General features: G+C 42.3%; 4 protein-coding genes across 6 annotated transcripts; 3 read left to right on the top strand and 1 right to left on the bottom strand.

Moving 5' to 3' along the window:
* The first annotated feature begins 4,243 nt into the window (after positions 1–4,243).
* On the top strand, positions 4,244–71,868 carry retreg1 (reticulophagy regulator 1). The gene is given in 10 exon segments (XM_064942757.1): positions 4,244–4,440; positions 7,121–7,239; positions 12,844–12,874; positions 62,605–62,731; positions 63,209–63,293; positions 64,623–64,745; positions 64,852–64,922; positions 67,771–67,894; positions 68,082–68,221; positions 68,224–71,868. Coding segments are annotated over 10 exon segments (1,329 nt in total). The 5' UTR covers positions 4,244–4,315; the 3' UTR covers positions 68,608–71,868.
* Positions 71,869–85,850: 13,982 nt separating this feature from the next.
* Positions 85,851–95,125, top strand: znf622 (zinc finger protein 622). Of its 3 annotated transcripts, none has more exons than XM_064942744.1 (8): positions 85,851–85,946; positions 86,526–86,596; positions 86,774–87,355; positions 87,555–87,830; positions 89,085–89,247; positions 89,518–89,633; positions 93,172–93,315; positions 93,774–95,125. In XM_064942744.1, exons 2-8 carry the CDS (start codon positions 86,545–86,547, stop codon positions 93,905–93,907), a joined length of 1,467 nt encoding a protein of 488 aa, XP_064798816.1. In that variant the 5' UTR covers positions 85,851–85,946; positions 86,526–86,544; the 3' UTR covers positions 93,908–95,125. The 3 variants fall into 3 exon arrangements, with proteins under 3 accessions (XP_064798816.1, XP_064798805.1, XP_064798796.1); XM_064942733.1 differs by having other exon boundaries at positions 86,533–86,596; positions 87,552–87,830; positions 93,774–95,123; XM_064942724.1 differs by having other exon boundaries at positions 87,552–87,830; positions 93,774–95,123.
* A 25,438-nt stretch (positions 95,126–120,563) lies between these two features.
* On the bottom strand, positions 120,564–383,989 carry myo10 (myosin X). The gene is made up of 41 exons (XM_064942709.1): positions 383,553–383,989; positions 324,645–324,743; positions 283,125–283,283; positions 244,209–244,396; positions 222,827–222,961; positions 217,916–218,040; positions 217,406–217,419; positions 217,096–217,180; positions 209,849–209,952; positions 209,069–209,198; positions 208,251–208,369; positions 205,634–205,780; positions 204,511–204,611; positions 204,204–204,270; positions 203,642–203,734; positions 198,279–198,347; positions 194,152–194,234; positions 193,739–193,847; positions 193,246–193,326; positions 181,627–181,751; positions 171,137–171,251; positions 165,051–165,157; positions 154,848–155,066; positions 152,799–152,838; positions 151,514–152,524; positions 151,180–151,300; positions 150,572–150,815; positions 148,404–148,499; positions 142,681–142,774; positions 142,209–142,264; positions 137,475–137,617; positions 137,113–137,304; positions 130,845–131,002; positions 130,542–130,665; positions 129,802–130,099; positions 127,183–127,390; positions 126,811–126,947; positions 125,630–125,750; positions 124,929–125,420; positions 124,266–124,457; positions 120,564–124,055 (listed from the first exon to the last, which is right to left on the bottom strand). Exons 1-41 carry the CDS (start codon positions 383,571–383,573, stop codon positions 123,945–123,947), a joined length of 6,333 nt encoding a protein of 2,110 aa, XP_064798781.1. The 5' UTR covers positions 383,574–383,989; the 3' UTR covers positions 120,564–123,944.
* A 21,972-nt stretch (positions 383,990–405,961) lies between these two features.
* On the top strand, positions 405,962–456,799 carry basp1 (brain abundant, membrane attached signal protein 1). Its single transcript, XM_064942698.1, has 2 exons — positions 405,962–406,149; positions 453,051–456,799. The coding sequence occupies exon 2, from the start codon at positions 453,059–453,061 to the stop codon at positions 453,731–453,733; it is 675 nt and encodes a 224-aa protein (XP_064798770.1). The 5' UTR covers positions 405,962–406,149; positions 453,051–453,058; the 3' UTR covers positions 453,734–456,799.
* Positions 456,800–576,716: the final 119,917 nt, after the last annotated feature.

Raw genomic sequence — 576,716 nt, 5'->3', positions numbered from 1 at the left:
TTAACTAATAACATTGGAATATAACATTTAATAACAATAACTTAACTAACTAGCTCAGTGTAACATTGATGTGGCAACTCTCTTATTCTCTGCCATTAAACAATTCTAATTTGTACATAGGTCAAAAATAAAGCTATCCCCAGTAAACTCATGAGCCCACCTCCAGCACTGCTCACACCTAATCCAGTCCCCACTTGTGACTAAAAACCGGGGGCCAATTGAAAAGCTCCCCCTTACAAACATAGCTAGCTATCCAGCAGTATGACATATAATGCTGTGTAAAATATCTAAACGGCTATAAAGTAACATGAACTGTAAAGCTATCAGTCAATAGTTGAAACATTTACAACTGCAATTCAGTTACGTTATCTTTTTAATGTATTTTTACCTCAGACGATCTGGTTGTAAGGTTGCTAGCAGCTTATGCTAACTAGCTACTTATTTTCTTAATGACAGGTAGAAACACATTCATAACCATACCAACACACTCCAACATATTACTACTTAACTAAAACAATTATTTCTCTCTAAACAAGTGGATTATTTATCTTACGGCTTTCCTACTTGTATATTTAAAAAAAAAACATTTATAGATCTAACTTCATTGGAATATATCTTCAACTTTTTCAAAAGTTCCAAAAATGTAATAAACTTACCACAAAATATTTTTGTTGAAATATACATTGTGATGACACAGAACATTGTTTGTTGAGCAAGAGCTGTGACGTGCGTAATAGTGCCGGATACCAATGGTCGCATAATGCTTGGACTGGAAACGGAGAGGAGAGTGGGTATGAGGTGATGTGCAGGGAGGAGGCAAGGGCCTGGTCAATAAAATCCCCCATGGCACTGGAATTCACTAGAGCTGTAGAAACAATAGACGAGGGACAGCCAGCTTGTGAAATCGTTACTAAAAAAGGTTTGGCGGAAAGTGATGATGGATTACTCACACCTAACCCAAGAGGAGGATGATCAAGGTGCCGTTCCTCTGCTCTCGTGGATTTCGGGTTGGGATGTACCGGACACCGTTGAAGCTAGTGCACCTCCTGGCCACAAAAGGGACAGAGCCCCAACTGTCTCCGCTCAACCGCGGGGAGGTGTGTGGCCCCTACATCCATGGGTTCAGGCTCTGACTCAGGAGGGAGAGAGGAGATGGGGCTGCCAATGCTCCCAAGGAAGGTTATCCAGACGGATGGCAAGGAAGGTTATCCAGACCGATGGCAATCGCGATTAGTGTGTCCAAGGTTAGATTGTCGTCTTGGCACGCCAACTCCGTCTGGACCTCTTCGCAAAATCCACTTCTGAATAGGGTGCAGAGCACCGGCTCATTCCATCCGCTGGATGCTGCTACTGTTCGCAGTGGTCTGGAGGAGGTGTTCACCCACCTCTCTGCCCTCTGGTGGATGGTCAACGGCCCCCCTGAACAGAGCCATGAACCCCTCACAGGAACCCAGCTCCTCCTCTCCTCTCTCCCAGGCAGCCGTAGCCCACTCCAACGTCCGTCTGGCCAGCAGGGAAATAACCGTGGCAACATTGGACCTCTTGGTGGTGGGGGCTCCCATCTGATGAGTGAAATAGAGGGAGCACTGGAGTAGGAAGCCATGGCATTTGGATGGAGACCTGTCATATTTGTCCGGGAGGGACAAACGGGCATCGCTGACCTGGGCTGACTATAGGGGGATGGGCTGGAGTGCTGACTCAACTTGCGGTAGAGAATCCTCCACTTGTTGGAGGCGACGCCCCTCTGGGAATGTCGAGATGTTGAAGAACACGAAGGCTTTCATCCATAGCCATCCCCAGTTGTGCTAGCTGGTCGTGGCGTTGGCAAAGTAGGTGTCCCTGTTCGCTGACCATCTGGGAGATGTCCTAATAAACTGCTGCTTCCATTTGTTGAGGTAGTATTCTGTAACATCAATGCAGTGAGTCAGGAAGCAGGTGCAGTTAGTGAGTTTAATAATAATGGAACGATACAAAACAAGATAAATATCAGACAAGGAAGCATAACCAATACTACCTGATAACTGAAAACAAAGGAGGGCTAAATAAAGAGCCAGTAATCAGGGAGTAATGAAGTCCTGGTGTGACTGATGAGACACAGGTGTGTGTAAAGATGGGTTTCCAAGACCGGTTTTAGTAGACCGCCAACATTGAGTGCCGGAGAGGGGGAGCGGGAGTAGACATGACAGCTGTCGATTTGTAGTGCAAACTCTCCCCATTTAGCAGTGTAGACTATGTCACAGTTCCATTACATTACATTACACATAAAAGTCATTGGACAAAGGCATCTCCTGTACAGGGGAGTTTTTTTAAGAGCCCTGACACTCGATCTGATCATTAACACGCATTGGTTGGGGTACAGTTTTGGAAGCATGAGGAGGTTTAGGGTTGGTTAGTGTTTCCACATGGCCATATCTCCTTTGTTACAGGCATGTTTACAAAAGACAGACGGAAGACATATGGTCCACCTGTGCCAATTAGCTATCTAGCTCCGAACACCTGTGTGTAATGTAAGAAGGCCTCCAGAAACCTGTTGTCACTGAAAAATACTGTTGGCTGCAACTGTGATAAAGCTGTGTATTCATGGATGGCTTCCCCCAAATAATTGACTAAGAAAAAAAGTAAAAACATCAAATAATTTATCTTTGTCTCTGTGTTTATAAAAATTTCCTTAGATTCAGCCTCTTGTGAATTGATCTCACCGGAGAAAGCATCCAAGTGAGCCTCCCTTAATAATAAAAAATAATACAATAATAGCCCATCAGCGTTGAGATAACTGAGTGAGCTCAACTGTGAATGGTCCTGGCAGACCAAAAAATGGTGTCAAGGGAAGCCAGTTTGGATTTGGCTTCACACCAATCACATCACATCAAAAGCAAAACGTCATTGGTGAAAAAATATGTGAATCGTTGTATCTCGTTGTGTTGTTGTCCTCTGGTGGCTAGCTAGCTAAAATTGTCCTTTTCCTAAATTAGACATGGATGGAGTTAGAGATTTGTGCCCCTGGCCTGAGAGGATGGAAGTTCAATATGTAGCTAGATGTAGCTAGTAAGCTAATGTTAACAAGCTAGCTAGATCATCTTTGCTCATGAAAGCGGGCAAGCATTTTAGCCAGGTAGCCTAGGACAAAAAAAGAAATTGAGTCATAGACTGTTTCAGCAACATGAAAGAGAGAAGAATGGCATTGGAGTTGCTCTAGGGTGAGTCAGCATGTTTTTTCCCCAATTTGCACACACACTCATAGGTAAGTTGAAATGGTGCTGGAATAGTGGAGGCAGGTCCTGTTTTCTTTGAGACGTGCGCTAACCCTGTGGTTCTAAATCAATAGTTATTTTGTAGTCCGAAAATGTTGAAAACATGAACTTGCTTGACGATGCTGTAGGTCATGTAACTGTTTGTTACATGCAGTATCCTTTGTGGACATCACCAGACAGAGGTTGCTCTCTGGTTTTGTGATGAAATAAAGGCGTGGTTGAATTTATTCTGCTACTGTGTCTTCTTATGCCTTAGTCTCTGCCTTAGTCCTACATATCAAGGTGGCAAGGCATATGTACTAACAAGATTAATAGAGCAAACAACACGTTTATTATAACACATAAGGTAGCTTGTAATTTGGCTTTTTTTCTGGTTTTGTATTCCCCAGTGATTTTACCCACGCACTGCTACTGTGTACAGTAAGTGTATATTTTGCATTTGTGAAATTATTTTGATGCGATTTGAAAGTAAAGTGCTTTATGTTTCGAGAACCATATCGCAATTAAGAATCGATTCACGTAAAGATGGAGTATTTGGCCGTTTTGGCTGCCAGATCCAGTCTACCTCTGAAAATAACATATACGGTCCTTGGACCTTAGGGAGTAACGTCCGCCTCCTTTTGAGTACATCTTGGGCTAGCTAACATCCAGATGGTTACGACAAATATTAGAAGGTATGTATCATGTAGGCTACTCTCCTACTGGAAATAAAAAAATAACGTCAGATGGTACAAACTAGAGATGGTGTCAAAATCCAGATAGTGACTAATACAATTACTTCCATCGAAATGAACATCACTTTATGTTTGGTAGCACTATGCTGTTGTTGTTGTCAGCTAACCAGCATAAACTATATGGGAAGGGTTTATCAGAACGACTTGACTGAACCGAATACATTAGTCTCCACACTTGACTCAGATGCGCGACATACGTCATCCATTTGGGCACCAGGCGAGTCCATATAGCCTCTCCCACGTCAGAATCGACACGAGGATGCTGCGGTAGTGGCGGGGCCGGAGGCTGCAGCGGTGAGTCTGGCCAGGGCTAGACACTCAGGTGGGGCGATGGCGGCGGCTGGGCACGAGGAAGAGCAGGCTGTTATAGCGGACTGTCGCATTTCAAACGTGATCAACTGGAATAAACCTTTTAGGACCACGACACTCTTTGCTGCCACCACTGCTGTGTACTGGTAAGCATGACGTAGTGGAAATGATGTGTCCGTCGTTGAAAACGATCTATTGAAACCATTGAGTGCTTTTACAAATTGTTCTCCTCTATTATTACAGCATATCTATGAAATTCGAATTGTGGTGAAATGTAGTGTATATTATAGCCTACGGTATCATGATTAACAAATAAGATATTTGATTTGGAATGAGTGCATATTGAATGCAATTGCAATATGATGCAATATCATGACTCCTGAGTGGCGCAGCGGTCTGGTTCAATTCCAGACCGCAACAGACCCTGGTTCAATTCCAGGCTGTATCACAACCGGCCGTGTTTGGGAGTCCCATTGGGCAGCGCACAATTGGCCCAGTGTCGTTAGGGTTTGGCCACCGGTAGCCCGTCAGTGTAAATAAGAATTTGTTTTTAACTGACTTGAGTAGTTGAATAAAGGTTAAATAAAAAATATGACCTGGCTGTGTATAATGACAAATTCATCATTTGTGTTGAATAGGGAGTGGGAACAACAACAAGATCGACTCTGTGTGTGTGTGTGTTTACGTGTGCACGTGCGTGCCTATAGTGTTATGCATTGAATAATCAACTGTCCTTTCCCACTTATAAATGATTCTGAAATTAATTATGTCTGCAGGACATTTTATGCAATAATGCTAATGCTCAAGTCCTGTTTTGTTCCTCACAGTAGGCTGTTGCCTGGATTATGAACGTGTAAAGATTATAGCTGTGCTATTACCTTGGCCAAGCAAGTTTAACTCAACTTCAACAACACAAAAACAAGGCATGTTTTGACTAGAAAATGGGAACAGAAGAGAGAAAGAGAGGTTTCCATAGTCACGGTTTTACAGTGAAGGGCATTGAGTGGTATTGAATGCATATTGCCCTTACAAAAAAAGATTGCAGTTTTGAAACTGCAGTAAAAGTGCAATAACTGCAGTCAACTGTGGTATTTTGGATGCAGTAATTGCAGAATAACTGCAATGTACTGCAGTTATACTGCAATCTTTTTTCAGAAGGGTGATGATCATGTGTAATGCATTTCTCTCGCTCAGTCCAACATCAGGTTTATACAATTAATCACTTCTCAATATCTAATCATTAAATTAAATGTGTTTATATAGCCCTTCTTACATCAGCTGATATCTCAAAGTGCTGTACAGAAACCCATCCTAAAACTCCAAACAGCAAGCAATGCAGGTGTAGAAGCATGGCGGCTAGGAAAAACTCCCTAGAAAGGCCAAAACCTAGGAAGAAACCTAGAGAGGAACCAGGCTATGAGGGGTGGCCAGTCCTCTTCTGGCTGCGCCGGGTGGAGATTATGACAGAACATGGCCAAGATGTTCAAATGTTCATAAATGACCAGCATGGTCAAATAATAATAATCACAGTAGTTGTCAAGGGTGCAGCAAGTCAGCACCTCAGGAGTAAATGTCAGTTGGCTTTTCATAGCCGATCATTAAGTATCTCTACCGCTCCTGCTGTCTCTAGAGAGTTGAAAACAGCAGGTCTGGGACAGGTAGCACGTCCGGTGACCAGGTCAGGGTTCCATAGTCGCAGGCAGAACAGTTGAAACTGGAGCAGCAGCACGGCCAGGTAGACTGGGGACAGCAAGGAGTCATCATACCAGGTAGTCCTGAGGCATGGTCCTAGGGCTCTGGTTCTCCGAGAGAGAGAAAGAAAGAGAGAAAGAGAGAATTAGAGAGAGCATACTTAAATTCACACAGGACACCGGATAAGACAGAAGTACTCCAGATATAACAAACTGACCCTATCCCCCCGACACAAACTACTGCAGCATAAATACTGGAGGCTGAGACAGGAGAGGTCAGGAGACACTGTGGCCCCATCCGATGATACCCCCAGACAGGGCCAAACAGGAAGGATATAACCCCACACACTTTGCCAAAGCATAGCCCCAACAACACTAGAGGGGTATCTTCAACCACCAACTTACCATCCTGAGACAATGGCGAGTATAGCCCACAAAGATCTCCACCATGGCATAACCCAAGGGTGGGCGCCAACCCAGACAGGAAGAACACGTCAGTGACTCAACCCACTCAAGTGACGCACCGCTCCTAGGGACGGCATGAAAGAGCACCAGTAAGCCAGTGACTCAGCCCCTGTAATAGGGATAGAGGCAAAGAATCCCAGTGGAAAGAGGGGAACCGGCAGAGACATCAAGCGCGGTTCATTGCTCCAGAGCCTCTCCATTCACCTTCACACTCCTGGGCCAGACTACACTCAATCATATGACCCACTGAAGAGATGAGTCTTCAGTAAAGACTTAAAGGTTGAGACCGAGGGTAGGCAGACCATTCCATAAAAATGGAGCTCTATAGGAGAAAGCCCTGCATCCAGCTGTTTGCTTAGAAATTCTAGGGACAATTAGGAGGCCCGCGTCTTGTGACCGTAGCGAACGTGTAGGTATGTACGGCAGGACCAAATCAGAGAGATAGGTAGGAGCAAGCCCATGTAATGCTTTGTAGGTTAGCAGTAAAACCTTGAAAAATATGTTTGTCTGTTTCATTTTGTGACTTGGTTATTTGGTTAGTTAGCTGCAATCCTTAATGATTTGTTTAATTCTTCTCCATGTACAGTGCAAGCTCACAACATGACATCAGGATGAGAGATAAAAGACAGATAATGACCCATGATGACATTGTTTATTTCTGATCCTCTAGGTTTGTGGCCCTCAGTTCCTATAGAGCGTACTGTCTTCTTGCCCTTTCCTTGGCTCTGATGGGGACAGTGCTGCTTGTTAAAGATGTGGCTCTCTCCAGATGTGTCTCTTTCTCTAAAGGTATGTAGTGCATCGCTCAATATTTAAGGGATAAACACCGATGTTCTGTACATTACCTTGGAAATAATGGACAGCGCAGAATCCCTTTGCAGAGTTCATTTTTCCAAGGTTATGTATAGAACATCAGTGTTTGTTTGTTTAAATGTTTAGTCATTTATCCAGAGCGACTTACAGGAGGAATTAGGGTTAAGGGCCTTGTTCACAGGCATATTGATAGATTTTTCACCTTGTCGGCTCGGATTCAAACCAGCAACCTTTCAGTTACTGGCCCAATGCTATTAACTGCTAGGTTACCTGCTGGTATTATACAGCACTGAGGCGTTTATCCCTCTTATACCACAGCTGCCCCCAAAAAATATATGAAAGCACACATTTAGTGATATAAATACTTTTTTTCCATTTATATTTTCTTTTTTAGAAGCAAATTCATGCTTTCTCATCTTTTGGTTGCTAGAGACACGACCCAGTCGTTCATTCGATTAGTTCGATATTTATGGATGCGACCCAGTCGTTCATCCCTTGCTTAGCTACGGCTAACACAGTCAAGACCTCTGCAGCCAAAATAAAAGCAAAGTAGCTGTAGTCTATTTACATTTACTTGGATACATCCATAAAAATGAGCTAATATTTCCCGATTTTGCCTGGCATAGCTAGAAAAGTTTGCCTTTTCGTCAGGACACTCGACACTGTTCATTACGAGGAAATCGCGTTGAATATCAAACACTAGACAAGAAGCTAGGTAAATATTTTTTGCTACCAAACAAGCTAATTAAAAAATATCAGTTGCTGAGAACAGCTGGTCAAACTACAAACGTGGGAGGATTTGACAGCATAGCGAAACTTGCGTCATGACTGCAACAGATCCACGCAGACTGAGATATATTCCGGGTAGCGTTGACAAATTAACATTGACGAATTCACTGATACGGTGACTGAGTTTATCAGGATGTACCCACTGTGACTATTAAAACCTACCCAGAAACCTTGGATAGATGGCAGCATTCGCACAAACTGAAAGTGTGAACCACCGCATTTAATCACGGTAAGGTGACTGGGAATATGTCAGAATACAAACAGTGTAGTTATTCCCTCGGTAAGGCAATCAAACAGGCAAAACGTCAGTGGAGCCCCACATTGGTGTGAACACAGCCCCCTCCTGTGCAGACGACACAACAGTAGTAGGTTTGATTACCAACAATGATGAAACAATCTCTCACTCAACGTCAACAACACAAAGGAGCTGATCGTGGACTTCAGGAAACAGCAGAGGGAGCACCCCCCTATCCACATCGACGGGACAGCAGTGGAGAAGGTGGAAAGCTTAATGTTCCTCGGCGTACACATCACTGACAAACTGAAATGGTCCACCCACACAAACAGTGTGATGAAGAAGGCGTAACAGCGCCTCTTCAGCCTCAAGAGGCTAAAGAAATTTGACTTGGCACCTAAAACCCTCAAAAACTTTTACAGATGCACAAATGAGAGCATCCTGTAGGGCTGTATCACTACCTGGTACGGCAACTGCGCCGCCCGCAACCGCAGGGCTCTCCAGTGGTTAGTGTGGTCTGCCTAACGCATCACTGGAGGCAAACTACCTGCCCTCCAGGACACCTACAGTACCCGATGTCCACTGAGGAGTGTCACTCTCAGATACTTTTGTACATGTTTCCTCCAGCATCTTCACAAGATCCTTTGCTGTTCTGGGATTGATTTGCACTTTTCGCACCAAAGTACGTTCATCTCTAGGAGACAGAACACGTCTCCTTCCTGAGTGGTAGGACGGCTGCGTGGTCCCATGGTGTTTACACTTGCGTACTATTGTTTGTAAAGATGAACGTAGTACCTTCAAGCGTTTGGAAATTGCTCCCAAGGATGAGGTCTTGGCTGATTTCTTTTGATTTTCCCATGATGTCAAGCAAAGAGGCACTAAGTTTGAAGGTAGGCCTTGAAATACATCCACAGGTACACCTACAATTGACTCAAATTATGTCAATTAGCCTATCAGAAGCTTCTAAAGTAATGACATTGTTTTTTGGAATTTTCCAAGTTCTTTAAAGGCATATTCAACTTAGTGTATGTACTTAGTGTATCTTCTGACCCACTGGAATTGTGATACAGTGAGTATCAAATAATCTGTCAAATAATCAAGTAATCTGTCTGTAAACAATTGTTGGAACAATTACTTGTGTCATGCACAAAGTAGATGTCCTAACTGACTTGCCAAAACTATAGTTTGTTAACAAGAAATGTGTGGAGTCGTTGAAAATTGAGTTTTAATGACTCCAACCTAAGTGTATGTAAACTTTCGACTTCAACTGTATTTTAACCCTTATTTTGTCACTACATCATTCCATATGTTATTTCAGAATTTTTATGTCTTCACTATTATTCTACAATGTAGAAAATAGTAAAAATAAAGAAAAACCCTTGAATGAGTAGGTGTGTCCAAACTTTTGACTGTTACTGTATGTATATCAATCCAAATCCAAGTAATGAAATGGTAGTTCTGGGCTGTGTTCATTGGGGCACATAATTGAACCGTTTTAAAAAGGCAATGGAAACCAAAATGTTTTTTTGTTGTTTTTTGCCCATGTCGTCTCTGTCAGTGTTTGCTGTTTGGGTGCATAATGAACATCACCATGCTTTGTTTCAAGCTGCCTGTTGTTTTAAGTTGCAAAACCCCAGTTCAGCTGGGAATAATAACAAAAGCAATAAGCCCCTGCTCCAGGGTGAAGTTTCCCCTAGGTACAGATCTTGGATTAGTTTCCTCTCCCCCAATCCTAAACTTAATCATTAGTTAGAAAAATGCTAAACTGGCAGAAGATCAGCATCTAGGGGCAACTTCACCCTACACTGTAAGCCCCTTGTCCAAAACAAGCCCCTTGTTACACCACGTTCTTGAATTATATTTCCCTATTGACTCCCTATAAGCCCAGTACAATAAATGGTTATAACATCTACAGAAAGGACGGAAATGCCCTTGGGGGCAGTGTAGCGGTCTATATTAAATAATTTGCTAGTCACAAATGACATTCATTTTCTGACTCTCTGCAACTCAGTTAGATAATGCCTTTGAGGATATAGTGGTAGCAATACAAGGTTATAACATTTACAGAAAATATAGAAATGCCAATGGTGGAGGTGTTGCTGTTTATATTCAGAGCCACATTCCTGTAAAGCTTAGAGCGGATCTAATTTTAAATAATGTTGAATTAATATGGCTGCAGGTTCACCTGCCTCACCTATAGCCCATTCTGGTGGGAAGCTGCTATAGACCACCAAGTGCTAAGTCAGTATCTGGATAATATGTGTGAAATGGTTCATAATGTATGTGATATATTTTCTGGGTGACCTTAAAATTGACTGGCTTTCATCAAGCTGCCCACTCAAGAGAAAGTTACAAACAACCAGTGCCTGCAACCTGGTTCATGTTATCAGTTAACCTACCAAGGTAGTTACACACAGGAATGAAGTCATCAAATTTTTTGAACGTTTTATTTTACCTTTATTTAACTAGGCAAGTCAGTTAAGAACAAATTCTTATTTATAATGACAGCCTACTCCTGCCAAACCCTAACCTAGACGACGCTGGGCCAATTGTGCACCGCCCTATGGGACTCCCAATCACGGCCTGTTGTGATACAGCCTGGAATCGAACCAGGGTCTGTAGTGAAGCCTCTATCACTGAGATACAGTGCCTTAGACAGCTTCATTTATCACAAACCCCACTGATATTGCCAACTACTTTAATACTTTTTTAAATCATCTGCAATATTAGCAAATTTAGGCGTGATATGACATCAACAAATGCCGACCTCCAAGTATAACTGACCAAATTATGAAAGACAAGCATTATCATTTTGAATTCCTGGCTGTAATCCTGAATTCCTGGAATTCCTTTACTGGCTCAAATAGCTAACCAATCAGCCTGTTACCAACCCTTAGTAAAAAAAAAATGCAATTGTTTTTGACCAGATACAATGCTATTTTACAGTAAACAAATTGACAACAGACTTTCAGCATGCTTATAGGGAAGGACAGTCAACATGCACAGACAGCACTTACACAAATGACTGATGATTGGCTGAGAGCGATGCATGATAAATAATATTGTGGGAGCTGTTTTATTGGACTTCATTGTGGCTTTTGACATTATCGATCATAGTCTGCTGCTGGAAAAAAAACGTTTGTTAAAGATTTATACCCCTGCTATATTGTGGATAAAGAGTTACCTGTAACAGAACACAGAGGATGTTCTTTAATGGAATCCTCTCCAACATAATCCAGGTAAAATCAGGAAATCCCCAGGGCAGCTGTCTAGGCCCCTTACTTTGTTCCATTTTTACTAATGACATGCCACTGGCTTTGAGTAAAGTGTCTATGTATGCGGGTGACTCAACGCTATACATGTCAGCTTCTAAAGTGAGTGAAATTACTGCAACACTTAACATGAGCAGCAGTCAGTTTCAGAATGGGTGGCAAGGAATAAGTTTGTCCTAAATATTTATCAAACTAAATGCCTTGTATATGTGACAAATCATTCACTAATCCCCAACCCTCAACTAAATATTGTAATGATTAATGTAGAACTTGAGCAAGTTAAGGTGACTAAACTGCTTGGAGTAACCCTAGATTGTAAACTGTCATGGTCAAAACATGTTGATGCAACTATTAGCTAAGATGTGGGAAGTCTGTGCATTATAAAGCACTACTCTGCCTTAACAACATTATCAACAAGGCAGTTCCTACAGGCCCTAGGTTTGTCGCACTACTGTCCAATCATGTGGTCAGGTGCCACAAATACATTTGTCTCAGAACAGGGCAACATGGGTGGCCCTTAAATGTACACTCAAGAGCTAACATTAATAATATGCATGTCAATCTCTCATGGCTCAAAGTGGAGGAGAGATTAAATTAATCGCTACTTGTTTTTGTAAGAAATATTGACATGTTGAATTCACCAAGCTGCTGTTTAAACTACTAGCACACAGCTCGGACATACCCCACAAGACATGTCACCAGAGGTCTCTTCACAATCCCCAAGTCCAGAGCAGAGCATGGGAGGCACACAGTGCTACATGGAGCTCTATTCCACATCAGGTAACTGATGCAAGCAGTCAAATCAGATTTTTCCTTATGGAAAAGCGGGACTATGATGAGACACACAGACACAGACACACACGTACACATGGATTTTGTATTGTAGATATGTGGGTGTAGAGGGAACACACTTAATGTGTTGTGAAAAGTGTTATGAAATATAATGTCATGTAATATTTTAAATTGTATATAACTGCCTTAATGTTGCTGGACCCCAGGAAGAGTGATGGGGATCCTTCATAAATAGAAATACTGCCACCAAGAAATGGAAGTGACTGTCTCACTCTGGGCTGCTTTGCAATCTGAATCCCAAATGGACCCCTTAACCATACTCCCTATCCAATCCTGTAGTTCTGAAAAGGTCAGAAAAGATAGAAGCAATATGGGTATTAAACCTTTTTCACAGCTGAGCGTTCTACTGTAGACGGCTCAAACAGGTAGCTGATAAACAGCCTATTGGACAGAACATGTTGACCAATAAAATGTCTGTTCTCTCACCTATAGGGGCCCACTTATGGAGCAGTATGACTGTAAGGTAGGAGCTCTGTTGCATTATCAACACATTGTTGCTGTGTAATGTGTGTGTGTGTGTGTGTGTGTGTGTGTGTGTGTGTGTGTGTGTGTGTGTGTGTGTGTGTGTGTGTGTGTGTGTGTGTGTGTGTGTGTGTGTGTGTGTGTGTGTGTGTGTGTGTCTGTGTGTGTGTGTGTGTGTGTGTCTGTGTGTCTGTGTGTGTGTGAGAGAGAAAGAGAGAGAGAGAGAGCTCACAATATGGCTTGTATTGAATACTCCCCGTAAAGGGACTCTTGATCTACTTCCCCAGAGTCAGATGAACTCATGGATACCATTTTTATGTCTGCGGTTTGAAGGAAATTGCTAACCAGCGCTAGCGCAATTGCTAACTGGCGTTAGTGCAATGACTGGAAGTCTATGGGCTTCCATTAAATGTGCTGACACTAGTTAGCATTGGCTCACAAAACTACTTCCTTCATACTGGACACAGAGACATAAACATGGTATCCACAAGTTCATCTGACTCTGGGGAAGTAGATGAAGGGCCTCATTGCCAAAATCCTGAAGTATTCCTTTTAATGTTCCCTGTGTGTGTCCGCATCCCGTTATATTTGTTCAGCTGTGAGACAAGGCACCTGACAGTGTTGTGTTCGAGACCATCTAAAGCTAGTCCAGTTCAAGACCATGATTGTAATTGTTTCATATCACCAGCATAATAAGAGATGAAAATGTCCAGTATTTCTGTGTTCATATTTCAGAAGAACATATTGATTCTTTAGACGTTCAGAATGCTGAAAACATTATTACCAAACTGGTCTCTAAATAATAGATACAAATACAAAATATGTAACAACTTCCTCGGTCTGTCCTTACTAATAGTGAGCACGCAACTTTCCCCACTCTTTCCTACTAGCTGCATGGAGCAGGTTGATGTTTATTGGGATGAAGCTTGTCCTGGAGGCAGAGCTGAGCAATTTCCACTCGATGGGCCAGCGGCAAAGTCAAAATTGGCTATATAGTAAAAATGTATGAAAACAAATATTTGCTTGGTCTTAATTTAAGGTTAGGTTAGAATAAGTCATAAGGTTAGCAGTGTGGTCAAGGTTAGGGTTAAGGTTATGGTTAGCTTAAACATTTTGACTGTGTAGCTGTACCAGCTCGTGAGTACCCTGCAGAGCTGCCTCTTGTACATGTGTCATCCCAATAAATGCCAACCTGCACTAGCTGAGCAAGGAATTTCAGACTAGTGAATCAAGTTTTTTAGCTGTTTTGAAACTAAAGTAAAGTACAGTAATGTTATGAGTAAAGTAGGAAGCTCATCTTTTAATAGGCAATGGTAATGTATCATGAAAGGAGTGTGGATATTTTGCCTGGCAAAGCAATTTTATGCGCTGACTGAATGGGAGCTGATAATTATGAGGCTTCCATGTCTAGCCAAGATTCTCGAATCTTTGGTAAATAAGCAACTTTGCTTTTTTTATCTGAGCATGGTATTTTGAATATAAATCAATCTGGGTTTAGGCCAGGGCACAACACTATTACAGCAACCACATTAGTTGTTAATGATATGCTTTAGCATAATTGTGCTGCCTTGTTTGTGGAACTGTCCACAGCGTTCGATACTGCTGATCATGCTATTTGGCAGTTGTTGATGTGTGCAGAGGGTCCCTGGTTTGAGCCCAGGTAGGGGCGAGGAGAAGGACGGACAAGGAACGGGTGAGGAGAGGGACGGAAGACTGTTAACAGCTTAGCTTCCGTCCCTCTCCTCGCCCCTACCTGGGCTCGAGCCAGAGACCTTCTGTACACATCGACAACTGGCTCCCACTAAGCATCGTTACCCATCGCTCCACAAAAGCCGCAGCCCTTGCAGAGCAAGGGGAACAACCACTTCAAAGTCTCAGAGCGAGTGACGTCACCGATTGAAACGCTATTACCGCGCACCCCGCTAACTAGCTAGCCATTTCACATCGGTTACATTAGTGACAGAACTTAAGCAATCGTGATTGATGGGGTTAAGTCTGAATTTCTTGAAGTACATAAAGGTGTTCTGCAGGGGTCGATAGTTAGGACCTCTTTTCACTATTTATATAAATGCTATTGGTCAATCTGTTAAACATTTTAAATGTGACCCATTTCAGAAAACTAGGCGTATGTCACAAATCACTACTTCACAGGAGAGCCATTTTAACTTGTATTTGTAATTTTGATCAAAATGTGTTTTTTTGGGGGGCAGAAATGCCTTCTGGAACTTGTGAACTTTCATGTGCCTTAATAACATACTTGTATGCCATCTTTAAATATTATTAAAATGGTTGAATTACGTGCCTTTTTGGTTAAGCCACAGAAAAAGGCAGCAACCTTCCCACTAACCATGATTGGTTGAGATAATGAGTGGGCTGGACATGCCGAGAGAGGAGTTCAGATTGGTCTGACATATAGAGGGCTTCTGTCTATTGAGCTGGTCAGTCTGTGCTGGTAATCCTGTCAAACGCAGCTTTAAAAAAAATGTGTAGTGGAGTTGCATAAGTGTTGCTCTCTGCTTTCTGGAGGATCGAGTTATGAAATCAGTGGAATTAGAGACTGATAGCTAAAGAGATGGAGAAAACACCTGTCTCCGGATTACATCTTCAAACTAAGGGAAACTGTGGCATGGCATCCGTGACAGGGAGAAGTGTCCACCATGCATGATGATGTATACAGGTAAGATAGTCTAGCGTTAGCTAGCTACATTTTCAAATATTAAATGTTTATTATTTTGACAAAATGGTTTAATTTCAAGCTAAAGTGTAGTGTTAGCTAGCTAGCTATCAAACGTTAGCTGGCTGGCTCCCTAGCAAACGTTATGTGTATGATGTTATTTTTCATATCCCAGAATCGTTTACTTTGCTAGTTACAGCCTAATGTTAGCTGGCTGACTTCCTAGCTAATGTTAAGTGCATGACATCATTATTCATATCCCTGAACCCTTTGCTTTGCTAGTGACAGCCTAATGTTAGCTAGCTAACGTTGAACCTGGTTGGTAGGCTTCCATCAGATTCATGCAGGGTAGTAATGACATGATTTGGCACTATGTTCATTGTTGTTTAACTAGGTAACTGGCTGGCTCGTTAGCTAATGTTACGTGATGTGTGTGATATTACCCATTGTTTACCTAGCTAGGTTCATTGTTTACCTAGTTAGCTAGCTACATGTCTTACTCTAAAGTGTACTGTCACTAAACGTTGGCAAAAAAGCAGAGCTGGTTAGGCTGTTTTCATGTTATCCAGAGGTAAACAAATCATTGGTCAAGTGTGCGCTCTGAACGCTTCGAGAGCGAAACGAGATGGGTGGGGCTAAAGCTTAAGAGGGTGTGAACGATGCTGATTGGGTGTAGACAAAGAAGAGCTCTTCACTAGATACCAAAACATTCAATGGCCATTTTCTAAAAAGTGAGTTCACAAGTTTATCAACTTTCAAGACAGAATTACTTTCCCATTGTCCTTCAAAATGCAGTGTATGATTTACCATTTTGTAGCTCTGAGTCTCTACTTTTATCCAATGTTATAAAACACCAGTTCAAATTTTGCTACTTAAGACCGAATCCAGGTGGTGAGTCACAATTGTAATCTATCCTGAACAATCATATAAACGCAACATGTAAAGTGTTGGTCCCATGTTTCATGAGCTGAAATAAAAGATCCCAGAAATTTTCCATATGCACAAAAGCTTATTTCTCTCAAATTTTGTACACACGTTTGTTTACATCCCTGTTAGTGAGCATTTCTCCTTTGCAAAGATAATCCATCCACCTGACAGGTGTGGCATATCAAGAAGCTGATTAAACAGCATGCTCATTACACAGGTGCACCTTGTGCTGAGGACAATAGCAGGCCACTCTAAAATGTGCCGTTTTGTCACCCAACACAATGCTACAGAGGTCTCAATTTTCATGGGATTGTGCGATTGGCATGTTGACTGCAGGAATGTCCACCAGAGCTCTTGCCAGAGAATTAAATGTTAATTTCTCTACCATAAGCCACCTCCGTTGCTTTAGAGAATTTGGCAGTACATCCAACCAGCCTCACAACTGCAGACCATGTGGTAACCACGCTAGCCCAGGACGCCTTTTTCACCTACGGGATAGTCAGACCAGCCAACCAGACAGCTGATGAATCGGCGGGTTATTTCTGTCTGTAATAAAGTCCTTTTGTGGTGGAAAACTAATTCTGATTGGCTGGGACTGGCTCCCGAGTGGGTGGGCCTATGTACTCCCAGGTCAACCTATGGCTGCGCCCCTGCCCAGTCATGTGAAATCCATAGATAAGGGCCTAATTTATTTATTTCAAATTACTGATTTTCCTATATGAACTGTAACTCAGTAAAATCTTTGAAATTGTTGCATGTTGCGTTTATATTTTTGTTAAGTATATATGCGTCTGTTACTATTATGACCTGGTTGTGACAAGGCTACAGTCCGATTTTGTGTGTGCTTAATACTGGCAAAACTAAAAGACATATTGTTTGCAAGTTCTCGTAAGATTGTCTCAGATTGATTACATATTCACTCATGGGATGGTTCTATAATCAAACGTGTCCCTGCATACATATACCTTGGTATTTGGAGTGTCAATGATATATTGTTTAAAAAACATACAAATGAGCTTGTCTCGCTCTAGTCTGTTCTTGATTATGGTGATACTATTTGTCAAAGTGCAGCTGTCTCTACTCTTAAACCCTTGGATGCCGTTTTTCATACCTCCCTTAGTTTTATTACTCATCACTGTATTCTTTACCAAAAGAAGGCTGGACCTCTTTGAAGTCACGTAAACCACATCATTAAACCACATCATTTTTGTTTACAAAGCCCTGCACCACAAGCTTCCACAAACCTACCTTCACTGTTAAGATTTAAAATGACAAGTCATTAAACCCGTTCACAGGGTTGGTTAACTCTGGAGACTGCTTTGGTATCTACAGAGTTAGGTACGTTAGCCTTTAGTTTTGTTGTTTGGAATAATCTCCAAAATACATTTAGAATAGATACGTTAGTGTATCTAGGGCAGTTCAAGCAGGGGAAAGATGATTTTGGTAATGAAGAATATGTTTGTTTTAGTTGACTGTGTTTTGTGTAAATGTATGTTTGTCTGTGCAATATGTGTTGTGCTGTATTTTATTTGTTTAATATTGTATTTTATTTTGTATCTTTTTAACAAATTGAATATGGAGGTAGAGACACTGGTCTCAATGGTGACTCCCTTATCTGGTCTTGGCTGGTCTCGGGAATAAATTACAAGTCCTCATTGTCCGAGACCGAGTCAAGAACGAGTAAAATGTATCTGAAACAAGACAAAGACACTCAATATGTGGTGTCGAGGCGGTCTCAGTCTACAACGAGTACTACAACACTGACCCCTGATGTTAATTTTTACAACAGGTCTTTGTTACTGGTGTTTGAGTTACAGTGATACACTTAAAGGACTCATGCTAGGAAAAATGCCACATGGGCCGTGTTCATTAGGCAGCAAACTGGGCACTTTGTGTTTCTCACAAAATTGACAATGAAGTATTCTAAAGCCAGTCTCACAATTCGCTAGAGGAACAGGAGGAGAAACTTGGAGATTTGAGGTTTTCTGTATTTTTACTCATTTTTGTCTCTCTGAGCTGGTTAGTTGTTACTAACAGTTTTCTCTGTATTAGATTCCTGGCATCCATCATGTGATATCACTGTAACATGGAGTTTACTGTCAGATAATCTGATCAGAGGACTAATATCCAATCACCAGGCCTTGGACATGACATCCAAAAGTTTGGGGTCACTTAGAAATGTCCTTGTTTTTGAAAGAAAAACACATTTTTGTCCATTAAAAAAACATCGAATTGATCAGAAATACAGTGTAGACATTGTTAATGTTGTAAATGACTATTGTAGCTGGAAACGGACGATTTATTATGGAATATCTACATAGGCATACAACCCATTATCAGCAACCATCACTCCTGTGTTCCAATGGCACGTTGTGTTAGCTAATCAAAGTGTATCATTTTAAAAGGTTAATTGATCATTAGAAAACCCTTTTAGAATTATGTTAGCACAGCTGAAAACTGTTGTATGGATTAAAGCATCAATTAAACTGGGCTTCTTTAGACGAGTTGAGGTATCTGGGGCATCAGCATTTTTGGGTTCGATTACAGGCTCAAAATGGCCAAAAACAAAGAAGTTTCTTCTGAATCTCATCAGTCTATTCTTGTTCTGAGAAATGAAGGCTATTCCATGTGAGAAATTGCCAAGAAACTGAAGATCTGGTAGAACACTGTGAACTACTCCCTACACAACAGCGCAAACTGGCTCTAACCAGAATAGAACGACAACAACTGAGCAAGAGGGCAAGTACATTAGAGTGTCTAGTTTGAGAAACAGATGCCTCACAAGTCCTCAACTGGCAGCTTCATTAAATGGTACCCACAAAACACCAGTCTCAGCGTCAACAGTGAAGAGGCGACTCCGGGATGCTGGCCTTCAAGGCAGAGTTCCTCTGTCCAGTGGCAGTGTTCTTTTGCCCATATGGCTTTTTCTTTGCAACAGACAATAAGTCTGGCAACACAGCAGATTGGCAAACAAAATTACGTAACTAAACAAAAAGAAGAAACTATACTATGGAACAAAGATAAATTATATAAAGAATGATGGTAAAAAGCTCTGGAGTACCTTAAATTAGCTAATTCCTCCCCATCCTTCATTGAGGCTGATGGCTCATTCAAAACAGAACCCTTTGATATTGCCAACCACTTAAAAAAAATTGTTGACAAGATTAGCAAATTTATGCATGACATGCAAACAACAAATGCTGAGCCTTCGTATTCATGCATAATGGACCAAATAATGAAAGACAAGCACAGTAGATTTGAATTCTGCAAAGTTAGTGTGGAGAGGTGAAAAATTATTGATCTATGAATGAGAACAAATCACCCGGAACCGACAACCTGGATGGTAAATTACTGAGGTTGGTAGTGGAATACATTGCGACTCCTATTTGCCACATCTTCAATCTAAGCCTAGAAGACGGAGTGTGCCCTCAGGCCTGGAGGGAGGCAAAGGTCATTCTGCTGCTCAATAATAGCAAAGCACCCTGTAATAGTTCAAACAGCAGACCAATCAGCCTGTTAGCAATCTTTTGGAAATTATCACATTAGACCAAATACAATGTTTTTTTTACAGAAAACAAATTAACATGAGCATGCTTATAGGGAAGGGCATGCAACATGCTCAGCACTGACACAAATGACTGAAAGAAATTGATAATAAGAAGTTGCAAGCTGTTTTGTTAGACTTCAGTGCAGTCTTTGATATCATTGATCATAACATATTGCTGAAATTGGGGATCCTTAATAATTACAAATTTAAACGAATGGACAGTTACCTTGTTACGCCCTGATCTGTTTCACCTGTCTTTGTGATTGTCTCCGCCTCCCTCCAGGTGTCGCACATTTTCCACATTATCCCCTGTGGATTTATACTTGTGTTTGTCTGTTGCCAGTTGGTTTTGTTTCGTCAAGCCTTACCAGCGTTTTTCCCCCCTCAGTTCCTGTCTATTGATTGTTTTGACCTTTTCTGCCCCCCCTGAGCCTGCCTGACATCCTGTACCTTTGCCCCACTACTCTGGATTATCAACCCCTGCCTTGACCTGTCATTTGCCTGCCCCCGTTGTTGCAATACATTTACATTTAAGTCATTTAGCAGACGCTCTTATCCAGAGCAACTTACAAATTGGTGAATTCACCTTCTGACATCCAGTGGAACAGCCACTTTACAATAGTTTACTGCAATAAACATTGTTACTTCAACACAGTCTGCATTTGGGTCTTACACCCTGGAATTAAAATAGATTTTTGGGGGGGGTTGTATCATTTGATTTACACCACATGCCTACCACTCTGAAGGTGCAACACGTTTTTTTTTACTGTGAAACAAACAAGAAATAAGACAAAAAAACAGAACTTGAGCGTGCATAACTATTCACCCCCCCAAAGTCAATACTTTGTAGAGCATTCTTTTGCAGCAATTACAGCTGCAAGTCTCTTGGGGTATGTCTCTCTAAGCTTGGCACATCTAGCCACTGGGATTTTTGCCCATTCTTCAAGGCAAAACTACTCCAGCTCGTTCAAGTTGGATGGGTGCGGCTGGTCTACAGCAATCTTTAAGTCATACCACAGATTCTCAATTGGATTGAGGTCTGGGCTTTGACTAGACCATTCCAAGACATTTAAATGTTTCCCCTTAAACCACTTGAGTGTTGCTTTAGCAGTATGCTTAGGGTCATTGTCCTGCTGGAAGGTGAACCTCCGTCCTAGTCTCAAATCTCTGGAGGACTGAAACAGGTTTCCCTCAAGAATTTTCCTGTATTTAGCACCATCCATCATTCCTTCAATTCTGGCCAGTTTCCCAGTCCCTGCCGATGGAAAAATATTCCCACAGCATAATGCTGCCACCACCATGCTTCACTGTAGGGATGGTGTTCTCGGGGTGATGAGAGGTGTTGGGTTTGCGCCAGACATAGCGTTTTCCTTGATCGCCAAATGTTCCTCCATATGTTTGGGGAGTCTCCCACATGTCTTTTGGTGAACACCACACGTGTTTGCTTATTTTTTTCTCTAAGCAATGGCTTTTATCTGGCCACTCTTCCATAAAGCCCAGCTCTGTGGAGTGTACGGCTTAAAGGGTTCCTATGGATTCTCCAATCTCCGCTGTGGAGCTGTCTGATTTATGCCCTCCTTTCCTTGTTCGTGAGTTTTGGTGGGCGGCCCTCTCTCGTCCCTCACATGTTTGGAGAGCTCCTTGCTCTTCATGGTGCCGCTTGTTTGGTGGTGCCCCTTGCTTAGTGGTTGCAGACTCTGGAGCCTTGCAGAACAGGTGTGTGTATATATGCTGAGATCATGTGACACTTAGATTGCACACAGGTAGACTTTATTTAACTATTATGTGACTTCTGAGGGTAATTGGTTGCACCAGATCTTATTTAGGAGCTTCATAGCAACGGGTGTGAATACATATGCACACACCACTTTTCCGTTTTTTACATTTTTTGAAGCAAATTATTTTTTTTCATTTCACTTCATCCACTTTTGACTATTTTATGTATGTCCATTACATGAAGTCCAAATAAAAATCCATTTCAATTATAGGTTGTAATGCATCAAAATAGGAAAATCTCCAAGCGGGATGAATACTTTTGCAAGGCACTGTTCCTATCCAATAGAACACAGAGGGGTTTCCTTAATGGAAGCCTCTCTAATGCAAATTCAGTTGAGTGGAGTTGGACCATTGTTGTTTTCTGTGTTTACTATTGACTGTCCAATGACCTTCACTAAAGCCTGTGTGTGCATGTACTCTGACGACTCAACAGTATACACAATGGCTGAAACAGTCAAATAAATAACTGACATCATTAATATAGAACTCTAGGTAGTTTTAGAACGAGTAACTAGCAATAGGCTGGTGCTAAATATCGCAAACTAAAAGCATAATTTTTGGGACAAATAACTTACTCACCCGTAAACCTCATCTGGATCTATTATTAAATAATGTGGCTATTGAGCAAGTTGAAGAGACTAAACTGCTGGGTGTCACCATAGATAGCAAGCTATCATAGTCAAAACTTATAGACTCAATGCTTACTAAAATGGGAAGAGGTCTGTCCATGATCCTTGCTTTCTTTCTTGATATCTCAGTCAACCATATAGGTCCTACAGGATAGAAAGACATACAGTACCAGTCAAAAGTTTGGACACACCTACTAATTCCAGGGTTTTTATGTATTTTTTTACTATTTTCTACATTGTAGAATAGTAGTGAAGACATCAAAACTATGAAATTACACATATGGAATCATGTAGTAACCAAAAAAGTGTTAAACAATTCAAAATATATTTTCTATTTGAGATTCTTCAAATAGCCACCCTTTGCCTTGATGACAGCTTTGCACACTCTTGGCATTCTCTCAATCAGCTTCATGAGGTAGTCACTTGGAATGCATTTCAATTAACAGGTTGCCTTGGTTAAAAGTTCATTTGTGGAATTTCTTTCCTTCTTAATATGTTTGAGCTAATCAGGGGTGGTATACAGAAGATAGCCCTATTTGGTAAAAGACCAAGTCAATATTATGGCAAGAACAGCTCAAATAAGCCAAGAGAAATAACAATCCATCATTTCTTTAAGACATGAAGGTCAGTCAATATGGAAAATGTAAGAACTCTGAAAGTTTCTTCAAGTGCAATCGCAAAAACCATCAAGCACTATGAAACTGGCTCTCATGAGGACCGCCACAGGAAAGACCCAGATTTACCTCTGCTGCAGAGGATAAGTTCATTAGAGATAACTGCATCTCAGATTGCAGCCCAAATAAATGCTGCAGAGTTCACATAACAGACACATCTCAACATCAACTGTTCAGAGGAGACTGCATGAATCAGGCCTTCATGTCTTCATGTGGCTATTACAGCATTCTGCAGGGATACGCCATCCAATCTGGTTTGCGCTTAGTGGGACTATCATTTGTTTTTCAACAGGAAAATGACCCAACACACCTCCAGGCTGTGTAAATGCTATTTGACCAAGAAGGAGAGTGGAGTGCTGCATCAGATGACCTGGCCTCCACAATCACCCGACCTCAACCCAATTGAGATGGTTTGGATGAGTTGGACAGATTTCAGATTTCCAACATGTTCATCACTTGTCGCTGATTTGCTGGGGTTTTTAGTATTTTATGCCCAACAATTAAGATATATATATATATGTTTTAAATAATCTAAACTTCGGGGGCTAAATACCTTGCCAGTTGGAGCACCCTGCTATAGGTAGTCTCGTATCTCAGTCTTCCCAACCCTGGCAGTCCTTTTAAATGTAGGTTGTATATCCCCACTCTTGCCTCATCTTGCTCTAGAGACTCCTTGTGGCGGGCCGGGCGATGCAGGATGACTTCGTTGGTCAGTTGAACAATGTTTCCTCTGACACATTGGTGCAGCTGGCTCCCGGGTTAAGCGAGCGGGTGTTAAGAAGCACAGTTTGGCGGGTCATGTTTCAGAGGATGCATGACTCGATCTTCACCTCTCCCGAGCCCGTTGGGGAGTTGCAGCGATGAGACAAGATCATAATCATGAAATTGTGGAGAAAAAAGGGGATAAAAATACATTTAAATAAATATTCAACAATTGGTTGTCCCTAACCGCCGAACTAGACGGTTGGGCATTGGCTATATAAATAAACGAGACAACTTGGCCTGCAGCATCACGTAAATTTGCACAAAGACGCATTTAGAGACCGAAGACCTCAATTGCAGTGAATGGGAAAGCCAGATATCATAATAGATGCTTTGCTTTGTTGGTATTCCAGAATCGCTTCATAATGGTGGGCTACTGGGCCGCCAAGGCTCTTGTGTCTATCTCTTGTCTGACATTGTCTGACATGCCGCTGTCCGTCAGACAAAGGTGCCTTGTGGGTAATTGTAAAGCGGGCTCCGGGTGTGGCGGGGCTTAGTTGGAGATTAGCCAGGTCAGAATGGCCGCTGACAGCTGTGGGCTGGGATGGAGAGGAGTAGGAAGACAAGGAGGAAAATAATATTGTTGTCTGTGTGATCAACCTGGTCTCAAGGCAATTCATAGGATTTGGTTACTAAATCTGCTCCCTTCATTTAGTATGATATACAGTGAGGGGTGGTTTCACAGACACAGATTACGCCTAATCCTATTCTTAATTGCACTGTTGAATTTGACTAACTGAAATGGCATTTCTCAGACATGGTTTAAAATAGTCTCAGATTTGCCCTAGTCTTGATTTAAAAAGTCAATTTCAAGAACGATCATTAGAGGGTTTTTTAAAAACGCTATTTTAGATTTTCAGATGTAAAAAAAACAGTACAACCCCCAACCCCTCATTCTCCCACCCACCCATCCATCTGTCCATTTCCTCCCTCTCTCTGTCTCTCCCTCCCTCCCACCCTCCCTCCAAACCACCCACCCCTATGAAAGAAACAAACAAAAACACAGTCATAGAAACAAAAACAATGGAGAAAAAAAAGTTCAATACAAATTATTTAGCATTTTCCTGATGCATGGTAGCATTCTGGTCAAGGGGAAGTACCGCAAAAATGGCAGTGACCGGGCTGGGGCTAACAGTTGTATTACACATATGTGAGAATGCCTCAAAAATGGGGTCCCAGAGGCCATTCAAAGATTGGCATGACCAAAACATGTGTCCCACAGTCGCTGGACTCTGGTGGCATCTTGGGGTCAACATTTGGGTATATTTTTGCCAATCTGTCATTCGAGTAATGAGGATGGTGCAAAACCTTAAACTGAAAAAATCCATGCCTTATGCAAAATGATGATGTGTGGTGTTACACGGAACACAAACCGGCTGCGCCATTGTGTGCCATTGTGCATACATTTATTTTGTCCCCCCACACCATACGCGATCACGACACGCAGGTTAAAATTTCAAAACAAACTGAACCAATTATATTAATTTGGGGACTGGTTGAAAAGCATTAAACATTTGTGGCAACTTAGCTAGTTAGCTTGGACTTGCTAGCTAATTTGTCCTATTTAGCTGGCTTGCTGTTGCTTTTACCTGAAATGTACAAGGTCCTCCACTCCGCCAATTAATCCACACATAAAACAGTCAACCAAATCGTTTAGTCATCTCTCTTCCTTCCAGGCTTTTTCTTCTCTTGATTTTATATTGCTATTGGCAACTTTCATAAATTAGGTGCATTACCGCCACTGACCTTGTTCGTATTTCAGTCACCCACGTGGGTATAGCCAATGAGATGGTGGCACGTGGGTACCTGCTTCTATAAACCAATGAGGAGATGGGAGAGGCAGGACTTGCAGCGCGATCTGCATCAGAAATATAACTTCTATTTTAGCCCTTGGCAATGCAGACGCTCGTTGGCACAATAATTGAATAACATAGATTTCTACATTTATTTTGCAACGCTCGCGCACACGAGCGGCGTGGTCAGCCTATTAGGTTCTAATTTAATAACACTAGAGAAGCTGAACCAAGTTGAATTCTTCCCAAAGGGTCGATACAGCTGTAATTCAGACACAGACATGGCTTCCCCCGTGGTGGTATTCATACCCCACTTTGGGTGGAGTCTCCTCCTTATCGCTAAACATTGCATCATTCTTGCAGGGAACTAAGTGATATGAGCCTTCAACGGTTTCTCCCCTTATCAGCACTGTCACATGCAATTGTGTTCCCTGCACCCAAGCTTCATTATGCCACCCCTCATGTCTCTTTTGTAACTAATGTTCCTATACTTCTGAGTATAACAATGTTCGAAGTTTAACCCCGAATCCAACAGTAGATACGCTTTGTTGCCATATGTCATCGGGTAGCTCGACACCCATGTCTTGCTCCCATGCAGATTTTGTGTTTGCAAAGGAAGGCGGATTAATGTTCTGTATTATGTCGTATCATCTGGAGGTTGTGCCCTTCAGATAAGGGTTAAGATCTAAGCACCTCTCGACTGGACACTTCGTAGGCTCGAGCAGAAATGTGAAGGACACTTTTTGTTTTGTTTAATTAACTTATAACCAGAGAATGTCCCAAAACCTTGTAGCATGTCCAAGAGATAGGGTGTAGACTCCACAGGGTTAGAGATGTATAAAAGAGGACTGTCTGCATATAAGGACACCTTGTGAGTTATGTTGCCCCTTAATCCTCTCCTCCACCCGCAGGGCGATAGCAAGAGGTTCAATAGCCATGTTAAAGGGGATAAACAGCAAACCTGCCTGACCCCCCTGTGGCAAGGGAAGTCCCTGGAGGTAACATTGTTGGTGCAAACAGAAGCCACTGGGGAAGAGTACAAAATCTTAATCCAGGAAAGGAATGACGGACCAAACCAAATCTCTATAGTACTGTAAATAGATATACCCACTCAACCCGGTCGAAAGCCTTTTCAGCATCAAGAGAGATGCTCTGTTTGTTTGGTGAAAAAAGATCAAATTCCGATTGGTGAAGCAGTCTCTCTTTCTAGAGTTCAGGAGTCGGAGAAGAGGCATATCTGTTGTGCACATCTCTGATAAGTGTTTGGTGCACTGTTTGTTCTCATAGGCTGTGTATAAAATAATTTGTCCCCTTAGATATGCTTTTAACGAATGAATCCCACACAGTAGAGTGAGACACATCAGGGGTGCAGTTGATCTGTAAAAACACATCAATGTGAGTTGAAATGTATTTTTTAAAGGCACTACAGGATAGTAGTAGTGGGTCAAGTCACCACAGTAGAGATCTATCCAGGGCTCTACTGACAAACAGACGCCTCACAAGTCCTCAACATGGCAGCTTCATTAAATAGTACCCGCAAAACACCCGTCTCAAGGTCAACAGTGAAGAGGTGACTCCGGGATGCTGGTCTTCCATGCAGAGTTGCAAAGAAAAAGCCATATCTCAGACTGGCCAATAAAAAGAAAAGATTGAGATGGGCAAAAGAACACAGACACAGGACACAGGACAGGGAAACTCTGCCTAGAAGGCCAGCATCCCAGAGTCGCCTCTTCGCTGTTGACATTGAGACTGGTCCGTCAAGACCTGGCACCTGGCACCTGGCATGTCCAGCAGATGGAGCCATTGCCTAATGATGTATACTCCGTCTGTCACCAGGCCTCGGCGAGTCTCCCCCTGGTGGCTGACCTGCTGTACGCCACAATGTAAACTTCTGAAACCACTGAGAATGTGATGAAATAAATTAAACCTGAAATAAATAATTCTCTAAATTCATAAAAAATCCTACAATGTGATTTTCCGGATTTTTTTCTTAGTTTGTCTGTCATAGTTGAAGTGTACCTATGATGAAAATTACAGGCCTCTCTCATCTTTTTAAAGTGGGAGAACTTGCACAATTGGTGTCTGACTAAATACTTTTTTGCCCCACTGTATGTGTGTGTGTATATATATATATGTGTGTGTGTATATATGTGTGTGTTTATATATATATATGTGTGTATATATATATATACAAGTACTCTAAAAGCATTTAATTAAATAATTGTGTATATATGTGTGTGTGTGTGTATATGTGTATATGTGTGTGTGTACATATATATATATATATATATATATATATATATATATATATACAGTGCCTTGCGAAAGTATTCGGTCCCCTTGAACTTTGCGACCTTTTGCCACATTTCAGGCTTCAAACATAAAGATATAAAACTGTATTTTTTTGTGAAGGATCAACAACAAGTGGGACACAATCATGAAGTGGAACGACATTTATTGGATATTTCAAACTTTTTTAACAAATCAAAAACTGAAAAATTGGGCGTGCAAAATTATTCAGCCCCCTTAAGTTAATACTTTGTAACGCCACCTTTTGCTGCGATTACAGCTGTAAGTCACTTGGGGTATGTCTCTATCAGTTTTGCACATCGAGAGACTGAAATTTTTTCCCATTCCTCCTTGCAAAACAGCTCGAGCTCAGTGAGGTTGGATGGAGAGCATTTGAACAGCAGTTTTCAGTTCTTTCCACAGATTCTCGATTGGATTCAGGTCTGGACTTTGACTTGGCCATTCTAACACCTGGATATGTTTATTTTTGAACCATTCCATTGTAGATTTTGCTTTATGTTTTGGATCATTGTCTTGTTGGAAGACAAATCTCCGCCCCAGTCTCAGGTCTTTTGCAGACTCCATCATGTTTTCTTCCAGAATGGTCCTGTATTTGGCTCCATCCATCTTCCCATCAATTTTAACCATCTTCCCTGTCCCTGCTGAAGAGAAGCAGGCCCAAACCATGATGCTGCCACCACCATGTTTGACAGTGGGTATAGTGTGTTCAGGGTGATGAGCTGTGTTGCTTTTACGCCAAACATAACGTTTTGCATTGTTGCCAAAAAGTTCAATTTTGGTTTCATCTGACCAGAGCACCTTCTTCCACATGTTTGGTGTGTCTCCCAGGTGGCTTGTGGCAAACTTTAAACAACACTTTTTATGGATATCTTTAAGAAATGGCTTTCTTCTTGCCACTCTTCCATAAACGCCAGATTTGTGCAATATACGACTGATTGTTGTCCTATGGACAGAGTCTCCCACCTCAGCTGTAGATCTCTGCAGTTCATCCAGATTGATCATGGGCCTCTTGGCTGCATCTCTGATCAGTCTTCTCCTTGTATGAGCTGAAAGTTTAGAGGGACGGCCAGGTCTTGGTAGGTTTGCAGTGGTCTGATACTCCTTCCATTTCAATATTATCGCTTGCACAGTGCTCTGTGGGATGTTTAAAGCTTGGGAAATCTTTTTCTATCCAAATCCGGCTTTAAACTTCTTCACAACAGTATCTCGGACCTGCCTGGTGTGTTCCTTGTTCTTCATGATGCTCTCTGCGCTTTTAACGGACCTTTGAGACTATCACAGTGCAGGTGCATTTATACGGAGACTTGATTACACACAGGTGGATTGTATTTATCATCATTAGTCATTTAGGTCAACATTGGATCATTCAGAGATCCTCAGTGAACTTCTGGAGAGAGTTTGCTGCACTGAAAGTAAAGGGGCTGAATAATTTTGCACGCCCAATTTTTCAGTTTTTGATTTGTTTAAAAAAGTTTGAAATATCCAATAAATGTCGTTCCACTTCATGATTGTGTCCCACTTGTTGTTGATTCTTCACAAAAAATACAAAATAAATGCAGTTTTATATCTTTATGTTTGAAGCCTGAAATGTGGCAAAAGGTCGCAAAGTTCAAGGGGGCCGAATACTTTCGCAAGGCACTGTATATACTCTAAAAACATTTGAAAACATCTAAAAACATTTAATTAAATAAGTAAATAGGAAAACAAACTACAATTCAACATTGAATAAATGTAACCCTCTGCTGAACATCCTAACAAGCCAGAACACCGAAAAATGACTGGCTGTGATTAATACCCGTCCTGCAGTGTTCGCTCAGCTGAAACAACCTGCAACTCCGTGCCAGCCACCACCAAGCACCAGGGCGGACCAACCAGTCAAATAGTTAAGAATAATACACATGGTCCTTTGGGAGTATAAACTTGTATGTATTAAACATGCTCACAGTATGTTAGTAGGGTATCTTATTAAGGCATGGAAAGAGAGCTCAGTGGCTAGCGTTAGGTAGCGACTAGGCAAATTATTACCGCACCACCTAACACCGTGGCTTTACAGCCACAGCTAGTTGGCAAAACTAATTGTGCCACATACTGTAAATAAAATACTATTCAAACTATATTGTCCCTGTGAGAACATGTCACACCCTATACATACCTTCATTGTTCATAACTTTAAGTGACTGGATGAATAATTGTAATTGTTTTTGGCAACAGGGTGGAGGCGCATTTCTAATCAAGATATGAATGCTCTAGTTGGTCCCTGGTTGTGTTAGCAAGTCTAGTGCAGGGTCAGAGTATGAGCCTACAATGGCTAGCTAGTATTATGTCGCCTGTCCTGTGGATGTAGGTGCGCGACAACGTATTCTCTGGCCTTGTTTGTGTCTAAGAATGTCTTCTGCTCGCCAGAGGAAGTAGTGATCTTTAGTACAGCTGGGTAAAGAATGCTGAACTTGGTGTCCAGACAGCGGTGTAGGAGCCCCCTCACCTCGTTGATTTCTTCTTCATGACTGCCGCCGTGTAGACCAGGTAAATGTGAATATTCTGGCCGTCGTGGGTGATGGAAACCGCTCGAGCTGCCTTATGGAGACAGCCTCCTCCTGAAGGTAGTGGAATTTTACTACTATGGGTCTGGGCGGCTCCCCATTCTTCGGTGAGGACTGTATGCTTCTGTGCGCACAGTCAGGGGTGGGGGCGTACAGTTGTGGCCAAACGTTTTGAGAATGACGCAAATATTAATTTTCACAAAGTCTGCTGCCTCAGTTTATATGATGGCAATTTGCATATACTCGGGAATGTTTTGAAGAGTGATCAGATGAATTGCAATTAATTGCAAAGTCCCTCTTTGCCATGCAAATGAACTGAATCCCCCAAAAACATTTCCACTGCATTTCAGCCCTGCCACAAAAGGACCAGCTGACATCATGTCAGTGATTCCCTCGTTAACTTCTCTGGGATATGTGGGATGGTAGCGTCCCACCTTGCCAACAGCCAGTGAAATTGCAGGGCGCCAAATTCAAAACATCAGAAATCCCATAATTGAAATTCCTCAAACATACAAGTATTATGCACCATTTTAAAGATAAACTTCTTGAAAATCCAGCTACAGTGTCCGATTTCAAAAAGGTTTTACAGCGAAAGCACACCAAACGATTTTGTTAGGTCAGCATCAAGTCACAGAAAACAGCCATTTTCTAGCCAAGGAGAGGGCTCACAAAAGTCAGAAATAGCGATTAAATGAATCACTAACCTTTGATGATCTTCATCAGATGGCACTCACAGGACTTCATGTTACACAATAAATGTGTGTTTTGTTTTTACTCTGGGCACCTCTGGGCACCTTTCATCCAAGCTACTCAATACTGACCCTGCAGCCATAAGAAGTTAATGCAACCGCTGTGTCAGATTTCAAAAAGGCTTTACGGCGAAAGCACACCTTGCGATTATGTTAGGTCAGCACCTAGCCACAGAAAAACATACAGCCATTTTCCAAAGAAGGAGAGGTGTCAGAAAAGTCCGAAATAGCGTTATAAATATTCACTTACCTTTGATGATCTTGATCGGAATGCACTCCCAGGAATCCCAGTTCCTCAATTGGATAGGCAAAGACTTGAAAACCTACAAACCTCAGATTTCCCACTTCCTAGTTGGATTTCATCTCAGGTTTTTGGCTGCCATATGAGTTCTGTTATACTCACAGACATCATTCAAACAGTTGTAGAAACTTCAAAGTGTTTTCTATCCAAATCTACTAATTATATGCATATTCTAGCTTTTGGGTCTGAGTAGCGGGCAGTTTACTATGGGCAACTTATTATCCAAGCTACTCAATACTGCCCCCCAGTCCCAAAGTAGTTAACACAGGTGTGAGTGTTGACGAGGACAAGGCTGGAGATCACTCTGTCATGCTGATTGAGTTCAAATAACAGACTGGAAGCTTCAAAAGGAGGATGGTGCTTCGAATCATTGTTCTTCCTCTGTCAACCATGGTTACCTGCAATGGTGTTGTCACCATTGCTTTGCACAAAAAGGGCTTCACATGCAAGGATATTGCTGCCAGTAAGATTGCACCTAAATCAACCATTTATCAGATCATCAAGAACTTCAAGGAGAGTGGTTCAATTGTTGTGAAGAAGGCTTCAGGGCGCCCAAGAAAGTCCAGCAAGCACCAGGACTGTCTCCTAAAGTTGATTCAGCTGCGGGATTGTGGCACAACCAGTACAGAGCTTTCTCAGGAATGGCAGCAGGCAGGTGTGAGTGCATCTGCATGCACAGTAAGGCGAAGACTTTTGGAGGATGGCCTGGTGTCAAGAATGGCTGCAAAGAAGCCACTTTTCTCCAGAAAAAACAGGGATTGGACTGCCGAGGACTGGGGTAAAGTAATTTTCTCTGATGAGTCCCCTTTTCCGATTGTTTGGAGCATCTGGAAAAAGCTTGTCCGGAGAAGACAAGGTGTGCGCTACCATCAGTCCTGTGTCATGCCAACAGTAAAGCATCCTGAGACCATTCATGTGTGGGGTTGCTTTTCAGCCAAGGGAGCTGGCTCACTCACAATTTTGCCTCAGAACACAGCCATGAAAAAAGAATGGTACCAACACATTCTCCGAGAGCAACTTCTCCCAACCATCCAGGAACAGTTTGGTGAAGAACAATGCCTTTTCCAGCATGATGGAGCACCTTGCCACAAGGCAAAAGTGATAATTAAGTGGCTCGGGGAACAAAACATTGATCATTTGGGTCCATGGCCAGGAAACTCCCCAGACCGTAATCCCATTGAGAACTTGTGGTCAATCCTCAAGAGGCGGGTGGACAACCAAAAACCCACAAATTCTGACAAACTCCAAGCATTGATTATGCAAGAACGGGCTGCCATCAGTCAGAATGTGGCACAGAAGTTAATTGACAGCATGCCAGGGTGGATTGCAGAGGTCTTGAAAAAGAGAAACACAGCAAATATTGACTCTTCATCAACTTAATGTAATTGTCAATAAAAGCCTTTGACACTTGTGAAATGCTTGTAATTATACTTCAGTACTAGAGCATATTGTTAGCAGATCCATCGGCCAGTTTCTTGGACCACTATACCCATTTTGCCAATTGGACTTGGACCCCTCTGCTACTTGGATCCCTACTAATTCCACGACTGGTCTATCGACGTCACCGCACGAGGTGGCAAAAACAGACTTTCCCCCATCGCTACGTCCTCTCGAAGGCCCTTATACTAGTTTGCTAGTCCCGGCCTGCTAACTGTCTGAATCGCCGTGTCCCCAGCCAGCCCAACCACTCACTGGATCCATACGATCCCTTGGCTACGCGTGCCTCTCCCTAATATCAATATGCATTGTCTATTACTGTCTTAGTTAGTGATTAAATCAAATCAAATCAAATGTATTTATATAGCCCTTCGTACATCAGCTGATATCTCAAAGTGCTGTACAGAAACCCAGCCTAAAACCCCAAACAGCAAGCAATGCAGGTGTAGAAGCACGGTGGCTCGGAAAAAATCCAGAGAAAGGCCAAAACCTAGGAAGAAACCTAGAGAGGAACCAGGCTATGAGGGGTGGCCAGTCCTCTTTTGGCGCTGCCGGGTGGAGATTATAACAGAACATGGCCAAAATGTTCAAATGTTCATAAATGACCAGTCCAATAATAATAAGGCAGAACAGTTGAAACTGGAGCAGCAGCACGGCCAGGTGGACTGGGGACAGCAAGGAGTCATCATGTCAGGTCGTCCTGAGGCATGGTCCTAGGGCTCAGGTCCTCCAAGAGAGAGAAAGAAAGGGAGAAAAAGAGAATTAGAGAGAGAGCACACTTATTCACACAGGACACCGAATAGGACAGGAGAAGTACTCCAGATATAACAAACTGACACTAGCCCCCCGACACATAAACTACTGCAGCATAAATACTGGAGGCTGAGACAGGAGGGGTCAGGAGACACTGTGGCCCCATCCGAGGACACCCCCTCTACAGCCCCTGTAGAGCCTCTAGTCATGCTCAATATGCCTTAACCAACCATGTTGTTCCACCTCATACATATGCGATGACATCACCTGGTTTAAACGTTTCTAGAGACTATATCTCTCTCTTCATTACTCAATGCCTAGGTTTACCTCCAATGTACTCTCTTCCTACCATACCTTTGTCTGTACATTATGCCTTGAATCTATGCTATCGTGCCCAGAAACCTGCTCCCTTTACACTCTGTTTCTGAACGTGCTACACGGCCAGTTCTTATAACCTTTAGCCGTACCCTTATCCTCCTTCTCCTCTGTTCCTCTGGTGAAAAAAATACACTTCAGCGAACAGGCCTTTCTAATCGACCTGGCTGGTGTATCCTGGAATGACAATGACCTCATCCCGTCAGTAGAGGATGCCTGGTTATTCTTTAAAAGTGCCTTCCTCACCATCTTAAATAGGCATGCTTCATTCAAAACATTTAGAAACAGGAATAGATATAGCCCTTGGTTCACTCCAGACCTGTATGCCCTTGACCAGCACAAAAACATCCTGTGGCGTTCTGCATTAGCATCGAATTGCCCTGATATGCAACTTTTCAGGGAAGTTAGGAACCAATATACCCAGGCAGTTAGGAAAACTAAGGCAAGCTTTTTCAAACAGCAATTTGTATCCTGTAGCACAAACTCAAAAATGTTCTGGGACACTGTAAAGTCCATGGAGAATAAGTAATAATATTTCTCTGTATATAACAATGATGTCGCACTCGCTGCTGGTGATTCTTTGATCCACCTCTACGCAGACGACACCATTCTGTATACCTCTGGCCCTTCGTTGGACACTGTATTAACTAACCTCCAGATGAGCTTCAATGCCAAACAATTGTCCTTCCGTGGCCTCCAACTGCTCTTAAATGCAAGTAAAACTAAATGCATGCTCTTCAACCGATCGCTGCCCTCACCTGCCCGCCTGTCCAGCATCACTACTCTGGATGGTTCTGACTTAGAATATGTGGACAACTACAAATACCTAGGTGTATGGTTAGACTGTAAACTCTCCTTCCAGACTCACATTAAACATCTCCGATCCAAAATTACATCTAGAATTGACTTCCTATTTCGCAACAAAGCATCCTTCACTCATGCTGCCAAACATACCCTCATAAAACTGACCATCTTACCGATCCTCGACTTCGGCGATGTCATTTACAAAATAGCCCCCAACACTCTACTCAACAAATTGGATGCAGTCTATCACAGTGCCATCCGTTTTGTCACCAAAGCCCCATATACTACCCACCACTGCGACCTGTATGCTCTCATTGACTGGCCCTCGCTTCATACTCGTCGCCAAACCCACTGACTCCAGGTCATCTATAAGTCTCTGCTAGGTAAAGCCCCACCTTATCTCAGCTCACTGGTCACCATAGCAGCACCCACCCATAGCACGCGCTCCAGCAGGTATATCTCATTGGTCACCCCTAAAGCCAATTCTTCCTTTGGCCGCCTCTTTTTCCAGTTCCTGCTGCCAATGACTGGAACGAACTGCAAAAATCTCTGAAGATGGAGACTCTTACCTCCCTCACTAGCTTTATGCACCAGCTGTCAGAGCAGCTCACAGATCACTGCACCTGTACATAGCTCATCTGTAAATAGCCCATCCAATCTACCTCATCCCCATACTGTATTTATTTATTTATCTTGCTCCTTTGCAGTGTCTCAACTTGCACATTCATCTTCTGCACATCCTACTATACCAGTGTTTAATTGCTATATTGTAGTTACTTTGCCACCATGGCCTATTTATTACCTTACCTCTCTTATCCTACCTCATTTGCACATGCTGTATATATATTTTTCTACTGTATTATTGATTGTATGTTTGTTTATTCCATGTGTAACTCTGTGTTGTTGTATGTGTCGAACTGCTTTGCTTTATCTTGGCCAGGTTGCAGTTGCAAATGAGAACTTGTTCTCAACTAGCCTACCTGGTTAAATAAAGGTGAAATAAATAAATAAAAGTAACATCTGACAAAAATATCTTAAGACACTGAAGCAGCAAACTTTGTGGAAATTAATATTTGTGTCATTCTCAAAACTTTTGGCCGCGACTTTAATCGAGGCCTAAAATTTCCTGTAGCAGTTTAGCTATGGATAGGGTTGGCCACATTCTGCATATGGTCTCGAGTCCCTCCCTCACACCGGAAATACAACCGTTCCCCCTGCGCTGTCTGTTCTCGAGGTCCTCAACTTTGGAAGTGTCTTAATGATGAAATGCCTATGTATGTTATGTTGTGAATTTGAGCATGAATTGTACCCCTATTTAAGATTACTCTGATGTTTTTCGTACAATGTACCCAATGATGAATGAAAACTTGCTCGGTAGGTCTATGTCCTCAGTATGGTTTTAAAACGTCTTTTTTATAAACTTTTGTAATATTTATGAAATGTATATTGTTATATTTGATAGCACTTATTTGTTTTTCCTTCGCCTCCAACCCCTTTTGATGCGTGGAACGGATGTGGGAGGGGCTAGGTCTACATAAGGGCGCAATTTAAAAAAAAAAACTCACAAAAATCTCTGACGAAGGCTGTGAGGCCGATACCTAAAGCTTATTAAAGATCAGTGATACTATCAAGAGCAGTGTGCGGGTTCCTTTTTCCTTCTACTTTGAAGAATCTCAAACATAAAATATATTTTGATTTGTTTATCACTTTTTCTGGTTACTACATGATTCCATATGTGTGATTTCATAGTTTTGAAATCTTCACTATTATTCTACAACGTACAAATAATAATCCAAATAAAGGAAAACCCTTGAATGAGTAGGTGTGTCCAAACTCTTGGCTGGTACTATATGTAAATGAATAAATGGCCCTAATTTATGAATTTCCCATAACAGGGAATACACATATGCATCTGTTGGTCACAGATAAAATAAAATATCTATTTTTTAAACGTAGTGGCGTGGATTAGAAAGCCAGTCAGTATCTGGTGTGCAGTGCAACACATCTCCTTTGCATAGAGTTGATCAGGCTGTTGATTGTGGCGTGTGGAATGTTATCCCACTGCTCTTCAATGGCTGTGCGAAGTTGCTGAATATTGGTGGGAACTGGAACACGCTGTGGTATACGTCGATCCGGAACATCCCAAATATGATCAATGGATGACATGTCTGGGTATGCAGGCCATGGAAGAACTGGGACTTTTTCACCTTCCAGAATTGTGTACAGATCCTTACGACATTGGGCCATGCATTATCATGCTGAAACATAAGGTGATGGCGGTGGATGGCGGTGGATGAATGGCACTACAATGGGTCTTAGGATCTTGGCACAGTTTCTCTGTGCATTGTGTTCGTGTCCATAGCTTATGCCTGCCAATACGATAACCCCACCGCCACCATGGGGGAACTCTGTTCACAACATTGACATCAGCAAACCGCTCGCCCATACGAAGCCATACACGCTGTCGGCCATCTGTCCAGTACCGTTGAAACTGGGATTAATCTGTGAAGAACACACTTCTCCAGCGTGCCAATGGCCATTGAAGGTGATAATTTGCCCACTGAAGTCGGTTACAATGCCGAACTGCAGTCAGGTCAAGATTCTGGTGAGGACGACGAGTATGCAGATGAGCTTCCCTGACACAGTTACTGACAGTTTGTGCAGAAATGATTTGGTTGTGCACACTCACAGTTTCATCAGCTGTCCGGGTGGCTCTTCTCAGCAGGTGAAGAAGCCTGATGTGGAGGTACTGGACTGGCGTGATTACACGTGGTCTGCGCGTCTTTATTGGACTTACTGCCAAATTCTCGAAAATGCTGTTGGCTTATGGTAGAGAAATTAACATTAAATTATTTGGCAACAGCTCTGGTGGACATTCCTGGAGTCAACATGCCAATTGCTTGCTCCCTCAAAACTTGAGACATCTGTGGCATTGTGTTGTGTGATAAAATTGCACATTTTAGAGTGGCCTTTTATTGTCCCCAGCACAAGGTGCACCTGTATAATGATCATGATGTTTAATAAGATTCTTGATATGCCACACCTGCCAGGTGGATTGATTATCTTGGCAAATGAGAAATGCTCACTCAGAGGGATGTAACAAATTTGTGCACAACATTTGCGAGAAATAAGCTTTATGTGCATATGGAACATTTCTGGGATATTTTATTTCAGCTCACGAAACATGGGACCAACACTTTGCATGTTGCGTTCATACACTGCTCAAAAAATAAAGGGAACACTTAAACAACACAATGTAACTCCAAGTCAATCACACTTCTGTGAAATCAAACTGTCCACTTAGAAAGCAACTTAGAAAGCAACACTGATTGACAATACATATCACATGCTGTTGTGCAAATGGAATAGACAACAGGTGGAAATTATAGGCAATTAGCAAGACACCCCCAATAAAGGAGTGGTTCTGCAGGTGGTGACCACTTCTCAGTTCCTATGCTTCCTGGCTCATGTTTTGGTCACTTTCTAGTGGTAGCATGAGACGGAGTCTACAACCCACAGAAGTGGCTCAGGTAGTGCAGCTCATCCAGGATGGCACATCAATGCAAGCTGTGGCAAGAAGGTTTGCTGTGTCTGTCAGCGTAGTGTCCAGAGCATGGAGGCGCTACCAGGAGACAGGCCAGTACATCAGGAGATGTGGAGAAGGCCGTAGGAGGGCAACAACCCAGCAGCAGGACCGCTACCTCCACCTTTGTGCAAGGAGAAGCAGGAGGAGCACTGCCAGAGCCCTGCAAAATGACCTCCAGTAGGCCACAAATGTGCATGTGTCTGCTCAAACGGTCAGAAACAGACTCCATGAGGGTGGTATGAGGGCCCGATGTCCACAGGTGGGGGTTGTGCTTACAGCCCAACACCGTGCAGGACGTTTGGCATTGCCAGAGAACACCAAGATTGTGAAATTCGCCACTGGCGCCCTATGCTCTTCACAGATGAAAGCAGGTTCACATTGAGCACATGTGACAGACGTGACAGAGTCTGGAGACGCCGTGGAGAACGTTCTGCTGCCAGCAACATCCTCCAGCACGGTGGGTCAGTCATGGTGTGGAGTGGCATTTCTTTGGGGGGCCGCACAGCCCTCCATGTGCTCGCCAGATGTAGCCTGCCTGCCATTAGGTACCGAGATGAGATCCTCAGACCCCTTGTGAGACCATATGCTGGTGCGGTTGGCCCTGGGTTCCTCCTAATGCAAGACAATGCTAGACCTCATGTGGCTGGAGTGTGTCTGCAGTTCCTGCAAGAGGAAGGCATTGATGCTATGGACTGGCCCGCCCGTTCCCCAGACCTGAATCCAATTGAGCACATCTGGGACATCATGTCTCGCTCCATCCACCAACGCCACGTTGCACCACAGACTGTCCAGGAGTTGACGGATGCTTTAGTCCAGGTCTGGGATGAGATCCCTCAGGAGACCATCCGCCACCTCATCAGGAACACGCCCAGGCGTTGTAGGGAGGTCATACAGGCACGTGGAGGCCACACACACTACTGAGCCTCATTTTGACTTGTTTTAAGGACATGACATCAAAGTTGGATCAGCCTGTAGTGTGGTTTTCCACCTTCATTTTGAGTGTGACTCCAAATCCAGACCTCCATGGGTTGATAAATTTGATTTCCATTGATCATTTTTGTGTGATTTTGTTGTCAGCACATTCAACTATGTAAAGAAAAAAGTATTTAATAAGAATATTTAATTCATTCAGATCTAGGATGTGTTATTTTAGTGTGTTATTTTTTTGAGCAGTGTATTTTTTTCAGTATATTGTAAGTAGTTTTCAATACATAGGGAAAATGCATACAACACACACACGCACACACATACCCCTCTTAATTGTCCATGTTTCCTATCCATGTAAATTCCATCAATTCAATTCAAATTCCATGTCAATGTTGTAATTCAGATTTAATTAAATTAAATTCTTACGTTAGTTCAATTTTTTTTTTTATGTGGATTATTCAATATTATCCCTAACAATTCCACAAATTCCAATTCCCATTCAATTCGTTATGGCTATCGGGCTGATCATATGAGTGTTCAGACAGCCCAGCTATACATAACTTCAAGCTGAAACGATTTACAACAAATCTTGAAGTTTATTTTGATACTAAACCCATTATGATATGAATTGAATTGAATTCCAAATATATGTATATATTTTTTTACAATTCCAATAATAATTCCAGTTCAAAACTAGAAGATTGTTGCAAATGGAATTGAATTCCACGTAAAATATGAACTTCATAAGTGAATTCAAGAATTTTGTTTGAATTTAGGGTTGTGAACAAGTGTTGCTCAATTGGTAGAGAACAGTGCTTGCCACGCTAGGGTTGTTGATTCAATTCCCATCGGAGACCAATATGAAAACATATGCACTCACTACTGTATGTCGCTCTGGATAGTGTAAATAAATGATTGGAATTGAAAAAATGATAAATATTACTGTTTTGGGTTCATGGCTGCTGTAGAAAAGGCCCACGGAGTTGGTGGAATAATCCTTTAATGCATTGCCATTTACTCAGGGGCGCTTTAATTAGGTCAGGTGGAAATGTCCGACAGATCTCAACTCCATAAAAGGAGGAAATTGCCATTGCCTGATCTCACTGCTTTCTCTTCCTTAACTCCATCTCATCCAGAAGTTCTGAGTCCATGAATCCACCACAGACTACTCAGTAAATATACCACTTTATGGTTAAAGGAATTCCTGCCTCAGTCTCATCCATTCCTCTGTCACCTGACACGTGACCACCTGTTCACCTTCACTGTCAGTCATCCAACCTGTCCCACACAGATTCTACTAATCTTTCAGCTGCTGTGCATGCCGGTGTGTTGAGGAATGCTGTCGTTCTGAAGTCAGGGCAGCTGTCAAAATGACGACACAGGCCAGAGATTACGTAACCCTGATCCGTGGGCTGCACGTGCTGAGGAAATAGACAAAAATACCTTCACTCCCAGAAATACCCACGCTTTCACAGCTTTACCTTAGACAAACACATACAAGCATTTCTTTGTTAGTCTACACCTGTTTTTTACGAAGCACGTGACAAATAACATTTGATTTGAGGATTCTTAATGGTCCTATATACATAATTTTCTCTGCACACACACATATTTGAAATCACCCATTGAATAGTGTTTACGCAACATTTCTCAACACCTATTTTTGTCAGTCTTTGTGTGTATACACAACATTTCAAATCACCCATTTACATCAACAATTCAAATCAACATGTAAAACTGGATCGGAGTCATAATGAGAAGTTATCTATAGCGAGCTGTTGCTGTCAAGGAATATGACTTGGATGTGTAGTATTATAACACCTGTTACGCTTCGTGTTTCGATCATAAATCTGCTTTGAGATAGGACACACGTGTTGTTTGTTCCCACGACAACTGTGATGTTTGTGGGGTTGTGAAATCTGATATGGCATGCAGTGTGTGTGTGTGTGTGTGTGGACAGAGAGAGGGAGAAACAGAGAGTTTGTTTGATTCTGTGTTACAGGAACTGATCCTATGACAGCAGTTACTTTGAACCCTACAAGCAGCCAGTCAGGTCAGAAGACTAGCAGGGGGTGTGCTTCTGAAGGAAACCTGTCATTGGACCAAAAATACTCGTCATGAGTGTTTCGTCACAGTCAAAGGATTTGCATAAGTCATTTGGATATAAAAATCTATAATAAATTGTTGATGTTCTTAAAGTGCTTTGGATGAAACTATAAATTTTTTCTGTTACCATGTTTGTCTAATATATTTGTTAAAACGTGGTGAAATGTAGCATAAATTGTGGCATAAATACAATACACAATCAGGGTTGGGTAGGTTACGATATAAATGTAATCTATTAACAGTTACTAGTTACCTGTCCAAAATTGTAATCAGTAATGTAACTTTTGAATTACCCAAACTCAGTAAATTGATTACATTCAGTTACTTTTAGATTACTTTCACCTTAAGAGGCATTAGAAGAAGACAAACATTTATATGACCAATAGAATGACATCTATTGTAGGTGCAAATAGCTAAATGAGAGAGCAGCTGTGTGATTCACCTCAATGACCTATGTAGATATCAATAATAAATTAGATTCCCACCCGTAGGCTACACCACTATGAAAAGCCGTTTTAACATATATTAATTGATTGATTTATATTAGTAATTAAATGTTTTACATCAATAATTACATTTTCGTTATCAATCATTCACATTTTTATATCCCAAAATATTTATCGATATTAAAAATTACATGAAAATATGTTATCCACTATGGAAACGGCTTTCTATAGTGGATATTTTGATATTTGATCATTGCATTTTTATATCAATAATTCCCCATAGAATTAAATGGAGAAGCACATTTTTTACATCGATAATTCAATGTACTATATAAAAAAATGAACTGTTGTTATCGCTATGCAGATATCAAAGTGTGGATATCAAATATCAATTCTTCAAATTTTGATATCATGGACTCTTTTTATATCAAATATTAGAATTATTGATATCAATAATTAATTTTTTATATAAAGCAATTCATTATCGATATGAATAATTAACATTAACTAACAACCGGGGCAGCAGGGTAGCCTAGTGGTTAGAGCGTTGGACTAGTAACCAAAAGGTTGCAAGTTCAAATCCCCGAGCTGACAAGGTACAAATCTGTCATTCTGCCCCTGAACAGGCAGTTAACCCACTGTTCCTAGGCCGTCATTGAAAATAAGAATTTGTTCTTAACTGACTTGCCTAGTAAAATACATTTTTTATTTATTTTGCCCCTTTTTCTCCCCAATTTTGAAGTCATGTGTCCTCCGATACACAACCCAACCAAGCCGCACTGCTTCTTAACACAACACGCATCCAACCCGGAAGCCAGCCGCACAGAGGAAACACTGTGCACCTGGCAATCTTGGTTAGCGCGCACTGCGCCCAGCCCACCACGGGAGTCGCTGGTGCACGATGAGACAAGGATACGGACCTCCCGGTCGCAGCCGGTTACGCGAATCCAGAGTCTCCGATGTCACAGCTGGCGCTGCAGTACAGCACCCTTAACCACTGCGCCACCCGCGAGGCCCTATATTTCACATCTTTACATTAAAAAAACATTATTGTTATCAATAATTCCAATATCAAAAGTAGTCCTTGATATCAACATTTGAATAATTGATATAGATAAATACTTATAAATAAATATTTTATCGATTTATCTTTAGCTAATTCAATTTCTATATCATGAATTAGAATTGTTGATATCGATAATGTACTTTTTTATGTCAATAGTTGTCTAATGTCAATAGTTGTCTAATTCTGGATATATTAGCATATATTTATCATTATTAACACTGAAAACCTATCAACTTCAAGTGCCTTGAATGTCAAAGAAGTATCACGTCTTCCTGTCAGTGGGAACAGAACACACCTTGCACAGTCTTCACATTTTGCTGCCTTAAAATTAAATCTAAAAAGAGATTACATTGAATTTCTTCCCTACCGATCTACACAACATACTCCACAACTTCTGGCAACAATTACAGTTGTGAATCATTTTGAATAATTTTCTACCGAAACAAGTCTTAGAGAAATATACAGTCCATTGGGAAAGTACTCAGACCTCTTGACTTTTTACATTTTGTTGCATTATTCTAAAATGTAATAAATAAATGTTTTTCCGCACTCCATAATGACAAAGCGAAAACAGGTTTTTCGTGATCCATCAAACGCACTTGGGTGTGTCATTAAAGTGCTCTCTGACTTGTGGTCAGACTAGCTCAGGCAGAACAAACTTAAACCTTTTTTCAATGCTGATTTGAATGTCATTGGGGAAACAGAAAGGTGTCAATGATTGTTTCGCAAGCATCCTTTCTGAAGTTAACAGTAATCCTAGAAGTAATCTAGTTGTTCAAAAGTATCTGTAATCTGATTACAATATTTTTGCTGGTAACGTTACTGATTACAGTTAGTCACAGAACTCAGCTCCTCAACAATATCCTTAACATGATAAAAAAAGGCCAAAACTACCTAAACAATCATTATCGTGTTTGCGTAACTTTGCAACATAATGTTTACTCCACTACGGCTAAATAAAGACTGTAACTGAACTGTTGTTAGCAGGGGAGAGCTAGCATTTGCGCAACTTCTGAGTAGTTTACACCGGATATGGCGTCAACATTCGACAAAGACAACAATGACATGTGCTTGCTTTCTACTTCTGAAATCCCCCTCCCACATACACACACACTCACAAAAAAACACACACACACTATAGATATCTGATAAACAGATTGTGCCCACCCCAACTTTACAGAGGGGGGCAGTGACACTGACATAGAGGGGCAGCTCCCACCCTGTCACTGGTGTGTTCGTACCCCCCCATCCCCACCCACCCTCCCACCACCCTGCCCCAAACTCTCTGTCCTCTTGATAGTTGCCTGATGGAATGCTGTGTGACCTGTGTTATTTTTAGATGGGCCTGGTTGAAATAGTCAAGCTCAGGCTTCATTGAAGATAAACACTAGCTGGTCTCGCGCTGTGTGGCACGTCAACTGTGTCTTGACTTGACCTGAACGATTTGTAGAGCTTTGCTGTGACAGACAAGTACTTATATCCAGAACGACGTCTTCTTCGGACTACCTTACTATCGCAACAGAACCAAACTAGAGCTCCTAAGATGTCTCCTGAAGACTGTGGGGCAGGAATGAGGTACATGACTATGTCTGTTTGTTTTGACTTCTTTTGAGTGTGTAATAAGAGAAAGTGAGAGACACTGACAGTCTAACAAATGGTTAAAAGGAGTTGTGAATACGGTTACAGCTTTCTGTTCATAGTGCCTTCAGAAAGTATTCACACCACTTTACTTATTCCTCATATTGTTGTGATATTACTACATTCTGAAGGCACTGTATGTCAGTGATTTTAAAAAAGCAGTCTTCTAGATAAGGTGCAACACTCCTCGTGTTAGGTAATTGGTTGTGATTATGTTGGGTGCCATGCCTTAAGTTTTCCCTCAAGTTTAAGCGACAGGATGATGGTATCCATATTGCTAAGAGTCAGAGGTATACAATTCACTCTAGTTTTCTCCGCTCAAAACCCAAAATGGCTAGTCAAATAAACTTCTCACGGGGGATTTCAAATAGAATTAAGCTCTGTAACAGAAAGAATACAGCATGTGTTCACTTGGAACGGTGTCAACATCGTTGCATAAAATGTCACGATATCAGTGATATCAACAGAGCCACATGGGTGCTGTGTGGCTCAGTTGGTAGCGCAAGGCACTTGCAGCGCCAGGGTTGTGGGTTTGATCCCCACGGGGGACACCTATTAAATATGACACTACTCTAAGTCGCTCTGGATAAGAGTGTCTGCTAAAAGGCTGTTCTCTTGTACCCACACATAGACTGGTAAACATATTTACTCCCTCGGAAATATGTGGATGCTCTGGATTCTTTGGTCGCCATCCCTCACATTGTTTGGCTGTTTGTTAGATATCATTTTTAAGGTGTCGTCACTGGACTCATTAGAGGCTCAGCCATGTCGCTCCCCATGTTGTTTTAGAGATCACCAATAGGTTGAAATGACATGTCTGCCTAACAACTGCTTTGGATGCCCCTCCCCTGGTCTCTCGATAGGATTGTTGTCATGGAATGATCCCCGTGGTTTTCCCAGATGAGTTGGGGATAACAGAGCAATGTGTCTGTTAGGTTTGGATGCCGTTAAAGATAGGAAAGGACTCATTTTACAGAAGCCTGAGTGAAGTACAAAAGGTATTTCATATCAGGAGTATGTGTGGCATAATGTCAATTAACTCAGGAAATACTGTTGTTAGACTCAAGATTAAGGTTGCAGTAATCACGTAGAATAATGCAGTATGAGCATAGTCAGGGTTACAATCTTCCAGTCATCATTCACTGGGTTGGATACCAAAGTGTAGGATACCAAAGGCAGACAAAGGTAGATAGATCCAATGTGATTTAGTAGCAGTGGAGAAAAAGATACTGAGATACAAGGACATGACATTAAGGGCTTTTATAGGCTCAGAGAGATCATGCAGGGTTGAGCCAGTGTGATCTGAAGTCTTTTAAATGTTTTGCTCCACGTTGAATGGAGTGCCAGGATTTTCTAGGACTTTCCCCTGAAGGGGTTTACCCATGACGGTCAATACCACTGTCCCACAGAAGTTTCGTTTGGTCTGTCCCTTTTGGTCTACCAAGGAAGATACAATCACTGCGTTACAGTACTTAAGCAGGATACTGTAATACAGTGGGTATTGCCTCGTGAGCGGCGCATTGTATCCTTTGAGTTTACCAATGTTTTGACAATTTTTTCTATGTGTTAACTTGGAACCAGTCTTTCTCCCTTGGGTTTCCCTTAGGAGTGTTTTCCCAAAAGGAATGTACCAGAACGCTTGACAAAGTGTTTACCAGTAGACCACATCCCATACTAGGGCACTGTACTGAAGCAGTTCTAAGGAGCAGGGCAGTTTTACAGGAAATGGTGAAACCTTTATCAGGATTCATTGCCTCACAGACAAGCGTTCCGTCACTCTGTCACATGTGCGCCCGTTACGGTTTCCCTGGAAACCTGTCTCCCTGGGAAGCACGTGCCTGGAATGTGAGAGGGGAATAGCAATCTGACCTTTCTTGACAGAGGTATATGTCAGACATGGCGTACATTTGGTGGGGGGCTGGGGGTGGAGTTCAGGAGATACCCTACCCTGGCCTGTTGCTCTTTTCCTGGTTGATGAGTGAGAGGGGTCTGGAGTAGGGCTGGGCGATATGGCCAAAATATAATATCACTATACCTTTTAAAAATGTTGGCATTTCCTCCACTCATTTGAGGTCATTTCCACACTGCCACGTAGGGCTGCACGGTATGGTCAAACAATCTAGGCCTTATTTTTTACAAAATGTTGCAATTGTGATTTAGAGCAAAACACTTGGGTGAACTGTTGGAATCATGGAAATACTTAGAATATATAATAGTGGGCACTTTGAATACAGTGCTGTTTGCCATGACAATGAAGGAAAATGCCAGGGAGAAGTTATTGTGATAGGGTAGGAACCAAAGTGTTGATAAGTGTTTCCTAGTGGACCCTATATTCTTTATCTTAGCTACTTCATGTAGCTAACATAATGATGCTTTGCGTATTCCTCTTTGATTTAGAAGATACTGTTGCACAGACAACATGCTGATTTAGGTCTACACCATCACTGGTATTATCAGGCTGGATAGCTAGCTAGGTTTGCTCTGACCTAGTACATTTATTAGCTAGCTAGCCAGCTAACCAGCAATTTGCATTAGCGGCTAACACGATTTAGGCCCAACTTGCTAAGAAAAGACAAACTAGCCATTTTTTTCAGATGTAAGAAACACAAACTAATAGTGTCATTACAGACCGCTAGAACATTAGTTGTTTTATATGAAGAAGCAAAGTGAAAACAGCATCATTGTCATCAACATTGAACGCAAGTGTGTCATGGTTGAGGAACATCAAATGTACTCCGTAAGTGACAGGGGGCGGGGCTAGGTCTGTGTGGAAAGCGACATGGAGAGAGCTGCGAGAGATGACTCAAGTAGCGGAGTAAACTATAAAACTATTACACACGGCGTATAACATTTAACAATCCAAACATTCAAATACCGTTATAAAAGGTAATGTAAAAACTCAAACCGGTCCGTGCATCAATACCGGTATATAGTAAAATACGGTATACCACCCAGCCCTAGAATGGAGCTTAAGGGGGAAGCAGGCAAAGGGGTGCATTAAGGTGGATATTTGAAATATCTCTGCAACCAAAACAAATGAGAAAGGGACAGCTGTGTGGGGGTGGAAGGTGGGTTTGGGAGAGAGGGTAACGAGCTGGGAAAGGGCACTGCTCAAATAAACTTCAGCTAATAGATGTCCTCAGCCTGCCAAGGAATCCTGTGTTGCGCTGACTTTGAAAGCCTTTGAAAGCATTTTCCTTGAGAGCTGAGGTCCAGCGATGCCAATTCTCCAACATCTGTCAAACGCTCCCACGACAAACAAAGAGAGATTTATCTGAACGGTATGCTGGGTAATGTAGTTTTATCTATAATCTTTCACCTGCTCTAATGCCTTGGAATTGCCTTGAAGCGAATAAAGTGTGATACAGTTGTCAGGCTTTCCAGGGTCACATGGGGGATTTCATTACGAGCGGCTCGTAGAGCTCGACCTACTTTCCCGTCGTTAGAAAATGTCAGATTAAAGGGGTGGAGATTTGTAAAGAGTTAGGTAGTGTTCAGTAACCGCATCTGTCAACGCGATTAGTGTTTAATGGCACGGTGTTAGGGTTCTTGGGGTCATAGCACTTTAGTACCTATTGCCTATCCACTATCCTACTCCTTGAGCAAGGACCCCTTGAGAGATGGAGAGACCATTCATGAGAGTACACCATGCAAATCCTGGTAAACCCAAACAGATATACAGAAAGTATTCACACCCTTTGACTTTTTCAAAATGTGGTTGTGTTACAAAGTGGGACTAAAAAAGGATTTAATTGTCATTTTTTTGTCAACGATCTACACGAAATACTATAATGTCAAAGTGGAAGAGAAATACACATGCGCCGAATACAACAGGTATAAAACACGTGTAGGTAGACCTTACAGTGAAATTACAGGCCCTTAAACAACAATGCAGTTTTAAGAAAAATAAGAGTTACGTCAAAAAAAATGGATCAGTCAAAAATAATAATTAAAAAGCACAATAGCGAGGCTATATACAGGGGGTACCAGTACAGTGTCAATGTGCGGGCGCACCGGTTCGTTGAGGTAATTGAGGTACTTGTAGGTAGTGTTAAAGTAACTGCATGGATAATATACAGAGAGTAGTAGCAGCATAAACGAGGGGGGGGGGGGGTGCAAATAGTCTGGCTAGACATTTGACTAGCTTTTCAGGTGTCTTATGGCTTGGGGGTAGAAGCTGTTAAGAAGCCTTTTAGACCTAGACTTGGTGCTCCGGTACCGCTTGCCGTGCGGTAGCAGAGAGAACAGTCTATGACTTGGGTGGCTGTTTTTAGGGCCTTCCTCTGACACCGCCTGGTATAGAGGTCCTGGATGGCAGGAAGCTTGGCCCCGGTGATGTATTCGGCCTTACCCACTACCCTCTGTAGTGCCTTGCGGTCAAAGGCTGAGAAGTTGCCATACCAGGCAGTGATGCACCTGTCCAACTTTTTGAGGATCTGAGGACCCATGTCAAATAATTTCAGTCTCCTGAGGGGGAATAGGCTTTGTCGTACCCTTTCACGACTTCTTGACGTCTTGGTGTGTTTGGCTCTCAACCTGCTCCACTACAGCCCCGTCGATGAGAATGGGGGCGTCCTCCTTCTCCTGTAGTCCACAATCATCTCCTTTGTCTTGATCACGTTGAGGGAGAGGTTGTTGTCCTGGTACCACATGGATAGGTCTCTGACCTCCTCCCTATAGGCTGTCTCATTGTTGTTGGTGATCAGGCCTACCACTGTTGTATCGTCTGCAAACTTAATGATGGTGTTGGAGTCATGCCTGGCCATGCAGTCATGAGTGAACAGGGAGTACAGGATGGGACTGAGCACGCACCCCTGAGGGGCCCCCGTGTTGAGGATCAGCGTGGCGGATGTGTTTGTTTCCTACCCTCCTACCCAACTGGATCCAGGACTTCCTGACGGGCCGCCCCAAGGTGGGCGGCCCGTCAGGAAGTCCTGGATCCAGTTGCAGAGGGAGGTGTTTTGTCCCAGGGTCCTTAGCCTATTGATGAGCTTTGAGGGCGCTAAGGTTTTGAACACTGAGCTGTAGTAAATGAACAGCATTCTCACATAGTCAATGAACAGCATTCTTTTATCCAGGTGGGAAAGGGCAGTGTGGAGTGCATCATCTGTGGATCTGTTGGGGCCTTTCAAAGAACTTTATGGCTACAGACGTGAGTGCTACGGGTCGGTAGTCATTTAGGCAGGTTACCTTAATGTTCTTGGACACAGAGACTATGGTGGTCTGCTTAAAACATGTTGGTATTACAGACTCCGACAGGAAGAGGTTGACAAAGTCAGTGAAGACACTTGCCAGTTGGTCAGCGCATACTCGCAGTGCACATCCTGGTAATCCGTTTGTCCCTGTAGCCTTGTTAATGTTAACCTGTTTAAAGGTCTTACTCACATCGGCTACGGAAAGCGTGAGTGTGAACAGCTGAAGCTCTCATGCATGTTTAAGTGTTACTTGCCTTGAAGCGTGCATAGAAGTAGTTTAGCTCATCTGGTGGGCTCGTGTCACTGGGCAGCTCTCGGCTGTGCTTCCCTTTCTAGTCTGTAATGGTTTGCAAGCCCTGCCACATCCGACGAGCGTCAGAGCCAGTGTAGTACAACTCGATCTTAGTCCTGTATTGACGCTTTGCCTGTTTGATGGTTCGTCGGAAGGCATAGCGGGATTTCTTATAAACTTTCAGGTTAGGGTCCCTCTCTAGCCTTTAGCTCAGTGCGGATGCTGCCTGTAATCCATGGCTTCTGATTGGGGTATGTACGTACAGTCACTGTGGGGACGACATCATCAATGCGCTTATTGATGAAGCCAATGACTAATGTGGTTTACTCCTCAATGCCATCGGAGGAATCCCGGAACATATTCCAGTCTGTGCTAGCAAAACAGTCCTGTAGCTTAGCATCTGCTTCATCTGACCACTTTTTTATTGATCTAGTCACTGGTGCTTCCTGCTTTAATTTTTGCTTGTAAGCAGTAATCAGGAGGATATAATTATGGTCAGATTTGCCAAATGGAGGGTGAGATTTGTGAGATTTGTATGCGTCTCTGTATGTGGAGTATAGGTGGTCCAGAGTTCTTTTTCCTCTGGTTGCACATTTAACATGCTGATAGAAATTTGGTAAAACAAATTTAAGTTTCCCTGCATCAAGGTCCCCGCCTACTAGGAGCGCCGCCTCTGGGTGAGCGTTGTATGCTGTAATGTTAAGATTTCCCTTCACTGGAACTAAGGGGCCTAGCCCGAACTATGGAAAACAGCCCCAGACCATTATTCCTCCTCCACCAAACTTTACAGTTGACACTATGCATTGGGGCAGGTAGCGTTCTCCTGGCATCCACCAAACCCAGATTCTTCCTTCGGACCGCAAGATAGTGAAGCGTGATTTATCACTCAGGAGAAAGCGTTTCCACTGCTCTAGAGTCCAATGGTTGCTGTTGTTGATAATTGGTAGACAACCATTTCCAGGTCTTGCCAAGTACAGTGCATTCTGGAAGAATTCCGACCCCTTCCCTTTTTCCACATTTGATAAGTTACAGCCTCATTGTAAAATGTATTAAATACATTTAATGCCTAATCAATCTTCACACAATACTCTGTAATGACAAGGCGAAAACACATTTTTTATTTTTGCAAAAAAAAAAACGAATCAGAAATACGTTATTTCAATAAGTATTCAGTCCTTTTGCTATGAGACTCGAAATTGAGCTCAGATGCATCCTGTTACCATTGATCATCCTTGAGATGTTTCTACAACTTGATTGGAGTCCACCTGTGGTAAATTCAATTGATTTGACATGATTTGGAAAGGCACACACCTGTCTATATAAGGTCCCACAGTTGACAGTTCATGTCCGAGCAAAAACCAAGCCATGAGATTGAAGGAATTGTCGGTAGTGCGCAGAGACAGGATTGCGTCAAGTCACAGATCTGGGGAAGGGTACTAAACTATTTCTGCAGCAGTGTGTTGCCCAAGAACACAGTGGCCTCCACCATTCTTAAGTGGAAGACGTTTGGAACCACCAAAACTCTTCCTAGAGCTGAACGCCCGGCCAAACTGAGCAATCGGGGGAGAAGGGTCTTGGTCAAGGAGGTAACCTGGTCACTCTGAGCTCCGGAGTTCCTCTGTGGAGATGGGAAAACCTTCCAGAAGGACAACCAACTCTGCAGCACACCACCAAGCAGGCCTTTATGGTAAAGTGGCCAGACGGAAGCCACTCCTCAGCCCGCTTGGAGATTGTCAAAAGGCACCTGAAGAACTCAGACCATGAGAAACAAGATTATCTGGTCTGATGAAACCAAGTCAGGTCTATTTAGCCTGAATTCCAAGCGTCACTTCTGGAGGAAACCTGGCACCATCTCTACGGTGAAGCATGGTGTTGGAAGCATCATCCCCTTGGGTTGTTTTTCAGTGGCTGGCACTAGAAGACAAGTCAGGATCAAGGGAAAGGTACAGTGAAATCCTTGATGCTAATGTGCTCAGGACCTCCGGCAGGGGCTATGGTTCACCTTCCAACAAGACAATGACCCTAAGAACACAGCCAAGACAATGCAGGAGTGGCTTCGGGGACAAGTTTCTGAATGTCCCTGAGTGGCCCTGCCAGAGCCCGGACTTGAACATCTCCGGAGAAACCTGAAAATAGCTGTGCAGCAATGCTCCCCATCCAACCTGAAAGCGCTTGAGAGGATCTGCAGAGAAGATTGGGAGAAACTCCCCCAATACAGGTTTGTGAAGCTTGCAGCGTCATACCCAAGAAGATTTGAGGCTGTAATCGCTGCTAAAGGTGCTTCAACAAAGTACTGAGTAATTGATCTGAAAAAGTATATAAATGTAATATTTCAATTTTTTTTACATCTTAATTAGATTTGCAAAAATTTCTAAACCTGTTTTTTGCTTGGTCGTGATGGGGTATTGATGAGAAAAAAAATAACAATTTAATCAATTTTATAATACGGCATTAGTTACAAAATAAAAAGTCAAAGGGGTCTGAATACTTTCCGAATGCACTGTAGATTTAAGTCAAAACTGTTACTCGGCCACTCAGGAACATTCATTGTCTTCTTGGTAAGCAACTCCAGGGGTAGATTTGGCCCTGTGCTTTGGGTTATTGTCCTTGTTTCCCTCTAGGATTTTGCCTGTGCTTAGCTCAGTTTCTTTTTTTTTATCCTTTAAAACTCCCCAGTCCTGAACGATTATCAGCATGCCCATAACATAATGCAGCCACCACTATGCTTGAAAATATGTAGTGGTACTCAGTTATTGTATTTGCTGCAAACATGACACACTATGCAGGACAAAAAGTGAATTGCTTTGACACATTTTTTGCAGTATTACTTTGTTGCAAACAGTATGCATGTTTTGGAATATTTTTATTCTGTACAAGCTTCTTTTCACTCTGTCAATTAGGTTATTCTGGCGTAACTACAATGTAGTTGATCCATCCCCAGTTTATTATGACAGCTAGAGATATACCAATATACAAAAGTATGTGGACACCTTCAAATTAGAGGATTTGGCTATTTCAGCCACACCTGTTGCAGACCGGTGTATAAAATCAAGCACACAGCCATGTAATCTTCACACACAAACACTGGCTTTACTGAAGAGCTCATTGACTTTCGACATGGCACCATCATAGGATGCCACCTTTCCAACAAGTAAGTTCGTAAAACTTTCTGCCCTGCTAGAGCTGCTCCGTTCAACTGTAAGTGCTGTTTTTCTGAAGTGGAATTGTCTAGGAGCAACAACGGCTCAGCCGGGAAGTGAGTTCACAGAACGGGACTGCCGAGTGCTAAAGCACGCAACGCGTAAAAATCCTGTCCTCAGTTGCAAACTGCCTCTGGAAGCAACGTCAGCACAAGAACTGTTTGTCGGGAGCTTCATGAAATGGGTTTCCATGGTGAAGTAGCCGCACAAAAGCCTAAGATCACCAGGTGCAATGCCAAGCGTTGGCTGTAGTGGTGTAGAGCTCGCCCCCATTGGACTCTGGAGCATTGGAAACGCATTCTCTGGAGTGATGAATCACACTACAGCAATCAAATCTAGTTTTATTGGTCACATACACATGGTTAGCAGATGTTAATGCAAGTGTAGCGAAATTCTTCAGCTTCTATGTCCGACAGTGCAGTAATATGTCCTGGAGGACAGGTAGTTTGCCCCCGGTGATGCGTTGTGCAGACCGCACCACCCCCTGGAGAGCCTTGCGGTTGAGGGCGGTGCAGTTGCCGTACCAGGTGGTGATCCAGCCCGACAGGATGACCTCAATTGTGCATCTATAAAAGTTTGAGGGTTTTAGGTGACAAGCCAAATTTATTTAACCTCCTGTGTGGGTGAACCATTTCAGTTTGTCCGTGATGTGTACGCCGAGGAACTTAAAACATTCCACCTTCTCCACTACTGTCCCATGATGTGGATTGGGGGGTGCTCCCTCTGCTGTTTTCTGAAGTCCACAATCATCTCCTTTGTTGATGTTGAGTGCGAGGTTGTTTTCCTGACACCCTACTCTGAGTGCACTCACCTCCTCCCTGTCTCGTCGTTGTTGGTAATCAAGCCCACTACTGTTGTGTCGTCTGCAAACTTGATGATTGAGTTGGAGGCGTGCATGGCCGCGCCGTCAGGGGTGAAAAGGGAGTACAGGAGGGGGCTGAGCACGCACCCTTGTGGCGCCCCAGTGTTGAGGATCAGCGAAGGGGAAATTTTGCGGTATGCAAACTGAAGTGGGTCTAGGGTGGCAGGTAAGGTGGAGGTGATATGATCCTTGACTAGTCTCTCAAAGCACTTCATGATAACAGAAGTGAGTGCTATTGGGTGATCTTCATTTTGTTCAGTTATCTTTGCCTTTTTGGGTACAGGAACAATGGTGGCCATCTTGAAGCATGTGAAGACCACAGACTGGATAGGGAGCAATTGAATATGTCCGTAAACACACCAGCCAGCTATCTGCGCATGCTCTGAGGACGTGGCTAGGGATGCCGTCTGGGTCAGCAGCCTTGCAAGGGTTAACACATTTAAATGTCTTACTCACGTCGGCCACGGAGAAGGAGGGGTGGGCCGGCAGTCCTTGGTAGCAGGCTGCGTCGGTGGCCATGTATTATCCTCAAAGTGGGCAAAGAATGTGTTTTTAGTTTGTCTGGAAGCAAGACGTCGATGTCCGTGACGTGGCTGTTTTTTCTTTTGCAGTCCGTAATTGCCTGTAGACCCTGCCACATACGTCTCGTGTCTGAGCCATTGAATTGCGACTCCACTTTGTCCCAACATTTGATTGACTTGGGAGGGAATAACTATACTGTTTATACTCCAAGTCATCGTTTCAATCGTCATCGTTGAATGCGGTGCTTCGCGTTTTCAGTTTTGCGTGAATACCGCCATCTATTCATGGTTTCTGGTCAGGGTAGGTTTTAATGGTCACAGTGGGTACAACTTCTCCAATCCACTTCCTTTTAAACTCACTCATCTAGTCAGCGTATAATTCAATGTTATTCTCTGAGGCTTCCCGGAACATTTCCCAGTCGGCATGATCAAAACAATCTTGAAGCGTGGATTCCGATTGGTCAGACCAGTGTTGAATGGTTCTAGTCACGGGTACATCCTGTTTGAGCTTCTGCCTGTAGGACCGTAGGAGCAAAATGGAGTCGTAATCGGATTTGCTGAAGGGAGAGTGGGGGAGGGGGTTTTATGCATTGCAGAAGTTAGAGTAGCAGTGTATTTCCTACGCTCATGCTCCAGTCAATGTGCTGAAAGAATTTAGGTAGCCTTGTTCTCAAATTAGCCTTGTTAAAATCCCCAGCTACAATAAATGCAGCCTCAGGATATATGGTTTCCAGTTTACATAGAGTGAAGTTCCTTGAGGGCCGTCGTGGTATCTGCTTGGGGGGATATACTCGACTGTGATGATGATCGAAGAGAATTCTCTTGGGAGATAATGTGCATTTCATTTTAAGGAATTCTAGGTCAGGTGAATAAAATACTTGAGTTTCTGTATGTTGTTATGATTACACCATGAGTCGTTAATCGTGAAGCATACACCCTCGCCCTTCTTCTTACCAGAGGGATGTTCATTTCTGTCGGTGCGACGCATGAAGAAACCCTGTGGCTGTACCGACTCTGACAACATATCCCGAGAGAGCCATGTTTCCGTGAAACAGAATTACAATCTCTGTCTCTCTGGAAGGCTACCCTTGCCCTAATTTCGTCCATCTTGTTGTCCTTAGCGAGTAATATACTTAGAAGTGGGGAGTGGTGTGCACGCCTCCGAAGTCTGTCCAGGAGGCCACTCCATCTACCCCTTCTGCGGCGACGTTGGTTTGGGTTGGCCTCTGGGGTTAGATCCAATATCCTGGGTGGTGGTCTGAACAAAGGATCCGTTTCGGGAAAGTCGTATTCCTGGTCGTAATGTAAGTTGACGTCACTCTTATATCCAATAGTTCTTCCCGGCTGTATGTAATAACACTTAAGATTTTCTGGGCGAACAATGTAAGAAATAATACATAAAAACAACTAAATACATAATTTCCTAAGGACTCGAAGCGAGGCGACCATCTCTGTTGGCGCCATCTCAGTTGGCGCCATCTAATTCACACCATCTGGCATTCTGACAGACAAATCTTGGTTTGGCGGATGCCAGGAGAACACTGCCTGCCCCAATGCATAGTGCCAACTGTAAAGTTTGGTGGAGGAGCAATATTGGTCTGGGACTGTTTTTTATGGTTCGGGTTAGGCCCCTTAGTTCCAGTGAAGGGAAATCTTAACACTACAGGATACATTCACATTCTAGACCAGTTGGTATGTGGGAAGATTTTCAAAAATGTGAAGGAAAAATATTACCCCACAAAAAATATATTTAATTAAATTTGAATAGGCAGAAAAACATTTACTGAGGTCACTGGTGTGAAATCTCTAGTTATTTTATAGGCCTAGTTTTTTACTTTACTTTTGGGGTGTGAGCAATGCTCTGTCTCTGGCCTCTGGATGATCGCCGGCCCGTTGGCTCAATGTTTGATCCTTTGCTCATGCCAAGTGCACGTGATACTTTGCTCCATGCACTAGAGTGCCTGCTGCGGTTATCCTCACAGAAACTATGATGCTGATGAACTGAAGTCTGTACCATTGTCATATAACACTGTGTGCCGTAGGGACGATGACAATGGGCGTTGATATTATTTATCAATTGGTGAAAAAACGAATAATTCCGGCCCATTTTCTCTGCAGTTTGACGAATCGACTGATGTCAGTGGGGAAGCCCAGTTGATTGCGTTTGTGCAATGCAAAGACATTTTGGAAATGAATGAGCATATTCTGTTCTGCAAGAAGCTAACGGGGAGAACTACAGGTGAGGATGTGTTTCACGTTATTGACAGCTTTTTCTCAGAGCACTATCTGGATTAGGTATCCTGTTTTCCTGTGTGCACAGATCATGCTGTATCAATGCCTGGGAGAGTGACATTCTTGGCTAGCAAGAGAATGAGTCCTGAGTTACATGATGTTTTGAAGGACAAAGTGAAAGTGATTCACTTTATCAAGTCCAGGCTTCTGAATCACCGATTGTTTGAAAGGCTCTGTGATGACAGCGGGATTGAACACAAGCAGCTACGGCTTCACACCGATGTCCATTGGCTATCCAGAGGGAAATGCTAGCGGCTTTTTTGAGCTGCGTGCCGAACTAAGTGATTTTCTGTCTGAGCAGTCACACCCCCTTGTGTCTGTGTTTGAGGACATAGACTGGAGATCCTGCCTTGCCAATCTTGCTGATGTGTTAAGCGAACTCTGCAAGGTAGACACACACATCCTAAAAATGTTTGACAAAGTGTGTTGATTCATGAAGAAGTTCAAACTCTGGGAGAGGAAATGTGAAGATGGGGAAGTAAGTTGTTTTCACAAGCTTTACACCTCTTTAACAGGTGATGTTGACAATAGTGCAAATAGTAAGCTCCCATTTACCTAAACTCAACAGTGAGTTCAACTCCAACTTCCCTGACATTGAAACTATGTCTGCCAAACTTGACTGGGTGCGTCAACCACCTTTTTATCAAATTTACAGCAAATCTAGGAATCACGCCGGTTGCAAACGCATGAGGGTGTACATCAGGCAAGTCAAAGTGTTTTAGGAGTACAGAACCCAAAAAAGGTTGGGAACCACTGTTCTAGACGATTCTGTGCTTCCAACTTTGTGGCAACAGTTTGGGGAAGGCTGTTTCCTGTTTCAGCATGACAAGACTCCTGTGTACAAAGTGAGGTCCATACAGAAATGGTTTGTCGAGATCGGTGTGGAAGAACTTGACTAGCCTGCACAGAGCCTTGACCACAACCCCAGCGAACACCTTTGGAACGAATTGGAACGCCTACTGCGAGCCAGGCCTAATCGGCCAACATCAGTGCCTGACCATACTAATGCTCTTGTGGCTGAACGGAAGCATGTCCTAGCAGCAATGTTCCAACATCTAGTGGAAAGCCTTCCCAGAATAGTAGAGTTTGTTAAAGCAGCAAAGAGGAAACCATCTCTATATTAATGCCCATGATTTTGGAATGAGATGTTCGACGAGCAGGTGTCCACATACTTTAATACTTATTGAATGAAGACATTTCTGACTACCCACTTTTAAATTAAGGCGGGAGCCTCAAAGCAGTGTTAAGTGGCAAGGATGATTTATTTAAAAGAAATCCCCTTTTATTTATACACTTAAGTGCATTAAGAACAAATTCTTATTTACAATGACGACCTGTCAATAGAGAATCTGCCTGTTCTGGGGCGCAACCAGATCTTGATGGTGACTGTAAGGAATTTCACACTGCCGGTGTCCAGGACAGCTGCTTTCACAAGACATGCGGCCTCCGCCAACACTTTAAACTTAAATTTTGCCATTGTTATTTAATCTGACAAGCCCCCATCTGACACCCCCCAATTCTAGCTGTCCAACACTGACCCCGTTGAAAGTTGACCCACAGATATAGTCCCTTTGTCACTGTCCTTATGCACCAGCAGTTGGTATCACCAGAGAGTACCTTCAGTGTGTATGCTGACTATGTACAGTGCAGGGTCAGTGGTGCATGCCAATACCAGTGTCATGCCAAAATTGACTGTATCCCACAAGTTAGATAGCATACTAAAATAGCATACTCTGAGTTGTCCTGATGTGGCTATGCCATATGGCTGTGGGCTACACTAGTTCATTTAGCAGACAACATTTACTTATAATTCCGTGGCATTATTTTATAGTATGAAAAATACAATTGAACACAGCTGAATAAAATATAAATATGTTCTCCACAATTTGAGGGAGTGTGCACGTGCTGCTATTATGTGTTGAGCGGTTAACAAAGATATAGGTCCTCCTATATGCTTAATTTAGTTATTCATGCAACTTTAGTTGTTCTACAAACATTGAGCTGTATGTTTTGATTTGTAATACATTGTAAGGCTGCATGATGCGACTCTAATGATGATTTGAAAAAAGTCACTTGAAATACATGAGACCTGCTTAGTTTTTTTTGCGCAGGCTGTACACACTCCAATAGCGTCTCATTCACAATTTGACAAGCACTTGATAATGCCTCAAATTTCACAGCGTCATCCCCTTTATGGCCGTAATGCCTAAAAAACTCCATGCCTTTTGAGGCCCGGAGTGCTGCTTTGTGCCCTTCTACCTGAGTGTGCTCCGCAATCCGAAGCATTTCGCACTCACATGGCTCTCCGTCATGTGATCGGGTCTTTCTCACAGGCTACAAGTGAAGACAGACACATCGGGGACGCAATTTGCGCGCATCCTTATCCAATTCTGAGGTGCATATTGAAGATACTGAATGAACGTTCCACATTCCACATCATCAACCAACAAGACGAGTAGACCTAATGAACAACGAAACCACTAGCCTATGTCAATCTACTATCCCCCATAGTACAAAAGTCGACCCATTCTATTCTGTGCGAAAAATAAATATTCCAAACATAGTCTGGGACAGTTGTGGGATGCGATAGATCCCAAATTAATACAACCACTAGCATAAAAAAAAAACTTTTTGATGCAATGTGGCTGACACAACAGATCAGAACGTTTCGCTTAAAATGTTGATAAACTATTAGGTTATTTCTACACATTATAAGCGCAGCAATGCACACATGGTAAAATGCTATAAACGCGAATGTTCCATTAGTAGAAAACACCATTATCAAAAGTGACCGCAAATGCAATCCTTTATTAATTAGTATATGTAAAGACAAGATAAATAAAGAATAGTCTCATGGGTGACAATATTAGCTTACCACCGGCATCACACATGCTTTTATTATGAAGGTGCATTTTTATGGTGACAACTTGAAACTCACACACTGCCAGTTAGGCTCTATACCCCTTGCAAAGTGGATGAATGTGCTTAATTTTAAGAAGTTATTTGGCCACTTTATTAAAACATATAGGCCTATGGGCTAGGCTACATGAGGTGTGCTATGATTCGATAAAGTCGCAAAAAAAAGGCATTGTTTCTTATGCTGGGCATCATTCACAAGTGATAATATATCATTCACAAGTGATAAGCTAATATTGTCACCCATCAGACTATTATTTATTTATCTTGTCTTTACATATACTAAATAATAAATGTGTGAAATTTGTTTTGATTTAGAATGGACCATTATCATGCACCTGTCTTGAAACAGGGGCAGGAGAAAAATACATGTCATCTATGCACTTAAATAGCAAATGGGGGACGCTTTTCCGCATGGTTCATTTTCATGCTAGTCAGGTAGGCTATACTCCTGTTGTAAAGATAAGCAATTTGTTTAATATTAGGAAGGTTGAGAAATAAATATAGACGGGCTAGCCAATAGAAAGCTGATGGGATCCTCGTTTTCTCCTACAATTTCAACGCCTGTAGAAATGTTGCGCAACACGGGCTCTCATGAAGTGTTTGATTAGATTTTTGATTACATTTGCATCGACGAGTACCAGGCAGGTAGCAAGTTTTGTAGGTTACTAATGACCATCTGCAGCATCAGAGCTTGAAGAAGCCTAATTACCGTGGAATTTGACTGCCTTCATACCGGTGTGGCGGTAATATGGTCACCACAACAGCCCTACTTACTTCCCTATGTTTTTATGCGACACAAACAAACATAAGTTTGCTCTACTGCTCATCCCCTTCCCCAACTCTCTCTACTCAAACATTATTCATTTTGTTACACATCAAAGAAAAACTCACCTTTACCTTCACTGATGTATTCAACCCTCTAGGCACTGAACCAAACTAATTTACAGAGCAGCTAGAATGTTAACGGCTCATTTCCTGTAACAACTACAGCAATGTGTGTATATTCTTCAGCAATGTGTGTATATTCTTCAGCAATGTGTGTATATTCTTCAGCAATGTGTGTTATAAGGTGGCGATTATTTGTTTAAAGGGGTAATCAGCCCATTTTTGGACTTAAAAAGATATGATATGTACACATTGATTCTTTAAGCTCATGAGCTTAGTTCAACTGTCGTACCCCATCAGAACATTGTTTTAGCTTGTTTTACTGTTTGTCAACTAAATAAATGTAAACAAACACTATATAGCCTCAAAACATGATTAAAACTATACATTCTACATGGATGGTCAGTCCTTGCATCCATAGCTCTGTCTATGAATTTGAGTGGTTACATTTCTCAAGCTCCATCCCTCAGCTTTTTACCGAAACAGGAGCGGGGAAAACACTGTTATTGTTTCAACTGTTGATTGCTACTTTAAGTAAACTGAGCAATGCATTACTAGTCGCACATTGTTGAAGAAAAGTTACAAATGAAATCATAATCCCAGATTTTTAGTGAGATTGATTGTATTTTTGCACAGAGTCAGAAAAACAAACATGAACTATGGCTTCAGCTCGAACTAGGGTCACAAGGGTTACAGCTCAACAACATAAATAGCAGCAAAGGCCGATTGGGACTACATCTCATGGTGAATTACAAAGCAGCTAGCATGCTAACAGCTAATTTCCAATAACAATGCTGGTTTTCAAATCACGGTAACTACTGACCCTGCAAATGACCCTTGAAGTGTAAGGTTGGCATTTTCATGGTGCAAAAGAGCAAAGAACAAACTCAATCTTTGCTCTTATGCACCATGACAATGTCTCTGTCAGACTTCGAGGGTCATTTGTTACCAGTGTTGTTACCTGAAATGATCTATTAGCATGCTAGCTGCTTTGTAAAATACCCTGAAACATATTACAAATTGGCCTGCTATTTATGTTGAGTTGAGCTGGAATCAATGGGGGTTACCCTAGTTTCTGCGAGTCGGCACTGTCCACCATTTACATTCTGACAGATCCCAAGGCCCCCAGCTCCATATCCTGGCATGTCGTAGCAGTAAAGCATGTGACTGTAGGGCCTATGAAGTCACCTTTGATGACATGTAAATTTTAGTCATTTAGCAGACACTCTTATCCAAAGTGACTTACAGTAGCAATTAGGGTTAAGTGCCTTTGACTGTTTTTTTTTGTCGTCAGCTCGGGGATTCGAACCAGTGACCTTTTTGTTACTGGCCCAATGCTCTTAAACGCTACGTTACTTGCCGCCCAAACCTTATAGTATATACTAGAGCATGTGATGATCTAATGATAGCCCAAATGGAGTATGATACAGTTCTCATGTTGGGGTGCTAACCTTCCCTTTACAACTGTTTCTAGAAGGGGTGCTCATATGACCCACATGCTACTGATTCAACTCTGTGATGTTGGTTTGATACATTTCTATGACTGTGCCAACAACAAATATAATATATGGTACTGACATGCTACAAAACTCCTGATGCCAGATGTGGCTTTTTTTATGTTATTTTACTCATCCTTTATTTAACCAGGGAAGTCACAGGATGGTTTTACAACATTGTTAGCATGAGAAAAGAGGCTGTGCTTGTGGTCACCTGTGATGGATAATTCTAATTCTCTCTGACTCTAGCTGGGAGATCATTGATGCGGGCCAGGACAGCAGATCTGGAGCTGGGCTACAGGTCACAGACTCCTGGACGAGCTTCAAGCTCTTTCTGCAGGAGACCTCCTCCTTCAAGCAGCAGAATCCAGGCAAGGTGAGGCAAATGTGGTTTGTAATGCCTGATGCATTATTTTATATGACTGGATATTCAGTATTTGCCTTTAATCCAAATTGAAAAGTATGATTGATAAACTCAATTTACCTTAGATGCAGTCCGACTCCTGCATTGTATGTCAAGTTCTAAATCAATTATAAAACTTGAGTCCCTTCTCTCCTCATCCTTGCAGCAATGTTTTTATCTTGTTATATCAGTCACTGACAGTCACTCAATTAGCCATGTCAACTAACAATTTTTAGCGAGCTAGCTAAACCTGTAGTAATCATGGCCAAATACTGACCTGGCACGCAGGGCATGTGCCCAGGGGCCCCAACCTCCAGGGGACCCACGTTGATTTTGTTAGTCCTTCTTACTCAGATCTGACCAAATCTTGCTTAGGGCCCCCAAAAAGCTGAAGCCGGCCCTGGTTGCAACCTAATAAATGTTGCTCTCTTTCCTTCTTCCCCATCTTAGTTTTGCTTGCTGGTCTGCAGTTTGTGCACCTTTTTGGCTGTCTTAGGACGCTACATTCCAGGTGTTCTCATCTTATATGTTTTAGGTAAGTTGTTGGGATCACCATCTTTGGACAACTAGCATTGGCTAGTTGGCTAATATGTAAGGCACAAAATAATCTGGAGAATGTGTTGATTCAAACTGATGTATCATCACTTTAGTTGAGATTATGAAATGTCTTTAGTGGAATGTTACAACTCGTGAACCCAGCTTTAGGAAGAAGTTGACATTCAATAAATTGTCCTCCTCCAATTCTGCTGAACTCTGGTGGTTAACATTTGACATGCAGTATCTTTGCTTCATCCTATGATATTGATTCACTATTTTAAAGGATGAATTTATTACTGCTGATTTATCATTCTCTTGAAGTATGCAAGTGAAGTGCTTTGTCCAATGGCTTACTAATGACTCCAAAAACGAAATATTCAGCTCTCTAAATACCTCGGAGGATACACGCTAGTGTGGTGGAATATTCTAATCAAGTAAGAGAGACTTTGTAATTTCTTCAAACGATCATATTTTTTCAATATGAATTAATTATTGCAATACTGAGGCTGGTCGACCCAACACCTTTGAGTATTGGACCTATAGAGTCTAACCTTTACAGACAATGCTGTTTCTTATATACACTAAGAATGCTTAGTCAAGGCTGGTTCCAACTCTCCCATGCAGATTGGGGGGCACCATAAGCCAATTTGGATTTATCCTGTGGTCATCTGCACCCGGTGCCGTTTTCCAGATGCAAGAATGAATCTTGCCTTTACATATTTTATTTAGTATATGTGTGAAATTAGTTTTGATTTAGAATGGACGATTATCATGCACTTAAATAGTGAATGGAAGACACTTTTCCATGGTTCATTTTCATGCCAGCCAGGTAGGCTAATATTGTACTCCTGTTGTAAAGACAAGCAATGTGCTTAATATTGGGAAAGTTTTGAAATAAATAATGTAGGCCTAGCCTATAGATAGCTGATGGGATACTCCCCTTTTTAATAGAGGCCATCACTCTGTTTTCTCACGCAATTGCATAGCCTACAGGAATGTTGTGCAGCATGAGCTCATGGGCTCTTATGAAGTGTTTGTTTAGATTTTTGATACATTTGCATTGATGTCAGAATAATTAGAGGGACAATAGAGTGCTGAGTACCAGGCAGTTAGCAAGTTTTGTAGGCTACTAATGACCATCAGCAGCATCAGAGCTGGTAGAAGCCTAATAACACTGATAATGCGGTCACGTGGAATTTGATTGAAACCATGACTCGTGACTGCCGTTGTGGCGGTAATCCGATCTCCGTAACAGCCCTAGCTCCTCAATCTGTTAACTATGTCGCCCCCATATTCTCCCCCCCCCCCCCCGGTCTCCCTCTATTAGTGCTGGGCATCTTCCTGTGGCCACTGATGACAGCGCATGACTTTGGGTTGTGGATGAAGCCAGTTCTGCAGAAGCTGGACTTCGGACTGGAAAGATTCCTTCAGAAAATCAGAGAGAATCATGGTGACTAACCACTCCATGATCGCTCACACACACACACACACACACACACATGCACACACAATAATAACAGGTCCACAGATGTTTTATTCTGTGTTTTTTGTTTCAGAAAAGAGACTCCTTCTGGCACAAGCTGACCGGGAGAGTATTGAAGCCGATCTGTCCTCCCTTTTCCCCAAGGTTGGTTCATCCGTTGCTGTAATCTAATTAGACATTTGTTGACAATCATTGAAATTCAATGCTCCTGATCTATATCTGGGTTTCGCAATAGTGGGGTTAGTTAGTTGTAAAGGGATCAAGAAGGAAGGAACCATTTTTGAACTGGGAAGGTTCTACCAGATCATGTCCAATAAGAACACAGATGTCAAAACATTTGGCTATGGGGTGCCCTACTGATCATGACCCAGATAATCTAGCCACAAAAAACTCTGGTCCCGAGTTATGACCTCGTCACCTGACTCTGGGCCCTAATTATGACCATGTGACCTGACAAGGAAAAGGGACTACAGTTTTACCAGGCCAGGTTCAGAAGGGCACATCGTAGCAAATGTTGTACAAAGGAAAAGTACATACAGTGGTTGCTTCACCAAAAGTTTTGTGATTATGCTGCAGCACATTGTAATTTGTTTACACCACGGGACTTGGATGTAATTTGTGGTTTAGTACGGTACCTTGTGTCACCACCATTGCTCCAGACCAGCATAAGGGGGAGTTAGAGCACTGATTATGCTTTTGGGTCCTACTGTGTCTCTAACTGACAATGAATGGGCGACATAAACCTAAATAGATACTGATAATTGTTCACAACTTCAGTATTACTTTCTAAAACTGTTGTTACACTAGGTTTTTATTATTTTATTTTGTTAGGATTATTTTGTTCTTACTGTAGTAGTGTAGCCCACTCACGACCGGTCACGTTGTACAGCACCTGAGTGGCGCAATGGTCTAAGACACTCTACAGATGCTGGTTCAATACCCGTGCTGACCTTGACTGGGAGACCCATGAGATGACTGTAGGTTTTTGGTTTCTCTCCCTCTAAAAACATAAATCATTCTAAATAACAAACTGGCTTTATTTACAAATTAGTAACAATGTCTCACCCCATGTTCAAGAATGGCCTTTTTCTCGCTCATTTTACATTATTTGAAAATGAATAATCTCCAAAATATTTTTAAACAAAGCTAATAATAATTATTATTATTATTTAGAATTATATAAAAGCCTGTTGGATATTTTCACAGATATATTATTAACCCTGTTATTAGCAGGACAATATACATTGGTCATATTGGTAATGGCTCCCGAGTGGCACACTGAAAGCGCGAGGTTCAAAACAATGTAACTAATAATGGCATCTATGCTTTCGTTAATAAAATAATGATAAAAATACTCTTTCAAAATGCCAATGTTTATTTAGTTAGGGACCAATAACGAATTACTATGGGAATGTCACTGAATTACAGAAATATTGGAACAAAGTAGGCTAATGAAGGTAAGCAAATTGTTTCTTACTGGAAAACACTCTTTCAAATACACACAGTCATGTTGTAAAGCGCCATTATGGCTATTAGCAGGTAACTGGACAATAGACTTTTCTAAAAGGAGGGTAGGGGGAGAATTCTATCGTCAAATGTATTTCTTCAGTTACATTGGCTGTGTCACAACCGGCCGTGATTGGTTGCAATCTTTATTCAGATTACAATTGCTCAATTTTTTTTATTTTTCATGAAATAACCTCCAAAATATTGTTATATATTATGTTGATGGAACGGTCATATAGCGGCACCTACATAAAGCTGAGTGGCTCACTCATTCATGGCTTTGGATCAAAATAAATAAGTACTAACATTCTTTCTGATAGTTTTTAATAAAGAAATGTTTTGGTTATCCTTACTTTGACACCATGTACAGTATTATAATAGCCCATAATGGGCTATTAGCAGGACAATATACCTTTACCAACACCTCTCTGTATTTTGATACTTGGGGCCTCCCCAGTGGCGCAGCTGTCTAAATCACCGCATCGCAATACAAAATGCGTTTCTACAGATTGGTTTTAAATTAGAATCCTCTATATGTAATCATTGGTGGAGAGTCACGTCATGTTTTTCGATATACTATAGACCTACCGTAGGCAACATGAGTCTCACTAGTGTTGAGTAACATGCTGTTAAAAGTGGTGTAGGTCTTGTTTATTTAAAAAGCATATTGAAGTTAGAAGCAATAGGATTTGAAGCAATAGCCTTCAACTATTTTAGCACCGTTTCACGTTGCTCTGAGACAAGCATGGGGACTGGTCTTGATAAATCAATGAGATTTTTATTTTGACTGAATCTCCTTTTGGGTATTGGTTAGACTATAATTATGGTGTAAAAATGTTATGCTCTTAGTGTAACCTTTATTTAACTAAGCAAGTCAGTTAATAAGAAGTAATTATTATTTACAACGACAGCCAACTCCTTCCTGCCCATCGGGGAATTGAAAACCGGTCTCCCGCGTGCCCGCATGACACGGGGGAATTCTTTAGCTAAATAGCCAAGTACTGTAGCCTACTCCCGACCATCACGTTGTACAGCACCATTTTTTCCGTTTCATCCTAACGGAAACCCAGAGGGTTTTTCGTTTTAATTTAAATAGAAACACCATAATATTAATAAAATGAATTAAGCAAAATGTCTTAATCAGTCCCATATACTATGTTACAAAAAAAGGTTTTAAAATCTCTAGTACAGCCTCTTTTGAAGGCTACCAAATGCTTTTCAAAGATGCCCTCTGGTGGTCAAACCAGCACGAACTGGCATTAATGGTACCAGTGGTTGGCACTTAAATAACATGCCATAGAATTCTACGGCACCACGCAAGCTGTGCTGCAGTACGCTGCAACTTTTAAAGGACAAACCACTGTACTGTATGTATTCTTATTTGACTGTTCAGGAAGTAACTTTCTGTTTCCAAAAGAAAATGTCCTACCGAACATTACCCAGAAAAAAAGCAAGGTCCTAATAATGTTACTGTTACTTGCAACAGTTGGACTCCACAGTTTGTAAGGAGATGTCGATATCGGATACAGAGGCCTCTGATGTGACGTGGACAGACAACGGAACATTTAACCTGTCTGAGGGACATACGCCCCAGACTGAGAACTCAGATGGTGAGTGTTACTGTGTGTGTGTGTGTATTCCATTGTGAGTACATATGCAATAATCCAAACATTTACGATCAAGTGTCGTGACAAGTATTTTCAATTGTGTGATCGTTTTTGTCAACTCAATGTCACCCTATAATACAAAGTAACTGTAATTCACATTAACAACATGGTGGTTTTAATTTTCCTGTAGACCTAGACAGAGAAGAACTATTCATAGGGGGCCTCCCGGAATTCCCCTCCTTGGACAACGGCACCAATGGGGAGGACGATGACGACCTGAGCATCGGCCTACCCACCCCCCCTCCCCAACCCCAGCACAGCAGAGCCAAGGGGGGGTCCGTGCCCCCCTCCAGGGGGACCCTTCCACCCAGGCCATGGAGTTTGTCCACAAGATGGCAGGCAATGTCATTGCAGCCGCCGCCACCGCTGTCATTCAGGAGAGGCTGGAGGCCGCCATCGGTAGCACCATACCCACAGACCCTCACCCCAGGTCCCTGCTGTTCCCCAACCCCACGACACTGCTGCCCCTGGACCTGGCAGAGGAGTCGTCATCGGACAGCGATGTGGAGGAATTTGAGCTGCTGGACCAGTCCGAGCTGGAGCAGCTGGAAGGGGAGCTGGGCCTTGGGGCGAGCGCAGCAGTGGCGGCCAAAGAGCCCAAAAAATCATTGTCTTCTTCCAGTGGCTTCTTTTCAAAACTCCTGGGCCGCCATTGATTAGAGGTGTCAGGAGGATGTGGTGCAGGTCTAGTATGGGGTTAGAGGGTAGAGGGCACATGGAGACAGAGAGAGGCCTTGTTTGGGGGGTGGAAAGGATAGGGGTGCAGAGACTGGGGGTTTGGCGAAACAATATGGTGTTGCATTCTTGTTCCAGTTGTACTAATAATGAATACTCCTGCATTACATGATCGATATGTTCGAGAGCGAGAGGAAGGGAGTGTTCAGCAAGCATGATGCTATAAGGAGTTTGGAGATGTGGAGTTGTCAGGGGGCTGTGTCAGTGTTGGTGTGGTGAGATTGTGACTTTTATTTATCGATTTTCACATCATCAACCTGTAGTAAAGTTATGGGTAGGAATGGAATGTGGTGGTGTTTCTGATTTGCTGCCAAAAGGACTAAATTTGTGTTTTGTTGGTTAATTTCTTCAACAGATGATCAGGTCTATATAGTTATCAAACATACATTAGTAATGGAAAGGAAACACAGACTTTTTGTTTAAGTATTAAAATACTCATTTTAGTAATACAATTGTAGGCAGAAGTTAATGCAGAGTACAGTATATGATAGTTCTCCCCAAGTTCTGCAAAGTGTCTAAGAGATCCTGTAACTCATAGCCTCCCCAATCCCCCTTACATAACTTTCCCTAGCAACAACATTTGAATAAATCTAACCTCCACTCTGACAGCAGGAACCATCTTATCAGCAAGTAAAATCTCAGAAGTGGGTTTGACCAAAACTTGACCTTTCATCACAACTATAGAGTCATAACAATGTGAACGCGTTTAAGCATCTTCTGATAGGGTGCTGGTTTCATCAGGTCTGTGGCAGCATTGTGTTCTCAGAGAACCAGATAGGAGGAGTCTGAACGCAGACACCTTCTGATGATGTCTGAAGGGCACTATACTCAAAACAGGTGTTAATACACACACAGGTCTCCTGAGGAGACCTTACAATTTATCATAACATAATTTAATGAAACACTATAAAGGGTATGAGGCCTTGGTTTAACCTTCTTTAGTTTCAAGATTCATACACTGGCCGATTGGGCCCATTCAACTCCATCACCCATTAATCTACAGTACAGCTTAATTCGACCAGACCTACGACAACGATGACAATCATCTGTGCTAACAATGGAACCAATTGTTCAAACCCATACTGTTTGTGCATATTGGTTCTTACTGAAGCACAAGTAAGGTAACAAATCCTGTAGTTAACTGGAACATGCAACAATGGGATGACAGATAATAGTAAAATTATATTTTGTATTTTTTTTTTTCTTTTCGTTTTTCTAATTTTGTATATTGTTCATGAAGCCATAATATAGGTGAGGGACTTCACATTTTACGACATGCAATAGATCTCACGATATTATGCATGCTAATCTTTTGACCTTTAACGGATGTTCAGTAACACTTTTCTAAAAGAGATATTCCTCTCAAATCTAACATACAAACTTATATTTTGAGTGGAACATCCTTTTAAAGTTCATTGTCTGGGATGCTGACATATGACTGACACAAGAATGTTGTCATTTCTCTTTGAAAATTTTGTGACAAACCATTTATAAGTTCATTGGGCACTGACTTTTTTTCCTGTCAATGTTTCCTTGTCTGGTGACTTTGTCAGGACAAAGTAATTGAACTGAAATAACACTTGATTCATTCTGCTTGTGAATGTTTCATCAGTTGTCACAAACTAGTGTTATGGCAGAATCCATGTCAGTCAGGTCGCAGTATTATAAAGCTGTTATAGCTCTCTACACTTCAAGCAAAGTGTTGCTCCACATTTTATTTGTACTTGTACCTTATTATTTGACAATGCAACTAGGCACTTGGGACATAATCACTTAGTAGTGACAGTTTTAAACGTCATGCAAACAGAATGTAAGATCTCTTTCGTTGGACATGAAAGATTCACCATAACGGCTTGCACGGTACATTATTGAGGTTGTCTGTCGATCGCAAAGAGTTCATTTAGAAAATTCACCCCAAAATGTTTAGGTGGGGATATGCAGCTGCAAGTTGCCATTGTTACTGTGTAATTTGTTTGAAGTTAATGTTTGCCTTCTTGAGTAAAGTTGAAGGGCTAACTGAGCTCAATATGTCATGAGGAATTGACCACAAATTGGGGAAAACAAACATTATTTCCTATTGACCCCCAATGTAAAAGAGCCAACTTTGTCATAGATTTTTTTGTTGTGCCGAAAAGCAGTAACCAGGTCAAAAATCCCGACCTACGGTTCGCAATGCTCCCATGTAGGTAAATAGAGCCTGGGAGAAGAGCCCTTTGGCTTCAGGCTATTCGGCATCGGAGAGTGGGAAATTGTGGGGACCCGGTGTCAAAGTAGGCTACACGTAGCTATGTGTGTGGAAAACATTTAATGACAGATAAAGACATTTAACTTTAGTATAGTCTGTTTGTAGCTACTTGTAGCTGTATAGTCCATTTGTTTGCGTTTTTGGTATTGGCTAGCTTAATGTTTCGGTCGTAGCTAGCTAGCACTCACTCTCACGTGGCTGCTAGCACCATAATGAAAAGGGGCATGAAGGAATTCCTATAATATGCTCTTCTAAGTAGTGAGAATGCTCGGGAGCAGGCAATGTTAAAAATGAATCTTTAGACGTACTTTTCTTAAATGTAGTTTTGTAATTGACTAAAACAAGCAGACAACAAGAGAAAGGTCAAGTTTTTGCTGTGAGCCAATGGGGTAACCTAGGTAACCACAGGTTTTTTTTTGCCAACAGGCAGGCAGGGCCTGCTGCGTTCTATCTAATACCGACTGGGACTATCCAAACAAAAGTTATCAGATTGAATATGCCAATAATAAACCCCTGTGCTAAAAACAAGATTGACAACGTGTAATAACCATTAATTCTTGATTCTCCATCATTATAGCCTGCCTTTTTCTAAATATATGCTATGACTGTCAAGACAAATATATGCATTTTACACCACGGAATATGAACATATAGCATATAATCAGGAGTTTAAACAAGCCAGTTATTGATTAACAATAGCCATGAGTTATTATGCATTCTGTTCGCTATCATGTCAAATCATGGCAGTATGTGATTGCCTTACAGTGACAAATCCACTGAACTGTGTCTTTAAACTGCTCAATAGTTTCTTCACATTAGAAAGATCATCTTACACACTTGTGAGTTGTTAGTTATTTGTCTGAAGTGAAGCATAAGCAAAATGTAGTTGTATGTAAATGATCAAGAATATTATTAATAAAGTGTGAAAATGTAACACCTTGTGATTTCTGTGTGAATTCTCCTCAGAACAAGCCACACATTTCTATAAACTTGTATTTGTGTTTTTTTTGTCAAGTACACTACAATGCTTAGCTTGCAAGCCATTCACAACAATGCAGTAGTGAATATCAAAATACTATAACAAAAAAAAAAATATATATATATATATATACAGTACCAGTCAAAGGTTTGGACATACCTACTCATTCCAGGGTTTCTTTATTTGTACTATTTTCTACATTGTAGAATAATAGTGAAGACGTCAAAACTATGAAATAACACATATGGAATCATGTAGTAACCAAAACAGTGTTAAACAAATTAAAATGTACATTTTTTTTTAGGTTCTTCAAAGTAGCCACCCTTTGCCTTGATGACAGCTTTGCACACTCTTGGCATTCTCTCAAATAACATCATGAGGTAGTCACCTGGAATGTATTTCAATTAACAGGTGTGCCTTGTTAATTTGTGGAATTGCTTTCCTTCTTAATGTGTTTGAGCTAATCAGTTCTGTTGTGACAAGGTAGGGGTGGTATACAGAATATAGCCTTATTTGGTAAAAGACCAAGTCCATATTATGGCAAGAACAGCTCAAATAAGCAAAGAGAAATGAAAGTCCATTATTACTTTAAGACATGAAGGTCAGTCAATCTGCAAAATGTTAAGAACTTTGCAAGTTCTTTCAAGTGCAGTCACAAAAACCATCAAGCGCTATGATGAAACTGGCTCTCATGAGGACCACCACAGGAAAGAAAGGCCCAGAGTTACCTTTGCTGAAGAATAAGTTCATTAGAGTTAACTGCACCTCAGATTGCAGACCAAATAAATGCTTTACAGAGTTCAAGTAGCAGACACATCTCAATATCAACTGTTCAGAAGAGACTGCGTGAATCAGGCCTTCATTGTCGAATTGCTGCAAAGAAACCACTACTAAAGGACAACATTAAGAAGAAGAGACAAGCTTGGGCCAAGAAACACGAGCAATGGACATTAGACTGGTGGTAATCTGTCCTTTGGTCTGATGAGACAAATTTTAGATTTTTGGTTCCAACCGCCGTGTCTTTGAGACGCAGAGTAGATCAACGGATGATCTCTACATGTGTGGTTCCCACTGTTATACGGTGCCTAGTGCAAGTCCCTCCCCTCATAGTCTTCACATTTTGATGCCTTAAAATGAAATCTGAAAAGGGATTGAATTTGATTTTCCCCCCACAGATCTACACAACCTAGTCCACAAGTGAAAGAAAATGTATAGAACATTTTCTGAATTAGTAACAATAATTAAAAAAAAAAAAAATGTCTTGACACCCCTGAATTAATAATTGGTGGAAGCACATTTGGCAGTCATTACAGCTGTGAATAATTTTGAATACTATTCTAACAACTTTAACAACCCTTAGTGCAACATATCCATTGTTTTTGTCAAAATTGCTCAGTAAAAATGGTTGGGAATCATTGAAGGACAGCAATTTTCAAACAAAAGTCAGGACTGAGACTGGACCACTCAAGAACACTCAACTCCTCTTGGAAAGCCATTCTGTTGTGTCTTTGGCATTAACATTTGCGTAATTGTACCGCTGAAAAATAAAACTATATCACAGGGTTAGGTTTTCAGAAGACTGACGCGGGCTATCCTCTAACTTTTTACCTGGGCTTTGCACCTTTCATATTTTTTTATCCTGACAAACCCCCAGTCACTGCCAGTAACAAGCATACCGATAACATAATGCTGCCAACACAATGCTTGAAAATACAGAAGGGTTCACTCTGTGTTGGGTTGCATTGGATTTGACCCAAACCTGTCATTTTTAATTAAGGCCAAAAGTATATTTATTTTCTGTGTTGTCTTGCTTAACAGATTTCTTGCAAATAGAAAGGATGATTTTAACACAGGCTTCTTTTCACTTTGTCATACATGCCCAAACAATATCCCAAATAAACCGCTTGGTGGCAGTGTAGTTTTGAATTTAGCAAAGGAGCTTTAAAAATGTCATGAAGTAGCAGAGTTCCAAGTTCATGAAGAAAACACTATGCACGTGATTAGGGTCAAGGAATGCAACACCAGCCTGGCTCCTATCCACATGAAGACTTCTGGTTTTGGATTTTGCCTTCAAAATAAAAGTCAGCGTGTAAAACGCTATATGTAGGATACGAAATCAGTATTTTCTTGTAGCTTTGCATAGTGCATAATGTTACAATTATGTAACAATTTAAAATTATAACTACATGGGGGAGATATGAAATAAAGACTATACTTTATATAAGATAAATAATATTTTAAGGCGGAGCACATTGAGAAATGGCTGGAGCTGAAGTAAATGAATGTCAACAACATAATAATAGCCTATTGGTAAAAATATACATACATATATAATTCAAATAAATTTATAAATCTTTATTTTGATTGTATGATTCTTGTTCATTTACTGGTGCTATTGTTCAAGGATGTAATTTTGAAATGTAATGTTTAAGGAAAGTCTTACTGTATTTTTGTTGTAATGCACAAACAAATTGCACTGTACAGGAAAAACTATTGATTGTGTGTGGATAAAACCAGGATCCAGTCTACTCACTAGAGTCCCTAGAATACAAAACAGATGCGTTTGAAAAACAAGCTAGATCATAGGAAGTGTTGCTGGACTTTTACTGTGGTCACACAGCTTAAAATGGGGTGCCTTGACACTATGTGGTACAAATATAGCACTGTACAGGACAAAAAATTATTTGTGCCGATATGCAGTGGGGAGTACTCACTAGGGTCTGTAGAATCTATGTATAGTGTCATTTCATCGGGCTCTGAATCATACGGAGTGTTGAACTTTTACTCCACCCATGAAATTGGCCACAATGCAAATCACTGTATATACATTACATATGGGCCACAGTAAAAGTATTGTAGGGAATATTCAGTGGGGTCTGTAGAATCCATTTATGGTGGGGCTGTGGAGGGCATGTACGTACCGATAGAACGCATGGTGTGTAAGTAGCTTCGTTTTGTTCTGAGAAAATTGTGGTTATATGTAGAAACCAGATAAAAGTTTAAATCGAGCCTCTAAAATTGATAAATCAACAAATCCCCAAGCAACTGGGAGAGTGTGAGGAATCAGTTATGTACAGCAGCGAATCAATCAGTTGGTAAAGCGGCACGGTGACAAATCCAACAAGCCATGGCTTCCCTCAAAGGAAAAGACAAGGAGCAACTTGGACACACAAAGAGGAGTAAGAGTTAAAGGATATCCAGGAAAACATAGCAAAAATGCCCCCAATGCACACCAAAACAAACAAACTGCTACAATCTGTTATTGCAAAAGTAGATTAGCTCAAAAATATAGTCGAGGCTATTGTGTCAGAACCGCACAAATCAGGTGTGAACAAATAAGACAACAAAATGTGCCTTTTGGAAACAAAGCTGCAAACTTTAGAAGATGAATTGGACCAGTAAGAAAGCAGAATGAGACGAAACATGAGAATATTGTCCTTACTGGAAGATGAGGCAACAGGAGACCTTTCCAGCTACATGGCCAAACTAATATCAGAGGAACTTGACATGAACATCTGGAACGATGCCATAGGATCGGCTTGAAACAGAAGAACGCTAAATACTGTAACCCGCGCATGGTAATCTTCAAACTGTGGAATTATCAGCCGACAAAAACCCATTGAGGGCACAGGGGGGAAAGGAGGTCAAACTACAGAGCCGATCCATTCCAGTCGTACAGGACCTGTCCGCTAGGCTTAGAGAGACACAAGGAATGCATTCCAATCAGACAGTCACCGGAAGAAAAGGGGATCAAGTCTCAGCTCCGCTTCCAGGCAGTGCTGTGGGTATAGAAGGGAATGGATAGAATATAGAATTCACAAGCACTGATGAAGCCGTAATCAAGCTCCACAAACCTTTACAGTTGAAGGATGCTTTGAGAAAAACAATGAGCGCAGTAGGCTGTATTCAGCACAGGGATGCCTAAGACCAGCTTATCTTAAATTGAGACAATATCCTTTCCCCCTTCCCCAAATACAATCTATACTCTACTTTCCCCAAGTAACTGTTCATCTCTATGAAGTAACAGTACATGGACACTAAAAAGACAATTCAAAGGGGGAAATATAGCATGTATGTCAATAACTGTTCTATGGATGTGTGTGTGTGTGTGAATGAGAATGGATGAGTAAATCGATGGAGGGATCGAGAGTTAGGAAGGGTGGGAAAAGATGGGAGGTTGGGACAAGCTTGGCTTGGGTAGGTAAGGATGAGAGGTTGGGAAAAGCTAGGCTTAGGTGGGGTAAAGGGGAAAGAAAACTGTGAGGAGGAGGTGGAGAGGAATGCGTTCGGCTTGGACAAACCTGTAAAATGAATAAAGAATTCTGGACAGATTAGGAGAGGATGTCGAGTCATTATCATTCCTTTGTCATTATAACTAAGATTGAATGATGGTTATTGCTCTATCTGAGGGTTTGGGACAGGGTGACTGGGAGGGAATCAGACACTTCTTTAAAGTATGTGTGGGGTCATAGCCATGGGAAGTATGGGTGCACAGGGTGCTGTAGCACACCCTGAAAAATCAGTATCCCAAAATACATGTTAATAAACAAAATACAAAATAAATCACAAAGGTAGGGCACTGGGGATTTATTAGCAAACCAATGAATATATCCAGCTGCAGCACGAGCGTGGGCAAAAACGTTTGTCTAAATATTTGACAGCACCCCCACCCCCCAAACTACTCCCCGCGGTTATGTGTGGGGCCTCCACTCATCTCACTTCAGTCTCTCGGTTGACCCACTTTCCCCAAGTAAACCCCCACCAGCAATTATACTTTAATTTCATTTATAAGGTAATACAAACTGACCACAGTACTTCTCCAATTACATTATCCACAGACTTTTGGTGCACTAGGAGAAGAGTTGGATTACATGGAACGTGCACAGGCTCCAGGATGGGGAAAAAAAGCATATGGTTCATGAACACTTCAAGAGATTGACAGGAAATGTGGTTTTCCTGCAAGAGTTACATAAAAAAAGTAGAAAAGTAATGTTTAAAGAGTAGCTTCTGGGTTGGAGGGGCCTATGCTGCCACCTACTGTAGTAATAGTAGAGGTGTAGGCATCCTGATAAATAAGAATACACCCTTTTCCCTTATATCCCAGCACACGGACCAAGGACGCCATTTGCTAATGTTGATTTGAACCCTACATGATGACCTATACACATTGCTTTCATTGTATATTCCACCAGGGGCAAATCTGGTGTTTTAGATAGAATTCAAGCTATAGTAGATCAAATTCAGACAGGAACTGTTATTTTAGTAGGCAACCTAATTCAAACATTCGATAAGATTGACAGACGTAGCAAACAAAATGACAATGTTAAGGAGCCTCCAAAGAGGCTGAAAAATTTAATCCCTACAAATAATTTACAGGACACCTGCGGATTACTATTACCAACTACAAAAGACTACTATTTTTTTTAATCGAAGTAAAAAAACCTATTCGAGAACTGACTACCTTTTTATTTTAGAAAAATTCACTCAACAATTTACTAGGTTAAAAAACTCCATGACATAGTGATATTGGATTATTATTAATTACACCAACAGAAAATTCACTTAGCGCAGAATATGGAGAATGAACAGAGCGCATCTTCAAGACCCGAAATGTATTAACTATACAGTTTAAGTCGAAAGTTTACATACATTTAGGTTGGAGTCATTAAAACTCATTTTTCAACCACTCCACGCATTTCTTGTTAACAAACTATAGTTTTGGCAAGTCAGTTAGGACATCTACTTTGTGCATGACACAAGTAATTTTTCGAACAATTGTTTAAAGACAGATTATTTCACTAATAATTCACTGTATCACAATTATAGTGCGTCAGAAGTTAACATACACTAAGTTGACTGTGCCTTTAAACAGCTTGGAAAATTATGTCACGGCTTTAGAAGCTTCCGATAGGCAAATTGACATCATTTGAGTCAATTGGAAGTGTACATGTGGATGTATTTCAAGGCCTACCTTCAAACTCAGTGCCTCTTTGCTTGACATCATGGGGAAAATCAAAAGAAATCAGCCAAGACCAAAATTGAAGACCTCCACAAGTCTAGTTCAACGTTGGAAGCAGGTGTCACATTCATCTGTACAAACAATAGTACACAAGTATAAACACCACGGGACCACGCAGCCGTCATACCGCTCAGGATGGAGATGCATTTTGTCTCCTAGAGATGAACGTACTTTGGTGCGAAAAGTGCAAATCAATCCCAGAACAACAGGTACAAAAGTATCTATACCCACAGTAAAACGAGTCCTATAATCGACATAACCTTAAAAGCCGCTCAGCAAGGAAGAAGCCACTGCAATCAAGGCAAAAGGAGAGACCCAGATGCAGACACAGGAGGCAGATGGTTGGAGTCTTACAATGTTTATTAATCCAAAGGGGTAGGCAAGAGAATGGTCGTGGACAGGCAAAAAGGTCAAAACCAGATCAGAGTCCAGAAGGTACAGTGTGGCAGACAGGCCGAAGAACACCATTCCAACCGTGAAGCACGGGGGTGGCAACATCATGTTGTGGGGGTGCTTTGCGGCAGGAGGGACTGGTGCACTTCACAAAAGAGATGGCATCATAAAGCAGGAAAATTATGTGGCTATATTGAAGCAACATCTCAAGACATCAGTCAGGAAGTTAAAGCTTGGTCGCAAATGGGTCTTCCAAATGGACAATGACTCCAAGCATACTTCCAAAGTTGTGGCACAATGCCTAAAGGACAGCAAAGTCAAGGTATTGGAGTGCCCTGACCTCAAACCTATAGAAAATTTGTGGACAGAACTGACCCAAGTTTAACAATTTTAAGGCAATGCTACCAAATACTAATTGGGTGCATGTAAACTTCTGACCCACTGGGAATGTGATGAAAGAAATAAAAGCTGCAATAAATCATTCCCTCTACTAATAATCTGACATTTCACATTCTTAAAATAAAGTGGCGATCCTAACTGACCTAAAACAGATTTGCAAATTATGGTGGAAAATAAGTATTTGGTCAATAACAAAAGTTTATCTCAATACTTTGTTACATACCCTTTGTTGGCAATGACAGAGGTCAAACGTTTTCTGTAAGTCTTCACAAGGTTTTCACACACTGTTGCTGGTATTTTGGCCCATTCCTAGATGCAGATCTCCTCTAGAGCAGTGATGTTTTGGGGCTGTTGCTGGGCAACATGGACTTTCAACTCCCTCCAAAGATTTTCTATGGGGTTCACCAACTACTTTGCAGACAGAGTTCAATGTGTCAAATCTGAGAGCAAGCTGTCCAGTCCTCTGGCAGTCTCTATGGGGGCGCCACAGGGTTCAATTCTCGGGCCGACTCTTTTCTCTGTATATATCAATGATGTTGCTCTTGCTGCGGGCGATTCCCTGATCCACCTCTACGCAGACGACACCATTCTATATACTTCCGGCCCATCCTTGGACACTGTGCTATCTAACCTCCAAATGAACTTCAATGCCATACAACACTCCTTTCCATGGCCTCCAACTGCTCTTAAACGCTAGTAAAACCAAAACTTTTCAACCGTTCGCTGCCTGCATCCGCACGCCTGACTAGCATCACCACCCTGGATGGTTCCGACCTTGAATATGTGGACATCTATAAGTACCTAGGTGTCTGGCTAGACTGTAAACTCTCCTTCCAGACTCATATCAAACATCTCCAATCGAAAATCAAATCAAGAGTCGGCTTTCTATTCCGCAACAAAGCCTCCTTCACTCATAGCTTCCAACACTCTACTCAGCAAACTGGATGCAGTTTATCACAGTGCCATCCGTTTTGTCACTAAAGCACCTTATACCACCCACCACTGCGACCTGTATGCTCTAGTCGGCTGGCCCTCGCTACATATTCGTCGCCAGACCCACTGGCTCCAGGTCATCTACAAGTCCATGCTAGGTAAAGCTCCGCCTTATCTCAGTTCACTGGTCACGATGGCAACACCCACCCGTAGCACGCGCTCCAGCAGGTGTATCTCACTGATCATCCCTAAAGCCAACACCTCATTTGGCCACCTTTCGTTCCAGTTCTCTGCTGCCTGTGACTGGAACGAATTGCAAAAATCGCTGAAGTTGGAGACTTTTATCTCCCTCACCAACTTCAAACATCTGCTATCTGAGCAGCTAACCGATCGCTGCAGCTGTACATAGTCCATCGGTAAATAGCCCACCCATTTTTACCTACCTCATCCCCATACTGTTTTTATTTATTTACTTCTCTGCTCTTTTGCACACCAATATCTCTACCTGTACATGACCATCTGATCATTTATCACTCCAGTGTTAATCTGCAAAATTGTAATTATTCACCCACCTCCTCATCCTTTTTGCACACAATGTATATAGACTCTCTTTTTTTCTACTGTGTTATTGACTTGTTAATTGTTTACTCCATGTGTAACTCTGTGTTGTCTGTTCACACTGCTATGCATTATCTTGGCCAGGTCGCAGTTGCAAATGACAACATGTTCTCAACTAGCCTACCTGGTTAAATAAAGGTGAAAAAATAAATAAAAATCAGTCATCCTGGTCCCTTTGCAGAAAAACAGCCTGAAACATGATGTTTCCACCCCCATGCTTCACAGTAGATATGGTGTTCTTTGGATGCAACTCAGCATTCTTTGTCCTCCAAACACGACAAGTTGAGTTTTTACCAAAAAGTTCTATTTTGGTTTCATCTGACCATATGACATTCTCCCAATCTTCTTCTGGATCATCAAAATGCTCTCTAGCAAACTTCAGACGGGCCTGGACATGTACTGGCTTAAGCAGGGGGACATGTCTGGCACTGCAGTATTTGAGTCCCTGGCGGCGTAGTGTGTTACTGATGGTAGGCTTTGTTACTTTGGTCCCAGCACTCTGCAGGTCATTGACTAGGTCCCCCCGTGTGGTTCTGGGATTTTTGCTCACCGTTCTTGTGATCATTTTGACTCCACGGGGTGAGATCTTGCGTGGAGCTCCAGATCGAGCGATATTATCAGTGGTCTTGCATGTCTTCCATTTCCTAATAATTGCTCCCACAGTTGATTTCTTCATACCAAGCTGCTTACCTATTGCAGATTCAGTCTTCCCAGCCTGGTGCAGGTCTACAATTTTGTTTCTGGTGTCCTTTGACAGCTCTTTGGTCTTGGCCATAGTGGAGTTTGGAGTGTGACTGTTTGAGGTTGTGGACAGGTGTATTTTATACTGATAACAAGTTCAAACAGGTGCCATTAATACAGGTAACGAGTGGAGGACAGAGGAGCCTCTTAAAGAAGAAGTTACAGGTCTGTGAGAGCCAGAAATCTTGCTTGTTTGTAGGTGACCAAATACTTATTTTCCACCATCATTTGCAAATAAATTCATTAAAAATCCTACAATGTAATTATCTGGATTTTCTTTTCTCATTTTGTCTGTCATAGTTGAAGTGTTCCTATGATGAAAATTACAGGCCTCTCTCAACTTTTTAAGTGGGAGAACTTGCACAATTGGTGGCTGACTAAATACTTTTTTGCCCCACTGTATCATTTGGAATGCTTTTAAGACATACATCAGGGGAATGATAATCTAATGCTCAGCAAAAGTTACATCTCAGTTACAAATTAAAATGAAAGAAAAATAAATCAAGATCTTAGAAAAAGTTCATAACAATCTTTACAAGCTACAGAAAATAATAAAATGTCAGAACTTAAGTAGGAATATGATATTTTACTTTTGAAGAGAGACAACAACTAGGTTAAACTCAAATAAAGCATACTACTTAATGGCAAATAAACCTGGTAAACATCTCACTGAACTCACAAAACGAATACATGTCAAACCACTTATAATTTGAAAAGATAAATATACAAATGCGTTCATTAGAAACAACAATGTGATTAATTACAATTTTAAAAGGTTCTATAAAAATCTATATAAATCAGAGTTAAATAACAGTTGGACTGATCCTACTACTGCATTGTCGGAACTAGAAGCACAAGCATTTCGCTACACTCGCATTAACAACTGCTAACCATGTGTATGTGACAAATACATTTGATTTGATTTGATTTGATACGGCCTTCTGAGACTCAACAACCCTGAAGCAATAATCAGGAGACTAAACAAAATACCTAAAACCAGGGATCACCCAAAAATAATGATTAGAGACTGTTAAAACCTTTGCATTGAGAAAAGCAACAGGAATGGACAGCTTTCCCATAGAATTCATTTTGGGACAAAGTAGCACCCCTATTTACACTAATGACAACACACATCACTACATTCAGTGCTTCCTAGTTCCATGTATAAAGCAGTTATTTCAGTTATATTAAAACGAGGAAAATCTGGAGAGTCCCCTGCTGATTACAGACCCATAAGTTTAATAAATTGTGACAATAAAATGATAGCAAAGTTCATAAGCAATAGATTGGCAAAAGGCTTACCAGACTTGATTCATACAAATCAAACAAGGTTTGTAAAAAAGTAAGACACTTACAAATTCAAGAACATGTTTCAGTTTAATACGCAGAAAAACAATATAAAATTTCATCAATAATGGTTGTTGATGCCGAAAAGGCTTTCAACCGTCTTGAATGGCCTTTTCTATTCAAAACGTTGGAAGCTTTCAACTTTCCATCTGAAATAATACATTGAAATAATATATTATTTAAAGCAAAAATATACACAAATAATACATTATCTGATTACTTTAGAAAGGGGTACAAGACAGGGATGTCCTCTCTCCCCCCTCCTTTTTGCAGTGGCAATTGAACCACTTGCAGAAAGAATTAGACAGGACCCAAATGTAACAGGTATCAGTTTAGGTAAACATGAATATAAACTAAACTTACTTGCAGATGATCTCCTGATATACCTGACAAATAAAGAAAACTCAATGTCCCTCTTGCTAAAAATATTTGAAGAATACTCGTGGAAATTAACATGGAAAAAAACTAAATAATGCCAATAAGAAAAATAAAAATAAAAACTCATGGTCTACAGCAATCCTTTAAGTTGACCACAAAAAATATAAAATACTTAGGATGCTTAATAAGTGACAATAAACAACTTTAGGCAGATAACTATCCTATTACTCAACAATATGAAAGCATGCATTTTATAGGTAGAATAAACTTCAGAATGGCATGGTTCCCAAAGTTTTTATATTTACTCTCGGTAATAGCAAAGACAATCTTTAAAAAAGTGTACTCAGTCATAACAGACTTTATATGGTCTAGTAAAATTCATAGAATAAAAAGGAACGTTTTACATCTTCCTAAGTCTGAGGGTGGTTTTAATCTTACAGCCTTGGAATTGTATCAACTTGCTATTACTTGCGACATCTAGTTTAATGCACTAAAGAGGAACAATGGTACATTTTGAAGATGTGCATGTGCATCCCCAGAATATTTTAATCTGTGTATTTTCAAAGGATAAAGCTAAGAACATTGACAACTTCATAGTTAAGAACACTATAACAATATGGAAGAAAATATGATATATTCTACAAGAACCAATAAATTGGTCTACATGGAAAACTAAAAGCATAGAAACCGTAAATGACAATGTAATAGGAAATGGATTTATTTCCATTACAGAATTAAAAAGCAATTTTGGACTGCCCAATGTAGATATTTTCAAATACATGCAACTTAAAAGTTTAATATCACAAAATCTTGAGGGAATCCTATTTGGAGTCAGAAAATGATATTCACATGATAAGTAAGATATAGAAAACCTTGTAGGTAGCACATCCAACTGAAAATCTCCTAGAAAAAAATATAAACTATTGGAACCAAGACTTTAAAAAACTGATATTGGGAATGTTGAAACATAACTAAGTTAGCAGTATAAACAAATGTATTGAATTTATTATACAAGAGACAAAATTCACTAATTCCACAGCACAACAAAATCTCCAAACATGTGGCAAATGTTTGGCCCAAACGCATATTAATGTAATTTCATATATTAGTCATTGCAAGACCACACTCATAAATAGAAAACATTACTTGTAGTGGCCATTACCTGTCTCAAATAAACTGGGGTTGAAAATACTCAGTTGGGATTCTACTAACTAAATATGTTCAGTTTTTCAGGGGAGCTGTGCCGAACAGCTTGCTGGTTATTTCTCTGTCTATATTGCGATGCCTACATTTATTCCTGCATGTTATATTAATCCCAAAACAATAAATGAATTTCATTTTTATGTTGAATTTCAGCTGGAGAAACAAAACATCTTAACACATTTTTTTGCTTACCCTAGTGTGAAATAAAGCCCCATTCCATACATGACTTTGAAATCGTAAGCTCTATGAAAACTGAATCTGATGAGCAGAATGTAAGTGGAGAGGTTTTACATCAAAATAAGCGAGGATACACTGAATTGGGCTTTGTCTGATGAGGCAAATTTTGGAGGGTTCAGGCACACCAATTGACAACAGACTTGCAGCACGCTTACAGGGAAGGGTTAATTAAGCAAGCACAGCACGTACACAAATGGCTGAGAGAAAATTATGATAAAAAGATTGTGGGGGCTGTTTTGTTAGACTTTTGACATTATCGCTCATAGTCTGCTGCTGTAAAAACATATGTGTAATGATTTGATACCCCTGCTATATTGTGGATAAAGAGTTGTCTAACAGAAAACAGAGGGTGTTCTTTAATGGAAGCCTCTCCAACAGAATTCAGGTAGAATCAGGAATTCCCTAGGGCAGCTGTTTAGGCCCTTTCATTTTTTTCAATCATTACTAATGACATGCCACTGGCTTTGAGTAAAGCCCATGTCTATGTATGCGGATGACTCAATACTATACATGTCTGTTACAACAGAGACCAAAATGACTGAAACACTTAACAAAGACATGTAAGTTAGTTTCAGAAAGGGTGGCTAGGAATAGATTTGTCCGAAAAAAAAAAAAAAATTAAAAGCATTCACAAAACCTTAAATATTGTAATGAATAATGTGGAAAGCTGGCAAGTTGTGGTGATTAAACTGCTTGGAGTAACCCTGGATTGTACTGTCATGGTCAAAACATATTGATACAACAGTAGTTAAGATGGGGAGAAGCTCTGCCTTCATAGCAACACTATCAACAAGGCAAGTCCTACAAGCTCTCGTTTTATCACACCTTGACTACTGTTCAGTCGTGTGCTCAGATTCCACAAAGAGGGACTTAGGAAAATTGCAATTGGCTCAGAACAGGGCAGCACGGCTGGCCTTTAGATGTACACAGAGAGCTATCATTAATCATATGCATTTCCACCTCTCCTGGCTCAAAGTGGAGGAGAGATTGGCTTCATAACTACATGTATTTATGAGATGTACTGACATGATGAATGCACTGTCTGTCTAAACTACTGGCACACAGCTCGGACACCCATGCACCCCACAAGACATGCCGGTCTCTTCACAGTACCCAAGTCCAGAACAGACTATGGGAGGCGCACAGTAAAAGACCAGCAACACCCTACTGAGTATTCCCTACAATACTTTTACTGTGCACTTACAATCGTTTTTGCTCTATAAGCCAATATACACTATATTCAGGGGCTCCCAAGTGGCGCAGCAGTCTAAGGCACTGCACACCAATTCCAGGCTGTATCGCAACCGGCTGTGATTGGAAGTCCACATAATTGGCCCAGTATCATCTGGGTAAGGGTTTGGCTGGGGTAGGCCGTCATTGTAAATAATAATTTGTTCTTAACTGACTTGCCAAATTAAATAAAGGTTAATAAATATACAAATATTTCATATATAGTGATTTGCATTGTGGGCATTTATTTGACCTGGGAACATGTTGTAAAACCCAAATGTAATGCAAATGTCACTTAAATATGAATCAGTGTTAATGTTTAGACATTATGTTTAATTTATCATGAATAAACACAGGGTTTTGAAACGTTTCTACTGTTACGTGGATTACTTTTATTTTGAAAATGTCCGAAATTCCATGACCTGGAAATACTTTTGTCGTGTCGCTGAAACCCACGTGTGGAGGAAGACAAGTTTGTACTCGTTTGCATAAACACGTAGTTACCTTCCAAATTTTCTTCAAGGAGGGCTTTGAATTGGTACGTGAACTGTGATTTTATTTGTCAAGTGTGTAAATTGTTTGTGATATCCTTTCTAGCTAGAAGTTAACTGAAGTTTCAGACATCAAGCTTATTTGTGGCCAAATAGCTAGCTACCGGTTAGCCTAGCATTAGCACGTCATTGCTCACGTATAAATACGATTTCGCTAATGCTATCAAGCCAATGCCTTGCTGGCTGCGCTTGCCTAGTCAAAATATGTTCCATGACGTTATAAAAATGATATTGTCACCTGTAGCAAATCACATTTTAATTATCACATGCTTCGTAAACAGGTGTGGAATAACAGTGAAATTCGTACGGGCCCGTCTCTACCAGTAACGTTAGCTAGCTAGTCAGCTAGAAAGGTGTAATTAAACGTTACAGCGATTTGTTTTTCATGAGAGATATATCTGGTTGGCAAAGTCCTGTTCATCCTACCAATACAAATAAAAAATGTTCATGCAGTGATAGCTGTTCGTATTCATGAAGCATAGCTAGGTAGTAAGCTACCACTGCATGTAGCTAGGTCTGTAGCTAACGTTAAACCTTACATTTGGGACTAACTACATACTTTTTAGTTCTCAGGTTGACTTTAGAATGAATATTCCTATTAACTACGATGACGAACCTGCCCCCACAAAAGTTCATGGTAAGTGGAAATATAGAGGTAACGATAGTCTCGTATAGTCCAAAAGATGAATACATATCTGCAATGGTTACTATTGGTCAATGGTCATTTCAATAAATTATATAAAGCCATTGATTCTTGAAGAATAGTAACTATAGGGGAGCCACTGTCGGCTAATCTTCTTGTTTATCTTTCTAGCCACAACCATGTCCTCGTATACCTGCATCAGCTGTCGTGTGGCCTTCGCAGATGGTGAGGTCCAGCGTGCTCACTACAAAACCGACTGGCACCGTTACAACCTGAAACGCAAAGTTGCCGACATGCCCCCTGTGACTGCAGAGAACTTCCAGGAGCGTGTGCTGGCGCAACGGGCCGCCACTGAACAACAGGTGACTGGCGCCACTGTCAGTGAGGGCTGCACCACGTGCAACAAGAAGTTTTCCAGCTCCAATGCCTACCAGAACCACCTGCAGTCCCACAAGCACCAGCAGGCAGAGAAGCAGGCCTTGCTGGCAGCCCAGAAGAAAGTGGAGATGATGAATGAGAAAAACCTGGAGAAGGGCCTTGGGGACGACGGCAAGGTGGACCACAATGCCAAGAACGAAGCGCTACAACAGGCCCTAAAGCCGCCGCAACGGCCCAATCCGGAAAAGGCCCAGGCTTCAGGAGTGGAGAGGCCAGCAGCGGATAAGGCCAAGCCGGAGAAACCGCCCAGGCTGCAATGGTTTGAGGGGCAAGCGAAGAAGATGGAGGGAGAGGAATTGGCCACAGCAGAGGAAGGTATGATGTCTGACTCAAGTAGATCCTACACAAGTTAATTCAGGTCTATCTGTTTTGCATGAAGAGGTGGCCAAGAATGTGTCGACTTCTGTGAAGATGATTGTAATATCAAAACGCCCTATTTGTCAGCGTTGCTGTGGTTGTCTTGGGTCTTCTGTCTGTCTCCATTGTCACTCAGTCAGTTTCTTTATTTCAGAAGAGTGGGAGGATGTGGATGGCGACAATGACATGGACGATGATGACTTTGAGGAAGATGCTGACGAAACCATGGAGCACGAGGAAGGGGATGGTGCTGCTTCGGCTTCCCCCCACCACGCCGTTCTACCAGGGGCCATCCCCCCCACGGACTGTTTGTTCTGCCCCCACCACTCTCACTCACTCCTCAAAAACCTGGCTCACATGACAAAAGTGCACAGCTTCTTCCTGCCTGACCTGGAATTTCTAATCAACCTCAAGGGACTAATTTGCTACCTGGGTGAGTGGAAGTCTATAAGTGTCAACAGGTCCTCCATTGTTCTACCAAGAGTGGCTGAATATCTTTCACCGTTAGCTTGCTCGATGGTTCATGCACCTTGTTTCTATAATCATGTCTTGCCAAGGGAAAATAACCTGTAGCTAGGGTCTAGAGTTTTTCCTCTTCTGGTTTTTAGATGTGAAACTGAATGTTTTTCTGACCGCGTATTCTTTGTCTTCAAAGAGCAGCTTGGTTGAACCCCCCTAGCAACAAAAAAATGAACACCTGTTGTCTTGACTTTTTTTTTTTCATTTATTATTTTAGCCAGAGAGTCATGCTGAGACCAATTGACTCTTTTGCGAAACAGTCCTGCATGAACACATCAATAAACAGCAATTACACTATACATGCTGTATCATGTCCGGCTGTGATTGGGAGTCCCATAGGGCGGCGCACAATTGGCTCAGCATCGTCCGGGTTTGGCCAGGGTAGGCCGTCATTGTAAATAAGAATTTTATTCTCAACTGACATGCCTAGTTAAATAAAATAAAAATGTCTATATACACATCAATTACACAATGCATGAAAAGCAAACACGATTGTATGAAACAAATGCTTTCTTCAGTAAAAGGCCCTCTAACATCTCCCTGAATTGCCCTCGAGGGATCAACTACACAAACTCCAAGGCGTTTGAGATCATTTCATATGACGTCCAAAAAAAAACTAAAAGCATATTTACCTAACTGGTGATTGAAGGGAGAGTTGGCCTTCCCTGAGACTGGGTCTGGTAACTTATACGTCTGAAGGTAAACAATGAGGTAAGGCGGGTGTTTATACCTTACCTTATTGTTAAGCTTCAGGAGGGGTTGATTTATCTACCTTAGTTGAATGCACTGAGTGGCGGGTGTTTATGCCATACCTTACCTTATTGTTAAGCTTCAGGAGGGGTTGATTTATCTACCTTAGTTGAATGCACTGAGTGGCGGGTGTTTATGCCATACCTTACCTTATTGTTAAGCTTCAGGAGGGGTTGATTCATCTACCTTAGTTGAATGCACTGAGTGGCGGGTGTTTATGCCATACCTTACCTTATTGTTAAGCTTCAGGAGGGGTTGATTCATCTACCTTAGTTGAATGCACTGAGTGTAAGTTGCTCTGGATAAGAATGTCTGCCAAATGTTTTTCATTTACATTTAGGTCAATCTAAACCTGAATGGGAGGAGTCTCTTGCGTCACTCATAAATCTTAAACATACTCTTGTTCTTTGTGTTGCAGGAGAGAAAGTGGGCGCTGGTAAGGTGTGTCTGTGGTGTAACGAGAAAGGCCGCTCCTTTTACTCCACTGAGGCAGTACAGGGCCACATGACCGACAAAAGCCACTGCAAGCTCTTCACCGACGGAGATGCATCGCTGGAGTTTGCCGACTTCTACGACTTCAGGTAGATGTCAAATACCAGGGCTCCTATAGTCTAACCTTTTTCACACTACTGAGCTGAACCAAGCTGTACTGTGATTGCCTGGTTCCAGCACTGTAGTTGCTGGAACTAGGCTGGAAAGGACCATATGAAGAAGAAAAATCAGAGCCAGCACAGAATTCAAATATGCACCGTAGTAGGAAAGGGGGTCTTCTGCCCCTCACTTTTTATCTTTGATTGTAATTATATATTAGCAATTTCTCAAGCGGCCATTTTGTGAAATGTTGTTTGCAGGACAAGTTATCCTGACCAGAAAGAGGGAGATGATGCTGAGATGGAGGATGAAGAGTTGCCGGACGGGAAGAACATAGACTACGATGATGATACGCTGGAGCTCACCCTTCCCTCAGGTGAAATCACATTATTTTCACATGCTTCGTAAACATCAGGTATGGACTAACAGTGACATGCTTACTCACGGGCCCTTCCCATCAATGCAGAATAAAAAAATTGAACACGGAATAAATAGGCAATGATAGCTTGGCTATATACAGTGCATTAGGAAAGTATTCAGACCCCTTGACCTTTCTCCACATTTTGTCACATTAAAGCCTTATTCTAAAATGGATTAAATCCTCTTTTTTCCTTCAATCTACACACACTACCCCATGACAAAACAAAGTTTTTTTAAATAAAATATCACAAGTATTTAGACCCTTTACTCAGTACTTTGTTGAAGCACCTTTGGCAGCAATTACAACCTTGAGTCTTCTTGGGTATGGTGCTACAAGCACACCTGTATTTGTGGAGTTCCCCCCCCCCATTTCTTCTCAAGCTTGGTCAGGCTGGATAGGGAGGACTCTCCAGAAGACCTTATATAGACCGGTGTGTGCCTTTCCAAATCATGTCCAATCAATTGAATATACCACAGGAGGACTCCCAAGTTGTAGAAACATCTCAAGGATGGTCAATGGAGTTCAATTGAGTCTTATAGCAACAGGTCTGAATGCTTATGTAAATAAGGTAAATATATTTTTGCCATTATGGTGTAGTTTGAGATTTTTATTTAATACATTTTAGAATACAGCTGTAATGTAACTTTTTCCACATTGTGTTAAGGGGTCTGTATACTTTCCGAATGCACTGTGTGTGTGTATATAATATATTATACACACACAGTCCAGGCAAAGTTTGGACACCTATTCATTTAAGGGGTTTTCTTTATTTTTACTATTTTATACATTGTAGAAAAATAGTGAAGACATCAAAACTATGAAGTAACACATTGAATCATGTGCTAACCAAATAAGTGTTAAACTAATCAAAATACATTTTAGATCTTTCAAAGTAGCCACCCTTTGCCTTTATGACAGCTTGCTCTTGGCATTCTTTCAACCAGCTTCACCTGGAATACTTTTCCAACAGTATTGAAGGAGCACTTGTTGGCTGCTTTTCCTTCACTCTGCGGTCCAACTCATCCCAAACCATTTCAATTGGGTTGCAGCAATCCACCAATCAAGCCTTTATGGTGACGTGGCCAGACAGAAGCCACTCCTCAGTAAAAGGCACATGACAGCTTGCTTGGAGTTTGCCAAGACACCTAAAGTCTCTAACAATAAAAAAAAAACAAGATTCTCTGGTCTGATGAAACCAAGATTGAACTCTTTGCCCTGAATGCCAAGCATCACGTCTGAATGAAACCTGGCACATCCCTACGGTGAAGCATGGTGGTGGTGGCAGCATGCTGTGGCAATGTATTTTTTTCATCGTCATTCACTGGGAAACTAGTCATGATTGTGGGAAAGATTAAAGGAGCAAAGGACAGATCTTTGATAACCTGCTCAGGACCTCAGACTGGGACGAAGGTTCACCTTTCAACAGGACAACGACCCTAAGCACACAGCCAAGACAACGCAGGAGTGGCTTCAGGACAAGTCTCTGAATGTCCTTGAGTGGCCCAGCCAGAGCCTGGACTTGAACCCAATCGAACATCTCTGGAGACCTGAAAATAGCTTAATCCAACCCGACAGAGTTTGAGAGGATCTGCAGAGAAGAATGGGAGGAACTCTCCAATTACAAGTGTAGCGTCACGCTCAAGAATACTCAAGGCTGTAATCATTGCCAAAGGTGCTTCAACAAAGTACTGAGTAAAGGGGCTGAATACTTATGTAAATGTGACATTTCAGTTTTAAAAAATGTATGTTTTAAAATTTATAAACCCGTTTTTGCTTCATTATGGGTTATTGTGTGTAGCTTGAGGGGGGGTTATTTTATTCATTTGAGAATAAGGCTGTAACAATGTGGATAAAGTCAAGGGGTCTGAATGTTTTCCAAATGCAGTGTGTGTCGGAGATACTGAATGCCATTTGAGTTTGGAAATTTACCAGCGAATGTTTACGAGACATGCAAATGAACAGTTTTCATGCATGCTTGTCTGAAGGAAAAATGGTACTGGCTCTGGAGTAGCATACGTTGAGTCTGGAGTCGCTAGGGCAACTGTCCTTCTCTGGAGTAGCATACGTTGAGTCTGGAGCCGCTAGGGCAACTGTCCTTCTTTGGAGTAGCATACGTTGAGCCTGGAGTCGCTCGGGCAACTGTCCTTCTCAGTAAAGATGGGGGAAGAGCAGATGGGCTGAGAACAGAGGAGATAAAAAAACACAAATCAAGATTGCAGCTATACAGAACTAAACCAAAGGTCTTTGACTTCTCAAACACAGCAGAAAGGTAACACTGATGTCCCGTCAATTTATTAATTCAGCCACTTAACATAGACGGCAAGTTAAACTTAGCAGTCGCGTTAACACAGAGTTGACGCAGGGGAAAGAACGCATAACAATTATCTTGCTGCGTTTTGTAAATGCAGATTTAAAACGCTTATTGTAATTTCTCCACTGCATCAGGCAAATTTTGTGCTTTAGTTGCACATCTAGGCTGGGATAAGAATTCACGAACGGGCATTCTATCAGCAGACAGCGCTGACTTATGTGTAGTTACTTTTCTACGGTACTTTTCCAAGATTAACTTGGAGCAAAACATTAGGCAATGTAACTGGCTACTATCTTTCTGAACTCAGGACCTTGTCTTTCAAAGATAATTCGTAAAAATCCAAATAACTTCACAGATCTTCATTGTAAAGGGTTTAAACACTGTTTCCCATATGCTTGTTCAATGAACCATGAATAATTAATGAACATGCACATGTGGAACGGCCGTTAAGACACTAACAGCTTACAGACGGTAGGCAATTATGGTCATTGTTATGAAAACTTTGCACACTAAAGAGGCCTTTCTACTGACTCTGGAAATACACCAAAAGAAAGACGCCCAGGGTCCCTGCTCATCTGCGTGAACGTGCCTTAACCTCAGGCATGCTGCAAGGAGGCATATCTGCAGTCCTATGGTGGTCTGCTTGAAATATGTTGGCATTACAGACTGGGTCAGGGAGTAGTTTGAAATGTCTCTAAAGACATTTCCCAGCTGGTCAGAGCATGCGCTAGTACGCAGCCTGGTAGTATGCAGCCCGGCAACTAGGAGTGCCACCTTGATGAGCATTTTCTTGTTTGCTTATGAGTGCAGTCTTAGTGCCAGCATCGGTTTGTGGTAAATGGACAGCTACGAAAAATCTAGATAAACGCTCTTGCTAAATAGTACGGCCTACAGATTATCATGAAGTATCAAACTCAGGAAACACTATGATGAATGTCTTGTAAATTTTGATTTCTGCTATCTGACCAAATGTGCGCAAATTATGAACTGCCATTTGTCTTGAACCCCTCTTAACATCTCTTTAGAATTAGATGGGCTGTCCTCAACTCCCTTTAGACCAGAGGTTTGCAATCTTATGCGCGAAGGGCCGGTGTATGTGCAGGCCACAGCCGTAACGTGCCGTATTAAACTAATCATCGCTTCCAACTAATACATATTTTCTTATCTCTCGTTTTTCCTCAGGTGCTAAGATTGGCCACCGCTCTCTGATGCGATACTACAAGCAGCGTTTCGGCGCACCCAGGACTGTGGCGTTGGCCCACAACAGGAACGCAGTGGGTCGGGTACTCAGACAGTACAAGGCCCTGGGCTGGGGTGGAGACATGGGTAAGGGTCAACACTACACATCAACCATGATCCATGCAGGGTTGCCTCCTACACATTCACTACTGAACTCTATACTTGAGTGAACCTATATATTACTTAACATGTGCATAGAGAAATTAATAAGCCAGTCTATACATTAATTGAGCTTAATTTACAGATAATCCTGAGTTCACAATTTGATTTAGAGATGAACCAATAGTCTTTATTTAAACTCTCATTCAATACTTCAGTGTATACCTTTTTGTTCTACACTTATGGAAACCAATGTGGTTTTGAGGCTTCAATTTTCCACAATTAAAAATATCTTCTATTTTTATTTTAAATTCCCCATGTGACTATTTTGAAGGTGTTTGACCAAGGACGGTATGGAGCATGTGACCACAGCAGTAACATGTGAAAAGCTGAATACAATTAATTGACCAAACCCATTCACCATTCATTGCTTGTTTTCTGTCTAGGTAAAAACTCTTTCCATCAGAACCAGAAGGACATGAAGTTTGTCCAGAAGATGAAGTCAAGGTGGATGCTGAAGATAGGCATGGGCAACAACTCTAACAAACAGACCCACTTCAGGCTCCAAGTCATGTTCTAGTCCCTTGACAGAAAATGCAGCGTTAGATCCCCATATACATGACTCTCATATCATTGGACAGTCCCTTAACCTTTTACGGCTAATGTCTTTTGCATCGTTCAAAGATGTCTGTTGTAAACATTCAGCACTTGTTATATCTGCTGCATATTGCAAAGGACTTCATGACATAATTTTCAGAGCCGTTAATATTTACTGGATATGTCATTCTATTCATGATCCGAGGTCCTATACAAAATACTGAGTTACTGTTTTGTATTTTGACAAATGGCTGTATATTTCACATCATGAAATTCTGGCTTGGATAATTTTCTGTCTAATTCATGCTGTCATTCCAGCAAGTAATTGTTTATAAAAATACAATTGAGGTTGAGTAATAAACATTAAGGAATCGTTATGTTTCACATTTGACAAATTTAACTGATTCCATTGGTAAATATGACAATTTTATGCCCGTTTGGTTATTGAGTTTATGGGTATTTATTTGTGCAAAGCACAAATAGAGGGATCAGTCACTTTGGACGGGTTTTTGCCAGCAAAATGAATCTAACATATTGTTGCAAATTCAGGAGGAAGCCATAACCGTGATTATTAACCCAGGTCCAGTGACTGTCAAGCCAACACCTTAACTGTTATGGCAGGAGGTCTCAAACTCTTAACACCGAGCTGCCTTGTTAAGGTCGCTACAACATTTTTAGAAGTCAAAGGTATATTTCCCCAAAATTGGAAAATATAATTTGCTTCCTGAACTTGCAGTCTAAGGACAAGGAGAAACTGCAATCCACACTGGTTGTGTTTAATACACAGAGCAAAAAATAGAAAAGCAATGTACAGTGTTGGTTTCATGTGCTGAAATAAAAGATCCCAGAAATGTTCCATATACAAAAAAAATGTATTTCTCATTTTGTGCACACATTTGTTTACATCCCTTGTTGACTCAAGTCATTTTAGAGAATTTGGCAGTGCAGCCGTGGTGATGTCAATGTTGTGAACAGTGCCCCATGTTGGCGGTCAGATTATGGTATGAGCAGGCATAAGCTACAGACAGCGAACACAGTTATATTTCAGCATTGGCAATTTCAATGCAAAGATACCGTGACACGATCCTGTGCCATCACCTCGTGTTTCAGCATAATGCATGGCACAAAGGATCTGTACACAATTCTCATGTTTCACCTCGTGTTTCAGCATAATGCATGGCACAAAGGATCTGTACACAATTCTCATGTTTCAGCATAATGCATGGCACGAAGGATCTGTACACAATTCTCATGTTTCACCTCGTGTTTCAGCATAATGCATGGCACAAAGGATCTGTACACAATTCTCATGTTTCACCTCGTGTTTCAGCATAATGCATGGCACAAAGGATCTGTACACAATTCTCATGTTTCACCTCGTGTTTCAGCATAATGCATGGCACAAAGGTTCTGTACACAATTCTCATGTTTCACCTCGTGTTTCAGCATAATGCATGGCACAAAGGTTCTGTACACAATTTGTACAATTCTCATGTTTCACCTCGTGTTTCAGCATAATGCATGGCACGAAGGATCTGTACACAATTCTCATGTTTCACCTCGTGTTTCAGCATAATGCATGGCACGAAGGATCTGTACACAATTCTCATGTTTCACCTACGTGTTTCAGCATAATGCATGGCACGAAGGATCTGTACACAATTCTCATGTTTCACCTCGTGTTTCAGCATAATGCATGGCACGAAGGATCTGTACACAATTCTCATGTTTCACCTCGTGTTTCAGCATAATGCATGGCACGAAGGATCTGTACACAATTCTCATGTTTCACCTCGTGTTTCAGCATAATGCATGGCACGAAGGATCTGTACACAATTCTCATGTTTCACCTCGTGTTTCAGCATAATGCATGGCACGAAGGATCTGTACACATTCTCATGTTTCACCTCGTGTTTCAGCATAATGCATGGCACGAAGGATCTGTACACAATTCTCATGTTTCACCTCGTGTTTTTCCAGCATAATGCATGGCACGAAGGATCTGTACACAATTCTCATGTTTCACCTCGTGTTTCAGCATAATGCATGGCACGAAGGATCTGTACACAATTCTCATGTTTCACCTCGTGTTTCAGCATAATGCATGGCACGGAAAGTCTGTACACAATTCTCATGTTTCACCTCGTGTTTCAGCATAATGCATGGCAAGGGATCTGTACACAATTCTCATGTTTCACCTCGTGTTTCAGCATAATGCATGGGCACGAAGGATCTGTACACAATTCTCATGTTTCACCTCGTGTTTCAGCATAATGCATGGCACGAAGGATCTGTACACAATTCTCATGTTTCACCCTCGTGTTTCAGCATAATGCATGGCACGAAGGATCTGTACACAATTCTCATGTTTCACCAGTCCTCGGCACGAAAGGATCTGTACACAATTCTCATGTTTCACCTCGTGTTTCAGCATAATGCATGGCACGAAGGATCTGTACACAATTCTCATGTTTCACCTCGTGTTTCAGCATAATGCCTGGCACGAAAGGATCTGTACACAATTCTCATGTTTCACCTCGTGTTTCAGCATAATGCATGGCACGAAGGATCTGTACACAATTCTCATGTTTCACCTCGTGTTTCAGCATAATGCACGGCACGAAGGATCTGTACACAATTCTCATGTTTCACCTCGTGTTTCAGCATAATGCACGGCACGAAGGATCTGTACACAATTCTCATGTTTCACCTCGTGTTTCAGCATAATGCACGGCACGTTTCTCGTGTTTCAAGGATCTGTACACAATTCTCATGTTTCACCTCGTGTTTCAGCATAATGCACCTGTGTTTCACGAGAAGGATCTGTACACAATTCTCATGTTTCACCTCGTGCATTTCTGTACAGTTTCATAATGCACGGCACGAAGGATCTGTACACAATTCTCATGTTTCACCTCGTGTTTCAGAAGGATCTGTATAATGCATGGCACGAAGGATCTGTACACAATTCTCATGTTTCACCTCGTGTTTCAGCATAATGCACGGCACGAAGGATCTGTACACAATTCTCATGTTTCACCTGCGTGTTTCAGCATAATGCACGGCACGAAGGATCTGTACACAATTCTCATGTTTCACCTCGTGTTTCAGCATAATGCACGGCACGAAGGATCTGTACACAATTCTCATGTTTCACCTCGTGTTTCAGCATAATGCACACAGAAAGGGATCTGTACACAATTCTCATGTTTCACCTCGTGTTTCAGCATAATGCACGGCACGAAGGATCTGTACACAATTCTCATGTTTCACCTCGTGTTTCAGCATAATGCACGGCACGAAGGATCTGTACACAATTCTCATGTTTCACCTCGTGTTTCAGCATAATGCACGCACGAAGGATCTGTACACAATTCTCATGTTTCACCTCGTGTTTCAGCATAATGCATGGCACGAAGGATCTGTACACAATTCTCATGTTTCACCTCGTGTTTCAGCATAATGCATGGCACGGGTCTCTTTATGCACCTCGTGTTTCAGCATAATGCATGAAGGATCTGTACACAATTCTCATGTTTCACCTCGTGTTTCAGCATAATGCATGGCACGAAGGATCTGTACACAATTCTCATGTTTCTCGTGTTTCAGCATAATGCATGGCACGAAGGATCTGTACACAATTCTCATGTTTCACCTCGTGTTTCAGCATAATGCATGGCACGAGGATCTGTACACAATTCTCATGTTTCACCTCGTGTTTCAGCATAATGCATGGCACGAAGGATCTGTACACAATTCTCATGTTTCACCTCGTGTTTCAGCATAATGCATGTACGAAGGATCTGTACAAATTCTCATGTTTCACCTCGTGTTTCAGCATAATGCATGGCCTGAAGGATCTGTACACAATTCTCATGTTTCACCTCGTGTTTCAGCATAATGCACGGCACGAAGGATCTGTACACAATTCTCATGTTTCACCTCGTGTTTCAGCATAATGCACGGCACGAAGGATCTGTACACAATTCTCATGTTTCACCTCGTGTTTCAGCATAATGCACGGCACGAAGGATCTGTACACAATTCTCATGTTTCACCTCGTGTTTCCAGCATAATGCATGGCCGCGAAGGATCTGTACACAATTCTCATGTTTCACCTCGTGTTTCAGCATAATGCACGGCACGAAGGATCTGTACACAATTCTCATGTTTCACCTCGTGTTTCAGCATAATGCACGGCACGAAGGATCTGTACACAATTCTCATGTTTCACCTCGTGTTTCAGCATAATGCACGGCACGAAGGATCTGTACACAATTCTCATGTTTCACCTCGTGTTTCAGCATAATGCACGGCACGAAGGATCTGTACACAATTCTCATGTTTCACCTCGTGTTTCAGCATAATGCACGGCACGAAGGATCTGTACACAATTCTCATGTTTCACCTCGTGTTTCAGCATAATGCACGGCACGAAGGATCTGTACACAATTCTCATGTTTCACCTCGTGTTTCAGCATAATGCACGGCACGAAGGATCTGTACACAATTCTCATGTTTCACCTCGTGTTTCAGCATAATGCACGGCACGAAGGATCTGTACACAATTCTCATGTTTCACCTCGTGTTTCAGCATAATGCACGGCCGCGAAGGATCTGTACACAATTCTCATGTTTCACCTCGTGTTTCAGCATAATGCACGGCACGAAGGATCTGTACACAATTCTCATGTTTCACCTCGTGTTTCAGCATAATGCACGAAGGATCTGTACACAATTCTCATGTTTCACCTCGTGTTTCAGCATAATGATCTGTACACAATTCTCATGTTTCACCTCGTGTTTCAGCATAATGCACGGCACGAAGGATCTGTACACAATTCTCATGTTTCACCTCGTGTTTCAGCATAATGCACGGCACGAAGGATCTGTACACAATTCTCATGTTTCACCTCGTGTTTCAGCATAATGCACGGCACGAAGGATCTGTACACAATTCTCATGTTTCACCTCGTGTTTCCAGCATAATGCACGGCACGAAGGATCTGTACACAATTCTCATGTTTCACCTCGTGTTTCAGCATAATGCACGGCACGAAGGATCTGTACACAATTCTCATGTTTCACCTCGTGTTTCAGCATAATGCACGGCACGAAGGATCTGTACACAATTCTCATGTTTCACCTCGTGTTTCAGCATAATGCACGGCACGAAGGATCTGTACACAATTCTCATGTTTCACCTCGTGTTTCAGCATAATGCACGGCACGAAGGATCTGTACACAATTCTCATGTTTCACCTCGTGTTTCAGCATAATGCACGGCCGAAGGATCTGTACACAATTCTCATGTTTCACCTCGTGTTTCAGCATAATGCACGGCACGAAGGATCTGTACACAATTCTCATGTTTCACCTCGTGTTTCAGCATAATGCACGGCACGAAGGATCTGTACACAATTCTCATGTTTCACCTCGTGTTTCAGCATAATGCACGCACGAAGGATCTGTACACAATTCTCATGTTTCACCTCGTGTTTCAGCATAATGCACGGCACGAAGGATCTGTACACAATTCTCATGTTTCACCTCGTGTTTCAGCATAATGCACGGCACAGAAAGGATCTGTACACAATTCTCATGTTTCACCTCGTGTTTCAGCATAATGCACGGCACGAAGGATCTGTACACAATTCTCATGTTTCACCTCGTGTTTCAGCATAATGCACGGCACGAAGGATCTGTACACAATTCTCATGTTTCACCTCGTGTTTCAGCATAATGCACGGCACGAAGGATCTGTACACAATTCTCATGTTTCACCTCGTGTTTTAATGCAGCATAATGTTTCACGTTTCAGCATAATGCACGGCGAAGGATCTGTACACAATTCTCATGTTTCACCTCGTGTTTCAGCATAATGCACGGCACGAAGGATCTGTACACAATTCTCATGTTTCACCTCGTGTTTCAGCATAATGCACGGCACGAAGGATCTGTACACAATTCTCATGTTTCACCTCGTGTTTCAGCATAATGCACGGCACGAAGGATCTGTACACAATTCTCATGTTTCACCTCGTGTTTCAGCATAATGCACGGCACGAAGGATCTGTACACAATTCTCATGTTTCACCTCGTGTTTCAGCATAATGCACGGCACAGAAAGGATCTGTACACAATTCTCATGTTTCACCTCGTGTTTCAGCATAATGCACGGCACGAAGGATCTGTACACAATTCTCATGTTTCACCTCGTGTTTCAGCATAATGCACGGCACGAAGGATCTGTACACAATTCTCATGTTTCACCTCGTGTTTCAGCATAATGCACGGCACGAAGGATCTGTACACAATTCTCATGTTTCACCTCGTGTTTCAGCATAATGCACGGCACGAAGGATCTGTACACAATTCTCATGTTTCACCTCGTGTTTCAGCATAATGCACGGCACGAAGGATCTGTACACAATTCTCATGTTTCACCTCGTGTTTCAGCATAATGCACGGCACGAAGGATCTGTACACAATTCTCATGTTTCACCTCGTGTTTCAGCATAATGCACGGCAGAAGGATCTGTACACAATTCTCATGTTTCACCTGTGTTTCAGCATAATGCACGGCGAAGGATCTGTACACAATTCTCATGTTTCACCTCGTGTTTCAGCATAATGCACGGCACGAAGGATCTGTACACAATTCTCATGTTTCACCTCGTGTTTCAGCATAATGCACGGCACGAAGGATCTGTACACAATTCTCATGTTTCACCTCGTGTTTCAGCATAATGCACGGCACGAAGGATCTGTACACAATTCTCATGTTTCACCTCGTGTTTCAGCATAATGCACGGCACGAAGGATCTGTACACAATTCTCATGTTTCACCTCGTGTTTCAGCATAATGCACGGCACGAAGGATCTGTACACAATTCTCATGTTTCACCTCGTGTTTCAGCATAATGCACGGCACGAAGGATCTGTACACAATTCTCATGTTTCACCTCGTGTTTCAGCATAATGCACGGCACGAAGGATCTGTACACAATTCTCATGTTTCACCTCGTGTTTCAGCATAATGCACGGCACGAAGGATCTGTACACAATTCTCATGTTTCACCTCGTGTTTCAGCATAATGCGGCACGGGATCTGTACGAACCTCGGATCTGTACACAATTCTCATGTTTCACCTCGTGTTTCAGCATAATGCACGGCGCGAAGGAAGATCTGTACACAATTCTCATGTTTCACCTCGTGTTTCAGCATAATGCACGGCGCGAAGGATCTGTACACAATTCTCATGTTTCACCTGCGTGTTTCAGCATAATGCTCTGTACACAATTCTCATGTTTCACCTCGTGTTTCAGCATAATGCACGGCACGAAGGATCTGTACACAATTCTCATGTTTCACCTCGTGTTTCAGCATAATGCACGGCACGAAGAATCTGTACACAATTCTCATGTTTCACCTCGTGTTTCAGCATAATGCACGGCACATAATGCAAGGATCTGTACACAATTCTCATGTTTCACCTCGTGTTTCAGCATAATGCACGGCACGAAGGATCTGTACACAATTCTCATGTTTCACCTCGTGTTTCAGCATAATGCACGGCAAAAGGATCTGTACACAATTCTCATGTTTCACCTCGTGTTTCAGCATAATGCACGGCACGAAGGATCTGTACACAATTCTCATGTTTCACCTCGTGTTTCAGCATAATGCACGGCACGAAGGATCTGTACACAATTCTCATGTTTCACCTCGTGTTTCAGCATAATGCACGGCACGAAGGATCTGTACACAATTCTCATGTTTCACCTCGTGTTTCAGCATAATGCACGGATCTGTACACAATTCTCATGTTTCACCTCGTGTTTCAGCATAATGCACGGCACGAAGGATCTGTACAATTCTCATGTTTCACCTCGTGTTTCAGCATAATGCACGGCACGAAGGATCTGTACACAATTCTCATGTTTCACCTCGTGTTTCAGCATAATGCACGGCACGAAGGATCTGTACACAATTCTCATGTTTCACCTCGTGTTTCAGCATAATGCACGGCACGAAGGATCTGTACACAATTCTCATGTTTCACCTCGTGTTTCAGCATAATGCACGGCACGAAGGATCTGTACACAATTCTCATGTTTCACCTCGTGTTTCAGCATAATGCATGGCACAAAGGATCTGTACACAATTCTTGGAAGCTGAAAATGTTACTCAATGAAATCTTTTGAAATAGTTTCCTGTTAAGTTTTATATTTTGTTCAGTGTGTAATGTTATTCCGATGCCCTAGAAAATAAAGGCTAATTTCTTTGAATCATTCAACGTTACATTACCATAGACCCATTGTATTTTCACAACGAAATTAGCCTGTGTTTTGTTTTAGCTATTATATGTTAAATCACTCATAATTAAATAATATAGAAAATATTCCAGGAATCCTATGTTACATAATATATGGATGAGGAATTGATGTATGAACTGTTATATTCCACAGAATTGCTTAAGATAACCAAACAGAAAATGGTAGAGGGGGTTTTGGAGCCATCGAATAAGTCCTGGTCTCAGATCGGAAACATAATCACCTCTTCAAAAAGACATCTTGTCATCAGTCCACGCAACACTGAAACCTGTGTCTGACTTCACTAATGTTCTCTCTGGTTACAGTTACTGGGGGGCAGAGGCGGGGGTACTGCTGTGACTGAGGGAGATGATGACTCGAACAATGCAGCCACCACCTGCCAAGAAAGTGAAATTAGGGGATCTCCAGAAGTGAAGGGCCTATACCACTGCCCCTACAGTATACCCCTCAGAGTCTGTGCAGACACTGAACTAACTAGCTACCTGCAGGAACAGCCTGGTAATCCCCTGACCTGGAGACTCGCTATCCATTATCAAAGCTGGCACGTAGATACATATGTATTTGTGCCACGAGCACTGTACCAGAGTGAATGTTGAGCATTGCGGGGAAGAGTGTTACCCATGTCCGTTCATGAGATAGATGATGCATAGTTTACATTTTACCAGCCGACTCCATTTGCTATAAAATAACTTTTTTATATGTTTTATAATATATTTAAGTATTTTTGGTTTTATTATAGACCTATAGATCTGTTAATATTTGCTCCTACCTATTTATGTTGTAGAAGAGCTAGCCTTCGTTTGACGTGTGGACTTTAATACAATGCATGTTTTTGTTGCTTTATGCTTTATAAATAGCCTAATAACAAGAGTCCCATAGGCGTCATGTCCAGAAGGCTAGTAAATATAATTAAATTGCAAAGAATATACAGCCTAATTAGCCTACTCCTGTCTATACAGAAATATATACATTTAAAATAGGCTACTTAACCAAAAAGCATGATTTGGAGGATCAGAGGATCATTAAAAAAGGATCATAAAAAAAAGCTGTGGATTGTTTTTAAATCGCATAGCTTGTCGGAAGGCAGTGGGCGCTTCACATAGGCTACCAAATAGATGATTGTTGAGTTGAGAATAGAGTACCACAGTATGAGTCATAATACCCATACAATCTTGCGGTCAAACAGGGAAATGGTTCCAATTTTACGAAACAGGTGTGACAAAACTGGCCCAGCTATTGAGACAAAAATTGTGACATATCATGCATTCTGCCACCACTTCAAATGATCCAATCAAATATCTAGCTAATACAATTAAAATACATTAAATGAATAATAAACATAACTAAGGCTTTTTATCTACAGGTAAAATAGAGGACTATCAGATAGTCCTACAAGAGCCCTGAAAAGTGAACCTGACTACCTGGATCGGATCAAAGCCAAGAGCGCACACTGACAAGGCTCAGAACTCATTTCACAGTTGGTTAGTAAACAAGCTAGCTCGTCGAAAGCTACAACTGTCATTGTTACAACTGTTAGCTACAATTGCCATGGTTATCTTATTATTGACTCCAATTGTCACTGAATTGAACTACAAACGTTAAGCTTTTGTCAATGCAAACGTTATAACATCGTTAGCTACTGGTAACTAAAGTTAGCTAGCTAGCGTTGCTAGCTAAAGTCCTAGCTAAACTCAGCAAAAAAAGAAACGTCCCTTTTTCAGGACTTTGACTTTCAAAGATAATTTGTAAAAATCCAAATAACTACACAGATCTTCATTGTAAAGGGTTTAAACACTGTTTCCCATGCTTGTTCAAGGAACCATAAACAATTAATGAACATGCCTGTGGAATGGTCGTTAAGACACTAACAGCTTACAGACTTGGCAATTAAGGTCACAGTTATGAAAACTTAGGACACTAAAAATACCTTTCTACTGACTCTGAAAAACACCAAAATAAAGACACCCATGGCCCTGCTCATCTGCGTGAACCTGCCTTTGACATGCTGCAAGGAAGCATGAAGACTGCAGATTTTTTTTCCCACCTTTATTTTACCAGGTAGGCTAGTTGAGAACAAGTTCTCATTTACAACTGCGACCTGGCCAAGATAAAGCAAAGCAGTTTGACACATACAACAACACAGAGTTACACATGGAATAAACAAACATACAGTCAATAATAGAGTAAAAAAAGTATATATACAGTGTGTGCAAATGAGGTAAGATCAGGGAGGTAAGGCAATAAATAGGCCATGGTAACGAAGTAATTACAATATAACAGTTAAACACTGGAATGGTAGAAGATGAATGTGCAAGTAGAGATACTGGGGTGCAAAGGAGCAAGATAAATAAATACAGTATGTGGATGAGGTAGTTGGATGGGCTATTTACAGATGGGCTTTGTACAGGTGCAGTGATCGGTGATCTGCTCTGACAGCTGGTGCTTAAAGCTAGTGAGGGAGATATGTGTCTCCAGCTTCAGTGATTTTTGCAGTTTGTTCCAGTCATTGGCAGCAGAGAACTGGAAGGAAAGGAGGCCAAGGAGGAATTGGCTTTGGGGGTGACCAGTGAGATATACCTGCTGGAGTGCGTGCTACTGGTGGGTGCTGCTATGGTGACCAGTGAGCTGAGATAAGGCGGGGCTTTCCCTAGCAGAGACTTGTAAATGACCTGGAGCCAGTGGCTTTCGCGATGAGTATGAAGGGAGGGCCAGCCAACAAGAGCATACAGTTTGCAGTGGTGGGTAGTATATGGGGCTTTGGTGACAAAACGGATAGCACTGTGATAGACTACATCCAATTTGTTGAGTAGAGTGTTGGAGGCTATTTTGTAAATGACATCGCCAAAGTCGAGGATCAGTAGGATGGTCAGTTTTACGAGGGTATGTTTGGCAGCATGACTGAAGGATGCTTTGTTGCGAAATAGGAAGCCAATTCTAGACTTAATTTTGAATTGGAGATGCTTAATGTGAGTCTGGAAGGAGAGTTTACAGTCTAACCAGACACCTAGGTATTTGTAGTTGTCCACATATTCTAAGTCAGAGCCGTCCAGAGTAGTAATGCTGGACGGGCGGGCAGGTGCGGACAGCGATCGATTGAAGAGCATGCATTTAGTTTTACTTGCATTTAAGAGCAGTTGGAGGCCATTGAAGGAGAGTTGTTTGGCATTGAAGCTTGTCTGCAGGTTAGTTAAAACAGTGTCCAAAGAAGGGCCAGAAGTATACAGAATGGTGTTGTCTGCGTAGAGGTGGATCAGAGAATCACCAGCAGCAAGAGCGATATCATTGATGTTTACAGAGAAGAGAGTCAGCCCGAGATTTGAACCTTGTGTCACCCCCATAGAGACTGCCAGAGGTCTGGACACAGGCCCTCCGATTTGGCACACTGAACTCTATCAGAGAAGTAGTTGGTGAACCATTTGATGCAATCATATGAGAAACCAAGGCCAGTGCAACAAATTGCAATGTCCGTACTGTGAGATGCCTAAGACAGCGCTGCAGGGAGACAAGACGGGCAGGTGATCGTCCTTGTAGTGGCAGACCATGTGTAACAACACCTGCACAGGATCGGTACATCTGAACATCACACCTGCGGGACAGGTACAGGATGGCAACAACAACTGCCCGAGTTACACCAGAAACGTACAATCTCTCCATCAGTGCTCAGACTGTCCGTAATAGGCTGAGAGAGGCTGAACTGAGTGCTCTTCACTGACGAGTCGCGGTTTTGTCTCACCAGGGGTGATGGCCGGATTCATGGTTATCGATGAAGGAATGAGCGTTACACCGAGGCCTGTACTCTGGAGCGGGATTGATTTGGAAGTGGAGGGTCCATCATGGTCTGGGACGGTGTGTCACAGCATCATCGGACTGAGCTTGTCATTGCAGGAAATCTCAACGCTGTGCATTACAGGGAAGACATCCTCCTCCCTCATGTGGTACCCTTCCTGCAGGCAGACATGACCCTCCAGCATGACAATGTCACCAGCCATACTTATTGTTCTGTGCGTGATTTCCTGCAAGACAGGAATGTCAGTGCTCTGCCATGACCAGCGAAGAGCCCGGATCTCAATCCCATTGAGCACGTCTGGGACCTGTTGGCGCGGAGGGTGAGGGCTAGGCCCATTCCCCCCAGAAATGTCTGGGAACTTTCAGGTACCTTGGTGGAAGAGTGGGGTAACATCTCACGGCAAGAACGGGCAAATCTGGTGCAGTCCACGAGGAGGAGATGCACTGCAGTACTTAATGCAGCTGGTGGCCACACCAGATACTGACTGTTACTGTTGATTTTGACCCCCCTTTGTTCAGGGACACATTATTCCATTTCTGTTCGTCACATGTCTGTGGAACTTGTTCAGTTTATGTCTCAGTTGTTGAATCTTATGTTCATACAAATATTTACAAATGTTAAGTTTGCTGAAAAAAAACAGTTGAGTGAGAGGACGTTTCTTTTTTGTTGAGTTTAGCTAGCTCAGCTATATTCCTAACTAACGAACGGTAGCTAAGTTTCTAGCTAGCTAGTTGGTTTCAACTTTAGCTAGCGTTAGCCAACAATCCGCACAGACAAAAGTTATATTTGCTATCGTAAGTATCAGGCTTGTTACGTTAACAATATTTGTCCTGGACATACACTACACGATTTAACCACGTTGTTGCAGTCCCAGACACATTTTCATGATCAGGGTGAAATCCTAGCTATGAACTTGGGCTTGGATCAGTACGTCAGGAATCGCATAGTTTGAGCAGGTCAATGACACACAAATGGCTGTTCCGTTCTCTAGACTCCTGTCGGTGTCCGTTCTGAAATGTCAGAAAATGATCGGTCTTTATAGTGTGAGCAGTGCTACGACGCGATTGGACAAGGACTACTGCCAATAGCCGATGAGCTCTCAGCATGTGAGACCAAAACAATTATAGTGAAGTGGAAAGCAACAACAAGCAAGTTGTCACTACTTTGGCCATATTGCACAATTTTATAAAAACAAACTTTTTGGGGGTTAGGCATAAGGTTAGCAATGTGGTTAGGTTTAAAATCAGATTTTAGGAAGATAAATTGTAGAATAGGTGGGGCTAGCTATTATATATATATATATATATATATATATAACCTTTATTTACTGGTTTAGCCATACTATAGCCATAGTTGTGGAGTGAATGCAGCTATAACGTTAGCCATGGAGAACTGCAAATGTGTTGCTACTGCTCTCAATAACATTGCTGACCTGAATTTATCAGGCGCCATCAAAGGTCAGTGGGAAAAAGTTGTGATGGACTTTGAAGAAGACATAGTAGACTCTTTTGATGACAGTGATGGAGACGAAACGGTGATCAACGTGTATGAACTGTGTGTAATCGTTATATTTTCTCAATGTCATTTCACATGGCTAGTTATAGCCTAATGTTGCTAGCTAACTAGTGAACGTTGAACCTATTCGATTAACTTTAGCTAGCAATGACAATCTGTTTGTATCGCTAGTACTCTATGGCTTGGGATTATAATTCATTGTTTAGCTAGCTAACTTTGTTACATGTCTAAACCAAAGACCCCAAGTTAAAGCTTGCTGTTTGCTAGCTAACGTTAGCTAGCCAGCCATCTAACGTCAACTAACATTACGTGTATGAACTGTGTGTATTGATATCTCAGAATGCCATTTCACATCTATTTTATAATAATGCTAAAATATTTATCTGGAATTTGTCTTTCAGCATCAGTACAACACGCCTGACTCTCCTCCATTAGTCACACAAGGAGAATGGTCTAATGCCTCCCATCAAAAAGAGAGCTGGACCAAGCACAGGTTACGCCTGAAGCATGAGGACTTCCAGTGAGTGGTGAACTTCATCAACAACAACGCAGAGGATAATGCAATAGCATTGCCAGGATGCCACCCAGGACACAAACACTTTCGTGGAAAGCTGCTGCCATCCCATATGACAAAAGCAGCAGTGTGGCGTCTCTACAAGGAATCGATGACAACACTTGTTATGTAAAGCATAAACACGTTTTGATTATTTAATTGACCTCCAACATGATTAGCACAACTTTTATTGATCTCACATTATTTCTGTCTCTGGGGGCCCATACTGAACCAGAAACAGTCAGGACCTTCACTTCCTGATCACAGGCCACACCAAGTTTGCCCCAGAAAGACCAGTGAATGAACACTTTGTCTGAGATTGCTGGTGTTGTGAATGACAGTGCTGACGGGTCAACATCCCACAGCTGGTTGGACTGCTGGAGGGTGACACTGCGATGGTGGAAAGCTATGGCTGGCAATAATGCCTGACTCCGTACTTCAGGCTACTGCCACAGATCAAGCAGTACCAGCACTTAAATAATTTTCATTGCATTGTATGGGGTTATTCTTCTTATCCACTCTTGGGAGGTGAATTGATGTTGTGCAAGTTTGTAATGTCTTCAGATTTTTTTTGTTATTCACAGTTTTACAGCTTCGATGCCCTGGAGACAAGTGTTGTTGGCGCCAAGGAGCGTTCGGACTGTCTGGACTATGTTTCAGCTGCTGCGCAACACCTTCCTCCCATAGATGGTCTGCCTGTACAAGCACCACCTGGACTGGACACAGCTAGACAAACTTATATTTTTGAGGGACTTTTGCGACAGAGGCTATGGACATGACATGCCCTGCACCAAAGTCAAGGGCAGGACAGAAACAGGCTCTTCGAATATAGATTCCCTTGTCATCAGCACTATCTGCAGTGCCTCTATTCAAATGACTCTCGCCACACACGCCATACATTGCTGCTACAATTTTTATCATGCTGCTCAGCCACTTTACCCATGATGGTATGCATGTAACTACCTCATCTATCACTGATATCGTTATTGATATTGTTCTTGTAAATATTGTGTATATTTTATTTATATTGACACTATCTATTTCTGATATTGCTACTATGCAAGTAACTATATGGCTGTACCTTTTCCACCTTCTGTAGAGACCCATCCACTTAGCAAGACTTAATTTTGATATGTGTGGTCATAACATGATTTTGTGACATACCACAACAATATCATGTGACTGTATCAAGTGTCCACCTTATAAATATATGGCGCATGCATCTGTTTATGTACTGTTCATGTGCACCTCGCTTAGGTTTCAACTCCGGTTGCATGGCCTTAACTTATGTATGGAATACTGTGATAGGTGCGTGTGTAACAGTATATAAAGTATGCCAATGTATTGGTGTGAAGGCAGTGGTGTAAAAATACTTTAAAGTACTAAAGTATTTTGGGGGGTATCTGTACATTACTTTACTATTTATATTTTTGGGAGCTTTAACTTCACTACATTCTGAAAGAAAATAATGTATTTTTTACTCCAAACATTTTCCCTGACACCCAAAAGTACATTTTGACAGGACAATTGTCCAATTCACACACTTATCAAGAGAACATCCCTGGTCATCTCTACTGCATCTGATTTGGCAGACTCACTAAACACAAATGTTTCATTTATAAATTATGTCTGAGTGTTGGAATGTGCCCCTGGCTATCCGTCAATAAAAAAATTGAGCCGTCTGGTTTAATATAAGGAATTTGACATGATTTATACTTTTACTCAAGTATGACAATTTAGTACTTTTTCCACCACTGGATGTGGCTGGGGGTTATAGCATTTCATTCACATGACCCATCCATTTAGACAAGGATGTCTGGGTAAGTGTCATCTAATATTTATAAAATATTTTGATCTGGACACTTTGAATGGGTGTAGACATAGAACTCTCCAGTAGGTACCAGAACATTCAAAGGCCCTTTTCTCAAAAGTGAGTTTACAAGTTTATCAACTTTCAAAGCAGAATTACTTTCGCATTGTGTCTCAACTGCAGTGTATGATAGACCATTTTGAAGCTCTTGAGTCTCTACTTTTATCTAAGGTAAAAAAATACAATTTTTGCTACATAAGACCGATTTGAGCCGGTCAGTCACAAACAACCACAGATAAATTCATTTTACACAATAAATCTCTTCCTAACAAATTTCCTGCGCAGACAGAGGAGTACAGGATTCCGTGTCTCCATTTGCCTTCTCCCTACTCCAAGTCCATGGGAAAAGTCAAACATTCTTCATAGGGAATTCCAGACATTCCAATTGTGTGCATTGTTTTCATTGATGGGGAGACAGACAGGGCAGACATGTTCAACACTGAGACTGCATAATTTTAAGTTTATTACCTAAAATGTCAATAAAAAGGGTTTTGGGTTGACAAGGTGGTCAATTTTAGCATTTGACAGGTTGTTTTTGGTTCTTCATCATTTTCTTCGCTTGTCTCTTCTGTTTCTGCCTCTGATTGGTAGCCACCTCGTCCACCTCCTCTTCCAAATGGGTTGTTCACCTGAATGCCCACAGGTGGGGACGGCCACTCTCCTTGGGCTTCTCCTGCTCCAGGACAGTGTCTTGAAAAATGCCCTACCTTCCCACAGTTGTAGCCACTCCAGTCTCGCACTCTGTCATCTCCAGCAGGAGCCCCAAAAAATGCTGCCTGGGTCTGTCTGAAGCAGAATACTTGGGATACACTGTGGGAAATGGAAAAATACGCCCAAAGGCCAAGGCAAAGGCAATTCGGGACTGGCCTCGGCCCCAGGCGAAGCGGGACGTCCGAGCCTTCTTGGGGATAACGGGATATTATCGCTGTTTCATCCCTGTATATGCAACCATTGCCACCTCCCTCACAAACCTCATCAAGAAAAACCTGCCAGACCGTGTAGCATGGAAGGACAAGACAGAAGACGCCTTCCAGTTTCTAAAATATAGCCTGTGCTCTGATCCCGTCCTGCAGGCTAAAGACTTTTCCCAAGAGTTCATTGTGCAGTGCTGGGATATGGGGCGCGGGGCCATCCTAGCTCAGGGTGAAGCTGAAGCAGAGAGGCATATTCTCTTCATAAGTAGGAAGCTCAGTGTTCGGTGAACAGAGATATGCTACCGTAGAGAAAGAGGCCATTAAGTGGGCCCTTGATTATCTCCGGTACTATGTACTCGGACGTAGGTTTGCCCTCGTTACTGACCACGCTCCCCTCACGTGGATGGCCTGGTAAGAGAAACAATAACAACAGAATAGCCAGACGTTTTCTTGCATTTCAACCGTTCTCTTTCCATGTCATCCAGGGGCTGAATGGAGGAACGGGAATGCAGACGCGCTGTCCCGACGCTACTTTGATGGCGTGTCTGGCACCCGGCCCTCTGGTCCGGTCCTGAGGGGGGAGGTATGTGGAAGTACCACCAGAGGGCAGGCTGGTTCCACGGATAGTAGCCCAGCCCGGCATGTGAGTCAAGGTGATCAGAGGCAATTATGCACAGCTGACGGTACTAATGATCTATTCTCTTTCCCCTACAAGAGAGAGGAGGGCACCGGTATTGAGGGGGACTGGAGGAAGAGAAGAGTGTTTGCTTCTACAAAGGAGAGGATGTACCTTTCGGAAGGGAGAAGAGGACAAACTACCTCTTGGGAATGGCCACCACGGATCCGGACCACCACCCGAAGGGACCTCTCCACGAACAGATATTGAAGGTGGTGACACACACGTGGTTTATGTTATAGTATGAAGATACTCGCCTTGTGTTCCTTGTTCTTGTAAAGAAGATTTGTGTTTTCCTTGTGAGATCATCCTTGATTGTGTTGGCGGGTTTGAGAAAGACATACCTCAATAGAGAACTTTGTTCAATTAAGAACCTGCTCCTGACTCATTTATTCCACCTTTCCGCTATCAGAGCAACCTCAAACGACTTGGTCCACTCACACTATATTGTACTGAAAAAATTCAGTTACAAACGATATTGTCCTCCAGTAGCCTTTCCAATATCCCCGTCCATGTGGAAATCTCCAAATATTGCTATTTCTGTGTCTTTAATATTTTTGATCTCTTCAGGGCACGGTGATGATAGTTTGTAGGGTGATTTCCTTTACGGTCCATTAAGGTCTCCCACCATAATGATTTGATCGTTTGTTGCCTGTAAATTCATTAAATTGGTATCCATATTTTCCAAGAAGTGTGGATCACCCTGATTTCGACCATATAGATTAATGAGCCAAATCTGTTTTTCATCCACTTTCATTTTCAAAAGGATCCATCTGCCTTGCGACTCATTTCTGACTATTTGCACATTCTGATTTTTTTGTTAATTAACATCACACATTTTGAGTTCCATTGTCTATTACAAAAAACATGACTCACCGCATTCCTTCGTCCACGGTGATCTAAGGCTGTATCGTGAGTTTCCTGTAAACAGTATATGCTATATTCCTTTTATTTTAACCACGTAAAGACTGGTCTTTTCTTATCTGCTAAATAATTATACCTGCCATAACTAGAAAATATTCAGTCGAAATTTAACATAATTGGTGCTTGTAAAGTTACTGCAATAAATAGTTATTTAAATAGTTTGTCTAGATGTCTCACTTGGTCAGTATTGGTCACCGCCTTCCAAAGTGTGTTGCATTATGGGGATCAATATTGACCAATTTGAGCTTCCATGACGACTGAATTCCACCAAAACCATCTGATTAAAGGCCATGAAAGATTTGACTTCAGTCGACTGTACATTTCTGCAGTTGCTCTTCACAAACTTCATGCCTGCATTGTCTGAGGCTCTATTATCAACAATTAGTGGGTTTTTGCTTGAACGTGACAGAAACCAACTTTGCACGATTCATATATACAGTGGATAAATTAATGTGATATTTGAGACCAATTGATAATATATGCAACAAAAAAAGAGAAGCTAGTAACTCAACATAACGGTATATACAGTTGAAGTCAAGTTTACATACACTTAGGTTGAAGTCATTAAAACTTGTTTTTTACTCCACAAATTTCTTGTTAACAAACAATAGTTTTAGCAAGTCGGTTAGGACATCTACATTGTGCATGACACAAAATGTTTTGACAAATTTTTCCAACAATTGTTTACAGACAGATTATTTCACTTATAATTCACTGTATCACAATTCCAGTGGGGTAGAAGTTTACATACACTAAGTTGACTGTGCCTTTAAACAGCTTAGAAAATTCCAGAAAATGATATCATGGCTTTAGAAGCTTCTGATAGGCTAATGGACTTCATTTGAGTCAATTGGAGGTGTACCTGTGGATGGACTTCAAGGCCTACCTTCAAACTCGGTGCCTCTTTGCTTGACATCATGGGAAAATCAAAAGAAATCAGCCAAGACCTCAGAAAAAAAATTGTAGACCTCAACAAGTCTGGTTCATCCTTGGGAGCAATTTCCAAACGCCCGAAGGTACCACGTTCATCTGTACAAACAATAGCACGCTATTATAAATACCATACGCAGCCATTATACCGCTCAGGATGGAGACACATTGTTTCTGAGAGATTAACGTACTTTGGTGCGAAAAGTGCAAATCAATCCCAGAACAACAGCAAAGGACCATGTGAAGATGCTGGAGGAAACGGGTACAAAAGTATCTATATCCACAGTAAAATAAGTCCTATATCGACATAACAAAAAAAAAAAGAAGCTCAGCAAGGAAGCCGCCACTGCTCCAAAACTACCATAAAAAAAAGCCAGACTACGGTTTGCAACTGCACATGGTGACAAAGATTGTACTTTTTGTAGAAATGTCCTCTGGTCTGATGAAACAAAAATAGAACTGTTTGGCCATAATGACCATCTTTATGTTTGGAGGAAAAAGGGGGAGAAGAACACCATCCTAACCATGAAGCACGGGGGTGGCAGCATCATATTGTGGGGGTGCTCCGCTGCAGGAGGGGTTGGTGCACTTCACAAAATAGATTGCTTCATGAGGAGGGAAAATTCCGTGGGTATATTCAAGCAACATCACAAGAAATCAGTCAGGAATTTAAAGTTGGTCGCAAATGGGTCTTCCAAATGGACAATGACCCCAAGCATACTTCCAAAGTTGTGGCAAAATGGCTTAAGGACAACAAAGTCAAAGTATTGAAGTGGTCATCACAAAGCCCTGACCTCAATCCCATAGAAAATTTGTGGGCAGAACTGAAAAAGCGTGTGGAAACAAGGAGGCCTACAAACCTGACTCAGTTACACCAGCTCTGTCAGGAGGAATGGGGGAAAAAATCACCCAATGTATTGTGGGAAGCTTGTGGAAGGCTACCCGAAATGTTTGACCCAAGTTAAACAATTTAAAGGCAGTGCTACCAGATACTAATTAAGTGTATGTAAACTTCTGACCCACTGGGAATGTGATGAAAGAAATAAATGCTGAAATAAATCATTCTCTCTACTATTTTTCTGACATTTCACATTCTTAAAATAAAGTGGTGATCCTAACTTTATACGAGGATTAAAGGAATTGTGAAAAACGGAGTTTAAATCTATTTGGCTAAGGTGTATGTAAACTTCAGAATCTCACTTCGAATCTTAACTTTTTGACTGGGAGAACCATCTAAAGATAGTACAAATCGGCCAGCTGGCCTGATAGGTCCAGTCGCCAGGCCAGATAGGTGCAGTCTGCCGGGCAGTTAGCACCAAATGGCCGGCCATATTGGACCAGTAGGCTGGCCGGCCAGATAGGTTCAGTCGGCCAGCTGGCCAGATAGGGTCTGGGAACTCTTGAGAGAAATTGAAAAGTGCCGCAGAACTGCTTCAAATTGATATCTTTAACAGAGTAGCCAATAGATCAGCCTGCCAGATAAGACAAGCTTACTGGCCAGATAGGGTCAGCCGGAAGGTCATATAAACTCAGCTAAAAAAGAACCGTCCTCTCACTGTCAACTGCGTTTATTTTCAGCAAACTTAACATGTGTAAATATTTGTATGAACATAACAAGATTCAACAACTGAGACATAAACTGAACAAGTTCCACAGACATGTGACTAACAGAAATTGAATAATGTGTCTCTGAACATCCAACAGGTCCCAGACATGCTCAATGGGTTTGAGATCTGGGCTCTTCGCTGGCCATGGCAGAACACTGACATTCCTGTTTTGCAGGAAATCACATACAGAACAAGAAGTATGGCTGGTGGCATTGTCATGCTGGAGGGTCATGTCAGGATGAGCCTGCAGGAATGGTACCACATGAGGGAGGAGGATGTCTTCCCTGTAACGCACTGTGTTGAAATTGCCAACAAGCTCAGTCTGATGATGCAATGACAACAAGCTCAGTCCGATGATGCTGTGACACACTGCCCCAGACCATGACGGACCCTCCACCTCCAAATTGATCCCGCTCCAGAGTACAGGCCTCTGTGTTATGCTCATTCCTTCGATGATAAACGCGAATCCGACCATCACCCCTGGTGAGACAAAACGTGACTCGTCAGTGAAGAGCACATTTTGCCAGTCCTGTCTGGTCCAGCGACAGTGGGTTTGCGCCCATAGGCGACGTTGTTGCCGGTGATGTCTGGTGAGGGCCTGCCTTACAACAGGCCTACAAGCCCTCAGTCCAGCCTATACCAGCCTATTGTGGACAGTCTGAGCACTGATGGAGGGATTGTGCGTTCCTGGTGTAACTCAGGCAGTTGTTGTTGCCATCTTGTATCTGTACCGCAGGTGTGATGTTCGGATGGACCGATCTTGTGTAGGTGTTGTTACACATGGTCTGCCACTGCGAGGACGATCAGCTGTCAGTCCTGTTTCCCTGTAGCACTGTCTTAGGCATCTCACAGTATGGCCATTGCAATTTATTGCCCTGGCCACATCTGCAGTCCTCATGCCTCCTTGCAGCATGCCTAAGGCACGTTCACGCAGATGAGCAGGGACCTTGGGCATCTTTCTTTTGGTGTTTTTCAGAGTCAGTAGAAAGGCCTCTTTAGTGTCCTAACTTTTAACTTTTCATAACTGTGACCTTAATTGCCTACCGTCTGTAAGCTGTTGGTGTCTTAACAACCGTTCCACAGGTGCATGTTCGTTAATTGTTTATGGTTCATTGAACAAGCATGGAAAACAGTTTTTAAACCCTTTACAATGAAGATCTGTAAAGTTATTTGGATTTTTACGAATTATCTTTGAAAGACAGGGTCCTGAAAAAGGGCCATTTATTTTTTTGCTGAGTTAAGTACCAGTCGGTTAGCCAAATTGAAACAGTCAATTTAATACCAATCGGCCACCCAGTTGGACCAGTCAGCCAGATAAGGTCATTTAGTACCAGTCGGCCTGCCAGATAGGACAAGTCGGCCGGCCAGATAGGTACATTCGGCCAGCCGGACAGATAGGTCAGAGGAGACAATGTTTGGGCAAGGAACTTGATCGGTCCGGGCTGACCAGACCAATCTGGCCGGTTGAAGCTACACTACATTTACAAAAGTATGTGGCCACCCCTTCAAATGACATGCCACACCCAATGCTCAGCCACACCCGATGCTGACAGGTGTACAAAATCGAGCATATTGGCAGTAGAATGGCCTTACTGAAGAGCTCAGTGACTTTCACTATGAAACTTTAAGTGTTGTCATTGTGAAGTGGAAACGTCTAGGTAGGCCACACAAGCTCCCAGAACGGGACCTGCGAGTGCTGAAGTGCATAGCATGTAAAAAAGAATCTGCCCTCGGTTGCAACATTTACTACCGTGTTCCAAACTTCCACTGGAACCAACGTCAGCACAATAACTGTTTGTCAGGAGCTTAATGAAATGAGTGTCCATGGCAGAACAGCCTAAGATCTTGACTGCAGAGCAGTCGCACACTGCCTAAGATCACCATGCGCAATGCCAAGCTTTGTCTGGAGTGGTGTAAAGCTCGACGCCATTGGCCTCTGGAGCAGTGGAAACGCTTCACCATTTGGCAGTCCAACGGACTGTTACGTTTCTGTGTTGTGGGTTTGTATGTGTGTGTATTTCAGGATGGCTTCCTGGATTCCAAGCAGCAGATTGGTCGGCCCCATTGCGCTCTGACCCCGCCCTCTCGTCAGGGGAAACAGCTGGCTCATCAATTACCGACTCCTTCTTGAAAAGCGAGTGTTCCTTTGTTAGGAGAGAGCTTCTTTGTATGTGCTGTGTTGGTTGTTGTTCCGAAAGTGTTGTTGTAAAGTATTTTGTAGCCGCTCCTGCAGAGGTATGTGTATGCCGTAGGACTTAGTGTTTAAAAAAAATTGTTCACTGAGTTTGGTGAATTATTCTGTTTCATTTGTTCCCGGGGGGAAGGCACGTTGGGAGTGTTTAGGCAAGAGGCCTGTGGGCATACATAACCCACACTAGGTAAGACCTGGGCGGACCAACCCCTGTATTTTTTGTTAGCACGCCAGGTGGTCCTAACAATAGGTACGTTGTGGGTCGGTAAGGTAGGAGAGGGGCCTCGTTAACTTCTACATTCTTTGTTTTGGTCCAGCCCCTTTTCCCCACTTTACCGTGTGAAGGAAATACATTTCCTGTAAACTGTAACTTTTCTCAGCCTCTATCGTCCTTCCCCGCACCTACGAACACATACCTCTTTCACTCCGCAGGGTGTTGCGTTCCCTCCACCTAGAGGCATACGTACACAGACAAATCTGGGTTTGGCGGATGACAGGAGAACGCTACCTGCCCCAAATCATAGTAAAGTCAACTGTAACGCATAACTGTAAAGTTTGCATAGATGACGTACTTTTTCCCCTGCCCCTGTTGAGACAGGTGCATGATAATGGGCCATTCTAAATCAAAACAAATTTCACATATATACTATTTAGTATATTTAAAGACAAGATTAAATCAAGAATAGATGGGTGACAATATTAGCCTATCACTTGTGAATGATATATCTATTTTTTATTTAACTAGGCAAGTCAGTTAAGAACAAATTCTTATTTTCAATGACAGTCTAGGAACAGTGGGTTAACTGTCTGTTCAAGGGCAGAATGACAGATTTGTACCTTGTCAGCTCAGAAGTTTGAACTTGCAACCTTCCGGTTACTAGTCCAACGCTCTAACCACTAGGCTACCTTGCCGCCCCTTGTGAATGATGCCCAGCGTAAGGCGAGAAACAATGCCTTTTTTTCTCGACTTTTAGAATCATAGTCACACACCTCATGTAGCCCATAGCCCTATATGTTTTGATAAGGTTCGTATCATAACTATAGTGTCCAATGAACTTAACTTGAAACTCACACGCTGCTTATGTATGCAAGTTTGGGGAAGATAATTTTCACCATATAAATGCACCTTTATAATAAAAGCATTACATGCATAATCACATTTGCGGTCACGTTTGATAATGGTGTTTTCCCGATAATGGAACATTTGCGTTTATAGCGTACTGCAGTGTGTGCATTGCTGTGCTTATAATGTGAAGAAATAGCCTAATAGTTCATCACCTTTTAAGGTAAACACCAGCCTCATTGCGTAGAAAGTATTTTTTTGATGCTAGTCCATATTTATTTGGGTTCTATCGCATCCCACAACTGTCCCAGACTATGTTAGAAATATTTATTTCTCACACAGAATAGAATGGGTCGACTTTTGTACAATGGGGGATTGTAGATTGACATAGGCTAGTGGTTTTGCTGTTCCTTAGGCCTTCTCATCTTGTTGGCTGACGAAAAGTAAGTGTGGACAGTTCTTCCAACGTCTTCATTATACACATCGGAATTGGATAAGGACACGCACAGTTGCGTCCCCGAAGTGTCTATTTTCACTTGTAGCCTGTGAGAGGTGAAGGAGAGCCATGTGAGTGAGAGGTGCTTCAGAGCAGCACTCAGGGAGAAGGGAAAAATGGCCATGGGCCGCAAAAGGCATGGATTTTTTATGGCCACACAAAAAGGAAATGTAATGGAATTATCAAGTGCTTGTGAAATTGTGGTTGAGATACTGATGAAGTTTACAGCCTGAGCTGTAAATCATCCTTAAAGCATTACAATGCATTAAAAATCAAAACATATAGCCCTACGTTTGTAGAACAACTAAAGTTACATCAATTACACTAAATTAAGCATATAGGATTATATACTTATTTATTTGTTAACTGCTCAACACAGAATAGCCGCATGTGCACACTCAAATCGTTTGGAGAAAATATCCTTTCTATTTTATTCAGCTTTGTTCAATTGTATTCTTCATACTATAAAACAATATAAATTCATGCCACAGAATTCTAACCAAATCTTGTCTGCTAAATGAACTAGTGTACCTCACAGCCATATGGCATAGCCAGATCAGGACCAAACATAACTCAGAGTATGCTATTCTGTTCTATTCTGGTCCAATGTGGCTGAACAACTGGTACTATGTGGCAGACTAACTGTTACTATCTTGCCGGCAGGCCCACTGTTCTTATCTGGCAACATCTAGTGGAATGCCAGAAGAGTGGAGGCAAATATATCAACAAACTCCATGTTAATGCCCCCGATATGGAATGAGATGTTTGGCGAGTAGGTGTCCACATACTTTTGGTCATGTAGTGTATGTTGATCATTTGAGGCACATGCTTCCATGCAAATTATTTTCCCGCCAATATTTGTTCAGGAACCACCCAGTCCATTAGTGGAATATAAGCAGCATTTAAGCATATAGGAGTACTTATTTCTTTGTTAACTGCTCTTCACAGAATAGCAGCACGTGCGCACTCTTTTTAGGCACATATTTTGACATGCTTTTGATGACTGTGATTGTTTTTTTTATATACTCGAATAGGTTTGGTTAAAAATGTGTTGATGTGTAGAGTTCTTCTCATTGGGTGGTAAGGTATGAGTAGTTTACATATCAAGACAAGAGGCTGTAGTAGAAGTTACATCTGATTGACGATTCATGGTTATTTTTCATCCAGGAAAATTCCACTCCTGGAATTAAATGTATTTTTCTTAAAGTTGGTTCTCTCTCTCACTTAATTCCCAGGTCAAAGGTGGTAAGTGTTTTTCTACAAACCTTTTGTTGAATGGTCATTGATAAATACTGTTTCCAGTATGTTAGAGATGGGATTCTGCTCAAGGTTGAGAATGTGTTTAGGAATAAGCACTGCATTCTGCTCATTAAGTACAGAATCAGCAAACAAATGCACTTTGGGTGCTTTACATATGTAGTCACTGGTCTTTATTAACTACCAGATTTTTTTTGTCTTACAATTTTGTTTTATGATATTGGTTGGATTTATATACAATTTTCCTCGATGCGCGAAGCACTTCATTAATGTTGTACGGGGGAAACACTACATCCACGAGCAATATGTAGTAACCACCTGGGTGATGACATGGTAGCCATTTTGCACCAGACAGCTTACACATCAGCTATCACAGTGCAGACATGAGGAGAGTGAATCATGACAATGAATTTATGTTGTGTCATTTCTTTATCTGATTACAAGTTAGTCAGATTGTCTCCTCTAATCCTGAATACTGTTAAAATACACATAAAATAACTCAAAACACAGACACCTGAGTAAATAGGTATTCATTTATTGCTAGAATCATCCTTTAATACATAACACAGCTAATACAAATGAAAAAAAAAGATACACCGACCAAGACCAGTATTGTATACCGTCGTTATACTTTCACTGTAAGCTTTGAAATTGACTTTGGGAGAAAAATAACATGGTTATCTCATATATTTCTTTGTGGTTCAGTTAGAGATAATTTTATATAGACGTTTGAAACCAAATCCATTGAAAAAGAACACGTGTACATAATATACAACAAGGCACTGAGGAACAATCCTGCACATCTTTGGGTGGAGCTACCGCCCGCGGAGTTCCAGTGAAATGCTGTGGGGTGTCGCTTATGTTAAAGCAACCTTGCAGGAACTTTACGAGAACTTTGCTGGTAGAGGGAAATAATGAAGCACCTTCCAAGCTGGAGATCTTTTGAGTATGTACTGCTGTGTGTTTTTCGTCCAGATGTTTAAAGTAAACGTGATTATTTTGGACCAAGCTGCCCTATCTATATTATAATACACTAAGCTTTCTAAGCTGAAGGGAGGGTCTACTCCTAGCATTTTTGGCCAATTTTCTGAATCTTTGTCTTGTTTCCAGATTTTTTGTGTTTGGAATGGCACTGTTGCTATTACATCATGTCAGTGCCATTATGAAGTAATTTCACTCCCAAGGCAAAGCCTATAAAAGCGTGGGTCCAGCAACTCAGTGGGTATAGCAATAATCATGCCCAGACGCAGACGATCTACTTCTCGCCCAGTCCGCAGGAGGCGTAAAGAACTCTTGGGTCCCTAGTTAGAAAGTTAGGTCCCTTCCCTTACTAGCCCACCAGGTAAGTGTCCTTTGGGCTGCAAAGCTCACTAGTCCAAAGTCTTCTAAATAAAAACGAGGACTTTAAACTAACTACGAACTCCAGTATGTTCAATCAGATTAAGTGTTAACCGACAATGGCAGACATCCACATAGTGGCGGTGTTGGAGGTGGAACTGCATCGGAGCCATAAATCGGTAAGCAGCTGCTCTTGCGATCATTGTCACGAAGCCTCACCCGCCCCACTCATGTTAGAAGTTCCGAACGAGAAGGTGTAGGTTGTATAGAAATGATTACCCTCAAATTGAAAAATCATTAAACGAATGAAGATTTTTATCATCCCATTTGAGGTGTAGATTACATCTCACATTCCAGTGTTTGAATTTGTAAACACAGATGCATATGGGATTTCTGTTCATGCGACTCTGCAGCATATGGCGATGTACGCTTTAGGAGTAACGCTGGGATCCAATTCTTTTTTTGACAGCTCTAATGCGGTGCCACCTCCGACACAGCAAAAACAACTGATTCAAAGGAGCTCTCAGACTAGTATTCAATCAGATCAAGCATAAACAGGCGACAGCTGACACCTACATAGCTGGTGTTTTGGCGGTGTCTGAGGTGTAACGACATTAAGAGCTGTCAAGCAACAATAAGGATTTGTATCAGCCTAATGGAGGTGTCGAGGCTGCATAGGATTATAACTAATGTGACTCGGTCCATCCAATGGCAAGTTCCACAATAGCCTACCGCACAGAGCTGCTTGTGGATTTGATGTGGTTCTCGCTCCGACTTAGCCAAAACAACCGATATGCAAATGTCGGCTAAAGCGGATCTGATAAAATTGGGCCCTTTCTCTTTTTAATATTTTCAATTTATGGGGGGTTTGGATTGGCACCGCTATGGGAGATTATGCTGTCATAAAGCATTTGATGTAAGTTAAGATGTACATTTGTGGGCCATAATAATTGACTGGACATTCCTAATTACCATGGCAATTAGGCCTCACAATAGTAATATTACATTTGCAACATGCAGTACAGTATAAACTGCACTGCTACGCTTATAGTCTATGGCAGGCAGTGGGGTAAAATCTTCAGCAGTATCTCATGACCCGCTGCCCTGTTGTCCCCCAACTCTTAAAAGTGAGGTATATAATGAGTTAAAAAAGCAAGAGTCAAATAAGCACTAGGCCTAAAATCCTTTCAAATAATGCTGTCAAATAAAGCGAGGCATATAATGAGTCAAATAAGCACTAGGCCTGAAACAGTCCTTTGTAGACACACTGGAAATTCCACTTCCACACTTTGAAGTGGCCGCATCCATGCAAACTACAAATTTTAGTAGGTCACTTCACTCAAAACTTTATATTTTTGGGGCAGCTAAAACTCTGATTTGGTCCAACAATACAATATTGATTCCTGCATGAAAGTGTTTGCCTTGCCCCGTTTCTCCCTGTGTGCTCCGAGTAGTCTAGATGGAGAGAAGAGAAGAGAAGAATGCAATAATTGTGGAGCGTTTAAAAATCCAATTGCAAGAAGAAACCGTAGGCTACTATTGGGGTTTTGGTTTCGAGTTTCCCCTCCCTCAGTGATTATCCCCAAGTGTGATAGCCTATTTGTACACAAGTAAATCTCTCTCTATTAAACAAAATAAATCTGCAATTCTGAAGCCCTATTTTGACAGTAATATTCTAGCAACAATAGCTTAATTGTCAATCCAAAATTCATGCCAATCACTCACTGGTTTAGGTATGCCTATTTCACATCAAAATCGATTTATCATGCATTCCTTAGATGACACAACTTGAGTTGAGAAAATTGGTATACCCAGAAAGCTGAACAAATGTTTTATTTGTACGAGGGGAAATATTCATTAAATCAAAGAATTCATTTCCAATGATTTACCGTCTGTAAGGATGGGGTGCCGCTAAGCAGTCTGCTATTTCAAGGGTTTATTTCAAGCACTTTTAACCCTTTAATCACTGGAAATGTTCCCCTTTCAACAATCATTATATATATTAAAAATGCCACTTGAAAATAACTTGAGTATTGAGTTGCATATTTCCATTTCTTGATAATAAAAGAGATGGTTCCTTAACAATCTGGAAGGGCCCGAAATTTCCAAAGCTTAGAAGGGCGTCCAATTGAGGTTTCCTCCATTAGAAGAACCAAACATGGTGAGTTGGTAGAAGTTTCTCCTAACCACTGGTCCAGGGTCAGATGTTTTTATGTTTGGGGTAATCTGATCCTAGATCTGTGGTTAGGGACAACTTCTATCTTGAACCCTTATAGATTCTGACTGGCCATGCCCCAACTCCGCACACTCATAGGAACCACCCCAGTAACACTAGTCTCACCCTGTAACAAAAGCCCTTGTAATGGTAGCACGTTAGCATAAGAAAGACAAAGCTAGCTGGTTAGCAATAAGAGCCATGAGAAAGTCAGTCTGGCCCAGAGTGTTCAAAATCACGTTTCTCCAAAACACTGAGGGAAAGGTGTCCTGACAAGGCTGTCACAAAACTCAACCTCCCCCAGCCCTCTGCTAAGTGATGAAAGGTGAAAGGTCTTGGACGACACCTCACCAGGTGCTACACTGGCTACCGTAGCTGCTGATGGATGTAGAGTTGCTGTAGCGCTTTTTAACGATCATGCTAATGTATGCTTTCATCAGCTTGGCAATGTCCATAACCTGGGGAAAGAGTGAAGGAGGCGCAGTTAGGACCTTACAGTTGACACAGTCGTTGTATAACAGAAAATGGTTTGCAACACTTTCTATGGACGTATAGTTATAATACCGTGTACCATTATTACATTGCATTAAAAAACATTCCATTACCACCATGGCTCCTTATAACAGCCTATATAATGCACAAATGGGATCATGGGTGGCTTAACATACCAGACTGGTCTCGAAGAGCAGTTCGCGGCCCTCCACGGCTATTTTGTAGGCATTTGGCAGTGGGGCCCCAAACGAAAGGATGAGCTCATAGGGGAAGACCTCCAGGGGCCAGGGTTCGCCACGCTTATACACCGAGATGGCCTCCCTGCTCACCCCCAGCCACAGCTCCACTGGAAAGACCCCGTCACAGGACTAGGAAAGGAGACAAGAAGAAGACATGGTATGAGTAGGAGAAATGGGTAAATTTTGGTGATAGATTCACTTATAGAGTTTTCCATTTTAGTCCGGATCTGGGCGTTATTTTTTGTTTCAGTCCAACACTATGCATCCTCATCAAGCCCTTGAATCAGGATTGTGTTCACACTAAACGTAAGAAAACAGACTGAATCAACAGGGAAAAACAAATCAATTAGATATCCTGATTAATTTTGCACGCCCAATTTTTCAGTTTTTGATTTGTTAAAAAAGTTTGAAATATCCTGATTTAAATTTTTTTTTTTCATTTTCCATTGTGTGCCCTAATGAACACAACCTAGGTGTGATAGTGTTAGAGTAGAACAAAAATGCGAAATGACCGAGGATCCCAGACGAAACGGTGTAAGAAACCCTGTGCTAAATGTCTAAAATTGAAATGTATACCACTGTTTGGTAAGGGCCACTCACCTCCACTTCGAAGAGCGTGGATCCGTAGCCGGGCCACTCTTTGACCAGGGCCATGTACTTCACCATGGCCAGCTCCTGGTTCATCCCCTGCAGCTTCTTCCACTTGTCCACCAGGCTGGCTCGTGCTGCCGCTATCTCCTCCCTCATCCAGGCCTCGAGCGTGTTCTCTTCCTCCAACTTCTGGCGGCTCATTGAGCCGCTCCTGAAACTACGCCTTAGCGTTCCCTCCAAGAAGCTGGAGCGCTTCTTCTCCAAGGTTCCATCGGAACGGTCCACCACTGACCCCATGCCCAAACCAGTGGCCGGGGAGAAAGTCTTGGCGGAATTTTGGATGCGGGCACGCAACCGAGTCATAGGGAACACCTGAGACATTTCGGGCACGGTAGCTTGGGGGTTGTAGTCTCCGAGGAGGTATTGTAGTCTTAGGGCAGCCAGGAACTGGAGGGTCTCCTCCGGGGCTGGGTAATGGCCTCTGATCACCGCCTCATGGGCCTGGAGGAGGACAAGAGAAAGAGAGAGGAGGAAAGAGGAAAAAGAGGGGGGGTAGTGAAAGAGATTGTCTTTGACAAGCTGTTATCATCGGATTAACGTTTAGACTGGCAGACACACAGCCAACAACAATTACGGATCTTGATCATTTAAAGTCTGTAGACGGAACGACAGAAACAGTGTGGATGGATTTTTTTTTTGCTGGTTCATACCTGCTCAAACATGAAGGCAAACTCAACACAGTCCCTGGGTACATTATCTGTGTCTAAGAAGCAGTAAAGCTTAAAATAGAACTTCCAGCCTGTCTTGGTCTCATCTTGACTTGCAGAGAGCCTGGAAAAGATGAGTGAGTGTTACTAGTACTGTTCATACACACACACACACACACACACACACACACACACACACACACACACACACACACACACACACACACACACACACACACACACACACACACACACACTAGGGCAGTCAGGGTAGGCTAATAAAATAGGTGTTAAAAGAAAGACATTTTTTTGGGGGGGGCTTTTATGCCCAAAATACCAACATTTGCTGAAACTACATCAAAATCTCTCGTTGTACCTTCCCATCTAGTCAAATCGTTGACATGCACAGCCATTCCTTACTCCACTCAATGCATAGGCCTTGCTGTTTATACTAGCTTCCTTTGTTGCATTGAGCAGAGTTCATATTTTGTGCGTTCGTATTGTCTTTAAAGCTTAAACATTATTTGGGCGTGTCAACATAATTTGGCGTGCATCCCTTCAACTGAGTAAAAAAGCTATTATGTGAGCAAAAACAACCTGACAAAATAGGACTAAGGTAGGACTAAGGTAGGAGTAAATGCATTTTCTTTAGCAATTTGCAGGTTAGGCTACTGATGAATGAACATGAGAATAACGGTTTATTGGTGTATTCAAACTTGCAAAATGTAATCGGTGTGTGTGTGAAATGACCTGTGCCCACCAACCGTCTCCTGGCTTGTCCACAAACGGAAATAATTATAGCTGGCGAGACGAAGATGCTGTCCACTTTGCACCATAGCGTTAACCTGCCCCAGCACTATCCATTCACCAGTGCTGAATCCTCAGCTACCGTTATATAAAAGATTTTCCTTTGAAGCTTAATTTTACTCATTTTTGCCATTGTTTGGTCGAGTTTGCTTTATTTACCTTGATAAAGTATGTAGTATTTTTGATGTCTGCCTTTTATTTCAATGTAGATGTATTGTTGGAGCTATCTGTTGAGTAAATCTGGCTTTGATAATACCTTGTACCTACTCAGCCACCGCACCGCACTGACACACACACACACTTTATCACACACACACACACACACACACACACACACACACACACACACACACACACACTTTATCACACAAACGTACTTTTCAAACTTGGCAAGGACGTCAGCCACCACTGTGCGGCTCTCAATGGCTTTGTCAGTGGTGTCATTGTGCTCAAACAGGGCGAACATGTTCCTGCTGTCCTCCATGGCCAAGCCCCGTATTAGCTTCTCCACCACCTGGGACACATACACACAGTTATCAACTGTGAAGTAAGCGATCAAACAAATGAGTCAAAGTAACAAAAACTTTTAGCATTTTACGGTGGTTATCTTCAGCTAACTTACCTCCAGTATACAGCACACTGTAGACAGATATGTTTTATTTTGGTTAAGGTTATTGCAGTCCGTTACCCATTACCATTGGTTCACCACAACCCTAAACTCCCAACTTGTTTCCCTCCCCGGCTCTCACCTCTCCGGCGGTGGTGTGAGAGTTGATGGTGATTTTGCAGGAGCCTCCGCCATGGCAGTGCACTGTGGTGGTCATATCCTGGCGCGCCACCACGGCCCGGATCTCCTCCTGGGAGGGTACGTACTCCCGGCCACGCGTCTTCCTCAGGGAATCCAGGCCGAATGAGGCGTAGCGTTCTATCTCCATGCCCGGGAAGAGCTCCCGAGCCCTGGAGGAGAAACAGAGGGGGAGCCCTGTTATGCTGGTGCTTTTTGTTGAGTTTTAAGGCTCTGCGATACTAATGAAGCTTTACTTTCATGACCTGGAAATAGCCATTTCAGGATGTGCTATACCAGATGTGAATTCTACCTGACCTGCTAGCTCCCACCATATTTCACATCTATGAATGTGACATGGTCATTTGGTAACACTTTATATGAAGACGGTATACATAATGCCGTCATAACACCTTTATGAATGCTGCATAACATCCTTCATAACACATTTATTCATCATCATTCATAAGGATCCTTGAAAATATATGTTTTTCTTTTCAGTAATTCCAGTAGAAATCTAGTGGGAGTGAGCCTGGTGGTCGTTGGTGCTACTGGGTTAGTCTTGCACACCACAAGACTGTCTTAGCCTCTGCTGAGCTAAAGCCAAGGCATTAACTTCAGGTCTCAACATGTTACAATGACATCAATTGCTCGGGTGCCATCCAGACCTGGGATCAAATAGTACTTTTTGGACTATTCCAATGGTTCCATTGTGCCAGGCAAGCTCAATAATCAAGCACAGCTAGTCAGAGCAGCCCTTCCCAAACCTCCTCAGGAACCCCCAGCCGTATTTGAACTATTCCAGAGCAAGCAAACCTGATTCAATTGGTCAACTAATCATCAAGCCCTTACCTAATTGAATCAGGTGGGCTAGTTTGAGGTTACAACAAAACTGTGAAATGTCTGGGAGCCCCCGAGGAGAGGTTTGAGAAGCACTATAGTATTTGAAATACACAATTTACACCGAGGTCTGATTCCAACCCCTAGGCAGGGATGCCAAACTCAATTCCTGGAGGGCTGAGTGTCTTGCAAGTTCTCTCTCCTACCTTGTACTTGATTGATCAATTAAGGTCACTGATTAGTTAGGAACTCTACTTACCTGATTGTTTAGGTCTTAATTGGAAAATGATTTAAAGGAGATAACAAAAACCAGCAGATACATGGCCCTCGAGGAATTTATTTAGTTAAATAAAGGTTAAATAAAATAAATTAAAAACGAAATATATAACATCGCCCTCCGGAAATTGAGTTTGACACCTCAGCCTTACTGCCATTGTGGCCTTGAGCAACCCCTAAACTGCTACCTGGGTAATACTCCCGAGGCTTAGCTGGTGCTCCCAGACTGGTGCGTAAATAGTGAGTCAGGAGGTTGGGTACTGTGACAGTAAAAACATGAATTTCCGTTGTACTGATGACTAAAGAGCTATTCGAAGGGACTTTAATTTAAAAATGTTTTATGAATGATGATAAATAAATGTGTTATGACGATTGTTATGAATAATATTGCAACACTCATAAAGGTGTTATGATAATATTGCAACACTCATAAAGGTGTTATGATAATATTGCAACACCCATAAAGGTGTTATGATAATATTGCAACACTCATAAAGGTGTTATGATAATATTGCAACACTCATAAAGGTGTTATGATAATATTGCAACACTCATAAAGGTGTTATGATAATATTGCAACACTCATAAAGGTGTTATGATAATATTGCAACACTCATAAAGGTGTTATGATAATATTGCAACACTCATAAAGGTGTTATGATAATATTGCAACACTCATAAAGGTGTTATGATAATATTGCAACACTCATAAAGGTGTTATGATAATATTGCAACACTCAAAGGTGTTATGAATAATATTGCAACACTCATAAAGGTGTTATGATAATATTGCAACACTCATAAAGGTGTTATGATGACTAAAAAGCTATTCGAAGGGACTTTTATTTAAAAATGTTTTATGAATGATGATAAATAAATGTGTTATGACGATTGTTATGATAATATTGCAACACTCATAAAGGTGTTATGATAATATTGCAACACTCATAAAGGTGTTATGATAATATTGCAACACTCATAAAGGTGTTATGATAATATTGCAACACCCATAAAGGTGTTATGATAATATTGCAACACTCATAAAGGTGTTATGATAATATTGCAACACTCATAAAGGTGTTATGATAATATTGCAACACTCATAAAGGTGTTATGATAATATTGCAACACTCAAAGGTGTTATGATAATATTGCAACACTCATAAAGGTGTTATGATAATATTGCAACACTCAAAGGTGTTATGATAATATTGCAACACTCAAAGGTGTTATGATAATATTGCAACACTCATAAAAGTGTCATGACTTGGTCCAATAAGGTGTTACCCCCATCATATAAAGTGCTCCTGCTCATTTAGCAGATGGTTTTATGCAAAGTGTTTTACTATCAGCTATCAAAAATACCCAGCATGTGTGGCCCACAACACTCTGATCCTTCTAATGTGTCGTTCAACAGAAATCAAGACTGACCAAATGTCATATTTGCTCCAACACTGGGCCCCCTCACCTCTTGAAGTGGAACTTGAGGTACTTGAGGATTCCGCGCGATGGCATGAACGTGCAGCACATGCATGCCAGGATCCTCCAGCTGCACAGGTTCCCAGGGCTGCAGGGCTGTGGGGGGCGAGTGGTCTGTTTGACCAGCTGGCAGTAGAGCTCATCCCTCAGGGGCCTCAGCTCCTGGCCCGTCTGCAGCACACCCTGGATGATGGTCACGGGGTCAGTAACCCCCTCCAGGTGCTGCAGCGAGTTGAACGTCTTGAGCGCCTCGTCCTGTAGCGTCGTGTAGCCCTTGTTCCTCAGGGCTGCAGAGGGGAAAGGGGGTAGGTAAGGGACAATTATAGAAAATAACTCAATATTTTCAGAACAGGACATGTCTAATGTACTTATAGTGTGTGTGTGTGTGTGTGTGTGTGTGTGTGTGTGTGTGTGTGTGTGTGTGTGTGTGAGAGTGTGTGTGAGAGTGTGTGTGAGAGTGTGTGTGAGAGTGTGTGTGAGAGAGTGTGTGTGTTTGCATGTGGCCCTAGTTTTTCAATGCTGTTTTGGGGAGAAGGAAGAGGTTACTGTCAGTTGGTGAAAAGTGAGAGCGAGAGAGAGAAATAAAAATTGTGTGTGTGTCTGAGAGAGAAAGAGAGAGAGATGCACGTGTGTGCATGTAGAGGGAAAGAAAGAGGTTGCTATCAGTTGGTGATGTTGGTGAGGGAGGGAGCGGGTGCATAATGAAAGGAGCATAGTGTGCGATCTTACAGCTGATGTGGATGTCTCCGTAGGGCAGGGGCAGCAGTGGCGAGTGGAGCGGGTGGTGGCTGTAGCGCAGGATGGGGTTCCTCTTATAGATTTGCTCCACCACCTCGGAGTTCAGACAGTTCTCCTATGGATACAGATAGACATGACAATCTCATCGGAGAGGAGTAAAGTACGCTTCAATCAAATTATTTCTCTAAATAAATCTATCACTATTATATAAATACATATAATCATGGCTGTCAAGGATGTTTCCAGAGTGACTTAGTTTTTTCATGAATTTTTATTGAAAAATGATTGAAAAACCTTGATGTCCTGGATGAGCTTCTGGGTGGGGGTGTTGATGGGGGCCTTGGTGTCGATGACGTTCTGCATGGCGCTGGCCCAGCGCATGGACTCGTTCAGGAGCTTGGTGTAGAGACGGTACGAGTGCTTCCGGCCGTAAACTGTGACGTTCCAGTAACCTGGCAAACGGAAAGAGTGGATGATTTAAATTTACAACTACATTTACTGAAAATGTATGAATTCAGTGTTAGTTGTTTTGGATATCATCTAGATCCAGGCCTATATGACCAGGACTATTTTCTAAGTGAGATCAACATGAATCATTTTTAAACCTGTCTTCGATTTTAAACTTGTCTTTGTATTTTATTAAAACAGAAAAAATTATGCTTTTTATTAAAACAGAAAAATGAAGTAAGGGTATCTTGAAAAATGAATATAAGACTTCATATATCATGTCATATCATGTCTTAAGTATAATCTCCTTCTGATTGTACGTAGACTATACATTTACATAAATCTGTTTTCGTTATAAAAACAATTATTCGTATAGTTTTTCCCCAAATTCAGTTTTCTCAGTTTTGTTTTTCTAGATTTCTATTCTACAATTTTCTTTCTCAGGTTTTTCAGGTTTCCGCTCTCAATCGCACAGCAACATTGGAAGTCCACAACAATCGCACAGCAACATTGGAAGTCCACAACAATCGCACAGCAACATTGGAAGTCCACAACAATCGCACAGCAACATTGGAAGTCCACAACAATCGCACAGCAACATTGGAAGTCCACAACAATCGCACAGCAACATTGGAAGTCCACAACAATCGCACAGCAACATTGGAAGTCCACAACAATCGCACAGCAACATTGGAAGTCCACAACAATCGCACAGCAACATTGGAAGTCCACAACAATCGCACAGCAACATTGGAAGTCCACAACAATCGCACAGCAACATTGGAAGTCCACAACAATCGCACAGCAACATTGGAAGTCCACAACAATCGCACAGCAACATTGGAAGTCCACAACAATCGCACAGCAACATTGGAAGTCCACAACAATCGCACAGCAACATTGGAAGTCCACAACAATCGCACAGCAACATTGGAAGTCCACAACAATCGCACAGCAACATTGGAAGTCCACAACAATCGCACAGCAACATTGGAAGTCCACAACAATCGCACAGCAACATTGGAAGTCAACAACAATCGCACAGCAACATTGGAAGTCCACAACAATCGCACAGCAACATTGGAAGTCCACAACAATCGCACAGCAACATTGGAAGTCCACAACAATCGCACAGCAACATTGGAAGTCCACAACAATCGCACAGCAACATTGGAAGTCCACAACAATCGCACAGCAACATTGGAAGTCCACAACAATCGCACAGCAACATTGGAAGTCCACAACAATCGCACAGCAACATTGGAAGTCCACAACAATCGCACAGCAACATTGGAAGTCCACAACAATCGCACAGCAACATTGGAAGTCCACAACAATCGCACAGCAACATTGGAAGTCCACAACAATCGCACAGCAACATTGGAAGTCCACAACAATCGCACAGCAACATTGGAAGTCCACAACAATCGCACAGCAACATTGGAAGTCCACAACAATCGCACAGCAACATTGGAAGTCCACAACAATCGCACAGCAACATTGGAAGTCCACAACAATCGCACAGCAACATTGGAAGTCCACAACAATCGCACAGCAACATTGGAAGTCCACAACAATCGCACAGCAACATTGGAAGTCCACAACAATCGCACAGCAACATTGGAAGTCCACAACAATCGCACAGCAACATTGGAAGTCCACAACAATCGCACAGCAACATTGGAAGTCCACAACAATCGCACAGCAACATTGGAAGTCCACAACAATGCTAAAACCACATCAGGAGACCACTGAAGGTCTGAAACTAGGTCTGAAGATTTTTGGGTGTAGTTACACTTTAGTTCAAGTGTGCACCTAGCAAGATGACAGAGGCGTCATGCCCATAAGGGCACAGGGGCACGTGCCCCATCAGAATTGTCCTGTTAAAAAAATATGATTATTTAAAAAAAATCTATAAAAAATGTTTTTGCTTCTCTGCAATACTACTTGCCACCTAGCAATTTTATGATGTTGGCTTTAGCTACTCTAGATAGGTCCCCAAACTCCCAACCTCATAACTAGCTACCAAGAAGCAATTTCAGACTATGAATCATGTCACGCCCTGGACTTAGTATTTTGTGTTTTCTTTCTTTATTTGGTCAGGCCAGGGTGTGACATGGGTTTTGGTATGTGGTGTGTTTTTGTCTTGGGGTTTTTCACAGGTATTGGGATTGTAGCTTAGTGGGGTTTTCTAGCTTAGTCTATGGCTGTCTGAAGTGGTTCTCAATCAGAGGCAGGTGTTTATCGTTGTCTCTGATTGGGAACCATATTTAGGCAGCCATATTCTTTGAGTGTGTCTTGGGTGATGGTCCTTGTTACTGTCTATGTGATACTTTGAACCAGTATAGGCTGTTTCGGTTTTCGAGTTACGGTTCTTGTTTTGTAGTGTTTGTGTTTAGTTGTTTTTTTATTAAACATGAATCTCAATAGCCACGCCGCATTTTGGTCCGACTCTCTCTCACACCAAGAAAACCGTTACAGAATCACCCACCACAACAGGACCAAGCGGCGTGACAACAGGAAACAGCAACAGCGGCGCAATGAGGATTGGACATGGGACGATATATTGGATGGCAAGGGTTGCTACACATGGGAGGAGATCCTGGCGGGAAGGGATCGCCTTCCATGGGAACAGGTGGAGGCAGCGAGGAGAGCAGAGGCAGCCGGAGAGAGGAGCCGGCGATATGAGGGAACACGGTTGGCAAGGAAGCCCGGGAGTCAGCCCCAAAAAATGATTGGGGGGGGGGCTCGCAGGGAGTATGGCGACGCTAGGTAGGAGACCTACGCCAACTTCCTGTGCTTACCGGGGGGCTAGAGAGACCGGGCAGGCACAGTGTTATGCTGTGGTGCGCACGGTGTCCCCAGTGCGGGTGCATAGCCCGGTGCTATGCATCCAGCTCCGCGTATCGGCCGGGCTAGAGTGAGCGTTGAGCCAAATGCCATGAAGCCGGCTCTAAGCATCTGGTCCCCAGTGCGTCTCCTTGGGCCGGCTTACATGGCACCAGCCTTGCGCACGGTGTCCTCGGTTCACCTGCATAGCCCAGTGCGGGCTATTCCACCTCGCCGCACTGGCAGGGCGACCGGGAGTATTCAACCAGGTAAGGTTGGGCAGGCTCGGTGCTCAAGAGCTCCAGTGTGCCTGCATGGTCCGGTCTACCCAGTACCACCTCCACGCACCAGCCCTCCGGTGGCAGCTCCCCGCACCAGGCTTCCTGTGCATGTCCTCGGTCCAGTACCACCAGTGCCAGCAGCACACATCAGGCCTACAGAGCCTTCCTCCTCTCCAACGCTGCCGGAGTCTCCCGCCTGTTTAGCGCTGCCAGAGCCTTCCGCCTCTACAGCGCTGCCGGAGTCTCCCGCCTGTTCAGAGCTGCCAGTCTGCAAGGAGCAGCTAGAGCTGCTAGTCTACAAGGAGCAGCCAGAGCTGCCAGTCTGCATGGAGCAGCCAGAGCTGCCAGTCTGCAAGAAGCCGCCAGAGCTGCCAGTCTGCATGGAGCAGCCAGAGCCGTCAGTCAGCATGGAGCAGCCAGACCCGCCAGTCAGCCAGGATCTTCCAGACCCGCCAGTCAGCCAGGATCTTCCAGACCCGCCAGTCAGCCAGGATCTTCCAGATCCGCCAGTCAGCCAGGATCTTCCAGATCCGCCAGTCAGCCAGGATCTTCCAGACCCGCCAGTCAGCCAGGATCTTCCAGACCCGCCAGTCAGCCAGGATCTTCCAGACCCGCCAGTCAGCCAGGATCTTCCAGACCCGCCAGTCAGCCAGGATCTTCCAGACCCGCCAGTCAGCCAGGATCTTCCAGACCCGCCAGTCAGCCAGGATCTTCCAGACCCGCCAGTCAGCCAGGATCTTCCAGACCCGCCAGTCAGCCAGGATCTTCCAGACCCGCCAGTCAGCCAGGATCTTCCAGACCCGCCAGTCAGCCAGGATCTTCCAGACCCGCCAGTCAGCCAGGATCTTCCAGACCCGCCAGACAGCCAGGATCTTCCAGACCCGCCAGTCAGCCAGGATCTTCCAGACCCGCCAGTCAGCCAGGATCTTCCAGACCCGCCAGTCAGCCAGGATCTTCCAGATCCGCCAGTCAGCCAGGATCTTCCAGACCCGCCAGTCAGCCAGGATCTTCCAGACCCGCCAGTCAGCCAGGATCTTCCAGATCCGCCAGTCAGCCAGGATCCGCCAGTCAGCCAGACTCTTCCAGACCCGCCAGTCAGCCAGGATCTTCCAGATCCGCCAGTCAGCCAGGATCCGCCAGTCAGCCAGACTCTTCCAGATCCGCCAGTCAGCCAGGATCTGCCAGAACTGCCAGCCAGCCAGGATCTGCCAGAGTCAACTACCTGCCTGAGCTTCCTCTCAGTGCCGAGCTTCCCCTCAGTGCCGAGCTTCCCCTCAGTGCCGAGCTTCCCCTCAGTGCCCAGCTTCCCCTCAGTGCCCAGCTTCCCCTCAGTGCCCAGCTTCCCCTCAGTGCCCAGCTTCCCCTCAGTGCCCAGCTTCCCCTCAGTGCCCAGCTTCCCCTCAGTGCCCAGCTTCCCCTCAGTGCCCAGCTTCCCCTCAGTGCCCAGCTGCCCCTCAGTGCCCAGCTGCCCCTCAGTGCCCAGCTGCCCCTCAGTGCCCAGCTGCCCCTCAGTGCCCAGCTGCCCCTCAGTCCCGAGCTGCCCCTCAGTCCAGTGGGGTCCTTGGTGAGGGCTACTAGTCCAAGGTCGGCGGCGAGGGTCGCCTATCTAAGGACGCAAGGAAGATGGACTAAGACTTTGTTGGAGTGGGGTCCACGTCCCCCGCCGGAGCCGCCACCGTGGACAGACGCCCTCCCGGACACTCCCCTATGGGTTTTGGTGTGCGGCCGGGAGTCCGCACCTTGGGGGGGGGGGTGTTCTGTCACGCCCTGGTCTTAGTATTTTGTGTTTTCTTTATTTATTTGGTCAGGCCAGGGTGTGACATGGGTTTTGGTATGTGGTGTGTTTTTGTCTTGGGGTTTTTCACAGGTATTGGGATTGTAGCTTAGTGGGGTTTTCTAGCTTAGTCTATGGCTGTCTGAAGTGGTTCTCAATCAGATGCAGGTGTTTATCGTTGTCTCTGATTGGGAACCATATTTAGGCAGCCATATTCTTTGAGTGTGTCGTGGGTGATTGTTCCTGTCTCTGTGTTTGTTTGCACCAGATAGGCTGTTTAGGTTTTCACGCTACGGTTCTTGTTTTGTATTGTTAGTGTTTGTTTGTTTATTAAACATGTATCAAAATTACCACGCTGCATTTTGGTCCTCCTCTCCTTCACCGCAAGAAAACCGTAACAGAAGTGTTCTGGTTATATTCCTTCCTTACATACCTGAAGTTTATTTCCTGTTTCTCCTTTGATGCGCTATTGATTAAGTTTGTCCTCTTTCCTTTTACATATGTATCTGATGTGGTTTAGATCCCTCAAACCGAACTCTGGACCTCGAAGGCAGTTCCACTGCATTTCTCATTGTTCCCCTATAATCAGGGACTGATCTAGACATGGGACACCAGGTGTGTGCAATTCATTATCAGAACAGGAAACCAGCGTTTTACCTACCATTGCCTAGTTTGTTAGCCATTAGCCTAGCCTTATCCTCTTATACAGGCCTTTGTTCTTGAGTATCTACTTATCCTTATATTGTTGTACTGAATTAGATATGTATTCTTTATATGGTTTATTTCCCAGAAAACATCCATCCAACTTTCGTCCTTAGATCCGTACCCTCTTCCTTTACAAACATCGAAGCTTAAAATATCAAGACCAAGAAGACAAACCTGTGTAAAACAAATTGGTAAAAAGGTTACCCTCCTCACCTTGTGTTCCTACAGACTCGCCCGTTGTGTTACCTCCCAGCCATCCCTTACCCGCTACCTTTCCCTCATTCTTACACAAATCGTACTGTCCTGACTCGGATATTCTCTTTTCACATAGTCCTTTCTAGCAAGGTTCGCACAACTATGATGAAATGCATAACTAAGCCAGCGCAGTAGAGTTCGGCTTGACTCGGCTCAGCTCAGTAGTGTGAAAAGGCTATCACCTGGATGTGTAACCAAGCCAGTAAAGTACAACACAGCTCGGCTCAGCTCGTAGTGTGAAAAAGGTATATGTAGCTAATCCAGCTCTAACCTGTCTCCTTGAAGACCTTCTCGTCAGGCTGCACCACTGAGCACAGGCTATTGAGCACCAGGGTGCCCAGCTTGAGGGTGTTGCGCTCCGAGCTTTTATAGTAGTCCAGGGAGTTGTGGGTAAGCAGGAACCAGCGCTTCTTCAGCTTCAGAGAGGCTCTGCTGCTGTTCTTCATCTCCTTGTGGAGCCAGCCTAATGAGGCAGATATTTGAACCATTTTTACAACTCAATCAAAATCAAATATCAACCGAAATGTATCCCTAAAGGTGTAGCATAATATAATATATCTGGTCAGACATGCTGTAACATAATATAATATAATGTCGGACCTCTGGCGCTAATGTAACGTAACAATGTCTGACCTCTGATGATGAACTCCTGTCCCTCCACACGCGTGTCTCCTTTGGAACGTTGCAGCAATGTTATCCAGTGGTGCATCTCTTCAGGAGTGTCGGCATTGCAGTGTAACACCCTGTTAGCTGTGATCATCACAAAGGAGTTGGTCCTGCAAAGGGAGAGGAGTGAAGTTGTAGATTTAGTTCATGTTTATTTGAATGTATCTTTGTATTTGTATTTATTAAGGATCCCCATTAGCTGCTGCCAAGCCAGCAGCTACTCTTCCTGAGGTCCAGCAACATTAATACCGATTTAGACAATAAAAATATTACATGACATTACATTTCACACACAACACTTTTCAAACCACATTAAGTGTGTTCCCTCAGGCCACTACTCTACTATCACAGACAGTACCTACATTATGAAATCCATGTGTACGTGTGTGTAGTAGAGGTCGACCGATTAAATTGGAATGGCCGATTAATTAGGGCCGATTTTAAGTTTTCATAACAATTGGAAATCAGTATTTTTGGACACAAATTTGGCCGATTTTTTTTTTCTTACACCTTTATTTAATATTTATTTAACAAGGCAAGTCAGTTATGAACACATTCTTATTTTCAATGACGGCCTAGGAACGGTGGGTTAACTACCTCGTTCAGGGGCAGAACGACAGATTTTTACCTTGTCAGCTCGGGGGATTCAATCTTGCAACCTTGCAGTTAACTAGTCCAACGCTCTAACCACCTGATTACATTGCACTCCACGAGGAGACTGCTTGTTACGCGAATGTAGTAAGCCAAGGTAAGTTGCTAGCTAGCATTTAACTTATCTTATAAAAAACAATCAATCAATCAAAATCACTAGTTAACTACACATGGTTGATAATATTACTAGTTTATCTAGCGTGTACTGCATTGCATATAATCGATGCGGTGCGTATCGTTGCTCCAATGTGTACCTAACCAAAAACATCAATGCCTTTCTTAAAATCAATACACAGAAGTATATATTTTTAAACCTGCATATTTAGCTAAAAGAAATCCAGGTTAGCAGGCAATATAAACCAGGTGAAATTGTGTAACTTCTCTTGCGTTCATTTCACGCAGAGTCAGGGTAGATGCAACAGTTTGGGTCGCCTGGCTCGTTGCGAACTAATTTGCCAGAATTTTACGTAATTATGACATAACATTGAAGGTTGTACAATGTATCAGGAATATTTAGACTTATGGGTCCACCCGTTAGATAAAATACGGAACGGTTCCGTATTTCACTGAAAGAATAAACGTCTTGTTTTCGAGATGATAGTTTCCGGATTTGATAGAGCAGTCTGACTGCGCGATGGTAGGCACCAGCAGGCTCGTAAGCATTCATTCAAACAACACTTTTGTGCGTTTGCCAGCAGCTGTTTATGACTTCAAGCCTATCAACTCCCGAGATTAGGCTGGTGTAACTGATGTGAAATGGCTAGCTAGTTAGCGGGGTGCACGCTAATAGCGTTTCAAACGTCACTCGCTCTGAGACTTGTAGTGGTTGTTCCCCTTGCTCTGCATGGGTAACGCTGCTTCGAGGGTGGATGTTGTCGTTGTGTTCCTGGTTCGAGCCCAGGTAGCAGCGAGGAGAGGGAAGGAAGCTATACTGTTACACTGGCAATACTAAAGTGCCTATAAGAACATCCAATAGTCAAAGGTATATGAAATACAAATGGTATAGAGAGAAATAGTCCTATAATTCCTATAATAGCTACAACCTAAAACTTCTTACCTGGGAATATTGAAGACTCGTGTTAAAAGGAACCACCAGCTTTCATATATTCTCATGTTCTGAGCAAGGAACTTAAACGTTAGCTTTCTTACATGGCACATATTGCACTTTTACTTTCTTCTCCAACACTTTGTTTTTGCATTATTTTAACCAAATTGAACATGTTTCATTATTTATTTGAGGCTAAATTGATTTTATTGATGTATTATATTAAGTTAAAAATAAGTGTTCATTCAGTATTGTTGTAATTGTCATTATTACAAATAAATAAAATAAAAATTGTCAGATTAATCAGTATCAGCTTTTTTTGGTCCTCCAATAATAGGTATCGGTATCGGCGTTGAGAAATCATAATCAGTCGACCCCTAGTGTGTAGAGTGCGTGTCTTATCATGTGTATGTGTAAGTGTGTGTCTGTGCCTGTGTGTGTGTCTCTTCACAGTCCCTGCGGTTCTATAAGGTGTATTTTTATCTGCTTTTTAAATCAGATTTTACTGCTTGCATCAGTTACCTAATGTGGAATACAGTTCAATGCAGCCATGGCTCTATGTAGTACTGTTCCTGACTTGGGGACTGTGAAGAGACCTTTGGTGGCATGTCTTGTGGGGTATGCATGGGTGTCCAAGCTAGTAGTTCAAACAGACACCTCGGTGCATTCAGCATGTCAACACATCTTACAAAACAAGTAGTGATGAATGTAATCTCTCCTCCACTTTAAGCCATGAGAGATTTACAAGCATGTTAGCTCTCTGTGTACATTTAAGGGCCAGCCGTGCTGCCCTGTTCTGAGACAATTCATCTTCCGAAGTCCCTCTTTGTGGCACCTGACCACACGACTGAACAGTAGTACAGGTGCGACAAAACTAGGGCCTGTAGGACCTGCCTTGTTGATAGTGCTGTTAAGAAGGTAGAAACTAGGACCTGTAGGACCTGCCTTGTTGATAGTGTTGTTAAGAAGGTAGAAACTAGGGCCTGTAGGACCTGCCTTGTTGATAGTGTTGTTAAGAAGGTAGAAACTAGGGCCTGTAGGACCTGCCTTGTTGATAGTGCTGTTAAGAAGGTAGAAACTAGGGCCTGTAGGACCTGCCTTGTTGATAGTGCTGTTAAGAAGGTAGAAACTAGGGCCTGTAGGACCTGCCTTGTTGATAGTGCTGTTAAGAAGGTAGAGTAACGCTTTATTATGGACAGACTTCTCACCATCTTAGCTACTGTTATATCAACATGTTTTGACCATGACAGTGTACAGTCCAGTCACCTCAACTTGTTTAATTTCAACATTATTTATTGCAATATTTAGGACTCATTTATTCTTTGAAACACATTCTGAAACTAACTACGGCTCCATGTTAAGTGTTGCAGTGATTTCACTCGATGTAGTAGCTGACGTGTACAGTGTTGAGTCATCCTCATACATAGACCCTAACACCCTCTGTGTTCTGATAGACAAGTAACTCTTTATCCACATTATAGCAGCAGCAGACTATGATCTATAATGTCAAAAGCCACACTGGAGTCTAACAAAACAGCTCCCACAATCTATCATCAATTTCTCTCAACCAATCATCAGTCATTTATCTAAGTGTGGTGCTTGTTGAATGTCCTTCCCTATAAGCTGAAAGTCTATTGTCAATTTGTTTACCATAAAATAAAAAGTTTACTAAGGGTTGGTAACAGGCTGATTGGTCAGTTATTTGAGCCAGTAAAAGTGGCTTTACTATTCCTGGGTAGCGGAATTAATTTAGTTACCCTCCAGGCCTGAGGGCACACACTTTCTAGTAGTCTTAAATTGAAGATGTGGTAAATAGGAGTGGCAATAATCGTCTGCTATTATCCTCAGTAATTTTCCATCCAGATTGTCAGACCCCAGTGGCTTGTCATTGTTGATAAACAACAATAATTTTTCACTTCTTCCACACTTACTTTACAGAATTCAAAATTACAATTCTTGTCTTTCATAATTTGGTCAGATATACTTGGATGTGTAGTGTCCGCGTTTGTAAATTTGCTAATCTTGCCAATTATTATTATTTTGTTGTTTTTGTAATTGGCAATATCAGTGGGTTTTGTGATGAATGAGCCAACTGGTTCAATGAATAATGAAGCTGAGATTGCCTTCTTCTCCAAAATGTCATTTAAGGTGCTCCAACGCTTTTAACTGTCATTCTTTATATCATTTATCTTTGATTCGTAGTATAGTTTATTATTATTTTTCAGTTTAGTCACATGATTTCTCTATAGCAGGACGTTTGCCAATCAGTTGGCAGCCAGACTTATTTGTCATTCCTTGTGCCTCATCCCTTTCAACCATATCATTTTTCAATTCCTCCTCAATCCACAGGGATTGAACCATTTTTACGTTTTAATGGGTGCATTAGTAACTGGAATATGAAGTTCATAAATGTGTCAAGTGCAGCGTCTGGTTGCTCCTCATTACACAACAGACCAACAAACAGTATTTACATCAACAACATATGAATCACTACAAAACGTATTGTATGACCTCTTATACACTATATTAGGCCCAGCCTTTGGAACTACTGTATTGTGATCACTACATCCTATGGATCTGGATACTGCTTTCAAGCAGAGTTCTGCAGCATTAGTGAAGATGTGATCAATACATGTTGATGATTTCATTCCTGTGCTGTTTGTAACTACCCTGTTAGGTTGACTGATAACCTGGACAAGGTTGAAGGCACTGGTTACAGTTTGAAGCTTATGTTTGTTATCCTCACAAGGTGAGGTATTGAAAGGTATTGAAAACTGGGGTGTCAATCATTTTGACCCCTATCTTTTTGAGAGAAAAAAGTACTTACTTGTTCAACAAATCTCTTTCTCCGAGCAATTGTTTCAGTATCAAATAATATCATTTCCCTTTTTTTATACAATGTAGCTCAGCATTTGAACAATTTATTTTATACAGTCATTTTTCTTCATCTTTATCAAGGGTGTCCATCATTTTGGACCCTACTGTCGGTGTAACTTGAATCTTACCGTTCAGGGTTGTCTGACGCACAGACTGAATCAATCAAGCCAACATCGAGGGTTCCCTGAGGAGAGAGAGATCCTTTATAAGAGAGAGAATAGATGTCCTTCAACTACCAGTCAGAACACAAAGTCACTTTACACAAAAGATACAGTTCAGTGTGACTGGGGTTCTGATGTGAGTTTGACCTTCTTCCAACTCCCTAGGTTCTCATTATTTCCCCACATCCAAACACACAAACACACACATACACACCCACACACAGACACACACTCCCCTAAGGAAGAGTGGCCACTGCCTCAGCAACAGCTAATTGGGGATCCTAATAAATACCTGTTCTGAATCAGACGCCATCCGCCAAAAACCACAATGTTTTCCAGCATTCTGTATACCCAGCTTTCCCTTTACATACTGTATAACCAAAGCTCCCGTATTGAACTCTATTTCCCATCATCCTCCTCTTCTTCCTGTAGTACTCACCACTGCATTCTGGGGGTTGGCTTGTTCGTCGTGCATCTCCCTGATCTCTTGCTCTGTGGAGGTGTGCACCTGGCTGAGCACACTGAACCACTGACTGAAAACACAGAGAAGAGTGTCAGCCAATAGGAACCACAGAAACTACACACAGGAACAATACAACAAGAATACAACATTAGTTACAGAGAACAACAGAAATGTGTCTTCTGCTCCGTTCTCACCCCTCCAGGCAGCACACGTCACACATACAGCTGAGACGAGCACAGGGTAAAGCTGCAGTGCAGCACCCCTGAATGGAGAGCATGTTGTGGGGTTAAGGGCCTTGCTCAAGGGCACAACAGGGGAATGTCTTGAGGATATAAACCCAGCAGCCCACCAGTTGCCAGATCAATTCCGCCCCTTGTCCAGCACCCGGCCTGGGACTCGAAACGGCCACCTTTTGGCTACAAGTCCAACTCCTTAGCCATTGGGCTAACTACCACCGAAGAGTGTCAGCCTATAACAGCGGAACAAAGAACTGTAAATCTTGTCTGCGCTGGATTGACATTTATTTTAGTGGTCTGTCACAGTAAAGTTGAAAAAGGTCACATCCAAACAGAGAGCCCCTTGGATGAATGAGGAAACAAATCAATTAAAGAAAAATGCAGAAAGGCAGAGCAGAAGTGGAGAAAGTCAAAACTGCAGGTATGATATTCTGAGAGATCAACTTGACATATATAACAAGGCAATTAAAATGTCAGATGGGCAAATGTTTCTAACTCGATCACTACTATCCAGAATAATTTGAGAGTACTCTCCTCTACCACTGATCCTACCCCCTCAAACCTATGTGAACTTTCCACCAAATCTAAATGTTATGAGTTTGCTGCATATTTCAGAGATAATATAACCAACATTAGGCTGGGTATCAGTCAAGCAAGACCTGATGAGAAATTTGATTATTTGTGCCTACCACACAAAGGTCCTATGTTGTACCCACTGTGACTATTAAAACCTACCCTAACCAGAAACCATGGATGGATGGCGGTATTCACGCAAAACTGAAAGCGCGATCCACCGTATTTAACCATGGAAAGAGGTCTGAGAATATGACTGAATATAAACAGTGTAGTTATTCCCTCCGCAAGGCAAACAAATAAGCAAAATTACGGTACAGGGACAAGGTGGAGTTGCAATTCAACAGCTCAGACATGAGACGTAGGTGGCAGGGTCTACAGGAAATCACGGACTACAAAAACAAAAACAGCTACATCATGGATACCGATGTCACGCTTCCAGACGAACTAAACACCTTCGTTTCCCACTTTGAGGATAATACAGTGCCACCATCGGGGCTTGCTAACAAAGACTGCACCCCCCCCCCCTTCTCCGTGGCTGACGTGAGAAAAACATTTAAACTTGTTAACCCTCGCAAGGCCACTGGCCCAGATGGCATCCCTAGCCGCGTCCTCAGAGCACAGACCAGCTGGCTGGTGCGTTTATGGACACATTTAATCGCTCCCTATCCCTGTTGTCTCCATATGCTTCAAGATAGCTACCATTGTTCCTATACCCAAGATGGCAAAGATAACTGAACTAAATGACTATCACCCCGTAGCACTCACTTCTGTCATCATGAAGTGCTTTGAGAGGCTAGTCAAGGATCATATCACCGCCACTATACCGGCCACCCTAGACCCACTTCAGTTTGCATACTGTCCCAACAGGAAGGCTCAACAGCGCCTCTTCAAACTCAGGAGGCTGAAGACATTTTGGCTTGTCACCCAAAACTCTGACAAACCTTTACAGATGCACAATCGAAAGTGTCCTGTTGGGCTGTATCACAGCCTGGTATGGCAACTGCACCACCCTCATCCGCAAGGCTCTCCAGAGGGCGGTGCGGTCTGCACAAGTCATCACCAGCGGCAAAGTACCTGCCCTCCATGACACCTACAGCACCCGATGTCACAGGAAGGCCAAAAAGATCATCAAGGACAACAACCAATTTAAGCATATTAGAGAGCATGTGCCCTCAGGCATGGAGGGAAGCTAAAGTCAATCCGCTACACAAGAATAGTAAAGACCCCTTTACTGGATCAAATAGCCGAACAATCAGCCTGTTACAAACCCTTAGTAAACTTCTGGAAAAAATTGTGTTTGACCAGATACAATGCTATTTTACAGTAAACAAATTGACAACAGTATTTCAATATGCTTATAGGGAAGGACACTCAACAAGCACAGCACACACAAATGACCGATGATTGGCTGAGAGAAATTGATGATCAAATTATTGTGGGGGCTGTCTTGCTAGATTTCAGTGCAGCTTTTGACATTATTGATCATAGTCTGCTGCTGAAAAAACATACGTGTTATGGCTTTACACCCTTGCTATAATGTGGGTAAAGAGTTACTTGTCTAACTGAACACAGAGTGTTGTTCTTTATTGGAAGCCTCTCAGACAATCCAGGTAGAAGCAAGAATTCCCCGGGATAGCCGTTTAGGCCCCTTCCTTTTTTTTTTTTTTTTTTTTACTAACGACCTGTCACTGACAGTAAAGCCAGAGTTTATGCAGATGACTCAACACTGTACACGTCAGCTACTACAGCGACTGAAATGCCTGCAACATTTCATATTCATTAAATTTCGCTGTAAAGCATAATTTCAAAATCTGAGACGACAGGGTGATTAACAAAAGGCGTGTGTTTTTATTTTATTCATTTTTTAAATTTGTTTGAATTTGTACCCCGTTTTCTCCCCAATTTCATGGTATCCAATTGTTTAGTAGCTACTATCTTGTCTCATCGCTACAACTCCTGTACGGGCTTGGGAGAGACGAAGGTTGAAAGACATGCGTCCTCCGATACACAACCCAACCAAGCCGCACTGCTTCTTAACACAGCGCCCTTAACCACTGCGCCACCCGGGAGGCCCCCTAGTAATATTTTTTGACTGTTGTGCTATGCTATTCAGCGTTGCTGATGACAAATATACCGGATCCGGGATGGGTAGCTCTAATTAATTAAGGAAAGACCTATTTAAACTGCAGCTAGCCCAGAACAGAGCGGAACGTCTTGTTCTTCATTGTAATCAGAGGGCTGATATATATACTATACATGCCAGTCTCTCTTGGTTAAGAGTTGAGGAGAGACTGACATTACTTCTTATTTTTATAAGAAATATTAATGTGTTGAAAATCCCAAATTGATTGCATAGTCAATTTACACACTGCTCTGACACACACACACTTACCCCACCAGACTTGCCACCAGGGGTCTTTTCACAGTCCCCAAATCCAGAACAAATTCAAGAAAGTCTACAGTATTATATAGAGCCACTATTGCATGGAACTCAATTCCATTTCATATTGCTCAAGTGAACAGCAAACCTGGTTTCAAGTGAACAGCAAACCTGGTTTCACAAAACAGATAAAGCAACACCTCACAGCACAACGCCTCTCCCCTATTTGACCAAGATAGTTTGTGTGTATGTATTGATATGGAGTCTACGGTGCCTTTTGTAAAAATTGAATCATTCATGTCGTTCTGTCCTTGAGCTGTTCTTGTCTATTAATGCTAAGTATTATGTCATGTTTCATGTTTGTGTGGATCCCAGGAAGAGTAGCTGCTGCTTTTGCAACAGCTAATGGGAATCCTAATAAAATACCAATTCTCTATCCTATCCCCACCACCTTCTACAAAACAGTTTTTAATTGCATATCTGAAGAAGTGCAAGCTATTGTTAATCACTCACTGTTCACAGGCACTTTCCCCAATGCACTAAAAATGGCTATGGTGAAACCCCTTCTGAAGAAAAGTAATCTAGAGTTAGCAAGTTTCTGAGAATCTCCAACCTTCCATTCTTTAAGCAAAATTCGGGAGAAATTGGTTTTCAAACAGCAAAATTATTTTTTAAGTGCCAACTGTAATTAAAAATGTTTTACTCCAATCTGATTTTTGTGTGCACCACAGCACAGAGACAGCCTTAGTAAAAGTGGTAAATGATCTTGGAGCCAACACAGATGCAAAACAGCTCTTTGTCCTTGTACTCTTGGATTTCAGTGCTACATTCAACACGGTTGACTTTGATGTCCTTCTGGACAGACTGGAGAGGTGGGTTGGCCTCTCCGGTCCAGTTATAAATTGGTTTAGGACCTATTTAACCAGTTGAGAGTTTTTTGTCAACCTTGGTGAACATAACTCATAGAAATCAAGGCTCGATTTTGGGTCTGGTACTATTCAGTTTATATATGTTAACCCTTGGTAGCATTATCAGAAAGCACAACAATGATTTTCACTGCTACCCAGATGATACACAACTTTACGTTTCTGCGTCACCAGAGGATTTTAGCTCTATGGATAAATTATTAGACTGTATTAGTGATTTAAATACTTGGACGGCTCACAACTTCCTTCAGCTGAATCAAGACAAGACCGAAGTAATTATTGTTGGAGCCAAAGCACAGAGAGAGAATCTGGCTGCACATTTTATTCATGGACAATAAAGATAAAACACCAGGTAAAAAACCAAGGTGTTATTTTAGATTCTGAACTAAATTTCCATTCATACATTAGGAATGTGACCAAAATAGCTTTTTATCACCTGAGGAACATTGCCATGGTGCGGCCGTTTCTCTCTCAGGGTGATACAGAGAGACTTATCCATGCTTTTATTAGAAGCAGGCATGACTACTGTAATGCTCTCCTGTCTGGTCTACCCAAGAAAGCCATTGGTAAACTGCAAAATATACAGCATGCTGCAGCATGGGTACTGACCAAGATCAGATGGAGAGCACACATTACACCGGTTTTAAGGTCTCTGCACTGGCTGCCTGTGAGTTTTATAATTGGTTTTAAGATTCTTCTTTTGGTTTTTTAAATCAATCCACGATTGTTCACCCCAAAACATGTCAGACACTCTTAAAAAGTGATGTACCCAGTAGGTCCCTCAGGTCCTCTGGACTTTTAACTATCCTGTCACGCCCTGGCCATAGTTTACTTTGTATGTTTCTATGTTTTGATTGGTCAGGGTGTGATCTGAGTGGGCATTCTATGTTGGATGTCTTGTTTGTCTATTTCTGTGTTTGGCCTGATATGGTTCTCAATCAGGGGCAGGTGTTAGTCATTGTCTCTGATTGGGAACCATATTTAGGTAGCCTGGGTTTCACTGTGTGTTTGTGGGTGATTGTTCCTGTCTCTGTGTTTTGCACCAGATAGGGCTGTTTTCGGTTTTCGTACGTTTGTTATTTTGTTAGTTAATCGTGTATAGTTTCCTTATTAAATAAAATGAATCACAACTACGCTGCATTTTGGTCCGCTCCTCCTTCCCACAACGAAAGCCGTGACATATCCCAAACCCTCGGACCAATAGGCATGGAGAGGCAGCCTTTAGTTATTATGCCCCCAACCTCTGGAATAGCCTGCTAGAGAACCTGAGGGGGCTGAAACTGTGGACATATTTAAGAGACCTTGAAACAAAACTTTTTAGCTTTGCTCTTCCTTAGGGTGGTTTTTAGTCATTCAGTTTTTGTAAATCTTTTGTTTCTATCGTAAGTTTGTGTAGTAAATATTTCAGCTTTTGTTTGAATTTGTTAAAATATATTTTTCCTGTGAAGAACATTGCATTCCATGTCTGAAATGTGCTGTGTAAATAAAGCTTGATTTAATTTGAATGGCTTGGTCTCTACTTGGTCAATAACGGATCCTAGTAGATGACCATGCACATGTACACACACACACTAAACTTGCCTTGCATCCTCAGCGGTCTCAGCAATAAGGTGATAGGTGCGTTCTGGCATGATGATGTCGATTCCGTTCTCCTTGCCTGTGTTGTCCACAATCTCTCTGCAAGATAGAAGTACATCAATCTAGATCAGTTCCCTCTCTTCAGATATAAAACCTAGAGACGAAACCCCAAACTAGCCAGAAAGGCATTAAGAAAGACAGCTTTGTATAATATTTTCTTCTATTTAAATACTCTAAAATGCATCCTTCCTTCCTCCGATCTTTGAGGAAATCACTGATCTAACATGATTTGATAGGAGCAAGGTTTTCACTGTGTCAATAAACATGTCAAGTAAGATCACTGGAAAAATTGGTGTTTGACCAGATACAATTCTATTTACATTTACATTTACATTTAAGTCATTTGGCAGACGCTCTTATCCAGAGCGACTTACAAATTGGTGAATTCACAGTAAACACATTGACAACAGAATTTCAGCATGCTTATAGGGATGGACACTCAACAAGCACAGCACTTACACAAATGACTGATGATTGGCTGAGAGAAATTGATGCTAAAATGATTGTGGGGGCTGTCTTGTCAGACTTCAGTGTAGCTTTTGACATTATCAATCATAGTCTGCTGCTGGAAAAACTTGAGTGTTATGGCTTTACACCCCGTGCTATATTGTGGACAAAGAGTTACTTGTCTAACAGAACACAGAAGGTGTTCTTTAATGAAAGCCTCTGAAACATAATCCAGGTCGAAGCAGGAAATCCCCAGGGTAGCTGTTTGGGCCCCTTGCTTTTTCATCTTTACTAATGACATGCCACTGACTTTGAGTAAAGCTAGGGTGTCTATGTATGTGGATGACTCAACACTATACACATCAGCTACTACAGCAACTGAAATGACTGCAACACTCAACAAAGAGCTGCAGTTAGTTTCAGAGTGGGTAGCAAGGAATAAGTTAGCCCTAAATATTTCTAAAACTAAAAGCTTTGTATTTGGAACAAAACACTCACTAAACCCTAAACCTCAACTAAATCTTGTAACAAATAATGTGGAAATTTAGCAAGTTGAGATGACTAAACTTCTTGGAGTAACCGTAGATTGAAAACTGTCATGGTCAAAACATATTGATGCAGTGGTAGCTAAGAAGGGGAGTAGTCTGTCTATAATAAAGCAATGCTCTGCCTTCTTAACAACACTATCAACAAGGCAGGTCCTACAGGCCTAGTTTTGTCGCACCTTGACTTCTGTTCAGTCGTGTGGTCAGGTGCCACAAAAAAGGACTTAGGAAAATTGCAATTGGCTCAGAACAAGGCAGAACGGCTGGCCCTTGGATGTACACCGCCTCTAGTGGTTAGAGTGTTGGACTGGTAACCGGAAGGTTGCAAGTTCAAATCCCCGAGCTGACAAGGTACTAATCTGTCGTACTGCCCCTGAACAGGCAGTTAACCCACTGTTCCTAGGCCGTCATTAAAAATAAGGATTGGTTCTTAACTGACTTGCCTAGTTAAATAAAAGTAAAAAAAAATACTGAAAAAATATGCATGTCAATCTTTCCTGGCTGAAAGTAGAGAAGAGATTGACTTCATCACTACTTGTATTTGTGAAAGGTATTGACATGTTGAATGCACCAAGCTGTCTGTCTAAACTACTGCACACAGCTCGGACACCGATACATACCCCACAAGACATGCCACAGGAGGTCTCTTCACAGTCCCCAAGTCCAGAACAGACTATGGGAGGCGCATAGTACTACATAGAGCCATGACTACATGGAACTCTATTCCACATCAAGTAACTGATACAAGCAGTAAAATTAGATTTAAAAAACAGATAAGAAAACACCTTATGGAACAGCGGGGACTGTGAAGCAACACAAGCATTGGCACAGACACATGCATTTACACACACACACACACACACACACACACACAGATTTAGTACTGTATACATGTGGTAGTGGTGGAGTAGGGGCCTGAGGGCACAAGGTGTGTTCTGAATTCTGTAATGTTTTAAATTGTATAAACTGCCTTAATTTTGCTGGACCCCAGGAAGAGTTGCTGCTGCTTTGGCAGCAGCTAATGGGGATCCATAATAAATAGAAATACACTGATTACCTCAAGGAAGGGCAGCAGGAAGGATGCATTTTAACATAGCCCTTATATAGTTCACTGCTTACTTGGCTGCATGCATGTCAAGCATGCCCTTCATCTTGTCCTCGCCGTCTTTCTCGAAGTACATGAGCTTGCTCTGGCGCAGGACGAACCAGCGCCGCTTCCAGTTGCGGCGTGACAGCGTTGAGGACCCGCCACCCTTCTTGTGGAGCCAGCCCTGCTTCAGGGCCTCCTGCTTAGCGCGGAACCACAGGAAGGTCTCGTCCTTCAGCACGCACCAACGCCGCTTCCACGTGTTCATCAGGCCACCTGGGGAAAGAGAAGAGAGAGAGAGAGGGGGAGATGTTAGGCATTGGAAATTATTAAATGAAAGTGTAGAGGTAAGACGCTGTGACTGTAACACAGTCAAAGGGATGGATTAACATCCATTAAAGTTCAATGGTCATTTCAATTAATGCTATTTCCCCATTCATTCTTGAACAAAATAACTTGGAATATAAACCAGAAACAAATGATTGAGTTTCAATGGAAACGTGTGACTCAGTGAAAAGCAAACACCTGATTCAACTAACCATGGGTTTGATGACTAGTTTATCAATTAGTTGTGTTAGTGCTGGATGACTAGTTTATCAATTAGTTGTGTTAGTGCTGGGCTCGAACAGAAATGTGTTACCTTTGATGTGGAGGAAGCTGTGAAAGTATGGCAGTGTGACACAACTATAGACCGAGTCTCGTCGGTAGGACAGCTCATCGTCTATGTCGAACCTGTTGAAATCGTCCTCGCTGTCCTCAAACTGAGCAGAGAGAGGGAAAAAGAGAGAGCGAGAGAAAGAGAGAGATATTAAAAAATATTCCGATAAGAGACATGTTGAGGTTTAACAAACATGTTATGTCAACATCATAAGTAAAATATGTTTTGGTTTCACTTTTACTGATGAAAACCATTAACCATATTATTGCTTCGACCCCTGAACTAGGTTGTGATGTCACCCACAGCTGGTACCCACCGATGATTGGGCCCCCTCCGAGCTGAAGCGATAGGTTCCCGAACTGTTGTAGGTGCCCACAGAACCGTGGTAGTCAGGTGACCACTGCCCTTTGCACGGTTGTGAGAACGCCATGCTGCCACTGGACACTATGGCCCCCTCGTCATAGTCGTCCTGGTCATAGTCCGAGTCTTCATCCGGAGGAATGAGCTCGACCAGATCATCGGACTGGGCCTCTGAAACCTGGGGGTGGCAGTAGACCGAGTCCCCGCCAGAGGAGGTGCTGTGGCAGGCTTGAAACAGCGGCAGCAGGGGCAGCGGCTGGTGGAGTAGTGTATTTGGTGGCAGGAGTGGGATCTGCATTCCGTCATTAGCGTATGGGTCCTCCTCTGATGAGTCGTCGCTGGTGCGGATGCCACTGGTGCGCTGGCCATCTGAGTGGCCATGCTCGCTTGGGTTGGGTGAGTCCTTGTATCCCTCATCATCAGCGCCAAAGCCTTCGTCCACCTCCTCCTCCTCCTCACCCTCCTCCCTCTCTCCGCCTATCTTCTCCTCCTCCTCCACGCCCAGCGAGCACTCGATATTGCGCACGCACTCGTCAATCTCGTCGAAGTTGAGCGACTCCAAGAACTGCTGGGCGGCCTTGCACGCCTCGTCCTCCAGGCGCTGCAGCTCCTGGTCACGGAGGGTCTGCAGTCGGTGGAGGGAGGCCTCGGTCAGGGACAGCTCCTGCTGCTCCTTCTGCCGCTGAAGCTCTTGGATCTCTCGCTCCAGACGTAGGATCTCCTCCACCTGCGAGGCGTCCTGGGATGCGTCCTGGGTCCGCACCGCCTCTTCGGAAAACTCCTCAATAGAGATCTCTTCGAACATTTTGCAAGACTCCATTTCATTCATCTGTTGCTGCACTGCCTGGGTTGCTGGCAATGTTGCTTGTTGTGTCTGTGTATTTTTCTGTGTCCGGGTTTGTGTCTGAGTCAGAAGGTATAGCTCTTGGGCCTGATTGAGGTCCTCAACCTTCCTGGCTTTCTCTGCCTATGGAGAAAGAAAAGAGAGCGCAAAAACTAATGTTTCGAGAGAGACTGGTACTGAGAGTGGTCAGCAAGCTATTAAGCAAAAGGCAACTAAGACAGAGAGAGATAGCACAACACAAAGCGCAGTGGCAAAATGTTTACCTCGGTTTTATCGAATAGGCACCGAGAGTGAAAGACATAATCATGCAACATGCATTGAGAAAGAGGTGATACTATAAAGCCCAATTTAGAAGCAAATCTTAAATGAATGTTATGCGATTAATAGATACTCTTACACATTGTGCTAGCCATTCAGCCTCCAGCCTCTTCTTTTCCCTATAATAAAAAAACACAGAAAACAGCGACATCATGTCATGTTACATATTACCACATATTTCATGTGTGCATTTTTTTGTATTTACATGGCTCATTTGAAAAGGAAAACTTGGTCTAAACATTACTCCCTAACAAAATAAAGGTTAAAAAAATATAAACTTCCTTTCTTGGGCAACGATGAGCTATATAGTTATACAGATAGCAACATTGAATTTCCATCCTCTCAGGCCAGGGGCATAACATATGAATTCATCATTGGTTCAGAATCACCACTGTAATAATTGGTCAGTATGGAGAATTAAGTAAAACCACAAGCCCAAATCCATATCTCCATCCATGGCACAATGAGTATGCAACAATTAAAGTTTCTGGCAATGACATATTTCTGTTGATTCGATGTGATAGGAGTGAAGCCAAATCCAAATTGGCTTCATTTTCTTTTGGTGAACCAGGACCATGCACAGTTGACCTCACTCAGTTTAGCTCAATGCTGGCTCTTATTTTATAGTTTTTCTTATCAAGGCAGGCCAAATGCTCGCTGGCTTCCCAGGCATTCAATGCTATGGGCAGAAACCATGTCATACCACATATAGAACAATGAGACAGTTAATTTCACCGGATGTATAAATGCGAAACATCCAGTTGGCGTTTCCACTCACTACCAAATATAGTGATGAGAGGAAGCCCAGTGGCCGGCAGCCGGCGAAGATGGAGAAAGATGGATTTTGGTTGACATTCTGCACATTTTCTCATCGATGGAACATTTAATCTGGAATCTGTTACGAACAGATTAGGTTTTGTATCGTGCAATCATCGAAACACAAAGCCCACAATAATTGCTACAAAACATGATTCTGTACATTTTTATATCAGACAGCAGGCTCAATCAACCAATGACTGAACTCATGAAAGCTGCTATTCAGTGCTGAATCAAGCGGAAGCATAAACCATATCATTGTAGTGGATACTGTGGTTTACATACGAACAGCACTAGTCAAGTGTGTCATGGCAACAGAACAACAGATGTTGATTTTTTTGATGTGCTTCTCAAAGAAGTATTGAGCCTCCTTGGCAGTGGAAAACGTTTGTGTTGTCTTCCCGGAAAGTCAAGACGAGTCGCATCTCAGCTTTAGCTTGCGTATCTCACCTAGTTGTAGGTCGCCCTCTGTTTCAGCCGTTCGGCACTCAGGTCTGGGTAGATGCTGATCCTCTTCAAAGCCACCAATTCCGCTGCGAGGCGAACAATTTGCCATTAGACTTCAAAACTGTGGATTCGTACAATCGTACACTGAGCTCCGTTGTGGATAGGACTCGTGCGGTGAGCAATGCTAATCAGCGGCATGGGACCAAGCTTTTCCTGCCCAAACCGTTCATATAAAAGATTTTGCTCATGAAGGAAGGTGGGTTGCCCGCTTCCACACCAGTTTCAAGTCCTGTGACCCGCATATTGAAATTATGGGAATTATGTCTGAGTGATTCTGTTCACTTTTTTAGGAGATTGACTCCCCTTCTAGTTTAGTATGTGCTGTGTCCTTGTCATGGAGTCACACCTCTGTCACACGGGCCACGGTTTCCAAACTGTCCACTTTAGTTGAGTAAGCATTGCTGAAGGCTGAGGCAATTTCCTCACGAACAATCTCTTGGATAGTAGTGGGTGTTGTCGGGTGTTGAGATTCGCCATGTTCCCACAGGGAAATTGTGGACGGACAGATTATGCTAGCTGCTGGAGTGAAATAGAATTGCTAGTTGTGTCTTGTAATACTGTCAAAATCACACACCTTAATATGGTGTTATGTGTTGACAATTATTTAACAAGAAGTCTGTTTATTTATAGTTATTTTCTGAAGGCAATAACGGCAGATTGAAGCTCAGAAATAACCTAGTCAGTCGCGTGGGCAATAGCACAATAACGCAACACTGTCTTCTACATAAATTAATAAAGTGAAATAATCCAATCCAACCCCAGTCAGCACACAAACACAAACACACAGAAACTGCAAATAGCCTACCTATCCAGCTCTTCCACCCTCCTCCTCCTCTTATCCTCCTCCATCATCTTCCTCTCATCCAGGAGCTGGCAGTAGACCTTTCGTCCCAACTGGCCCCTCAGGCATTTCTGGAAGGTGAGAGCGGCCCAGCGCAGGAGCAAGAACTTCCGCCTCCAATAAAATGCCCTGTAGTTCTTCTGAATGACCACAATGCACTGCAGCAGCCTCCTGTACTGCTTCCTGTGGAGTGACATCAATGAAAAGGAAATTGATATAGCTCATCTTAGAATCGTATATCTTAGTGTGTTCTCATCTTGGAATAGCTAAACATCACAATAGGTATTCAGTAAGTATGTATGCATAATCATATATACAATTAATGACAAGTGTGTAACAGGGAAGTGGTCCCCCCCAGGGTCTGACTTTGGCCCAATCGTTTCCCTCGAAGAGGCTGTGCGTAGAGAAGGGGGTAGCTGCATCCCAATATGGTGACTGGAGTATTGACTTTGGAAGACATATTGAGACATAGGTCTCTTTTTCAAACGTGCCCTGCACAAATATACACATTATACACAGTAGTGGGCGTGTGGAAAGGAGTGGGTGTGTCAAAAGGAAAGGATTGGGCATGTGGAAAGGAGTGGGTGTGTCAAAAGGAAAGGATTGGGCATGTGGAAAGGAGTGGGTGTGTCGAAAGGAAACTCGTGGGCGTGTGGAAAGGAGTGGGTGCGTCGAAAGGAAACTAGTGGGCATGTGGAAAGGAGTGGGTGTGTCAAAAGGAAAGTAGTGGGCGTGTGGAAAGGAGTGGGTGTGTCGAAAGCGCTCTGCTTTTGGTTAGATGGTTTTGATAGAACTGTTTTTCTTCTTCTTTGATTTCTTACCATGCAACTATCGTACATTGAGCTAACATACCGTGAGAGTTTGGACTTGTGTTTTTAAAACTTCTTATGGCTGCAGGGGCAGTATTGAGTAGCTTGGATGAATAAGGTGCCCAGAGTAGATGGCCTGCTCCTCAGTCCCAGTTGCTAATATATGCATATTATTATTAGTATTGGATATAAAACACTCTGAAGTTTCTAAACTGTTTGAATGATGTCTGTGAGTATAACAGAACTCATATGGCAGGCAAAGACCTGAGAAAAAATCCAAACAGGAAGTGGGAAATCTGAGGTTTGTAGTTTTTGAACTCAGCCCTATCGAATACACAGTAGGATATGGTTCAAGTTGCACTTCCTAGGGCTTCCTCTAGATGTCAACCATCTTTAGAAACTTGAATGAGGCTTCTACTGTGATGTGAGGCCGGATGAGAGCTCTTTGAGTCAGTGGTCTGGCAGAGAGCCAGGTCCTGGTCATTTCACATGAGAGTGATCTGCGTTCCATGGCTTTTCTACAGACAATGGAATTATCCGGTTGGAACGTTATTGAAGATTTATGATAAAAACATTCTAAAGATTGATTCTATACTTAGTTTGAAATGTTTCTACGACCTGTAATATAACTTTTTTAACTTTTCGTCCGACGTTCGGCTGGACCTGCAGGAGCGTTTGGATTTGTGTACTAAACGCCCTAACATAAGTAGCTACTTGGACATAAATAATGGACATTATCGAACAAATCAAACATTTATTGTGGAACTATGATTCCTGGGAGTGCATTCTGATGAAGATCATCAAAGGTAAGGGAATATTTATAATGTTATTTCTGATTTCTGTTGACTCCAACATGGCGGATAATTTTATTTTTATTCTGAGCGCCGTTCAGATTTTTTGCTTTTTCTGTAAAGCTTTTTTGAAATCTGACACAGCGGTTGCATTAAGGAGAGGTATATCTATAATTCCATGTGTAACACTTGTATTGTCATCAACATTTATGATGAGTATTTCTGTAAAATTGATGTGGCTATGCAAAATCACTGGATGTTTTTGGAACTACTGAATGTAACGCGCCAATATAAACTCAGATTTTTTTATATAAATATGAACTTTATCAAACACAACATACATGTAATGTGTAACATGAAGTCCTATGAGTGTCATCTGATGAAGATCATCAAAGGTTAGTGATTCATTTTCTTTGTGCTTTTTGTGACTCCTATCTTTGGCTGGAAAAATGGCTGTGTTTTTCTGTGACTAGGTGGTGACCTAACGTAATCGTTTGTGGTGCTTTCGCTGTAAAGCCTATTTGAAATCGGACACTGTGGTGGGATGAACAACAAGATTACATTTAAAATGGTATAAGATACATGTATGTTTGAGGAATTTTAATTATGAGATTTCTGTTATTTTGAATTTGGCACCCCGCACTTTCACTGGCTGTTGTCATATCGATCCCGTTATCGGGATTGCAGCCTTAATAAGTTTTCCAGAGAATGCCTGAGTTGCATGATATTATTTCAAGTCGGATAGCAGTCTAAACAATAAATAACTGATAACTATCTAGACCAGGGGTGCACAATTAGAATTCAAAGAGGTCCAGTGACTAACATTTTCTCCCCCCAAAGGTCCAAACCATTAAAATGTCTAGCGTGCGCTATGATTTGGGGGCATATGTAGTTCTTGTACCGTACAGTACAAAAGTTTTAGGCAGCTGTGAAAAAATGCTGTAATGTAAGAATGCTTTCAAAAATAGACACGTTAATAGATTATATTTATCAATTAACAAAGTGCAAAGTGAGTGAACAGAAGAAAAATCTACATCAAATCAATATTTGGTGTGACCTCCCTTTGTCTTCAAAACAGCATCAATTCTCCTAGGTACATTTGCACACAGTTTTTGAAGGAACTCGGTAGGTAGGTTGGCCCAAACATCTTGGAGACCTAACCATCTTCTGTGGATTTAAGCAGCCTCAGGAGCTTCTCTCTCTTTATGTAATCCCAGACAGACTCAATGATGTTGAGATCAGGGCTCTGTGGGGGCCAAACCATTCCTTCCAGAATTCCTTGTTCTTCTTTATGCTGAAGATAGTTCTTAATGACTTTCGTTGTGTTTGTCCTGCTGCAGAATCCATTTGGTATTGCATGATGGATAATTATCTGCCTGTACTTCTCAGCATTGAGGAGACCATTCATTATGACCAAGTCCCCAACTCCATTTGCAGAAATGCAGCCCCAAACTTGCGAGGAACCTCCACCATGCTTCACTGTTGTCTGAAGACACTCATTTGTGTACCGCTTTCCAGCCCTTCGGTGAACAAACTGCCTTCTGCTACAGCCAAATAGTACAAATTTTGACTCATCAGTCCAGAGCACCTGCTGCCAAATTTCAGCACCCCAGTTCCTGTGTTTTTTTGCATAGTTGAGTCGCTTGAACTTGTTTCCACGTCAGAGGTATGGCTTTTTGGCCTCAAGTTTTCCATGAAGGCCACTTCTGACCAGACTTCTCAGTAGATGGGTGTACCAGGGTCCCACGGGTTTCTGTCAATTCTGAGCTGATGGCACTGCTGGACATCTTCCGATTGCGAAGGGAAGTAAGCATGATGTGTCTGTCATCTGCTGCAGTAAGTTTCTTTGGCCGACCACTGCGTCTACGGTCCTCAACGTTGCCCGTTTCTTTGTTCTTCAAAAGAGCTTGGACAGCACATCTGGGAACCCCTGTCTGACTTGAAATTTCTGCCTGGGAGAGACCTTGCTGATGCAGTCCTTGTTGCTGTGCTCAGTCTTGCCATGGTGTATGACTTTTGACAGTGAACTGGGTTTGGCTGTTCTTCACCCAGTTTTAATCCTCCTGTCTCCACAGCTGTTTCTGTTTCAGTGAATGATTGTGTTTCAACCTACGTATTGAATTGATGATCAGTAGGTATAATTATTTAATCATACACCTGACTATATATCTACAAAATACCTGTCTTTGTGCAAGTGTACCTACAATAATTGATGGTGTTTTGAAGGCAAAGGGTGGTCACACCAAATATGGATTTGATTTAGATTTTTACTCTGTTCACTGAATTTAGTTAATTGATAAATATAATCTATTAACATGTCTATTTTTGAACGCATTCTTACTTTACAGCCTTTTTTAACCTGCCTAAAACTTTTGCACAGTGCTGTATATGTATAACATTTAAACAATATTTATTGCACATTTTCAATGCAGACACATTAAACATAAAAAAAAATATGCAGCCAAATCATAAATAAAAGTAGACAAATCACAAATGTTCTCATTTTAAGCAAAACAAGACGGCATCTTCACAAAACAATAACACAAGTGCCTGTTTCTGAAAAAGTGCTTTGTTTTTTGAACAAATAAGAAACCACCGGTTTAATATTCATCGTTCCTACTCTCTCCCACTTCACTTCTCCATCTCTCTTCTTTAGTGAGAGAAATGGGCTTTTGCTTGCCATGCCAATCATTTGAATCTTGGCTGGAATGGAGTCGGTGTCAGTCTCATGCACATATGTAGGTGCTCATTGGTGAGTCTAGAACGGTACTTATTGTTAATGGTGTTCATAGTGGAGATAGAAGACTCACAACTGTATGTGGAGCCAAACATGGTCAAGGTGTGTAGTGCTACTTGGGTTAGACCAGGGAAAACAGTCTCAGACACAGCCTGCAGCCAGAAAGTGTCATGATCAGTTAGTTGAAAGGGCTCTCTTAGTGCAACATTTGCTTGCAGATCAATCAGTTCCATCTGTAGAGATCCAGCATGTACCCACTTGAAGGTCTGTGTCACATCCTTCCTGACATCTGTGATGAGGAATGGATTCTCAATTGGGAGAAGGAGCTGCTTTCCAAGGCTAAAGCTGTCAAAGCGATTTCTGAAGTTTCCAATCAGCTTATCTATAAAGTCAATATGAGGAGAAACATCTCTCTCCCCCTGAATCTGTTCCTGCACTTTTGGGAAGTGTGCACAGTCTCTTTGAAGATCTTCCTTGAACACTTCCGCGGGAACCCATTCAATTTGAAGGAGCTGGAGCAGTTTTGCCTTGAAGAAGGGGAAATCCCAGTGGCTAGATGTGCCAAGCTTATAGAGACATACCCCAACAGACTCACAGCTGTAATCGCAGGAAATGGTTGCTCCACAAAGTATTGACTTTGGGGGGGTGAATAGTTATGCACACTCAAGATTTCTGTTTTTTTTTGTCTTATTTCTTGTTTGTTTCACAATAAAAAATATGTTACATCTTCATAGTGGTAAGCATGTTGTGTAAATCAAATGATACAACCCCCCCCCAAAAAAATTAATTCCAGGTAACAAAATAGTAAAAATACCAAGAGGGTTGAATACTTTCGCAAGCCACTGTATATGTCCTTTCCTCTTGTATGAGTCTCGAGTGGTGTTACACCTAACAGGTCTTCACAGAATTCCTTCTTCCCTGTGTGGTAAAATCTAACATACACCAGAAGCTGGGCCTTATCACTCACATCAGTAGGTTCATCAACAGCTAGTGTTCTGCATGTTGCACTCTGAACGAATAGCTTCATCCAACTGTGTTAATACATCCTCTGTTAGTATTTCACTCTTTCTTGCTGTTGTTGGACGTGACATTGGGATCTGCTTGATCTTTTCACAGCTCGTCTTTTTGTTTACCGTCAAGTAAAGTTTCAGTGACAGCATTCATGCAATCCGTCACCACTCCCCGTCAGTAAATGGCTTTTGATGTTGACCCAAAATCCAAGCAATTTTTAGTGAACATTCGTTTGCAAGTTGTTGGGCAGTGAATGCATGGGAGAGGACTTTGATTGACCGATCATATTGGGCTTTGAGTTTGTTTATTTTGCATGCCCTCACCTCAGACTGCTGTGGATATGTTTGCTCAAAAGATTTGTGCTTTGTCTCGTAGTGGTGCTTCACGTTGGCACTTTTTATTCGAGCCACGTTCTCTGAACATATCAGGCAGAGTGGTTTGGCACTCGCTGCAGGAAGGATGAAGACATAGGTCTCTGAACATATCAGGCAGAGTGGTTTGACACTCGCTGCAGGAAGGATAAAGGCATAGGTCTCTGAACATATCAGGCAGAGTGGTTTGACACTCGCTGCAGGAAGGATAAAGGCATAGGTCTCTGAACATATCAGGCAGAGTGGTTTGGCACTCGCTACAGGAAGGATAAAGGCATAGGTCTCTGAACATATCAGGCAGAGTGGTTTGACACTCGCTGCAGGAAGGATAAAGGCATAGGTCTCTGAACATATCAGGCAGAGTGGTTTGACACTCGCTGCAGAAAGGATAAAGACATAGGTCTCTGAACATATCAGGCAGAGTGGTTTGACACTCGCTGCAGGAAGGATAAAGGCATAGGTCTCTGAACATATCAGGCAGAGTGGTTTGACACTCGTTGCAGGAAGGATAAAGACATAGGTCTCTGAACATATCAGGCAGAGTGGTTTGACACTCGCTGCAGGAAGGATAAAGGCATAGGTCTCTGAACATATCAGGCAGAGTGGTTTGACACTCGCTGCAGGAAGGATAAAGGCATAGGTCTCTGAACATATCAGGCAGAGTGGTTTGGCACTCGCTGCTGGAAGGATAAAGGCATAGGTCTCTGAACATATCAGGCAGAGTGGTTTGACACTCGCTGCAGGAAGGATAAAGGCATAGGTCTCTGAACATATCAGGCAGAGTGGTTTGGCACTCGCTGCAGGAAGGATAAAGGCATAGGTCTCTGAACATATCAGGCAGAGTGGTTTGGCACTCGCTGCAGGAAGGATAAAGGCATAGGTCTCTGAACATATCAGGCAGTGGTTTGACACTCGCTGCAGGAAGGATAAAGGCATAGGTCTCTGAACATATCAGGCAGAGTGGTATGACACTCGCTGCGGGAAGGATAAAGACATAGGTCTCTGAACATATCAGGCAGTGGTTTGACACTCGCTGCAGGAAGGATAAAGGCATAGGTCTCTGAACATATCAGGCAGAGTGGTTTGACACTCGCTGCGGGAAGGATAAAGACATAGGTCTCTGAACATATCAGGCAGTGGTTTGACACTCGCTGCAGGAAGGATAAAGACATAGGTCTCTGAACATATCAGGCAGTGGTTTGACACTCGCTGCGGGAAGGATAAAGACATAGGTCTCTGAACATATCAGGCAGAGTGGTTTGACACTCGCTTCGGGAAGGATAAAGACATAGGTCTCTGAACATATCAGGCAGAGTGGTTTGACACTCGCTGCGGGAAGGATAAAGACATAGGTCTCTGAACATATCAGGCAGAGTGGTTTGACACTCGCTGCAGGAAGGATAAAGACATAGGTCTCTGAACATATCAGGCAGAGTGGTTTGACACTCGCTTCGGGAAGGATAAAGACATAGGTCTCTGAACATATCAGGCAGAGTGGTTTGACACTCGCTGCAGGAAGGATAAAGGCATAGGTCTCTGAACATATCAGGCAGAGTGGTTTGACACTCGCTGCAGGAAGGATAAAGACATAGGTCTCTGAACATATCAGGCAGAGTGGTTTGACACTCGCTGCAGGAAGGATAAAGACATAGGTCTCTGAACATATCAGGCAGAGTGGTTTGACACTCGCTGCAGGAAGGATAAAGGCATAGGTCTCTGAACATATCAGGCAGAGTGGTTTGACACTCGCTGCAGGAAGGATAAAGGCATAGGTCTCTGAACATATCAGGCAGTGGTTTGGCACTCGCTGCAGGAAGGATAAAGGCATAGGTCTCTGAACATATCAGGCAGAGTGGTTTGACACTCGCTTCGGGAAGGATAAAGACATAGGTCTCTGAACATATCAGGCAGTGGTTTGACACTCGCTGCAGGAAGGATAAAGGCATAGGTCTCTGAACATATCAGGCAGAGTGGTTTGACACTCGCTGCAGGAAGGATAAAGACATAGGTCTCTGAACATATCAGGCAGAGTGGTTTGACACTCGCTGCAGGAAGGATAAAGGCATAGGTCTCTGAACATATCAGGCAGTGGTTTGACACTCGCTGCAGGAAGGATAAAGGCATAGGTCTCTGAACATATCAGGCAGTGGTTTGACACTCGCTGCAGGAAGGATAAAGACATAGGTCTCTGAACATATCAGGCAGAGTGGTTTGACACTCGCTGCAGGAAGGATAAAGACATAGGTCTTTGAACATATCAGGCAGAGTGGTTTGACACTCGCTGCAGGAAGGATAAAGACATAGGTCTCTGAAGATATCAGGCAGAGTGGTTTGACACTCGCTGCAGGAAGGATAAAGACATAGGTCTCTGAACATATCAGGCAGTGGTTTGACACTCGCTGCAGGAAGGATAAAGGCATAGGTCTCTGAACATATCAGGCAGTGGTTTGACACTCGCTGCAGGAAGGATAAAGGCATAGGTCTCTGAACATATCAGGCAGTGGTTTGACACTCGCTGCAGGAAGGATAAAGGCATAGGTCTCTGAACATATCAGGCAGAGTGGTTTGACACTCGCTGCAGGAAGGATAAAGACATAGGTCTTTGAACATATCAGGCAGTGGTTTGACACTCGCTGCAGGAAGGACAAAGGCATAGGTCTCTGAACATATCAGGCAGAGTGGTTGGACACTCGCTGCAGGAAGGACAAAGGCATAGGTCTCTGAACATATCAGGCAGTGGTTTGACACTCGCTGCAGGAAGGATAAAGGCATAGGTCTCTGAACATATCAGGCAGAGTGGTATGACACTCGCTGCGGGAAGGATAAAGACATAGGTCTCTGAACATATCAGGCAGTGGTTTGACACTCGCTGCAGGAAGGATAAAGGCATAGGTCTCTGAACATATCAGGCAGAGTGGTTTGACACTCGCTGCGGGAAGGATAAAGACATAGGTCTCTGAACATATCAGGCAGAGTGGTTTGACACTCGCTGCAGGAAGGATAAAGACATAGGTCTCTGAACATATCAGGCAGTGGTTTGACACTCGCTGCGGGAAGGATAAAGACATAGGTCTCTGAACATATCAGGCAGAGTGGTTTGACACTCGCTGCGGGAAGGATAAAGACATAGGTCTCTGAACATATCAGGCAGAGTGGTTTGACACTCGCTGCGGGAAGGATAAAGACATAGGTCTCTGAACATATCAGGCAGAGTGGTTTGACACTCGCTGCAGGAAGGATAAAGACATAGGTCTCTGAACATATCAGGCAGAGTGGTTTGACACTCGCCGGGAAGGATAAAGACATAGGTCTCTGAACATATCAGGCAGAGTGGTTTGACACTCGCTGCAGGAAGGATAAAGGCATAGGTCTCTGAACATATCAGGCAGAGTGGTTTGACACTCGCTGCAGGAAGGATAAAGACATAGGTCTCTGAACATATCAGGCAGAGTGGTTTGACACTCGCTGCAGGAAGGATAAAGACATAGGTCTCTGAACATATCAGGCAGAGTGGTTTGACACTCGCTGCAGGAAGGATAAAGGCATAGGTCTCTGAACATATCAGGCAGAGTGGTTTGACACTCGCTGCAGGAAGGATAAAGGCATAGGTCTCTGAACATATCAGGCAGTGGTTTGGCACTCGCTGCAGGAAGGATAAAGGCATAGGTCTCTGAACATATCAGGCAGAGTGGTTTGACACTCGCTGCGGGAAGGATAAAGGTATATTTGTCTGTCCACCCCTCTTTGAAAGCTTAATTTTCTGTATCAACTTTCCTGACTTTTTTTTCTATAATTTCTCCTCTCGCTTCCGCTTCTGCTTCTCTCGCTGTGTCTCTCTCTGACAACATCAGTCTCCTTACATGTATTGTAAACATTCACTTTGATTGGCTGAGTTTCGTGAAGTGATTTAAATAATGCACGTGATTGGACAACACACAGTAGAATGGGGCGCTGTCTTGAACCTTCCCAGCTGCGCTGAGCCAGCTCAGTATGTGTACATTGTAAAAAAGGGTTGCTTCATCAGTATTTAATTGAACAATTATTTATGAGAAATGTGTTGAGGTCCAGATAGATCCTTCACTTGGTTTGGACTTGTAGTTCAGCCCAATCAGCCACGCAAAACGATCTTGAGTGGCAACAAATCTGGCCAATTAGCCTGATTCACTTTCCATACACCCACTCCTTTCGACACACCCACTCACCCATAGTCCGGTCACTATATTGTGCTGCAGCTACCCATACTTGTGTGTGTGTGCACTATATGGTATATGCCTATCAGGTTTGCGGTCAATTCAACGTCCAATTAGTCAATTTAGGAAGTGAATCTCAAATGTAAATTCATACACTGAAAAAAGATTATGGGCAGCAATTTTCGATTCATGAATTTCATAACTTAAACTGAAATGACCTCAAACCTGGTGCACATACAGGATATGTGGCATGTTTACCTGGCCATGTAGCCCATGACGTGAGCCTGAATGACCATGGCTGCTTTTAGCACCTCCAACTCTCGCTGCTTCTCCAGCCTGTGCTCCAGAGACTCCCGTAGAAACACCTGTGGGGGGGATAGAGAGGGAGGAAAGAGAGGAAGGGGGGGGACAACAACTTCAGAAACCCACTCACATACATCTAAAACCGATTTAAAACCCAACACAAAAGAATAACACAGCCCAACACACCAATGTTCATCAAGATATTTTGTCACAAAAAGATGCTCGACTATGCATATAATTGATAGCTTTGGAAAGAAAACACAGAATTTTCCAGAACTGCAAAGATATTGTCTGTGGGTGCCCTAGAACGGGAGCTACAGGCAAAACCAAGATGAAACGGCAACCAGGAAATGAGCAGGATTTTTGACGCTCTGTTTTCCATTGTCTCCTTATATGGCTATTAATGCGAAAGGAATGAGCCTGCCCTTTCTGTCGTTTCCCCAAGGTGTCTGCAGCATTGTGACGTATTTGTAGGCATATCATTGGAAGATTGACCATAAGAGACTACATTTTCCAGGTGTCCGCCCGGTGTCCTCCGTCGAAATTGGTGCGTCATTTTCAGCTGCTGGTATTTTTCCATGCGATTCTGAGGGGAAAGCAGGCTTCCACGAACTGCATATCAATGAAGAGATATGTGAAAAAACACCTTGAGGATTGATTCTAAACAACGTTTGCCATGTTTTGGTCGATATTATGGAGTTAATTCGGAAAAAGTTTGACGTTTTGGTGACTGAATTTTCGGTTCGTTTCGGTAGCCAAATGTGATGTACAAAACGGAGCGATTTCTCCTACACAAAGATTCTTTCAGGAAAAACTGAACATTTGCTATGTAACTGAGAGTCTCCTCATTGAAAACATCCGAAGCTCTTCAAAGGTAAATGATTTTATTTATTTGGTTATCTGGTTTCTGTGAAAATGTTGCGTGCTAAATGCTACGCAAAATGCTAAGCTAGCTTGCAATACTCTTACACAAATGCTTGATTTGCTATGGTTCAAAAGCATATTTTGAAAATCTGAGATGACAGTGTTGTTAAGAAAAGGCTAAGCTTGAGAGCAGGCATATTATTTTCATTTCATTTGCGACTTTCAGAAATCGTTAACCTTGCGTTATGCTAATGAGCCTGAGGCTGTATTCACGATCCCGGATACGGGATGGGGAGTATCAAGAGGCAATACAGGTAACGAGTGGAGGACAGAGGAGCCTCTTAAAGAAGAAGTTACAGGTCTGTGAGAGCCAAAAATCTTGCTTGTTTGTAGGTGACCAAATACTTATTTTCCACCATACTTTGCAAATAAATTCATTAAAAATCCTACAATGTGATTTTCTGGATTTTTTTCTCATTTTGTCTGTCATAGTTGAAGTGTACCTATGATGAAAATTACAGGCCTCTCTCATCTTTTTAAGTGGGAGAACTTGCACAATTGGTGGCTGACTAAATACTTTTTTGCCCCACTGTATTTGGGTATCTATTTACGTGCTATTTATCAGTCTTGTGGCTTGGGGGTGGAAGCTGTTCAGGGTCCTGTTGGTTCCAGACTTGGTGCTACGTAATTACATGGTCATGAGGTTGTAGCGCTGTTATTTCACAATTGGAACCAGGAATGTATAATTTACACATCCACTTGCTGAAGGTTATTCCATATGTGTAATTACTGATGTTATTACACATTTTCTGGTTCCACTAAGTAACTAATGTTTTGGAATTACATGAGTCACTTATGAATTGCCATGTTAATAACGCAAACCAAAATCTGACCTTACATGCAACTACAAGGTGCCACTACAATTGGATCCACACATAATACCAGGGTTGATAAATAAGCTTGGACCTCGTAACAACAATTGCAACAAGGCACACCCTGTCATTAACTACAGGTCAAATGTGATTATTTCTGACCTGGCTCAAAGGCTGTACCGAATCAAGTGTAATGTAAGAACAATGCAGTTACATAGGATGTACTTGTACCTACCCAGGACCAAGCAACTTAATGTAAGGTGAAACCCAGTAACCTTTACAACTACTATGTAGCTAGAATGTTACAACCTTTGCAGGAGAAAGTAGGAGACAGAACATCAGGTATAATCCTTTTAGTTACATTGTAACAGTCTTTAACAACGAACTCTGTAGTTACAATGTTACGAGGGATATACATGTATTTACAATGTTCTACCCAGGAGCAACTGGATGTGAAGTGAAGTGACATATTTTATTACTTTGTGGTTACAATGTAACAACACAGCACAGTAGGAAACCAGGAGAAATAAGGGGAATATTTTTCACCTTGACATTTCTTTAATGGATTTGACAAAGAATACTATTCTAACCATTCAAATTCTATAACTATTGGTACTATTTTACAAATTTACTAACATAGGGTGGTAAAGCTAGCTAGATAGTTAGCATTTTCCCATTTTTCACTCATGTAGCTAGCTATTGGAACACTGTCACAATGTCAACAGTTTTCCAACTCAATTAACTTTACAAGATTGTCATAAAATGTATTAAACATTTAGTTAACAATGTGATTTCACTATTTTGATACTTACATTGGACTTTTGCACATTACAAACAAAAAAATAAGGTAGAAGAAATACAGGTTAAGACAACATGTGGAGTGTTAGAAAACAAACACATTCATTGGACCAGCACTGTGCCTGATTATACAGGATTAGCATTGTAAAATGTGACAGTAGGGAAATAAAGTAATAATGTAGCTGTAGATAATTAAAAGTGAAATGAATAAAATGACAGTAAATCAGTTATGCTAAGTGTTTGCTGAGTAGATAGCTGAAATTTACTACGATTGTGTTTACTTTCCACTTAGATGGCAAACTTTCTGGACTGCTAACTTCCACTTGCAGTAATTTTCGCTCTGGCGCTGGTCCATTTGTTTATTTCTGTACACTTCCGCATGGAATTATTACGTTGTGTTAACCTTTGTGTTTCCAATTCCCTGCCATTGACTCTTAGCAGCACCTCACAACCCTGAGCTGCACTCCACTCCCCATCCCCCACGACCAAATCCTGAGATTCTAGGGGTTACCATAAACCTGCCTCTCAAACACTCTCTGACCTGTGCCCTGATAGGTTGGTAAGGAGTTTACTAGGGGGCCGGACATCTGCATACAATACTTGCAGTCTCCCTCAAGCAGTGACAACATCTCTGTCTCTGCCCATGGAATTGTGGGATGGTGTGCGTGCACAAAGTGGCATCACTCTGACCTTTCACCTCTTACACGCTCTTCGCAGCCAAAATGGAAGCCACATGCTTTTTCTGTCTCTTAAGTTGTCCTGTTTAGAAAGGTTTGTAATGTCCGAATGTGCAATGCAAGTATTAAAATAGTGAAATAACATTGTTAACTAAACATTTTATAATTTTTATAACAATTTTGTCATGTTTATTGACCAAGCTGGAAAACATATTGACATTGTGAAATGCAAGCTATCTAGGCTGTGGATTGTGATCTGAGGAATGTTGTTCCACTCCTCTTCAATGACTGTGTGAAGTTGCTGGATATTGGCAGGATGTCACGCCTTGGTCTTAGTATTTTGTGTTTTAGTTAATTAGTTGGTCAGGCCAGGGTGTGACATGGGTTTATGTTATTGTGTTGTCGTATTGGGGTTTTTGTAGGCATTGGGATTGTAGTTGATTAGGGGTGTGTTTAGTTTAGGTTTGGCTGCCTGAGGCGGTTCTCAATCAGAGTCAGGTGATTCTTGTTGTCTCTGATGGGGAACCGTATTTAGGTAGCCTGGGTTTCACTGTGTATTTCGTGGGTGATTTTTCCTGTCTCTGTGTAGTTTCACCAGATAGGCTGTAATTAGGTTTCACGTTCCGTTTTGTTGTTTTGTATTTGTCTCAGTTATTTTCATGTATCGTCATTTGTTCCATTAAAAACATGAGTAACCAACACGCTGCATTTCGGTCCGACTCTCTTTCGACAAACGAAGAACGTCGTTACACAGGAACTCGAAGACCCTGTCGTACACTTTGATCCAGACCATCCCAAACATGCTCAATCGGTGACATCTCTGCTGAGTATACAGGCCATTGAACTGGGACATTTTCAGCTTCCAGAAATTGTGTTCATATCCTTGCGACATGGGGCCGTGCATTATCATGCTGAAACATGAGGAGATGGAGGCAAATTAATGGTGCGACAACGGGTCTCAGGATCTCGTCACCGTATCTCTGTGCATTCCAATTGCCAGTGATAAAATGCAATTGTGTTCGTTGTCCGTAGCTTTTGCCTGCCCATACCATAACCCCACCGCCACTATGGTGCATCTCTGTTCACAATGTTGACATCAGCAAACTGCTCGCCCACACGACGCCATACATGCTGTCTGCCATCTGCCCGGTACAGTTGAGACACGGATTTATCCATGAAGAGTACACTTCTTGTCACGTTCTGACCTTAGTTCTGTTGTTATGTCTTTGTCTTAGCATGGTCAGGCTGTGAGTTGAGTGTTTTTTCTATGTTTTGGGATTTCTGTGTTTGCCCTGGTATGTTTCTCAATCAGAGGCAGCTGTCAATCGTTGTCCCTGATTGGGAACCATACTTAGGTAGCCTGGTTTCACTTTTGAGGTGTGGGTGATTATATTCCGTGTCAGTGTTTGTTCCACACGGAACTGTTTCGATTTTGTTATTTCACGTTGTCGTTTATTGTTTTGTTCAGTGTTCATTATTCTTATTAAACCATATGGACACTTACCATGCTGCACATTGGTCCTCCGATCCTTCCTACTACTCCTCTTCGTCAGAGGAGGAAGACGAAAACCCTTACACTTCTCTAGCGTGCCAGTGGCCATCGAAGGTGAGCATTTGCCCACTAAAGTCAGTTAAACGCCAAACTGCAGTCAGGTCAAGACCCTTGTGAGGATGACGAGCATGCAGGTGAGCTTCCCTAAGACGATTTCTCACAGTTTGTGTAGAAAGTCTTTGGTTGTGCACACAGTTTCATCAGCTGTCCAGGTGGCTGGTCTCATACGATCACACAGGTGGTCTCATACGATCACACAGGTAAAGAAGCCGGTAGTGGAGGTCCTGGGCTGTCGTGGTTAAACTTGGTCTACGGTTGAGAGGCCGATTGGGCGTACTGCCAAATTCTCTAAAATGACATTGGAGGCGGCTTATGTTAGAGAAATTTACATTCAATTATCTGGCAACAGCTCTGGCAGACAGTCCTGCAGTCAGCATGCCAATTGCACATTCCCTCAAAACTTGAGGAATCTGTGGCATTGTGTTGTGTGACAAAACCGCACATTTTAGAGTAGACTTTTATTGTCCCCAACACAAGGTTGTGTAATGATCATGCTGTTTAATCAGCTTCTTGATTTGCCACACCTGTCAGGTGGATGGATTACAATGGATGGATTATTTCTGCACATAATTTGAGAGAAATAAGCTTTTTGTGCTTCTGGAAAATATCTGGAATCTTTTATTTCAGCTCATGAAACATGGGACCAACACTTTACATGTTGCCTTTATATACTTTTTCAGTATAGTTAGGATTTTTTATTAATAGATTGCTTTGTGTCTAAATTTGGGAATTTAATTTGAATGGTTTGAACATGAATCTTTGTCGAATCCATTAAAGAAAAGTCAAACAGAAATGTTTATCCTGTCTCCTTATTTATGCTGGTTAGTCTATTGTCTGCAAAGGTAATATTTAGACAGACAGACACTGTTCTCTCTCTCTCTCTCTCTCTCTCTCTCTCTCTCTCTCTCTCTCTCTCTCTCTCTCTCTCTCTCTCTCTCTCTCTCTCTCTCTCTCTCTCTCTCTCTCTCTCTCTCTCTCTCTCTCTCTCTCTCTCTCTCTCTCTCTCTCTCTCTCTCTCATCCCTTTGAATCATTACTGTTAAGGATACACTGTATCCTGGGTTATATCTAGCACGTTTCCCTTTTCTATGTTTCCTTGCCTAAAACATAAAGGGAGGGGCCTATAGTCACTAGTTATCTTGTCATAATCCCTGCAAACAATGAATGCAGCTAAACCTCATTTCTAGGCTAAAACAATATTGGCCGGGTCATCTCTCACCTTGGTCTTCCCCAGCTCCCATTCTGCACTGGTGCTGTCGTAGAGGTGGAGTAACTGTACGCACCGTCCCCTTGGGTCTTCTGGTGGAGACACAGTCCTCATTAACACCTTGTACCTGAGAAAGGGACCGAATGGAATGTTAGCATGTAGCTCGGAATCCATTGTCATACGCTAAATATGGCAAAATATAAACATTCACCTTGTCAGTTTTCACGACATGAAACATTGTTGCAGTTGCAAGGAAAGAGATAGGGTGTGGAAGTTAATTTAAAGTAAATATGTGAATTGTTTTCGCCCCACTGTTAGCCAAGTTAGCTTCCTAGCTAGCTGGGGTTATTTACATATTCTTCACAGATACTGTTCTTACACTTCTTTGCTATCTACCATAACATTGCATTATGCCTCCAAAAAGGACACTGTGGCTCCAGGTATTTTTTTACATTTTTACAGTTGTGATGTATCCATTTTCAAAATGTATTAAAATCTTCGGATGTAACTCGTAGAAGAACGTACTGTATTGTAAAATAATTGATAATCAAGTGGAAGGAAAACAGAATACAATCATCTTAGATAGGGCTGTGGCGGTCATGACATTTTGTCAGCCAGTGATTGTCATTCAAATAACTGCTTCACGTTAATTAAGATAAACACATTTCGTATCTCCTGCTTCCAACCATAGCCTACAATCCACTGATGCAGACCTTTGGAACATCTACATTTTAAAAAGTCTAATACATTAATTTAATATAGCCTACACCATCACAATAAACCCATTATTTATTTTAGGCAGGTCTAAATAAACAAACATTATGATATGAAGAAAATGTTGCATATTTCAGAAGAACAGAATAGCATATTCTGGGGCCGAGGCGCAGCGGTCTAAGGCACTGTATCGCAGTGTTGAAGTGTCATTACAGCCGGTGGTTCGATCCCAGGCTGTCATTACAGGCCATTACCGGGAGTCCTATAGTGGCCCAGCATCATCCGGGTTAGGGGAGGGTTTGGCCGGGGAGAGGGGGGCTTTACTTGGCTCATCGCGCTCTAGCCCGCCCTTGTGGTGGGCCGGGCGCCTGCGGGCTGCCTACAGCCGTCAGTGGAACAGTGTTTCCTCTGACATTGGTGCAGTTGGATTCTGGGTTAAGTGAGCGGGTGTTAAGAAGCACGGATTCGGAGGACGCATGACTCGACCTTCGCCTCTCCCATTTGGGAGATGCAGTGATGGGACAAGACTGTGATCAAATTGGGGAGAAAAAGGGGGTAAAAAGAGTCATCCTTATGTTAGGTAGATGTGGCTTTGCCATATGGCTGTGGGCTACACTAGTTCATTTAGCAGGCAAGATTTGCTTATAATTCCTGTGGCATATTATTTTATAGTGAGAACAATACAATTGAACAACTGAATAAAATAGAATAAAATGAATACAATTTTTCCTCAAACGATTTTGCGGCTATTCTGTGTTGAGCAGTTAACAAAAGAAACAGGCCCTCCTATGTCATGTAATTTCCTGTCGCGAACATTCTCAACTCCTATGGCTGGACGGCGCTTGGGCTTGATGGATGTGTCCCTGCCTTGTCATCTGTCCCTATCCGAATGGCCTGTGCTACCTGGAACTTGCCTGCCAAGGAAGTCATCTCCATCTTCTTCTCCTCCTCCATCTTGTAGTGAAGTAGACGGAGAGGAGCAAGAGGATTGTTCCAGTCAGTGCTGGTCCCATGTCACAAGTCATGGAACCCGACGGCAGTGGCATGCTGCTAAGTGGAAGGTAGTGGCTGCGAGAGGTTCGGAGCAGATTGACATAAGGAGTAGCTTCGCCTGTGTCCTCAACGGCAGTACTGACTCCAACTACAGTGACTCCAGCAGCGGCCTCGTCGTCGAGCTCGGCTCCTTTCCCTTTCTCTGGATCTGACGGGGCACTGCCTGCTGTGGGAGTTCTGGACCAATCGCCAAGAGCAGCGGGCATACACTGTCCTGCTTCAACGAATTGTGTGAGGGGTAGGAATGGCCGGATTTCTCCATTCCCTTCTCCGGCCGTCGTATTGTGCAGTTCAATGGTGAGAAATGTCTCAGTCCCTGGAGCACAAACGTTGTGCTATCCAGGAGCACGAGTACATGACATCAATAGGCTGCTCCCAAACATAAACCTGCATCAGGACATCAATAAGCTGCTCCCAAACATTATAAACCTGCATCAGGACATCAATAAGCTGCTCCCAAACATTATAAACCTGCATCAGGACATCAATAAGCTGCTCCCAGACATTATAAACCTGCATCAGGACATCAATAAGCTGCTCCCTAACATTATAAACCTGCATCAGGACATCAATAAGCTGCTCCCAAACATTATAAACCTGCATCAGGACATCAATAAGCTGCTCCCAGACATTATAAACCTGCATCAGGACATCAATAAGCTGCTCCCTAACATTATAAACCTGCATCAGGACATCAATAAGCTGCTCCCTAACATTATAAACCTGCATCAGGACATCGAGTCTATAATAGTTAATGTGGGATTCAATGGCATTATGAAGGGCAGCTCTGAACAGCTGAAGATGGATTTTAAAGAACCGATTGGGTCACTGCTTGACACCAACAGACACCCCTAAATATCTGTCCCTCTGCCTTCCTTAAATGGTGGCATTGAATGTTTCAGCAGACAGCCCTCCATAACAGGCTACGAGACTATTGCAGCTCTGTGGGTGTAACATTTAATGACAATTTTGATACCTTCTGGAACCAAAGCTCATATTATAAGAAGGATGGGATCCACCCAAATCATTTGGGTTCCTGGATCCTTTCACAGCATTATAAGGCTGCGTTGAGACAATGACTTATCAATGACCCAAGCCCAGCTCAGGTAATCCCTACCATTGTGTCACTAAATTGTCATAATGCTTCAGCATTAGTACATTATCCCAGGGGTGTTGGAAGACACAATGTAAGTAACATAATTTGTGTACCTCTTACTGCCCTGAATGTCTCTGCTGAATACACAGCTATTGTATGCAGTAATCACATGCCTATGAATCATTTATACTGTTAGCACTGAGGCGGTGTGCCCTAGTAGGAAGTCCACTGTGTGCAGCTCACCCTGCACTAACATACATAACATGAGCATGTCTACTACTGCTAAGCTTCCCAGTAAAGCAATGGAAACAGTCAAACATCCCAGAAAAGTGCTAACCTAAGAAACAAGGTTAATGAAGTCGATAACTTGCTAGTAACAGATTATGTTCATATTCTGACAATCTCTAAAACTAGATAATACCTTTGATGATATAGTGGTAGCATCTCATGGTAATAACATCTACAGAAAATACAAAAATACCAATGGGGATGGTGTTGCGGTCTTAAGAACCACATTCCTATAAGGCTTAGAGAGGATCTCATGTTAAATAGTGTTGAAGTAATATGGCTACAGGTTCATCTGCCTCACCCAAAGCCCATTCTGGTGGGAAGCTGCTATAGACCACCAAGTGCTAACAGTCAGTATCTGGATAAATGTGTGAAATGCTTGATAATGTATGTGATATCAACATAGAGCTATATTTTCTTGGTGATTTCAATATTGACTGGCTTTCATCAAGCTGCTCACTCAAGAAAAAGTTTCAAACTGTAACCAGTGCCTGCAACCTGGTTCAGATTATCAGTCAACCTACCAGCGTAGTTACAAACAGCACATGAATGAAATCATCAACATGGATTGATCACATCTTTACTAATGCTGCAGACATTTTATTGAAAGCAGTATCCAGATGCCTAGGATGTAGTGATCACAATATCTAGGAAAACCAAAGTTCCAAAGGCTGGGCCTAATATAGTGTATAAGAGGTCATACAATACATTTTGTAGTGATTCCTATGTTGTTGACGTAAAGAACATTTGCTGGTCTGTGGTGTGTAATGAGGAGCAACCAGACATGGCACTTGACACATTTATAAAATGTCTTATTCCAGTTACTAATAAGCATGCACCATTAATTAAGAAAATGACTGTAAAAACTGTTAAATCCCCTTTGATCGACGAGGAACCAAAATACATTACATTACATTTACATTTAAGTCATTTAGCAGACGCTCTTATCCAGAGCGACTTACATACTTACTTGTATGGTTGAGAGGGATGAGGCAAAAGGAATGGCAAATATGTCTGGCAGCACAACCGATTGGCAAACGTACTGCTATAGAGAAATCATGTGACTAAACCGAAGAAAAAAAAGAAAAAACTATACTATGAATCAAAGATAAATTATATAAAGAATGATAGAAAAAGCTTTGGAAAAAAGCGAACTCAGCTCCATCATTCATTGAATCAGATGTATCATTCGTCAAACAACCCACTGATATTGCCATTTACTTTAGTGATTTATTATTTGTCAATATTAGCAAATTTAGGCAAGACATGCCAGCAGCAAACACTGACACTACACATTCAAGTATATCTGACCAAATAATGATAGACAAGAATTGTAATTTTGAATTCTGTAAAGTGAGTGTGGAAAAGGTGAAACAAATATTGTTGTCAATCAACAATGACAAGCCACCGGGGTCTGACAACTTGGATGGAAAACTACTGATGATATTGACAAGCCACCTGGGTCTGACAACTTGGATGGAAAACTACTGATGATATTGTCAATGACAAGCCACCTGGGTCTGACAACTTGGATGGAAAACTACTGATGATATTGACAATGACAAGCCACCTGGGTCTGACAACTTGGATGGCAAACTACTGATGATATTGACAATGACAAGCCACCTGGGTCTGACAACTTGGATGGAAAACTACTGATGATATTGACAATGACAAGCCACCTGGGTCTGACAACTTGGATGGCAAACTACTGATGATATTGACAATGACAAGCCACCTGGGTCTGACAACTTGGATGGCAAACTACTGATGATATTGACAATGACAAGCCACCTGGGTCTGACAACTTGGATGGCAAACTACTGATGATATTGACAATGACAAGCCACCGGGGTCTGACAACTTGGATGGAAAACTACTGATGATATTGACAATGACAAGCCACCTGGGTCTGACAACTTGGATGGCAAACTACTGATGATATTGTCAATGACAAGCCACCTGGGTCTGACAACTTGGATGGAAAACTACTGATGATATTGACAATGACAAGCCACCTGGGTCTGACAACTTGGATGGCAAACTACTGATGATATTGACAATGACAAGCCACCTGGGTCTGACAACTTGGATGGAAAACTACTGATGATATTGACAATGACAAGCCACCTGGGTCTGACAACTTGGATGGCAAACTACTGATGATATTGACAATGACAAGCCACCTGGGTCTGACAACTTGGATGGCAAACTACTGATGATATTGACAATGACAAGCCACCTGGGTCTGACAACTTGGATGGCAAACTACTGATGATATTGACAATGACAAGCCACCGGGGTCTGACAACTTGGATGGAAAACTACTGATGATATTGACAATGACAAGCCACCTGGGTCTGACAACTTGGATGGCAAACTACTGATGATATTGACAATGACAAGCCACCTGGGTCTGACAACTTGGATGGAAAACTACTGATGATATTGCCACTATTTGCCATATTTTCAATTTAAGTCTACAAGAAAGTGTGTGCCCTCAGGCCTGGAGGGAAGCAAAAGTCATTCTGGTATTTCGCTACACTCGCATTAACATCTGCTAACCATGTGTATGTGACAAATCAAATTTGATTTTGATTTGAATTCATTCCGCTACCCAGTAATAGTAAAGCTCCCTTTTCTGGCTCAAATAGACGACCAATCAGCCTGTTACCAACCCTTAGTAAACTTTTGGAAAAAAATGTGTTTGAACAGTTTCCGGTTCCGGTTGGAGCGAGCGGTCGCATCTACACTTCGGTCCGCAGGTAGTATAACTTTTCATTACATTTCGTTATAGTACAACGGTTTGATTTGTCTTATCTTAGCAATTTCTTCTTAGCTAGCTACATAGCCGTCTTTGTATCAACGACAATTGCATATTATCGTATTTCGTCGTCCTAACGTATCTGCCCAGCAGCTAGCTAAGCAGCTAACTAACATCCACTGTACACTAGCACTGTAGAAACTATTACACTCAACTGAACGACTCGATTAGCGTAGTGTCAGCTAGCTACATAGTTGTCTTCGCTGTCTTCGTATCCAAGATAATTGTGCAGTCTAGAGTGTGTAGACTTAGAGTGATTATCTTAATTTACCGAGGTTAGCTAGCCAGCTATTTGTCGTCCTTAACGTAGGAAATGCTGCTAGCTAGCTAGCCAACAGCTAGCCAACCTCTACCGAATTGAACTCCAACTACCCGGTCAACATTCCGCGTCGCTCCACAGGTAGTATCACATTTTTCATTTCACTTCATTACAGTACAACGGTTTGATTTGTTTGATCGTAGCTAGCTAGCTACATAGCCGTCTTTGTATCTAAGACAATTGTGTAGCCTAGAGCGATTTTCTAGGCTAGCTGGCCAGCTATTGTCGTTCTTCTAACGTAGCTAGCCAGCTAGCCCCCGAATAGCAGCACTGTAGTAACTATTACAGTACAACGGTTTGTTTTGTTTGATCGTAGCTAGCTAGCTACATAGCCGTCTTTGTATCTAAGACAATTGTGTAGCCTAGAGCGATTTTCTAGGTTAGCTGGCCAGCTATTGTCGTTCTTCTAACGTAGCTAGCCAGCTAGCCCCCGAATAGCAGCACTGTAGTAACTATTACAGTACAACGGTTTGTTTTGTTTGATCGTAGCTAGCTAGCTACATAGCCGTCTTTGTATCTAAGACAATTGTTTAGCCTAGAGCGATTTTCTAGGTTAGCTACATCGCAGCCACTACCAGCTAGCCTACTCCAGCAGTACTGTACCATTTCAATCATTTTAGTCAATAAGATTCTTGCTACGTAGGCTTAACTTTCTGAACATTCGAGACGTGTAGTCCACTTGTCATTCCAATCTCCTTTGCATTAGCGTAGCCTCTTCTGTACCCTGTCAACTATGTGTCTATCTATCCCTGTTCTCTCCTCTCTGCACAGACCATACAAACGCTCCACACCGCGTGGCCGCGGCCACCCTAATCTGGTGGTCCCAGCGCGCACGACCCACGTGGAGTTCCTGGTCTCCGGTAGCCTCTGGAACTGCCGATCTGCGGCCAACAAGGCAGAGTTCATCTCAGCCTATGCCTCCCTCCAGTCCCTCGACTTCCTGGCACTGACGGAAACATGGATCACCACAGATAACACTGCTACTCCTACTGCTCTCTCTCTTCGTCCGCCCACGTGTTCTCGCACACCCCGAGAGCTTCTGGTCAGCGGGGTGGTGGCACCGGGATCCTCATCTCTCCCAAGTGGTCATTCTCTCTCTCTCCCCTTACCCATCTATCTATCGCCTCCTTTGAATTCCATGCTGTCACAGTTACCAGCCCTTTCAAGCTTAACATCCTTATCATTTATCGCCCTCCAGGTTCCCTCGGAGAGTTCATCAATGAGCTTGATGCCTTGATAAGCTCCTTTCCTGAGGACGGCTCACCTCTCACAGTCCTGGGCGACTTTAACCTCCCCACGTCTACCTTTGACTCATTCCTCTCTGCCTCCTTCTTTCCACTCCTCTCCTCTTTTGACCTCACCCTCTCACCTTCCCCCTACTCACAAGGCAGGCAATACGCTCGACCTCATCTTTACTAGATGCTGTTCTTCCACTAACCTCATTGCAACTCCCCTCCAAGTCTCCGACCACTACCTTGTATCCTTTTCCCTCTCGCTCTCATCCAACACTTCCCACACTGCCCCTACTCGGATGGTATCGCGCCGTCCCAACCTTCGCTCTCTCTCCCCCGCTACTCTCTCCTCTTCCATCCTATCATCTCTTCCCTCTGCTCATACCTTCTCCAACCTTTCTCCTGATTCTGCCTCCTCAACCCTCCTCTCTTCCCTTTCTGCATCCTTTGACTCTCTATGTCCCCTATCCTCCAGGCCGGCTCGGTCCTCCCTCCCGCTCCGTGGCTCGATGACTCATTGCGAGCTCACAGAACAGAGCTCCGGGCAGCCGAGCGGAAATGGAGGAAAACTCGCCTCCCTGCGGACCTGGCATCCTTTCACTCCCTCCTCTCTACATTTTCCTCCTCTGTCTCTGCTGCTAAAGCCACTTTCTACCACTCTAAATTCCAAGCATCTGCCTCTAACCCTAGGAAGCTCTTTGCCACCTTCTCCTCCCTCCTGAATCCTCCTCCCCCTCCCCCTCCTCCCTCTCTGCAGATGACTTCGTCAACCATTTTGAAAAGAAGGTCGACGACATCCGATCCTCGTTTGCTAAGTCAAACGACACCGCTGGTTCTGCTCACACTGCCCTACCCTGTGCTCTGACCTCTTTCTCCCCTCTCTCTCCAGATGAAATCTCGCTTCTTGTGACGGCCGGCCGCCCAACAACCTGCCCGCTTGACCCTATCCCCTCCTCTCTTCTCCAGACCATTTCCGGGGACCTTCTCCCTTACCTCACCTCGCTCATCAACTCATCCCTGACCGCTGGCTACGTCCCTTCCGTCTTCAAGAGAGCGAGAGTTGCACCCCTTCTGAAAAAACCTACACTCGATCCCTCCGATGTCAACAACTACAGACCAGTATCCCTTCTTTCTTTTCTCTCCAAAACTCTTGAACGTGCCGTCCTTGGCCAGCTCTCCCGCTATCTCTCTCAGAATGACCTTCTTGATCCAAATCAGTCAGGTTTCAAGACTAGTCATTCAACTGAGACTGCTCTTCTCTGTATCACGGAGGCGCTCCGCACTGCTAAAGCTAACTCTCTCTCCTCTGCTCTCATCCTTCTAGACCTATCGGCTGCCTTCGATACTGTGAACCATCAGATCCTCCTCTCCACCCTCTCCGAGTTGGGCATCTCCGGCGCGGCCCACGCTTGGATTGCGTCCTACCTGACAGGTCGCTCCTACCAGGTGGCGTGGCGAGAATCTGTCTCCTCGCCACGCGCTCTCACCACTGGTGTCCCCCAGGGCTCTGTTCTAGGCCCTCTCCTATTCTCGCTATACACCAAGTCACTTGGCTCTGTCATAACCTCACATGGTCTCTCCTATCATTGCTACGCAGACGACACACAATTAATCTTCTCCTTTCCCCCTTCTGATGACCAGGTGGCGAATCGCATCTCTGCATGTCTGGCAGACATATCAGTGTGGATGACGGATCACCACCTCAAGCTGAACCTCGGCAAGACGGAGCTGCTCTTCCTCCCGGGGAAGGACTGCCCGTTCCATGATCTCGCCATCACGGTTGACAACTCCATTGTGTCCTCCTCCCAGAGCGCTAAGAACCTTGGCGTGATCCTGGACAACACCCTGTCGTTCTCAACCAACATCATGGCGGTGGCCCGTTCCTGTAGGTTCATGCTCTACAACATCCGCAGAGTACGACCCTGCCTCACACAGGAAGCGGCGCAGGTCCTAATCCAGGCACTTGTCATCTCCCGTCTGGATTACTGCAACTCGCTGTTGGCTGGGCTCCCTGCCTGTGCCATTAAACCCCTACAACTCATCCAGAACGCCGCAGCCCGTCTGGTGTTCAACCTTCCCAAGTTCTCTCACGTCACCCCGCTCCTCCGCTCTCTCCACTGGCTTCCAGTTGAAGCTCGCATCCGCTACAAGACCATGGTGCTTGCCTACGGAGCTGTGAGGGGAACGGCACCGCAGTACCTCCAGGCTCTGATCAGGCCCTACACCCAAGCAAGGGCACTGCGTTCATCCACCTCTGGCCTGCTCGCCTCCCTACCATTGAGGAAGTACAGTTCCCGCTCAGCCCAGTCAAAACTGTTCGCTGCTCTGGCCCCCCAATGGTGGAACAAACTCCCTCACGACGCCAGGACAGCGGAGTCAATCACCACCTTCCGGAGACACCTGAAACCCCACCTCTTCAAGGAATACCTAGGATAGGATAAGTAATCCTTCTCACCACCCCCCCTTAATGATTTAGATGCACTATTGTAAAGTGGCTGTTCCACTGGATGTCAGAAGGTGAATTCACCAATTTGTAAGTCGCTCTGGATAAGAGCGTCTGCTAAATGACTTAAATGTAAATGTAAATGTAACAGATACAATGCTATTTCACAGTAGACAAATTGACAGCAGACTTTCAATGATAAAGGGACAATAGAGAGCTGAGTACAGGCCATTAGCACGTTTGGTAGGCTATTAATGACAATCAGAGGCATCAGAGCACAGTTTTGGAGAACCCTAGTTACCGTGACTCAACAGTCATGAGGAATTTGACTGTAGTCATGACTCCTGACTGTCGGTATGGCGGTAATATGGTCACCATAACAGCCCTAGTCTCAGAGTAGGAGTGCTGGTTTAGGATCAGTTTAACCTTTTCGATAACTTGAATAAGAATAACTGGACCGGGGAGAGCTGATCCTAGATCAGCACTTCTACTATAAAACACTTGAACACATACGGGCCCAGCTCTGTACTCACCTGGTACAGAAGTCTTGGAAAGGCCTCCTGATGGGGAAGCCTGTACGCCGGATCTTTACTGTCTCCAGCATCCCTGAGTATCTGAGCTGGTTCAGCACCACCGTCTGGTCAAACTGCTCAGGCATCTGAGGGAAGTGGACGGAAATACGTAATACTAAGGCGGTTGATTGGGCACAAAATGGCAGCCACATCGCATCACTCAGGCGGGTGCTGTACATACTGTTTTGGTGTGTTCTTTTGATGTTACACATTAGTAGTGCAGCAGATGAGTGAGCACACACTGTGCAGAGGGAAACCTTGTGAACCCAGTCGCTATTAGCTATGTAAATACAACCTAGTATTGACAAATCTGAAATGATTTGGGGCAGTCTTGTGTAACTTTTCCTTGATAAGTCGCTCAATCAGATGACGTGATGCTTGTACAGTGCTTTTTATAACGCCGTTGTCACAGGCAATACATCAGACGTCATTAGGCAACTGGAAAACCAGTGTTCATATTTATGTGTATACATACGTTTAGTTTGAGACCACTAGAGACTTCTGACTTCTTAAACAAATGTCATAAATTGAACAAGTTGAGACGACATAACTGATGAGGTCTACAACCATCACACAGCCCCTACTGTAAAACCCTCCATTCAAACTCTCATATGATGCATATCTCTCATTCATGAATCTAAGCACTTTAACACAAAACACGCAGGAGCACACAGGAATATCTGTCATTCACAAATCAAAGCCCTTTCATTTGCTTGTCCATTTAGAGACGTCTCCACCAGCAACAGATACGAAAGGCATTGGGGGAAGGAAGGGGAGTGTGTGAGCGAAAGCCTAGTGGAAGTCATTATGTGGTACCCCTCACCCTTAACCTCAGTGGGCGTAGGGGGGTAGCAATAAGAGGGCGCTTTCATACCTCATGTATTGCTCCTTTTATTTCAATTTCATTGAAAGGGCAGAGATCTAGATAGACCCATTCTGGACAAGAGAAGAAGCGATCAGATTCACCAATGGACACAGATCACTGGCTGAATGACGCCCTGTAAGAGCAATAAGCTAAGGGAACACCTTATTAGCATAATTGTATTTGCATATTGAGCCTAACTAGCCGTCGTTGTGTCACAAAGCCCCATGTCATAGGAAGCTGCCGTCTGACTCTTTCTTTCTTTTTCTGACTGACTGTCGTTGTCTGGTTTTAACCAACCCGATTGTCTGTATGTCAGATGTGCTACCTCTCTTTGTATATCGCTCTGTCTCTCTTCCATCTCTGTTTTTAATTCCCTCTCTTTCTGTCTCTCTTTTGCTCTCCCGCTCTTTCTCTGTCACTTTCTGACTTTTTGAAACATTGCTTGTTTGTCAGAGAGCTGCCTCTGTAGGTCATATCTCTCTTTACCTCTCTCTCTGTGTTGCAAATTCTACTCTAATAAAGTACTCTTTTTTTCCTCAGTCTGATTTTAAAGCCCACAGCTGTCATTTCAGGAAGCCACAGTGGACTACTCTCTCTGACATTCAGTTTCTATATCTTAACAGATAGTGAGTATGGGCTCAGGGAGAGCAAGAGCTACACCATGCATATGAAACAACTACTGTAGGCCTACGTCAGACCCGGTAAAATGTGTATTCTGTCTCTTTTGTTTTATTAATTCCCTCACTTCAGGGGCGCTACATCCCTCAATTCAGGGGCGCTACATCCCTCACTTCAGGGGCGCTACCATCCCTCACTTCAGGGGCGCTACCATCCCTCACTTCAGGGGCGCTACCATCCCTCACTTCAGTGGCGCTACATTAACACATTTGGCCAAAAGGCAAAAAAATAATAAAATAAATTCTTATAGACCAGAAGACCCACAACCTCTTTACAAAAAAGTGCAGGGTCAGCCCTTTTGCCCGTCAATTAAAGTTACATATTGCACCTTTAAAAATCTAGTATGTGAATGTAAATCTAGATCCAAAATATTGAATTCAAAGTTCCCAAACTTCAATCAATCAATCAATAGGCATGATTACAAACAAGCATCAGCCACGGCCCCTCTCTCTCTCAGAAGGGAACGCATAGTCTGAGAAAGCAAAACCTTATCTCTTCACACCAAATGTCTAACTAAAGACCAAGCTGGTCATTCAGTTGGACAAAAGAGGGTGTGTTCAGGTGGTCATGGGGGTTGGGAACTCTGAGGGAAAAGTCAAATATGGACAAGAGAGAGGAGAGAATGCCTCCCCCCTTACAAATCATCATATGTATAGCAACAAAAAGCTGAATTATTAGTATACATACAGTATTATATCAATGATTGTAAATAAAATCAATAAGAGAATCCATCATCTCAGTTGATGAGAATATCAACAGGTATTTTCTCTCTGTAAGTAACCAAAAAAATCACATCACATAAGCTGATTATCACGTGTCAAACATTGGTAAAAAGTAGGTTTGCAAAAAGCTTCACATTTATAAATTGTGCATTGTTTAAACGAACAGTGTCCCAAAGAGCAGTGCATTTCAAAGGTTGAGAGACGGATAATAGAGTGAGCTGTGGTGACACATCTGTTTGTTTTTAACCGAAATGTCACATTTTTATCAATCTCCTTATCAATTAATTTTGGTCATGCCGTGAGCAAAATCAATGAACTGCAACAGCACAACAAATACACATCTAATAATGACACATAACTGGCAATATCAGAAGAGTTGTCCCTTTCGCTCAGCCAATCAAACGGTGTGTCCTCACCAAAAATGCTAGCCCTAGATAACGAATGTGATGGCACAACAATCAATAACTATAGCTAGCAAATGCAACAAGAAGCCCCTTCGCCATGCCAACACTGAACCTTTTCAGTCTTCCATTTCCACTCCACCACGGAAGCCAATCTTTCAGGTAAAAACAGTGCTACAAACAAACCTAATGCACACGAGCCGAGCGATAACACTTTCCATTTAAACTTCATTGCCTCTTACCATGCAATGCAGCGTAGTCTCTCAGTCCATCTCTAACAATAAGCCAAGAGTTCCGTATCAAGGCAGAGAAATATAGACAGATGACAGAAGTTCCTAATAGCTGGGTCTCTCTCTCTCCAACACACACACAAGAATAAACACAAGCAGAGAATGAACAAAGCCTTTTGCCAGCTCCGCTTCCCTTTATGTGTGTGGGGGCGGTTACCATGGAGATGCGTCCCATGCTGAGGCTAATTTGTATGGGCCACTTGTAGGGACTGTTGGGGAGGGTGGGGAGAAGTGTGTGTGTATGTGTGAGTGAAAATTTTTGTGCCTGTGTATGTTCTATGTCAGTGCATATGTGTGTGTGCGTGTCTTTGCCTGTGTGTGTGTGTGTGTGTGTGTGTGTGTGTGTGTCTTTGCCTGTGTGTGTGTGTGTGTGTGTGTGTGTGTATGTGTGTGTGTGCGTGTCTTTGCCTGTGTGTGTGTGTGTGCGCGCGTGTGCTTGTCTTTGCCTGTGTGTGTATGTGTGTGCGTGTCTTTGGCTGTGTGTGCGTGTGTGTGTGTGCATGTCTTTGCCTGTGTGTGTGTGTGTGTGCACAGGGGGAAAGGGAATAGTGCACAAAAGCAGTGCACTCTGGAAACACGAGGAGCAGGCATTCGGGAACAAAAGCTGTTCATTTTTAAACATGTCCCAATATCCTCACTAGCATACCCACATCGAATGAATCAATGTATGTATTGGGCAGTCATTGAACTCATGGAACATTCTATTTTGCAGCCAAATGAGTTACCCTCCAGTGCAGGCATTGTAACATTGGCTGAAATAGTACTCACACAACCATTTCATGTTTCAAAATGATTTCAAAATGATTTCTTTATCCAGATTAAGGGTGCTGCTATGGAATCCCCTATGGCTCCTAACTATGCTAATTTGTATGTGGGTTACATAGAGAAAAAGTCAATTCACTAAGGTCTACATTGATATTATGGTGGAGGCGGGCAATGTTCGTTCCCTTGGACTGCAGGTGTTATGCAGTGAAAACTCTTGAATCTGCTGGGGACTCACATGCTATTAAGTATGCGACATGTTTGCAGACGTCATGGATAAAGGTCAGATGGACACCTTCATGTGTGAAAAATGTATTGAATAAGGCTTGAACTGAATAAGGATTCTTAGAGTCTATCGGCATCTTTAAATGCTTCCTATCAAAACATCCAAGAGGATTATAATGGGACCTTCCTGGGATATGATCAGTTTCCGCCATTGTACCCCTCTACTAGTTTGAACCAGATTTATGGCTGCTCATTGTTCAACTCCAGTTGAGTGTGAATTGATGTGTGTCGGAACCAGGAAGGAGGAGAAGAATCGTTCCTGGCGCGACTGCTTTGTTACCCCGCGTACAGACTTAAGACTCAAATCGCTTTGAGCCCCTGTCCTGTCTGTCTTCTACCGGGGGGACGTAGATGTTCCTTCCATGGCTGTGAAAGCTACTGTCCTCGTGAATCAACTGCCTGGACCCCTGTGGCCCCCCTCCCCTGGGCCGTGCTCTCTGTCTCAGAGCTCTGTCCCTCTGGCTGTTGCAGGCCTGGTTCAGCAGCCCTCCCCTGGGCTGTGCTCTCTGTCTCAGAGCTCTGTCCCTCTGGCTGTTGCAGGCCTGGTTCAGCAGCCCTCCCCTGGGCTGTGCTCTCTATCTCAGAGCTCTGTCCCTCTGGCTGTCGCAGGCCTGGTTCAGCAGCCCTCCCCTGGGCTGTGCTCTCTATCTCAGAGCTCTGTCCCTCTGGCTGTTGCAGGCCTGCACACAGCCGGCGGTTCAGCGGCCCTCCCCTGGGCTGTGCTCTCTATCTCAGAGCTCTGTCCCTCTGGCTGTTGCAGGCCTGGTTCAGCAGCCCTCCCCTGGGCTGTGCTCTCTATCTCAGAGCTCTGTCCCTCTGGCTGTTGCAGGCCTGGTTCAGCAGCCCTCCCCTGGGCTGTGCTCTCTGTCTCAGAGCTCTGTCCCTCTGGCTGTTGCAGGCCTGGTTCAGCGGCCCTCCCTGGGCTGTGCTCTCTATCTCAGAGCTCTGTCCCTCTGGCTGTTGCAGGCCTGGTTCAGCGGCCCTCCCCTGGGCTGTGCTCTCTATCTCAGAGCTCTGTCCCTCTGGCTGTTGCAGGCCTGGTTCAGCGGCCCTCCCCTGGGCTGTGCTCTCTATCTCAGAGCTCTGTCCCTCTGGCTGTTGCAGGCCTGGTTCAGCGGCCCTCCCCTGGGCTGTGCTCTCTATCTCAGAGCTCTGTCCCTCTGGCTGTTGCAGGCCTGGTTCAGCGGCCCTCCCCTGGGCCGTGCTCTCTGTCTCAGAGCTCTGTCCCTCTGGCTGTCAGTAGACTGCTAGTACTCTTTGACTGGCTGAAAGTCTACTGTCTATACGCAGGCATTACTTTTATTGACAATTTTGATACATTTCAGGGATGATGGAATTCAACACCCAAATCACCTTAGCGCGTGCGTGAACACTATCTAATCAGTACAAGGCAGCTATAAGAAATGGACTCTTAAGGTCTTTTACTAGTCCTGCTATGGCTAGAAAGGAGGGTACTGAACACTATCTAATCAGTACAAGGCAGCTCTAAGAAATGGACTCTTAAGGTCTTTTACTAGTCCTGCTATGGCTAGAAAGGAGGGTACTGAACACTATCTAATCAGTACAAGGCAGCTCTAAGAAATGGACTCTTAAGGTCTTTTACTAGTCCTGCTATGGCTAGAAAGGAGGGTACTGAACACTATCTAATCAGTACAAGGCAGCTCTAAGAAATGGACTCTTAAGGTCTTTTACTAGTCCTGCTATGGCTAGAAAGGAGGGTACTGAACACTATCTAATCAGTACAAGGCAGCTCTAAGAAATGGACTCTTAAGGTCTTTTACTAGTCCTGCTATGGCTAGAAAGGAGGGTACTGCCATTAGCACTTTTACTCATTTGCATTGTAAAATGAAGCCGCTGCTGTCTCAGGTAATCCCTACTATAATTACGTCTCAACGCCCCCAGAAAACAGCGATAGATAAGCAACACGTAGGGCGGATTGAGGTCAATTTCAACAATTACATTTTCATTGCTATGCCGCGTTTTGTTATGAATAATAGGTTGGCAGGTAATGATCTGGCTTTTATTGACACTGCAGGTGATTTCAAAGCCAAAAATGGTTTGAAATGCATACACCTAAAGGTGGTGGTGTTGCTATCTATACAAAAAGTCACCTTTCGGTGTCTTTTAAAGGCTACTTCTAGTCCTAAACTATTTTAATGTCTAGTTTAAATCTTCAACTAGGTTCTAATTCTAAAGTAACTCATCTAAAGTAACTCATCTACTGATCTCCCTCCACTAAGAAATGGTTGTTAACTAGTCTCACTGATTTCATAGCTTATTTTTTACTTCTAAAATGTTTGTCAAAAGTGACTTGAACCGGTCCTGGGGAAACCAAGACTCAAGACTGTTTAAAGGATTTTTGTAATAACCTAAATCTCACTCAGTTGATTACCAAGCCCACACGTCCAAATCTGAGGGATCCTACTAAATAAACATGAATTGACCTTATGTTTGCAACCCCCCTGAGAAATGTGTGGCTAACGGTGTTTTCTACTAGGAAATTAGTGGTCACTGTCCTATTGTTCGTATTATAGATGTTAGGACTGATAAGGCAACACAACTACTGCCCACTCAACGACTGACCACAACTACTGACCACAACCTCACAACTTCTGACCACAACCCCACAATTGCTGACCACATCTAGTGACCACAACCACACAATTTCTGACCACAACCACACAAATAGTGACCATAACATTACAACTTCTGAACACAACTACTGACTAAAACTATTGACCACAACTACTGACTTCAACCCCACAACTTCTGACCACAACCACAAAACTACTGGCCTACAACTTTTGACAACATAACTACTGACCACAACCACACAACTTTAGACCACAACCACACAACTGCTGACCACAGCTAGTTACTACAACCACACAATTACTGACCACAAACATACAACTTCTGACCACACAACTACTGACCACACATGTAAATAACCATAGCTACCGACCACCACAATTACTGACCACAACTACCTGGACACAACTACTGACCAGCACCACACAACTACTGACCACAACCACACAACTTCATAACACACACCGACTGACACGACTACTGAACAACTCCTGACCACAACCACACAACTACAGAACACAACCACACAACTGCTGACCACAACCACACAACTACTGGCTACAAGTCCTGACCACAACTACTAAACCACAACTACTGACCACAATTACTGACCACAAACATATATCTGCTGACCACAACACCACAATCACTGACCCAAGTTACTGACTACAACCACAAAACCTATGACCAGAACTGCTGACCATAACCACACAATGGCTGACCACAATTAATGATGACAACCACTAAAATACTGACCACAAACACACAACTACTGACCACAACTACTGACCATAACCATACAACTTTTGACCATAACCACACAATGGCTGACCACAATTAATGATGACAACCACAAAAATACTGACCACAACCACACAACTACTGACCACAACCACACAACTACTGACCACAAGAACACAACTACAGACCATAAAACTGACCACCCCAACTGACTCGACTACTGAACAACTCCTGACCACAACTACTGACCAAAACCACACAACTACAGAACACATGTACAGCATCGGTGGGACCCTCGTGGGACGGTTGAGCTAACGTAGGCTAATGTGATTAGCATGAGGTTATAAGTAACAAGAACATTTCCCAGGACATGGACATATTGGCAGAACGCTTAAATTCTTGTTAATCTAATTTCACTGTCCAATTTACAGTAGCTATTACAGTGAAATAATACCATGCTATTGTTTGAGGAGAGTGCACAATTATGAAACTTGAAAATGTATAAAAAAAAACAATTAGGCACATTTGGGCAGTCTTGATATCAAATGTTGAACAGAAATGCAATGGTTCATTGGATCAGTCTAAAACTTTGCACATACACCGCTGCCATCTAGTAGCCAAAATCTAAATCTAAATCTGAGCTGGAATAATTACATTAAGGTCTGTCTCTTGCGTTTCAAAGAAAGAAATGTCTTTGTATTATCTTTTACCAGATCTAATGTGTTATATTCTACTACAGTAATCTAACATTTCCACAAACTTCAGTGTTTCCTTTCAAATGGTATCGAGAATATGCATATCCTTGCTTCAGGTCCTGAGCTACAGGCAGTTAGATTTGGGTATTTTAGGCGAAATTTTAAAAAAAAGGGTCCGATCCCCCATTCTAAATCTTTGACACACACTACCATTCAAAAGTTTGCGGTCACTTAGATATTTCCTTGTTTTTGAAAGACAAGCAATTTTTTTGTCCATTAAAATAACATCAAATTGATCAGAAATACAGTTTAAACATTGTTAATGACTATTGTAGCTGGAAATGGCAGATTTTTTTAATGTAATATCTACATATTGTGGTTCCTCCTTTAAAAGTTGCGTTATACTGCGGCACACCTTGCGTGCTGCAGCAGCATTCTGTGGCACGTCATTTAATTCTCAGACATTTCTTCTGTTACTGCAAGTAATTGCTAGTTTGACCACAAGAGGGCATCTTTGAGAAGCATTTGGTAATAACATAGTATATGGGATTGATTTTAAGAAATTTGGCTTAATTAGATTAATATTAAGGTGTTTCCATTCAGAGAAAAATGACAAACGAAACCCTAAGGGAAATGTGGTTTCCGTTAGGATGGAAAATATGGCGCTGTACGTGTACGTCGGGAGTAGGCTACAGGATTGGAGGATTCTAAATCGTTTGCCTTCATTAAACAACTTTGTGTAAATCAGTGATATTTATTCCCAAAGTAAATCATTATGGATCCATAAGTAAATAACATCTGCATTTTGAAAGAGTATTTTCTATCTTTAATTTATTAACGAAATGTGGTTATTTGTCTATTAGGCTACTGTGCAGTTTCCGTTAGGATGGAAAAGAAAATATGGCTCTGTGCAATGTGACGCTCATCAATTCAGAGTAAGATTGTCAGTTCGTAAATTCAGACTATTTCGCTCTCGGAACGCACACTGGACGTTCAGGACGAGGAGTAGGGTTGATTTTAGTGTTCTGGCCTTACAACGGTAGTCAAGCACCCAAGCGAACGTTGGCTAGTTACATCCAGACACAAATGAGACAACTCTTACCATTTTACCCGTCCTAGCAGAGCTGGTAAAGTAGTTGTTGTGTTAACCAGAGCGTTGGTGACTGTGCTGCTGGAAACAATTGAATTATGTTTTTTTCCCCAACGTTTTCTGACACCGGCCATATTCAACGGGTGTTGAGCGCTTGTAAAGTAATTATTCTGCGCTCTGGTACACACAGACGAGAGTGCTCTGAAATCTGTGTAGATCGTCGGCATTTTTAACAACGTTCTTTTCTGATAAAAACGAGTTCATTGCATCCGCCGTGGAGCCCGGTTTCATAATATGACAATATGTCCCAGCTGCTTGCTGTCTTTCTGAAGTGATGTGACATTTGTTTTTGTGCATAATGCCTTATTTTAATTCCTTTTTTCACCCTGCCAGCTCCTATTAGTTCTATTGAGCACCATGGCACAAACTTGCCTTCCAAACATTCTATTCCCAGCTTATTGCTCAATGTCACAATGCCTGCTTCATTATTGTTGGCAATGAGACCTGTTCACGTTGTTTTATAGTTCAAATGTAAACATCAAAAATGATATTGGAACTCTACAGTCTTCCCATTGTTTCCTATGGAGGAAATATAGGCATGTCTGTGTATATTTAGATTTTCTTCAAATCGGACGACATTTTAATCACGAGAACCTCCTCTTTTAAAGTATGTAAGCCTGGGCAGCTAGCTCAGTTGTCATCAAATGCTAGCCCCAAAATAATGTTTGCCCTTGGAATGCTGAGCTCCCCACATTGTTTTCCTATGGAGAATTAATATAGAATTAATGATTAGTTTCACAGTGTTATCTGACAGAGTTTTTGTTCCTCTGCCTCCCCACACATTGTTTACACCATATCAATCGGGTGCCAGTAATATCAAAGTCTCTGCAATAGTGTGTGGTTTCTTGGCATTCTCTCAACCAGCTTCATGAGGTAGTCACCTGGAATGCTTTTCAATTAACAGGTGTGCCTTGTTAAGAGTTCATTTGTGGAATTCCTGCGTGAATCAGGCCTTCATTGTCGAATTGCTGCAAATAAACTATTACTAAAGGACACCAATAAGAAGAATTGACTTGGACGTTAGAATTGACTAAAGGACACCAATAAGAAACACGAGCAATGGACATTAGACCGTTGGAGTCCAAATTTGAGATTGGATTCCAACTGCAGTGTCTTTGTGAGAAGCATACTTAAGCAGCATGGCTATCACAGCATTCTGCAGCGATATGCCATCCCATCTGGTTTGCGCTTAGTGGGATTATCATTTGTTTTTAAACAGGACAATGACCCAAAACACACCTCCAGGCTGTGTAAGGGCTATTTGACCAAGGAGAGTGATGGAGTGCTGCATCAGATGACCTGGCCTCCAAAATCAACCGACCTCAAACCAATTGAGATGGTTTGGGATGAGTTGGACCGCAGAGTGAAGGAAAAGCAGCCAATAAGTGTTCAGCATATGTGTAAACTCCTTCAAGACTCATGAAGCTGGTTAAGAGAATGCCAAGAGTGTGAAAAGATGTCATCAAGGCAAAGGTTGGCTACTTTGAAGAATCTAAAATATTAAATATTTGTTTAACACTTTTTTGGTTACTGCATGATTCCATATGTGTTATTTCATACTTATGATGTCTTCACTATCATTCTACAATGTAGAAAACAGTAAAAAACAACAACCTTTGAATGAGTAGGTGTGTCCAAACTTTTGACTGGTACTGTATATAGTATAATAACAATAGTGTATACTATAGCGATACAATATACTACATCGTTTGTTCGTTCATTGGATAATTCACAATCAGTCACAAATAGAGAATGTAGTTGTCATTGAAACAATGGGCCACAGTCAATTGCTCCCCCCAGCAACACAATGTATCAAAAATGTATCAGGACTAATGAAAGAACCAATAAGTACTTAATTGATCAGTTGACTAATTGACAACTAATCGGTCCAAATGTACCCCCTTGTCCTTGGCCCTTTGATGTTTGCAGATCTGTAATGTGTGGGTAAGTATTGGTGGGACTTCCATATTGCTTAAACCTTATAGATCTATAAAGGGTTAGGGAGAAAATGTAGACCAGCTGAACCGTTTGTTTCCTTCTTTCCTTTCCTCCTTTCCTTCCGTTTCATGCTGAACATGTCATCTTTGACAGGAGCTCAGTTTGACTCCTCATTCTGGGCTCAGGCTGTATTTCATTAACATTAACATTAACCAAGCCTTGCATATTCCCTAGAGATCATAGGGCATCAAAGGGCCGAACTCCCATTTTATTGCTATAGTGTGTTAGTGTGTGTGTGGTCAGGGAAGAGGAGTGATGCCTTTTTATACACAGTCAATGATTATACACTTAAAAAAAGATATGGATTTTTCCTTTATTCATTGATGGCCTTGCCCTATGTTAAAAATATTGTATTCAAGGAAGAGGAGTATAACGTAAAGTTTATATATGTAGGAGCTTACCTTGTGAGTGTTCGGCTTGATGCATCGCACAAAAAAGGGGTTCGAAGTACTGAGGTTGGCCATCAGCGAGTGCAAGGAATTCTGGGTAAAAAATATATTAAATGTTAGCTAACTCTGACACTGTTACACTTCAGTTAGGGATGCTGATTATTATGCACTTTCCATGTTCATGATATAAAGGCAAATACAAACAAGGGACAAGGGTCAATTAAATGGTCACTGCATTATGTACAGAACAAAAATATAAACGCAAAGTGTTGGTCCCATTTTTCATGTGCTGAAATAAAATATCCCACTTTTTTGGTTACTACATGATTCCATATGTGTTATTTCATAGTATTGACATCTTCACTATTATTCTACAATGTAGAAAATAGTAAAAAATAAAGAAAAACCCTTGAATGAGTAGGTGTGTCCAAACTTTTCACTGGTACTGTGTACAGTCCCTCGACTGGTTCGTGCAGATAAATGTAAGACAATTATTGTCACTGACCTTAAACTGGGAACTGACAGTGGGTCTCCTGTGCTTGGAGCTGCATTTGAGGGTGTCCTGCTTGTTACGGCTCGAGACGTGCTCAAAGAGGTCGTACACAAAGTCCAACCTGATGCACACGCACACACGCGAGCGCACACACGCACACACACAGAATAAGTGTTACAATGTGCACGTTTGAATAACCAACTTTACCCAGCTCTGCATGACCCTCAATTAAAAATAAAACCCCTATTCAATTCATTCAAAACAGTAGTGCAGAATGTATAAATTGTTCACTTACAGATGGTTGCATCTCAAACAGCACCCTATTTCATATATAGAGTACTACTTTTAGGCTATGATCAAAATGTCGGCACTGCATAGGGAATAGGGCGCAATTCGAGATTGAACATTACAGAATTGCCGCTTACCTGCTCTCTCTAAGCAGGTTGAGGATGTCATCCCTGAAAGTGTCTCGATTCTTCTCCAGAATGCCCCTCACGTCATACACCACCTAGAGCACACCAACTACTTTAATGATTTTGTTCGTCGGCAAGATGAGCAAACTTAGCCGTGACATGCAAGCAACAAACGCCGCCACTACACATCCAGGTATAAAGCCACCGGGGTCTGACAACTTGGATGGAAAATGCCTGAGGAAAATAGAGGACGATATTGCCACTTTGCCATATCTTCAATCTAAACCTACAAGAAAGTGTGTGGAGGGAAGCAAAAGTCAGTCCACTACCCAAGAACAGAAAAGCCCCCTTTACTTGCTCAAAAATAATTATAAGACACGCACTCTACACACACTGATTTGTTATGATAAGTGTTATTAAATATGTAATGTCATATTTTAAATTGTATACAACTGACTTAATGTTGCTGGACCTAGGGTTGCAAAGGGTCGGTAACTTTCCATGGGAAGTTAAGCCCGGGAATTTAGGGAATTTTGCTTAAATTAATCTAAAAAGTTAGCTTACAACAAGTGAACCTTTTTTTCTGTGATTCACATAAGGCAATTCTAGGTCTTGTGGCATATTTTGGTTAAACTATCCCCAATTCAATGGATTTGCAACCCTCTGCATGCACAGTGCATTCTTCCATCACATATACAGCTGATTCTCAAGATCTTGCACACTAATGAGATGCTATTGAGCCCACACTACTACACTGTCTGAGCCAAGGACTACATGCTTTCTGTTAAATTTTGATTACAATACTGGGTGGGGTGAATATATTTTATAGGACATACATAATTTGTTTTGGTGTTAACTAGTAAATAGTAGCCTAAAACAAAGTGTGTTTAAATCATTTATAACTTGTTAACAATTTCTGCTAGTTAGTTTTTGCTTCCATGTGGGTTTAGCTTGCTTGAGCCCGCAAACTGAGGAGTGTTAATTCACCTGTTTCCATACATGTTTAATTTTAATTTAATTTCTTTTCATTTCTTACAAATGAGTTGTTTAATCTAACTGCTTAACTATTTATTTGTACATGGAGTTTTTGGGGTTAAAAAAAAATAATTCTAATCTTTACAGGAAAATGCCACGGGCACTATCTGATGTGTGGAGATATTTTACTGCAGATAATGTAGAAGGAAAAGCTGTATACATTTGAAATACTGTACCAAATCATATGTGAAGAATACAACAAAGATGCAGAATCATCTGATCAAGTACATAAAGTTCCCTCAGCGCTCACAACAAGCAACCTTTGACAAAAGTCCCTCTACTTCTACTTGAGGTGAAAGTTATGACACCTTATTGATAGCAACAGCTCATGATCCTCCTGGAATCAGACGTTTGACTCAATGGAGGAACGTAGTCAGAGAAATGCTGATGAATGTCTTGCTTGAGCTGTGTATGGAACTGGTTCATCTCTGATCCTCACAGGCAATGTGTATTGGAAGAGATTTCTGAATGTTCATCTCCCAGCATACACCCCTCCAACCAGACATGCTTTATCTACATATTTGCTGGATGCAGAGTTCAACAGAGTTCAGGTGAAGGTCAAGCAAATCATAGAGAAAGCAGACTGTATTGCAATCATCTCTGATAGGTGGTCAAATGTTTGTGGGCAAGGAATAATTAACTACATCATCTCCACCACTCAGCCAGTATTCTACAAGAGCACAGACACAAGGGACAACAGACACACCAGTCTCTACATTGCAGATTAGCTAAAGGCAGTCATCAATGACCTTGGACCAGAGAAGGTATTTGCACTGGTGACAGAAAATGCTGCGAACATGAAGGCTGCTTGTGAGTCCTACCCTCACATCACACCCATTGGCTGTGCTGCTCATGCATTTAACCTTTTCCTCAAGGACATCATGGCACTGAAAACAATAGATACACTCTACAAGAGAACCAAGGAGATGGTTAGGTATGTGAAGGGTCATCAAGATATAGGAGCAATCTACCTCACCAAGCAAAGTGAGAAGAATAAGAGCACCACATTGAAGGTGCCCAACAACACCCGTTGGGGTGGTGTTGTTATCATGTTTGACAGTCTTCTGGAGGGGAAGGAGTCTCTCCAAGAAATGGCCATATGACAGTCTGCTGATATGGACAGCCCCATCAAGAGGATCCTCCTGGATGATATATTTTGGGAGAAAGTGGTAAGCAGCCTGAAACTCCTGAAACCTATAGCAGTAGCCATTGCATGGATTAAGGGAGACCATGCCATCCTATCTGATGTTCAGACTCTGCTTGCAGATGTAAGAGAAGAAATCCGTACTGCCCTGCCCACTTCACTGTTGCTCCAAGCAGAGAAAACTGCAGTTCTGAAATAAATCAAAAAGCGTGAAGACTTCTGCCTGAAGCCCATACACGCCGCAGCGTACATGTTGGACCCCAAATATGCTGGCAAGAGCATGCTGCCTGGTGCAGAGATCAACAAGGCCTATGGTATCATCACTACCGTGTCTCACCACTTTGGCCTGAATGAGGGCAAGGTTCTTGGCGGTCTGGCGAAGTACACTTCCAAGCAAGAGCTTTGGGATGGAGATGCAATATGGCAGTCGTGCCAACATATCTCATCATCCACCTGGTGGAACGGACTTTGAGGATCTGAGGCTCTTTTCCCTTTTGCCTCCATCATCCTCCAAATCCCACCAACATCAGCTGCCTCAGAGCGCAACTGGTCCTTGTTTGGAAACATACACACCAAAGCACACAACAGGCTGACCAATACAAGGGTTTAAAAATTGGTGGCCACCTGGGCAAATTTGAGGCTTTTTGAGCCTGACAATGAGCCACCCTCAACAAGGTTGGAAATTGACAGTGAAGATGAGGCCTCAGACTCTGATGTTCAAGAAGTGGACATTGAGGAGGTCCAGGGAGAAGACATGGACGCCTGAGAGGAAGACAACCAAAGCTGTAGTTTCGAGACTCATTTTACAGAAGTATGTTGAAAATGTTTTTGGGAGATATGATGGATCATTCAATATTCCCTTTCTTTTGTTGTTCAGTGAAATTATCCAATGTGAAGGGTCAACTCATTTAATTAAAGTTAAATTCGTATCTAAATTGTTTAAAAAAATGATATAGCAAGGATTTAATCATTGCAATTATGTCTACTTATGATAAGGTAAAAGGTTTCTGTTTCTGTCTCCATTTCCTGACCTTAGAGAGACGTTTTATTTCTCTATTTGGTTAGGTCAGGGTTTGATGTGGGGTGGGCATTCTATGTTCTATTTTCTATGTTTTGTATTTCATTGTTTTGGCCGGGTATGGTTCTCAATCAGGGACCGCTGTCTATCTTTGTCTCTGATTGGGAACCATACTTAGGCAGCCCTTTTTCCCACCTGTGATTGTGTGTAGTTAACTTTGTTTGTGGCACATAGCCCTGAATCGGGCGTCACGGTTGTGTTGAATTTTTTATTGTTTTTGTCGGAGTCATCATCCTAATAAAAAGGAATATGTACGCTCACCACGATGCGCTTTGGTCTACTTCTTTCAACGGCTGTGACACTCCATATGATATAGTAAATATATCCAATGCAAAAAACATCAACATTTAAATGGTATTAAAATTAATTTGCATATATTCCCATTAATTCCCATATATTCCCGTTAATTCCCATGGAAAGTTTCCACTTCTGAATATTCCCCAAAATGTGCAACCCTAGCTGGACCCCAGGAAGAGGACCTGTTGCCTTGTCAGCAGCTAATGGGGATCTTAATAAATAAAAATACACCACCAGAGAGCAGCAAATAGCGGTGAGACGAATGCAACATTCAATAGCACACACATTTGTCTACTACAAATGTTGCCCTGTTGTGTCTAACGTGCTCCTGTGTCATGGTAACACTTAAACATAAAGGTATGATGCTATATAACGTGGTATTAGCCTGTAGTCCTATCCTGGGGCTAATAAGATGTTATGTTTCTCTATGTGTCCGAATTTAAACTCAAAACGCACTGTATTTAGCGAGGATCCTTATGAGATGACGCTAAGCTCCTGACAGGTCTTAAAATGCATTGTACAGGCATCATATTGCATTATAACTGCGGTTTTAACTAAAGTGTTACAGACAGGAACAACTCTTACCTCGCCTGCATAGTGTCTCACTCCGAAGTTGTGCACAGCAACGCGTGGTTTCACATAAAATTGGTTTTTCTGTAACATGAGAAAAGATTTGCGTTAGCATTATCGGCTATTCACCACATAATGCTATTAGCCACACCATGCAATTGAGCCAACATTATTTAGAATATGACAATTGTGTGGATAACATCTCCTACAATGAAGGATCAATGAAATAGACAAGAATTGAATGAATTTCCATATTTTTCTTTATCATAATTTCAGACTCAGAAACAAAGTCTAAGAGATCTGCACGCCTATATACTACATTAGCTATATTGTTACGTACAGTAAGTGGGATGAAAAGGTAGTTGAATCAATGAAATCTAAATAAGCAATATTATTATATTTCAGGACAAGAAACTGAAGCTATTATGCCAAAAATGTACCCTTTCAAAATCCTGTAAGCATTTCTGGATATCTCAAAATATCATAAAACTCATTCATTATATCCAGGGTTGGGGAGTAACAGTAATCTATTACATGTAAGGGATTGCAAAAAAAACGGTAACTGTAATCTGTTACGTTACCAGCTAAAATATTGTAATCAGATTACAGATACTTTTGAAAAACTAGATTACTTTCAAATTCAGAAAGGACGTTTGCGAAAAAAAATCTTTCACACTTCTCTGTTCTCAATGACATTCACATCAGCATTGAAAACAGCCACACGTTTAAGTTTGTTCCACCTGAGCGAGCCTGACCACAAGTCAGAAACCACTATGATGACACACCAAATGTGTTTGATCGATCGTGGGAAAAGGTTTTTGTAGGCTACCATCCAAGGTCCTTTGGAATTACCTGGATTTCTGCATAAATTGGTCATAAAATTTGATCTGACCTTCATCTAAGTCACAACAATAGACACACACAGTCTGCTTAAACTAATAACACACAAACAATTATATGTTTACATGTCTTTATTGAACACACCATGTAAACATACACAGTCTAGGGTGGGAAAAGTACGTGAACTCTTGGATTTAATTTAATAACTGGTTGACCCTCAGGCAGAAAAACTCAACCAAATGTTTTCTGTAGTTAGATATCAGACCTTCACAAAGGTCAGGAGGAATTTTAGACTATCTTTACAAAACTGATTCAGTTTAGCAATATTCTTAGGATGTCTGGTGTGAACCGCTCTCGAGGTCACGCCACAGCATTTTAAACCGGGTTGAGGTCCGGACTCTGACTCCAGAAGGCCTATTTTCTTCCGTTCAAGCCATTCTGTTGTTGGTTTGTTGCAACACCCAACTTCTGTTGAGCTTCAATTGGCAGACAGATAGCCTACCATTCTCCTACAAAATGGAATTCATTTTCCTGTCGATGATAGCAAGCTGTCCAGGCCCTGAGGCAGCCCCAAACCATGATGCTCCCTCCACCATACTTTATAGTTGGGATGAGGTTGATGTGCCTTTTTTTTCTCCACACATAGTGTTGTGTGTTCCTTCCAAACAACTCAAATTTAGTTTAATCTGTCCACTGAATATTTTGCCAGTAGCGCTGTGGAACATCCAGGTGCTCTTTTGCGTTGTTCAGACGTGCAGCAATGGGGTTTTTTGGACAGCAGTGGCTTCTTCCGTGGTGTCCTCCCATGAACAACATTCTTGTTTAGTGTTTTAAGTATCATAAAATCGTCAACAGAGATTTTAGCATGTTCCAGAGATTTCTGCATGTCTTTAGCGGACACTCTAGGATTCTTCTTAACCTCATTCAGCACTCTGCACTATGTGCTCTTGCAGTCATCTTTGCAGGATGGCTATTCCTAGAGAGAGTAGCTACAGCGCTGAACTTTCTCCATTTATAGACAATTTGTCTTATTGTGAACTGATGAACATCAAGGCTTTTAGAGATACTTTTGTAAGCTTTTCCAGCTTTATGCAAGTCAACAATTCTTAATCTTAGGTCTTCTGAGATCTCTTTTGTTCGAGACATGGTTCACATCAGGCAATGCTTCTTGAGAACAACAAACTCAAATTTTGTGAGTGATTTTTATAGTTCAGGGCAGCTCTAACCAACATCTCCAATCATGTCTCATTGATTGGACTCCAGGTTAGCTGACTCCTGACTCCAATTAGCTTTTGGACAGGTCATTAGCCTAGGGGTTCACATACTTTTTCCACTGTGAATTTTTAAATGATGTATTCAATATAGACAGGAAAATACAATAATTTGTGTATTATTAGTTTAAGCACACAGTTTGTCTATTGTTTTGACTAAGATGAAGATCAGATCAAATGTTATGACAAATTTGTGCAGAAATCCAGGTAATTCCAAAGGCTTCACATACTTTTTATTGCCACTGTGTATGTCTTTCAATGGTGCTACTGCTGTCGGCATCCAAAGATTATCCAACTTGAAAAAGCGCTAGGAGGTAAGGATGACAACAAACACTGTATAGCCTCATAACATTGTTAAAACAATGATGTTGATATCATGGATGGTCGGTTCTTGCATCCATAGCTCTGTCTATTCGTCTGAGAGTGGTTACATTTCTCCAGGCCCATTCCTCAACTTTTTACCAAAACAAAATTGTCGCCCCACCTCTGTTATTGTTTCATCTGTGGATTTGCCCTTTAAACAGCTGCATGTTATCAAGATATCAAAGTGTCACCAACAAAAAGGTAAACAATAGGTCTATAGCTAATGCAGAATATGGCATTCATTTTCACACGTACATAACACTTTTCAGTAGTGCTCAAAGCATGCCATTCAATGAGTGTAGCATTTCAACTCTGAGCAATGAGCCCAATCAGTCCTCCATGACAACAAAATCATAAACAGAGTAGGGCAGGCTAATAAGTCCTTCGTTTTGGGGTTATGCTCAGGTAAAACAATTTGGCTAATCTATACTTCCATATTTCAAAGTCCTATTCTTGAAGATCAAGGGGTATAACATTTATTGGATTGAATGGAATTCTGATTGACTTTAATCTTATTATTATATGTAGTAGAAAGCGATGGGTTAGAAGAAGCCTACATAACCAACCCATAAAGTAAAATTTAACATATCTATATATCTATCTAAAATATAAATATATATATATATATATATATATATATATATATATATATATATATATATATATATATATATATATATATATATATATAGCCAGCTATGTAAACTTTAACATTGATTTATCCAGCAATAAATTGGTAACATACATTTTTGTCTTCTTCTAATGCCTCTTTAGGAGAAAGTAATCTAAAAGTAACTGAATGTAATCAGATTACGTTACTGAGTTTGGGTAATTCAAAAATTACGTTGCTGATTACAATTTGATACTAGCAACTGTAACAGATTACATTTAGAAAGTAACCTACCCAACCCTGATTATATCCAATATACCCTGTAACTCTTTCATAATCCAATAAATCAATTTAATAAACCTCCTATACATTTTGCAGCGCAAATATTTATAGGGATATTTACGAGCTGCGCTCATATTTATTCCAAATCAAAATTCTACTCAGTGTTTCTTTACACCCACTGGTGAGACCAGAGCGTAAATCAAACCAAGCTGTAATAGCACTGGGTGCCAATGCTATGAATGTAGAGGAGGCAGCTAGCCCCAAAATTAGCTAACATATCCATTGTTTGGCTTTCCATAAAAAAGTAGCTAGCCTCTCTTAAAGTATGTCGTATGATTTTGCAGTGTTGGAAAACTCCATCTAGGGTTACAGTAGCTTCTGCCACATTGCTGTCACCTACAATCCTTTCAAATCACTGAGGAAAAGCGACACGGGGGTCTTCAATATATATATACAAAGCTGTATGAATAGTTTAGAGATGAATCCTTCCTTCCTCCAAGTAATCATAGATCAGGGATTGTTTCCACCAATCCAACTTGATCAGATCAGTGATTACCTTACGGATGGAAAGAAAGAAGGGAGGATATAAGGATGGATAGATGGATGGACAGACCGACGTGTGGGTATAAGAATGCCTCTCTCGTATTTCAACAGACTAAAGCTATCGACTGGTGACGTCATAACAATGGGACTTGACTCACCGAGTGCTGACTGTGGAGCTTCTCCAGTAGAGGATGGATGGATAGATGGATGGACAGACCGACGTGTGGGTATAAGAATGCCTCTCTCGTATTTCAACAGACTAAAGCTATCGACTGGTGACGTCATAACAATGGGACTTGACTCACCGAGTGCTGACTGTGGAGCTTCTCCAGTAGAGGATGGATAGATGGATGGACAGACCGACGTGTGGGTATAAGAATGCCTCTCTCGTATTTCAACAGACTAAAGCTATCGACTGGTGACGTCATAACAATGGGACTTGACTCACCGAGTGCTGACTGTGGAGCGTCTCCAGTAGAGGATGGATGGATAGATGGATGGACAGACCGACGTGTGGGTATAAGAATGCCTCTCTCGTATTTCAACAGACTAAAGCTATCGACTGGTGACGTCATAACAATGGGACTTGACTCACCGAGTGCTGACTGTGGAGCTTCTCCAGTAGAGGATGGATAGATGGATGGATGGACAGACCGACGTGTGGGTATAAGAATGCCTCTCTCGTATTTCAACAGACTAAAGCTATCGACTGGTGACGTCATAACAATGGGACTTGACTCACCGAGTGCTGACTGTGGAGCGTCTCCAGTAGAGGATGGATAGATGGATGGACAGACCGACGTGTGGGTATAAGAATGCCTCTCTCGTATTTCAACAGACTAAAGCTATCGACTGGTGACGTCATAACAATGGGACTTGACTCACCGAGTGCTGACTGTGGAGCGTCTCCAGTAGAGGATGGATGGATAGATGGATGGACAGACCGACGTGTGGGTATAAGAATGCCTCTCTCGTATTTCAACAGACTAAAGCTATCGACTGGTGACGTCATAACAATGGGACTTGACTCACCGAGTGCTGACTGTGGAGCTTCTCCAGTAGAGGATGGATAGATGGATGGATGGACAGACCGACGTGTGGGTATAAGAATGCCTCTCTCGTATTTCAACAGACTAAAGCTATCGACTGGTGACGTCATAACAATGGGACTTGACTCACCGAGTGCTGACTGTGGAGCGTCTCCAGTAGAGGATGGATAGATGGATGGACAGACCGACGTGTGGGTATAAGAATGCCTCTCTCGTATTTCAACAGACTAAAGCTATCGACTGGTGACGTCATAGCAATGGGACTTGACTCACCGAGTGCTGGCTGTGGAGCGTCTCCAGTAGAGGATGGATAGATGGATGGATGGACAGACCGACGTGTGGGTATAAGAATGCCTCTCTCGTATTTCAACAGACTAAAGCTATCGACTGGTGACGTCATAACAATGGGACTTGACTCACCGAGTGCTGGCTGTGGAGCTTCTCCAGTAGAGTGCCATCAGTGGCTTTGGGAAAATGACTCTCCTCGTTCATCAGTGCAAGGAGACCCAGTTTCTGTGAAGACAATAGACAGATGTTATCATAACCAGTCCGAAACAGTATATTGTTTTCCTGACAACTCTAATCAATAGATTTACAACATATTTCTATCTATAGAAACAAGTGTATTTTTATATATAGAAATGATTATTTCTGGTAGAGCAAGACCACTCAGCATTTGTCTGGGTAACGTTGTCGCCAGGTCAAAGGGGTTTCACATTATAACGGCTAGAATGGCATTGCACTGAGCTAGCCGTTGGTTCTCAATTGAAGAGGACTACAGTTCCTAAGGGTTGCTGTTGCGCTTACAATTGGCGCACATCAGGCTGCTACAGTCAAAGTTGAAAAGATTTACATTTGACAATGCTCCTGTGCCCAACCTTGTGGCAGGCATCCCCATAATATGAAACCTGCTTCACAGTGTAAATTCTAGCAGTGTCAACGTGAGAAAAATCCCATTCAAGTGGGAATGAAAAAGACATACCTTCTCAATCAGATCCAAACATTCCCCGTTGTCCATCCAGTTGATGTCCTCCCATACAAGCCCTTCCCTGATGGAGCAAGAAAAACTAAAACATAAGCCAATCAAATTGAAATTGAAGTTAACCTGTAACACTTTATAATAACCTTCATGAATAAGCTCTTATTTTTACACATGCTTAAATGTTTTATAAATTAGCATACATGTTATACATTCTGATAAACTGTAAACAGAATACATATTTATAAAAATGATAGGCTGTAACACTATCTAAATTTAATGTGAAAGTTCATGTTTGAGGTCTACCCACTTGTTGTATTCAAGTTGCTCCAGCGAGAAGATGTGCTTGTTAAAGTATTCCTGAAGTTTCTCGTTTGCATAGTTAATGTTGAACTGCTCAAAGCGGTTGACCTGTCAGAGAGAGAGACCCATGTAAGACTCACATACTAAATATTTACAATTGTTTGATGGGGGGGGGGGGTCATGGGGTACATCCGCCAAGTGATTTGTTTTGTAATGGTTTGCTCCTGATGATTTTTCCAACAGGGTTTCATGTTGTAAGAATAGTCAGTTACAACATGAAACTCTACAATTACACTTTACTTACAAGTATTATCATAATAACTTGGTGGATGCTTATATTTGTCCTATTTCACACAAATGTGTTTTTTGCATACCCCAACTCCCCCTGTGAGTGGCGTCACGGCCAGGTCTGCCTTAATCAACGGCGACCCTGGAGCAACTAGGGTTAAGTCGCTTGCTCAAGGGCAAATCGACAGATTTTCACATTATCATCTCAGGGATTTGGACTAGCAACCTTTCAGTTACTGGCCCAACACTCTAACCGCTAATCTAACTGACTACCTGCAGTTTTCTTCCACCATCTCTAATTAATTTCTTTGTAAATCTGCACCTGTATTCACAAAGCAACTCAGAGTATGAGTGCTGATCTAGGATCAGTGCCCCCTATCATGCATTATAATTTAAAAGGCAAAACTGAATTTATGTCAGCCCTCCTCCTCTAGGATGTTTTGTAAATGCAGGGCCTCCTATAGGGAACACTAAGATCATAGACATCATAATGAATGTGCAAATCTACTACTTAAGTTTGAGAGTTATCTAGGTCATGATAAACACCTGTTGCCCTTGAGGGTGAACTGTCTCATGGATGACTGATAGTTGATTTTAAGTAGTTTGGCTGGATTTGCTGGAGGCCATTTTTATTCATTACTGATGGTGACAGCCAATATGAGAAATCAACATTAAGATGAACGTACATCATTGCTTGTGATCAGTGAGTTTCTTGACTAAGATATGTTGCTTACAAAAAAAAGAAGAAATATAAGACATGATCATTTAGGAAATGTATCAAAAAGGCAAGTGATTCAGACATTACACCTTGAACCACCAAAATAGTTTTTTTTCCAACCAACCTCGAAATTCTCAAATCCAAATATGTCTAGGATGCCAATGGATTTGAAGTCCTCTTTCCCTCGGATACGGTTGTTGAGTTTCCGGATAATCCAGGTGAAACACTGGGAATAAAGTGCCATCGCCATGGAGTCCCTGGAATCCACCGCCTGGGAAAAAGGAAATGACATCACAGTTTTACAAAAAAGGAAGCTGCCCTGTTCTCGTTCAAGTAAAATAGGAATCTAAATGACTCTGGATGACCTTTAAATTGACTATCCCTTTGGTGTAACCATGAATTCATTCATCCCGTGGCTGGGATTCAAACACACGCAGATAAGCAACTTGTGCTTTTAATGCATTTAAAAGGTGGCTTCCACAATCTGCTTCTGCTTTTTCTGATTGCAAAATTCCTGCACTTTGGATAGGGAGGTGTGCTCCTTTCTGTCCAATGTAGTCATTTCTGGAAACATTTTCTGTCCATTTAGAAAGAGCACCCCCAGAGGCATAAATTATTTATAAAAGCTAGTTTAAATAGTCTACATATGATCTCCTACACAAGCCAAGTTATTAAAGATAGACTCAGAGATATGACAGATGCAGATGCAGATAATAAACAGCATTTCCGCTAAGAGTGTTGAAGCGTGAGGCTTTGACGCTGATTCAGCAGACATGGTCAGCAGATGAACAGGAGTCACTTGAGCCGGTTATCACAAGTAGTCCATCGCCCGCCTGACCATAAAGGTAAACTCAGAGAAATGACATTGCCCCAAGCAGCACTGCAAATATTGAGGTGAGAGAGATACAAGACCTCACTCTCACACAGTCACATACACAGTCACATGCCCTGGCGTGTGCACAGGCCAAGAAGACACCCAACATCGAACCCATGCAAATGCGCAGATACTGTGTGTGTGACTGTGTGAGCGCCAAGTCTTGCATCTCGCTCATCTCAATATCCGTGGTGCTGCTCGTGGCAACGTCATCGGTGATAATCCAGTCTGGCACTAGTTGTGTCTCCTGTTTATCTGCTGACCATATCTGCTGAATCAGCGTCAAATGTGATTAGCCTGGCCAGCTACACTCCTAGCTTTAGAGATTAAATCAGACACATGATAGGGGTGGGGTTCATTAGGCACCAAATGCAAGACAACTAGGTGAAACAGTGAGGGACTAAACTGCATGTTATGTTTTCTTTTTTTTTTTTATGTTTTAAAATGTTAAGTTTAATGCCTAGTCAACACAACCCAGGTCATGCAAGGGGAAATGGTTCAAGGTCAATACACACCCAGCCTTCAAAAGCTGACAACGGCAGTCACACATAACTGTAAGAGACCATTAATGCTTTGTTTTGTCTAGCAGGACCTATGTAAACGAGGTAGAGATAAGCCACCATTGACTTTGAAACCAAATATTTTTTTCACAATGTTGGTGGCTAGCCTCACAGTTGGGCAGGTGCCATTGACTATGAAACACCAGCCCTAAATGTTTCCCTATGGCATAACTCATGCCCCTGGCCTATCTATCCGCCCTAATGTCAGGTGTTGACCATGGTGTCAAATATTTGTGTGTCGAGGGATTAGTGTCGCAAAGGAGTGAAGCCACTTCCTGATGTTAACTTCTTAAGGTTTAGGGGGCAGCATTTTCACTTTTGGATAAATAGCGTGCCCAATTTCAACTTCCTGCTACTCATGCCAAGAATATATTATTAGTATTGGATAGAAAACACTCTGAAGTTTCTAAAACTGTTTGAATCATGTCTGTGAGTATAACAGAACTTATGTAGCAGGCAAAACCCGGAGGACTAATCAGAATTGTTTTTTTGAGGTCTCTGTCTGTTCAGTGAGTTCTCATTGGGAAACGATATTTCTTAGGAATTTGTTTTCAGTTCCTACCACTTCCACTGGATGTCACCAGTCTTTGGAATTTGAGGTTATTCCTTAGTGCAATGAAGAAGTACGGCCATCTAGGACCTGCGTAACACTGTTGAGAGTTGCGCAAGACTTGAAAAGTAGCTTGGTTTGTTGTCTTCCTGTATTGAACACAGATAAACCCGTCTTCAATTTGATCGATTATTAATGTTTAAAAATACCTAAAGTTGTATTACAAAAGTAGTTTGAAATGCTTTGGCAAAGTTTACAGGCAAAGTTTAAAATATTTTGTAGTGACGTTGCGCAATTTGGAAGCTGTTTTTATCTGTATCAAACGCACCAAATAAATGGACATTTTGGATATATATGGACAAAATTAATCGAACAAAAGGACCAAGTGTGATGTTTATGGGACATATTGGAGTGCCAAAAAAAGCTTGTCAAAGGTAATGCATGTTTTATATTTTATTTCTGCGTTTTGTGTAGCGCTTGCAGGGTTGAAATATGCTACCCTCTTTATTTACTGTTGTGCTATCATCAGATAATAGCTTCTTATGCTTTCGCCGAAAAGCCTTTTTAAAATCTGACATGTTGGCTGGATTCACAACGAGTGTAGCTTTAATTTAGTATCTCACGTGTGATTTATTTGAATTTGCCGCGCTGCATTTTCCCTGACTTTTGGCCAAGTGAGGCGCAAGCGTCCCCTATACCATAAGACGTTTTAAACAATGGGGTCAACTGGTGCCCTCTGTCATCATGGTTAGGTTACCTGTTCAACGGTGAGCGGCGTGCAGATCTCCTCACCCCGTAGGATCAAGGACTTGTGGGTCAGCACCTCGGCCAGATGTTCTGAGTTCAGGCCCAGGAGGTCTGCTGTCCTGCCCAGTGCTACAGACACACAGACAGTGGTATTTTAGAAAAGGGATGTGGGGGTGTAATAAGTACTGTACAATAGATATCCTTTGCTGTGCTGTCATCAAGCATTTTGCTACACTCGCAATAACATCTGCTAACCATGTGTATGTGACCAATAAAATTTGATTTGATGTCCGTCTATGCCCCTCTAGATCAGTGGTCACCAACCTGGTTGATCTTCAAGGCATTCCTAGTCGATCCCCAAACATTTCTGTAGAAAAGCCAATGCTCAAGGCTTGCACTCCTTTTTTGTGTGTGTGTGTCTATTGCGCTGTTGGCGTTAAACCGTGCTCACCGGGTAATCAAAGCAGCAGCAGATGGTGGACCCTCTGCTGTTGCTCCCCCCCCCCCTCCCTCCCTCCACTGAGACTAACACCATGTTCAAAACAACTGGGAACTCTGGGGAAAAACAAACTAGATCTGACTGGGAAAAATAGCTTTGAACAAAGCTTTGTGGGCACTAGGTAGAATATTATTGTTTAGTTGAGGCAAAAGGTAAGGTTACCCTAGCGCTAAGGCATAGGGGAGAGCTAATCTTAAAACTTGGACAACCCAGAACTAGGACAGGGATAGGGAGAATCTCAAGGAAAGTAGAATATCATAGGTAGTACCTCAAGGAAAAAGTGGAACGTGAGGAGGAGAGGAAGGAGAGAAAAGAGGAGAGACATTAACCTGTTTTGGAAGAGACCTGAGCTCCTCCGGCCGTCATAAACTCGATATTCCCGGCATGAAGAATTCCCGCCAGGAGCCGAAGGATCTCCCAGATATTCTCCTCTGTGAACTGCATGGTCCGCATTGCATTCTGGGATGGAAAACAACACAAATTAACAGAATGTTGATGCTGCCAAAAATAGGCAGTTGTGCCCCCAAGAAAAAAATTGAATAAAAAAATCAAATCACACAATATATACTAGTTTTCCCATATATTCAATCTGTCCAGACACAATTTAATTCAATTCATTACCATATCCCTGAACAAACCAAGTAAAGTTGAATCCAGACCACTATAAGTGGAATCTGGTGCTTTAGTGTCTCTATGGTATGAGGTGCAGCTGTAAGACCCTGTGGCAAGTCCCTGTCATTGACATTTTCAAATTGTAGTTCCACTAATGTCAATTTTTTACAACCGTTCTGGGCAATAAAAAGTGAACAAAAAAAGTACTGTATATTAGCAAAAAAAACGACATTTGCTTCAAAGGGGATGTAACATTGCCATGGGCATATTTCAGAAATGTATTTAAATGTATGGGTTATTGTTAGATGATTGCTAATGAACTTGGCGCTTGGCATCACCTCACGAATGTTCGGTTAAAAATAAGTCGCTCTGGATAAGAGCGTCTGCTAAATGACTTAAATGTAATGTAATGTACAGCTTGCTGCAGCAAGTAACTTTTGAATGCTCTGAACTGTATCATCAACAATAAACCATTGATAGAGATGGGAGGGCCATACCAGTACGTCCTGAAAAGTGCCTTTGTCGTTGATTGTCTTGTCTGCCACACAGCCAGATTGCTTTAGGTAGTAGTAATTCTCTGGTGGGGAAAAACTGAAGGCCTCTGTCATGGAAAAAAGAAAGACTCAATAATGGGTTAAAAGTGTAATTGTTGTATAATCCAGTGTTTCTCCTAACATTATTTAGGGTTAGGGTTCTTCCTTTAAAAGTTGTGTGGTACTACAGCACAGCTTGTGTGCTGCTGCAGAATTCGATGGCACGTTATTTAATGTAAGTGTCATATCATTGTTGTCATTAATGCTAGTTGGTGAGCATTTGACCACCAGAGGGCATCTTTGAGAAGCATTTGACTGTTTTTATATTGTCTGTACTAGAGAATTTAAAAACTTTTTTGTAAGAACATAGTATACAGGATTTATTTTAAGAAATTTAGCTTAATTAATTTGATTAATATAATGGTGTTTCTATTCCAAGAAAAATACAAAATTATACATCGGACAGACAGCGCCTAATTCAGTAACACGAAACAAGGATTAGATGGAGGCAGATGTTATAGGAAGAGCCATGGATGTACAGCTGAGGGAAATGTGGGAAGTATCTGGGCAACTACAGCACCGTTTATTTAGCAAGGAGAAAATAGGAGAATACGTTTTGTTAACATGGGGGGTGGGGAGCGGTGACTGGCTTTCAAAAGTTCAGTTAACATGGGGGGTGGGGGGGAAGCGGTGACTGGCTTTCAAATGTTGGCGCAGTTTTGTTCCCCGAGCCAATTCGTTATCACTTTTGCCTTATGGCAAGGTGCTCCATGATGCTGGAAAAGGCATTGTTCGTCACCAAACTGTTCCTGGATGGTTGGGAAAAGTTGCTCTCGGAGGATGTGTTGGTACCATTCTTTATTCATGGCTGTGTTCTTAGGCAAAATTGTGAGTGAGCCCACACCATTGGCGGAGAAGCAACCCCACACATGAATGGTCTCAGGATGCTTTACTGTTGGCATGACACAGGACTGATGGTAGCGCTCACCTTGTCTTCTCCGGACAAGCTTTTTTCCAGATGCCCCAAACAAACGAAAAGGGGATTTATCAGAGAAAATGACTTTACCCCAGTCCTCAGCAGTAAAATCCCTGTACCTTTTGCAGAATATCAGTCTGTCCCTGATGTTTTTCCTGGAGAGAAGTGGTTTCTTTGCTGCCCTTCTTGACACCAGGCCATCCTCCAAAAGTCTTCGCCTCACTGTGCGTGCAGATGCACTCACACCTGCCTGCTGCCATTCCTGAGCAAGCTCTGTACTTGTGGTGCCCCGATTCCGCAGCTGAATCAACTTTAGGAGACAGTCCTGGCGCTTGCTGGACTTTCTTGGGCGCCCTGAAGTCCTCTTCACAACAATTGAACCGCTCTCCTTGAAGTTCTTGATGATCCAATAAATCGCTTATTTAGGTGCAATCTTACTGGCAGCAATATCCTTACCTGTGAAGCCCTTTTTGTGCAAAGCAATGGTGACGGCACGTGTTTGCTTGCAGGTAACCATGGTAGACAGAGGAAGAACAATGATTCCAAGCACCACCCTCTTTTTTAAGCTTCCAGTCTGTCATTCAAACTCAATCAGCATGAAAAGAGTGATCTTCAGCCTTGTCCTCGTCAACACTCACACCTGTGTTAACGAGAGAATCACTGACATGATGTCAGCTGGTCTTTTTGTGGCAGGGTTGAAATGCAGTGGAAATGTTTTTGAGGGATTCAGTTCATTTGCATGGGAAGAGCCTGTTGTCCTGCTGATAGTTGGTTGAAGAGTCTATTGTCCTGCTAATTACCCATCATGGAAACTTTGTTTGTACCCATAGCTTTTAGGGCTGCAGTAGGTTCTAATAATCCATGCCTTCTGGGAATGTTCGAATGTCCAAAAGTTATGGGTGGAGTTAGAATTTTGGTATGTCAGAAGTATTAAAATCCACTAAATCCATTCAATCACTATTTTCTTACACCAATTTTGGTCTTTAATACAGGCCGACAGACAAGTTTCTTACTTTTTTTCCTACTGAAATTGCAACCAACTTTCTATGGCTTCGTTTCAAATAACCGAAAGTGAGCGATTGTAATCTGAATAAAGGGAAAAAGGCCATTCTTGAACATGGAGTCAGGCATTCTTACTAATTTGTAAATAAAGCCAGTTTATTATTTGGCATTATTTATTTCTGTTTTTTTAGAGGGAGAGGACCCAAAAGCCACCGTGCCTATTATCCGAAAATCGTCAGTCCACATGTCAATTGAAATTACCCCATTGTATTTACCCAAGTTGTCTCTTAACTCCAGGACAATCAACAGTTTATGTTGTTGATGCCTGATGCAGGACTCTAGTGGCAGAGGAGAGACTCTCAGACTGAAAACACCTCCATTAATTGCTGCAGTTTAGACTACCGATAGGTTAGCGTTCTACCTCCCCCTTGTGATAGTGTTGTGCAATGACAGAATGCCACCATCTACCACAAATGGTGGCAGCATAAGCTCAAAACTTTTAGAGGAAGAACCACTGTAGGAGAAACACATAGCATGAAATGCTTTGAAAGGCTGGTCATGAATCACATCAACACCATCATCCCAGAAACCCTGGGCACACTCCAATTCACATTCTGCCCCAATAGATCCACAGATGATGCAATCTCTATTGCACTCCACACTGCTCTCTCCCACCTGGACAAGAGGAACACCTATGTGAGAATGCTGTTCATCAACTACCGCTAAGAATTCAACACTATAGTCCCCTCCAAGCTCATCACCAAGCTCAGGACCCTGGGACCAAACACTTCCCTCTGCAACTGGATCCTGGTCTTCCTGACGGGCCGACTCCAGGTAGTGAGGCCAGGCAACAACATATTCGTCAAGCTGACCATCAACATGGGGCCCCATCAGAGGTGTGTGCTTAGTCCCCTCTTGGACTCCCTGTTCACCCACGACTGCATGGCCGCGCACGGCTCCAGCACCATCGTCAAGTTTGCTGACAACACGATGATGGTAGGACTGATCATTGACAACGATAAGGCATCCTATAGGGAGGAGGTCAGAGACCTGGTAGTGTGGTAGACTGCATGCAGTTGTGGGTGGTGCCAGGACAACAACCTTTCCCTCAACATCAGTTAAGAGCTGATCTTGGACTCCAGGAAACGGAGGGGCGAGCACGCCCCCATCCACATCGATGGGGCTGCAGTAGAGCAGGATCAATAGCTTCAAGTTCCTCAGTGTCCACATCACTAAGGAATTAACATGGTCCAAAGACACCCACGCCGTTGTGAAGAGGGCACTACAGGGCCTCTTGCCCCCAGGACGCTGAAAAGATTTTGCATGGGTCCTGAGATCCTCAAAAGTTCTACAGCTGCACCATTGAGAGCATCTTGACTGGCTGCATCACCGTTTGGTACGACAACTGCAAGGCACCCGACCGCAAGGAGCTACAAAGGGTGGTGAGTACGGCCCAGTACATCACTGGGGTCGAGCTCCTTGCCATCCAGGACCCCCAAGCCATAGACGGTTCTCTCTGCTACCGCACGACAACCAGTGCACCAAGCCTGGAAGCAACAGGACCCTGAACAGCTTCTACTTCCAAGCCATAGACTGTTCTCTCTGCTACCGCACAGCAACCAGTGCACCAAGTCTGGAACCAACAGGACCCTGACCAGCTTCTACTTCCAAGCCATAGACTGTTCTCTCTGCTACCGCACAGCAACCAGTGCACCAAGTCTGGAACCAACAGGACCCTGACCAGCTTCTACTTCCAAGCCATAGACTGTTCTCTCTGCTACCGCACAGCAACCAGTGCACCAAGTCTGGAACCAACAGGACCCGGAACAGCTTCTACTTCCAAGCCATAGACTGTTCTCTCTGCTACCGCACAGCAACCAGTGCACCAAGTCTGGAACCAACAGGACCCTGAACAGCTTCTACTTCCAAGCCATAGACTGTTCTCTCTGCTACCGCACAGCAACCAGTGCACCAAGTCTGGAACCAACAGGACCCTGAACAGCTTCTACTTCCAAGCCATAGACTGTTCTCTCTGCTACCGCACAGCAACCAGTGCACCAAGTCTGGAACCAACAGGACCCTGACCAGCTTCTACTTCCAAGCCATAGACTGTTCTCTCTGCTACCGCACAGCAACCAGTGCACCAAGTCTGGAACCAACAGGACCCTGACCAGCTTCTACTTCCAAGCCATAGACTGTTCTCTCTGCTACCGCACAGCAACCAGTGCACCAAGTCTGGAACCAACAGGACCCTGACCAGCTTCTACTTCCAAGCCATAGACTGTTCTCTCTGCTACCGCACAGCAACCAGTGCACCAAGTCTGGAACCAACAGGACCCTGACCAGCTTCTACTTCCAAGCCATAGACTGTTCTCTCTGCTACCGCACAGCAACCAGTGCACCAAGTCTGGAACCAACAGGACCCGGAACAGCTTCTACTTCCAAGCCATAGACTGTTCTCTCTGCTACCGCACAGCAACCAGTGCACCAAGTCTGGAACCAACAGGACCCTGAACAGCTTCTACATCCAAGCCATAGACTGTTCTCTCTGCTACCGCACGACAACCAGTGCACCAAGTCTGGAACCAACAGGACCCGGAACAGCTTCTACTTCCAAGCCATAGACTGTTCTCTCTGCTACCGCACAGCAACCAGTGCACCAAGTCTGGAACCAACAGGACCCTGACCAGCTTCTACTTCCAAGCCATAGACTGTTCTCTCTGCTACCGCACAGCAACCAGTGCACCAAGTCTGGAACCAACAGGACCCTGACCAGCTTCTACTTCCAAGCCATAGACTGTTCTCTCTGCTACCGCACAGCAACCAGTGCACCAAGTCTGGAACCAACAGGACCCGGAACAGCTTCTACTTCCAAGCCATAGACTGTTCTCTCTGCTACCGCACAGCAACCAGTGCACCAAGTCTGGAACCAACAGGACCCGGAACAGCTTCTACTTCCAAGCCATAGACTGTTCTCTCTGCTACCGCACAGCAACCAGTGCACCAAGTCTGGAACCAACAGGACCCTGAACAGCTTCTACATCCAAGCCATAGACTGTTCTCTCTGCTACCGCACGACAACCAGTGCACCAAGTCTGGAACCAACAGGACCCGGAACAGCTTCTACTTCCAAGCCATAGACTGTTCTCTCTGCTACCGCACAGCAACCAGTGCACCAAGTCTGGAACCAACAGGACCCTGACCAGCTTCTACTTCCAAGCCATAGACTGTTCTCTCTGCTACCGCACAGCAACCAGTGCACCAAGTCTGGAACCAACAGGACCCTGACCAGCTTCTACTTCCAAGCCATAGACTGTTCTCTCTGCTACCGCACAGCAACCAGTGCACCAAGTCTGGAACCAACAGGACCCGGAACAGCTTCTACTTCCAAGCCATAGACTGTTCTCTCTGCTACCGCACAGCAACCAGTGCACCAAGTCTGGAACCAACAGGACCCGGAACAGCTTCTACTTCCAAGCCATAGACTGTTCTCTCTGCTACCGCACAGCAACCAGTGCACCAAGTCTGGAACCAACAGGACCCTGAACAGCTTCTACTTCCAAGCCATAGACTGTTCTCTCTGCTACCGCACAGCAACCAGTGCACCAAGTCTGGAACCAACAGGACCCTGAACAGCTTCTACTTCCAAGCCATAGACTGTTCTCTCTGCTACCGCACAGCAACCAGTGCACCAAGTCTGGAACCAACAGGACCCTGACCAGCTTCTACTTCCAAGCCATAGACTGTTCTCTCTGCTACCGCACAGCAACCAGTGCACCAAGTCTGGAACCAACAGGACCCTGACCAGCTTCTACTTCCAAGCCATAGACTGTTCTCTCTGCTACCGCACAGCAACCAGTGCACCAAGTCTGGAACCAACAGGACCCTGACCAGCTTCTACTTCCAAGCCATAGACTGTTCTCTCTGCTACCGCACAGCAACCAGTGCACCAAGTCTGGAACCAACAGGACCCTGACCAGCTTCTACTTCCAAGCCATAGACTGTTCTCTCTGCTACCGCACAGCAACCAGTGCACCAAGTCTGGAACCAACAGGACCCGGAACAGCTTCTACTTCCAAGCCATAGACTGTTCTCTCTGCTACCGCACAGCAACCAGTGCACCAAGTCTGGAACCAACAGGACCCTGAACAGCTTCTACATCCAAGCCATAGACTGTTCTCTCTGCTACCGCACGACAACCAGTGCACCAAGTCTGGAACCAACAGGACCCGGAACAGCTTCTACTTCCAAGCCATAGACTGTTCTCTCTGCTACCGCACAGCAACCAGTGCACCAAGTCTGGAACCAACAGGACCCTGACCAGCTTCTACTTCCAAGCCATAGACTGTTCTCTCTGCTACCGCACAGCAACCAGTGCACCAAGTCTGGAACCAACAGGACCCTGACCAGCTTCTACTTCCAAGCCATAGACTGTTCTCTCTGCTACCGCACAGCAACCAGTGCACCAAGTCTGGAACCAACAGGACCCGGAACAGCTTCTACTTCCAAGCCATAGACTGTTCTCTCTGCTACCGCACAGCAACCAGTGCACCAAGTCTGGAACCAACAGGACCCGGAACAGCTTCTACTTCCAAGCCATAGACTGTTCTCTCTGCTACCGCACAGCAACCAGTGCACCAAGTCTGGAACCAACAGGACCCTGACCAGCTTCTACTTCCAAGCCATAGACTGCTAAGCAAGACAGCTAAGCTAATCAAATGGCTACCCGGACTAACCTGCATTGACCCTTTTTTGCACCCTCTTGCTACCTTGCAGTGACTATGCACACACACTGGGCTCTACACACACACACGCACGCACGCATATGCATAATGATGTCACATACACACTCACACACAATTTCACACTCGCCCCTTATATAACCATGTTATTTTTACTTGTTATTGTTCTTCATGGAATTGTTCTTAATGGAATTGAATAATCTTTAACTCTGCATTGTTGGAAAAATACCCATAAGTAAGTATTTAACTGTTAGTCTACACCTGTTGTTTACAAAGCATGTGACAAATAACATTTTATTCGATTTAGGCGAGGCAGGCCACCAGATCTTATAAAGTTTGGCTATTATTGGTTTCAATGTTCAGTTTTGATGCTAAAGTGGGCTTGGATCTTACTTTGGGGGCCTTTTTGCCCCATGTAGAAAATAAACTACAAGATAGCTACACCCTTCTGTTATGTTTTGGTTTGACCCATGTATCATATTGTCACTCACCCCTCTGTTCTGCATTGGTTCCAGCCAGAAGTGCATAGAAGATGTGATAGTTCCTTTCCCCTGGATTCTGCCTAACAACTCGATTCTGATAGGGCAGAGGACACAAAACCATCAACGCACACCTCCAACAGGACACATAGCAACACAATGACATTGGAGAGAGAGAGAGAGAGAGAGAGAGAGAGAGAGAGAGAGAGAGAGAGAGAGAGAGAGAGAGAGAGAGAGAGAGAGACCGACCGACTGCCAGAGGCAGAGAGAGAGGGGATAATGGGGAAAGAGAGATTGAGAGAGACAGAGAGATAATATTTACCTTCTCTAGGAGGTCTTTGCACAGAAAGGTGGTAGTTAAGGCATATATTCATATATTACCTTTAGAAAGTCGGATGCTCCACATTGAGATTCATGTATGACAATTATCTGGCATAGATTTTTAGAAAGAAGAGGGGAAGATGAAGGAGAGAGAAATATACAGACAGATGAGAGAGTGGAGAGAGAAAAGAGAGCTGGAGAGTCACACCTCAAAGTAGGTGAAAAGATAGGAGGGAAAATAGTTCCAGAGAGAAAGCAGAAAGTTTTCTATCTCGACACCTAGTCATTGATTGTCACATTCAATAACTCACCAGAACAGAGATTGTCATATGTTTGAAACTAGAACAGCACACTGCACACTAATAAAGCACGCTAATAAATCATCACCTAAACCCTTCCCTGAAGAGTGCTTGGCAGCAGTTTGGAGCATTTCCTATAGGAACTTGAACAGGACATGTAGAAAACATAATTCTGTCCACACTATGGATGTTAATAGCGTAGTAAAGGATACAGTCCACGATTTTACCGCCTTGGATGTTGCCCTTCTGACAGAAGTGCAGTTGAACAAACTTCCCAAACCGGCTAGAGTTGTTGTTGTAGACGGTCTTGGCGTTGCCGAAGGCTTCCATGATTGGGCTAAAGGAGTAGAGAGAGACAGAGAGAGATAGAGAAAGTCCACTAAATTGTTGAAATAAGAATATTGGCAGAAAGCTGGAGTGTCTTTTTCAAATAATGTTTTTTTTACATCCTCCATGCACCTGCAACTAGATAAGGTTGGGAAAAGACTTTCTTTCCAAAAAGTTAAATGACTGAAAATGTTTTACAATCTGTACATAAAGTAGGCAGGTGCTGTCCAATAATTCATATAGAGCCAATAGAATATTGTACTGCAGAAATTTGCTTTAAAGCAGTATCCAGATCCATAGGATGTAGTGATCACAAAATAGTAGCCATATCTAGGAAACCAACGTTCCAAAGGCTGGGCCTAATATAGTGTATAAGAGGTCATACAATACGTTTTGTAGTGATTCATATGTTGATGATGTAAATACTGTTTGTTGGTCTGTTGTGTAATGAGGAGCAACCAGACGCTGCACTTGACACATTTATGAACTTCATATTCCAGTTACTAATGCACCCATTAAAACGTAAAAATGGTTCAATCCCCGTGGATTGAGGAGGAATTGAAAAATGATTTGGTTGAAAAGGATGAGGCAAAAGGAATGACAAATAAGTCTGGCTGCCAACTGATTGGCAAACGTACTGCTATTGAGAAATCATGTGACTAAACTGAAAAATAATAATAAGAAACTATACTACGAATCAAAGATAAATGATATAAAGAATGACAGTTAAAAGCGTTGGAGCACCTTAAATGACATTTTGGAGAAAAAGGCAATCTCAGCTTCATTATTCATTGAACCAATTATTGCCAATTACTTGAATGATTTTTTTATTAGCAAGATTAGCAAACGTAGGCATGACACCTTGCCAAGGCTTTCGACTCTGTCAATCACCATATTCTTATCGGCAGACTCAGTAGCCTCGGTTTTTCGGATGACTGCCTTGCCTGGTTCACCATTCACTTTGCAGACAGAGTTCAGTGTGTCAAATCGGGGGGCATGCTGTCCGGTCCTCTGGCAGTCTCTATGGGGGTGCCACAGGGTTCAATTCTCGGGCCGACTCTTTTCTCTGTATATATCAATGATGTTGCTCTTGCTGCAGGCGATTCCCTGATCCACCTCTACGCAGACGACACCATTCTATATACTTCCGGCCCGTCCTTGGACACTGTGCTATCTAACCTCCAAACGAGCTTCAATGCCATACAACACTCCTTCCGTGGCCTCCAACTGCTCTTAAACGCAAGTAAAACCAAATGCATGCTTTTCAACCGATCGCTGCCTGCACCCGCATGCCCGATGAGCATCACCACCCTGGATGGTTCCGACCTTGAATATGTGGACACCTATAAGTACCTAGGTGTCTGGCTAGACTGTAAACTCTCCTTCCAGACTCACATCAAACATCTCCAATCGAAAATCAAATCAAGAGTCGGCTTTATATTCCGCAACAAAGCCTCCTTCACTCAAGCCGCCAAACTTACCCTAGTAAAACTGACTATCCTACCGATCCTCGACTTCGGCGATGTCATCTACAAAATTGCCTCCAACACTCTACTCAGCAAACTGGATGCAGTTTATCACAGTGCCATCCGTTTTGTCACTAAAGTGCCTTATACCACCCACCACTGCGACTTGTATGCTCTAGTCGGCTGGCCCTCGCTACATATTCGTCGCCAGACCCACTGGCTCCAGGTCATCTACAAGTCCATGCTAGGTAAAGCTCCGCCTTATCTCAGTTCACTGGTCACGATGGCAACACCCATCCGTAGCACGCGCTCCAGCAGGTGTATCTCACTGATCATCCCTAAAGCCAACACCTCATTTGGCCGCCTTTCGTTCCAGTACTCTGCTGCCTGTGACTGGAACGAATTGCAAAATCCCTGAAGTTGGAGACTTTTATCTCCCTCACCAACTTCAAACATGTGCTATCTGAGCAGCTAACCAATCGCTGCAGCTGTACATAGTCTATTGGTAAATAGCCCACCCATTTTCACCTACCTCATCCCCATACTGTTTTTATATATTTACTTTTCTGCTCTTTTGCACACCAGTATCTCTACCTGTACATGACCATCTGATCATTTATCACTCCAGTGCTAATCTGCAAAATTGTAATTATTCGCCTACCTCCTCATGCCTTTTGCACACAATGCATATAGACTCCCCTTTTTTTCTACTGTGTTATTGACTTGTTAATTGTTTACTCCATGTGTAACTCTGTGTTGTCTGTTCACACTGCTAAGCTTTATCTTGGCCAGGTCGCAGTTGCAAATGAGAACTTGTTCTCAACTAGCCTACCTGGTTAAATAAAGGTGAAATAAAATACATGCCAGCAACAAACGCTGACACTACACATCCAAGTATAACTGATCAAATTATTGTAATTTTGAATTGTGTAAAGTGAGTGTGGAAGAAGTGAACAAATCATTGTTGTCTAATCATCAATGACAAGCCACTGGGGTCTGACAACTTGGGTGGAAAATTACTGAGGGAAATAGCGGACGATATTGCCACTCCTACTTGCCATATCTTCAATTTAAGCCTGCTAGAAAGTGTGTGCCCTCAGGCCTGGAGGGAAACATTTTGCATTTACATTTTAGTCATTTAGCAGACACACTTATCCAGAGCGACTGGATAGGGGTAAGTGCTTTGCTCAAGGGCAAATGAACAGATTTTTCACCTTGCCAGCTCGAAGATTCAAACAAGCAATCTTTCAGTTACAACCTCTTAACCACTAGGCTACTTGCCACTCTGTAAAAGTCATTCCGCTCCCCAAGAATAGTAAAGCCCCCTTTACTGGATCAAAGAGCCAACCAATCAGTCTGTAAGTAAACTTCTGGAAAAAATGGTGTTTGACCAGATACAATGCTATTTTACAGTAAACAAATAGACAACAAAAAAAACAGCACGCTAATAGGGAAGGAGATTTAACAAGCACAGCCCTTACACAAATGACTGATGATTGGTTGAGAGAAATTGATGATAGATTGTGGGTGCTGTTTTGTTAGACTCCAGTGTGGCTTTTGACATTATAGATCATAGTCTGCTGCTGCTATAATGTGGATAAAGAGTTACTTGTCTATCAGAACACAGAGGGTGTTAGGGTCTATGTATGAGGATGACTCAACGCTATACACGTCAGCTACTACATCGAGTGAAATCACTGCAACACTTAACATGGAGCTGCAGTTAGTTTCAGAATGTGTTTCAAAGAATAAATGAGTCCTAAATATTGCAATAAATAATGTTGAAATTAAACAAGTTGAGGTGACTGGACTGTACATTGTCATGGTCAAAACATGTTGATATAACAGTAGCTAAGATGGTGAGAAGTCTGTCCATAATAAAGCGTTACTCTACCTTCTTAACAGCACTATCAACAAGGCAGGTCCTACAGGCCCTAGTTTCTACCTTCTTAACAGCACTATCAACAAGGCAGGTCCTACAGGCCCTAGTTTCTACCTTCTTAACAGCACTATCAACAAGGCAGGTCCTACAGGCCCTAGTTTCTACCTTCTTAACAGCACTATCAACAAGGCAGGTCCTACAGGCCCTAGTTTCTACCTTCTTAACAGCACTATCAACAAGGCAGGTCCTACAGGCCATAGTTTCTACCTTCTTAACAGCACTATCAACAAGGCAGGTCCTACAGGCCCTAATTTCTACCTTCTTAACAGCACTATCAACAAGGCAGGTCCTACAGGCCCTAGTTTCTACCTTCTTAACAGCACTATCAACAAGGCAGGTCCTACAGGCCCTAGTTTTGTCACACACATACTGTTCAGTCGAGTGGTCAAGTTCCAAAAGCGGGACTTAAATGTACACAGAGAGCTAACATCAATGATATGCATGTCAATCTCTCATGGCTCAAAGTGGAGGAGAGATTAAATACATCACTACTTGTTTTTGTAAGATGTGTTGACAAGCTGACTGCACTGAGCGGTCTGTTTAAACTACTAGCACACAGCTCAGACACCCATGCAAACCCCACAAGACATGAGACCAGAGGTCTCTTCACAATCCCCAAGTCCAGAACAGACTGTGGGAGGCACACAGTACTATATGACCTCATGGAACTCTATTCCACATCAGGTAACTGATGCAAGCAGTGGAATCAGATTTAAAAAACGGATCAAAATACACCTTATGGAACAGCGGGGATTGTGAAGAGACACACACAGGTACACACAGGCACAGACACACAAAGGCCCTAGCAAACACACTCTACACACACATACATTGTAATATTGTTGTTTAGTGGTAACATACATTTTGTGTTGTGGATATGTGGTGGTGTGACAGTGTTATACGAAGCACCGTTTTATATTAAGTGTCTTAATGTGTTTGGACACCAGGAAGAGTAGCTGCTGCCTTGGCAGGAACTAATGGGGATCCATAATAAACCCCAGGAAGAGTAGCTGCTGCCTTGGCAGGAACTAATGGGGATCCATAATAAAATACAAATACTGTCAAATGTAAATAAGTGCCAACACCTAAAATGAGTACTAACACCTTTTACTTATGGCTTGCTTACACCATACAACTTTACCCCATTGTTTGGCCTAAAGACACACCTCTGACCTCTGAGACCTGTTCCCCAAAAAGCCCACCCTGGCCCAAAAAAGATCTACCTTACTTGGGACCAGACTGGCCCATTGGGACTTTTCGGGGTTGCATTAAGATAGCGATGATTGACTCACTGAATAAAAATCATTTGGCCTTTTCCTTCTCAAAAGCAAGTGTTTAGAAGTTGTTGATTCTGCTCTTCACAAGTCCTTAGCTGTGTAAACACATACCTGCTCTCCAGGAGGTCCTCCTCCACGTGTGACGTCCTGTCTGTTGAGGAGAGCTCCAGGGAGTGCTCACTCATAGCCGACAGGAACCTCAGGATCAGCTTGGTGCTCTCTGTCTTACCCGCTCCACTCTCTCCACTGGGGAGGAAAGGAGAAAGAAAGAGTTGATTTGGATTCATTTGATCTTTCGTTATTCAACGCTGTAGAATGGGACTGGTACATAATGTAAAAGGCATGTCGAAATGGGAACGGAGTCATGAATACACGTACACACACGCTTGTGCACACACACAAACATGCACGTCAGTGGCGGTCGATGCCGTTTAACATGAGGGAGGATGATTTTTATTTTATTAGCATGGCCTTATTTCTGTTACAGCATATTGGATGACTGTCATTCATATTCCATTCACCCAGCTCAATGTAACATCGATAGGTTTAGGTTACTTCATGATACTATATTTTTCCCTGTACCCATCATGAGGTTGCTTCAACCTAGGCTATTTTACAACGTAGGTGCACAGATCGAGAGAATTTTGAGTAATCAAAGTGACAAGACCGTGACAAATTCAATACCACCTTGCACACTTTTGCCTGCATGATCTAGGGTGTAATCATTAGTCCAACAGTTGTAAATGAGAGTTTCTATTGAAAAAATGTCAGGTATGTTTATCCCAGTTTGTTCCGTTTGCTTCCGTTTAAGAAACGTTTTTCAACAGAATCGGCAAAATGAATACAGCCCTGATCACATGCAAACAGTTCATAGCAGCCACATAGAAACAGCATGATGACTTTGCTCGTTATCTATCTATGCGCTCTCCTCCTCTCACCTTTTCTGTTCACTTGTGGACTTAGAATGTGGTTAGAACGTTGGACTAGTAACCGGAAGGTTGCAAGTTCAAATCCCGAGCTGACAAGAGCCGTAAGGCTCTCCAGAGGGTAGTGAGGTCTGCACAACGCATCACCGGGGGCAAACTACCTGCCCTCCAGGACACCTACACCACCCGATGTTACAGGAAGGCCATAAAGATCATCAAGGACAACACCCACCCAAGCCACTGCCTGTTCACCCCGCTATCATCCAGAAGGCGAGGTCAGTACAGGTGCATCAAAGCTGGGACCGAGAGACTGAAAAACAGCTTCTATCTCAAGGCCATCAGACTGTTAAACAGCAACCACTAACATTGAGTGGCTGCTGCCAACACACTTACTCAACTCCAACCACTTTAATAATGGGAATTGATGGGAAATGATGTAAAATATATCACTAGCCACTTTAAACAATGCTACCTAATATAATGTTCACATACCCTACATTATTCATCTCATATGTATACGTATATACTGTACTCTATATCATCTACTGCATCTTTATGTAATACATGTATCACTAGCCACTTTACCTATGCCACTTTGTTTACATACTCATCTCATATGTATATACTGTACTCGATACCATCTACTGTATCTTGCCTATGCTGCTCTGTACCATCACTCATTCATATCTTTATGTACATATTCTTTATCCCCTTACACTGTGTATAAGAAATTAGTTTTGGAATTGTTAGTTAGATTACTTGTTGGTTATTACTGCATTGTCGGAACTAGAAGCACAAGCATTTCGCTACACTCGCATTAACATCTGCTAACCATGTGTATGTGACAAATAAAATTTGATTTGACTTCAGTGCACAACACATCAGCTGTATGTGACCAGGCGAAAAAACACTTTCCAAGCCAAACCTTCATCTCATGACTGCTAACGGCTACACACAGCCTACATCATTGTCATGTCATAGTAAACAAGACTACTAAGCACTAATGCATTAGTAAAGTCGCAACAATTACACAGTACAGTGTAGTTGGAAAGCAGTTTAGCAGTTACACCGGCAGGCACCGGCAGGCACCGGAGGCAATACATTAATAAAACCAAAAGCTTACCTTGGAAATATATCTAGCTTTCTCTCTCTATTGCTCTTGCTTCTCCTTAATTTTGGAAAAAAATATATTTGTTCAAAATTGTTGAACTATTGTCTTTCTCTCTCTTTGAGTCAAATACTCATCACATTCTACATACTGCAGTGCCTGCTAGCTGTGGCTTATGCGTCAGTACTAGATTCATTCTCTGATACTTTGATTGAGTGGACAACATGTCAGTTCATGCTGCATGAGCTCTGATAGGTTGGGGACGTCTTCCTGAAGTTGTCATAATTAGGTTTTGTATTAAAGTCAATGAACCCAGAGGAGGACAGAAGCTAGCTGTCATCCGGCAACACCATGGTGCTACCCTAATAGAGTGATGTTGAGGCTGCTGTAGACCTTCATTTTAAAACAGTTGTTTCAATCAATTATTTGGTGACATTTTAATATATTTATTAAAGTTGTATCTAAGAAGGATAACTTTAATGTTCCACTATTTTCTTATGAAATTCACCGAGGAGGATGGTCCTCCACTTCCTCCTCTGAGGAGCCTCCACTAATGCACGCATGCACACTCACACATGTACTTGACACCATATCCCTTACATTTTAGTCTCCAGCCTTCAGCTATATCAAGTGTTTCTTGATAGCATGCCCTTGATTGAGTCTAGCCACAACAATGAGGGTGATAATGTATGATAAGCCAGATGTGTTTCAAGAAAGCTTTGCTGTTTGCATGAATAAACACATGTTAACAATATGGGTCAAATGTAAATGACTAACTAACTGACAAATAGGTTTTGCATTCACGTCCTGAAGCTTTTCCCACATCTGAAACATTCTCAACATACAGGATATTCACCATTTTACCACTAGAGGTTTCATTGCACACTACAAAACATTAGTAAGTAGACTACACTGAATATACAAAACATTAACGACACCTGCTCTTTCCATGACATAGACTGACCAGGTGAAAGCTATAATCCCTTATTGACGGCACTTGTAAAGAAGATTTTTTAAGCCTCGAGACAATTGAAACATGGATTGTGTATGTTTATCGTTCAGAGGGTGAATGGGCGAGACAAAAAATGTGCATGAATGGGGTATCGTAGTAGGTTCCAGGCACACCGGTTTGTGTAAAAAAATGCACCGCTGCTTGGTTTTTCACACTCAACAGTTTCCCGTGTGTATCAAGAATGGTCCACCACCCAAAGGACATCCAGCCAACTTGACACAACTGTGGGAAGCACTGGAGTCAACATAGTTCAGCATCCCTGTGGAGCGCTTTTGGCACCTTGTAAAGTCCATGCCTCGACGAATTGAGACTGGTCTGAGGACAAAAGGAGGATACAACTCAATATTAGGAAGATGTTCTTAATGTTTTATACACTCAGTGTATACTGTACTGAACCATTGCTCACCAACACCTGTGCAGATTAACTACAGGGTGCGAAGGCTTTTGTTCCAATGTCTTGCTCATCTGGATTTTGATTAATTGAATCATGCGTATAATTGCCAGGCTAAAACAAAATGTTGTCTAGCTGGGCGTGGTGTATGCGGTAGTTGCCCGCCCTTAACCCGGCTTCTGTGCGCTCTGCCGGGGTTATGGGAGGCTACTCGATCAGAGAAGTCCCGCCATGGGTACCCCCCGACACCTTGGTCTACCTTGGTCAATCACCGCTTGCCTCTCTTCCCAGACTTGTCGATGAAGGATCCAGTCCCACCTCGGTGATCCGGTCCTACGTAGACTTTAGAGACCAGACTAGCTAAACAATCGCTGCAGAGCGTACCAGTCAGTGTAGCTACTGCCAGCTATTCATGCCTCCCCATGGTGGAATTGCTTTGGTAGCTCTCTTGTTTAGTATACGTAGCGTTAAGTTAACTGGTTATTCTAAACGGACCGTGCTAGCTAGTTAGCCTAGCTTAGACTAAAAGCCTCATGGCTAATATTTGCTAGCATGCATAACTTCCGGCAGATGAAGTTTACTAGTGTTCCTCCGGCATTATGGCAGCCCCATTCCTATTTCCAAATCCTGGAGTTGGAGGGATTGGAGGAAGTGGGGTTTGCGTGCACCTCCAATGAGGAAGCAGTTCCACCCTAGAGCGAGGGGCCTTAGCACGGGTCTGAGCAACCAGTGCACCCTTCCACAAAAACATTACTGTGATGACAGTGCCCCCACGTTTGTTACTATGTCAGCCATTGCCGGACCCCCCCACGGTACATTGGGAGCTTGTCCATGTTTAATTTGGGAAACCAAGTGAAATCTGTTCGGGAACATTGATAGTAATATGTTTTCACAACAAAACATATTTAATGAAACGGTTGATAGCCCCTCTCTCTGTGCTCTCGAGAAAGGAATGAAGAAGAGAGAGGAAAGGCATGGTGGTGAGATATGTTTTCCACTCAGTTTCAACCTGTTGTTGAACTTTTTTCTTAAAATTGATAAATCACAGTGAGGTGAGTTTTAAAAGCATGAACCTGTCTTGGTGATAAGGGTTTGATGTTATTTTTGATTGCATTTGCATTGGTGTCAGAGTGGTTAGAGGAACAATAGAGGCCCGAGTACCGAGTTGGGTACTACAAACGCATGTCCAGAGTGCATAAAATGAGATTACAGAGTCAAGTGGAATTTTACTGCTGTCCTGAAACCGGTAATATGATCACTGTAACAGCCCTAGTAGAGACTGATCTGAGCCGGTGCACACCCTTTTAAGGGGATGAGTGGCAACATCAATTCCCACCACTGGGCCAGTAGGTCACACCTGAAGCGACCATTTTAAGCTGCGAGACGCATCCAGGTGAGTGGCTAGCCTCAGTGCTGGAAAAGGCTGCATCAACAATAGCCCCAGGGGAGTGACTTCCATCACAGCGGCCATCATCCCCAGTAGGCGTAGGCAATGTCGAAAACGCAGTGTGACCCCAGCCAAAACTTGTCTGAGCAGGGCCCGGACACCTTCTGTGCGGATAGATGATCACGATACGCGAGTGAAACTAGCTCGAGACCCAAAAGGGGAATGCGCTGAGATGTAGCCAGCTCTTTTTTTGGTTTCTTATGAAGCCTAGAGACTGAATACAGGATAGTAGCACGGATGTGTAATACTGTTTTCTCTGGCACCACCAGCCACTCTAATAGCCAGTGCCTTGTGAGTATTCTGAATTTGTAGACTCTGAGGTGTTTGTTGAGGGCGTCTAGAATGGCTTTGCAAAGTTCCATCCCTTTTTGGATCCAGGAAATACCCCTCTATCTCCGAAATAGGAACCACTTGGATTGCTGGCTTCTGGAGAAGGGAGGATATTTGCTCCCTCAAAACGGACGCCAGTCCACGTGATGATGCCACAGAAGTGAGGGACACACACAACAAATTGTAGCCTGTACCCCAATGTCACTGTTCAGATGATCTAGGAGCAACATTGCACATTTGCGCCATTGGTCAGATCAGACAGCTAGCCTCCCATCATCTGCTATTTGAAGGAGTGGGACGCCACCTTTTGGATGGGAAAGATTGTTTTTTTGTCTGTTTCCACCACTCTCGACCGTGTCGCCGAAAAACAAGACCCCTTCTGTGGTAACAGACAGGGGCAATTGTAATTCAAGCGAATTCCCAGGAACGAAAAGTGTTGAGCTGGAGACAAACAGCTCATTTCGGGGTTCATATGAACCACAGAGACTGTATGTGGGATAATAGCATGGTTGTGTTCAACCCTGCTCGTTACCTCTATTCCACTACCAACAACCTGTATCATTAGGCACCTCATAGTGAGTAGTGAGCTCCAGGCAGGATTCATCAGCAACGAATCAGAGTAATGAGCCACCAATGGGGGAGGGGTGCCCAACTTATTACTCCCCCCGTGGGGATATTGATTCCCCCCTAGAACCCTATGAACACCATGGAACACGGGGTAATTGAGGGGGCATGAAGCACTGGGTAGCTGCAGAAACAGGGTTGGGAGAGCCCATGGCATACAGAGTTTCACCTGTTGTGCAGCGAGAGGCTGCATGCTCCTCAAACAGTGCTTGATGCATGGAGTGAAATGTCTTCTTATAAGATATTTAAATATGCAATCGTGTGAAAGCAGAGTTTTGATGGTTGCCACTAAAAAGAGGAGGATCCCAGCTGCTACTATATTTATTTATCAGCTGCTCCTATTAAGCACATGCTCTGGTGTAAAACCAGAGTAGCCTACCTGTTTGAGTGCTTTTTCAATAGCCTATGTAGCCCACATTCTAAGGTTTATATCATTCACAACTAAAGTTGCCAAATAACTCGAACATATAGAAATTTTTAAATGATCACTTCTCCGCTCAACATACGCACACTTGCTCCGGAATCAGAAAAATATCCTTTCTATTTTATTCAGCGAAGTTCAATTATATTCTTCTTACTATAAAATAATGGCACTTATAAGCATATCTTGTCTGCTAAATGAACTAGCCTACAGGCTATGGAATGGCACATAGCCAGATAACACACAGTAGGCCAACTCACTCTGTTCTTCTGAAATACATTTTCTTCATATCATGTTTCTTTAGACATGCCTAAAATAAATAATGGATGTTTTGTGATGGTGTATATTAAATGTATTTATAATACTTTTTAAAATGTCAATGTTCCAAAGGTGTTTAAACGTGTTTATGTTAATTAACAGTACATTACGTGTTAAACGTGTTTATGTTAATTAAACGTGTTTATGTTAAACGCGTCTATGTTAATTAACAATAAATTACCATGAGACCGGCAGTCATTCGCATGACAATAACCAGCTGACAAGATTCCATGACCACCACAGTCCTCGTCTGTCCACTTATTGTGCCCACTTTGGATTCAGCTTTGGTTTGGGATGTGTGAGGCCCCCTTTGAACCACTGGAGGCTCCCTGCTCGTGGCTTTGGCCTTGGCTATGCTTGATGGGGTACTTCCAAGCGTTATCCGTGCACCCTTCCTGTACTCAGTTTGCCCCGGGAGACTCTGAGGTGACGTTGCGTCCTAATGCGTCCTTCGCCCCCCAAGGTCATGACTATGTCCTACAGGTCTCTAGCTTTGAGCTATTTCCCTTTTCCACTGTCATGCTGGAGTAGAAGAGGCGACTGATGTAATGTATTTTTCTGTTTTGAAATGAAATATGCCGCATGCATTTGAACAATTTAAAGTTGGTGCAGAGCAAAAGATGACTTTCGTTCATGAGATAAAAAGAAAGCTGTATTGAATGAAGAAAAATACATTACTGCAGCAAAGAGAAGTCATCAGCAGTAGCTATAGCATCTAAGCTAGCAAAAGCTTATGCTACTTGCACTTCCTCCTACACTTGTTATCGTGCTCTGCTGTAGGCCTGCAAACCAGTTGATTTAGTTAGTTGAACTCAGTAGCTGTGGGCAGAAAAACAATTGCTGTGTGTTCAGGGTTAAACACTTGTTATCCTTAGTAAAACAATGTCATGTTCGGCTCAATGCCATGACCATTTAGGCCAATTCCACTTCAACGAGGTCAAATCAGGAAATACATCATTTGCAATTGAATACATTATCGAAAAAAAACCCAGCCCAAGAAAGCATTCATTGTCTCCATATACGGGGTCAAATGGAATTCATTACAAATAGTGAAGCACAAAAAAAGCTCACTCATTATTCTCAAACCGAACACTCAGTGACAAGACACAAATAATTAAAAAGGCACATAAATAGCAATGTCATTCCAAAATCTCCAGGGTTAAGAAATCTGACAACCCTCAGCCAGACACTAAGAAACTTCCAGAATGAATGTGTCAAATGTAAAACTAGTTAAAGTTTCAAAGAAACATACAAACGTTAACGATACCCACAGCTAATTCAGATATTCACAGTGTTGTGTCGTGTCTCAAATTAGAAGTGAAAGTCATGCCAACCCTCAGCCGTAGCATTACATCAAGATAACTTGTTCGCCTCAGACAGGGCGACATGTTTGTCTAAACAATGGGCCAGGGGCCCACACAGGAAGTGCTGTCTGTGGTGACAGAGCAAAAAAAAATAGCTGCCAGCTTATAGCCGGTCTGCTCCAGCCTCCTCCCTGAGGTCCCTGACGGCAAGGCCAACACACACAAAATACGAAGTACATAACACACACCAAACATTAAAACACGAGTCCACTAACTCTTCAAGTGTCAAATCGGGAAACTTCTTGTCCCTACAGAGACCTCGCTACTATGCACGCCCATGTGCAATTACGTGTGACTACCACTGCAAAGCCTTAGACTACTGGGGCATTTGTGCAACTGTAGGCTACAGAGAGCCACGTAGAAAGCCACATAGAAACTGAGACCCACACAGAAAAGAGAGAAAAGGCTCATATCCAGTGCTTCTGGTGTAGGGTGGAGTTGCCCCTAGATGCCGATCTAGGATCAGTCTAGCATTTTCTACACTAATGTTTAAGGTTAGGATTGGGGGTGGGAAAGCTGATTCTACATTTGTACCTGGGAAACTTCTAGTGAGATCACCTGACAAAGATTTCTGTGAAGTCTACATTTTTATCACTAAAAGCTGCAGCTTTGAGAGTTTTTCTATTAGCTCTACTTTCCATGTTCTGTCTCCACCGGAAGGCATGAGAAGAAGAGGCCAGTCCAGTGGGACATCTGGAATGTTCTCTAACAGAAATATTTACTCTGAGCCGGGGAGTAGGTCGAATTTAATATCGCCCGTCACACAATTTTTGTGATCCCTCACATTCATAACCTGCGTGTCAAGAGTGCTGGAGAGGTCAAGAGGTCAAACCTTCTTTAGCAGGCGGGGGGGTGCAGCAACTAGGTGTTTTTAGTGACAGAGAACAGAAGTCTGAGTACATTGTGGAGTACGATTTAGTAAACGTGAATGTATGAATGACACTGTTTTGATAGCGCTGTTTACGGTTGAGACACGCGGCGACAGAGGAAGGTTGAACATATGAGCTGAGGGCTTTATGACTTATTTCACTTTTTATGAATGTCTATAACCATAACTTTTGAGACCACCTTGTCATTCTTTCCTTTGAAATACATTGTTAACTGTTGAATTTGGAGAGAGGATCCCACTGGGCACACCAACACTGGTTGAATGTAAATTGTTTCAACGTAATTTGTCAACAAATTGGGACATGGAATTTATGTGGAAATTTCCACCACAGGAATACGTCATCATGGTGACAAAACACATTTTCAACATAGACAAACCTTGTATAAAGTATGTTGAAATGTACCTTTAAATCAATGTCAGATCTTCAATGTTAAGTTCACTATCAGAAAAAAAATCTGTAGGCTGGGAAGAACCTCCTACTGGATAATATCTCCATCTACAGCTACCCTTCGGTCTCCCATTCAGGGACAACCCTGCTTAGTTATAATATTTGTTACTGACTATTACCATTGTGAGAATAAGTGTTGAGAAATGTACATTTAAATACTTAATGGATTGACTGTTGCTATTGAAGTCATTCCAAAGGGTAGGTTTAACAGAGCAAATGTGACCATACTTTATCAAACATATATTGTCACGACCGTCGTTTAAATAACTGGACCAAGGCGCAGCGTGAGTAGAGTTCCACATTTTTATTGTTCGTGAAACTTAAAAAACAACAACAAAAAAGATATAACGATCGTAGCACACAAAGGCACTCACACAAAACAATATCCCACATCGCAGGTGGGAATAGAACACACTAAGTATGATCCCTAATTAGAGATAACGATTATCAGCTGCCTCTAATTGGGAACCATACACCAACACAGAAATAAACTCACTAGAAATCCCCCTAGTCACGCCCTGACCTAAAACACCATAGAGAACCCCAAAGGCATTTTTTACCCCTTTTTCTCCCCAATTCGTGGTATCCAATTGTTTTTTTTAGTAGTAGCTACTATCTTGTCTCATCGCTACAACACCCATACGGGCTCGGGAGAGACGAAGGTTGAAAGTCATGCGTCCTTTGATACACAACCCAACCAAGCCGCACTGCTTCTTAACACAGCGCCATCCAACCCGGAAGCCAGCCGCACCAATGTGTCGGAAGAAACACTGTGCACCTGGCAACCTTGGTTAGCGCGCACTGCGCCAGGCCCACCACAGGAGTCGCTGGTGCGCGATGAGACAAGGATTTCCCTACCTGCCAAACCCTCCATAACCCGGACAACGGTATGCCAATTGTGCGTCGCCCCACGGACCTCCCGGTCGCGGCCGGTTACAACAGAGCCTGGGCGCGAACCCACAGTATAGGATTTTGCAAAGTCATCAACAGCTATTGTTTCAATTCAACCCAGAATTGAACTGAAAATCGAGAACACAATACACCTAGGGTTTAAAGCTCTGGGTGATTTAAAATGTCATCTTTTGTGATATTGAATTGTGTGTGGTTGTCATGGTGAGAGGTTAGCACGTCTTCGGGGTATGATATTTGTGCTTCTGTAACTTTCTCACTCATCATTATTCCCGATTCATCCAGGATTATCCGTAATCACGGGATATTAATGTAGAAGTGTTTAGAAACATATTATATTCTTATTGGTGTGTGACCTAAAACTCTCCCAAACTTTTACAGATGCACAATTGAGCGCATCCTGCCGGGCTGTATCACCACTTGGTATGGCAACAGCAGCGTCCTCAACCGCAAGGCTCTCCAGAGGTGCGGTCTGCACAACGCATCACCGGGGGCAAATGACCTGCCCTCCAGGACACCTACAGCACCCGATGTCACAGGAAGGCCAAAAAGATCATCAAAGACAACAACCACCTGAGCTACTGCCTGTTCACCCCACTACCATCCAGAAGGCACGGTCAGTACAGGTGCATCAAAGCAGGGGCCGAGGCCAAGCAGGGACCGAGGCTATCTCAAGGCCATCAGACTGTTAAATAACTAACTATAACTAATAACTAACTATAACTAATAATAATAACATACAGACTCAAATCATTGGCCACTGGATCACTAGTCACTTTTAATAATGCCACTTTAATAATGTTTACATATCTTACATTACTCATCTCATATGTATAAACTGAATCGTATACCATCTATGCAGTCAATACGTGCGATGAATGTTGGGCCAAATACTTAACTTTGAACTACTTTAATACAAATACAGTGCATTCAGAAAGTATTCTGAGCCCTTGGCTTTTTCCACATTTTGGTACGTTACAGCCTTATTCTAAAATGGATTCAATAAAACAAAATTCTCATCAATCTACACACAACACCCCAAAATGACGAAGTGAAAACAGATTTTTTTTTTTTGAAATGAGAGAATGCCAAGTGTGTGCAAAGCTGTCATCAAGGCAAAGGGTGGCTACTTTGAAAAATCCAAAATATAAAATATGTTTTGATTTGTTTAACACTTTTTGGGGGTTACTACATGATTGCATATGTGTTATTCCATAGTTTTGATGTCTTCACTATTATTTTACCATTTAGAAATAGTCCAAATAAAGAAAATCCCTTGAATGAGTAGGTGTGTCCAAACTTTTGACTGGTACTGTATATCATAAGGCCTTCCGTTGAGGTCCTAGTTACACCCCAATGCAGTGTTCCTGAAACTCCTGGTTTACAGGTCACATCAAGCCTGCAAGTCACATTATGCTGGTTTGCAAAGTGATGTGTAATTCCTATTGGGATACAGCCAGAGTGAGAACATCCAACAATTGGAAGCTTAAATCACTTGTAAACTGCATTGAGAATGTCTGCAGGGGTAGGGAAGATTTATTATTGAGACTACCTGAATAATATAAACTGGAACAGCCACCTCAGTAACGAATACAAAAAGTCCAACTACTAACAGATTAGCTTAGTTTAGAAAAATGCATGTTATTCATGTTTGTGTAGAATAAGATTAATCAACCAATCAATGTACATGCAAAAACATATGTATTGAAACAAATAATTCAGAAAATCAATCTGCAATAAAGCATGCTGGGAGATATGATAATGATCGGCATGGTTTTGAGTGGTTTTGAGCAAACATGAATTTGTAATTTTACTCAACAATCAAATTCAGCTCACTCCGAGCAGAGTGAATAAACAAACTAACACATTAGCTCAAATTCTTATCCTTTTGAAGTCCGCTCAACTGACATAATAATGCTAATTGAGCAATTAGTTAAGTTGGCTTTTTTTACAGTGAGGGAAAGTTGGCTATTGCATTTTTAAAGGTTGACTAAGTTAGAATTGTCCACAAATGTACCCACATTTCTATTATGTGTAAATCATTTATGATAAGTGAATGCCATAATGTAGTTATTTGGTAGGAACTTCAACCTATTAGATGAAATCTTATTTTCAATTGTTTTAGCTGTCATACTGGCTGTTCAGTCCAAACCTAGAATTGTATCATGGGAGTTTGTTGCGCTATACAGACGTTGCCTCCCTCCAAGGCACGTGTTGCAAGGCAACCCCCTAGACATATAGGCAAAAGCCAATGTGACAAACTTGCTAGGAAATGTTTATGCTAGGAAATGTTTAAAAATACTGCACTCTGACCCACAAAACATATCTGCTTGATTCATGATAGTGTTGTAAGACAAAGCAAGGAAAGTGAACTTCAAATGTCGTGTCGTTTCACTGGGATTTGAATCTGCTAGCTTCTGAAATAACTTACTGATCCTTTAAAATGAATGGGGCACATTTAAAGGTACAGGACATCTATTTTCAGAAGGATTGGTAACAACTTTTAATAGCTGGGGTACATAAGAGGATGAAATTCAATAAAAAAATAACTAATAATGCCAGAAGAAAATGGCACAGAGACGGGCAACTGTAACTCATTTAAGTATCTGAGAGCATATTCCAAGGGACAGGACCTCCTGTTAAAGGGACTAGTACATGTAACTCATTTAAAATGGCCCTGGCAGTGTGCCAGGCGGCCCAAACTGGGCAAATACAGAGCTGAAAGGCACTCTGCCTTTGTGTAAAGCCCTGGCCCTCCCCATGGCTCTACAATCCTAGTCTATTACACAGCCCAGCGGGCACTGTGGATTCTTTATATCAGAGTCAGTGGGCACACTGTCGGAGCATACCAACACCACTGGCACTGCCCCAACACTGTTGTGCCCCTGAAGAATACCACAGAGTCCGAAAAAGACGAAAGGTCTCTGACACAGTGAGTTTTCACATCAAGAAAAGGAGAGATGAAGGAGGGAAAGAGTTGTAAAATATCTAATGCTCTGGTCCCCTGTAGGGAAAGCTGGTGTATGTATACTGCTTTATTGGCAGGAAAGCTTCATTGCTACTTAAATGCTACAATGAGTCTTTCAATGTAATACTTTAGTACTGTGAAAAAGTCTATAAGAAATTCTGATGAAACTGAGAACATGCAACACAAATGGCTTTAGGAAAGGGGAGGTTTTTGGAAAGAGGGCGTCTAAAGAGTCTAAAGCTGAGATAATGTATTGTACATTTCCTACTGTGTTACCATGCCGCTGAACACGACAAAAAGCAGCACACACTGTAACAGTAAGTCTGTGTTTAATTTATTGAGAGCACTTTGAGTACAAGGAATTTAGTACACAGTATGCTATTGCTGTTGACCTGCTGTCACACAAGTGATGAGAAAGTAACACAAAGTAGCCTGACTCTTGACCTATAATCGCACAACAAATACAGGAAAGACCTCAAAACCAGAATGCACCAGTGATTGCACTAGTTTAAAGGTTGCACCCCTTTCCCAAAAGAGAAGGAACACAACACCACAAAATAAAGGTAAAAAGCTAAATAGCCACACACTTCAGTGTGATCTAATTCCTTCTTTCAACCTCAACACCTTTTTGTTCTTGCTTTTATACTTTAGAATCAAAGTCGAACGCTCACAGGTATGTTTTGTGCACAAGTACCCTTCGTGACCTCTGTGAATTTAATTAAAATGGTTAGGGGGTCTTGAGTTTGACCCCATAACAGTTCTGGGGTCAAAAGGTCAGAGATTTTATACAATAACACCCCAAAAGCCTAATTCCTATGTAATATTCACTTCTCACCATGTTTGGACTCGACAACAGAACAAAACAGAAAGCAGATAAAACACCAGTGGGTGAACAACATTGTACAAAAAGATCACAGGGAGTTTGATTTTAAAACCCATGATAGTTTGTGGTATGGAGGCATCAACGTAAACGACAATGCAACGTGACATTTATCACCATTAATGACCAGGTGTCTTTTATTAAGGGTATAACGGCAGGTTCCCTCTTTCTCCTCCTCCTCCTTTTCCTGCCTCGTCCTTCTTCTCCACCTACCCTCCTCCTCCAGCTCCCATTCTTGGCTTCCCTTCACCGGACTAGCCTGGATCTGATTACTCACAATCCCTCAAATCTGAGCAGAAAGCTTCCTGCCCCGCCTTAAAGTGCCAGCCTAAACAATTTACTGTCCTTCTACTGCCCTATCCAGCCTCCCACACACTCACCAACCCAGTGAAACAATCTCAACTCAGCTTGGGGGCAATAGGAGTGGCATATCCACTCACCGGCAAGTTTATTAGGTACACCCATCTAGAACCGTTTCGAACCCCCCTTTGCCTCCAGAACAGCCTGAATGAATCGGGGCATAGATTCTACACGTTGGAAATGTTCCACGGGGATGCTGATCTCTGCTGACATCACACTGCAGATTGAACACCACCACCACCACCACCACCAGGCTGTACAATTAACACCAAGCAGGATGGGTCCATGAACTTGATGCTTATGCCAAATCCTGACTCTGCCATCAGCATGACACAACAAATTTCCACTCCTCAATTGTCCAGTGTTGGAGATTGTGTGCCCACTGGAGCCACTGCCCACTTCTACTTGTTTTTTAGCTGATAGGATTATTTGTATTTGTATTTATTAGGGATCCCCAAGGCAGCAGCTACTCCTCCTGGGGTCCAAACATATTAAGGCACTTACATATAAAACAAAAGACAAAACAATAGCTCATATAACATTATTACACCACTACATATCTACAATAAAAAAATGGTTAAGACCATCATACAACAATATCACAATGTTTGCGTATGCATGTGTCTGTACCTTTTGTGTGTGTCACTTCACAGTCCCCGTTTTTCTATAAGTTGTATATTTACCTGTTTAAAACAAAAATCTGATTCTACTGCTTACATAATTTCCTGATGTGAGATAGAGTTCCATGTAGTCATGGCTCTATGTAGTACTGTGTGCCTTCCATAGTCTGTTCTGGACTTGGGGACTGTGAAGACACCTCTGGTGGCGTATGCATGGGTGTCCAAGCTGTGTGCAAGTATTTTAAACAGACATCTCGGTACATTCAGCTTGTCAACACCTCTTACAAAACAAATAGTAATGAAGTCAATCTCTCTTCCACTTTGAGCCATGAGAGACTGACATGCATGTCATTAATGCTCAATTTCCACATTATTCATTACGAGATGTAGTTGAGGTTTGGGGTTTAGTGAATGATTTGTCCCAAATATAGTGTTGAGTCAGCATACATAGACACACTGGCTTTACTCCAGTGGCATGTCGCTAGTAAAGATTGAAAAAAGAAAGGGGCCTAAATAGCTACCCTGGGGAATTCCTGATTCTACCTGGATTATGTTTGAGAGGCTTCCATTAAAGAACACCCTCTGTGTTCTGTTAGACAAGTAACTCTTTATCCACAACATAGCAGGGGGTGTCAAGCCATAACACATATGTTTTTCCAGCAGCAGACTATAATTGATCATGTCAAAAGCTGCACTGAAGTCTAACAAGACAGCCCCCACAATCATTTTATCATCAATTTCTCTCAGCCAATCATCAGTCCTATGTATAAGTGCTGTGCTTGTTGAGTGTCCTTCCCTATAAGATTGCTGAAATTATGTTGTCAATTTGTTTACTGTGAAATAGCACTGTATCTGGTCAAACTCATTTTTTCCAGAAGTTTACTAAGGGTTGGTAACAGGCTGATTGGTCGGCTATTTGAGCCAGTTATGATTAGAATTGCAGAAAAATACTTGGTTTAAATGTAATCTGGCACCTTATTATATAATATCATGATATATTTGTGCATTTATAATGATGACATGATATTGTATTGATGATGTGTACATCTACTGTGATGTAATTTGGATGTAATATCCTAGGCTTGTTATTGCAGTATATTAAGATGTGTGATTTACAACAGTCAGAATGACACCCTCATTAAAATTGCAATTGAACAGGTAAAGAGGTGTGCTTAGATAAAGCTGCTCCATCCTCACATACCGTCTGCCCTCTCAAAAATAATGGGTGCATGACGACTCTGGTCACAGGTTAAATAATTATGTTTATTTGTTGGGTCACATGGAAATTCAAAAGGTCTAACGTTGGGTTGTCGCGACCCAGAAAAGTTTGGGAATGATGGGACTAGAGCATAGTCCCATCATTTAAAAAGTGGACACTTTTGTGCTCTGTAGCCAATACCAACACTTCAAAGTGTCAATAACTGTACAAATAACTATTTAATGCAGGTTTTTCCTGACAGTCTTACTAAGATTTCTCGGTGAAAATCAGAAAATTCGATCTTGAGCCAACATGAGCTCTCTAAACACAGGTGAAAAATAGCTAACCTGACAGATTAAATGGCTGGTGCGCAGCAAGCACCTGAGGAGTTGCCTGGGGTGATCCTCTGTCAATCACTGAACCACAGTCGGCTTGGCTGTCATACAACATTAATCATTTGATATTACAGGGTTGCCTCGGCCTCTAAAAATATATATATTTTTTTTTACCCCTGAATTGACCCATTTCTCAGCCTCTTGAGTATCACAGAAACATAACACTTTGAATGAATAGAAGAAAAATGTTGTTGCTATGGATGAAGGTGATCAAAAATAACTTCAAAAAATATTTGTAAAAATATCCAATTGTACTATAACTGTGTGAAAAGGTTACAATATATGCTTATTTTGGGGAATTAAACCCAATATCTTGTGTTGCAGATGGTTAATAAAATGTGTTTACGCTTGTGTCTCTTTGAAATTATTATCAATTTGGGGGTCAAAAACAGGTTGGCACATTTAGGGTTAAATTGCCTTCTTTACCAAGATATCCCATCAGCTGACTGGGTGAATCCCAATATATGGCTCCCTTCCCTTTGTTCTCTTTCCTCGTCCTCACTGAACGAAATGTAATGGATAGTTGAGCACAATATGGGAGCAACTCAACATCCTCAGTGCTACTCCTATCCAGTTCCTTCCAATCAGTGAAAACGAGGAGTAGTACAAGGGGCATGTAGCAAAGGAAGCTATTTTCACCCCTATGAATCCCACTAATGACTAACCAACAGAACAGTGAGTCCAAGCTTCTAAGGGACAATCGGTTAGCAGTTAGCCGTATGCAGACACCCTCATGACAGCAACTTAGCAGTAAGCTACTTAGGCGCCCTTAGGATAAACACTAAGAAGTAAATACCACTCCATTCTGGTGTTGGATTTTCCAATTATTCACAGACTCACACCTCTGGGGTGAAATTTACCCTAGGTACAGATCTAAGATCAGCTTCCCCTCCACCAAAGTGGAGAAATGTCAAACTGACATTAGATCAGTGTCTAAGAGCATCGTCACCCTACTTCTGAAGAGGTACACCAGTTACAGGTTTAGGTTAGGGCTGGGAGGTGTTAAAACATCACAAAACACAGCGGTGTAGTGAAATTGCTGTGTTGAACACAGCAAGTACACATACTCTTCATCAGTGATGTGTCAAACACCTGAGAGAGAAAGAGTGTTGACAATAATTCCAGTACGTTCAGGCTACCTATTCTTGATGAGTATTTAGAGAGTTACAGCATGTGCTGACAAAAGTGTATTGCTAAAGTGGGAACACACTTGCTTATCAATGTTGCACCATAAAATTCTCAGAATTTGATACCTTTTCAGAAATGAGCAATAAAGCCTTTTTATGTGTCAGAATCAGTGTTCTCTTTCACAGTCTTAGTAAATTCCACATTCAAACTATTGTACTTTTCAGTCTTTCACCAGCTCAAAGTGAAAGCCTAACATTTAAATGGTGTAACGGCACCACAAGGTCATTAGCCTGGTTTCCACAATTCGTTTTGGGGTTCCTTTTCATGTGCAACCCTAACTCCAGGCTAGAACAGAATGGCACCATTGTCTGTCCCTCCCAACATCCAAGTACATAATATAGTATGTTTGTGTTTGCTCCCCACTTCACACACCTTGATGCATAGTCCTCCCACATTCCACCCATCGTCAAATACAATCGTGCGTTATGCTGTATACAGTAAACCTAAAATGCTGACTACAGCGCTCACGTGCGTGAGCATTGCAAAATACATTTAAACATACACGTTATTCAGTTATCGCACCCACACTGCTCGCTGCTCGTGAGCAATGTGGGTGCAATAATTGAATGACATGTATGTTTCAATTTATTTTGCAACGCTCGTGTAGTCAGCATGTGAATGCTTAGATGCCAATCACCATATAAAGTCTGAAGAAGAAAAAGCCTGGAAGGAGGAGAGATGACTAGAAACGATTCGGTTGACCGTTTTATGTGTGGATTAATTGTCGTAGTAGAGGACCTTGTGCATTTCAGGTAAAATAACAACTCAATGTTTATATCCCAGGACAAATTAGCTAGCAACTGCAAGCTAGCTAGCTGAATTGCCATAAATGTTTAATGCTTTTCGACCTGTCCCCCAATTCATATAATTGTTTCGGAGATTGTTTTGATATTTTAACCTACGTGTCGTGATCGCCTTAGGTGTGGGGGGACAAAATCAATATGTGCACGCGCGGCCGGTTTGGGTTTGGTCTTTTGCCGAAATCACAAGGTGAGATGCCCATCAACAACGTGAAATTTGCGTGCGAGAGTAGTGAGTTTCAATTCACATGTACTGCTTAGAGTATGCCAACGTAATTGTTAGGAAAATCCATAATAAACCGTTGTTTTAGTTTACTATGGGATCCACCGTACCTGGGCTAAACAGATTGTTTTGCCAGCTCCTCATGAGGATGTTGTTTGTTTCTAATAAACCAGAGCCATGTATAAACTACAGTACAGCTCATTCCTTCTACATAAACAGTGCTCTCTCTTGAAATCGGAGTCCTCAGGTTTTCCAGCTGTAGCCTGTCTAGGCTATAATCAAAATCAACACAGGTACAATGCAGTTGTTTTCAAATATATAGCCTATTTGACTGATAAACCTTAGTTTACAGCCCAATACATTGTTAACTACATCTTTAATCTACTTAGCATAGGGAAGATCATAAAACTTCATTTTCTACAAAATGTGTCTGCTTACTCTACCAGCATTGTTCCACGTAGACAGGAGATAAAAAATACTTGCGTTCTAATTTGACGCACTCTGAAGCCGTAGACATTGTTGACGCTCACGGCCCTTCTGTTTTCTGTCATTCACGTATTCTATTTCCAGCGTGAGCACGCTCATTCGCACCCTAAAAAAACATGCCTTCAAAAAAAAAAAAGCACTGCAATACAACTAATCAAAGGAATATGGCGCAACCACACCAAACAGCTGGAATAAATGTGAACATGGATGGTATAGGGCTGGTATGAACAGAAGTGCATTTGCTTCATGACACTGGTAATCAGTTTCCCCTGCAATTTCAATCTTTAAGTGGCAAGCTATATAACTGAACAGTGTCACATACAACCCTATTACAAGTTATCTAATTGTATCAAATTAATCTCAATTAATCAAATCACCTACACCTAAATAACAACAATGATGAGGCCTAAATGTTTTATATGTAATTGCATTACTGTGTCCCAAATGACACCCTATTCCCTACATAAAGCATTACTTTTGACCAGAGGCATATGAGAATAGTGTGCCATTTGGAACATATCCTAAGTAGCCTAAGTAGTCCAGGACCTCTGAATAGGAGCAGTTTATAAGGACACATGTGTCTCTCGTTACCTCAGCATCTCAGGGCTTCCATAAGTGGCCATCAAACAGGGCTGTAAACTAATGTGGGCGAATTGCTGGGTAACTGCAGCACTTGTATCTAAAACAGCATGCCCCGACTTGCTTAAGGGCACAAGAGCCACCACTGTGTCACCTAAATGGGGACTTGCACAACTGAGCCATAATGTACTCCATGACCCATAACTATGTCTGTTTATAACACTATTTGCAAGCCCAGTTTGTGTGGCCTTTCACCCCCAGGCATCCCCATATCTGTCATGTGAAGTTAGCATGAAACGGAAAACCAAAAGGAGTGTTCTTATTGGACAAATTCAGGTAATAGCTCTCTCCTTCGTACCTATTGAACGTGACCATTTTCTTATACTTCTGCTCTAATACACTTATTGGCTCTCCTGTCTCACTATTCTATCCCATTCTATTCAAACTCAGCATTGACAGAGTGAGCTGCTCACTGCAAAACTAAGAATAATCCAACCAAGACAAAAAGTCCTTTGGCATCCACTCTCTCTGCTAAATGTGGACTGAATATTATCATTCCAAAGCGGTAAAAATAACTCTGTGTGTTTGATGTGGGTGACGAGAACAGTGCCTGTCTGTCTGTATGTCTGAACACAATAGCGCGAGGCCGGATGAGAAAGTTGGCCAACTACAAACGCAGAGGAAGGATGTTCGGGAAGAACCAAAGGAGCATGGAGATAGAAACAGAGCCAAGAGCACCAAGACTGAGACTTGAAATTGAATCGGACCGCTGTGGATGCCAAAGGGCATAAAGTTGCATAAAGTCCACAAGTGGACAATTGTGGACCAACAACCAATCATCTGTATTCATTCTATTGACAGGTAACATACTGGCTTCTGAGATTCTTTCACAGCATACAATTGGTCAGTCAGCCCCTGGCTATCCGTACATTTTAAAAACAAGAAAATGGTGTTGTCTGCTAATATCAGAAATTTTAAATGATTTATACTTTTACTTTTGATACTTAAGTATATTTTAGCAATTATATTTACTTTTGATACGCCCTATAATGTTTTGTATTTTTCTTGGTAGAAATAAAAAATAAAAGGTTTCAAGATTTTTGTTACAAAAAACTCCTAATATAATGTGAGCAGTGGCTCGATATACATAGTATTTTACTAGACCCCCCCCCCGTACATCTTGTCTCTCACTGCTAAACTAGTTTGGGTTCTTGTGAAGTTTAGTATATTTAATATTTAAGTATATTTAAAACCAAATACTTTTGGACTTTTACTCAAGTAGTATTTTACTGGCTGACTTTTACTTGAGTAACATTCTATTAAGGTATCTATACTTTTACTCAAGTATGACAATTGGGTACTTTTTCCACCACTGTCAATTGCCCACCATTCACAGCTCACAAAATGACAAGCCAATGACTTCTCTACATTCTCTCACCTGATGGCAGCCTACCCAATCAGATTTCTCATTCATTTCTCTTCAAATGACCCAACATCCTTTCAGTCATTTAGTGTTCCTCATGGCTTATGCTTTTACACTGAGCGACTTACAATCAGTGCATCCAAATAAAGTCAAGCAAAACAACAACTCATAACAATCATCACTCACCTGATTAACACACACTGGTTCTGCAGTCTCTTCCATAGGGAGCGGTAGCACTCGTTTGCTACAGCATAGATGTGCGGAGAAATCTCGCCCAGGTGGTGTCGGCTGTACCTCTCCACTGCCGGACGGTCGTATAGGTCAGGGATGGACTGGTACGGGTTCACCGCAGCCAGGATGGAGCCGATGTATGTCTGTTGTAGGGGAAGATAGAGATGGAAAGGGACATGAAACACATGGAGAGAAATAGGGTTGATTCACAATACTGAGCCCGAGTCAAGCCCAGGCATGCTGAGCTGTACCGCGCTGGCCTGGTTACACACACATCCACATTGCAGTGTATAGCATGGTTACCGAGAAAAAAAAAATTGAAAAGTCATGTAGAATACCCCTTTTCATCAACAGATAGCATAATTCACATGGAATGGAATGATATTAAGGTTTTGTCTGCAACACTCCCCAGGGAATGACCAGACTTGAACAAGGGAAGTCTTGGGAGAACAGTCCTTTGTCCATGTTCCAATGTGAGAAAAACAGTTTTTTTCAGATAGCCCAAAGGCCGTAGATAACTTAATTTAAGACAACAACAAAAAACAGGCCATGAAAACCTTTAACTTCTTTTCCAGGACCTTGGAAGATAACAATCAGCCATAACCTTCCGTGAGGGAAAAGTAAGTAGGTAAAGTCATTCCAAACCAACATGAACAACAACATCATTGTGAACAGTAGGTCTGGATTAGCTTCAGAACACAACGCTAAGTTTATTTGACCTTTCCCCTTTCATTTTCTTAGGCCTACTCCAGTTTTCATGAAAAGCCGCTTAATATTTAAAAGTTCAAAGCCAAATAAACCAAAGTGCTGAAATAGAAATTTCTTCAGCCAGAGAAAAGGTATTTTGGCAGTTCCCTGAGTTCTGTGGTAATGAGTAATGGATAATGAAGCGTTTTGGAAGAAGCACAGATGCATTTGAGGGGAAAGCGACTTTACATACTTCAATTCGGTACATACACCGATTACAGTTTACAGTGCTGATGACCCTGAGAATAAACTGGGTGAGGGTGAGGCAGTTGTGGTGAGAAAGCATGTTTGGGGTGCAAGTGGATGTCACAAAATCAAATATAAAACACTGAGCACACCACGCCATTTCAGCGTGGAGAATTTGGTCATATTTGGTAGATACGTTGATCAATGACATTACAACCCTTTTCTCACCCACTCAAAAAGACAGCCAGAAGCTTGTTGAATTCCCAATGTGTTATCACTATGCTTTCAATCATCTAAAAGCACAACCAAATTCCCAAGGAAAATGTAGGTCTCATTTTTGGTTTAGTTGTCACCTAAATGTGTTATCACTGCAATGTCAACCATTTAGAAGTTCAATTGGGAATACAATGCCATATATTGTATTTATTTATACAACAACTTAATGTGTTATCACTGTGATTCATCTAATAGCACTTCCAAATAACCTGGATTGCAGATGAAATTACATTAAAGTACATGGTGCAAGTGATCAATGCCGTTTGAGATTCTGTGCAGATTATTACATTTAAATCTCCTTTAATCTCCTTTAAATGTTGATATTTGGTTATGTTATCAACCAAACACAATTCAATATTACTTTTGTAATCTAGTAAATCTACTGCTCGGATAGCTAGATTCGAGCCACTGACTTAATCCTATTATTTTATTTATTTGACTTTTATTGTTGGTTGAGATGAATCCAACATATTAGTTGTTAACTTGTCGACAATTAATAGGCTATATACCGTATGGCAAAAATTATCTTTAATTGTGTTTGGTTCTCAATGCAACCAAATATCAACATATGAAGATGTTTCTTCTGCTTAGATAGCTCGATCTGTGCCACTGAGTATTTCATTCCAGTTGGTCTATTCTTAACTTACATTTTTGGTTGCGATTGAGACGTGAATCGAACATATTTGTTATTAACTTGTAAGTTCCATTAGTTCCAATAGCTGTTGATGACTTCCCAGATGCTATATAGGCCTAAATAGCATAATTGATGATATATGGTTCCATTTCATTTGCTCTGTTGAACATACCATTTGGAATGACTTTTACAGCAACAGTGAATCTATTAAGTGGAGATTCCTCAACAATAATTCTCACAATAGCACGTGGGTTATGGTCAGTGACAACTATCAAAGCTAAACAGTGCTGGGCTTTGCTAAAACCCTGGATGGGAGACCAAAGGGATAGCTGTAAATAAACTCTCTAGTCAGAGGTGCTACCCAGCCTATTGGGTATCAACATCCAGCCTATTTGGGTGGCAGGTAGCCTAGCAGTTAGAGCATTGGGCCAGTAACTGAAAGGTTGCTGGTTTGAATTCCTGAGTGGACAAAATTGCCCATTATTTTGGCTACCATGGCTAGAAAAAGAGATCCAAGTGACTTTGAAAGAGAGGTGATTGTTTGGGCACGTTTGGCAGGAGCTTCAGTGACAAAGACTGTTCAACTTCCTGATGTTTCAAGATATGCCATGGCCGTCATAGATTTTCCACCACCATCAACAAAACACCAAATGATACAATGTATTGTGGAAGAATGGTGTTGTATCCCTCCAATAGAGTTCCAGACACTTGTAGACTTTACACCATGGCGCATTGAAGCTGTTTTGGTGGCTCGTGGTGGCCCAACCCCTATAAAACACTATGTTGGGGTTTCCTTTATTTTGGCAGTTACCTGTATGTCCACATAACTAGGTTTTAGGGTTGGACCAAAACTAAGCATATTCCTGGAATATAAAGCACTTCATATACAGATTCTCAACTGAGAGTGTTTGTTAGTCAAGGAGTGGTGGTAAATGAATGAATCTGTGTCCGGGAAACCGGCCCTTAGAGTCAAAACGAGGCCAATTGAGAAATCCCATAGTCTTTTCAGGACCTCTCCCATAGACAGGGGTGGCAGGCAGCCTAGCAGTTAAGAGTGTTGGGCCAGTAACCGAAAGGTTGCTGGTTTGAATCCCCGAGCCGGCAAGGTAGATACTTCTGCCCTTGACCAAGGCATTTAACCCCCAACAACAACTGCTCCCCAGATGTCAATTAAAGCTTCCCCCTGCACCTCTCTGATTCAGAGGGGTTGGGATATATGCGCAAGACGCATTTCGATTGAATGCATTCAGTTGTGCAACTGACTAGGTATCCCCATTCCCTTTCAATGTAACCATTAAACCCAAAGTGGGAGAGCGTGAGACATCTCGATCTGAAAAGCCACAAGACTGAGCAGAGACTTATTTCTCCTAGCCATTTTATCTTCACTGGGCCCCTTCTGCCGAGGCAATTGAAAACAAGAAAACAGCTCCCTGCTAACAGCACTATCAACAGTATCTTGCTCCCGCACACCGTAACAGAACTTTTAACCGAGAGCGTATGAGAAAAAACATGGCCACTAAACGCACAAATGCATTGTGGGAAAGGCAATTAAGTGGCTGGGCCCATGATCGAAAGTACCTTCCTGTTCTACTTAACTCAGTGGAGCTTTTAATTATTAGATTCTTTATAAAACAAACAGATAAATGAAAAACTCCGGATCTCCGGCTTCCTTCATCCTCATTATAAAGAGGTAAATCATGTTTGTCTCCCAAATTGCACCCTATTCCTATCCCTATGGTCCCTGGTCAAAAGTAGTGCACTATTTAGTGAATAGGGTACCATGTCGGGCTGTATCACCGCACGGTACGGCAACTGCACCGCCCTCAACCGCAGGGCTCTCCAGAAGGTGGTACGGTCTGCTCCAACGCATCGTCGGGGGCACACCGCCTGCCCTCCAGGTCACCTACAGCACCCGATGTCACAGGAAGGCCAAAAGGATCATCAAGGACATCAACCCCCTGAGCCACGGCCTGTTCACCCCGCTATCATCCAGAAGGTGAGGTCAGTACAGGTGCATCAAAAACAACTTCTATCTCAAGGCCATCAGACTGTTAAATAGCCCTCACTAGCCGAATACCAGCCGGCTACTCAACCCTGCACCGTAGACTCTGCTGCCATATATGGTGGTATTGAACATTTTGTGTTGTGGATATGTGATGGTGTAGGGATGTTATATGATGTACTGTTTCATCTTTAGCTCATTCAGTACAAACATTGTTCACTGTTTTATCTGTTGTTTTATATGCAATGTGGCTGCTTTGGTGTGTTTGGAACCCAGGAAGAGTAGCTGCTGTCTTGGCAGGAGCTGATGGGGATCCATAATATATATATCACTATATATTCTACCTCTTGGGGATGTCGAAAACATAATGTTAACTTTCACTGCTATGTGGATGACACACAGCTGTACATTTCAATGAAACATGGTGAAGCCCCAAATTTGTCCTCGCTGGCAGCATGTATTTCAGACATAAGGAAGTGGATGGCTGCAAAATTTCTATTTTTAAACTTGGACAAAACAGAGATGCTTTTTCTAGGTCCCAAGAAATAAAGAGATCTTCTGTTGAATCTGACAATTAATCTCAATAGTTGTACAGTCATCTCAAATAAAACTGTGAAGGACCTTGGCGTTACTCTGGACCCTGATCTCTCTTTTGAAGAATATATCAAGACCATTTCAAGGACAGCTTTTTTCCATCTACGTAACATTGCAAAAATCAGAAACTTTCTGTCCAAAAAAAAATTATGCAGAAATCCATGCTTTTGTCACTTCTAGGTTAGACTACTGCAATGCTAGGTTCTAGGTTAGACTACTGCAATGCTCTACTTTCCGGCTACCCGGATAAAGCACTAAATAAACTTCAGTTAGTGCTAAATACGGCTGCTAGAATCCTGACCAGAACCCAAAAATGTGATCATATTACTCCAGTGCTAGCCTCCCTACACTGGCTTCCTGTCAAGGCAAGGGCTGATTTCAAGGTTTTACTGCTAACCTACAAAGCATTACATGGGCTTGCTCCTACCTATCTCTCTGATTTGGTCCTGCCGTACATACCTACACGTACGCTACGGTCACAAGACGCAGGCCTCCTAATTGTCCCTAGAATTTCTAAGCAAACAGCTGGAGGCAGGGCTTTCTCCTATAGAGCTCAATTTTTATGGAATGTTCTGCCTACCTATGTGAGAGACGCAAACTCGGTCTCAACCTTTAAGTCTTTACTGAAGACTCATCTCTTCAGTGGGTCATATGATTGAGTGTAGTCTGGCCCAGGAGTGGGAAGGTGAACGGAAAGGCTCTGGAGCAACGAACCACCCTTGCTGTCTCTGCCTGGCCAATTCCTCTCTTTCCACTGGGATTCTCTGCCTCTAACCCTATTACAGGGGCTGAGTCACTGGCTTACTACTAGGGCTCTTTCATACCGTCCCTAGGAGGGGTGCGTCACTTGAGTGGATTGAGTCACTGATGTGATCTTCCTGTCTGGGTTCGCGCCCCCCCTTGGGTTGTGCCGTGGCGGAGATCTTTGTGGGCTGTACTCGGCCTTGTCTCAGGATGGTAAGTTGGTGGTTGAAGATATCCCTCTAGTGGTGTGGGGGCTGTGCTTTGGCAAAGTGGGTGGGGTTATATTCTTCCTGTTTGGCCCTGTCGGGGGTGTCCTCGGATGGGGCCACAGTGTCTCCTGACCCCTCCTGTCTCAGCCTACAGTATATATGCTGCAGTAGTTTATGTGTCGGGGGGCTAGGGTCAGTTTGTTATATCTGGAGTACTTCTCCTGTCCTATCCGGTGTCCTGTGTGAATTTAAGTATGCTCTCTCTAATTCTCTCGTTCTCTCTTTCTTTCTCTCTCTCTCTCAGAGGACCTGAGCCCTAGGACCATGCCTCAGGACTACCTGACATGATGACTCCTTGCTGTCCCCAGTCCGTGCTGTTGCTCCAGTTTCAACTGTTCTGCCTTATTATTATTGGACCATGCTGGTCATTTATGAACATTTGAACATCTTGGCCATGTTCTGTTATAATCTCCACCCGGCACAGCCAGAAGAGGACTGGCCACCCCACATAGCCTGGTTCCTCTCTAGGTTTCTTCCTAGGTTTTGGCCTTTCTAGGGAGTTTTTCCTAGCCACCGTGCTTCTACACCTGCATTGCTTGCTGTTTGGTGTTTTAGGCTGGGTTTCTGTACAGCACTTTGAGATATCAACTGATGTACTCCATCACCTCCTTGATTACCCTTTATGTCACTGCCTTTGGTTTCTTCCTCAGTCGTCATTGTTGCTGTGTCTTGAGCTCTTTGTTTCTGGCTTTGTTTATTTTTTTATTAAATACTCCCTGAACTTGCTTCCCAATTCTCAGCGTACATCGTTACAGATACATCTGCAATGACATCTTCTAAATATGTGTATGTAACCATTACATTTGACTTGATTTGGTGTTTTCCGTTTTGTTTGACAGAGAACAGATGTGAGCCATTCCCCACACACAGGGCCTACTTGGAGCTGACCAGTATGTGTGTGTGTGTCAGGGAGATGAGCAGCACCGCAGATACAGGTCGTGTTCCACTGCAATGCCTGGATAGCTATTTTACCTATCAGCTAACCACATATGTTATAGCAATCTGTTAGTCGATGACTTGGCATGCAACCATTGGTTGATGCATGCAGTGTCTGAGCAGGGGAACACGGCCTAGTGGTTTTCTGATATGTAAAATACCTATCCAGTTGTTGTAAGATCTGACAGACATCAGCAATGTCTGAGCAGAGAAATGTGCCCATTGAGATGAGTGAGATGCGAGACTTTGCTCTCACACAGTCACACCGAGTATCTGCGCATGTGCACAGGTCCGAGTCACGCAGCGTGATAGCTATGGGACCAAAACAGTGGAGAAGTTAAGCCTCGCACTTCAACGTTCCTGGTTGTTGAGGAAATTGACCCACTGTTAGTGATGAGGGGAAAAAAATTGAAACAGTTACAAATCGGGATATAATTTTTGATGATATACCATATCATATTGTTTTGTCAATATCGCAATATTATTTTTGCAATAGTTGGCTGTACCTGCACAAAACTCCAGTATTTTCCCTTCCTAACTGGTTCTCTATCTTCGTTTTAAATAAGGGGACAATTTTGTTTTCAAGCACTTATTGCCATGACTGATTTAAAACTTATTTTCTCATGGCTCTCTCTCGTCCCTCTGCAGCAGACATATGGTGAGCAATATGTTTGGACCATGGAATCGCAATAAAAGCACAGTATTGAATCGCAATACATCCACTATAGAATCGTGAGAATTGCAATACATATAGTAATGGCATCCACGTATTGTGATATTGTATCATGCGGTCCCTGGCAATTCCCTGTCCTACCCACTATTACCGTTTACTTTGTACATCTTCCTTATCTCGCTGAGTCTACCTTTTAACCTAACCTATGACTCGACCCATCATCTTACGCATTACTGTCCCACAGTGGCAATTAGTGACATCCCCAAAAACACAAACTATACAACACATTAATGGCTCCTAGTCACCCATGCACAGGCTACATTCTGTTCCTAACACTAAAACTAAATCATATAAAAAATGAAATAAACGTTTTTTATAAAACTTTAACTAACTAAAAATGTGTAAATCAGATCTGAAAACTAACTGAAACTAAACTGAATTTCAAATAAAAAATCTTAAAACGTATAGAACAAACTATAATAACAGAACAAACTATAATAACCTTGGTGTGTGTGATGATTGATCAGAGGCTGAGCATTCAGAAGCAAAATTCCCTTCTCTTAAACATCCCCTATATAGACAGAGAAAGCGAGAGAGACTGAAATGTATTTGACCCATATCTAAAAACTCTAAGTACACATTTTAAGCTAAGCACAAGCAAAGAAATAACCATCATGCAATAGTTAAGAGAACACATATTTCTGTCTCCCACAAACTTTCCTACTGTATATACATTAGAATAACAACTGAACACGTACTTTGCTATCTACACTATGTAGAACCATATAGGGTTCTACTTAGTGTGCTAAGTACAACCATATAGGGTTCTTCGGTTTGTCTCCATAGAATAACCTTCTGTAAATGGTTCTACCTAGAACCCTCTCAGAAGGGTTCTTTGTAGAAATCCCAATAAAGGGTTCTACAAATAACATTTTTATCCTCTAAAGGTTCTACCTAGAACCCTATATGAAGGGTTCTACCAAGAACCCTTTTATCTTTCAAGGGTTCTTCCTAGGGCCTTTTCCCCTTTATTCAGATTACACCTGCTCACTTTCGGTTGTTTGAAAAGGAAATTATCACCAAAATATCTTTATTTTTTTAAACAAGCCTTAGAAAGTTGGTTGCAATTTCAATTTAATCCACCTGAAAGGACAGAACAAATAGTACAACAAATATTGTGGTTAAATTCAAATATACTAATTGATTAAAAAAAACTATTTATCGAAGACATTTTTAAAAAAGGTATATTTTTTGTGAATGATACCATAAATAGGACTGGTGGAGTTATGTCACACATGCAGCTAACACAGACATATGGAAATGTCTGCTCTACCCAAAATTACAACCAATTAATTGCAGCATTACCACAAAAATGGAAGAGGCAAGTAGAAGGGGAAAAAAGTAAGGAACTTGTATGTCGGCCCTGTATTAAAGAACATAAATGGTTAAAGAAAAGCGTGATAAATAAAAACATACCAATTTCATTTAAGGACCAAAAAAATGACAGCTGTGCCATATAAATCGCTAAATAGTTGGGAAGAGATTTTCGATGTACCCATTCCATGGCATATGGTTTATGAATTGATACGCAAAACAACACCGGATGCAAAACTTCACATTTTTCAATATAAATTACAATACAAAATTCTTGCAACTAATAGAATGTTATATATATGGGGGATACAATCTTCCCAGCTCTGCAGATTCTGCTGTGAGGAGGCAGAGTCATTAGATATTTATTTTTTGTATTGTCCATATGTAGCTCGTTTTTGGTCACAGGTTCAGGAATGGCTGAAGAATTGCAACATTTGCCTAGAACTAACACTACAGACAGCAATACTGGGCGATCTGAAAAGCCATAGTCAATCAATCAATAATATAATAATTATTTTAGCAAAAAGTTTATTTTTAATTTACAATCTGTAGAAGCTATGAGAATAGCAAGGTTCAATTATTTTGTGAAGCATCACAGCACAGTTGAAAAATATATGGCAAGTAGAAATCCGAAATGGATGATGTTGAGAGACAGATGGGAGGGGTTGAGTGGAGCTGAAGGGTGGGACTAATAACAAGATAAACAATGTAGGGCATAAGGGATCTGTAGAATGTATATAGGTTCGGAACTTTCGTGAAATAGCATAGTTACAAATAGAAATCAAACTGAATGGACATCAGAAATAGAGGAAGGACTAAGAACAAACAAGAGAGAACTATTGTAAAGTAGACCGTCTGTAGAGTGTGTATAAGATGTATGGATTGAAGGTATAAGCAGAAGTGTTTGTCAGTTTACTCCAATTGGGGGATCGGCGGAAGGGTTTGTGGGGAATAATAATAAAGGTATATTCTTTAAAAAAGTATGTATGTCCATATAGGTATTAGTATGGATATATGCATGCGTGTATGGATATACAGTGCCTTGCGAAAGTATTCGGCCACCTTGAACTTTGCGACATTTGCCACATACACAATGGGAAAAAAATTCAGTCCCTCGATGTGCAAAACTGATAGAGACATACCCCAAGCGACTTACAGCTGTAATCGCAGCAAAACGTGGCGCTACAAAGTATTAACTTAAGGGGGCTGAATAATTTTGCACGCCCAATTTTTCAGTTTTTGATTTGTTAAAAAAGTTTGAAATATCCAATAAATGTCGTTCCACTTCATGATTGTGTCCCACTTGTTGTTGATTCTTCACAAAAAAATACAGTTTTATATCTTTATGTTTGAAGCCTGAAATGTGGCAAAAGGTCGCAAAGTTCAAGGGGGCCGAATACTTTCGCAAGGCACTGTATATATTTACCCAAAAATATGGGGGATTGGAAATGATGCAGACAATTACATTGGAACCAACATTCTTTCCGCAATATTAAGCTGATCCACCCTAAAAAAAGGGTTCTTCCTTGAACACTCCATGAACAGTTCTACCAGTCTTATTTGCATATTTCTTATGACGGGGCGGCAGGGTAGCCTAGTGGTTAGAGTGTAGGCCTAGTAACCGGAAGGTTGCGAGTTCAAACCCCCGAGCTGACAAGGTACAAATCTGTCGTTCTGCCCCTGAACAGGCAGTTAACCCAGTGTTCCCAGGCCGTCATTGAAAATAAGAATTTGTTCTTAACTGACTTGCCTGGTTAAATAAAAAAATATATATATCATAAGGGCTTTTTCACAGCCTAGTTGTACCCTAACAGAGTAGATGGAAACTCCTGATTTACAGGCCATATCAGTCCTGCGAGTCACATTATGCTGGCTTGTTATTCCTATTAGAATCCAGCTAGAGTGAGGATATCCAACAATTGGAACTTTTGATCACCAGCAAGCCTGCATTCAGAATGACTGAAGGTGGATAATGGAGACTACCTAAATCATCTAAACGGGAACTGGTGCAATCAGCAACGGCTGCAATAAGTCCAAATACTAACAGAGTGGATTAGTTTAGAAATATCAAAGTTATTTCTCTTTGTGTACCTTTGTGAAGCAACAAACAATTCTGAAAATCAACCCGCAATAGAGCATGCTGGGAAATATGACAATGATGGGCATTGAGTAAAAATGACACAATCACACTCAACTCTGGTTGATAACACCAAACACTAGGGTTCTTTTACACCACTTTACAGAGTTCAATCAACAAGTAGGTAACACCGGCCAAGTGGCCAATTTGATGTTTACCATATAATACACTGCTGGTTCACTCAGACTCCCTTCTCTTCTCAATATAAACCCCAGAAAACACTTATTTGAAAGAAATAAATCGTGGCAAAGACATCAACTATGTCAGTACTGTATATGTAAAATGATCAAGGGAATGCAAGATTATAGTACAAATATTCCCATATAGGTACATTTATTTAAACTGAGCCATGTAAACATTAAAATACAAAAACACAGTCACGGTCAATTTAAAATATTCTCACATGTTAAATTGATACGATTATTTAAAACTCCTGATGTTAAAGTTCATACACTGAGTTAAACACTAACGCTGAGGCACTATTTGAAAGAAAGGGGAAAAAAACTCAATAAAAAAGATGATTCAGATTCAAAAGGATTCTATGTAGAACCTTTCTTGCCTTCCAAAGAATCCTTCAAAGAACAATTTATTCAAGAACCCTTTGCCTTATAAAGAACCCTCGTCTTCCAAAAAGGGTTCTTCAGATGAAAACGGTTATTGGTAAAGCCCTGTCCATCCGCAAATAACCTTTTTGGAACCCTTTTTTCTAAGAGTGTACTGTTTTGTCTCAGTGATATGGGAGTGCTTGACGAACAAAAATATTTTCATAAATTTAGTTGAATCTACCACAAACTATCTCTAAAGTGTCTGAACAAGAGTCTTCGTGTCGTGCAATATATATACTCAGCAAAAAAAAAAACATCCTCTCACTGTCAACTGCGTTTATTTTCAGCAAACTTAACGTGTAAATATTTGTATGAACATAACAAGGTTCAACAACTGAGACGAACTGAACAAGTTCCACAGACATGTGACTAACAGAAATGGAATATTGTGTCCCTAAACAAAGGGGGGGTCAAAATCAAAAGTAACATTCAGTATCTAGTGTGGCCACCAGCTGCATTAAGTACGGCAGTGCATCTCCTCCTCATGGACTGCACCAGATTTGCCAGTTCTTGCTGTGAGATGTTACCCCACTCTTCCACCAAGGCACCTGCTATTTCCCGGACATTTCTGGGGGTATTGTCCCTAGCCCTCACGCTCCGAACCAACTTGTCCCAAGCATGCTCAATGGGATTGAGATCCGGGCTCTTCGCTGGCCATGGCAGAACACTGACATTCCTGTCTTGCAGGATATCACACACAGAACGAGCAGCATGTCTGGTGGCACTGTCACACTGGAGTGTCATGTCAGGATGAGGCTGCAGGAAGGGTACCACATGAGGGAGGAGGATGTCTTCCCTATGGCGCACAGTGTTGAGATTGCTTGCAATGACAACAAGCTCAGTCCGATGATGCTGTGACACTCTGCCCCAGACCATGACGAACCCTCCACCACCAAATCGATCCCGCTCCAGAGTACAGGCCTCAGTGTAGCGCTCAATCTGACCATCACCTCTGGTGAAACAAAACCGCAACTCGTCAGTGAAGAGCACTTTTTGCCTGTCCTGTCTGGACCAGCGACAGTGGGTTTGTGTCCATAGGCGACGTTGTTGCCGGTGATGCCTTACAACAGGCCTACAAGCCCTCATTCCAGCCTCTCTCAGCCTATTGCGGACAGTCTGAGCACTGATGGAGGGATTGTGTATTCCTGGTGTAACTCGGGCAGTTGTTGTTGCCATCCTGTACCTGTCCCGCAGGTGTGATGTTCGGATGTACCGATCCTGTGCAGGTGTTGTTACACGCGGTCTGCCACTGCAAGGATGATCAGCTGTTCACCCTGTCTCCCTGTAGCGCTATCTTAGGCGTCTCACAGTACGGACATTGCAATTTATTGTCCTGGCCACATCTGCAGTCCTCATGCCTCATTGCAGCATGTCTAAGGCACGTTCACACAGATGAGCGGGGACCCTGGGCATCTTTCTTTTGGTGTCATTAAAAAGGCCTCTTTAGTGTCCTACGTTTTCATAACTGTGACCTTATTTGCCTACTGTCTGTAAGCTGCTAGTGTCTTAACAACCGTTCCACAGGTTCATGTTCATAAATGATTTATGGTTCATTGAACAAGCAGTGTTTAAACTCTTTACAATGAAGATCTGTGAAGTTATTTGGATTTTTACGAATTATCTTTGAAAGACAGGGACCTGAAAAAGGCACGTTTCTTTTTTTTCTGAGTTTATATTATACAATATAATGTATCTATCAATATCTCTGAAGTATCTGATTCGTATCAGAGTAAGAGCTGTAAACTTTCCCTTCTATCTACTGCTAAGTCTGAGTCTTGTCATGCTAGACAACTTTATTTACAAAAATACTGTTTACAGTATATACAACTACCTCTAATTATTTATTAAATGCCTGTGTCACCTTGGACCCCAATGAAGCCCCGACCTAATCTTCTACGGTGTAGATTGAAGTTGTCCCTAGATGCTGATCTTGGGTAAGTTTTGTATTTTCCCAGTAATGGTTAAGGTTAGGATTAGAGGAGGTGAAGCTGGGGGAAATTTTACCCCAGAGGACAGGCAGTCAAATGTGCCTCTTACTGACTGACCCACTTCTGGCTGGATGACACTTTATGCAAATAAATGTGAATGGCAGTTGAGATGGCAATATTTACATAACAAATATTGGTTCTCAAACTTCAACCTGGTTTTGTGAAGCCGTTTAGACCACAACAGAGTGCAAAAAAATGGGCTTATACGTATAACACAAATGATCACAATGAAGTGTGCGGTACGGTTCTGGTTTAACTGTAAGTGCCGGTAATGTAAATGCTGAAACACTAGAAAGTCTTAATTTTCACTGAGACGTGGGCTCTGGTCAAATGTCTTATCTGGTGGTTCAACTCAAGACTGGGGGAGGTTTATGGCTTAAACATAAAAGCAAAAATGTGTTTAATCCGGTGTAAGCGTAAACAAATTCATCTACTAGTCCAAACCAATATTATCAATTTATGTGACACTCACTTAATCATATGAACATTTAAAGTAGAAGCCTTTCTTAAACTCACATTGGGCTAGACATGCTACAAGTCTAGTCTTATCATCCCATTTTGTTCTTGAGAGCAACAAATTACCTCACTCTTTTCACATATAGTGGGGAGAACAAGTATTTGATAACCTGCAAAATCGTCAGTTTCCTACTTACAAAGCATGTAGAGGTCTGTCATTTTTATCATAGGTACACTTCAATTGTGAGAGACGGAATCTAAAACAAAAATCCAGAAAATCATATTTTTAAGTACTTAATTTGCATTTTATTGCATGACATAAGTATTTGATACATCAGAAAAGCAGAAACCTCTCCAGATCCTTCAGATTTCGGGGCTGTCGCTGGGCAATATGGACTTTCAGCTCCATCCAAAGATTTTCTATTGGGTTCCGGTCTGGAGACTGGCTAGACCACTCCAGGACCTTGAGATGCTTCTTACCGAGCCACTTCTTAGTTGCCCTGGCTGTGTGTTTCGAGTCGTTGTCATGCTGGAAGACCCAGCCACGACCCATCTTCAATGCTCTTACTGAGGGAAGGAGGTTGTTGTCCAAGATCTCGTGATACATGGCCCCATCCATCCTCCCCTCAATACGGTGCAGTCGTCATGTACCCTTTGCAGAAAAGCATCCCCAAAGAATGATGTTTCCACCTCCATGCTTCACGGTTGGGATGGTGTTCTTGGGGTTGTACTCATCCTTCTTCTTCCTCCAAACTCGGCGAGGGGAGTTTAGACCAAAAAGCTCTATTTTTGTCTCATCAGACCACATAACCTTCTCCCATTCCTCCTCTGGATCATCCAGATGGTCATTGGCAAACTTCAGACGGGCCTGGACATGCGCTGGCTTGAGCAGGGGGACCTTGCGTGCGCTGCAGGATTTTAATCCATGACGGCGTATACCAATGGTTTTCTTTGAGACTGAGGTCCCAGCTCTCTTCAGGTCATTGACCAGGTCCTGCCGTGTAGTTCTGGGCTGATCCCTCACCTTCCTCATGATCATTGATGCCCCACGAGGTGAGATCTTGCATGGAGCCCCAGACCGAGGGTGATTGACTGTCATCTTGAATTTCTTCCATTTTCTAATAATGGCGCCAACAGTTGTTGCCTGGACATCCCAGCTTTGTGCAGGTCTACAATTTTAGCCCTGATGTCCTTACACAGCTCTCTGGTCTTGGCTATTGTGGAGAGGTTGGAGTCTGTTTAATTGAGTGTGTGGACAGGTGTCTTTTATACAGGTAACGAGTTCAAACAGGTGCAGTTAATACAGGTAATGAGTGGAGAACAGGAGGGCTTCTTAAAGAAAAACTAACAGGTCTGTGAGAGCCTGAATTCTTTCTGGTTGGTAGGTGATCAAATACTTATGTCATGCAATAAAATGCAAATTAATTACTTAAAAATCATACAATGTGATATTCGGGATGTTTGTTTTAGAATCCGTCTCTCACAGTTGAAGTGTGCCTATGATAAAAATTACAGACTTCTACATGCTTTGTAAGTAGAAAAACCTGCAAAATCGGCAGTGTATCTATGGATTTCACATGACAGGGAATAAAGATATGCATCTGTTGGTCACATATACCTTTAGGATCTCGTCACAGGATCTCTGTGCATTGAAATTACCATCAATAAAATGTAATTGTGTTTGTTGTCTGTAGTTTATGCATGAACATACCTAAACTCCACTGCCACCATTTAGCTGTTCACAACGTTGACATCAGTAAACCGCTCGCCCACACAACGCCATACACGTGGTCTGCGGTTGTGAGGCCGGTTGTACTGCAAAATTCTCTAAAACAACGTTGGAGGTGGCTTATGGTAGATAAATTAACATTCAATTCCTTGTAAAAGCTCTGGTGGACATTCCTGCAGTCAGCATGCCAATTTGCCTGCTCCCTCACTTTAGACATCTGTGGCATTGTGTTGTGGCATTGTGTTATGTGACAAAATTGAACATTTTAGAGAGGTTTTATTGTCCATAACACAAGGTGCACCTGTGTAATGATCATGCTGTTTAACCAGCATTATTTTATTTCAATTTGGCAAATAATACATGCTCACTAACAGGGATGTAAACAAATTTGCGCACAAAATTTGAAAGAAATCAGCTTTTTGTGGGTATAGAACATTTCTTTGATCTTTAATTTCAGCTCATGAAACATGGGACGAACAAATTACATGTGCGTGTTCATTGTAGTATGCTTAGTATACTTAGTTATTGTGTTCTTCAAATTTATTCATATTTCTTGTGTGTTTTCTAATATTACATTGTTATTGATTATTGCATTGTTGGGTTTTGCATTTGCAAGAAAGGCATGAAATGCCTTGTGCATGTAACATTAAAACTTGAAACTATTCCCTACATAGTGCACTACTTTTGACAGAGCAGTATGGGGTAGTGCACTATATGTGGACTAGAGTGCCATTTGGAACAAAGACTTTCACATCTGACTGTGATCAGAGGTTGGAGCCGGGCCGTGTGGTTGCCTCCTTAACCAGAAATAGGTCAGTAGACTCACAGACGACTGAGAGAGACTGTGATTCAGCAAAGACATGAGAGGGCGCACAGAGTTGCTCGGCAGTTTACAAGAGGGTAAATAGGTTGTGTGTGTATATCTGTGAAAGAGAGAAAGTGTGTGTGTATGTATCTCTGTAAATGTGTGTGCACAATTGTATGTGTGTGTCTGCGTGTGTGTCCATGCGCGTAAGCATACATTTGTTCACGCCATTTGAGGCAAGTGCTTTTGAAAAGACTTGAGAGTGGCAGCTAGCAGTTGCATCTATCAATGGCCTAGCACAGACATGGAGACTTAAAATAAGCGTTCATGCAGCACTGAAAGACTGGTGCTTTCTTTTAAGGAATCTGGGAATCTCTCGCTGGGGGATTTTAGTCTTTGTTTAAAATGGGAGACACAGATGTCTGTTTGGTAATATGAGTGTGTGTGTGTATGCGTGTGTGTGGAAGTGAGTGTGTGCTCATACAGAAATGTTTACCCTTGTGATAATGGAGGAGACACAGAACGTTAGTCGTCAGTCAAAGACTAATGTGATTGACCTGAAGGTATGGTCTCACTATGGGCCAAACCTTAACGTGATAAATGTGTTCAGAACTTAAACATGGATACAAAATGTGCTTTGAAGTCTAAGAAGGGAGATGTGATCGAACGTTTGAGGTATAGGGACAAAACAGGGGTCTACGCTGACCTTTTTGAAAAATGTTGGGCACACAAAGAGATTTAGGAGCACAATGAAAAATATTTGCTATTAAAGTTAGAATCCTTCATTTCTGATGCTCCTAAATAAAAATTCCAGGTCGCAGAACAAAATATTTAGGCTCATATGCGAGTAAAATGGTCGCACAGTCGAGTCCTGATACAGTATCTCAAGCCCAACTACATTTATAAAAGGGTCAAGTTTAAATGGGATAAACTCCAAGAAGACATAGTCAACTCTGTGGTTTACTTTAAGCACTTCTCTTACAACATAGCCAGTCAACCATGCCGTTGTAGCAGGGTTGACGTCAATTCCAATTGAATTTAGACAATTCAGGAAGTAAACTGAAATCCCAATTCAATAATGGAAAATATTTATTTACATTTTCAATGACCTCTCAGAGGATATTGAAGAGAAGAAGCTATTTCTTTCAAATGTTTAATTATTGACTAACCGGAATTTGAAATGACCAACCCTGTGTTGAAGTGCGTAGTGGTAACCCTGGCCATTGCCACACCTGAAGTTTGGAGCCAACTAGGGCGGCTATGAAAAATCTATATTTGCTTAGGATGTGGAAAGGTGTTGTGTATGTCACATGTGAGCCGCAGATGGATAGCTCACTATAGAAGATGGAAGTGACTGAACTGAGTTGGATGGGCCTACTGTTTTAGGGATACGGGAACTAAATCAGTCTCATCATTAAATGTCTGTCAGAGAAGGCTGTCTGCCCACCTGAGGGGGAACAATGACAATAGTCGTATATATTCTCTAAATGTAAGCAGCTGGGTTCTGAAACATGACCACTAGAATGGAGTTGGCAAGTAACATCTAAACAAATGTAATCTACATATACAGTACAAAAACAAACACACAGGCACACACTGTCTGTGTCTGTTGTACAAAAAAAAAAAACACACTCAATGCAACTGTCCCAAAGCTTATGAAATGAAAAATCTCCTGTTTGACCAATGGCCTGCTGTGAATGTCTGATGAGGGAGAGAGTAGAGAGAGAGAGAGAGAGATTAACATTGGAATCTCCATAGGAGAAGAGTAAGGGAACAACTCAACAGCACAGCTGGTTACAATCAAAGCCTGAGAACTGAGGCTAACATTCTCAATCGAACTCCTATGAGTTAGTGCCACTGAAGCTAACATTCTCAATTGAACTTACTGTGTAGGAGTGTTAATGCTACCACTAATTAGCAATGAGGTTAGTTTATCGCTTTGAAGCTACGTTGAAGCACTTGAGGGTAACACTGAGCAAAATTCTCAGGTTCACCTCAATGTGTTAGCGACAATGCTACATTCTGAAATTAAACTATGAGAGGGAGAGTACTTATCGACACAGTTAGTTTGACTCACTGCGTCATCATGGCTAAAAACAAATGCTAAATTCTCAACTACATTCCATTGACTTAGCACTTGGGCTACATTATCCATTTATAAGTCCATTGAGTTAAGTTCTCCATTTAACCAGTGACATAGCTCTATGCTAGGTCTGGCTTGCTCAGTTTAGTTCAATGACGGAGAGCCAGGGGTTAAAGGAAGCAAAAAAAAAGTAATCTTAATATTAAAACTTTTTCTCAGATTGAGTATCTGGGGACATGTCAAAAAAAGTCATGACCCCCATGCTTTTAGGGAAAGAGGGTCCTTTCTGTAAATGTATCAAACTGTGAGTTTGACCAATTCCAGTCTCTTTGCTTATGGGGTCCAGGGTTCTCACCAGGTGAATTTGTATGTAGAAGGAACTGAGAAGCTCAGTTCTGGTGACTTTTTAAAAAGAACATTCTACACCAAAATGAATGGAAATAAAATTATGCTGACAACCCTCTCAAATATAATTTATTCCTCCAGAAATGAGCCAAGTAACATATTGGTAATAATTATGTTTAAATATAGCCTATACATGGTCTATATTGTCAGATGTGCCATCAGCAATAAGCATTATCACCTGTAGCCCAAATGATGCAGCATAGTGGCTAAAACACATAGGCTGGAGTACGGGGTTTGTCCATCTGCATTTACGCCATTGGACATAGCATCCTGATTGTAATTGTTATTTATTATTATTATTAATAAAGATAAATTATTCATCACTTTTTCGTTTTTTATTACAAAGTAAGTCATTACCATTTTAATACACCATTGCCCCTTTAAGAGCTATGTTGTGCAGCTGTACCTAAACCATGCTTGAAACTTTGGTTGTAACTGCATTTGTAAAATGATGGCACGAGCGCAATTGTAGGAGTAGAGAAACAATCGTGGAAGCAATGGAAAGCTGGGATCCCCGTCTTTTTTAACAAAGGCCAAAACTGCTTTCAAAACTGTTCGTCCCGCGATTACATTAAAAATTGTTGTACTGCTTGTCAGAATACATGTTTCCCTCACTATGGATTTTGCTACTTTTTTTTATTGCGGATCTGATCTCAAAAATGACCTTTCCAGAATCCATATGAATCCAATCCGTTGCAGTGACAGAGAACTAGAACCTCTGCGGAAAGTGCTTAGGCTACATTTGGAGCGTAATAACAACAGTTAGCCTACATTCACTATAAATATGTCCAGGGTCTGAGCAACTCAAAGCTTCTGCTATATTATCATGTTAGGTGTAAAGACTATACTTAGCAACTTACTCAGTTATAACCGGAGAAAAAACTCATGACAAATAGCGCCAAAATAGCATGAGATGAACTTCAGGCCCTGGTCTGTAAGACCTCTTCCTGGAACTGGCCATTAAGATTCAGGTTCAACAGCACCCAGGACAGACAGCTGGCTGAAAGCAGGGATTTGGGATATTGTTCACTGAGCAGTTTTAACACGGGAATGTAAGAATATGCAATTGCCTCTTTGGAATACAATCCTGACAACATTTCAAGCTTCTGGATGTCCATATGAAGCACGGTGGCGATAAATCATTCCTTTTTTGAGGGACATGTGGATTAAGATGGTTTAAATATCTAATGGTGATAAAGGTAAGAGCTCTATACACACACAAGGACAACAGTTAAAAATGATGTTTGGCTAAATCTGACACATTTACAGAAATGTGTAACGGTCGTCCTCTTCTTCATCTGAAGAGGAGAGGCGAGAAGGATCGGAGGACCAAAATGCAGCGTGGTAGTTACTCATATTTATTAATGAAAGTAGACTAGACGTGAAATAACTGACATGTACAAAAACAACAGACGGAAATGTGAAAAAACTATACAGCCTGTCTGGTGAAACATAAACACAGAGACAGGAACAATCACCCTCGAAACACTCAAAGAATATGGCTGCCTAAATATGGTTCCCAATCAGAGACAACGATAATCACCTGACTCTGATTGAGAACCGCCTCAGGCAGCCATAGACTACGCTAGACACCCCACAAAACCCCAAGACAAAAACACACCACAATAACCCATGTCACACCCTGGCCTGACCAAATAAATGAAGAATAAACATAATATATTATGACCAGGGCGTGACAAAATGTTTATAAATGTGTATGTCCTTGTCATATAAATCAAATAGGGGTGGTTTCAAAGACACAGGTTAAGCCTAGTCTTAGACTAAAAAGCTATTTCAATGGAGATTCTCCATAAAGGGGGATCAGGTGGAATGGAGCTTGAACCAACAACCCTGTGCCATAAAGGTCCAGACCTTTTAGCACAGGATATTGCATGCTTTTATACACTGTACAGTACAGCGCCATACATTGTCAATCACAACAAGCTGTTTCTGCTTAGACAATGACCAAACAAAGGAACCTTTTGGGATAAATCAGTATAATTGAGAGAAACAACCTATGGAATGCAGTCATACATGAAAAGGGTCAAATGTTGGACAAATAGTTGCAACATTCCTGTCTAGGTTTCTGTCTACACTAATGAACGAATCTGACCCTGCATTTTCCCCATGCAAAACAAGCGTGAGACAAAGGAATCCTTGTGTCGTCATCCCCACATATTAGCCTGGGTAACCTTTGACAAATGCCATCTTGTTACGATAATCATATTTGAATGGTCCCGTATGGTTAAAATTATCCAATCAATTTATCATGCCTGCCATGGCTGTCCCATCTCGGCCCTAAATTACTGTTTTACCAGAAAAATGGCACAGGGAAAACGAGAGGATAGACTAGGAGAGATGGGATGGTCATTGGTGAAATAGGGAACAACTAATAATGATGAGAAATATGTATCTAAAGCCAAGAAACAGCTTCTGCTTTGAAAATATGAAATGGCCACCTTACATGGCATGGTTACCTTGTCCTGTCTTTGGCTTTCAAGTGGAGAAAGTGAATGATATGACAGGAAAAGAACCATAACACAATGACCAAAAGGGACAGTTTTTCAAAGGTGAGGAACCAAATGTATCGTATGCAGAGCATGAGATAAGCTATCTACTTTTCAGATGCACTACATATACAAAAGTATGTGAACAAATTAGTGGATTCGGATATTTCAGCCACACCCGTTGCTGACAGGTGTATACAATCGAGCACACAGCCATGCAATCTTACTGTATAGGAGTGGCCTTACTGAAGAGCTCAGTGACTTTCAACGTGGCACCGTCATAGGATGACCTTTCCAACAAGTCAGTTCACAACATTTCTGCCCTGCTAGAGCTGTCCGGTCAACTGTAAGTGCTGTTATTGTGAAGTGGAAACGTCTAGGAGCAAAAATGGCTCCGCTGAGAAGTAGTAGGCCACACAAGCTCACAGAACGGGATCGCTGAGTGCTGAAGCGAGTAGTGCATAAAAATCGTCTGAGTTGCAGATTGCCCCTGGAAGCAACGTCAGCACAATAATTGTTCATCGGGAGCTTCATGAAATGGTTTTCCATGGCCGAGCAGCTGCACACAAGCCTAAGATCACCATGAGCAATGTCAAGCATCGGCTGGAGTGGTGTAAAGCGCTCCGCCATTGGAATGTGGAGCAGAGAAAATGCATTCTCTGGAGTGATGAATCACACATCACTATCTGGCAGTCTGACAGATGAAAATGGGTTCGGTGGATGCAAGGAGAACGCTACCTAAACGAATGGATAGTGCCAACTGTAAAGTTTGGTGGAGGAGGAATAATGATCTGAGGCTGTTTTTCATGGTTCACGCTAGGCCCCTTAGCTCCGGTGAAAGGAAATCTTAACGCTACAGCATACAATTACATTCTAGACGATTCTGTGCTTCCAACTTTGTGGCAACAATTTGGGAATGCCCTTTTCTGTTTCAACATGACAATGCACAAAGCAATGTCCATACAGAAATGGTTAGTCGAGGTCAGTGTGGAAGAGATTGATTGGCCTGCACAGAGCCCTGACCTCAACCCCATAAAACACCTTTGGGATGAATTGGAACCCCGATTGTGAGAAAGACCTAATTTCTCCAACATCTGTGCCCGACTTCACTAATGCTCTTGTGGCTGAATGGAAGCAAGTCCCCGCAGCAATGTTGTAATATCTAGTGGAAAGCCTTCCCAGAAGAGTGGAAGCTGTTATAGCAGCAATGGTGGACCAACTCCATAATGCCCATGATTTTGACAAGCAGGTGTCCACATACTTCTGGTCATCTAATGTAGTTTCTCACATGAGCAAAATAAACCTTTGCCACAACAACAATATCAAAGAATTTGTCTGAGCGACTTAATCTTGTCATATGACGGTTTAATTTTCCAGTAATCTTCAATTTTCTAGTTCAAAACCATAGGTCATCATGCATTTATCAATTGAATTAGGAAATAACTTAACTTCAATTGTGTTGCCATGAATGACCATTCCATATCTTTGATAATGTATTCCAACCCTCACTCTTGGCCCTCATATCTGTAAATTGCATCTACAGTATCTACTCTAATATGAGGCGAGTTGTCTCTTGCTACTGTTTGGTTTCACTTTAGACATTTCATTTTTTTTATCTCATGACTTCTCTTTCATCATTTGAGTGAAAAAGACAAAGAAAACCTTTTACATTGCTTCTAACAAATGTAGCCTTATGGTCTGGGTCTTCAAGTAAAATAATTTTTGTACAGTTCTCTCGTGGTTTTGCTCCAAAGCTAGATAGATAGATATATATATATATACACATAGAGAGTCGCACACCCTCTCTCTATATACATATAAACTCCCAGTAATTTATTAGTTAAAACACCAATTTTTCGGCATCACTGTGCATTCTCCATGACCTCTACACTAAATAATTTTCTCTAGGTGCACGCCAGCTCATGCTTTTTATTTGCTCCAAAGCTAACACACCAACTAGCCTGCATCAGGGGATGGAAAACGTAAGGTTCTTAGCTTGGCTATAGCCACAACCATCGTGCCAAGCTTCCACTGAGATTACCACCCGAATACCAGCCTCTAAAAATGAGCGTCAAAGCAAACAAACTGATGCCCTTGTCAATCTCCCTCCCACCATGCAATCTATTGCTCTTGGCTGCTAAACAAGGACACGATTCAGAGTAGACCTGGTCGAATGCCTGATTTAAAAAGAGAATTAGTTTGAAAATGGGTTTGTTCGAGACTGAACAAAAACTTCAGCGGCTGCACCTTGTAGTGTTACATCACCCGGTCGTGGTGGAAATGCTGTAGTGGCAAACGTGACCGTTCCAGATGTGTGTATATTTAACTCCCACATTAAAGTGAGGATGGGGGCTTGAGGTAGGGCTTTTAAAAACACATCTAAAATCAGATTACAATCCTAACTTTCACCATTAGGTGCATAAAAAATATGTAACCCTTTATCAGCTGTTAAGGGCAACTTCTACTTCCCCCTATGCGCAGCACAAAATCTGGCGGAGAAATCCGACCCGACAGAGAAAATGAAAAACAATGAATACAGCTGTTCTCAGGCAGGCTAGAGGCTCAATATTGTTACTGTTGTATCACAGTGGATGACCACTAGCAACTTATTGGAGCTTTTGAACATACAATAAAATGTATACAAAAAGTTACATAATTCAGATTTAATTTAGAAAATGTTATATACTTTTTCTTTCAGTGACAATGTGGAGAAGGTTGTGTAGATGTGTAGAATTGTTTTTAAATGTAATCCCTTTTTAGATATAATTGTAAGGCAGCAAAATGTGACAACTGTGCAATGGGTGTGTATGCATAATATTTACATTTGACATTTTAGTCATTTAGCAGGTGCTCTTATTCAGAGAGACTTACAGTTAGTGCATTCATCTTCAGATAGCTAGGTGAGTCAACCACATATCACAGTCAAATATACAAGATACGAACATTCCATTTCCGGCTAAACAATGAATATACACTCATCTGCCAGTTTATTATGTACATGACCAAGTTCATGGCCGTGGCTTGCTATATAAAGCAAGCAGATAGGCATTGAGGCATTCAGTGACTGTTAGATTTAACGTTAAAATGGGCAAAACAAGTGACACAAGCGACTTTGATTGTGGTATGATCGTCGGTGCCAGGCACACCGGAACCAGTATCTTAGAAACGGCCGCCCTCCTGTGCTTTTCACTGTCTAGTGTTTTGCCGAGAACGGTGCGACAAACAAATAACATCCAGTCAGCGGCAGTCCTGTGGGTGAAAACAGCTCATTGATGAGAGAGGTCAAAGGAGAATGGCAATAATCTTGCAAGCTAACAGGTGGGCAATTGCAGACAGGCGACCACATGGGATGGGATGGACATGGGATCACCAACACTGGACAATTGAGGAGTAGATAAACATAACCTATTATTACTGTCCGAGATGTTGACAGCCCAAAAACTACACATGTACTGAGTATTAGACTGTAACAGGACATTATGTTGAATGACTAAAATATCTTTAATTTCAGTTTGATTTTTCCAAACACCCCTCTCTTCCTACAGAGAAGATTACTTCCTGGTGCCTGGAGTCCAAGTGTTAGATGAGCTATGTGTTGACGTTGAAGCTTTAGGGAAAAATGTTCAATAGTTTTATGGGTTTACTTTGGGTGTTGCTTTTTACTTTTACTTTTTTACTTTACCCCTTTATAGTGATTACACAGTTTTCTAAAAATACTGTGTTTATCTTGGGCATTTCATGTGAGGGACAAACATGAGCATTTGTGAGGACCCTGTGATTGTATATGATTATGAAGCCAAAGATCTAATGAACAGTGTGTAAGTATGAACTGTATTTGCGTGACCTGATACATGTCCTTGCATATAGATGGATCAGAAAAATCGACCTATAGTTGAAGTTTGTTATTTACAACTGTATGTTGGTTTTACAGTATAGACTGCATAGGCGAGCCCCAGGTACCTTCTGATGACCCGTGGGAGACTTCCGATGAGTATTTGGAACCAGAGGACAACCGCTCAGATGATAGCTCCGATATGTGTGAGTTTCTCTTTCTGTCCAAGGTGGACAACAGTTTCCATACAAATATAATTTGATGAGCCAGTGTCTTCATAAGTATTGTGGTTGTCTTTGTCAACACAGAACTGGCAGTGCACTTCAGAATCCACCATGCATAGAGACTCTTCCTGTCATTGGGCTGGATGATTCCGTGGGGCTCAAATGGGGCTACCAAGGAGAAACATCCTGAAAACGGATGACACAAGACTCCTTGAAGTGTCACCACCAACAATGGCTGAGCTGCTACAACTTCGAGGGGACATCGCCACGCAACAGGAGATGCAGTTGGCACAAATTTGAGCAGGGAAGGACCTGAGCCTTCCCTAATGTCAGACTTGCTGGCTCCCGGGAAGTGTGAAAACCTACACAGTACTGCTACTACAGAGGACATGCTGCCACTCAGTTTATTATCCATCCTGATTGCCCTAGTCACTTTTACCACTACCTACATGTTCTCTGGAGATTTAATTTGACCTTTATTTAACTCGGCAAGTCAGTTAATAACAAATTCTTATCTTTAATGATGGCCTAGGAAGAGTGGGTTAACTGCCTTGTTCAGGGGCATAACACCAGATTTTTACCTTGTCGGCTCGGGAATTCGATCATGCAACCTTTCGGTTGCTAGTCTAACGCTCTAACCACTAAGCTACCTGCCGCTTCTCTGGAGTGGCAAATCACGCTTCACCATTTGGCAGTCTGATGGGTTTGATAGATGCAAGGAGAACGCTACCTGCCCCAATGCATTGTGCCAAATGTAAATTTTGGTGGAGGACTGGACCCCTCGAGAAGACTCAACACCTCTAGAAAAAAACAGTCTGGTGTGTCTGTGGCATTACAATCTGTCCCGCTGAAAAACAAAACTCTATCCCAGCGTTAAGTATTTAGAAGACTGAGGCTGGTTTTCCTGTATCATTTTACCTTGGCTTTTCTCCTTTCATATTTATTTTTAATCCTTTATTTTTAAACTCCCCAGCTCCCTGCCGGTGACAAGCATAGCCATAACATAATGCTGCCACCACATTACATGACAATACAGAGGGTTTCACTCTGTGATGTGTTGGATTTGACCCAAACCTGACATTTTTATTGAAAGCAGCCCATATATTTGCCATGTTGTCTTGCAGTATTAATTAAGGGCCTAGTTGCAAACATAATGGGTGATTTGAACTAGATTTTTCAACGCAGGCTTCCTTCTTTTCACTTTGTTATACAGGACAGTAATGTTGTGTGAATTAAATGTTGTGAAACCTCCGTATTTTCAAGTATTGTTGTGGCAGCATCAGTTAAATGTGTGTAATTTACTGTAGAGGAAGCTCTTATCCAGAGCAACTACGGTTTAGTGCCTTGCTCAAGGGCACATTGACAGATTTTTCGCCTAGTCGGCTTGGGGATTCAAACCAGCAACCTTTCACTTATTGGCCCAACACCAATGACAAAGACACACCAGAATGGCATTCCAAGAGGACAGTGTTCCTGAAAGGTACAGTCTCAGTCCTGACATAAAATCCACTTCAAAATCAGAGACCAGGTTTGAATATTGCTGTGCTTCAATGATTCCTAACCGAATTTACTGAACTTGAGCAATTGTGACAAAAACAATGTTGCCCCAAGAGTAGGTAGAATCTTATTCAAAATGATTGGCATATGTAATTGCACCCAAATATGCTTCCACCAGGTATTAACTCTGGAGTGTGAAGACTTACGCAATCAAAACATCTTATTTTATTTTATGTTAAACATTTATGAATTTAGAACGTTGTTTATACTTTTCTTTCACATCGAAAATGTGGTTGCGTAGATCTGTAGGGGAAATAATTACATTTAATCCCTTTTTAGCTTAAATTTTAAGGCAGCAAAATGTGATAACTGTGCCAAGGGGTGTGAAGACTAGACACTGTATAGCATTTTGCAACAAAACATAAAACTATTAGTGATACATTTCAAACAGATATGTCTGTCATTGAACACGCCATGAATAGATGGTGAAGAAACACACCAATCTCTTTCATACATTATTTAAACAATAACAGCTAATTTATCAACATTTCCAAACATATTTAGCATTTCGGAATGAAACTCTTCAAAAGTCTGAATAATTTCTGACAGAACATAAATATTTTCAAAAGCTAATGACAGACATTCTTTTCGACTTCAAATTCAAACCCTGGTCATCTTGGAACCTTTTAAGAGAAAATATGAATCCATCTCTCCACTGTTAACTTTGGGAAAAAATCTATTAAAGTGACCATGCAACATATTTTTTGATAAATGTTTTAGGATACATGTAAAATATTTAAAGTTGGCCAAATTATGTGTTTACATATATTTTTTATATACAGTCGCGGACAAAAATTTTGAGAATGACACAAATATTAGTTTGTATGATGGCGGTTTGTATGATGGCAATTTGCATATACTCCAGAATGTTATGAAGAGTGATCAGACGAATTGCAAATAATTGCAAAGTCCCTCTTTGCCATGCAAATGAACTGAATCCCCAAAAAACATTTCCACTGCATATCAGCCCTCCCACAAAAGGACTGTTATGAACTTGAGTGAAGACCCAAACGCGGTTTTAACAGAAAACAGAGTTCTTTAATAAAAAACAGGAATGGCATAAATCCTCTTCCAACGTAGTCAATGGAACAAAAGAACGTAGTATAATGCAGGTTGCACCTGCCATGCAGACTCCGACAGGACAGGACAAGGTGGAAGCAAACGAGACGACAGCTTGCTTCTGGCATCAAAAAACACAAACAAGAATCAGACACTGAAAGTAGCAGGAACAGAGAAAGAAATAGAGACCTAATCAGAGGGGGAAGAGAGAACAGGTGGGGAAAGAGAGAATGAGCTAGTTAGGGGAAATGTAGAACAGCTGAGGGATGAGAGACAGAGAAGGTAACCTAAAAAGACCAGCAGAGAGAGAGAATGAAGAGAAAGGACAGGAACAGACATAACAAGACATGACAGTACCCCCCCCCACTCACCGAGCGCCTCCTGGCGCACTCGAGGAGGAAACCTGGCGGCAACGCAGGAAATCATCGATCAGCGAACGGTCCAGCACGTCCCGAGAGGGAACCCAACTCCTCTCCTCAGGACCGTACCCCTCCCAATCCACTAGGTACTGATGACCACGGCCCCGAGGGCGCATGTCCAAAATCTTACGAACCCTGTAGATGGGTGCGCCCTCGACAAGGATGGGGGGGGAGGGACGAGCGGGGCGCGAAGAACGGGCTTAACACAGGAGACATGGAAGACCGGGTGAACGCGACGAAGATAGCGCGGGAGAAGAAGTCGCACTGCGACAGGATTAATGACCTGGGAAATACGGAACGGACCAATGAACCGCGGGGCCAACTTGCGAGAAGCTGTCTTAAGGGGAAGGTTCTGAGTGGAGAGCCATACTCTCTGACCGCAACAATATCTAGGACTCTTGGTCCTACGCTTATTAGCGGCCCTCACAGTCTGCGCCCTATTACGGCAAAGTGCCGACCTGACCCCCTTCCAGGTGCGCTCGCAACGCTGGACAAAAGCCTGAGCGGAGGGGACGCAGGACTCGGCGAGCTGAGATGAGAACAGCGGAGGCTGGTACCCGAGGCTACACTGAAAAGGGGATAGACCGGTAGCAGACGAGGGAAGCGAGTTGTGGGCGTACTCTGCCCAGGGGAGCTGTTCTGACCAAGACGCAGGGTTACGAAAAGAAAGACTGCGTAAAATGCGACCAACAGTCTGATTGGCCCGTTCGGCTTGACCGTTAGACTGGGGATGAAAGCCGGACGAGAGACTGACGGAAGCCCCAATCAAACGGCAAAACTCCCTCCAAAATTGAGACGTGAACTGCGGGCCTCTGTCGGAAACGACGTCAGACGGAAGGCCATGAATTCGGAAAACATTCTCGATAATGATCTGAGCCGTCTCCTTAGCAGAAGGGAGCTTATCGAGAGGAATGAAATGAGCCGCCTTAGAGAATCTATCGACAACCGTAAGAATAACTGTCTTCCCCGCTGATGAAGGCAGTCCGGTGATAAAATCTAAAGCGATGTGAGACCACGGTCGAGAGGGAATGGGAAGCGGTCTGAGACGGCCGGCAGGAGGAGAGTTCCCAGATTTAGTCTGCGCGCAGACCGAACAAGCGGCGACAAATCGACGCGCGTCACGTTCCCGAGTGGGCCACCAGAAACGCTGGCGAATGGAAGCGAGCGTACCCCGAAGGCCGGGGTGGCCGGCTAACTTGGCAGAGTGGGCCCACTGAAGAACGGCCGGACGAGTAGGAACGGGAACGAACAGAAGGTTCCTAGGACAAGCTCGCGGCGACGGAGTGTGAGCGAGTGCTTGCTTTACCTGCCTCTCAATTCCCCAGACAGTCAACCCGACAACACGCCCCTCAGGGAGAATCCCATCGGGGTCGGTGGAGACCTCAGAAGAACTGAAGAGACGAGATAAAGCATCAGGTTTGGTGTTTTTTGAGCCCGGACGATAAGAAATAACAAACTCGAAACGAGCGAAAAACAGAGCCCAACGAGCCTGACGCGCATTAAGTCGTTTGGCTGAACGGATGTACTCAAGGTTCCTATGGTCAGTCCAAACGACAAAAGGAACGGTCGCCCCCTCCAACCACTGTCGCCATTCGCCTAGGGCTAAGCGGATGGCGAGCAGTTCGCGATTACCAACATCATAGTTACGTTCTGACGGCGATAAGCGATGAGAGAAAAACGCGCAAGGATGGACCTTGCCGTCAGAGAGAGAGCGCTGAGAAAGAATGGCTCCCACGCCCACCTCTGACGCGTCAACCTCAACAACAAACTGTCTAGAGATGTCAGGTGTAACAAGAATAGGTGCGGATGTAAAACGATTCTTAAGAAGATCAAAAGCTCCTGGGCGGAAACGGACCACTTAAAGCACGTCTTAACAGAAGTAAGGGCTGTGAGAGGAGCTGCCACCTGACCGAAATTACGGATGAAACGACGGTAGAAATTAGCGAAGCCCAGAAAGCGCTGCAGCTCGACGCGTGACTTAGGAACGGGCCAATCAATGACAGCCTGGACCTTAGCGGGATCCATCTTAATGCCCTCAGCGGAAATAACGGAACCGAGAAAAGGGACAGAGGCGGCATGAAAAGTGCACTTCTCAGCCTTCACATAAAGACAGTTCTCCAAAAGGCGCTGGAGGACGCGTCGCACGTGCTGAACATGAATCGAGAGAGACGGTGAAAAAATCAGGATATCATCCATGTAAACGAAAACAAAAATGTTCAGCATGTCTCTCAGGACGTCGTTAACTAGTGCCTGAAAGACAGCTGGAGCGTTAACGAGGCCGAAAGGAAGAACCCGGTATTCAAAGTGCCCTAACGGAGTGTTAAACGCCGTCTTCCACTCGTCCCCCTCCCTGATGCGCACGAGATGGTAGGCGTTACGAAGGTCCAATTTGGTGAAAAACCTGGCTCCCTGCAGGATCTCGAAGGCTGAAGACATAAGAGGAAGCGGATAACGATTCTTAACTGTTATGTCATTCAGCCCTCGATAATCCACGCATGGGCGCAGGGACCCGTCCTTCTTCTGAACAAAAAGAACCCCGCGCCGGCGGGGGAGGAGGAGGAGACTATGGTACCGGCGTCGAGCGAAACCGACAAATAATCCTCGAGAGCCTTACGTTCGGGAGCCGACAGAGAGTATAATCTACCCCGGGGGGAGTAGTTCCCGGAAGGAGATCAATACTACAGTCATACGACCGGTGTGGAGGGAGAGAAGTGGCCTTGGAACGACTGAACACCGTGCGCAGATCGTGATACTCCTCCGGCACCCCTGTCAAATCGCCAGGCTCCTCCTGTGAAGAAGAGACAGAGGAAACAGGAGGGATAGCAGACATTAAACAGGTTACATGACAAGAAACATTCCAGGATAGGATAGTATTACTAGACCAATTAATAGAAGGGTTATGGCGCACTAGCCAGGGATGACCCAAAACAACAGGTGTAAAAGGTGAACGAAAAATTAAAAAAGAAATGGTTTCGCTATGATTACCAGAGACAGTGAGGGTTAAAGGCAGCGTCTCACGCTGAATCTTGGGGAGAGAACTACCATCTAAAGCGAACAAGGCCCTGGGCTCCCCTAACTGTCTGAGAGGAATGTCATGTTCCCGAGCCCAGGTCTCGTCCATAAAACAGCCCTCCGCCCCAGAGTCTATCAAGGCACTGCAGGAAGCAGATGAACCGGGCCAGCGGAGATGGACCGGAAAGGTAGTGCGTGATCCAGAAGGAGAGGCCTGAGTAGTTGCGCTCACCAGTAGCCCTCCTCTTACTGATGAGCTCTGGCTTTTACTGGACATGAGGTGACAAAATGACCAGCGGAGCCGCAGTAGAGACAGAGGCGATTGGTGATTCTCCGTTCCCTCTCCTTGGCCGAGATGCGAATACCCCCCAGCTGCATAGGCTCAGCATCCGAGCCGGCGGGGAGGGTGGCAGTGATGCGGCAGGTGGCAGTGATGTGGAGAGGGGAGCAACGGAGAACGTGAGCTCCTTTCCACGAGCTCGGCGACGAAGATCAAACCGTCGCTCTATGCGAATAGCGAGAGCTATTAAGGAGTCCAGACTGGAAGGAACCTCCCGGGAGAGGATCTCATCCTTAACCTCGACGTGGAGACCCTCCAGAAAACGAGCGAGCAAAGCCGGCTCGTTCCAGTCACTAGAGGCAGCGAGAGTGCGAAACTCAATAGAATAATCCGTTATGGATCTATTCCCCTGACATAGGGAAGACAGGGCCCTGGAAGCCTCCTCGCCAAAAACAGAACGGTCAAAAACCCGTATCATCTCCTCCTTAAAGTCCTGATACTGGTTAATACACTCAGCCCTCGCCTCCCAGACTGCCGTGCCCCACTCACGCGCCCGTCTGGTAAGGAGAGAAATGACGTAGGCGATGCGGGCTGCGCTCCTGGAGTAAGTGTTGGGCTGGAGAGAGAACACCACATCACACTGAGTGAGGAATGAGCGGCACTCAGTGGGCTCCCCAGAGTAACACGGCGGGTTGTTGATCCTGGGCTCCGGAGACTCGGAAACCCTGGAAGTGGGCGGTGGATCGAGGTGGAGTTGGTGAACCCGTCTTGTGAGGTCGGAGACTTGGACGGCCAGGGTCTCAACGGCATGTTGAGCAGCAGACAATTCCTCCTCGTGTCTGCCTAGCATCGCTCCCTGGATCTCGACGGCGGAGTGAAAAGGGTCCGGAGCCGCTGGGTCCATTCTTGGTCTGATTCTTCTGTTATGAACTTGGGTGAAGACCCAAACGCGGTTTTAACAGAAAACAGAGTTCTTTAATAAAAAACAGGAATGGCATAAATCCTCTTCCAACGTAGTCAATGGAACAAAAGAACGTAGTATAATGCAGGTTGCACCTGCCATGCAGACTCCGACAGGACAGGACAAGGTGGAAGCAAACGAGACGACAGCTTGCTTCTGGCATCAAAAAACACAAACAAGAATCAGACACTGAAAGTAGCAGGAACAGAGAAAGAAATAGAGACCTAATCAGAGGGGGAAGAGAGAACAGGTGGGGAAAGAGAGAATGAGCTAGTTAGGGGAAATGTAGAACAGCTGAGGGATGAGAGACAGAGAAGGTAACCTAAAAAGACCAGCAGAGAGAGAGAATGAAGAGAAAGGACAGGAACAGACATAACAAGACATGACAAGGACCAGCTGACATCATGTCAGTGATTCTCTCAATAACACAGGCGTGAGTGTTGACGAGGACAAGGCTGGAGATCACTCTGTCATGCTGATTGAGTTTGAATAACAGACTGGAAGCTTCAAAAGGAGAGTGGTGCTTGGAATCTTTGTTCTTCCTCTGTCAACCAGAGTGGTCTCCTGAGGATAGCTAATCAGCCGTGTCGATGATTCCAGAGTGGTGATGAAAGCCGTGTAAACAATGATTTTAAGAGAATTACCGGATGGTCCTACTTATATTTGCTTTCTTAGAAACAGTACTTAGAACAGCTACTTAACTGTAACATTGATTGTTAAGAGGCTACTTTGTCTTCTTCAACCTTGTGTTGCGTTTCTGGGTTGTGACTAATCATAGATCTCAGCTGCAGCTCATGATCATCCTAGTCTGATATGTTAATGCTTTATACCCCCGGGTAAAAAGGGGAGTTTGTGTCTTGCTGACACGCTCTCCGGGTTCCCTGGGGTATCACAATTTACTATGATCTCGTTAGAGAACTAAAATCAAAATCTTATCGTCACAAAAACATTTTCCTTATCCTGGATATTTTCTACACAATGTAAAGTATGTAAACATGATTTACACAAGCCCTTCAAGTTACAATGTTTTTGTTATAAAGTCTTCATTTAACTTTTAATGACATCACAAAATAGACATTAATCTTCCACATTCCATCTCTCATCATTACCAACATTCAGAGGATGAAATATAGTGTCCCGGTCTAAAGTTTGATGTTGACGTTCTTGGGCGGTAACCATTTCATAAGGCACACAGATATTCCGATCACCCCAACTAGGCCCCAAAGAGAATCATCTGCTGCCTATGGTTTACGATCCACACTGCAGGAGAGAGCTCTGTAGAGCTGATCCAATGCATCCTCACAGGAGAGTCATGACAACAGTATCAAAACCTTTTGACAGGTCCACAAACAAAGCAGCACATTTGTGACCAACGGTCTTATATAGCAAAATTTGAAATGGTGTTTTTTTACATTTGATAAAAGTTGAGACTCAGAGCTAGAACATTTAGTATCACACACTACAGTTGAGGAACAATGTACCAAACAAACAAAGATTGAAAGACTAAAGGCTGGTTTATACTATGGGGTGTGTTCAATAATTTAATCTGGAGAGCCAGAGTGTGCTCTGGGCATTCGTAAACTCAGACAGGTGTCAGATTGTCCGTTCATAAATTCAGGTCTTTTCACTCTCTGAACATTCAGAGCACAAACTGGACGCTGTAGCCGAGGACTAGGGTTGATCCGAACGTTCTGACCTAACAACAACTGGCTATCCTTGGCTAGCTACTTCTAAACACAAATGAGAGAACAGCTCACTGTGACAGTTTTACTCACACTAGCAGAGCTGGTTAGGCTGTGTTTATGTTATCCAGAGCGTTGGTGACTGCAACCGTGCTGCTGGTAACAATTTAATTATGCTTTTTTTGACAACGTTTACTGACACTGACCATATTCAACGAGTGTTCGTAAATTCGTCAGCTATTCTGAGCTCTGGCACACTCAGACCAGAGTACTCTGAAATCGGAGTAGATAGATAGAGCGAATTTACCAGCTACATCTATCGACAGTTGTCGCAGTGACTTCATGAATATTCTAATGAAATAGTTACTTGCAAAGTGGAATCTTTTGTTTAGACATGTAGCTAGCTAGCTAGCTAGCTAAACAATGAACCATAATCCCAACTCATAACGTTACTACCCTGCACGAATCTGCAGGTAGCTAACCAACCAGGTTCAATGTTAGCTAGCTATCATTAGGCTATAACTAGCAATCCAAATGGCTCTGAGATTTTAACTAATTGTATTCCTATTTACAGATGGCATACAAGTTTGCTATTAAGGCACATGAAAGTTCACATGTTCCAGAAGGCATTTCTGCCCCAAAGCGCATTTTGATTACAAAAATAAGTTTACGTTCAAATAGCGCTCCTGTGAAGTAGTGATGTGTGACATACGCCTAGTTTCCTGAAACTAGTCACATTTCATTTTAGTGTCTAAAGCATTGACAAGATCATTAACAACTAAAGTGGTTGCTGTAATAGTGCTATGGCCAGGCCTAAACCCTGATTGGTTTAAATTCAAAATACATTTCTCAGATCAAAAAGAGCAAAGTTGTACATTTACCAAGGATTTGAGAATCTTAGCTAGACAAGGGAGCCTTGAATTGGGGCGATAATGATTAAGATCCCTACTACCCCCTCCCTTATGGAGCGGCAGCACAAGAGCTGATTTCTATACTTATGAAATATTTCCTGATAACAATGTTAGATACAAAATGTGGCACTATGCACACTTTAGCAGACTAGGATCCAATTGGTCGGCCCCTGTGGATTTCTTGTTGTCTATTGCTAGCAACCATTCAGGTCTTCTTTTTTTGTAAGTAGCCTAAAATAAATATATTCGACTATACATTGCTTTAATCATTCAGCAAGTTACCCCTATCAGCATCCAGCCCAATATTATTGTGAATTGGCTTAGAAGTTATTTCAAAGAGATGTCAGCTGAAATAGAATGTTGATTAAATGTAGAATGATGCATTTTGTTCCGTTATGAGGCCAATGTCTGAATTAATTTGTTGTGGAAGTGAGGAGGAAGTAGAGCCCTTCAGGGATTTGAGAGTTTCCCAGAATCTAGCAGGGTTCCTATTACAATCCGAAAATGTGGTTACATAATAATCAGATGTAGCTTTTCTTATGTCTTACACAATAATTCCTCAGTTGCTTAAAAGCTTGCCAATATGGTCTCCCGAGTGGAGCAGCGGTCTAAGGCACTGCATCACAGTGCAATAGGCATCACTACAGACCCGGGTTTGATCCCAGGCTGTGTCGCATCCGGCCGCGACTTGGAGACCCATGAGGCGGCGCACAATTGGCCCAGCGTCGTCTGGGTTAGAGAAGGGTTTGGCCGGCTGGGATGTTCTTGTCCCATCGTGCTCTAGTGACTCCTTGTGGCGGGCCGGGCACATGCACGCTGACCTCGGTCGCCAGTTGTAAAGTGTTTCCTCCGAGACATTGGTGCGGCTGACTTCCAGGTTAAGTGAGCAGTGTGGCTTGGCAGGGTCGTGTTTCGGGGGACGCACGGCTCTCGACCTCTCCATTTCCTGAGTCCGTCCGGGAGTTGCAGCGATGGGACAAGGCTAACTACCAATTGGATATCACAAAATGACTTCTGATCATTCCAGAGTGTACCAGGCATTCGATCTCCCTTTAACCCGTAATGTGGTTAAAAATGCTCAAAGCTAAATCAGGTTCAGGGATAGCTGTAATACAATCAAGGTCACTAAAATAAAGATTGTGTAAAAAAGCCTGTTCACTAAAGTTTTTAAAGTTCCTCTTGATGAAACAAGGTGATGAAACAAGGTTAGTAATGCATTTTCACATCTTGTCACGCCCTGATCTGTTTCACCTGTCTTTGTGATTGTCTCCACCCACCTCCAGGTGTCACCTGTTTTCCTAATTAGTCCCTGGGTAATTATTCCTGTGTTCCCTGCTTGTCTATTGCCAGTTCGTCTTCTTTGTCAAGTCAACAAGCGTGTTTTTCTCCGTTCTCCTGCTTTTGCCTTCTCTCTGTTTTGCTAGTCCTCCCAGTTGTGACCCTTGCCTGTCTGGACTCTAATCCCGCCTGCCTGACCATTTCTGCCTGCCCTGACCTCGAGCCTGCCTGCAACTCTGAACCTCCTGGACTCTGACCTGGTTTTGATCTTTTGCCTGTCCACGACCATTCTCTTGCCTACCCCTTGGATAATAATTAATATCAGAGACTCAAACCATCTGCCTCCCGTGTCTGCATCTGGGTCTCGCCTTGTGCCCTTATCCATCTCTGACACAGACAACTGGGTAATAGTCACTAATATCCAGTGGGGAAACCCCACTAGTAACGTATTTATCTGGACTATTTGTTAAAATAAGATCAATCAGAGTTAACTTTGAAAGATCTTAATGGTTGGGCCGTGTAGGCTTTGTCACCAGCTGGTTTAGGTTTAGATCATTACAAGTCTTAGATTGTCTCTTAGATTGTCTGAAAACTCCATTTCCCAATCAGAATTTAGGTCACCCATGATAATAACATCTGATTTAGTAAAAGAAGACAACAAAGCACTCCTCGAAGCATCCCTCAAGTGCACAAAGGTTAGCCATGGGGAGACGGTAGACCCCTATAACAGTTATGGATACATTTTACTCCAGACAAAGGCTTAAAGATATTAGCTCCAATTTCAGTAAAGAGAGAGAAATTATTTTTCATTTAAAAAAATCTACAATACTGACAACTTATCAGCTCCTAGAAAGATATTACCACATATGGCTTCAAATAATGCGGCATACCCAATAACAATAATACACTAAATCACAGATTTGCACATCAAGAAAAATATTTATATAAATTATAGTAGCCTATTATTAGCGAAATAGAATTCAATCGACTGAACATGAAATGGATTTCAATATGATTGAAATACATTATATAGATCTATAGCCTTTACTGTATTTATATTTTAATGCAGTTGTCTCTGTCTTTATTTTAAGAATAGTTTTAGGCCTATCCTTCACTTGTGTAACAATTGCAATGACATTGGCAACTTTGTGTTTGTAATCAACTTGGTTGTGAAGTTATCGGCGGTCACAGAGAGCTGGATACACATCCTGACTTGTTTAGCGGAGATCTTCTGAATGTAAAGTGAAGGGCAAAAACTCATCTAACGACGTACTTCGCTGTTCTACAAGTGGTCTGAAGCAGTCGGTAAATAACAAGAATTTTCAAGTGCAACTTCCGCAATAATGATTTTGGGAACCAGGTCAGAGATTTAATGATGGACCTACAAAGGTTATTAGTCTTAAGATGCTATTGGGAAACCAGGCCATGTGCATGATCTTCTGTGACCTTTTGATCCAGAATTCGGACACACAAATTGTTATATCCCAGCAATGGTAAGGCCTACAGACTTGTGCTTCTGAGAGTCTGTTGTATGATTTGAGCTTTAGTTCAATTTTTATTACATTTAACCCCCCTAACATTTAACCCCCCTAACATTTAACCCCCCTAACAATGGGAGTATAATAGTAAATCTGCAGGATGGTGATTTATCTTGACAGACATACTGGGAATAGATAATGACTAGATAACGGCTAACAAAATGGATGCCAGCATTCTCATCTGTAGTTTTGTGTCCTGGATATCTTTTTGTTTGTGTACAAGGTTAAGTGGGTGGTGTATTGAAGTGAATGATGTGAGTGTGTGGCAAAGGTCCCCATCCATGAACAGGCACTCTTTCACAGTCTGAAAGAGTGCCCGTTCAAAATGAATAAAGTGTTTGATGTCACAGTACTGGAGAGATTCACTGTACCAAGACTTGACAGTAATGTGTGGCCTAATGGATGCATGAATAACAACTCTAGTCCTAGTAAAGTGTGTACTGTATGTGTGACTTTTCTTCCCGGTTTTCTTCATAAACTGAGCTCTTCATTCATCACCAGTGTTTGTGTGTTTGTATAGGAGTGGGGGACTGAAACGAAGACAGGCTTCGGATCATTTCTCAGCACTGTCTGCTTCTCAACTGATCATGTGAAACAAGAAGAGGTACTGTATATCTCTACATCTGGACATGGCTATTTTCAAATCTCATAACAAAAATGACATTGAAGTTCCTCATTGGTTTTCATCATGACTATATATGTATATGTATCTTCGATGAACTAAACAATGGGGCTTTCATTCTATTGAATTCTTACTCTCACCATAAGGGGAGACAGCATGGCAAAGTGTGTTAATCTTTACTTTACAAGGCTTCGTAAACACTCACATAGATTTCACACACTCGGATAGCAGCGTTGTTAATGCATGCTTTTGTGGCTTTAACTGTCTCTGTGATCAAGATAATGAGGTACTTTGATTTGCACAAAGTGAGGAGTGCCTGAGCATCATTCTAATATGAATAACTCACATAAATGTTCCTCTGCTGGTAGCGAAGGTACAGGTTGTGCATGATCGCCCCGTCATGAAGGTCTTTCAGGCTGGCCATATCCTCCACTCCCCCTGAGCTGCTGGGGTGCATGGGCTGCACTTTCTGTCTGGTGAGGGCATTCTGCTTGTAGGTGTACACCTGGGTCAAAACACAGAGGGTAGGTTGTAGGTTGTGAGTGGACAGTTCACTAAACATTCTCCTTTACAACACTGGAATATTTGTTCATAATTGACTTCATGTCATATGGTTCTATTGAAGTCACCAAATGGACCATAGAGGTAATGGGTGAAAGTATTTCATTTGGTCTTTATTGATGTATTCCTTGTTTTACCAGGTGAGTTGACTGAGAATACATTCACATTTACAGCAATGACCTGGGGAAAGTTACAAAACATAGTAAAAATACATAGTTAACATACAAAATATATAAGCAGGCAAAACCACACACAAAAAGATCAAGCATAGAATCATAAGAAACAAACACATTCTTCCCTAAAAGGGTCCTCACACAGCCATCTGACCTGCCTCAGAGGCACTAATTCATCCAATTTCAGCAAACTCTGTACACCATTCCACAAGCAAGGTAGAAAATAGCTAAAGGCTAACCTAACTCTATCGAGATGGAAGGGATCTCCAGAGTTAGCCATCCCTTAGACCGCGTCTGACAGCTTGTATTTCCATAGGTTAACAGAGAAGCTAGGTATGGAGGTAGGTTATGCAACAGGGCTTTATAAACAACTAGTGTGCAATGCATCGATCTACGAGATTTCAAAGAGGGACAGCCTACTTTCTGATACAGAGTGCAGTGATGTGTGCTGAAACTATCACCCGCAATAAAGCACAATGCACTACGATAACAGCATCCAGTGGTGTCAATACAGTGGCATCTGCATTCATATTGACACTATCACCATTGTCTAAGACCGGAATAAATGTTGACTGAATAATTTGTTTTCTGCTATTTAAGGAAAGGCATGACCTCTATTCCCATAAAAGCCCATTTTAATTATTCACTTCTTAATTAACTAACTCATCAACATGATTTTTGAAGGAAAGCCTATTATCAATCCAGATGCCTAGAAATGTATAAGTGGGGACACAATCAATGAGGGCACCATCCAATGTTACGTATGCATAAATCATCAGATATATGTTCACGTGATTTGGAAAATAGCATATACTTGGTTTTACATGCATTAGGAGAATATACAATCAACATCACACCAAACATACATTGCAAATTATTGCCATATTCTGGGAATATAAGATATTAATGCTCCAATGTTTTATTGGAACGTTGTAAGTACATTCCGGGGACCAAAGACGTTTAAAACATTAAATATTCTGTCATGGTCCCCTGGAGGTTTTTGTCTAGTTCCTGACTTGTTCCGGGGATGTCCATAAAGACGTTTTTAGGACGTTGCCTGGTAGCCCTAAAGAAACATTCTCCCCCCAAAATATGTGCCTCATTACACATCACCCCTTGTTACTGTTGCTAAGCCCATCAAAGCCCTGATCCATTCACAGCTCTTTTGTCTGTTGACAAGGTTAGGGAAACGGACACATACATACACACACACACCAGTTCTATCAATATAAAGCATTTTCAACTTACAAATTTGACCCACATGATTACATTGTGCATGTGCATTTAAACAGTAGTTATAATTCAACATGTCCTCACCCAGGATTTGAACTCATAACCTCTTGGTTTACAGCATAAAATCTTTCTTTTACACCACCATGTTTGGGTAAAATACTGATTTCACCTGTATTGCTACATTTTGCACTTCAAAGTAAATCTCAGCTCTATTAAAAGTACACTCAGGAAAAACAATTTTATCCGTGTATTTTTTTTTCTTCTTTATTAAACATTTTATTAATTCAGGTCAGCCCAATCGAGACCAGGGTCTCATTTACAATGGTGACCTGAGTACAAACATTTTCACAATCAAGAAAAATGTACATTCCAAATAAAACAAGAATAATCTATACACTACCATTCAAAAGTTTGGGGTCACTTAGAAATGTCCTTATTTTTTAAAGAAAAGCACATTTTTTGTCCATTAAAATAACATAAAATTGATCAGAAATACAGTGTAGACATTGTTAATGTTGTAAATCACTATTGTAGCTGGAAACAACAGTTTTTTTTATGGAATATCTACATATGCGTACAGAGAACCATTACCAGCAACCACCACTCCTGTGTTCCAATGGTATGTTGTGTTAGCTAATCCAAGTGTATAATTTTAAAAGGCTAATTGATCATTAGAAAACCCTTTTGCAATTATGTTACACAGCTGAAAAATGTTATCCTGGTTTAAAGAAGCAATAAAACTGGCCTCTTTAGACTAGTTGAGTATCTGGAGCATCAGCATTTGTTGGTTCAATTACAGGCTCAAAATGGCCAGAAATAAAGGACATTCTTCTGAATCTCATCAGTCTATTCTTGTTCTGAGAAATGAAGGCTATTCCATGCGAGAAATTGCAAAGAAACTGAAGATCTCGCTGTGCACTACTCCCATCACAGAACAGTGCAAACTGGCTCTGGTGCACAACTGAGCAAGATGACAAGTATATTAGCGTCATTAAATAGTACCCGTAAAACACCATTCTCAACGTCAACAGTGAAGAGGTGATTCTGGGATGCTGGCCTTCTAGGCAGAGTGACAAAGAAAAAGCCATATTACAGACTGCCCAATAAAAATGTAATATTAAGATGGGCAAAAGAACACAAAAGGATCCCGGAGTCGCCTCTACACTGTTGACGTTGAGAATGGTGTTTTGCGGGTACTATTATATGGAGCTGCTACACAGAAGTACCAGTCACCTTCTCATTCAATAGTTTTTTTCTATGTTGTAGAATAATAGTGAAGACATCAAAATTATGAATTAACACATATGGATGTAACTGAAAAAAGTGTTAAACAAATTAAAATATATTTTACATTTGAGATTCTTCAAAGTAGCCACCCTTGGCCTTGAACACAGCTTTGTACACTCTTGGCATTCTCTCAACAAGCTTCATGAGGTAGTCACCTGGAATGAATTTCAATTAACAGGTGTCTCTTAAAAGTTAAATCGTGGAATTTCTTTCCTTCTTAATGCGTTTGAGCCAATCAGTTGTGCTGTGACAGGGTAGGTATACAGAAGATAGCCGTATTTGCTAAAAGATCAAGTCCATATTATGGCAAGAACAGCTCAAATAAGAAAAGAGAAATTCCTTTAAGACATGAAGGTCAGTCAATCCAGAACATTTCAAGGACTTTGAAAGTTTCCTCCAGTGCAGTCGTAAAATCCATTAAGCGCTATGATGAAACTGGCTCTCATGAGGACTGCCACAGGAAAGGAAGACCCAGAGTTACCTCTGCTGCAGAGGATAAATTCATTAGTTACCAGCCTCAGAAATGGGCAATTAACTGCACCTCAGATTGCAGCTCAAATAAATTATTCACAGAGTTCAGGTAACAGACACATCTCAACATCACCTGTTCAGAGGAGACTGTGTGAATTAGGCTGCGTGAAGCATGTAGGAGGTGGTGTGAAGGTGCTTTTCTGGTGAATAAGTCAAAATCCTTGGACTGAGGACGGGCAAAATAATCAAATGGATGTTCAGTGCTTTCACTGTCCCTTTCTATTTTCCCTGTACTGGGCTCTGAACCTCTCTCTCTCTCTCTGCACATCGGGTTGCTCTGCAGAATGAGATTAACATTGTAAATAACCTAAACTTAAACTTGTATTACTTGTGCGGTCATCGATTGTATGCCCCCCGATTACAGTCCTACTGATAATCTCATAAATAAACAACATATTGATCTAAAATCATAGCCTCCATGTTTAGGTTTGTGCTCTTCAGTTGTACCTGAAGGTTCCTGCTCGATTATCATTATTCTAAAATGAATTAAATTGTTTTTTTCCCTCATCAATCTACACACACACACACACATACCCCATAATGACAAAGCACAAACTGTTTAGAAATGTTTAATTTATTAACAATAAACTGAAATATCACATTTACATAAGTATTAAGACCCTTTAATCAGTACTTTGTTGAAGCACCTTTGGCAGTGATTACAACATTGAGTCTTCTTGGGTATGATGCTACAAGCTAGGCACACCGGTAACTGCTCCTAGGCCATCATTGAAAATAAGCATTTGTTCTTAACTGACTTGCCTACTTAAATAAAGGCAAAATAAAACAATTGGGGAGTTTCTCACATACTTCTCTGCAGATTCTCTCAGGCTCTGTCAGGTTGGACGGGGAGCATTGCTGCACAGCTATTTTCAGGTCTCTCCAGAGATGTTTGATCGGGTTCAAGTCCGGGATCTGGCTGGGCCACTCAAGGACATTCAGAGACTTGTCCCGAAGCCACTCCTGCATTGTCTTGGCTGTGTGCTTAGGGTCGTTGTCCTGATGGAAGGTGACCCGGTCCGAGGTCCTGACCGCTCCGGAGCAGGTTTTCATCAAGGATCTCTCTGTACTTTGCTCCGTTCATCATTGCCTCGATCCTGACTAGTCTCCCAGTCCTTGCTGCTGAAAAACATCCCCACAGCATGATGCTACCACCACCATGCTTCAACGTAGGTGTGGTGTCAGGTTTGAGAGTCTTTAGATACCTTTTTGGCAAAATCCAAATGCGCTGTCATGTGCCTTTTAGTTAAGAGTGGCTTCCATCTGGACACTCTACCATAAAGGCCCGATTAAAGGACTGCTGCAGAGATGGTTGTCCTTCTGGAAGGAAGGTTCTTCCATCTCCACAGAGGAACTCTTGAGCTCTGTCAGAGTGACCATCGGGTTCTTGGTCACCTCCCAGACCAAGGCCTTTCTCCCCCGAGTCTTGGTGGTTCCAAACCTCTTTCAGTTAAGAATGATGGAGGCCACTGTGTTCTTGGAGACCTTCAATGCTGCAGAAATGTTTTGGTACCCTTCCCCAGATCTGTGCCTCAACACAACCCTGTCTCGGAGCTCTATGGACAATTCCTTCGCACTTGTGGCTTGGTTTTTGCGCTGACATGCACCGTCAACTGTGGGACCTTGTATAGACAGGTGTGTGCCTTTCCAAATCATGTCCAATCAATTTAATTTACCACAGGTGGATCAAGTTGTAGAAACGTCTCAAAGATGATCAATGGAAACAGGATGCACCTGAGCTCAATTTCAAGTCTCTTAGCAAAGGGTGTGAATACTTTTTTTATTTTGAATGCATTTGCACAAATTTTCTAAAAACCTGTTTTCACTTTGTCATTATGAGGTATTGTGTGTAGATTGCTGAAACAACGTATTTAATCCATTTTAGAATAAGGTTGTAATGTAGAAAAATGTTGAAAAAGTCAAGGGGACTGTATACTTCCCGAAGGCACTATATGAGGATATTGTGGAAATACTGAAAGGATACCATTCACCAAAACCACCAGTTAAAAAAAGGTTTAGGTTCCACAGAAGAAACCAGGAAGAGGGAGAATCAGTAACAACGTTTGCTGCTGCATTAAAAAACTGTGTGTAAGTCTAAGCCCTGTGTTTGCGATATCTACTAAGCTAACATGTGGAATTGTTTTAAGATGGTCATACCATGGATCATTTAGCTATTTGATGTACAAATTTAGAACCCCTGTCAGTATAAAAAATATATACAAAAATGATTTGGTAAAATATTACATTTGTTCTTTACTGCTATAGCCCATAGAAACACATTGAATAACACAATAAACAATAAGGAATAAGGTTTTGAAGTGTCTGTCCTATATCCAGGAGATATTTAAAAAAACTCCACCACAAAAAGTGTTGACCCATATTTAGTACCTTTTTACATCCTATCCATCCTACTGGGTTACCTTCTTGATGACTCTTCTGAAGTGTCCTAGCAACTTTTTTAAAGTTAAAAAGTACAGAAAACAAATGGAACACACTTAAAAATAGAATGGTCTTCAGAAACAAGTCCCTGACACAGGCCTTATCCTCTGCCCCAATCCAGGTTATGGCGATGGCGATGGCGAGATGGTTTGACAGAATGCAAGGTAGCATCCACCACACTGTTGACTTCAGGTCCTTGGCACCCGTTACAGCTAGAACCTAAGCTACAAAATGCAAGAGAAGTATTAGAAATGACACACTATGTTAACATATTTCCATCCCTCTATATTTCATATACATTTATTGTGACAGTCTAAAGCAGGCCTGGGCAATTATTCTCCAAGGAGGGCCACGTTAGAATATGTTTTTGCCATCGCGGGCCACAATCATATTACAGGATTATACATCATGTGTGTGACTGTGTGACAGATATCTACTGTAAATCACATCCAGATATGCTACTTATTTAACTTTTTTAACATGCACAGAAATAAACCACATCCATGTTCTCCTTTTGGTAGGTATTTTCATTATTAAACATGCAATGAACTACACGGAGGGAAAAGTACACTGCATTCAGCACCACAGACAGAACTCTTAAGTCACAAAAACAAGAGAGAGAGCTTAACATTACATTTAAACTACTCAATCAGTGTGAGGGTTGAAGTCTCTGATAGGCATTGAAGTCAGGTATAGTTTCTGACTTTGCTATATGCATGATTGCTGTGAAGTGAGAGTCTGTAAGAGATGATCTGTGCTTTGACTTGTTATATTTCATCACTGAAAATGTCTGTTCACATACATTGGTTGACCCAAAGATCTTCTGAACATGATTCGTAATCTTTGGAAAGTTTTGTTAATTGAGAGATGCATAGAACCTGCTCAGTGACATTGTTTTAAATTACTGCATCAGACTGAAGATCGATAAGCTCAAGTCGCAGGTCAGTGGGAGCGTTATCCACATTGAAGGTGAAAGGAGAGGAAACCAACAGCATGTCATTTTCCAACACTTTGAAATCCTCAAAACGATGAGAAAACTCACCGTTCAAAGAACGGAGCAGCGATGTATAGTTCTCATGCTGGTCATCTGATAGGGAATATACTTCATACTATACTTCATATACTTCAATATATATGAATTCAGTTCATTCATGAGGGCCATGATGTACGCAGTGAAGGCAAAATCAGTCAACCATTCTTTAACTTGCAGTTGAGGGAAATCCACATATTTTCCTTCCATTTGCCAAAACGCAGCAATCTCCGACTTCAGGTCCCACACCCTTTGAAACACCTTCCCCAAACTCAGCCATCTCAGGTTTGTGTGGTAAGGGAGATCTGCATGACCCGACTCCGTCTCCTCCAACAATGAGGTAAACTGCTTGTGGTTTAACGATTTTGCTCTGATGTAGTTTACCACTTTAGTGACTGCTTCCGCAACATGGCTCATTTTCAGAACACATATACAAAGCATCTCCTGATGAATAATGCAATGCAGGAAAATCATTTTCTGATCTGGGTTCAGCTCAGCTATTTGATCTTGTATCCTTTTCAAAAGGCCAATGTACTTCCTGTCAAGTTTGGTCACACTGGATCAGTGGTCACACTGGATCACTTTTTAAAGCCTTGACCCAGCTTTGCCGTACACTTTTAACCTCCTCCAATAAATCCTTGAGGTTGTGCCCTTCATTGACTGCACTGAAGCAAGCCCCTCTGTAATTTCAAAGTCTGGGGTTATGCCTCGTAAGAATATCAACAACTGTGCCGTGTCACTTGCATCACTGCTCTCATCCAGGGCCAAGAAGAAATAGGTGAAATCCTTCCCCTTGTCTTTCAACTGTTGTTCCATATTCTCTGCGATGTCCTCAACATGCCATGTCACTGTTCGTCTTGACAGGGAAACATTTTCAAACAGTTCTTTCTTGTTGGGGCAAAGTATTGCTGCAGAGTCAATGAAACATTCTTTAATGATTTAACCCTCAGCGAATGGCTTGCTTTGTATAGCAATTTTTTGGGACAGTACATAGCCAGCTCTCGCAATTCCGACGTTTGCTGAATGCAGTTTTGTGAACTGAGAAACTGAGAAAGCAACTATTTCGATGCACTTGCCCTCTGCTCAGAAGGCATATTCCTATGTTTCTCTGCATGTGTCGCCTGGAAGTGTCGGGAGGAGTTGTAGTCTTTCAAGACAGTGATGCACTCTTTGCACACTAAGCACACAGCTTTCCCTGATACCTCAATAAATAAATATTTCAATGTCCACTCTTGCTGGAACACCCTACATTCATTGTCTACTTTCCTTTTCTTTGAAAAACACATTTTTGAGAAAATGTCCAGCGAGCTGCTACTATTTGTTACTGTGATGTGTGTGTCAGCCTGTCAGTCACTGTCTGTCCTCGTGCAGTTGTTATTTATACGTGCCTTCAAAATAAATGTCCCACAAGCGGTGGGAGTTAAATTATTACACAAAGGAGAGTATTCATTGGGCTTTTCATTTGAGGCACCGATGGAGTGTCTCACTCCTGGCCCGGTTTGAAAAAAATTATGTTCCATTGAAATGAATGAAATATTGTACAATAAATAACAGAGAGGCAGAGTCTCATCCGGGCTAAGTGAATGTAACGATACATACCTCCATGACTATCGCATCCACATGGTGCTGTGGTGAATACGATGCTGGGGCTGGCCATTGCCCTAATGGAAAGACACAGCAGATTAGCTAGCTACATGACTAAAGGGGCTTTTTCTCCTGTGAATATAGTTACATATACTGTTAGTCAATTTTGATAATTAGCAAACCATCAAATGTTAGCAAGCTAGGTAAGTAATGTGGCTAGCAAGGACACAATCATAATTTGGCTAGCTAGCAACGGTCAAGTTCATGTTTCTGTTAAGCTAGCTAGCTAAAGTTAGCAATCTAGCAAAGTAATGTTAACTACCTATCTAGGCTACGCTAGCTTGCATTATTGTCCTCATTGATGTTAACTTTACACAATAAAACTACTCACAAATGAAGGAACGCAGTAATATTACTTACTTGAGCAAACAAACTTTGCATTCCAATTTGGTGCATGAACAGATGAGAACTAGAAACGAGAAACATTTTCAAACACATTGGTTTTAAAAATAAAAAAACAACGAGCTAGATAGCTAATGAGGTCTGTTGTCTCCCACAAATGATCCACTGTATGCATGATTCAAAATTCAGGTTAGCGAATTGGTGCACCATGTGTCACTAGTGTATTATTTCTCGGTATTTCCAAACTTTCGGCAGTGATAAATGAAAACAATTAAACTGCTCTTTAGTTCCAAAAGCCTGTGAATTTTATTTACCAAAAGCTACTGGATATTAGTAATCAAGTATCAAAGACAGATTTCAAAACTCAATGGAGGATGGTAATAAAGAACTTCCTGTGAGGCTTTTCGGCTTCTTCTGTGGGGTTTAAGAGGTGCTGCCACCTATGACACGTAGTGATCAACCCTTTTCTTCAAGTGGGTGAGGCGGTTTAGTGAGTGAGTGACATTTAGTTACATATAGTTTTGGCAAGTCGGTTAGCACATCTACTTGGTAATTTTTCCATCAATTGTTTACAGACCGATTATTTCACTGAAAATTCACCGTATCACAATTCCAGTGGGTCAGAAGATTACATACACTGAGTTGACTGTGCCTTTTAAACAGCTTGGAAAATTCCAGAATGGCTTTAGAAGCTTCTGATAGGCTAATTGACATCATTGGAGGTGTACATGTGGATGTATTTCAAGGCCTACCTTCAAACTCAGTGCAGCTTTGCTTGAAATCATGAGAAAATCAAAAGAAATCAGCCAGTACCTCAGACAAAAATGTGTAGACCTCCACAAGTCTGGTTCATCCAGCAATTTCTAAATGCCTGAAGGTACCACGTTCATCTGTACAAACAATAGTACGCAAGTATAAACACCATGGGACCACGCAGCCGTCATACCGCTCAGGAAGGAGACGCGTTATTTCTCCAAGAGATTAACATACTTTGATGTGAAAAGTGCAACTCAATCCCAGAACAACAGCAAATGACCTTGTGAAGATGCAGGAGGAAACAGGTACAAAAATATCTATATCCACAGTAAAACAAGTCCTATATCGACATAACCTGAAAGGCCGCTCAGCAAGGAAGAAGCCACTGCTCCAAAACACCATCACAAAGCCAGACGGTTTGCAACTGCACATGGGGACAAAGATCATACTTTTTGGAGAAATGTCCTCTGGTCTGATGAAACAAAAATATAACTATTTGACCACAATGACCATTGTTATGTTTGGAGGAAAAAGGGGGCCGCTTGCAAGCCGAAGAACACCATCCCAACCGTGAAACACGGCGGTGGCAGCATCATGTTGTGGGGGTGCTTTGCTGCAGGAAGGACTGGCGCACTTCACAAAATAGATGGCATCATGAGGGAGAAAAATGATGTGGATATATTGAAGCAACATCAAGACATCAGTCAGAAAGTTAAAGCTTGGTCGCAAATGGGCCTTCGAAATGGACAATGACCCCAAGCATACTTCCAAAGTTGTGGCAAACTGGCTTAAGGACAACAAAGTCAAGGTATTGGAGTGTCCATCACAAAGCCCTGATCTCAATCCCATACAAAATTTGTGGGCAGAACTGAAAATGCATATGCGAGCAAGGAGGCCTACAAACCTGACTCAGTTACACCAGCTCTGTCAGGAGTTATGGGCCAAAATTCACCCAACATATTGTGGGAAGCTTGTGGAAGGCTACCCAAGACGTTTGACCCAAGTTAAACAATTTAAAGGCAATGCTACCAAATACTAATTGAGTGTATGTAAACTTTGACTCGCTGGGAATGTGTTGAAAGAAATAAAATAAAAGCTTAAATAAATCATTCTCTCTACTATTATTCTGATATTTCACGTTCTTAAAATAAAGTGGTGATCCTAACTGACCTAAGAAAGACAGGGAATTTTTACTAGGATTAAATGTCAGAAATGGTGAAAAACTGAGTTTAAATGTATTTGGCTAAGGTGTATGTAAACTTCCGAAATTCAACTGTAGTAGCCTACATTAAATCAATGGCAAAATGTATGCTATTTTGGGGCATACATCTATTTCAACTGTAAATTATTAGGAGTAGTTCTATAACATTTTTGGGTCATCCTCAATGATTGTAAATGCATTATGTCCACATGTGTGGTTGTATTGTGTTTTCAAATTGACAAAAACAGTTAAAAGTAAAATCACAAATGTAAAGTATTGATAGGAACAACAAAAACAGCTTACATCTTCTGGCTGACAGTAGGTAACTGGAAGGTGGCAGGCCGAATTTGAGATCAGAGAAATTATTTGGTATTGGCAAATAGTATACAGACACAAGTCCACTACAATATTGGCACACTAAACATAACTCTGGAGTTTAGGCTGATTGTACTGTATATTCCTACTGCAGAGGAGAAATATCTATATATGCAGAGGGAGGGATGCTGCCATGGCAAATATATACAGCGCATCAGTGGAGGCTGGTGGGAGGAGCTATAGGAGGACAGGCTCATTTTAATAGCTGCAATGGAATAAATGGAACGGTATGAAACATATGGAAACTACGTTTGACTCTGTTCCATTTATTTCAGTCTAGCCATCACAATGAGCATGTCCTCCTATAGCCCCCCCCACCCCACCAGCCCCCACTGCAGTGCATATACAGTGTTGTGCGGAGGTGTACATAGTCCAAATGCAGTAGTGTAGATTAGCATTTGAGCTCATTGATGACAAGGTGCAGTAATCAGCCCAATTGAGGTGGCGGGAAGTTTTGGTCATGATTGACCTAAATCATCTGCCAGAGCAGATTTTTGAAATCATGGGGTGTCCAGGATGGGCAGGGACGGCGATGATCTTACCTGCACGCTTCCTTGAACTGGAGGTGTGCAGGTCCTTGATGGTGGGCAGGTGACAGCCGATGACCTTCTCCGAAGACCGGACAATGCGCTGCAGTTTGCCAGGACCCAAACCAGACAGTGATGGATGTGTAGAACCTAATCAGTTGGAGTTTGAGTTTCCTCAGCTGGTGCAGATAGTACATCCTCTGTCAAGCCTTCTTGGTCACTGCTGTGATGTTTTCCCCCAACTTGAGTTTGTGGGAGATGATGGTCCTCAGGAATTTAAATGACTTGGCCATGCTGACAGCGGAGCCATCAATCTCGAAGTCAACCACCATCTCTACGGTTTTGACTGTGTTAAGTTCCAGGTTGTTGCAACTGCACCAGATGGTGAACCTCTCCAAGATACATGGGTGTGTTTTGTCCTATATTTATATGTTTTTATTTAATCCCAGCCCCCGTCCCCGCAGGATGCCTTTTGCCTTTTGGTAGGCTGCCATTGTAAATAAGAATTAGTTCTTAACTGACTTGCGTAATTAAATAAAGGTTAAATAAATAAATAAAATTAGAACATGGACTCGTAGCCATCGGAGATGAGACCGACCAGGTTGGTGTCATCAGCGAACCTGAGGAGTTTGACAGATGCGTTGTTGGAGGTGCAGTCATTGATGTAGAGTGAGTAGAGGAGGGGGGAGAGCATGCAACCCTGCGGTGCCCCCGTGTTGAGAGATATGGAGTCTGAAATATGTTTCCACATCTTTAACGTGCTGTGTCCTGTTGGTTAGGAAGTTGGTGATCCACCGACAGAGTCAAATACTTTCAGCTGGGTAACTTTGCTGTAGCAGTTCCAGAATGATTGTGTTGAAGGCTGAGCTAAATTCCACAAATATTATCCTCATGTATGTCCTTGCGTTTTCAAGGTTTTGGAGAATGTAGTGAAGGCCCATGTGGACGGCGTCATCCACAGACTGACTGGCTCTGTCGGCTAACTGCATGGGGTCAAGTGGTGGTTTTGAGATGAGACAGGACAAGGTGCTTAAAGGTTTTCATGATGACCAAGGTGAGCGCTACAGGTCTGGAGTTATTCAGGCGGTTACCTTTTGTTTCTTCGGGACGGGGATGATGGTGAAGCAATTGAAGCAGACAGGTACAGTGCATAGTTCCAGAGTCTGATTGAATATGTCCGTGAAAACAGGGTAAAACTGGTCAATGCAGTGCTTTAGTGTGGCTGAGGAGACCCGGTCTGGGCTTGCAACCGTCCTGCTGTTTTGCCTCTTGAAGAGCTTGTTCACTATCCTGTTCTGTGATGACGATGGGGTGGGTGGGCAGCCTGGGGTAGGCGGGGGTAAGGAGGGAGGGAGGGAGGGGGTTGGAGGAAGGGAGTAGTGTCCTGATGGCTGAGAGTATTGTCAGCTGAGGGGCAAGATGGCAGAGAAGAAACTATTGATGGCTGAGGGCATTTTGAGATTCAAAACGACAGTAGAATTCGTCCAGCTGGTTTGACAGTAGTGGGTCGTCTAGTGCCTGGGGGGTATTTTGTTTGTATTTTGTGATCTGCTGGAGACCCTTTCAGACAGATGAGCTGTCGTTGGGCTCAAATTATTGTTCTAGCCACTCCTTGTAATGACTTTTGGCCACTTTAATCCCCTTGTTGAGCAGCTGTTAGCAGTTCTATAGGCCTCTTTGTTGTTGCTCCTATGTGCCCCCTCTTTGGCTGAGCACAGGGCTCTGAGTTCAGCATTGAACCAGGTTTTGTCATTGTTAAATTTGACAAAAGTTCTGGTTAGAACCACAGGTGTCTGCATGGTCAGATGTACAGTTCAGATTTACAGCTGTGAAAATGAGACCAGACAGTTGATTACAGTTGGGTGATGTCAACCTTTGTCCTATCGTGATTATGTACCCATAAAACATTGTGATATACAATGGTATCATCCCCCATTGGCCAAGCAAAAAAATTTGCTCAGCAAAATCTAAATGCTACAACTTGAATAATAATGATGAAAGATAAGGTTGTTGACAGCCTGGGCAGAGACTAAGTACAGGCAAATATTTTCTAATATTTATTTCTGGTGGAGGAGCTTCAGCATTGAACAGGTTTGTGTGTGTGTGTGTGTGTGGCGCGCAAATTATGGAGCAGTGACATAAACCCTGTTTATACCTGGTTCTAACTTGCATCCTTTGTCCTGATCTAGTCCACATTCTGATTGTCTACACCTGTCTAAACATGTGGGCACAATCAAACTGTGATCCGATCCTCCTGCCCACCTCCGGAGGTAGTCAGACATGCATTGTGTCTGGATATCTTACAAGTGTAGAAAGATCTGGACAAAGAAACCATTTAAATCATAATTATTACACCCTCTAAAATCCTTGACTGGTGGCACAATTGACTGATTACATAAATATGCTTCATACAATAAATAAATACATATTATGTTTGATAGAGTAGCTGTGAAATAATTTGCATAAACGAAGTGACCAGGAAATCTGGTCACAATGCAGACACAGTGGATGGATAACAGTGGATGGATAATGTGTGTAAACACATTACTAGAAATGTGGGCACAATCAGAATGTAGACAAGATCAGGATAAAGGACCCATGTTAGCACCAGGTATAAACAGAGTTTTAGTGAGTTAGGTTATATATCATGGGCTGAATCTAAGCAGTCTCCTATCTTCAGAAGTGGATAATAATAGCTTTATTTGCCTCATAAAATAATAGTAAATAAATGATATTGTTTGTTCTCTCATAAAGCTATGATTGAGAATAGTGTATGCCTAAACTTAGGCTATAGACTTTCATTCTTGATCATTCTTAAACTAGAAAATTTGGGCTAATGAGCTAATGTTCATAACTTTAACATCTCTTAAATTCATTGTTCATTTTGTTAAGACACTCTATGACCAGACTTATCCAGAGCAGACTGTGGATAAATACTTTTGACATCTTTCTATCTGTAAAATCTATATGTAAAATGCATTTTTGGCGCATTTGCTTAAAATAATCTTGATTCTGAAGCTGAGAAAAATTTGTTGGCTTGTGGGAAGAGTCTGACTTTCGGGAAATGGCAGTTAAAGACAAGTACACTGAATTAATTCGACCAAATGTCAAAAGCCTATTTAGACCCAATCACCATCTCTTCAAAGTAAGTTACTAAATGTAATGCAGTTTGTAACAATCTCTTTGTTGTTTATGTGTAATTCAATGTAGCGAGCTTTGACGCAGCCGTCATACCGCTGAGGAAGGAGACGCGTTCTGTCTCCTAGAGAGGACAATATACAGTGGGGAGAACAAGTATTTGATACTGCCGATTTTGCAGGTTTTCCTACTTACAAAGCACATAGAGAAAATCACATTGTATGATTTTTTATTAATTAATTAGCATTTTATTGCATGACAAAAGTATTTGATCACCTACCAACCAGTAAGAATTACGGCTCTCACAGACAGTTTTTCTTTAAGAAGCCCTCATGTTCTCCACTCATTATCTGTATTAACTGCACCTGTTTGAACTCGTTACCTGTATAAAAGACACCTGTCCACACACTCAAACAGACTCCAACCTCTACACAATGGCCAAGACCAGAGAGCTGTGTAAGGACATCAGGGATAAAATTATAGACATACACAAGGCTGGGATGGGCTAGAGGACAATAGGCAAGCAGCTTGGTGAGAAGGCAACAACTGCAAGATCCATGCAAGATCTCACCTAGTGGGGCATCAATGATCATGAGGAAGGTGAGGGATCAGTCCAGAACTACACGGCAGGACCTGGTCAATGACCTGAAGAGAGCTGGGACCACAGTCTCAAAGAAAACCATTAGTAACACACTACGCCGTCATGGATTAAAATCCTGCAGCGCACGCAAGGTCCCCTGCTCAAGCCAGCGAATGTCCAGGCCCATCTGAAGTTTGCCAATGACCATCTGGTTGATCCAGAGGAGGAATGGGAGAAGGTAATGTGGTCTGATGAGACAAAAATAGAGCTTTTTGGTCTAAACTCCACTCACCGTGTTTGGAGGAAGAAGAAGGATGAGTACAACCCCAAGAACACCATCCCAACCGTGAAGCATGGAGGTGGAAACATCATTCTTTGGGGATGCTTTTCTGCAAAGGGGACAGAACGACTGCACCGTATTGAGGGGAGGATGGATGGGGCCATGTATCGCGAGATCTTGGCCAACAACCTCCTTCCCTCAGTAAGAGCATTGAAGATGGGTCGTGGCTGGGTCTTCCAGCATGAAAACGACCCGAAACACACAGCCAGTGCAACTAAGGAGTGGCTCCGTAAGAAGCATCTCAAGGTCCTGGAGTGGCCTAGCCAGTCTCCAGACCTGAACCCAATATCTTTGGAGGGAGCTGAAAGTCCGTATTGCCCAGCGACAGATCTGTATGGAGGAGTGGGCCAAAATCCCTGCTGCAGTGTGTGCAAACCTGGTCAAGAATACAGGAAACGTATAATCTCTGTAATTGCAAACAAAGGTTTCTGTACCAAATATTAAGTTCTGCTTTTCTGATGTATCAAATACTTGTTATGCAATAAAATGCAAATTAATTACTTAAAAATCATACAATGGAATTTCCTGGATTTTTGTTTTAGATTCCGTCTCTCACAGTTGAAGTGTATCTATGATAAAAATTACAGACCTCTACATGCTTTGAAAGTAGGAAAACCTGCAAAATCGGCAGTGTATCAAATACTTGTTCTCCCCACTGTAGCAGGACAATATACCTTTAGCAGGACAATATACCTTTAACAACACCTCTCTGTATTTTGATACTTTGTGGATGGTGCTTCCCCAGTGGCACAGCTGTCTAAGTCACCGCATCACAATGCAAAATGCGTTGCTACAGATACCCCAACCGGCCAGTGTAACGGATGTGAAATGGCTAGCTTAGTTAGCGGTGCGCGCTAAATAGCGTTTCAATCGGTGACGTCACTTGCTCTGAGACCTTGAAGTAGTGGTTCCCCTTGCTCTGCAAGGGCCGCGGCTTTTGTGGCGCGATGGGTAACAATGCTTCGTGGGTGTCAGTTGTTGATGTGTGCAGAGGGACCCTGGTTTGCGCCCGGGTATGGGCGAGGGGACGGTCTAAAGTTATACTGTTACACCGCCACTGGGAGACCCATGAGGCAGATTTTGATTTTCATTTAGAATCCTCCAATCCTCTATATGTAATTATTGGTGGAGAGTCACGTCATATTTTTCGCTATACTGTAGGCCTACTGAGTCTCTACTGAGTCTCCTACTGAGTCTCACTAGCGTTGAGTAATGTGCTCTTAACTTATTTATTTAAAGAGCATATTGAAGTTAGAAGCAATAGGATTTGAGGCAATAGCCTATTACTATTACAAGCATGGGGACTGGTCTTGATAAATCAGTTAGTTTTTATTTTGACTGAATCTCCATTTGGGTATTGGTTAGACTACAATTATGTTGTAGAAATGTTATGCTCTTGGTGTAACCTTTATTTACCTAGGCAAGTCAGTTAAGAACAAATTATTGTTTACAAGGGCAGTCTACTCCTTCCTCCCCATAAGGGAATTGATCCCCAGTCTCCCACGTGCCCGCACGACACGGGGATTCTTTAGCTAAATAGCCCAGTACTGTAGCCTACTCCCAACCGTCACGTTGTACAGCGCCATATTTTCCGTTCCATCCTAACAGAAACCCAGAGGGTTTTTCGTTTTTCTTGAAATTGAAACACCATAATATTAATCAAATTAATTAAGTGAAATTTCTTAAAATCAGTCCCATATACTATGTTCTTACAAAAAAGTTAAAATTCTCCAGTACAGTCTCTTTTAACCTCTCTAGGGTATGTGGGACGCTAGCGTCCCACCTGGCCAACATCCAGTGAGATTGCAGAGAGCCAAATTCAAATACAGAAATACTCATTGTAAAAATTCAGAAAAGATACAACTATTTTACATAGGTTTAAAGATTAACTTGTGAATCCAACCACGGTGTCAGATTTCAAAAATGCTTTACGGCGAAAGCATACCTTACAATTATTTGAGAACATAGCCCAGCAGACAAATCATTACAAACAGGAACCAGCCAAGTAGAAGAGTTACACAAGACAGAAATAGAGATAAAAATGAATCACTTACCTTCTTCATATGGTTGCACTCAGAAGACATTCATTTATTCAATAAATGTTCCTTTTGTTCGATAAAGTCTCTCTTTATATCCGAAAACTTCCGTTTTGTTCACACGTTTTCTTTAGTAATCCACAGGCTCAAACGCAGTCACAACAGGCAGACAAAAAAATCCATATTGAATCCGTAAAGTTCATAGAAACATGTCAAACAATGTTTATATTCAACCCTCAGGTTGTTTTTAGCCTAAATATTCGATAATATTTCAACCGGACAATAACGTCATCAATATAAAAGATAAACAAGAAAGGCACTCTCTCGGTCATGCGCATGAAAAAGCTCTGTGACACGGCATGGTCCACTCATTCACTGTTCTTACTCCCTCATTTTCAGAATACAAGCCTGAAACAATTTCTAAAGACTGACATCTAGTGGAAGGCATAGGAACTGCAATTTGAGTCCTAAGTCAATGGATACTGTAATGGCATTGAATAGAAAACTACAACATCAACAAAAATCCTACTTCCTGAATGGATTTCTCTCAGGTTTTTTTTCTCAGGTTGTTCTCAACTCCCAACTTGTGGGAGTTGCTTCAGGAAGCATGGGGTGAAATCTCTTCAGATTACCTCAACAAATTGACAACTAGAATGCCAAAGGTCTGCAAAGGCAAAGTTTGAAGGACACAATTATTATTTAAATTTAAAAATCATTATAACCTTGTCTTGACTATATTATAACCTTGTCCTGACTATATTTCCTATTTATTTTGCAACTCATTTCATGTATGTTTTCATGGAAAACAAGGACATTTCTAAGTGACCCCAAACTTTTGAAAGGTATATATATATAACACACACACGTATGTATTTATATATATTTATATGTGTAAAAAATATATATGTGAGACTGGAAATTACGCAGACATTTACATTGATGGAAGCCACAATCTATCTGCAATATTAAAGCTGATCTGCTATTTTTTGACAACTGGTTAGATGGCCTTCGGTATTTCAAAAACATTGGTTTACTTTAATGTAGCTGTAAGCTAGGTTTTGATAGCAACCGGCTGACTCATGCGGTCACGTAATGTTAGCAAGCTGGTTGGGCTAACGTTATTAGGCTAGTTGGCTAGCAACCTTGCAAGCTGGTTGGGCTAACGTTATTAGGCTAGTTGGCTAGCAACCTTGCAAGCTGGTTGGGCTAACGTTATTAGGCTAGTTGGCGAGCAACCTTGCAAGCTGGTTGGGCTAACGTTATTAGGCTAGTTGGCTAGCAACCTTGCAAGCTGGTTGGGCTAACGTTATTAGGCTAGTTGGCTAGCAACCTTGCAAGCTGGTTGGGCTAACGTTATTAGGCTAGTTGGCTAGCAACCTTGCAAGCTGGTTGGGCTAACGTTATTAGGCTAGTTGGCGAGCAACCTTGCAAGCTGGTTGGGCTAACGTTATTAGGCTAGTTGGCTAGCAACCTTGCAAGCTGGTTGGGCTAACGTTATTAGGCTAGTTGGCTAGCAACCTTGCAAGCTGGTTGGGCTAACGTTATTAGGCTAGTTGGCTAGCAACCTTGCAAGCTGGTTGGGCTAACGTTATTAGGCTAGTTGGCTAGCAACCTTGCAAGCTGGTTGGGCTAATGTTATTAGGCTAGTTGGCTAGCAACCTTGCAAGCTGGTTGGGCTAACGTTATTAGGCTAGTTGGCTAGCAACCTTGCAAGCTGGTTGGGCTAACGTTATTAGGCTAGTTGGCTAGCAACCTTGCAAGCTGGTTGGGCTAATGTTATTAGGCTAGTTGGCTAGCAACCTTGCAAGCTGGTTGGGCTAACGTTATTAGGCTAGTTGGCGAGCAACCTTGCAAGCTGGTTGGGCTAACGTTATTAGGCTAGTTGTCTAGCAACCTTGCAAGCTGGTTTGTAATAATACATTCATAAAGCATTTGCTTATTGGCTGAAAATGTCATTCATACTATTAGTCATGTTAGTCATGCGTTATTTTGGTTGGAGTTTACATTATAGGGAATAGGCTGGCTTGCCGGGTCCTCCATATTATGTCACACACCTCAAATACATTTTCCGGCATGACTTTTGGAATTCTGATTAGTTTTATGTAATAACTCGAGAAATAGAAAAGTGAGGTGTAACTTTGCGTCGGGACTTTTGATGTGTCTACCGATGAAAATCTATATGTTACATGTGGTTATGTGGACACCAAGGAACTTGAAGGTCTCATCCTGCTCCACTATAGCCCTGTCAATGTGGATGGGGGCAACAGCGCACCCTCGCAGAGTGAGAGCAAAGGGCAATGTGAATTAACAACAGTCCTCGAATTATCATTGGACTACAGGTGGTCTACAATACAAAGACAGATATCAGGGCACTGAGGGGGTGTCTATACTTATCTGTTAAACATTCACTCTGGGTGGTTGAGACCTACAAGCAAAGACTGGTATAACCAGAGAGGATACATTACTCACAGCGAGATCAATACGGCCTTATTAGGGTTTGTGCTTTGATATCGTAGAGGAGGGAGATGGTATAAGTGTTTAAATAAATAAACATGTGTCTTAATGTTGTATGCATGTTGTCATTTGTATCACAGGAGCATTTGGAAATGTTTCTGAGACAAGCAGACAGACAGACAGACAGACATTCAGAAATGCAGACAAATGGACAGACATGCACGTGCAAACACACACACACACACACTCTTTTACACTACTGGGTGGGTCTGTTTCCAATCATTCCTTTCCCGCATTTCGTTTCCCTTCCCTTCTCCGGCTACAGAACGGCTCCAGAAGCTTTAGCCCCCCATATTAAATAGACTGTGAGGTCATGAAACTTTCCCCTTCTCCATTTCCTGCCAGCTCTCAAGCATCGTCTGTCATTAAAACACAATCCTGGCAGTCCCCCGCTCCAGTATATAGAATCTCCATTGTGTGTGTGTGTGTGTGTGTGTGTGTGTGTGTGTGTGTGTGTGTGTGTGTGTGTGTGTGTGTGTGTGTGTGTATGTGTGTGTGGCCCGCAGTCAAATGTCTCTGAACTGACTTGCATTTGAAAATATGTTGTTTTGAAACTGAGAGCCCATTTTACATTTATTTGGATGTATTGTAATTTTGTGACGTCTTAAAAAAAGGGCTCATTTTTAGATGGCAACCAACATATCGAACCACTGGAGGAGCCACATGGAAACCCTTCATTTGGAACAATTTATTTATCAATGTTTTGAAAACTTTATTTAACTTGGCAAGTCAGTTCAGAACAAATTCTTATTTTACAATGACTGACTACCCCAGCCAAACCCTCCAATAACCCGGATGACGTTGGGCCAATTGTGCGCCGCCCTATGGGACTCCCGATCACGGCCGGTTGTGATACAGACCAGGTTTGAACAAGGGTCTGTAGTGACGCCTTTTTGTGTAACCATGAGTGAAAGTGTCAATCCAGTATATCTAATGTTATACCATTATGTTACACTGTTGCATGTTAAAAATGTTATAACCAGTGACAGTATTGTGTGAAAGACTCCCGTATGGCCTTGTGTCAATCAGTGGTCCTCAATTCTCTCCTCAGGGACCCACACCCGATTCAACTTGTCAATAATCCCTGTAGGTTGCAAAATCTTCTAAGCTAACATATGACATTAATAATTTAGCTATTTGATTTAGAATTTTAGGAACCCTGTAGGTATAAAAAATAATATATATATGAAACAATTATTTGATTAGAAAACACACTGATAAACACATTTTTATACATGGCAAAACAGATAGGTATGATTTATTTGGTGACTTTCTCCATAAAGGTTCTATAAAGGGTTCTATATAGCACCAAAAAGCTAACAATCGGAACCCTATTTGGTGCTTTATAGAACCGTTTTTTGTTTGTTAAATAGTTCTTTACAGAACCCTGGAAAAGGTTCTTTGTAGCACCATAACAATTCCATTTCGAACCATGTGAGCATGGTTCTTTATAGAACCACCAAAAAGGGTTCTTTGAAGCACCAAAAAGGGTTCTTTGAAGCACCAAAAAGGGTTCTTTGAAGCACCAAAAAGGGTTCTTTGAAGCACCAAAAAGGGTTCTTTAAAGCACCAAAAAGGGTTCTTTAAAGCACCAAAAAGGGTTCTTTGAAGCACCAAAAAGGGTTACAAGCATTATTTGGCACTATATCGAACATGCTCTTTTTTATGTACTTATGAAGGCTTTTTGCATTGAAGTGGAAAGTGTAACATGGTCCATGTAAGAACTAGGCCTAAGTCATGAGAAATGCTGCCTCTGCCAAATCCTATGCTGGCTCAGCCTTTTCCACAAAGCTCCAGATGGCAACACCACAAGAGTCTCCCTAATTAAATTGTCCGTCATTAACACTTAAACAATGAATTAAATATTTTCATCCACATGAGTATCTTGAAAATGATGTCTACATGCTCTTTTTCTCAATAACTGACACACACACACACACACACACACACACACACACACACACACACACACACACACGTGACTTGTCAACTGAGTAGCATTCAGCTTTAACTCTACAGCGGCAATGCTCTGACAAAGGAGCCAATGTCCGAAAAGTGTTAGCCTTCATCTTTGTAAGGGAATATAGTATCTACAGCATAAACATGATTGTATGTTGTACCGAGAGGTGCCGAAAAAGGTAGCTCACTCCAAAGCAGACAAAGCATAAATACCCAATGCAAACTGCAAATATGGCTGTAAGCTCTACTACAAAATACATGATTGTATGTTTCTCCTGACTGAAAGGCCAGGGTAATTCTGGGGCAAAGAAGAAGCACAAAGGACAGAGAAAGAGAGACGACACACATAAAAGGCATACCTAAAGCTTGTGTCCACCAGTGTGCTGTGCGTTATGGTTGAGATCAAGGACTTCTTTGTTTGAGAGGAATACCCCTTGTGTAGTGTACCTGATTCGGTGATGAGGTGTGTGTGTGCGCCCACTATCCCCAGGTTTGGTGTGTGTTTGTGTATGTGTACCCACCATCCCAGGGTTTAGTGTGTGTGTGTGTGCAGTTTACACACATACGTTAGCGTGGGGATTGTCCAGCACCAGAGAGCTTGGTGTTGTGTCCTGTCAATGACCCCAGTAACCCTGGCACTCATTGTGACATTTCCATCAGGAGCTGTGAAGAAGGCTAGTTACTGTTCAACAAGTCAAACACATGTGACCCCCTCCTATGTTTCCCTCTTGTAACCCCCAGTATTCTGCCAGGGCTCATTGCTGCATTCTTGTGTTAGCAACGCCTCTGTGAGACAAGGTCTAACATCACAGAGACATCTCTCAGAGAAGGGTGGAGATTTATATTAAGTTTAAGATTACATTAAGAGTGTTTTGTGTACGTTTTCTGTGCTATTTCCCCATGTTTGTTTTAAGAATACTTACTAGTACTAAGTTTTTCAGTTGTTTCAATGGAATTACTGTACTTCGGTTACTTTATTAATAATCTATTTCATTTTTATAATGTAATACTCTTGGATATATGTCATGCAGTTTCGTTTATTTACATTATATAAAGCAACTGTGGGATGCGTGTGAGTGATGGAGTTTCTGTTTGGAATTGTACACATGATGTCGCACCAGTCTGGATATATTTACAGACAACAATCTAACATGTGGGGTAAGCAATAAACAGATGGCTAACCAATGGAAACACGCGTTTTATGCTCCTCAGTTGATAACAAAGAGACATGTTGGGAATCTAACAGAACTATTTGACAGTTCTCTTTAAAACAGTTCAATTTACCACCCATTGGACACACACTGGTTGAATCAACGTTGTTCCAATGTGATTTGTCAACCTATTGTGACGTGGCATCTATGTGGAAAACACATTTAGATTTGCAAAAAGTCATCAACCAGTATTGTTTTCATCTAATATCAACCAGCATTGTAAACATTTAACATTAGGGTCAAACTTAAACTTAAATACAATGACTTAACCTGACTAAGATGTTGTTACATCAATCAATATAATCAATCATATTATATATATATATATATATATATAGAAATTGTGTTCAAAAACTCTACATACAATCATTACAAATCTTTTTCATTGGGTGGTTGATATCATGTTGAATTTTATATTTGATTAGACATATTTTATTTCACCTTGTATCAATGTTTATCATAAAAAGGTATGTTTGAATAAACATTATTTCAACGTCATGCCATCAACCTAAATAGAGGTATATTGAAATAAAATGTGAATCCATAGTCCAACAATTCCTGTTTGAACACTTACATCTATATGAGGAGTAATGCATTTCAGTGAGAACGAGCCTAACATCCAGATGCCTACCTCTATGTACACTGCTTGGCTTTGAAAAAAAAGATGTGTTCATTTCAGCTGAGCTATCATGTCAAAACATGAAAAAATGTATCAGCTTCCATACTCATTTGGGTAGACTACCAAAATAATGTTAGTACATCATTTTGAAATCGGAAGGTCCCGGAAAACAGTGGGTGCAAGGGGGGGAGGTGTTATCTGGGGGGCTCTGAGGTACTGGAACACATTGAGAAAAAGAGCATTATAGTTCTCTTTCTAGACTGAAGCTCCCAACCTTTTTGCTGTACAGCCCAACTTTGAATTCTGCATGACAAACTAGGGGTTATACGTTTGCTTGTTCTTGAACCCCCCTCCCTCCAGCTCTCATTGCTGGACTTTTGAAACTTCATGTATTTACATTGTTTTAAAAATGTACAACTAAAAGAAAATGTATGGTTTAAACATCTTTAATGTTTATTTGTGAAACAACTAGCTAAAGTTAGCTGGCTGGCTTGTTAGCTAATGTGACGTGTGTGATCTTAAATGTTGTTTACCAAGCTAGGTTCATTGTTTACCTAGCTAGCTAGCTATATGTCTTAAGCTAAAGTGTACTGTTAGCTAGCTTGCTAACGTTAACTGGCTGGCTCCCTAGTGGACGTTATTATTAGTTTCCCAGAGCTGTTTGCTTTTCCAGTTAGAGCCCAATGTTTGGCACTGTTGTCATTGTTGTTTAACTAGCTAAAGTTAGCTGGCTGACTCATTAGCTAACATTACGTGACCTGTTGAATATGGCCGGTGTTAGTAAACATCTGCAAAAGGAAATTAAAGCTTATTAAGAGGGTGTGAACGATGCTCAATGGGTGTAGACAAAGAAGAGCGTGTCACTAGATACCAAAACATGTGTATGATATACCATTTTATAGCTTTTATAGTCCAATGTAAAAAAATACCATTTCACATTTTGCTACATAAGACCGAATCCAGGTGGTGAGTCACAAATGGGTCTGACTTTATAGTAAGTGGAGCGTCATATAATATGGCATTTATGGATGTTATGTAAATGATCAAAGGGGGCTGACTTTAAGTTAAGTACAGCGTCATGCGATAGAGTCTTAATGGATGACTTATGAATGACCGAAGGTGTCTCACTTCAAACTAAGTATTACAGGACACTACATAAAGGCTCAATAAATTGATTATTAACGTTCTGCTCATATATGAAGGTTCTCTCATGATCAGAGGTTAGGGTGTGGGATGTATTTAAATGGGTTGATAGTGCTGCAAAGTGTGTGTGTGTGCGCGCGTGCGCGTCAGATCCAAGATGTTTTGGAGAAGTCCAACCTGAGACTACCGCACCAGGTATTCCTCTTCTGTTCCCATGTTGGAGACCAGGGGTTACATTGTGTGCGTGTGTGTGTGTGTGTGTTTTTGGTGTGTGTGTGTCAGAACCAAGATGTTTTGGAGTAGTCCAACCTGAGACTACTACACCAGGTATTCCTCTTCTGTTCCCATGTTGGAGACCAGGGGTTACATTCTGTGTGTGTGTGTGTGTGTCAGAACCAAGATGTTTTGGAGTAGTCCAACCTGAGACTACCTCACCATGCATTCCTCTTCTGTTCCCATGGAGACCAGGGGTTACATTCTGTGTGTGTGTGTGTCAGAACCAAGATGTTTTGGAGTAGTCCAACCTGAGACTACCGAACAAGGTACTCTTCTGTTCCAATGCTGGAGACTAGAACTTACAACCTGTAGCTACAACCTGTAGCTCTGTTGGAATCACTTTTATAGATAACTTTGACAACTTCTGGAAACAGAAGATACTCTACAGAAATGACGAAGTCTCAATGACCCAAAACCAGCTCAGTTAATCCCTACCATTGTGACCATGAGTTGTAATTATGCTGCATCAAATGTACATTATCCTAGGGGTGTTGGCACACAAAATGTAAGTAATTTAACTTATGTCCCCCTAACTGCCCTGAATACTTCTGTTGATCCTACAGTTATTGTATGCAGTAATCATGTGCCTATGAACCAGAGTTACACTGTTAGCACTGAGACGGTGTGCCCTAGTAGGAAGTTCACTGTCAGCTCCAACAAAAATAACATGAGCAAGTCTCCTTCTGATAAGCTTCCCATTAAAGCATTAAAAACAATGAGTTAACAGAGAAAAGTGCTAAAAACAGCCCATATTAACATATGTAGCCTAAGAAACAAGGTTCATGAAGTCAATAACGTCCTTGTAACAGATGACATTCATATTCTGACAATCTTACTTTTCATATTCATATTCTCACTTTACACATTCATATTATGACACTCACTTAGATAATACCTTTGATGATAGAGTGGTAGCAATACATGACTATTGTCACGCCCTGACCTTAGAGAGCCTTTTTATGTCTCTATTTGGTTTGGTCAGGGTGTGATTTGGGGTGGGCATTCTATGTTTTGTTTTCTATGTTTTGTGTTTTTATGTTTCTATGTGGAGGCAGCATCATGTTGTGGGGTTTGTTTTAAAGCTTCAGGGACTAGGAGACTAGTCAGGATCGAGGGAAAGAAGCAAAATACAGAGAGATCCTTGAGTAAAACCTGCTCCAGAGCGCTCAAGACCTCAGATTGGGGCAAAGGATCACATTCCAACAGGACAACGACCCTAAGCACACAGCTAAGACAACACAGGAGTGGCTTCGGGACAAGTCTCTGAATGCCCTTGAGTTGCCGGGGCAGAGCCCTAACTTGAACCCTATCTGCTATCTGTAAATAGCAGAACCATATTACCAAGTAAAATTCAGAGTGTGTGTAAATGTACTTGATGAATGAAGGCGATTTTGATTCTGATAAAATTGTCTTAAAAGTATAAAATGTCAAGATAAGTGTTTTAAAAACACATAAACACTGAAGCATTGTATTGCCGCTCCAAACTTTTTCGTTCCTACTTCCTGGTCACATGATACAGCACACTGCCCTTGCCGTTTTACGGTCCCCTAACCAATTGTGCTATTGTGTGTATTTTTTCATGTTATTTGTAACTTATATTGTACATAATGTTTCTGCCACCGTCTCTTATGACCGAAAATAGCTTCTAGATATCAGGACAGCGATTACTCACCTCGTACTGGAAGAAGATTTTTTTCTGTAACGATTCGGACGCAAAGGATTTACTCCAGACATCTGACAAGGCCCTTGCCCCCGTATTTCGCAGGACAAAGAGGTGGCGATATCGGGGACGTAGGTCTGGGTGCCTTGTAAGGATCAGACGGCGAGTGGGTTGGTCCTACGTATAAAATAGACCAATTTCGATATCCTACCAACGGGACATTAATAACTGTCATATCTTATGTTTCACCGAGTCGTGGCTGAACGGCAACATGGATAACACAGCTGGTGAGTTTGACGCTGCATCGGCAGGATAGAACAGCCTGGTAAGACAAGGGGTGGATGTAGACCACATGATTTACAAAGAGAGTTTTCATCTAGTTTTCATCTATATTCTTCGTAGCTGTCTATTCACCACCACAAACTGATGCTGTCGCTAAGACCGCACTCAATGAGCTGTATACGGCCATAAGCAAATAGGAAGACGCTCATCCTGAGGCGGCGCTCCTAGTGGCTGGGAACTTTAATGAAGGGAAAATTAAAGCTCACACTCACTCTCCATTTGGCAAATCTGACCATAATTCTATCATCCTGATTCCTGCATACAAGCACAAATTAAAGCAGGAAGCACCAATGACTAGATCAATAAAGTGGTCAGATGAGGCAGATGCTAGGTTACAGGACTGTTATGCTAGCATAGACTGGAATATGTTCCGCCTTTCTTCCGATTCTTCAGTCACTGGCTTCATCAATAAGTGCATTGATGATGTCGTTCCCACAGTGAATAGAGGTCGACCGATTCATCGGAATGGCCGATTAATTAGGGCCAATTTCAAGTTTTCATAACAATCGGAAATCGGTATTTTGGGGATTTTTTTTAACACCTTTATTTAATCTTTATTTAACTAGGCAAGTCAGTTAAGAACACATTCTTATTTTCAATGACGGCCTAGGAACAGTGGGTTAACTGCCTGGTTCAGGGGCAGAACGACATATTTTCACCTTGTCAGCTCGGGGGATCCAAACTTGCAACCTTAACTAGTCCAACGCAATAACGACCTGCCTCTCTCTCGTTGCACTCCACAAGGAGTTACGCGAATGCAGTAAGCCAAGGTAAGTTGCGAGCTAGCATTAAACTTATCTTATAAAAAACAATCAATCATAATCACTAGTTAACTACACATGGTTGATGATATTACTAGATATTATCTAGCGTGTCCTGCGTTGCATATAATCTGACTGAGCATACAAGTAACTGACTGAGCGGTGTTAGACAGAAGCAGGCGCGTAAACATTCATTCAAACAGCACTTTCGTGCGTTTTGCCAGCAGCTCTTCGTTGTGCGTCAAGCATTGCCAGTGATGGGCCGTCAGGGCCAGCAAGGCCTTCTCTGCTGGCCTCAAACATCATCAGAATATAATTTTTTTTAAATATATTTTCCCACAAATATGTTTTAAATTATTCCCCAGAGTAAGAGTTATACTCTTCATTTCATAGCTTTCCTCTTGGTTGCACTGCTTCCAGCCCCAGGTTGAGATTTGGAGGGCTGGTCTTTATGTTAGATCTTTTATCCAATCATATTCAGCCATCATGTGTTGCCAGGGGTCTAAAATCTGCCCTCAGGCCTTCAGAATCAACAGTGCGGGCGCTTGTAGCTTAAAGTGAATGGAAATGAAAATTTAATGTCAACCAATCAGCTTTAGAGTTGGCTATTGTACGCCTGCTGGCTGGCTCCAGTGTTACACAGCAGCCAGCTAGCAGGCGTAGTGCGTGCACGTCTTTTGATTGTATTACCAATATTGAGAGGCAGGTCCTATATGGGCACGTCTATGCAGAACCTCAGAATTAGGAAACTGAATTTGATAAACAAATGAATTTGCGTACTACTAAGCTGACGATATCGATTTGGTCGAGGATATAATTATAACGCCATTCTCAAGACAAACTTTTCAAGAAAAGTTAGACATTGTCAGGAGAGGTTTCCCGACGCCGACACTACAAAGCCTGTCACAGGCGGGAAAGGGGTTCGTTCGCCACTTTCAAAGTTCCAGCTACGAGCGCTATCAATGGCTCACAGGCTCCGAGAAGCACTGCAAACTGTACTGCTGGGAATGCCTATTATTTGCAAGTGATCAATTTGGTGTTTGGAGCCACACTGGCTTTGCAAACTTGAGTTGACTAACCAAGGCAGCAACGAGACACCAAAGTACGGCTGGGCACTTACAAGCAATGGTGCTTTTGAAAACTTTTGGGGACACCCGAGTGGATCTACAGCTCAACGAACAAGCGCGCAGGGCAACGGGAGCTGCACAATGAAAAGGTATTGTACTCTTCCCCTGCAATTCTCTGAATAATAATGTCAATTTCAAGGTGATGCAACGCCTGGTTATATTGCGTTCTGTCTAAATGTATAGTGTCTAGAACCATGGCATCATAATGATAGTAATAAGAGGTGGATTAATTCGGGTGGGACTGTGTAGGACCACTGAAGGCCCAGGCCTCAGGCCCACGGCACTGAAACGTTAGCTTTCTTACATGGCACATATTGCACTTTTACTTTCTTCTCCAACACTTTGTTTTTGCATTATTTAAACCAACTTGAACTCCACCATGATTTGCAAATAAATTCATAAAAAAATCAATGTGATTTTCTGGATTTTTTTCCCTCATTTTGTCTGTCATAGTTGAAGTGTACCTATGATGAAAATTACAGGCCTCTCACATCTTTTTAAGTGGGAGAACTTGCACAATTGGTGGCTGACTAAATACTTTTTTGCTTTTTGCCCCACTGTAAGTAAGTAAGCATTTCACTGTAAATTCTACACCTGTTGTATTCGGCGCATGTGACAAATAACATTTGATTTTATTGGATTTGAACTCAATTACTGTACTTTTGCTTTAAACTGGATGAGTGAAGAACGTGAAGATAGAACCACAATGAAATACTACGCTTATTAAACAAATAGGTGTAGGTTTATATGACATTATTCTTTAGCATTTGCAGCCCCTGCGCTAGACCTTTGGAATGACATCGGAAATTTGATGTGCAAATAAAACAGAAATAATAGGTAAAACATCTACACTTTGTTTATGGTTTCAGACCCACTAACTTCTCCCATTCTTTAAAATTAACTAGACAGATAAGTCCCCACCACTCCTCTCATCATCAAACCAGGTGGTTCAAGTCACCATTCATCTTTCCCTGTATTGTTCTCAACTCAACTCAGTGACTGTCGCCACTGTCAAAAGGGCTGAAACTTGATCAAGAGAGAGAGCTATATGACCTGGTGCACACTTAAAACCCCCCTCGGAACCCAAAACCATCTTACCTGTGACACAATTTGACAGTTGCCATGACAACGGTGGACCTACTAGGTCCGCTAGGCTACAACATAAGCCCATGCACTCATGCAAACAAACACAGACACACACAAACACTTTTGCTTGTTCTCTATTAAACTAAAAAACTACTTTGGGTGAGGACTACTGCTTTGTTTTTGGGGTTGTTTAGGTAAGGGAGTGAGCGTGTGCTTGAACAAGCTCCAGCTGAACAACATCTGCTCCAAGAGCAGTTTCGCCAATGTTCAGTGAACAACAGGTGTCACTGCATTTGTGTTACCCAGGTAATATGAACAGGTGGCCGGCGGAGACCAATCTCCTCTACCCCTCCTCCTGCCCACCCCCACTAGCTGAAGATCCTTCTGCATTATACCTGCATACCTTCTCCTTTCCTTCTTCTCCCCCTGCCTCTTTTCAACCTACCCCATCCCCCTGCCTTCCAATCATCTCATTACCCTGTAAGAGAGCAGCAAGATCCCATCTCTAACAATAACAGTAATTCCCTCCTCATTCTCAGGTTACACTAGTCCATACCGATCTAGTTACAGTTTTAATTCCCCCCATTCTTGGAAGAGCCTGCAGAACTCCTTGCGTCTTGATTCCCTGGTGCCACCAGGGTGGTTTAAGAGTTGCAGAGGTATTGATTGAATAAAGAGATTGTTGTGATTGTAATGTAGAAAATTGTAACATATACACTACCGGTCAAAAGTTTTAGAACACCTACTCATTCAAGGGTTTTTCTTTATTTTTACTATTTTATACATTGTAGAATAATGGTGAAGACATTAAAACTATGAAATAACACATATGGCATAATTTAGTAACCAAACATTTTTGCCTTGATGACAGCTTTGCACACTTTTGGCATCCCTCCATCAACTTCACCTGGAATGTTTTTCCAACAGTCTTGAAGGAGTTCCCACATATGCTGGGCACTTGTTGGCTGCTTTTCCTTCACTCTGCGGTCCAACTCTTCCCAAACCGTCTCAATTAGGTTGAGGTCGGGTGATTGTGGAGGCCTGGTCATCTGATGCAGTACTCAATCACTTTCCTTCTTGGTGAAATAGCCCTTACACAGCCTTTGTTTTGGGTCATTGTCCCGTTGAAAAACAAATGATAGGGACTGCATTTTGCTGCAGAATGCTGTGGTAGCCATGCTGGTTAAGTGTGCTAAATAAATCACAGACAGTGCCACCAGCAAAGCACCCTCACACCTCCTCCATGCTTCATGGTGGGAACCACACGTGCGAAGATAATCCGTTCACCTACTCTGCGTCTCACAAAGATACGGCATTTCTCAAAATCTCAAAACTGAAATTTGGACTCACCAGATATCCATGCCTTGTGTTTCTTGGCCTAAGCAAGTCTCTTATTTTTACTGGTGCCCATAAGTAGTGGTTTCTTTGCAGCAATTCAATCATGAAAGCCTGATTCACGCGGTCTCCTCTGAACAGTTGATGTTGAGATGTGTCTGTTGCTTGAACTCTGTGAAGCATTTCATTAGGCTACCATTTCTGAGGCTGGAACTATAAGGAACTTATCCTCTGCAGCAAAGGTAACTCTGGGTCTTTCTTTCCGCTGGTGGTCCTCATGATAGCCAGTTTCATCATAGCGCTTGATGGTTTCTGCAACTGCACTTGAAGAAACTTTTTCCGCATTGACTGACCATGTATTACAGTAATGATGGACTTAATTATGGGGTATTGTGTGTAGATTGATGAGGGAAAAAATGATTTAATCCTTTTTAGAATAAGGCTAACAAAGTAACAAAATGTAGTGAAAGTCAAGGGCTCTTGAATATTTTCTGAATGCACTGTATAATCTCAGACATAAATCAAGTCCCTATTATATATATATATATATTAGTGGCAAACCTCTTTAAGGTTAGGAGCGTTTGTCACAAACTAAGTGATAAACTGTCACCAAATCACCCAAGAATGAGAGTTCTTTCGAACAGGACAGTACCTGTGTGTTTGTTTCTCCGTCCTGGTCCACCCAGGCCGTAGGCGAGGTCAAGGATAGCAGGGTTCGGTACACGAATCGGGTTCTCGGTAGGTCCAGGTCCAAACGCCAACAGGTAAGTCCAAAACAGTCCAGCTCATACACGGTAAATCCAGCCAATCTCTATTGTCTCTTGCTCTATTGTTCATAGATCCTTCCAGCACTCTCTTCTTCTCTTTCTGGTTTTTCTTGACCCTTTATCTGTGGGTTGGCTCCACCTTCTGAGGGTTCCCCTTGCTTCTGGGACTTGTAGTTTTGGTGGTCGGCCATTTTGTGATCTGTAGTTCTGACAGGGGTGGCCATTTTAGTGATGGGGCAGAGCCCGTTTATTAGTTCTGCTCTCACATATCTGCCATTTACCACTCGACCCCCTTCTTTGCCACAATATATATATATATATATATATATATATATATATATATATAGGCTACATATAGGCTTATATGTATATATATAGGAAGTTATGAGACAAAATGGTGGGTGAAAACGCATATATATAGATCACCAGTAGTAACCTATATTTACTGTTAATTCCCATAATTTCTAATCTACAATGTTTGTTTGGTTACAGTAATTTCTGTTAATGCATTCAATGTATTATCAGGGCCTAAAATGTACTTTTTGTTTAATTACCATTCAAAATATTTTCTCCAGCTAAAATTACACAAAAAAACAAAAAAAAACAGATGAGCATGCTTTGTAATGTTTCAAAAACAAACATGTATTACTAATAAGAAATAATGTATTGTTTAATATGGGATTTTTTGTAACCTGAGCCTTTTAACCAGAATATCAAGATGAGACAAACATTTTCACCTGGCCCTTTAAGGGCGGGAAGTTACCGTGGTAACGCTACTGGAGAGTCATGTCCCTGTGAGAGTGAGAGTCTGACTAATAGCTGTATTGTCTTCTCTTCTCTATCAGCTGAAACTCAAACATAGAAAAACAACCTAGAATGTGAACCAAAAAAATGTAAATAGCCAAGGAAGACAAGGACAAAGTCCCACTTCAGTAGACTTTCATTTCAAGTAAATTAGACCAACTTATGCCTGTGCACAGCACTTCTAAAAATTAATCGTTCACTCAGCTCTCTACATGCGCACAGCCCCTTGCCAGGCACTGTTGCACCTTGAGGTGAGATGGGATTTGTAGTTTGTTGACTTTACCAGCTTTTAAACAAAATGGCAGAAATAATTTGAAAACAGCTACTGCAGCATTTACTCTGCTATAAATTACATCATACATCACTATTTGTATTCACAAATGCGAGTGAAATTGTCACACTGTGGAGCCCTGACCACCTGCCAAGGTGGCTGGTGAAACGGACATCTTACCCACCAATGCCAAAATCGACACGCAGGTGGCAGGTGTTTATTTGATTGTATTATTATTATTACAGTCATTTACATTTCTCATTGTCGGACATTTATTTTGAAGATCTCACAACCCATGCTGCACTTGTGAGAATTATATTTATGAGTTTTGTCAATTTGAAATCAAATCAAATTTTGTTGGTCACACATGGTTAGCAGATGTTATTGCGAGTGTAGTGTAATGCTTGTGCATCTAGTTCCGACAGTGCAGCTATCAAGTAATCTAACAATTCCACAACAACTACCTAATACACACACATCTAAGTAAAGGAATGGAATAAGAATATATGGATGAGCAATTACAGAGCGGCATAGGCAAGATGCCATAGATTATATACAAAAAAATGGTATATACAGTATATATGAGATGAGTAATGCAAGATATGTAAACATTATTAAAGTGGCATTATTAAAGTGACTAGTGATCCATTTATTAAAGTGGCCAATGATTTCAAGTCTGTATGTAAGCAGCAGCCTCTCTGAGTTAGTGATGACTGTTTAACAGTCTGTTGGCCTTGAGATAGAAGCTGTTTTTCAGTCTCTCTGTCCCAGCTTTGATGCACCTGTACTGACCTAACCTTCTGGATGGTTGCAGGGTGAACAGGCAGTGGCTCGGGGGGTTGTTGTCCTTGATTACCTTTTTGGCCTTCCTGTGAAATAGGGTGCTGTAGGTGTCCTGGAGGGCAGGTTGTTTTTCCCTGGTGATGCGCTGTCTTGACCGCATCACCCTCTGGAGAGCCCTGCAGGTTGTGGGCGGTGCATTTGCCGTACCAAGCTGGGATACAGCCGACAGGATGCTTTCAATGGAGCATCTGTAAAAGTTTGTAAGGGTTTTTTTAGGTGACAAGCCAAATTTCTTCAGCCTCCTGATGTTGAAGAGGCGCTGTTGTGCCTTCTTCACCACACTGTCTGTGTGGGTGGACCATTTCAGTTTGTCCGTGATGTGTACGTCAAGGAACTTAAAACGTTCCACCTTCTCCACTGCTGTCCCATTGATGTTGATAGAGGGGTGCTCCCTATGCTGTTTCCTGAAGTCCTGAAGATCATCTCCTTTGTTTTGTTGACGTTGGTTGAGATGTTATTTTCCTGAGACCACACTCTGAGAGCCCTCACCCCCTTCTTGTAAGACTGTCTCATCATTGTTGGTAATCAAGCCTACTACTGTTGTGTCGTCTGCAAACTTGATGATTGAGTTGGAGGCGTGCATGGCCATGTAGTCAAAAATTGGAAACAGGAAGTAGGGCGCGCTGAGCACGCACCCTTGTGGGGCCCCCGTGTTGAGGATCAGCGAAGTGAATATGTTATTTTCTACATTCACCACCTGGGGGCGGACTGTCAGGAAGTCCAGGACTCAATTGCACAGGGTGGCCTCCAGCTTGATGATGATCTTGGAGGGTACTATGGTGTTGAAGGCTGAGCTGTAGTCAATGAACAGCATTCTTACATAGGTATTCCTCTTGTCCAGATGGGAGAGGGCAGTGTGCAGTGTGATGGCGATTGCATTGTCTGTGGACCTATTGGGGCTGTAAGCAAATTGAAGTGGGTCTAGGGTGAAACGTAAGGTGGAGGTGATATGATCCTTGACTAGTCTCTCAAAGCACTTCAAGATGACAGAAGTGAGTGCTACGGGGTGATAGTTCAGAAAAGGTATTCATTGTCTTTTGTTTGAAACGCTCCTGTCAATGTTGAGTTAGGAAAGAACCTGATTATGCATATAGAAGTAGGACTAGTTGGCCTCCTGAGTTTCGCAGTGCTAGCTGTAGAGATCCTGGTTCAAGTCCAGGCTCTGTCGCAGCTGGCCATGACCGGGAGACCCGCGGTGCCGTGCACAATTGGCCCAGCATCATCCAAGTTAGGGGAGGGTTTGGTTGGCAGGGATGTTCTTGTCCCATCGCACACTAGTAACTCCTGTGGCGCGCAATGCATGCTGACATGGTCGCCAGGTGTACAGTGTTTCCTCAGACACATTGGTGCAGCTGGCTTCCGGGTGAAGTCGGCATTAGAGCTGCTCGGCTTGGCAGGGATGTGTTTCGGTGGACGCATGGCTCTAGACCGTCACCTCTCCCGTACGGGAGTTGCAGCGATGGGACAAGACAAGACTGTAACTACCAATTGGATACCACAAAATTGGGGAGAAAAAGGGCTAAAAAAAGTCTACATGACCTGCGTGCAAATGTAGGCCTATAAATATGCCAATTTGGAGATATCTGATCATATTTCTCATTGTCTTAACTCACCACCTCTAATAAGCTGTGGAGCATCTCAAAGTATATTTTCTTCACCTCAAACAGCAAGTAAATGAAGACTGTTTTTATAATCTACTGAGAATCACAATAATTCCTCAAAGTATTTGAACAATATTTCCAGCTCTCTCCATTTCAATAACTACTCCGCAGTCTGATAATGTAATATCTGATCCAGTGGAAACGTCCTAAAATACCTGATTATTTCTTATCCCTTGCACAAATAGCCTACAGCTGGTGCGGAAATATTGCAGATTAACCACAGTCAATGATCTTGAGATACAAGACTATTATAAATTAAATTGAACTGTTCCCCAAAAATCTGCATATGAAAATCATAACTGGCACTCAGATCGGTAGAAAAGGTCAGATAAATTGGCATTCCAAATGGAAAAGGTTGCCGGCCACTGGCTGGTGTAGCCTATTACCGGCAACTTCAGGAGCATAACGTCAGAATCTGTGAAGGACAGCAGCAGCGGGAGGAAGGTTCGGAACAGGTTTTTTTTCTGGTTAGGCTATCTTGATCTCTGGCTCTCTTGAGTCATTTGTGTCTTAATTATTTAATGCAACAGCCTGGATTAAAGCATCAGACAAATTCAGTACTTATAGCCTAGTTGATTTTCTTAAAACATATATGGAAAAATACACGTTTAAAAATTTTGACCAATTGAAGAAACAACTTCTCGTGGTCGACAAATTTTTTGTTGGTGTTGTCGGGAACAGCCCTAGTAGAAATGCAGGAAATTAGCTTTAGATGCCCAAAACAATTCTGAGGGAGGACACCCAGACCCACCGTCAGGTTATGTCCCCCCTCTTCTAAAGTTGTGCCCCTGTGTTATACACCAGTACAATATCCTTTACAACTCTGTTCCATGATAAAAAACAGACATAAAAAAGTTCCCTTTACACTGCATTTAACTCAATCTCTTACACAAACAATACCCATTCAGTTAACTGTATGTATACAGTATTAGGAAGGCATTTCTTACATGGAATAACAACTCAATATCATAAACAATTCTTACTGTGCTTCATTTCTTCTGTAAAACAGACAATGCCAATATAATTGACCTAAATCAAATACCCCAGCAGAGTGCCTGTGACATCTTTACATGATATCTAAAAACTAAACCTCTCTATGTGTGAGTCAACCTGACAGCAGTTAGACACCTTAAGCCCTTAAAGGGATTGACCGTGAAACACTGCTTTGTGCTGAGCCAAAACGGATTTAAAACCTAACAACACATATTGACACAAGCCAAGACACTTCTGACTGGTTAATGGCCCTGAGGTCATTGTCAGATAGACCATTTTTAACCCTTTACTACAGTAAGCTAAAACAGGATCACACAGTGTTTCTTGGTAGTCTTCAATAACACAGAAATACGAGCCTTTGGTCATTAATATGGTCGAATCCGGAAAATATCATTCCGAAAACATTTATTATTTCAGTGAAATACGGAACCGTTCGGTATTTTATCTAACGGGGGGCTTCCCTAAGTCTAAATATCCTTGTAACATTGCACAACCTTCAATGTTATGTCATAATTACATAAAATTATGGAAAATTAGTTTGCAATGGGCCAGGCTGCCCAAACTGAAAACATTTGAATGAATATTAGGAGTACAGGAATATTTCTGGCATTGTTCGAAAGCTCGGATTGTACCCTATTTATGGGAATCACTGTTATTTACCCCAATCCTAAGGTTACAATGGGAATAAAAGAGCTGTATGTTTAAATTGTTTAACCTGTAGCCAATGTTCTATAGCCTATGCTCGAGCTTTTGCTCGCCTGAGGTAGACTAACTCATGATGAGCTGTAGACTACACTATTTACCAAGAGAGTTTTCATCTATATTTTTCAAAGCTGTATAACAAAACAGTTTATTTTCAGCAAACTTAACATGTGTAAATATTTGTATGAACATAAGTTGTCCCTGAACAAAGGGGGGTCAAAATCAAAAGTAACAGTAGCTGGTGTGGCAACTGGCTGCATTAAGTACTGCAGTGCATCTCTTCCTCATGGTCTGCACCAGATTTGCCAGTTCTTCCTGTGTGATGTTACCCTACTCTTCCACCAAGGCACCTGCACGTTCCCGGACATTTCTGGTGGGAATGGCCCTAGCCCTCACCCTCCGATCCAACAGGTCCCAGACGTGCTCAATGGAATTGAGATCCGGGCTCTTTGCTGGCCATGGCAGAACACTGACATTCCTGTCTTGTATGAAATCACGCTCAGAACGAGCAGTATGGCTGGTGGCATTGTCATGCTGGAGGGTCATGTCAGGATTTATTTATATTTTACCTTTATTTAACTAGGCAAGTCAGTTAAGAACAAATTCTTATTGTCAATGAAGGCCTAGGAAATGTGGGGAGCCTGCAGGAAGGGTACCACATGAGGGAGGAGGATGTCTTCCCTGTAACGCACAGCGTTGAGATTGCCTGCAATGACAACAAGCTCAGTCCGATGATGCTGTGACACACCAACCCTGACCATGACAGACCCTCCACCTCTAAATCGATCCCGCTCCAGAGTACAGGCCTCGGTGTAATGCTCATTCCTTTCACGATAAGTGCGAATCCGACCATCACCCCTGGTGAGACAAAACCGCGACTCATCAGTGAAGAGCACTTTTTGCCAGTCCTGTCTGGTCCAGCGACGGTGGGTTTGTGCCCATAGGCGACGTTGTTGCCGGTGATGTCTGGTGAGGGCCTGCCTTACAACAGGCCTACAAGCCCTCAGTCCAGTCTCTCTCAGTCTATTGCGGACAGTCTGAGCACTGATGGAGGGAACGTGCATTCCTGGTGTAACTTGGGCAGTTAATGTTGCCATCCTGTACCTGTCCTGCAGGTGTGATGTTCGGAAGTACAGATCCTGTGCAGGTGTTGTTACACGTGGTCTGCCACTGCGAGGACAATCAGCTGTCCGTCCTGTCTCCCTGTAGCGCTGCCTTAGGCATCTCACAGTACGGACATTGCAATTTATTGCCCTGGCCACATCTGCAGTCGTCATGCCTCCTTGCAGCATGCCTAAAGCATGTTCACGCAGATGAGCAGGGACCCTGGGCATCTTTATTTGAGTGTTTTTCAGAGTCAGTAGAAAGTCCTCTTTAGTGTCCTAAGTTTTCATAACTGTGACCTTAATTGCCTACCGTCTGTAAACTGTTAGTGTCTTAATGACCGTTCCACAGGTGCACGTTCATACATTTTTTTATGGTTCATTGAACAAGCATGGGAAACAGTGTTTAAACCCTTTACAATGAAGATCTGTGAAGTTATTTGGATTTTTACAAATTATCTTTGGAAGACAGGGTCCTGAAAATGGGATGGTTCATACTTAATGAGTATATACTACATACTATATAATATTAGTTTATTTTAGTATACTGTAAACTAACAATATAGTTTCAGTTGAGCGTACTAGAGCTTTGCCTGTCTATAGGAAGTTGATGCTCTTGCTATGTAACCACTTGCTAGCTTGTTAGCATAAAAAATTACTAGCTGAACATTTTAAGATTTCGGGTGTGTTTGTAAATTCAATCTTGAGTGCCAGAGCACGTTTGTAAATCCAGAGCGTTGTCAGATTGTCCGTTCGAAAATTCAGAGCGTTACACTCTCGGAGCCTTCAGAGCACACACTAGACACACTGGCCGAGTAGTAGCGCTGATCCGAGTGATCAACAGCAGTCAAGCAAATTTAGTACAACGTCCGGGAACTTTTGGCATACTAACTATATCCTTACTATGACCAATAAGCAGACTATATACTCAATTTGAATCACAAACAGTACGGTTAGTATAAGTATTCAAACTTAGCTTAATAAGACTAAAACTATACCTAAAATATCTGACAAAATTAACACTGGTTTAAAGGGGAAGCTCGGGATTTTACAAGTTGATGTTAGATGTTTCCTCACCCTCAGGGTAGTATTTTGGCCAGGAAGAACCATGCTTCGGTTTTCTGTAAGTAGCCACTACAAAATTCAGCTAACTTTATCCACATTAGCTAAAAATCTAAATGGGAATTTCATGGCAAAATCAACTGAAATCAATTCAAATCAACTCCATACTTGGTTTGTTTTGGCCATTAAAAAAAGGCAAACACATGCCTTTATCACTTCCTTTGATTGCTAGCTAGTGGTGGCTAAAGTTCTCAGAAATGGCAAAATGTAAATTTCCGACTAAATAGAAATACCCAAAAGTTAATGTGTAATTACATGATTCTGACATGCCAATACTTGGTATATTTGGAAAGAAAACATATGGGAGATTATGAGGAAATGATCAGAAGATAGATAGGAGTTACATAGTTACACAGAAGGAGTTACACAGAATACATAAGATCAAGCAGATATCAACAAGATATAACTGAATTATTGATGCTCAGAGCTGGAATCACATCAGATGGCTCGCACAACATGTGAACAATATCAGGGGAAAAAAATGGGATTGATAGACCTAACAACTAGAAATGGGCAGATGTTTTAGTAAGTGGTGTCAGCTGTGGTCACGGGACGTTTCCAAGTGTCCCTAAACCTCTCCAAAGTGGCATATGGAAGTAAATTAGATAAATCCAGTGATATTACATATTTGTTAGCCAGTTAGCAATGTTAGCCAGTTGAGCTAAAGCCTGCATGTCTTGGGCTAGTAACCGAAAGGTTGCTGGATCGAATCCCCGAGCTGACAGGGTAAAAATCTGTTGTTCTGCCCCTGAGCAAGGCAGTTAACCCACTGTTCCTAGGTCGCCGATGATATGGATGTCAATTAAGGCATCCCCCCGCACCTCTCTGATTCAGAGGGGTTGGGTTAAATGCGGAAGACACATTTCAGTTGAATGCATTCAGTTGTACAACAAACTCGGTATCCGCCTTTCCCTTTCTTGAGGTTTCAGTCAAGGTGAATCCTCACACAAGCATGGTTCACCACCCACCTCCATTACGGTGGCTAAATTCATTGACAGGACTGTGTAAACGTGAGTGTTAGTTGTCTGTCAGGGCTGTGTCAACTTCAGTGGCATCAATGCTCTCTTTCTAAGGTGTTGTTAACAACCGACCTCTAGGGAGTTAAACCCAGCAGCCTAAATAACAAACCCAACAGTGTTTTGAGTTGTGGGTAAGTGTAACCAAAAGTACACACCAAAACACAGTGGTGTTCAAAGTGACCTTACAGAGTGTTTAATAAGCAGTAAACCAGGCATTTCAAGAGCCCGTCCCACAACGTTTTATGGGTGCATCAGCCTGCACTACCAGTATGCTCTTTCCTGTATGCTGGTTTATTGTAACTCACTTGGGTGAATATATATATTTTTTTTTTAAAGGGGAGTGTTATGGTCTTACCTGTCCATATTCAGTAGCGAAAACCACCACACCTCCAGAGCAAGAGGAAACAGTGCTGGGGAGGTACTGTTCTTCCTCGCGTAACCACACACGGGCGCCCTGTATAAAGAGACAAATAGTCACCATTGAGACTAGCGTGTCTTTTTCAAGGGAGCACTGCATATACAATTTCATAGAACAAAAAAATGTATACAATAGAATAAAGTAAAATACAGCACAACACAAATTGCACAAATAACTAAACCTGTAAATTCAAATTGCCATACTTCCTAGACTTGTATTCACTCAGCTACTGTAACTTAAAAAACTGGAAAGTAAGGTTCCTAAACGTGTAATGAATATTATCAAATGACATAATCTTGCAGAACTCAACATCACAGGCCACAATATCAAACAATCAAAAAAATATAGCAAAAAAACAAACTTCCCAGTATAACAATAAAATCACACTGGTCTTTGTTTTGTCACCTCAGATATACATTACCAGTCAAAAGTTTGGACACACCAACTCATTCAAGGGTTTTTCTTTATTTATACTATTTTCGACATTGTAGAATAATAGTGAAGACATCAAAACTATGAAATAACACTTGAGATTTGAGATTCTTCAAAGTAGCCACCCATTGCCTTGATGACAGTGACTTTCAACGTGGCACTGTCATAGGATGACAGCTTTTCAGCAAGTCAGTTTGGAAAATGTTTGCCCTGCTAGAGCTGCCCCAGTCAATTGTGAGTGCTGTTATCGTGAAGTGGAAAAATCTAGGACTTTGGCGATGTCGTCTATAAAATAGCCTCCAACACCCTACTCAACAAATTGGATGCAGTCTATCACAGTGCCATCCGTTTTGTCACCAAAGCCCCATACACTACCCTCCACTGTGATCTGTATGCTCTCGTTGGTTGGCCCTCGCTTCATACTCGTCGCCAAACCCACTGGCTACAGGTTATGTACAAGTCTCTGATAGGTAAAGCCCCGCCTTATCTCAGCCCACTGGTCACCATAGCAGCACCCACTCGTAGCACTCGCTCCAGCAGGTATATCGCACTGGTCACCCCCAAAGCCAATTCCTCCTTTGGTCGCCTTTCCTTCCAGTTCTCTGCTGCCAACTACTGGAACGAACTGCAAAAATCACTGAAACTGGAGACTCATATCTCCCTCACTAGCTTTAAGCACCAGCTGTCAGAGCAGCTTACAGATCACTGCACCTGTACATAGCCCATCTGTAAACAGCCCATATATCTACCTCATCCCCATACTGTATTTATTTATTTATCTTGCTCTTTTGCACCCCAGTATCTCTACTTGCACATTCATCTTCTGCACATCTACCATTCCAGTGTTTAATTGCTATATTGTAATTACTTCGCCACCATGGCCTATTTATTGCCTTAACTCCCTTATCTTACCTCATTTGCACTCACTTTTCTTTTTTTCTACTGTATTATTGACGGTATGTTTTGTTTATTCCATGTGTAACTCTGTGTTGTTGTATGTGTCGAATTGCTATGCTTTATCTTGGCAAGCTCGCAGTTGCAAATGAGAACTTGATCTCAAATAGCCTACCTGGCTAAATAAAGTTTACAATTTTAAAAATAAACATGCGCCAAATACAACCTTACTGAGAAATTCTTACTTAAAAGCCCTTTACCAACAATGCAGTTCAAGAAATAGAGCTAAGAAAATATTTACAAATAAACTAAAGTACATTTTTTAAAATAAAAGTAACACAATAAAATAACAATAACGAGGCTATATAGAGGGGGTAGAACCGATTCAATGTGCGGGGTACAGGTTAGTCGAGGCAATTTCTACATGTAGGTAGGGGTAAACTATGCATATATACTATGCATAGATAATAAAGAGTGAGAAGAAGCTGGGTAAAAACAAAATCAAAGGGGGGGGGGGGGTGTCAATGTAAAGTGTCCGGGTGGCCACTTGATTAATTGTTCAGCAGTCTTATGGCTTGGGGGTTCAGTGACTTTAGGTGGCTTAATAATTTCTTTCAACAATAAAATATGATTTACGTACATTTCTTAAAATGGATACGGTGCATTCAGAAAGTATTCACACCCCTTGACTACTTCCACATTTCCACGTTTTGTAACATTACAGCCTTATTCTAAAATGAATTCAATAAATACAAAATCCTCATCAATCTACACACAACACCCCATAATGACAAAGCAAAACCTGGTTTGGAGAAAGTTTTGCAAATGTATTAAATATAAAAAACAGAAATAGCTTATTTACATAAATATTCATACCCTTTGGTATGATACTCGAAATTGAGCTCAAGTGCATCCTGTTTCCATCGATCATCCTTGAGATGTTTCTACAACTTGATTGGAGTCCACCTTTGGTAAATTCAATTGATTGGACATGACTTGGAAAGGCACACACCTGTCTATATAAGGTCCCACAGTTGACAGTGCTTGTCAGAGCAAAAAGTCATGAGGTCAAAGGAGCTCTGAGACAGGATTGTGTTGAGGCACAGATCTGGGCAAGGGTAACAACAACAACAAAAAACACATTGGCCTCCATCATTCTGAAATGGAAAAAGTTTGGAAACACCAAACATTTTCCTAGAGCTGACCAAACTGGGCAATCGGAGGAGAAGTGCTTTGGTCAGGGAGGTGATCAAGAACCCGATGGTCACTCTGACTGAGCTCCAGAGTTCCTCTGTGGAGATGAGAGAACCTTCAAGAAGGACAACCATCTCTGCAGCACTCCATTAATCAGGCCTTTATGGTAGAGCGGCCAGACGGAAGCCACTCCTCAGTAAAAGGCACATGACAGCCCACTTGGAGTTTGCCAAAAGGCACCCAAAGGACTCTCAGACGATGAGAAACAAGATTCTCTGGTCTGATGAAACCAAGATTGGACTCTTTGGCCTGAATGTCTCGAGGAAATCTGGCACCATCCCTACAGTGAAGCATGGTGGTGGCAGCATCATGCTGTTGGGGTGTTTTTCAGTGTCAGGGACTGGGAGACAAGTCAAGATTGAGGAAAAGATTAATGGAGCAAAGTACTGAAAGATCCTTCATGAAAATCTGCTCCAGAGTGCTCAGGACCTCGGACTGGGGCAAAGGTTCACCTTCCAACAGGACAAGGATTCGCTTAGCACACAGCCAAGACAACGCAGGAGTGGCTTTGGGAAAAGTCTCTGAATGTCCTTAAGTGGCCCAGCCAGAGCCCGGAATTGAACCCGATCAAACATCTCTGGAGAGACCTGAAAATAGCTGTGCAGTAACATTCCACTTCCAATCTGACATAGCTCGAGAGGATCTGCAGAGAAGAATGGGAGAAACTCCACAAATACAGGTGTGCCAAGCTTGTAGCGCCATACCCAAGAAGACTTGAGGCTGTAATCGCTGCTAAAGGTGCCTCAATAAAGTCATGTATAAAGGGTCTGAATACTTATGTAAATGTTATATTTCATTATTTTTTTTATATAAATTTGAAAAAAATTCCAAAAACCTGTTTTTGCTTTGTCATTATGGGGTTAGAGTTAGATTGATGTCTGTGGATTGATGAGGGGAAAAAATATTTAATCCATTTTAGAATAAGGCTGTAATGTCAAGGGGTCTGAATACATTCCGAATGCACTGTATATAGCATTTTGGAATGAAACTCTTACACACTGCAGCTTTGAACTTCTGAACCCCCTTACACAGAATGCTCATTATCAAAAACTCCCATGTATGTCACAGCGGCTGATGACTAATCGCTTTTGATAGGCAGCTGCATAGCGTTGACCTTTCCCTTAGCCAATAGGGTCACAGCTGTCAGGAACTGGGAAACGTATTACGGATTCAGGTTACAGGAGGGTTATACCTGGGGCACATTTTAGCACACTCAGGAGAGCAGTAAACATTGTGGTATATTGAGGCCTTTAATGTTTGTGACTAGGGGGCAGTATTTTCATTTTTGGAAAAATAACGTTCCCGTAGTAAATGATATGTTGTCAGGACAAGATGCTAGAATATGCATATAATTGAAAGCTTAGGATAGAAAACACTCTAAAATTTCCAAAACTGTAAAAATATTGTCTGTGATTATAACAGAACTGATATTGCAGGTGAAAGCCTGAGAAAAATCCAATCCGGAAGTGACTCATCTTTTGAAAGCTCTGCGTTCCAATGCGTCCCTATTGAGCAGTGAATGAGCTATCAACCAGATTACTTTTCCTCCATATTCCCCAAGGTGTCTACAGCATTGTGACGTAGTTTTATGCATTTATGTTGAAGAATACCCGTAAGCTGCTACATTGCGCAACTGGTCACCTGATGGCTCCCAGAGTGATTCTCGCATAAAATAAAGAGGTAGCCATTATTCCAATCGGTCCTACTGAAAAACCAATTGTCCCGGTGGATATATTATCGAATAGATATTTGAAAAACACCTTGAGGATTGATTATAAACAATGTTTGCCATGTTTCTGTCGATATTATGGAGCTAATTTGGAATATTTTTCGGCATTTTCGTGACTGCAATTTCCGGGCGATTTCTCAGCAAAACGTGAAGAACAAACGGAGCTATTTCGCCTACAAAAATAATATTTTTGGAAAAAAGGAACATTGGCTATCTAACTGGGAGTCTCGTGAGTGACAACATCCAAAGCTCATCAAAGGTAGACATTTTAATTTGATTGCTTTTCTGATTTCCATGACCAAGTCACCTGCTGCTAGCTGGACAAAATGCTATGCTCGGCTATCGATAAACTTACACAAATGCTTGTCTAGCTTTGGCTGTAAAGCATATTTTGAAAATCTGAGATGACAGGGTGATTAACAAAAGGATAAGCTGTGTCTCAATATATTTCACTTGTGATTTTAATGAATAGGAATATTTTCTAGGAATATTTATGTCTGTTGCGTTATGCTAATTAGTGTCAGTCGATGATTGCACTCCCTCATGCGGGATGGGGAGTTTTTTATTTTTTTATTTCACCTTTATTTAACCAGGTTGTCTAGTTGAGAAGAAGTTCTCATTTGCAATTGCGACCTGGCCAAGATAAAGCATAGCAGTGTGAACAGACAACACAGAGTTACACATGGAGTAAACAATTAACAAGTCAATAATACAGTAGAAAAAAAGGGGAGTCTATATACATTGTGTGCAAAAGGCATGAGGAGGTAGGCAAATAATTACAATTTTGCAGATTAACACTGGAGTGATAAATGATCAGATGGTCATGTACAGGTAGAGATATTGGTGTGCAAAAAAGCAGAAAAGTAAATAAATAAAAACAGTATGGGGATGAGGGAGGTAAAAATGGGTGGGCTATTTACCGATAGACTATGTACAGCTGCAGCGATCGGTTAGCTGCTCAGATAGCAGATGTTTGAAGTTGGTGAGGGAGATAAAAGTCTCCAACTTCAGCGATTTTTGCAATTCGTTCCAGTCACAGGCAGCAGAGAACTGGAACGAAAGGCGGCCAAATAAGGTGTTGGCTTTAGGGATGATCAGTGAGATACACCTGCTGGAGTGCGTGCTACGGGTGGGGGTTGCCATCGTGACCAGTGAACTGAGATAAGGCGGAGCTTTACCTAGCATGGACTTGTAGATGACCTGGAGCCAGTGGGTCTGGCGACGAATATGTAGCGAGGGCCAGCCGACGAGAGCATACAGGTCGCAGTGGTAGGTGGTATAAGGTGCTTTAGTGACAAAACGGATGGCACTGTGATAAACTGCATCCAGTTTGCTGAGTAGAGTGTTGGAAGCTATTTTGTAGATGACATCGCCGAAGTCGAGGATCGGTAGGATAGTCAGTTTTACTAGGGTTAGTTTGGCGGAGTGAGTGAAGGAGGCTTTGTTGCGGAATAGAAAGCCGACTCTAGATTTGATTTTCGATTGGAGATGTTTGATATGAGTCTGGAAGGAGAGTTTACAGTCTAGCCAGACACCTAGGTACTTATAGATGTCCACATATTCTAGGTCGGAACCATCCAGGGCGGAGATGCTAGTCGGGCTTGCGGGTGCAGGCAGCGAACGGTTGAAAAGCATGCATTTGGTTTTACTAGTGTTTAAGAGCAGTTGGAGGCCACGGAAGGAGTGTTGTATGGCATTGAAGCTCGTTTGGAGGTTAGATAGCACAGTGTCCAAGGACGGGCCGGAAGTATATAGAATGATCTCGTCTGCGTAGAGGTGGATCAGGGAATCGCCCGCAGCAAGAGCAACATCATTGATATATACAGAGAAAAGAGTCGGCCTGAGAATTGAACCCTGTGGCACCCCCATAGAGACTGCCAGAGGACCGGACAGCATGCCCTCCGATTTAACACACTGAACTCTGTCTGCATAGTAGTTGGTGAACCAGGCACGGCAGTCATCAGAAAAACCGAGGCTACTGAGTCTGCAGATAAGAATATGGTGATTGACAGAGTCGAAAGCTTTGGCAAGGTCGATGAAAACGGCTGCACAGTACTGTCTTTTATCGATGGCGGTTATGATATCGTTTAGTACCTTGAGCGTGGCTGAGGTGCACCCGTGACCGGCTCGGAAACCAGATTGCTTAGCGGAGAAGGTACGGTGGGATTCGACATGGTCAGTGACTTGTTTGTTGACTTGGCTTTCGAAGACCTTAGATAGGCAGGGCAAGTTGGATATAGGTCTGTAACAGTTTGGGTCCAGGGTGTCTCCCCCTTTGAAGATGGGGATGACTGCGGCAGCTTTCCAATCCTTGGGGATCTCAGATGATATGAAAGAGAGGTTGAACAGGCTGGTAATAGGGGTTGCGACAATGGCGGCGGATAGTTTCAGAAATAGAGGGTCCAGATTGTCAAGCCCAGCTGATTTGTACGGGTCCAGGTTTTGCAGCTCTTTCAGAACATCTGCTATCTGGATTTGGGTAACGGAGAACCTGGAGAGACTTGGGCGAGTAGCTGCGGGGGGGGGGCGGAGCTGTTGGCCGAGGTTGGAGTAGCCAGGCGGAAGGCATGGCCAGCCGTTGAGAAATGCTTGTTAAAGTTTTCGATAATCATGGTGTTCATCGTGTTACCTAGCCTCAGTGCAGTGGGCAGCTGGGAGGAGGTGCTCTTGTTCTCCATGGACTTCACGGTGTCCCAGAACATTTTGGAGTTGGAGCTACAGGATGCAAATTTCTGCCTGAAGCTGGCCTTAGCTTTCCTGACTGACTGACTTTCCTGAACAGTTGCATATCGCGGGGACTATTCGATGCTATTGCAGTCCGCCACAGGATGTTTTTGTGCTGGTCGAGGGCAGTCAGGTCTGGAGTGAACCAAAGGCTATATTTGTTCTTAGTTCTACATTGTTTGAACGGAGCATGCTAATCTAAAATGGTGAGGAAGTTACTTTTAAAGAATGACCAGGCATCCTCAACTGACGGGATGAGGTCAATGTCCTTCCAGGATACCCGGGCCAGGTCGATTAGAAAGGTTTTAGGGAGCATTTGACAGTAATGAGGGGTGATCGTTTGACTGTGGCTCCATAGCGGATACAGGCAATGAGGCAGTGATCGCTGAGATCCTGGTTGAAGACAGCGGAGGTGTATATGGAGGGCCAGTTGGTCAGGATGATGTCTATGAGGGTGCCCTTGTTTACAGATTTAGGGTTGTACCTGGTGGGACCCTTGATGATTTGTGTGAGATTGAGGACATCTAGCTTAGATTGTAGGACTGCCGGGGTGTTAAGCATATCCCAGTTTAGGTCACCTAACAGAACAAACTCGGGAAGCTAGATGGGGGGCGATCAATTCACAAATGGTGTCCAGGGCACAGCTGGGAGCTGAGGGGGGTCGGTAGCAGGCGGCAACAGTGAGAGACTTATTTCTTGAGAGAATAATTTTTAAAATTAGTAGTTCGAACTGTTTGGGTATGGACCTGGAAAGTATGATATTACTTTGCAGGTTCTCTCTGCAGTAGACTGCAACTCCTCCCCCTTTGGCAGTTCTATCATGACGGAAAATGTTATAGTAGGGTATGGAAATCTCAGAATTTTTGGTGGCCTTCCTGAGCCAGGATTCAGACACGGCAAGAGTCACTAGAGGTTAATGAGCGTGAACGATTGAGGTGGAACACAACTTCTGAAGAGGCTTCTATTTAATGTGACCTAGAGGTTTTGTACCTTTTTGTTGTTGTTGTGAATGTTCACATCTTTACAGCTGGATAATTACTAATTACTCAAGTTTTTTTTTCTGTGAGCCCAACTTGGAACTGGCAACCCAATGGACATAAGTTTTTACTGGGTGTATATGAACAGAAGTAAAAGTGGGTCGAATATTACTGTTCTCAAATGTTTAATTCCAGCTGGTCGGAGGTCTCTTTAGCTATTCACCTCCTGATGCCAAAGTTACACTTGGGATATGGAACACTGATCCTAGATAAGAGCTTATAGAGGCAATCCCTGCCAAGAGCGATCTACTGCCCTCACTTTGACTATCAGACAAATTTCACTTTGCACATAATATGACTCTATCAGTCAGTCAATAATCTCATATCTTTGAATTAAATGAAAGTGAATGGATGTCGTTCTTTTTTTCTTCTGTTTTTAGCTCAAGCCATCCTCTAGCAGTTCCCCCTGCCCATGAAGAGAGTAGCTTTGTACCAAACCAAATAACCAGGAGGCCTCCGGGGATGCCTCTTAAATGCATAGCCACATGTGTGCAGTACTCATTAGTGTGACCGGCCAATGTTAATGAGAAAAACATACTGTGCTATTTGAAGAATGGTTTGGCAAGGGCCATGGGGTCCCCTTATTGAACTGGGCCAATGATTGACCTCTGACCCCTGACCCATAAGCCCTACACCTGAATGACCTGGATGACTTGCTGAGTTCTGTCTGAACCGGCACCTGACTGAGAAGACATGCAAGGAAGAGAGAGATAGAGAGGGGTTCCAACTGTTACCCCTTCACCTACCCACCCACCCAAGCCCCCCCCGGCCAACCACCAACCCACACAGGTTGCATGTCTACCCTATCAGCAGTGTATCAATGGAGAGCAGTAAATTGTTCTAATCGAAACCCTGGACAGACTCCCGCTGAAGTGAGAAAACGTACACGTTAGAAGAACAAGGGATCATCTAGGAAGAGATAAATCTGGACTTCAGGGTAAACTCATAAAGGAACTCATCTTTCCATATGAGAAATGTGACTGATTAACTTTTTTCAAAGAAATAGGATTTCAGAGGTTTTAGAGAAAAATAAAAATTTTAAAATGAGTTTACACAACATAAAGAGCACCTGCTCTTTACATGATATACAGTGCCTTGCAAAATAATTCATCCCCATTAGTGTTTTTCCTATTTTGTTGCATTACAACCTGTAATTTAAATGGATTTTTATTTGGACTTCATGTGACATACACAAAATAATCCAAATTGGTGAAGTGAAATTAGAAAATTACTTGTTTCAAAAAAATTAAAAAATTAAAAAACGGAAAGGTGGTGCGTGCATATATATGTATTCACACCAGTTGCTATGAAGCTCCTAAATAAGATTTGGTGCAACCAATTACCCTCAGAAGTCACATAATTAGTTAAATAAAGTCCACCTGTGGACTAAGTGCCACATGATCTGTCACATGATCTCAGTATATATACACCTGTTCTGAAAGGCCCCAGAGTCTGCAATACCACCAAGCAAGGGGCACCACCAAGCTAGCGGCACTATGAAGACCAAGGAGCTCTCCAAACAGGGCAGGGACAAAGTTGTGGAGAAGTATAGATCAGGTTTGGGTTCTAAAAAAATATCAGAAACTTTGAACATCCCACAGAGCACCATTAAATCCATTCTAAAAAAATGGACAGAATATGGCACCACAACAAACCTGCCAAGAGAGGGCCGCCCACCAAAACCCTCAGACCAGGCAAGGAGGGCACTAATCAGATAGACAACAATGAGACCAAAGATAACCCTGAAGGAGCTGAAAAGCTCCACAGCGGAGATTGGGTAGCTGTCCATAGGACCACTTTAAGCCGTACACTCCACAGAGCTGGGCTTTACGAAAGAGTGGCCAGAAAAAAGCCATTGCTTAATGAAAAAAGAAGCAAACACGTTTGATGTTCACCAAGAGGCATGTGGAATAAGGTACTCCGGTCAGATGAGACTAAAATATAGCTTTTTGGCCATCAAGTAAAATGCAATGTTTGGCGCCAACCCAACACCTATCATCACCCCAAGAACACCATCCCCACAGTGAAGCATGGTGGTGGCAGCATCATGCTGTGGGGATGTTTTTAATCGGCAGGGACTGGGAAACTGGTCGGAATTGAAGGAATGATGGATGGCGCTAAATACAGGGAAATTCTTAAGAGAAACCTGTTTCAGTCTTCCATTGATTTGAGAATGGGACGGAGGTTCATCTTCCAGCAAGACAATGACCCTAAGCATTCTGCTAAAGCAACACTTGGGTGGTTTAAGGGGAAACATGTAAATGTCTTCGAATGGCCTAATCAAAGCCCAGACCTCAATCAAATTGAGAATCTGTGGTATGACATAAAGATTGCTGTACACCAGCGGAACCCATCCAACTTGAAGGATCTGGAGCAGTTTTGCCTTGAAGAATGGGCAGTTTATTGATGTGCCGAGCTTATAGAGAAGGTTTCTCCACAAAGTATTGACTTTGGGGGGTGAATAGTTATGCACGCTCAAGTTTTCCGTTTTTTTTGTCTTATTTCTTGTTTGTTTCACAATTTAAAAAATATGTTGCGTAAATCAAATGATTACTACCCCCACAAAATATATTTTTAATTCCAGGTTGTAAGGCAACAAAATAGGAAAAATGCCAAGGGGGTGAATACTTTCACAAGCCTCTGTAGACTGATCAGGTGAATCCAGGATAAAGTTATGATTCGTTATTAATGTCACTTGTTAAATCCACTTCAATCCGTGTACATGCAGGGGAGGAGACAGGTAAAATAAGGATTTTTAAGCCTTGAGACAATTGAGAGTTGCCTTTTTGAACAGGGTATGGTTGTAGGTGCCAGGGGCACCGGTGTGTGTCAAGAATTGCAACACTGCTGGGTTTTTCACACTCAACAGTTTGCCATGTGTATCAAGAATGGTCCACCACCCAAAGGACATCCAACCAACTGGACACAATTGTGGGAAGCATTGGAGTCAACATGGGCCAGCATTCCTGTGGAATGTTTTTAATACTTTGTAGAGCCCATTCCCCAAAGAATCTGAGTGTGCAAGCGGAGGAAGGTGTTCTTAATGTTTTGTATACTCAGTGTATATCAATGTATGAGAATTAACATAATTTCTAAGAGAAAGTATCACCAGGTTTGCGGTGACTCACAAAATCAAACTATCTACAGTGCCTTCAGAAAGTATTCATACCCCTTGACTTATTCCACATTTTTTATGCAACAGCATGAATTCAAAATGGATTTAATAGATTTCCTTCTCATCCATCGGAAAACAAGGTGAAAACATGTTTTGAAATATGAAATATCTCATTTACATAGGTATTCGCATCCCTGAGCATCCATGTGAGAACCACCTTCTGCAGCGATTAAAGCTGTGAGTCTTTCTGGGTAAGTCTGTAAGAGTTTTGCACACCTGGATAGTACAATATTTTCCCATTATTCTTTTCAAAATTATTCAAGCTTTGTCAAATTGGTTGTTGATAATTGCTAGACAACCATTCTCAAGCCATAGATGTTCAAGCAGAGTTAAGTCAAAACTGTAACTCGTCCACTCAGGAATATATACTATCTTCTTGGTAAGCAACTCCAGTCTAGATTTGGCCTTGTGTTTTAGGTTATTGTCCTGCTGAAAGGTGAATTCATCTCCCAGTGTCTGGTGGAAAGCAGACTGAACCAGGGTTTCCTCTAGGATTTTGCCTATGCTTAGCTCCATTCTGTTTGTTTTTTTATCCTGAAAAACTCCCCAGTCCTTAACTATTTCAAGCATACCCATAACATGATGCAGCCAACACTATGCTTGCAAATATGGAGTGTGGTACTCACTAGTGTGTTTTCTTGGATTTGTACCACAAATAACACTTTGTATTCAGGACAAAAAGTGAAGTGAAGTGAATTGCTTTGCCACATTTTTGAAAGTATTACTTAGGTGCCCTGTTACAAACAGGATACATGTTTTGGAATAGTTTTATTCTGTACATGATTCCTTCTTTTCACTTTTTCAATTATGTTAGTATTGTGGACTAACTACAATGTTGTTGATCCGTAGTCAGTTTTCACCTATCACATCCATTATAATTTTTTTATTTCACCTTTATTTAACCAGGTAGGCTAGTTGAGAACAAGTTCTCATTTGCAACTGCGACCTGGCCAAGATAAAGTGTAGCAATTCGGCACATACAACAACACAGAGTTAATTATGGAATAAACAAAACATACAGTCAATAATACAGTAGAACAAAAGAAAACAAAAAGTCTATATACAGTGAGTGCAAATGAGGTAAGTTAAGGAAATAAATAGGCCATGGTGGTGAAGTAATTACAATATAGCAATTAAACACTGGAATGGTAGATCGGCAAAAGATGAATGTGCAGGTAGAGATACTGGGGTGCAAAGGAGCAAAATAAATAAATACCAGTATGGGGATGAGGTAGGTAGATAGATGGGCTGTTTACAGATGGGCTATGTACAGGTGCAGTGATCTGTAAGCTGCTCTGACAACTGGTGCTTAAAGCTAGTGAGTGCGATGTGAGTCTCCAGCTTCAGAGATTTGTGCAATTCGTTCCAGTCATGGGCAGCAGAGAACTGGAAGGAAAGACGACCAAAGGAGGAATTGGCTTTGGGGGTGACCAGTGAGATATACCTGCTGGAGCGCATGCTACGAGTGGGTGCTGCTATGGTGACCAGTGACCTGAGATAAGGCGGGGCTTTACCTAGTAGAGACTTGTAGATAACCTGTAGCCAGTGGGTTTGGCGACGAGTATGAAACGAGGGCCAACCAACGAGAGCGTACAGGTCGCAATGGTGGGTAGTGTATGGGGCTTTGGGGACAAAACGGATGGCACTGTGATAGACTGCATCCAGTTTGTTGAGTAGAGTGTTGGAGGCTACTTTATAGATGACATCACGAAGTCAAGGATCGGAAGGATGGTCAGTTTTACGAGGGTATGTTTGGCAGCATGACTGAAGGATGCTTTGTTGCGATATAGGAAGCCGATTCTAGATTTAAGTTGGAATGGAGATGCTTAATGTGAGTCTGGAAGGAGAGTTTACAGTCTAACCAGACACCCAGGTATTTGTAGTCGTCCACTAAGTCAGAGCCGTCCAGGGCGAGCAAGTGATCGATTGAACAGCATGCATTTAGTTTTACTTTCATTTAAGAGCAGTTGGAGGCCACGGAAGGAGAGTTGTTTGGCATTGAAGCTCGTCTGGAGGTTACCACTGCAGCCCAAGTTACTCCACAGTTCCAAGAATAATACTTACCTTGTAAGCCTGAAATGTAAGAACTCGTACAAGGAACCGCAAGTCCAAAACCACAGAACACATGTTGCGACTTGGTAAAGCGCACACGCTTACTGCATAGCATCGACCAGTTGGTGAACCATGGCAGCCTGAGGCTCAAATCCACATGGAATTGTGGTAACTCGGATAAATGAACAAGCTGCGCACTGCCTAACACCTACTCTCGGACCCAGCGTAAGAACACTATGAGTCACACTGGGAGCGAACAGTTCCATCCAAGCGATAAAAACTCACGAAGCTATGTCAGGAATGCCAACTCACTGCAGAAAAAATATCATCATGCCCCTGAACAATGCCCAAGCAGCCGACAAACCCCTAATGGAGTATTTTGTATTTTATGGATCCCCACTAACTGAGCAGCAACTCTTCCAGTGGTCCAGCAAAATAAATGCAGTTATAAACCATTTTAAAAACATTACAATACATTTCATAGCAAATTTCAAAACACATTAAGTGTATTACCTCACACCACAACACTACTACCAAATATCTATCACACAAAATCCATGTATATAGAGCTGTTCCATACAATGTTTTATAATCTGATTCTACTGCTGCATCAGTTACTTGATGTGGAATAGAGTTCCATGTAGTCATGGCTCTATGTAGTACTATACACCTACCATAGTCTGTTCTAGACTTGGGGAATGTGAAGAGACCTCTGATGTCTTGTGGGGTATGCATTAATGTCCAAGCTGTGTGCTAGTAGTTTAAAGTTCAGTGTATTCAAAATGTCAATACTTCTCACAAATACAAGCAGTGATGAAGTCAATCTCTCCTCTACTTTGAGCCAGGAGACATTGACATTACAATTATTTATGTTAGATCTCTGTGTACATTTAAGGGCCAATTGTAATTTTCCTAGGTCCCTCTTTGTGGTACCTGACCACACAACTGGACAGTAGTCCAAGTGTGACAAATCTATGGTATGTAGGACCTGCCTTGTTGGTAGTGTTGTTAAGAAGGCGCTTTATTATGGACAGACCTTTCCCTACCTTAACTACTGTTATATCAATATGTTTTGAACATGACAGTTTACAATCCAAGGTTACTCAAAGCAGTTTAGTCTCCTCAACTTGCTAAATGTCCACATTACTCTTCACAAGATTTAGTTGAGGTTTAGGGTTAAGTGAATGATTTGTCACAAATACAATGCTTTTAGGACTAACTCTACCCATTCTGAAACTGACTTCAGCTCTTTGTTAATAAGTGTTGCAGTGATTTCACTTGCTGTGGTAGTTGACATGTATCGTGTTGAGTCATCAGCACACAAACACAAAGGCTCTTCTCAGAGCCAGTGGGAGGTCATTAATAAACGGACATAAATATTCCTAGAAAATATTCCTATTCATGAAAATCGCAAGTGAAATATATTGAGACACAGCTTAGCCTTCTGTTAATCACCCTGTCATCTCAGATTTTCAAAATATGCTTTACAGCCAAAGCTAGACAAGCATTTGTGTAAGTTTATCGATAGCCTAGCATAGGATAGAATTTTGTCCAGCTAGCAGCAGGTGACTTGGTCACGGAAATCAGAAAAGCAATCAAATTAAATTGTTTACCTTTGATGAGCTTCGGATGTTTTCACTCACGAGACTCCCAGCCAAAAATATTAGATGCCCATTTAGAAAATATTCCAAATTAGCTCCATAATATCGACAGAAACATGGCAAACGTTGTTTATAATAAATCCTCAAGGTGTTTTTCAAATATCTATTTGATAATATATCCACCGGGACAATTGGTTTTTCAGTAGGACCGATTGGAAAAATGGCTACCTCTGTATTTTACACAAGAATCGCTCTGAGAGTCATCAGGTGACCACTTGCACAATGGAGCAGCTTACAGGTATTCTTCAACATAAATGCGTAAAACTACGTCACAATGCTGTAGACACGGAGAAATACGGAGAAAAGGTAATCTGGTTGATAGCCCATTCACTGCTCAATAGGGACGCATTGGAACGCAGAGCTTTCAAAAGATGAGTCACTTCCGGATTGGATTTTTCTCAGGCTTTCACCTACAATATCAGTTCTGTTATACTCACAGACAATATAATATTTTTACAGTTTTGGAAACTTTAGAGTGTTTTCTATCCTAAGCTGTCAATTATATGCATATTCTAGCATCTTGTCCTGACAAAATATCCCAACAACGTTATTTTTCCAAAATGAAAATACTGCCCCCTAGTCACAAAAGGATAATGGATCATAATTATTTGATAATTTTCTTTTTCTCTTATTTTACAAAGTTAATCTTGCCGTTATAGAATATGCTTAAACTTAGATATTTGTGTGTGACCTAGGCCCGTATTCCCAAAGCGTATTAGAGTAGGAGTGCTGATCTAGGATCAGGTCCCCCGTTCATTTAATTATGATCTAAAAAAACAACTTCTACTCTGAGACACTTTAAGAATACAGGCCTAAGTCACACAAACCAAAAATCGAATTTTAAGCATATTCTATAAAGGCAAGATGAACTTAATACGGGCCCTGAATTTAAATGGATTCAATTTCGATTATTTTGTCACTGACATACACACATGCTTAACAAGTCACATAATAAGTTGCATGGACTGTGCAATAATCATGTTTAACATGATTTTTGAATGACTACCTCATCTCTGCACCCATCATACAATTATCTGTAAGGTCCCTCAGTCGAACAGTGAATTTCAAACACAGATTCAACCACAAAACCAGGGATGTTTTCCAATGCCTCACAAAGAAGGGCACCTATTGGTAGATGGGTAAAAAAAAACAACATTGAATATCCCTTAGAACATTGCAAAGTTATTATTTACACTTTGTATGATGTATCAAGTCCCTAGAAAGATACTCAGTTGCTGGAGAGGAAGAAAACTGCTTAAGGATTTCACTCAATGGTGAGTTTAAAACAGTTACAGAGTTTAATATTGTATACATCAGTGATGTTGCTCTTGCTGCTGGTGATTCTCTGATCTACCTATACGCAGACGACACCATTCTGTATACCTCTGTCCCCTCTTTGGACACTGTGTTAACTAACCTCCAGACGAGCTTCAATGCCAAACAACTCTCCTTCAGTGGCCTCCAACTGCTCTTGAATGCAAGCAAAACTAAATGCATGCTTCAACCGATTGCTGCCCACACCTACCCACCCATCCAGCATCACTACTCTGGACAGTTCTGATTTAGAATATGTGGACAACTACAAATGTATTTGTACCTATTTATTGCCTCACTATTATTGCTTCACATCCCTTATCCTACCTCATTTGCACACACTGTATATTGTACACTGTATTTCTCTATTGTATTATTGACTGTATGTTTGTTTATTTCATGTGCAACTAAGTTGTTGTTTGTGTCACACTGCTTTGCTTTATCTTGGCCAGGTCGCAGTTGTAAATGAGAACTTGTTCTCAACTAGCCTACCTTGTTTAAATAAAGGTGATTTAAAATATATATATATATATATTTTAATCTAGCTACATTTCTTAACAAAAACACAAACATTTTAGTGTTCCAGAGCACAGAATAACCAATGCATTTTTGAACACTCAACACCTGTTGAATATGTCAGGTGTCGGTAAACGTCAGCAACAAATCGTAATTCAATTGTTGCCAGCAGCACAGTTACAGTCACCAACGATCTGGATAGCATGAAGAAAGCCTAACCAGCTCTTCTAGGGCGAGTAAAATGGTCCGAGTGAGGTGTTGTCTCATTATGTGTCTGGAAGTAGCTAGCCAATGTTAGCCAGTTAGCTTGGGTGCTCGACTGTGGTTGTGAGGTCAGAGCATTCGGAACAACCCTACTTATCAGCTAGAGCGTCCAGTGTGCGCTCTGAACACAAAACCACAGATAGGGCGAGTAATGTCAGTGAGCTGTTCTCTGTCTCGTAGATGTCTGGAAGTAGCTGGCAAGTTAGTACAGAACGCACAGATCAACCCTTAAAAAAGATGGGTGGGGCTAAGGTTTAAGAGGGTGTGAACAATGCTGAATAGGAGTAGACAAAGAAGGGCTCTCCAATAGTAGTACCAAAACATTGAAAGACAGTTTTCTCAAAAGTGAGTTTACAAGTTGATCAACTGTCAAAGCAGAATTACTTTCCCAATGTTTCCTCAAATCAGTGTATGATATACCCTTTTATAGCTCTATAGACATTTTGCCATAGGGTAGAGGCAAATGTTTGCAGTTTTTAGTATGATAACTGATGATCAATGGACCCCACCCTGGTCGGTAATTTGTCAGTGCTTACTACAAGTTAAGATAGCTAGCCACTAGACTAACTTACCTATCAAAAAAAGGTTTGCTGACATGGGCTAATTGAATGACTGCTGATGCACAACCAAATGTGTATTCTATTATTCTAAGTCTCAACAGTAAGTTGAGACCCGACTGAGTTCCTACAAAAGGGGGGCGGGCCGCCAGTTTCCCCTCCGTGCTCTATATGATCACTGATCTGGCATGGCCTAATAGGAGAATTAAATATGTTGAAAGCCTATCTGATCCCTTTACCAATTTGTTGTAATGAGGGACAGGAAGTTGCACGTGAAATAGTATTGAGACGCACCCTCTATGGAATGGGAAGGGAACTGTTGAAGGGCCACAGCCCAAGGTTTCTTTCACAGAGACCACTGAGTAGTCTTGTCACAAGCAGGTTAGAGGCCAGCTGTTGCAGACACCAGCAGGCTAATGCCCCACAAGAGAGTCTCTTAAGAGTACTGTCAGTCCTAGCCAGCCAAGGCAAGCACAACCATACAATGGAGCAGCTCTAACCTAGCCATGCAAATGCTTCTGTATGCTCCCATGTGTGTAACATGAAGAAGCTTGATTGCAGACAGCAGAATAGAGTTGATGTGTACTTTATGGAAGGCTTGTACAGATTACATGTTCATGGTTAGGGCTGGGGTGGTCATGACATTTAGTCAGCCGGGGATTGCCAAGCAAATAACTGCCGGGCTCACGGTAATTGACCGGTAATTAACATAAACACATGTACTATCTGCTGGCTCCACGCATAGCCTACAAATCACCGATGCAGACCTTTGGAACACCTACATTTAAAAAGTCTAATACATCCATGTAATACAGCCTACACTGATCTGACTATGTCATATGGCTGTCGGCTACACGTTCATTTAGCAGACAAGACTTGCTTAGAATTCCAAGGCATCATTTTAAATAATTATATATTATTTTATATTATTTTATAGTATGAATAATCTAATTGAACATAGCTGAATAAAATAGAAAGGATATTTTCTCCAAACGATTTAAGGAGGTGCGCACATGCGGCTATTCTGTGTTGAGCAGTTAACAAAGAAACAGGTACTCCTATATGCTTAACTTAGAGTTATTTATGTAACTAGTTGTGATACAAATGTTGGGCTATATGTTTTGATTTTTAATACATTCCAAGGCTGCATGTTGTGACTAATGATGATATATTTTTTTTAAGTTGCATGAAAGACATTAGCTCAGTTTTGTTTTGCAGGCCGCACACACTCTCATTCACAATTTGCACTTGATAATTCCTCGAATTTCCCGGCTGCATCCCCTTTGTGTGGCCGTAATGCCCTCTAAAAAAAAAATCACATTCCTTTTGCGGCCAGTGGCCGTTGTGCCCTTGGGCTGAATATTCTAATTCCATTCTCCCGGCTGTGTGCCACAGCACCTCTTACTCACATGGCTCTCAGTCACGTGATTGGGTCTTTCTCAAAGGCTACAAGTGAAGACAGACACACCAGGGACGCAACTGCATGAGTCCTTATCCAATTCCGAGGCGCATATTGAAGACATTGGAAGAACTGTCCTCATTTACTTTTTGTCAGCCTTTCTGTGCGAGAAATACATATTCCAAACATAAGCATAAAAAAACTTGTTTTATGCAATGAGCCTGACGCAACAGATGAAAATGTTTAGCTTAAAATGTTGATGAACTATTAGGCTATTTCTACACATTATAAGTGCAGCAATGTGCACATGGCAGTAGGCTACAAGTGCCAATGTTCCATTATCAGGAAAACACCATTATTAAAAGTGACCGCAAATGTGATTATGCATGTAATGCTTTTATTATAATGGTGCATTTTTATGGTGAAAATTAGTTCCGCCAAACTCACGTATGTATGTCAGTTAGGCTCTATCCGTAAAGCGGATTAATGTGCTTCATTTGAACAAGTTATTTGGCCACTTTAGTGGTGATACGAATCTTATCAAAACATATAGGCCTATGGGCTAGGCTACATGAGGTGTGCGACTATGATTTGAAAAAGTTGCCAAAATAAAGCATGCCCTGTTTGCCTTCAGCTGGTCATCATTCACAAGTGATAATATATAATTCACAAGTAATCGGTTAATATTGTCACCCGTCACATTATTCTTTATTTAATATTGCCTTTACCTATAATAAATAATATATGTGTGAAATTTGTTTTGATTTAGAATGGACCATTATCATGCACCTGTCTCAACAGGGGCAGGGGGAAAAGTACGTCATCTATGCACTTAAATAGAGAATGGAGGAAGCATTTCCGTGGCTCATTTTCATGCCAGGCAGGCTATACTCCTGTTGTAAAGATAAGCAATGTGCTTAATATTAGGAAAGTTGAGAAATAAATCAATTCTACAGGCCAAGCCTATAGAAAGCTGACGGGATCCTCCTATTTTTAAGAGATGCCATCACTCTGTTTTCTCATGCAATTGCATAGCCTATAGAAATGTTGAGCAACATCAGCTCATGGGCTCTCATGAAGTGTTTGATTTTTGATTTGATTGATGTCGGCGTGATTAGAGGAACAACAGAGTGTGGGGTACCAGGCAGTCAGCAAGTTTGGTAGCCTACTAATGAACATGACTAAACGGTCACATGGAATTTGACTGCCATCATGACTCGTGACCTCCGATGTGGCGGTAATATGGTCACTGTCGTAGCCCTATTCTTGGTCACTGTATTCAGTGTGAATTCAACCCTAAAGCTTTACTGTGGCTGGACCAGTATGACCCAGACCTTACCTGAAACCTATCTCAAGGGATTGAGAATCTTTTAATAACATACCGCCAGCCAAAATGATTGCATTTAGCCTCAGTTTTCCTATAGACCAACAGCAATACAACCACACATAAGCTAGCTAGCGTTAGCCTTGATGTTTACCACATGTGAACTCTGCCTTCGAGAGGCTCTGAGGCCCTTCCGGACCTGATCCCAGCATCGATATCTCTTGCAGTCAAAACCAAAACTCTCACCCTGACACTCTTCAAGACAGGTGGAAAATCAAGTGAAAATGAAGCCACTGACCCTTCCCCTAAAGACGTTTCCTTATAAACATGAACCACTTTTTTCATGCAACATGTGTGGGTAGCATTCCCCTTCATAGGGACGCTGATGGGAATCCTTGGGGCTGGGAGCGCAGTTACATAGTCGGGGTTCGGAATGAGCAGCTGTGCACTCACCACCATTTGTATGTAAAACACGTAATGGGGATACAGTTGCTTGCACAGACTGCCAGTTGTTTGGAGCAAAAAAATGCATGAGAACACACAGACTTACCGTAGACAACAAAACCTTTGTGAACAACAGGTGTAGACTAACATTGAAATGCTTACTTACAGGTCATTTTTTAACAATGCAGAGTTAAGATACAGATACAAAATTAAATACATAGTGTAATAACGAATAACAATAACAAGTCAAAGTAACTTGGTGAAATACAGGGAATACCAGTACCGAGTCGATGTACAGGGATATGAGGTAGTTTAGGTAGCTATGTACATATATGTGTGGGTAAAGTGACTAGACACAGGAATCATTGCCATAAACGTCCACTTCCTAAGGGCTAAGGGGATCCATAATAAATACAAATACAGTTCGATTAGGATGATATAAATCCTCATTATTTCGCTTCAGAAAAGGTTTGAAAATATTAGGGTTGAAAATATTCAGACAATACTTTATGTTTTTGTTCACTGTATTAATCTTAAAAGAATGTGTCCTCAAGGACCGCCTATTTAGGCACAGCTATATCTCATCCCCTGTCTCCTCCTCATGTATATTTTACGCTCAAAGGTTCCTCTCCCAGACAAACAACAAGTTCCTCGTGGTCAACCGTGTGGAACAGATTAGGTACTGCTTGTTTGTACAAGCCAAATATCCTAATCATGTCCTTTCACTCAAACATTTGGCCTGGAGGGAGGAGAGAGAGGCCATAACCGTCTGACTACAGTCTACAGACGAGTGGTACTTTACAGTGAAGATCATTCATTTGATGTATTTTTTTGAGGGAAATGAATGTGTGGACAATAAAGTTTTTCAAATTGTATTATTTCCTATTCTATGATAGGTGTCCCGTTGGTATAAATGATTTGGGAGACAGGCACAGGAATGTGTAATAGTTTTTTTTATTAAGCCCAAATTAAGGCGTGCGGGGTAAAGGCACAGTGCGGGTCGATCAGGACCCGATGCAGCTGCCGAAGTTGCGTCGGATGGACCGGTTGTGGCGGCATCGGACGGGCCAGATGTGGCTGGTGAAGTGGCAATGTCAGACGACCCAATGCAGCTGCCGAAGTTGCATCGGACGGGCCAGATGTGGCTGGTGAAGTGGCAATGTCAGACGAACCAATGCAGCTGCCGAAGTTGCATCGGACGGGCCAGATGTGGCTGGTGAAGTGGCAATGTCAGATGAACCAATGCAGCTGCCGAAGTTGCATCGGACGGGCCAGATGTGGCTGGTGAAGTGGCAACGTCAGACGACCCAGTTGCAGCTGCCGAAGTTGTTCGACGGGCCATTCCCGCTGTCTCCCTTAATGGTAGATTATTCTGTCACGTTGGTATGAAGAGATTCGGGAGACACAGGCGAGACCAGTAATCATCTGCGCAATCCACAATGGCACGAAAGCCAAAACACACAGCACAGGTACTCACACGCACCAACTGGACATAGTAACAATAAAGGACAGCCCAATGGAAACCACACAGCACACGTACTCACACGCACCAACTGGACATAGTAACAATAAAGGACACCCCAATGGAAAACACACAGCACACGTACTCACACGCACCAACTGGACATAGTAACAATAAAGGACACCCCAATGGAAAACACACAGCACACGTACTCACACGCACCAACTGGACATAGTAACAATAAAGGACACCCCAATGGAAAACACACAGCACACGTACTCACACGCACCAACTGGACATAGTAACAATAACGGACAGCCCAATGGAAACCACACAGCACACGTACTCACACGCACCAACTGGACATAGTAACAATAAAGGACACCCCAATGGAAAACACACAGCACACGTACTCACACGCACCAACTGGACATAGTAACAATAAAGGACAGCCCAATGGAAACCACACAGCACACGTACTCACACGCACCAACTGGACATAGTAACAATAAAGGACACCCCAATGGAAAACACACAGCACACGTACTCACACGCACCAACTGGACATCGTAACAATAAAGGACACCCCAATGGAAACCACACAGCACACGTACTCACACGCACCAACTGGACATAGTAACAATAAAGGACACCCCAGTGGAAGACACACAGCACACGTACTCACACGCAACAACTGGACATAGTACCAATAAAGGACACCCCAATGGAAACCACACAGCACACGTACTCACACGCACCAACTGGACATAGTAACAATAAAGGACAGCCCAATGGAAACCAAAGGGCACATATATACAAATACTAATCAGTGGGAATAGGGAACAGGTGTGCATAATGAAAGTTCCCGAGGGATCCGTGACAATAGGTTTGCTCCAACATATAATTTTATAATTTCTCAGTCTACTCTAAATAGACATTCTATAAGAACAAATAGTGTATTTTTGTTCTGAAATAAACTAATGGTAAGAGAACAAAGACCAGCCAGACATTTAGTCTGGAAAAAAAGATACATCCAGAGTGGATAAAATGCATTAATATTTAACATTCAATGAGGAAATGGTTTTTTACAATGGCAGTCAGGAGTAAACAAACAGTAAAAAGTATGTTTCACTTTGAGCGGACACCATTGGTCTTCTATTTGAATTTGATTGGATCCCACTAGCCAATAATAAGCAATAAAACAAAATCACCTGAGTTCACGTAGGATTAGTTTCAAAAACATAGAGAGGGCGGTCTGTTATTCTTACTGTACCCAAACAATAGTCATTTTCAATAACTCCAAGCATTTACTTTGGGGTTTTCCTTTCAAATGTGTGTACTAATTTGTCTGAAGTCTCTTCCCCTTGATGGAGGGGTAGTCTGTGCGAGGTTGATAAATCATAAATCTGCACTGGAGGGTGAAATTACAGTGTCAAGCAAAATTATGTGAACCCTTTTGAAATACCTGGATTTTTGCATGAATTGGTCAGAAAATTTGATCTGATCTTCAACTAGGTTACAACAATAGACCAACACAGTCTGCTTAAACTATTAACACACAAACAAATATACATTTTCATGTCTTTATTGAACACACTGTGTAAACATTCACAGTGCAGGGTGGGAAAAGTTAATGAACCCTTGGATTTAATAACTGGTTGACCCTCCTTTGGCAGCAATAACCTTGGATCGTTGTCCTGTTGCATCACTCAACTTCTGTTGAGCTTCAATTGGCGGACAGATAGCCTAACATTCTCCTGCAAAATGTCTTGATACACTTGGGAATACATTTTTCCGTCGATGATAGCAAGCTGTCCAGGCCCTGAGGCAGCAAAGCAGCTCCAAACCATGATGCTCCCTCCACCATACTTTACAGTTGGGATGAGGTTCTGATGTTGGTGTGCTGTGCCTTTTTTTTCTCCACACATAGTGTTGTGTGTTCCTTCCAAACAACTCAACTGTAGTTTCATCTGTCCACAGAATATTTTGCCAGTAGCACTGTGGAACATTCAGGTGCACTTTTGCAAACTTCAGACGCGCAGCAATGTTTTTTTGGATAGCAGTGGCTTATTCCATGGTGTCCTCCCTTGAATACCATTCTTGTTTAGTGTTTTATGTATCGTAGTCTCGTCAACAGAGATGAATGCATGTTCCAGAGATTTCTGTAAGTTTTTAGCTGACACTCTACGATTCTTCTTAACCTCATTGAGCGTTCTGCACTGTGCTCTTGCAGTCATCTTTGAAGGATGGCCACTCCTAGAGAGAGTAGCAACAGTGCTGAACTTTCTCCATTTATAGACAATTTCATCATCATAGACTGATGAACATCAAGGCTTTTAGAGATACTTTTGCAACCCTTTCCAGCTTCATGCAAGTCAACAATTCTTAATCTTCGGTCTTGTGAGATCTCTTTTGTTCGAAGCATGGTTCACATCAGGCAATGCTTCTTGTGAATAGCAAAATCAAATGTTGTGAGTGCTTTTTATAGGTGCAAGGCAGCTCTAACCAACATCTCCAACCTCATCTCATTGATTGGACTCCATGTTAGCTGAGCCCTGACTCCAATTAGCTTTTAGAGAAGTCATTAACCTTGGGGTTCACATACGTTTTCCAACCTACACTGTTTCAATTATGTATTCAATGTGTTTCGGGCATTGGTTCCTACTATGTGTGAATTGTACCGAAATTAGCTGAAGAAATGGGACTTTGAAGGTACATGAGTACCAAAACATCACTGAACACATGCAGTAAAAATTTGCCCCAAAACTATGGTCATCGGAAACATACAATAGAGACAGAGCCTGCAGAAGTATTTAGTGGGAAAGGTTGCTAAAGCTGGGCAGGGGAAAGTCTGCATACTAATAAAAGGTTGTTATCTTGGTTGTTTTGTATTTAGTGTTCAGTTCTATTTAATAAATATGAACACGTACCACGCTGCACCTTGGCCCTCCTCTCCTTCCACCAACAAAAACCAATACAGAACTACCCACCATCACCAAAGGACCAAGCAGTGTGGTGAGGAGCAGCAGAGCTATCTGGAGAAATGGACATGGGAGGAGACACTGGAAGGCAAGGGACCCTGGGCACAGGCTGGGGAGTATCACCGTCCACATGAGGAACTGGAGGCTGGGGAGTATCACCGTCCACAGGAGGAACTGGAGGCTGGGGAGTATCACCGTCCACAGGAGGAACTGGAGGCTGCGGAGTATCCCCATCCACAGGAGGAACTGGAGGCTGGGGAGTATCACCGTCAACAGGAGGAACTGGGGGCTGGGGAGTATCACTGTCCACAGGAGGAACTGGAGGCTGGGGAGTATCACCGTCCACAGGAGGAACTGGAGGCTGGGGAGTATCACCTTCCACAGGAGGAACTGGAGGCTGGGGAGTATCACCGTCCACAGGAGGAACTGGAGGCTGGGGAGTATCAGCGTCCACAGGAGGAACTGGAGGCTGGGGAGTATCACTGTCCACAGGAGGAACTGGAGGCTGGGGAGTATCACCGTCCACAGGAGGAACTGGGGGCTGGGGAGTATCAGCGTCCACAGGAGGAACTGGAGGCTGGGGAGTATCACCGTCCACAGGAGGAACTGGAGGCTGCGGAGTATCACCGTCCACAGGAGGAACTGGAGGCTGGGGAGTATCACCGTCCACAGGAGGAACTGGAGGCTGGGGAGTATCACCGTCCACAGGAGGAACTGGAGGCTGGGGAGTATCACCGTCCACAGGAGGAACTGGAGGCTGGGGAGTATCACCGTCCACAGGAGGAACTGGAGGCTGGGGAGTATCACCATCCACAGGAGGAACTGGAGGCTGGGGAGTATCACTGTCCACAGGAGGAACTGGAGGCTGGGGAGTATCACCGTCCACAGGAGGAACTGGAGGCTGGGGAGTATCACCGTCCACAGGAGGAACTGGAGGCTGGGGAGTATCACCGTCCACAGGAGGAACTGGAGGCTGGGGAGTATCACTGTCCACAAGAGGAACTGGAGGCTGGGGAGTATCACTGTCCGCAGGAGGAACTGGAGGCTGGGGAGTATCACCGTCCACAGGAGGAACTGGAGGCTGGGGAGTATCACCGTCCACAGGAGGAACTGGAGGCTGGGGAGTATCACTGTCCACAGGAGGAACTGGAGGCTGGGGAGTATCACCGTCCACAAGAGGAACTGGAGGCTGGGGAGTATCACCGTCCACAGGAGGAACTGGAGGCTGGGGAGTATCACCATCCACAGGAGGAACTGGAGGCTGGGGAGTATCACCGTCCACAGGAGGAACTGGAGGCTGGGGAGTATCACCGTCCACAGGAGGAACTGGAGGCTGGGGAGTATCACTGTCCACAGGAGGAACTGGAGGCTGGGGAGTATCACCGTCCACAGGAGGAACTGGAGGCTGGGGAGTATCACTGTCCACAGGAGGAACTGGAGGCTGGGGAGTATCACCGTACACTGTAGGAACTGGAGGCTGGGGAATATCACCGTCCACAGGAGGAACTGGAGGCTGGGGAGTATCACCGTCCACAGGAGGAACTGGAGGCTGGGGAGTATCACCGTCCACAGGAGGAACTGGAGGCTGCGGAGTATCCCCGTCCACAGGAGGAACTGGAGGCTGGGGAGTATCACCGTCCACAGGAGGAACTGGAGGCTGGGGAGTATCACCGTCCACAGGAGGAACTGGAGGCTGCGGAGTATCACCGTCCACAGGAGGAACTGGAGGCTGGGGAGTATCACCGTCCACAGGAGGAACTGGAGGCTGGGGAGTATCCCCGTCCACAGGAGGAACTGGAGGCTGGGGAGTATCACCGTCCACAGGAGGAACTGGAGGCTGGGGAGTATCACCGTCCACAGGAGGAACTGGAGGCTGCGGAGTATCACCGTCCACAGGAGGAACTGGAGGCTGGGGAGTATCACTGTCCACAGGAGGAACTGGAGGCTGGGGAGTATCACTGTCCACAGGAGGAACTGGAGGCTGCGGAGTATCACCGTCCACAGGAGGAACTGGAGGCTGGGGAGTATCACTGTCCACAGGAGGAACTGGAGGCTGGGGAGTATCAGCGTCCACAGGAGGAACTGGAGGCTGCGGAGTATCACCGTCCACAGGAGGAACTGGAGGCTGGGGAGTATCACCGTCCACAGGAGGAACTGGAGGCTGGGGAGTATCAGCGTCCACAGGAGGAACTGGAGGCTGGGGAGTATCAGCGTCCACAGGAGGAACTGGAGGCTGGGGAGTATCACCGTCCACAGGAGGAACTGGAGGCTGGGGAGTATCACCGTCCACAAGAGGAACTGGAGGCTGGGGAGTATCACCGTCCACAGGAGGAACTGGAGGCTGGGGAGTATCACCATCCACAGGAGGAACTGGAGGCTGGGGAGTATCACCGTCCACAGGAGGAACTGGAGGCTGGGGAGTATCACCGTCCACAGGAGGAACTGGAGGCTGGGGAGTATCACTGTCCACAGGAGGAACTGGAGGCTGGGGAGTATCACCGTCCACAGGAGGAACTGGAGGCTGGGGAGTATCAGCGTCCACAGGAGGAACTGGAGGCTGGGGAGTATCACTGTCCACAGGAGGAACTGGAGGCTGGGGAGTATCAGCGTCCACAGGAGGAACTGGAGGCTGGGGAGTATCACTGTCCACAGGAGGAACTGGAGGCTGGGGAGTATCACCGTCCACAGGAGGAACTGGAGGCTGGGGAGTATCACCGTCCACAGGAGGAACTGGAGGCTGGGGAGTATCACCTTCCACAGGAGGAACTGGAGGCTGGGGAGTATCAGCGTCCACAGGAGGAACTGGAGGCTGGGGAGTATCAGCGTCCACAGGAGGAACTGGAGGCTGGGGAGTATCACCGTCCACAGGAGGAACTGGAGGCTGGGGAGTATCACCGTCCACAGGAGGAACTGGAGGCTGCGGAGTATCACCGTCCACAGGAGGAACTGGAGGCTGGGGAGTATCACCGTCCACAGGAGGAACTGGAGGCTGGGGAGTATCACCGTCCACAGGAGGAACTGGAGGCTGGGGAGTATCACCGTCCACAGGAGGAACTGGAGGCTGGGGAGTATCACCGTCCACAGGAGGAACTGGAGGCTGGGGAGTATCACCGTCCACAGGAGGAACTGGAGGCTGGGGAGTATCACCGTCCACAGGAGGAACTGGAGGCAGCTAAGGCTGAGTGGAAACACTACGAGGAGTTGGCACGGTTGGCAAGGAAGCCCGAGAGGCAGCCCCAAAAATGTATTGAGGGGTGGCACACGGGGCGTGTGGCAGAGTCAGGAGTCAGACCTGAGCCAACTCCCTATGCTTACCGTAAGGAACCAAGGACGGAACCAGAGCCGGTCAGGGTGGAATTGGAGGTAAGCGAAGGGAGCGAAGCAGAGACAGTGAAGGAGTTAATGGGGAGATTGGAGGAGAGAGAAATGAGGGAGTTGCTGTGTTGGTGCATGAGGCACGACATCTGCCCGACTGAGCGTGTCCGGGATTTGATGTCACCTGGGTCAGCTCGGCGCTACAGCTCTTCAAGACGTGCTTACCATGGCGGGCATCATACTGGTCAGGCACCGTGTTATGTGGTGGAGCACACGGTGTCTCCAGTACGTGTTCTTAGCCCGGTGCGCTACATCCCAGCTCCCCGCATCTGCCGGACTAGGATGAGGATCCAGCCAGGACGGATGGTGCCAGCCCTGCTCTCCAGACCTCAAGTGTGTCTCCTCGGGCCAGGATATCCTGTGTCGGCACTGCGCACTGTGTCTCCCGTGTGTCTGCACAGCCCAGTGTGTGCTGTACCTGCGCCCCGCACTTGCCGGTCTAAAATCACCATCCAGCCAGGACGGGTTGTGCAGGCCCTTAGTGCGAGACCTCCAGTGCGCCTCCACGGCCCGGGCTATCCTGTGCCTCCTCCAAGGACCAGGATGTGTCTCCGTCTCCTTCCTCTAGAGTCTCCCTCCAGCCCGGCGCTGCCAGAGTCTCCCTCCAGCCCGGCGCTGCCAGAGTCTCCCTCCAGGCCGGCGCTGCCAGAGGCTCCCTCCAGCCTGTCCGACGCTGCCAGAGCCTCCCTCTTGTCCGGCACTGCTAGAGCCTCCTGCTTGTCCGGCGCTGCCAGAGCCGCCCTTCACTCCGGAGCTGCCAGAATCGCAGCCCCTCAGTCCAGAGGCGCCCCTCAGTCCAGTGGCGCACTCTATGAGGGTCTTCAGTCCGGGGCCCGCTGCGAGCCGCCACCGTAAGAAGGCCCACCCGGGCCCTCCCCTTTAGAGTCAGGTTTTGTGGCCGAAGTCCGCTGCACCTTGGTCCTCACCTTCTTCCACCAACGGCCGTTACACTGAGACTGCTTCACAGTTACCAGATATACTTTCAGTAGTTACAGTAAAGAGGAGACAAAATCATTCTAACACATATCATAGTAAAATAATAGCACTCATCAGAAGAGTATGGGGAGGACCATCCTCCTCAGTGAATTTCACAAAAACATTTTAAAAGTTATCAATTTTAGATAAAACTATAATAAATACAGTCACAAGTCACCAAATAACTGATTAAAACACAAAAGAAGGTCTACAGCAGCCTCAACTTCACTCTATTAGGGTATCATCATGGTGTTGCCGGAGGACAGCTAGCTTCCGTCCTCTGGGTACATTGACTTCAATACCAAATCTAGGAGGCTCATGGTTCTCACCCACTTCCATAGACTTACACAGTAATTATGACAACTTCCAGAGGACTTCCTACAGCCTATCAGAGCTCTTGCAGCATGAACTGACATGTTGTCCACCCAATCAAAGGATCAGAGAATGAATCTAGTACTGAAGGCATATGCTACAGCTAGCTAGCACTGCCGTGTATAAAATGTGGTGAGTAGTTGACTCAAAGAGAGAGAACGACAAAAGTTGAACAGTTTTGAACAAATACATTTCTTCCAAAATGAAGGAGAAGCAAGAAATAAATAGAGTTTCAGTTTCAGTTGCTTAGCTAGCAAATACAGCTAGCTAGTTAGGCCTACTTAAACACCTTTCTCAAATAGAGGGATGCTATGTTAGCTAGCTGGCTATGACTTTCCAAAAACACTGGAACTCGCCCAAATCAAGGTACGTTTTTGGTATTACTCATTTATTGCCACCGGGGCCCACCAGTGTAACTGCTTACTGACTGTACACAAACATTACTGCATGGTTATAGCGGGTTTACTAAAGTCTATTAGCTATGCTGACTATGACGTTACTTTAGCTAATATGGTGACAACGATGTAGGCTGTAAGCAGCAGTTTGGCTTGGAAAGGTTTTTTTGCCTGGTCACATACGGCTGATGTGTTGTGCATTGAGGTCCACAAGCGAAGGGAAGAGGTGAGAGGAGGAGAGCACATAGATGCGAGAACGAACACAATGTGGCTGCTATGAAAGTGAACTGTGTTTACGCGTGATCAGGGGTGTATTCCTTCTGCGAATTCTGTTGCAAAACATTTCTTAAACAGAAGGAAACAGAACAAAACGGGGGATAAACATACCTGAATTTGACCAATAGACACTCTCGTTTGCAACTGGTGGACTATTGATTACACCCTATATCAGCTAGATGCAGGCAGGAGTGTGCAAGTTGGTATTGAATGACAATGTGAGTATCATGTAGTAGCCTAAACCTATCGCTTTTATATTGAACTGGGGTGAATGGAATATGAATGAGAGTCATGTAATATGCTGTAATAGAAATAAGTTCATGCTCATGAAAAAAATGATCCTCCCTCATTTTAAACAGCACTGACCGCCACTGCTTGTGATGAGGCATGTTTCTCAGACTCTCAATCTCAATCCAATCACGTAGTAAAGACATGGCTCAGTAATTTTGGTCTTAAATCGAGGGATTTAAATGAAAAGCTAAAGTTAAATATTCCAACACACTTTAAACAACACTTTTAAAGCACCCTGTTTGGATCTCCAATACCTTCTTTATTCCTCCTTTCATTGATCAAAAAATAATAATAAATCAAATGTATTTAAAAAAAATAATAATTTGTCTACAATACATGATACAGTCCCAACATGCATGTCAGCAGTCAACTTTAAGTAAGTGGATAGGTGAAGACATGGTTTCCTTGTCAATGCTTTCACCAATCTTGCCATGTTACATTAGTAATTTCCTCAAGGAAAGAAGGAAGGATGGGTGCATTTTTAGAGTATTCAAATTATCCAATTGAAGCACACTGGTGTCAACAGAGGCACCAGAATGATTGACAGCAGCACTGATCATAATGAATGCACAGTGTCTGCCATAGTAACTGTTAGGCCTCAACTCTGCCGATCTTATTGAGTTTCCACTCCTTAATGCCCTTTAATAAGATGTTAGATAGCACTTAAAACCACTTCTGGGCTCAATATGTCACGCCAAATATTACGTTATATGCAAGGGTGTGCATTTAGCATCCGTTCATGAATTGCAATTAGGGGCATTTTAGCTGTACAGCAGCTCTGTCCGAGACGGCTTTTCTAGTCACCATATTAAATATGAAGGGGCTCAGAGAGGGGTTGGGTGTTATTTGTCAAAAATCACACACAATTTAACAATCAGCCAGCGTGTGCAACATCAGCATATCGAGAGCTTGGGACTGTAACGTTCTATCTGACAAAAAGATGATTCTGAGATCATTTGCTTTAAAGTTCTAAACCCCTCAATGGTTTGACTGGTGTCAGCAATTTTTATATTGTATTCTCAGTACTATATTAGTACTATATAAGTAGAGAACACAAAACAAGGCTATGTCAATAACTACATTTTGAAAAAAATGCAGTTCAATTATCCATTAGATAGAGATACTGTGTGACTTCTTATGAATTTTGACATAGGTATGGAATATATTTGTGGTATTCTCGCTATACCAGTCAAACGTTTGGACACACCTACTCATTTCAGGGTTTTTCTTCATTTTGACTATTTTCTACATTTTAGTATAAAAGTGAAGACGTTAAAACTATGAAATTACACATATGGAATGATGTAGTAACCAAAGAAGTGTTAAACAAATCTAAATATATTTTATATTTGAGATTCTTCAAAGTAGCCACCCTTTGCTTTGATGACAGCTTTGCACACTCTTTTGAATTCTATCAACCAGCTTCACCTGGAATGCTTTTCCAACAGTCTTGAAGGAGTTCCCACATATGCTGAGCACTTGTTGGCTGCTTTTCCTTCACTCTGCGGTCCGACTCATCCCAAACCATCTCAATTGGGTTGAGGTCGGGTGATTGTGGAGGCCAGGTCATCTGGCCTTGTTGTCAAAGCACATAAAATGCAATGCACTAGCTTTTGCGGAAATATTCATATAAAACATTGCTATTGTGTAAACTACAACCATGTGTGGGGCATAATTTCAGGCCTGTCTCGATTCTTTGGCCGAATCCTCGCACAGTGCCTTTAAAGAGTATTCACACTTTTTCCACATTTTGTTGTGTTACAGCCAGTATTAAAATGATTAAAATGTATATTTTTGGTTACTGGCCTACACTCAATACCCCATAATATCAAAGTTTAATTATGTTTTTATTATATTTTTTACAAATGACAAACTCAGTATTCAATTCAACTTATTGACTCAGAAATATGCTTAACAAGTCACATGATAAGTTGGACTCATTCTGTATGCAATAATTGATGACTACCTCATCTCTGTACCACACACATACAATTATCTGTAAGTACCCTCAGTCAAGCAATGAATTTCATACACATATTCAACCACAAAAAACACATAGGTTTTTCAATGCTTCACAAAGAAGAGCACCTATTGGTAGATACACTACTTTTTTTTTAAGAAGCAGCCACTGAAAATCCCTTTGAGCATGATGACGTTGTTAATTACACTTTGGATGGTATACAAAGATACAGGCGTCCTTTCTAAATAAGTTGCCGGAGAGGAAGGAAACTGCTCAGGGATTTCACCATGAGGCTAATGGTGACATTAAAACAGTTACAGAGTTTAATGGCTGTGATAAGAGAAAACTGAGGATGGATCAACAACATTGTAGTTACTCCACAATACTAACCCAATTGACTGAAGGAAGCCTGTACAGAATAAAAAATATTCCCAAACATGCATCCTGTTTGCAACAGGGCACTAAAGAAAAACTACAAGAAATGTGGCAAAACAACTAACTTTCTTTCCTGAATATAAAGTGTTACATTTGGGGCAAATCCAATACCACGCACTACTGAGTACCACTCTCCATATGTGACTTGTTTTAGGAAACTAGGTGTATGTAGCGCCATTTGAACATAAACTTTTTTATTTTTTTTATTTTTTATTATTAAAATGTGTTTTTTTGCCAGAAATGCCTTCTGGAACATGTGAGCTTTCATGTGCCTTAAAAACAAACGTGTATGCCATCTGTAAATACTAATACAATTTTACATTTATAAGCCTAGTTGGTTTAACCATGGAAAAGTCACCAACCTTTCCACTAGCCATGATTGGCTGAGATAATGAGTGGGATGGACATGCCAAACGATGAGTTCGGATTGGTCTGCCATGTAGCGCGCTTCTGTCTATAATATAAGCTGGTCATTATGTGTAGGTAATACTGTCTAACTCTGCTTTTTTGAAAGATATCCCATAGTAGAACTGAAAAACTTTCTGGAGGACCGAGTGACCGAGTTTTGAAATCAATGGAATTAGAGTATGATAGCTAAGGAGATGGAGAAAATTTGAAAATTCTGGTGATTGATTGCACATATGCAGACAGAGTCGAAAAGAGAACACACAGAAGGTTGTTGTATAAAAAACACCTGTCTCCGGATTACATCTTCAAACTAAGGGCAACCATGGCAACCAGTGACAGAGAGAGAGTTATGTTCATCCATGTATACGTGTAAGAGAGTCGAGCTAGCTACATTTTCAGATACTACACATTTTTAATTTAGTCAGAAAGTTGTTTTAATTTAAAGTGTACTGTTAGCTAGCTAACGTTACTTATATGATATGTGTAATAATGTTATTCGTATCTCAGAAACATTTGCATTGCTAGTTACAGCATAATGTTAGCTAGCTAACATTGAACCTGGTTGATTAGCTACCTGGAGATTCATGCAGGGTAGTAACGTTATGAGTTGGGATTATGGTTCATTGTTTAGCTAGCTAGCTACATGTCTAAACAAAAGACTCCAATATGCAAGTAATTATTTCAATAGAATGCTTATGATGTCACTGCGACAATAGACACTCTGGCTATCTACTTTGATTTCAGAGCACTCTCGTCTGAATAACTGACACATTTACGAACGCTCAACAACCGTTGAATATGGCCAGTGTCAGTAAATGTTAGCAAAAAAGTTTAATTAAATTGTTGCCAGCAACACAGTTGCAGTCACCAACTCTCTGGATAACATAACACCAGCCTAACCAGCTCTGCTAGGGTAAGTAAAATGGTCAGAGTGAGCTGTTCTCTCATTTGTGTCTGGAAGGAGCTAGCAAGCTAGCCAATGTTAGCCAGTTAGCTTGGGTGCTTGACTGCTGTTGTTAGGTCAGAATGCTTGGATCAAACCTACGTTTTGGCCAGAGCGTCCAATGTGCGCTCTGAACGCTCCCAGAGCAAAACGCTCTGATTTTCCGAACGGCAAATCTGACAACGCTCTCAGTTTACAAACGCCAGAGCACACTTTTGCATTCCAGATTAAATTTAGGAACACACCCTTAGTATAAACCAGCGAAACCAAATGTTTGGTTGATTAGTACATAGCCTCACATGTGAATCCTTAAAGAGATGGGTGGAAACCCTAGCTTTGAATAATGCAGGTGATACTGTAATTTAATGTTACTGTAGACTACTTCTGTATTTGTATGAGAGCTAGAGATAATAGTTTTTCACAACTAAGCTTGGTAGCAGTCATAATCTTGTTAGCTAGCTAGATGTTCTAATGTCTGACTCGTTCTGCATTTGAGTTTGTGAATCGAAAAATAAATCATTTTAAATTGGCTGCACATGCTTGCGAATTGTTGCATTTTTTAAGAATGTAATGGCTTAGATTAGAAATCGCTCGCTTGGCATTCTAGCTTCCCAAGTACTGTGATATTTACCGTACTTTGAAGCTGTGCAGGGAGATGTAGCATCACCAAAGCCAAGGTAAGGATAGCTAATGTAAAGAGAAAAGTAAAAAATCTGATGAACTGTGGAAGACAGTGTTGGTAACAAGTCTAGTTAATGTAAACGGGCCTTTAGGTGCCTGAAGGTTTAGAGACTGAGAGTGTAAGGGCAGAAGCCATTTAGTCGGACTTCACTGTAAAGACCTTTAAAAACCTCTTTGATGTTAAGTCTCCTGTTTACGGGACCTGCGTGGTACTGGTACCGGTTCCGACAGACATTTTAGCTTATAAATCTATCTGTGGACACCGTAGACTGAAATAGCTTGCAATGAGCGGTAGCCCTGCTCCTTAGTGACACCGGAGTATTTGTTTTCTGCCTGTGTGAAGCAGGAAGTAAAATCTGACACCACTTTGTTATCTGACACCACTCTCATGATAATAATTTCTGGGGGGATTATGTAGATTACATTTTCGATTATATTTAGTTACATTTAAGAGTTTAAAGTCCTACTCCTCAATTCAGAAAAATGTGTCACAGAAGATCACAAAGCATTATTTAGCTGTTTAATAAAGCAATAAAGCAAAAGAGGTTGAGATACACTACATTACCAAGAGTATGTGGACACCTGCTCGTCGAACATCTTATTCCAAAATTATGGGCATTAAAATTGAGTTGGTCCACCCTTTGCTGCCACTCTTCTGGGAAGGCTTTCTACTAGATGTTGGAACATTGCTGAGGGGTCTTGCGTCCATTAGGCCACAAGAGCATTAGTGAGTACGGGCACTGATTTTGGGCAATTAGGCCTGGCTCGCAGTCAGTGTTCCAATTCATCCCAAAGGTGTTCAATGGGGTTGAGGACTGGGCTTTGTGCAAGCCAGTCAAGTTCTTCCACACCGATCTCAACAAACGATTTCTGTATTGACCTCGCTTTGAGCACGGGGGCATTGTCATTCTGAAACAGGAAAGGACAATCCCCAGACTGTTGCCACAAAGTTCAGAACGCAGAATCATCTAGAATGTTCTTGTATGTTTAGCATTAATAATTCCCTTCACTGGAACTATGGGGCCTAGTCTGAACCATCAAAAACAGCCCCAGACCATTATTCCTCCTCCACCAAAATATACAGTTGGCACTATGAATTGAGGCAGGTAGCATTTTCCTGGCATCCACCAAACCCAGATTCATTGGTCCGTCGGATTGCCAGATGGTGAAGCATCTGATTCATCAAATCAAACTTTATTTGTCACACGCGCGGAATACAACAAGTGTAGACCTTACTGTGAAATGCTTACTTACACGCCCTTAACCAACAGTGCAATTCAAGAAGAGTGAAGAAAACATTTACCAAATAAACTAAAGTAAAAATAATAAAAAGTAACATAATAACAACAATATCAAGGCTATATACAGGGGGTACCGGTACCGAGTCAGGGTACAGGTTAGAGGTAATTTGTACATGTAGGTAGGGGTGAAGTGACTAAGCATAGATAATAAACAGTGAGTAGCAGCAGAACAAAACAAATGGGGGTCGGGGTCTATGTAATAGTCTGGTGGCAATTTGATTAACTGTTCAGCAGTCTTATGGCAGCTGTTAAGGAGCCTTTCAAAGACTTGGCGCTCCGGTACCGCTTGCCGTGTGGTGGCAGAGAAAAGTGTATGACAATTTTATGGGCTTTCCTCTGACACCGCCTATTAGATATGTCCTGGATTGCAGGAAGCTTGGCCCCAGTGATGTACTGGGCCGTACGCACTACCCTCTGTAGCGCCTTACGGTCAGATACCGAGCAGTTGCCATACTAGGTGGTGATGCAACCGGTCAGGATGCTCTCGATGGTGAACCTTTTGACGATCTGAGGACCAATGCCAAATCTTTTCAGTCTCCTGAGCAGGAAAAGGTTTTTTCGTGCCCTCTTCACAACTGTCTTGGTGTGTTTGGACCATGATAGATCGTTGGTGATGTGGACACCAAGGAACTTGAAACTCTCGACCCGCTCCAGTACAGCCCCATTGATGTTAATGGGGACCTGTTTGGCTCGCCTTTTCCTTTTCCTTCGTCTTGCTCACATTGAGGGAGAGGTTGTTGTCCTGGCACTAGACTGCCAGTTCTCTGACCTTCTGCCTATAGGCTGTCTCATCGTTTTCGGTGATCCGGCCTACCACTGTTGTGTCATCAGCAAACTTAATGATGGTGTTGAAGTCATGTTTGGGCACACAGTCGTGGGTAAACAGGGAGTACAGTAGGGGACTAAGTACACACCCCTGAGGGGCCCCAGTGTTGAGGATTAGCTTTGCCTCCCCTTACCACCTGGGGGCGGCCCGTCAGGAAGTGTTTAGTCCCAGGGTCTTTAGCTTAGTGATGAGCTTTGTGGGCACTATGGTGTTGAATGCTGAGCGGTAGTCAATGAACAGCATTCTCACATAGGTGATTCTTTTGTCCAGGTGGGAAAGGGCAGTGTGGAGTGCGATTTGAGATTGCGTCATCTGTGGATATGTTGGGGCGGTATGCAAATTGGAGTGACTCTAGGGCATCCGGGACGATCATGTTGATGTGAGCCATGACCAGCCTTTCAAAGCACTTCATGGCTACTGACGGGAGAGGTTGAAAATGTCAGTGAAGACACTTGCCAATTGGTCCGCGCATGCTTTGAGTACACATCCTGGTTATCCATCTGGCCCCGCGGCTTTGTGAATGTTGACCTGTTAAAAGGTCTTAAAAGGTCACATCGGCTACCGAGAGCATTATCACACAGTCATTCAGAATAGCTGGTGCTCTCGTGCATGCTTCATTGTTGCTTGCCTCGAAGTGAGCATAAAAGACATTTAGCTCATCACTGGGCAGCTCGCATCTGAGGTTTCCCTTTTCCGTAATAGTTTTCAAGCCGGTGTAGTAGGATTCAATCTTAATCCTGTACTTTGCTTGTTTGAAGATTCATCACTCCAGAGCGCACGTTTCCACTGCTCCATAATCCGGTAGTGAGAGTTGCAACTGAGGACAGCTACACGCTTCAGCACTAGGCAGTACTGTTCTTTGAGCTTGTGTGGCCTACCACTTCGCGGCTGAGCCGTTGTTGCTCCTAGACGTTTCCACTTCACAATAACAGCACTAACAGTTTTCCAGGGCAGCTCTAGCAGGGCAGAAAGGTGACATCTTATGACAGGGCCACATTGAATATCACAGAGCTATTCAGTAAGGCCAATGTTTGTCTATGCAAATTGCACGGCTATGTGCTAGATTTTACACACTCTGAAATTGCCAAATCCACTCATTTGAAGGGGTGTCCACATACTTTTGTATATACTGTATAGTGTATATCCTGAGTAAAGCTAAGGGGCCTCTTGGTCTTAATGTTTCCATATAATGTTTTGTACTGCATATAAAAGGTGAAATGAGTGTTTCTATCAGGCATAACACATCATAAGAAGGTGCGGTAATGATTCACTCTATCCTTTGTGCCGTATAAAGATACAGCTCATGTAAATCATGACCAAAAGGGTTCCCAGTACAGTCCTAAAAAAAACACAATGAGTTTGAGCTAAGGAGCCATTGACGAGACACCTGGCATGCTTGAATTATTAACACAGTAAGGGGGTGGAAGGGTCAGGGGGCATCGTGTCACTCACTGTGTTCTGGTTAGAGGGGTTTGCTACACTCCCCTCAACACCCACGACAACACAGGAAACAGCTGTCGATGAGCTCATCAAGCTTTTGTTTTGATCAGGTTATCAGAAAATGCTTGGAGCTTTCAGTGACAGCCACTACAGGTATCAGTCTCCCATACCCTTCCTGACAACAGGCTATTGGATGTTTGCCATAGCAAAGGCATATGTTCTCATACCAGTGATAGGTCCCATGTTAAATGAAGCCTCCATAAACCCTTTATTAGGCATATAAGGATACTACCTAAATAATTTGAAGAAAATGTAATGATGTAAATGATTGGTGAAGCATCTATGTAGTGCTTATGAAGACTTTAAAAATGTTCCATAAAGCCTATATAAGTTATGTTTAGTTCAAAGTGGGACCCAAGGATTCTAAGTAAAAGGCAAGCATGGGTAAAGGATGCTTCCCAGCTGAAACAGTTTGGAAGAGTTTGTGCATATACTGTATTATGACGAAAATGTATTGTTCATTTTGGACTTTGGTAGTTTTTTTTTAGGTTGATCGGGGACACAACATTTTATAAGGCAAGACGAAATTGGTAGCAGAAGTCTACGCCCCTTGGTCGGTGATTGGTCAACAGAAGGGATTCTTCAATAAAGTCTTTGTCGTCATTCAATGAGAAACAATTCATTTTCATGCACATTTTTTAAATTGAGAAATACTACACCAAACATCTTAGTTAGATGTAAAATTGCGCGACTAACATCTCCTCTGGAAAAAAGTCTAAATTAATGACAGATTTCTTGAGTTATTTTAGAGTAATTCTGACTAATTTGAGGAAGTGTCTACCGGCTACAGCATCTCAAAATGGACAAAGTCCTATTGCTGCTTTTTCTCGTTTCCCAAATGAACAAACAGTACTATTGCCACTTTTTTTCTTGCTTTTCAAGCAAAGGTCTTTTAAGGGAGTATACAAGCACACTCGTTTGGTTCCCCTCGTAGGCACCAACCGAACTGAAGCGTGCTGAGTGTATCGTTGTATCAGTAGTGGATCTGGAATGCAGATGTAGGGTGTATCCATACAAGTTTACTTGGGAGACAGCTGGAATGTTAATGGTTGGACAGGGAAAGTGCTACAGGGGGACTAATTCTTCAATAAGATGTGAGATAACAAAGCAGAGATAAGCAAATCTGCCAAAATTGATGGGAATCCACATGAACTTTGTGACCTTTTCGACTGTTTCAGTCAAAATAACAAATCTTTCGACTCATTTCGTTCATTTGAGTCAGTAATGCCAAGAGCGTGCAGGAACACCTACCGGCGGTCAATGAACTTTCTTCAAGCCTCTCATTCACCATAGGGGGCTTGTTGGAGCTGTCATTTGTGGCTGAGACTTGTAAATGTGTGCTTTAAACAATGCAGGCCACATTTGTTGACTGCTAGGCATACAAATACAATTATTTCTTGATACATTTGAAACTGGGTCTAGTTGTAGCCACAACCGGACTAGATTATGAACGGCTCTTGGCGGAATCTATTGCTTGACTGCAGTGAGGGCTATGATAAGCACAATATCATTTGCGAACTGCAGCCCACCAAACGATTCGTTTTCAAGTTGACCAGAGGCTGTGTATGTTTTGGTTCTACAAAGCTGTGTTCATCATAACGTTCAATACACAATTAATTGCATTCTATTTTGCACCATGCGATCAATTATCAATTTGTAAACATGTATTTTTCCTCTCTATACTGCCTGCAGCAAGATAATCTATTTTCCTGTGCGTATATGACAGTTGTTGGTCAGAGCACGTCTCTGTGGCCCGCTAAGCTGGAGGAGACTGAGCATGTATCATTGTATCCAGCAGGTCAAATGAACTACTACAATGAACGAGTCACTCAGCAAAAAACGAATCATGACTCTCGAGTCAGTAAAAAGAGTTGTTCAAAGATAACAAATCGTACGCGAACTGTACATCACCAAAGGAAACACACCGTTGGTGGGAAAATGCACACATTCGTTCGATGCAGACTTTAGAATATTCGCATGAAAATCTTCCCCCAATTGGATGGAAACCTAGTTTATGTCTCCAAATTTCATGGAAGTGTATAATGCATTCAAAGGAATACAAATGCTATCAAAGGAATACAAAGCTACGTTCTAGCTGTTGGAACAGCGTGATATAAGGTATTTTTTTCTGCTGCAACCGCTTGCCAGTACTTGATGAATTATCATCAATGAGGCTCCTTAAAGGAGATGTGGGGCAGCCTTTAACTTGCTCTTTTATGTTCAATTTCAACTAATTACTTGATAGAAATGAAACCTAAACATTTCCCTCATATTTCTTTTGAAAGGAATCCATAAATAAAATGAAAACATCTTATTACATAATGTTAGTGTTAAAAAGCTAAAATCCCTCTCAATGCACCAATCCCAAAATAACCGAAGCTCTTAAAACAATCACGAATGCCTCTACTCCCCCAGGATGTTCATTGGGAGGTAGCAATGTAGAAAACAGGTGTTTGTGGTTGTACGCTATATAGTCTTGACCGTGACACAATATTAACATCACTGCATTCTTGTACATATAAAAAACATAGTCATTTCCCAATAATCCAGGGATTCAAGTCTTATAAATCCATTTCTGCATTATTCTAGTTGGCAGGCTCTTTTATCCAATTCACATTACAGTGAATGCATTCAGTTTTAGTATGTGTATGTGAGCCCTGCTGGAATTGGACCCCACGACCTTGGTAGCACCATGATCTTACAAACTGAGCCACTCAGGACAATATTGTGTGGATAACGTAACTTCGCTAAAAAGCACAAGGGAGACCGAAGAGGTGAAGAAGCTTTTGGAATCTCATTTCAAGACAGCCACATGAAATAACAGAGAAAAAAAGAAGTTCTGAGCCTTGCTTGCCCCAACTAAAACATAAACACGCTTATCCTGTGCATAAGAAAGATGAACCTACATTTCAAACAAAAATATTTAAAAAAAACAACCTTTTGAAAACCCAAAGGCTTTGAAGTGAAGATTAAATCCTACTTCGCTTTCCTGTTTGGACTTGGGAATGGCGTTACCGCCTTCATCCTCCTCATCGGAGAGAATATTAATCGACAAGCTGCCATTTTGGTTTTCTCTCATACCAATTACTAATTTTGAACAAAACTACTCCAAATGCCAAGGCTGTAATCTCAGATGTGCCAGTTCCTTTGTTTCCACACGGAGTCATATATGCAGTTTACATAGAAAAGGGAGTATGTTTTTGCTTGTATTTTTGGTCAGGCATTTTGGGGGCCACCTCATGCGGCATCTGCAGAAACGCGAAAATGATTGAGTGTTTATCAATATTTGTCAACCAGGGTGTGTTGAGTGAGACTAGGCCCTCGAGTGTGTGAGTGTGGCCACGTGCATGTGTAGTCTGGACAATATGTGTGTGTGTGAGTGTGTGTGTGTGTGTGTGTGTGTGTGTGTGTGTGTGTGTGTGTGTGTGTGTGTGTGTGTGTGTGTGTGTGTGTGTGTGTGTGTGTGTGTGTGTGTGTGTGTGTGTGTGTCCGTATGTGACCCAATGGCAGGTATAGAGGAACAGAGTCAGGAGCAGTGGTGTGCATGTGTGTCTGGACAGGATACAAAGGTGTGTGTGTATTAACCAAGGGGGCCCTGAACAAAAATATAAACGCAACATGTAAAGTGAAATAAAAGATCCCAGAAATGTTCCAGACGCACAAAACGTTTATTCTCTCAAATGTTGTGTACAAACTTGTTTATATCCCTGTTAGTGAGCATTTCTCCTTTGCCAAGATAATCCATCTACCTGAAAGTTGTGGCATATCAAGAAGCTGATTAAACAGCATGATCATGACACAGCTGCACTTTGTGATGGGGGACAATAAAAAGCCACTCTGTGCAGTTTTCCTTGTTTTGTCACACAACACAATGCCACATTTGTCTCAAGTTTTGAGGGAGCGTGCAACTGGCATTCGGACTGCAGGAATGTCCACCAGAGCCGTTGCCAGATGAGCCTCCTCCAACGTAGTTTTCTAGAATTTGGCAGTACATCCAACGAGTCTCACAACCGCAGACCACGCGTAACCATGCCAGCCCAGGAACTCCACATCCGGCTTCTTGACCTGCGGGATCGTCTGTGGGTGGGCCTGTGCCCTCCTAGGTCCACCTATGGCTGCGCCCATGCCTAGTCATCCATAGAGTAGGGCCTAACTCATTTATTTAAATTGACTGATTTCCTTATATGAACTGTAACTCAGTAACATTGTTGAAATTGTTGCATGTTGTGTTTATATTTTTGTGTTTATATTTTTGTTTTTTGTAGAAGTCACGTCCTATTCCAACCTCATTTCCAATTCTCCACAACACAAAAAGGCCCATAGTTCATTTCTTAAAATGCTTTACGAATCCCCATTGATCCAGTCTCAATACATTATTTGGCCACACAAAATCTCCATCAACAACAATAATCAAAATGGTTTATGAGCATTTCCCAAGTCTACTACTCCGGAGGTATCATTGAAAACCTTGTGTAATGTAAAAACACATTTCTATATACTGTAGTTCTGTATTTGAGCAATAATATAAAACAATAATATATGCCAGTCAGCAGAAAACCTTTATCTAAAGCAACTTACAGTCTTCAGTGCATAAATTGGGTGGTCCTTGGGAATCAAACCCACTAACCTGGTGTTACAAGTGCCCTGCTCTACCAACTGAGCTACAAGCAAACAGAATCAGCAGCACTTGCTTTACATGCAGGGACAGTACAGTATGATTCACCTGAGCCAGAGACTTCATGGCAGCCGTGGAACACATATTGCAACTGGGAAAAGACAAAAGCCAATGTTGTTCTTATTCCCTGGCAAATTTGGGGGGAAAGAACAGAATAAAAATAAACTTCAATGAAAGCAGGGCTAACATGAACACTGAAAGAAAGCTCAAGTTGTGATGATTCTGTGTAGCTCAGTTGCTACAGCTTGGAAAATACAAAGCCAGGGTTGTGGATTTGATTACCGTTGTGCCCACCCATACAAAAAAACTGTATTCACACACTACTGTATAAAAGCGTCTGCTAAATGGCATATACTGTATAACTTAAAACTTCTGCTCTCAACCAATTTCATTAGAGGACTCAGAGAGGGCCTTCAAGTTAGACTTATGTCGGATGACCTCACTGAGAAGTACAAGGCGTATTGTCTGAGTTCACGAGCAAAGACCATCCAATGAAATGTTTTACTTGCAAGCCAATAAGAAATGCAAGCCAATAAGAAATAAGAAAAGATAAGAATAAAAAGTATGATGGCTCAGTAGAATATAATTAAAAGAACGTGTCACTCAACATTTTATAGTACAATATTTACACGTGTGTCAGGGAATGGGGATTAGAGCAAGTGTTTCAATTCTGCAGTATTTAGCAATAATAAATACAAGTCTAGCAGCAGTTGTGATGTGTGTGTAGTAGGAATGTATATGTGTTTGTGTGTATATGTGTGTGTGACTGTGCATGAGTGCATGTGTGTTAAGGTGTGGAGAGTCAGTGCAAGGCTGTCTTCACTAGTCCAGTTCAAGTGTTCAGAAGTCTGATGGCTTGTAGATAGAAACAGTCTCTGAGTCCGTTGGTCTGAGTCCCCATGCTTTGATACAGTCTGCCCAACAGTAAGAGAGTGAACAGTCCATGGCTGGGGTCCTTGATGATGCTGCGGGACTTCCTCAGGCACTGCAGAGTGTGAATTTACAGGGGCCCCCCCTGGGGTCAAGAATTACCAGCCCCCCTGGGGTCAAGAAAGAATACACATTTAACCATTCTCCTATAATCCATGTGGCTGCACTTTCATGTGGCTGTCATCTCAGGGCAGTCCCGTATCTCAGGTTTCCCAAATTTTCTTTCTACAATCAATCACCGAATGTCATTGTACTTTTTATAACGGATGTGTCATTCCATTCATCAACTGGCACAAGTGCATAGTGCACTGTTTGGATGCTGGAATTATTTGGGGTGGACAAACATCCGCAGGAAGCCTACTTTGTGAAGTGATTTGTTTGACAATAAGATGAAAACATCATGACTGGCTGTGTTGTTGCCCAATTAAAATGTAATACAAAATGTGTACAGTTCGAGACATGTCTTTACTATCAGGCCCACTAAAAATCACATAGAAGGTCCAGAAAAAAATAGAGACCCCCTGAATGTCACAGCATAATTCACACTATGACTTTGGTCCACTGTGTATGGCATGCTGACCTTGATGTGGTACTACAGGGAACATGATTCTCAAACATTGATTCAAGTTTGAGTCTGTATTGTCTTTTTGCATCCTTAATGGAGCTCGTACCTGCTTGCCTTGTACGCATCGTGCGCAACCGAGTCATCAGAGTTCGTTCTGCCCCTTCGCTAAGCAACCGGTGGCCCCACACTCAAAGACTTCCTGACCTACTTTCCATGTGTGTGTGTATGTGTGTATGTGTGTGTGTGTGTGTGTGTGTGTGTGTGTGTGTGTGTGTGTGTGTGTGTGTGTGTGTGTGTGTGTGTGTGTGTGTGTGTGTGTGTGTGTGTGTGTGTGTGTGTGTGTGTGTGTATGTGTCTATGTGTATATTACAGGCTGGCAGCTGAGGCCAGTGTTGCCATGTGTTGGCCAGCTGTGGTCCCCCGGTGCGGATATCCAGAGTTTTGCAAAATTGTAGCGGAGGAGGGCAAATGCAGGAGAAGGGGGCGAATGTAAATACCGGCTTCCCTTTCTGGCTTTCCTCTAACGGTAACAACAGTCACCCTTGTTATACTCAAGACACCGTTATCTTTTACATTGAGCTATGGCATTAGGTTGGACAAACTAAAAACGGACTGAACAACAAAGATAGAGAACCTGTTTATTTGTTTTGTCAGCGATGTGAAGAAGAAGACAATGGGAGGTAGTCCAACCCTCTCAGCGTTTAAAATCTGTGTCGTTATTCCTTAGTGCACACCGTAGCAAAACACTTTGCAATGGACATGTTCAGGTATTCACTCCCCATTTCTGTCTGTTTTCTTCCGTTTCACTTCTGGTGAATATGACCCTGGTCATCTGATGACTATATAGACTGTTTTGGAGCTGTTTCAAGGCACTGAATGCCATTTCCTAGTTAATAACGTTGGAAGAAGCGGTGAGGTATTTATTACTCGGGTGCCGACGTATAAACAAACTCTGAAGATTGTTTACCGGATCCTCATGTCCTTAAGTTTCATGAAACCTCAAAGCCTAACGTACCTATCTACCCAAACACACTATTACAGCTTTTTGTGAAATGACACTAATTGTCTGACCGGATCCTCATGTCCTTAGTTTCATGAAACCTCAAAGCCTAACGTACCTATCTACCCAAACACACGATTACAGCTTTTTGTGAAATGACACTAATTGTCTGACTGGATCCTCATGTCCTTAGTTTCATGAAACCTCAAAGCCTAACGTACCTATCTACCCAAACACACTATTACAGCTTTTTGTGAAATGACACTAATTGTCTGACTGGATCCTCATGTCCTTAGTTTCATGAAACCTCAAAGCCTAACGTACCTATCTACCCAAACACACTATTACAGCTTTTTGTGAAATGACACTAATTGTCTGACTGGATCCTCATGTCCTTAGTTTCGTGAAACCTCAAAGCCTAACGTACCTATCTACCCAAACACACTATTACAGCTTTTTGTGAAATGACACTAATTGTCTGACTGGATCCCCATGTCCTTAGTTTCATGAAACCTCAAAGCCTAACGTACCTATCTACCCAAACACACGATTACAGCTTTTTGTGAAATGACACTAATTGTCTGACTGGATCCTCATGTCCTTAGTTTCATGAAACCTCAAAGCCTAACGTACCTATCTACCCAAACACACTATTACAGCTTTTTGTGAAATGACACTAATTGTTTGACCGGATCCTCATGTCCTTAGTTTCATGAAACCTCAAAGCCTAACGTACCTATCTACCCAAACACACTATTACAGCTTTTTGTGAAATGACACTAATTGTCTGACCGGATCCTCATGTCCTTAGTTTCATGAAACCTCAAAGCCTAACGTACCTATCTACCCAAACACACTATTACAGCTTTTTGTGAAATGACACTAATTGTCTGACCGGATCCTCATGTCCTTAGTTTCATGAAACCTCAAAGCCTAACGTACCTATCTACCCAAACACACTATTACAGCTTTTTGTGAAATGACACTAATTGTCTGACTGGATCCTCATGTCCTTAGTTTCATGAAACCTCAAAGCCTAACGTACCTATCTACCCAAACACACTATTACAGCTTTTTGTGAAATGACACTAATTGTCTGACTGGATCCTCATGTTCTTAGTTTCATGAAACCTCAAAGCCTAATGTACCTATCTACCCAAACACACTATTACAGCTTTTTGTGAAATGACACTAATTGTCTGACTGGATCCTCATGTCCTTAGTTTCATGAAACCTCAAAGCCTAACGTACCTATCTACCCAAACACACGATTACAGCTTTTTGTGAAATGACACTAATTGTCTGACTGGATCCTCATGTCCTTAGTTTCATGAAACCTCAAAGCCTAACGTACCTATCTACCCAAACACACTATTACAGCTTTTTGTGAAATGACACTAATTGTCTGACTGGATCCTCATGTCCTTAGTTTCATGAAACCTCAAAGCCTAACGTACCTATCTACCCAAACACACTATTACAGCTTTTTGTGAAATGACACTAATTACTTATTTGAAATTCGTGACAGGCACACAAAACAGCATTACACCATTTTCTTCACATTTCATGTGTATTACACAATTTAATTTCTTTACAACCCATTCTTGTACATTACACAAATTCCAATTTGTTGTGGCTAATGTTAGCACTGTGAGTAATAAATGTGTGATAATAAAGAAATCTCTCAAGTAGTTTTATTGGAAGATCTGGACATTTTGGATATGAGTTGGAACCTATTTTGGCATTTATTAGAAATGGCAAATTAAAACCTAGGAACAGAAGCCGTTTCCTTTTGGAAAGAGTGAATACATTCTTAATTGCCTTGAACTTACAAAGACATTCAAACCACAATGTATGGCATTGATAGGGGAGCTCACACAGCAAATAGAACTGAAAAAGAACAAGGATCATGTGGCCTGGCTGGTTTGGCTGTAATGCGGCAGCCTCTGGCACACATCTGCAGTATTGGCATAGTTTCAAATCCGGCCTAATGCCTTTTGACACAACCTCTATCTTTCCTACTGCCATACTCTCTCACAATCTGAACATACAAATGGTATCCATGAGTTCATCTGACTCTGGGGAAGTAGATAAAGGACTTCGTTGCAAAAATCCCGAAGTATCCCTTTAAGCCTTGAATGCTTAACATTAAACACTTTCCCAACAGCGTGTATAAAAAAAAGAACTGCTGAATCATTAAGCAGTTGAGTAGGGCTCTGAGTGGAAAAGTCCAGTAGCACCTCCATCGAAACAGGGTTGATAATAGATAGGAGATAACAACAAATAAATATCCAAACAGACAAACAGGCTTTTATCCATCGTGAATCCATCTTCCAACTCACACATGATCTCACGTTGTGAGTTTATCTCTCGATAGAAAAAGTAAGAAGGGCAGTTGATAGATAAAACTAGGTGTAACCTAGAAACCAATTTGACCGTTCACAAGTACTTTAATCACACCTCATATCTGCTCAGAAACGATGAACGATAAAAGCAGTTGGCAAAAAAAGGCAAGGTTAAAATGCATCAGGCTTTTCTTTGTTCAGTATCTCTTACCGCATATAGGAGACAGCTTGTCACTGCACATAAATGAAACACGGTAAGTTTGAGATACTTTTGTGCTGTTTTTTAATTGACCAGCTAGACTGTCTGGAACACCGATCCAACAGGAGCCATTAGTGTCAGGAAGCCATTGTTTATATTCTTCCTGGTGATTTTGATATATTGCGTATGTATTTTATGCTCAAACGCTTTACATTTTTTCCCAATGGGATATTACATCAAAAAAGATTACTGAGTGACAACCCACTGGTTGAATCAAGATTGCTTCCATGTAATTTCATTGAAATTACAGTGAACCAACATGGGATAGATGTTGAATTGAAGTTGGTGCCCAGTGGGTATCCTCAGCATTCTGTACTAAAGACAACGGACTGCAGAACTGTATTTTCATACAAGAAGCAATGCTGATATCATAGGGCGGCATGGTAGCCTAGTGGTTAGAGCGTTGGACTAGTAACCAGAACTAGTAACCAGAACCAGTAACCAGGTTGCAAGTTCAAACCCCGAGCTGACAAGGTACAAACTTGTCTTTCTGCCCCTGAACAGGCAGTTAACCCACTAGGCCTAGGCCGTCATTGAAAATAAGAATTTGTTCTTAACTGACTTGCCTAGTTAAATAAAGATAAAATCAAAAAAAGCTGCACCACTGATTGCAAAAACCTAAAAAAAAAATGTGTGAACCAAAAACATGCAAAGAGGTGAAAAGGAAACAAAAGTGTTATGAAGTGATGGAACACAACCATGGCCTGTATACAGATGCACATATTGACTCAAGCAGGAGGACAGTAGAGGTAAGATGTTTCATACGGAATGTTACCAGCAATCAAAAAAAAACACACATTTTTGTTTTACATTTGAAAAAGTTTTCTATGTTTTCTGTTGCCTGCCCAAATGAACACAACCCAGATTGTTTTTCTCAAGCTCATCCATTCGCACTGAAGAGTATGGGTAAAAGTGGTTTATATTCCACACTAATTTACACCTTGACATGGGAAACAGAAACACACTGTAGCTCAGTGAGTATATCCTTACAGTTAGCAGCGAGGTGAAGTCATGCCCTGTCTAGGTGCTATAGAGATCTACATACTGAGCTGTATCGTGATGTTTGAAGCAGGGATTAACCTAGAAAATCGAAAAGTCAAAAGACTCAGGAATTTTGTGGACACTTATTTTTGTATTTCGGATGTTTGGGGGCCATCTCCAAAAGGGAGCAGATTTTGGCCAAAAGTATATCAAGCCCACGGGTATGTAAACAGTCGGTTCAATCAGTACGTAGGAGATGCAGGGTGGGATCACGTTTCATTTGTCTCCGTCACAGTTGCTCTGTGACCTTACTCTGTCGGTTCAGGGTGGAGAAAACGCTTTGAGATACATTGCAGACTGTTCTGGCTTCGACCCAAAATATCTGCTTCCTTGAGTAGGTGTTATTTCAAGAGTGGTGTGAAAAAGTGTTAAATGATCCAGCAGCCATTCTTCAGGAGAAACTTGACTGACTGGCTGGCTCACAGATTTCTCCTGATTTCCTTTGGTCGGGTCACATGCACTAAAATGAAGACAAAGACAAGACTCTTGTTTATGTTTCAGGTGTTACAAATTGTCGAGGGGCCAACTTCATGAAACTGGTATTTGGCTTTTAGAAATGTCACAGAAACTGAGGTTCCTATGTATGGGTTATGACTGTTTTATGAAGTCCTTAAGTAGGCACCCTTCAAGTAAAGTTTTGAATGTCAGGACTTCTAAATCAAATGTAATTTGTCAAATGCTTCATAAAATGATGTCATGGCTTTAGAAGCTTCTGATAGGCTAATTGGCATAATTCGAGTCAATTGGAGGTGTACCTGTGGATGTATTTCAAGGCCTACCTTCAAATGCAGTGCCTCTTTGCTTGACATCATGGGAAAATAAAAAGAAATCAGCCAACACCTCAGAAATACAATTGTAGACCTCCACAAGTCTGGTTCATCCTTGGGAGCAATTTCCAAATGACTGAAGGTACCACGTTCATCTGTACAAACAATAGTATGCAAGTATAACACCATGGGACCACGCAGCTATCGCTCAGGAAGGAGACGCGTTCTGTCTCCTAGAGATGAACGTACTTTGGTGCGAAAAGTGCAAATCCATCCCATAACAACAGCAAAGGACCTTGTGAAAATGCTGGAGGAAACAGGTACAAAATGATATATATATCCACAGTAAAACAAGTCCTATATCAACATAACCTGAAAGGCCGCTCAGCAAGGAAGAAGCTACTACTTCAAAACTGCCATAAAAATGCCAGACTACAGTTTGCAACTGCACATGGGGACAAAGATTGTACTTTTTGGAGAAATGTCCTCTGGTCTCATGAAAGAAAAATAGAACTGTTTGACCATAATGACCATCGTTATGTTTGTAGGAAAAAGGGGAGGCAAGGATAAGGCGAGCCGAAGAACACCATCCCAACCATGAAGCACGGGGTTGGCAGCATCATGTTGTGGGGGTGCTATGCTGCAGGAGGGACTGGTGCACTCCACAAAATAGATGGCATGATGAGGAGGAAAATGATGTGGATATATTGAAGCAAAATCTCAAGACATCAGTCAGGAAGTTAAAGCTTGGTCGCAAATAGGTCTTCCAAATGGACAATGACCCCAAGCATACTTGTAAAGTTGTGGCAAAATGGCTTAAGGACATCAAAGTCAAGGTATTGGAGTGGCCATCACAAAGCCCTGACCCCAATCCTATAGTACATTTGTGGGCAGAATTGAAAAAGCGTGTGCGAGCAAGGAGGCCTACAATCCTGACTCAGTTACACCAGCTCTGTCAGGAGGAATGGGAATGGGCCAAAATTCACCCAACTTATTCTGTGAAGCTTGTGGAAGGCTACCTAAAACATTTTACCCAAATTAAACAATTTAAAAGCAATGCTACCAAATACAAATTAAGTGTATGTAAACTTCTGAACCACTGGGAATGTGATGAAAGAAATAAAAGCTGAAATAAATAATTCTCTCTACTATTATTCTGAAATTTCATGTCCTTAAAATAAAGTGGTGATCCTAACTGACCTAAGACAGGGAATTTGTACTAGGATTTAAATGTCAGGAATTGTGTAAAACTGTGTTTAAATGCATTTGGCTAAGGTGTATGTAAACTTCCGACTTCAACTGTACATGCTCCAACAAATCTCATGTCCTGACGTTCAAACCTTTACTTGAAGGGTGCCTACTTCATAACACATTAATAACCCATACATACCATACTCATTAGCAGTTTCATACATGCTTATGTCGACTTGTGCCAGCAACCACCAAGTTGATATGTTTGTATGTTTTGCCATTGTTGCCTTGCAGTTTATGAATGCTGGTAGGTATGTTTATAACTGTGTTATGAAGTACATAAGTATGTACCCGTCAAGTTAAGTTTTCCCAAATATTCACTTTTATGGCTGTTAGTCTTGTGTCCAGTTTATTAACTTGTAAGTAATCTCAACAATTGTCCACATAATGAAGCTTCAGACGATGTTCAATAAGAGCAGGAGTACACGGTAGCCGCGGTAACCGCATTAAGGTAGAAGACAAAGAACGCAGCTGAGCACAAGATTCTAAATCTGCAAGATCTTTAAATTCCATCTAGCCGTTTCACAGGTGTCACGTTTCAACCCTTGAAGAAGCCGGAAGAAAGAGAGAAAGAAACTTCAACATCTAACACAGCACTGCTGCTTTGAATTCATCATGAGAGCGTTTCAGTATAATGTGGGTATATAGACTGTGTTTGTTGTGGTAACACCATTAACATCATGATTAGGCTATTATATTTTATGCCCTGAATGAGAAATGCAGACAGTTGCGGGCTATGGGAGTAGCCTGCAAAGCAGCGGTGTTCTAGAATGATTTCATGAGGTTGTATTCACAGAGGCTCAACATATTTTGCTCATGAAACAGTTAGTTCACAGTGTCCTCAATAAGTTGTGACATTGAAAGAGTAGATCCGGTGTTTGAGAATTTTTATAATTGATCACTGATGATCGTTTTATCAGCAACTGTACAAGAAGAACCCTCGCAAAATAGTTGAATGAAACGCTCTTTAGTGAAGTGAGTTGACACGGTCTTAAATATCTTATGGGTTTCAAATGTTGAGACATGCTGTATCTATCAAAAAATGCTTCCATGATTCAAATGTCCATTGTCAATGTCAGCACTCAGTCCCACAGACCTGCCACAAGTGTAGAATAAAGTTGTCCCTCAGTGCTGTGCTGGATTTAGTTTAACTTTCTAACAGTTTTCATTCTTCAGTTGAAGATTTGCATAGGGGAAATAAGCCTACTTGACCCGTAGCTGCACTAGGGGAAACTTCTACCAGTAACGTGCCAGTGTTATTAGGGGAAACTTCTACCAGTAATGTGCCAGTGTTATTAGGGGAAACTTCTACCAGTAATGTGCCAGTGTTATTAGGGGAAACTTCTACCAGTAATGTGCCAGTGTTATTAGGGGAAACTTCTACCAGTAATGTGCCAGTGTTATTAGGGGAAACTTCTACCAGTAATGTGCCAGTGTTATTAGGGGAAACTTCTACCAGTAATGTGCCAGTGTTATTAGGGGAAACTTCTACCAGTAATGTGCCAGTGTTATTAGGGGAAACTTCTACCAGTAATGTGCCAGTGTTATTAGGGAAACTTCTACCAGTAATGTGCCAGTGTTATTAGGGGAAACTTCTACCAGTAATGTGCCAGTGTTATTAGGGGAAACTTCTACCAGTAATGTGCCAGTGTTATTAGGGGAAACTTTTACCAGTAATGTGCCAGTGTTATTAGGGGAAAGTTCTACCAGTAATGTGCCAGTGTTATTAGGGGAAACTTCTACCAGTAATGTGCCAGTGTTATTAGGGGAAACTTCTACCAGTAATGTGCCAGTGTTATTAGGGGAAACTTCTACCAGTAATGTGCCAGTGTTATTAGGGGAAACTTCTACCAGTAATGTGCCAGTGTTATTAGTGACACATTGGACCTGATACATTCAAAAGGTCCCTTTAATTTTTGTTTTGTTTTGTTACAGCCTGAATTTAAAATGGATTCATGTTTATGTGTCACTGGCCTACATATACTACCCCATAATGTCAAAGTGAAATTGTTTTTTGGACATTTTTACACATTTATTAAAAATGTCAAGTTTAAATGTCTTGAGTCAAAAAGTATTCAACCCCTTTGTTATGGCAAGCCTAAGTTCAGGAGTAAAAATATGCTTAACAAGTCACATAATATGTTGCATGGACTCTGTGTGCAATAATAGCGTTTAAGATTTTTGAATGACTACCTCATCGCTGTACCCCACACATACAATTATCTGTAAGGTCCCTCAGTCAAGCAGAACATTTCAAACACAAAGAAGAAGAAGAAAAGCAGATATTGAATATCCCTTTGAGCATGGTGAAAATATGAAATACACTTTGGATGGCATATCAATACACCCAGTCACTACAAAGATATGAGCGTCCTTTCTAACTCAGTTGCCAGAGAGGAAGAAAACCGCTCAAGGATTTCACCACAAGGCCAATGGTGACTTCAAAACAGTTACAGCGTTTAATGGCTGTGATAGGAGGAAACTGAGGATGGATCAACCCTGTAGTTATTACTCCATAATACTAACATAATTGACACAGTGAAAAAAAGGACGCCTGTACAGAATAAAGTATTCCAAAACATGCATCCTGTTTGCAACAAGGCACTAAAGTAATGCTGCAAAAAATGTGGTAAAGCAATAAACCTTTTGCCCTGAATTAAAGTGCCGTTTGGGGAAAATCCAATAGAACACATTACTGAGTACCACTCTCCATATTTTCAAGCGTAGTGGTGGCTGTATCACTGGGGAGTTTTTCAGGATAAAAAACAAACAGAATGGAGCTAAGCACAGGCAAAATCCTAGAGGAAAGCCTGGTTCAGTCTGCTTTCAATCAGACACTGGGAGATGGCCTTTCAGCAGGACAATAGGCTAAAACACAAGGCCAAGGTTTCTCAGCAAGAAAACACTGAATGTTCCTGGGTGGTCAATTTACAGTATATTTCTGTATTTCATTTTCAATACATTTGCTAACAATTCTAAAAACATGTTTCGCTTTGTCGTTATGGGTTATTGTGTGTATTCCATTTTGAATTCAGGCTGTAACCCAACAAAATGTGGAATAAATCAAGGGGTAGGAATATTTTCTGAAGGCACTGTAGGTGAAAGTGAAGTCTGCCCAAGCTATCTTGAAGCAAGTCCGCCCACAACACAGCAGTTCAAACAAACACAAGCCCGTTCAACTGACAGTGCTGATAGACATTGAACCGTCTGACTCTGCTGTGTCAAGACCGACTGGCCACTGGATAAGGTTGCAGGCTACTATTGGAGTCTACAGGAAAACCTACTTGTGAATGTTATCTTACCAATCTATGGCACAATAAAATGGCCAGTGGTGAGTGCCGTCAATCACCACTAAACGAATGAACACTCAACCTTGAAGCCAGCCAGTGTTTTGACTTTTGAATATCAAGACCAAAAAGAATATATCTATATGTATCTACCAGGGGAAAATAAGCTAATCTACATTCTATGCACTACCTTTACTGGTTGGAAGCGAGTTTGTTTCCTTGTCAAATGCCCTTTTCCTTAAAGACTGGGGGCTTTGTTTCAGGCAGAGATTAACTGAGAGATATAAAGGCAGTGAATATTTCTCATTGCCAGAAGCAGGCAGGCTCACACAGAGTAGTCTCAAATATCAGCCTGCCTGCTTCTGGCAATGAGAAATATTCACTGTTTTCAGAATGTCTGTGGTCATGCAACAAGGATATCAACTAACTGTTGCTTCTACTTCTTTATCTACTTTGGTTGGTTATGGTGATGATCATGCCTTTTCTACCTGAGGGGGAAATTGATTTTTTTGTATTTTTATATTCAGCCACACCCACGCCAATAAACAAACACATCATACGTAATGAGAGATAGATAGGTGAAGTCAACTTTCCCAACTGTCTGTGGTGGTGCAATAACCGCTTGGGGCAAAGTGATATTCAGGTGTGACTCAAACATCAACACTTTTCCAGGTGGAGCTTATACCTGCATCATCAAAAGGGAGTGGTGTTCTTTTCATCATACAGGTTTCACAAATCAACTGTCATTGTGGACCCCCGGAAGAGGAGATGATGCATTTGCAGCGGCTAATGGGGATCCTAATAAATACCAAAATTGTATGTACACTGTGGTTTCGACACCGTATTTCCCTGACTCACACAGCAAATTTGCCAGTGTTACCTAGTGTTGATTTTTCAATGTACCCTTCCCCATTTTTTTGTGTTGATTCAGGTATTAAATTAACTCTTTAAGTGTTAAATTAACACTCATTCGTCAAAAAGAACAACAGTTTTGCTATTAACAACCAGTGTTAAACCACAACCACACCATCATTATCATATTTCCCAGCATGTTCTATTGCAGGATGTTCTTTAGAATTGTTTGTTTCAATATCTATGTTTTTGCATGTACATTGATTGATCAATTAATTATATGCTAATCAAATATAAATAACGTACGTTTTTCCAAGCCTAATTCAATCCGTTACTTGGAAATATTTTTTTCCAGGTTAGATGGTTTAGGTAGTCTCATATCTTATCCTTTTCAACCTGGCAGTCAATCTAAATGTAGGCTGTGGGTGAATAAAAATGTTGGATATCCCCACTCTGGCTGGATTCCAATAGGAATTACACATTCCTTTGCAAGCCATCATATGTGACTCGCAGGCCTGAAAACCATGAGTTTCAGGCCACTGTATTTGTGTAAAACTAGGCCCTCAAAATAATGCCTCTTCAAATACTTAATTTAACTTAATTTGAATTATAACATATTCAATTAGGATCTCACTTGTTGAAGGCCACCAGACTGAACATGGATGCATGTTATCATCAAGGATCTCTCTGTACTTTGCTCCGTTCATCTTTGCCTCAATCCTGACTAGTCTCCCAGTCCCTGCCTCAGAAAAACATCCACACAGCTGATGCTGCCACCACCATGCTTCACCATAGGGATGGTGCCAGGTTTCCTCCAGAACGTGACGCTTGGCATTCAGGTCAAAGAGTTTGATCTTGGTTTCATCAGACCAGAGAATATTGTTTCTCATGATCTGAGTCTTCATGTGCCTTTTGGCAAACTCATATCGGGCTGTCATGTGCCTTTTACTGAGGAGTGGCTTCCGTCTGGCCACTGTACCATTTAGGCCTGATTGGTGGAGTGCTGCAGAGATGGTTGTCCTTCTGGAAGGTTCTCTGATCTCCATCGAGGAACTCTAGAGCTCTGTCAGAGTGACCATCGGGTTCTTGGTCACCTCCTTGATCAAGGACCTTCTCCCCCGATTGCTCAGTTTGGCCTAGCGGCCAGCTCTAGGAAGAGTCTCGGTGGTTCCAAACTTCTTCCGTTTAATAATGATGTAGGTCACTGTGTTTTTGGGAACCTTCAATGCTGCCAACATTTTTTGGTACCCTTCCCCAGATCTGTGCCCCGACAGGATTCTGTCTCAGAGCTCTACAGACAATTACCTTTGACCTCTTGGCTTGGTTTTTGCTCTGACAACTGTGAGACCTTATATAGACAAGTATATGCCTTTGCAAATCATGTCCAATTAATTTAATTTACCACAGGTGGACTCCAATGAAGTTGTCGAAAAATCTCAAGGATGATCAATGGAAACAGGATGCACCTGAGCTCAATTTCGAGTCTCATAGCAAATGGTCTGAATGCTTTCGTAAATAAGGTATCTGTTTTTTGTTTTTAATACATTCGCAAACATTTCTAAAAACCTGTTTTTGCATTGTCATTATGGGGTATTGTGTGTAGATTGCTGAGGAAATTGTTTTTTTTTTTTATCCGTTTCAGAATAAGGCTGTAATGTAACATTTTTTAAAAGGTCAAGGGGTCTGAATAATTTACAAAAATCAGACATCCCCAAATGGCTACTTTCCTACATTTGCGGCAGCAGGCTAGTTAGCCTACTTCTATGTGTGCTCAGTTGCGCATGCTCCGTCAACATTAGGACAGAGAAACAAGACACATGCTGATTGCGCACAAACAAAACGCAATGAACAAATTGGCAAAACTTGTAAATGGTATGAAATAAATCAAAACTTGTTTTTCATAAGTCTTTCAGGTTCCAAATAACGTTTCCACACCGAGAAAGCGAACAGTAAATTGCAACACACCACTCCCCTTCTTCTTGTCTCAACATTTCAAATGATACTCAAGACACCGTTTTTTTTCACACACATATTGTAGATGCATTGCTAATCATCTCAATAATCAGCTAGGCCTATTGCCACGCGTGTTGTGTAGACACTGGACCAGTGTTGAATTAAACACCATCAGTGTTGATTTAACAGTGGATGATTTTGTATGCAGGTTAACCTTACAAGAATTTTGTGTTTTATACCATTTAATATCTCGGGTTTTTATGAAGAGCATAAATATAAAGCATTTAGCTAATATGCTATGTGTGATAACAGTATTTAAAATATTGAAAGGTATAAAGCATTATCAGTTCTTTAACGAACATTATTCAACTGTAATAACAAGCCAGTAGTAGGCATATTAATGAGGATCATAGTGTTTGGGTTTTCTATAGGCTATACATATGCATGCCTATTGTCAAATCAACAAGTGTCAATAATCGGCTAATTACAGTTTCCCTTTACTCAAGTGGTGTAGGTTGAATCCATATTCTATTGCTTCTATTATTAGCTTTCGCAGGATATCTTCTAGGAGGAAACGTGAAAAAGCGAAGGTACGGAAATGCCAGAGTTCTACTTGGAAAAGGTCCAAACCCTGTTTTATCCAGAAGCATTTGACACACAGCCTAAATCTACGAGCTAGCGTTACGACCACTGTCTGATGAACTCTCTCTCTCATTGTTGCATTATAAGGAACGATGTTACAGAAATAAGAACATTTGCTATTCATTCGTATTCCTTAGAGCGCATAAGTACAAGTATTTTACCCATAGGTTACATGGCATCAATTTTCAGCTCCCCCAAAAAAGAATGAAAGTTGTTTCCCATCACTTTCTTGAAATATAATTCTTACTACAGACTTGTTATAACCAACTTGTAACTCAATGATGCGTTTTTAGTACAACAAAGTTTTAATAGCCAACTTACCTCGGTGAAAAAATTATCCATCGTCCTTAAATTAATCCACAAGGATCTCTGTATGCTAATCGCGCAGGCAAAACATGTGTTTTGATGTACAGGGCAAAGGCATCTTCTTTAGTCCACGATCAGAAATACATCTCTTCCAATAGTTCTCGGGACAGGGAAAAGGGAATCAAGTCTTCTGCAACTTCTGCCTTTGTTTCATAGATTACATTTCCAGCAAAATCAGCATTCGTTATTTCAAATAAAATAAAAATCAGTCTTCCGATATTGGCGAAAAACGGGACTTGCTGCGCGATAAAACTCAGTATGGAGGGAGATCAAATGCTGTGCACCTGGACACTTTGTCTGCCGAACATTCACATTGGTAAATAGTCCAACTTGCTGAAGTAAAGTATTTGAGGCGACTGGCGAGCCAAGTTTGGAGTGACTCCATCCGTAGATACTGTAGCTCCACCCAGCACTGGTTTGAATGGTAAAGTAAATCTCACCCCAGGATTGCCTCTCTAACCCCGCCTGCCGTCCAAAGGAGCCTAAAGTTTGAAACCTGACTGCGGACTGCCGCTGCGGAGATGTTCAAATAGTGTGAAATAAAACAGTGTGAAAAAGTAACAGCCTATGTCAATTGAGTTTTATAAGTAGGCAATAGGCATATGAACATGGATTCCATCGCGTGTAATCAAATAATGGAGTGTGCAGCTCACAATTATTTTATGAAACTGAAACTGACATAGGCCTATCCCACTGGGTACACACTGGTTGAGTGACCATTGTTTCCACGTCTTTTCAATTACATTATGTTGAATCAACATGGAAAAGACATTGAATTGAAGTCTGCCCAGTAGGACATTGCAATATAGTGTAATTGCAGACCACAATTTGGGGCGTTTCTTGATATTGGCTTTCCTTGATATCAGGAAACGCCCATTGATGCCTGCCATTGGACAGTCCATTGACATCTGCCAATGATGAGTTCCTGCACTGTCCCACTCAGTTTATATCAAGGAGCCATTTCCGGATTTCAGATGTCAAAAAATCACCTTTTAAAGGAATGCTTTATATATGATTAGAATTGCATTTCTTCTGGCAAAGTGAGAGGCTAATAACTCTGGTGTCGTTCAGCTATCCTCAGCCAGAAATCTCACAATCTTAACCCGGTCAAGTTCGGTTTCTGTGCAAACCTTAGACACTGTAGAAGGCAACCAAACATGTTTCATCATTCTACATTACATTTAGTCTACAGAACATGTCAATTAGCCCATGGAAATAAGCCATCATTACGCACCAATGAGATGAGCAGTGTTCACTTGATTGACAGTGTCTTGGTCCAATGACCACCTATCGGTTTGAAACATAGCTAGGTAGATAGCCAATGAGCTGGGATTTTCAGATATACAGTACCAGTCAAAAGTTTGGACACGCCTACTCATTCTAAGTTTTTTTTAATTTGTACTATTTTATACATTGTAAAATAATAGTGAAGACTTTAAAACTATGAAATAACACATATGGAATCATGTAGTAACCAACCACTGTCAAAATACATTTTATATTAATTTAGATTCTTCAAAGTAGCCACCCTTTGCCTTGATGACAGCTTTGCACAATGTTGGCATTCTCTCAACCAGCTTCATGAGGTAGTCACCTGGATAGCATTTCAATTAACAGGTGTGCTTTGTTAAAAGTTAATTTGTGGAATTTCTTTCCTTCTTAATGCGTTTGAGCCAATCAGTTGTGTTGTAACAAGGTAAGGGTGGTATACAGAAGATAGCTCTATTGGGTAAAAGACCAAATCCATATTATGGCAAGAACAGCTCAAATAATTTAAGAAAAAATACAGTCCATCATTACTTTAAGACATGAAGGTCAGTCAATTCGGAAGTGCAGTTGCAAAAACCATCAAGTGCTGAGAAACAGAGTAGGTGAACAGATGATCTCTGCATGTGTGGTTTTCACCGTGAAGCATGGAGGAGGAGGTGTGATGGTGTGGGAGTGCTTTGCTGGTGACATTGTCTGTGATTTATTTAGAATTCAAGGCACACTACAAGCATGGCTACCACAGCATTCTGCAGTGATACACCATCCCATCTGGTTTGCGCTTAGTGGCACTATCATTTGTTTTTCAACAGGACAATAACCCAACACACCTCCAGGCGGTGTAAGGGCTATTTGACCAAGAAGGAGAGAGAGTGATGACCTGCATCAGATGACCTGGCCTCCACAATCACCAGACCTCAACCCAATTGAGATGGTTTGGGATGAGTTGGACCACAACGTGAAGGAAAAGCAGACAACAAGTGCTTAGCATATGTGGGAACTACTTCCAGACTGTTGGAAAAGCATTCCTCATAAAGCTGGTTGACAGAATGTGTGCAAAGCTGTCATCAAGGCAAAGGGTGACTACTTTGAAGAATCTCAAATCTAAAATATATTTTGATTTGTTAAACTTTTCTTTTAGTTACTACATGATTCTGTATGTGTTATTTCATAGTGTTAATGTCTTCACTATTATTCTACAATGTAGAAAACAGTCAAATAAAGAGAAACCCTTGAATGAGTAGCTGTGTCCAAACCTTTGACTAGTACTGCATATATACTGTATATGGTTTACGATTTAGAAATGAAAGCACTTTATGTATCTAGTTTGCCTGACAATTCAATCTGAATTGTTCCGCTGCTCTATGTTTGCTACATACTTCAGTCTGGGACTGACATAACTGAAGTAATTTGTGGTGATGTCAAAATGAGGGGTGTTTGTAACACTTGTCGTCTGGGGAAGGAGAGGAGGACCAAGGTGCAGCGTGGTAAGTGTTCATATTAAAAAAAAAAATGAACACTGAAAACAAAAACAACAAACAACCAACAAACAGTCCTGTAAGGTGCAACACAACACTAAACAGAAAATAACCACCCACAAAACACAATGGAAAAGAGGCTACCTAAATATGGTTCTCAATATCCCCCCCAAAGGTGCGGACTCCGGCCGCAAAACCTGAACCTATAGGGGAGGGTCTGGGTGGGTGGGTGTCTGTCTGCGGTGGCGGCTCTGGCACGGGATGTGGACCCCACTCCACCAGTCTTTCTCCACCTCCTTAACCGCCTCCGTGGCCTCTTAAGAACGGCAACCCTTGCCGCCGACCTCGGACTGGGGACCCTAGCCACGGGTCCCGGATGGACGGGAGACTCTGGCAGCGCCGGACAGGCGGGAGACTACGGCAGCGCCGGAGTGAAGGGCGATTCTGGCATCGCCGGCATGACAGGCAGCTCTGGCAGCTCCTGGCTGACTGACGGCTCTGGCAGCTCCTGGCTGACTGGCAGCTCAGGACAGACGGGAGACTCTGGCCGCTCAGGACAGACGGGAGACTCTGGCCGCTCAGGACAGACGGGAGTCTCTGGCCGCTCAGGACAGACGGGAGACTCTGGCCGCTCAGGACAGACGGGAGACTCTGGCCGCTCAGGACAGACGGGAGACTCTGGCCGCTCAGGACAGACGGGAGACTCTGGCCGCTCAGGACAGACGGGAGACTCTGGCCGCTCTGGGCAGGAGGAAGGCTCTGGCAGCGCTGGACAGGCGGGAGCACCTGTAGGGAGAAGACGGAGAGACAGCCTGGCGCGGGGGGCTGCCACCGGAGGGCTAGTGCGTGGAGTTGGCAGCGGGTAGACCGGACTGTGAAGGAGCACAGGAGGTCTCGAACAACGAGCCTGCCCAACCCTACCAGACTGAATGCTCCCCGTAGCCAGGCCAGTGCGGCGAGGTGGAATAGCCCGCACTGGGCTGTGCTGGCGAACCGGGGACACCATGTGCAGGGCTGATGCTATGTACACCGGCCCGAGGAGACGCACTGGAGACCAGATGCACTGAGCCGGCTTCATGGCACCTGGCTCGATGCCCACTATAGCCCGGCCAATACAAGGCGCTGCAATGTCCCGCACCGGGCTATGCACACGCACCGGGGACACCGTGTGCCTAAAGGCATAACACGATGCCTACCCGGTCCCTCATGCTCTCTGGTAAGCACGGGGAGTTGGCTCAGGTCTCCTACTTGACTTAGCCACACTCCTCGTGTCCCCCCCCCAATACATTTTTGGGGCTGCCTCTCGGGCTTCCAACCACGCCGCCGTGCTGCCTCCTCATACCACCGCCTCTCAGCTTTCGTTGCCTCCAGCTCAGCCTTGGGGCGGTGATATTCTCCAGCCTGTGCCCATGGTCCCTTGCCATCCAGAATCTCCTCCCATGTCCAGGAGTCCTGTGATTCCGGCCGCTGCTGCTGCTGCCCATTACCACGCTGCTTGGTCCTTTCTTGGTGGGTGGTTCTGTAACGCTTGTCGTCTGGGGAAGGAGAGGATGACCAAGGTGCAGCGTGTTCATATTTTAAATATTTTAATGAACACTGAAAACAAAACAATAAACAACCAACGAACAGTCCTGTAAGGTACAACACTAAATAGAAAATAACGACCCACAAAACACAATGGAAAACAGGCTACCTAAATATGGTTCTCAATCAGGGACAACGATTGACAGCTGCCTCTGATTGAGAACCATACCAGGCCAAACACAGAAATAGAAAATCATAGACAAACTAACATAGACAACCCACACAACTCACGCCCTGACCAAACTAAAACAAGGTCAGAACGTGACAGAGTTGTACAAAAGTCATCAGCGATTGGATCATTTCTAACCAATCAGAGAATCAAAGGCAATGACTAATTTTCAAAACGCTGCTTTACACACGTGTGTTCTGGTTTTGGCTCAACTCATTTGTTTCTGGGACCAATCAGAGCGGTTAGAATGTGTTTGCGTTCTGGGTACTCAGATTCAGACTCATTGCAGAGAAGAAACTAAAGTCTGTGGGTGTGGTGTAGCGTTTGGCTGGAGCAAGGAGTTTGGGTCAATCCACCCCCAAAACACTAGTTTACTATTGTTAGATTATGGAATAGCCTATCATATATAACTATATACAGGAAACAAAACAAAAAAATGCAACATGTAAAGTATCGGTCTCATGTTTTATGAGATGAAATAAAAGATCACAGAAATGGTCCACATGCACAAAAAGTGTATTTCTCTCACATTTTGTGCACAAAATGTGTTTACATCCCTGTTAGTGAGTGTTTCTCCTTTGCCAAGACAATCCATCCACTTGACAGGAGTGGCATATCAATAACTGATTAAACAGCATGATCATTACACAGGTGCACCTTGTGCTGGGGAGAATACAAGTAAACCTTAAAATGTGCAGTTTTGTCACACAACACAATGCCAAAGATGTCTTAAGTTTTGAGAGAGTGTGTAATTGATATGCTGACTGATAAAATGTTCACCAGAGCTGTTGCCAGTGAATTGAATATGAATTTCTCTAACATAGCCGCCTCCAACGTCGTTTTAGAGAATTTGGCAGTACATCCAACCAGCCTCACAACCGCAGGTCCAGGATGCGAGCCCGACTGTTTTCCATTCTGAGTATTGACAACCTATACAGTCTTTTCTGAGACATTGTGCATTATATGTCCATTGCGCTGCTTACAATTTTAAATTAGTCTTGAATTATGCATGCCAAGCACCAGAGATAAGGGACTGTTGATATTGCAACCACAACTCAAATTCTGGTTTACCAGTATGATCAAAATTGTAAACTGCTTTCTTTTGTTTGAGCCCTAAAGAACTGTTGTCTGCTAAAGATGATAATCTGTTTGCATCTACCAATTTATTGACTGTCCGGTTTCCAGGCGACCTGTCCCGGAACTTCCTATACAGTTCATCTCTTTCCGTAATGTGGTGAGGTTGCCAAATAAGGAGAATGCGAGAGGCTCAATGAAAGATGTTGCATAACTGCTGTATTTGCACCACTCCCTTCTGCCCAGATTCCCTGATGTTGCTACAACAATCAAGCAGTTTTTAACCTTCCCTGTCACTGTCGCTTCTGCGGAGAGATCGTTTTCTACACTAAAACTCGTAAAGAACTACCTAAGGAGCATTAGGTTTTTGGTCTGCTATGTTGGCCCCATAGCCTGACCATGGCATTTGTTTACTGATATCACCTTGCTTTCAATCAGTTCAATCATTTATTTTTCAAGGCCTGAGGCACTTTGATCTGTCACATTCTTGAATCCCAAGAAACAAATACTTAGCTTCCTAGTACATATGGACATGAAAACGTTTTCAAACATTTGAGGGTTACTGTCAAAATGATTTATTAACAACAACAAAAATAGACATTGATGAAAGTCGCATTGGCCCCCAGAGCTCATGCCCCCTCCCCCTTATCCTATGAACGACTACATTCACTTTGTGATGTGAAAATGAAGATTCTTTACATATAGGATATTCCAAATGTTGCTCTGTGTATCTGTTTGGACTTGGCTTCAAAGGGAATCATGTTACAACAGGGCTCTCCAACCCTGTTCCCTCAGAGCTACCGTCCTGTACATTTTCACGACAGCTTTAATCTAGCCCACATGGTAATTATCTGGTTGATAAACTGAATCAGGTTGGTTACAAGTGGTGTTGGAGCGAAAACCTAGAGGACATTAGCTCTCCAGGGACAGGGTTGGAGAGCCATGTGTTACAGACTACAGTTAACAATGGACAATTTTGCTTGGTTTCATGGCTTGGTATGAATCGCCATCTATTGGCCAATCAGAATACTAACAATGAAATGCATCGAATACATTTCTTGTTCATCGTGCATGGCATACATTTTTATGCAAATTAGTGGTCTATCATTTGATGCATTTATTTTTCATAAAATCACAGTGATACAAATACAACACTTAAACACATCGAATATACAACACTTTAAAGACAGAGGAATGTACAGTCTACATACAGGATATAGGCATAGGTACAGAAGAGATAGTCTCCTATGATGTGTAATTGTTCTATCAGCAAATTGACAGTGGAGGATATACAATTTACATTGGAAATATGTTTCCTGTATATCAATAGGATTCAAAATATCAGTATGCAGTGTTTGAACAAAAAAATAATTATGGGTAGCAGTGCATTTTAAGGTGCAAAATTATACAGTGCCTTCAGAAAGTATTCACACCCCTTGATTTTTTTACACATTGTTGTGTTACAGCCTGAATTGAAAACGGATTAAATGGAGATTGTGTCACACAATCGGGAATAAAAATAAACGGAATAGAACTAAGCACAGGCAAAATCCTAGACGACAATCTCGTTCAGTTTGCTTTCCAACAGACACTGAAAGACAAATTCACCTTTCAGCAGGATAAATATACACAGGAGTTGCTTAACAAGACGACATTATATGTTCCTGAGTGGCCTAGTTACTGTTTTGATATAAATCAGCCTGAAAATCTATGGCAAGATGTCTAACAACCAACGACAGAGCTTGAAGAATTTAACAATTATGAGCAAATATTGTACAATCCAGGTGTGCAAAGTCCTTAGATACTTACCCAGAAAGACTTGGTGATTCTAACATGTATTGACTCAGGGGTGTGAACACTTCTGTAAATGAGATATTTCTGTATTTCATTCTCAATAAATTTGCAAACATTTCTAAAAACATGTTTTCACTTTGTCATTATGTGCCACGATCGTCGTAATAACATTCAGACCAAGGCGCAGCGTTATATGGGTTACACATCTTTTCATTTGTGAAACACACAAAAAAACAATAAAGCGCCAACGACACGTGAAGCTATTGTCAGGACCCGGTTACGAACCTGGGTCTCCGCAGTGAGAAACAGTCACTTAACCAACTGAGCCACGAATAGTCAGCAGAACCCAGAAGATGAGGCAGACACAGCAGTACTTAAGACGGTGTATTTAATAAAGTAAAAAGGAGAAGTCCTACAATACAAAAATGGCAAATCCAAAAGGTGGTAGGAATAGCGCAAAAAAGCCTCAAGAGATACTCAAAAACAAAAACAGAATTCCACAAGAGCATCCACCGGAATCGACAAGAATACACAGAACACTAGGGCTGGGTGCTAACATACAAACACAGAGCACAGAACTGAGGGAAACTAAGGGTTTAAATACAATCAGGGGAAACGAGGCACAGGTGCAAATAATAATGGGGAACAAGGGAAAAAACATAAGGTCAAAAAGCACAATGGGGGCATCTAGTGACCAAAACCCGGAACAACCCTGGCCAAATCCTGACAGCTATGGAGTGCTCACAGGCAACTACACATAAACAAGATCCCACAAAACACAGTGGGGAAATGGCTGCCTAAATATGATCCCCAATCAGAGACAACGATAAAATGCTGCCTCTGATTGGGAACCATACCAGGGAACCATACCAACATAGAAATAAAACAACCTAGAATTACCCACCCTAGTCACACCCCGACCTAACCAAAATAGAGAATAAAAAGTATCTCTATGGTCAGGGTGTGACATTATGGCACATTGTTTGTAGATGGGTAAAAAAAAAATGATCTTGAATTCAGGCTAAAACACAACAACATGTGGAATAATTTATGGGGTATGAGTACTTTCTGAAGGCACTGTAGCTAACAAGGCCTTTAGTATGTCCTATTAGCCATATATTAGGCCTGAATTAAGGTGTCGATGATGTGATTCGCACACCCTGTACAAACACATATAAAACATACAAATCTAGAAAAGCAAACTTTCCCTCACTGAAACTCAGGCTAAAAAATGTAGCATCATTGTCCAAATGCTTATGGAGAGCACTGTATACATGCAGCAAGTCTTAATACATTGTGGTCATTCTAATTTAAAGATACTTTGGAAGTTTAGTATATCATGAAACTACACAAATCCTGTGTTTCAGACAAACATTATATGCTTTTGCTCACGTGTGGGTGCTTCTTTTCTTCCATAGTGGTCCTTTCTGGGAAAAATCTCTGCAAGAAAAAGGTTATTTAGGTAACATGTCGGTACTTTTCTTAGTTCTACATTGAGACAGCATACTAAGAGTCTGTTTCTTGTGTAACTTGCTATTTATTAAATACTATATAAAAATGATATATTTACACCCAATGCCCCAGTAGACTCCATAAACAATATTATCACCACTGTTAATTCAATACATTGGTCAAATAAATGAATTATTTTAGGTGACTTTAATAAGAATTGGCTAGATAAATCCTCTGCTAAGGATAGAAAAACTATTGAAAATATATGTATTTTACTCAATTAATTAAAGAACCAATGAGAGTCATACCACAAACTCACAATGAGACTTTGCTGGATTTGCTCTTGGTGGCACGTCCTGACAGGATTGTCCACCCAAGTTGATTAAAATACATGGGATTACTTTCCCACTGAATTCACAAAGGTATGTGATAAACATGGACCTTGGAGAACAGTGAAGTGTAGGGCTGTCACCTTCCCTGGGTCTCTGACTTAATACATCTGTACCTATTTGTCACGACTTCTGCTGAAGTCGGCTCCACTCCTTGTCCGGGTGGCGTTTGACGGTCGACGTCACCGGCTTTCTAGCCATCGCTGCTTCATTTTTCATTTATCCATTTGTTTTGTCTTGTTCCCTGCACACCTGGTTTTCATTCCCTAATCACACTGCATGTATTTCTTCCTCTGTTCCCCCTCATGTCTTTGTGTAGAATTGTTTGTGTTACATGTCAATTTTGACAAGCCAGACTGGTGTTTGTATTATTCCGTGTTTTGTCACGAGGTATGTTTATTTGGTTGAACATAATTATTGTGACTGTTTGCGCACTTTTTGCACAGGTCTTGACGCAGTGGCATCCGTCTGTTGGTTTCTCCTGCCTCAATAAAGTGTGCGCCTGTTCACACCTCTCTGCTCTCCTGCACCTGACTCCGCTCCCAGTACACACACCCTTGACACTATTAATCAAATAATCCTAAATGACTATGTCATTCAAGAGCCAGTAGATATAGATTAGGATTTTAGCCAGAAATTCTTATGTATTAGTTCATCTATTACCTCAAATAATAATTTCAACTACAATTCCATTAGTTCCATTTTCTCATTATTTTTATTTGTCATACAGCTGTCAGTCTAGCGTCAATCATCATGTCACCAGAATCAGACCCTCTGAAAGGTACTGGGTGTCGTGAGTGTGAAGTCAGGTGCAGGAAAACAGAGAGTTCAATATAGTGCTCTTTTAATGCACACACGGTGAACCACGGCCACTCCACTAAACACTGGGTGCTCTAAACAAATGCCCCAGACATGGGGAACGAAAACAGTCCAGCACTATACACAAACATAAACCAACACGTTCGTCTGTATCAAACACCAGGGATACAATAATCAATCCCGCACAAAGAAACGGGCGGGCTGGCTGACTACTTGCGCCAAAAAAAATCCCACCTTGTCTTGCAATTTTTGTTTTCTCCACCGACACATTTTCTGTTTCCATCAGGCCATGACATTTTTATATATACTTTACTCGCCTAAAAAGGTTGGATGTAAACCTGGTTAGTGCTAGGTATACATGGAACCAGGATATCGACACCCCAAATCAGACATCTAAAGCTGCAATATGTCACTTTTTGGGCAACCCGAACAAATTCACATAGAAATAATTTCCTACACTCCCACTGCTTGTTTTATCACATACACTGAAATTAGGCCAACTATTATAATTTCTGTGATTTCTGCATAGTGCATCTTTAACTTTAGAAAGATCAAACCAACTGATACTATCCTCAATGATATGAATACTGTCACGTTGGTATGATGAGATTCGGGAGACAGGCTCAGGAATACATAACAGGGTTTTTTATTAAGCCCCAAATTACGGTGTCCCGTGTAAAGGCACGGGGACGAAGACCAAACAAACATGAGACATAGTGGAGTGATTTTTTTGTGTGTGAATGAATTACGGACAATGTGTAACGATCCTCTTCCTATGAATGACTGGACCAAAGCGCAGCGTGAGACGTGTTCATGATATTTTATTAAAATCAGAACACGAGAACAAAAAAAATAACAAAGAGGAAAATGAACAGTTCTGTAACAAAACTAACAATACAGAAAGCAACTACCAACAAAACCCATGTGGGCAAGAGCTACCTAAGTATGGTTCCCAATCAGAGACAACGATAGACAGCTGTCCCTGATTGAGAACCATACCCTGCCAAAAACAAAGAAATAGAAAAACATTGAAAAAAATAACATGGATTGTCCACCCTAGTCACACCCTTGCCTAACCAAAATAGAGAATAAAAGCCTCTCTATGGCCAGGGCGTGACACAATGTCAAATGTCATATAGGGAAGCACCGGAGTGAGTTGGGTGCGCAATTACGCAGGTACTGTCCCTGTATGACACAAACAACTGGATTCGTTATCCCTTACATTGTAAGGTCCTGGGTGTCGTGAGAGTGAAATCAGGCGCAGGAAAGCAGAGTTCAATAAAGTGCTTTTTCTTCAATGCACACACGGTGAACTATGGTCACCCCACTTACAGGTGCTCAAACCAAATGCCCCAGACACAGGGAAACAAAAACAGTCTAGCACTAAATACACAAACATGTACATCTAATGCAAACACCAGGGTTACAATAATCAATCCCTCACAAAGAACCTGGCGGGCCAGCTGACTAATAAAGCCTCACTAATTATAACCAACTCAAAACAGGTGGACTCAATAAACACATAAGGAGGGGGAGAAAATAATCAGTGGCAGCTAGTAGGCCGGCGACGCCGACCGCTGAGCGCCACCCGAACGGGAAGGGGAGCCACCTTTGGTCGGAGTCGTGACAGTACCCCCCTGACGCGCGGCTCCCGCAGCGCGCCGACACCGGCCTTGAGGTCGACCCGGAGGACGAGGCGCAGGGCGATCTGGATGGAGGCGATGGAAATCCCTCAACATTGACGGATCCAAAATGTACCCCACCGGTACCCAGCACCTCTCCTCCGGACCGTACCCCTCCCAGTCCACGAGGTACTGCAGGCCCCTCACCCGGCGTCTCAAGTCCAGAATGGCCCGTATCGTATACGCCGGGGACCCCTCGATGTCCAGAGGGGGAGGAGGGACCTCCGGCACCTCACCGTCCTGTAGGGGACCAGCTACCACCGGCCTGAGGAGAGACACATGAAACGAGGGGTTAATACGATAATAGGAAGGGAGTTGTAATCGATAACACACCTCGTTTATTCTCCTCAGGACTTTGAAGGGCCCTACACACTGCGGCCCAAGCTTCCGGCAGGGCAAGCGGAGGGGTAGGTTTTGGGTCGAGAGCCAGACCCTGTCCCCCGGTACAAACACAGGGGCCTCACTGTGGTGGCGGTCAGCACTCCTTTTCTGTCGTCCACTAGCTTTTTGGAGGGATTCCTGGACGGCCCTCCAGGTCTCTTTGGAGCGCTGCACCCATTCCTCCACCACAGGAGCCTCGGTCTGGCTCGGATGCCACGGTGCCAGGACCGGCTAGTACCCCAACACACACTGAAAGGGGGACACATTAGTAGAGGAATGGCGTTGTGAGTTCTGGGCCATTTCGGCCCAGGGGATGTATCTCGCCCACTCCCCTGGCCGGTCCTGGCAATAAGACCGCAGAAACCTACCCCCCTCCTGGTTTACTCTCTCCACCTGCCCATTACTCTCGGGGTGATAACTGGAGGTCAGGCTGACCGAGACCCCAGACGCTCCATGAACGCTCTCCATACTCGGGACATGAACTGGGGCGCCGTTCAGAAACGATGTCCTCCGGCACCCCGTAGTGCCGGAAGACGTGGGTGAATAATGCCTCCGCAGTCTGTAGGGTTGTAGGGATACCGGGCAACGGGAGGAGACGGCAGGACTTAGAGAACCGATCCACAATCACCAGAACCGTAGTGTTCCCCTGAGACGGGGGCAGATCGGTCAGGAAATCTACGGAGAGATGAGACCATGGCCGTTGTGGGGTTGTAACTTCCCTCTAGGAAGGTGCCTAGGAGCCTTACTCTGTGTGCATACCGAACAGGAGGAGACATAAACCAACGTTCCTAGCCAAGGTAGGCCACCAACACCTCCCCTGAAGGCTCCCCACTGTCCTCCTCACCCCAGGGTGACCCGAGGAGGGTAGGTCTAAAAACATGGCCCACCTTGCCTGATGTGGGGTCAGTCTCCTAGCTGCCCGAATATACTCCAGATTTTGGTGGACGGTCCAGATGAGAAAGGGGTGCTTAGCCCCCTCAAGCCAGTGTCTCCACACCTTCAAAGCCCTGACCACCGCTAACAACTCCCGGTCCCCCACATCATAGTTACGCTCCGCTGGGCTGAGCTTCCTCGAGTAGAAAGCGCAGGGGCGGAGTTTTGGTGGCGTACCCGAGCGCTGTGATAGCACGGCACCCACCCCAGCCTCGGACGCGTCCACCTCCACTATGAATGCTAGAGAGGGGTCCGGATGCGCCGACACGGGTGCATCAGTGAACAGCGCCTTCAACCTGTTGAAAGCTCCGTCCGCCTCTGCTGACCACCGCAACCGCACCGGGCCCTCCTTCAGCAGTGAGGTAATTGGAGCCGCTATCTGACCAAAACCCCGGATAAACCTCCGGTAGTAGTTGGCAAAACCCAAAAACCGCTGGAAAGCAGAGTTCAATAAAGTGCTTTTTCTTTAACGCACACACGGTGAACTACGGTCACCCCACTTACGGGTGCTCAAACCAAATGCCCCAGACACAGGGAAATGAAAACAGTCTAGCACTAAATACACGAACATGTACATCTAATGCAAACACCAGGGTTACAATAATCAATCCCGCACAAAGAACCAGGAGTCGTGACATACATGCCCTGCCTCCAGTCCACTTACCGATATCTGAAAAAGAGAGCCTCATCGAAATTGAAACAAGTGATTCTGTGAAAATGTAAATTAATCAGAAGCCAATGCTAGATTTTTCGATTGGGCTAGGCTCAGATTATCCTGCCTTGGCAAATTGCGTTGTTAAGACAGTGATGCCCTTTGCAGCCATGTACCTATGTGAGAGTGGATTTTCGTCCCTCACTAACATGAAAACTAAATACAGGCACAGACTGTGTGTGGAAAATAATTTAAGACTGAGACTCTCTGACTGAGACTCTCTCCAATACAACTCAACATTGCAGAGAGTTATGTGCATACTTTCAAGCACACCCTTCTCATTAACCTTTGGTGAGTTATTCACAATTTTCGTTGAACAAATCAAGTTTTATTTGTAAGATGGATAAATAAAGAACAAAATTATTGATTATTATTATATTATTATTTGTGCCCTGATCCTATAAGAGCTCTTTGTCACTTCCCACAAGCCGGGTTGTGACAAAAACTCACACTCATTATGTTTAATAAATGTATCGTGTGTTACAATGATGGTAAAAAAACAACATTTGAGAGTGCGTTGACCCTGGTGCTAGACGGGGTACGCTGCTGGAGGTTGAATGCTTGAAGGGGTACGGGAAAAAACGTTAAATAATAATAATAATAATAATAAAACGTTTAGGAATCACTGCTCTGGCAGATCTATTCAACGTGTCTTTAACAATTGTTGGATTACCTTTTGTATGGAAATGAACACAAGTGACAACTCTTCATAAAGGTGGAAACTCAATAGACCCACACAACTATAGACACACAGCACTAGCCAAAAGTTTGGACACACCTACTCATTCAAGTATTTTTCTTTATTTTTACTATTTTCTACATTGTAGAATAATAGTGAAGACAACAAAACTATGAAATAACACATACAGAATCATGTGGTAACCAAAAAAGTGTTAAACAAATCAAAATATATTTTATATTTGAGAATCTTCAAAATCAGATGGGATAGCATATCGCTGCAGAATGCTGTGGTAGCCATGCTGGCTAAGTGTGCCTTGAATTCTAAATAAATCACAGACAGTGTCACCAGCAAAGCACCCCCACACAATCACACCTCCTCAATGCTTCACGGTGGGAACCACACATGCGGAGATCATCTGTTCAGCTACTCGGTGTCTCTCTTTACTTATTTGAGCTGTTCTTGCCATAATATGAACTTGGTCTTTTACAAAATAGGGGTATCTTCTGTATACCACCCCTACCTTGTCACAACACAACTGATTGGATTAAACACATTAAGAAGGAAAGAATTTCCACAAATGAACTTTTAACAAGGCACACCTGTTAATTGAAATGCATTCCAGGTGACTATCTCATGGAGCTCGTTGAGAGAATGACAAGAGTGTGTAAAGCTGTCATCAAGGCCAAGGGTGGCTACTTTGAAGAATCTCAAATATAAAATATATTTGGATATGTTTAACGCTAGATTTGTTTGACACTTTTTCTCTTAATCAGTTGTGATTTGTTTGACACTTTTTTTTGACACTTTTTCTCTTAATCAGTTGTGTTGTGACAAGGTAGGGGTGGTAAACAGAATATAGCCCTATTTGGTAAAATACCAAGTTCATATTATGGCAAGAACAGCTCAAATAAGCAAAGACAAATGACAGTCCATCATTACTTTAAGACATGAAGGTGAGTCAATTCGGAACATTTCAATAACTTTGAAAGTTTCTTCAAGTGCAGTTGCAAAAACCATCAAGCCCTATGATAAAACTGGCTCTCATGAGAACCGCCGCATGAAAGCTAAACCCAGAACTCTGCTGCAGAGGATAAGTTCATTAGCCTTACCAGCCACAGAAATTACAGCCCAAACAAATGCTTCATAGAGTTCAAGTAACAGACACATCTCAACATCAACTGTTCAGAGGAGACTGCTTGAATCAGGCCTTCGCAGATTAGGTGAATAGTACGCGCAAAATACCAGTCTCAATGTCAACAGTGAAGAGGCGACTCAGTTCCTCTGTCCAGCGTCTGTGTTATTTTGCCCATCTTAATCATTTGTTTTTATTGGTCAGTCTGAGATATGACTTTTTCTTTGCAACTCTGCCTAGAAGGCAGCATCCCGGAGTTGCCTCTTCACTGTTGACGTTGAGACTAGGGTTTTGCGGGTACTATTTAATGAAGCTGCCAGTTGAGGACTTGTGAGGCGTCTGTTTCTCAAACTAGACACTCTAATGTACTTGTCCTCGTACTCAGTTGTGCACCAGGGCCTCCCACTCCTCTTTCTATTGTGGTTAGAGCCAGTATGCGCTGTTCTGTGAAGGGAGTAGTGCACAGCAAGATCTTCAGTTTCTTGGCAATTTCTCACATGGAATAGCCTTAATTTCTCAGAACAATAATAGACTGACAAGTTTCAGAAGAAAGATCTTTATTTCTGGTCATGTTGAGCCTGTAATCGAACCCACAAATGCTGATGGTCCAGATACTCAACTAGTCTAAAGAAGGACAGTTTTATTGCTTCTTTAATCAGCAGAACAGTTTTCAGCCTTGCTAACATAATTGCAAAAGGGTTTTCTAATGATCAATTAGCCTTTTAAAATGATCAACTTGAATTAGCTAACACAACGTGCCATTGGAACACAGGAGTGATGGTTGCTGATAATGGTCCTCTGTACGCATATTGTCTCGACTTCTACCGAAGGTAGCTCCTCTCCCTGTTCGGGCGGAGCTCGGCGTCTCCAGTTTACTAGCCGCTACCGATCCCTATTTCTTTTTCTTGTTGTTTTGTCTGTGTTCCTTTTCACACCTGGTTTGAATTGCTTTGATTTCTGTGGGTATATAGGGCACCTGTTACCTGCCGTAATTTGTGCAGGATTAAGTTTGTGAGAATTAGCGTTCAGTATTCTATGCTGTTTATTGTTTTCGCATTGACGTGTATGTATTGTCGGAACTGTGGTTGTTCCTCCGTACTGACACGAGTTTGTTTTCCTTCGAGCGCGTTGTTTGGACATTCATCTGGGCCAATTTTGTATTGGTGGACTATGTGTACAGATCTCTACATTAAACACGCTTCTCAAAGAAAATCCCTGCTCTCCTGTTTCTAGCTACAATAGTAATTTACAACATTTACAACAAAATTACTTTTCTTTCAAAAACAAGGACGTTTCTAAGTGACCCCAAACTTTTGAACGGTAGTGTACATGTTCACTTAAAAGCTGATGATACAGTCAGGTTCACATATTTTAGTTTAAAAAATCTCTCCAAGATGATTTTATCACTTTACAAAAATGTTTTCTAACAAATCATTACGTTTTAAATCCAGCAAAGTCCTTTATCATGCTGTTTGGTACACAGCATAGAATAAACTCCACAGCTGGCAATTTCAAAACTCATACAAGTGATGGAACAATGCTGATTGTTTGGTTGTGTTTGAGGATAGATTTTGAATGATCTTTTTGGAAAAGATTTTGATTATATCAGAAAAACAATTAACTGTAAGCTTAGGTTACTATACAGATCTAAGAATTGTTTTACTGTATCCATTAGAAAGACCTTAGTAACCCAACTGCTGCTTCCTGGACTATGGTAACGTCATCTATCAAAACACATCCAAGACCCAGTGGTGGCTCACCATTAGGGCACTCCACTCGTCATTGGAAAAGTTAAACTATTTTTATAACAAAAATATATAGTTATTATATAATTAATGGATTATGTTTTAAATGCTCATAAAAGTGTGGAAAATGTGTAAATGTTCATGTTTCAAAGATATGTTTTTAAAAACAAGCTGTTTACTTAGTTACTACTCTGCCCCTCAGTGACCTCCAGATAGCTCCACCTCCATGGGCTCATAGGCCATTGGATTGCTCTGCCAGCTATTTGCTATCAGGGGGAACGGCCCCAATGAAATCGCGAGATTTCATAGCATATATTTTAACACCACAAAGTAAATGGACCGTCCTGGGGGGATTACATGTGCATTCATTCAGATCATCTGGGTCTGCTCTTGTCTCCTAGTCTTTCGCGTCAGACAACTTACTTCCTCCACACATGAGACTAGATCAGGTACAGATGGCATTTGTACAAAAAAGAGAAAAGAAAAGGAAACACTAAGATATCTTGATTACGTAAGTTTATATCTTACGTATCTTGATTACATGTTAGAATCACCTTTGGCGGCGATTACAGTTGTGAGTCTTTCTGGTCTCTAAGAGCTTTGCATACCTGGAATGTACAATATTTGTACATTATTATTTTTAGAATTCTTCAAGCTCTGCCAAAACTGCAACTAGGCCACTCAGGAACATTCAACATCTTCTTAGTAATCAACTCCAGTGTATATTTGGCCTTGTGTTCTAAGTTATTATTTGTAGGTTTACATTGGTTTTATTCTGTACAGGCTTCATTCTTTTCACTCTGTCATTTAGGTTAGTATTGTGGATTAAAAACTATTTTAAAGTCATCATTGGCCTCAGGGTGAAATCCCTGAGCGGTTTCCTTCCTCCCTGGCAACTGAGGTAGGAAGGATGCCTGTTTCTTTGTCGTGACTGGGTGCATTGATACAACATCCAAAGTATACTTAATAGCTTCACCATGCTCAAAGGTATATTCAATATGTATATATATATATATGTTTTTTTTACCAATCTACCTGCCAATAGGTGCCCTTCTTTGAGAGGGATTGGAAAACCTCCCGGGTCTTTGTGGTTGAATCAGTGTTTGAAATTCACTGCTCGACTGCGGGACCTTTGTCACGCCCTGGCCATAGTTTACTTTGTATGTTTCTATGTTTTGGTTGGTCAGGGTGTGATCTGAGTGGGCATTCTATGTTGGATGTCTTGTTTGTCTATTTCTGTGTTTGGCCTGATATGGTTCTCAATCAGGGGCAGGTGTAAGTCATTGTCTCTGATTGGGAACCATATTTAGGTAGCCTGGGTTTCACTGTGTGTTTGTGGGTGATTGCTCCTGTCTCTGTGTTTTGCACCAGATAGGGCTGTTTAGGTTTTTGCACGTTTGTTATTTTGTTAGTTTATTCGTGTATAGTCTCTCTATTTAAATAAAATGAATCACAACCACGCTGCATTTTGGTCCGCTCCTCCTTCAACAGACGAACGCCGTGACAACCTTACACATAATTGCATATGCAGAGTACAGAAATGAAATGAAAATCATGTTAAACACTATTATTGCACACAGTCTGTCCATGCAACCTATGATGTGACTCATGAACTTATTTAGGCTTGCAATAACAAAGGGGACGAATAATTATTGACTCAAGACATTTCAGCTTTTCATTTTTTATTAATTTGTAATATATATACAAATGTGGATATATATATATTTTTTCCACATTTGTTTTTTGTGTAGGCTAGTGACACAAAATCTCAATTTAATCAATTTTAAATTCAGGTTGTAACAGACAAAAATGTGGAAAAAGTCAAGTGGTGTGAATAGTTTCTTAAGGCAGTGTAGCTAGTAAGGGAAGACCCCATGAAATGGACAAAAATGAAAGCCATCTTATTGGCATTGGGCGAACCATATGCACAATCGCAAATACCACTCAAATGGACGGCAGTTCATTAAAAACATATTGCAAGCGGAACATGGCAAATGCCAAGTGTCATACTCCAAAATCCCAAAGGTGGCAAGCGCGCTCCACCGTAGGATTTCAAATGGGAAATGGTCCCAAAGTTAGGTCTCAGGGGGTGAATTATTTTTGGTCAATTATACATACCACGTATACGTTTGTTTTATTTCTTTTGAGATTGTCCAAAAGGCCTACCTTTTGTCCATTTGCCATATATGATCATAGCAATATAGCCTATATAGTCCTATATCAACATAACCTGAAATGCTGCTCAGCAAGGAAGAAGTCGCCGCTTCAAAACCGCCCCCAAAAAAGCCAGACTACGGTTTGCAACTGCATATGGGGACAAAGATTGTACTTTTTGGAGAAATGTCCTCTGGAGGTCTACAAACCCGACTCAGTTACACCAGCTCTGTCAGGAGGAATGGGCAAAAATTCACCCAACTTATTGTGGCAAGCTTGTGGAAGGCTACCCGAAACATTTGACCCAAGTTAAACCATTTAAAGGCAATGCTACCAAATACTAATTGAGTGTATGTAAACTTCTGACCCACTGGGAATGTGATGAAAGAAATAAAAGCTGAAATAAATCATTCTCTATATTATTATGCTGACAATTCACATTATTAAAATAAAGTGGGGATCCTAACTGACCTAAGACAGATAATTTTTACTGAAATTAAATGTCAGGAATTGTGAAAAACTGAGTTTAAATGTACTTGGCTAAGGTGTATGTAAACTTCTGACTTCAAATGTACACTGCTGCAATCTAGTGGCCAACATCTAAATTGTACCTGGGCTGGAATACGACGTTATGTCCTTTATCTTGCATTTCAAAGATGATGGTACAAAAAATAGAAAAAATGTTTTTTTCTTTGTATTATCTTTTACCATATCTAATGTGTTATATTCTCATACATTCATTTCACATTTCAACAAACTGTAAAGTGTTTCCTTTCAAATGGTGTCAAGAATATGCATATCCTTGCTTCAGGTCCTGAGCTACAGGCAGGTAGAGTTGGGTATGTCATCACAAGCAAAAATTTGAAAAATACTCATATCCGAAGGAAAGAAATTCCACAAATGAACTTTTAAGAAGGTATACCTGTTAATTGAAATGCATTTCAGGTGACTACCTCATGAAGCTGGTTTAGAGAATGCCAAGAATGTTAGCTGTCATCAAGGCACAGGGTGTCTATTTGAAGAATCTCAAATATAAAATATATTTGGATTTGTTTAACTTTTTTTTTGTTACTACGTGATTCAAAATGTGGTATTTCATAGTTTTTATTTCTTCACTATTATTGCACAATGTAGAAAATAGTAAAAATAAAGTAGGTGTTCTAAAACTTTTCATCGGTAGTGTATGTGGCAGACAATCACGGATTACAAAGGGATAACCAGCCACGTTGAGGACACAAGATGTCCACCATTGTTCCTGTACCGAAGAAAGAAAAGGTAACTGAACTAAATTACTATGGCTCCGTAGCACTCACTTCTGTCATCATGAAGTGCTTTGAGAGGCTAGTTAAGAATCATATCACCTCTACCTTACCTGACACCCTAGACCCACTTCAATTTGCATTCCGCAGACGATGCAATTGCCATCGCACTGCACACTGTCCTATCCCATCAGGACAAGAGGAATACATTATGTAAGAATGCTGTTTATTGACTATAGCTCAGCCTTCAACACAATAGTAACCTCCAAACTCATCATTAAGCTTGGGTCCCTGGGTCTATACCCCGCTCTGTGCAACTGGGTCCTGGACTTCTTGATGGGCCGCTCACAGGTGGTGAAGGTAGGATCCTCAACACAGGGGCCCCACAAGGGTGTGTGCTCAGCCCCCTCCTATACTCCCTGTTCACCCATGACTGCTTGGCCACGCACGCCTCCAACTCAATCATCAACTTTGCAGACGACACAACAGTTGTAGGCCCGATTACCAACAACGACGAGACAGCCCTCAGGGTGGAGGTGAGGGCCCTGGCGGAGTGGTGCCAGGAAAGTAACGTTTCCCTCAATGTCAACAAAATGAAATAACTGGCTGTGGACTTCAGATAACAGCAGAGAGAGCACGCCACTATCCACATCAGCGGGATCACAGTGGAGAAAAGCTTCAAGTTCCTTGGCGTACACATCACAGATTATTTTAAATGGTCCACCCACACTGACAGTATGGTAAAGAAGGCGCAACAGAGCCTCTTCAACCTTAGGAGGCTGAAGAATTTTGGCTTGGCCCCTAAGACCCTCACAAATGTTTACAGGGACCGAGAGACTGAAAAACAGTTTCTATCTCAAGGCCTCCAGACTGTTAAATAGCCATCATTAGTTGGCTACCACCTGGTTACTCAACCCTGCACCTTAGAGGCTACTGCCCTATATACATTACTAGTCACTTTAATACATACTGCTTTACTCATTTCATATGTATATACTGTGTTATATTCTACTGTATTTTAGTCAATGCCACTCCAACATTGCTTTTCCTAATATTGATACATTTATTAACTCCATTCTTTACTTTAGATTTGTGTGTATCTTTGTGAATTGTTAGATACTACTGCATTGTTGGAGCTAGGAACGCAAGCATTTCGCTACACCTACAATAACATCTGCTAAATATGTGTATGTGACCAATAACATTTGATTTTATGAATGAAAGATGATACTTGTACAAGATGTGTAAACTCGCCTTTAAGGGGGCTGTGTAAGCGGCTTTGTAAGCTCCTTAAGGGCAGCTGTAAGGGCAACGGTTTCACAGACATCATTGGGATTAGGGCAGAGGGCTGCAAAAGAACGCAAGCAGTTTTACAAGCAGTGTGGTTTGTGTTGCTTATGCCTGTGAGGAGCGTCTAATGGATCAGCAATCTAGGCTCCAAAGTATGAAATTAGGTGAAGTCAAGAGCAGGTGCTGTGCATGTTTGACCAATGAGCAGAGTGCATCTTGTAAACCAATCAACCAATGTTTTAACGAGAACATTCGAGCTGATAACAACCGGGACCGATGGTCTCTACACATAATCGAATGCCTATCGTGGCCCATGGGAAAGCCCCTTTAGGCATTTGTAGATCAGCCTTCCAATTCTAAGCAGCGTCGCGCGCCCAAATGATCGCCAGAATGGAGTGAACCGTGTGCGTGCGTGTACGCGTGCGTGGCGCCAGAGAAATGCAGAGTGAGCCACGCAGAACACTACCATAATAGGCACAAGCTACCACGCGCACAGGCGAAGCCGCTTGATAAACTACACTTACTGAAAGGAGGGCTTTGTAACTTCACTGTCAACGGTAAGAATCACTCCATTGAATATTTATTTTTGAAAATCATTAACAATTGCTCAAGTTCGCTTTTTCAAACCGTTTTATTTTCCTGGTGTGTAGATTTTTGCTTTTCACCTATCCATTTGGATAGCTTGAGCGCACGTTGGATAATGGGGTGTATTTGACAAAAAAAGGAGCACTTCTGAGCGAATGGACTTGACAATGATTACGTGGACAAATCCTAAAAATGTATGAGTAACCTTGTTTGCAATGGAAATGTCATAATTAGTCCGTTTTCCCATCTATGCAATTCTACCGACAAAATGTCACGATAAAGGGGTGTGTTCTCTTTCTCGTGCACAATGTCTGGTGTAGTATGGACCTTTTCCTTCATACAAGTGTTTTACATGTCTTGATGATAGTGTAGTTTATTAATGTATCAGCTCTTTAAAAGTAAATATGACTGATTACAAACATTGTGTGCTAATGATGCACAAAGATCACAATTTAGGCTAACCAAATGCACAGAAACTCCACATTTTATAGAGATTGTGGAACATCTCTCCAAATGGAAATAATAGTAATTCCAGAAATAAGATGATTTGCCCCACCTCTTTGTGTATGGAGGTGTGACACATTAGCTGTGCTACATGTAACACATACACACACACAGTCTTATCATCAGCTCTGAACGCGACCGAATTATGTCATAGGTGACTTATTAATATCATATTTCATCTGAATGTGCACAAATGGGAGATGCTAAGTTCTTGTATGGCATGTGTGATGAGAAGGGGGTGTAGGCTACTAGAGTGCCTATCTTTTCGCAAGACTCTTTAGCATCATTAAAATATTTAGCATCATATCTGATTCGGTTAAATAATAAGTAAAATATCGTTATCATTTTTAGTGTCCATCGTTGCAATTACATCTCAAATACTATTGGGTTGGAGTCAAACTTCGATTAGTAATGCCAAGTCCTTTGTTTGGTTGGGACGCATGCGCATTGCTTTTAGGGTGTGGATTGCTGGATGCTTGATATTCTACCTTGCTTATCAATTGCCTGTCGCGTGTCCCGTAGATCGGTATCCTCATCGATAGCCTAAAATACTACATTATTTCGAAAATCGAGAGATGTGAGAATGTGCACGGGTTCTCTTTTTTACGACAGTGATTAGCGCGGGAATGAGACATTTCGAATTGACATTATGGTATCAAATGTATGACCTAAACATTTGGCTATTATTCAATGACAATTGAAATAGCTAGGGTTCGGTTTCCTTTATAATGCATGTTTGTAGGCAATGTAATTTTGGTTTCTGCATCAAGCTACACTGTCGCCTATACTTAAGCCACCTGTCAAGAAGCAGCATAATGCATTTCAGTAACTGCTCTGCTATGGATGCATATCATTTTAACTCATCATTTGGGTATCATCACTACATCTGCAGGAGGGGAATTGGCTATAAATTGGAGGCAGCCTGGTGTCTATTCGATGCTGCTATGAAATTATGGCTGAATAACTCATCCCATAGACTAAGATATTTATTTATTTATTTCACCTTTAATTAACAGGTAGGCAAGTTGAGAACAAGTTCTCATATACAATTGAGACTAGTGAGCACCATTCAAGTCCATGGACTTTGAAATTTGGTCCGTCCGCCCGGCTTTGTTTTCAACGTCCAAAGTAATCCCTTTTTTCACCGATTGGGACTGGCCTTAATTTCAAACTCCACAGCTGCCTGATGCTTCACTATAGTACTCTGCTGTGATCTACTGTGCTGTCCAAACTTGTGAAACATAAACGTCTATGTTTGGGCCAAAATCAAGACAGAAATACAGACAGAAATACCCCCCCCCCATATTACTTACAATAGCATTCACACTGATATAAGGGCTATGGTTCAGGGCCCGGTTTCCCAAAAGCATGTTAAATTCATCATTAGAACCTTCGTAGGATCATCGTTAAATCTCCGAGCTGTTTCCCAGAACCAGCGTTAACGTTGCACTTGAAAATGAACGCAATCGAATGCCTGCCTCAGACCACTTGATGCGCAGCGCATTGTTATATACTGTTTTACCCTCCTGTGTCACCTGATTTATTTTTCTATCTGTGACCGCAGATTACTTCAGAACAAAGTTGACTGCAAATACAAAGTTGCCAATGTCTTTGCAATTGATACAAACAAGTATAAAAAATATGCTTTAAATGAAAACTGAGATGACTGCATTAAAATAAACAGTAGGCTATTTGAATTATATTAAAAAACATTTCATATTCAGTCGAGTTCTATTACTTGTAGGCTAGGCTACTGTCTGTAATTTGTCTCAATATATTTAATGATGTGTAGCCTAACGTGCCAAAACTGTGATTTAATGCATTTTATTGGGTAAGCATTAGAATAAGCCACGTCAATATTTGCAGCTGTTGTGGAAATATTTCTCTAGGAGCTGATCTGTCATCAGTATTTTGAAATAATTCTAATGTTAAGGTAAGATTTGAATTGAGAAGGCTGAAGCGAGATCCTATCAGTATCGACATGTGCTCCAACGATGCACTTAGTGACCATTCTATCTGTGTGATGTTTTGGGAAATGTATCTTACATATTCAGTCATTGTAGGAACGATGCATTGTTAAAACACTCGTAAACCTAAGATCCATCGCTATCGGGGAAACTGGGCTCTGTACTGTAGAGTACAGAACAGTAATGTTCATACAGTAAATTAAGTGTCAGTATAGTAAAGTTCAGTATAATGTACCATATTGTACTGAACTCCACTCTACTTGACTGTACTCTATGAAGTAAACTCTACTGTAGGCCTACTCTACTGTATTGTGCTGAACTAAATGCAACTTTGCTCTACTGTGCTGTATTGTACTTAATCTATGATTGGTTCAGATTTGGCCCAGTCCGGGCAGACCAAATATGGTCTTGTTTGGGGGTGAGTTCATTTAGAATAATACTCAGCATGCTTTGAAAGAGTACATTTACATTTTAGGCTTTTAGAAGAAATGTATCCAGAGCGACTTACAGTCAGTGCATTTAACTAAGGTAGATAAACAACCACCTATCATATTCACAGCAAGAAAAACATTTCTGTAACTGTTACGGAGAACGTTACTGATAAATTATGAAACCGTTGCAAAGTAGACTAAATTATTACGAATACAGGAATGGTGTTGCTGTAAGCTTATGGTTAGCTTACATATGATCTTATTTATTTTTGGGGTTTTGATGTTACCGGTAGGGTGCAATGGTATGTCTTATTTAGGGGATCCAATTCCACGGTTGGAAGCAGAAAATTTAACACAAATGGCTTCTTTGTTGAACTGCCAATGAATGGGATTATGTGTTTCACGTTCACATAATACTGTTTCTGTTTTAATTGAAAACCAAGCAGTTAGCACACTTGGACAGAGGGTACAGAGAATGTAGTAGGAACATAGACAGGTGCTCAGGACATTGCCCTCACTGCTAACTCTAGCCACACCCACTAAACCTCTAATTAGCTTTTGGCTGGGATTCATGCTAATAGGCAGAATGTAAGTATATTCATTTAGATTGACAAAATAAAGAACAAACAAAAACCCCAAACCAATGTTGAAATAATATAAAATGGCCCTTTGACTACTATATTAGACCATTTTACAGTTAATAGGATGGGTTCCTTAGAATTTACTAGGAGTCATAGGGAGTATTTAATCATATGTTTATGTTCCTCGATCTAGAAAAAAACAAACAATTGAACAAATGGTATCCTGCACTTATGGTAGTCTATAGGCAATATGATTCCCTTCTCCTGCAAAATGTCTAAATGAAAACATATACACTACCTTTTCAAAAGTTTGGGGTCACTTAGAAATGTTCTTGTTTTTGAAAGAAACACTTTCTTTGGACCATATAAAAAAACATCAAATTGATCAGAAATACAATGTTGACATTGTTAATGTTGTAAATGACTAGTGTAGCTGGAAGCTGCCAGTTCAGGACTTGTGAGGCATCTGTTTCTCAAACTAGACACTCTAATGTACTTGTCCTCTTGCTCAGTTGTGCACCGGGGCCTCCCACTCTTTCTATTGTGGTTAGAGCCAGTTTGCGCTGTTCTGTGAAGGGAGTAGTACACAAAATTGTACGAGATCTTCAATTTTTCACATGGAATAGCCTTAATTTCTCAGAACAATAATAGATTGATGAGTTTCAGAAGAAAATCCTTTGTTTCTGGCCATTTTGAGCCTGTAATCGAACCCACAAATGCTGATGCTCCAGCTCCTCAACTAGTCTAAAGAACGGCAGTTTTATTGCTTCTTTAATCAGATCAACAGTTTTCACCTGTGCTAAAATAATTGCAAAAAGGTCTTCTAATGATCAATTAGCCTTTTAAACTGATAAACTTGGAATAGCTAACACAGCGTGCCATTGGTACACAGGAGTGATGGTTGCTGATAATGGGCCTCTGTATGCCTATGTAGATATTCAATTAAAAGTCGCCCGTTTCCAGCTACAATAGTCATTTACAACATTAACAATGTGTACACTGTATTTCTGATCAATTTGATATTATTTTAATGGACAAAAACCATGCTTTTCTTTCAAAAACAAGGACATTTCTAACTGACCCAAACTTTTGAACAGTAGTGTATGTTTTATGCCCACTATGGTCATGCTTCAGATATAACAGCAATGCCACATTTCCTCATCCCCAGTCTCTATACTGTGAGCACCATCTGTCACACAACACCCTGTCTGCCAAGAAATCATGACTGCAATACAAACTGACAATGCTATTTAATGCAGCCGGAATTGGCATACCCTCAAACCGATTCAAGATACCTTGATGTGACCATATCCAAGACAGAGCCTAACTTTTAGCCAAATTTGCTCTGCATTTGGTGTCAAATTTATCATTCTATACTATGGGCTCTATTTTCGGCTGGCACTAAGGCGGCACTAGTGTCCAATGCACGTTGCTTTGCAATCGTCATGCAATACTGCCGCACTGGCATTTTCCAGCCCTAACGCCAGGTTTGGTCATTTACCTGTCTTACGTCAGCTTGCTTGCGCTCAGATGGGGGGGGAGATATTTGAGGTGTGCCCTTAAACATGATCCAAATTGCTCATTTCAGGTAGCGCTGATGGATATTTAAGACCGACCAAAAGCTGCTTTTAGTGGTAATGCTGTAGAATTTATAATTATATGATCTTTTTAGGCCTTATGAATAATTAATTTAATCTTGCTTATGGACCATGTTTGGCATGTCCATGATTCAATTCACAGTAGGCCTAGTCCTTATATCAACGTGAATGCGATTGAAGCCATGCTATTACTTAGAACAATGTGGACTGTAAATTAAGTTAACCCTAAACTCCACCCCTACGGTAAATAGGTTAAGGTTATATAGTTACTTGAAATGTTACTGATGGTCTGTAGAGCATCTATAGATGGACTATCCAAATCAAGTGTAACCAAATGTCTTATTCCCTTCTGAAAATACAAGGTGCAAATGCTTGGTAAAAGCTTAGCAAATCTGGTCCTAGGTTAGAGGTAGAGAGAGAGATGAGTGGCTTAAATCATGTAAGATATGATGGGATACCGTTGTGAGTCCTAGTTAAGTCAGCTTTCATTTAGTGTGTGAGTGTTCAAGAGTGGGTGCTGAAGAGAATATTACAGTATTTTCTCAACGTTTTTTTTTTATAGGGCAAGAGGGGAATCAAAGGCTTGTCAAAAACATTCAATTGTGTGTGGGGGAGGGGTTATAGATGTGCATGTTGGGGTGAGTGAGCATTGTGTGCTTTGAGTGTATTGCAGAGAGAGAGAGAATGCATCTGTGTTAACAAGAAAGTGTGTGTGTGTGTCCGGACCCCTCTCTAGCATGGGGTTCGGAGGACCGTACTCTGTCTCCCAGCGCCTCCCCTATCTGCCTGGCCACTCTGTGCAGACCTGACAACTGTGTTGTGGCTTTGCCCATGTCTGCCCTGATGCTGCCCACTCAACACACAGTGAAAGGGTCAATGATAAGCTGTCTTAATAGGACCTGCCCTGTCAGTCAGACAGAGGTAGAGGGATTTTTTAAATTTATTTAACCTTTATTTTGGCAGGGAGTCAATGCTGAGACAAAGCTATCTTTTCCAGATGAGCCCTGTATAGCACCACAAGATACATTAAACTACACATTCATATACACAGTAAAATATTTGTATTTTTTTAGGGAAACTCATTTGCTGCTAATAAAACAAAAGAGAAGATTAGTACACCACTACATATCTACAATACAAAAATGTATAATACCACCATACAACAATATTACAATATGTTTGTATGCGTGTGTCTGCTCCTGTATCTCTTCAGTCTCCACTGTTCCATAAAGTGTATTTTCATCTGTTTTTAGATCCGATTCTACTGCTTGGATCATTTTCTTGATGTGGAATAGAGTTCAATGTAGCCATGGCTCTATGTAGTACTGTGTGACTCACATAGTCTGTTCTCGACTGGTGGCATGTCTTGTGGGGTATGCATGTGTGTCTGAGCTGTGTGCTAGTAGTTTAAACAGACACCTCGGTGCATTCAGCATGTCAACAATTCTTACAAAACAAGTAGTGATGAAGTCAATCTCTCCTGTCATGAATGTTAGCTGTCTGTGTACTTTTAAGGGCCAGCCGTGCTGCCCTGTTCTGAGCAATTTGTAGTTTTCCAAGGTCCCTCTATGGCACCAGACCACACAACTGAACAGTAATCCAAGTGTGAAAAAACTAGAGCCTGTAGGATCTGCTTTGTGGCATGTCTTTAGTAATGCTAGTGGCATGTTTTTAGTAAAGATTGAAAAAAGTAAGTGGCCTAGACAGCTGCCCTGGGGAATGCCTGACTCTTATGTTGAAGAGGCTTCCATTAAAGAACATCCTCAGTGTTCTATTAAACAGATAACTGTGTATCCATAATATAGCATGGTGTGTAAAGCCATAATACATACGTTTTTCCATCAGCAGACTATGATCGATAATGTCAAAAACCACAATGAAGTCTAAAAAAACAGCCCCCACAATCTATCATCAGTTACTCTCAGCCAATCAGTCATTTGTGTAAGTGCCATGCTTGTTGAATGTTCTTCCCTATAAGCGTGCTAAAAGTCTGTTGTCAATTTGTTTCTGTAGTATAGCATTGTATCTGGTCAAACACCAAGCTTACTAAGGGTTGATAACAGGCTGATTTTGGTCGGCTATTTGATAAAGTAAACGGGGCTTTACTATTCTAGCGGAATGACTTTTGCTTCCCTCCAAGCCTGAGGGCACACACTTTCTAGTAGGCTGAGATTGAAGATGTGGCAAATAGGAGTGGCAATATTGTCCGCTGTTATCCTCAGTCATTTTTCGTCCAAGTTGTCAGACCCCGGTGGCTTGTCATTGTCAATATCATCAGTAGTTTGCCATCCAAGTTGTCAGACCCCGGTGGCTTGTCATTGTCAATATCATCAGTAGTTTCCATCCAAGTTGTCAGACCCCGGTGGCTTGTCATTGTCAATATCATCAGTAGTTTTCCATCCAAGTTGTCAGACCCCGGTGGCTTGTCATTGTCAAAACCATCAGTAGTTTTCCATCCAAGTTGTCAGACCCCGGTGGCTTGTCATTGTCAAAATCATCAGTAGTTTTCCATCCAAGTTGTCAGACCCCGGTGGCTTGTCATTGTCAATATCATATCATCAGTAGTTTTCCATCCAAGTTGTCAGACCCAGGTGGCTTGTCAATATCATCAGTAGTTTTCCATCCAAGTTGTCAGACCCAGGTGGCTTGTCATTGTCAATATCATCAGTAGTTTTCCATCCAAGTTGTCAGACCCCGGTGGCTTGTGGAATGTCAGAAAAAGTGATTTATTTCAGCTTTTATTTCTTTCATCACATTCCCAGTGGGTCTGAAGTTTACATACTCAATTAGTATTTGGTAGCATTGCCTTTAAATTGTTGAACTTGGGTCAAAAGTTTCAGTAGCCTTCCAAAAGCTTCCCACAATAAGTTGTGTGAATTTTTGCCCATTCCTCCTCCTGACAGAGCTGGTGTAACTGAGTCGGGTTTGTAGGCCTCCTTGCTCACACATGCTTTAGCAGTTCTGCCCACAATTTTTTTTCTGAGGTTATGGCTGATTTTCTTTTGATTTTCCCATGACGTCAAGCAAAGAGGCACAGAGTTTGAAGGTATGCCTTGAAATACATCCACAGGTGCACCTCCAATTGACTCAAATTATGTCAATTAGCCTATCAGAAGCTTCTATAGCCATGACTTAATTTTCTAGAATATTCCAAGCCTTTTTTTAAAAGCACAGTCAACTTAGTGTATGTAAACTTCTGACCCACTGGAATTGTGATTAATTGAAATACAATTTTTGGAAAAATGACTTGCCAAGAATATAGTTTAACAACAAATTTGCGGAGTGATTGAAAAATGAGTTTTAATGACTCCAACCGACGTGTATGTAAACTTCCAACTTCGTATGTACGTACCAGTCAAAATTGTGGACACATACTAATTCCAGGGTTTCTTTATTTTTACTATTGTAGAATAATAGTGTAGAAATGACACATGGAATCATCAGACTTTTAGCTGGGATTTCTTTGGGAAGTTTTTCCAAGGCTCCATCTGTTGAAATTTAATTATATTCATGTTATTTCCAACAACCAAAGAGCAACTCTGCCGTAAATTCAGCTGCATATTGAACGTTGAAATTGCTGAAAGGCCAGTCTCTTTGGCAAGTAGTGGAAGGTCAGCTAAAAAGACTGTTACAGACCAGAGATATTCATTCCCCTCCTGGATCAATATCTTTTAGTTTATAGTGCCCCTTGTGTGCACTTCCGGTAATATCGTATATGTCGTTATGGTATGAAAGTATTATGCTCCCATCCAAACCCTATGGAATCACATGGTGGTGAGATATTCTGTAGCTAAGGTAATGTCAGCCAATTTCATTATGAACATTGAAAAATGCCGAATTCCTAGGCCAGTGGTCGCCAACCAGACATTCCTAGTCGATCAAACATTTCTGTAAGAAAAGCCAACGACAGATTTGTCCTGCGCTGTTGGCTGTAGGTGCACTTGATTCAGAACCCTTCACACCGAGTAGGCAACGTGTTCCCATTTTGAACCATTTAATTTGGCTGGCCAATCAGATCGGCACAGTGATTTGTGCTACAGTGCTTCCACGACCAGTGGCGACCCGTCATTCGGGGAGAGCCCCACCTGTTTCGCAAAAGAAATGGGAGGGGTTGAATGGAGATCAAACTGGATGGACATTAGAAATAGAGGAAGGACTAAAAACAAACAAAATATAACTATTGTAAAATTGTCTATAAAAAGTGAATAGTCTGAAGGCAGAAACTTAAGTGTTATTGTTTATTAGTTTACTCCAATTTGGGTGGTAGGGTTTGCGGGGAATAATAAAGGTATATTCTCAAAAAAGTATGGGTATGTACATGTATGTACATGTACCGATTAATCGGAACAGCCAATTTTATTAGGGCCGATTTTTAAAGTATTCATAACAATCGGAAATCGTTTTATTGGGGTGCCAATTTAAAAAATATATTTTTTTATATACCTTTTATTTAACTAGACAAGTCTGTTAAGAACACATTCTTATTTTCAATGACGGCCTAGGAACGGTGGGTTAACTGCCTTGTTCAGGGGCAGAAGGACTTATTTTCACCTTGTCAGCTCGGGGGATCCAATCTTGCAACCTTACAGGTAACTAGTCCAACGCAATAACGACCTGCCTCTCTATTGTTGCACTCCACAAGGAGACTGCCTGTTACGCAAATGCAGTAAGCCAAGGTAAGTTGCGAGCTAGCATTAAACTTATCTTACAAAAAACAATCCATCATAATCATTAGTTAACTACACATGGTTGATGATATTACTAGATATTATCTAGCGTGTCCTGCGTTGCATATAATATGACTGAGCATACAAGTATCTGACTGAGCAGTGGTAGGCAGAAACAGGCGCGTAAACATTCATTCAAACAGCACTTTCGTGCATTTTGCCAGCAGCTCTTCGTTGTGCGTCAAGCATTGCGCTGTGTATGACTTCAAGCCTATCAACTCCAGAGATGAGGCTGGTGTAACCAATGTGAAATGGCTACATAAAGAGCTCTACATAATTATAAAGAGCTCTTAAATGCCCATCCAAGAGGGCTCAAAGTCATTGGCCACAGATACAATTAGTCACCATAATGAATCAAGTTGACAATCTACTGGCAAATCCTTGTCATATGAAGAGAAATTATAGATAAAACGTATTGTTGCTCATTGGCTGTTGGACATAAACATTACACAACAATTTTCTATGTAGGCAATGTTGAAAAATAATATTTAGACATGTTGTACTTTCCTTAATGTAATGTATTTGACAAACAAGCACACAACAAGAAAATTGTTTGAGAAAGGTGACGTTTTTGCAGTGAACCACTGGTGTAACCTAGGTAACCACAGGTTGTTTTCCCCAAAGGCAGGCAGGGTCAAGACATTATATCTAATACCAACTGGGACATACATTCTCTCTCTCCCAGATTTAAAGCTAGAAAGTTTGGACTGTAGTGTAAGGTACCCAGTCCATCCAGTATGCATAATAATACAGTCCACACTCAAAGACGATTACTAGAATGTTTAATTTTGGAATATGCTAGACCAATAATGTACCAAAGACATCTTAAATGTTTTTAATGTTTTATGCTGGGTATAATATGACAATCATTATTTTAAGTCTGTTTTTTGGGGGGGCTTGGGCTCATATACAGTTAATCAGAAGTTTACATAGACTTAGGTTGGAGTCATTAAAACTTGTTTATCAACCACTCCACACATTTCTTGTTAGCAAACCAATTTTGGCAAGTCGGTTAGGACATCTACTTTGCATGACACAAGTCATTTTTCCAACAATTGCTTACAGACCGATTTATATCACTTATTCACTGTATCTCAATTCCAGTGGGTCAGCAGTTTACATACACTAAGTTGACTGTGCCTTTTTAAACAGCTTGGAAAATTCCAGAAAATGTCATGGCTTTAGAAGCTTCTAATTTAAGTCAATTGGAGGTGTACCTATGGATGTATTTCAAGGCCTACCTTCAAACTCGGTGCCTCTTTGCTTGACATCATGGGAAAATCAGCCAAAACCTCAAACAAATTGTAGACCTCCAAGTCTGGTTCATCCTTGAACAATTTCCAAACTCCTGAAGGTACCACGTTCATATGTACAAACAATAGTACACAAGTATAAACACCATGGGACCACGCAGTCGTCATACCGCTCAGGAAGGAGACGCATTCTGTCTCCCAGAGATGAATGTGCGAAAAGTGAAAAGTGCAAATCAATCCCAGAGCAACAGCAAAGGACTTGGAGGGGAAAAAAAATGAGGTACAAAAGAATCTATATCCACAGTAAAATGAGTCCTATATCGATATAACCTGAAAGGCCACTCGGCAATCAGCAAGGAAGAAGCCACTGCTCCAATCGCCATAAAAAAAAGCCAGACTATGGTTTGCAACTGCACATGGGGACAAAGATACTTTTTTGGAGAAACGTCCTCTGGTCTAATCTGATGAAACAAAAATAGAACTGTTTGGCCATAATGACCATCGTTATGTTTGGAGGAAAAGGGGGGAGGCTTGCAAGCCGGAGAACACCATTCCAACCGTGAAGCATGGGGGTGGCAGCATCATGTTGTGGGATTGCTTTTCTGCAGGAGGGACTGGTGCACTTCACAAAAAAGATGGCATCCATGAGGAAGCAAAATGATGTGGATATATTGAAGCAACATCTCAAGACATCAGTCAGGAAGTTAAAGCTTGGTCACATGGGTCTTCCAAATGGACAATGACCCCAAGCATACTTAAAAGTTGTGGCAAAATGGCTTAAGGTCAACAAAGTCAAGGTATTGGAGTGGCCATCACAAAGCCATGACCTCAATCCTATAGAAAATGTGTTGGTAGACCTGAAAAAGCATGTCGTAAGGAGGAATGGGCCAAAATTCACCCAATTTATTGTGGGATGCTTCTGGAAGGCTACCCAAAATGTTTGACCCAAGTTAAACAATTTACTGGCAATGCTACCAATGTAACATAACTTTGGACCGTCCCCTCGCCCATACCCGGGCGCGAACCAGCGACCCTCTGCACACATCAACAACAGTCACCCATCGCTCCACAAAAGCCACGGCTCTTGCAGAGCAAGGGGAACTACTACTTCAAGGTCTCAGAGCAAGTGACGTCACCGATTTGAAACGCTATTTAGCGCGAACACCGCTAACTAGCTAGCCATTTCACATCCGTTACTCACCCCCCTTTTGACCTCCTCCTTTTCCGCAGCAACCAGTGATCCAGGTCAACAGCATCAATAGGCAAAAGGCAATGCTACCAAAATACTAAATGAGTGTACGTAAACTTCTGACCCACTGGGAATGTGATGAAGGAAATAAAATCTGAAATAAATAATTCTCTCTACTATTATTCTGACATTTCATATTCTTAAGATAAAGTGGTGATCCTAACTGACTTAAAACAGGACATTTTTACTACGATTAAATGTCAGTAATTGTGAAACTGAGTTTAAATGTACTTGGCTAAGGTTTATGTAAACATCCGACTTCAACTGTATAGGCTTATGCATAAGCTCTAATATGCGTATGGGTCTTTTTGAATTAATCATCACCTTTTTAGAAAGCACTGTTCATTTCCCACTCAGTTTCAACCTGTTGTTGAACTTCTTTTATGATACTGTTTTGATCATAAGTGTTTGATTTTTCGATTGCATTTGCAATGATGTCAGTGGTTAGAGGGACAATAGGTCGCTAATGGCATGGCACTCAGCGCTCTAACAGTTGCTAGCGAGTTGGGTACTACCAACACATGTACATAAGTGGAGTTTACCGGGACTCAACAGTCATGTGGAATTTCCTGTGTGGTTGTAATAAGGTCACCGCAACAGCCCTAGCCATACCATATTTGTGGGCTTGAGAACAAACGTTACGACCCCGCCTGGAAAACTCCTTCCATTCACCTTTGTTATGGTAACAAAACTGCCTCATTTGCGATATAATTTGGAGATTTTGGCGAAATTGGTATGGGCAGAATGTTAATCTTTTTGTAGTGATTTTTTTTTCCTAATTAAAAAAAAAAACACATTTTGCCTATAGCGAGTGCCAAACACTGTCTGCACATTCCTCAAGATTGTCTATTCGAACAATTTAAAAGTATATGCTACAGCCCATACATGCTACATCCACACTACAGCCCACACAAATTTGTTCAATATTTTGTTCATCAAAAGATAGAAACACAATCTCCTGCCTTGATTAAGGCTATATTATTAAATAGGCTATGATGTCACGCTCCTTGCACACAATACTGTGGCCTATCCATACTGTCAAATATTTTAAATAAACTACCAGATAAATGGTGGCCTTTTTATTTGTTGTGTAGTGGGAATAAACCAGTCATGTCAAAGAAGAGACATGTCTTGCAATATTATTTAGGCCAATTGAATAAACACAAGGCTTCATTCTGCGATCTTACCAACGGAAAATGCATTCGTTTTATCATTAGGCCTAGGCCTACATTTGAATGTTTTCAGTAGTCTACCATTTATTATATGCCAACTTCCTGTGCATCAAACTCCATTTCCCATAAGGCCTCCAAAGACATATGATTCTATATAAACTGAACAAAAATATAAATGAAACATTGTAAAGTGTAGGTTTCATGAGGTGAAATAAAAGATCCCAGAAATTTTGAATGCACAAAAAGCATATTTCTCATTTGTTTTTCTCACATTTGTTTACATCCCTGTTAGTGAGCATTTATCCTTTGCCAAGATAACCCATCCACCTGACAGGTGTGGCATATCAAGAAGCTAATTTAGCAGCATGATTATTACTCTACAATGTGCAGTTTTGTCACACATCACAATGACACAGATATCAAAAATGTCAAGGGAGCGTACAATTGGCATGCTGACTAAAGGAATGTCAAAGAGCTGCTTCCAGATAATTAAATGTTAATTTCTCCACCATAATCCGTTTCCAATGTTGTTTTAGAGAATTTGGCAGTACGTCCAACTTGCGTCACAACCGCAGACCACGTGTATCCACACCAGCCCAGGACCTCCACATCCGGCCTTTTCACCTGCGATTTTCTTGTTTTCCTCCACTCCAATGGCCATGCATCGCGCTGGACTGATAGGTTATCTTCGATGGACTGGCCGCTGCTTGGAGGTGTTCGCTCACCGATGGATAATAGAGTCGGTGGGACCTTTTGTTGCTGAATTGCGGGATGATCCACTCCTGGACCTGGCTGGCCGCGTGGGGAGACACGTCATCAGAAGTCGAGGGTGGCGTCCTCCACTTTCTGAGCCCACGGTGGTGACGGGATTCATGACTGGGATGCCGACATTATCAAATAGCTTCGCTGCTCTGGAGCTTGATGTCCCGGCGCCATCTTCTCATGGAGTGTCGGAGGTTTCTTCCGTATCTGCCAACGTTGTGATTGCATCGCCGGGGTCTAAGGTGGGTTCTGCTTTACCGGGGTCAACAGCGGGCTCTGCTATTCCTGTCATTGTGCGGGTCGAGTTAGAGGAGCCCCTGGTTGGGCTGAGGGCTTCGGCTCGACATGGACAACAGCCATCAACCATTATGGGAAGCTCCATGGTTAGATTGTTGGAGGTCTGAAATACCCGTACACTTTGTTTGCCTGGAGGGTATTGGAGTTATCAGAAGTCAAGCCCACCGTCAAACAGATTCCTGCTCTGAAAGCAGTTGCGTTGCATATGTGTGTGAAATCTGTAAAGCTAAGAGACAATTTCTTACAGCTCTTGGAGAATGCTCAGAAATTAGCAGGACTAATCTATATTCCTAAACCATTTGAATTGTTGGCTTTAAGTCTTCAGTTAGATTCCAAAAAATGGAATCTAACTGAAGACTTAAAGCCTTTAACAGACACAAAAAAAATATTATTTGTAGAAATAGCAACACCACCACCTTTGCCTTTCGTATCAGCCCTAAACGCATTGTAACCATCCATAAAACCCTGGACTCAGGTTGCTATCAGTTAACCAGTTTTCAGATTTTAAAAGAAATTAATGGTTAAAAAAATAAGTGTTTTATGTACTGAACAAACTCACTGATTTAGTTGCCATTTTTACAACCCAGAGGTGTTGATCGCTGGAGATTTTAATCTTGCATGGGGAACAGTCAGGCTATTTTGAGAAATCTGTGAGTAAAACTAGTTAATAAAGCAAAATCTTAGTGTATTAACAACAATAATAATAATAATAATAATAATATCTGAATGTACAGGGAACCCAGCTACATTTTGGAAAGCTGTTATGTTGCTTACAGGGGGGTCTCCTCTTCTCTCCCCCCGAAAATGTATTTAGATTCTGGCCCTATTACCAACAAAATTGATATCATTAATGCATCTAATCACCATTTTTTTTATCTCTGCGGGTTATATATTTGAATGTATTTCAAAGCCAACGCTTAAAATGTAGTTTGGATGTTGATGGTGAAAATCTATTGAATGATAGTTTTCTTTTTGGAAATTCTTTGATAAAGAAATCCTGGATGCTTTGCTATCATTAGACAACAATCAACAGGGGCTGTTCATTTGGAGCCTAGTGTACTTAAGTGTGCAGCTCCCTTTTTTATTGCTGGTTCAGTAGCCAACATTGTTAAATAAATGTTGTAAGGAAGTAATCCAAAATCATGTAAATCCACATATGTGCTGCCACTCCATAAGCGCTACAAATGATCTTGACAACTATCGCCCCATTTCAAGACTACCTTTAACCAAGGATTCAAGAATCTTAGCTAATGTACAACTTTTTTTACTTTTTTTATCTGATAATTGTATTTTTAATATAAAACCAGTAAGGGTTTAGGCTTGGGCATAGTACTACCACAGCAGCCAGGCAAGTTAATGATCTTGTCGATGCCTTGGATGTTAAAAAGAGCTGTGCTGCCTTGTTTATTGACCTATCGAATGCGTTCGACACTGATAATTCTGTTTTGAAAGAAAATAGGCCTGGGATACAGTGGGGAAAAAAAGTATTGAGTCAGCCACCAATTGTGCAAGTTCTCCCACTTCAAAAGATGAGGCCTGTAATTGTCATCATAGGTACACCAATTATGACAGACAAAATGAGAAAAAAAAAAATATCCAGAAATCACATTGTAGGATTTAATGAATTTATTTGCAAATTATGGTGGAAAATAAGCATTTTCCCGATCAATTTCTTCTAAAATTGTGTGTGTATATCTAGACTTAGATTTAGCTTTCCCTGACTTAGTCACCATACTGATTTGATATACACTGCTCAAAAAAATAAAGGGAACACTTAAACAACACAATGTAACTCAGTCAATCACACTTCTGTGAAATTAAACTGTCCACTTAGGAAGCAACACTGATTGACAATAAATGCCACATGCTGTTGTGCCAATGGAATAGACAACAGGTGGAAATTATAGGCAATTAGCAAGACCCCCCAATAAAGGAGTGGTTCTGCAGGTGATGACCAGACCACTTCTCAGTTCCTATGCTTCCTGGCTGATGTTTTGGTCACTTTTGAATGCTGGCGGTGCTTTCACTCTAGTGGTAGAATGAGACGGAGTCTACAACCCACACGTGGCTCAGGTAGTGCAGCTCATCCAGGATGGCACATCTACCTCCGCCTTTGTGCAAGGAGGAGCACTGCCAGAGCCCTGCAAAATGTCCTCTAGCAGAATAATTTTGCACGCCCAATTTTTCAGTTTGATTTGTTAAAAAAGTTTGAAATATCCAATAAATGTCGTTCCACTTCATGATTGTGTCCCACTTGTTGTTGATTCTTCACAAAAAAATACAGTTTTATATCTATGTTTGAAGCCTGAAATGTGGCAAAAGGTCGCAAAGTTCAAGGGGGCCGAATACTTTCGCAAGGCACTGTAAGTACCTGGGTGTCTGGATTGATGACAAAGTTGTCCTTAGCTTCTTAACACATATAGAAAATCTGACTAAGATCCAATATTGTTTTTTATTCCGAAATAAATCATGCCTCCGTATTGAAAATAGGAGAAAGATTGTTCAAACAACGCTTCTCCCTGTATTGGATTTTGGTGGTGTTTACATGCATGAGGCAACCTCTGCTTTAAAATCCTTGGACACAGTCTACCATTCTGCAATACGTTTTATCACAGGACAATTTTAGGTCTCATTGTAGTCTGTATAACATGTGGGATGGACCTCTCTGTAAGAAGAGAGCTGCATTCTCATTTATTTATAAAGAGGCAGTTTGTCAGATTACTATGTAACTTCATTAAACTAAGATAATCATAAATTACCAAACCCATTCTCAGGAATGGATGACACTAGAGATCCCTTCAGTCTCCACAGATTTGGGAAAGTGTCTGTTCCACAAATTAGGGGCAAAAAAAATAAACAATCTGCAGGGGAAACTGCCACTCAGGCAGTTTAAATGATTGATTGAGAACCTCTATGTAGTTGAATGTGATTTATTTTATTAAATGTTTATTTTGTTATTGTGTTATACACGTATGTTGTTGTAATGTTTACAGGGCTCTTGTAAAATAGATGTTTAATCTCAATGTGTCTTCTGTTTTTAATAAAGGTTAAATAAATAAAAACAGATTAAGGCCTAATTTATTTCAATTGACCGATTTCCTTCAATGAACTGGAACTGAGTAAAATAGTTTAAATTATTGCATGGTGCGTTTATATTTTTGTTCAGTGTATAGAAACATTAGGCATGCAGTGAAGTGAATATAATGGGTTGGGTTTTGACTTGGTGCCAATAGATGACACTGGGGGCTAAAATGAGTTGTATTTTATCATATCCACTACACTGTACATACATACATACATACATACATGCATACATACATACATACATACATACATACATACATACAGTTCCATGTGCAAACACACATCATATGAACAGTGTGTAGATAATAGTGATCGGAAGCTCGATTCTTTTTACAGAACTTTTCAACACGATCAGTCACAATAACATCTTGACTCATTTTGTCCTTTTTATGAACAATGAACTAAACTCGAAAGATGCCTAATTTTACAAGTCTCTCGTTCACTATAGAGGGCTTATTGGAGCAGTCATTTTGTGACAGACTTACAGAAGTGTGCTTCAAACAATGTTTACATTGTGACCAACCGCTTTGATTACATCTTATGTAGCAAAATTTGAAATTGTGTTTTTTACATTGGATAAAAGCAGATTCCCAGTGCTACAAAATGGAATAGCATACACTGCATTTGAGGAACAATGAGACAGTAATTCTGCTTTGAAAGTTGATAAACTTTCCTCACTTTTGAGAAAAAGCCTTTGAATATTTTGGTACACATACTGGAGAGCTCTTTGTCTACACCTATTCAGCATCGTTCACACCCTTTTTTTTCAATTTTCACCCAAAATGACATACCCAAATCTAACTGCCTGTAACTCAGGCCCTGAAGCAAGGATATGCATATTCCTGGTACCATTTGAAAGCAAACACTTTGAAGGTTGTGGAAATGTGAAAGGAATGTAGGATAATATAATGCAATATATCTGGTAAAAGATAATACAAAGAAAAAACCAACTGTTCTTTTGTATTTTTTTTGTACCATCTTTGAAATGCAAGAGGCCATCATGTATTATTCCAGCCCCGCTGCAATTTAGATTTTGGCCACTAGCTGGCAGCAGTGTATGTGTGAAGTTTTAGACTGATCCAATGAACAATTGCATTTCTGCTCAGTTTTTTTTGTATCAAGTCTGCTCAAATGTGCCTAACTGTTTTATTAATAACTTTTCATGTTCAAAACTGTGCACTCTCCTCAAACAATAGCATGGTATTCTTTCATAGCTACTTTAAATTGGACAGTGCAGTTAGCCAATATCAGATATGTCTATGTCTTGGGAAATGTTCTTGTTACTTACAACCTCATGCTAATCGCATAAGTCTACGTTAGCTCAAAGTCCCGCAGGGGACCCACCGGGTTGATCTGAGCATTCTGTCCTAACAGCAGTCACGCCCCCAATCTAACTGGATAGCGCTTGCTAGCGACTTCCAGACACAAATGAGAGAACAGCTCACTGACCATTTTACTTGTCCTAGCAGAGCTGGTTAGGCTGTTTTTATGTTTTCCAGAGCGTTGGTGACTGCAGCTGTGCTGCTGGCAACAATTTACGCTTTTTTTGCCAACGTATACTGACCCCGGCCATATTCAACGGGTGTTGAGCGTTTGTAAATTTGTCAGTTATTCTGCTCTCTGGCACACTCAGACGAGTGCTCTGAAATCGGAGTAGATTGCCAGAGCGAATTTACCAGCTACGTCTGTCAAGTTGTCGCAGTGACATTCTGTTGAAATGGATACTTGCATAGTGGACTCTTTTTGTTAAGACATGTAGCTTGTTAAGACATGCAGCTAGATGAATCTGCAGGTAGGTAACCAACCAGGTTCAATGTTACCTACTTAACATTAGGCTATAACTAGCAAAGCAAATGGCTCTGATATGAATAATAAGATCATACACGTAACGTTAGCTAGTGAGTCAGTCAGCTAATGTTGGCTCCCTAGCTAACAGTACACTAACTTGAAATGAAAACCTCTTTATGTCAAAATTTGAAATGTGTAATATCTAAAAATGTAGCTATTTGGAGTATCTTACCCGTAAAAATCATCAATGGACACTTCTGCCTGTCACGGATGCCACGGTTTCCCATAGTTTGAAGATGTAATCCGGAGACTGGTTTTCTTCATCTCTTTAGCTATCATACTCTAATTCCACTAATTTCAAAACTCGGTCCTCCAGAAAGTGGAGAGCAACACTTATGCAGTTCTACTACGCAATATATATTTTTTTAAAGCTGCGTTAGACAGGATTACCTACACATACTGACCAGCTCGTGCTATATGGTAGACCAATCCAAACTCATCTCTCGGCATGTCCAGCCCACTCATTATCTCAGCCAATCATGGGTAGCGGGAAGGTTGCTGTCTTTCTGTGGCTAAACCAACTAGGCAAATTGTGTAACTTATTAGTATTTACAGATGGCATACAAGTTTGTATTTTAGGCACATGAAAGTTCACATGTTCCAGAAGGCATTTCTGCCAAAAACACAATTTTGATTAAAGTTTACTACTTCCTGTGAAGTAGTTACCTGCAACATACGTCTTGTTTCCTGAAATGAGTCACATTTGCGATCGCTGGACATACACATACAATTATTTCTAGTTCACTAGTATACTGTAGAATCCTACTCCACTCTGTAGTATCCCTCGACCGTGTAGTGCTTAATATGTGACCCGATTTCAGGAAACTAGGCATATGTCGCAAGTCACGACTTCACAGGAGAAAGTCTTCATCAAAATGCTTCTTTTGTTTTGACAGAAATGCCTTCTCGAACATGTCAACTTTCCCCGCTAGCCAACCTTCCCACTAGGCATGATTAGATGAGATAATGAGTGGACTGGACATGCCGAGAGATGAGTTTGGATGTGTCTACCATATAGCACGCGTCTGTCTATTGAAGCTTTTCAGTATGTTTAGGTAATCGTGTTGGAACATGGCTTTAAAAAAAATGTACGCGTAGTAAAACTGCATAAACCTGATGTTAAAGTGTACTGTCAACTAGCTGGCTGGCTCGCTAGCTAACATTGTGTATGCTCTCCTCTTTCTGGAGGACTGAGTTCTGAAATCAGTGGAATTCGAGTATGATAGGAGATGGCGAAAACACCAGTCTGGATTACATCGTCAAACTAAGGCAAACATGCATGGCATCAGACAGACGTGTCCAACCATGATGTATGCTGGTAAGATTTTCAGATATTACACATTTCTAATTTTGACAGTGGTTTCATTTAAAGTGTACTGTTAGCTAGCTAACGTTGTGTATGATCTTATTCTTCATATCTCAGACTAGTTATAGCTGTAGAACCTGGTTGGTTAGCTACCTGCAGATTCATGCAGGATAGTAACGTCATGAGTTGTGATTATGGTCCATTGTTTAGCTAGCTACATGTCGTAACAAAACACTCCACTCTAATTTTGACAAAGTATTTTCATTTCAAGTTAGGGTACTGTACTTTTCGAGCATTAAGTTATTAATTACACTTTTGATGGTGTATCAGTACACCAAGTCACTACAACGATACAGGCGTCCTTCCTAACTCAGTGGCCAGAGAGGAAGGAAACTACTCACAGATTTCACCATGAGGCCAATGGTGACTTTAAAACAGTTACATAGTTTAATGGCTGTGATAGAACTGAGAATGAACAATATTGTAGTTAACTCACAACACTAACATAATTGACAGAGTGAAAAGGATAAAAAATATTCTAAAACATGTATCCTGTTTGCAACAAGGCACCCAAGTAATACTTTCAAAAATGTGGCAAAGCAATTCACTTTTTGTCCAGAATACAAAGTGTTATGTTTGGGACAATTCCAATAAGACACATTAGTGAGTACCACTCTCCATATTTTCAAGTATAGTGGTGGCTGCACATGTTATGGGTATGCTTGTAATCGTTAAGGACGGGGGAGTTTTTCAAGATAAATGGAATGGAGCTAAGCACAGGCAAATTCCTAGAGGAAAACCAGGTTGTCTGCTTTCCACCAGGCACTGGGAGATTGAATTCACCTTTTAGCAGGGCAATAAGCAAAAACACATGGCCATGTCTACACTGGAGTTGCTTTACAAGAAGACTGTGAATGTTCCTGAGTATTAGAGTTTTGAGTTAAATCTACTTGAAAATCCATGGCAAGACCTGAAACTGGTTGTCTAGCAATGATCAACAACCAATTTGACAAAGCTTAAAGAATTTTGAAAATAATAATGGGAAAATGTTACACAATCCAGGTGTGGAACGCTCTTAGAGATTTACCTAGGAAGCTGTTATCGCTGCTAAAGGTGCTTCAAGTCACTCAGGGGTGTGAATACTAATGTAAATGAGATATTTCTGTATTTCATTTTCTACAAATTTGCAAAATAATCTAAAAACATGTTTTCACTTTGTCATTGTGGGGTATTGTGTTTAGATTGATTATATTTTTTTGTATTTTAGGCTGTAACAAAACATTCTGGAATAAGCCAAGCGTATGAATACTTTATGAAAGTCTGTAAGATTTATAATAGATGACTGAGGAGAATTGGTTTTTAAAGTTTCCCTATGTGGAAATCCATTTCCTTAAGCAATAAGGCCCGAGGGTTGTGGTAAATGGCCAATATACCATGGCTAAGTGATGTTCTTATGCACGGCGGAACACAAAGTGCCTGGATACAGCCCATAGCCATAGTAGATTGGCCATATACCACAAACCCCAGAGCTGCCTTATTACTATTATAAACTGGTTACCAATGTAATTAGAGCAGTAAAAATAAATGTTTTGTCATACCCGTGGTATACAGTCTGAAATACCATGGCTGTCAGCCAATCAGCATTCTGGGCTCGAACCACCCAGTTTATAATATGGTCTAAATAGTATTCTATGATAGTATACACTAGTGTTTTTGTGGACTACTGTAGTATACTATAGTATTCACTAATGTTTTTGCCAGAATGACTGTTGCATACTGTAGTATTTGCTGTAGTCTGTGACAAAGCTCTTAAAAGAAAAGGAGAAAAAAATGACAATGCAATGGACACTACTTTGTGCCATGGAAAATTATGTGAACCCTTGGATTTCTGCATAAATTAGTCATCAAATTTGATCTGATATAACTCTTTTTTACAACAATAGACAAACATAGTGTGGTTAAACTAATAACAGACATTATTGTATTCTTGTCTATCTTGAAAACATTAATTTAAATATTCACAGTGTAGGTTGGAAATGAATTTTTTGGCCGCTGAATTGTTTTATTTATTTTACTTTTATTTCATCTTTATTTAACTAGGCAAGTCAGTGAAGAACACATTCTTATTTTCAATGACGGCCTAGGAACGGTGGGTTAACTGCCTCGTTCAGGGGCAGAACGACAGATTTTTACCTTGTCAGCTCGAGGATTCAATCGTGCAACCTTACAGTTAACTAGTCCAACGCTCTAACCACCTGCCTCATTGCACTCCGAGGAGCCCGCCTGTTACGCAAATGCAGTAGAAGCCAAGGTAAGTTGCTAGCTAGCATTAAACTTGTCTTATAAAAAAACAATCAATCATAATCACTAGTTATAACTACACATGGTTGTTGATATTACTATATCGAGTGTGTCCTGCGTTGCATATAATCGATGCGGTGCGTATCATTGCTCCAATGTGTACCTAACCATAAACATCAATGCGTTTCTTAAAATCAACACACAGAAGTATATATTTTTAAACCTGCATATTTAGATAAAGGAAATCCAGGTTAGCAGGCAATATTATTAACCAGGTGAAATTGTCACTTCTCTTGCATTCATTGCACGCAGTCAGTGTATATGCAACAGTTTGGGCCGCCTAATTTGCCAGAATTTTACGTAGTTATGACATAACATTGAAGGTTGTGCAATGTAACAGGAATATGTAGACTGATGGATGCCACCCGTTAGATAAAATACAGAAGGTTTCCGTATTTCACTGAAAGAATAAACGTCTTGTTTTTGAGATAGTTTCCGAATTCGACCATATTAATGACCGTATTTCTGTGGAATTATATTAAAATTAAGTATATGATTTGATAGAGCAGTCTGACTGAGCGATGGTAGGCACCAGCAGGCTCATAAGCATTCATTCAAACAGCACATTTGATGTATTGTATTAAGTTAAAATAAGTGTTCACTCAGTATTGTTGTAATTGTCATTATTACAAAAAAAAACTTTTTTTTGTCCGATTAATTGGTAGCGGCTTTTTATGGTCCTCCAATAATCGGTATCGGCGTTGAAAAATCATAATCGGTCGACCTCTAGTTAGTAATACCCTATTAAAAAAAACACTCAATGTGTGTTTGTTATTCACAAGAAGCATTGCCTGATGTGAACCATGCCTCGAACAAAAGAGATCTCCAGAAGACCTAAGATTAAGAAATGTTGACTTGCATAAAGCTGGAAAGGGTTACAAAAGTATCTCTAAAAGCCTTCATGTTCATCAGTTCATGGTAAGACATGTGTTTTACCATGGACTGATGAACATGAAGGCTTTTCTATTATATTGTAGTATCATCTACCGACTAGTGTTGTCATGATACCAGAATTTTGACTTTGATACCAATACCAAAGCGATTCCGACCCGACTTAAGCGAGCCTAAATGGAACGTAATTCCCTTTTTAAATAGGCCCAATATGAAGCCTGCACCAGTACGTCATTTGATTTTGGGTGACAGCGGCGGAACCGTTAGGAACAGTCCTGTGTTTGAATTGTCCTTCTAAACCTAAGGTCATCCCGATCTGTGCAAGCCTATCCTTGACCGTGTGACATTAACCCTTCACAGTCAAAAGAAGATGTTTACATAAAAACAGTGTGCATTGACTTCTCTCCCCATAGGAATACATTGGCTGCTCCACTAAATACAACCTGGAGTCTGTATGGGTTATGAATGCTGTATGAACCTGTCTTTGGTACCAGTCCATCAGGCCACTATAAGGTCTACCTGTGTCGATTCTAAGCTTCCTGGACCAACCGGAAGTGTGGTAAAGACTTAAAATGGTAAAGACTTTAATGGTAAAGACTTAAAACTCAGGATTCTGTAATGGAATACCCCAATGAGGATGTATGTTGAGTTACAGCTTCCTGTGCCAACCGGAAGTGCCATAATTGGTGTCTCATGGGCTGTTTGGAGGGGTTAAAAAAATCAGATCTTTCCAAAACTTCATATATATGTTTAGGCAACCCCCATGAACTGTAAATCAGTCATTTTTCCCATAAAAATTCAAAGGAAAACTAAATCACACAGATACACAACTTGGATGGAGGGACGTATTATTGGGGTGTTATTGACAGTGCCTCCAATAGTTAGCTTTGAATGATATCAAATTGACTGATGGACGGTGACTTGCAGGTGACTCTTGTCCATTTGTAATATGTTTAAGCGGTGAGGTACCATCACCAAAAGCGACATTCTGAAATCAACCCTAACGAGCGATGGAGAGGTACCAGAATCACTGCTGAGCCATCCCGAGTTCATCGGGCCAGTCAATTTTGCATTCCTGCATGATTTTTATGGCATGACAAATTGGTGATGGTGAATGCCCAGTTAACCATATTGCAAATGCACAGTGACTTTGCAAAAGTGAGAAAACATAAACAAATGGACATGATGAAATCAACACCACGAGTGATTGAAAGGAACAACAATCACTGCCCGGCCATCCCGAGTTCATCAGGCCAGTCAATTTTGCATTTCTGAAGGATTTTTGAGCATGTCAAATTTCTTATGACATTTGGCCCCCACAAAACATATGCCTTATGCAAAAGTAAAAAAAACAAAAACATTATGATAATAAAATATGACTAAAGTATGTTGATACAGTTCTTATACGTGTGTAATTGACACAAAATTCGAAAAAATTTCGAAAAACGTTCCAGAAAGCACTTTTTTAGGGGTGTGTGAAGTTTTTTATGAAATTTTGCAATTATTGACTTGACTTCTGACTTCCTATGAAATCATATTGCAGATGGAGAAAACACATGCAATAATGCGCAAGTAAAAAAAAATAAAAAAATAATGATAATAAAATTGGACAAAAGTATATTCATACAGTTCTTACACATGTGTAATTGACAAAAAAAGCGAAAGAATTTCGAAAAACGGTCCAGAAAGCACTTTTTTAAGGGGTGATAAGTTTTTGACAAAAAATCAATTTTTTCAAAATTTGGCTTTTGGATGTTGACATGGAGTCCAATATCAATATGAAAAACCACGGTGGAGCACATACGCCACCTGTTGGATTTTTGAAGTTTTACAACTGGCAATAGCCATATGGCATTTGAAGTACACTTTGCATGAATCAACGCCGATTTGGGTGGTATTGACCAATGTGTACATGGTTTGTACTATGCCAATAATTTGCCATTCATTTTTGTCCAATACTGGGGTGAATTCCCTTACAGCAGCGATTACAGCCTTGAGTTTTCTTGAGTATGACGCTACATGCTTGGCACACCTGTATTTGCGGAGTTTCTCCCATTTATTCTCTGCAGATCCTCTCAAGCTCTGTCAAGCTATTTTCAGGTCTCTCCAGAGATGTTCAATCAGGTTCAGTTCTGTGCTCTGGCTGTGCCACTCAAGGACATTCCGAGACTTGTTCTTTCCTCCGTTCATCTTTCCCTCGATCCTGACTAGTCCCCCAGTTCCTGCCGCTAAAAAACATCCCAACCGCATGATGCTGCCACCTCCATGCTTCACTGAAGGGATGGTGTCAGATTTCCTTCTGACATGACATTTGGCATTCAGGCCAAAGAGTTCAATCTTGGTTTCATCAGACCAGAGAATCTTGTTTCTTATGTTCAGTGTCTTTTAGGTGTATTTTGGCAAATTCAAAATGGGCTGTCATTTACTGAAGAGTCACAGCCATCTGGCCACTCTACCATAAAGTCCTGATTGGTGGAGTGCTGCAGTGATGGTTGTCCTTCTGGAAGGTTCTCCTATTGCCACAGAGGAACTCTGGCCCCCTGTCAGAGTGACCATTGGGTTCTACGTCAATCCCTGACCAAGGTCCTTCTCCCCCGATTGCTCAGTTTGGCCGTCCTTCTCCCCCGATTGCTCAGTTTGGCCGGGCAGCCAGCACCAGGAAGAGTCTTGGTGGTTCCAAACTTCTTCCATTTAAGAAGGATGGAGGCCACTATGTTCTTGGGGGCCTTCAATGCTGCAGAATTGTTTTGGTACCGTTCCCCAGATCTGTGCCTTGACACAATCCTGTCTGTGGGACCTTATACAGATAAGTGTCTCCCTTTCCAAATCATGTCCAATCAATTGAATTTACAACAGGTGGCCTCCAAGTTGTAGAAACATCTGAAGGATGATCAATGGAAACAGATCAAAGGGTCTGAATACCTAAATATTTTATATACATTTGCCCAAAGAAATAAAACATGTTTTCGCTTTTTCATTGACGTATTGTGTGCAGATTGAGGAAATGTTTTTATTTCATCTATTTTATTATAAGGCTGTAACTAGTGATGCAACGATATGACATTTTTGGCCGATACGATATCCAATATTTTCTTTGCCAAAAAACCTGATACCGACACTTAACATTTTAGTGGCCTTTTAAGCATTCTAGTTAAATCGTTAGACCACTGCGTCAGTGTGTGTTAAGGCACTGCATCTCAGTGCAAGAGGCGTCACTACAGCCTCGTCCGGGTTTGGCCGGGGTAGGCCGTCATTGTAAATAAGAATTTGTTCTTAACTGACTTGCCTAGTTAAAGGTTAGTCACACACACACTGACTAAACATTTTTTGGGGGGCATTTACTTATGTCCCCATTACCAGTAAAACCTATTTCTTTCACTTACTTGCTGTTTTGTTGTTCAGTCATTTCATTCTCAACCTGGATTTCTATGGAACGCCATTTGGGTCTTTGCTTGTCAAGAAAATACACCTCAATAACATTATTTGACATGTCAAATAAGCTTGTTGACCAATCAGGACCTGAATATGACTGCATGTCACAATTTAATGTGTTCATACATTGTTTACATAGTTCAGTATCACTTCATATATCATTTCATATGTCATAACGATTCATCGATATTTATGCTACGATGCTGGTAAAGTTGTCTCATGTATCTACAGTGCTGGTCATAAAAAGAAACTAGCTAACTCATGGATGCAAACAATGTTCTTCCCCAAAAACACAGCAAAATTACAATCTGTTTCAGTAGCTATAGTTAGCTAGCTAACTATATAGCTTGGTGTCGTCATCTAAAATAACCCCTCATTTGTAAGACAGTTCTTATTTGATTAATAGTGGTCGGACCCATCTATGTGAGGCTAGCCACAATAAGGATTCGCCAAAACAGTGGACTTTGCGGTTAGCCTTCAAAATAAAAGTATGTCATTGACAGTGATGCAAATTAATACAAATAGTAGAATTATGCCATTAATAGATCATGCTAAACGAGGTTGGAATGTTATATAAATTCAAAAAGGACAATTTGTTAATTTGACATGAAATCTCACTGGATGTTTTATACTTTAGAATTGCATTGGGGGCATACTTATTTCACTGTACAGCCTTCTCTATGGATTTGGGATCAATGACATGGGGTATCAGTTGTAGCTCTTATTGCGGGACTCTGAAACAACTGAATTGAGCCACATTTATTGTCAATCTATGTATATTGAACACTATTCCAGAGGAAAAACTATACTGCTTGGATGTTTTGGAGTCTGATAACTCTAAGGAGGACGTTGGGGAAAAAATATATTGGGTATTGAGTAGACTGATACCCATTTTCATGATCCCCAATCCTTAGGTAAAGCTGTGCAATGTGCAATATGAATGTCAATACATACAATAGGCTGACTGGAGAGGTGTTTTCACATAGCTACAATGCTAATATTTGTGTAAACATCATAATTGTGTTCTGTGGGTGTCACCTAGTAGACTGATGCCCCATTTTATGGCTTCACATTCCCCAACCTTGTTTAACATTATCTAGTCTAACAATTGGTGGAATCATGCAATATTAACTTTCTGCATCACTTTCAAAGAGGTACTTTTATTATGAAGGCAAACCACAAAATACAACTACAGCCTAATCTCTATTGTGGCTAGCTTCACAACACAACCTGGTCCGGTCGAGCCTCACTAGCCAGGTGAAGCTAGCTGGTTGCTTATAACGTTAGCCTTTGGCAACAGGGTTAAGTAGCTGGCTATTTATTTTCATGAACTGAACTTCAATTTCAATAAGCTAATACTTACTCACAAGGATTCCTAAATCATTGCTAAGAATAATGAAAAGGACTGCAGTTTCTACTGGTCTTTGTTTTCAGGCTGGTTGTGTTGGTGCTAGCTAGATACCAAGCTAAAGCTAACTAGCTACTCCAGAAGTTGCAGTCGAACAAATAATACTTTATTACCAACGCAGTATTGTAAACACATCGTTCGTGGCCAGTGTTTGCTTGTTTGCAGACTTCTGTACAGCTTTGACAGTGCTACTGATAGTTGTGGTGGCACTTGGCTTGCACGTGCAAATTCAGAACATACAACATTCTATAATATAACTGTTATTTGACGTGTCAAATTAAAAGCTTATTTAACGTGTCAAATAGCACTATTTGACATATCTTTTTTGACACGCAAACGGCCTTCAATAGTATGTCGTGAAGCTAAAAGCAGTGACGCTATTACTGTGTAACTCGGGTAGGGCAACATCTGAAAAATAGCGCACTTGGTAACGTTTTAGTGTACTGGTGCTTGACCAGTCACAAAAGCCAACATCACCCATGACAGAGAACGGTTGATTGTCAAGGGCAATGAATTCCATTTATCTTGGCTTTTAATAGACGTGTAAGCTATAAAAAAAATTACGTGGCGTCATTGTCATGTACCTATGTTATATAGGTATGAACGTCAGCTTTGACATCGGTTTTGCACATCGGCTTCAAAATAGACATCGGGCCGATACCGCTGTTGGCATCTTTGGCTAATATTTGTCCGATTCACTTTATTTTTTTAAAAATATATATATTTTAAGGTATTTTAATACTATATATATATATATATTAAAAAATACCTTAAAATAGATATATATATTTTAGTGCCTCCCTAGCTGTAACATAACATGTGGAAGAAGCCATGGGGTCTGAATACTTTTCGAATGCACTGTGTTCTACAATAGTCGGTCAAGAAAATTCTAATTAAAAGGTACTCCAAATTTAAAGGGAAGGCTTTAAATGAATGTACTGAAAACCCTATAGAATGAAAAGTCCACGAATATTTTTGCCAGCAAGTTGGAGGGTTTTCAGAGGTTGAATTCCATTTATTCAGTGCAAGGGAACCAGGCCTGCAAAGCCTGTTACACACCTGCATAAGGTAAGTCTGAATACCAACTAAGGAGAAGTGTGTAGGAAAGGCATGCATTTCCTTAGTCTGAATCGGGCCCTAGAAGTGTGTAGGAAAGGCATGCATTTCCTTAGTCTGAATCGGGCCCTAGAAGTGTGTCCATGCATTGAGTTATTGGACTTGTTTTGGCTAATTTCATGGGGCTACAGCTGACCATCTGTTTCCCTTATTTCTGAGCAACCATTTTGTGACCATGCTGTCTTGAAGAAATATTTGGGGTGTGGTTGGTTGTTCTGAATGGTGTGTTGAGTTTATTCATGTGACAATTTTCTAGATATTTGTTATGTAAAACCACTGCAATAATGTCCTTTTCTTTGTAGTTGGCTTGTTTGGAGAGGCTTTGCTGGTATAAAGGTCCAGTCAGTTTATTGGCAGTGCCCTCCAATAATGTGATTGTCTTTAAGTACTGTAAAGTCATTTATATTTCTAAAATATCCATTGTTTGTTTAAATGCAGTGGGTAACTGTCATTTTCTACCATCAGAAGTACATTGTTTGTCACTGTTGGTCAGAAAGTGTTCTAGTAATATATCGAAGTAATTTTTTTATCTTCCTCTGTACTGTTATCCTTAATTGGGCCTAGAACCTGTCTAACGTTTAGATCATGTGTCTGATCCATTGCATTAATCAGAACTGTTGAACCAACTAAGTGGCCTGTCACGAAACTGACTTATGTTCTGATTGAGGTGTTCTTCTCATTAAATTGTAACTGGCATTATCTGGTAGTTGTGCCATTTTAGATAACCCTACTTGGCAGGTGTTACTACAATAAACTAGTCAGTCATGTATGCAAAAACACTACAGTGAATACTGTTATACAACGGTCATGTCCGCAAAACACTGTAGTGAATACTATAGTATACTAGTCATATCTGTAAAAAACATTACAGTGAATACTACAGTGAAGTCCACAAAAACACCACATCTGTCTAGAAAACACTGTAGTGAATACTATAGGTTACTACAGTCATGTCTGCGAAAACACAGTGATTACCATAGTATATAAAGTTGTAGTCGGAAGTTTACATACACCTTAGCCAAAGACAGCTTTGTCCCTGACCTGTTTGGAGATCTCCTTGGTCTTCATGGTGCCGCTTGCTTGGTGGTGCCCCTTGCTTAGTGGTGTTGCAAACTCTGGGGCCTTTCAGAACAGATGTATACAGTTAAAGATGGAAGTTTACATATACCTTAGCCAAATACATTTAAACTCAGTTTTTCACAATTCCTAACATTTAATCCTAGCAAAAATTCCCTGTCGCAGGTCAGTTAGGATCACCACTTTTATTTTAAGAATGTGAAATGTCAGAGAATGATTTCATTCATCAAATTCCCAGTGGGTGAGAAGTTTACATACACTCAATTAGTATTTGGTAGCATTGCCTTTAAATTGTTTAACTTAGGTCAAATGTTTTGGGTAGCCTTCCACAAGCTTCCCACAATAAGTTGGGTGAATTTTGTCCCATTCCTCCTGACAGAGCTGGTGTAACTGGGTCAGGTTTGTAGGCCTCCTTGCTTGCACACGCTTTATCAGTTCTGCCCACACATTTTCTATAGGATTGAGGTCAGGGCTTTGTGATGGCCACTCCAATACCTTGACTTTGTTGTCCTTAAGCTGTTTTGCAACAACTTTGGAAGTATGCTTGGGGTCATTGTCCATTTTGGAAGACTCATTTGTGACCAAGCTTTAACTTCCTGACTGATGTCTTGAGCTGTTGCTTCAATATATCCACATAATTTTCCTCCCTCATGATGCCATTAATTTTGTGAAGTGAGCCAGTCCCTCCTGCAGCAAAACACCCCCACAACACAATGCTGTTACCCCCGTGCATCATTGTTGGGATGGTGTTTTTCGGCTTGCAAGCCATTTCATCAGCCCACAACACATTTCTCCAAAAAGTACAATCTTTGTCCCCATGTGCAGTTGCAAACCGTAGTCTGGCTCTTTTATGGCGGTTTTGGAGCAGTGGCTTCTTCCTTGCTGAGGTTATTCAGGTTATGTCAATATAGGACTCGTTTTACTGTGGATATAGATACTTTAGTACCTGTTTCCTCCAGAATCTTCACAAGGTCCTTTGCTGTTGTTCTAGGATTGATTTGCCCTTTTCGCAGCAAAGTACCTTCATCTCTAGGAGACAGGATGCGTCTCCTTCCTGAGCGGTCCCATGGTGTTGATACTTGCGTACTATTGTTTGTACAGATGAACGTGGTACCTTCAGTTTTTTGGAAATTGCTCCCAAGGATGAACCATATTTTTTTCGGCTGATTTCTTCTGATTTCCCCATGATGTCAATCAGAGAGGCATTGAGTTTGAAGGTAGACCTTGAAGTACATCCACAGGTACATCTCCAATAGGCTAACTGACATCATTTGAATCAATCAGAAGCTTCTGAAGCCATGACATCATTTTCTGGAATTTTCCAACCTTTTTAAAGGCACAGTCAATTTAGTGAATGTAAACTTCTGATCCACTGGAATTGTGATACAGTGAATTATAATTGAAATAATCTGTCTGTAAACAATTGTTGGAAAAATTACTTGTCATGCACAAAGTAGATGTCCTAACCGACTTGCCAAAACTATAGTTTTTTTAACAAGAAATTTGTGGAGTGGTTGAAAAACAAGTCTTAATGACTCCAACCTAAGTGTATGTAAACGTCTTACTTCAAATGTATATACTGAGAACATGTGACAGATCATGTGACACTTAGATTGCATACAGGTGACTTCTGAAGGTATTTGGTTGCACCAGATCTTATTTAGCTGCTTCATTGCAAAGGAGGTGAATACATATGTACCAAACCACTTTTCCGGTTATTTTGTTGAATTTTTGGAAACATGTTATTTTTCTCTCCTTTTACTTCACCAATTTTGACTGTTTTGACCGTCCATTACATGTAATCCAAATAAAAATCCATTTAAATTACAGGTTGGAGTGTAACAAAATAGGAACACACCAAGGGGGATGAATACTTTTGCAAGGCACTGTATGCTTACCCAACCATAAAATAAACTCAAAGTTTAGTAAACTACCAGCTACATTAATAAAAAGCAATCGCACAGAGAACTGCTTCAACATTATTAAAGACTCATCTAATCAGTGGAGCAGCATCAGCAAAGATCGATAAAGCCTTGGGTAATTTCTACTTTCAACCACCCTAACCCTAGCCTTATGGGCCCTCGTCAAAAGTACTGTAATATATAATCAAAGTTTATTTGTCACGTGCGCCGAATACTACAGGTGTTGGTAGACCTTACAGTGACATGCTTACTTACATGCATTAGTGCAACCAATAGTGCAAAAAAAGGTATTCGGTGAAGAATAGGTAGGTAAAGAAATAAAACAACAGTAAAAAGACAGACTATATACAGTAACGAGGCTATAAAAGTAGCGAGGCTACATACAGACACTGGTTAGTCAGGCTGATTTTGAGGTAGTATGTACATGTAGATATGGTTAAAGTGACTGCATATATGATGAACAGAGTAGTGTAAAAGAGGGGTTGGTGGGTGGAACACAATGCAGATAGCCCGGTTAGCCAATGTGCGAGAGCACTGGTTGGTCGGCCCATATACAGGGAATTTGGTGCCATTTCGGGAGAAGGCAACTCATGCCTTCCATTATATCAGTTATAGAGCCATGGACAGGCAGTTCTGCTCCTACAGTGTGTATTTAAGATAATAGTTAGCTGCTCTGCTGTCCACCTCTGATCTCAAGTGTACATTTTCTATTGACTCTGGAAGATTTGAACATCTACTCCCTACAGCAAAGTGACATTAACATCTTAACAGATCATGTTTGCGTTAAGTACGCTCTTATTTGTGGCCCCACGTGATCTCTTGATTGTGTTCTGGAGGTCAGTCATTTTGTCATGGTGGGATGACAAACACGATGATGTTTGACTGTGTTCATACGATCTATTCCATTCACCAGCAGCCATGTGTAGCTCTTTTCTGATGCTTTTCTGAAATGTTTGAGTTGGAATGCACAGAGCATATTTTAAATTTAAAACACTGTTCAAGGCATTCAGGATTTTCACAAAGTGAACTTGGATTTCGTTGTTCAAAGATTGTCATATAGGCTCTTATATCGACCACCCATTTGTAGAGTTGAGTCCTCTCCTTCCAGCCTAAGGAATAACTAAAACGGCCAATATTAGACGATCTATTATCTATAGAACAAAAGCAGAGAAGATCCAATAAACCTAACAAAGGGCTGTGTATGGGAGAGGGGTCAGACTTGGGTCAAACATGTCAAATTATGTCTAATCCCAATGGAAAAGTTGCAATGAAAATACTTATTTAATATACATTGTAATTATAAAATAAGGCATCAGGTCAATTTAGTTGGGTTCTAGATGTACATCTGATGCCCTGAAAAACAGTGATGCTTAGAACTGTGGGGACATACAGAATAAAATGGAGTTGCATGACATTTCCAAACACATCAATGTGTTGCTCAATGTGCGTGCTGCATTGAAAATACGTAAATATGATTTGGTATCACGAGCACAGCAGTAGGCTCAATCCAGCACTTAAACCTGTTCAAAAGGGACACCTTTATCATTGGTCTCAGACAGCTCTGTGTCGATCATTCAATCCACTTATGCTTTGTGCCAAGCCTACGAGATGGATCAAATGGCCTATTGAGTTGACATACACAGAGGGCTAGCAAGCAACTCAGATATGTTTTTTCTTTCCCCAGCTCTGCTCATAGTTGGTCCTACAGGAGCTCTTTTATTTTCCAGACTGCATACATTATTTTATAGATGGCTGACATCTGGAATCGATTGGAGGTAATATTTGAGATGGTGTTGATCAGAGTTTTGATTGAGACTATATGCCAATCGATTTCCTGAATTGACATGAGCTTAAATAGAACGGATGTGTCATCTGTTTAAAGGTGTAGGGGGATACAAATAACTGACACAGTTAAACTGTGAAGGACCATCGTGATGCCTCAGCTCTTTGACATCATTAACATTGTACCACCCCCAGGAGACTCAGTAGGCAAGTTGGATCATGCCCTGGTACAAAGCCTTGTTCTGAGATACAGGCTGAGGATCAGTCAGTCCCTTTTGTATCCTGGAGCTCGACCATTACACCATCTGAGGCACGTCATTTGAACAGGTGATGGCTCCCTAGGGAACCTTTGTTAGCGCAGTTACGGTTCATGTGATGCCAGTTTTACAAGGTGTCAACAACCGCCTCAAATGGCTCAGTAGCACTAAAGGAGCAATGTGTCGGAGTATGTGAATAAATTCCTATGCGAAATAATAATCACCCTAGTTAAAGGTTAAGTGAAGTAAAAAAAATATTGTCTATGGCTTTTGTTACACGAGTGTGTTTAATATACTGTGTGTGTATCTCGCTCTCGCTCAGGTTTAAATGACAGCATTGGTTTAGAGATACTATAGTCACTAACTACCCACCAAAAAAAGCAAGAACCTTTCAGACTAGGGTTGTAAAAATTCTGGAAACTTTACAAAAATATTCAGGTTTTCCAGAACCTGGTTGGAGGTTATTAGAATTTTGCAACCCTATTTAAGAATATGGCCAACCAGTGTTGCCAGTTTAAACAGAAGCAAAAGGCTTCAAAAGTTTGTAATTACCAGTTTAAAATGTCAGACTTGATTAGCCCTAACTAAAAATGTATTATCCCCTACAAAAATGTCCATTAATTATAATCCACACAATTATTCCCATTTACGATAGCTTCAGGATTATATATTTTTTTTTACTGCTGTGAGAAACCGGTCAAATTAAGATCCTATATCTGTAGCATTACAAGTTCAAGAAAAATACAATTTAACGGGAACTAACAGTGTATCCTCCATCCAACATGTCCTTATCAAATCACAATACATCAACAAGCCTTACTTCCAAACACACCGCATTGTCTGCTGTAGGAAATAAATCACACGAGTGAAAAGCAAACCATCTCCGATTTGAGTTCTTGATCGCTCGCTGTTAAAGTCAGACTTAGTCAGACGCAGCTGTTAGTCCAGGTTGGAAGGACAGCCATGTGGTTGGTTATGGGGGATTGTAAATACCATATAGACCTCGGATGTGTTGGTAGCTTCAGGAGCGTGGAACAGGAGAGCTGCTGAATTGTTAAAGGAGACATTGCGGAGGACGGATCAATCCTGGCCCCCTCTGGGTGTCACTGGACACTTTGATATGGAATTCAATACATTACTGATGCTACCCTTACTATGTGATTATGCTCTATTAACAGTATTTGGCTTTTGGGTCTACGTTTGTATATGGTTGCTGCACATTGGGGTTACTTGTTACATTGTAATGTTTGTACGTTGTGGCTAATTGGCACAGACATGGCCCTGCACTATTTCATGTCTAACTCTGTGCTTAACCATAACTGACTTATAAAACCTAAGTTGGTTCTTCTGAATGTCTGCCCTATTCAGCCATTCAACGTGCCTGAAAATTGCTCTGCCTGTGTCCAAATTATTACCTAATATGACCTCTTTTAGTGTATTATCTTGAAGCGATAATAGTGCAGAAATATCTGCATTGTTGTGGATTCAAGCCCTTACAGGGTCTAGCAAATATATTGTATGTGCTGTTATCCCGCTGCCGAGGTTTGGTTACACCTGTCCATTAGTTTAAATGCCCTGAAACCCTGACCTGGATGTGTCAGACAGCGTAGCGCGACACTGAAATCTTTCCCCCACTTTAAGGGGAAACAACGCCTGGAGTGCTCGCTTAAATTCACAATAACCCAAGATGGGATGTCAAATGAGGTACTCTGAACTGCTCACTTTGTCAGGGTTTAGACATATTTCTGTTCTGAATGTCGTTTGGGATGGAATATCTCTACTGTTCGATGCAAAGTGTTGGCCTATATGTCAAACCTGTGAACAGCACATCAAATAAGATGTAGAAAGTGTATAATAAAATGCACATAGCAATTTTAATAATTCCTGAATACAAGGGAAGTTTTGCTGAACTATTAATGACAAACATTGTAGATTACAGCAACCTGATTCTCTTTTGGGCTATCACCTACCGCACTGGCGTTATTGTAATGGTAATAAGCATAGTAGTGGATCTGTGGTATGACTGGTCTTTTCCTATGGTGGTCGTGCAAGGTTATGCCAGCTTTGTGAGGACTGACGTTATGACGTTGACAAGTCTAGAGGGAAAGGATTTTCAAACGGAAATGCCACAATATCTTGCGGGACTGAGATTTTCGTGCATGTATTTAATTTCCTTTCTGTTGCTTGCTTTCCCGTTTGGTTGTTTGCCATTTATTTCTGGCATAGCAGAATAGCAGACAAAGCGCAACTGGAACGGAGTCAGGTCAGCCTTGTTGAATTGTTTGGGCTAAGATATCATTCAAACTGAAAATGGATCCTCGTCAATTCGCATTCAAACCAAAGCTCTCAAAGCGCATTGAATGAAAAGTCAAAGCTTGCTCACTCACTCATCTTTGCTGAGTCCGTCCTTTGACTCCTAAGCAGCCACTGAACACACACAGACAATTCTTTCTCGGCGGCCATTTTTATCAATAGCCATTTCCAGTGAAGGAGTTTGCCCCAGCTCTGTCAATTTGGGAATTGATCCAGTAAACACAAACAAATTGTGTATGTCTGTGTGTTTGCGCATTTTTGTGTGGGAGGGACGGACGGACGTGTGTGTGTGTACTGCCTTGGGCCAAAACAAGCAGTTGACACAGTCTAAATGCACAGTATGGAAAATTACTCTCCTTTTTTCAATGTCTAAGCAATACTAGAAGGTGGACTTGAACTACAAAAGGTCATGATTGGTTTCACATGAACTTCCACTAATCAGAGTGCCTTCTGCAGAAAAAAACAGGCATTACAGTATTTTTTTCAGTGATACATGATGGATAATACTGGTTTATAGGGTTGCCAAATGTTCAATAAATCTTGCTTGTAGGATGCTTATTCCATCGTGATTACAATAATATTCCAACAAAGATTTTGGGAAAGGTTTCTGGAATTTTGCATCATCAGTGTTAATCTTAAAGGGATAGTTCACTGAATAGATACATTTAAGTACTTTGTTCATTAGTCCACTCTGCTCTGTACTGGAAGTGTTTTATCGCACACTTGACTGCTGACATGCTACACTTTTGGGGATTATATTCATGGTGGACTGATTTAACAAAGTACTATCCCTTTAAATACGAGCAAATGGTCTGTCCTGTCTTTGTTAACAACTTAGCACTGTTTCAACTAATTTTGTTTATTTGAGTCAGTAATGCCCAGAGCGCACAGGACCCCCTACCGGGGAATGAGGAACTAAAAACTCTCAAGAGTCATGATTCTACGAGCATGTCGTTCACCATAGGGGGCTTATTAGAGCTGTCATTCCTGTCATGTGCTTTAAACAATGTACATTTGTTGATTGCTAGGCACACAAATATTATTTATTGATATTTCATAGCCTGGTTCCTCTCGGTTTCTTCCTAGGTTTTGGCCTTTCTACGGAGTTTTTCCTAGCCACCGTGCTTCTACACCTGCATTGCTTGCTGTTTGGGGTTTTAGGCTGGGTTTCTGTACAGCACTTTGAGATATCAGCTGATGTACGAAGGGCTATAGAAATACATTTGATTTGATGATACACTTGAAACAAGGTCGAGTTGTGGCCGCAACCGGACTAGATTGTGAACGACTCTTGGCAGAATGCATTGCTTGACTGCAGTTTCAAATTCAGTCTTGTGTTTCTTTCTGTGAGCTGATATTTCTGCGTAGCAGTCCTGGAAGAGCTGCACGGCAGTCACGTGCACACCTTAGAGGGAACACTGGTTATGGGTATGCTTGTAATTGTTAAGGACCGGGGTGTTTTTCAGGATAAAAAATAAATGGAATTAAGCACAGGCAACGCAAAAATTACCTGGTTCAGTCAGCTGTCCACCAGACCCTGGGAGACCAGAAACAATATGACAATCTGAATACCGCCCAACCCTTACACACACAGCTAGCTGGGTCAACCCACATAAAAAATAAATTTTATTATAGAATACTACAGTACTTACTATAGAATTCTAAAGTAAACTGAAGAATACTATACTACACACTGTAGTGTACCTAATATAGAATCTAGTGATATACTGTAGAATACTACAGTAAACACTACCATATTATCTGAAGAAAAACTGTAGTAAATATTACAGTAATGTCCCACAAACACTATTGTCCGCAAAAACACTACACTTTAACTATAGCAAATCCTAAAGAATTAAATTTGCATATATACTTCCCATTCCCCTTCCCTTTATCGCAATTTGTGCCACCCATAAGTGGGAAACCTACATGCCAAGTGTAGATTTGAATGCGTTCCAGACAGTATATAGAAAAGAGCAGAAGCCCTGAACTATCCATTCAGTCCCCAGTCCTACTTACCTACAGGTAATGGAAAATGAGCTCTCTTAGTATTACTCCAGTAGGTTTCCTGAAGGAGTAAGATTCCATGTTTGTCAGATAATAAACAAAAAACACAAGTTTTATTTTACAACAGTATCGATACCATAGTCAACTGTAAATACTACAGTATAAGTCAGTATACACTAAAGTATTCACTGAGGAGTTTTTTGCTGTTATTGAATTTGGCCCACAAAAACACTACACTGAATACTACAGTAAAGTCCGCAAAAACTACAGTGAATACTATAGTATTTACACTTTAGTATACTATTGTGTTTCCTCTTGTGGGAAGACAACCAGGGAAATTGCAGGTGACGATTCTTTCCTGCGCTCAGCAGTTGCTTGGACTAGCCACATCCCTTAACCCCTTCCCTCTTGGTTTCCTGGTTGCATCCCAAATGGCACTCTATTCCCTCTATAGTACACTAGTGTTGACCAGGGCTCTGGCAAAAAGTTGTGCACTTTGTAAGGAACAAGGTGCCATTTGGGATGCAAACACTGAGTTGCTTTTAGAGCCAAGTTAGCAACGGCATGATTGATGATCCAGTATCCACCGCCAATGGCTCTCTTCTCCTAGATGTTTGTGATTAAAAAATCTGCTCTGACGTTGTCAGTCTAAATTAACATTTGATATGCAGAAGACTCTAGCGATGGTGATTCAGCATTAAGGTTAGATGGTGTGGTTCCTTGATTAGGACAATCTTTTCTCTCCTGTCCTGTTGTCCCTTGCAATCATATATACCTCTCTCACTCCTATCTCTTTCTCTCTCTTGTCTCCTTTTACAATGTCCATCTTTCACACTGTTTCTGTACTCATCTCATTTACCTGTCCCTTTTTTAACTGCTTGGTCTCTTCCTCCTCTCACTCTCTTCCGTGCTGGCTCCTTAGTTGCTTCTCTATCCCTCGCTCTCCACCACCTCCCTTTTTCTTGTCATCTCTCTTTTTGCTTCTCTGTCCCTCTCTCCTCTTCCCCCTTTCCTTTCTTTCCTTCTCTCTGGTATGGGGCAGATGGACTTCTCTCCAGGAGGCCCAGAGGTCTCAGTAATCCGGTTGCCGTGGCAGGCTGGGGCGGCGGCTCCTTTCACCGGTGGTCTAGGATGACACACTGAAGGTCAAGGCTGCCATTCTGAGATGCCCTCCCTTCCTCTCTGGCTACGCTACTGTCATGACCATGAGCCAGCCATGTTACAGTGCTGTGGGAAATACAATAGGCACAGACACAGAGGCACTGAGTACCATGCTAACAAGGGTTTATAAGGCCTTTATAAGCCCTTAATAATCCATTAACAAGGCATTTATAAGTGTTAAGAAGTTACCAGTATTGCCACAGATAAAGACAGTGAAAGGCACAGTAGAAGGCATGGTTCCATGCCAACAACAGTTTAATGTGTTATAAGGCACAAATACATCCCATAACAAGACATTAATAAGGAATTAATACCTGTAAGAAGTTCCCTTCATTTTATTGTCAACATTTTAGTCCTTGCTATAAAGTACGCAACGTTTTCAAGATCCCTGTGAACGAATTAAACAGGACGCTATGTCGAAACACATCAACTCATTTCAAAGTACTCAGCGCTGCATTTATTTACAATACGCGATTGGAATACAACAGTTAAGTGCACACCTAGCTACACCCTAAACATTCATAAATCATTGACACCCATGGACATCGCAAAATAAGATGTTTTAAAATACAATTCCACTACTTCACTGAAGGGGGGTAGTATGGAGTCATATGACGTTAGTGCTGCAAATTTGTGCTGTTAAAATGGCTGTCACGCCTTGGTCTTAGTATTTTGTGTTTTCGTTAATTAGTTGGTCAGGCCAGGGTGTGACATGGGTTTATGTTGTTGTATTTCATAGTGGGGTTTTTTGTAGTATTTGGGATTGCGGCTGAGTAGGGGTGTTGTATAGGCTTGGCTGCTTGAGGCGGTTCTCAATCAGAGTCAGGTGATTCTCGTTGTCTCTGATTGGGAACCGTATTTAGGTAGCCAGGGTTTCACTTTGTATTTCGTGGGTGATTGTTCCTGTCTGTGTTAGTGTTCACCAGACAGGCTGTATAGGTTTTTTCACGTTCCGTTTGTTGTTTTTGTTATTTCGTGTATCGTCATTTGTTCCATTAAAAACATGAATAACCAACACGCTGCATTTCGGTCCGACTCTCTTTCGACAAACGAAGAACGCCGTTACAATGGCGCCTTGAGTATAAGATTTTACACAAGGAAAGATTTGCTCTCGACCCTTTCAACCATCATGCTTGTCATACATTGGTCCTCCAAATGAGGGAAAATGAGGATGACATCAATTGGTAGATAACAAATACTGTGTGACCTTAGTGGTCATTTTGAGATTATGTGTGGTGACTCAAGTACTCACAACTTGGAAGTTGAAACAGTGATTGACGCTAACTGCTATTTGCTATTGCAGTAATTCCAGAGACAAAATACTTGCCCTTTCACTAAGTGGTCATTCATATAGAGTTTTGGTGTGTGTTTGTTTGTGGTGTGTAAGAATTTCCCACAATCAATTACTCATTTTAAGTAAAAAAGATATATATATACACACAATATGGACACACCTACCCATTCATGGGTTTTACTTTATTTTTCTATTTTCTACATTGTGGAATAATAGTAATACATAAACTATGAAATAACACATGGAATCATGTAGTAACCAAAAAAGTGTTAAACAAATCCAAATATATTTGAGATTTTACATTCTTTGCCTTGACAGCTTTGCACACACTTGGCATTCTCTCAACCAGCTTCACCTGGAATGCTTTTCCATTAGTCTTGAAAGCGTTCCCGCATATGCTGAGCACTTGTTGGCTGCTTTTCCTTCACCCTGCGGTCTAACTCATCCCAAACCATCTCAATTGTGTTGAGGTGGGGATATTGTGGAGGCCAGGTCATCTGATGCAGCAATCCATCACTCTCCTTGGTCAAATAGCCCTTACACAGCCTGGAGGTGTGTTGGGTCATTTTCCTGTTGAAAAACAAATGGTAGTACCACTAAGCACAATCCAGATGGGATGGAGTATCGCTGCAGAATGCTGTCGTAGCCATGCTGCTTAAGTGTGCCTTGAATTCTAAATAAATCACTGACAGTGTCACCAGCAAAGCACCCCCACACGATCACACCTCCTCCATGCTTCATGGTGGGAACCACACATTAAATCAAATCAAATGTATTTATATAGCCCTTCGTACATCAGCTGATATCTCAAAGTGCTGTACAGAAACCCAGCCTAAAACCTCAAACAGCAAGCAATGCAGGTGTAGAAGCACGGTGGTTAGGAAAAACTCCCTAGAAAGGCCAAAACCTAGGAAGAAACCTAGAGAGGAACCAGGCTATGTGGGGTGGCCAGTCCTCTTCTGGCTGTGCCGGGTGGAGAATATAACAGAACATGGCCAAGATGTTCAAATGTTCATAAATGACCAGCATGGTCGAATAATAATAATAATAAGGCAGAACAGTTGAAACTGGAGCAGCAGCATGGCCAGGTGGACTGGGGACAGCAAGGAGTCATCATGTCAGGTAGTCCTGGGGCATGGTCCTAGGGCTCAGGTCCTCTGAGAGAGAGAAAGAAAGAGAAGGAGAGAATTAGAGAAGGCACACTTAGATTCACACAGGACACCGAATAGGACAGGAGAAGTACTCCAGATATAACCAACTGACCCTAGCCCCCCGACACACAAACTACTGCAGCATAAATACTGGGGGCTGAGACAGGAGGGGTCAGGAGACACTGTGGCCCCATCCGAGGACACCCCCGGACAGGGCCAAACAGGAAGGATATAACCCCACCCACTTTGCCAAAGCACAGCCCCCACACCACTAGAGGGATATCTTCAACCACCAACTTACCATCCTGAGACGAGGCTGAGTATAGCCCACAAAGATCTCCGCCATGGCACAACCCAAGGGGGGGGGCGCCAACCCATACAGGATGACCACATCAGTGAATCAATCCACTCAGGTGACGCACCCCTGAGTGGGTTGATAGACCGTTCAACTACTTTGTTTCTCACAAAACGGGGCGGTTGGAACCAAAAATGTCAAATTTGGACTTGCAAGTCTCTTCTTATTGGTGTCCTTCAGTAGTGGTTTCTTTGTAGCAATTTGACCATGAAGGCCTGATTCATGCTGTCTAATCTCAACAGTTGATGTTGAGATGTGTTTGTTACTTTAACTCTGGGAAGTGTTTTATTTGGGCTGCAATTACTGAGGCTGGTAACTCTAATGAATATATCTTATACTGCAGCGGTAACTCTGGGTCTTTCTTTCCTGTGCCAGTCCTCATGAGAATCAGTTTCATCATAACGTTATATGGTTTTTACGGCTGTGTTTGAAGAAACTTTCAAAGTTCTTGAAATTCTTTATTGACTGACCTTCATGTCTTAAAGTAATGATGGACTGTCATTTGGGTTTGCTTAGTTGAGCTGTTCTTGCCATATTTTACCAAATAGGGCTATCTTATTTCTCCCCCCCCCCACACACACACACCTTGTCACAACACAACTGATTGGCTCAAACTCATTAAGAAGGAAAGAAATTCCACAAATCAAATATTAATAGCTTTTTTTCTAAAATAAAACATCCTCAGCAATCTACACACAATACCCCATAATGACAAAGAGAAAACAGGTTTTTAGAGATGTTTGCAAATGTATTAAAATAAAAAAAACATACTTTTTACATAAGTATTCAGACCCTCTGCTATGAGCCTCAATATTGAGCTCAGGCGGGGACCTTCAATGCTGCATAATTTTCTTTGGTACCCTTCCCCAGATCTGTGCTCTGACATGCACTGTCAACTATGGGAACTCAGGGACAGGTGTCTGCCTTTCCAAATCATGTCCAATCAAGTTGTAGAAACATCTCAAGGATGATCAATGGAAAAAGGATCCAAGCACATAGTGGCCGCGATCATTCTTAAATGGAAGAAGTTGCTTTGCTTTGTCATTATGGGGTATTGTGTGTAGACTGAGAGGGGGAAATTATTTAATACATTTTAGAATGAGGCTGTAATGTAACCACACGTCTGAATGATTTATGAAGTGTGTGTGTGGGCAATGTATGTAGTACTAAGTACTATACTTTCAAGAAAAAATAACCATGAAATATTGGTTTGATTGCAATGGAAATAGAATTGGCTGAGCCCTGTAGTTAGAGCCATAGAAAATGCAAGCTTCATCTTTATCACAAAATTCTGTCATAGAGGAACGGTCGTGAACAGTAACTACATACCTGAACAAGTCCGATCTCTCTTGGATTCGTATGTAGTGGCTGCTGTTTGCAGGTTAAATGGACTCGTTTGTGTCTGAATTGGAGCGGTTCCTTTGGTCTGGTTCCAGCCCCTGCAATCACTAAACCACATGTACTGCAGAGCGAGACACTGCGTCTTTGTGAAGAGAATTCATTGTGTGTAAGGATGTTTGTCAGGGATTGTGGCCACACAGGCTGCCAGTCAAATGGTACAGGGTAGAAAAGAGTCCCTATTGTCATCTGTAATAACCCGTGATAGGAACGGTATGGAGTCTGTAGACATTCAGAGCAATTCACATGACAGTGAAATATTAGGGATAGGACTATGGATTATATGGACACGAGGTTACATCGCAATTCATGGGCCTTTAGCGAATGGGCCACGTATCTTAAACATCTGTCTACACCTCTCAACGTCTTCAGTTTTGATGTAAAGCACAGTGCACATTCAAATTTTCCACCAGTACACTATGAAATACGTTAGCAAGTCAAGAGTTTGTAAATTATTTGAAACCTCTAGGCTGCACAATGAATTGCCCTACTGGGACGATACATATATTGGTTCATCTATCGATGGATTCTCATCAATCTTCTGGCTTTTTAAACATTTTAAGTTCATCATAAAGTGCCTTTAGTATCTCGCTACATGAAATGTGATAATGTGGAGAATATATGTAATACTCTGCTATATAATATTCTCTCGTGTGTGTGTGTGTGTGTGTGTGTGTGTGTGTGTACTCTGCACCTGTTAGGTCTATTGGATGTGCATATGGATGTACACTATTTGGATACATTTTTAGGTATTAAAAATCCTCTTCCCCATAGCGGAGGCAGATGGTCACTCAGATTCAATTGCGTTATAATAGATGGAGAGAGCCAAGAGCCTGCAGGTATGTGTTCAGCAGAAGCCAAGTCAGACACTAGTCAGACACTGTCTGACTTCTTATATAACTCAATTGTTGGAGGAGGAGACACCTGAAGTGCCCTCTTATCCTCGTCACTGATCCCAAATCCGACTCATTGTTCAATGGAAAGGTATTAATAACCCTATATTTGGACCATCCACCATAAAAACATGTTTTTGACACTGTTAGCATGATGTAACACATCCTAGTCAAGATTTGACAACTGACTTCAAGCAGTCACGACAATGCCACTAATCACTAAGTCTAGCAAGGTTACTAGCTGATGAAGTTTCCATGGAAGCCACATACAATATTAGAAAATAAATATAGACTTAAGCCTCCTTGGATGCTCATGATAAATAACTATTATATCATGCTTACTACAGTATAATTGCAGTTTTGTGACAGGAGTTTCAAGTCCATTGGTACTACAGAAGGTTGGTCATCAACTTGACACCTTAACAGATGTTTATTCATTTGTGTAGTAGAAATTTCTCCCCAGTCCTCCGAATCATCAGTTTTTCACCAATATGAACGAAGGGTTGAATGTGTGCATGAGGAATGTATAGCTTTGCATCATCTGTTGCTGAGAATTCCATTAGCTGGCTGCAATAATCTTCAGAGCGACTTTAAGGGACTATTTGATAGGAGTGCATGTGGTTAGGAGTAAGAGATATTTTAATTTCCACTCGCTCTTGGCGTCTGAGTGACGGAGTGCTTTTTGCATACTCAATAAAGGGACTATGATGTTTTGAGTAACTAGCACATATGAAGCGAGTGAAGTCTAGCGGTGTAAGGCGAAACTTGCTGAAAGAAATCTGTCTGCATACTGAGAGGTAGAAGTAGCCAGATGTGGATCAGGGGCCGTATATCAAGGGTTTCAGAGTGAGAATGCTGATGTTTAAGATCATACTGAGAGGTAGAAGTAGCCAGATGTGGATCAGGGACTGTATATCAAGGGTTTCAGAATGCTGATGTTTAAGATCAGTTTTGCCTTTCGGATCTCAATAAATAACATTACAGGGACTGGGGGGACCTGATTCTATATCAACATCAACACTGAACAACCTTTGTGTTTGCCGGCAGTAGCATTGTGAAACATTTTAAGCATTGCTGAAGCAGATTTTTAGAAATCCATCCCTCTGTTGGTTCATAAATACATTTTCATGACTTGTATTGTAATTGCTGAAATACATCCATCCATCCATCCATCCATCTTGGTACATCAATGTTGAGTACCAGAGTGCAGTGCATCAGTATATCACCACAAGCTTTTCCAAAGTCTAAATGAATTCCTTTCTTTTTGATCTTTCAGAGACTAAAATGGGAGGCAAGCTCAGCAAAAAGAAGAAGGGATACAATGTAAACGATGAGAAGGACAAGGATGCCAAACCAGAGGGTGCAACAGCCGAGGAGAGCGAACCTCAGAACGACAAAAAGGACGAGGCCCCTGCTCCCGCCGAGACCACCGAGATAGCTAACGACACAAAGGATGTGCCCGCAGCCGATACCACGATGACCAAGGAGGAAGAAAAGGGCGCCTCCCCTCCCACCAAGGAGCCGGAAAAACCTGCAGCAGAGCCCAAAGCGGAGATGTCTAAGGCTGCGGAAGTCACCGACCCTGCCCCCAAGGAGAAACCAGCCGCCCCTGCGAAAGAGCCAGCCCCCTCCACTAAGGAAGCCGCCCAAGCTCCAGAGGTCAAGGCCCAGGCGCCTGCACCACCCGCAGCCCAGGCTGAAAGCAAAGACGAGGCCGACGCTAAAAAGACTGAGGCCCCTGCAGTACCAGTGGCTAAAGCCGAGGCGGCCCCTGTTGCCGCTGCCCCCCAGGCCAAGCCCACAGAAGCAGCAGCGGCGGTCCCGGCCAAGGAGGCCCCGGCTGCCCGTTCAACAGCAGCACCACTGGCTGCCACTGAGCCCGCTGCACTGGTCAAGGAGGCCAATGCCACAGAGGCCCCAGTTCCAAGCAAGGATCAAACCGTAGAAGTTCAAGATTAATGGACACCTCTTTTAAGAAAATACATTACATTAAACAACAAAAATGAAGTAAAATAGAGAAAAAAATGTAATAAAATAGCCCACCCATATTAATATTAAAATAATAATAATAATGATTTGTTGGAGGAGGATTGTGACAACAACCTTGAGAAGGATGATGCTGCTGCTGCCGACGATTATTATTGTTATGGTTATTCTATTTTTTTCTGCTGTAGTATTTGAACTTTAATAAAAGTCTGTCAGCCATATGCCCCTCCATTCCACAGCATCCTTCCTCCATCCATTTCTGGGATTCAGCATTCTCCCCCTTCATCTCTCTCACAGTCCTCTCAGAGACCTCTGTAGTCTGGGACTATACACGTACATTTCCCATAGACAGTGTGCTGCCGATGTCTGAAAACGAGGGGGGGGTGGGAAAGGGGATTGAATCTATTTACTAGCTGGACATGCACTCTGTCTGTCCCATCCTCGACTCACCCCCTCCCCCATTCCCCAAACTCGCTCCTCTCCGGAGTGTTCTCTGCTACCGTACCTGGCACGTCTGTTTTAGCACCAAGTGAGTTCCCTTTGCTGTTCCCATAGTCGGCAACTTATTTGGTATTTTTGGGTTGTTCGTGCTGTATATGGTCACTCAGTTTCTTGCCGCCTGTTTCCCCACAGGTTCATGCCACCTCGTTCAGACGCTGTCAGAGTTGAGAGGAGGTACTTTGGAAATTCTGAGACTTTCCTAGAGGTACAATATGTCGACACATTCTTAGGGATATGAAAATGCCCTAAAGTTTTTTTTTTTTTTTTTTACAACATTCTTATACCTTAGTTTTTCTAAGAAAAACATTAGTTGTAGATGATCAGGCCAGTTTGAAGCATTTCTTAAATGTTCCTAGAAATCCTGAAAAGCTTTGTAGATTGTTCTCGACGTTCCAGCTCTGAATTTGCAGACATTGGGAATTCTCAGTTAATTTGGGCCACTCTGACTGCAGCATAGACTCTCTCCCCCTACCCCCCCACTGTGTCTTATTTCAATTGAAAAATAAGACGTATCTACTGCGTTTCAATCAATGTAACTCAATGGCTCTCAGCCTATATCACAAAGGTGCAATACATTTACACCCTAAAAAGGGATTGTGCCCAGCTGACAACAGTAGTAGTGTTGTCTGGGGATGGGAGTTCTAAATTAATGATACTGCATGAGGCATCTACAGCCTACCCAGGCTGCCATGGTCCCTGTAACCATGGCTACCATGTGACATGTTCGAGTAGTAAGATGGAAGAAACCCGCGCAAGGAAGGGAGCCTCTAATCTTGTCATCTCCACCCACCATGCATTTGTACTCTTTCTGCTCATATATGTTACATATATGTAGGTATACAGTACCAGTCAAAGGTTTGGACACACCTACTCATTCAAGGGTTTTCTTTATTTTTACTATTTTCTATATTGTAGAATAATAAGGAATACATCAACACTATGAAATAGCACACATGGAATGGTGTAGTAAACAAAAAATTGTTTAAAAAAAATGTGGAATATATTTTAGTCTTCAAATAGCCACCCTGCCTTCATGACAGCTTTGCACACTCTTGGCATTCTCTCAAAGGGCTTCATCTGGAATGCTTTTCCAACAGTCTTGAAGGAGTTCCTACATTGCTTTTCCTTCACTCTGTAGTCCAACTCATCCCAAACCATCTCAATTGGGTTGAGTTCAGGTGATTTGTGGAGGCCAAGTCATCTGATGCAGCACTCCATCACCTGGAGGTGTGTTGTCATTGTCCTGTTGAAAAGCAAATGATAGTCCCGCTAAGCGCAAACGCCATGCTGGTTAAGTGTGCCTTTTTAATTCTAAATAAATCACTGACGGTGTCACCAGCAAAGCACCCCCACACCACCTCCTCGGTGGGAACCACACATGCGGAGCTCATCAGTTCACATACTCTGCGTCTCACAAAGACACGGCGGTTGGAACCAAAAATCTCACATTTGGACTCATCAGACCAAAGGACAGATTTCCACCGGTCTAATGTCCATTGCTCATGTTTCTTGGCCCAAGCAAGTTTCTTCTTATTGGTGTCCTTTTAGTAGCGGTTTCTTTGCGTGAATCATGCCTTCATGGTTGAATTGATGCAGTCTCATCTGAACAGTTGATGTTGAGATGTCTTACTTGAACTCTGAAGCATTTGGGCTGCAATTTCCGAGACTGGTCACTCTAATGAACTTATCCTCTGCAGCAGAGGTAACTGGGTCTTCCTTTCCTCTGGCGGTCCCCATGAGAGCCAGTTTCATCATAGCGCTTGATGGTTTTTGCAATTGCACTTAACTTTCAAAGTTCTTACATTTTCCAGATTAAGAAGGAAAGAATTGCCACAAATAAACGTTTAACAAGACACACCTGTTAATTGAAATGCATTCCAGGTGACTACCTCATGAAGCTGGTTGAGAGAATGCCAAGAGTGTGCAAAGTTGTCAAGGCAAAGGGTGACGACTTTGAGAATCTCAAATTTAATATATATTTTGATTTAACTCTTTTTTGCTTACTACATGACTCCATATGTGTTATTTCATAGTTGTGATGTCGTCGCTATAGTTCTACAATGTAGAATATGGTATAAATAAAGAAAAACCCTTGAATGAGTAGGTGTTCCCAAACTTTTGACTGGTGCTTTATATGTAGATTTATTCACTTCATTCATTCATTCATTGAGTACAGTACCTTTCGGTCAGTTTCTCCCAGTTGACACACAACATTTTTATTTTTGCCCAACAATGTAAAAACGTTGCGAGAATGTTGTGTGTCACTTGGGGGATTGTCTCTTCCTCTCTTGACAAAGTAATTGCATGTCCGTGGTTGGGTAAACCTGTGTTGTCCTGTCTTTCGGTGAAGTGCAAAATAGCTTTTTTGAAGTCTGCATTCATGGCAATTACAGTTGATATTTCATTCCATGTCTTACCGCTATCGTCACACCACCTCTAATTCAAACAAAGTCAAATAAAAATGTAAGCATTCAAGTGATATGTACTTGTATAAATGGTGCAGCAGTAATAAAATGTAAGAAATTGATTGAAACTTCAGGCCTCTAGCAAGACCATATTTTTTTCCCAGCTTTGTCACACAACTCAAAATACTATCGGGCCTGCCTTCAACTTTTGAACTGTCTCCATCTGATCAGTATTTGGCGTTGGGCTTGGAAAGGGAGCTTGACACGAACATTCAAGCTTTTAGTTCTGCTCAAGCTAAGTATGCCATGAAACAACTTTTTGACTGCAGACCTACTGTATTTGTTGTGTATGATTCCTTGGCTGTAGATATGACGAACATCACTATTTGCTTAGCAGCTTTGCTTCCTTCCCTATCTGGGTACACTATCCTTTAGTGCAGAATGATTAGTGCTTTTTGAGGTAGTTTCGGTTATTAAAAAATAAGCATGGTTTTCGATTTCAGTTTCGATTTTTTTTAAACAAATTTAGTTTTTTCAAGGAATTTCCAAAGCCAAAAATAGTGAGGATTTAATTAGAAAAAACGAACTTTCCCTTGTATATGTCCACATTGGTAGACATCAACAGAAAAATAGGAAATTACTATGAAGTAATAAAATATTTCAGTTGAAGACTAACTTTATTTCCATAAAGTCACCATCCCATCTTATCTCTGCTCTGGCATTAGCAGCCAGTCAGAAAACCATCTCTGTGCTCCCTGTACTGTAGTCTTTGAGCTCGTAGCTTTGTAAGTATGCTGCAGAGATAATTTGACTAGTTCTTCAAAGTACATGAGGCATACTTACAAATTTTATTTGTCACATACACATGGTTAGCAGATGTTAATGCGAGTGTAGCGAAATGCTTGTGCTTCTAGTTCCGACAATGCAGTAATAACCAACAAGTAATCTAACTAACAATTCCTAAACTACTGTCTTATACACAGTGTAAGGGGATAAAGAATATGTACATAAAGATATGAATGAGTGATGGTACAGAGCAGCATAGGCAAGATACAGTAGATGGTATCGAGTACAGTATATACATATGAGATGAGTATGTAAACAAAGTGGCATAGTTAAAGTGGCTAGTGATACATGTATTACATAAAGATGCAGTAGATGATATAGAGTACAGTATATACATAGGCATATGAGATGAATAATGTAGGGTAAGTAACATTATATAAGGTAGCATTGTTTTAAAGTGGCTAGTGATATATTTACTAAATTTCCCATCAATTCCCATTATTAAAGTGGCTGGAGTTGAGTCAGTGTCAGTGTGTTGGCAGCAGCCACTCAATGTTAGTGGTTGCTGTTTAACAGTCTGATGGCCTTGAGATAGAAGCTGTTTTTCAGTCTCTCTGTCCCAGCTTTGATGCACCTGTACTGACCTCGCCTTCTGGATGATAGCGGGGTGAACAGGCAGTGGCTTGGGTGGTTGATGTCCTTGATGATCTTTATGGCCTTCCTGTAACATCGGGTGGTGTAGGTGTCCCGGAGGGCAGGTAGTTTGCCCCCGGTGATGCGTTGTGCAGACCTCACTACCCTCTGGAGAGCCTTACGGTTGAGGGCGGAGCAGTTGCCGTACCAGGCGGTGATACAGCCCACCAGGATGCTCTCGGTTGAATAATGAAAACTACAACTCCCTTTGGCCCAGCGTCCCACATAGTTCTTGGCTTAATGTCTCATGAATGATATGATTTTTATATTGAGAAACGGCACGTTGAGCTCACACAAAAAACAAACTAAATAGAATTTATGTAATTGAACCGACATCGGTCAATTAGTTGTTTAATAATAGTCAACATTTTTGTATATTGCTCAGCACTACTGTCCTTGCACAGGCTCTAACCAGGGACCCACTGTTTTGCAAACATGACTGCCTATCTTAGCCATAAATGCCACAGATAAATTAGTGGTTCCTCCTTTAAAAGTTGTCCTGCTGCAGCACACCTTGCGGGCTGCCACAGAATTGTATGGCACGTTATTTAATTGTCTGTCATTGTTAATGCTAGTTTGACAACCAGAGGGAATCTTTGAGAAGCATTTGATAGTCTTCAATAGTGGGTGTACTATAGAATTTAAAACCTTTTTTGTAAGAACATAGTACACTGCTCAAAAAAAATAAAGGGAACACTACACTAAAATAACACATCCTAGATCTGAATGAATTAAATATTCTTATTAAATACTTTTTTCTTTACGTAGTTGAATGTGCTGACGACAAAATCACACAAATTATCAATGGAAATCAAATTTATCAACCCATGGAGGTCTTGAAAACCACACTACAGGCTGATCCAACTTTGATGTAATGTCCTTAAAACAAGTCAAAATGAGGCTCAGTAGTGTGTGTGGCCTCCACGTGCCTGTATGACCTCCCTACAACGTCTGGGCATGCTCCTGATGAGGTGGCGGATGGTCTCCTGAGGGATCTCCTCCCAGACCTGGACTACAGCATCCGCCAACTCCTGGACAGTCTGGGGTGCAACGCGGCGTTGGTGGATGGAGCGAGACATGATGTCCCAGATGTGCTCAATTGGATTCAGGTCTGGGGAACGGGCGGGCCAGTCCATAGCATCAATGCCTTCCTCTTGCAGGAACTGCTGACACACTCCAGCCACATGAGGTGTAGCATTATCTTGCATTAGGGGGAACCCAGTGCCAACCGTACCAGCATATGGTTTCACAAGGGGTCTGAGGATCTCATCTCGGTACCTAATGGCAGTCAGGCTACCTCTGGCGAGTACATGGAGGGCTGTGCGGCCCCCCCAAAGAAATGCCACCCCACACCATGACTGACCCACCGCCAAACCGGTCATGCTGGAGGATGTTGCAGGCAGCAGAACGTTCTCCACGGCATCTCCAGACTCTATCACATGTGCTCAGTGTGAACCTGCTTTCATCTGTGAAGAGCAAAGGGGCCAGTGGCTAATATGCCAATCTTGGTGTTCTCTGGCAAATGCCAAACGTCCTGCACGGTGTTGGGCTGTAAGCACAACCCCCACCTGTGGAAGTCGGGCCCTCATGGAGTCTGTTTCTGACCGTTTGAGCAGACACATGCACATTTGTGGCCTGCTGGAGGTCATTTTGCAGGGCTCTGGCAGTGCTCCTCCTTGCACAAAGGCGGAGGTAGCGGTCCCGCTGTTGGGTTGTTGCCCTCCTACGGCCTCCTCCACATTTCCTGATGTACTGGCCTGTCTCCTGGTAGCGCCTCCATGCTCTGTACACTACGCTGACAGACACAGCAAACCTTCTTGCCACAGCTCGCATTGATGTACCATCCTGGATGAGCTGCACTACCTGAGCCACTTGTGTGGGTTGTAGACTCCGTCTCATGCTACCACTAGAGTGAAACCACCACCAGCATTCAAAAGTGACCAAAACATCAGCCAGGAAGCATAGGAACTGAGAAGTGGTCTGTGGTCACCACCTGCAGAACCACTCCTTTATTGGGGGTGTCTTGCTAATTGCCTATAATTTCCACCTGTTGTCTATTCCATTTGCACAACAGCATGTGAAATTTATTATTATTATTATTTATTGTCAATCAGTGTTGCTTCCTAAGTGGACAGTTTGATTTCACAGAAGTGTGATTGACTTGGAGTTACATTGTGTTGTTTAAATGTTACCTTTATTTTTTGAGCATTGTATATGGCATTGAATTTAAGAAATGTTGCTTAATTAATTTGATTAATATTATGGTGTTTCTATTCCAAGAAAAATGAAAAACAAAACCCTCATTAGGATGGATCGGGAAAAAAATGACACTGTACAACGTCACGGTTGGAAGTAGGCTACAGTACTATTAATTTTAATATACTTTTTAAATAAGACCAACACTTAACAGAACACTCAACACTAGTGAGAATCATGTCACCTACAGTATATTGCAAATAAAATAAAAAAATCACGTCATTGATTACATTTAGAAGATAGTTATTCATTTAGAATCCTCCAAAGGGGCATTTTTCGTTAGGGCAAAATTGATTTGTGAGAATATCTAAGGGGCTTTTATATCATTCTAAATGTATTTATTATTATTATTATTATTATTATTATTGCTTTGTTTAAAAAATAAACATATTTTGGAGATTTTGTTTTCATTTTACCTAGAGAACAGGCCGTTCTTGAACATAGGGTGAGACATTATCACTAATTTGTAAATAAATCCAGTTTGATATTTAGAATGATTTATTTCTGTTTTTAGAGGGAGAAACCAAAAGCTGCCTCATGGGTCTCCCGGTGGAGGCCGGCACGGGTATCGAACCAGCATCTGTAGCAATGCAGTTTGCACTGCGACGCAGTGGCTTAGACCACTGTGCAAATCGGGAGGCCCCATCCACAAAGTTTTTAATGCTGATCAATTGCCTTGCACAAAGTTTCAGGCAATATATAACAATATTTTCGACATTATTTCATTTTCAAAGAAACGAAAGTGACCGATTTGTAATCTGAGTAAAGGCGAAAATAATATTTATAAAGTCCAAAATATTTATTTCTGTTTTTAGATGGAGAGAAACCATTACCCACATGGCCTATTTTTTTGGACAAGGACATCCCGGCCAGCCAAACATTCACAGCTTGTGAAAAACAGGGTTAATAATAATACTTTCTCCTTTCTTAAAGGTTCCAATTGATATATTTTTTAAATCAATTAGTATATTTGAGTTTAACCATAATATTTGTTGTATTATTTGTTTTGTCTTTTCTGGTGGATTAAACTGAAATTGCAACCAATCACGGCCGGTTGTGATACAGCCAACCTAATGAAGAAATACATTGGACGATATAATTCTCCCCCTACCCTCCTTCTAGGCAAGTCTATTGCCCTGTTAATAGCCATAATGGCGCTGTACAACATGACTGTGTGTGGTTTGAAAAGTATTTTTCAAAAAGCAACAATTTGTTTACTTTCGTTAGCCTACTTTGTTCCAGTGTTTCTGTCATTTAGTAATATTTATTCCCATAGTAAATTGTTATGGATCCAAAATTAAATAAACATCTGCATTTTGAAACCGTATTTTTATCATTATTTTATTAATGAAAACATAAAGATCCTGATGAAGAAATACAGTATATGCTTTATCCGACATTTTGCGGTTGCATGAGGTCGCCCACATGCACTTACAAAATTTGGATAATAAAGCATTTTGAAGATGGAAGACGCCCGTATCTGTCCTCAGATACAGTGCCTTGCAAAAGCATTCATCCCCCTTGGCGTTTTTCCTATTTTGTAGCATTACAACCTGCAATTTAAATGGATTTCTATTTGGATTTCATGCAATGGACATACACAAAATAGTCAATATTGGTGAAGTGAAATGAAAAAAAAAAAACTTTTTTCAAAAGAATAAAAAACTGAAAAGTGGTGCGTGCGTATTCATCCCCTTTGCTATGAAGCCCCTAAATGTTTATTCTTTTTTATCCATTATTTTACCAGGTAAGTTGACTGAACACGTTCTCATTTGCAGCAATGACCTGGGGAATAGTTACAGGGGAGAGGAGGGGGATTAATGAGCCAATTGTAAACTGGGGATTATTAGGTGACCGTGATTGTTTGAGGGCCAGATTGGGAATTTAGCCAGGACACCGGGGTTAACACCCCTACTCTTGCGATAAGTGCCATGGGATCTTTAATGACTTCAGAGAGTCAGGACACCCGTTTTACCTCTTTGAACTCTAGGGGCTGTATTTCATTTTTGGATAAAAAAACGTTCCCGTTTTAAACAAGATATTTTGTCACGAAAAGATGCTCGACAATGCATATAATTGACAGCTTTGACACTCTGACGTTTCCAAAACTGCAAAGATATTATCTGTGAGTGCCACAGAACTGATGCTACAGGCGAAACCAAGATGAAACTTCAAACAGGAAATTAGCAACATTTTTGAAGGCTGTTTTCCAATGTCTCCTTATATGGCTGTGAATGCGCAAGGAGAGAGCCCACAATTTCTGCCGTTTCCCCAAGTTGTCTGCAGCATTGTGACGTATTTGTAGGCATATCATTGGAAGATTGACCATAAGAGACCACATATACCAGGTGTCCGCCCGGTGTCCTGCGTTGAAATTGGTGCGTAAACCTCAGCTGCAAGTATTTTTCCATTTAATTCAGAGAAGAAAGCAGACTTCCACGAACGATATATCAATGAAGAGATATGTGAAAAACACCTTGAGGATTGATTCTAAACAACGTTTGCCATGTTTCGTCGATATTATGGAGTTAATTTTGAAAAAAGTTTGGCGTTTTGGTGACTGAATTTTCATTTTTTTTGGGGGTAGCCAAAAGTGATGTACAAAACGGAGCGATTTCTCCTACACGAATCTTTCAGAAAAACTGAACATTTGCTATCTGAGTCTCCTCATTGAAAACATCTGAAGTTCTTCAAAGGTAAATGATTTTATTTGAATGATTTTCTTGTTTTTGTGAAAATGTTGCTGGCTGAATTCTAGACTTATAGCTATGCTAGCTATCAATACTCTTACACAAATGCTTGTTTAGCTATGGTTGAAAAGCATATTTTGAAAATCTGAGATGACAGTGTTGTTAACAAAAGTCTAAGCTTGAGAGCAAATATATTTATTTATTTAATTTGCGATTTTCATGAATAGTTAACGTTGCGTTATGCTAATGAGCTTGAGGCTATAAATAGAATCCCGGATCCGGGATTGCGCGACGCAACAGGTTAAAGATTACTGTACACCATTGGAACCCATCCAATTTGAAGGAACTGGAGCAGTTTTGCCTTGAAGAATGGGCAACAATCCCAGTGGCTTGATGTGCCAAGCTTATAGAGACATGTCCCAAGAGACTTGCAGCTGTAATTGCTGAGAAAGGTGGCTCTACATGTATTGATTTGCGGGGGGAATAGTTTTCATTTTTTTTTTCTTGTTTGTTTCACAATAAATATTTTGCATCTTCAAAGTGGTAGGCATGTTGTGTAAATCAAATGATACAAACCCACAAAAAATATATTTTATTTCCAGGCATCAAAATACGAAAAATGCCAAGGGGGGTGAATACTTTCGCAAACCACTGTTTCTCTTTCTGCTGGTCTGCCTTCAATGACTCAAACTCTGTCTTCAAAGTTTGAATCCATGTGCACCTTCATCAGATGAGCAGAATGGTACCGCCCTGAGCCCCCATCGATTACAGTGGCCTATGATATAGACGGTAGATCAATTAAGAATTAAACGTGACTCCAACACGCAAATGCTGTGTACACATTCTAGCAAAACTAACTGCTTTCTTTTGCTCTGCAAAAACACATTCAAGTTTTCAGTACACAATTGTTTAATTTATTTAATCTTTTTTTAATTATCAATGTTATGACACAGTTATTACACACATTGTTTAACTTTGGTCAAACGTTTCTAGTAGCATTCCACAAGCTTCCCACAATAAGTTGGTTGAATTTTGGCCCATTCCTCCAGACAGAGCTGGTATAACTGAGTCAGGTTTCTAGGCCTCCTTGCTCGCACCCTCTTTTTCAGTTCTGCCCACAATTTTTCTAGGATTGAGGTCAGGGCTTTGATGGCCACTCCAATACCTTGACTTTGTTGTCCTTAAGCCATTTTGCAACTACTTTGGAAGTATGCTCGAGGTCATTGTCCATTTGGAAGCCCCATTTGCGACCAAGCTTTAACTTCCTGACTGATGTCTTGAGATGTTGCTTCAATATACCCACATCATTTATCCTTAATGTGAATCATTGATGGACAGCAATATTCAAACCTTCTGATGTGTCTATGGCTAAAGAAAAGGTGTCATTGTCCCGCTGAAAAATAAAACTATCCTAGGTTTAGTTTTTTAGAAGACGACTAGCATACCAATCACATGATGCTACTATAAAATACTTTAATACTTACGTTCCTAGGAAATTATTTTGTTTTTTTAACGTATTATTTACATTGGTACCTCAGGTAATCTTAGGTTTTATTACATACAGTCAGGAGATAAAAGAGCAACGTCAACTCACCATCATTACGACTTTCCCGAAGCGGATTCTGTGTTTTTCCCACCACCCAGGACAATGGATCAGATTCCAGCCGGCGAACTACAACAATGTCGCCATAAAAGGGGCAGTGGTCTTCTGGTCAGGCTCTGGAGACGGGCACATTGCGTACCGCTCCCGGGCATACTACTCGCCAATGTCCAGTCTCTTGACAACAAGGTTGATGAAATCTGAGCAAGGGTAGCATTCCAGAGAGACATAAGAGACTGTAACATTCTTTGCTTCACGGAAACATGGCTCACTCGAGACACACTATCGGAGTCTTTACAGCCAGCTGGTTTCTTCATGCATCGCGCCGACAGAAACAAGCATCTTTCATCAAATGGTTTTTATTTCAGGAAATGTTCCTGTCCTTTACTTCTCCACCATGTTATCCTTTATGCCATGAAATTCTACACTGTTAGAAAGTTCCTGTAATTTTACGGAACACTACAGGCTATTGGTTGCAGTGAAAGTTTGGTAAGCAACAACAAGTTACTGCATTTTGTACCAGTTTAAGTGGTTGATGGTTATGTTGTCAAATGTTGAGCACCTCTTAACACTGTCTGTTCTACCATTTTTGTAAGAGCATGCGACAAAGAGCTGCACTGTCAAGAGGTTACTGTGCATTCCACATTAACTTAATGGCAGTTAAAATTCAGAGTAACTTAATAGCCAGTAACGAACTGTACTTTCGCTGAACTTTTCTGATTACAAAATATTTGTTGACAACAAGTAAGCATTCTTTGTGGTGAGCACACTTGGGTGAGCCTCACCTGGCCTCAACCTCTTGGTTGGCAGCAAACTGACCTTCCTGCCACACCATCAGGTCAGTGAGCGTTAAAGATCAGCTACAGAAAGTTAGTGAATTTTACAATAATTACTTGCGGCAAGCTGACAGTAAATTATTTAAAATAAATCATGAACTTCCTGGTTACCAACTGTCATTAAGTTACTGGATATTGCACAGTAACCTATTAACAGTGCAGCTCTTGATTGATACAAGTGTTTACAAAGATTGTAGAACTGGGAGTGGACAAATGAGGTGCTCAGCCTTTCTCAACATAATGATTAAAACACTTAAACTTGTACAACACGTCCACTAATGTTTGGCATAAATACAACAATGTAGACCATGCCCCCAAATTTGCTAATGAACACATCAACTATTGCCTTCCCATGAAGCATTGTTATCTATCACTCCACAAAAGCCACAGCACTTGCAGAGCAAAGGAAACAAATTCATGGTTTCAGAGCAAGTGATGACATCGATTGAAACACTATTAGCACGTACTGCTAACTAGAGAGCTTTTTCACACCAGTTACACATAGAACCCAATTGGGTTCTCCCACAGGGTGAAACCAAAGCACCCACCACCTAGGGTTCCTTGTGAGAAGGTACTAAATATCAAAGGGTTCTACATGGCACCCAAAAGGCTTCCTCCATAGGGACAAATGACAGTCTACTGGTTCTAATCTCATTCATACCCACAGACCAGGTGGCATAGCAGGAAAGTCAGGTCACTGGCAACTGAGGTTATGAGTTCGAAACAAAAGTGGGGTTCTCTCCCAAGTAATCAGAACACAAATAATACCTTAATCCAGCTCTAAAAATATAGTAACCTTTTGTACATTTACCATATGTGGCTCGATTCGATCTTATGTAGCAAAATTACAAATTGTGTTACGTTTTTATTGGATAAAATTGTTTAACATACACTACAGTTGAGGAACAATGAGAAAGTAATTTAGATATTTGATATTTTATTAGGATCCACATTAGCTGTTGCAAAAGCAGCAGCTAATCTTCCACCGGTCCACACAAAACACGAAACATGACATAATACAGAACATAAATAGACAAGAACAGCTCAAGGACAGAACCACATACATTTTTTTAAAGGCACTATATATCAATGCATACACACAAACTATCTAGGTCAGATAGGGGAGATGCGTTGCTTTTCCTGTTTTTTTTAAAACCAGGTTTGCTGTTTATTTGAGTAATATGAGACTGAATGGAGTTCCATGCAATAATGACTCTATATAATACTGTACGCTTTCTTGAATTTATTCTGGATTTGGGGACTGTGAAAAGACTTCTGGTGGCATGTCTGGTAGAGTAAGTGTGTGTGTTGTCAGGGCTGTGTGTAACTTAACTATGCAAACTATTTTGAATTTTCAACACAATGTTTCTTATAAAAAGATGTGATGCAGTCGGTCTCTCCTCAACTCTTAGCGAAGAGAGAATGGCATGCATAGTATTTATATCAGCCTTCTGATTACAATGAAGAGCAAGATGTGCCACTCTGTTCTGGGCCAGCTGCAGCTTAACTAAGTATTTTCTTGCAGCACTGGACCACACGACTGGACAATAATCAAGATTAGACAAATCTAGAGGCTGTAGAGCTTTTTGGAGTGTGGCGTCTCTTTATTATGAACAGACCTCTCCCCATCTTCACAACCATTGAATCTATACAGTGCCTTGCGAAAGTATTCGGCCCCCTTGAACTTTGTGACCTTTTGCCACATTTCAGGCTTCAAACATAAAGATATAAAACTGTATTTTTTTGTGAAGAATCAACAACAAGTGGGACACAATCATGAAGTGGAACGACATTTATTGGATATTTCAAACTTTTTTAACAAATCAAAAACTGAAAAATTGGGCGTGCAAAATTATTCAGCCCCCTTAAGTTAATACTTTGTAGCGCCACCTTTTGCTGCGATTACAGCTGTAAGTCGCTTGGGGTATGTCTCTATCAGTTTTACACTTCGAGAGACTGACATTTTTTCCCATTCCTCCTTGCAAAACAGCTTGAGCTCAGTGAGGTTGGATGGAGAGCATTTGAACAGTAGTTTTCAGTTTTTTTCCACAGATTCTCGATTGGATTCAGGTCTGGACTTTGACTTGGCCATTCTAACACCTGGATATGTTTATTTTTGAACCATTCCATTGTAGATTTTGCTTTATGTTTTGGATCATTGTCTTGTTGGAAGACAAATCTCCGTCCCAGTCTCAGGTCTTTTGCAGACTCCATCAGGTTTTCTTCCAGAATGGTCCTGTATTTGGCTCCATCCATCTTCCCATCAATTTTAACCATCTTCCCTGTCCCTGCTGAAGAGAAGCAGGCCCAAACCATGATGCTGCCACCACCATGTTTTACAGTGGGGATGGTGTGGTCAGGGTGATGGGCTGTGTTGCTTTTACGCCAAACATAACGTTTTGCATTATTGCCAAAAAGTTCAATTTTGGTTTCATCTGACCAGAGCACCTTCTTCCACATGTTTTGTGTGTCTCCCAGGTGGCTTGTTGTAAACTTTAAACAACACTTTTTATGGATATCTTTAAGAAATGGCTTTCTTCTTGCCACTCTTCCATAAAGGACAGATTTGTGCAATATACGACTGATTGTTGTCCTATGGACAGAGTCTCCCACCTCAGCTGTAGATCTCTGCAGTTCATCCAGAGTGATCATGGGCCTCTTGGCTGCATCTCTGATCAGTCTTCTCCTTGTATGAGCTGAAAGTTTAGAGGGACGGCCAGGTCTTGGTAGATTTGCAGTGGTCTGATACTCCTTCCATTTCAATATTATCGCTTGCACAGTGCTCCTTGGGATGTTTAAAGCTTGAGAAATCTTTTTGTATCCAAATCCGGCATTAAACTTCTTCACAACAGTATCTCAGACTTGCCTGGTGTGTTCCTTGTTCTTCATGATGCTCTGCGCTTTTAACGGACCTCTGAAACTATCACAGTGCAGGTGCATTTATACGGAGACTTGATTACACACAGGTGGATTGTATTTTTCATCATTAGTCATTTAGGTCAACATTGGATCATTCAGAGATCCTCACTGAACTTCTGGAGAGAGTTTGCTGCACTGAAAGTAAAGGGGCTGAATAATTTTGCACGCCCAATTTGTCAGTTTTTGATTTGTTAAAAAAGTTTGAAATATCAAATAAATGTCGTTCCACTTCATGATTGTGTCCCACTTGTTGTTGATTCTTCACAAAAAAATACAGTTTTATATCTTTGTTTGAATCCTGAAATTGTGGCTAAAGGTCGCAAAGTTCAAGGGGGCCGAATACTTTCGCAAGGCACTGTATGTTTTGACCATGGTATTTTACAATCTAAGGTTACACCAAGTAATTTAGTCTCCTCAACTTGTTCAACAGCCCCACCATTCATTACCAGATTCAACTGAGGTCTAAAACTTAGGGAATGATATGTACCAAATACAATGCTCTTAGTTTTAGAGATGTTCAGGACCAGTTTATTACTGGCCACCCATTCCAAACCAGACTGCAACTCTTTGTTAGTGGTTTCAGGGACTTCATTAGCTGTGGTTTCTGATGCGTATATGGTTGAATCATCAGCATACATACATTGTCACATATACTTTGCTTAATGACAGTGGCAGGTCATTGGTAAAAATAGAAAGAGTAGAGGGCCTAGAGAGCTGCCCGGCGGTACACCACACTTTACGTGTTTTGTCAGTCGGGGCGGCAGGGAGCCTAATGGTCAGAGCGTTGGGTCAGTAACCGAACGGGTGCTGGATCGAATTCCTGAGCTGACAAGGTCGTTCTGCCCCTAAACAAGGCACCCACTGTTCCCCGGTAGACCGTCATTGTAAATAATAGTTTGTTCACAACAGGCAGACCTCTTACAGCTACCCCCCTACTTTTTTTCAATTTCCACCTGAAGACATACCCAAATCTAACTGCCTGTAGCTCAGGCCCAGGACCAAGAATATGCATATTCTTGGTTTAATTTGAAAGAAAACACTCTGAAGTTTGTGTAAATGTGAATTGAATGTAGGAGCATATAACACAATAGATCTGGTTTAGATAATACAATGGAAAAAAAACATACGTTTTTCATTTTTATTGTTGTATCATCTTTAAAATGAACAAGACAAAAAACAAACATTCAGATAGGATGATGGGGACAATTTCAGTGAAAAATATGAGGGCAACAGTACTTGTGCAAAGTTTCACAATGTTAACTTCCAAAATGAGATCTACTGTCTCATATTATGACAGACCAGCTGTATTTACTCTCTTCATTTCACTTTGGCCATTGTTGTGAGCCTGCCCTCACCCCAACAGCCTCAAATAGGCTATTTCATGTGGGGGTGGTGTGGAGAGGCAGACACATGCATCTCGGCCATACTCCCTCTAATCCACAATATGTATACAGTGGGGCAAAAAAGTATTTTGTCAGCCACCAATTGTGCAAGTTCTCCCACTTAAAAAGATGAGGCCTGTAATTTTCATCATAGGTACACTTCAACTATGACAGACAAAATGAGGAAAACAAATCCAGGAAATCACATTGCAGTATTTTTATTTATTTATTTATTTGCAAATTATGGTGGAAAACTTTTGTTATTGACCAAATACTTATTTATCTCAATACTTTGTTATTGCCAACAAAGGGTATATAACAGAGGTCAAACATTTTCTGTAAGTCTTCACGAGGTTTTCACTCACTGTTGCTGGTATTTTGGCACTTTCCTCCATGCAGATCTCCTCCTAGAGCAGTGATGTTTTGGGGCTGTTGCTGGGCAACACAGACTTTCAACTCCCTCAAAAGATTTTCTATGGGGTTGATATCTGGAGCCTGGCGAGGCCACTCCAGGACCTTGAAATGTTTCTTACGAAGCCACTCCTTCGTTGCCCGGGTGGTGTGTTTGGGATCATTGTCATGCTGAAAGACCCAGTCACGTTTCATCTTCAATGCCCTTGCTGATGGAAGGAGGTTTTCACTCAATCTCACGAAACATGGCCCCATTCATTCTCTCCTTTACACGGATCAGTCGTCCTGGTCCCTTTGCAGGAAAACAGCCCCAAAGCATGATGTTTCCACCCCCATGCGTCACAGTAGGTATGGTGTTCTTTGGATGCAACTCAGTATTCTTTGTCCTCCAAACACGACAAGTTGAGTTTTTACCAAAAAGTTATATTTTGGTTTCATCTGACCATATGACATTCTCCCAATCTTCTTCTGGATCATCCAAATGCTCTCTAGCAAACTTCAGATGGGCCTGGACATGTACTGGCTTAAGCAGGGGGACACGTCTGGCACTGCAGGATTTGAGTCCCTGGCGGCGTAGTGTGTTACTGATGGTAGGCTTTGTTACTTTGGTCCCAGCTCTCTGCTGGTCATTCACTAGGTCCCCCCGTGTGGTTCTGGGATTTTTGCTCACCGTTCTTGTGATCATCCCCAGATCGAGGGAGATTATCAGTGGTCTTGTATGTCTTCCATTTCCTAATAATTGTTCCCACAGTTGATTTCTTCAAACCAAGCTGCTTACCTATTGCAGATTCAGTCTTCCCAGCCTGGTGCAGGTTTACAATTTTGTTTCTGGTGTCCTTTCACAGCTCTTTGGTCTTGGCCATAGTGGAGTTTGGAGTGTGACTGTTTGAGGTTGTGGACAGGTGTCTTTTGTACTGATAACAAGTTCAAACAGGTGCCATTATTAATACAGGTAACGAGTGGAGGACAGAGGAGCCTCTTAAAGAAGAAGTTACAGGTCTGTGAGAGCCAGTACTCTTGCTTGTTTATAGGTGACCAAATACTTATTTTCCACCATAATTTGCAAATAAATTCATTAAAAATCCTACAATGTGATTTTCTGGATTTATTTTCTCATTTTGTCTGTCATAGTTGAAGTGTACCTGAAAATGTTAAGCGGAAGAACTTGCACAATTGGTGGCTGACAAAATACTTTTTTGTCCCACTGTATATACACACACAAACATAGGCTATGGGTCATAAACATACATTCAAACATACCCCACCCACAATGTATAGCCAATGTGTACTTTACACATTTCATTACATTTTTATATATTGCTACTAAAATGTAAAAAAAAATATATATATTTTATGACTAATTTCAAACAACGGCATTAGCATGAGAAGAACTTACCAGTCCAAAAAGATGTCCTCTCCATTCAAAAAATATTCCTCCATTTGGGAATCGCTAAATGAATCGTCCTCCAACAGTCTCTGTCTCACTTTCAATTTCTTCTAAAATTGTGTGTACATCTGTATATCTAGACTTAGATGTAGCTTTCCCTGACTTACTCGCCATACTGATTGATATATAAACAGCTGAAGAAGCGCTTTACCAAAACAATGCTGTGCGTAACATGTGTGGCTCCTTCCGGTATGAATCTTCAATGGCGAATGGCCCTCTTAACGCCGGAGTTTGCTACATGGGTTGGTCTTCCAACACATAAACATTACATATTGCAGTTTACCTCAGCTCATTGGCCATCTACCCAGCTAGATTTCAAGACGATCAGTGGTCATTGGGTTAAAATACAGTCAATCAACGAAACAGCGGTCATATCATTGGTGCACAATGATGTCATTACTTGTTGTCTTCAAATCGGTTTCTTTCAGTCAATACGTCCCGCGAAATGACCCATCAGGTTTGGTTGTGTTACAAACAAACCAGTTGATTGCAATGAAACCAAACATGACTGGAAAAGTCACGTTTAGTGTGTGTATTTACATCGAATGTGTCGTCAAATGGAATCAGACGGAGTTCACGACAAGCGGTTCACAAAATGTTTCGTGTTAGGCTATAAAAATTGATTTTATCAAACAAAAGACAATGAGCATTGGGATTGCAAACAGAGGAAGATTGTCAAAGGTAAACAATTTATTTTATTGCAATTTGTGATGTTACGCCTGTGGTGGTTGAAATAGTTTTTTTATGGGGCTTTGTTCTCAGATAATCGCATCGTATTGTTTCGCAGTAAATCCTTTTTAAAATCTGACAATGCAGTTGGATTAGCAAGATTCTAGGCTTTCGACCCATGTGAGACACTTGTATTTTCATGAATGTTTAATATGACTATTTTCGGTGCGCAGAGAGGTTAAATAAGACCCTTTGAGTTCTATTAGATTGCCATATTGTGGATTCAGAGCTGAGGTTGAAAAGCCATAACACATATATTTGTTCAACAGTAGGTTATGGTCAATAATATCAAAGGCTGCACTGAAATCTAACAGTAAAGCTCCGACAATCTTCCTATTATAATTTTCTTTCAACCAATCATCAGTAATTTGTGTCGGTGCAGTACATTTTGAGTGCCCTTCTCTATAAGCATGCTGAAAGTCTTGTTAATATATTTACAGGGAAATAGCATTGTATTAGGTTAAACACCATTTTTTTCCAACAGTTTGCTAAGAGCTAGCAGCAAGCTTATAACCAGTAACGGCTGCTTTACCACTTTTGGGTAGCGGAATTACTTTGGCCTACCTCAAGGCCTGAGGACAAAAACTGTCCTTGAGGCTCAGATTTAAGATATGACAGATAGGATGGTAGCTGACTCTATAGCCACTCCTAAGTAGCTTTCCATCGAAGTTGTCAATGCCAGGAGGTTTGTCATTATTGATCGATTACAATCTTTCCACCTCTCCCACACTAACTTTACAGAGTTCAAACTTGCAATGCTTTACTTTCATTATTTGTTTTTTTTATGCATGAATATGATGGCTCACTGTTCGTTGTTGGCATTTCCTGCCTAAGTTTGCCTACTTTGCCAACAAATTATTCATTAAAATAATTGGCAACATGAAATGGGTTTGTTAAATAAGCCATCTGATTCGATGAACGATTAATTTGTCTTTCTGCTCATAATACTCTTTATATAATTGATTTTGGCTTCATATTACAATTTGTCCTTTTTGTTGAGTTTAGTCCCAACTTCTCAATTTGCAGCCAGTCAGATGTGCAGCCAGACGTATTAGTCACTCCTTTTGCCCCCATCTCTTTTAACCATCCAGTTTTTAAATTCCTCATCAATCCCATGGAGCCTTAACAGTTCTAACAGTCAGTTTTTTTAACAGGTGCATGTTTATCAATAATTGGAAGAAGCAATTTCACAAATTCATCAAGTGCAGACCAACATATTTGTTTTACCTCATCCACATAAGTCACAGCAAAATGTTTTGTATGATCTCGTATACACTATTTTAAGCCCAGCTGCTGGAACTTTGGCTTTCCTGCATATAGCCACTATATTGTGATCACTGCATCCTATGGGTACAGATAAAGCTTTAGAACAAAGTTCTACTGTATTAGTAAAAATGTGATCAATACATGTGGATGATCTTGTTCCTGTAGTGTTTGTAAACACGCTGGTAGGTTGATTAATAACCTGACCCAGATTACAGGCACTGGTTACAGTAAGAAGCTTCCTCTTGAGTGGACAGCTTGATGAAAACCAGTCAATATTCAGGTCCCTAAGAAAGTAGACCTTTGTTCAAATCACATACACTATCTAGCATGTCACAAATATTATTTGGATACTGACTGTTCACACTTGATGGCCTTTCCTGGTATCTTATTAGAGATAGACATAATACTGAATAGAGCAAACAAAGCATGATAAAAAAATATACATTCAGCAGTCCATTAATCAATTGGTGTGTGTGAGGCAGGGTGGAAGCTACGAATCCATGGCTCTCTCATCCCCTCCAGGCTTTTTGGAGGGAGGGTGGACAATGAGCCTGTCATAGCGGATGTTTGCAATGTCCCCACTCGCTCTGGCAGCTTTCATGGCTGGGATCAGTTCTTTCCTCTTCTGGCGCACAGATTCAGGATGGTCCTCGTTGAGGAAGATATGCATTGAACCTCAGGAACTTGACCACTATCGGCCTGGGCCTGTCATCTGGGCCGGTGGTGGGTTTTCCAGTCCCGTGGGCACGCGCCACCTCAATGTTACTGTGGTCCATCTTTAATTTTTCAGATCATTTCCCTCGCTTTGTCCTCAGACTCCGTCCAGGTCTTGTGGAGATTCTGCAATTCCGTCCACAACCATGTTTTTCTGCCTTGATTCCGCCTCGAGATCTGATTTATCTGTCATTGTTATCATATCATCACATACAGAACTGATGTCCTCTTTAAATTACTTAGGGATTGCTGTTATCTTGTCGTTCTCCTGTTTCAACTCATCGAGCAGACTCTGACCTCTCTGGTCAGATCATCCATTCTTTTGTTAGTTGAATCCACCAGTATTTGGACAAAACACTTGAAGCTATTTTCTTGTTGTAGCAACTGCTTGTAAACTCAGCAAAAAAAGAAACGTCCCTTTTTCAGGACACTGTCTTTCAAAGATAGCTCTTCATTGTAAAAGGTTTAAACACTGCTTCCCATGCCTGTTCAATGAACCATAAACAATTAATGAACATGCACCTGTGGAACGGTCGTTAAAACTTGTTCACGCTACACGTTCCCCAAGGGCACCCCCCCCCACACCCCCTCAACTCAAAAAGTGGCGCACAGAATGATAAAATATTCTAGAAATATTTAACCTCCACATGTTAAAAAGTCCAATAGCTCAAATGAAAGATAAACACCTTGTTCATCTACCCAGTGAGTCAGATTTCTAAAATGTTTTACGGCAAAAACATAGCACATATGTATATCAAACCACCACAAAGACACAGACGATATGTAGCCATTTTGTCAAACAAAAGATGCAATCACAAACGCAGGATTAAAAGAAAAATAATTCACTAACCTTTTGAAAATCTTTCTCAGATGACAGTAATAGGACATGTTACACAGTACATTTGTTTTTTTTCAATAATATGCAATTTATATCCATAAAGCTCCGTTTACATTGATGCCATGTTCAAAAAATGCTACAAAAATGTCCGGAGAAATTATAGATAACTCCACCAGATAACGCCAGATAACAGCAATACACATCATAAACTTTGACTAAATATACATGTTCTACATATAGTTAGAAAGATACGCTGCTTCTTAATGCAATCGCTTTGTCACATTTCTTTTTCACGTTACAGAAATCGCTCACTATTCAATAATCTGAGACGGCGCTCAGATGTAAGCAATATTTCTCCGCTATGTTGGAGACAACAGAAACACAAAATTACAACATAAATATTCCCTTACCTTTTGGTCTTCGATCAGAATGTAGTGGAAGGAGTCATACTTACCCAAAACAGCGTTTGGTTTCAAGTCGTGTGTCTTTGTGTTAGCAAACGCGACAAATTCCGGCTGAAATGCAGCCAAAATTAACTCTGGTCTCGAGGGGTTGCGCATCAAAACTTCAAAATTACATATTATATGTCGACTAAACTGGTCAAACTAAGTGCAGAATCAAGCTTTAGGATGTTATTAACGTACAAAACAATTCTCAAATCGAACAGACAAACTGACATCGTCTCGTGCTTCTTGGAACAAAGGGCACTCGGAGCGCAACGCGTGCCGGGAAGTGCATGTATTTTCTCGCGACACCCAGTATTTTGCCTGCCAAAGGGTCAAAGCTCGTGGGATTTGCACAATGAAACGCTCTATTGAAAGAAGACATCTCGCCGAAGACATAGAAACTGATCCCAGATCCATAGCAGGTTGGGAAGGGTGGGGTCGATGACGTCAAAGTTGGCCCAACTTTCCTGATGAGAGAAATAGTTTGGGAGATTGGCTGCCCTGTGAGTTCTGCTTTACATACAGACATAATTCAAACGGTTTTAGAAGCTTTAGAGTTTTCTATTCAATAATAATTATTATATGCATATATTAGCAATTTTGGACTGATTTTTTTTTCAGATTACTATGGGCACGCAATTCATCCAAAGGGGGCAGTATTGTCCCGAGCCTTAAAACACTAACAGCTTACACGGATTGCAATTAAGGTCACAGTTATGAAAACTTCCGACACTAAATAGGCCTTTCTACCGACTCTGAAAAACACCAAAAGAAAGATGCATGGGGTCCCTGCTTATCTGCATGAACATGCCTTAGGCATGCTGCAAGTAGGCATGAGGACTGCAGATGTGGCCAGCGCATTAAATTGCAATGTCTGTACTGTGAGACACCTAAGACAGTTCTACAGGAAGACAGAACGGACAGTTGATCGTCCTTGCAGTGACAGACCACGTGTAACAACACCTGCACAGGATCGGTGCATCCGAACATCACACCTATGGGACAGGTACAGGATGGCAACAACAACTGCCCGAGTTACACCAGGAATCCCTCCATCAGTGCTCAGACTGTCCGCAATAGGCTGAGAGAGGCTGGACTGAGGGCTTGTAGGCCTGTTGTAAGGCATGTCCTCACCGGACATCACCGGCAACAACGTTGCCTATCAGTACACACTCAGTCTCTGGGCCAGACAGGACAGGCAAAAAGTGTTCTTCACTGACGAGTCGTGGTTTTGTCTCACCGGGGGTGATGCGTTTATTGTCAAAGGAAAGAGCCTTACTCTGAGGCCTGTACTCTGGAGCAGGATCTATTTGGAGGTGGAGGGTCCGTCATGGTCAGGGGCGGTGTGTCTCAACAAGCTTCGTCCTATGCCTGCAATGACAGCATCAATCTCAACGCTGTGCGTTACAGGGGAGACATCCTCCTCCCTCATGTGGTACCCTTCCTGCAGGTTCATACTGACATGACCCTCCAGCATGACAATGCCACCAGCCATACTGCTCGTTCTGTGTGTGATTTCCTGCAAGACAGGAATGTCAGTGTTTTGCCATGGCCAGTGAAGAGCCCGGATGTTAATCCCATTGAGGACGTCTGGGCCATGTTTGATCAGAGGGTGAGGGCTAGGGCCATTCCCCCCAGAAATGTCCAGGAACTTGCAGGTGCCTTGGTGGTTGATGAGGAGGAGATGCACTGCAGTACTTATTGCAGCTGGTGTCCACACCAGATACTGATTGTTACTTTTGATTTTGACCCCCCCCTTTGTTCAGGGACACATTATTCCATTTCTGCTCGTCACATGTCTGTGGAACTTGTTCAGTTTGTCTGTTGTTAAATCTTATGTTCATACAAATATTTACCCATGTTAAATTTGCTGAAAATAAACGCAGTTGACAGTGAGAGGACATTTTGTTTTTTGCTGAGTTTAGAAGTATTTTTGTTTGTTTAAAATATTCTTCATGACTGATAGAGAGACAGCACTTTGTCATGTTAGCTAGCAATATAGGTTACGCTGTTGCTCCTCACAGTTCCAGACAGGGCAGGTCACAGAGAAGATTGAAAACAACAAACAGCAGGGATCTAGACAGCCACAAAACTGGGACAATCTGCGGTCCCAGCCACAATGGCGTTGAAGCCCTCAAGAAAACCCCGCTAGCTGCAAGCCCAAATAGCTCCTCCTCACTGGACAGAGACGCAGTCCCAGCAAATGATGCCAACTATGTCGCAGGATCCAAACTAGAACGTTAGCTAGCTACTAAGAACTTTCCAATACACTTTTAAAACAACAAGCAACAAACTTTGTCAAAACCGGAAGTTCTGCTTTGAATGTTGATAAACTCGTAAGGTCACTTTTGAGAAAATAGCCCTTGAATGTTTTGGTACCTACTGGAGAGCTCTTATCTACACCCATTCAGCATCGTTCACACCCTTTTAAGCTTTAGCCCCACCCATATCTTTAAGGATTCATATGTGAGGCTATGTACTAAACAACCAAAGATTTCAAGACTAAAGTCTGGTTTACACTACAGGTGTGTTTTTAAATTTGCCAGAGTGTTCTCTCGGCGTACGTAAACTTGTACGTTCGTAAAATCAGAGCGTTTCACTCTCCGAGAGCACACAGCGCTCTGGCAAAAAAGTAGGGTTGATCCATTTGTTCTGACCTAACAACAAAAGTCAAGCACCAACTTGACTGGCTTATGTTGTCTAGCTTGCTAGCTACTTCCAGACACAAATGAGAGAACAACTCTCACTCTGACCATTTTACTCGCCCTAGCAGAGCTGGTTAGGCAGTTTTATGTTATCCAGAGCAACTGTGCTGCTGTCAACAAATTAATAACATTTTTTTTGCCAACTTTTACTGACAACGGGTCTTGAGCGTTCATAAATGTGTAAGTTGTTCTGCGCTCTGGCACACTCAGACCAGAGTACTCTGAAATCGGAGTAGATAGCTAGAGCGAATTTACCAGCTACGTCTATCGACAGTTGTCGCCGTGACATCATAAACATTCTATTGAAATAGTTACTTGCATAGTGGAGTATTTTGTTTAGACATGTAGCTGGCTAGCTAAACATTGAACCATAATCCCAACTCATGTTACTACCCTGCATGAATCTGCAGGTAGCTAACCAATCAGGTTAAATGTTAGCTAGCTAACATTAGTCTATAACTAGCAATGCAAATGCTTCTCAGAGATATAATATTACTAATATATATAATATTACTACACAGATCATACACATAACGTTAGCTAGCTAGTCAGCCAGCTTACATTAGTTAGCTAGCAAACAGTACACATTAACTTTAAATGAAAACAACTTTCTGACAAAATTAAGAACTGACGCCCACATCGGGTTCCACTCCTGTCAGCTAAAAACAATATGTGGCTCCATTGGGCATGCGATCACCAACACTGGACAATTGAGGAGATGAAAAACATTGCCTGTTCCGACAAATCCCAGTTCATGTTGCGTCATGCTGATGGCAAAGTCAGGATTTGGTGTAAATAGCATTTATCAACGGCCCCATCCTGCCTGGTGTCAACTGTACAGGCTCGTGGCGGTGGTGTAATTGTGTGGGGAATGTTTTTCTGGCACACGTGAGGTCCCTTGATACCAATTGAACAATGTTTGAATGCCATACCTTGTAGAATCCATGCCCGAAAAATTCGGACTGTTATGGATACAAAGGATACAACATCTCAAGACCTCAGTCAGGAAGTTAATAAAGCTTTGTCGCAAATGGGTCTTCCAAATGGACAATGACCCCAGGCATACTTCCAATGTTGTGGCAAAATTGCTTAAGGACAGTAAAGTCAAGGTACTGGAGTGGCCATCACAAAGCCCTGACCTCAATCCCATTGAAAAAAATTGAGGGCAGAACTGAAAATGCGTGTGCGAGCAAGGAGGGCTACAAACCTGACTCAGTTGCACCAGCTCTGTCAGGAGGAATAGGCCAACATTCACCCAATTTCTTGTGGGAAGCTTGTGGAAGGCTCCCCAAAACCTTTGGCCCAAGTTAAACAATTTAAAGTTAATGCTACCAAATACTAATTGAGTGTAAGTAAACTTCTGACCCTCTGGGAATGTGATGAAAGAAATAAAACAATTAAAAATCTGTTTCTAGGATTAAATGTCAGGAATTGTGAAACACTTCAGCCAAATATATTTAAGTTTTATGTAAACTTCCAACTTCAACTGTATGCTGTGCACTTGTTGGCTGCTTTTCCTTCACTCTGCGGTCCAACTCATCCCAAACCATCTCAATTGGGTTGAGGTTGGGTAATTGTGGAGGCCAGGTCATCTAATGCACCACTCCATCAATCTCATTCTTGGTCAAATAGCCCTTTCACAGCCCGGAAGTGTGTTGGGCGATTGTCCTGTTGAAAAACAAATAATAGTCCCACTAAGCGCAAAGCAGATGGGATGGCATATCGCTGCAGAATGCTGTGGTGGCCGTGCTGGTTAAGTGTGTCTTGAATTCTAAATAAATCACAGACAGTGTCACCAGCAAAACACCCCCACACCATCACACCACCTCCGGCATGCTTCATGGTGGGAACCACACATGCGGAGATCATCCGTTCCCCTACTCTGCGTCTCATAGAGCCACGGCGGTTGGTACCAAAAATCTCAAATTTGACTAATTAGACCAAAATACAGATTTCCACCTGTCTAATGTCCATTGCTTGTGTTTCTTGGCCCAAACACATCTCTTCTTATTATTATTGGTGTCCTTTAGTAGTGGTTTCTTTGCAGCAATTTGACCATGAAGGACTGATTCACACAGTCTGCACCAAAAAATGTTTGTTGATGTGTCTGTTACTTGAACTCTGAAGCATTTGTTTGGGCTGCAATTTCTGAGGCTGGTAACTCTAATGAACTTATCCTCTGCAGCAGAGAACTCTGGGGCTTCCTTTACTGTGGCGGTCCTCATGAGAGCCAGTTTCATCATAGCGCTTGATGGTTTTTTGCGAATGCACTTGAAGAAACTTTCAAAGTTCTTGAACTTTCCAGATTGACTGACCTTCATGTCTTAAAGTAATGATGGACTGTCATTTGTCTTCGCTTATTTGGTCTGATCTTAGCGCTATTTGGTAAAAGACTATCTTCTGTATACCACCCCTACCTTGTCACAATACAACGGATTGGCTCAAATGGATTAAGAAGGAAATAAATTCCACAAATGAACTTTTAACAAGGCACACCTGTTAAGTTAAATGCATTCCAGTTGACTTCCTCATTAAGCTGATTTGAGGGAATGCCAAGAGTGTGCAGAGTGTGTACTGTATTTTTTAAATATTTTTTTGTTGTTAAATAAAGTGTTTTGACTTTGTCATTATGGGGTATTCTGTGTAGATTGATGACGAAAAAAGCAATTCAATACATTTTAGAATAAGACTGACGTCACAACATTTGGAACAAGTCAAGGGGTGTTAATACTTTCCGAATGCTCTGTGTAACACACTCGTCTGTGTCAATAAACCCTATGTCTCTACTAGTGTTACGGAACACGTCTCGCCCCCGTCGTTTGTGTCATAGGCACTGGGATGAGCGGGTTGACTAGTTTACGAAGAAGGTTAGCTTTGACTCCCCTAGGCTCCTAGAAACAGTCCCAGAGATTCTAAGCCCCTAGCAACCATTTGTTAGCATGAGGCATTCCAGCAATAATTGCTATTTCCTTGTCGCATAAAAGAGAGGATGCAGGAGGGATGGAGAAAAAGCCAGGAGATAGATTACTGACAAGTCTGTCTGTCTGTCTGTCTGTCTGTCTGTCTGTCTGTCTGTCTGTCTGTCTGTCTTATATTTTCCCTCTGCCTTTCTCTTTCTTGTCAAACTGCCTTGTTTGACTATTTTATATTTTCCCTCTGTTTTTTTATATTTTCCCTCTGTTTCCCTCCCTCCCTCCCTCCCTCCCTCCCTCCCTCCCTCCCTCCCTCCCTCCCTCCCTCCCTCCCTCCCTCCCTCCCTCCCTCCCTCCCTCCCTCCCTCCCTCCCTCCAGTAAATTAAGCTCTTAATCACGGAGCAGTTCACATCCATTTAGGCTATGGGTCCTGGTCAAAAGTATTGCACCAAATAGGAAATAGGGTGCCATTTGGGACACCGCCTATGTGATGTCTGATGCAAAATTGACAATGTTCATTGATATTGGGCAGTTTTTCCACTCACTGTCTATATGCTGTAGCTGAAGCCCATCCTTATCTAGATCCTAAACACATGCGCATGCACGCACGTCAGCTCTGTTACACCCCTCCACTCCTGCCTGAATCACTCTTGTAATCACTCCTGATGGACTCGCAAACCATACCTGCCCATTCAACACTGTTCCCGGGTACCCCAGTTTGAATCCTCTTCTCAAACTGTAAGTACTGTCTGACTCATTGCGGTACAAACGGTACAATACAAATCATTCCTGTTCAATTATTCAGTTGTTAAAAATGACTGCAGCTCAAACTGACTATAACCAGCCAGATATACAAATTCTGAAATGATATGAGACAGCAGGTTTTGACCGTTGGGACACAGTTTATATGACTACAAGCCTCAAACCCCCATGGCAGAAGCCCTTGTAGTGTCTGCAAATGCAATCAAAGACCTCAACGGAATGTCAAATACACACATCTCAATACCAGCTGGAGAAACAGGCTATTTTATTCCTTCACTTCCTGAGGACCCCTTCTTCAGTCTCTTCTTTTTCTTGTTCACAGAGGAGTTGGTTCCTTTTTTCTCCCTGATGTGTATGTGCTTTGAAGGCAACATGAGCAACGGTTGAGAGCAGTTTCAAACCAGCCATGTCATTTAGCTGACTGACTGAGCAGGTCCTTACTGTGGCTCTTTTTCTCAATTTCAAAGCTAGGGCGTAGGGGAACTAATTAGAGAGGAAGACGTACACACCAGTCAAGAGCTCTGCTGGAGTTCAGTATATGTTATTGATGTCAAATCAAATTGTATTGTTCACATACACATGTTTAGCAGATGTTATTGCGGGTGTAGCGAAATGCGTGTGTTTCTAGCTCCAACAGTGTAGTAATATCTAAAAATACACATCTAAAAGTCAAATAATAGAATTAAGAAATATATAAATATTAGGACGAGCAATGTCGTAGTGGCATAGAATAGAATACAGTATATGAGATGAGTAAAGCAAAAATATGTAAATGTTATTAAAGTGACTAGTGTTCCATTATTAAAGTGGCCAGGGATTTCAAGTCGATGTATATAGGGCAGCAGCCTCTAAGGTGCAGGATTACGTAACTGGGTGGAAGCCGCCTAGTGATGGCTATTTAACAGTCTGGTGGCCTTGAGATAGATGCTGTTTTTCAGTCTCTCGGACCCAGCTTTGATGCACCTGCACTGACCTCACCTTCTGGATGAGAGCAGGGTACCCAGGCAGTGGCTCGGGTGGTTGTTGTCCTTGATGATCTTTTTGGACTTCCTGAGACATCGGGTGCTGTAGGTGCCCTGGAGGGCTGGTAGTTTGCCCCAGGGGATGTGTAGGGCATACCGTACCATCCTCTAGAGAGTCCTGTGGTCGCGGACGGTGCAGTTGCCATACCCGGTGGTGATACAGCCCGACAGGATGTTCTCAATTGTGCATCTGTAAAAGTTTGAGGGTTTTAGTTGCCAAGCTACATTCCTTCAGCCTCCTGAGGTTGACGAGACAGTGTTGCGCCTTCTTCACCACACTGTCTGTGTGGGTGGACCATTTCAGATCGTCAGTGAGGTCTACACAGAGGAACTTGAAGCTTTCTACTTCCCTAGAACTCTAGAATACTAGGGCTACTGAAATCTGGCCCTTGAATCCAGTTATACTTCTGAGCCATAGGTATCAACAGGGTTGGGGAGTAATCTACTCAACCCTGGGAATCAAGCGTCTCAGTAGTGCTGATTTAGGATCCGTTTTGTCTTTTAGATCAAATGGACAGGTGGGACCCGATCCTGTAGATCAGCTCTCTATTAAGACGCTTGATACATATGGCCCCTGGTTCTTTTCCTATCACGGACTGATTTAGACCGGAAAGCGCAATAGACTTGGCCAGGCCTCATTGTTCGTTCTGCAGTATGGCGCCACTGATAAACATGACTAACGGTTCCAAAAACACCCACATACGTCCTTTTAGAAACAGCAAAGCTCTCAGTATCGTGATGCAGGTCTTTAGATGTTGTACACATGACATTGTGTAATTCCTTACTTTATTTGTCATGTTTATTCCTTTTTATTGGACTTGAGTGTTACTTTTCTGTGTTCGAGCATGCGGGTGCTCTCTCGCTCCCATTATAGTGATACGTGAAAGCATGTATTTGTATTTATTTGGGATCCCCATTAGCTACTGCCTTGGTAGCAGCTACTCTTCCTAGGATCCAAACACACCAAAGCACCCAAATGACATATGAAACAAAAGATAAAACACTGAACTATGTTTGTAAAAGCACACACTTTCATCTCGCACGTGGGAATGTATTGCTCGAGTCCAACAAAATGGAATATAAAGTTGCCAAGCCCCCAACAACTGACTTGCTGTCAACAGGCCTGCAACTCTCAATATGTTTGTTCAACTTCATTAAGTTAAAAAATAATAATAAAGGGACTGATTCAGACTCGGGACACCAGGTGACTTGAATCTCTGGTGTAGCACTTAAGCGAAGTAGCCAAACTACACCCCCTTTTTGGAGCGGTGAGGTCCTCTGATATATAATATATAAACACTAAGCACACAGGTCCTACCAACATGGGTGGAGCAAACAACAAAATGGCAAATAGAAGCCATTTTACTTCCTGCAGCAGCAAGTAATAGTTTTAGTATCAGCTTCATTCTTGCATTCAATAAATTCGTAGGGTCACACATAGCTTAATAATCAACATCGGTGTGCTCTGCATATAAATATAACACCATCTATGACATTGTCGCTCGTACAGTCATTCTAGCACTATTATTAGCTTGATATAACAGTAACAAACAAAGACCAAGCAGTGTTTTATGACACTGAAGGAAGCAATTTAGTTTTAGAGGTTAAATTATGAGTGTGAAGGAAGACTGGTGGGGAACCTAATCTCTCATATTGCCACCGCCATTGTATCTAAGCTTAACAACCTGGCAAGAATTGGGTATGTGTTGTAATATGTATATCTATCTATAATATGTTAAAACAACAGTAAGGTCATGAAAAATACAAAAGATTAAATTGACGACTGCAAAGACGCCAACAGGATATGGCATCTGAGTGTGTGCGCTATTGTGGGGGGAATTTGTGTACTGAACATGTCTCTGAAACAATAACTGCTGGGCACTCCACTGAACCTCGCTCAAGGCCTTGCCATTACACCAACAGCTGCCCCCTATGAAACTTACCCCCCCCCCCCACATACACTTTCTTGGTGTTTAGCGGGTCAATTCCCAAATTGACAACTCCCAAATTGATAGAGCTGGGGCGAACTCCTTAGCTGGAAATGGCTGTAATCAAAATGACAGCCGAGAAAGAATTGCCTGTGTGTTCACTGGCTGCTAAGGAGTCGAAGGACACACACAGCAAAGACGAGTGCGTGAGCGAGTGAGCTTTGATTTTTCGCATAAAGTGCTTTTCACACAACACACAGTGTTCACACCTGCGACGTAACAATAGAGACCATCCCTTTGTCGTCCATATGTGTCCTATCCATACATGAAATACACCTCTGTCTCTAAACACACGAAGGAAAGTGAAGTTCTGGTTCATAAAGCATCTCCGAGACCATTGATCATAATGCATTTGATTTTGATTTGGACAGGGATGACTGAAGCTTAATGAAGCCACATAATGACAGCCCATCTTTGACATAAAAGTAAGGCCCAGCTGTGCAGCCGTACAGGAAGACCGAGGGAATTTCTCACCCACGACCACGAGCACTGACTTTGAACCAGTGTCAGAGGTGCACCTCCAATCCTGTCCACCAGAACAAGCTGATCTGAGATCAGTGGATGCAGATCCACATTTAGGGCCTATTATGGACCTGTGGATACTTGATGGGGTGAGTGAGTTCATTCCCTGACGACTGATCTGAGCGCATGCTCACCCCCTCTCGTCCTGTTGCGAGATGGTGTTGCCATAGCGATGTGGTGATGTAAACTGGCGTGATAGGCTGTCACTGTGAGGCAGTACTGCAAGGAGGAGAAATTATCTCTAAACAGAGAGAGTGGAAAGACTATATTTACTGTATTAAAGACACAATGTGTATTTGATATATATGGTGCTCTTAACTGTATTGTCACTATAATCACCCATTTAGAGAACTGTATACAAAAAATAAGACTCTCATATTATAACATAACATACATTACTAGGTATTTTCAGAGCAATATTTCTGGAAAAATTCAATGATAAAATAGTATTTACACAGTAATAAGCTATGATTTACTTGCTTGTTTCAATCTGATTAATTGAGAACACCACTAGGCACTATTTTGGCAACAGGTAGCTACCAATGTTGAATTCATTTCCAAGTACCAGAAAGTGCCTATTACCATACAACGTTCTATGAAACACGAGGTAAATCACATAGATATGCTCACATTATCGGGCTGGTTACCCAGAACCAGATTAAGCCTAAACATCATTCTCAATTTTCATCCTTCTCAATGTAGGCCTAATCTGTGCTGGGAAACCGACCCATAGAGTAATAGGGACTCTTCAAAACTACAGTATCATAGATATTCACTGATTATAATGTCAGAAGGGACTTGTGTTGGCATTTACTTAGCAGACCGGATCATTTATGGTTTAGAATTCAACCGAAACGTAATGTAATCACAAAATTATTACAATCCAAACACCCTTTGAAAGTCTATTTGGACAACAGTTGAGCCTTTTCATTTGTTGTAATAATGTCACACACTAAGTTCTGAAGAGACTCACAATAGTTCCGATAGGTTAGGCAAGTGGTTCTCAAACCTCTCCTCTGAAACCCCCAGCCGTTCCATGTATTTGATCTATTCCAAAGATAGCACGCCTGATTCAACTTGTCATCAATGAATCAGGTGAACTAGTTCAAGGCTACATAAAAATTGTGAAATGTCTGTGGATCTCAGAGGAGAGGTTTGAGAACCACTGGGTTAGGCTACTTCAAACATATTTACTGCTATGTGTAGACGCTTTTTAAATGTTTAAATTGATTTACATTTTTATTTAACCAGGTAAGCTAGTGGAGAACAAGTTCTCATTTGCAACTGCGACCTGGACAAGATAAAGCAAAGCAGTGCGACACAAACAACAACAGAGTTACACATGGAATAAATAAGCATGCAATCAATAACACAATAGAAAAAAAGAAAGTCTATATTCAGGGTGTGCAAATGGCGTGAGGAGGTAAGGCAATAAATAGGTCATAGTAGCGAAGTAATTAGAGTTTAACAGATTAACACTGGAGTGATAGATGAGCAGATGATGGTGTGCAAGTAGTGATACTGGTGTGCAAAAGAGCAGAAAAGTAAATAAAACAATATGGGGATGAGGTAGGTGGATTGGGTGGGCTATTTACAGATGGACTATGTAGCGATCGGTTAGCTGCTCAGATAGCTGATGTTTAAAGTTAGTGAGGGAAATGTAAGTCTCCAGCTTCAGCCAATTTTTGCAATTTGTTCCAGTCACTGGCAGCAGAGAACTGGAAGGAAAGGTGGCCAAAGAAGGTGCTGGCTTTGGGGATGACCAGTGAGATATACCTGCCGGAGCACGTGCTCTACGGGTGGGTGTTGTTATCGTGACCAATATGCTGAGATAAGGAGGAGCTTTACCTAGTATAGACTTATAGAGGACATGGAGCCAGTGGGTCTGGCGACGAATATATAGCGAGGGCCAGCCGACTAAAGCATACAGGTCACAGTGGTGGGTGATTATAATTGGTTTTGGTAGCAGCTTTACTCATAGTCACTAACTCATTCTCTCACTGTGAGAGTGAATGCACATCCACCATACTAGAAAAAAGGGAAACAGTTGACACATCCATGACTGATACCATAGCAGGAGGACAAAGGGCGCTAAGGGGGTGGGTAGTGTAGGAGTATGTGTGTGTGTGTGTTTCTTTAAATTGTGAATCTTGCAATTGTAAGTAATGAGATCCTTATCCTTAATAAGATATGGATATATGTTAATGATACATATTGTGTACATAGTAACATCAAATCAAATTTATTTATATAGCCCTTCGTACATCAGCTGATATCTCAAAGTGCTGTACAGAAACCCAGCCTAAAACCCCAAACAGCAAGCAATGCAGGTGTAGAAGCACGGTGGCTAGGAAAAACTCCCTGGAAAGGCCAAAACCTAGGAAGAAACCTAGAGGAACCAGGCTATGTGGGGTGGCCAGTCCTCTTCTGGCTGTGCCGGGTGGAGATTATATAACAGAACATTGCCAAGATGTTCAAATGTTCATAAATGACCAGCATGGTCCAATAATAATAAGGCAGAACAGTTGAAACTGGAGCAGCAGCACGGCCAGGTGGACTGGGGACAGCAAGGAGTCATGATGTCAGGTAGTCCTGCCGCAGTCATCCCCCTCTTCAAAGGGGGAGACACCCTGGACTCAAACTGTTACAGACCTATATCCATCCTGCCCTGCCTATCTAAGGTCTTCGAAAGCCAAGTCAACAAACAGGTCACTGACCATCTCGAATCCCACCGTACCTTCTCCGCTGTGCAATCTGGTTTCCGAGCCGGTCACGGGTGCACTTCAGCCACACTCAAGGTACTAAACGATATCATAACTGCCATCGATAAAAGACAGTGCAGTGCAGCCGTCTTCATCGACCTTGACAAGGCTTTCGACTCTGTCAATCACCATATTCTTATCGGCAGACTCAGTAGCCTCGGTTTTTCGGATGACTGCCTTGCCTGGTTCACCAATTACTTTGCAGACAGAGTTCAGTGTGTCAAATCGGAGGGCATGCTGTCCGGTCCTCTGGCAGTATCTATGGGGGTGCCACAGGGTTCAATTCTCGGGCCGACTCTTTTCTCTGTATATATCAATGATGTTGCTCTTGCTGCGGGCGATTCCCTGATCCACCTCTACGCAGACGACACCATTCTATATACTTCCGGCCCGTCCTTGGACACTGTGCTATCTAACCTCCAAACGAGCTTCAATGCCATACACCACTCCTTCCGTGACCTCCAACTGCTCTTAAACGCTAGTAAAACCAAATGCATGCTTTTCAACCGATCGCTGCCTGCACCCGCATGCCCGACGAGTATCACCATCCTGGATGGTTCCGACCTTGAATATGTGGACACCTATAAGTACCTAGGTGTCTGGCTAGACTGTAAACTCTCCTTCCAGACTCATATCAAACATCTCCAATCGAAAATCAAATCAAGAGTCGGCTTTCTATTCCGCAACAAAGCCTCCTTCACTCATGCCGCCAAACTTACCCTAGTAAAACTGACTATCCTACCGATCCTCGACTTTGGCGACGTCATCTACAAAATTGCTTCCAACACTCTACTCAGCAAACTGGATGCAGTTTATCACAGTGCCATCCGTTTTGTCACTAAAGCAACTTATACCACCCACCACTGCGACTTGTATGCTCTAGTCGGCTGGCCCTCGCTACATATTCGTCGCCAGGTAGGTAAAGCTCCGCCTTATCTCAGTTCACTGGTCACGATGGCAACACCCATCCGTAGCACGCGCTCCAGCAGGTGTATCTCACTGATCATCCCTAAAGCCAACACCTCATTTGGCCGCCTTTCGTTCCAGTACTCTGCTGCCTGTGACTGGAACGAATTGCAAAAATCCCTGAAGTTGGAGACTTTTATCTCCCTCACCAACTTCAAACATGTGCTATCTGAGCAGCTAACCGATCGCTGCAGCTGTACATAGTCTATTGGTAAATAGCCCACCCATTTTCACCTACCTCATCCCCACACTGTTTTTATTTATTTACTTTTCTGCTCTTTTGCACACCAGTATCTCTACCTGTACATGACCATCTGATCATTTATCACTCCAGTGCTAATCTGCAAAATTGTAATTATTCGCCTGCCTCCTCATGCCTTTTGCACACAATGTATATAGACTCCCCTTTTTTTCTACTCTGTTATTGACTTGTTAATTGTTTACTCCATGTGTAACTCTGTGTTGTCTGTTCACACTGCTATGCTTTATCTTGGCCAGGTCGCAGTTGCAAATGAGAACTTGTTCTCAACTAGCCTAACTGGTTAAATAAAGGTGAAATAAAAAAATAAATAAAATAAAAACTTACCATGCTGAGACAAGGCTGAGTATAGCCCACAAAGATCTCCGCCATCTTGTGTGGAATATTTTCATTTACCATTCCCATATCGTTAACTTGCTGGGTTACTTTTCTTGCATATGTTCTTATTCAGCAACGTGTTGAATACTGGAAAAGGGACCTAAAGTCTACATCATCACTATAAGGGGAATATGGAGAGTGGTGGTGGCTGTAGTGGCATCAAACATGTCCCAACATTCTAAAAGGACCATTTCTTTCAGACACCTTACAGGTTTACATATTTCTTTATACTGTATGTTCAAGAAAAGGCATGATATACAAGTATAATGTATTGGTGTCAACAAAATCCTATTTAGTGTATGCTACTCACAGAAATAATGTCCAGGTTTGTCACGGTTCTTTGTTGATGAGTTGTAAAAGAAATAATGGTTTACAGGTATGCATAGACATATTGATGGTAAAAACTTATCAAGGTGAAAAGGATGAAATGGAATGGTAAAAGAACGGTTGAAAATGATCATAGCTCTGTGTCTATCTAGCAGGCACCATACATCTGTTAAAATCAAGGTTCAATAAATGCCTTTCTTCTTCTATGGTATCATGGAATTCGCCATTTTTTTGGTGCATTTTCCGCCACCTTCTGTGTGGTACTGTTTGTTCAATCACGTTACAGTTGTCATACAAAAATGAAAAAATAAGACATTGCACCAGAAACCAACCCTACACCTGCAGTACTAGTCAAAAGTTTGGACACACCGACTCATTCAATGGTTTTTCTTTATTTTGACATTTCCTACATTGTACAATAATAGTGAAGACATCAAAACAATGAATTACACAATCTTGTAAACCCTCCAAAAAATGTACTAATCAAAATATTTTTTATATTTGAGATTCTTCAAAGTAGCCACCCTTTGCCTTGATCACAGCTTTGCACACTCTTGGCATTCTGAGTTACATTCTGTTACATATAAGGAAATCAGTAAATTCAAATAAATCCATTAGGCCTTAACCTAAGGATTTCATATGACTGAGCAGGGGCGCAGCCATAGGTGGGCCTGGGAAGGGCATAGGCTCACCCACTGGGGAGCCAGACCCAGCCAATCAGAACTTTATAACAGACAGAAAATCTCCTGTTAAATCAGCTATCCTTGTGGCTTTTGTCAGACGATCCCGCAAATAAAGAAGCCAGATGTGGGGGTCCTGGGCTGGCGTGGTTACACGTGGCCTGTGGTTGTGAGGCCGGTTGGACGTAATTCTCTAAAACAACATTGGAGGCAGTTTATGATAGAGAAATAAACATTAAATTCTCTGGCTACAGTTTTGGTGGACATTCCTGCAGTCAGCATGCCTATTGCACGCTCCCTCAAAACTTAAGACATCTGTGGCATTGTGTTGCGTTACAAAACTGCACATTTTAGAGTGTCCTTTTATTGACCCCACCACAAAGTGCACCTGTGCAGTCATCATTCTGTTTAATCAGCTTCTTGATATGCCATACCTGTCAGGGTGGATGGATTATCTTGGCAAGGGAGCACATACAGTAATTTGAGAGAAATACCCTTTTTGGGTGTTTGAAATATTTCAAGGATATTATATTTCTGCTCATGAAACATGGGACCAACACTTTACATGTTGCGTTTATATTCTTGTTCATTATGGATGAGTGTAGCAATGAACAATTTTCACAGGATGACAGAAAGGACACAAGGTCAGTTGGATAACAAATCAAGCACTCATCACATGGGAACTATCTTCCATTATGTTCATTCTGTGAAAGTATTGCCATGTTTATCTCTCAATAACATAAGGATGTGCAAGAGAAATATTACACATATTCTGCAGATGTTATTGCAGGTGCAGTGAACTGCTTATGTTTCTAGCTCCAACCGTTCAGTAATATCTAGCAATATAAACAATACACACAATCCCCAAAAATGTAAATCAAAAAATGTCAGAACAAGGCCTGAACATAAAGACCAAAAGTATGTGAACATCTGCTCGTCGAACATATCCTTCAGATCTTGTGCTGACGTTGCTTCCAGAGGCAGTTTGGAACACGGTAGTGAGTGTTGCACCCGACGACAGGCAATTCTTTAGCAATTTCAGCACTTGGCAGTCCCGTTTTTTGATTTGAGCCATTGTTGCTCCAGATGTTTAAACTTTACAATAACAGCACTTACAGTTGACCGGAGCAGCTCTAGCAGGATGGACATTTGACAAAATTATTTTTTGGCTTGGTGGCATCTTATGACCGTGCCACGTTGAAAGTCATTGAGCTCTTCAGTAAGGCCATTCCACTGCCAATGTTTTGTCTATGGAGATTGTATATACCTTTCAGCAACGGGTGTGGTTGAAATAGTCATAACCACTAATTTGAAGGGGTTTCTACATACTTTTGTTTATACAGTGCCTTTGGAAAGTATTTAGACCCCTTTACTCTTTCAGCCTTATTCTAAAATGGATGAAAAAAAACACACATCATCAGCAATCTACAATCTATACCCCATAATGACAAAGCAAAAACAGGTTTAGAGTTTTTTAGAGTTTCAAAATAAAAAAAACAGAAATACCTTATTTACATAAGTATTCAGATCCTTTGCTATGAGACTCAAAATTGAGCTCAGGTGCATCCTGTTTCCATTGATCATTGAGATGTTTCTATAACTTCATTGGAGTCCATCTGTGGTAAATTCAATTGATTGGATATGATTTGGAAAGGCACGTCTGTCTATTTAGAGGAATTGTACCGAATTGTAGAGGAATTGTACGGAAGAGCTCAGAGACAGGATTGTGTTGAGGCACAGATCTGGGGAAGGGTACCAAAACATTTCTGCAGCATTTGAAGGTCCCCAAGAACAGAGTGGCCTCCATTATTCTTAAATTGATCAAGTTTGGAACCACCAAGACTCTTCCTAGGCTGGGTGGCCAGCTCTATCTGAGCAATAGGGGGAGAAGGACCATGCTCAGGGAGGTGACGAAGAACCCAATGGTCACTCTGACAGAGCTATAGAGTTCCTTGTGGAGATGGGAGAACCATCCAGAATGACAACCATCTCTGCAGCACTCCACCAGTCAGGCTTTTATGGTAGAGTGGCCAGATGGAAGCCGCTCCTCTTTAAAAGGCACATCACAGCCTGCTTGGAGTTTGCCAAAAGGCACCTAAAGACTCTCAGACCACGAGAAACAATATTTTCTGGTGTGATGAAACCAAGAATGAACTCTTTGGCCTGAATACCAAGCGTCACGTCTGGAGGAAACTTGGCACCATCCCTACGGTGCAGCATGGGGTTGGCAGCATCATGCCGTGGGGATGTTTTTCAGCAGCAGGGACTGGGAGACTGGTCTGTATTAAGGGAAAATGAACGCAGGAGTTGCTTCGGGAGTTGCTCAAGTCTCTGAATGTCCTTGAGTGGCCCAGCCAGTGCTACTTTCCGAATGCACTGTATGTGTTCTTGGGCTGAATAAAAAGACTGAGCACACCACATCATTTTACATTTAAGTCTGGCAGCACAAACGATTGGCAAACGTATTGCAAATTGAGAAATCTTGTGACTAAACTGAAAAAAATAAAAATACTATACTATGAAACAAAGAAATTATATAAAAAGGCTTTGGAGTACCTTACATGACATTTTGGGGAAAAAGCCTCAACCAGCTCCATCATTAATTGAATCAGATCGCTCATTCATCACAAAACCCACTGATATTACCAACTGGCAAGATTAGCACATTTAGGCATGACATGCCAGCAACAAATGCTGACACTACACATACAAGTTTATCTGACCATATTATGAAAGACAAGCGTTGTTATCTTGAATACCATAAAGTGAGTGTGGAATATTTGTGAAATATTTGTTGTGTATCAACAAATTCAAGCCACCGGGTCTGACAACTTGGATGGGAAATTACTCGATATTGCCACTCCTATTTGCCATATCTTCAATTTAAGACTACTAGAAAGTGTGTGCCCTCAGGCCTGGAGGGAAGCAAAAGTAATTCCCTTACATAAGAATCGTAAAGCGCCCTCTACTTGCTCAAACAGCCAACCAATCAGCCTGATAGCAACCCTGAGTAAACTTTTGGAAAAAGTTGTGTTTGACCAGACACAATGCTATTTTACAGAAAATAAACTGCCAACAGACTTTCAGCACACATATAAGGAAGGACATGTAACAAGCGCAGCACTTACAGAAATGTCTGATTCATTGAAATTGATGATCAAAAAATAGACTTCTGTGTGGCTTTTCCCATTATCATTGTCAGCTGCTGAAAAAATTTATGTGTTATGGCTTTAAACCCCCTGCTACATTGTGGATAAAGAGTTACCTGTCTAACAGAACACAGAGGGTGTTCTTTAATCGAAGCCTATCCAACATAATCAAGGTAGAATCAGGAATTCTCCAGGGAAGCTGTCTAGGCACCTTACTTATTTATTCTTTCTATCTTTACAAACAACATGCCAATGGGTTTAAGTAAAGCCAGTGTGTCTATGTATGGGGATGACTCAACACTATACACGTCAGCTACTACAGCGAGTGAAACTTAACAAAGAGCTGCAGTTAGTTTCAGAATGTGTGGCAAAGAATAAGTTATTCCTAAAAATGTCAAAAACTAAAAGCATTGTATTTGGCACAAATCATTCACTAAATCCTAATCCTCAACTAAAACTTGTAATAAATAATGTGGAAATTGAGCAAGTTGGTCAACCATGTTGATACAACATTAGCTGAGATTTGTATTTGTATGTATTATGGATCTCCATTAGTTGGTACCAAGGCAGCAGCTACTCGTCCTGGGGTCCAGCAAAATTAAGGCAGTTTATACAATTTTAAAAACATTACAATACATTGACAGATTTCACAACACACTGTGTACTCTCAGGCTCTTACTCCACCACTACCACATATCTACAGTACATAATCCATGTGTACTTGTGTGTATAGTGCGCATGTTATCTTGTGTGTGTGTGTGTATGCATGTGTCTGTGCCTATGGGTGTGTTGCTTCACTGTCCCCGCTGTTTCATAAGCTGTATTTTTATCTCTTTATTTTTAGCTCAGACACCCATGCATACCCCGCAAGACATGCCACCAGAGGTCTCTTCACAATCCCCAAGTCCCGAACAGACTATGTGAGGCGCACAGTACTATATAGAGTCATGACTACGTGGAACTCTATTCCACATCAGGTAACTGATTCAAGCAGTAGAATCAGATTTTTTTAAACTGATAAAAAATACACCTTAGGGAACAGCGGGGACTGTGAAGAGACACACACAGGTACAGACACATGCATACACACAAATGCTAGCATTCTAAACACAAGTACATTGAAATAATGTTGTATGGTGGAATTATGCATTTTGTTTTGTAGATATATAATGGTTTAATAATGCTATATGATGTACTGTTTGATCTTTTATTTTATGTCAAATATCAAGGTAGCCTTATTGTGTTTGGACCCCATGAAGAGTTGCTGCTGCCTTGGCAGGGATCCCTAATAAATACAAAGATATACAACAGATAAATGTGTTTTTACTGTACTTCATCTAATAGTAGAACCAAAAGACCTGGATTGCAGTTGAGATTACTGTACATGGTGCAAGTCATCAATGCCGTTTGAGATTCTGCACAGATTATTACAGCAATTGTGATGATCTATGAATGATATCTTGAACATGCACTAGATTCCACGTTGAAACAACGTTGATTTAATCGGTTTGTGCCCAGTGGGTGGTAGGCCATTGGAGGCAAAGGTTGGCTACTTTGAAGAATCTCAAATCTCAAATATATTTTGATTTGTTTAACACGTTTATGGTTACTACATGATTCCATATGTGTTATTTCATAGTTTTGATGACTTCACTATTATTCTACAATGTAGAAAATAGTTTTAAATAAAATAATAAAAAAACGGAATGAGTAAGTGTGTCCAAACGTTTGACTCGTACTGTATGTAAATTGTAATAATTGAACTAGCCAGCTTGTTAATCAGGCAAAAATGACCTAAAACTAATGTAGCTAGATACCAACTATTTGTGGCTAGCTAGCTTGCCAGTTAGTCCTTTTGACTTACTTTGGACTTACCCATTCACTGAACCTTCCAGCCAGGACAATGGCAATAGAGACGAAACAACACATAGCAAACATTTCAATTCATAACTATCAGCTAGCTATATGTGAATCGTAATAATGTAGCTTCCAAAATAATTTATCATTTTGATTGTTTAACACATTTTTGGTTACTATATGATTCAGAGTGTGTTATTTCATAGTTGTGATGTCTTCACTATTATTCTACAATGTAGAAAATAGTCAAATAAAGAAAAATCCTTGAATGAGTAGCTGTGTCCAAACATTTTGACTCTCAGATGAATTAAAGTTTCATTCCCAGATAGCCTATATAGGTATGATTAATCATTAACACTGCTAAATCATTTAAGCAGTGGTGGGCCGTCAGGGCCAGCAAGGCCTTCTCTGCTGGCCTAAACATCATCAGAATATATATATTTTTTAAATATATTTTCCCACAAATATGTATTCAATTATTCCCCAGAGTAAGAGTTACACTCTTCATTTCATAGCGTTCCTCTTGTTTGCACTGCTTCCAGCCCCAGGTTGAGATTTGGAGGGCTGGTCTTTATGTTAGATCTTTTATCCAATCATATTCAGCCATCATGTGTTGCCAGGGGTCTAAAATCTGCTCTCAGGCCTTCAGAATCAACAGTGCGGGCGCTTGTAGCTTAAAGTGAATGGAAATTAAAATTTAGTGTCAACCAATCAGCTTTAGAGTTGGCTATTGTACGCCTGCTGGCTGGCTCCAGTGTTACACAGGAGCCAGCTAGCAGGTGTCGTGCGTGCACGTCTTTTGATTGGATTACCAATATTGAGAGGCAGGTCCTATATGGGCAGGTCTCAGAACTAGGAAACTGAAATTGATCAACAAATTAACTTGCGTACTACTAAGCTGTTTTTTCAACCCACAATGGTGGAAGGAGAAGATATCGATTTGGTCGAGGATATAATTATAACGCCATTCTCAAGACAAACTTTTCAAGAAAAGTTAGACATTGTCAGGAGAGGTAGACGCCGACGCTACAAAGCCTGACACAGGCGGGAAAGGGGTTTGTTCGCCACTTTCAACTATGGGCGCTATCAATGACTCACAGGCTCCGAGAAACACTGCAAACAGTACTGCTGGGAATGCCTATTATTTGCATGTGATCGATTTGGTGTTTGGAGCCACACTGGCTTTGCAAACCTGAGTTGTCTAACCAAGGCAGCAATGACACACAGCTGGGCACTTACAAGCAATGGTGCTTTTGAAAACTTTTGGGGACACCCGAGTGGATCTACAGCTCAACGAACAAGCGCGCAGGGCAATGAAGCTGCACAATGAAAAGGTATTGTACTCTTCCCCTGCAATTCTCTGAATAAAAATGTCAATTTCAAGGTGACGCAATGCCTGGTGATACTGCGTTTCTGTCTAAATGTATAGTGTCTAGAGCCATGGCATCATAATGATGGTAATAAGAGGTGGATTAATTTGGGTGGGACTGTGTAGGACTTCACTGAAGGCCCAGGCCCCAGAACCACGGCACGCTACTGCATTTAAGGTTGGTTTTGCAAGTTCATTGAAGTCCAACTACCACATTACTGATCCAGTATTGATGATTCATTAACGTCAAAACCCAAACTAAAAACAAAGAATAATAATGAGCAAGCCGTCAGAGAGGGTGGCCCCCAAAAACACCCTCCAATATAAATCATCAGGCACAGGCCTTGTAAAGGTTCTCTCCAGTTGAGCCCGGATGTATGGCCGGCAGCAGAGATTGACTTCCGTCCAGTACCGCAGTGCACAGCAGAAGCACGAGCAACAAACAGTTGAGATGAAGGGACAAATGGAGAGAACCAGGAAACTAATGACAAAAGCTGAAACAGAAAAGATACTACTATCCGAGGAATTGTGTTTGAGAACAGAACAAGTAAAAGCAATGGCATAAACTTATGACGACGAACGAGCACAAACTCTTGAAAAAAATCAATTTAGCCATAAATAAATACGACGAAGTCCACGCCAAAGCACATAAATCTGAAAAGTTAGCTATAAATAGGTGCGCTCAACTTGGTAACATGCATGCAGTTTTGATGAACAACACTCAAAGCAATAATGTTCTAGTCCGAATGCTGCAGACCAAAGACAATTAGTTAATGAACACATTGACCAAGTTGGATGAGCGGAACTCATTGAAGTCGCTGACCAAATTAATGATGAGAGAACACAGGTGAGGAAGAATGAAAAATGGATCTCTAAGCAAGCGGAGGAAATCTCATCACTGAATCTCTCACTCCGCACTCAAGACTTCTACCTGCTAACCATGACAGATGAGTATGAGGCTGAACGGAGCAAGTGCGACACACTTGTGTAAAATAAATACTCTAAGCGCCCAAGTGATCTTTGCTCTGCAGCAGAATACCACCCTTAGGTACCATCTGTAGGAACTCCAGAACAGTCACCCGATACATCAGCCCAAAATTCCCCACAAGATGAAGTCTTCCCTCTTTTCGCACTTGGCACAAAACTTCTTTACAAAATTGTCAAGAACTTCTGCAACTTTGACCACGCTCCAGGGAAGCCAAACGACACTGAGATGTTCTTATCAGACATAGAGGACACCTTGGATGGCTACCTAAATGCTACGGGTACTGACAAGCTTTACCTGTTTATCGGTCTACGACAGCAACACGTGCAAATCAAATCAGAATCAATTCAAATGTATTTATATAGCCCTTCGTACATCAGCTGATATCTCAAAGTACAGAAACCCAGCCTAAAACCCCAAACAGCAAGCAATGCAGGTGTAGAAGCACGGTGGCTAGGAAAAACTCCCTAGAAAGGCCAAAACCTAGGAAGAAACCTAGAGAGGAACCAGCCTATGAGGGGTGACCAGTCCTCTTCTGGCTGTGCCGGGTGGAGATTATAACAGAACATGGCCAAGATGTTCAAATGTTCATAATGACCAGCATGGTCAAATAATAATAATCACAGTAGTTGTCGAGGGTGCAGCAAGTCAGCACCTCAGCAGTAAATGTCAGTTTGCTTTTCGTAGCCGATCATTATGAGTATCTCTACCACTCCTGCTGTCTCTAGAGAGTTGAAAACAGCACGTCTGGGACAGGTAGCCACGCTCAAGGTCCTAAACGATATCATAACCGCCATCGACAAGAGACATTACTGTGCAGCCGTATTCATCGACCTGGCCAAGGCTTTCGACTCTGTCAGTCACCACATTTTGTTACGCAACAGCATGAATTCAAAATGGATTACATTTAGATTTTTTGTCACTGGCCAACAAACAGTACTCCATAATGTCAAAGTAGAATGTGTTTTCTTCTTCTCTAAATTCTTACAAATGAATTAAAAATGAAGAGCTGAAATGTCTTGAGTCAATAAGTATTCAACTACTGTTGTGACAAGCCTAAATAAGTTCAGGAGTAACAATTTAAGGGCTTTGTTGCAGACCTTCAATAATGAGAGGTAAGACACATGTTAGTGATGTGACTTTAGTGTCCCAGGGATGCATGTCCATCAAGGGAGGGGCACTGAAATCAAATCTCACTTAGGGTCCCAAATCATCTTGAGCTGACACTGCTCCTGTCTCATTTGGAAATACACTTTAACGGAAGTTTGTCTGTTGTTGCTATTTGCACTGTAATGCACTGTAAAAATTGTAATATTTGATAAAACATTCAGCCTATGTTCAGTCAGCAAAACAGGCCTTTTAAAATTCAAATTAAGTAATCAAAGTAATAACTGACAGATTGATGATCAAAATAGTTGTTTGTTGCAGCTCTGAAAATAGTACTTATAAAACACATTTGTAACAGTTTTTAGTTCATTTTCCTGAATAGTGTAGGCTCACAAGAATAATACATTTGGCCAGCAGCAGTGGTGCAAACCTCCAGTCGGTGTCACGCCCTGGCCTTAGTATTTTGTGTTGTTTTATTTTGGCCAGGCCAGGGTCTAACATGGGTGAATTATGTGTTGGTTTTGTCTAGGTCTTTTTTTGTATTGTTTGTTATCTTCTTTATTAAAGATGTTTAATAATAACCACACTGCATTTTGGTCCTCATTTCCTTCACCGGAAGAAAACCTGAACAGAATCACCCACCACAACAGGACCAAGCTCGTGGTGACAGGCAGCGGCAGCAGGAGCAGCAAAGTATGGACTATACGACTTGGGAGGAAATAGACAGGTGGGCGGTCGACCCAGGTAGAGTGCCGGAGCCCGCCTGGGATTTGCTGGAGCAGTGCGAGGAAGGTTATAGGAGAATGGAGTTGGAGAGACGAACACGGCGGCGTGGATGGAAGCCCGAGAGTCAGCCCCAAAAATGTCTTGGGGGGGCTCACAGGGAGTATGGTGAAGCCAGGTAGGAGACCTGAGCCAACTTCCTGTGCTTACCGGGGGGCTAGAGAGACCGGGCAGGCACCGTGTTATGCTGTGGAGCACACGGTTTCTCTAGTGCGAGTGCATAGCCCAGTGCGATACATACCTGCTCCTCATATCGGCCGGGCTAGAGTAGGCATCGAGCCAAGTGTCATGAAGCCGGCTCTACGCATCTGGTCTCCAGTGCGTCTCCTTGGGCCGGCTTACATGGCACCAGCCTTGCGCACGTTGTCCCCGGTTCGCCTGCATAGGCCAGTGCGGGCTATTCCACCTCGCCGCACTGGCAGGGCGACCGGGAGCATTCAACCAGGTAAGGTTGGGCAGGCTCGGTGCTCAAGAGCTCCAAGGCGCCTGCACGGTCCGGTCTATCCAGTACCACCTCCACGCACCAGCCCTCCGGTGGCAGCTCCCCGCACCAGGCTTCCTGTGCGTGTTCTCGGCCCAGTACCACCAGTGCCAGCACCACGCACCAGGCCTACAGTGCGCTTCGCCTGTCCAGTGCTGCCAGAGCCTTCCTCCTCTACAGCGCTGCCAGAGTCTCCCGCCTGTTCAGCGCTGCCGGAGTCTCCCGCCTGTTCAGCGTTGCCAGAGTCTCTCGCCTGTTCAGCGCTGCCAGAGTCTCCTGCCTGTCCAGCGCTGCCAGACCTGCCAGTATGCAAGGAGCAGCCAGAGCTGCCAGTCTGCATGGAGCAGCCAGAGCCACCAGTCTGCAAGGAGCCGCCAGAGCTGCCAGTCTGCATGGAGCAGCCAGAGCCGCCAGTCTGCATGGAGCAGCCAGAGCAGCCAGTCAGCATGGAGCAGCCAGAGCCGCCAGTTAGCATGGAGCAGCCAGAGCTGCCAGTTAGCATGGAGCATCCAGAGCAGCCAGTCAGAATGGAGCAGCCAGAGCCGCCAGTCAGCATGGAGCAGCCAGAGCCGCCAGTCTGCCAGGATCCGCCAGAGCCACCAGTCAGCCAGGATCTTCCAGAGCCGCCAGGATCCGCTATTCAGCCAGGGTCAGCCAGGATCTGCCAGAGCCGCCAGTCAGCCAGGATCTGCCAGAACTACCAGTCAGCCAGGATCTGCCAGAGCCATCAACCTACCTGAGCTTCCTCTCAGTCCTGAGCTTCCTCTCAGTCCCGAGCTACCCCTCAGTCCCGAGCTATCCCTCAATCCCGAGCTACCCTTAGTCCCGAGCTGTCCCTCAGTCCGGAGCTGTCCCTTAGTCCAGTGGGGCCCTTGGTTAAGGTTAGGCCAAGGTCGGCGGCGAGGGTCGCCAATCTAAGGACGCGAAGTAAGCAGACTAGGACTGTGTTGGAGTGGGGTCCACATCCCGCGCCAGAGCCGCCACCGTGGACGGACGCCCTCCCCTATGGGTTTAGGTGTGCGGCTGGGTGTCCGCACCTTTGGGGGGGGGGGGGGGGTACTGTCATGCCCTGGCCTTAGTATTTTGTGTTGTCTTTATTATTTTGGTCAGGCCAGGGTGTGACATGGGTGAATTATGTGTTGGGTTTGTCTATGTTTTTTTTGTAGGTCATGGGATTGTGGTTAGTGGAGTTGTCTAGAAAAGTCTATGGTTGTCTCGAGTGGTTCTCAATCAGAGGCAGGTGTTTATCGTTGTCTCTGATTGGGAACCATATTTAGGCAGCCATATTCTTTAGGTATTTTGTGGGTGATTGTTCCTGTCTCTGTGTTTGTTTGCACCAGATAGGGCTGTTTCGGTTTTTCACGTTTATTGTTTTTGTATATTGTTCGTGTTTTCATCTTTATTAAAGATGTTTACAAATAACCACGCTGCATTTTGGTCCTCCTCTCTTTCGACGGAAGAAAACCGTAACAGTCGGGCCATGCTGCCCTTCCCGGCCTGCTGCCATAACAAGTAACCTAAATACCTGTGGGAAACACTGGTCGGGATAGGTGGCAAAGCAAGCTAGGTGTTCAAAATATCCCAAAAGCCTGATTTATTAAAACACCCATTTACATACAGTTTGTAAGTGACCAAAAATGTCCTCAGAGTGAATATAGTTAAACAAAAATATTGTGTTGATCGACAACTGTAACAATCACAATGCATCTCTTACCTTTCTCAGGCTTTTCATCATTCTTGTCAGGGTCGTTGAGCTCCGTGCAATGCCATCCTTCTTTAATTTCAACTTGCCTCAAGTATATTGAAACAAAGATATTGACAATAGAAACCCAAATATTTTTTTCATAAATTAAACCCACAATATTCCCCAGACAACCCATTGAGACTCAGCTTTTGGTAACACAATCATAACTTTCCCATAAACCACATTCTCTTCAGCCTGGAGAGACCTGCTCGCCATACATTGCTCCACTTCTGTACTAACCTATGCCACGGAACGTTAACTAACATTTAATTACTTAGCAGAGAGACCCACACTCACCAGTACCTTGTGTATGGTTATTAAACATCAAAGTGGTCTAAATGATGTATTTTCTGACCTTGGCAGTTCTACCACGAGCCCAACTAGTTTATCATCAACGAAGCATATGCCATTCCAGTGTAAAAACAAAACAAAAAAAGTGTTACGGATTTTTGGAAGCTCTTTTAGGTAATGCAGCCCCTGATTGTGAACCACTTTCTAAAAACGTTATTATCCAAAACTTTCTTAGTGAGTCAAATTCATTAACCTATCGATAAAGAAATGTTACCCAATCCGTAAGTGAATTGTGCTCCCTATTATCACTTAGTGTCCGTCCTTCTCCAATTGTTCCGGATGGAGCAGGACGTAGTCTGATGATGCCTCCTCTTGTTTCGACAAATCCTGCAAGGAAACATGCACATTTAACTCAGAAACACATACAGTGGGGCAAAAAAGTATTTAGTCAGCCACCAATTGTGCAAGTTCTCCCACTTAAAAATATGAGAGAGGCCTGTAATTTTCATCATAGGTACACTTCAACTATTACAGACAAAATGAGAAGAAAAAATCCAGAAAATCACATTGTATGATTTTTAATGAATTTATTTGCAAATTATGGTGGAAAATAACTATATGGTCAATATGTGTGGCTGACTAAATACGTTTTTGCCCCAATGTATGTGTTTTAGAGATAAGTGATAATTGAGATGGAACGTAGTCGAAGTAATTCTATTGCATTCAATTCTATTGTACTATGATTATTCATGCTTTTTCAGTAGCAATAGGAATACATCCACATTGTTAGAAATAGGAGAACAAAAGCTTTCCAGACAGACATGAAACATATTGAGTGATAGGCTGCAGGCCAAAGGTTGACCAGAAGGGTGTGCGTCTCCTAAGCTCTTCACTCACTCTACATGGGCTTGCAGTCCATAGTATCCAGAGTTGGACTGCAGCCTGGACACAGAGGAGTGTGAGTTCTTATAGGAAGACTGGAAGTGAAATTTCTCTAAAAGCACATACACAATTATGAAAGACACTGGCCACTGGAATGCTTAGATTATTCTCTTCAATGTATGTTCATAGTAATTTAAAAAAGAATGTGTTCAGGTTGGTGAAATAATATATGGGTCAATGTCAGAGGAGGATGGTGGGAGGAGCTATAGGAGGATGGACTAACTACAAGTTTGACTCTAGAGCAGTGTCTCTAAATCTTACAATCTGTTAAATCATTCCTCTGACCTTGTTTTCTCTGACAGGGTTTAAGAAGTCTTCTTACGTGTCTTGATTTTGTTCACGCCAAATTACACAAATATGACTCTGTGTATGCGACAAGAACATAGCATGTCATGAATGTGTCATTTGACATCACAAGAGGGGTGGGCCCAGGTACGCAAATGCATTCATTCATGATCCCATTTTGGCAGAAATGTTCGACCAGCGTAGATTACTGCCCGATTGGCTTGGCTGCATTCATGCAGAAAGAAATGTAGGTATAGTGCCTTTTTCCTATTTTGTTGCATTACAACCTGTAATTTAAATAGAGTTTTATTTGGATTTCATGTAATGGACATACACAAAATAGTCCAAATTGGTGAAGTGAAATTTTAAATATCAGCTTGTTTCAAAAATAAATAAAAAATGGAAAATGGAAAGTGATGCGTGCATATCTATTCACGCCCTTTGATATGAAGCCGCTAAATAAGGTCTTGTGCAACCAATTACCTTCTGAAGTCACATAATTAGTTAACCTCTTGAAACTCCCCATCCCGGATCTGGGATTGTGACTAAGCCTCAGGCTCATTAGCATAACGCAACGTTAACGATTTCTGAAAATCGCAAATAAAATTAAAATAATGCGTTTGCTCTCAAGCTTAGCCTTTTCTTAACAACACTGTCATCTCAGATTTTCAAAATATGCTTTTGAACCATAGAAATTGACTAATTTGTGTAAGAGTATGCAAAGCTAGCATAGCATTTTGTGTAGCATGTAGCACGCAACATTTTCACAAAAGCCAGATAACCAAATAAATAAAATCATTTACCTTTGAAGAGCTTCTGATGTTTTCAATGAGGAGACTCCCAGCCACATACCAAATGCGCAGTGTTTCCTGAAAGCGTCTGTGTGTAGGAGAAATCGTTCCGTTTTCTACATTGCGCCTGGCTACCGAAACGAACCGAAAATGCAGTCACCTACAACGTGAAACTTTTTCCGGATTAACTACATAATATCGACCGAAACATGGCAAACGTTGTTTGGAATCAATCCTCAAGGTGTTTTTTCACATATCTCTTCATTGACATGCAGTTCATGGAAGCTTGCTTCTCTCTCTGTGCCCCATGGAAAAATACTGGCAGGTGACTTTTGCGCACCAATTTCGGCGCAGGACACCGGGCGGACACGTGGTAAATGTGGTCTCTTATGGTCAATCTTCCAACGATCTGCCTACAAATACGTCACAATGCTGCAGACACCTTGGGGAAACGACAGAAAGGGCAGACTCATTCCTCTTGCGTTCACAGCCATATAAGGAGATCATGAAAGACAGAGCCTCAAAAGTCCTTGTCATTTCCTGGATGCCAAGTCATCTTGGTTTTGCCTGAAGCTCACGTTAAAGGGCACGCACAGAGAAGATATTTGTATTTCTGGACACGTCAGAGTGTTTTCTTTCGAACAGTAGCAATTATATGCATAGTCGAGCATCTTTTTGTGACAAAATATCTTGTTTAAAACGGGAACGTTTTTCTTCCAAAAATGAAATAGCGCCACCATAAGTGTAAGAGGTTAACTTCTTCGATATAGGGGGCACTCTTTTAATTTTTGATAAGAAAACGTTCCCGTTTTAAACAAGATATTTTGTCATGAAAAGATGCCCGACTATGCATATAATTGACAGCTTTGGAAAGAAAACACTCTGACGTTTCCAAAACTGCAAAGATATTGTCTGTGAGTGCCCCAGAACTAATGCCACAGGCGAAACCAAGATGAAATTTCATACAGAAAATGCCCCAGATTTCGAATGCGCTGTGTTCCAATGTCTCCTTATATGGCTGTGAATGCGCCAGGAATGAGCCTACACTTCCTGTTGTTTCCCCAAGGTGTCTGCAGCATTGTGACGTATTTGTAGGCATATCATTGGAAGATTGACCATAAGAGACTACATTTACCAGGTGTCCGCTTGGTGTCCTCCGTCGAAATTATTGCGCAATCTCCAGCTGCGTCCACTTTTCCATTAGGTTCAGAGGAGAAAGGCAACTGCCACGAATGATTTATCATCGAATAGATATGTGAAAAACACCTTGAGGATTGATTCTAAACAACGTTTGACATGTAATTTTGCACGCCCAATTTTTCAGTTTTTGATTTGTTAAAAAAGTTTGAAATATCCAATAAATGTCGTTCCACTTCATGATTGTGTCCCACTTGTTGTTGATTCTTCACAAAAAAATACAGTTTTATATCTTTATGTTTGAAGCCTGAAATGTGGCAAAAGGTCGCAAAGTTCAAGGGGGCCGAATACTTTCGCAAGGCACTGTATTTTGCTCCTTTGCACCCCATTATTTTTTATTTCTACTTTTCTCATTCTTCCATTGCAAATCTACCATTCCAGTGTTTTACTTGCTATATTGTATTTACTTTGCCACCATGGACTTTTTTTTGCCTTTACCTCCCTTAACTCACCTCATTTGCTCACATCGTATATAGACTTGTTTATACTGTATTATTGACTGTATATTTGTTTTACTCCATGTGTAACTCTGTGTCGTTGTATGTGCCGAACTGCTTTGCTTTATCCTGGCCAGGTCGCAATTGTAAATGAGAACTTGTTCTCAACCTGGTTAAATAAAGGTGAAATTTTTGCATAGTCGAGCATCTTTTCGTTGAAAAATATCTTGTTTAAAACGGGAACTTTTTCATCCAAAAATGAAATACTGCCCCCAATTCTTATTTTCAATGACAGCCTTATTTTTTGGTTACCTGTTCAGGGGCAGAACGACAGATTTGTACCAGATTTGTCAGCTCAGGGGTTTGAACTTGCATCCTTCTGGTTGCTAGTCTACCGCTCTAACCACTAGGCTAGCCAGAAGTTACTCTGGTCAGATGAGATTAAACGCTATGTCTGGTGCAAACCCAACACCTCACATCACCCCAAGAACACCATCCCCCATGGTAGTGGCAGCATCATGCTGTGGGGCTGTTTTTCCATCGGCAGGAACTTGGAAACTGTTCAGAATTTTTCTTTTTTTCTTTTTTCTTTCACCTTTATTTAACCAGGTAGGCAAGTTGAGAACAAGTTCTCATTTACAATTGTGACCTGGCCAAGATAAAGCAAAGCAGTTCGACACATACAACGACACAGAGTTACACATGAATTACACAGAATTGAAGGAATGATGGCACTAAATACAGGGAAATCCTTGAGGGAAACCTGTAAACCTGTTTCGGTCTTCCAGAGATTTGAGACTGGGAGGTTCACCTTCCAGCAAGACGATGACCCTAAGCATACTGCTAAAGCAACACTCGAGTGGTTTAAGGGGAAACATTTAAATGTCTTGGAATGCCTAGTCAAAGCCAAGACCTTAATCCATTTGAGAATCTGTGTGTCACGTCCTGACCATAGAAAGCCTTTATTTTCTATGGTGGAGTAGGTCAAGGCGTGACTGGGGGGTGTTCCAGTTTATTATTTCTATGTGTAGTTTAGTTTTTGTATTTCTATGTTGCCCTGGTATGGTTTCCAATCAGAGGCAGCTGTCTATCGTTGTCTCTGATTGGGGATCATATATAGGCAGCCTTGTCCCACCTGTTGTTTGTGGGATCTTGTTTTTGTCTTGCTGCTTTTGAGCCCTACAAGGCTGTATGGTCGTTTGTTTGTTTCTCTTTATTGTTTTGTTGCTGGTTCACATTTAAAATAAATATGATGAACCCAAATCACGCTGCGCCTTGGTCTACCCATTTCGACAAGCGTTACAGAAGATTCCACCACAAATGGACCAAACAGCGTGGCCAGGAGGAGCAGACATCATGGACATGGGAGGATATTTTGGACGGTAAAGGATCCTGGACGTGGGAAGAAATCATGGCCCGGGAATGATCGCCTTCCATGGGAGCAGACGGATGCAGCAGGGGAGCATCAACAACCACTCCGGGGTACACAACCAAGACGCAAGCATGAGAGGCACACGGGGTGGTTGGCGGAGCCAGGTTCCAGACCAGAGCCAACTCCCCTGCACTCGCTTTGAGGAGCGTGTGACCGTTCAGGCACCATGTTATGCGGTGATACGCACTTTGTCTCCGGTGCGCATTCACAGCCTGGTACGCTCGGTGCTAGCTCTCCACACTTTCCGTGCGTGTTTGTTTCTATTTATTGTTTTGTTGCTGGTCCCCATTTAAAATAAATATGATGAACCCAAATCACGTTGCGCCTTGGTCTACCCATTTCAACGAGCATTACTGTGGTATGACTTAAAGATTGCTGTACACCAGCGGAACCCATCCAATTTGAAGGCGCTGAAGCTGTTTTACCTTGAATAATGGGCAAAAATCCCAGTGGCTAGATGTGCCAAGCTTATAGACGTACACCAAGAGACTTGCAGCTGTAATTGCTGAGAAAGGTGGCTCTACAAAGTATTGATTTTGGGGGGTGAATAGTTATGCACACTCAAGTTTCGTTTGTTTCACAATAAGAAATATTTTGCATCTTCAAAGTGGTAGGCATGTTGTGTAAATCAAATGATACAACCCCCCAAAAATCTATTTTAATTCCAGGTTGTAAGGCAACAAAATAGGAAAAATGACAGCAAGAAAATGCTGACAGCAAGAACACTCTTGTTATTCTGCATACTTAATATTATTACTCCTCTTCCACCCACTTTCTGTGTACCCTATCTACTTTAAAAACAGCTTTAACTAGTATCACCACTGAAACAGTATTCAGTCCAGGGTTACATGCTATTTCCAGCTATGATTTTTCAAGCTCCGACAGCTCGTCATCCACCAACAGTGAAAATGGGAAAAAAAGAAGAAAACAAAATTGACAAAAAAAAGACACAGCTAAACGCAGAGGTGTGTCATGGCACTGCACAAATTTAAATAGTGTATTCATTGAAATCAACGAGCATCAGACATTTTTCTAAACTAAGCTGTCTGCACTGGCAAAAGTTTTGGAAAACCTGGTGAACTCACAGTTCAAAGACTTTATTTATAATAACTCAGTTTTATCTCAATTCCAGTCGGGTTTTAGAGCCAACCATAGTACAATTACTGCTGTAAGTAAGGTTGTAGGTGATATTTTAGATGCTCAGGACAAGAACAATCACTGTGTTTCACTTTTTATTGTCTTATCAAAGGCCTGTTGACCATGCCCTACTGTTTTATAGACTAAAAAAGGTTGGTTTAAGTGTTGATGCATTGGATTGGTTCCAAAACTACCTTTCTGACAGAACACAGTGTGTAGCTCAGGTGGGTATGAAATCTGAGTTTCGAAGGCATACAAAAGGAGTTCCCCAGGGCTCAATTTTAGGTCCGATCCTTTTTGCACTGTATATAAAGGATATAGGGAAGACTGTTGACTCTGCAAATCTCCATCTGTATGCTGATGACCCAATTATTTATTCTAACGCATCTAATATTAAGAATGCTTTTCAGGGTTTACAGTTGGCCTTTGATGTTATTCAAAGGCAGCTTTTCCAATTGAAACTTGTGCTTAACGAAAGGAAAACATAATTTATGGTTTTCTCTTCCCTGAACGTTAACAGATGGAGTCACTTGCAGATTTTAACTATAACAGGCAGGCAAATTGATAGTCACCTCCTATAAGTATCTTGGGATTTGGTTAGATGAAAAGTTGAATTTTCAACAGCACATTGATACCTTGACCGAGAAACTGAAGTTGAAATTGGATTGCTATTACAGGAACAAATCTTGCTTTTCAATGTTAGTCAGAAAGGATCTTGTTCAAAGCACTTTAAAAAAATCTGTGCTGGATTATGGTGATATTGTCTATATGCAGGCCTCAGCAAGTACCTTAAAAACTCTGGACAGTGTATCATGATGCTTTAAGATTTATCACCAACGCTAGATCACTCACCCATCACTGTGATTTGTATGCTATAGTGCAATGGACCTAGCCCTCCACCAAGAGGCTAAAGCACTGGGGTATTTCTGTGTACAAAGCATTGATAGGATGTATCTATTTATCTCTGTTCCTTACTGACCAGATCAGTCACTCAATACAGTCTTCGTTCACAGTCGCTGCTGTCCTTGTCTGCTCCTAAGGTTAGAACTGAGATGGGGAAACATAACATTTCACATAATGCCCCTTCACCTTGGAACATCAGAAGATTTTAAAGTTAGGGGAGTTAGTGTCTTTTCCTGTTTTTAAGACTCTGATCGTCAACAATGTTTGTGATAACTGCAGTCGCCCTCGCAAAAGAGGTTTCCAACCTCAATTGGTTTTACCTGGTTAAATAAATCGAAAATATATAATATGGCATGCATATTCACTAATGCATTTTTTTTTAAATTTAACGTTCTCTCTATACTACCATAGAGTAGAAATGTAACAACAGAAAATCCCAAGGTTACATCGGAAAGGCACAATAATTGTAAGGGGAACAAAAGTGGCCAGCTCCCTCTCTCTCCGAGCAAAATTGCATACGTCTTTGAATTGCTGTCAGCTTTTTTTGACAAAAGCATACTATAGTCTGCATACATGTCAACACGTACAGTACCTACTGTTTATGTCAACACATATTCCTGTTAATTCAATCAAATCAGTTTGTCGTTCAGCTAGTTCACTCCTGCACAGGCTAGCCGGCAAAGAAGCATTAGATGGTAAACTTGAGCTAGCATGAGTTAGCCTTGTTTAGTTGCTTGGGTCTTCCCTCCTGTCATACAATAGTGTATTGTGCATTAAAACACAAAAATGAATGTGTACTTATGGTAAATTTCAACTGCTTAGGGGTTTTGTAAATGACCTACGTTGTTACTTTTGTGGATATTTTAGTGTGGAACCTTGTCTTTAAGAGCAAGTTTTAGGCATAATGTATATGGGCAGTTGTCACTTTAAGGCTAAAACACACCAACCGGACAGTCACCCAACATGATGGGGCTCCCGAGTGGCACAGCGGTCTAAGGCACTTCATCTCAGTGCAAGCGATGTCACTACAGACCCTGGTTTAGATTCCAGGCTGTATCACAATTGGCCGTGATTGGGAGTCCCATAGGGCGGTGCACAATTGGGCCAGCATTGTTAGGGTTTGGCCGGAGTAAGCCGTCATTGTAAATAAGAATCTGTTCTTAACTGACTTGCCTAGTTAGATGAAGGTTAAATAAAAAAAAACATTTAAAGCATAGGATAGAGAAGTCCAGCGTTAACCACAATATCATTATATAAACACAGTGTTCACACAGCCCCAAGGTTGAGTTATCACATCATTTAAACAGCTTGTTCTGTGCCTGAGCACAAGTGGAGCCAGCTGGCAATTTACATTACTACTACCACTCGGTTTTCCAACACCTTAATTAAGGTTACTCCACACTATACTTTTGGGCCCAAAAGCCCCCTGGCAAAAGCCATATGGCATATTTGACATGGTTTAAAGTACAAAATTAGCAAATTACCTGAGTAGCGATAGTAACTACTTAGTATTAATTACTAGATAGTAATTATGTTATTAACAATATTTTGTTTTATTGGAATTGCAACTATGTAATTACATGGTAATATTGTTTAGAGCCATAGGTTATTTCACAGGTGGAACAAGATATGGGGGAGGAGTGACTCAGGGGGAGGCGTCCTGTAATAGCATCACCAAACTCTAATTACATTGCACTTACTATTTACCTACATTGTTGTTACTAACAGCATTACTATGTAGTTATTACTATATAACATCAACTTAATGATAAGTGTTATCGTGTTTTCTAATTCAACATCCTCAATCATTGGTGTATGATGAAGTTGTTTTGGTTTTCTAACTTTAATTTAGTTTATGGCAGAAGATATAAATATGTATGTTTAGAATAAATACTATTGTGTTCAGTTTTCAGCAAGCACATGAATAAATTGCTTTATGGTGTATATGTTAACAGCCAAAACCCTGGAAGACAGAGCAAAAAGGTAGAAGAAAGTCCTGGCGACCTACAGAAAGAATGGAAGCATATCCACTGCCTTCCACAGCGACGGCGTGGATCGCAAGACTGTGGTAATGAGTGCCCCTCTGGCAGAGATCATGCTCGTGGCGCCAGAGGTCCTTCGATTGACAGCACTAAAGAGACTATCAACCAATACGCCAAAAGGATCACCAAAAATACAACCGCAGAGAAGAGCAACGCTATAAAAGAGAAGAGGCGTTGTGAACTGCTCCCTATCACTTATATAAGTTCAAATAGACACTGATTATGCACACTCAAACACACCACATCACTCACACACGTGCACACGCACACACACACACACACTCTAGGTAGATAAAATGTGAGAGAAAGTAAGATACCATTTTTTTATATATCTTTTAAGAATGTCTGTTTTCGGAAACGAGGCGCACGGAACTGCTTCATATCCCCTATAAACGTGATTTATTGCACACATTGATGTTTAAAATATAGTGAGTGGTTGACGTTTGCTCCAGACGTGCAGTGGAGAGAGCAGTATGTACACTATGTAAAGATAACCTCTGAATTTACATTAAGTTGCTCGTTCCTGTGTATAAACATTGTAATTACAATACTTTTCTTTGAAATGACATTATAATAACTGAAATTGTGATATACCCTGCCAAATGTTTAATATTAAAAGTACATAGTAAAGACACTGAAAGTTGCTGCAGCAATGTTTTTCCTAAATTGAGATGGATTCCCATTGAGCACAACTACAGGTACTCTACTGGGTGTCTACATAAATTGTAAAAAGTAATAGCTACTACATAAAAATTACATGAGTGATTCATGATGTGTTACGCTTAACATTAAGTTGCTTGTTCCTGTGTAGAAACATTGTTATTACAATACTTTTCTTTATAACGACATTGTTTGGTATATCAACATTTGTCAGTTATTACAAAGTATTTAATAATATTGAAAGTACATAGTAATTACACTTAAAGGTGCTGTAACAATGTTTTTCCTAGATTGAGATGCAGTGTTATATTGGGTGTCTGCCTAAATTGTAACATAGTAACTACATTCACAATGTGTTTCACTTTACATGGTTGCTTATTCCTGTGTAGAAACATTGTAGTTACGATACTTTTCTTTATTACAGCATTGTAATAACTGTAAAACATGTACTTGCATTGAAAGTACATTGTAATTACACTTATAGGTGCTGTAACAACATTATTCTACATTGAAGTGTATTTTCCCAATGATTGTAATAAAACGGTTTACCCTATTGTGTTTCACTTTACTTATAGCTGTTTGCTCAGAAGTACCTACATTATATTATCTTGAACAACATTTCACTTACATTACACCATTGAAGCCAGAGAAATAAACCCTTAAATCCCCTTTCAAAGGCAGGTACATTGTAAATACTAAGGTTATACCCTTATGCGTTTCACTTTACATTAAGTTGCTTCCTCCATTATAGTAACATGCATATCCTTTGTAAATACATTGTTCTTACATTTTATTCAGTACATCCATTAAGCCAAATAATATGGAAATAAGATAACTTAAGCTGTAGTTAATGATAGGGTGTGCATTGTTCCCACAGCTGACAGAGTCCTAGCCTAGTTTATTTTGGTGTAAGTGACTTATGTAGTTACATGTAACAAGGTTACATAATGCCTCACAGGAGACTCACAGGAGAATGTAATTAGAGAACAGTTACATTTGGAACAAGACATCTTGACATCTTACCTATACATAAATCATGTGTAATTACACGTGGAATAACCTCCAACAAGTAATTTGTAATTACAAATCCTTGTTCCACTTGTGTAATAACATATACCGCTAAACCCTTATTACAGTGTAAATATGTAATATGTACATGTAACTACGATATTATAAATAAATGTATTACTAGACTCAGCAAAAAAAAAGTCCTCTCACTGTCAACTGTGGTTATTTTCAGCAAACGTAACATGTGTAAATATTTGTATGCACAAAGCAAGATTCAACAACTGAGACATAAACTGAACCAGTTCCGCAGATACAGTGAGGGAAAAAAGTATTTGATTCCCTGCTGATTTTGTACGTTTGCCCACTGACAAAGAAATGATCCGTCTATAATTTTAATGTTAGGTTAATTTGAACAGTGAGAGACAGAATAACAACTAGAAAATCCACTCCAGGACCTTAATATGCTTCTTCTTGAGCCACTCCTTTGTTGCCTTGGCCGTATGTTTTGGGTCATTGTTATGCTGGAATACCCATCCACGACCCATTTTCAATGCCCTGGCTGAGGAAAGAAGGTTCTCACCCAAGATTTGACGGTACATGGCCCCGTCCATCGTCCCTTTGATGCGGTGAAGTTGTCCGGTCCCCTTATCAGAAAAACACCTCCAAAGCATAATGTTTCCACCTCCATGTTTGACGGTGGGGATGGTGTTCTTGGGGTCATTCCTCCTCCTCCAAACACGGCGAGTTGAGTTGATGCCAAAAAGCTCCATTTTGTTCTCATCTGACTACAACACTTTCACCCAGTTGACCTCTGAATCATTCAGATGTTCATTGGCAAACTTCAGACGGGCATGTATATGTGCTTTCTTGAGCAGGGGGACCTTGCGGGCACTGCAGGATTTCAGTCCTTCACAGCGTAGTGTGTTACCAATTGTTTTCTTGGTGACTATGGTTCCAGCTGCCTTGAGATCATTGACAAGATCCTCCCATGTAGTTCTGGGCTGATTCCTCACCGTTCTCATGATCATTGCAACTCCACGAGGTGAGATCTTGCATGGAGCCCCAGGCTGAGGGAGATGGACAGTTATTTTGTGTTTCTTCCATTTGGGAATAATCGCACCAACTGTTGTCATCTTCTCACTAAGCTGCTTGGCGATGATCTTGTTTTTCATTCCAGCCTTGTGTAGGTCCACAATCTTGTCCCTGACATCCTTGGAGAGCTCTTTGGTCTTGGCCATGGTGGAGAGTTTGGAATCTAATTGATTGATTGCTTTTGTGGACAGGTGTCTTTTATACAGGTAACAAACTGAGATTAGGAGCACTCCCTTTAAGAGTGTGCTCCGAATCTCAGCTCGTTGCCTTTTCAAAAGACATCTGGGAGCCAGAAATCTTTCTGATTGAGAGGTGGTCAAATACTTATTTCCCTCATTAAAATGCAAATCAATTTATAACATTTTTGACATGCGTTTTTCTGGATTTTCTAGTTGTTATTCTGTCTCTCACTGTTCAAATAAACCTACCATTAAAATTATAGACTGATCATTTCTTTGTCAGTGGGCAAACGTACAAAATCAGCAGGGGATCAAATACTTTTTTCCCTCACTGTATGTGATAAACATAAATGGAATAATGTGTCCCTGAATAAAGGGAGGGTCAAAATCAAAAGCAACAGTCAGTATCTGGTGTGGCAACCAGCTGCATTAAGTACTGCAGTTCATCTCCTCCTCATGGACCCGACCAGATTTGCCAGTTCTTGCTGTGAGATGTTACCCCACTCATCCACCAACGATCCTGCAAGTTCTCAGACATTTCTGGTGGGAATGGCCCTCACCCTCCGATCCAACAGGTCACAGACTTGCTCAATGGGAATGAGTTCCGGGCTCTTCACTGGCCATGGCAGAACACTGACATTCCTGTCTTGTAGGAAATCAGTCACAGAACGACCAGTGTGGCTTGTGGCATTGTAATGCTGGAGGGTCAAGTCAGGATGAGCCTGCAGGAAGGGTACCACATGAGGGAGGAGGATGTCTTCCCTGTAACGCACAGTGTTGAGATTGCCTGCAATGACAACAATCTCAATCCGATGATTCTGTGACACACCGCCCCAGACCATGACGGACCCTTCACCTCCAAATCGATCCCGCTCCAGAGTACAGGCCTCAGTGTAACGCTCATTCCTTCGACGATAAACGAGAATCCGACCATCACCCCTGGTGGGACAAAACCATGACTCATTAGTGAAGAGCACTTTTTGCCAGTTCTGTGTGGTCCAGCGACGGTGAGTTTGGGCCCATAGGCGACATTGTTGCTGTTGATGTCTGGTGAGGATCTGCCTTACAACAGGCCTACAAGCCCTCAGTCCAGCCTCTCTCAGCCTATTGTCTAAGGACTGAATGACGGATTGTGTGTTCCTGGTGTAACTCGGGCAGTTGTTGTTGCCATCCTGTACCTGTCCCGCAGGTACTGATCCTGTGCAGGTGTTGTTACACGTGGTCTGCCACTGCGAGGACGATCAGCTGTCCGTCCTGTCTCCCTGTAGCGCTGTATTAGGCGTCTCACAGTACGGACATTGCAATGTATTGCCCTGGCCACATCTGCAATCCTCATGTCTCCTTGCAGCATGCCTAAGGTACATTCACGCAGATGAGCAGGGACCCTGGGCATCTTTCCTTTGGTGTTTTTCAGAGTCAGTAGAAAGTACTCTTTCGTGTCCTAAGTTTTCATAACTGTGACCTTAATTGCCTGCCGTCTGTAAGCTGTTAGTGTCTTAACGACCATTCCACAGGCGCATGTTAATTCATTGTTTACGGTTCATTGAACAATCAGGGTCCTGACAAAGGGACGTTTCTATTGTTGCTGAGTATTTTTCTCACACAATACCCCATAATGACAAAGTCAAAACATGTTTTGAGAAATGTTTGCAAATATATTGAAAATTAAATACATTTACATAAGTATTCACACCCCTGAGTCAATCATTTGTAGAAGCACCTTTCTGGAGTTTATCTCTAAGAGTTTTCCATACCTGGATTGTGCAACATTTGCCCATTATTCTTTAAAACATTATTGGTTGTTGATCATTGCTAGAAAACCATTCTAAGGTCTTGCCCTTATTATAGTGTAATTACATAATATTTACATGTAGTTTAGTTATATATGAATGAATGTACATTAAGGGAAAGGTGCTTCTACAAAACAGTACAGTAAAAAAAGTAGAGTCTAGTGCAGTTAAGTACAGTACAGTACAATACATTGAGCAGCAAAAAAAAGTTGTGTACTGTACCCTACTTTACTCTAATGTACTCTCCTGAACTAAACTGTACTCTCTACTAAACGGAATAAAAATATTGTCCTGTACCATACCATACCATATTGTAATGTACTCTGTGTTCTACTGTGCTCTACAGTACTAAACTGTGCCGTACTGTACTGTGATGTTCAAACTTGTGAAACATAGCCTAGATGTCTATGATTCGTTCAGATCTGGATCTGGGTCAGTACCGACTGTACTTGTTTGGGGGAGGAGCTCATTCCAATAACTCCCATCATGCTTTGCAAGCGTTCGTTTTTTACGAAAACATTTTGGTCCTTTAGCAGACGCTGCTATCAACTAAGGTAGATAAACAACAACATATCACAGTCATAGCAAGAAAGAAAAAAATCTGTAACCGCCAGTGTTATTGTAGTTCAAGTGGTCTATTGCTTTATTCTGTAGTTTGGAAAGTGTTCAACATCATCGCTGTTAGTTTTAAGGTTTTGTAAAAGCTAACATAAGTACATTTGATAGGTATGAGAGCAATAATACAAAATTTGTTACAATCTTCCGTTGGCACCTCTTTCCTATTAAGAGGTGAGAACAATTATTGTGGTGGAAATTCAACACCAGGGACACCTGAAATTCAACACCAGGGACACCTGAAATTCAACACCAGGGACACCTGAAATTCAACACCAGGGACACCTGAAATTCAACACCAGGGACACCTGAAATTCAACACCAGGGACACCTGAAGTCAATAATACATTAATTACTCTTTATTATCAGTTAACCGGAGAGGTTACAACAAACACACATACAAAGTACAATTCTACCACAAGCTCTACAAGGGCGGTCCCTTCAGTCCTCTTATATACTGCTACACAAAAAGCTACATAGGCATGGTTCATAGGGTTGGTTCCTGCAGGTGACTGGCTGTTATCTCACGGGCTCAGTTTCCCAAGTCTCCTATCTTAATTTCCAGAACATATTCTAGGCGTTCTAACAATTGGTGAGAGGAGGTGTCACGCCCTGGTCGAAATATATTGTGTTTGTTGTCACCAGATTGTCACGCCTTGGTCTTAGTATTTTGTGTTTTAGTTTATTAGTTAGTCAGACCAGGGTGTGACATGGGGTTATTATGTATTGTATTTCCGTATTGGGGTTTGTAGTGTTTGGGATTGTAGTTGATTAGGGGTGTGTGTGTGTGTTAATTAGGTTGGCTGCCTGAGGCGGTTCTCAATCAGAGTCAGGTGATTCTCGTTGTCGCTGATTGGGAACCGTATTTAGGTAGCCTGGTTTTCGCCTTGTATTTCGTGGGTGATTGTTCCTGTCTCTGTGTAGTGTGCACCAGTCAGGCTGTAATAGGTTTCACGTTCTGTTTGTTATTTTGTATTTATAAGTTATTCGTGTATAGTTCGTTCGTTTGTCTTCACTTAATAAACATGAGTAACTTACACGCTGCATTTCGGTCCGACTCTCTTTCTACTAAAGAAGAACGCCGTTACAGAATCACCCACCACACTCGGACCGAGCAGCGTGTCAACAGGCAGCGACAGCTGGAGCAGCAAAGGGAGGAGGAATTATTCGGTGAATGGACATGGGAAGACGTACTGGATGGTAAAGGTTGCTACACTTGGGAGGAGATATTGGCCGGAAGAAATCGCCTCCCATGGCAACAGGTGGAGGCACTAAGGAGAGCAGAGGCAGCCGGAGATAGGAGCCGACGATACGAGGGAACACGGTTGGCAAGGAAGCCCGAAAAGCAGCCCCAAATTTTTTTTGGGGGGGGGGGCTATCAGGGAGTATGGCTGCGTCAGGTAGGAGACCTGCGCAATCTCCCTGTGCGTACCGGAGGGCTAGAGAGACCGGGCAGGCACCGTGTTATGCAGTGGTGCGCACGGTGTCCCCAGTGCGGGTGCATAGCCCGGTGCGGTATATTTCAGCTCCGCGTATCGGCCGGGCTAGATTGAGCATCGAGCCAAATGCCATGAAGCCGGCTCTACGCATCTGGTCTCCAGTGCGTCACCTTGGGCCGGTTTACATGGCACCAGCCTTGCGCTCTGTGTCTCCGGTTCGCCTACATAGCCCAGTGCGGGCTATTTCTCCTCACAGCCCTGGCAGGGCAACCGAGAGTATTCAACCAGGTAAGGTTGGGCAGGCTCGGTGCTCAAGAGCTCCAGTGCGCCTGCACGGTCCGGTCTATCCAGAACCACCTCCACACCCCAGCCCTCCAATAGCAGCTCCCCGCACTAGGCTTCCTGTGCGTGTCCTCGGCCAAATACCACCAGTGCCAGCACCACGCATCAGGCCTTCAGTGCGCCTCGCCGGTTCAGCGCAGCCAGCGCTTTCTCCCTCTCCTGCGCTGTCGGAGTCTCCCGCCTGTTCAGCGGTTCTAGAGCCTTCTTCCTCTACAGCGCTGCCGGAGCCTCCAGTCTGTATAGAGCAGCCTGAGCAGCTAGTCTGCATGGAGCAGCCAGATCTGCCAGTCAGCCAGACTCTTCCAGATCTGCCAGTCAACCAAACTCTTCCAGATCTGCCAGTCAGCCAGACTCTTCCAGATCTGCCAGTCAACCAGACTCTTCCAGATCTGCCAGTCAACCAGACTCTTCCAGATCTGCCAGTCAACCAGACTCTTCCAGATCTGCCAGTCAACCAGACCCTTCCAGATCTGCCAGTCAACCAGACTCTTCCAGATCTGCTAGTCAGCCAGGATCCGCCAGTAAACCAGGATCTGCCAGATCTGCCAGTCAGCCAGGATCCGCCAGTCAGCCAGGATCCGCCAGTCAGCCAGGATCCGCCAGTCAGCCAGGATCCGCCAGTCAGCCTGGATCTGCCGGATTCAACTTCCTGGCTGGGCTTCAACTCAGTACTGGGCTTTTTCTCAGTACTGGGCTGCCTCTCAGTGCTGAGCTGCCCCTCAGTGCTGAGCTGCCCCTCAGTCCCGAGCTGCCCCTCAGTCCCGAGCTGCCCCTCAGTCTCGAGCTGCCCATCAGTCCCGAGCTGTCCCTCAGTCCCGAGCTGCCTCAGTCCCGAGCTGCCCCTCAGTCACGATCTGCTCCTCTATTATGTAGGGTTCTGGGTGAGGACTATTCGGCCATGGTCGGCAGTTAGGGTGGATTATCCATGGACGCGAAGGGGAGGAACAATGACAATTATGAAGTGGGGTCCACGTCCGGAGCCGGAACCGCCACCATGGACAGACGCCCACCCGGACCCTCCCTATGGTTTTGAGGTGCGTTCGGGAGTCCGCACCTTAGGGGGGGTTCTGTCACGCCTTGGTCTTAGTATTTTGTGTTTTAGTTTATTAGTTAGTCAGACCAGGGTGTGACATGGGGTTATTATGTATTGTATTTCCGTATTGGGGTTTGTAGTGTTTGGGATTGTAGTTGATTAGGGGTGTGTGTGTGTTAATTAGGTTGGCTGCCAGAGGCGGTTCTCAATCAGAGTCAGGTGATTCTCGTTGTCGCTGATTGGGAACCATATTTAGGTAGCCTGGTTTTCGCCTTGTATTTCGTGGGTGATTGTTCCTGTCTCTGTGTAGTGTGCACCAGTCAGGCTGTAATAGGTTTCACGTTCTGTTTGTTATTTTTGTATTTATAAGTTATTCGTGTATAGTTCGTTCGTTTGTCTTCACTTAATAAACATGAGTAACTTACACGCTGCATTTCGGTCCGACTCTCTTTCTACTAAAGAAGAACGCCGTTACACAGATAGGCTGTATAGGTTTTCACGTTCCGTTTGTTGTTTTTGTATTGTTCGTTTTTTCATCGTCAGTAAACGTCTCAAAAACACCACGCTGCATTTTGGTCCGACTCTCTTCCACCAGACGAAAGCCATTACAGGAGGAGGTCACAGTCACCTGCACGAACCAAGATAGAGTGAGACAAGATGCATACTGTGTACAATTCAATCTCTTCAGACAATAAAATCTTCCCTTACAATATAATGCTTACTTAATTGATCATGTATAGTAGTTGAAATTTCATCCAAAAATCAATGACGCAAAAAATACATATTTTTAATGTTTATAAAATATATATTTTCGATATCCGGAAAATACGTATTTTAACCTTTCATTCAGCACCTGAAATGCACGTGATGACAACGTCTGGAAAATACGCCTAAAATACATATTTTCTACATCCTTGTCAATGTTTTCCCTCCTACAAATCACCTTAGTACAACCTACAGTACAATTCGTATACAATCACAGTCCCCGGATATAACTATTAGATGGATACTTGCTCTGGTGTCAAACCCATTGAAAAATCAATCGAAATTACATGAAAAACTAAGCATCAGCCCACTGTCTCGCATCTCCACCTCATTGGTTCAAAATCTTCATGCATCATCCACGGTGCAGATTCTCGCCTAGCAACAGCCTCTAGTGTAGCCACTGCAGAGGTCCACCAACTGACTGGAAGAGCAGCTGATAGATGAGGCAGAAGGAAGGGCAAGCATGTGGTGAGAGAACAGCACAGACTGACACATGTACACAGAGAGAGAGAGAGAGAGAGAGAGAGAGAGAGAGAGATAACACGTTTCCCATACCAATAAAGCCCCTTGAATTGAATTGAGAGAGAGAGAACAGCATGGACCTGACACACATGTACAGTACATACACACACAAAGAAAGAGAGTGAGCAAGTAAGAGAGAGAGAGAGAGAGAGAGAGAGAGAGAGGGGAGAGAGAAGCACAGACAGCCACACACATGTATTTACAGAGTGCACACACACACAAGTGATAAAAAAGGGGACAAAATGGAGCCTAATGTAGCTACGGATTCATCTCAATAAGTCACCTAACATGTAAGTAACCAAGCGCCTATTAAACCGTCATGAATTAACATCAACTGTCAATGGAGACACATTTCTGCTTTCTGACCACGTTAACACATCAAGACATTACATTAAGAAATCAACACGTCCACGTGTAGATATATTTAGATATAGAACACCTGCCGAATGGTTGTGACTAATGAACGCATAACTAATGCCTGCAGTAATGAACGCCTGCAGAACAGCTGTGACTAGTGAACGCATAACTAAGGCCTTGAGTAAAGAACATATGCGCGTGAAAGGTACGTGTAAAATATGTGACTATAAATTAAAACTTATTTCTGTTAGTATTGCCTCTGGCTTGTGTTTTTCATGTCCCAGTTACCAGGTTAACTCTGTGGTGCTGAATTGACAGGACAACTGTCTGTCCAGCTGTAATTCTTATCGTTTGTGTACAGGCCAGGAGACAGTGTCACGTTCTGACCTTTATTTCCTTTGTTTTGTATTTATTTAGTATGGTCAGGGCGTGAGTTGGGGTGGGCAGTCTATGTTTGTTTTTCTATGATTTGGGGATTTGTATGTTTCGGCCTGGTATGTTTCTCAATCAGAGGCAGGTGTCATTAGTTGTCTCTGATTGAGAATCATACTTAGGTAGCCTGGGTTTAACTGTTTGTTTGTGGGTGATTGTCTATGTCTAGTTGCATGTTAGCACTATGTTTCATTAGCAGTCACGGTCGTTTGTTGTTTTGTTAGCCTGTTCAGTTTACGTTGTGTTGTTCATCATTCAGTAAAAGGAATGCATTCATACCACGCTGCATGTTGGTCCTCCGATCCTTCTCGCCTCTCCTCTACAGACGAGGAGGAGGAAAAACGTGACAGACAGGTTGTGGGCACAGTTCGTTACACACGCCCTGATTACGTTTTACAATTTGGAATAGGCTAATAAACAGTTATTCTCATGTTGATTTAATATAGTAGCCTAAGCTGCAAATTGTGAATTAAAATGCATTTAAACCTACATTTACTTTTAAATTATGTCTATTTGTATGTCCTTATATCACTGACTTCTTCAATCAAATCATTCTGTAATGTCATGAAAACACTGTGTTAGAAATGAGGGTCATTTTTATATGAGTCTATCATTTGTAGGGCTATGCTGCCATACCATCTGAACATATGCTATGCAAGATAGAGACACATAATATCAGCCGGAGACAGATCGAGATCGACTTACACACTAATTCAAATGTGGTGTCACCAATCAGTATACACTGAAACGTCTAATTGTTGTACATTTCATCTTCCTCATATGCCTACTATCGCATAGTTGTCTCTCTATCCCCCTTCAAACTTTCCTTGTCTATTAATCTGATAGACTACATTGTTTTAGCATTATCCTATAAGTTTTTAATAGCCAACATTTTTAGGAAAAGAGAAATGTGAAACGCTGCTGTGTGTTTGAGATGCACTGGTGGTTTTGATTGATGGGTAAGATACTTCGCTCAATGTTATTTCAGGGTTCCTAAAGGTTCCTAAAGGAAATTCATTTCTGTTATTGCATTGCGATGAGACTGTCGTGTTATCAATTTGGCCGCACCGCTGGCCATGGTCCTGGTATTGTCAATCCCCCGCTGTGAGATGCACAAAACAGCCCAGCGCTGGGCCTGCACTTTGTCTGGATGACACAGGTTAGCCTATACTGTAACAATAGTATTGTTATGTGTTGCAGTGGGGACACTGATATGAGCAACACTCATTGCTACCATGCTACTGCAGTGACCCGCTGGTCACTGTGTTGATGCTGAGATGTTCACCATTAATACATAACAGTTAAGCAAGTTAAATGCTTTAACCATCCATTTTGTATCGGGGTATAATCTATAGACAGAATAGATATGGTGATAGCAGAGACGAACTTGTCAGCCGAAAAATGACTTTTGCCATTGAGAGACAAGTAGCAAACATGGAAGTGGCTAGCCAACAGTGAGCTATGTAGCTAGCTAGAAAGAAGACTGCCAAAGCAGCTGACAGCAGAGAGAAAAACCGTGTTGCAAGATGGAGAGCGCACTTGGATTCAATCCACCATCAACATTATGCTTGGACACAAACAACCTAGCGAAGTCGTGGAAAGAGGAGTTTACAATCTACCTGGATCTTACACGTAGAAAGTGACAATTTTCTACTATCTAATTGAAGAGAGTGGCAGGGATCTGTGTGAGACATTGATGTGTTCAATTTCGGGGAGGGGGACAGTGAATTTAGAGGTACAGTTGAAATCGGAAGTTTACATACACTTAGGTCGGAGTCATTAAAGCTCGTTTTCCAACCACTCCACAAATTTCTTGTTAACAAACTATAGTTTTGGCAAGTCGGTTAGGACATCAACTTTGTGCATGACACAAGCAATTTTTCCAGCAATTGTTTACAGACAGATGATTTCACTTATAATTCACTCTATCACAATTCCAGTAAATCAGAAGTGTACATACACTAAGTTGACTGTGCCTTTAAACAGCTTGGAAAATTCCCGAAAATTATGTCATGCCTTGAGAAAGTTCTGATAGGCTAATTTACATAATTTGAGTCAATTGGAGGTGTACATGTGGATGTATTTCAAGGCCTACCTCCAAACTCAGTGCCTCTTTTGTTATGTACTTGAGTGAAGACCCAAAAGCGGTTTTAACAGAAAACAGAGTTCTTTAATGAAAAACAGGAATGGCATAAATCCTCTTCCAACGTTGACAATGGAACAAAAAGAACGTAGTATAGTGCAGGATGCACCTGCCAGGCAGACTCCGACAGGATAGGACAAGGTGGAAGCAAACGAGACGACAGCTTGCTTCTGGCATCAAAAACACAAACAAGAATCAGACACTGAAAGTAGCAGGAACAGAGAGAGAAATAGAGACCTAATCAGAGGGGGAAGAGAGAACAGGTGAGAAAGAGTGAATGAGCTAGTTAGGGGAGATGTAGAACAGCTGAAGAATGAGAGACAGAGAAGGTAACCTAAAAAGACCAGCAGAGAGAGACAGAGTGAAGAGAAAGGACAGGAACAGACATAACAAGACATGACAGTACCCCCCCCCACTCACCGAGCGCCTCCTGGCGCACTCGAGGAGGAAACCTGGCGGCAACGGAGGAAATCATCGATCAGCGAACGGTCCAGCACGTCCCGAGAGGGAACCCAACTCCTCTCCTCAGGACCGTACCCCTCCCAATCCACTAGGTACTGATGACCACGGCCCCGAGGGCGCATGTCCAAAATCTTACGAACCCTGTAGATGGGTGCGCCCTCGACAAGGATGGGGGGGGGGACGAGCGGGGGCGCGAAGAACGGGCTTAACACAGGAGACATGGAAGACCGGGTGAACGCGACGAAGATAGCGCGGGAGAAGAAGTCGCACTGCGACAGGATTAATGACCTGAGAAATACGGAACGGACCAATGAACCGCGGGGCCAACTTGCGAGAAGCTGTCTTAAGGGGAAGGTTCTGAGTGGAGAGCCATACTCTCTGACCGCAACAATATCTAGGACTCTTGGTCCTACGCTTATTAGCGGCCCTCACAGTCTGCGCCCTATTACGGCAAAGTGCCGACCTGACCCCCTTCCAGGTGCGCTCGCAACGCTGGACAAAAGCCTGAGCGGAGGGGACGCAGGACTCGGCGAGCTGAGATGAGAACAGCGGAGGCTGGTACCCGAGGCTACTCTGAAAAGGAGATAGACCGGTAGCAGACGAGGGAAGCGAGTTGTGGGCGTACTCTGCCCAGGGAGCTGTTCTGACCAAGACGCAGGGTTACGAAAAGAAAGACTGCGTAAAATGCGACCAACAGTCTGATTGGCCCGTTCGGCTTGACCGTTAGACTGGGGATGAAAGCCGGACGAGAGACTGACGGAAGCCCCAATCAAACGGCAAAACTCCCTCCAAAATTGAGACGTGAACTGCGGGCCTCTGTCGGAAACGACGTCAGACGGAAGGCCATGAATTCGGAAAACATTCTCGATAATGATCTGAGCCGTCTCCTTAGCAGAAGGGAGCTTAGCGAGAGGAATGAAATGAGCCGCCTTAGAGAATCTATCGACAACCGTAAGAATAACTGTCTTCCCCGCTGATGAAGGCAGTCCGGTGATGAAATCTAAAGCGATGTGAGACCACGGTCGAGAGGGAATGGGAAGCGGTCTGAGACGGCCGGCAGGAGGAGAGTTCCCAGATTTAGTCTGCGCGCAGACCGAACAAGCGGCGACAAATCGACGCGCGTCACGTTCCCGAGTGGGCCACCAGAAACGCTGGCGAATGGAAGCGAGCGTACCCCGAACGCCGGGGTGGCCGGCTAACTTGGCAGAGTGGGCCCACTGAAGAACGGCCGGACGAGTAGGAACGGGAACGAACAGAAGGTTCCTAGGACAAGCTCGCGGCGACGGAGTGTGAGCGAGTGCTTGCTTTACCTGCCTCTCAATTCCCCAGACAGTCAACCCGACAACACGCCCTTCAGGGAGAATCCCCGGGGTCGGTGGAGACCTCAGAAGAACTGAAGAGACGAGATAAAGCATCAGGCTTGGTGTTTTTGAGCCCGGACGATAAGAAATAACAAACTCGAAACGAGCGAAAAACAGAGCCCAACGAGCCTGACGCGCATTAAGTCGTTTGGCTGAACGGATGTACTCAAGGTTCCTATGGTCAGTCCAAACGACAAAAGGAACGGTCGCCCCCTCCAACCACTGTCGCCATTCGCCTAGGGCTAAGCGGATGGCGAGCAGTTCGCGATTACCAACATCATAGTTACGTTCTGACGGCGACAAGCGATGAGAGAAAAACGCGCAAGGATGGACCTTGCCGTCAGAGAGAGAGCGCTGAGAAAGAATGGCTCCCACGCCCACCTCTGACGCGTCAACCTCAACAACAAACTGACTAGAGATGTCAGGTGCAAGAAGAATAGGTGCGGATGTAAAACGATTCTTAAGAAGATCAAAAGCTCCCCGGGCGGAAACGGACCACCCAAAGCACGTCTCAACAGAAGTAAGGGCTGTGAGGGGAGCCGCCACCCGACCGAAATTACGGATGAAACGACGATAGAAATTAGCGAAGCCCAGAAAGCGCTGCAGCTCGACGCGTGACTTAGGAACGGGCCAATCAATGACAGCCTGGACCTTAGCGGGATCCATCTTAATGCCCTCAGCGGAAATAACGGAACCGAGAAAAGGGACAGAGGCGGCATGAAAAGTGCACTTCTCAGCCTTCACATAAAGACAGTTCTCCAAAAGGCGCTGGAGGACGCGTCGCACGTGCTGAACATGAATCGAGAGAGACGGTGAAAAAATCAGGATATCGTCCATGTAAACGAAAACAAAAATGTTCAGCATGTCTCTCAGGACGTCGTTAACTAGTGCCTGAAAGACAGCTGGAGCGTTAACGAGGCCGAAAGGAAGAACCCGGTATTCAAAGTGCCCTAACGGAGTGTTAAACGCCGTCTTCCACTCGTCCCCCTCCCTGATGCGCACGAGATGGTAGGCGTTACGAAGGTCCAATTTGGTGAAAAACCTGGCTCCCTGCAGGATCTCGAAGGCTGAAGACATAAGAGGAAGCGGATAACGATTCTTAACTGTTATGTCATTCAGCCCTCGATAATCCACGCATGGGCGCAGGGACCCGTCCTTCTTCTGAACAAAAAAAAACCCCGCTCCGGCGGGAGAGGAGGAGGAGACTATGGTACCGGCGTCGAGCGAAACCGACAAATAATCCTCGAGAGCCTTACGTTCGGGAGCCGACAGAGAGTATAATCTACCCCGGGGGGGAGTAGTTCCCGGAAGGAGATCAATACTACAGTCATACGACCGGTGTGGAGGGAGAGAAGTGGCCTTGGAACGACTGAACACCGTGCGCAGATCGTGATACTCCTCTGGCACCCCTGTCAAATCGCCAGGCTCCTCCTGTGAAGAAGAGACAGAGGAAACAGGAGGGATAGCAGACATTAAACAGGTCACATGACAAGAAACATTCCAGGATAGGATAGTATTACTAGACCAATTAATAGAAGGGTTATGGCGCACTAGCCAGGGATGACCCAAAACAACAGGTGTAAAAGGTGAACGAAAATTTAAAAAAGAAATGGTTTCGCTATGATTACCAGAGACAGTGAGGGTTAAAGGCAGCGTCTCACGCTGAATCTTGGGGAGAGAGCTACCATCTAAAGCGAACAAGGCCGTGGGCTCCCCTAACTGTCTGAGAGGAATGTCATGTTCCCGAGCCCAGGTCTCGTCCATAAAACAGCCCTCCGCCCCAGAGTCTATCAAGGCACTGCAGGAAGCAGATGAACCGGGCCAGCGGAGATGGACCGGAAAGGTAGTGCGTGATCCAGAAGGAGAGGCCTGAGTAGTTGCGCTCACCAGTAGCCCTCGCCTTACTGATGAGCTCTGGCTTTTACTGGACATGAGGTGACAAAATGACCAGCGGAGCCGCAGTAGAGACAGAGGCGATTGGTGATTCTCCGTTCCTTCTCCTTGGCCGAGATGCGGATACCCCCAGCTGCATAGGCTCAGCATCCGAGCCGGCGGAGGAGGGTGGCAGTGATGCGGCAGGTGGCAGTGATGTGGAGAGGGGAGCAACGGAGAACGCGAGCTCCTTTCCACGAGCTCGGCGACGAAGATCAAACCGTCGCTCTATGCGAGTAGCGAGGGCTATTAAGGAGTCCAGACTGGAAGGAACCTCCCGGGAGAGGATCTCATCCTTAACCTCGACGAGGAGACCCTCCAGAAAACGAGCGAGCAAAGCCGGCTCGTTCCAGTCACTAGAGGCAGCGAGAGTGCGAAACTCAATAGAATAATCCGTTATGGATCGATTCCCCTGACATAGGGAAGACAGGGCCCTGGAAGCCTCCTCCCCAAAAACAGAACGGTCAAAGACCCGTATCATCTCCTCCTTAAAGTCCTGAAACTGGTTAATACACTCAGCCCTCGCCTCCCAGATTGCCGTGCCCCACTCACGCGCCCGTCCGGTAAGGAGAGAAATGACGTAGGCGATGCGGGCTGCGCTCCTGGAGTAAGTGTTGGGCTGGAGAGAGAACACCACATCACACTGAGTGAGGAATGAGCGGCACTCAGTGGGCTCCCCAGAGTAACAGGGCGGGTTGTTGATCCTGGGCTCCGGAGACTCGGAAACCCTGGAAGTGGGCGGTGGATCGAGGTGGAGTTGGTGAACCTGTCTTGTGAGGTCGGAGACTTGGACGGCCAGGGTCTCAACGGCATGTCGAGCAGCAGACAATTCCTCCTCGTGTCTGCCTAGCATCGCTCCCTGGATCTCGACGGCGGAGTGAAAAGGGTCCGGAGCCGCTGGGTCCATTCTTGGTCTGATTCTTCTGTTATGTACTTGAGTGAAGACCCAAAAGCGGTTTTAACAGAAAACAGAGTTCTTTAATGAAAAACAGGAATGGCATAAATCCTCTTCCAACGTTGACAATGGAACAAAAAGAACGTAGTATAGTGCAGGATGCACCTGCCAGGCAGACTCCGACAGGATAGGACAAGGTGGAAGCAAACGAGACGACAGCTTGCTTCTGGCATCAAAAACACAAACAAGAATCAGACACTGAAAGTAGCAGGAACAGAGAGAGAAATAGAGACCTAATCAGAGGGGGAAGAGAGAACAGGTGAGAAAGAGTGAATGAGCTAGTTAGGGGAGATGTAGAACAGCTGAAGAATGAGAGACAGAGAAGGTAACCTAAAAAGACCAGCAGAGAGAGACAGAGTGAAGAGAAAGGACAGGAACAGACATAACAAGACATGACATCTTTGCTCGACATCATGGGGAAATCAAAAGAAATCAGCCAAGACCTCAGAAAAAAATTGCAGTCCTCCACAAGTCTCGTTCATCCATGGGAGCAATGTCCAAATGCCTGAAGGTACCACATTCATCTGTACAAACAATAGTATGCAAGTATAAACACCATGGGACCATGCAGCCGTCATACAGCTCAGGAAGGAGATGCGTCCTGTCTCCTAAAGATGAACGTACTTTGGTGCGAAAAGTGCAAATCAATCCCAGAACAACAGCAAAGGACCTTGTGAAGATGCTGGAGGAAACAGGTACAAAAGTATCTATATCATCAGTAAAATGAGTCCTATATCGACATAACCTGAAAGGCCACACATCAAAGAAGAGGCCACTGCTCCAAAACCACCATAAAAAAAGCCAGACTACGGTTTGCAACTGCACATGGGGACAAAGATGGTACTTTTTGGAAAATGTCTTCTGGTCTGATGAAACAAAAATAGAACTGTTTGGCCATAATGACCATCGTTACGTTTGGAGGAAAAAGAGGGATGCTTGCAAGCCGAAGAATCCCATCCCAACAGTGAAGCACGGGGATGGCAGCAGCATGTTGTGGGGGTGCTTTGCTGCAGGAGGGACTGGTGCACTTCACAAAATAGATGGCATCATGAGTGAGAAAAATGATGTGGATATATTGAAAACAACATCTCAAGACATCAGTCAGTAAGTTAAAGCTTGGTCGCAAATGGGTCTTCCAAATGGACAATGACCCCAAGCATACTTCCAAAGGTGTGTCAAAATGGCTTAAGGACAAGGTCAAGGTATTGGAGTGGCCATCACAAAGCCCTGACCTCAATCCTATAGAAAATGTGTGGGCAGAACTGAAAAAGTGTATGCGAGCAAGGAGGCCTAGAAACCTGACTCAGTTACACCAGCTCTGTCAGGAGGAATGGGCCACAATTCACTCAACCTATTGTGGGAAGCTTGTGGAAGGCTGCCCGAAACGTTTGCCCCAAGTTGAACAATTTAAAGGCAATGCTACCAAATACTAATTGAGTGTATGTAAACTTCTGACCCACTGGGAATGTGATAAAAGAAACAAAAGCTGAAATAAATCATTCTCTCTACTATTATTCTGACATTTCACATTCTTAAAATAAAGTGGTGATCCTAACTGACCTAAGACAGGGAATATTTACTAGGATTAAATGTCAGGAGGTGTGAAAAACTAAGTTTAAATGTATGTGGTATTTTGTATGTAAACTTCCGACTTCAACTGTATTTGAGGCACATTGCAACCCAAAATTGAATGATACTTAAGGTATATTTTCTTTGTAAGAAATCAAAGATCTGATATCGTTATTGATAAACGTGATATATATAGAGCTAGCCAGGGCATGCAATTTCAGTGATAGTAATTACTCCTTGATCTGTGATAGAATGGTTTGTGGCACATGGAACTCCCATCTTAGAGAAAGACTGATAAGAGAGGAAACCCTGACATTAGAAAAACGTATGCAGATATGTATAGCTGCTGAGTTGTCACATTTTTTTATTTTATTTTTATTTCACCTTTATTTAACCAGGTAGGCAAGTTGAGAACAAGTTCTCATTTATAATTGCGACCTGGCCAAGATAAAGCAAAGCAGTTCAACACATACAACGACACAGTTACACATGGAGTAAAACAAACATACAGTCAATAATACAGTAGAAACAAGTCTATATACGATGTGAGCAAATGAGGTGAGATAAGGGAGGTAAAGGCAAAAAAAGGCCATGGTGGCAAAGTAAATACAATATAGCAAGTAAAACACTGGAATGGTAGATTTGCAGTAGAAGAATGTGCAAAGTAGAAATACAAATAATGGGGTGAGAAGGAGCAAAATAACTGAATAACTAAATAAAATAAAATAAATACAGTAGGGAAAGAGGTAGTTGTTTGGGATAAATTATAGGTGGGCTATGTACAGGTGCAGTATTCTGTGAGCTGCTCTGACAGCTGGTGCTTAAAGCTAGTGAGGGAGATAAGTGTTTCCAGTTTCAGAGATTTTTGTAGTTCGTTCCAGTCATTGGCAGCAGAGAACTGGAAGGAGAGGCGGCCAAAGAAAGAATAGGTTTTGGGGGTGACAAGAGAGATATACCTGCTGGAGCGCGTGCTACAGGTGGGTGACGCTATGGTGACCAGCGAGCTGAGATAAGGGGGGACTTTACCTTGCAGGGTCTTGTAGATGACATGGAGCCAGTGGGTTTGGCGACGAGTATGAAGCGAGGGCCAGCCAAACGAGAGCGTACAGGTAGCAATGGTGGGTAGTATATAGGGCTTTGGTGACAAAACGGATGGCACTGTGATAGACTGCATCCAATTTGTAAAGTAGGGTATTGGAGGCTATTTTGTAAATGACATCGCCGAAATCCAGGATTGGTAGAATGGTCAGTTTTACAAGGGTATGTTTGGCAGCATGAGTGAAGGATGCTTTGTTGCGAAATAGGAAGCCAATTCTAGATTTAACTTTGGATTGGAGATGTTTGATATGGGTCTGGAAGGAGAGTTTACAGTCTAACCAGACACCTAGGTATTTGTAGTTGTCCACGTATTCTAAGTCAAGCCGTCCAGAGTAGTGATGTTGGACAGGCGGGCAGGTGCAGGCAGCGATCGGTTGAAGAACATGCATTTAGTTGTACTTGTATTTAAGAGCAATTGGAGGCCACGGAAGGAGAGTTGTATGGCATTGAAGCTTGCCTGGAGGGTTGTCAACACAGTGAGAACACATGGGAACAGTAAAACAATTAAAGGTAATACATTTGAGGAAGTGCTTGGAATGAAACAGAGCAAAAAAAGAAAAGGACAAATATGCAATCTCATGCAAATTCTGGGGGGAAAAGCATGAGAGAAATAAGAGGAAATGCCCAGCTTTTGGAAAGCAGTGTAAAAAGTGTGGGATGGACAATAATTTTGCTGCAAAGTGCACGTAAAAGCAAGGGTAAGGAAAATCAGTGCAAAAAGTGATTAAGACAGGATAAATATGTGGAGATTCTGAGTGTTACTACAGAGACTGTAAACACAGTAAAACACAGTACAGACTAGTCAGTTGTTTGCAGCAATGCTCATTGGCAAAGAACTAGTGAAATTGTGGATCAAGCTGTAATATTATCCCAATAAATCTACTGAACCCGGTCACACAAGTTGAGAAAACAAACCAAGTTCTAGTGATGTACAACAAGAGCACACTACAGCCACTGGGAAAATGCAAGATTAAACTGAGAAATCCACAAAACAAGAAACTGTACCGTCTAGAGTTTATGGTGGTTGACAAGCGCCAATACTAGGCAGTAAAGCAGTTCAGGCCATGAACCTAGTGAAAGTGCAGTTTGAGAACATTTTGACTGTGGATGGCATTGTGACAGAAGGTACGGACAAAGAGGGTCAATGGACTATAGAGAATATAAAGAGATAATATTCAGATGTCTTCACGGGTGATTGCTGTCTGGAAGGAAACTACCAGATCAAAAATGAACCGGAAGCTACCTAAGCGTGAAGAAACCGAATGGTAAACTGAGAATGTGTAGACCCTAGACCACTGAACAAAGCACTAAAGACAACTCAATTCCCCCCACCAACAATAGATGACATCTTATCGGACCTGTCTAAAGCAAGAGTGTTCACAGTGTGTGACATCATTCTCTACACCGTGTGGCAGATGGTTGATGATGCCAATGGGGATTAGCCCAGCACCTGACATTTGTCAAAGGAAATTGAGCCCAGCACTGTTCTGATTACAGTATTGTGGATGTGAGGAGGGGTCCTAGTGTCTGTGTGCAGACATGTTGAGAAAGGTGTTGGTGGGGTGACAGAGGCTATTGTGTTGATCAAGGTGCTATTGTATTGGGACCTATGGTGACACGATGGGGGTTGATGTGATGGGTTAGTTAGGATGAGGGTTCCATGTCTGGGCATGACACCCATACCCCATTGTCCAATATCTGTAATCAGAATGAGTTGTGAGAATGCTTGAAGTTGTGATGGGCTAATCAGGAGGGAGGTTTTTGTGTTTGTGTGTATTGGTGTTGGTGGGGAGGTGCTGGTGATGTGGGTCTGGAAAGTTCTACTCTAAAAACGCTTATGTTGGGGCACGAGTGGAACATTTCAGATGGCCAAGTCTGTGGTTATTTTTTCTTGCCCTGTAGACGTGTGTGAGGGTCTTGTTGTGATCCTGGGAGTAGTGTATAGGACTATGTGTTTTTGTAATGTACAATTTATATAACTAGGCAAGTCAGTTAAGAACAAATTCTTATTTACAATGACTGCCTACCCTGGCAAAACCCGGTTAATCCTGGGCCAATTGTGTGCTGCCCTATGGGTATCCCAATCACGGCCAGCTGTGATACAGCCCAGATTTAAACCAGGGTCTGTAATGACGCCTTTTGCACTGAGATGCCTTAGACCACTGCGTCACCCGGGAACCCTTATGTAAGACAACATACTTGGTGCTTTTGATCGAGTTGAGTTATACCCTTCATTAGTGTATTAGGCTATTTGGGGAGCCAGTTGTGACTCTTGATCAAGTTTGTGGGTTAAGAGGCAAGAGGCATGTTGAAACCGTCTTAGTTTTTAAGGTTATGGGCTTGGTTGGGAAGCCTATTGAAACTGTTTTTGGAATGGTGTCTGGGTTGAACTCCAACCATTTTAATCAAACTGGTTAGGGGCAGGCTTAGGCCTGGCGAGGTCTGTCACCCCCTGATCAGTTTCACCTGTCCTCGTTATTGTCTCCACCCCCTCCAGGTGTCGCTTGTTTTCCCAGTGTATTTATACCTGTGTTTCCCGTCTCTCTGTGCCAGTTCGTATTGTATGTCCAAGTCAACCAGTGGTCTATTTCCTGTTCTCCTGCCTTTAATATTCTCCCGCCTTTAATATTCTCCCGCCTTTAATATTCTCCCGCCTTTAATATTCTCCCGCCTTTAATATTCTCCCGCCTTTAATATTCTCCCGCCTTTAATATTCTCCCGCCTTTAATATTCTCCCGCCTTTAATATTCTCCCGCCTTTACTATTCTCCCGCCTTTACTATTCTCCCGCCTTTACTATTCTCCCGCCTTTACTATTCTCCCGCCTTTACTATTCTCCTGCCTTTACTATTCTCCTGCCTTTACTATTCTCCTGCCTTTAATATTCTCCTGCCTTTAATATTCTCCTTTTTTTTCTTGTCCTCCTGGTTTTGAACCTTGCCTGTTTCTGGACTCTGTACCTGCATGCCTGACCATTCTGCCTGCCTTGACCTTGAGCCTGCCTGCCACTCTGTACCTCATGGACTCTGAACTGGTTTTGACCTTTTGCCTGTCTACGACCATTCTCTTGACTCTTCTTTTTTAAACGTCTAAGACTCCAACCATCTGCCTCTTGTGTCTGCATCTGGGTTTCGCCTTGTGTTATGATACAATGGGGAATCAACAAGCAGTTGTCTGGACTTCACAGAGCCTTGGAAGTTACCTTTTTTTTGTCACTTCGGTGACAAGTTATGTGGAATATTTTCACAACTCTAATCACATACATCAAAACGGTGCATTTTTCAAAACGCACACAAATCAATTGGCACATGCTTCAAAACTCACATTTTCAATTGACTGAGTACATCAAACCAAGTGATCAAAAATGTTGACACTGTATATGTGAAGTGCACATTTACAATCACGAGGTACAGTAGATCACCCCCAGAAGCCATTGCAAGGGTTAAATCTGCATAAACAGTTAATGTGCTGTCACCCTAAGACAAGATGGCCCCTCTTTAGCCCCTTTGTAATTGGACTTGTAGCCTGGTTTTGAGTACGATGAACATAGATTTGATTTTTAAGATCAAAAAGGATCTCTCTCTCTCTCTCTCTCTCTCTCTCTCAGTTTTCTAGAAATAAGGATTACATTTTAAATCCTAGATATTAGTGTTGGGAACCAATATCGCTATTTCAATCTTGATATCAACATGAGAAAGGTATATTGTGACATTTCATTTCTCTGAGCTCTTTACAGCATTGATAACTAAAATATACAATTATATTTGGGGAGCTTATTGAAACTGTTTTGCAATTGGATCTCGGTTGAAATCCCACATTGTAATCAAACTGGTTAGTGGTAGGCTTAGACCACCAGAGCATTACACCTGCCCCAGTGGGAAATCAACAAGCACAGTTGTCTGGAATTCACTTTCGTGCAATTTCACAAAAGTATGTGGCACATAAGCACATAACTGCTTTTCAAAATGCAATATTCACTTTACTTTAATATAATTGTCTATCACGCAATCAAACTGCTCAAAATTACTAACTACTGAACCAAAATGATGTAGTGCCTAGTTAACGGACATAGTTTGATAACTGCTGAAGACTGTAAAGGTGTATATTTATGACTCGCTCCAGGAAACTATGCATATATTGCATGTCACTACTTCACAGGAGAGGCATTTGAACATATACATGTATTTTTTTTTAAATCAAAATGCATTTTGGGCAGAAATGCCATCTGGAACATTTGAACTTTCATGTACCTTAACAAACTTGCATGCCCTCTGTAAATACAAATAAAGAAAAATTAATTACCAGCCTAGTTGGTTTAGCCACATAAAAAGCCAGGAACCTTCCCTCTACCCATGATTGGCTGAGAAAATGGATGGGTCGGACATGCAGAGATGCGTTCGGATTGGTCTGTCATGTAAGCATGCTTCTGTCTTTAACATGAGCTACTCAGTATGTGTAGATAATTTCTACCACTGCATTTATTAAAGATATTATGAAGAACTGCAAAAGTGTTGCTCCTGCTCTCCACTTTCTGGAGGACAAGCGTGCCATGCTGACTCTGAAAAAGATTCAAACGATGAGGAAATCCCTGAATTAAGGAGATGAGATGGAGATTGAATTTCAATTTTGAAACAATGTTGCAAATGTTGGAGAGACAGACACCAAGGTTTATGCAAATCTCTGCTGTTGAAAAACTAAATGTTAGTCTGAAAGAAATGTGAGATAATGCCTGGATGCTTTTTATAGTGGAGATCAAGTTTATAAATTGCTTGGCTGGGCTGACGAGACAGTGGATTGCGCAGTCAGATCGAACAGAGTAAATAGGCATTTTAACGTCATAGATTTAGCTGGTGGTAACTTGTGGAATAGACACCAGCTGGAATGTGGTTTTAACCAATCATCATTCTGGATTAGACCCATCCGTTGTATAAAACAATATATTCCACTCATTATCTGCATTTCATTAATACACATACTTATACTGTTAACAAAAGACAAATTGTAACTATCACTTAATTAAACTGACAAGATAATCCATCCACCTGACAGTTGTGGCATATCAAAAAGTTGATTAAACAGCATAATTAGTACACAGGTGCACCTTGTGCTGGGGACAATAACAGGCCACACTAAAATGTGCACAACACAATGCAATGCAGCAGATCACATTTTGAGGGAGCATGCAATTGTCATGTGGACTGCATGATTGTACACCAGAGCTGTTGCCAGATAATTTAATGTTAATTTCTCTAAAATAAGCAGTCTCCAACTTAATTTTAGAGAATTTGGCAGTACATCTAACCAGCCTCACAACCGCAGACCACGTGTAAACACGCCCACCTAGGACCTCCACAGCCTGTTTCTTCACCTGTGGGATCATCTGAGACTGGCACCAGGACAGCTAATGAAACTGGGTTTGCCCAACCGAAGAATTTCTGCACAAGCTGTCAAACAGTCATAGAGAAGCTCCTCTGCGTAGTCTTTGTCCTCAACAGGGTCTTGACCTGACTGCAGTTTGCTGTTGTAACCAACTTCAGTGGCCCCACCTTCGATGGCCACTGGTACATTGGAGAGGATGAATCACTGGTACATTGGAGAGGATGAATCACTGGTACATTGGAGAGGATGAATCACTGGTACATTGGAGAGGATGAATCACTGGTACATTGGAGAGGATGAATCACTGGTACATTGGAGAGGATGAATCACATTTTCAACTGTACCGGGCAGATGGCAGAGAGCAAGTATGAAGTCGTGTGGGCGAGCTATTTGCTAATGTCCGAGTTGTGAACAGAGTACCCCATTGTGGAGGTGGGATTATGGCATGGGCAGGCTTAAGCTACGGAAAACAAACACAATTGCATTTTATCGATGGCAATTTAAATGCACAAAGATACCGTGACGAGATCCTGAGGCCCATTGTCATGCTATTTATCCGCCGCCATCAACTGATGTTTCAAGCATGATAATTCATTGCCCCACGTCGCAAGGATCTGTACAGACTTCCTGGATGCTGAAAATGTCTCAGTTCTTCAATGGCCTTCATACTCACCAGACATGTAACCCATAGAGCACGTTGGGATGCTCTGGATTAGCGTGTATGACATCTTGTTCCAGTTCCCGCCAATATCCAGGAACTTCGCACAGCCATTGAAGAGGAGTGGGACAACATTCCAAAGGCCACAATCCTCAGCCTGATCAACTCTATGTCGTGCTGCATGAGGCAAACTGTGGTCACACCAGATACTGACTGGTTTTCTGATCCTCACCACTACTTTCTTTTAAGGTCTCTGTGACCAACAGATGCATATCTGTATTCCCAGGCATGTGAAATCCATAGGTTAGGGCCTAATGAATGTATTTCAATTATCTGATTTCCTTATATGAAGTGTAACTTATTGAAATCTTTTAAATTGTTGCATGTTTTTAGTATATTTTTTTCAGTGTAGTTTGGTAACTACTGTACATTTTTATATTTTTACCTTAAATGTATTGATTTGGCATGAATTTATGTTTGAAGGTAAATATCTAATCATATATTAATGTGGCGTTAAATACTACATCATAGGACAAAGTGTGAAGAGTCCCTTCAGTCCCTATTTGGAATCATAGTGGTGTGTACAATGCACTGCTGAAATACCTGGGTTATAAATAACAATATGCTCCACTCATCTGAATTTCATTGATATACCATAAGCAGAGAGGCAGGCAATACTGTTGACATGTCACATCAAAAACAGGTGCTCTTGTATAATGTTGCACGGAGCAGAAACAGCATAAAACAATGCTACATTTTTAAAGTAGCCAACTGTTTTACAATACCCCTATTTCTGAGGATTTGTCCTACATATGTACTGTATAAGGATAATTAAACTGTAAGATTGACTAAACATGTTCACCACCTGCCATTGGATACAAATTACAAACAATTGTGCAAGTTAGTCAAATACTGTATGGAAAAGTGTTTACTATATATTCTTTCTATTCAGCACTTGAAAAAAAGCCGTTTTGAAATGTTTGTTGTATTTTTGCTATTTGATTAAATGGTAGGCTCACCATTTAGTATTTTATCTACGATATTCTGATGTATTAGATGGGAATCTGTCGCCATCACTATGAAATAGATGGTTTTTCAGGCCCTATTACCACACTGCTGATTTTCCAATTTATTACTGAACAATCACTCAGACAAAACACACATTTTGTATTACAATCTGTACTCAAATGATTCTTTACAGAAAACAGGCATATGCGCTTTTCCGAAAGATTTGTGATGTGATTATAATTATTTTGTTTTTCATAATCGGAATTTTTTGATATATATATTTGTTTTGAGCATGTTAATTTATACAATATAATTGTGTTGTATGACTTTACAATGGAATCAGTTCCTAATCTACTGAAACCAAGTTGTTTTATATAAACATTCAAACAAACCCCCACTGTAAAAATACTAAGACTCAAAACACCATGAATCTGTCATGAAACCATGAGAAGCAATACACTTCAGCTGAGCTCTGGTGTTTGGAGGGTGTTTGGAGGGTGTTTGGATGTAAACCCCAATACAAGTGCTTAAATACAAAGAATGTGTTTTGAAACAGAAATGAAGTACTCTGAAACCTGATAGTAGTTTTTAAAACACTTTTTGCGGTTTCAGTGCTTGTAAAAGGGCAACATCAAAACACAAATGTGTTACTTATATAATCAGTGGTTTAGAAATACAAATGATTTATAGCCTAAATATTGATTGATAGTAAGGGTATATATTTTTTCCCCCAATGCTTTTATTTAGACAGATTAGGAAGAGCGGGAGCTGTAACATGGTACATTTCGTTGGTATTTTACCCACACACATAATAAATTATTCTGCGGGTTAATTTCAATTGACAAAGAAACAAAACATTCTAAATAAAAATGAATGCAAACGGTAATGCACCCGGCTTCGACACTCTCTCCCCACTGAAGACCGGGGTTAAAGTCCCGCGCCAACTCTTCAATCTGTTTCTCCCACCTTTCTGTATAGCCTCAGTTATGAAATTACAATCTCAATAAAAAGTGTCAACATACAGAAATATTTTGAAATATGTTTTGGGTGCAAGTCATTTGAAATTCAATGGAAGATGATTGTGCAGAATCTTTAATTTGTGCAGTTCAACATCCAGTTAGTGACGTTTGACACTGTGCATGACGACAAGTGGCGGAGAAAGTACCCAATTGTCATACTTGAGTAAAAGTAAACATACCTTAATAGAAAATTACTAAAGTGAAAGTCACCCAATAAAACACTACTTGAAAGTCTTGAAAGTCTAAAAGTAATTGGTTTTAAATATACTTAAGTATCAAAAGTAAAAGTGTGAATCATTTTAAATTCCTTATATTAAGCAAACCAGACGGCAACATTTTAATTTTAATTTACAGATAGCCAGGGGCTCCACCACTCAAACATAATTTACAAACTAAGGATGTGTGTTTAGTGAGTCTGCCCGATAAGAGGCAGTAGGGATGACCAGGGATGTTCTCTGTTTAGTGAGTCCTCCAGATGAGAGGCAGTAGGGATGACCAGGGATGTTCTCTGTTTAGTGAGTCCTCCAGATCAGAGGCAGTAGGGATGACCAGGGATGTTCTCTGTTTAGTGAGTCCTCCAGATAAGAGGCAGTAGGGATGACCAGGGATGTTCTCTGTTTAGTGAGTCCTCCAGATAAGAGGCAGTAGGGATGACCAGGGATGTTCTCTGTTTAGTGAGTCCTCCAGATCAGAGGCAGTAGGGATGACCAGGGATGTTCTCTGTTCAGTGAGTCCTCCAGATCAGAGGCAGTAGGGATGACCAGGGATGTTCTCTGTTTAGTGAGTCTGCCTGATAAGAGGCAGTAGGGATGACCAGGGATGTTCTCTGTTTAGTGAGTCTGCCCGATAAGAGGCAGTAGGGATGACCAGGGATGTTCTCTGTTTAGTGAGTCTGCCCGATAAGAGGCAGTAGGGATGACCAGGGATGTTCTCTGTTTAGTGAGTCTGCCTGATAAGAGGCAGTAGGGATGACCAGGGATGTTCTCTGTTTAGTGAGTCTGCCTGATAAGAGGCAGTAGGGATGACCAGGGATGTTCTCTGTTTAGTGAGTCTGCCTGATAAGAGGCAGTAGGGAGGACCAGGGATGTTCTCTGTTTAGTGAGTCCTCCAGATCAGAGTCAGTAGAGATGACCAGGGATGTTCTCTGTTTAGTGAGTCTGCCTGATAAGAGGCAGTAGGGATGACCAGGGATGTTCTCTGTTTAGTGAGTCTGCCTGATAAGAGGCAGTAGGGATGACCAGGGATGTTCTCTGTTTAGTGAGTCTGCCTGATAAGAGGCAGTAGGGATGACCAGGGATGTTCTCTGTTTAGTGAGTCTGCCTCATAAGAGGCAGTAGGGATGACCAGGGATGTTCTCTGTTTAGTGAGTCTGCCTGATAAGAGGCAGTAGGGATGACCAGGGATGTTCTCTGTTTAGTGAGTCTGCCCGATAAGAGGCAGTAGGGATGACCAGGGATGTTCTCTGTTTAGTGAGTCCTCCAGATCAGAGGCAGTAGGGATGACCAGGGATGTTCTCTGTTTAGTGAGTCTGCCCGATAAGAGGCAGTAGGGATGACCAGGGATGTTCTCTGTTTAGTGAGTCCTCCAGACCAGAGGCAGTAGGGATGACCAGGGATGTTCTCTGTTTAGTGAGTCCTCCAGATCAGAGGCAGTAGGGATGACCAGGGATGTTCTCTGTTTAGTGAGTCCGCCTGATAAGAGGCAGTAGGGATGACCAGGGATGTTTTCTGTTTAGTGAGTCTGCCCGATAAGAGGCAGTAGGGATGACCAGGGATGTTCTCTGTTTAGTGAGTCTGCCTGATAAGAGGCAGTAGGGATGACCAGGGATGTTCTCTGTTTAGTGAGTCTGCCTGATAAGAGGCAGTAGGGATGACCAGGGATGTTCTCTGTTTAGTGAGTCTGCCTGATAAGAGGCAGTAGGGATGACCAGGGATGTTCTCTGTTTAGTGAGTCTGCCTGATAAGAGGCAGTAGGGATGACCAGGGATGTTCTCTGTTTAGTGAGTCCTCCAGATCAGAGGCAGTAGGGACGACCAGGGATGTTCTCTGTTTAGTGAGTCTGCCCGATAAGAGGCAGTAGGGATGACCAGGGATGTTCTCTGTTTAGTGAGTCTGCCTGATTAGAGGCAGTAGGGATGACCAGGGATGTTCTCTGTTTAGTGAGTCTGCCCGATAAGAGGCAGTAGGGATGACCAGGGATGTTCTCTGTTTAGTGAGTCCTCCAGATAAGAGGCAGTAGGGATGACCAGGGATGTTCTCTGTTTAGTGAGTCTGCCTGATAAGAGGCAGTAGGGATGACCAGGGATGTTCTCTGTTTAGTGAGTCCTCCAGATCAGAGTCAGTAGAGATGACCAGGGATGTTCTCTGTTTAGTGAGTCTGCCTGATAAGAGGCAGTAGGGATGACCAGGGATGTTCTCTGTTTAGTGAGTCTGCCTGATAAGAGGCAGTAGTGATGACCAGGGATGTTCTCTGTTTAGTGAGTCTGCCTCATAAGAGGCAGTAGGGATGACCAGGGATGTTCTCTGTTTAGTGAGTCCTCCAGATAAGAGGCAGTAGGGATGACCAGGGATGTTCTCTGTTTAGTGAGTCTGCCTGATAAGAGGCAGTAGTGATGACCAGGGATGTTCTCTGTTTAGTGAGTCTGCCTCATAAGAGGCAGTAGGGATGACCGGGGATGTTCTCTGTTTAGTGAGTCTGCCTGATAAGAGGCAGTAGGGATGACCAGGGATGTTCTCTGTTTAGTGAGTCTGCCTGATAAGAGGCAGTAGGGATGACCAGGGATGTTCTCTGTTTAGTGAGTCTGCCTGATAAGAGGCAGTAGGGATGACCAGGGATGTTCTCTGTTTAGTGAGTCCTCCAGATCAGAGACAGTAGGGAACCAGGGATGTTCTCTGTTTAGTGAGTCCTCCAGATCAGAGGCAGTAGGGATGACCAGGGATGTTCTCTGTTTAGTGAGTCTGCCAGATAAGAGGCAGTAGGGATGACCAGGGATGTTCTCTGTTTAGTGAGTCTGCCTGATAAGAGGCAGTAGGGATGACCAGGGATGTTCTCTGTTTAGTGAGTCCGCCTGATAAGAGGCAGTAGGGATGACCAGGGATGTTTTCTGTTTAGTGAGTCTGCCCGATAAGAGGCAGTAGGGATGACCAGGGATGTTCTCTGTTTAGTGAGTCTGCCTGATAAGAGGCAGTAGGGATGACCAGGGATGTTCTCTGTTTAGTGAGTCTGCCTCATAAGAGGCAGTAGGGATGACCAGGGATGTTCTCTGTTTAGTGAGTCTGCCTGATAAGAGGCAGTAGGGATGACCAGGGATGTTCTCTGTTTAGTGAGTCTGCCCGATAAGAGGCAGTAGGGATGTTCTCTGTTTAGTGAGTCTGCCTGATAAGAGGCAGTAGGGATGACCAGGGATGTTCTCTGTTTAGTGAGTCTGCCTGATAAGAGGCAGTAGGGATGACCAGGGATGTTCTCTGTTTAGTGAGTCTGCCTGATAAGAGGCAGTAGGGATGACCAGGGATGTTCTCTGTTTAGTGAGTCTGCCTGATACGAGGCAGTAGGGATGACCAGGGATGTTCTCTGTTTAGTGAGTCTGCCTGATAAGAGGCAGTAGGGATGACCAGGGATGTTCTCTGTTTAGTGAGTCCGCCAGATCAGAGGCAGTAGGGACGACCAGGGATGTTCTCTGTTTAGTGAGTCTGCCTGATAAGAGGCAGTAGGGATGACCAGGGATGTTCTCTGTTTAGTGAGTCCTCCAGATCAGAGGCAGTAGGGATGACCAGGGATGTTCTCTGTTTAGTGAGTCTGCCTGATAAGAGGCAGTAGGGATGACCAGGGATGTTCTCTGTTTAGTGAGTCCTCCAGATCAGAGGCAGTAGGGATGACCAGGGATGTTCTCTGTTTAGTGAGTCCACCAGATAAGAGGCAGTAGGGATGACCAGGGATGTTCTCTGTTTAGTGAGTCCACCAGATAAGAGGCAGTAGGGATGACCAGGGATGTTCTCTGTTTAGTGAGTCCTCCAGATCAGATAAGAGGCAGTAGGGATGACCAGGGATGTTCTCTGTTTAGTGAGTCTGCCTCATAAGAGGCAGTAGGGATGACCAGGGATGTTCTCTGTTTAGTGAGTCTGCCTGATCAGAGGCAGTAGGGATGACCAGGGATGTTCTCTGTTTAGTGAGTCTGCCTGATAACAGGCAGTAGGGATGACCAGGGATGTTCTCTGTTTAGTGAGTCTGCCTGATAAGAGGCAGTAGGGATGACCAGGGATGTTCTCTGTTTAGTGAGTCTGCCTGATAAGAGGCAGTAGGGATGACCAGGGATGTTCTCTGTTTAGTGAGTCCTCCAGATCAGAGGCAGTAGGGATGACCAGGGATGTTCTCTGTTTAGTGAGTCTGCCAGATCAGAGGCAGTAGGGATGACCAGGGATGTTCTCTGTTTAGTGAGTCTGCCTGATAAGAGGCAGTAGGGATGACCAGGGATGTTCTCTGTTTAGTGAGTCTGCCTGATCAGAGGCAGTAGGGATGACCAGGGATGTTCTCTGTTTAGTGAGTCTGCCTGATAAGAGGCAGTAGGGATGACCAGGGATGTTCTCTGTTTAGTGAGTCCTCCAGATCAGAGGCAGTAGGGATGACCAGGGATGTTCTCTGTTTAGTGAGTCTGCCTGATAAGAGGCAGTAGGGATGACCAGGGATGTTCTCTGTTTAGTGAGTCTGCCTCATAAGAGGCAGTAGGGATGACCAGGGATGTTCTCTGTTTAGTGAGTCTGCCTGATAAGAGGCAGTAGGGATGACCAGGGATGTTCTCTGTTTAGTGAGTCTGCCTGATCAGAGGCAGTAGGGATGACCAGGGATGTTCTCTGTTTAGTGAGTCTGCCTGATAAGAGGCAGTAGGGATGACCAGGGATGTTCTCTGTTTAGTGAGTCTGCCTGATAAGAGGCAGTAGGGATGACCAGGGATGTTCTCTGTTTAGTGAGTCCTCCAGACCAGAGGCAGTAGGGATGACCAGGGATGTTCTCTGTTTAGTGAGTCCACCAGATCAGAGACAGTAGGGATGACCAGGGATGTTCTCTGTTTAGTGAGTCTGCCTGATAAGAGGCAGTAGGGATGACCAGGGATGTTCTCTGTTTAGTGAGTCTGCCCGATAAGAGGCAGTAGGGATGACCAGGGATGTTCTCTGTTTAGTGAGTCTGCCTGATAAGAGGCAGTAGGGATGACCAGGGATGTTCTCTGTTTAGTGAGTCCACCAGATAAGAGGCAGTAGGGATGACCAGGGATGTTCTCTGTTTAGTGAGTCCTCCAGATAAGAGGCAGTAGGGATGACCAGGGATGTTCTCTGTTTAGTGAGTCTGCCTCATAAGAGGCAGTAGGGATGACCAGGGATGTTCTCTGTTTAGTGAGTCTGCCTGATCAGAGGCAGTAGGGATGACCAGGGATGTTCTCTGTTTAGTGAGTCTGCCTGATAACAGGCAGTAGGGATGACCAGGGATGTTCTCTGTTTAGTGAGTCTGCCTGATAAGAGGCAGTAGGGATGACCAGGGATGTTCTCTGTTTAGTGAGTCTGCCTGATAAGAGGCAGTAGGGATGACCAGGGATGTTCTCTGTTTAGTGAGTCTGCCTGATAAGAGGCAGTAGGGATGACCAGGGATGTTCTCTGTTTAGTGAGTCTGCCTGATAAGAGGCAGTAGGGATGACCAGGGATGTTCTCTGTTTAGTGAGTCTGCCTGATAAGAGGCAGTAGGGATGACCAGGGATGTTCTCTGTTTAGTGAGTCTGCCTGATAAGAGGCAGTAGGGATGACCAGGGATGTTCTCTGTTTAGTGAGTCCTCCAGATCAGAGGCAGTAGGGACGACCAGGGATGTTCTCTGTTTAGTGAGTCTGCCTGATAAGAGGCAGTAGGGATGACCAGGGATGTTCTCTGTTTAGTGAGTCCTCCAGATCAGAGGCAGTAGGGATGACCAGGGATGTTCTCTGTTTAGTGAGTCTGCCTGATAAGAGGCAGTAGGGATGACCAGGGATGTTCTCTGTTTAGTGAGTCCTCCAGATCAGAGGCAGTAGGGATGACCAGGGATGTTCTCTGTTTAGTGAGTCCACCAGATAAGAGGCAGTAGGGATGACCAGGGATGTTCTCTGTTTAGTGAGTCCACCAGATAAGAGGCAGTAGGGATGACCAGGGATGTTCTCTGTTTAGTGAGTCCTCCAGATAAGAGGCAGTAGGGATGACCAGGGATGTTCTCTGTTTAGTGAGTCTGCCTCATAAGAGGCAGTAGGGATGACCAGGGATGTTCTCTGTTTAGTGAGTCTGCCTGATCAGAGGCAGTAGGGATGACCAGGGATGTTCTCTGTTTAGTGAGTCTGCCTGATAACAGGCAGTAGGGATGACCAGGGATGTTCTCTGTTTAGTGAGTCTGCCTGATAAGAGGCAGTAGGGATGACCAGGGATGTTCTCTGTTTAGTGAGTCTGCCTGATAAGAGGCAGTAGGGATGACCAGGGATGTTCTCTGTTTAGTGAGTCTGCCTGATAAGAGGCAGTAGGGATGACCAGGGATGTTCTCTGTTTAGTGAGTCTGCCTGATCAGAGGCAGTAGGGATGACCAGGGATGTTCTCTGTTTAGTGAGTCTGCCTGATAAGAGGCAGTAGGGATGACCAGGGATGTTCTCTGTTTAGTGAGTCTGCCTGATAAGAGGCAGTAGGGATGACCAGGGATGTTCTCTGTTTAGTGAGTCCTCCAGATCAGAGGCAGTAGGGACGACCAGGGATGTTCTCTGTTTAGTGAGTCTGCCTGATAAGAGGCAGTAGGGATGACCAGGGATGTTCTCTGTTTAGTGAGTCCTCCAGATCAGAGGCAGTAGGGATGACCAGGGATGTTCTCTGTTTAGTGAGTCTGCCTGATAAGAGGCAGTAGGGATGACCAGGGATGTTCTCTGTTTAGTGAGTCCTCCAGATCAGAGGCAGTAGGGATGACCAGGGATGTTCTCTGTTTAGTGAGTCCACCAGATAAGAGGCAGTAGGGATGACCAGGGATGTTCTCTGTTTAGTGAGTCCACCAGATAAGAGGCAGTAGGGATGACCAGGGATGTTCTCTGTTTAGTGAGTCCTCCAGATAAGAGGCAGTAGGGATGACCAGGGATGTTCTCTGTTTAGTGAGTCTGCCTCATAAGAGGCAGTAGGGATGACCAGGGATGTTCTCTGTTTAGTGAGTCTGCCTGATCAGAGGCAGTAGGGATGACCAGGGATGTTCTCTGTTTAGTGAGTCTGCCTGATAACAGGCAGTAGGGATGACCAGGGATGTTCTCTGTTTAGTGAGTCTGCCTGATAAGAGGCAGTAGGGATGACCAGGGATGTTCTCTGTTTAGTGAGTCTGCCTGATAAGAGGCAGTAGGGATGACCAGGGATGTTCTCTGTTTAGTGAGTCCTCCAGATCAGAGGCAGTAGGGATGACCAGGGATGTTCTCTGTTTAGTGAGTCTGCCAGATCAGAGGCAGTAGGGATGACCAGGGATGTTCTCTGTTTAGTGAGTCTGCCTGATAAGAGGCAGTAGGGATGACCAGGGATGTTCTCTGTTTAGTGAGTCTGCCTGATCAGAGGCAGTAGGGACGACCAGGGATGTTCTTGTTTAGTGAGTCTGCCTGATAAGAGGCAGTAGGGATGACCAGGGATGTTCTCTGTTTAGTGAGTCCGCCAGATCAGAGGCAGTAGGGATGACCAGGGATGTTCTCTGTTTAGTGAGTCTGCCTGATAAGAGGCAGTAGGGATGACCAGGGATGTTCTCTGTTTAGTGAGTCCTCCAGATCAGAGGCAGTAGGGATGACCAGGGATGTTCTCTGTTTAGTGAGTCCACCAGATAAGAGGCAGTAGGGATGACCAGGGATGTTCTCTGTTTAGTGAGTCCACCAGATAAGAGGCAGTAGGGATGACCAGGGATGTTCTCTGTTTAGTGAGTCCTCCAGATAAGAGGCAGTAGGGATGACCAGGGATGTTCTCTGTTTAGTGAGTCTGCCTCATAAGAGGCAGTAGGGATGACCAGGGATGTTCTCTGTTTAGTGAGTCTGCCTGATCAGAGGCAGTAGGGATGACCAGGGATGTTCTCTGTTTAGTGAGTCTGCCTGATAACAGGCAGTAGGGATGACCAGGGATGTTCTCTGTTTAGTGAGTCTGCCTGATAAGAGGCAGTAGGGATGACCAGGGATGTTCTCTGTTTAGTGAGTCTGCCTGATAAGAGGCAGTAGGGATGACCAGGGATGTTCTCTGTTTAGTGAGTCCTCCAGATCAGAGGCAGTAGGGATGACCAGGGATGTTCTCTGTTTAGTGAGTCTGCCAGATCAGAGGCAGTAGGGATGACCAGGGATGTTCTCTGTTTAGTGAGTCTGCCTGATAAGAGGCAGTAGGGATGACCAGGGATGTTCTCTGTTTAGTGAGTCTGCCTGATCAGAGGCAGTAGGGATGACCAGGGATGTTCTCTGTTTAGTGAGTCTGCCTGATAAGAGGCAGTAGGGATGACCAGGGATGTTCTCTGTTTAGTGAGTCCTCCAGATCAGAGGCAGTAGGGATGACCAGGGATGTTCTCTGTTTAGTGAGTCTGCCTGATAAGAGGCAGTAGGGATGACCAGGGATGTTCTCTGTTTAGTGAGTCTGCCTCATAAGAGGCAGTAGGGATGACCAGGGATGTTCTCTGTTTAGTGAGTCTGCCTGATAAGAGGCAGTAGGGATGACCAGGGATGTTCTCTGTTTAGTGAGTCTGCCTGATCAGAGGCAGTAGGGATGACCAGGGATGTTCTCTGTTTAGTGAGTCTGCCTGATAAGAGGCAGTAGGGATGACCAGGGATGTTCTCTGTTTAGTGAGTCTGCCTGATAAGAGGCAGTAGGGATGACCAGGGATGTTCTCTGTTTAGTGAGTCCTCCAGACCAGAGGCAGTAGGGATGACCAGGGATGTTCTCTGTTTAGTGAGTCCACCAGATCAGAGACAGTAGGGATGACCAGGGATGTTCTCTGTTTAGTGAGTCTGCCTGATAAGAGGCAGTAGGGATGACCAGGGATGTTCTCTGTTTAGTGAGTCTGCCCGATAAGAGGCAGTAGGGATGACCAGGGATGTTCTCTGTTTAGTGAGTCTGCCTGATAAGAGGCAGTAGGGATGACCAGGGATGTTCTCTGTTTAGTGAGTCCACCAGATAAGAGGCAGTAGGGATGACCAGGGATGTTCTCTGTTTAGTGAGTCCTCCAGATAAGAGGCAGTAGGGATGACCAGGGATGTTCTCTGTTTAGTGAGTCTGCCTCATAAGAGGCAGTAGGGATGACCAGGGATGTTCTCTGTTTAGTGAGTCTGCCTGATCAGAGGCAGTAGGGATGACCAGGGATGTTCTCTGTTTAGTGAGTCTGCCTGATAACAGGCAGTAGGGATGACCAGGGATGTTCTCTGTTTAGTGAGTCTGCCTGATAAGAGGCAGTAGGGATGACCAGGGATGTTCTCTGTTTAGTGAGTCTGCCTGATAAGAGGCAGTAGGGATGACCAGGGATGTTCTCTGTTTAGTGAGTCCTCCAGATCAGAGGCAGTAGGGATGACCAGGGATGTTCTCTGTTTAGTGAGTCTGCCAGATCAGAGGCAGTAGGGATGACCAGGGATGTTCTCTGTTTAGTGAGTCTGCCTGATAAGAGGCAGTAGGGATGACCAGGGATGTTCTCTGTTTAGTGAGTCTGCCTGATCAGAGGCAGTAGGGATGACCAGGGATGTTCTCTGTTTAGTGAGTCTGCCTGATAAGAGGCAGTAGGGATGACCAGGGATGTTCTCTGTTTAGTGAGTCCTCCAGATCAGAGGCAGTAGGGATGACCAGGGATGTTCTCTGTTTAGTGAGTCTGCCTGATAAGAGGCAGTAGGGATGACCAGGGATGTTCTCTGTTTAGTGAGTCTGCCTCATAAGAGGCAGTAGGGATGACCAGGGATGTTCTCTGTTTAGTGAGTCTGCCTGATAAGAGGCAGTAGGGATGACCAGGGATGTTCTCTGTTTAGTGAGTCTGCCTGATCAGAGGCAGTAGGGATGACCAGGGATGTTCTCTGTTTAGTGAGTCTGCCTGATAAGAGGCAGTAGGGATGACCAGGGATGTTCTCTGTTTAGTGAGTCTGCCTGATAAGAGGCAGTAGGGATGACCAGGGATGTTCTCTGTTTAGTGAGTCCTCCAGACCAGAGGCAGTAGGGATGACCAGGGATGTTCTCTGTTTAGTGAGTCCACCAGATCAGAGACAGTAGGGATGACCAGGGATGTTCTCTGTTTAGTGAGTCTGCCTGATAAGAGGCAGTAGGGATGACCAGGGATGTTCTCTGTTTAGTGAGTCTGCCCGATAAGAGGCAGTAGGGATGACCAGGGATGTTCTCTGTTTAGTGAGTCTGCCTGATAAGAGGCAGTAGGGATGACCAGGGATGTTCTCTGTTTAGTGAGTCTGCCTGATAAGAGGCAGTAGGGATGACCAGGGATGTTCTCTGTTTAGTGAGTCTGCCTGATAAGAGGCAGTAGGGATGACCAGGGATGTTCTCTTGACTTATTATTTGGAAGCTCCGCTCACGGAATATGAATATTTGGCACCCAACCGCTCATTCGGATTGGCAATGCAATATATATTTGTGTAAATGTCTATTTCGTCTCTCTGTTGAAACCACTCAATCCGTCTATGAAGTTCGATGTAAGTCTCTTGTTGTCCACCAGAGGTAACAATGTCTTAGTTGTCGGCCTCTTTGTCTTGGAGTGTCCTTAGAATGGATACTTCAGGTGTCCCACACAATTTGGTCAGGTTGTCCTAGACCACTTTCCATACCCAGCTGAAGACTGAATGTTTGGTCTAGTCCAGGGGTGAGCAATTCCAGTCCTGGGCCTGATTGGTGTCAATTTTGCCCCAGCTAACACACCTTACTCCAATAATCATCTAATCATGATCTTCAGTTTAGAATGCAATCTGATTAATCAGCTGTGTTTGCTAGGGATGGAGAAACAGTGTGACGCCAATCAGGCCCTCGAGGACTGGAGTTGCCTTGTTCTTGTCTTCACCTTCACTCGTCAAGAGTGTCAGAGGGTCTTACCATTTCTACATGTGGACCACGTCCTCATGTTCTCTAGTCTGTATTTAAAGTCTCAGCGAGCCCTTTTAAGCACTTAGGCCTCGGTTCCATGTTAACACAATGTCTGTGCTCATGTGGGCGTGGTTACTGACTGGGCCCAGGTTTTTATGAAAAGCCATTATGTCATTTAGAAGGCTGAAATCACATTTCTATCTTTTCAAAAATATACAGAAAGGTGGGAGAAACAGATTGAAGAGTTGGCGCGGGACTTTAACCCCGGTCTTCAGTGGGGAGAGAGTGTCTAAGCCGGGTGCAGGACGTAATTACATTTTTACAACGTTTAGATGTAAATCTGATACATTGTGAAAGCTCTTATAGTTACAATGTTTCCCGTTTAACGTCTTTCTGATCATTTTAATGACATCACAAAATAGACATTAATTTTCCATTTTTCATCTCAACGTTCTCAACATTTGTGAGAAACATTGTTTCATTGTCCATTATTTGATGTTGAAGTTTTGGTGGCAAAGTCTCTCTGTGTAACAAAGGATTTTCAGCCTTCACATGCTGCAGAAAGTTTACGACCGGCTGTTATGCCATAAAACCGCCACAACTCCCCCCTCTGGTGGGAGAGAGGTGGATCTGGCTATCTGTCAGCCATGTGCCGATCTAATCGGGCACCTTTGATCCTCACAAAGGAGAGAGAGTCATGACAACACCATGCAATGTTTTGTCTCTTTCAAGTTGGTGGTAGCTCAGTTGCCACTAGTTCTGGTGTTACAATGCACTTCATTTTTTCATACTATACCTTGGGAATAATTTTGACCCACCCTTGGTTTTTATTTATTTATTTATTTTACCTTTATTTAACTAGGCAAGTCAGTTAAAGAACACATTCTTATTTTCAATGACGGCCTAGGAACAGTGGGTTAACAGCCTGTTCAGAGGGAGAACGACAGATTTGTACCTTGTCAGCTCTGGGATTTGAACTTGCAACCTTCTGGTTACTAGTCCAACGCTTTAACCACTAGCCTACCCTGCCACCCCAATGGATATAACATCGATCAAATGAATTTATAAAGCCCTTTTTACATCAGCCGATGACACAAAGTGCCCCACAGAAACCCAGCCTAAAACCCTAAACAGCAAGCAATGCAGATGTAGAAGCATGGTGGCTAGGAAAAACTCCCGAGAATGGCTGGAACCTAGGAAGAAACCCAGAGAGGAACCAGGCACTGAGGGGTGGTCAGTCCTCTTCTGGCTGGGCCGGGTGGAGATTATAACAGTACATGGCCAAGATGTTCAAATGTTCATAGATGACCAGCAGGGTCAAATAAAAATAATCAGTGGTTGTAGATGGAGTAAATGTAAGTTGGCCTTTCATAAAATAGACAAATCTGTTATGGGCAGAAAGCTTACATTCTTGTTAATCGAACTGCACTGTCCAAGTTACAGTAACTATTACAGTGAAATAATACCATGCTATTGTTTGAGGAGAGTGCACAATTTTGAAAATGAAAAGTTAGTAATAAACAAATTAGGCACATTTGGACAGACTTGACACATATTGAACAGAAATGCAATGGTTCATTGGATCAGTTTACAACTTTGCACATACACTGTTACCATCTAGTAATCAAAATCTAAATTGTGCCTAAACTGGAATAATACATTGTGGCCTCTTTCATTTCAAAGATGATAATATTAATTAAAATAAATAAAAAGATTAATTAAAATACATGTTTCTTATATTTTACCAGATCTAATGTGTTACATGTGTTAAAGAAATGTCCTCTCACTGTTAACTGCATTAATTTTCATCAAAATTAACATTTGTAAATATTTATATGAACATTCAGCAACTGAGACATAAACTGTCCCTCAGACAGGTGACTAACAGAATTGAATAATGTGTCCATCAACAAAGGGGGGTCAAAATCAAAAGTATCAGTCACTATCTGGTGTGGCCACCAGCTGCATTAAGTCCTGCAGTGCATCTCTTCCTCATGGACTGCACCAGATTTGCCAGTTACCCCACTCTTCCACCAAGGCACCTGCAAGTTCCCGGACATTTCTGGGGGGAATGGCCCTAGCCCTCACCCTCCGATCCAACAGGTCTCAGACGTGCTCAATAAGATTGAGATCCGGGCTCTTCGCTGGCCATGTCAGAACACTGACATTCCCGTCTTGCAGGAAGTCAAGCACAGAATGAGCTGGTGGCATTGTCATGCTGGAGGGTCATGTCAGGATGAGCCTGCGAGAAGGGTACCACATGAGGGAGGAGGATGTCTTCCCTCTAACGCACAGCATTGAGATTGCCTGCAATGACAACAATCTCAGTCCAATGATGCTGTGACACACCGACCCTCCACCTCCAAATCAATCCCACTCCAGAGTACAGTCATCGGTATAACGCTCATTCTTTCGACGATAATTGCGAATCCGACCATCACCCCTGGTGAGACAAAGCCGCGGCTCGTCAGTGAAGAGCACTTTTTGCCAGTCCTGTCTGGTTCAGCAACGGTGGGTTGAGCCCATAGGCGACGCTATTGCCGGTGATGTCTGGTGAGGACCTGCCTTACAACAGGCCTACAAGCCCTCAGTCCAGCCTCTCTCAGCCTATTGCGGACAGTCTGAGCACTGATGGAGGGATTGTGTGTTCCTGGTGTAAACTCGGGCAGTCGTTATTGCCATCCTGTACCTGTCTCGCAGGTGTGATGTTCGGATGTACCGATCCTGTGCAGCTTTTGTTACACGTGATCTGCCACGATCAGCTGTCCATCCTGTCTCCCTGTAGAGCTTAGGCGTCTCATAGTACGGACATGGCAATTTATTGCCCTGGCCATAACTGCAGTCCTGCAGCTTCCTTGCAGCATGCCTAAGGCACGTTCACGCAGATGAGCAGGGATCCTGGGCATCTTTCTTTTGGTGTTTTTCAGAGTCAGTAGAAAAGCCTTTTTAGTGTACTAAGTTTTCATAACTGTGACCTTAATTGCCTACCGTCTGTAAGCAGTTAGTGTCTTAACGACCGTTCCACAGGTGTATGTACATAAATTGTTTATTGTTCATTGAACAAGCATGGGAAACAGTATTTAAACCCTTGACAATGAAGATCTGTGAAGTTATTTGGATTTTTAAGAATTTTCTTTGAAAGACAGGGTCCTGACAAAGGGACATTTATTTTTTTGCTGAGTTAATGTATATGTATTTTCCTACAAAATAATATCATTTCAACAAGACCTTTTGGTGATGTATTTTTGAGGGTAGTTGGTGCAAATTACGTGGAATAATGGGAAATAAAATGTATGCATATTTGAGTACAGGCCACATCCATTTATTTGTTGATTTCTGGTCAAATATTGGTCAAACTGTGGTCACAGTGGTCCAGTATTTTTTTAATACTGTCTAGTCACACTGAGGCTGAATTTCTCTCCAAAAGGTCCTCAAAAGGGCAAATTACAAGGTGTGAAATGATAGCGAATCAGCCCCAGCTCTCTTTCCCTCTCACAGAAATAAGCCCACGCTTAGTTCATCCCTCCCTCTCTCTTCGTCCCATCTACTCCATACATGTTTCTTCTTCTAACGTGCAAACGGTTTCCATAGCAACTCTGCTTGGGCCACATTCTGCTCCCCTGTCTCTTTCTCTCTCCCCTGCCTGCCTACCACCCCAGTTGGAGCAGCCAAGCTCCCTCTGCAGAAATGAAGCACTTGCCCCTTTCATTTTTAACAGAAAATCTATATGCGCAAGGCAAACAGAAACACGATCAATATTTGGGAAACGTAGCGTTTCTGTTTGTCGCAGCTGGCTGGCCAGACTTGCACTGATTTGTAGGGATTTCTTTATTTACCCATCTCGTCCCTTTGAAGCAAAAACTAAACGCGATCGAGTCGATTTCCTTTGAGAATTTCTAAGGTGTGGCTGCTTTTAATGTCAGTGTAGGGCATTTGTACTGTACGGTCCATTCATAAGGGTTTGAAGTGGAAGATCTGATGTAAATTGAGTATCTTGCAGGCAGTGTTGTGGAGTGTAAAGATATTATTTTACCACTGCATCAATGATTGCATGACATTGAAGGTGTTTTAAAAATCTGAAATTACACTAGATTTGAAAAGAGTGGAATTCAAATTGTATAAGCATTGTCAAGAAATGTGTGCTCTCTTAATTAAGTCTACAAGATTTTCTTAAACTACTATCCAGAACTCAATGATTTACCTTTATGCCCTTCAAGGCAACATGGATCAACTAATATGCTACCTAAATGCTTCCCATTGGATTACCTGGGATCTCATATGGTCTGAGTCCCAAATGGCACCATATTCCCTACATACCAGTAGTCCATTAGTCCAGTAGTCTATTAGTCCAGTAGTCCATTACTTTTTGGGCCCTATGGGCCCTGGTTAAAAATAGTGCAGTAGATAGTGAATAGGGTGCCATTTGGCACTCAGCCATAGCCTTTAGCTCAGTGATAGCTGAACAGACGAGACAGAGGAAGAAGCATGTGCACCCAATCCATCTTGATGAGAGTTTAAAATGTAATGGAGTAAAATACATTGTATTATATCAACATTTGAATCATAGTAGAAATTGCTGATGGACTTATGACAGAGTAACAGTTATTGTATGAATTGTCATCTAATTAGCTTACAGGGTTGGGTAGGTTACTTTCTAAATGTAATCTGTTATAGTTACTAGTTACCTGTCCAAAATTGGAATCAGCAACGTAACTTTTGGATTACCCAAACTCAGTAACGTAATCTGATTTCCTTCCGTTACTTTTAGATTACTTTCCCCTTAAGAGGCATGAGAAGAAGACAAAAATGTATGTTGAACATCTATTGCAGGATAAATCAATGTTAAAGTTTTCATAGCTGGCCAAATAGGGGTGTTAAATTTTACTTTGTGTTGGTTATGTAGGCTTCTTTTAACCCATCGCTTTCTACTACATATAATATTATGATTAAATTATCTTTACATTAAAAACCAAAGTCTATCAGAATTCCACTCATTTCAAAAAATGTTATACCCCTTGATCTTCAAGAATTAGACTTGGAAATATGGAAGTTATACCTGAGCATGACCCAAAACTAAGGACTTATTAGCCAACCCTACTCTGTTGTTTATGATTTGTTGTCGTGGAGGACTGATTGGGCTCATTGATTCAAGTTTAAAAATAAATGCTGCGCTCATGGAATGGCATGCTTTGAGCTCAACTGAAAAGTGGTATTTACGTGTGAAAAATGAATGCCATAGTCTGCATTAGCTATAGACCTATTGTTTACCTTTTTGTTGGTGACACTTTGATATCTTGATATTATGCAGATGTTTAAAGGGCAAATCCACAGATGAAACAATAACAAAATGGTTGCCCTGCCTCTGTTTTGGTAAAAAACTGAAGGATGGGCCTGGAGAAATGTAATCACTCTCAGATTAATAGACAGAGCAGGGTTCTCATGGAGTGTGATGGTTGAACTAAGCTCATGATGCATTTATAACATATATTCTTCAAGAATCAATGGATATCTATATATATATATACACTACCGTTCAAAAGTTTGGGGTCACTTAGAAATGTCCTTGCTTTTGAAAGCACATTTTTGTCCATAAAAATAACATCAAATTGATCATAAATTCAGTGTAGACATTGTTAATGTTGTAAATTACTATTGCTGGAATTGTTTTAAATTGAATATCTACATAGGCGTACAGAGGCCCATTATCAGCAACCATCACTCCTGTGTTCCAATGGCATGTTGTGTTAGCTAATCCAAGCGGTCATTTAAAAGCCTAATTGGTCATTAGAAAACCCTTTTGCAATGATGTTAGCACAGCTGAAAACTGTAGTTCTGATTAAAGAAGCAATTAAACTGGGCTTCTTTAGATTAGTTGAGCATCTGGAGCATCAGCATTTGTGGGTTTGATTACAGGCTCAAAATATCCAGAAACAAAGACCTTTCTTCTGAAATTCGTCAGTCTATTCTTGTTTTAAGAAATGAAGGCTATTCCATGTGAGAAATTGCCAAGAAACTGAAGATCTCGTACAACGCCGTGTACTACTCTCTTCACAGAACAGCGCAAACCAGAATAGAGTGGGAGTGGGAGGTCCTGGTTCACAATTGAGTTAGAGGACAAATACATTAGTTTCAAAATCACCAGTCTCAACGTCAACAGTGAAGAGGCGACTCTGGGATGCTGGCCTTCTAGGCAGGTGGACTACAATCATGAATCACCTGTCTATATAAGGTCCCACAGTTGATAGTGTATGTTGGAGCAAAAATCAAGCCATGTGGTAGAAGGAATTATTTGTAGAGCTACGAGACAGGATTTTGTTGAGGTACAGATCAGGGCGAAGGGTACCAAAAGATCACTGCAGTATTGATGGTCCCAAAAAACAAAGTGACCTCCATCATTCTTAAATGGAAGAAGTTTGGAACCACCATGACTCTTCCTAGAACTGTCCGCCAGTCCAAACTGTGCAATCGGAGGCGGACGGCCATGGTCTGGGAGTTGACCAAGAATCCGATGGTCCCTCTGACAGAGATCTAGAGTTACTCTGTGAAGATTAGAGAACCTTCCAAAATAACAACCATCCCTGCAGCCCTCCACCACTCAGGCCTTTATGGTAAAGTAGCCAGACGGAAGCCACTCCTCTATAAAAGACACATGACAGTCCGCTTGGAGTTTGCCAAAAGGCACCTAAACACTCTTAGACAGTTTTAAACAAGATTCTCTGGTCTGATGAAACCAAGATTGTACTTTCTGGCCTCAGGATCCCATCGTCAACATCCGCTGAAAAGGCAGAGCACGAAATTCAAAAATATTTTTGGGAAATATTTAACTTTCATATATTCACAAGTGCAATACACCAAATTAAATTTTAACTTCTTGTTAATCTACCCATCATGTCCGATTTCAAAAAGGCTTACCGGCGAAAGCACACCATATGGTTATGTTAGGTCAGAGCCTAGTCACAGAAAAGCATACAGCCATTTTCCAGCCAAAGAGAGGAGTCACAAAAAGCAGAAATAGAGACAAAATGAATCACTAACCTTTGATCTTCATCCCAAAATCTCAGTTCATATTGGAGCGTTATGTCAGTAATGTTGTATCTCGAAAACATCTGGAGAATTTGCAGAGAGCCACATCTATTTACAGAAATACTCATCATTAACTTTGATCAAAGATACAAGTGTTATGCAGAGAATTAAAGATACTTCTCCTTAAAACCTCTTGAAGCTAGGGGGCACTATTTTTATGTTTGGAAAAATAACGTTCCCAAAGTAAACGGCCTATTTCTCAGGACCAGATGCTAGAATATGCATATAATTGACAGATTAGGATAGAAACGCTCTAAAGTTTCCAAAACTGTCACAATATTGTCTGTGAGTATAACAGAACTGATATTGCAGGCAAAACCCAGATAGAAATCAAACCAGGAAGTGGCTTCTATTTTGAAAACTCCATGTTCCATAGCCACCCTTTGCTCCATTTAAAGGGATATCAACCAGATTCATTTTCCTATCGCTTCCTCAAGGTGTCAACAGTCTTTATCCGCGATCAGAGGTAATCTGGTTTTCCCTTTGCCTTAATCTCGCCAGGACCCCCTCGCTCTTGTCTCTGTAATACTGGTGTGTCCTCTTGAATACCCTGAAAATTGGGTCAGAATTACAAAAAGAGCCCAGGGTAGATGAGTAGAAGTTGAAGCCAGAATTGGGGTAACTACAGTGCCTTGCGAAAGTATTCGCCCCCTTGAACTTTGCGACCTTTTGCCACATTTCAGGCTTCAAACATAAAGATATAAAACTGTATTTTTTTGCGAAGAATCAACAACAAGTGGGACACAATCATGAAGTGGAATGACATTTATTGGATATTTCAAACTTTTTTAACAAATCAAAAACTGAAAAATTGGGCGTGCAAAATTATTCAGCCACTTTACTTTCAGTGCAGCAAACTCTCTCCAGAAGTTCAGTGAGGATCTCTGAATGATCCAATGTTGACCTAAATGACTAATGATGATAAATACAATCCACCTGTGTGTAATCAAGTCTCTGTATAAATGCACCTGCACTGTGATAGTCTCAGAGGTCCGTTAAAAGCGCAGAGAGCATCATGAAGAACAAGGAACACACCAGGCAGGTCCGAGATACTGTTGTGAAGAAGTTTAAAGCCAGATTTGAATACAAAAAGATTTCCCAAATTTTAAACATCCCAAGGAGCACTGTGCAAGCGATAATATTGAAATGGAAGGAGTATCAGACCACTGCAAATCTACCAAGACCTAGCCGTCCCTCTAAACTTTCAGCTCATACAAGGAGAAGACTGATCAGAGATACAGCCAAGAGGCCCATGATCACTCTGGATGACCTGCAGAGATCTACAGCTGAGGTGGGAGACTCTGTCCATAGGACAACAATCAGTCATATATTGCACAAATCTGGCCTTTATGGAAGAGTGGCAAGAAGAAAGCCATTTCTTAAAGATATCCATAAAAAGTGTTGTTTAAAGTTTGCCACAAGCCACCTGGGAGACACACCAAACGTGGAAGAAGGTGCTCTGGTCAGATGAAACCAAAATTGAACTTTTTGGCAACAATGCAAAACGTTATGTTTGGCGTAAAAGCAACACAGCTCATCACCTTGACCACACCATCCCCACTGTCAAACATGGTGGTAGCAGCATCATGGTTTGGGCCTGCTTTTCTTCAGCAGGGACAGGGAAGATGGTTAAAATTGATGGGAAGATGGATGGAGCCTAATACAGGACCATTCTGGAAGAAAACCTGATGGAGTCTGCAAAAGACCTGAGACTGGGATGGAGATTTGTCTTCCAACAAGACAATGATCCAAAACATAAAGCAAAATCTACAATGGAATGGTTCAAAAATAAACATATCCAGGTGTTAGAATGGCCAAGTCAAAGTCCAGACCTGAATCCAATCGAGAATCTGTGGAAAGAACTGAAAACTGCTGTTCACAAATGCTCTCCATCCAACCTCACTGAGCTCGAGCTGTTTTGCAAGGAGGAATGGGAAAACATTTCAGTCTCTCGATGTGCAAAACTGATAGATACATACCCCAAGTGACTTACAGCTGTAATCGCAGCAAAAGGTGGCGCTACAAAGTATTAACTTAAGGGGGCTGAATAATTTTGCACGCCCAATTTTTCAGTTTTTGATTTAAAAAAAAGTTTGAAATATCCAATAAATGTCGTTCCACTTCATGATTGTGTCCCACTTGTTCTTGATTCTTCACAAAAAATACAGTTTTATATCTTTATGTTTGAAGCCTGAAATGTGGCAAAAGGTCGCAAAGTTCAAGGGGGCCGAATACTTTCGCAAGGCACTGTACTAGGGTGAGCACATTTAAAATACTAAAATGCAGGACAACACAATCATTTTGTAGAACATTCACGGGACAGTGTAGCCCACATTATTTTTGGGGTGGGTGCAACCCCCTACCCAAATATTTGCATTTAGATCTTGCCTCGGGTTGCCTCTTTAAATAGTATCAATGTAAACAATGACTCGGTGACTGACTTCATCAGGAAGTGCATTAAAACCTGTTGCGACTCAAGGGGCAGTATTTTCAATTTTGGATAAAAAACGTTCCCGTTTTAAACAAGATATTTTGTCACAAAAAGATGCTCGACTATGCATATAATTGACAGCTTTGGATAGAAAACACTCTGACGTTTCCAAATCTACAAAGATATTGTCTGTGAGTGCAACATAACTGATGTTACAGGTGAAACCCAGATAAAAATCCAATCAGGAAGTGGCACATTTTTTGAAACCGCTTCACGCCAATGTCTCCTTATATGGCTGTGAATGAGCTACGAATGAGCTTACGTTTTCTATGTATTCCCCAAGGTGTCTACAGCATTGTGACGTCTTTTTACGCATTTATGTTGAAGAATAGCCGTAAGGGACAACATTGAGCAAGTGGTCACATGATGGCTCCCACAGAAAATCTTGCGTAAAGTACTGAGGTAGCCATTTTTCCAATCGCTTCTTATGAGAAACCAATTGTCCCAACGGATATATTATCGAATAGATATGTGAAAAACACCTTGAGGATTGATTCTAAACAACGTTTGCCATGTTTCTGTCGATATTATGGAGCTAATTTGGAAAAAGTTTGGCGTTGTAGTGACATTTTCCGGTCGATTTCTCAGCCAAACGTGAAGAACAAATGAGAGCTGTTTCGCCTACAAAAATAATATTTTTGGAAAAAAGGAACATTTGCTATCTAACTGGGAGTCTCCTGAGAGAAAACATCCGAAGTTCTTCAAAGGTAAATTATTTAATTTGATTGCTTTTCTTATTTGAAAATTAGTTTGAGGCTATGATTACGCTCCCGGATCCGGGTTTGAGAGTCACAAGAAGTTTTTAAGGATGTTGTTCCCACTGTGAGGATTATAATTTATTCAAACCAAAAACTGGCAGCATTCGTGCAACACTGAAACCACGGCAAGGTGACTTGGAAGATGAATGTGTACAATCAGGCCAGCTATGACCGCAATAAGGTTATCAAATTGGCAAAACAATAAAGTGCAGTCGCAATTCAATGGCTCATACAAGAGACGTACATGGCAGGCAATGTTCCCTGCAAGCTGTGCGCGGCTGTGCTCCTCCTCCAGGGCTTCCGCTCAGAAGAAATGCTCATCAGTGCAGAAATGCAAGAGATTGAACTTCACTGAGTTTGCCCCATTAGTTTGCAGCTTATAGATCAAAATTGGTGTTCAATTGCCTGCATTGCATACTACATAAAGGCTATATCATATAAATCTAAATCTATTTCCATGCGAAAATGTTATGGGATTTGCTCCATTGGTTTTGTACAGGGAAGGAAAAAAGTATTTCATCCCCTGCTGATTTTGTACGTTTGCCCACCGACAAAGAAATGATCAGTCTATAATTTTAATGGTAGGTTTATTTGAACAGTGAGAGACAGAATAACAACAAAAAAATCCAGAAAAAAATGCCATTCAAAAATGTTATGAATTGATTTGCATTGTAATGAGGGAAATAAGTGTTTGACCCCTCTGCAAAACATGACTTAGTACTTGGTGGCAAAACCCTTGTTGGCAATCACAGAGGTCAGACGTTTCTTGTAGTTGGCCACCAGGTTTGCACACATCTCAGGGGGGATTTTGTCCCACTCCTCTTTGCAGATCTTCTCCAAGTCATTAAGGTTTCGAGGCTGATGTTTGGCAACTCGAACCTTCAGCTCCCTCCACAGATTTTCTATGGGATTAAGGTCTGGAGACTGGCTAGGCCACTCCAGGACCTTAATGTGCTTCTTCTTGGGTGTGTTTTGGGTCATTGTTATGCTGGAATACCCATCCACGACCCATTTTAAATGCCCTGGCTGAGGGAAGGAGGTTCTCACCCAAGATTTGACGGTACATGGCCCTGTCCATTGTCCCTTTGATGCGGTGACGTTGTCCTGTCCCCTTATCGGAAAAACACCCCCAAAGCATAATGGCTGATGTTTCGCAACTCGAACCTTCAGCTCCCTCCACAGATATCCCATGGGATTAAGGTCTGGAGACTGGCTAGGCCACTCCAGGACCTTAATGTGCTTCTTCTTGGTCCACTCCTTTGTTGCCTTGGCCGTGTGTTTTGGGTCATTGTCATGCTGGAATACACATTCACGACACATTTTCAATGCCCTGGCTGAGGGAAGGAGGTTCTCACCCAAGATTTGACAGTACATGGCCCTGTCCATTGTCCCTTTGATGTGGTGAAGTTGTCCTGTCCTCTTATCAGAAAAACACCCCCAAAGCATAATGTTTCCACCTCCATGTTTGATGGTGGGGACGGTGTTCTTGGGGTCATAGGCAGCTTCCCTCCTCCTCCAAACACGGCAGTAGAGTTGATGCCAAAGAGCTCCATTTTGGACTCATCTGACCGCAACACGTTCACCCAGTTGTCCTCTGAATCATTCAGATGTTCATTGGCAAATTTCAGATGGGTATGTATATGTGCTTTCTTGAGCAGGGGGACCTTGCGGGCGCTGCAGGATTTCAGTCCTTCACGGCGTAATGTGTTACCAATTGTTTTCTTGGTGACTATGGTCCCAGCTGCCTTGAGATCATTGACAAGATCCTCCCGTGTAATTCTGGGCTGATTCCACACCATTATCATGATAATTGCAACTCCACGAGGTGAGATATTGCATGGAGCCCCAGGCCGAGGGAGATTGACAGTTCTTTTGTGTTTCATCCATTTGCGAACAATCACACCAACTGCTGTCACCTTCTCACCAAGCTGCTTGGCGATGGTGTTGTAGCCCATTCCAGCCGTGTGTAGGTGTACAACCACTCCCTGTCATCCTTGGAGAGCTCTTTGGTCTTGAGATTTTGGAATCTAATTGATTGATTGCTTCTGTGGACAGGTGTCTTTTATACAGGTAACAAGCTGAGATTAGGAGCACTTCCTTTGCCGTGCGTTTTTTTATACAGGTAACGACCTGTATAAAAGACACCTGGGAGCCAGAAATCTTTCTGATTGAGAGGGGGTCAAATACTTATTTCCCTCATTAAAATGCAAATCAATTTATAAAATTTTTTGACATGCGTTTTTCTGGATTTTTTTGTTGTTATTCTGTCTCCCACTGTTCAAATTAACCTACCATTAAAATTATAGACAGATCATTTCTTTGTCAGTGGGCAAACGTACAAAATAAGCAGTGGATCAAATACTTTTCTTCCCTCACTGTAGGTAGGCCTACATTATGCTCAAATAGCCACAATACCCTATTGGCTACTGTCTAAAACTGTAATCAGTACGGCCTCAGTGTCACTGTAAAAGCGCCAGAAATTGCACAAAATTCTCAGAACTCAAGTTTCCACTCACAAAACCAAAAAAATGTATTTAATCGTATTAACCCTATCAAGGTTGCTGGCTCAGATGGCAACCTAAGTCCTCAGAGCATGACCACTCACTTCTGTCATCATGAAGTGCTTTGAAAAGCTAGTTAAGGATCATATCACCTCCACCAAACCTGACACCCTAGACAAAGGGTCTCCAACCCTGTACCTGGAGCTACCATCCTGTAGGTTTTCGCTACAACCCCAGTTTTAACTAACCTGGTTCAGCTTTTCATCCAGCTAATTATTAGAATCAGGTGTGCAAGATAAGGTTTGGAGTACAAACGTACAGGATGGTAGCTCTCCAAGAAGAGGGTTGGAGAGCCCAGCCCGTAATTAACTTCTGGCGCCGACAGAGATGGCCGCCTCGCTTCGCGTTCCTAGGAAACTATGCAGTTTTTTGTTTGTTTTTTTCATGTTATTTCTTACATTAGTACCCCAGGTCATCTTAGGTTTCATTACATACAGTCGAGAAGAACTACTGAATATAAGAGCAGCGTCAACTCATCATCAGTACGACCAAGAATATGACTTTCGCGAAGCGGATCCTGTGTTCTGCCTTTCACCCAGGACAACGGAATGGATCCCAGCCGGCGACCCAAAAAAAGGACTTTGAAAAAGAGGGAAACGAGGTGGTCTTCTGGTCAGACTCCGGAGACGGGCACATCGTGCACCACTCCCTAGCATTCTTCTCGCCAATGTCCAGTCTCTTGACAACAAGGTTGATGAAATCCGAGCAAGGGTAGCGTTCCAGAGGGACATCAGAGACTGTAACGTTCTTTGCTTCACGGAAACATGGCTCACTGGAGAGACGCTATCGGAGTTGGTGCAGCCAGCTGGTTTCTCCACGCATCGCGCCGACAGAAACAAACATCTTTCTGGTAAAAAGAGGGGCGGGGGCGTATGCCTTATGGCTAACGAGACGTGGTGTGATCACAAAAACATACAGGAACTCAAATCCTTCTGTTCACCTGATTTAGAATTCCTCACAATCAAATGTCGACTGCATTATCTACCAAGAGAATTCACTTTGATTATAATCACAGCCGTATATAATCCCCCCCAAGCAGACACATCGATGGCTCTGAACGAACTTTATTTGACTCTTTGCAAACTGGAATCCATACATCCTGAGGCTGCGTTTATTGTAGCTTGGGATTTTAACAAGGCTAATCTGAAAACAAGACTCCCTAAATTGTATCAGCATATCGATTGCGCAACCAGGACTGGCAAAACCTTGGATCATTGCTATTATAACTTCCGCGACGCATATAAGGCCCTGCCCCGCCCTCCTTTCGGAAAAGCTGACCACGACTCCATTTTGTTGATCCCTGCCTACAGACAGAAACTAAAACAAGAAGCTCCATGCTGAGGTCTGTCCAACGCTGGCCCGACCAATCTGATTCCACACTCCATTACTGCTTCCATCACGTGGACTGGGATATTTTTCGTATTGCGTCAGACAACAACATTGACGATTATGCTGATTCGGTGTGCGAGTTCATTAGAACGTGCGTTGAAGATGTCGTTCCCATAGCAACGATTAAAATATTCCCAAACCAGAAACTGTGGATTGATGGCAGCATTTGCGTGAAACTGAAAGAGCGAACCACTGCTTTTAATCATGGCATGGTGACCGGAAACATGACCGAATACAAACAGTGCAGCTATTCCCTCCGCAAGGCAATCAAACAAGCTAAGCGTCAGTATAGAGACAAAGTAGAATCTCAATTCAACGGCTCAGACACAAGAGGTATGTGGCAGGGTCTACAGTCAATCACGGATTACAAAAAGAAAACCAGCCCAGTCACGGACCAGGATGTCTTGCTCCCAGGCAGACTAAATAACTTTTTTGCCCGCTTTGAGGACAATACAGTGCCACTGACACGGCCTGCAATGGAAACATGCGGACTCTCCTTCACTGCAGCCGAGGTGAGTAAAACATTTAAACGTGTTAACCCTCGCAAGGCTGCAGGCCCAGACGGCATCCCCAGCCGCGCCCTCAGAGCATGCGCAGACCAGCTGGCTGGTGAGTTTACGGACATATTCAATCAATCCCTATCCCAGTCTGCTGTTCCCACATGCTTCAAGAGGGCCACCATTGTTCCTGTTCCCAAGAAAGCTAAGGTAACTGAGCTAAACGACTACCGCCCCGTAGCACTCACTTCCGTCATCATGAAGTGCTTTGAGAGACTAGTCAAGGTCCATATCACCTCCACCCTCCCTGACACCCTAGACCCACTCCAATTAGCTTACCACCCAAATAGGTCCACAGACGATGCAATCTCAACCACACTGCACACTGCCCTAACCCATCTGGACAAGAGGAATACCTATGTGAGAATGCTGTTCATCGACTACAGCTCAGCATTTAAGACCATAGTACCCTCCAAGCTCGTCATCATCAAGCTCGAGACAATGGGTCTCGACCCCGCCCTGTGCAACTGGGTCCTGGACTTCCTGACGGGCCGCCCCCAGGTGGTGAGGGTAGGCAACAACATCTCCACCCCGCTGATCCTCAACACTGGGGCCCCACAAGGGTGCGTTCTGAGCCCTCTCCTGTACTCCCTGTTCACCCACGACTGCGTGGCCACGCACGTCTCCAACTCAATCATCAAGTTTGCGGATGACACAACAGTGGTAGGCTTGATTACCATCAATGACGAGACGGCCTACAGGGAGGAGGTGAGGGCCCTCGGAGTGTGGTGTCAGGAAAATAACCTCACACTCAACATCAACAAAACTAAGGAGATGATTGTGGACTTCAGGAAACAGCAGAGGGAACACCCCCCTATACAAATCGATGGAACAGTAGTGGAGGGGGTAGTAAGTTTTAAGTTCCTCGGCATACACATCACAGACAAACTGAATTGGTCAACCCACACAGACAGCATCGTGAAGTAGGAGCAGCAGCGCCTCTTCAACCTCAGGAGGCTGAAGAAATTCGGCTTGTCACCAAAAGCACTACAGATGCACAATCGAGAGCATCCTGGCGGGCTGTATCACCGCCTGGTACGGCAACTGCTCCGCCCACAACCGTAAGGCTCTCCAGAGGGTAGTGAGGTCTGCACAACGCATCACCGGGGGCAAACTACCTGCCCTCCAGGACACCTACACCACCCGATGTTACAGGAAGGCCATGAAGATCATCAAGGACAACAACCACCCGAGCCACTGCCTGTTCACCCCGCTATCATCCAGAAGGCGAGGTCAGTACAGGTGCATCAAAGCTGGGATCGAGGGACTGAAAAACAGCTTCTATCTCAAGGCCATCAGGCTGTTTAACAGCCACCACTAACATTGAGTGGCTGCTGCAAACACACTGACTCAACTCCAGCCACTTTAATTAATGGGAATTGATGTGAAATGATGTAAAATATATCACTAGCCACTTTAAACAATGCTACCTAATATAATTGTTATATACCCTACATTATTCATCTCATATGTATACGTATATACTGTACTCTATATCTACTGCATCTTTATGTAATACATGTATCACTAGCCACTTTAACTATGCCACTTTGTTTACATACTCATCTCATATGTATATACTGTACTCGATACCATCTACTGTATCTTGCCTATGCTGCTCGTACCATCACTCATTCATATATCTTTATGTACATATTCTTTATCCCCTTACACTTGTGTGTATAAGACAGTAGTTTTGGAATTGTTAGTTAGATTACTTGTTGGTTATTACTGCATTGTCGGAACTCGAAGCACAAGCATTTCGCTACACTCGCATTAACATCTGCTAACCATGTGTATGTGACAAATAAAATTTGATAGAAAATGATAGATCCACTACAATTTGCATACTGCCCCAACAGATCTACAGAGGATGCCATCGCCATCGCACTGCACACTGCCCTATCCCACGTGGACAAGAGGAATACCTATGTAAGAATGCTGTTCATTGATTACAGCTCAGCCTTCATCACTAAGCTCGGGGCCCTGGGGCCTTGGTTTTTGGCAGAAATGCCTTCTGGAACATATGATCTTTCATGTGCCTTAATAGTAAACTTATGCCATATGTAAATATGAACAAAATTGTTAAATTACCGGCCCAATAGGTTTAGATAGAGGTTTCCCGTGTGGGGGAAAACGTATTCTCTAATTCAAATCAAACTTTTTGTCACATGCGCCGAATACAACAAGAGTGGACTTTACCGTGAAATGCTTACTTACAAACCCTTAACCAACAGTGCAGTTCATGAAGAGTGAAGAAAATATTTACCAAATAGACTAAAATAAAAAGTAATAATAAAAAAGTAACACAATAAGAATAACAATAATGAGGTTATATACAGTGGTCACCAGTAGTGAGTTAGTGTGGCGGTGTGTGGGGGTACAGGTTAATTGAGGTAATTTGTACATGGAGGTCGGGGTGAAGTGACTATGCATAGATAATAATCAGTGAGTAGCAGCAGTGTACGAAAGGGGGGGTGGTGTGTCATTGTAAATTGTCCGGTGGCGATTTTATTAATTGTTCAGCAGTCTTATGGCTTGTGGTAGAAGCTGTTGAGGAGCCTCTTGGTCCTAGACTTGGCACTCCATTACCGCTTGCTTTGCGGTAGCAGAGAAAACAGTCTATGACTTGGGTGACTGGAGTCTCTGACTGACACCTGCCTAAGGATCTGAAGGGGAGTAGGAACATTGAGAGAGGTGAGCTTGAACATTTTCAATAGGTTGAAGCCCCTGTTGAGGTTGGCCCTCTGAGAAAGAGAAGCCATGGCTGGGGTGACTAGCAGGACTGGGCTTGGTTGATTGGGCGTTTGTAAGTGAGTTAATCCTTAGACACATTTATTAACTGGACAGTTGAGGGTTAAAACAAAAGTCCAGGGCCGTGTCTGGTTTAATCACAGCAGGATTGGTGAGGTTGGGTGAGATGAAAAGTCCAGGGCGTAAATAAACTTCTCGCAAGAGTTTCTGGTAAGTAAAATGTTATACCATGCATTTGCTTTATTGTGTTCTTAGAGGGCATGCCCTGGGTGACCGTTAGATGTTATTGTGAACATTTTGTTATACCTGTCATCTCCCCTAAAGTTGAAGTTAGAAAATATGAAGTAAGGCTGGGAGCGCGTCACACAACTAGATACGAGGCGCGTGTATTCAGTAGGTAGTTTTGCATATTTGGATAGAGATAGAAGGATCTACCCCACAATAATTGCAGTAGGGGCTATTCCTGTTTGGAGGCAACACCCTGTCTTGGGGCCATTAATTAGACAATATGTTTGGAGATATGAATTTTACTCTGCATATGGAAAGGTTAAGATAAGAAAGAAATAATAACTACCGGTATTTCTCCATTTGTTTGTGTGTGTTTTTTCTGTGAGTGAACGCGTGACCAGAAACCACAATGGAAGTACAAGGACGTATAGGTGGTGGCCTGCCAGACCCCTTGACGGGACCCCTGAAGATTATGGCAGATAAGTGGGGAAGGAACGTTCTGGACCAGGTTCAATTATGGCACAGGGAAGGTGCTTTTCCATTGACAGGGACACTGTCAGTGACACTGTTAGATGACATAAGGGAGAGATTGACCCAATATGAGGGAAAGAAGCGGAAGAAAAAGGACAGAATAGAGGAAACTAAGTTCGGAAAGTGGGAGGCAGACAGACATTCCCAAAGGCAAGACCCATTCCGGGAAAAACCCCGCCAGAATATGATAGTTCAGACTGAGTAAGAGGGAAAAGATAACAAAGACGAGTCTTAGGAAGAATAGAAAAGACGATGAGAGGGATTTTCCCCCTCCCTATTCTTCTCCCCCTCAACTCTAACCAGCATTGCCGCTGCCTGATGGACTGCCTCCACCACCTCCTCCCCCTCTGCCCCTGGTAGACCTGCCGAACCCTCTGCTGCCAGACCCAGCCGTGCCAACTGCGCCGCCTGGCCCTGCTCCTACAACCCCGCCTACGCCTGTCCAAGGCTCTCCAGGAGTAGATTTCATGAACCATCTGCCTGCTGGTATCACTAGCATGATGGGAGGGGCATCCCCTACCGCGTCGGCATTCTGGAAGAACGCATTTGAAGGTGCTCGTTCTGGGGGAAATGCAAAGAAGGCTACAAATCCCTTTACCCAGACTGGGACCAAAGGACCTCCGTGGCAGATGACACGAACAGCAGCTCCAACTCAAATCAAATTTTATTTGTCACATACACATGGTTAGCAGATGTTTATGCGAGTGTAGCGAAATGCTTGTGCTTCCAGGTCCGACAGTGCAGTAATATCTAACAAGTAATCTAACAATTCCCAGAACTACCTAATACACAAATCTAAAGGGGTGAATGAGAATATGTACATGGAAGTATGTGGATGAGCGATGGCCGAGTGGCATAGGCAAGGTGCAATAGATGGTATAAAATACAGTATATACATGTGATATGAGTAATGAAAGGTATTGAAACATGATTTAAGTGGCATTCTTTAGAGTGCATTGTATAATAAAGTGATTAGTGATCCATTTATTAAAATGGCCAGTGATTGGATCTCAATGTAGGCAGTAGCCTCTCTGAGTTAGTGATTGCTGTTTAGCAGTCTGATGGCCATGAAATAGAAGTTGTTTTTCAGTTTCTCGGCCCCAGCTTTGATGCACCTGTACTGACCTCGCCTTCTGGATGGTAGCAGTGTGAACAGGCAGTGGCTCGGGTGGTTGATGTCCTTGATGATCCTTTTGGCCTTCCTGCGATCTTGGGTGCTGTAGGTGTCATGGTGGGCAGGTAATTTGCCCCCGGTGATGCGTTTTGCAGACCGCACCACTCTCTGGAGTGCCTAGTGGTTGAGGGCGGTGCAGTTGCTGTACCAGGCTGTGAGTGACAAACCAATTTCTTCAGCCTCCTGAGGTTGAAGAGGTGCTGTTGCGCCTTCTTCACCACACTGTCTGTAGTTGAACCATTTCAGTTTGTCTGTGATGTGTACACCGAGGATCCACTTCTCCACTGTTGTCCCTTCGATGTGGATAGGGGGGTGCTCCCTCTCTGTTTCCTGAAGTCCACAATCATCTCCTTTGTTTTGTTGACGTTGAGTGAGAGGTAGTTTTCCTGACACCACAATCTGAGTGCCCTCACCTCCTCCCTGTAAGCTGTCTTGTCGTTGTTGGTAATCAAGCCCACTACTGTTGTGTCATCTGTAAACTTGATGATTGAGTTGACATTTGTGAGTGAACAGGGAGTACAGGAGGGGGCTGAGCATGCACCCTTGTGGGGCCCCAGTGTTGAGGGTCAGCGAAGTGGAGATGTTGTTTCCTACCTTCACCACCTGGGGACGGCCCGTCAGAAAGTCCAGGACCCAATTGCACAGGGCGGAGTCGAGACCATGGGTCTCGAGCTTAATGACGAGTTTGGAGGGTACTATGGTGTTAAATGCTGAGCTGTAGTCGATGAACAGCATTCTTACATAGGTATTCCTCTTGTCCTGATTGGTTAGGGCAGTGTGATTGAATCATCTGTGGACCTATTGGGGTGGTAAGCAAATTGGAGTGGGTCTAGGGTGCCAGGTAGGGAGTGGAGGTCAAATGATCATTGACTAGACTCTCAAAGCACTTCATCATGACAGAAGTGAGTGCTACGTGGTGGTAGTCATTTAGATCAGTTATCTTTGCCTTCTTGAGTTCAGGAACAATGGTAGCCATCTTGAAGAATGTGGGGGCAACAGACTGGGATAGGGAGCAATTGATTATGTCCTAAAACATACCAGCCAGTTGGTCTGCGGATGCTTTGAGGACGCGGCTAGGAATGTTGTCTGGGTCAGCAGCCTTGCGAGGGTTTACACACTTAAATGTTTTACTCATGCCAACCATGGAGAAGGGGGGGGGGGCAGTCCTTGTTAGTGGGGCTTCTGATTGGTCGGACCAGCATTGAATGGTTCTTGTCACTGATATATCCTGTTTGACTTTCTGCCTGTAAGACGGAGGGAGCAAGATGGCGTCGTGGTCAGATTTTCCGAAGGGAGGGCGGGGGAGGGCTTTGTATGCATCGCGGAAGTTAGAGTAGCAGTGGTCGAGGGTATGGCACATGCGCGTAGTGCAATCAATATGCTGGTAGAATTTAGGTAGCCCTGTTCTCAAATTTTCTTTGATAAAATCCCCAGCTACAATAAATGCAGTCTCAGGATGTATAGTTTCCAGTTTGCGTATGGCCGTCATGGTGTCTGCTTGAGGGGGAATGTACACAGCTGTGACTATAACTGACAAGAATTTTCTTGGTAGATAAAATGCCAGCTCTTGATTGTAAGGAATTCTAGATTGGGTGAACAGAAGGACTTGAGTTCCTGTGTGTTATTTTACCTTCATTTAACTAGGCAAGTCAGTTAAGAACAAATTCTTATTTTCAATGACAGCCTACGAACAGTGGGTTAAAACCTTTTTGGGGATAGGTGGCAGCATTTTCACTTTGGATGAATTGCGTGCCCATAGTGAACTGCCTCCTACTCTGTCCCAGATGCTAATATATGCATATTATTTTTTACTATTGGATAGAAAGCCCTCTGTAGTTTCTAAAACGGTTTGAATTATGTCTGTGAGTATGACAGAACTCATAGGGCAGGCAAACTTCCAAATGGGAAGTGGAAATTCTGGGGCTGGTTGATTTTCAACTCATTGCCTATTCACATCCAAATAAGATATGGATCTGTTCACACTTCCTAAGCCTTCCACTAGTGGTTAGAGCGTTGGACTAGTAACCGAAAGGTTGCAAGTTCAAACCCCCGAGCTGACAAGGTACAAATCTGTCGTTCTGCCCCTGAACAGGCAGTTAACCCACTGTTCCTAGGCCGTCATTGAAAATAAGAATTTGTTCTTAACTGACTTGCCTAGTAAAAAAAAAGAAAAAAAGGCAACAGTCAGTAGAACGTGGAATTAAGTGTGATATATTGCGGAACTAGGATTCCTTGCACTGCATTCTGATGAAAGATCATCAAAGGTAAGGGAATATTTATGTTGTAATTTCGTATTTGGCGGAGAAATATATTTACGCCTGAGCGCCGTCTCAGATTATTGCATGGTATGCTTTTTCGTATCGTTTAAAAAAAATCTGACACAGCGGTTGAATTAAGAATCAGTGTATCTTTAATTATATGTAAAACATGTATCTTTTGTCAAAGTTTATGATGAGTATTTCTGTTATCTGACTCTTTGTAATTACTCTGGATATTTTGGAGGCATTTCTGAACATGGCGCCAATGTAAACTGAAATTTGTGGATATAAATATGCATATTATAGAACAAAACATAAATGTATTGTGTAATATGATGTCATATGAGTGTCATCTGATGAAGATTATCAAAGCTTAGTGATTCATTTTATCTCTAATTCTGCTTTTGTGACTATCTTTGGCTGGGAAAAATGGCTGTGTGTTTTTTTAAAGTTGTGGTGATCTAACAAATATATGTTGTGTTTTCACTGTAAAACATTTTATGTGTGAAAGTTAAATATTTCAAAATACTTTTGAATTTCCCACAATGCTTTTCAGGGAATGTTTGGGGGGTGGGTTCTGTTAGCAGAACCTGTGTCCTAGGGGGTAGAATGACAGATTTGTACCTTGTCAGCTGGGGGATTCAAACCTGCAACGTTTCGGTTACTAGCCCAATGCTCTAACCACTAGGCTACCCTGTTATGATTACACCATGAGTCGTTAAGCATACACTCCTTTGCTTCCCAGAGAGGTGTTCTCTGTCGGCGTGACACATGGAGAAGCCCGGTTGCTGAACCGATTCCGACAACATATCCTGAGAGAGCCATATTTCTGTGAAACAGAGAATGTCACAATCTCGGATGTCTCCCTGGAAGGCAACTATTGCTCGAATTTTGTCTACCTTGTTGTCAAGAGACTGGACATTGGCTTGTAGTATGCTCGGGAGTGGTGTGCAATGTGCATGTCTACGAAGCCTGACCAGGTGGCCGCTTTGTCTGCCCTTTCTGTGGCATTGTTGATCGTCTACTGGAATTAGATCCATTGTCCTGGGTGGTGGTCTGAACAGAGGATCTGCTTATGGATAGTTGTATTCCTGGTCGTAATGTTGGTAAGTTGACGTTGCTCTTCTATCCAACAGTTCTTCCCGGCTGTATGTAATACGACTTAAGATTTCCCGGGGTAACAATGTAAGAACAATTGGATGTAATGTCAGAACAATGTAAGAACAATGTAAAAAAAAAATCTGCATAGTTTCCTAAGAACTCGAAGTGAGGCGACCATCTCTGTCGGCGCCATCATTGAGGAACCTTTAAACCTTCTGCTCTTGGGGACTGATGACGGTGCCGCAATGAGATCTCATCCAGCCAGCAGAACCAGAAGACAGGAGAAGTGGAAGGCTGAGCAAAAGACACAAGACCAGACAAAATTTGGCAAATCAGCCATGTATCAACAGTCCCCCGTGATGGCATATCCAAACCCTCAGCCACAGCCAGCGTCGAGAGATATGAATGGCAGCCAAATGTGCGGATCCAGAAAACATGGAGACATTGATGAAATAAAATACATTGTTGTAAGGATACTGAGAAGTTTGTGGCTGATCTCACTCTCATGGTGGGCCAGTATAAACCCTCATCATCAGAAGTGGAACACATCTGCAGAAAGAGGGGGCTGTTGAAGGTAACTTCGATTCCAATAATAATTGGGTTGAGCAGGGAACCTACCCTGCCCAAGTACAACAGCTGATGGGAAGACTTGATGCACTCTACCCTGCAAAGACTGAGTGGACACAGATTCGTGAATGCACGATGGAGAGAAAAGAGTCACTTGATTCCTATAGGAAGAGACTGGGAAACTGTTTCAGACTGCACTGTGGAATCCATCCCCGGGAACAGTCATATCAAGACCTTTTGGATGACTCTCTGATGAGAGGACTCAGATCAGATCTCCAGAAATCAGTTAGAACCACATGCATCATTTGGGAAACGGAGCCATTGGTCACAGCAGAGCGACAGCAGGGCGAGCAGAAAGGAGAAAAGGTGAAGACTCAGAAACTACAGTCAATTGACTTTTTACCAGGGCCAGGTGTCAGCTGATGCAGGGACTAGAAGAAGCTAGAAGAAGAGGTTGAGGAGGTAAGCCCAAGAAAGGGAACTGCTTCACCTGCGGCCAGCCAGGTCATTTCTCCGCTCAGTGTGACCAGTCATCCCAATCTGGTGCTCCGGCTGGTGGAAGAGGCAGAGGCAGGGGAAGATAAAGAGACTCGGGAACCCCAGGGGGGGCCACTAGAGGACAAGGCAACCAAGAGACCACATGATCCCACCTGCTTAGCAATGGCAACCAGGGCCACCCCCTCCTGTTCAATCTCAACAACAGTGGAGGCCCCAAGGGGGCCCACAAGGAAGAGGTCAGCCTGACCATTGGCAGACGGGCCCTCCTGCACAGACGACGCTGTACAATCCAGGAGCAGGCAATAACCACAATGAATAATATTGAAGTGAGGAGGACACAGGGACAGATTAAATACAATTGAAAGAACAGCCAGAGCAACTATTTTTAAAGAGCCATACCACCCCAAAGAAAGAGCCAAAAGTGGAGGCTTGCATCAATGGTGAGTTAATTTTCCTTGTTGATACTGGGGCTGCAATGTCTGTCATTAACAGTAAGGCTATGAGTAAACCTCCCATGTCTAGTGAAACAGTTAAAACAGTTGGGGCATCGGGTCTCCCCTTCAGGGAACACGTAACTATGCCCTTGCCAGTCTCCTTTTGTGAGGAGAAAAGTCAGCATGAATTCCTCTTCTCTGATTGCTGCCCAGTCAATCTAAAGGGCAGAGACCTCCTATGTAAGTTGGGTATTAACATAACATGTGGGCCCACTGGGCTGACAGTTATACATGAGGGGGAGCAGTTGATGCTGATGGAAGAACTGTGTGACTGGTGCTATTTATGAGATGTTGATAATGAGGTGCCCAATGTTGCACGTGTCTTCTCAATGGCTAAAACCCATTGTGGCCACGGGGATAGTTTCATGTCTGAAACAGAGTTACATTACACTTCCCATTTCTCACCATTGACAAGAGATGTGGGATATGAAAGGCTGTGGCTCTCAGGGAGTGTTAACCTCTCTGTGATATATGGGACGGTAGCGTCCCACCTGGCCAACATCCAGTGAAAATGCAGAGCGCCAAATTCAAGTAAATTACTATAAAAATTAAACTTTGATGAAATCACACATTCAATATACCAAATTAAAGCTACGCCAAATTAAAGCTACACTTGTTGTGAATCCAGTCAACGTGTCAGATTTCAAAAATGCTTTATGGCGAAAGCAAATTATGCTATTATCTGAGGATAGCACCTCAGTAAACAAAGAAAAGCATATTTCAATCCTGCAGGTGCGACACAAAACACAGAAATCTGTTGGCACTCCAATATGTCCCATAAACATCACAAATGGTCCTTTTGTTCGATTAATTCCATCGATTATATATCCAAAATGTCCATTTATTTGGCGCGGTTGGTCCAGAAAAACACTGGTACAACTTGCGAAACGTGACTACAAAATATCTCAAAAGTTACATGTAAGCATTGTCCAAACATTTCAAACTACTTTTGTAATAAAACTTTAGTTTTTTTTAATGTAAATAATCAATAAAATTGAAGACTGGATATACTGTGTTCAATACCGGAGGAAAACAAAGTGGAGCGTGCTTTCAGGTCAAGCGCCTCTAACAAAGAGTACACTTCCCTCGAGCCTCATTCTGAACAGTGTTACTTCGTCATTTCTCAAAGGAAAAACCTCAACGCATTTCCAAAGACTGACATCCAGTGGAAGCGACAGGAACTGCAGGAAAGTCCATTAGAAATCTGGATTCCCAATGAATAATAATAATAATATAATAATATATCCCATTTAGCAGACGCTTTTGTCCAAAGCGACTTACAAGTCGGCTGGGGCCACTACTTTTACATATGGGTGGTCCTAGCGGGAATCGAACCCACGACGCTTGGCGTTGCAAGTGCCATGCTCTACCGACTGAGCCACACAGGACCCCAATGGGTTTCAATGAACCCCATTGAAAAGAATGACTTCAAAAAACAAAATCTGAACAGTTTGTCCTCGGGGTTTTGCATGCCAAATAAGTTATGTTATACTCACAGACATGATTCAAAT

This window comes from Oncorhynchus masou, chromosome 3 (assembly GCF_036934945.1).
Source record: "Oncorhynchus masou masou isolate Uvic2021 chromosome 3, UVic_Omas_1.1, whole genome shotgun sequence".
NCBI classification, from domain to species: Eukaryota; Metazoa; Chordata; class Actinopteri; order Salmoniformes; family Salmonidae; genus Oncorhynchus; species Oncorhynchus masou.
The sequence above is the reverse complement of the archived record's forward strand: the minus strand, read 5'-3'. Positions and strand labels throughout refer to the sequence as shown.

Coding starts and splice junctions, on each gene's coding strand:
- basp1 (XM_064942698.1), top strand. CDS start 453,059: ATGGGAGGCAAGCTCAGCAAAAAGAAGAAGGGATACAATGTAAACGAT.
- myo10 (XM_064942709.1), bottom strand. CDS start 383,573: ATGGATAATTTTTTCACCGAG. Junction 203,735..204,203: donor GTTTGGATCTGATTGAGAAG/GTATGTCTTTTT, acceptor TTGTCTTCACAG/AAACTGGGTCTCCTTGCACT. Junction 124,056..124,265: donor TGCTCTTCGAGACCAGTCTG/GTATGTTAAGCC, acceptor CTCTTTCCCCAG/GTTATGGACATTGCCAAGCT.
- znf622 (XM_064942733.1), top strand. CDS start 86,545: ATGAATATTCCTATTAACTACGATGACGAACCTGCCCCCACAAAAGTT. Junction 87,831..89,084: donor GGGACTAATTTGCTACCTGG/GTGAGTGGAAGT, acceptor TTTGTGTTGCAG/GAGAGAAAGTGGGCGCTGGT. Junction 89,248..89,517: donor GCCGACTTCTACGACTTCAG/GTAGATGTCAAA, acceptor TGTTGTTTGCAG/GACAAGTTATCCTGACCAGA.